Consider the following 570,131-nt stretch of genomic DNA (forward strand, 5'->3'; position numbering starts at 1 on the left):
CTTCACTCCACTATGCTCCAGCATGGGACAACGAAACATGAAGCATCTTGTCAATAAGTATCGTTGACACAGAACTCCTTGAATTTACAAGAAACTTGTGCCTAAATGGTTTTTTTTGGGTTGTGTATATTCAAATATTATCCACTCTCCAGAAAGTTTTACTTATTCCACCTTATGAGCAGATGAACAACCAAAAACTTCCTAAGATGAAATGAAAGGCAGTTTCTGACCTCATAAAAAAAGGTTCAGACAGCTATCTCATGGAGGAGAGATAATGGAATACAGTGCCACTCAGCTACAACACAACCAAACCAATTTCAAGCTCAACCTTCCTCTTGAAATTCTGGAACCAAGAATCCAAAGACAACCTAGGACTTAGGGCTTCCAAGGTAGAGCACTAGAGCTCTACAACAGAGGGAGTCAGTACAGCAGATAACCCATTAAATGTATTTGTCTGTAAACTATGGGGGGAAAAGAAAAAAAAATGCCATTTCATAAAAGTGAAAAGAAATAAACTCCTCTGCCCCACAGATCTTCCAACATATCCTCAATTCTGCTCTTCAAAACCTCCTGCCCCAGTGCTACTTAGCTCAATGTCTCTGTTAATACACATCAATCCCAACATAATCCAGGGCCTCTGAACAAAAGACTAATCAGTTGTACCATGCTCTGAGATAAATATTTACTGAGGAGCAGAAGAGGAAAAAATAAATTTCACACATAATTTAAACTAGGTTTCAACCTCTGAAAAAATACAGTGGCAGCATGACACTCTCAAATTATAGCTTACAAAGGGGTTCCAGCTTGTGCTGGATGATCATTTACAGTGTCTCCTAGATGCCACGGGATCACCACTACAGAACACTGATGCTTGTAAAAGCAATTGGTGAAAGAAGAAATGAAAACAGACAGGATTCAAATTATTTCATCAAAAAATGTCGTTTGACATTTCATCAGTTCACCAAGTATACCACTTGCCACATGGATATTGTTGTGCAGAATGGAGATGCCTGGAGAGAGAAACCGTTAATTAAATTCTCTTACTTTAGTGATTCATATGACAGACCTTGAAAACCTGTGGACTGCACATAAACCAAGACATGCCACTGAATGCCAATGGTCAATGTTTTAACCCAGAAGGGTGAAGACTAAGCACCCAGAAAACTGGAGGGTAAACTTCACCCCATTGCGTTCAAAGTCACCATTATATTTTGAAGCTAAACCTCCGACACCAGACACAAACTCTGAACTCCATACAAAGCTGCCAAGAAAATTAGTTTGTCTTTCCCACTGGAGATTTCATAAAGATACCAGGAAGCAGGATACTTCTCTGAAGAAAGCCATACAAAGAAAGGAGGGGAAAACGTAACACTGCCCGACATCTACAAATCAGTTAAATTCAGGGGATGCATTATTGGAGGAACAGAATCTAACACAGAATAGAGACTGAATCCCAAGACAATGGCATGGAAGTCAAACAAGACCCAAATAATTCTGAAAGGGTACCTCTTTGATATATAAAGACAGACAATATGAAGAGTCTCTCTTCCCTCTGTCCCAACTTGTGTTTTAATAATAGCAAGGATGTATAATATTGTCATCTCTGGTTTTGTGGTGGGAGCCATTTTGGAAAGTGGAAGATAAGCAATTATAGTACAACAGATATAACATTTGAATTGAAGAGAGGATGACTGTAATGAAGGCTTCCTGTATTCAAAATGATAAATGCTTACATGCCAATAAAAACAAACACTAGACAGTCTGACAAAAAAGGTTTTCCTCTAGCAATGTAATTTCACTCTCTCACTGCTTCTTGTGATGTCACCATTTACACTGGCTTCTGTTTTTTTAGACTAGATGGGACCAAAATATCCCACATAAAAATACAGCAAAAACTTCTAAAAATTCATTGACTTCTTTAAAAAGGAAGAAGGAAACCAGTCCATTCTTCCCCTTGTAGGTCCACCTTTAAGAATCAAGAATTACAGGTTGATGTACACTAAAACAAGAAGTGGTAAGTAGTAAGTCTCTGCTCCTTTCTGCAAACTTTGCATAATTCAGACCTTGATCAATTTCCCATTGAAGTCAGTTGTTGTCTTTCTGCTGACTTCAATGGGAATTAGATCAGTCCTTACTAGTCAGGCTAAACGGAGGAATCTAACTTCTCAACTGCTGTCATCTCAAGTCATTCATCACCTATGTAGAATTGGGAAGCTGGTTAAAATGAAATATTTTTGAAAAAAAAAACAACGGAATTTAGAAAAATATTTTTGATCACTATGAGTTTATTTTAAATGATTTAACAAAAAGTGTTAGATTTATGCAAGCAAACATTTTAACGCTTTAATGACAAATTGTACAAATGAAAACCATCCCACTACAGGGCTCAGGGACCATTCAGGGTGGGCGTGTATACGTCTGTGGCACACCGAGCGAGTCCAATTCCTGAGACCAGGGTTCAGATCTTCTGATTCTTCAGAGCAGGACAGCTGCTAAATGATTTAACACAAACAGTTACTGGATCACAATATAATGAAAGAAAGGCCATTTCAAATCATTTTAGTGACTTCAAAATGTCTGGTCCAGGTGTCAGGCCACAGAGCCTTACCGATTAGTCTTCTTCAAAAGTGAGTTGACACTTTCTCCCTTGCTTAGTGAGGTGGTATCCACATGTGTTTACACAATACAGTATGAAACCATTGAAGTACAGGTGTAATACAATAATAATTACAAACCACAGGACATAAAACAAAGTCAATGCTATTCACACTTTCTGCATTTCAAACAATGGAAGCAATCAAAATCATGCATTACATCTGAAATAAACTGTTGGTTTTAAATCTTCTGCAAGAGTCTCCGCTTCCTTAAGTTCTAAATCAGTTTTCTTGAGCTTGTCATGGAATGTTATTGATGGAAACTTGTGAACTGGAAAACCATCCAAAAATGGTAAAGAATAAAAAGACAAAAAATAAACACCAAATCACACATTATGAGATTCCATTTTAATATCAAGCAAAGTACAGAAAAAAAATTGTTGAAATTTCACAAGAAAAAACATTTTACACAATCCAATATGTACAGAAGAAGCGTGTGTCTGTTTTTTGGTAAAACAAATGTAGCATTAGTCAATATCTACTGCAAGATGCAAAATACTCCAATATTAAACTGAAACAAACAAAGACTCTATATAACAAAATCCCAGCACTGGTGCCTCAAATATTGAAACTGGCTGGATCCATTTCAACCCACTGGGCTCTCTGCTGGGCTTTCAGCTGTTACTGAAGCCAACTTACTAGTTTCCAAACTATTGTCAGTTTTTGTCTTGCTAAGGACAATGCACAATTCGCTGTCCACTGAGCCACCCTCCTTTGCAGGTGTTTCCTTGAGCTCTGGGTGGATAGTTTCAGCAGCCTGTTTTTCCATATTATCTCCATCACAGCTCAATGATGGCATTTCAGTAATGTCTGTTGTGTTCTCTTTGCTCTCCTCCACTTGCAGAATCTCAGAGATTGGAGGAACGCCCTGTATTTCTAGAATTGGCATGCCCACTTCTGTAGTGTCACTATTTGATGAGTGTGACTCAAGGTGTGGGGCCGATGTTTCAGAGATCAGGGTGCAAAATTTATCTTCTTGGTCACCGGAAGTTAATGCAACAAAATCAATTATTTCTGATTCATCCACTGGAGGCTCAACACCGGTTTTGCTGGGCTCCAGCCCAATAGACACAATGGTTTCTAATTTTGGGAGGTCTTCAGTATCCTCATTTAGCATTCCTTCTGTTAGGATACCAAGGTGTTCACGCTCCACTTCAATGTCACCCAAACTAAAATCAATGCTTTCTAACTCCAACTCTGCTTTCAGGCTGGGAGTGTCACTAGGCTTCTCATCTTCTGGCTTTAAGGAATCCTTCTCATTTTCCATAGTAAAATTTAGTGTGAGAGTTTCTGATTGTTCAAATCTAAATTCTGAGTAAGTGGTGTTAAGGTCAAAATCACTAGTTGCTGAGGTACTTAAGACCGCTTGGTTTATTTCTGGGGAGGTAAGGGTCTCTCCTCCAAGACGATCCACACTGAAGTCTGCTGGTAGAGCATCTAGTGGCTCTTGAACCCCATCAGACTGAGCCCTAGAAATATCTACGTCTATTTCTAATGAATCTTTTTCTGCAGTAAAATTCCCCAACTTTATATCTGATTCGGGACCTCTTAATATATTTTTTTCCACGTTATACATTAATTCTAGGCTGGAATTGGGTTCAGTGTTTGCAGAGCAGGTGCTGACTAGCTCTGTGACTCCCTGCTCTTGGTGGTGGCTGTCTAACATTGCACAGCTAGAATGTTCATGCCCACTCTCTTGTTGTACCACTAATATGCTATTTTTCATTTCTACATTGGTGAGACTTGTGACATGGCTGATGACTTCATTAGAACCACTCTTTACTTCTGGATTATCTATTGTTTGAGAATATGACAGTTCCTGACTACTTTCTGACTGAGAACTGACCAAGGTGACCTGCTCTTTTTTATTACTAGTTTGGGAAGAGTCCAATTCAACAGGACATTGTGCTGTCGATTCTGAAACCCTATTTTGGGCCTCTAAAGTCTGTGGGGCTTCATCAATGACTGCTGCCGGAGACCTTTCCAAGTCTATATTTCCCAGTTTTGCATCTCTTAGGGATGCATCATGTTCTACCATTATTGCTACTGAAGCTCCTTCTTCACTGACTTTACCAGGTGAACCTACTGGTTCAGAAACCAGTTCACTCTGAACATATGCCAACTCTGGGTCAATTTTTTTATTAGTTTTACAACCATCATCACTTATTTTTCCCTCTGTTGAACTGGAATCTCCCAACCTGGGGATTTCATTGTGTAACTGATTTCCTGGGAGTCCGAAATGAAGTTCAAATTGAGTTCCTATTGATTCTGAGTCTTCCATCTCTGTATCTTTTTCAGAAGGATTAGATGAATCTGCTTTGGCATCCACTGCACTGCATCTCTGTTCTGTGGTTTTCTCTTGGATCTCTACTATTTGTGGATCTTGGAATTCCTGGCTGACCTCCTCTTCTCCAATTGTTCCACCCACATCTCTCATTTCTATAGCTTTCTGGATATGGGTGACAGTGCTAGTTTCTGGCAATTGCGTGATTGATACTGGTGGTTTCTCGCTAACTTCTCCCTGATCAATAGTTTCCATTTCTACCTCATTCTCCGAGAGAGCTGGCAATTGTGTGACTGATACTGGTGGTTTCTTGTTAACTTCTCCCTGATCAATAGTTTCCATTTCTACCTCATTCTCTGAGAGCGCTAGCAATTGTGTGACTGATACTGGTGGTTTCTTGCTAACTTGTCCCTGATCAATAGTTTCCATTTCTACCTCATTCTCTGAGAGTGCTGGCAATTGTGTGACTGATACTGGTGGTTTCTTGCTAACTTGTCCCTGATCAATAGTTTCCATTTCTACCTCATTCTCCGAGAGAACTGAAGTACCTGCTGCTTGATCTTCAGACTGTGTGTTTTCCTCCTCCTCGCTGGGTTTAGAATGAAAGTTTGATGCAAGAACATTTTGGGATTCACAGATCTCCTCCTGAGTGCTGTTTAGGATCTCAGTGCTCTTTTCTGCAGAGGGAGTGGAAGTCTCCTCCTTGATTTCTACTTTCTCAGGTTCTGAGGTGCCCTCATCTGAGTGGACCTCTGTGCAAGCAGCTGTATTTTGGAAAGTTTCTTTCATGGAGGGTGGACTGCCACTTGGGTTAGAATTTTCTGGCATATCTGTGCTTGTCTCTGGTTTTGCTATATTAAAGTTTTCTCCATTTGGAACTGGTTTACTATCAGATGAATTCTTTCCACTGCCACTATAGAAAATATCATAGAGGTCTTTAGCATTTGCTGTGGCCAGACAATTCCGTTTCTCAATTTTTTTAGCCTGGTCACTAAAAGCAGTAGAAGGTGGTGGTGGAGGGGGGCACATTGCCATTGCCAGGATGGCCTGGTCACACTCAGACACCCCTGGAGCCACTTCTTCTGCTGGGGTCACGGCTGTCTGTTTAGAGGGGGACGGAAGTGAAGGTGGAGTGGGAGGTGGTTTCTCAGATGATTCACTCTTCTCTGGCATTTTCATATCCTCCTGTGTCCCTTTCAAAATTACCTCCTCTCCCCCAAATGCTTTCGAGATTATATCTGGAGGAAGGAGAACATCTGCACTAGATTCTTTAACCACAGGTAGTGGTTTGGTGGTGGCGCCAGAGGATTTTATAGACAAAAAAGTGTTCAAAGGTGCTGGCTTGCTTACTGTTGCAGTTGCAGACTTCCTGAAAATCATGGTAGAAACTGGCAGATTGGGTCGAATTTTTGCTTGTGTTGAAGTGGAAGCTACTGGCGTCCACGGGCTAGTGTGTGGTATAACAGTTTTCCCAGACAGCTTAATTTCAATGGGCTTAGCATGGGGTTTCCCAGGTTGAGACTTGCCCTCCTCTTTATCTTTGCTTCCTTCAATACTCTCCTCCTTTGGGGGAGCTGCGGCTGTTCCTGTATTTTTATCCTCTTTCTCATTCTTTTTCCAGCTGAACTTCCCAAAGGAAGACTGAGTTGGCGATTCCTTTTTAGAGTCCTCTTCCTTCTCTTCCTTCTCTTCCTTTTCTTCCTTCTTCTCTTCCTTTTTCAGTTTAAGCTTAATACCAAGTTTCCGCCCCGCAATATCTGTTTTGCCTTGAGTACTATTGTTTTCATTAACCCCTTCTCCCAGCTCTGGAGTGCTCTGTGTTTCCTCCTTTTTTGACACTTTTGCCTTCGTCTCATCTGTCTCTTCTTTTTGTTTTTCTCCCAGTTTCCGTTTCATCTCATTCTGCCGCCTGCGTTCTGTTTCCAGGACCACAGCCAGCCCAGCCTGGCGGTCCAGGTTTCTCCTTTCTTCATAGAGTGGATTCTCATCCACGTATTTCTGTGAAAAGAAATGGTACAGTTTCAGCAGCTATTACTAAAGCAATAAAACTTTGAACTGGAACAGTTCTGACTTATTAGATTTGCTACCACTACACTATTAGGAGAATAGAGGTCTTCTTCCTACCACAAAATAGGAGCTTCACACACAGAATTGTGCAACTCAGCACTAGGAAAACATGAACATTAAATCTTATATTCTACTGAAATGTTAAATTCAGCACTAGGACTGAAGCCTGACTTCAATATCACACAGACGACATGAGCTTCTATATAAACAGATAAATTCTATTTCTTGCTCTTAGTGTGTTTACTTCGTTCAGTAGTAAATGGTGCCACTACATGAGACAAATGTTTCAAAAGGAAGGAAAAAAGAATGGTTCACTGCTGGTACACCAGAACCAACCTTATATTTCTCATTGTGGGGATGACTTTTCACATGTTGCTCTCCTGAGATTTGATCTCCAAAAAATTCTTCACAGAGCTGACAATAATATCCAGTGATGGGAATCAGAAACTCAGAACCTGAAAACACAAAAGAAAATAAAGGAATAACAGAAGAAAATGCTTAATCTGTTACGAAAGTCCAAAAAAAAAAAAATCCATGATGGGTACCAATGATGCAGACCTCCAGCAATGTTCTTATTCATGCTCTTGAAATTGGACAAACTATTGTTTACACTTCCAAAATGGGAACTTACACTACCAGGAATACTTCTGAGATTTAACATCCTTATCTTTAGCATCCTGGCTGAATTACTTTCAATTATTTCACTTATCCACTACTGTTTCTTAAAATATTGAAGGGCTAGTGCTTTTTATCTCTCTCATTTCCAACAAAAAGTCAATTCAAATACTAATTACCACCTAAAATTGCAAAGCCTTCTAAAGAAAAACACTCAATCCACAACACACAACTTTCTCTATAAGCTTAATTTATTGTGTCTTTATGGCCACAGGAAACAACCTACTGTAATATAACATATCCTTCCTCCAGTGCTATTACACAGAATATCAAGATGAGAAAATTATATGCAAGACAGTAAAACAGTTCTTAACAGGACTGTGTCATGGGGCAGCTGCCCGAGTCCAGAAGGGGAGCGGTTAAGAACGTGCCAGAGGGAACCTATGCAAACCCCTCCAATAAGGTAGAGGCTTATGGGAGCCAGTCAAAGGCTAGCTTGCTGGGGCAGCCCTGATTATAAGCTGCTGCTCAGCAGAGCAGAGAACAGCTGGATCCTCAACACTGAAGGGGAAGAACTGGTACTCAGGCAGAAGAAGCACCATGGATACAGCAGTGATGGGCAGGCTCATGAGAGCTGGAGAGGAGCCGCTGCATGATACCTGCTAGGTTGCAGACCTTGATATAAAAGCTAATAAAGGTGAAAGTGTCATGGGGAAGTGACCCAGGGAATACTAAGGGCAGTTAAGGGAGTGAAATAGGGAAGGACAATGCTGCTGCCAGAGGATCCCTGGGCCAGAACCCAGAGATGTGGGCAGGCCCCTTGCACCACAGCTAGCCACACTGAAGCCTGGCCTTTACAGACTGCAACTTGCCCTTAATGAAAGGAGCTAAACTTTGGGGCTGCAGATGGCTATGGTGGCTGGTGTATGAACTGATTGCTAATATCCCATGAAAGGGGTGAGAACAGAGTGGTTGGCGCTGCTGGAGGGCAATGTCCTGAAGAGGACCCCACAGTCCAAGGAGTGACATGGGTCTTCAGAGAGATGGTTGAAACAGTGGTGCACAGTGACAATAGGTAAAAGACCTACCAGATAGCAATGCCCTCCCTAAACTGAGCTCATTACCAGGCTAACAAACAGAAGGCAGCAACTTGAAACAGTTACAGACTGCTAAATTCATCACATGTGCGGAAGGATTTTCTGATCCCAACATTACACATTCTCAGTTCACCATAAACCTTTCTTCTGTACTCTATGAAATCCTCTCTAGTCACTCAAACCCAACAAGTTTATATCAATGGTCTCACAGAGAACTTCCCAGGATCAAAGCAAATATGTAAAAGGAAATCCGCACACTTCAGAGCATCTTAAATTCCCCCCCCAAGTGCTAAATTATGCAACCTCTTCCTTACTCCCAGTACTTCAGCAACATATTTCACAACATCAAGGGACAAAGAAACAAACTACCTAACATTTAGAAGAAGCAGCCACCACAAAAGCCAAATGCTAAAAACAGCTTATGTTTCCCTACAATCTCACACCATGCTCTTGCTCTTCTAAACTTCAATAATCATGGAATTAAACTTTCCCACCTCACTTGAAATGGTTACCATACTCCTCCCATATATGGCAAGGTTTTACATATTACCTAGAACCACAATCAAATCCTATGGGACTTCCTCTCCCAGAGCAACTGGAACCCACTGGAGGTCAAATCAACATTATATGTGAGAGAAAAAGAAAGTGACATACCTTTGGCAGGGACTGTTATCTTATCAATGCGTTTTATCAAGTCTTGTTTCGTCTCACTCTGGGTCTTCGAAGCCCAAGGTCTGTTGTAAGGATCCAGGGTCTATTTGCACAGTGACAGAGGCACACAGGCTCATTCATTACACTAACAAGTCAACTACACCTTTCCTGTTTTTCTTTTAAAATCACTTTCGTACAGTGAGAGTCAAAATCCGAATACCATTATGTACAAGTATCATTTTCTCATTCCCTTCCCTCTTTGTGATGTGTCAAAAAGAAAATTACCCATGAAAAGGTACCATAAAAATCAGATCAACAAATAGGTGGTGTTTGAAATGCAAATTTTAAAAATTGGTGCCCTAATGAACTGGATAAGAAAGTCCCAATTACCACTTTAAAAAAAAAAAAAGCCACACAAACTGCTGACACTTTACATTAAGCAAATTACATTAGTCTATTGTTTGAGTTCAGTATCACTTCAGGCTCTCGTGCAAAAGGGTAATTTTATGACTGATGATTCAGCTTGTAATTCTTTATAACAGGAAATCTATTTAATGAAGGAGGCTTGACACATACCTGTCTGTGTTTCTTATTATGCATGTGCGTAAAAAAGTCAAACATTGTCCCACAGATGGTATTGCAGTCTTTGCACCAGTGGTTCCCTGCGTCGTAATATTCATAAATATTGGCCAACTGAAAAGGCTGCTTGGATGACTGAGAAGAGGATTCTGCAGGCTTTGGACTTTTACCTATGGACTTTTCATTTGTTGTTTTTGACTCCTAAATGGAACACAAGGAAACATTTCGTTAAGACAGAGAAGGACAGAGCGTGTTGGAACTCAAAACCTGCCTCCATCAGAGACCATACACACAAAAACAAATATTATCACCTGCTAGTCAACGCTCAGGCTAAGTCCACCGTTTCAGTGAGCTGGCACTGCAGACTCAGATGCTGTGTAGCCAATGAAGAGCTTCCAATAAGATTCCCAGATGTAATGGCTGGATTGTCGGTATGTAATCAAGGAACCAAATGAGCATGTAACCAATAAAGTGATGAGGGGCTTGCCTGGGGTAAGTGTATGTTCCCGATCGGTGCCAGCTATGCATAGCCAGGAATGTTTAAAAAGCTCCCCACTACCATACAGTGGTTATTGTAAATATAACTTTCATTAGAACAGAGTAAAAAGTAATTGAATCCATTAACTTAAAACTATTTAACTGACAAAGAACAGCATCCCCAAAAGCTAAACAAATGCCTGGTACTTCCCAAGAGGCTCATGGCTTCTAAGGAGCCAGAAAGAAGCCTTTTTCATCTGAGTTTATGAACGTGTCTCTTATGCTTAAATACATCCTGGAATAAAAGCTAGTGCTTCATGCACTTGAAATCTACAATGATGGATACTGACCTGTAAAGGGCTAAAATCATACAGCAGAAGACCCCCACCATTTTTAAAAGCAGTCAATATAATTATCTTAACTCAGAAATCTGAGGTACAGATGAAATCAGAGTGAAACCCATCAAACAATATTCAAGAGGAACATAACACTGAGTCAGCCCTGTTTGCTTAAACCCCTAGATACTGTCATTTGGTAAATACAGAGTTTGTGCTTTACATCGTGACTGGATGAATAGCATCATATGACCATTTCTAACCTGTGCGACTGCCTCAAAAAATTACATTTTAAGGTTTAGCTGGCACAAAGCACAGATCTGTTTCACCACCTTCAAGTGTTAAACAAAACTAACTATATGACCTCTCCATATCTTCTCATCAGTAATCCCTACTTTGAAAGCTCTCTGATAGAGAAGTCAGAAGAAATCTACACATCTATAGTAGCTACTTCCATAACCTACTCAGGAACAGAAAGGACATAGCATTCTCTCATCCAGAGGATGTAGAGGGCATCACGTGATCTGTCAAAAGTGTACCCATGATATTTGAGTGGTGTGATTGTTTAGGCTCTTCATTTTACATACGCTTGTATTTGTGGTCCTATAAGGCATTGTGTATAAAGCAGAGACAGGCCTCAGTAAGTCATATCCCTCCAGAAGGGTCATATTGACCCAATGACAGATTCTGTGATTCTGTCAGCCACTTCTCACCACCTTTTATGCTTCTTCACTTTAGCAGAAAAAGTGAGCAGTATGCAGATCACAAGATCTCTCCTCAATGCCAATATAAACTGTAAAGGAAAAAACCTCAAAGGAGAACGGCCTTCTTGGGTTCTCTCATTTAACAGGCAATACTGCACAACCTGTGTTTCACTTTTTTTAATCACTAACTTCTATGTTTTCACTTTTTATATTCACAAAGGGTTTGCACCATCACAATGTTGACTATCCAGTCTCAGCAGAGAGAGAGATTATAAAGTATTGCTACAATGATAGGTACACTCATACCATGGAAAGTTTGTTGCAGCCCTGCCCAGGCCAAGAAAAACATGTTCAGAATCTTCACATCAGATCTGAAAAGGCCACAGCCAATTTTTCTCTGTTTATTAAAAAAAATACTAAATCGGAACTCCAGGGTGAATCTAAAGAGATGAACACCAGTATCTCAAGTGTCTGTAAGAATATACCAGCTGTTCCTGGTGAGAGTAGAATATCCCAAGTTAAAGTGAGCCACCATTAAAATGAAGTCAGTTTGACCATGTGTATAGAGTACAAACATCATAAGACAAAATACTAAGAGTGGAATGCTCCATAGTCTGAACTGCCAAACCACCACCAACTCCTTTGCAAAATACAGGATATGGTCTTTTTTTTTTTTTTAAAAAGGCGGGGGGGAGGTGAAATACTGTCTCCCCTCCAAATGCATAAGCTACCAATTCCAAAAGTATGTTCATACGTTTTTCAAACATATACACCATCCTTCAGAGACTATTGTACATGTGACCTCTATTCTGGGGTTACTGACACACTTTTCAATGTAGAGTGCCCATATGAAGGGTGGCTGTCTTCCCTGAAAGTGAATAGTGTATTTGAGCGTGTACCAAGAACGCAATATTGAAATGTTATCTTAATAAGCCTTGCACTGATCTCCTGGGAATAGGAACTTCCCCAGTGCCCTCTTCTCAAGGCAAGGAAATCACTTATCACCAAATTCTAAGATTTTACCTTATTGGAGAAGGGTGCTTTCTCCAGACCTTTTGCATTCTCTGACTTGTTGGTTTTTTCGGTAAATTCTTTAGTTTCCATGAGTGGTTTCCGGGGTTTTTCAAAAATGTTTATCCCTAGGATCTGGGCTACCTTGTCGAGTTCGGATTGCTTCTTCTCTGCTGCTTCAGACTCCTTGTGCAGCTCAGAAATCTCCTTCATAATATTTTCTTGCAGCCGGTTCACCTCTGCTAGTAAAGGGTCTTTGTGCCCATCTTTCTCCCGCCTTTTCTTCCGCAGCATCTCCCCTGAGCCAAATGAGGGGTAGAGGAGTAGGAAGCGCAAGAGGAAAATCATGTTAAAACATGTACAATTATTCCCATCTGATAACTGTTATATTTATAAAATATTTAGGCTAGGAGTTTTTGAGTAGAGAGGAAACAAGCATGAAACTATGATATCAGGAAAGAGGCAAAATGGAGAAATCTTGCACTCCAAGAGAGAAATTTAAATTTCTCTCTTGCTGTGTGACCAAACAAACAGCCCTTAGCTTTCCCTGCACTGCTCCACAAATGGATCTCCAACTCTAATCTAAAGGACTCTTTTTCCCAGGATAAAGGAAGAATTCAATCTTTTGTTGGCTAAACAAAAACTTGAAGCTACCCAAAAATATGTTTATCTTTTAAACTCCTAGCACTGTTGCTGTATCCATGTTGGTTCCAGGATATGAAAAAGATAAGGTTGTGAAGTAATATCTTTTACTGGACCAACTTCTGTTGGTGCAAAGTATGAGCTTTCAAGCTACAAAGAGCTCTTCTTCAGGTCTGGGGAAGGAAATCAGAGTATCTGCTCTAAAAGATTAGGACAGATTTTAATTGTATTTAGCTGAGACTAGGGATGTGGAATGGTTTGCCTTGATTTGGCCAGCAAAGCTTGGGACTTCCTATCTTGTCCCACAGTTGAGCGAACAGGCACAGGCCTTCCATCCACGTGCAGTGTACCCAGCCTCAGTGCGCTCCATGTGGGTGAAGCAATAATGCCAGCCCCTGCCGCAAAGGGGAGAGAAGGGGCCAGGGGTAGCCCCAAGCCTCACGAGCCAGATCAAGACAAGCCATGGGCTCCATTGAGCCTGAAGGCTCTGCCTGGCAGGAGAGAAGTGGCCTTACACCAGTGTTCGCTGTAAGCTGTGATCTTGTGTGGCAACTCAGAAGCATTCAAATGCTGTGTAGTTGATTAACGGAGCGCCCATAGCTAGATTATTTTGTCTGTACTGGTGATGCACATTTGCACATGTCTTCATGCACATACAAAAAATTAAAAAGTTATTCTGAATACCAATGGAAAAGAGTAGAAGGAATGTTGCCTGGCACCCCAAGTTGCATGAGTGAGGCAAATCTCTTTTTTTTCTGCTGATCAGTTGGAGGCCATGTCAGTGGCCCCACCCAAAAAAAGGTTCCCCACCTCTGGCTTAGACCCTCAGACTTTCTTTCACAGTCATGAAAAAAAGCTCTGTGGTGGTTGGAAACCTGTACCTTCCATCAGCAGAAATCTGATCCAATACAAGATATTACCTCAATTATCTTGCCTCCCAAAAGAGGAATTTGTCCTCATTTTTCATATTAGATTTGCTAAAGACAAGAAGCGAAGGGCAAACTGACAGGCCCTCTTTCTGCTACCTGAACACACTACAACAACAAGTAAACAAACTTCATTTATCATCAAGTTGCACGCAAGTCCTCACCTACACACACACTGACACTGTCAGTCAGGACAAAGATTCCAATTCCAAAGGCAGGGTAAGCAACCGCTAGTTAGCGAATGGATGCTACATCTGCATTCAAGTATTATGATAATACACTCACTAAGTCACTATTTTCTAAAAAAAAGTTCTGGGGTACCCAGAGTAAGAAAACATTAAATCTCATTCTTGAATATTGTTCTGATCTGTACTGATATTTTAGACTAGTATTTCTCATCTGTACTTATTCTACCCTTTACAGCAACATAGGATCTTGGGGGCACATCCTGCAGGAAAATGGAAGGAAGAAAAGAAACAGTAAATACCTTGCTGTTTACGCAGCCTATCCAATTCAGTCTTGAGATAATAGAGCTTCTTCTGCCTTGCTTCTTTATCATTCTTCAGTTTCTCTCTCTCTTCTATGACCTAAAAAGATTGGGAAGAAAAGGGCATGAAACTTCCATTTGCTTTCAGTGCAGACAAAGTAATGCTGCGAAAGTGATGCTAGGACTCTTTGCAGCTCATTGGATGTCATTTATTCTAATCACTGCTCTCGAAACAATCGTCTATCATTAGCCTTGACTATAATAAACAAATCCAATACTTTTTTAACATCTTTAGGTTACTTTTGTATACTACATATCTGTGTTAATTTTTCAATCCAACAAAAACCCAAGGGAAAAAAAATCACCACTGGATCTAGTCTTGCAGTTCCTTAACTCTTGTTGCTGTTGCTGCTACTGCACTGGTAAATGCAGTTACTCTCAGAAAATCTAGTTGAACTTTTTAAATAATTCAATTACCAGTAAGTTATGGGAGAGAGATTACAAGGCTCATGCTGATCTATTGTAAGCCTATGATATCTATGAGTAGAATATGGCCTTTACACAGAGAATAAAGCAAATCTGTTGGATATAAACTTTTAACGTTATGATTAGGATTTACAAAAGCATTCAGGTATTGAACTACTGATTTCACTGAGTACAATGTTAGTTCAGTGCAGGGCCCTTCTGAAACTCCCATGCTGTATCTTCACATCATTCACACCTCAGTGAAAACAACTGAAAAATGTGCTTTCTAGTGGTTCATTTAGCTTTCACCTCTTTCAATCTCCTTAGCTTTAACAATTTAGTTTTTAAATCCTACCAGTTTGAAAGGCTGTGTGTTTTGAAGTACAATGCACACCTGTTGACTCCCTGGATGCAGTCAGTTTCTTGTATAACACAGATAACGATGGGAAATTCAAAGTGCCTATTTTCAATGTAAATGTGCTTCCATTGAGAAAACACTGTTTCTGTCCTAAAGAAAACATTTACAATGAAATTTGAAGATATGTTTCAGGTTCTCATCTCTTTCAGTTTTGTTTTTGAGCAGGTCCACCAAGTTTTTTTTACCTAGGAGAAACTGGCAACATCCAAGACTCTCCAAGAATTTCACTGATTACTCCCATATAAAACCAAAATGGGATACAAGCGAACATCAAGAAGTCTTAAATGTTGCTGTAACCACAAAGAGCTAAAAGGGCCATCATCAGTTTGAGAACCAGTCAAATTTTAAGAGTGAAGTATTTTCAGATCCCTCACCAAATTTTTATGCTACGTTTATTCTAGAAATGCTTTATTGGTATAGGAATATTAGTAATTCATGAGAGCAGAGATCCTAATCAGAATTCAGCTGTACCAGCAAAACTATGCTTTATTCCAGTGCAACGAGACCACCGCCTCAACAAGCTTATACTGGTAAAAAACAGTTTTGCCACTCTAACTACCATCAATAATAGGGGCTTCTGACAGCGCAGCTATGTGACAGAGATTACACAGTTCTTCACAACGTAGAGCTATTCTGGCAAAAGTTTATAGATTATATAAAAATATTATTCTAAGGTTATTTTAAAAATATTTTTCAATCCCTGATCCTCTGTGAAAGGCAATCTGACTACAAAAGATATAATGAAACTTAATTATACAAAAAGTGCTGTCAAATACATTAAGTAAATTTAAAAAGTAAAGAACAATAGTTCTTCCTATAACGTCTTCCACTTCTTAGAACCTCTCATGTTACTGGAAACAAATGTAACTTTTTTAAATGTGATGTTTATTCTGGTCTTTTAGTACCTATTTAAGAATATTTTAAAGCACTACATAGTGGTACTTATGTATTCCTGAGTCATTTTTAGCTGGTTGCAGATGATCAGCTTTGCACTTCTCTCCTTCCAAAGCTATTCAGCCATAGGAGCATACGACTTTTGCAGCTTAAGTCAATTCAGTGTTAATATTGTTAAACTGTAATCATACAGAAAAATGTGCCTCTGAAGATGAACAGCCAATTATTTCACCAGAGCATGAGCAGCAACTAGCAATCTAACCAAGAAATCTTGCTGTAACAAGAGTTTGAAAAACAAAACACAGATACAAGTAATGATACCAAAGCTAAGTGGTTTAGCCAAAGATTTATAATTTCAAATAATACACTCACCTTCTGCTTTTGAGCAGCCCTGTTTTTTTCATCAGACATCTTTTCCGTAGCAATTTTGAGTGGGCGTGTAGCAAGCCGAAGAGGCATTTTGGAGTAAGTGGTAGTGGTCATTGGCATTTGCATGAGCAGAGGTTCAGGTCTCTTGATACTAGGGGGACCTTTGCCCATGGAAAGTGGCTCAATCACACGGAGATTTGGACGTGTGGGGCTTGGTTGCACTGTCATTGTGAGAAGCCCTGGCAGTGTAGGGTTACGCTGCTGGGGTGGTGCGTACAGGGGCCAGCCAGAGGCTGCATAAGCCATATAGTGCCTATATGCATCATAACCGTGATGGGACATTGTGGGAGTTCGATAGTTTTGTGGCATCTGAGCTGCTGTGAACTGTGGATAGTTTGGGATTTGATACTGAGAAACAGTGGTTGGGGAAGGGGGCAAGCTGGCAGGAGCAGGCGGCGCTGAAGGAATAAGAGACACAGACTGTTTTGGTGAGCAAACAGGTATCTCCTGACCCACAGCTTTACTTTGAGAGTACTCTGATTTCTGGAGAGACGACATCTCTGTGGATGGCTGGAAAGAGCAAGGAGGTGATGCAGAACGGTGGCGGCTTAACTCTGGAGAGCGAGTGTCACTCCTGCTGCGGCGCATCTCCCAGGATTCCAGTCTGCGGGAATCTGAAGAGCGACGGTCAGGAGAACGAGATGCCAGCTTTTTGCCATGGAGGCGTTCCTGTGTGCGGACAGCTAGTTTGCCGATTTCAGCCACCCCAATGTCAAGCCCAATGGTTTTGAGCAGGTCATGAATCTTTGCATATTCTGTGTTGGACTCTTCCACAGAATCTAGCTTCACAGCTGGAGAAGGAGGGGGACTCACTTTCTGGCTTATAACTTCATTCCCACAACTCACTGGGGGCTTTTGAACAGAGGAAGATTCCATTTTGGAGTCTTCATCCTCATCACCATAAAGAAATTTTTCTTCATCCTCAATGTCAGGAAAGCTTCTCCTTCTCTTTTCTTGAGCACTGGCAGAATCAGCCATCATACCCAGAATGCGAGAGAAGCCACTACCATCCTGACTGGCCCTCTCATGAGGGAGCAGGAAGTCAGTATCATGTAACTCCTTGTTTACTGACTCCACAGAATCTCTGTTAAACCGTTTGAGAAAGTTTTCCACTTCAGAGGCAAAAGGAGCAATGCGACTGCTCTGAGACAAAGATGACTGACTTGAAAGAAGTGGAAGATCTTTACTAGATGGAGACGTGCTTTGAAAGCCCTCAGGCTGAAAAAGAAAAGAATATTTATTACAGCATCCCAAAATGGGGATCAGAATCTCACAGTACCAAAATAATACTTGATCACTTCATCTGAAGAGTTTACAATCAAAAGTTTAAAAAGAACACCACACAAGACCAGCAAACCATGTAAAAGGAACATAAAAAGACAAGCATTATAAAAAAGGTCATGTTGGATGCATCATAAGATGTTTCATGGTTGCTTCAGAGAATATACATGCCCATCCACTTAGCATTTTATTATAAGTTCTCAGCTGCCTCACAAATAGAAGCTTTCTGCTGTGAGCAACTATGAGAGCGAGCTATGTCACTGGTTTTAATCACATATCTAGATAAATCAATCTCAAATGCAGGCAAGAATGTGTGGTTTTGGGCTATTTTCAATCACTTAGGCTACATTTACACTGCACCCTTAACTCAAAACAAGATACACAATTTGCGCTATGAAATTTGCGCATCCTATTTTGACAATTTCAAAACAGACTATTTCTGCATTGGCATAGTCCACACAGCACCAAATGTCAAAATACTGAGCTATTCTGAGACATTCCTTACACTTCCTATAACAAGATGTAGAGGGATGCTGAAACAGCACACAGTATTTTGAAAAACATTTTGAAATATTTGAAATACATAGATACAGAGTAGCTACTTCAGGATACCTTGCTATCCGGAAATAGCTCTGCAGTGTAAATGTAGCCTTATATGTAGGGTATGCCTGCAACTTGGGTTTCTTCTAACATCAGATACCCTTCACTTTGAGTATCCTTGACTACCAATACCACTAATAGTAAACCAAAAACTATCAATGAGATTTTGGTTGAAGAGATGTATTGAACAGGCAATCCCAGAAGTCTTATTTATCAAAATAATGCTAAATGCATATCAATGAGCTTTAACTGCGAGCTTCAATTGGTGAGTGAACTATGTGATCATATATCTCATAAAAAACATGGTTTACCCTGATCCGTACTTGACTGCGAGACAGACAAAAAATGCAAGATGTTGTACAAAGTGGTACTGATGCTCAGGTGATTCTCTTCACTTAGCCATTTCTAATCTAACACTCCATGTCAAAGTGTTCAATCTAACTGACAGTGAAGAATTCTAGAGCAGTGGTTCCTAACCTTTTTTTTCCTAGTGTGGACCCTCAATTAACCCCCAAACCATTCATGGACCCCAATCACTTCCCCAAACCGTTTGTAGACTCCCTTCAAAGTTAATTTTAGCTGCTACGTATACTTCCTTAAATGAAAAGAAAAACCACAACATAGATTTCTGGACAGCAATTAACAACATTATTGGCAGAGATTTAATTTAACAATCACAGATTGTAACTTTGCAATTTATTTAAAAATTATTTTCTATGATCATTTTTATCTATCTTTTTTTTCATGGACCTCCCTGCAATACCCTTGCAGACGGTCTGCAGACCCCAGATTGGGAACCACTGTTCCAGAGCACACTGTAGCTGGAGGTGCCAACTCAGTGAATACACTGACAACCCGTGTTATTAAAAATACTATAGCATTTCCTGTAAAAGTTGGTGTGGAGCCCAGTGCCATGTCTAAATTGCAGCTGGGGCATTTTATTCTACACCCATACTACTTGCTTGTGAATCTTCATTAACTGCCCTAGAGCTATCATGTAGAGCAAGTGGGGGGAACCCTCAAGTCCATGGTACAAATCTGGACCCTAGCTTGTCTAGATCTAGGCCCCAAGGCTCTCCTCTATAGCATCCAACCTGCATCAGGGTGGAGAGTGCGGGTCCCCAAGCCTCATGGGCTGGATCTGGCAAGCCACGGGCTGGATCCAAACTGCAAGCTGTGCTTTGGGGCCCAGAGAATGACTCTGGGCTCCACTGCCAGTTGCTGCTGTTCTCACAGGCAGGGAAAAAGGAGGGAGAGCAGCAGGCCCCGTGCAACCTCCTGGAGGCTTTCTACCACTGCTCTGACAGGCCAGAATTCCAACCAATCACAATAGTGGAGGGCAATGCCTGAGAGCAGTAGGGAGAAGAGGCACAGAGCCTTGGGCTTCCAGGGGTGCTGTACAGGAAAGCTGTACCCCACCCTGACTCTCCCTCCCAGACCCCGCAATCCAAACCCTCCACCCCTCTCCCACCCAGATTCCTCACCTGTATCCTGCTTCTGCTGCCTCCCAGATTCCTCACCATACACAGAACCGTCCTTTCCAAACGCCCCACCCTGAATCCTCCTGCACCCTCTCACCTATACCCACACCACCAACCTGCTCCTGCATTCCCTCCTGCCCAGACCACCCACTCACAGCCCACTCCTGCACCCCTTTCCAGCCCAGCTTACCCACCCCCAGACCATTCCTGCCCCCAACCTCCTGCCTAGACCCACCCCCCAATTCCCATCCTGCTCCTGTACCCTCCCTCCCATCCACACAGATCCCAGGGCCCTCGCCTCCTTATAGTCAGGGACCACATCACTTCTGTGGCCCCCAAATGACCTGTCTACAGATCAGTTCCCCCCAGCCAAAAAAGGTTCCCCACCCCTGGTGTAGAGCAACCATGAGCTGCTGAATAGCTGTAAAGTTCCACTACTGAACCCAGATGCCGCTGCAACATTTATTCCTGAGTGTATACCTGTTGGTTCAAACCCAGTTATCATAGCTTTAACATAACACAAAATTCAAACACACACACAAAAACAGGCAATGCAAAATTCAGTTTCTGAAATAAACCTGATCATAATAAACTCATGTAGCCTCTTATTTCTCCCTTTCCTTTCTAAATCTACAGCTTTAGTATATTTGTTCTAAGTTATTACATGCATACTGTACTATAAAATTTATAATATATAAATCTTGGCTGTGCTAACGTTGCTGGTACTTGACCTTTTGTATCTAATGATTTAACACTCATGTAACTGTGGGGACCTACTTTTGAAGTTCAGCTCAAGTATGGGTGTTAAGGAGTGGGGAGGGAGTACAGTAAACCCTTGAGTTACACGGGGGTTGCATTCTTACAACCCCAGTGTAACCTGAAATTTTGCACAAGCCGAGGGGGAAAGGGCTTGACCCACCCCCAATTCCCATCCTGCTCCTGCACCCTCCCCTGGGCTTGCAGGAGCTGGGAAACAAACCAGCCTACCAAGGCTGGTCAGCTTCCTGGCTGCTTCTTCCTGCCTACCTCCAGTGGAGCAGATCTCATCCTGACAGCTGCACCACTGGGGGAAGGCAGGGAGAAGGCTTTTAGCTTGCCTAGCTGCCCACAGCTGTGAGCAGCTGGACACGCTAAAAGCCCCTTTCCCCCCGCATCTTTCCCCAGATGTGTGGCTGTCAACCTAACAGGCGCACAGCTGGAGGAAAGCAGGGGGAAGGCTTTTAGCGTGCCTCGCTGTGTGCAGCTGCAGACAGCTAGACAAGTTAAAAGCCCCTTCCCCCCTGCCTTCTCCCAGATGCACGCAGCAGCTAGGCATGCTAAAAGCCTTCCCCCTGCTTTCCTTCAGCCGCACAGCTGGGAAAAGACAAGGGTAAGGGGACACAGAGCAGCTTCAAGATGCAGCATGGAAGCGAGTTACACACAACTTGAAGCCGTGTATTTTGAGGCTTTACTGTAGATCTTATTTCTGGACCTATGCAGGCAATGCCTGGCTTGACTCTTGTTATAATTGTGTCCCACCAGATTGCACTAATCCCCTCCATAGCTATCACTTCTCTGGAAAATCCATAGCAGAGTTACACCCTGCACGTAACATTTAAAAGGAGGACAGAGAGCTCTGATGCCCAGAGTGGTAAGAAACTAGACCAAGCATCCACAAGTGTCCTAAGATACAGAGACTAAGGATCAGATTAGATCAGTGGAACACAAAGTGTCTGTTCTGAGAAGAAGAGTAATAGTTTAGGGGGTGGGAGGTCAAACCTGCATTGGAGACTCCAATTCCACCTCCACTCGTTTCTTTAGGATAGATTTTTTGGGCATGGATGGCACTTCATCAGGTCTGTGTAAGTGCCGAGTCTCAGAAGACTTTAGTGTACTAGTCAAGCCAGGGATTGTTAATCCACTGCTAGACAGATCATGGTTCAAGTTTCTGCTCCGTTCTTCCTCTTCTCTTTTCCTCCTGGCACGGTCAAGCTCCCGGAATTCTTCACTTGGATAGGATGGACTTTGGCTTCGGCTTCGGCTTCTGCTTCGGCTCCGTCTGCGATAATTTCGTGTTCCCACCGTAAAACCATGATGCTCCCCACTTGTGCCGTGAATCTTCTCATCCTTATCATACCGAGAACGCTTTGCTTCTCGCCCTCTCTCCTCTGGCCTTGGTGGGTAGGAGGATTTCCTCAGTTTATCACTATCCCTATCAGGTCCCGTTGGCAGTTCTTCACGATGACCATAGTGTGGACTGTACTCTGGCCGGTGGAGGAATACATCCCTGTTGCGGTAGTCCTCATCATGCCTCATTATGTAAGGACTGGAAGACAGATCTTCATGAGAAGGATATCGTTCAAGGCCTCGAGGGCAAGAAAGGCCTCTGGTAAATATTGGACCGTCTGCCATGTCATCCCTGGTAATAGAAGCACATGGAGTTAAACCTAGGTCAGTGAGTCAGTTTTTCAGTATCTTATTGTACAGCAGCTTTCAGATGACACAACTGAATTCATGGCATATGTCAAAAGCAGCACCTCAGAAACCCAGAGGAGGGCCATCAATATATTATCATGATTAAGACCCTTTTTCAGTGTGACCTGTAGGTTACCTAGTGCCTGCTGGGGCAAACTGAGGTGTCCTAACAAGGCTGTTCATTGCCAGTCTAGATAGAGCCCCCCATTACAACTCCAGTCTGCCTTCTTTTCCATGGGGCAGCTAGAGTTTGGGTTGGACCCATTTCTATTATACATATCTATACTACTACACCTTCCTCCAATGGGTTCATTCTCAAATACAGGTTGAAGCTCTCTCATCCCTGGTGCCGAACAAGAGAATTTGCCAGACCACAGGAGGTGAATATTGTCTAGCACATTACCAACATTTCTATTGGGCTCTTAGAAGACGGGGTAAATTAAAGATAAACAAACAGTACAGAACTCAGAGCCAGGATTGGTGGTTGTAAACGAACTTTAAGGGACCACAGGAATCTTGGCTATACCCATGAGATGTAGTCGTCCGGCTAACAAAAATTATGCCAGATTATGGATGCTGCCACACAAGTGTCCCAGATTAGAGCGGTTCAATCTGTACAGAAGTCCAAATACATACCTGAACTGAAAAAGGACAGCCAAGACTTAATACAGGGAACTGATCAATAGCATAGCTTTAGTTTTGTAAAGAAAAAGACCACGTACTTGGTCTCTAAATTACATTAATACGAAGTTTCAGACTACAAAAGACTCCTCCTCTCTACAACGCACTCTGGTTGTGTTACATAGGAATTACTCAGGATAACATAGCTTTGCACTGAACAAGTAGCCAGATCTTCAATTAGTGTAAAATCTGCAATGCAGATTTACACTAGCTAAGAATGTGGGCCATGAGTTCTAGGAAATTTGTGCACATAGGTTATCAGTGAACACATTTCTAATGTTCCTGAAAAGATGCTTTGGAACCTCTTCAAACTTCAAAAGAACACCGAAGCAGTGCTCTGTAGTTTTAAGAATACCACTCCTTTGTGCTAGTCTCAATTTAAGTTTAGATGGAATAGGCAAACATGTTGTAGGATATGTTGCTGGTTGGTACAACACCAAATCAGCACCTTCTTTGGTGACTGTTCCCTATAAACACTCCCTAATAACCCAGTGCTGGATTCCCTTCTTTGAAAACGTTTTTCAACATGCATGCCTTTCTAGGGCTGGCCTTTAACAGAGCTAAGCAGCTGCAGCCCTGAAGTGGCCATTTTGTAAACGGAAGCTGTTGGCTATATCACTAGCTCTTCCATCTAGTAAATTGTTAAGTCTCTAAGATGCTACTGAATTGCTTGCTTTGTTTTATAAAGCTACAGACTAACATGGCTATCTCTGAGATTATCCTCCATCTAGTAAAGTACCTTTTAAACTTTCCCGATTATCCCATTTTCTTCTTACTGGGAAGAAATACCTACAGTACATAAAACTAATCCTTGTACTGGACTTCTTGTAAAAACACTGCTCACTACAACTTACAGACCAATGGGACACAGTGAAATGACGATGTTTCATCAAGAACACTGGAAGCAAAATGAAAATGGACCAAGGGCATGAGCAACCCAGAACTTCCTCCCAAGAGCTGCATGTGAGAGTAATCTTCCATAATATGGAGATGTCAGTAGCAACCACTCCTTCAGTAGAATTAAGGGTGTTGTTTGGGTTTTGATTAAGTGCGATTTAAATCCCTTTTGAGCATGAAAACAAATACTGAGTTCTTGGATACTTTTTTATGCAAGTCTGACAGGTGATCCCTTCCAAATATTTAGAGCTGGTTTCTACGGTTTTTGATACCTCTATTATAAATGAGTTAACTGTTCAAATTTAAAGGAAAAGTAACTCGAAAAGCCTCAGGTCTTTGGGTAGTTTTTATATGAAATTCAAAAGTAACTAACTTTTTTGGGAATTTACTTGACCGCTAATTTTTTTTTCCTCCAAAGAATTCATCTTTCAGGATTCTCGTACATTACATGTACTGGCATCATAGGAAACTCCCCTATGTCCTAATATTTTTGACCAATACATGTAGGGTAGCTTGAGATGTCTGCCATACATTCAGCCTCAGGTGCCAAAACATCTAGCTAGTTCCTTTCAATATCATGAAAGGCAAGTGCCCCTTTAAGCTTCTATTGAAACAAAAGGAAGGAGGGAAGTTCCCTCAAGTTATCAACACGCCAAATAAGGGATGGACAATGGATATGTTTGTCTGGAGAATGAAACCCCAAGCGTATCACCTCCTATTCAAAAAATTCCAGAAATCTGAGAAGAAACGGGTAAACACGTGATTCTTGTGAAATGACTTTCAAATAGTCAGAATTACAGTAAATATATTCCCTTCTCTGCAGATGCCAAACAAATCACTATCAATAAAAATCCTAAGCATTATAATAGACAGAAATGATGAGGAAGTAATCTGAGTAAGCATTCTATTCCTCTTTCAATTTATATATTAAATTAATGACTATATTAACATGGTAAAATTCACCTCCCTCATGATAATAAATTCAACTCTGAGCCACAAGATGAGTCTCAGCACATTTACTTCGTCACAGATTGGATGCTTTTCGTAGCCAGAGACATCAAATATTAGCCGCCGCCCCCCCCCACACACACAAAAAGGTCATTAGCAATATCTTTGGATCAGAGTTAAGATGGAAGTAGGAATTAACAAGGTTCTGCTGCATCCCAAGTAAAATGCAACCAAGTGAATTACGTCAACAGATGTTTCTAGTTTATCTTTTGGCCACACACACAAAGTAAGTCCCAAAATATTTTTACCACAATAACTCAAAATAACTTGCACACACATAAAAGCTGGTACTTTCAACATTACAGGACACAGCTGACTAACTTATTTTTCACTTTCAGGAAACACCTTTTCTGAATACCTCCTATTTCTCAGATGTCACAATCTCAGCAAAAATGCATGAAAATATCATGAGGGGTAACTGATGCACTCTACCAAATACCGTCAGTTGATTTTTTTTTGCTATTAATCGTCAGACTCACTTGGTATGTGGCAATCAACAATCCTTATCAACTCTGATAATAGCACCCAACTTAAGAAGAGCATTTAATGAGATCTCCGAGAGGAGACAATTCCAATTGTGTCATGGGTATAGTCAGAAAAAGCTCCAAAAATACACTCTGCACCGCAAATAAACATGGATTCAGAAGACAGTCACATTGCAGACCAAAAGATAAACTCACCTATGTATAGGAGAAGGGGATATATGAAACAATGGCTTATCCTAACAATTAACTGTGGTTCTTCAAAATATGCTATCCATATATATTCTACTGGTGACTTGTTTCTACATTCCACACACTTGGCCAGCAATTTCCACTGGGATTGCACCTGTGCCTTGACGATCCATAAGCCTCCCACTTGGAGTGCATAAAAAGATAAGGTAACCCCATCTTTCACCAACAGAACATGTGGGGTTCACAAGATTCTGCAGTAACAAGAGAATACTTGTGGACAATGCATCTCAAATAGCCCCAGCTACTGTAAATTAACAGTTCTTTGCCTCTGACACAGTCTCTCAACAAAGATTCTAAAGCAAAGCAAGCACTGCTAGGATAAATAGGGAAAGACTTTTTGTGGACTGGTAACTAGTTAAAAGATGGTAAACAAAGGGCAGAATAAATGGCCTCCAGAGCATCTACACACACTTCAGAGTGGAGACAGGTAAATAACAATGCTCTCTTGGAAAAAAAGGTGCACAATTAAATGGCAAAGTTTGCCAATAATTAAAATTACTCAGGATAATTACATTTAAAGCCAAATGTGAAGACTTACCAAGGGATCTCAAAAAATTGGGTGATTCAGCAACCAAAATTGAAATTAAAGGAAATTCAATGTTAATAAATGTTAAGTAATTCACACTGGAAAACAATTTCAAACTACATGTACAAAGTAATGGAGTCTAAATCAGATGACACCATTCCTGAAAGAGATCTTGGCATCATCATGGGCAGTTCTCCAAGCTCAGTGTGCAACAGTAATCAAAAAAGCTAACAATGTCAGGAAACATTAAGAAAGAGATAGACAAGTCCAAAAACCTAATAATGCTGCAATAAAAATCTATGGTACACCCCACTATGGCTGTGTCTACACTAAAGTGATCTTTCGAAAGATGATCTTCTGGAAGATCTCCTTTCGAAAGAGCATGCCCACACACAAAAAAAGCATATGAAAAGAGCAATCTGCTCTTTGGAAAGAGTGTCCACACAGCCCCCACTCTTTCGAAAGAATGGGCCAAGGATCAAAGTCTGGCATGAGGAGGACCACTCATTCGAATAAAGGGCCTCCAGAGCACCTACACACACTTTTTTCCAAAAGAATCTTTTGGAAAAAGATGTTCTTCCTCATTTTGGGAAAGGAATAAGGCCTCTGGAAGAAGCACCACATCCTTTTGGAAGGAATTTGAAGAGTGCATTTTGTTTTTTGGAAGAAGGCCTGCTTTTCTGAAAGGACTTGCGAGGGTGCATCTACACTTGCATTCCTCTTTTGAAAGAGGCATGCAAATGAGGGATTTGAAAATGCAAATTAGGTGCATATTTGCATACTTGGCACCTCATTTGCCTATTCTTATTATGAAAGAGCTTCTTTCGAAAGAAGAACACAAGCGTAGACACTGCTCTTTCGAAAGTAAACCCCATCTTCAAAAGAATCCTCCTTCCCTATATTTAATGGGAAGAAGGATTCTTTAAATTGCATTTAATTTGAAGAAGGAAGTGTTATTTACCCCTTTACATACCACAAAAAAGGTCACCAATGAAATTAAACAGCAACAGCTTAAAAAAAATATATATATATTTCTTTATAGTATACAAAACACTGTCAACCTGCGGAACTCATTAGGGCTGTGTCTACACTAGCCCAAAACTTTGAAATGGCCATTTCGAAGTTTACTAATGAAGCACTGAAATACATATTCAGAGCCTCATTAGAATGCTGGCAGCCGCGGCACTTTGAAATTGATCAGATGGGGCTCCTTTTCGAAACGATCATGGCAACTTCGAAATCCCCTTATTCCTATCTGTTGTTTGGAACAAGGGGATTTTGAAGTTGCCAGGATCCTTTCGAAAAGGAGCCCCATCTGGACAAGCCACGTCAATTTCGAAGTGCCGCAGCTGCCAGCATTCTAATGAGGCGCCGAATATGTATTTCAGTGCTTCATTAGTAAACTTTGAAATGGCCATTTGCATGGCCATTTTGAAGTTTTGGGCTAGTGTAGACACAGCCTACAAGGGGATATTGTGAAGACTGAAAATATAAACAAGAAAGAATTAAGTAAATTACTTCAGAGCATGAAAATACAAATCCTGCTAGATGATATTTGTATTTATATGATCTGACCTTTCACTCTATTACCTTAAACTACAAATACTTTGGGGTATAAGATTCCCTAAACCAGCATTTCCCATACTGTGTGCTGTGGAACACTGGTGTTTCGTGTGATGCGAACAGGTGTTCTGTGAAAAAGTTCCAATGCTAGTGATATTTTTCCTTTCAAAATATTAAATATGAAGTTAATGTATCAAACATTCTAAGGTATTTCAATATTATTTAGGCTGCAGGTATATTAATATTTATTCATTCATAATTGTATAGTAGTTATGCAACTCATGCCGAAACAGTCAGAGACAATTCAGATTGTTTTGGCATGAGTCGTGTTGAGAGAATTTTCATAATACTGCACTTGAAATGAAGATCCAACTCTCCAGCATTGCTCTTTATATAAAGCAGATCTGTGATCAAAAGATGCAAGAACACTCTTCTTGTTTAAAAAAAACCCGGCAAATGTTATTTTTATTTTCCAGTAGTTTTCTGTAAAAGTAACAAATTTATAAAAACAAAATTTAAAAAATATTTTTCCATACCTAATTTGTTTTGTGTTTTTCATAAAAATGATTTTTAAGCTTTAAGGAAGGATAATCATTTCTTGAACAAAATTGTTCTTTTGTATGAAAACGGAAAGGACAGCACTAGCCCTCCTTCTTTTGGCTGTTATATTGATGTTTTGTTTTGGGTTTGTACTGAATTTTTATACTTAATTATAGGATTACTGACCATCCTCCTACCGAAAGCATATTAGCTGTTCATTCAGATGATTTCCTCGTTATATTTTATTCTTTGTGAGATAAAAGACATCTAAAAACCTATTTTAAATCAACTTTTGAGCACTACATATGGCAATTTTTCAGTATGAATCCCTCCATATTCCCCCTTCCCCACCCCGACCACACAGGAGCTACACCATGTGGGTGGCCCAATCCTGTGCCCCTTCCTACCAGCCCCCTCAACTTGCTCCTGCATCCTGTTTCCCACCTACAGCCCACACTGTCCCTCCCAATCCACTCCCTAGCAACACCTCCTGAACACTGAACCCCTCTTTTTGCCCTCCCCCACCAAGCTTAAGGCAGCCCCACAAAAATCTATTAGCCTTGTGCCCCCCCACCCCTCCCAATTAATCTGGCCCTGGAGGGAAGCCCTGACCTTTGGCACTCGCCTCCATCCCTAGTGGGCTATAGTATGAGGGGTGTGTCTTTTTGTTTTTTTAAATTATTCTCAGTTGGGGGCATGTCTGAGAGTCTTCCCCCTTCTTAATGGGGGCCAGATCCATGGCAATTTATTTTGCTTCTTGCTTGTGTGTGGCCCCCAAGTGATTTTTCTGCAGGTCAGTGGCCCCTCACCAAAAAAGCTTCCCCCACCCTAATTTAGGGTATTGTCCACTGTAGACATTTAAACTGACCTATATTAGCTCATCTTTGGGATATCACAAATAGCTAGCTGGACTAGAGAAGCCAGCAGGGGTAATTCTTGAGGATGAATACTTAGAAATTTCAGCTACAGCCACCCTAGGATCTAAAGAGGGATAAAATGACTTATACAGAGAGAACATCTTCAGATGAGACTTCACAGTTCGTTGGGTTCTCTTTCAGGAGTAACAAATAGCACAAATTGTTATGTTCTCCTCTCCCAGAATCTAAAAGCATCTGGCATGCCAAAGCATTCAGAAGCACGGCTGCCTCACATGAATGGCAACTTTTACAGCCTAGACTAGAGACTTAACAATCAGTCATAATAAGTCATGCCAGCACCAAACAGTCCCATTGGCAAAAAAGAAAACAGGTTTCCTTTCTTCTTTTGGAGGTTTTCAAAAAAAAAGCTCTAAAGCTAACCCAAGTAACTAACTGCTAAGCATCTACTTACAATACAATGCATAAACCACACAATAACCAGGACATTTGAACACTGCGAGTTCAGACTCTGATTCATAGCTGAGCAGATGACAGATCATCATACCCCTTATGCCCTTCGGTAGGGAGACACGGACATTCGATGCGGATGCAGCCCAGGAACTGCTGACCAAAGATTTTGAACTGGAGTATGTGAGATGCATATACATGAACAGAAGATAGATAAGGTCAAGCATTCAAGAAAGAATGTATGTTTTATCTCCCTTTCACACCTACTCTTTTCAATCTGGTTTTCATACATTTTAGTGCCACGTTCCTGGCTGTTTGTGTCACTGTTTCAAAGGAATACACTCATCCCCCGCTCTATGAGCACAACTAGTTTCCAACTTCATGCTTGTAGGTGAAAACTTGTAAGGTGGACACTAAATTCTCATTAGAATACACGTAAAAGTCAGACTGGTTCGCAGAGCTTGCGAAGGAGTGGCAGCATGTGGCGCTGCTTTTGGAAGGTAAGTGAACCTTGGGTTTGGGGGTGGGGGGAGGGAGTTTAAAAGGCTGGGAGCAGTTTAGGGCCCTGAGAGGAAGGGTTAAAACCTGGTGGCTGGTTGGGTCTGTCGGGGGGTGGGGGGGTGGGGGGGGTGTGGCTCAGGCTGCTGAAGGTTGGGTGTGTGGTGTGACAGGTGGTGGGGTCAGGCTGTGGTGGGTTAGGTCTACTGGGCTGGTGGGGAAGGGAGGCGGGGGGGTCACGCTGTTGTCGGGCCAGTCTGTGGGACTGGCGGGGGGGAAGGGGGCGGTCTGCAGGGCCAGCAGAAAGCAGATGGGGGTCAGGCTGCTACAGGGGCAGCAGCGGACAAGGGTCAGGCTGTCATGGGGTGGGGTGGGGTGGGGGTTGGAGTCAGGCTGCCAAGGGTAGGGAGGAAAACAGACTAGGGCAGAACAAAAAGCAGTCAGGTAGTGTATAGACTAGCAAGACTAGGGCAGGTTGGAGCCACAGGGAGGGCATTAGCCTCATATTAGCGGGGGAGTTCACTCGCAGAGTGAACCAAGGTAAGTAAATGTGTCCCTCGTTTAAGCGAGTACTCATAAGTGAAGTACTCGTTTAATGAGGGATGAGTGTAACTATGTTTTATTAGGGAGTCAAAAGGAAAGCTGTTAATTTCTCTGAGGAAGGTTAATGTCCTTCAGGGCATTTTCACTTTTACATTAAACACCACTTCTAACCCTAAAGCATGACCACAAAACATGATGTATATACAAACCTACTGGAGAAAAGGAAGCAGTGGGGAATCCCCAATAGGCAAATAAAGACAAGTCTTGAAGTTGTAGCGAGGCTCAATTCTCTTTCGTACCATTTCCCCCTGCCTCCAGTACATGCTGCTATCCCATGTGCATGTGCATCAGTTCTGGCCAGAAGACCAGTACTTAAAATGGGGATTTATAAATGAAACACTGATTACAGGAGAACTGAGGCAGAAGGCTTAAACGTGACAGTAACACTAACAAAACCCTCATATGATTTTACTGTACCCGCTGGAACTTAACCTTAAAAAGCCAATAAGCTTGTAGAGATAGGAAACAATGGAAGAATTCTGCACAGTTCCCCTTCTTTGTGCTACTACTGTAGGAGTACTTGCATAAAAACAGGATGTTTCAGTGCTTCCTCTGCATTTGCTGCTTAACCCCTCACCTGAATTTTCAACTGGGTGCAGCAATGACGACTATGAAGGACACAGACTCTATATCAGGATGGTCAACCCATGGCTCTTGAGCCACACACAGCTCTTTGCTCAATGAAATGTGGCTCCTGCTTGGAACTGTGCAGCCAGACTGCTCACCACCGCTCTTTGCGCACACCCCAGTGCCTGAAGGGAGAAGCGTGTAGCTGCGGTGGCTCTGGTGAAACTGAAGCAGTGGGTTAGAGTGTAGGGAGGGTGCAGGGGCTGGAGGTGCCTGGATCCGGGGGAGGGGACAGGGAACTGCATTAGAGCAGGTGTTGGAGATGGCTGGAGGGCATTAGGTTAGATATATTAAAAAAATTATATATATATAAAAAATATGGAACTCTATCCACAGCTTTTTTTACTCTAACTGGTTGGACACCCCTGTTCTAGATAGTCTTTGCCAACTGACTATTGTGTTCCTATGTCAACTAGGATAACAATTTCAGTAAGGAAAAGAGGATTTGAGCTTTGAGTATTAGCTCTTTGTATCTGCCGTCCTGTTTCATCTGCTCTTCTGTAATAAACACTTTAAAAATACAAGTATCCATCTATATTTATACCATGCGCCCCACAGCAGTATCTGTCTCACTAAGGAAATCTCTTAAAACTGGTCTCTAAGTCCCATCAGAGCAGCTTTTGGGATCCTAGCTCTTCACTGAATTTTTGTCCTGTGTGAAACACTCTCGTTCTCATCATAGCAACAAAGCACGGACTCTTGTCCAGGAGAGCGGACACAGTTGCCAGACCCCTAGGCAAGGGAAAGAGGAGGGCAGCTCCATGCTCCCAGAAGGGGTGGGGCCTTGGACAAAGGGAGTGGAGTGGGGACAGCCAGCCCTCAGCACCACGGCTCCCCTTCCATCCCATAAGAGCTGTCTTGAGAGCACTGTGTGCAGCTCTCATGGCAACTTAAAAGAGCCCAGGACTCGAGCTGCTCCTGCAGTAGCAGCAGTAAGGAGCCCTCTGGCCTTCTGAATTGCCGGGCCCTGTGGCAGTTGCCACCTTCCCCTCTGCTCACTGCTGTCGGCAGGCCAGCTCTTGTCCAATTCCTAAAGGCTACTTTTAATCTTGATGCCCATTGCCACTCCCACCTTTTCCCCACCCAGAACACACACTTTAATCTGGCGCTGTTATCTGCGCCTTTCTGTGGCTCAAGCAAACAAGGCATTCCACAACAATTGCTTAAAGAACCTGGACAGCTATGTCTTAAAAATCTTGTTTTAAATTACTGTCTGACTCTATGGGATCCCAATCTACAGAGAATCATACCTGTCCATGTCACTCAGGTTATCAATTGGTGAGTCCAGTCGATCAGGCAGCCTCCTTCGCTCCGGTGTATCAATGCCATACCTGTCATTACCAACAGTGATCCGCAAACTCTGCTCCAGTGAAGACTCAGAACGAAGGCTCGGAGAACGTCTCTGCAATTGAAGAGAAAATGAAAGCCCAGCATAGGACTGTCCCATCAATCACAAGACAGGCATGTGAGTCTGTCCACCTCATCAGATTAGATTTAAGGGCACAAACTATAAGAAATGAATTAATTGCACATATGTTCCATTTATATAAATTGCTATGCAGTTGTGGGGGGCGGGGGAGCAAGGAACAGACTGGAGTTACTTCTCATCCTACCTGCAGCTAAGTGATTCTGTATTTACACTAGCTCCAAATGAACTTAGCAACTTGAAAATACCTTTGAGTAACTGTCCTTCTGGAGGTAAAACCAACACAGAGGAAGAAGAGAAAAAAAGACGCTGCTCAGGAAATCCCAAAGTTGCTGTTGTACTTGCTTTTTCATTGGGGACCATCAACTGCATGCACTGCGCACCCTGCAGTGTCAAGGAATTTTTGCATACATATAGAAGGCCCTTGTAGCATAATGAGAGCCTGGGTCAATTACAATGCCTATTACCAAAACTGAATAGTGTTACAAAAGGGTCTCTGATAATTGACTCAGGAGTAAATCAATGTTCTACGTCACTAGTTCACAAGTAGGGGCATGCACTCCCCTGGGGGATCTGCAAAGGTCTTCTGGGGTGTGTCAAGTCATCTAGATATCTGCCTAGTTTTGCAACTGGCTACATTAAAAGTACTACAAGTTGATCCTCTTTAGTCTGGCACCCTCAGGAACCTGACCGGTACCAAACAAGAGAATTTGCTGAACCATGGAAGGTCAATATTGTCTAGCACCATTACCAACACTTCCACTGCTTACTAGGCTCTTAGAAGACATTTGGGGTGAATTAGAGCTAAATAACACAAAGCCAGGACTGATGGCTATAAACAAACTTTGTGGGACCACAGGAAACTTGACCACACCCATAAGTGGATATCCACCAAACTAAAGAGGTTTAACCTGTAGTGAATCGTACAAATCAAAATTTCATATGCTCTATACAGTATATTAGTGTTACTCAATGTGGGGATGGCAACCCCCAAGAGAATCATAAGATAGTGCTCGCCTTTCAAGGAGGGGAAAGACTGTATTTGGACACAGACTGGCTAACCTAGTGAGGAGGGCTTTAAACTAGGTTCGATGGTGACAGGGGAGCAAAGCCCACAGGTAAGTAGAAAACACGGAGACCCGGGAGATGGCTCGGAAATGGGAGGGAGCATGGGCTACAATGTCAGAGTAAAAAGAGGGTCAGGGCAAAACAGGGAGGCAAAAATCAAATCAATCTTAGATGCCTATATACAAATGCAAGAAGTATGGGTAATAAGCAGGAAGAGCTGGAAGTGCTAATAAATAAATAGAACTATGACATCATTGGCATCACAGAAACTTGGTGGGATAATACACTATTGGTATGTTGGTATTGAAGGGTACAGCCTGCTTAGGAAGGATAGACAGGGAGGCGGTGTTGCCTTATATATTAAAAAGGTACACACGTGGACTGAGGTGGAGATGGACATAGGAGATGGACGTGTTGAGAGTCTCTTGCTTAGACCAAGAGGGGTAAAAAACAAGGGCGATGTCCTGCAAGGGGTCTCCTACAGGCTGCCTACCCAGTGGAGGAGGTAGATGAGGCTTTTTTTAAACAACTAACCAAGTCATGCAGGGCCCAGGATTTGGTGGTGATGGGGGACTTCAACTATCCAGATATATGTTGGGAAACTAATACAGCAGGGGACAGACTATCCAATAAGTTCTTGGACTGCATTGGACACAATTTTTTATTCCAAAAGGTTGAAAAAGCTACCGGGGTGGGGCGGGGGGAAGCTGTTCGAGATTTGATTTTAACAAATCGGGAGGAATTGGTTGAGAATTTGAAAGTGGAAGGCAGCTTGGGTGAAAGTGATCAGGAAATCATAGAGTTCACAATTCTAAGGAAGGGTAGAAAGGAAAACAGCAAAACAGAGATAATGGATTTCAGGAGGGCCAATTTTGGTAAACTCCAAGAGCTGGTGGGTAAGGTCCCCTGGAGGGCAAAGCTGAGGACAAAAACAGCTGACAAGAGTTGGCCGTTTTTTAAAGGGCCCAAAAGCAAGCTATCCCGCTGCATGGGAAAGCTAGAAAATATGGCAAAAGTCCACCTTGGCTTAAGCAGGAGATCTTACATGATCTCAAAATAAAAAAGAAATCATATAAAAAAAATGGAAACAAGGACAAATTACCAAGGATGAAGACAGGAAAACACCACAAACACCACAAGAATGCAGGAGCAAGATTAGAAAGACTAAGGCACAAAATGAGCTCAAACTAGCTACAGGCATAAAGGGAAACAAGAAGGCTTTTTATAAATATATTAGAAACAAGAGGAAGACTAGGGATATGATAGGGCCATTGCTCAGTGAGGAGGGAGAAACAGTAACGGAAACTTGGAAATGGCAGAGATGCTTAATGACTTCTTTGTTTCGGTCTTTACTGGGAAGTCTAATGAACAAATGCCTACCATAGTGAATGCTAGTGGGAAAGGGGGAGGGTTAGAAGTTGAAATAAAAGAAGAGCAACTTAAAAATCACTTAGAAAAATCAGATGTCTGCAAGTCACCAGGGCCTGATGAAATGCATCCTAGAATACTCAAGGAGCTGATAGAGGAGGTATCTGAGCCTTTAGCTATCATTTTTGGAAAATCATGGGAGACAGGAGAGATTCCAGAAGACTGGAAAGGGACGAATATAGTGCCCATCTACAAAAAGGGGAATAAGAATAACCCAGGAAACTACAGGCCAGTCAGCGTAACTTCTGTGCCAGGAAAGATAATGGAGAAGGTAATTAAAGCGATCATTTGCAAGTACTTGGAAGGTGGTAAGGGACAGCCAGCATGGATTTGTAAAGAACAAATCATGTCAAACCAATCTGATAGCTTTCTTTGATAGGATAACAAGCCTTGTGGATGGGGGAGAAGCGATGGATGTGGTATACCTAGACTTTAGTAAAGCATTTGACATGGTCTCACATGATATTCTTATCAATAAACTAGGCAAATGCAACGCAGATGAGGCTGCTATACGGTGGGTGCACAACTGGCTGGATAACCATACTCAGAGAGTAGTTGTTAATGGTTCTCAATCCTGCTGGAAAAGTATAACAAGTGGGGTCTCGCAGTGGGCTGTTTTAGGACAAGTTCTGTTCAATATCTTCACCAACGATTTAGATATTGGCATAGAAAGCATGTTTATTAAGTTTGCAGATGATACAAAGCTGGGAGGGGTTGCAACTACTTTGGAAGACAGGGTCATAATTCAAAAGGATCTGGATAAACTGGAGAAATGGACTGAGGTAAACAGGATGAAGTTTAATAAGGACAAATGCAAAGTGCTCCACTTGGGAAGGAACAATCAGTGTCACACATACAGAACGGGGAGAGACTGTCTACGAATGACTACAGCAGAAAGGGATCTAGGAGTTATAGTGGACCACAAGCTAAATATGAATCAACAGTGTGATGCTGTTCCAAAAGAAAAAAAAAAAAGCAAACATGATTCTGAGATGCATTAACAGGTGTGTTGTGAACAAGACATGAGAAGTCATTCTTCCACTCTACTCTGCACTGGTTAGGCCTCAGCTGGAGTACTGTGTCTAGTTCTGGGCACCGCAGTTGAAGAAAGATGTGGAGAAATTACAGAGGGTCCAGAAAAGAGCAACAAGAATAATTAAAGATCTAGAGAACATGACTTATGAAGAAAGACTGAAAAAACTGGGCTTGTTTAGTTTGGAAAAGAGAAGATTGTGGGGGTACATTATAGCAGTTTTCAAGTACCTAAAAGGGAGTCATAAGGAGGAGGGAGAAAACTTGTCCTTCTTGGCCTCTAAGGATAGAGCAATAGGCAATGGACTTAAACTGCAGAAGGAAGGTTTAGGTTGGACATTGGGAAAAAGTTTCTAACTGTCAGGGTGGTCAAACACTGGAATAAATTGTCAAGGGAGGTTATGGAATCTCCATCGCTGGAGATATTTAAGAACAGGTTGGATAGATGTCTATCAGGAATGATTTAGACAGTACTTGGTCCTGCCATGAGGGCAGAGGGCTGGAGTCGGCCTCTTGAGGTCCCTTCCAGTCTTATGATAGGTTTAGTGGAGTCACAAGAGCTGCACCTGAATTAGGGGGTGCAAACAGCAGCCCTGCAAAGCTAAGATACATTCTGGAAGAGCATGAGGCATCATCGGACAATCTTACTCCTGTTTAAGTTTCTGGACATGTAATTGCCTTTTTTCTTTTAAAAAAAAATGTAGTTTATTAGTACCCTATATATCACTGCCCATCGCTCCCTCTTCATAGCCCCTGGCACCTAGGCAACGATGCTTCTGGCCACAGAATGCACCCGCTTGCAAGTTATTCCCTTTACTGACACTGCATCTTGTCTTTGTCTCCCCTCTCTGCCTGTCCACAATAGTTTGGTCATCCCTCCATAGCATTCCTCCACAGAGAAAGAAAAAGGTCAGGATAAGACCTGCAGTTTGAGGAGCTATAAGGAGGATGCAGGAAGACTGCACGTGCAAGTATGGAGACAGCTAGAATAGACACTGGGGCAAAGATATGGTGAAGTCTGGGGAGACAGAAATCTCCTAACATTCCCCATTGCACAACTCTGAACTCCTGCTTTTCATCCCATTTTTCACCAGGGTCTAATAGGCCCCATCCCTTCATTGTTGGAATTGTGATGGCACAAGCTGTGGGGGTCTCTTAAGCAGCGGACTGGAATATATGCAATACCAACTCTTTCAACAGTCTCTCCATTATGACCTCTGCTCTGATTACCCACATATCCCCCACTACATCTAAACTCATCCCCTCCAACTTACATCATGTAAAGACTTCTCACTCCATCTCATCCTTTTCACTGCATGCGCCTGGTAAACTTAGAGAGCTTAGGTATACAGGAAGCTGTCAGAAGTCCTTCACATAGAAAGTGTCAAAAAACTGGAGATGCAGAGTCCCTAACCCAAATCTGGACTTAATGTTTGAGAAAGGAGCTCTACCAAACCTATACCTGACCTAAACCTGAGTTTTCCCTTAAGAAAGGGGTACTGGACAATGTCCTACATGGTTCATAAGCTGATTTCCAGAGGTTTAAGTTTGCATTATCTTTACTCTTCATTTTCTGGTTTTGAGTTTTAAGTTTAACCACTCTCTACACTCTGGAAGGGCATGAGGCATCATTGAGCAACCTTAACCCTGTTTAAGAGAATCTTAAGTTATGTCTATACTGCAGACCTTACAGTGGGGCACAGCTGTCCCGTTGCAGCTGCACAGCTATAAGGTTTCCTGTATAGATGCTCTATGCTTATGGAAGAGAGGTCTCCCACCTACACAATTAAACAACTTGTAAACAAACAGCAGTCACTATATCTGCAGAACATTTCCTGCCAACATGGTACCATCATCCCCAGTGCTTTTGTCAATAACTTACGTGGGTATTTTTTTTTTACACCTCTATCCAAGAAAAATGTTTACCAAAAAGGTGCTACTATAGACATAGCCTTAGAGAAGTGTAAAGCAGCATGCTCTCAGCTGATTACGTACAACCAATGGAGATGAATACAGCCTGAAAAAATAACTTTGTGAACTAATTTATTCTCATCACCTCTCTATCCACAGCGGGCAGAGGGGTTCAGATTCCCCGCTCCTGAGGGGAAAGCCTACAGCTCACAGCTCACTTGAAGGCAGGAAGAAGGGTTTACTCCACAAAGGGGAAAGGCATCCTGATCTTGGCTTACAGATGAGGGTGGGGTGCAGGAAGAACATCTCAAACTGCTGCATCATCCTAATCCCTCAGTTCCATTAGCCACTCATCCCAAGGTTCCCTCTCAGCCTTCCACCTGATCCAGTCCCTTTCCCTTCACCATTTTTCCCCTCCCACAACTCACCCTCTCCCCACTGCTCTCCTCCATTCCCTTATCTCCCTCCTAACATCCTCTCTGTCTACCCATTCTCACACTGCTCCAACAGCCCCTTCACGTTCCCCCTCAACACTATAACCCTCCTTACTGCCTTGGTCTGCATCAACAAGATAAAAGGACTTGAAAATTTTATGAACCATTTACATGGAGGGAGGCAGCAGAAGGCCTCTGTATTAGGAAAAGTCTTGAACAAATGACCAAGTGACGTGCTTTCCTTTGATCAGACTCAAAGTTATACCGATCAGTAAGCATGATCACATCATCCATTCATCTTTCCTCTATTTGATTGATGCTTATTTAATTGACAACTCTCCTAAAGTTAAATGAGCACCTGCATATGAATTTTAAAAACAGTATTTTTAAATCACAAGTTTTGATTTAAGGGCAAAGCAGAATTCCACCAGCGTACCTGTGCAAATGGAAATTGTCAAGTATAGGGATCAAACTCAATGCACAGGTGCAGCTCTGCACCTGTGACCACAGCATATCATCTTGAGCTACTCAGTTACTAAGGAAATAGCTTACCTAGAAACCCTCCTTCTTCAGTGTCTGTGTCTTAGTCTAGCTACAAACACACATTTCAATTTCTTTAGTTCTGCAATCTGCCAACACCCAGATCCAAAAATCTAAGGTCAATACTTTTTACAGTGTTTCTTCTCCAAAGGCACAGTGAATATTAGGTACAACTTGAAAAATGCTGCACAATGGAGATCAGCTGAGTGGGAGTCTGTATCTCATGAACACCTTGTTTAATGACCCCAAAACGGTAGCATTAATACCACCCAGTGCCATGACAAAAAAGCAAGTTTAAAGACAAAAGTTGACATTAGAGCACTCGGTATGGGGGTGGGGGGAGCCGGTGGAAAACAACGATTAACTTTACTTGCAGAGCTGATGCTAGGCTACAATAGTTTGGGTTCTCTTCTGAGAGCATATTAACTATTGGGTGGTCTATACACGAAAATTTGGAATAAGGTAGGGTTTGAATTTAAAGTGGATTAAGTATTCCTGATTAACTGCACATGTGGACACCTTCATTCCAAAATAAGAGTGCCTTTTTCCAAATTATTTTAATCTGTTGGAGTGGCGTCAAACCCAGTGAACAAAGAAAATCTAAAAACAGGTATTCTTTTTCCTGAATAAGAGCATCCCCACATGGAGTTAATCGGGAGTAGTTATTCCAGGGTAATTCTCTATGTGGAAAAGCTTTTTGACAGCTCAAGAGAAAGCCTCTGTCTTACAGCGGAACATATTCACAGATAAATCTAGTATTTACTACATATCATATGGACTTGTGACAGTCATAGTAAAGATATTCACAGCTGAAACAGAATTTATAAACAATATTTTACATGCACAAATCTGAATATTTTGCTTTAGGCTAAGATGAGAGTGCTAGCAACGTATGAAATAACTGTTGGAGGATGACTCTGATGAACCTACAACTCAAGATCAATCCAAAAAATTTAGATTTAATGTTAATTAGACACTTGATTCAGAAAGTTCTCTGAATCCTGCACATAAATTAGATGTAAGTCCAAGAGCCTGTTATAATGATACAAAGTAACCCCAATAACTAAATGTTCTATTTCATGCTCATGAGCCTTTCTTTCGCTAAAGAATAGTTTGAGCTGTGACTTTTAGCTGAAATGGCAAGTTTGGAATTCTCAGCTGAGAAGAAATAAGCGCCTGAAGGGAGAAAATGAAAAGGATTACTTAGAATGGGAATAAATGATGAAACAAGAAATCTGACATTAGAAATGAAAATCCCCTGGTTAATAACAGCAGGTGTTTTTCATGTGGTCTCAAAAGTAGACAAGCATCATTATCCTGGTAGGCTACATACATATGGAAAACATGAGGCTAAACAAAAGTATGTGATTGATCAGTGATATTATCAAAAAGAGCCACTTTTCCACAGACTTTCCAGTGCCCCCCTCTCTGACCAGACCCTCCTGCCTACTTTTCTAAAAACACAGGATTGAGCCGAATGGATAATTAAATGAAAGAATCTATTTCCCTGCAGCAGGACAATGAAGATCACTAAGAGAAAATCGGGAGTGCTTAGTTACTGCTGAGACATCAGGGGAGGACAACGGGGCACTCCGGGATAGTTTCCTGCCTGCGGCTGCCCCTGCCTGGTGGGATAAGCGAGAAACATACAGGATGGGGTGTCCTTAACCCCAGTAAGAGGGACGGGTGTCGGGGCGTGACGGGGCCAGGGAGCGGGGACAACTACGCAGCTGTAGGACAGCAGAGACTGTCCGATCCGCGAGGCGATCGCCCAGCCTGGGGAGGGGGCGGGGCGAGGCGAGGCCCGGCCGAGCGCGTCCTGAGGCGTAATTACCCGACTACTGTTGCTGTCTCCATGCTCGCCCCCGCGGCGGCCCCGGCTCCTCCCGGCCCCGGCTCCCCCCGGCGGGGAAGGCAGCCTCTTGCTGCGGCGCGGGGACGGCGAGCGGCGGGAAGCCCCGCGATGGCCGGACGGGGAGCGGTGGCGGCGGGCAGGCGGTGAAGCCGAGGAGCGGAGCCGACCGCGGCCTGGGCCCGGCCCGGCCCCAGAGCGGGAGCTGCGGGACCCCGATGAACCACTGTCCTTGGAGCGGTGGGAGGACGACGGGCCGGAGCGGGAGCTGCCGGAGCGGTACATGGCAGCGGCGCCCGGGCCGGCAAGAGGCCTCGCAGCTCAGTTTCCAGGCGCCGTCCTTCTCGGCCCGCTTGGGCCCCCTGCGTGCGCGTTCGCGACACCACTACCGTCACGCGAGGGGCGGGCTTACACAGCCGAACAAAATGGCGCCGGCAGAACCCCGGTCACATGATCTAAGGCCGGCGGGAGGCGTCGGTGCGTCTCTGTCCTCTCCGTAATCCAGACGCTCTGCATCTCCCTGCTGGCCTCCTGCTCTGCAGGGCCCCCTGCCGGCCGGCTCGCCGGAACTGCAGACCCTACCGCGTGCGGCAGCGGAAGGCGACCCACCAGGCCAGGGGGTTCTGAGGCTGGCGGGCAGGAAGCACTTGTCAAGCCGCAGCGCGGTGAGGCCTACAGCTGCTCCGAGGCAGAGCTGCCCCTCCTCGACCAACGCCGGCTGTCCCCCTGCCCTGCGGGGAGAGGGGAAGGAGACCGCTGGCTTCCCAGCAACCACGAGCGGAGAGGCGGTGGTTTCGTGTTCCCCTCTACTGCTGCAGGAGCAGCAGCACGTGCAGCTAAACCGGTTGACAGGCAGTAAACGTACCCATGCATGGCAGCAAATATATTGCCGCACATGTAATTAACGCTTGGAAGCCCGAGCCCAAAGATAACAGTTGAGGGGAGACTAAAGGGGTTCAAACAAAGCAGTCTGGGGACTGTGAATGCTCCCAGCTACTTGAGGTGGGGTTTTGTAAAAGTCTGGCAAGCATATCTGCTGCCTCAAAGTGTAAGCCAATCACTATCCGACTGGGTCAGGAAGAAACTACCCCTGCTTGTTCAAACTTTTTTTGCAGCTTCTTTGGTACTTCTTATTATCAAGACAGTGTACTGAGAGAGATTGTCCTGATCAGGTATAAAAAGTCACATTTTCCTTATGACAAAGCAGACAAATTAATATTGCAGTGTAAATCACTTTCTAAATCCCTGCCCTTTGTTAGGCGTTGAGATAGGTTATTAGTCTTTTGTTATTCACAGGTTGGGATCTGAAGGATGGTATTTGTAAAGCCCTGCAGCCATACAAAATTTGTACTAGCAGCCAATCCACAAACATGTTCTGCAGATATCAGATATCTCCACATTTGCAGGGCTCCAGGTACTTTATTTGGAAGCCCAGCTCAATTTTTGTCCTTTTCTGGGCTTGTGTTCCCCAGAGCATACTTTAATCAAGCAACTAGGGGTAGCTGTAGAAAGATTTTCAGGCTTATTGTCTTCCTGACATCTTTACAAGACACATGCAGAGGAGACATTTTTACAAGACACTTGCATCTTAATGGCACACTACACCCAACTGCCTCACCTTTAAATTGTTTCTGAATGAGTGCACTGCTATACTAATGCAGGAAACACACTTAAATGTGTAAACCAGTGTTTCCTTTAAGCTCAGTGCTTGGGTGGCCATCCAGAAGAGATTAAAATGCCTGGTTATCTGAACACCCACAGCTGCCAGCGTGTGTTTCTATTGGTAATGTACTTCTTCACATGCCTGAGTGCACATAACAAAATTTATTCTGCATATGGATGGAAAAAATTAGAGGAAACACTGGTGTAAACCATCACAGAATGCATAAAACACATCAGCCTGCATAATCATATGAATTTATTTCTGTTCCTTTTCTCCATTCTATTACATTCTCCAAGTTTGTTACAAATCACTTTTGACTTGTTTTGACTAAATTGCATAGACAATGATCAACATAATGGGCCTCTGAGCTTAACTGAGATGCAGTGTGCAACTACAATGAAACTAATTAAGAATAATAACCTGGTAAATAATTTCCAACTAATTTCCGTAAAGCTCAGAATCTTTCAAATTCAGCAGTGCACTGAGTACTGCTCTGTGACAATGCTATGAAACCACAACAGCAGTTAACATTTATTCGGTGATGAGCTTTCGTGGGACAGACCCACTTCATCATATCAATAGCTTTTCCAGTACAGACTGGCATCTAAAAGTATAGAGGTCCAAAAAATTGCAGTAAAACTGACAAATTAAGTACATAGGACTGAAGGAGTGGGGTGAGGGGTGGGGGATGTTAAGTGTCTTGCCTGAGATAATGACCGGCATCAAAGGAAGGGAAGCAGTCCTTGTAATGCATGAGATAATTGTTGTCTTTGTTCATACTGAGTGTTAATGTGTCAAATTTGAATATGACCGCCAATTCAGAAATTTATCTATGTAATCTTTTTTTAAAGTCTCTTTGTTCTAAGACACACATTCTCAGGTCTTTACCAGAATGGCCCACTCCATTGAAATGCTCACTGACAGGCTTATGTGTATTGAGATTCCTAACGTCTGCTCTGTGTCTATTCATTCTTTGGTGAAGCATTTTCCCAGTTTGTCCAATGCACATTGTAGAGAGGCATTGCTGGCACTGATGGCATATATAATATTGGTCAAAGTACACAAAAATGAGCCTTTGATCTTGCAGCTAACATGGTTAGGTCCAGTGATGGTATCCCCAGAATAAATATGTGGGCAAAGTTGGCAGCGGGGTTTGATGCAAGGAAAAGGTCCAGAATTAGTATTACTGTGGTGTAGTCCGTGATTGCTAAAGAGAATCTTGCTTTGGTAGGAGGTTGTCTATAGGAGAGGACAGGCCTATCACGTAGGGCCTCCCAGAATGTAGCATCATGATCCAGAATAGGTTGTAGGTTTTTAATGATGCATTGCAGGGGTCTGAGCTGCGGACTTCAGGTAATGACAAGTGGTGTTCTGTTATTGATCTTATTGGGCTTATCTTGAAGTAGCTGGTTTCTGGGTATTCATCTGGCCCTGTCAATCTGTTTTTTCACTTCTCAGTGGGTAATTACGTTTTATGAATGCTTGGTGATGGTCTTGAAGTTTTCAGTGTCTGTCAGTAGGATCAGAGCAGATGCAATTGTATTTAAGGGCTTGACTGTAAACGATGGTTTGTGTGGTGTGTGCTGGATGGATGCTGGAGGCATGCAGGTATGTGTAGCAGTTCCTGGGTTTCTGGTAGAGAGTGGTGTCAGTGTGACCATCAGTGATTTGTACTGTGGTGTCCAGGAAATGTATCTCTTGTGTGGAATAGTCAAGGCTGAGACTGATGGTAGGGTGCAGGTTGTTGACATCTCTGTGGAATTCTTCCAGAGTCTCTTTACCATGGGTCTAAATGATAACGATGTTACTGATGCAGCGCAACTAAAGGAAAGGTAACGGAACGAGAGCTTAGGAATCATTGTTCTAAGTTGGCCATAAAAATGTTAGCATACTGTGGGGCCATGCGAGTGCCCATAGCAGTGCCGCTAATCTGGGAGGTATAAGTTGTCTCCAAATTGGAAATAATTGTGGGTGAGAACAAAGTTACGTAGGTCAGCCACCAGATTTGCTGTGGTAACACCAGGGATGGTATTCCTGATTGCTTGTAGTCCATCTTCATGTGGAATATTGGTGTAGAGAGCCTCTATATCCAAGGTGGCAAGGATGGAATTGCCAGGAAGGTTTCCAATGTTTTGTAATTTCCTCAGGAAGTCAGTGGTATCTCAGAGATAGCTACACGTGCTGGTGGTATAGGGTTTGAGGAGGGAGTCTACATAGCTGGATAGTCCAGTAGTAAGGGTGCCAGTACCTGAAATGATAGGGTGTCTGGAGTTTCCAGGTTTGTGGATTTTAGGCAGTAAATAGAATAATTCAGGTCAGGGCTTAGATGGTGTGTCTGAGTGAATTTGGTCTTGAGTAGAGGCAGGGAGTTCCTTAAGTAGATGGTGTAGTTTCTTTTGGAATTCTCAAGTGGGATCTGAGGAAAGAGGTCTGTAAAATGTGGGTTAGAGAGCTGTCTGTCTGCCTCCTGTTCATAGTCTGACCTATTCATGATGACAGCATCCTCTTTGTCAGCCGGCTTGATTATAATGTCCGAGTTATTTCTGAGACTCTGGACAGCATAGTGTTCAGCACAGCTGAGAACATGTTTCATTTGGTGTTGTTTGCATATAATTTCAGTCTGTGCATAGTTGTGGAAGCTTTGTATATAGAATTCTAGACTGTCATTACGACTGTCGGGGAAGTCCACGTAGAATTCTTCTTCTTTTGGTGTTGGTAGGGGGAATCGGGTGAGTCAGACCGCTGTTTATTGGTGTGTTGGAAGTATTCCCTTATACAGAGATGACAAAAGAAAGCCTTGAGGTCACCACAAAATTATATTAGGTTCGTGGAAGCGGTGGGGCAGAAGGACACTGGGATAAGAGAGGCCATTCACCTGGGTTGAGTTTGTAGCTTGAAAGGTTAACAGTATATTATCTGGTGCATTGTATTTGTTGTAATGGTAGTATCCTGAGGCATGAAGTAATTTAGGTAGTTTATTATCCTTTCCTTTCTGTAGGGAGTGGAAGTGTGTATTATAGATTTCTTGTCTAGTGTAGGTAAAGCCCCGCAAGCAGGTCTTGTGTGGATGCTTGATTACTGATGAGAGTTTTAAGTTCAAAGACATCTTTTTTGATCCTCTGCTATACAGGATACTGATCAACTGGTTCCTCAGTTTCTTAGAGTGTGTGTGGCATAGTTTCTCACTATAATCAGTGTAGTACGTTGACTGTAATGGGTTTTTCACTGTCAGTCCCTTGGGTGTGATGTCCATCTTTTTGCATTTGGAAAGAAAGATGATGTCTGTCTGGATCTGAGCTAGTTTTTTTCATATAATTGATGGATCTCCATTTCAAATGGCTAAATGTAGTGCTTTGCATGCTGAATAGTAACGGAGAGATAGCCATGTTAGTCTGTATTCTAACAAAGCAAAACAGCAGAAATGTAGTACTTTAAAGACTAACAAAATGACTATTTGGTGAGGAGCTTTCATGGGACAGACCCACTTCATCAGATCAATAGCATTTCTAGTACAGACTGCCATCTCTAAGTACAAAGGTCCAAAAAAATTGCAATAAAAACTGACAAATCGAGTACATAGTGCTGAAGGAGTGGGGCGAGGGTTGGGGAATGTTAAGTATCTTGCCTGATAATGTAACAGTTACAAATATACTTTATTAAATTTAAAGAAAAACATTTTCTTACCTGAAAGTCAAGAAGAGAGGAGAGCCACAAACTTCAAAAAAGTAAGAACAGACTACAGTGATGGAGAAAAATGCCTTTTTTTAGGTTTCCAGCTACCTGAATATTTGATCTATCCCTTTGCTTTCCTCACACCATCCCTGAATCTTTGTTTTAAAGAAGACAACTTTGTCTCCTTTTTCCTGTAGTCATTTTACTCTCAAGACAATCACCTTACAAAAATTAATGTTAAAAAAACCTAGGAAAGCTTTTTCTTTCAGTTTTTCAGATAATACTCATTACTGTGACATTTAAATGCTGCACAGGAGCCCAAAACACCAATACAGAAGAGCAGTCCTTGTGGTGAAGTCCTCCTAATGATTTCCTATATTGCAGTACATGGCACATGGAAGCTATCCAGGTGCTATTGCTATTATATGTTTGTTCTGAGTACATACAATCATCATCATCATCATCATCAACAACCATGGGCTCAGCACCCACTGGTGTCTGATGCCTCCCTCACTATTTCCTTCCATCTTTCCCTGTCCACTGCAGAGCAGCTTAGTTTCTGTAGATTAGGTCTACACCAATCTACTATATAATCTACCCATCCTCTGTGGGTCTGCCTCTCCTATTTGAATTGTTCATTATGCCGAATACCAGGGTCTTGACTTTTCGTTCATCATTCATTCTGCAGATATGCCTAAATAGCTGTAATTTCTGCAGTAGGTTCTCTTTTGGCTGTATGTTCCTATATAGTTCCTCACTGGTGACCTTCTGCATCCATCCTATTCTCAGGATCTTTCTATGACAACTCCTCGAATACCAATACCTTTCCCTCTGAATCTGTTATCACCCATCTGTCGCACCATACATCATGCTGCTAAATACACACATTTTCAAAATGCTCAGCTTTGTCCCTAAGCTACTTGCTTTCCTTTTCCAGATCTTATCCATCACCTTCAAACTCGCTCTTGCTTTCACTATTCTAGTTGCTAGTTCCTTCTTACAGTCTAGATCATACGTCATGTTGCTCCCCAGATACTACGTTCTCTACATTCTCTAGTTGAATCCTGTCTCCATTGATCTTCTGTTCTGTTTTCTTATTTCCAAATACCATTGTTTTCATTTTATCAGTGTTCATAATCACTCTACACTGCTTTTCTTCCTCATTTAGCACTTGAACCATTCTCGCTAGCTTCTCTTCGTCTTCCCCGATGCTAACTATACCGTCCGCGAATCTCAAGTTGTTACTTCTCATCCTGTGCACTGATAGCCCTTCTACCTCTTCCATGATCTCGTCCATTGTTCTCTCTAGTTGTGTGGTGAAGATGCAATGCCTTGCATAGTGGTATGCTGATCCATTGGCTCCCTAACATAATGATAACACAAATAACAAAAAGTTACAGAAATGCAACTACAAAACAATAAGAATAAAGATTAAAAACCTCTTTCTCCATACAGATGACAGAACTGCTCAATGGCAAATAAAAGGTTGCAGACATTTGAGATTACGTGGGTCTCAAACAGTCCAGAGTAGAAAATTCTCATCTTGAATAAGCATTACAATCCAATATTATGTTGCCCTGTAATCCTCTTGTGCAGCTCTTTACATTTTCAGTTAAGAAACATGTTCTGTTCTGCACTATATTTCCAGCTCTAGAACACACACTTTAACTTCAGTGGGATTTGTGAGTGCTCAGCAGTTCTGAAAATAAGGACATAAGCATCCAGTTCTTCCAGGAGTAGAGCAAAATGTGGGTGCTGAACACGTTACTGGATCAGGCCCTAAGATTTGTCATTTGATTGAAAAAGTTGAGTGGGGTCCTTACCTGCTATGCAGAGGTTTTTGAAAAAGTCCCACCATTTCTGTGCCAGCTTTCACAGGGCAAAGGGACCTCCATTCAGTCTTCTGTGCTAATAATTGGAACCTGGAATTGTCCTTTGGAATGCGGAGGCTCATCTTGTGCAGCGGAACTTTCAACTACCTAACGCTTGAAGAAAGAGGTTTTAGCCAATCAGATGTAGATGGCAGAATTTGTGGAAATAAGGGGTCTTTCTGCTTTTATTTCTCCCACACAGCTAGGCAGAGCTGTATATAAGAAGCCTTGAATTAAGAAACAGAAGGAATAAAGTGGCAGAGGAAAGCACTTTTAGGAAAGAGAAGAGGAGAGAGTAACATGATAGGGAATTAGCCAACAGAATTCGGAGAGAATTTAAAAAGTAGTTAAGAACAGGTTATCAAGAATAGGGCTTGGCTGAGAAGCTGTTAAGTAACAAACCGAAGTTCAAGGAAATGTATACAATCATTGTAAAATTTGTTTTACTTTCATAAGTGTATGAAGAGACCAGCACACAACAAGCCACAGTGTCTCTAATCCCTGGAATATTAATAAAGCACATTTTATTTCTTTCTTCCTAGGTTGAGTTGTGTGTTTGCACCTACATGTACATTCACCCATATAAAGTGCGTTGAAGGTTATCCCATCTCCAGAATTTAACACTGATTTTCCACACAGAGAGCGGAGAGAAATGTGTGTGCTGTGTTTTCAGATCCAGAAGTAAACAGGTCAAGAAAATGTTTACTCGAGTAAAGGGACTTCAAAATACCCTGGGCACTTTGAAGTACCAGTGGGTGAGCCGTAGGTAGATGCAAGCCGTCACTTTGAAGTTTAACACTTCGAAGTTGCTGCGGGGGGGTGTGTGTGTGGAATTTGTGGAATAAAGTGCTGCATATGCACCTCAGCACTTCATTAATAAACACCCAACACCCTACTTACCATGCTCCTTTTGAAGTAGGGAGTGACTGTAGACAAGCCCAGACTGAGCCAGCAAGGGAATGTTCAAACCTCCCCCTCTTGTGACATCACCAAGTTCTAGACAGTTCAACTGATAGTAGAGCCCTGGGTGGGAGAACAAAACTGCAGCCTCAGACTTGTTTTAAGAGCATTTGTGGATGATGGTGGAAATGCTGATATTTCTGGGTTTAAACCTTGTCTGGGCCTGACTCTTCCTGTTCAAATTCAGTATCTACTGTGTTGGGGCAGTCAGAATAAATTTCTAGCCCTACTTTTTTCTCCATCTTTAATGTTAGGATTCTGTGAAAAATATGGGGTTTGTCATTATTTATAAATGGTGTTCCTGCTATTTTATAGATGAATATGGCACAGATTTGTTCTTCTAGTTGTTCAAAGCCTAAATCAGGCTACATGTTGCAAGATGAAAAACAAAGGGAAATAAGTATTTACTAAGGTTCCAACACTGCTCCCACTTAAGTCAATGTGAGTTTTGCAGTTGACTTCAATCAGAGGGTACGGACTTAGGACCAATAACTTCAAATCAATTATGATGCACTCGGAGTGAGGTTTTTTGGCGCTTTTCCTGATTTGCTTTGTTAGTCTTACTTTTGTATATAATTGTGTGAGGGTGTAGACAACACTGACTAGACTAAAGAAGGATCATTGGTCCCTGAAAACTGCTTATTTTTCACTTCAGGGTAAGCTGGTCCAAAAAGAGAGGTCAGGAGAGATGAGTAGGCAGAATTCAGGGCACAACATGGGAAATAGGAATAGACAAGAAGTGCCATAAGGTCTGGATGAAAGAAATCTGGAGAGAGTAGTTCAAGGAACATAATGGAATGCTTTTTTTATGGATATTTAAGAACTTCTCTTGGTGCATTGTAAAGCTCTGAGAAGCTTCCTCATTTGAACTTAAGTAAGGCTTCATAACAGTGAAGAGCTGTAATGTTTTATTCATGGACAGATCGAAGCTTGGACTATCATACTGCTTGAGATTTGTTTTGTATCACATTTCCTCCATTGTACTTCCCTTGATAAGACAGCAGTAAATCCACAGCAGAAGTCCATTTTGCCTTCTACATGGAAGCTTGCTTACTAATTAAAGTCAACATATTTTTTCTTCATACCACAATACAGGCAAGAAAGTACCCACCATACAATGTACCATGGTGTGTATAGTATCAATGGCTGGTGATACATGCATGATAAAGGTACCTTCTGACTTCAAAATGCAGATAAGTGTTACATTTAGGACTGAAACCAGGATACATGTGCAGAAGTATTGGACAAACATATAGATATATCAATAATTGCTCTGTGCAGCCAGGTGGACCAGAATAGAATAGCAAATAAATCTTTCTCTTGCCCTTTAGGGATAATACATTGATATAGGGCTAAGGAGGGCACTAGAGACTCGCTGTCATGGCCTGCCCAGAGCTAGTTCTTTCCTTTTGTCCCTATCTACAGTACAATACTCATGTTCTTTGGGTCCCTCTGAGAGGTAGGACAGGACTTTGGTTTATTCAGTCTATCACTAACTTGAGCTGAAAGCCAATGCTCTGATATTAAAAAGAATAGCACAAGGGAAGAGGGACTGTCTCTTGTGGAGAAAAGGAGAGCAGGTGAAAGTATCTAATGGGAACTTCCTAGAGAAAGCTTGATCCTCTATACAATTTCTTCTCATCTTGCACAGCAATGCAAAAACAATATAAGAGGAGAACAAAGTGCAAAGAGAAAGAAGTCCAGTTACCAAATGGACTCAAGCAGTAGTCTTGGCAGTGAGCAGACCGTCTGAGGCAATCAGTAGTGACCCTGGGGCTTCTATTCTTCGACATCCCCCTAGAGGCTGCAAAATACCTTTGGTGAGTGACAGCTGCTTGCAACTCTCCTTTATCTCCTCCTCTCCCTTTCAAGGACACTAAGATAAGGCACTTTGGCCTCATGGCTTTTATTAATTTCTCTTCTCTTTCGCAGTCCCTCAGCTTGTTTGTTTTGTTTTTCCAGATGGGAATGCTGCTGGCATTTTGTTTCCCCAGCCTCCAAATGATAATGTTGAGATTTACTCTCCCAAGAGTGTGTGTATGTACTGGCAGGGAGTTGGGAAGACACTTGCCATCTGTAGGGCATTGCTTGCTTCTAATTATAGAAATATTACTTTGTACAGACTTGGAAGGGGTAGCACGGCTGGCATTGAATCTAACTCTGGCAAAGCCAGGCGTTAGAGAGGCCTTGGCAAGGATGTATTTTTATAGTTCGGTACTGCAAACAAGTTGCCTTTTTTTCCACCAGCCAGAGCTCTCGTACTACGTGGGTGATGTTAACCCCACCTATCATTCTGTAATAGATGGGTTGTACGTACATGCAACTTCCCCATCCTGCATGGGATATGTTTGACCTGTTTGTGTATGTCAGTTCCATTCCTTGTATGACCTGAGAAAGCTGAGCCTTCAGCTCATCTGCTGAGGGCCTATGCTTTTGTACTTAAAAGTTGAATGGCAGAGGAGTACATGGGAGGTTCCAGAAAATAATCTCTGGAAATGTAAGCCCTAGTCTCATTACGTTAGTAATTAGGATAAATTCCCTGGCTGAGATTATCTTTATGGTTTCTTCTGGCCTTAAAAATCTATGAGTCTGACAACAGGTGACTACATCAACATGACCCTGTAAAGACAGATATTGAGAACCAATTAACATGAGGGAAGCAGGAGCAATGTCAGGGAAAGCTGTTAGGGAACTAATTGGGTTTGGGAAAATTGTCTGACTTCTAGGTGTTTTTTTGGAGGGGAAAGAAATCTGTAGGGTATTATATTTCTGTGTGCACCCAGTGTACTAATTAGGCACATATTTAAAGAACTCAGATTAATTAAACTGCACACATTTTACTTCATAACTCAACCCCCAACTGTGTTTAGTTGCACTTATCTGAATTCCCTCCAATTTGTTATCTTTCTGTGAGGTGTCTAAAGTGGCACATAATATTCCAGAAGCTGTTGCAGTGGAGCTGTTTGGAGTGAGACTGTCAGTTCTCTACCCCAAGATATGACTTTTTTATGTGAATCCCAAAATTGCATTGACCTGTCATTTTGCCAGGCTGTGTCGAATTTTATTTTTCAGCTGGCCATACATTTCTTTAAACCATTCCTACTTTCCAGTATCCATTACCCTTCCTTAGATGTATTAGTTGCATAATTTAAAACTATTTTCTGCCTCTTTTTATCTGTTCCCCCTTTGTACTGTATTTCTCTAGATGAGGAGTATTTGCAACTCCTTCAATATAGCATCATCTGAAAATTGTATATTCCTTGGGTTGTTGCTTTGTGCGCTGAGTCTCAAATTCTATTGCTCTCTGATTTTTATTATTTTCCTTGTCGATTTGACATTCTCCGTTCTTCTGTATCTAATTTATGGTAGCAAGCATAGATTTACTGAACTGCGTAATAACATGCAATTCTATGGATGTTTATCTGGATGTTCATCTTCTGAATGGCCCCCCATTCGGAGATCCCTGCGGACGGATCCTCTACCTGCACAAAGAACAGTTAGACTCAAGAGGTCTACACCAAAACAGATTTGTTTGCACCTAACTCGCTGCAAGCCGGAGGTCTGTAGTGGTCTCCAGGAGGAAAAACGACCACTCTCCCTTTCTTTTCCTACTGCCCATAACATCGTAGCCCCTTTCTCCTCTCAGCATTCTCTAAATCGGAGCTAACAACAACACGCTGTTTTAAAGGTCACCCACAGGCTCCCAGCAGCAACAAGCCCCGCGGTACGAGCAGGGATCTAACCCCGCCCGGCCTCGGGAACGGGGAAGGACCACGGCGCGGGGCTGCACAGAGCGCATGGACAAGCGCTTTCCCCTTCCCGCCCGCTCCCTCCCGGAGCCCCTCCCCACTGGCCAGCCCTGCCACAGCATCTCTAGGGTCTCTTCAGGCTCCATGCCAGCTCCAAGGCTGGCACCGGGGCTGGGCGGCATTGCGGGCGCGCGAACCCAGCAGCCTCAAGGGCTAGGGTTTGTCCTTCTTGGCTTGCCGTCGCCAGTCGGGCCTCAGAGCCGCAACACTTCCCAACCGCAGGAGGCGCGGCCGGACGCCGCTGGTTGCGAGTTCAGGTCCTCGCGAGACCGGGAGAAAGGGGGAAGCGCTCAGGGAGTGGGGGAGAGCCAATGACATCACCCGAGCCCCTGGCACGTGGATTGGGCGTCCGCAGCTGTGTCCTCACTGCCTTTCTCCCCCGCTGATCGGAGCCTCCGTGCTGCGGAGGGCGCATGTCCACGCATCCCAGCAAGAAGCGCTCCCAGAGCCCAGCTGGGCACATCCCTCTGTGGGTCGGGTCCGTGGCGCCCGGCCGACCCCCGCGGGACCGGGAAGAGAAGGAAGAAGGTGCGAGGCAGGGAGCGGGCCGGGGTCTGGTTCGAAGGGCCTTTTAGCTGCAGAGTAACCCGCGTGGCATCCAGCCAGCAGGGGATGCGCTGAAGGGACCCCTCCCCCGCGCCCATTTAAGCGTGAGACGCTGTGTCCCTGCTAGTGTTGAGCTTTCCTCTACACCCCTCCCCAGGGATGCCAACTTTCTGGTGCCAGAGCCCAACAGCCTTGCCCCACCTCCTCCTCGGAGACCCCGCCCTTGCCTCGCCCCTTCCGTATTAGGTCCCACCCTGCTCATTCCCTCCACCGTCTCTCTCTGGCTTGATCTCCTCCATCCTTGTTTACCTCATTTTCCTTGGAAGGCCCAAACAGATATATTTATTGTCTGGGCAGAGGCATTCTGCTAAGTTCAGGTTTTGTTACAGGATGCTGGAGCTGGCAGCAAGATAGTCAAAACGGGTAATTTAAAAACATGACGTTTCACAAAGGTTTTCGTGATTCTTTCCCCACATCCCACTTTTTTACAACTAGCTCCATGGTTTTTGTTCACTGAAGTTATTGTACTTTCATTTGTGGAATTAGGATCACACATTCTCATAGCTGCAATGGGCTCATTAAAGGACTGCTTCTGAAGCCCAAATGAAAATCCACAGGAAAGAGCCATAAAAATGCACTTGTCCAGATACCAATGTCATTAAATTTGTAGAAACAGATGCCCATGCCTGCTTGTAGATACACGTGATGTACTAACTCAGATATTTCTACATTTTTGTTACAATGGTTGCTTAGTGCCTAGACACCCCAACAGAGATAATTAAATCATAGACGATTAGGGTTGGAAGGAACTGCAGGAGATCATCTAGTCCAACTCCCTGCTCAAATTGAATCCATTTTCCATTTGGATGTTGTTCTACAGGCAAATAAAAATTCGAAAAGAATTCTAGTTCTAAATTATGGGTGTTTGTGTCTCAGCAGCGAGGGATAGCTCAGTGTTTTGAGCATTGGCCTCCTAAACCCAGGGTTCTGAGTTCGATTGTCCAGGGGGCCATTTGCGGTAATAGATTTAAAAAAAGGGATGGAGCTTTGCCCTGCCCACAGGGCAGGGAACTGGACTCAATGACCTCCCCAGGTCACTTTCAGCTCTATGAGATCAGTGCCTGACTTATAGCAGTGATCAGTTCATTATTAGCACCAATGTGTATTTGTAGGTTCCATAGTGGAAGGTATCATGGTGCCCTCCTCCAAAGAGAAGCTCATCCCTAGACCTTTCTTGTTAAAGGTGGTGAATTACAGGGCATTTTTTAGGAGTTGGATCCAGCTTCCAACTAAGCTGTCTATCAGACATTTACTGTTGAGATAGGTACTTCGCTTAAACCAGAGCTCCAGGGGAATAGAAAAAGGAAAAAAAACAGTTTGTCTGCACCAAAAAAATTATATCTGATCTATAGCTAGACAAGAGCGGTGAGAAATGTGATAGATTGGCTATTCTGCAATTACTAGTCAACAACATTCACTTTTTAAGAAATATATATCTTTTAGAGTTTCCTTCTCTTTTAAAAACTTTTGAAATATATAGGCACATTTTGTGTCATACTTTTGTGCACGTGCCAGCAGATGGAATAAAAGTCAAAGAGGCTGCAAGTGTTATTCACCCAAACACACGTGACAATACATGCACCTTCCTACACAAAGACACAGTTAGGAATTTTCACACTACTCTAGAAAGAGAGGCTTCTGAACTCTCTTTTATATTCAAATTTGACACATTAACACGTGGTTTGAACCAGGATGGGAATTTTTTAAGTCATTATAGTGACTTTTCTGCATACTTGGCTTAATCTAATTCTTGACTCTCCCCCCTCCCCCCCGCCCCTCTACTCTCTGATTTGCTCACCTTGATAATATTTTTCTGATTTGTCAACCTTGATTACTATTTTTGGTTCTCTGTGCCTTAAATATTGAGTCTGTTCTGGTATGGCTGTGGTCTGAAGAAGTGGGTCTGTCCCACGAAAGCTCATCACCTAATAAATTATTCTGCTCATCTTTAAAGTGCTACTGGACTGCTTTCTTGTTTTACTTACATATATGCAAGCATGCACACACTTGCTTACATGGTGATGCTTTTCATACACTTTTCAAGGGCTGCTGAAATCACATAGGTAAGAGGAAGTGGGTTGGAAGGGAAAATATTGTGGGAGGAGGGAAAGGACGGAGAGTGAAAGGGACCAGAGATGCAAGCAACTGCATCACTGCCGCACATGTGAAGATGCTCTATGCCATATGGAGAGAGTTTACCCATTGGCATAAAAAAGCACATCCACAAGTGGCACAAGCTATGTTAGTGTGATAGTGTCCTTATGACATAACACTGTGCATAGTACTACATCCTATGTTGCTAAACTTTATGTCACTCAGAAGTGGAATATTCACATAAGTTTTTCCAGCGTATCCTGTCTTGTATACATAGCTTTAGTCTAGTTTTCCCTGGTTTGCTTGGGAGGACTTGAAGTCTGAAAGAGGAGGAATGTTGAGTCTGTAATAAAGACATATTTTCTATGTTTGATTTAGTCATGATGTTAAACAGTCGCAGTTCAAAACCCAGTGTTTAAAACAGTCTCTAAGATGTTTTTCCCTCTCAATTACTTCAGTTTTCCTTCCCCTAACTCTAGGGAACTTTGTTCCCATGTCATTCCCTTTCATTCCTAGTAATGTTATGCTGTCATGTTGCACTTGTTCTGCAGTTGTCAACTGTTTGACAAAGGACAGGACCTGACTTGCTAATGTAAAAGAATCTTTTTCATAACAAAACATTTCCAGACCTTTGTACATATCATTAAGAAGAAAAAAATAAGCATAAGTTCAATCTTTTTTTCCATTGTAGGTAATCTTTAAATTCCCTTGTCAGTTTCAATTAAAATGGGATTTGCTTGTGCTTCCTGTTCTAAAGTCTCATAATATTGGTGTGTTGTTAAAGAACTGCTGTTGTCCACTCCAGAGATAGTAACTTAGTGGTCATTGGTAGAGTTGTACAACTAATTAACAATTTGGTTCATTGACGATTAAAAAAAAATCACTGAGAGAGAGAGTTATTGTGAATTGACCCAAAACAACAACTAATTTTTTTTTGTGAATCAAAAAGTTGGAGAAAAATGTTGTTTCAGTCGAACAAAATGTTTAACTTTCAGTTTTTTAAATGTTTTTGTTTTTATGAAATTGAAGTGAATTTAGAAATAGAAAGTAGTTTTTTAAAAATGTTTAATTTCAAAAATGTCAAAATAGAATGTTTTGATCTTTGTTGGATTTCCAGGCGGGAGGATGGAGAATTTCAACCAAAACAGTTTGGCTTGACATAAATTCATTAGCTGTTTTCATCAACCTGAATTTACAATTTTCAGGAAAAAACTTTCACATCAAAGATTTTATGTGGTTATAGTCATAGCTGAAGTGTTTGGCTCATGTACTTCACAGGAATGAGAGGAAGTCAATAAAATGTAAAAATTTATAAAATTCTTTGAGATCCTTATAGAAGGGGACCTGCAGTGTGGCATGGAGCTTATTATTAATAAAGGAGGAATTTTCCTTTCCTGTGTGTGTTTGATTTAGTTATATGCTTAACTTATTTCTTCTCTAGGAGCTCATTGCTCTAGCACTGGCTGCTAAAAAAGATGGAAGTGATTCTGGCTGATCTGTGTGGTACCAGTCCAGAAGACCCACTTCCTGTGTGGATCCATGGTAATGTTGGTCACTGCTTTAACCAGCTGATATTGAACATTATCCCTCATGTGATCCTTGCATTAATAAGCGCCTGTTACCTCGGCACTCCAAGGTACAGTAGCCACCTGTGTCTCTACTTCATTGTAATGCAGAAATGTGAGAAAAGGTTCCTGAATGATGGAAATGATTTTTTGTTCTGTGCCATATAGCAGCTGCCTGCAGGAAACATTCATAGTCTTGAGTTTACTTCCTTTTGGAAGGCATGCTGGAACATATGCAAAGTGAAAAGCACCATTTGGTTCTGCTTAATCCATCCCTATCCCTCCCTCGGGGCCTGTGTAGAATCTGGCTTTACAATTTATTCCCCAGGGTTTTGTCCAGCTCAGTTTCAGATATTGTAGCCAGTGAAGACTACTGTTTTCCTTGGGGAAATTATTCCTAAGCCTAATTGTCTCTAATATTTTCCAATATTCAGCTGACACATTATCTTTTGGAAAAAAAAGTTATATTTATAACGAGTTTGTGTTTTGTTACATCATACACCGTAGCTAAGCCAGTTGTACTATTTTCTCCTTCCTCCTACGTATACTTCAGGAGCAGTGCTAAACAGTTTCTTATCCACCTTTCATAACTGTAGGCAATTATCATGTCCCTCCTGAGTAATTTCTTAGCCAAGCACATATATTTTTGGTACTACTTTCCTTCTTGCCCCTTAAGCTGTATGATTTTCTTGTTCTAAATTAACTGTAACCTCTCAAGAGAAAGACTTTTTCATGGTCATGGACAGCTCAGCAAAAACGTCTGCTCAATTGCAGTGACAGGGAGTTAAATGCATTTTTAGTTCCGTATAAGGGGTAGGGTAGAAAAAAACTCTATAATGCCGTTAAGCATTAACGGTTTGGAAAGGGTCCCATATGAGGAGAGGCTAGAGAGACTGGGACTTTTCAGTCTAGAAAAGAGGAGATTGAGGGGCGATATGATAGAGGTATATAAAATCATGAATGGTGTGGAGAAAGTGAATATTGAAAAGTTATTTACTTGTTCCCATAATGTAAGAACTAGAGGACACCAAATGAAATTAATGGGTAGTAGGTTCAAAACTAATAAAAGAAAATTTTTCTTCACACAGCGCACGGTCAACCTGTGGAACTCCTTGCCGGAGGAGGCTGTGAAGGCCAGCACTCTAACAAAGTTTAAAATAGAGCTTGATAAATTTTTGGAGGTTAGGTCCATAAATGGCTATTAGCCAAGAGTAAAGTATGGTGCCCCTAGCCATTAGTCAAAGGCTGGAGACAGATGGCAGGAGACAAATCACTTGATCATTGTCTTTGGTTCACCTCCTCTGGGGCACCTGGCACTGGCCACTGTTGGCAGACAGGATGCGGTGGTGGGTTGACTTTTGGTCTGACCCAGTATGGCTGTTCTTATGTAAGCAATTTCTTCACCTGAAAATAGTGTATATAGCTGGGTGTCTATATCTCAAAAAAGGTTTAGTAGAAGTAGAGAGACTTCAGAGACAAGTGATAAGAACTATTAGAGGCTGAAAAAACTTCTGTATTAAGAGAGATTTAAAAGATTGAAATTATATAGATTAGGGAGGATATAAATATAAGATGGCATTGAGAGAATAAACAAAGTAATAAATGCTGTAGAGATATTGGGTCAGGTTATCCTGTTTACTCTCTCATGATTTACAAACAAGAGAATGTTCAGTGAAATTGAAAGGCCACAGATGTATTACTGATAAGTAAATTGTTCTCAGGTGGATAATTAGGCAGTTGAACTCTTTGCCACAAGACGTCACTGAGGTAAAGAAATTTTGAAGAATAAAAAAATTAAACATTTGTATTAAGAATGTGAACATCCAAAGTTATATTAGAGGATAAAAATATATTTTTATCAGGGATTAAAACTGTCATGGTTCAGCCACCAAGAACCACAGATTAGGGAAAAGTTTCTTTGTGGGAATGTTCTCTCATAGTTGTAGCTGTGGGGTTTCTTGCATCTTTCTGTGAGATATATGGTGCTGGCCACTGTCAGAGATGAAATACCAGAGTATATTAACATGAGATGATCAGCAGTGACAATTTTTGTCATCTTAAAAAGCTCTGAATGGGACAAAAGCTGGTGTCGCCTGTGTAGATGTGAGTGAAGGTTGACTAGGTAATGGTTGGAAGAGAAGGACAAGGAAGAGAAGTGAATCACAGGTGATAGAATGGTAGCTGGCTCCACTGTGAAGCTTTCACCACCTTTGTCTCCACTAGATCTCCTGTCCCATGGGCTTCCCACAGACCTGGCTGGAAATGCAGAATTACTGCCTCCTTCATACTCACCGGCCTCCCCTTCCTTGATATAATCTCAGCAGCCATCTCTCAGCAGGAGTTGAGTACGTTGTATCTAGCAGTGCTGACAAGTGGCATTGCCATGCTGACTTGGCTCACTCATAGCCTGGCACTCCTCATGCTCTACAGGTCCACATATGGCTCTTCCCGTGGCCCTGCAGCCATGATGCTGCTAGCCCTCTTCCCTGTCCCTACCCTTATCATCACTCTGGTATGGTACTGTCAGAATGGGTTGGCCTGGCCCCACCTTCATGCTGTTCACATCTTCAGACTCTGCACCCTCTGCCTGCAACTGGCTACTGTACTTATGTATGTGATTGGGTATATTCTTCCTGTTGCCAGTAGGCAAGATTTTCTCTCCATCAATGACTCCTGGCAGCGTGAACCTCTCATCACAGAGTCTGACTGGCAGGGAGTGGCAGAAGATGGTGAAAGCTGGCTCTCACGCTTCTCATACACTTGGATGAACCCTCTTATGAAGCGTGGGTACCAGTGGATGCTGAATCGGCCACAGGATGTCTATCTGCTACCTCAACGTCTCCAGGCTGCCAGGGTCCATGAGCATTTCTACTCCTGCTGGCAGGAAAAGGCAGCTCTCAGACAAGAAGCAGAAAAGACAGTTTCTTCCACTAGCTCAATTATCACCAAAAGCGATGGGACTGGAGCTGCCTCCCCATCTTTGAGGAACCCCTCTGACACCCAGCAGACTGTGCAACTCCTCTCAGTACTGCATGCAGCCTTTGGGCTCCGCTACTACTCCCTAGGGCTACTTAAACTGGCTGGCAGCCTGTTAAGCTTCACAGGTCCCCTGCTCCTGAACCTGCTTGTTGGCTTCATGGAGTCACACCAGGAGCCTCTGAGCCATGGGGTGCTGTACGCTCTTGGCCTCTTTGCTGGATCGTTCCTAGGTGCTCTCTTGCGGAACCAGTTCAGCTATGAGGTGAACAAAGTGATGCTGATGGTGCGTGCGGCAGTCATCTCTGCCATCTATCGCAAGTCCCTGCGGGCTAACAGCAGCAGTCTGTCCATCTTCACAATGGGCGAGATTGTCAACTTCATGAGCACAGACACCGATCGGCTTGTCAACTTCTGCAATAGTTTCCATGAAGTGTGGAGTCTTCCTGTCCAGTTTGCCATCACCCTCTACCTCCTCTACCAACAGGTGGGAGTGGCCTTCCTAGGAGGCCTGGCCCTGGCCCTGCTGCTTGTGCCTGTCAACAAGGTCATAGCAAACCGTATCATGGAGAATAACAAGGAGATGCTGAAGCACAAAGACACACGAGTTAAGGTGAGGCAGCTTTTGGGTTCATTGGTGCATTTTCTTAGTGATCATTCTTGGAACTTTGACTACATACTTTGGAGCCCAGTCAATGAGCAGAAACCAGGAAAACCCTGATGGGAATGCAAAAAGGTGAGATACCAGGGAGGCACAGTACAAAGCAATGTCATTGTGATTGCAGCAACAGGGAAGTTGTTGTGTAATGTTATTCTGAGGTGTTCCATTGCCTCCTAGGCATGTCCGGTCTGTTCCATAGATCCCTATTTTGTGTGTTACTGTGAAACCCATGGTCCATTCCCTTGATACACTCTCATCACATCTCCTCACTGATGCCTGTTAATCTTGGGACCCCTACCCGCTGCTGATTCAAAATGCCTGTGTCTTCCTTTGTATGGTGGTTTTGTGCCTCTCTGATTTGTCACCCTCAGAATGAATATCATCCTCTTTCTTGCTTCTGCCAGCACAGTGTGCCTCTCCAGCACTGACTCTTCCCTCTTAGAATCACTATCCAAGTGTCCTGGACTCCAGTATGATAGGATTTTATGGTAATGTTTTAACCTAGCATCTGTAGAGTTGACAGAGCTCTCTCCAGCCCCTCCAATCCTTTGGCAATTCTCCACCCATGTTTTGGAAACGTAGAAACATAAGTCTCACTCCAGTATTCCTTGCACACCTGTAAGGTAAGAGCATTTGCAATATGTCCCTGGAAGAAGTTATATCTGGTTTTATAATGCCCCCTCTCTGCATGGTGGTCTTCTCTAGATAAGTCAGAACTGCTGTGCAGAATGAATATTGTGTGAGGAGTCAGTTGTTTTGCTCAGATTTGAAATACTGAATGTGTTGGTGTTTACTGAACATCACAGAGCTTATCAGAGACGGGTCAGAGCTGCTGGTTGTTGCTGTTGCCACATTGAGACATATTTTAGTCTTTGCCCCCTGTTTATCCATCATTTGTTCTCTCTCTCTCAGGCTCTGTAGGACAAAGGAGACTAATCTGGAACTGTTCTGCTTGCCTCTCTGCCCCCAGCTAATGACAGAGTTCCTATGTGGCATAAGGGTGATCAAGTTTTACACCTGGGAGCGGCACTTTGGTGCCCGGATAAATGCCTGCCGAGCCAAGGAGTTGCAGAAGCTGCGAGCCATTAAGTACCTGGATGCCATATGCGTGTACCTGTGGGCAGCCCTGCCTGTAATCATCTCCATTGTCATCTTCATCACCTATGTACTGCTGGGGCACCAGCTCACTGCAACTAAGGTGAATGCCAGGGAAGACCTGTGCAACCCCATCACTCTGTTCAGACTGATGTGTGAGATGGGAGTAGAGTTTTCAGAACCTTTCTAAGCAGAGTGGCAGTGGGCTTCTTTCCTGCTTTGCTCTGAGACCTCCCCTGGGGACAAAGCTCAGGACATCATGCTGAATGCACCTGTAACTACCCTGAGAATACTGCTCAGTAACCATCTGTGAGTTGTGACCCTCCAACAGATGTAAGGACATCTGCCCATGATGTCTTTCGCTTCCCCATCGTGGTCTCTAATACGGAAAACTCATGTGTGGGTAGAAAGGTGCCAAAGAATCACTATTTCCCAGTTCTTTCTTGTCTCCCTCTTTGGAACAGGTATTCACAGCCTTAGCACTTGTTGGAATGCTGATTCTTCCCCTCAATGTCTTCCCTTGGGTGTTGAATGGAATCTTGGATGCCAAAGTGTCCCTGGATCGCATCCAGCGTTTCCTTGAGCTCTCTGACCAGGACCTCGATGCTTATTACACCATTGGTATGGAGACAGGAGATGAGACACAAGCAGGAATGGGTGCTGTTGCCTTTTGGGTGGAATTTACGTGTGGGGTGGGAAGACAACAGAGAAGTCTGAACACAGAAAAGCTGCTTGTAGTGCATAGGTCTAAAGGAAGCAGATTCACTGGCCCTAGTGCAGTTAGGTAACTGCTCTGCATCTGAACTCCCTCAGGTGCTGAGCAGTGAGCCATTCTCCTTTCAGTCAGTCTGTGGGGAGGACACAGTGTGGACCTGTGGAAATGTCCTTCCTTGCCTACTCTGTTTGGGAGTGGAGCTGATGGTTCCGCCAACGTCTACAATTATCTGAGTTGCCTTCTCTTGGAAACACGCTGCAGGAGTGGCTGAGCCCAGCCTAGTGTCTCTGCTGCACTCTTTGCCCCTTCTGGGTTAATGCAGTGGCTGTGCTGCTTTTCTTTTGCAAGGTGGCCCCACAGTCCCATCCTCTGCTCTGGAAATGCATCAAGCCACCTTTTCCTGGTTACCAGCCAAGGAGGAGAGCAGCAGGCAGCACCTGTCCAGCGGGACTCTGCAGATCTTCATTCAGGACCTGGCATTAACAAAAGTGAGAGGGAATGCAGGGAATATGGGAGAGGGAACCAACGCCGAAAGGGCCAAACGTTAACTGAATAAATCTGGCTACTGCTTGTTTTCCTCTGCAGGGGACGCTGGTGGGAGTTGTTGGGAAGGTTGGATGCGGGAAGAGCTCTCTGCTTGCCGCAATCACTGGAGAGCTCAACAAGTAAGTAGCCAGAAGGCATCTCAGACTTTTCCCTTGTCCCATTTCTCAGCGCCTTTGCTACAGGGGATTTTTCGATGGCTAGACCAGCGGTTCCCAATCTTTTTGAGACAAGGACCCATTTTGACAATTCAGTAAGGCTTTGTGACCCAAGGCAATTCAAAATGTGGGGAGGGGTTCTCCCCTCAGAAAAATGCACACTGTCCCCCCAGAATAAAACCCCTCTCAGCCCCAAACCATTCCCCCCAATCTGCCTCACACAAGCACCACACACTGCAGATGCTGCTCCTTCGCTGGGCCACTGCCGTCTCCTCTGCACAGCTCCCCCCCACCTGCAGCACGGGCAGTTCCCTGCCCTGCTGCACTGAAATCAGACTCAATTTAATTGGTTTAACAGCTGGATCCCTCCTGTTGGCCATTAAAACAAGTAACTTGAGTTCCAGTTCAGCACAGCAGGGCAGGGACTGGGAGCCAGAGGAGTAAGTGGTGGCAGCAGTGGGAGTGTCAAATGACTTCTTAAAGAGCCACATGTGGCTTGCAGCCACTCAGACGATGAGCCTTAGAAAATCTAATAGTGACCCATGTTTGGGTCCCGACACATAGGTTGGGAATCCTGGGCTAGACCTATTTGCCTGGCACACTTTTCCCATGTTGTTTCTTCTCTTTTTCTTTGCTTCTTCTCTACTCTGCCTGGCTCTGGGTTCACAGACTTGGTGGGCAAGTGTATGTCTGGGATCTGCAGCGAGGATTCGGTCTGGCCACCCAGGAGCCCTGGATCCAGTTTACCACTGTCCGTGAGAACATCCTCTTTGGGAGGGACTATGATGCCAGGTTCTACCACGAGGTGCTTGAGGCCTGTGCGCTTTCCGATGATCTGAACGTGAGTGCTCTGTGATGAGAACATCCCACCAGCTTCAGGCCACTTGTATCTTGTTGGAAGTCTCACAGTGAGCTAAAGTTGGAGCCAGGAATAGAACTCAGCAACTGTAGCTCCACATCCCCTATGTCATGCTGCCTCTGTGAAACAGTGTTTCAAATGGATTATCTTGTGTGTTTCACTTCTAGATCTTACCAGCAGGTGACCAGACAGAGGTGGGTGAGAATGGAGTGACCCTCAGTGGGGGACAGAAAGCTCGAATTGCCCTTGCTAGAGCCGTTTATCAGGTAAAGAGAAGAGTGACCCAACAGAGGGTCAGTTGCACCAGGTGCATTATCCAAGAACCAAGGCTGGGCTAGAGAAGCAGGAAGAACCCAACAGCTGGAGCTCCTACTGCACAGCATGCAGCCTCTCCTGTTCGTGCAGGCTGAGATTAAATGAGTTGGGAGCTACCCCAAGCCAATGCTCTTGCATCATTCTCTACAGATGCTGTAGAGGAAGCTGGCATAGAAGGAATTTGGGAGATGTATCGCTGTCTCTTCTTCCTCAGGAGAAGGAGATTTATCTTCTTGATGATCCCCTGGCAGCTGTTGATGCTGATGTAGCCTGTCACCTTATGCAGAAATGCATTCTGGGAGTTCTCAAACACAAGACCAGGATCCTTTGCACACATAGGACAGAGTTTTTAGAGAAGGCTGACACCTTGCTGCTCATGGACAATGGCAGAATTGTCAAGACAGGTAAAGTGGCACACCTGCTTTGTTTCAGTCTGTGTGCCAGAGGGCTAAGAACTCTGTCCCAGCCTTTACAGTAGATCGCTGCACAGATCACAGTCTGCAGATGTGAATACAAACAGGCTGTATCCATATCTGCATCTGCCAAAATTAGCCATGGTTATCTGCATCCATATCCCATGGCTGTGGATATCTGCAGATTTGCAGGGCTCTACTTATCAGACAGACTGATGGGCTGTGAGTTCAGATGGAAAATGACCATAGAGAATCAAAGCAGACAGCTGCAAAGACGCTGGGGTGAATTAGTGGGAACCCAGGAAAAGAACAACTCTGGGTAAGCAGGGAGAACTGGGACATGTTGAATGACAGGTGTAAGAATAAAGCTGATGTATTCTGAAGAGATGGGCCTTGGAGCAAGACAGAATGCTGGAACAGGAAGCTGTGAAGCAATGATTATTGGGTTGAGTGTGCTGAACGGAGGAATAGGAAGGCAGAGATAGAAGAAAATTGAGCTGTTTTGTACCAAATAGCTAGCTGAACTTCTGCAGCAGATATCTGCTCCATAGTATCTCTGCAGTGTATAAAGTACTCTCTCTCTCTCTTTCTAGGGACCCCCTCTGAAATCCTGCCACTAGTGGAAGCCATCCCAAAGATCGACAAGGAGAATAAGAAGAGGCAGAATAAAGGTCAATATATGGCAGTTTGTGGGACATTGGTAAAGGTGGGTGGAGTCACCGTGTTTCAGGATAAACATCTGTGTGTAGCACACTGCCATGATCTGATCTCCATGAAGGAGTTCAGGATAACTGTACTAATGTGACAGGGTGGAGCAGGAAAGCAGTCAAGATTGAGGGAGACAGATGAAGGGATTTGCCCAACGTGGCAGGGTAAGTTGGGATTATTATTAAGACTCCTGATTCCCAGCCCTGTGTTTGATCTGCTAACTAGAATTTGCCTGCTTTTCATAGCAGAAATAGGTCTTATAATATACATGGAAAAGGTCTGAATACACAGACTTCTGTGTCCTCCTGGGTCCTTAGCAGTAATAACGTCCATAGTTATGAGCTGAAATGAGGGTAATTAAATGCATAACTGTAGGGCTTAGAAAAGAACTCCCATTCTCACACCTTGCACAGTGGGCCTGTGGTATTTTCTGTGCTTAGGATAGAGGGGCCATTGGATTCTGACCAGGCAGTAGTGTGCTGATCTGCACTCCCAGCTGCTGCCGAACTTCCTGATAGATGCTGATGGTACAGTGTGCAGCTGGCATGAGCTCTGCTGCCAAGGAAAGGACAAGAATACACTCTTTAGAAAGCCTCATAGGAACATGGCAAAGCCTTCCCTTCAACATAGACCTGCCCTGTCTATAATGAGAATCTGCTCCTATTAATGCTAGGCTGTCTTGTGTCTTTCCCCCCAGTTTCTGCTGAGCAAGGCCAGGAAGAAGACATGGAGATAGAGACAGAGGAACTGGGCCGAGACAACTTCCTCCTCCAGCAGGAGGAAGAAAAGAAAGAGGGGGCAGTGGCCTTCCAGGTGTATAGGGCATATTGGCTGGCAGTGGGCAGCTGCCTATCTCTATCTATCCTCTTGTCCCTGTTCCTGATGCAAGGTAAGGCAGCAGCTCACTCCACTCTCTTGCTCTCTGAGCCTTTCTCAATTTTTGCTGCCTGGCTATGCTCCGTGGATATGTGAGGGATCCCTGCGGGTGGCAGACTGGGTTTACTCTGTCCCCTCTGCAGGAGAAAGACCCAATCCTCCCAGTCTTCCAGCTGGGGCCCCTTCACCTTTCCTGCCCATGAAATTGAAGGATTGTTCAGAGTCTTTAGCTAGTGTGAGGGCACGACACAGTGTACTAATTTGTGCCCCTGCTACCATGGGTGACACTGAATTGTGGAGTAGTGTCTCCACAGAGGACTGTTTTTCCCAAGGGACCTGCTGTATCTGTCCTCCTACCCCTCTTCCCCGCCCCCCAGCTCCTGGCTGTCCTCTCTACTGCTCAAGTAACCACAGTGGTGAATGTATGGATGGCAGGGCATAGAAGTGTGCGTTAAAGGCTGTTCCTCAGTGTAGCCCCAGCTTAACTCCACTTCCTTCTCCTCTCCCCCATATTGGCTGAAGCAGAGTCTGTGCTGCAGCCTGCATTGACTCTTTTGTATCTCTGCAGCATCCGGGAACGTCTCAGTTTGGTGGCTATCACACTGGATCTCCAACCTGCCCCAGACAGCAAACATCTCCATGAGGCCCCTGTCCGCTTCTCTCCTTTCCCCACAGCTGCTGCTCTTCTCCCTTACAGAGCTTCCGTAAGTGGGCATAGGTTGGCTCAGCAACTGGTGTGGTCTGGCTATAGGAGGAGCAGTGGTCTCCAGCATTGCTCCTTGGTGCTCCTTTTGCAAAGGCCTCTTCTTATGACTAGAAGCTGGCTAAATACCCACTAGTGCACAGAGCCAGTATGGCACTGAGAGCAAAATAGGGATGTAAAGGTCAGCTCAGCACAAAGGGATAATGAAGAAGCACTGTTGGATTTGCTTTCTATGCCTGATGGAAGAGCCCTGTCTGCACAAGGTTCTTGGGGGTGGAGAGAGCCTGCCATTGGAATTGTAAGGGTCAGTCTGCAGCAGCTTGTCAAAGCTGGTGAACAGCAGGAGAAAGCCAGTAGCTCAGTTTGGGAATAAGACTCCTGGCTTCTCCCTGCAACCTGGCCTTTATGTTTGCTGTCTCAGGGGCTCTAGATGTCAGCCCTTGGCATAGGGCACACTGTGGTTGAAGCATGTTATATCTTGCTCTCTCTCTTAGCTCCAGCATCCAGGTGTTGGGCGCAGCTCCAGTCCCTCCCAGTAGCACGGTGGATGTTAACTTCTACCTGATGGTGTATGGCAGCATAGCTGGGGCCAACTCCATTTTCACCATCCTGCGGGCCTTCCTCTTTGCCTGTGGCACCATCCGCGCTGCCACGGTCATTCACAGCCGGCTGCTCCAGAGAGTCATGAAGGTCATAAGCGTGGGGCAGGGTGATGTCCCAGGGGCTCAGCTCAGGGAGGGAAATGGAAGCAGAAGGGGAAACAGAAAGAGTCACAAATGCACTCACTGGAGTGCTAACCTGCTCAGCCAGGGAGCACAGATCAATCACCCACCCCTTGGCTGCAGTCATTATGCCTGCCTCTCAACTCTCTGCAGAGAGTTACTTTGAAGCCACCCCATTATGAAGGTGGCTGGCTGTGTTCTATGGGTTGTGTGCTGCTGCTGGGGATTGGGAATGCCCATTCCAGCAGGGCACCTCCAGACTGGGGAGGAGAGAGGTCTGGGTCTCCTGGGCCAGTGGAGGCTGGGAGTCCCTTCCCTGTCCATATTCAGTTCTGCCTCCCTCTGGAACACCATTCCAAATTGTGGCTGTTTGCTGTGCCACCTGCTAGCCAAGCTACAACTCCAGGGCACTGCTCCCCCTCCAAGCTAGTCCCTGTCTCAGCCATGTGTTGCTTACCAGTCTGGTTCCCATGTTGCCAGGCCACAGTGACCTTTTTTGACATTACGCCGATGGGCCGGATCCTGAACCGCTTCTCTTCAGACCTGTACTGCGTGGATGACAGCTTGCCCTTCATCCTCAACATCTTCCTGGCCAATGTCTTTGGGCTACTAGGCATGCTGGTGATGATAACCTATGGGCTGCCCTGGATTGGCCTGATATTGCTGCCACTGGCTGCCCTGTACTTCTCCATCCAACGCTACTACCGGCGCACCTCCCGGGAGCTCAAACGCCTCTACAGCCTCACCCTGTCCCCCATCTACACCCACTTCTCAGAGACTCTGACAGGGCTCAGCACCATCCGAGCCACCCGGGCTACAAGCAGGTGAGAGCTGCTCCTTGCATGAGGAGGGTGCCATCACTTGGAGAATTTGGGGCTTTCACTCTCGTAAGGGACAAGGGAGTTACCTAGAGGTTCTGCCCTTGGGTCAGATTGTTGAGGGGCAGTGGGCCTTGGGGCTGATGATGATATTAACCTCTGTGTTATGTCTGGCCCAGATTTGAAGCAGAGAATCAGCTGCGATTGGAGCAGAACCAGCGCTGCCTCTTTGCCAGTAACACCGCCCTGCAGTGGCTGGACATCCGCCTGCAGATGATTGGAGTTGCTGTGGTTACAGCTATAGCAGGAATCGCCATCATCCAGCACCAGAGGCAACTGGGAAATCCAGGTGTGCTGTGAAACTTTGGAGATTCACCCATACTAGTAGAGGGTTGTGTACCAGGGCGTGTCTGTGCTGTGCAGCTTTGGCTCAGAATACCAGCAGTCTGCTCACAGTACGGTGATCTCACCCAGGCTTCCATCACCCTGGTTACTCCTTCCAGGAGGGCACCTTCCAGTCCAGAGTCTCCTCAAAGCCATCTCTGCAGTGCTCAGACCCACTCAGAATAGCACTCACAAAACCTGACTTGCTCCTTTAAAGAGCCAGAACCAGCCCATTAGGTTGACTGAAGATTTTACTCCTCAGTTAGGAATGCTGCACTGAAGTGGTTGTGTAATAAAACCGGTTTAGATCTGTAAATGGAGAGCAGGTATTGGTCGTCTTAGTGTATGTGCAGTGTGCGTCTGGTGGCACATGACATGAATTTATCACCATATTTGGCTTATGGGGTTGGATCTTTAGCTTGTCTGGGTCAGGTACTGATAGGGAGTGCGACGTGAACACTGGTTGATGACCCGTGGTATTGAAATGGTATGAAGTAGAAGGAATTGGGCTCGAAATGGCTACAAATAAACCAAAGTCAAACTACACTTCTAAGACTAAAACGTAACTTAGCAAGGTTGGGTCTCTTGTTCAAGGTAGTTTTATCACTGCAATAATGCTTCCAGCATGGCTGGCAGTACTTAATGAGGATCCAACAAGGAGCCCAAAGCACTTGGTTTCAGGCCACCTTGTTCGCTGTCCCAGAGCTGCAGCTCTATCTATCTGTCCAGGAGATAGATTCTCAGCCTCATCTCCGCCTGGGTACCGTCTCGTTCCTCCTCTGTCTTGTCATCCCAGAACTAGGTTGGCAGCTTACATCTCTCCAGTGGTGCTTTGGCTCCTTCCTTGTTCCCCCTCAACCCACCCTGACTGACGATGTGCCCCCAGCTTTCTCCATTCTTTCACATGCCTGCTATGTTCTCTTATCATCTCAGGTCTTGTTGGCCTGGCCCTCTCATATGCTTTGTCTGTCACAAACCTGCTGTCAGGCCTCATCTCCAGCTTCACGCAGACTGAAACCATGATGGTAAGTGTTGAGCGAACAGAGGAGTACTCCACAGACATCCCCATAGAGCCCCAGGAGCACCTGGTCCAGGTAAGATCTGGTCTGCATCTCATCTTATGTATCTGTGCATTGCACTGTGTCTCCTATCTGCATTCTTCCCACCTACTCAGGTGTCCCACAGGGCCCTGATGTGCCAGTGGCTGGAGATGATTACAGCAATCTAATAAGGGGGCATTGAATGCTGCTGAGCTAATCTATGGGAACTGCCCAGTTCATTTGCACTTTACTAAAATCAACCCCCCATTTTTTCCATCCTCAAAGTCTTTTCATAAAATGGGAGGATGAGTTGCGAGGGTGGGACAGGGCTGGTGTGCAAATGGGAGTTGCAGAGGAGACTTCGAATCAGATGTGGTCAGGACCTGAGAAGCCAGGTAACAAGACAGGTGGTAAATGGGGCAGGGCTGGTAGTTGGTCCTGGTCACACTTCTGTCTTATCCTCTTCTTCTTTTGAGGTTATCCCCGATTGGCCGAGCCAGGGCCATGTGGAGTTCCAGCAGGTGGTTCTGGCATATCGACCAGGACTGCCCAATGCTCTGGATGGGGTGACCTTCAGCATATATCCTGGAGAGAAAGTGGGGATTGTGGGACGCACTGGGTCTGGCAAATCCACCATCTTCTTGGCACTTTTCCGCATGGTGGAGCTGATGGAAGGACAGATCCTCCTGGATAATGTCGACAGCCGATTGGTGGGCCTGGAGAATCTGAGGTAGGGTGGGCAGGGCAAAGGGACAAACAAATGGCATTTGGGATCAAGCGAGGAGCCCTTCTGACAGAGATCGGACTCTGGTTCTAATGGCTGCCAGCAAAGTGATACTGAGTTGGTTAGTTAGTGGAGGTCCTTTGGGCACTTTGGGAGATTTCTTGTCTGTTACTCAAATATGTCTGTTCCCCTCCTGTCCTGGTTGCGTGTGCTGATGCTTCCAGACTGAGAAGAGCCCTGCCTGGTCATGTGTGCATCTTTAATACACTATTTATGGTATCCATGGCTAAGACTGGCCCAGGAGAATCAGGGTCAGCCTTGTTACCAATAGCTCTCAGGAAAGTCTTTTGCTTCCATGCTGTTCCAACCTGCCAAACCTTCATCCCTCTTATCCCTGCAGATCCAAACTGGCCATAATCCCCCAGGATCCCTTTCTGTTCAGTGGGACAGTTCGGGAGAACTTGGACCCCCTGGGGCAACATACAGACTCTGATCTGTCTCAGGTGCTGGAGCAGTGCCATCTACAGGAAGTGATTACTCAGATGGGTGAGTCCAGTGCCTCTAGGTTATGAGGAAGCTCTGGCAGCGGGTAGAGTCAATGAGTCGGCTATGGTAGTCAATGGCCCAGACACAGAAAGGTCTGGTATGGGAGGGTGAGACCCCAGTGGGAGCCAATGGGATTGGCATGTGAGGCTCAAGCAGAATCCCATGAAGTGTAGTGGAAGCACATTATCAAGTGAGGATCTGGTGGGAGTTGTAGGCAAGGCTCTGGTAGAATCTGACTATCAGGGTCCAGGCCCCAGTGGGATCCAGTGTGGGGGAAGAATAGGGGGTGAGTGTCACACACCAGTCTCCCTGATCCTAGCAGGGGATACAGCTACAGTGTTACTGATAAATTTTGCTTCTGTTTGAGTCTAAAATCTCAAGGCTTTGGGCTGGGGCTGAGAAGAGATGAAGGCTTGAGTGCCAGCTGGGATCTCCTGGTCTAGCCATGCTGTATAGGGGCTCTAACCAAACCCTTGCTGGATGAGTGCTGTTCTTGCCTCCCTGCAGGTGGACTGGACTGTGAGCTGGGGGAGAGAGGGAAGAGTCTGTCGGTGGGGCAGAGGCAGCTCATGTGTCTGGCAAGAGCCCTCCTGACCCAGGCTAAGGTGAGTGCTTCTGACTCCAGCAGGGAAGTTAGTCTTTCAGAGAAGGGGTGCCTGTTCCTGACTGTGGGAGTAGTAGGGCAGGACAGGGAGTCTATGCCAGGAGGATCTAATGAGTTAATGGAATGTCTGCAGTGTTTGGGAGTCAGGGCTGTGAGCTGAATTATGCTCCTCTTAGGAGTACCTCTCAGCTGAGAACCAAGAGATCTCCCAAGGTGTTGGGATACCCTTCACTCTGTCATTGTGTCGCTGGCAGGTGCTGTGTATTGATGAGGCCACAGCCAGTGTGGATCAGAAGACTGATCAGCTGCTGCAGCAGACCATACGCCAGCGCTTTGCTGATAAGACTGTGCTCACGATAGCTCACAGGTACGGCTGACTTCCTTTTACATCAGTGGCATGTCTCTCTGCATTGGGAAGCAGCCTCTCAGCTAGGGTTGCAATGTGCGGAACAATCCTGAATTTTCTTGACAGGTCCTATGTCCTGCATTTATGCAAAAATATCCCGCTGGACATTTATGTGTAAATGGGGGATGCGGGACTCATCAGGAAAATTCCATCCTGCAGCTGGGGCTGCTGGCAGGGGCTCGGGTCCCAGCCGGCTCCCAGCTGCAGGGCTGTGGGGTCCCTTGCTCCCGGCGGGGGATCCCATAGGGCTGCAGGGCCCTCTGCCCCACCCCAGCTAGGGACCCCACAACTGGGGCTCCGAGCTGGAGCTCCATGCCACAGTCGGTTTCCAGCTGCGGGACTGCAGGGTCCCTCCACCCCACCCAGGGATCACGTGACTGGGGCTCCTGGCAGGGGCTCCCTGCCCCACTTGGCTCCAAGCTGCAGGGACCCCTGGTTGGCTGGGGATCCCCTGGGGCTGCAGGGTCCCTGTACAGCCCCAGCCAGGGATCCCAGTTACCAGCTGCAGGGCTACGGGGCCCAGGCATGGGGTCCCCATTCCTCACAGTTTTTGGAAAACTTATGCAGGACAGGCAGCCAGGCTGAGGATACCGCGGCAGGGGCTGACTGTCCCGCATAAGTTTTCCAAAAATGTGGCAACCCTACTCTCAGCCCCACCCACAGATCCCTGTTAGAGGAGCTCATGCTAGTTGTGTGGATGTTGCAGCTTGGTGTATAGAGCTCAAGGTCTTAAGCCAGCCTGTGAGGACTTGAGACCTTGAGCTCCAGCCCAAACAGTAATACTGAAGCACCATCTGCACAGCTATTGTTACAGTACTAGCGTGAGCACTGCTAAAACGAGTCTCTAACTTCTACGGGGAGGCTGGCTGTCAGCCCCCGGAATGCCTTCTGGAGAAAGGAGGCGGCAGCACTCTGCTCTTAAACGCACCTCGCCACAGCGCCACATTCCCCCACGCTGGCCACAATCGCAGTCCCAGTATTAACCACTCACCATGCCTACAGTGCCCCATTTCCTCCATTGGCCACACCCACAGTCCCTCTATTAACCAATCACTACACCTATGGCACCACACTTCCTCTACTGACCACACCTCCAGACCTAGCGCTACCCACTGACTATGCCCTCAGTGCTAGCTTTACTCACTCAGCAGGCCACATGCTGGCCATGCCCAACGTCTTGGTATTGTGACTAGCCCCCACCTTGACATTCAGCTCCATATGAGTCAGCCACAAAATCAGTAGACATAATTTCTCAAGTACAGCCTTGTCTGTTTCCTTTTGCTGCTTTGGAGGGAGCAGGCATTTACCTTCCCCCGTCAGCTCCTGGGTCCCACTCCACCTGATTGCTGGTCTCCAAAAGTATCCAGATACTGTCCAAAAGCAAACTATTCCCTTTTGTAGGTGCCCAGTATGTTCTGTACGCTGCTGGAAGCTGTTCGCTAGGGACTGGGGGAGCTTCTGAATTTCGTGTCCAATGGGACAGGAGTAATGCAGTCTCCGAGTCTGAAAAGGGATTGAGAACACAGAGAGCAGAGTGCCTGACAATTGTACCCGGAGCTCCCTGCCATCACAGAGCTTGGAGAGGGTGGAGAACGTGAACAGAGCTGGTCTTGCCCAGTAGAGGGTGCTGCAGGACAACCAGAGGATGAGAGGCTGCGCTGCCATCTCTGGGCCAGAAAACAAGCAAGCAGTCCTGTAGTAATTCAAAGACTAACAAAATAATTTATTAGGTCAGTGTTTCCCAATTCAAAAGAATTTTGCTGAACCCCATTCCCAGGCTCTACCCCCATCCATCCCCAAACCTGACCCCCATTTCCAGACCTTTACCTGCCTCAGTCCCTAAATCCACGCCCTATCCCCAAGCTGTACCCCCATCCCACAAACCTGCCCTCCATCCCCAGGTTTAACCCCTCTCAGCCCCACATCTGCCGCCCCAACCCCAGGACTACCCTGTCTCAGCCCCAAACCGGCCCCCAGGACTAACCCATCCATGGCTCTGACTGGGGAGCCTACGCCAGGCAGCCATGTGCGCCCAGTGGAAGGAAGGCTGGAATGGAGGTTTTCCACTGGCAGGGGTGAGCTGAGCCATGCCCACCAGAGGGGTGTGGCAGCTTGGGTAGCAAGGCTTCCCTCCTCTGGGTCATGGGTCCACGAAGGGGGAGGGAATGGCAGCATGCACAGCTGCCTCTCCCCACCCACAGAAGGGCTGGCCCAGAATACAGAGGCTGTACCAGCTACAACATGGAGCCACCACAGCCCCAAAGTCCCTCTGTGAATCTGGCCCTGTGCTGGAGCCGAGAAGAGGTGGAACCAGCCCAGCATGGAGCTACCGTGGCCAAGGAGTGGAAGCTGTGGAAGCTCTGTGAGCGGCAGCTAGGCAGCTTAGAGGGACGAATAGCAGGGCAAGTGAGGGGCTCTCTGTGGCTCCCTGCCATGCCACCACTGAAACTGTGGAATTAGATGTAATTGGTTTAATGGCTGGACCCCTCTGCCAGCCATTAAACCAATTAAATTTAGTTGTACTGTTTCAGCGGTGGCAGGGCAGGGCAGGGAGCTGCAAAGAAGTCCACTGCGCCAGCGTCCAGAGCTACAAATGACTCCTTAAAGAGCTGCATGTGGCTCTGGCGCTGCAGTGGAATTTTCTTGCAGAATCCTTATTTTCACTTCATGGAAAACCATTTGGGAAACACTCTCTTAGGTGTATTACAATTTTCCAGATCTGAAGAAGTGGGTCTGTCGCATCAAAGCTCATCCATCACCTAATAAATCATTTTATTAGTCTTTAAAGTGCTCCAGGACTGCTTGCTTGTTTTGTGAAGATACAAACTAACATGGCTACTTCTCTGTGACTATTCATCTCTGAGTCAGGAATGTCCTAGCTCCCCTGATGGGTGCCATTAGCACTAGGTTAAAAGGATCCAAGGAAAGAAAGGACTGATGATTTGGAAGAGCACCTTGCAGCCAGGCCATCTCTGCCTGTAGACTAATCTGATCCTGAATACTGCGTGCAGGTCTGGTCACCATATCTCAAAAATGGTATGAGAATTTGAACAAGTACTGAGAAGAGCAACAAGTAATCAAGATTCTCAAGCACCTTCCAGCTGAGGAGAGATTAAAAAGACTGGGACTGTTCAGCTTGGAAAAGACATAGCTAAGGAGGGTATGACAGAGATCCATAAAATTAGGAATGGTGTGGAGAAAGCAACTAAGGAAGTGTTATTTACACCTTCATATAACACAAGAACCAGGCATCACGCAATTAAATTAATAGGCAGCAGATTTAAAACAACCCAGTGGAAGTGCTACTTTCCCCAATGCACAACCAACCTATGGCACTCCTTGCCAGGGGATGTTGTGAAGGCCAAAATTATAAATGGGATCAAAAAGAATTAGATAAATTCACAGACGATAAGTCCAACAACGGCTATTAGTCAAGATGGTCATAGATGCATCCCTGTGCTTTGGCTGTCCTTAGCCTCTGACTGCCAAAAGCTGGGAGTGGATGACCGGATGGATCACTTGACAGTTGCCCTGTTCTGGTCATTCCTTCTGAAGTTCCTGACATTGGTTAGTTTTGGAGGACACGATTTTTGGCTAGATGGACCATTGGTTTGATCCAAGATGGCTGTTCTCATGTATGTAGTGAAGTCATTACTTGGATTGGAGACCTTCAGGGATATCCAGGTGCTGCTGCAAGAGACTATGTGGTTGGTACTTTTCACTCCCAGTCAGAACTGACTCTTATTCCCCAGCCTGGCACTGTGGACTGCAAGGGGTGCAGTCTTTTGGGGGAGATGTAAAACTGTGATCGTGACCACCTGGGGCCCATGTAATGATCACTAGTACTTTCTGTAACAGTTGGGGGATTAATGTCTGTTCTGATCCAGTTGTTTTGCTGTGACTTATAATACTACATCCTCCCACTGTTATCTCTCAGCATGCTTGAGACAGAGATGAATGTAGGCTCCTTGCACTCTGAGAGGCAGTGAATATCCTTATTCCCATTTTACAGATAGGTAAACTGAGGCTCAGACTGGAGAAGTGACTCCCCCAGTTTCACAAAGCCAGCAGGTGCCCCAGGTGTTCTGATTCCCAGCCTCCCTACTCTGACCTAGTAGAAGTGCTGTCTTTGTGGGTTCTCACTCTGTCTTGAACACTGTTGTGTAGTATTCCTGTTAAACAGCTCCCATATTCCTCCTGAGAGCTGGCTGCATTTCAGCACTGAAGGAGTGATCCCTGTATATAGGTGCTCTCCCAGCCACTGTGACAAAGGGCTCTGTAGAAACTGGTGTCAGTGGGCAGAGATGTCTGACTTCTGCGCTAATGAATGACTTTGGTGTGTCTTGTCCTGCACAGACTGAGGCACTTCTGCCCCTGATGTGTCTTGCTATGTTCGCTCTCACCAGGCTGAACACCATCCTGGATTCAGACCGTGTGCTAGTGATGCATGCAGGGAAGATGGCAGAGCTGGATTCACCTGCTGTCCTCAGCAAGAGGGAAGATTCCTTGTTTCAGCGATTCTTGACAAATGGACAGCAATTACTTCCCTGCTAAGAGAATGAGACCGGTGACAAGCACTTTCTGGCTGCACACCTGCAAACTTCATTTGTGCTGGACCCCTATAGGCTGGTGGGTGCAGGCACCCACTTCCCTCTGGGCTGGAACCTTCTGTAGGGGATGCACAGAGAGCAGCAGAGGTTAACACCGGCTCTTGGCTCAAATTCTGCTCCGAGTGGACCTGCATTCACTGGGCAGTTGTGTAGGATGAGGAGCTGTCTCCTCAGCCAGGATGGAGTGGCACCAAGACTTACTGGTCTGCGTCAAGAGTCCAAGGCTGGGCTAACATGTTCCTGGTGTGGGGCAGCACCTCCTTTGGTGTAATGAGCATTTATTCTCTACTGTCAGGTGAATCGGTGACTCCAGGTCAAGGACAAGTGATTTTAGAATAAAAGGCAAATGTCCTTGTTAAGCTCTTTGTTTCTCCTGTGTTCCTAGCCCTAATCACTGCTCTCCTTTTTGCCAAACGAGGCCTCTTCACAGCCCCTTCCCAGACAGAAGAGTCATAACACACACACGCTGTTTTCAGTGCAGTCTCCTCAACGGCTTCCAAAAAAGCAGCCCAGTGACTCTCCACGTTGACACCAGTAACAGGCAGTGCCTAGGAGCCATGGTTCTTCTGTCCCAACATTCCTGCTGGAGTAAGCCCTTCGGCATGCTGGAAGGCCAGCACAGGTTACAGCTACCTCCTCCCCGGTGCTGTGGTTTCCTTACAGCACAGACTCGCTGGATTGGCTTGTGGGTATTGGCATCACTGCTATGTACAAATATGCTAGTTCCCAGAGATGGTGTCAGTGTTGCATGTTGTACTTGTTGCAGCAGCAGGGGGACACCACACTCTTCAGGTGTTTAAAAGCCTCCAAAGTTGATCAAGAGAGCACTATTCCAGAGGAAATTGCCTGCCTGGGGATGTGGGCAGGGAATGAGGGAGCACCAGGGCTGGGCTTTGAATCCATGTCTACCACACAGTCAGGCTGGCCTGTGCAAGTTAAATTTCCAAGCAAATGTTGCCCAAATGATTTTCAGCTTCCCTCTGCCTCCACCATTCAGCCTGTGATCTTGCCCCACTTCCCCTCCTGCTGCTCATAGACAGACTAGATTGGCTCATGATAACCCATCTCACTCCTTCCTACTGTGTGGTTTGGGGACTCAGCCCTCACCGCACAGCCCAGCCCCGTTCTCCAGCACTCTGAGGATACCCATAACATGGTTCTGTTATTTTATTTGATAAAGTTACATCATCCATTGGTGTATTAAAAAAATAATTTGCTGGTGAAGCCCTACTCTCCTCTTCCTCCAGCCTTTTTGCCTGCTCTGCCTCATTCCCTTGCTGGAGCCTTCCTTTAGCCTGGGTGGGGCATGGCATCCATGGACCTACCTGAATATGACATAGCAAGGCTGAGGAGCAGTGGTGAGAAACAGGAAAACTCTTGCCACCTTATTTGAGGCATGGTGCCCAGCTCTTTGTTGTCCCTGGCAGGGAAGGGGTGAATGCACTATCAGTGGTGATTGGACTGGACCAGCCAGGAGATGACCTAGATTCATGGCTAAATGTCCCATTCCCTCTGATGTGTCTTAGGGAACAGGTGGGCTGCCTATTAAAAAATGCACCAGTGGCTACTAGGCAGGTAAAACCACTTTTCTGTTTCTTAGAGATAGCCAAAAGTTTAATCTGCCCCTTGCTCTGACTTTGTATTGAAAAGTGCTACAACAGCTGGTTATCAGTTACTCCCTGATTACTGGGGGAAGCAGTCATGCTGGGATGTGGCCTACACTGAAACAATCAGAACTTCCTTTCAGCCTTCTCTATATTCACTGTCACCTGTAGGAGTACGTGATATTGACCAGCCCATCCTCCCCAGCACTTTAGGGGAGCTGGTTCTGGCTCACACCCTTAGTGGTGAAGTGGAAGCATATGCTGGGGTGAGGAAGGAGCTTTGTGAATTACTATTGGAACACTCAGACCAGTTCAAACTGTTTGGTAAAGGGGGAAAAGACACGGATCAGCAGCAACAACGTATAGAACATTCTCACAACCCCCAATCCAAGAAGAAGGGACATGATATCAGACTGAAAAGGGCAAGATGGGCTCTTGTGCACCACCTCTGGTGTCTCTTCTAACCAGCTCACATCACCACTAGGCTATGGTGAGAACCTGTCCTTTGGAGCTGTACAGTTTGAAACAGACAAACTATGGCCACCAGAAAGAGCAGGGAACTCCACAGTGTTACAGAAGGGTAGTCGTTGAGCATAACAGCTCTAGAAGCTCTAACCCCAGTAAGACTGGGAGGCCAAAGATGGCACCAGTGGCCAGTACTAGGAATCATCTAGTACCCAGGGGCCTGGGAGAGTTTGATTTTCTCAGGGGGTTGTGACCTCCCCTGTTCTGGCACAATCAGTCTCATTTCTAGCTTGGTTTAGTGTAAGATGGTACCGATGTCTTCTGGTGCTAGCTGACAAAATCAGGGTGCTGTCACTTCCAGGAGTGGGCTGTTCTGACTCAGCCCTTACTTTGCACTCAGGTGCACCGGGTGGATGAAGATGGACTAGATCCAGAACAGGCTGGTCACACCCTGTTCAAGAGCTGTGTTTTCAAATACAGATTTGCTGCTCTGTGGAAACCCCATCCCCACTGCATCACAGGCCAGTTGCACCAAAGACCTTTAGTACTTTGGAGATACTCAACCAGAATGACTCCCAGGGCACAGTTTGAAGGGTTCATTGGCATGTCTGCCTGCCAGGGCTACACTCTGACTGCCAGAGTCTTCACAGCTCTGTTGTCTTCCTGGGCTCTACCATGACTGTATTTAACATGCCCACTTGACATTCTTGTTCCTGGAGCTTCCTTACAGCCTGCGAGGGGCTTTGGCACCAGTTTGACCTCCGCCGCCCTCTCTGCCAGTTCCGTAGCATTAACAGTATGGTCACTAGGACCAGCGCAGCTGTGAGTATCCCAAACACCAACACGGTTACCAGCTGGGACTCACTCAGCCCTGCCTCCTGCTGAGTCACCACCTCTTTCACAGAAATTTTCAATAGCCCTCCCCCACTTGCTTTCTCGCTCTGGTTGGCAACCCGCCTCCCAGTAACCACAGTCCTGATGGGCTGAGGCTGCGTAACCCAGAGATGCTCGCTCGTTGTGCGTTGCACAGCACCATTCTCCCTGTTCGCAGAAAGGTAGAAGGTGACCCAGGTTGGTTCCGGAGTGGAGAACTCACATGTTTTTCCAGTAAAACCGTCAGGACACAAGCAGTCAAAGTCATTGATGCGATCATAACACTTTGCCCCATTTTTGCAGGGGCGGCTGGCACAGTCGTCAATGTTGATGGTACAGAAACGCCCCTCGAAGCCCACCTGGCACTGGCAGGAAAAGCGGTTGATACCGTCACGGCAGGTGGCACCATTGGCACAGGGACGCATCAGGCAATCATCTACATCATTCTCACAGAGGGCACCAACAAAGCCAGCCAGGCACCTGCAGGTGAAGTTCCTAGCAAAGCCATTCTCATCCTGGCACTGCCCACCATTCTTGCATGGAAACCTGCAGGCAGAAAGCATGGACAGATCACAGGTCTGGACAGAACATAGCTCTGGCCCCAGGTAAGCGCCTGTTCTCAGGTGAAATATACTCAGGGTGCATAGGCCTTGTGCTTGCTTCTCTGCACAAGGGGGAATTCCACCCTCAAGCAAGGGAGAGAAAAGGGCAGGTGTTTGGGTCCCTCCCGCACAAAGGAGAGACAGGCTCCCCAGCATGTCAGATGGACATACGCAGACATAGCTGGAGCACAGGTTAACTCCCACCCTTCTACGCAGAGCATGGCCAAGGCACTGGCCAATACCACACCAGGAAAAGCCTAAAGCCAAACCTTACACTGGGGAAGGTAGACTCCCAGTAAGTTTCCCTGGCTGCAAAGCTGAGGCAGGGTCACTGCATTGGCTGTGAGTCACTGGAATCCATTCTGATCACAGCACAAACTCCATCCATGGCAGGAGCTTCCAATACAGTCAGCTAAACAAAGCCTGTCTAAAGACTAGGAAGGTTTTGATTTAATGCCATGGACATATGGAAATCCAGAGCTAATGATCCAGGCTGGGCCACTGAATGGTAGAGTAGGAACTGGAGCTAATGCCTTACATAATGTCTGCCTGCCCTGCTGCTCTCTCACCCTGCCTTCTCACATGGCCCTGTCTTCCGCTCACAGTCCTTTCCATGAAAGCCCTCAGGACACAGGCAGGAATACTCCCCATCTCCCTCGTAGACACATTCAGCCCCATTCTGGCAGGGGGGCTTGTGTTCACAGATGTGTATATCTGAGGAGAGAGAAAGGGGAGGCATTTGCTGAGCTGAGCTGGTGCCAACAAGAACTGTCCCTCTCCCTCCCCACCCCTGTGGAAGAAAAGAGATGGAGCCTGAACAGCAGCTTCCCTCAGGCTTTGCAGCACAGCTTGTACACAGAACTCGGGCTACAATGCAGTCAAGTCCCTGCCATTGCAGGGGCCTCAAGCACTGGAGTGGCTCGGGCCCTCCTGTTCTCTGCCTGTGATGCACACTAGTTCAGCCTTCTCAGGGCTGCAAAACTTGGGTCTAATTCTGGCAGTTAGGCTTGGAGTAGAGGTGGTTGAGTAGCATTGATTGGCTTGTGGCATAAAGAGGTCAGACGGTCTAGATGAGCTGGTGGTCACATCAGCCCTTAAACTCTAGGACTCTTCAGCTGCAGCCCTCAAAGCTCCTTTGCACTCTTCCACAGGATAGGGAAAATGAGGAGCAGGGAAGGAAAGGGCCTTTGTTGCCTCCTGCCAGGGAGTGCTGTACAATAACTGCACACTCCCTCCAGCCTGAAGAACAGAACCACAAGACCCCCGGCTGCAGGGCAGCTTAGCTACACCATGAAGCTGCTTCCTCACTCACTTCCATTTGAAGCTGACTGAGTGGATCCCACCCAGCTGGCTCCCAAATGCAGGAAGTGTGATGGAAATAGGAAGCCCTCTCAGCAGTCCCAACAGTGAGGGAAAGCCTGTGATTACCACTAATGTCACAGCATCAAACAGGGATCAGAGACCAGCAGCCTGACCACCTCTGATGTAAAGGAAAAGACATGGGCCAAATTTCTAATGGAAAGTTAAGACCCCAGCACAAGCATCACAATGAGAAACAACTGGTCACCAAAACAACTGCTTCATCCTCCCGTTTAGGGGATGTGTGCTGGGCTCCTGCCCTAATCATGAAAGAGTGAAAAATTCAATCTCATGGGTATATAGCCAGGCAGCTGGATTGACCCCTGGTGCCTCTAATCCCGGCGCCCTCCACATTCCACAGTTCAACCCTCCTTCCACCACATTTTCTCCACCTGGAGTTCTTTATTGTAAACAAATTGCCTATTGCTGAAGCCAACTGATTCCTGTGCAGCTGGTGGACCTACCTTTGTCGCAGAACTTGCCAGCCCAGCCATTGTGACAGATGCATTGCCAAGGCTGATGGCATGTACCATGGAGACAGCCTGGCATCCGCACACACTGCTCACAATACTCTCCTTCCCAGCCTGGGTCACACCTGCAAGAGGATACAGGCAGGTCACTCTGAGCACAGCAGTCTCCCCAACAGCAGCACAATATAGACAAGAACAGGGTTATGCTGTAATGGTGTACAGAATGCTGTCCTCATACAACGTCCTGCGCTTGCTATAAGTGAGCATGGCGCTTGGAAAGTCGTCTCTCACACCACCCCCAGGAGGCAGAAAACTGCTTCTTCTTGGAGCCCATTAAAGCCAATGAAAGAGGCAGAAATAACAAACCCTGGGCATGCTCACCCTGTTGTCGTGAGACGTAATGGCAGCTGGTAGATGTACCTGAGAAAGTTTTGTTTGGTACCAGCAGCAGTGAAGCTGGGCAGTACAGGTCGCAGGAGTATTCCTGGACCTGTGGAAACTCCTCTGCAGTTAGCGTGTGGTGTGGCAGCACGGCTGCTCCAGGATTCAAGCTAGCTAGATTGAGGCTAGCTCTGGTGTGTCTACTGAACTGCAAACACACCAGCAACTGTTGTGGAAATGTAAAGCTAGTCTGGTAACATGGCTGCAGTCAGCAGGGCTGACAGCGACCTCTGGGGCTAGGTGGGTCGGGGGCCTGGCTCCACGCCCCTGGAATGGGTGGAGCCAAAAACAGGCAGCACTAGGCCCCTCCGGCCCCCCCAGAGCTGCAAGGAGCAGTGCTGCCATGGCTCTTCAAAGGGGTCTGCAGCTCCAGACACCACTGCTGCCAAAGTAGCAGTGGCGTCGGCTGGAGCTCCAAGCCCCTTTGAAACCTCGGGCCCCGGTGCAACTGCCCCCTTTGCCTGTCCCCTGTTGGCAGGTCTGGCTGCAGTAGCGTTTTGTGCTTACATGTCAAATACTGCTACTGCATTTCTTTTCTCTCATAACAGCTGGGATAGCAGCACTCAGCACTTGCTTTAGCATTCTTCATCGTCAAAGCTCTTTCCCAACATTTAATGCCTTAGTCCTCCCAAGGAGTGGAGGTAAATATTATCTGAACTTTACTGATGTGGGAATTGAGGCAAAAGAGAAAAGGGATTTACTCTACAAGCCTACATAGGGTGGCAGAGGCAGAACCAGTAACAGAACCCCAGACATATGGCAAACAGCCCCGATTTTAATTGCTAGTCCACATCATCCTCCTCCCCAGGATCAAGTTAGACGGAAAGAGAATGCTCGCACCCTTCCAGCCAAGGTAAAGGGCAGGTGGCAGGCACCATCAGGAAAGCAGAATCCCCTCAGGGCCTTGTAGCTTTGTCCATTTGATTGCCTTCTGCATTAATGTAATTAATCCATTTCCTTCCTGTAACAAGGCACCAGCTCAACATGTCCCCTCTTGGCTGGCTCTTTTGCTGAACAACTTCTGCTTCAGTTTCCCCCTACTATCCTTTGGCTACTCCAGCCATGAGATTGTCCTCACCCTCTGGCCAGACCAGTTTGCAAACTCCTGCATCTCCCATCACCACAGAGACCTTTACTAAAGGACCAAAGAAATATCAGTAAAACCAAACCTTCAGCTCTCAGCTGGCCTCCTTTTCCTCACAAGTGTGCCTCATCTCCTACCGATTGTCCCCATACCTTGACTTAGACTCCCATGCCTCAGAGGACCCACCGTCCAGGGGGCAGCACATTCCTGCCCTCTGTCAGGAATTCATGCAGTCTGTAACTCCTCAGTGTCCATGTCTCCCATCAGGCTTCCAGCTCACTCCTGCAGTAGCTAGCCAGCTGGCCCGCCCCACTTGTCAGCCTCCTAGCAGGCTGCTCCCTAGAGAGGAAACTTTCTACCCCCTGTCCTCTGGGTCCCTCCTCCCCAACTGGGCTCAACCAACTGGATATAGAAACAAGCCCTGTTCCTCCGCACAGTTGGGCTTCATCTCTAATTAGGCCTGGCTGACTCTCTGGGTATGAGCAGGCAGGTTAATTGGTCTCTCAGTCCCATATGAGCCCTTGCCAAGCACATGTGGGATGTACACTGCCTGAACTGAGGGACTCAGGATAATGTGCAATTACCCAGATGTGAAGCAATGCACAGTGCTCCAGATGGAGGTCCTGTGTAGTATCACCTTTTTCTACAAGCTCCGCATAAGAGTGGGACGGAGAAACCAGTCACAGCTCTACGCAGCAGCATTCTGGATCTAAGATGATACTGGGCATCAACCTGTGTTCCGTGATTGGACAGTGACCAGCTCCCCAATGGGAAAAAGATGATTACGTGCCCAAGAAAGAGCACATGGATTAAACAGAACTAAGCTGAGACCACTGAGCAAGGAAGATATAAGAATCGGATGCAAAACATACCACAGTATTAACCCTCACAAGCTCCATACAGGGCCTACAATCCCAACAGACTCCAACAGAAGCTGCTTCTCTGCATATGTAGGAGGGGCAGCTGGGCAATGAAAGCTGACAGAGCAGTACAGGTTAGCCAGAGACTCTATCTGAGAATCCGATGACGGCAAGAAGGGGTCGCCAAGCTGCAGGAAGGTTCAGAGAACAAGTGGAGACCTGGCAATGGAAAGAGTAGCAGCCACCTCTGTATCCACCACAATAAGGCGATGGCTACACAGTGTGCACTATCTCAGGATACAGCAGTATCCGAAAATAGCTGCCCACGTCTAAGGAGCATACCCGTTGTCTCAAAACAGTTTTCGAGATAACAGGCGTGTTCTGGCATTCTTGTACACCTCATCACAGGAGTAGAGGGATGCCTCGAAATTGTGCTTTATTTCAGCATGTGGCACCATTTAGACAGCACCACATGCCAAAATACCTATTTCAAAATCGCCTTGAAATAAGCTATGCAATTTGTGTAGTGCAAATTGTGTAGTTTATTTCGAGGTTAGGCTGTCGTGTAGATGTAGCCTAATTGGCAGCCAGGCCAACATCCCGACGTACCCTTCTCTTGACCTTGCCTCGTGTCCCAAATCAGCCACATCACTGTTTTAGAAGTCACCATTGCAGAAATGAGCCACAATGGGTTATCCCATTCCCAGCTGCCACAAATAGCACAATGTACAGGGACACTGTTATAACTAAACCCTTTGCCAGGATTCAAGCCATTGCTAGTTTTCCTGTTGTGGGAATCGAAACTACCACAGCCCTCTCTCATCATGTGCGGTGTGTTCCACAAATATCCGCATTGCATGGGCACAAGAAGAGAGTCCCTGCCCCAAAGAGCTCCCAGTCTAAAGCAGCTTACAGTTAACTTTTTGCTATCATTCTGTCTAGGATACCCACTACCATAATAGCTAAGCCCTGAGGATCCCTAATGTCTCTTGACTGTTGTTGCAATTATAGGGCCATTTTGACTCTGCAGAACTGTGCAAGTTAGTTAGCTTGAGGAGGGCTCCAATGGCACTGAAGCAAAGCCCACAACAAAGGACAGAGGAAACCCACTTTCCCATCAGCAGCGTGGTCTGCCCAATCAGCTGGACAGAATATGTGACTCTTGCAGGCTGGGGCAGAGATTTGGGTGAAATGAGTAGGACAAGTCCCTTTGCATTCCTTGGCTAGGAAAGAGTTTACATACCCCAGGGAAATAACTCTGCAAAGCAAGAGATCAGCTGTCCCGAGAATCAGAGGGTAGCCCTGTTAGTCTGTATTAGCAAAAAAGAGAAGTTCTGTGGCACCTTATAGACCTTACAGACAGGTGTTTTTGAGCATAAGCTTTTGTGGGCAAAGACCCACTTTGTCAGATGCATACAAGGATGGTTACTGTTCAAATGCACCCACACCACACACTGTACCTGCACTTGCCGTCCTGGTCACAGGAGCCATGGGATAGGTTACAGTGCTCACTGCACTCATCGCCTGCAGAACAAGGCAGAGTTGGGGAGTTAGTGCACTAGGAGGTCAAAAAGGAAGAACCTACTAATATAAACCAGTGTGTGGAAGCCCCAGGGTTCCAAATCTGCTCATGGCAAGGACCTCTAATAAGTCAGATCTATCCATATTGAGGGTCTTGTGGCCATAGATCCCCCTTACCCTGCAAGTGCTCACTTCCCCCTCCTCCGTTTATCTCTGACTGCTCCTCATTATGTTACAGCTACCTCACTGGGTACGAGTGCTTTGAAAGAGACCATCTGCACAGAGGAGGATCAGACAGTACGGAGCAGGTGCATAGAAATAGTACTTATATGACAACAGCATTTAAGGATCTCAATCAAGAACTAGGGGCGCTGGTGTGCTAGGCCTGCCCTAGACAGCTTACAACGTAGGGGTGTGACAAGAGCACACGTAGGTGGCTGAAATATGGCATCTTTGAACAATGCACTTCAACATTACTTATTGGGATCGTGTCCTTCACCCTGTCTGTGGCTCTTCTGCGAGGGAATGCGAATTACTTGTAGGGCTAAAGCACCCAGCCCAATAGGGCCCAACCCTGATTGGGGCCTCTGCGTGCTTCCATAATATAATTAAGTATAATAATAGTAAAGTCTAGGACTCGCTTCTGAGCAGGAAGCTGAGGTGCTTAAGGGCCAGTGGAAGAATTCCTTCTATTCTGAAGATTCTAAATATTTGTGTCCTTTGGGAAAAGCCATATTTCCCTGGGATGTGAGGTGAGCAATGCTCTGAGAGTGCTACTCAGCCAGACTGCGAGGCTCTGCCACGGCCAGCCCAGAAGTGACAATATCACTCTCTGTTCCAGAGGGGAAGGCAAGAGTGGCACATTATAACCTGACAGGTGTCGAGTTCTGATTATTTATTTAAAAGCCCCAATGGCTGTAACTGAGCCATGGCCTGGCCCTGATTCTCCTCATATTCACCATTGGCCTCTTTTCTTCAGCGGGGTGTCTCCTTTCATCTCCAGCCCTATCCCTCCCCCTCACCCCATTTGTTGCTCTTTGCCTCCCTCTCCCTCTCAGTTCACCTGCTCTATTCTTCCTGTTCACTGATTATCAATGAGATGAGCTGACTACTAGACCAAGTTCAGAGCTCTGTCCCACATGTCTTCAAGATGGGACAAGTTGGGGGAGCCCTACTTCCTATCATGTTTACTCTTAGGCTTTATCATGGGTACTTCAGGTTTGAGACCCATAGGCACAAAGAAAGCAGCTTCTCAACCTGCCCCTCATCCAGCAGGTGTCACTAGACACCTGAAACATGGGATGGACACAGGCAACCACAGAAAGAAAGACCTGCATGTGGTAAGAATGCCAGAGCAGAAGCTAATGTTAGGAAACAGGCTTCTTATCAGGGGGTTGAGCCTCCTTTATCCCCCATCTTGGAGATGGAGACTGCTAGGTGACTGAGTCCACCTCCCTTGGCCTATACAGGGTTTAGAGTCCCAGCAGCAGAGCTTATATCAGGCTGATAGCAAAACAGACTTTGCTACCCCATCTGGAACATGGGAAATCAGAGGGGATAGTGTGTTCTCCTCACTGCACCCTGCTGGCTTTACTACAAGCAGGAGGCAGAGTCCCTACTGTCCATGTCAGGACTAGAAACTCTTATAACATGCTCTGGCTAATCTGGAGCAGCATGCAAGGCCAGTTCAGCCTGTGGCTGAGTACTGTCTTCTTTCATATCTGTAAGTACTTAGCCACGGTGGGTGCTTTGTGGTTTCATCACTTAACTGGGGCAAATTCAGGATCCACATGGTCCTCTTGCATTCTTTCTGCCTTTCCCTGATTTCTGGAAACTGTCATGTCCCCTATCATTATCCCTCTTTGCTTACAAAAAGTAAGTGAGCTCTCTATGCAGTCCAAGGGAGTCCTATACTCTATCTCCTTTAGCATTGCCTAGTGCTGTACTGATATGAAACTCCTGGAAAGCAGCACAGGGAACCTTTCTGGTAGCAGCCAGTCATGCACAATATGCCTATTGGCTAATGGACCCTCTGCTCTTATCCTTCAGATCATCTTCCTTTTGCTGGACAGCAGTGATGTGAGGAGACCAAGGTGGAAAAATTGACACAGGAGAAAAAACACATTTCTATTGAACCTCACCTTGGGCAAAATGGTGATGGGCCAAAAGGATCCAAACCAAGGACATGAGCTGAAGACAGAAACTTCTAAGCATGGTCAATGTGGCCCCACCGAGATGAACACCTACAGAGACAAAAGAACATGGACAGAAAAACACACCCCTCTGCAGCATTGTTGGGTTTGGTTCACACTCCCTCTCTCCCCATCATCCTAGTTCTGTGAGTTCTGAATTTGCATGCATTGTCCACTTGTCACATTCACACTACATCTCTCCACCAGGTCCTTCTCGGCTCCCTTCTTTCCTCTGGACAAACAGCAGAATTATAAATCTGAGTACTGTATATAATTACTAGGGATATTAAACTGGAGCCCATCCAAATATATCAGCCTTCCCCTTAAGCAACTGCACTTCCTCAGTGTATGGAAACCATCCCATTTTTTTGATATCCTGACATCACCCACATGACTCTACACATGCATCTTCACTGCCGTCTGAACGGATGCATCACATTCTCTGAGGTGCTCAGACTGTGCTGAGGAGGTTGCTTCCAGTTTCACTCAGATTTAGAGCTGGTAATGTTGTGCCCTCTCGCTCAGCTCAACTGCAGTGAGCAAACCTAATAAAGCTGAGGTTAAAGCAGGGAAACTGCTTCTATCTTTGCCAGATTCAAGGAAGAAGGAAGGAAAACAACTCCCTCCCACTCGGGCAGGGGATCAGTATGGCCAGGAGCAACATTTCCAGGAGGTGGGAGCTGGGTAATTCCTAATTTACTCTAGTTCATTTTTTCTGTTTCTCCTGTCTTCTGACACAGCCACTGGTGGCTGCAATGTTTCTGAGTCCATTCATTTCTCATCCATTCCTTGCCCTCCTGGAACAGAACCACTACTTTCCCAAAAGGCCTTGTTCCTTCACAGCCTTCTGGGGCACATTGGGACTGTTACGGGCAGGCAATTGTAGGGTGACACAACAGGGACAGAAATATATTAAGATCAGTCAATTTTCCAAGTAGAATGATGAGCATACGGAGAGATTCTGCCCAAACATATGGATGAGGACAAGGGTTGCTCCACCTTAAGGATGGCTTGCAAGCTATGCAGTGAATAGGCTGAGTTAATATGGATGGGAGACTTTATAGGAAATGGGCACCAGACTCTCTTCAGGAAGTAGCACGGATATCTCAGAAGAGCTGGACTGTCTAAGGGGTGTGATGCTGCTAGAAGTATTTTTCACATGAGTTGCAAAACCAAGATTCTAACCATATGTGGTGATTACAGGCCCCATGGCACATCTAATTAGCCTGACCAAATTCTACTGCAGATAATTACATTCTAACTTCCCCGAATTCCTCCTGCAGTTACATTTGGGTACAGGATTCCCCTTCGCTTCCTGTCCCAAAATGCTGTGTAGCGTTTGTGTGTGCTATCTAACAGCTGCTGCATTTCAGGGGAGGGTGAAGTGATTCGTGTGAATTTTATAAAATAATTTAGGGATTATGGCTGAACAGTTGGCAGCCTGCTCCTCTGGGGCCTTTAGGAGCTGAGCCTCATACTGCATGTCATTGAAAAAGGTCATCTTCCCTTAGATTTCTCATGAAGTCTCTCAGTTTGACGCATGAGCTCTCAGGCTTAATATCATAACGTGGACATTATTCTGAACACTGTACCTGCCGCTGTGGCAGCACCACCGAGCACTAGCAGGGAGGCAGTTTGCAGACTGAGGGATCCTCTGAGGTGAAAGGCTCTGACTAAACACAAGGTATTCTGACAATGCTGATGATGATATGAGCAATGTTTGGATTGGAGCTAGGCTTTATTCCGAGCTCTAGGTCACCCTCATGGACTGAGGGAACTTCCTCATTTTAATACTAAGGCTTCCTAAGAGGAAATCTGGGGGCTACTAGATCAGAGGATTCCATGTCAGATGTGGGTGGTTGGTAGCGCCAGGTTACTGGATCGCAGTTCAATGGCTGGGATTTCCAGGTGCTATGGCACAAACCTCTAAGCTCTGCTCTTCACCTAGAGCTGCCCTCCTGACCTATCTGCCCCCTTCTCATTGACTTCACAAACACAGCAGTTTGCTCTTGGGGTGTCAGGCTCTCAGGCAGATGGGCCACGGGCTCCCCACACAGCTGTTTTAGGAGAGGGAGCGAGATGAAACTAGCTGTAAATGAAGATAGAGCACAAAATGGAACAGCTGAGAAAAGCAACCACCTCCTCCCCAGGGGCTGTCGGAGGGATGCCCCTGAACCTCTCTGTGGCACACCCTGATATTGCTCTAGCTCCACATACTGCTACTTGAGGCCAGGGCCCAGCCTCCCCCTAGCAGGATGGAGTATGCAGGAGGTGCTGTCTTTGGGGGCGCCTGTATGGGGGCACTGCCAACCCCGGAGACCCCATGACCAGCCTGGCTCCCTCAAGGAGCACTCAGCTAGGGTCTCTGCGTCCAGCCTGACCCCTGCCCTGCCCTGCCCTGCCCTGCCCTGGGGGGAATGGGGCTGGGAGAGAGGGCCCTGGAGGTCAGGTCTCCAGCACCGCTGCGGTTGCCCACACTCCAGCCCCCGGCCAGCCGCAGGGTACTCGCTTCACACAGACACGTGCTACCCCCGCCCCCCCTCAGCCACATCCCCCACCCCGAGCGCCCGCCCGGCCCCGCAGGGGGCGCCCCCCAGCACAGGCCGCCGGCCCCCAGAGCCCGACGCCTGGACTGGCGCTGTGCGGCGGGGCAGCAGCACCTCTGGCGGCGCAAGCTCCTGCCCTCCCCGCAGCTCCCCCGCAGACAGCCGGATCCTCCCTCCCCTCGCGGTCCCCCGCCCAGCCCAGAGCCCCGACTCCTTCCCCCGCCCGCAGGCCGCCCCAGCCCCTGCCCCCCGCCTCCTCACCTCGGCGATCGCAGCGGCTCCTGGGGTCTAGCGCGGGGAGCGGCGGAGGGCGGCTGCCATACCCGGCCCGGCCCGGCCCGGCTGCGGGGGGTTCGGGAGGCGCAGGGCTGCGGAGCTGCTGTGAGGCTCCCCGCTCCGGCTGCTCCTCCCGCCGCTGCCGTGCGCCCAGGCCGGCTGCCAGGGGCTGCGTGTGGCTGCACATCCCCGCGCCCTCCCCGGGACATGCCGCCTCGCGCAGCTCGACGGCGAGCGGGAGCCAGGAAACCCAGAGCCCCCAGCCGCAGCCGCCCCTGCCCTGCCCCACTCACCTCTCACCTGATCCAGCCCGGATGGCAGCGGGGAGGCCGCCTCTGCCTGAGCCTAGAGCTGGGCTGACACCTCCTTGCCCCCTCCCAGGTGCTCTTCCCCCTCCGGCCTCCCCCGCAGAACCTGCCCCCAAGGTTTGTCCCGGTGCCTGCTCACCTACCGGGATGGCTCACGGGGGAGGGGGCAGCTGCCCTCCACTGCAGAGGAGGAGGAAGGAGAAAGCCTCATCACAGAGCCAGTTTGCCCTGGCTCTGTCCCAGTCCTGTAGGGAGCATCCCCCTGGATGCAATGGTACTGCAGCCCCCTATGGTCTGCCCAGGAAACACTGTGTGTGTGGGGAGCTGAATAGCCAACCCCTTCCCACTGGTAGGGCGCTACAGTACCCTAATGAGTGAAGAGAGCAAGGGGCCAGGGGAGAAGGATACACAAAGAATGAAAAGCCAAAGAGAAACCACTGTGGGTGCCAGGAACTGGGCCCAACGGCTGGAGAAACAAGTGAAACAAGAAGAAATGCCCAGGCCAACTCTTGGGTTCCCCCATGTCACAGGATGCTGGTTGTGGAGATTTTAACTACCAATGTATTGCTTTGCAGTCAGCCTAAATCTGCCTCCCGGTGACTCTGAGCAACAGACTCACAGAGATCTCAATATGAGGTTCCTGCTGAGAACAGGGGTTGAGAATCAGGGACTGCAAGCTCCTTCAGGTCAACATGGTGACTGAGGTGAGGGACTTTATAATACAGCATAGTCTTCCTGCTTTGGCGTTTGTCTCAAACTTCCTCCAGTGGTGCTAGCTGGTTTGTTGAGAGGCCCTACATGAACCACAAAGATACCACATTTTAATCACTGCATTATCTAGGTCTGCCTTGATCAAATTTTTCTGTTTTTTTCTACATGCTCTGTCATTCATCAGTGCTCATTATCACATTGTTAATCATCTATTGAAAAGCATCTCCATCTTCTATTGTTATTGTTTATATTGGAAGTCTATGCTGGATTGTCTGAGTTAAGCAAAAACTCATTCAGCCCTTCCTTTCTAGTTTAAAGGCTGTCCTACAAGCTCTGCCAGTGTTCAGCCCAAGAGATTCCTTATTGATTAAATTAGAGAAGAAGTGATTTTGAGTCACTTCCCATCAGAAAAGAAATTTGAATGCTCTGTTGATCCCCACCCTCTTCTTCATACCATCTACAGTTGTGCTTCAGTAACTAACTTCATCCCTACCCACGCAAGAGTGCAGAGATCTCCAGGAAGGTTACTTGTGCCACAACCCATCTTCAGCCAGCTAACTGCTTGTGTGCCTATAGCAGAGCACTTACTGTTTGGTGACAGGTGCCCCAGGGGAGCATCTGGTTGTTCTATCTCCATCTCCAGACCAAGGTGCTCCTCTAAAAAGTCTTTATTTGCTTGATCCTCCAGAACTTTCCATTACATCAATAAACTCTGCGTCCTTAAGACATTACTTGGAGAGGTGCTGGTGCTCCAAATCTTTCTTCACCAGAGCTAGACAGAACAGCTAGTCATCTGCAAGGCCTCTCTCACACATGTGAATTTGCCTTCCTGAGTAATGCTGTGTAACCTCTGAAGGCCCTTTCAAGTTTCCCTCTTCAGCATTACCAGTCTGCTCCACCCACCGCCCACTTTCTCCTCTTTCCCTCACCTGTTGCCCAGAGATTGTCACATCTTACGACTGCATCAGTTAGCAATAGCATCACAGCCACTAATGCTGCACTCCCTGTCTTCTCCTCTCACCTCCCCCAATCCTCCCAAATCACCATCTCCATAGTGGTTCTCTCTGCCAGCACCCTGATCATCCATTCATTTGTTGGCAGCATGCCTACCACATTTTTACCTGTGGCACTCCTTGAGAAATTCGCTTTTGACGCCAGTGCTGTCAAGCATGACCCTAGATCAAATGTCCTCTTCAAACAAAGTGCTGTCAAAAATCATCATCTTTGCTACCCTCTCACTGCTCTCATGGCATCTTTGGTCCATTTCAATTGGAACTCCAGAGTACTGAAAGCACACTCCTTAGTGCACGAGATCCTCTCTTCTGCCATCTAAGGCTCCCACACACGTGGCATTAGCACAGCATTTGACATAGGCTGCACCTCCCCCTTGGGCTTCAGGCTGGGGTTTCTGCTCCCTCCCCACCTGATATCTTTACCAGACTCTATAACTGTGGCTCACTTGCCTGTCACACAAGACTTCATTGTTGTCTTTGTCCACTTCTTCCCACTTGGTGAATCATTTCACTTACCTCAACTACTGTCTTTATCCTAATCACCCTGAACTCCCTCCCCTTTTGCCATACACAGTGACAGTTGGATCTTAATTTTTCCCTCTTAAACCTTAGTAAGATAGACACCCTCGCACTTGGGTGGAGAAGGACTCTCAGCTGCAGCTGCAATTCAGTGACCTCTCTTACTAGTCTATTTACTCAGATCTGAGCTCCCTTAGACTCTGAGCAAACCTTTGCACCTCAATCTATCCTCTAGATCTTCTCTGCTCAATCACCTCCTTCACAAATCACGTGTATAAGTACCCATTTCCATGGGCATCCGAGGCCCATCAGATCCAAACCTTAGTCTCTTCAGGATGCTTCAGCCATCTCAGATGTGCATGGGGCAGAACTGCTCCAGCTCTGTCCTGGGAGTCCATCATTGGTTCTCTATCATCTACAGAGTGTGTGGGTATGTGTGTACCCATACAATGGGAAGCACCAAGCAACTAAGGAGGGGTAGCTCCAGGGTTTGAGCATTGGCCTGCAAAGCCCAGGGTTGTGAATTCAGCCCCTGAGGGGGGCCCTTTGGGGATCAGGATAAATAGATTCTAAAAATAAATGAAAGATGGTGCTTGGCCCTACCAAGAAGGTAGGGGACTAGACTTGATGACCTCCCAAGGTCCCTTCCAGCTCTATGAGATGTGTAGCTCTATATATATAAAAACAGTGCCATCTGAGTATAGGAGTTGACACTTGGTCACTAGAGCAGTGGTTCCCAACTTTTTCAGGAGCATGGCACATTTCAATGAGACAGGCAGTTGCACAGCATGCCCACATTTTTCAGCTGAATCAATTGCTCATAAATGTCACATTTACTTACACTTACTATGGTTCCAGTCTTACTAGAGAGGTTTGCAACACAATAGTGCAAACAACAAGCTAAACAAGGATCAAATGCATTCGTGTTTCACATCCATCACAGAATACACAGTTTTAGACAACAAGCGCAGATGCATTCTCAAAATCTGTCAACACCATGCTAGGGATGTTGAGAAAACAAGTAACCACTGAAATGAGGCTCCCCTCCCCACCAGCCCATTGGAGCCAAGACATGGCATTTAAACTGTGTCCCGGCTCCAACAGGCTCTCTCCCACTCTCTTGCCATAGCAGGGAGGAGGGGGATGGACTCCCTGACAGCTCCTTCAGGCTGGGAATCAGCATTTCAGCTGCCTTCTGGTGTGAATGGGGTTCTGTGGGGTTGGCATTTCCCCTCTCAGTGCTTCTGCAAAGAGACACCATGGGGCCGGGGGGAGGAGGAATTGATAAACCCTGTGCCAGGTAGGACTCAGGCAGCCTTGGTGCTTCAGCCTCAGGTGGCACATGGTCTTCAGTTCCACCACATACACAGTGGCTCAGCCAAGAGGCACAGCGAGTGAAAACTTACAAAATTTCATGGCACACTTGAGCAGTTCTCATGGAACACCAGTGTGCCACAGCACACTGGTTGAAAACTACTGCACTGGAGACAGTAAATTGCAGACAGTAGGGTAGGGAACAGAAATAATTTTAATATCTAAGAGCAGACAAAATGACTGAATTTAAACGTGACTTTTCCTTTCTCTTTTAACCATGTGTGACTGTGATATTTACAGAGAACTGGAGATAGGGGAAAGGGGACACAAAGAAAAAGAAGTAGGAAAAATACCTGATACTTCCTCTCTAGCACTAGGAACTTACATTAAACTTATCCAGGAGTGATGGGCTCTCAGCTGGCCACTGCAGAATCCTAGCTCTAGGACTTGCTATAATGAATTCCAGGCTCTGAGATCTAGTTAGGAAAGGCAGCTCTTTCTGCAGCCCCTGAGATTCACAATTGGGATTCCTTCTTCTGGCTGCAGACTTAGACCCTGCTCCACTCTCTTCTGATCACTGCTACTTGCATCGAACAACTGCTGGGTCAGAATTAGGAAGGATTTTTTCTAGCTAGTAGAAGCTGTTCAGAGATTTTCCATGTTCAAGAAAACCCCACAAAGTGGGGATCTGGGGTTGAAATAAGGTGACCTGTCACCTGCTTGCTGCATTTGTGTTCCCCTCCGTTAGCACATGCCAACCACAAAGCCCCTCCTTGGCCACTCTTCCAAAATGCTGTCACCACTCGAATGCAGCCAGAAAAATTACCTGTCAAAACCAGCTGGATCTGCTTTCCTTTCTTTCGCTGTCTGGAGCCTGCACCTTGGAAGCAGCTGGACATCAGTGGCATGAGGCAGATGCTGGGCTCAGGGAACAGGTGATACTGCCGTTTCCCCTCCACTGGGCGAACTTCCCCAAAGCAAAGACCAAATGAAACGCTTTTCTGTGCAGAAGCCCAGTTAGACTCTCCCCTTCCTCCTACCCGCTTTAATCCCTCCAGGGAGAGAGGGAGCAGAGGAAAGCAGCTGGAGAGAGACCGCAAAAGCCACTGAGCTGCCAAGTCAATTTAACATCCCATTGCTTGGCTCTCACTCTGGGTCACTCACACAAAAACGCTGCACAGCACAGCGCAGCACCAGGCAGGGGTTTATGTATTAAAACAAATGTTCTCTCCCTCCCCCTCACTTTTCCCATTCCATCCTGACCCACAACAAACACCCACAGCCCACTGGCCCTGCGGCAATGTAATCCAACCCCTTGCCATTGTTCCCCCTTCCTCAAGGTCTATATTTGACTCTGCAGCAGCAGCAGCAGCACGTGTCCGTGTCTGTGTGTGTGCGTGCACGTGCACGCGCCAATATTTATTCAGAGCCTCATTCCCCAGATGCCCAGGATTGCTTAGAAATAGCTTCCATGGGCAGCAGGGATATGTGTGTGTACTGGGGAGAGGGGGTGGCAGAGAGAGGGTTAAGGGCAAAGGTGAAAGCACTTCTGGCTCTTCCTGTGTAATTTTCACCATTTCAATGATCTGTCACCCTGTAGAGAGTGGCTGTGTTGAAATACAACTATGCACACACCCGGCAAGTGTGGTTGGAACCTAGAGTGGATCCCAGGAAGAGGAAGACTGGAAAAGGCTTAGGCGGTAGTGCAAACTCCCTCATGCTGCCCACACGTCTTCAGCCTGCTCTGGAGGTTCCTCTAATACAACAAATTCAGCCTCTAAGACACTTTCAGTTCTTCCTCTATCTCTCTGCTGAGGCTGCCACAGAGACACTGGCCTAAGAGGAAGTGGGCTGGGATACCTCCTTAGTCAGTGCTCCATAATTTATTACCCTAACGCCCCCAGAGCACCTAATGATATTATGATACATGCTTCTGGAATATAGGATGAAATTCAATAAGGACAAATGCAAAGTATTCCATTTAGGAAGGAACAGACAGTTTCACACACACAAAATGGGAAATGGCTGTCTAAGAAGGAGTACAGGTTGAACATCTCTAGTCCAGCACCCTTGGGATGTGACTGGTGCTGAGTGAGAGAATTTGCAGGATCACAGGTGGTCAGTATTATCTAGCAGCATTACCAATACTTCCACTACTTACTGGGCTCTAAGAAGACATGTAGGGCTAAATTACAGCTAAATAGTAGCACAGAACACTGAAAACCAGAACTGGTGGCTGTAAACAAACTTTATGGGTACACAGGAACCTTTACCACAACCTTGATAAGTGGACATCTGACTAACTAAAATCATGACGGATTATGGATGTTGCCGGATGAGACAGTTCCAGACTAGGGAGGTTTAGCTTGTACTGCAGAAAGGGATCTAGAGACCATAGTGGCCCACAAGCAAGTATGAGTCAACAGCATGACACTGTTGCAAAAAAGCAAACATTCTGGGATGTATTAGCAGGAATGTTGTAAGCAAGACGTGAAAAGTCATTCTCCTGCTCTACACTGCACTGATTAGGCCTCACTTGGAGTATTGTGTCCAGTTCTGGGAGCCACATTTCAGAAAAGATGTGGACAAATTGGAGCAATTCCAGAGAAGAGCCACAAACATGATTAAATATCTAGAAAACATGATCTATGAGGAAAGATTGAAAAAATGGGGTTTTGTTTAGTTTGGAAAAGAGAGGAATGAGAGGGAACATGATAACTTTCAAGTACCTGAAAGGTTGTTACAAGGGGGTTGGGGGGAGAAAGTTACTCTCCTTAACCTCTGAGGATAGGACAAGAAGCAAGGGGCTTGAATTTCAGAGAAGGAGGTTTAGGTTGGGTGTAAGGAAAATCCTTCTGTCAGGTGGTTATCCACTGGAATAAATTGCCTAGGAAGGTTGCAGATGAGGATGTAAAATCCTGTTTAGTTGGCTAAGTGGTTAAATGGTAGGTTTAATCAGTTAACCCATTAAAGGAGAGGTGTCCCCCCACCCCCACAGTGTGCCAGTGACCCGGGCTTCTCTGGTGAGGCTGGAGTACCCTGTCCATGGCATGTCAGGGATGGGGTTGGAGTGTCCCTGCCCATGGCATGCTGGTGATCAGGGCTGGAGTGCCCCTGGGGAGCAGGGCTGCTCAGGCCAGTCTGGAACGCCCCTAACCATGGTGCTGCCTTGGGTGGGAGGCACTCCAGTTTGGCAGAGCGGCCCCAGTCCCCCACACACTGCAGGCTGGGGTGCTCCAAGCCATCTGGAGCAACCCCTGGTCTGCAGCAAGGGGGCCACTCCAGCACAGATGGGCTGGAGCAGACTTTCCAGCTGTACCCTCCCCACCCTCTCATCCCAGCAGCTGCAGACAGGGACTGCTCTTTCCAAGCTGGAGTGACCCCACCTGCAGTGGCCCTGCATGGCTGTAGCAACCCCCTGCTTGTGCTCCATCCCCTACCAGTTAACCATTAACATCACTAGTTGTGGAATCATCCCTGGAGACGTTTAAGAGTAGGTGAGACAAAAAACTTTGTCAAGGATGGTCTAGATGGTGCTTGGTCCTGCCATGAATGTAGAGGACTGGACTTGATGATTTCTTGAGGTTCCTTTCAGTCCTCTGCATATATAGTTGTCCATACCCCAAAACCTTTGTGGCTGATGTTCAAAACCAGCGCCAGATTCCTTCTGACCTAGCAATCCATGGAGACACTGCCTAGACTCAGTACCACAATCATTAGTTCATGGCTTTTCACACCACTTTTAGCCCTGCCAGGTGGGCCTTATATTTACCCCGAGTCAATATAAGCAGATTATTCAGAATTGATCATTAGGCGAGTCTTGCATGAGGTATTGGCCACTGTCAGAGACAGGATTCTGGACTTGGGGCAAACCCATCCATGCACTTGCATAGGTGGCAGCATCTGAATGGAGGTGAGGCAACATGCTATTCCCGTATTCAAAGGCTGGTCTGACCAATTGTGATTACATTGCACCCCTAGCTGAGTGGCCCCATAGAGCTTTGCAGGAGTATAAAATAACCAAAGTTCAGATCTGTTCAAGTTGTATCCAATCCTTCTTCCTTTGGTCTGCCCAGGCCCCAGCTCTTGTCTGCCCCTTACCAGGTATAGGAATCTCCTGTGCCAGGAGGATTCCTTCTGCGATTTTATGTCTGCTCTCTGGATGCCATGCTATGACTTAGCTGTCAAAAGGGGCTGCCAGGTGACAATTAACTGTGCCCTAGATGGACCTCTGGGTAGATCCATTATAGTTGTTCCTATGTGCTGAGGGGAAGGTACCCATTAATATTGTAATGAACCTGGTTGCTGAATACTGGATAGCACCACCCCCTGCTAAAATGAGCTGGTGTGAGAGGTTTGAGTCATAGGTTATATTGGGAGGGCCAGAGCCCCAGATTCACTCAAACAAGGAGGGGGCAGAGTGACCAAACCAGAAAAGGGACACACAGTGCATAGTGGCGCAGAGCCTCTGGCTCCAGGTCTGAGGCAGAGATTTATAGGAAGCCTGGGAGCTGACTGGGAAGGGAAACAATATTTCTCAGCTCAAATGTTCACAAATCCAACTGCAAAAAATCGTGAGCTTTTCCTGAAATGAATGAGATTTTTTAAAAGCTCATCCTGCTTTGTCGTTCAATGTTTGAGCCCCCCTGCCCCCACCAACCCCTGTGTGTGCGGGAGACACAGCTCCTCTTGCCACTCTCACAAAGGTACAGACTCTGACCGTTTGTGCCCCCACACAGGCCGCCTCACGGTGTGGGGCGTTCAGCTTCTCCCCAGACCTTAACATTCCTCTTACCCCATTTCTGGACATTCCCCAGACCTTGGCCCCACCTCTGCTCCTCCTGAAGCTCCAGAGCTCTTATCTTTACCCCCCTCTCCCACGCTTCAGGGGGCAGCTGCCACAGGTCCCCTCTCCCTGTTCTCAGAGGCAGACGACAGCTTCCTGGGCTCTTCACTTCCCTGTTCCGTGGCACAGGTGTGGGAAGTATGGGCGAGGAGAATGCTGCAGCACCTTCAGGCTTCCTGCTCAACAGGGCCCATGCCAGGACCCTGGCCGCCACTCCACACCCATCCCTAGTTGTGGAATCATCCCTGGAGACCACTCAGATCAGTGGCACCCTGATGACTAGCCACTGATCTGAGGGGCTCCACAAATGCCCAGAGTCCTGGCCGCTGTCCACCTGGCTCTGCTTCTGGCCCCAGGACAGGGCTCCACAGCTATCCCCAGCTGTGGCCTTGTCTCCCGCTTGGCGTGATGAGGGGTACAGAAGGGAGTAAGGGAAACAAAGCTCAGCACCCTCACCCTAAAAATTGTTCCAGAGCCACTGCATTGCTGAGCTGCAGAGGGGAGGATCAGACTGACACCTTGTTCAGGGGAGAGGAGGAAGGAATGCAGACATCATGAATTGCTGGGTTATTTCTGCACTTGGTTACAGCTCTGCTTGCTTCCTGCAGCAGCCCTGGCTGGGTACTCTTGCCCAAGAGAAGGGCAAGGGGGAAGCCAGCCAACTGGAAGGGGCTTTCGCCTAGTGAGACTGGCTCTGAAAAAGGCCCTTCATTGCATTGCTCTGGTTGAACTCTGGAGAGTTGACAGCACTGAGAGCAGCCCACGCTAGGGTTGCCGTTATAGAGTCACCAGCTTGGTAATATTTAAAAAACAGATATTTCTAAGGAGTGCTGGAACCTCCCCCCACCTGCCTCCTTCCCCTAAGGCCCCGCCCCTTCCTCCAAGACACCAGCTCCCATTTGCTCTTCTTCTCCTCTTCCCCAATTGCTTGAGGCTCTTCCTCACTCCCCTACCCCAGGCTCAGGGAGGACTCACCTGTGGTGGCAGGGTGGCAGCTGACACAAGTGGGAGGCAACCCTGGCTAAGTAGCGGCTCGTATGAGTATCGACCAGGTGTCTTGTCCTGCCACCCCTGGGCTTTTTCTACTGATAGGACACTGTCAGGTCCCCTTGTCAACTGGACTTTACTTTCCAGTTGACAATCCAGCACCCTAAGTGTACCCCACCCCCACAGAGAGCGCTGGCGGTAGCTGCCAAGGTCTCCCTCCAGTCGCAGCCTCTGCTTGGAAGGGCTCAGAACACACACTGTGAGCAATAAGGAGGAGCCCATCCTTTCTAGTCACAGCTCTAGGGGTGCACAGGCCTCGATGGTGGGGGGGGTTTGGCAGGAAGTGATTCCAGACTGACTGGCTCCTTGGCCTCAAGAGTTGTTGCGAAGCAGGGAAGCAGCACGCTCAGCCACGCGCCAAGTGTGTCCTTGGGAAAGGTGATTCCTTCTTGGCCTGCCTGGGCCTGTCCCTATAAACAAGCAGGGCTCCACAGGGAAAGCAGGGTTACAGATTTCACAAGAAACAGCTTTTCCAAGCTGGAGGAGTGAGCTAGGGATAGAGAAAAATGAACACAGGTTCTGGTTCCTCAGGGTCCTTGGTAGCCAGGTAGCCTCGTCTGACAGATGCTCAGGACCAGGGCAACCTCTGGGTTTGTGTAAGACTGAGTGTATGGATGGCTCACTTTACAGAATACAATCATCAGACACATCTGTCTTCCTGCACACACAGATGAGGCTGCCACTGCTCTCCCTTCAAACTGCTAGGTGGGACGTTCCCCTTCTATACATACACAAGATGCAGTTCCTCCTACCTTTGCACACCCACAGGGAATGCTCTGCTCCACCATTAGGTGCAGCACTCTTGGTGCGTCCCTCCATCATACCTACATCAGAACCCTCGTGCACTATGAACCCAGTTCATTTCAAACACTTTATGAGTAGGATGAGCTAAACAAGGTTTCACAAAAAGTAACAGATTCAGGACCTCTCAAGGCTCAGTCTGAGGCAAATACAAACACAGAATCACAGGGCTGGAAGAGACCTCAAGAGGTCTTTGAATCCAATTCCCTGCTTTTCAGGGACCCAGGACCCATTCCAACTAAATCATCCCAGCATGGGCCTTGTCAAGCCAGGACCTAAAAACCTCCAGGAAAGGAGGTTCTACCACCTCCCCTAGGTAACCCTTTCCAGAGCTTCACCACTCTCCTAGTGAAATAGTTTTTTCTAATATCCCAGTCCCTCCTGCCTCTGCCCAAGACAGGTCTTTATATTGTAGTCGATGCTTAATAACCTGGAGACGTAGTCCCTCTATTTTTTTCCATCCATGTGGGGAATAACTATTGTTATGTGTACCAAGGCATGTGCGTATGTGTACCACCAGTAAAAAAAACATGCTGCCAGCAGGGAGCACTGTGGCTGCTCTGCTAATTAAGTGGGCTGCATTTTAATTTCTCCTGGGTGGCCACCTAAGTGCTCAGTTTACAGGGAACACTGCCGTCTTGTGTTCTTTAATCAGTGGCAGGTTACTAAATATTACTTTAGTGTTTGCTAGTGCCTTTTGTGTAAAAAAAAAAAAAAGAGAAACCAGTACTCATCTGGCTCCCACCCCCCAGCCATCCTCATGGCTGGGGATGCCTAAGTGCTGGTACTCAGTACCGGCAAATACCATCACAAAAAAAGCAGTGGTGTTTACACTATGCATTGTAATAGCACCCAGAACCCCATCTGAAATCAGAGCCCCACTGTGCAGGAGTTTTACAGATATACAGTAAGACACAGTCCCTTCGCGGAAGAACTAACAAGTACGGCAGCTGAAGTTGTGTGGGTAGTCCGCTCAGTCCTATTGACTCCAGCAAGGCTCTGTGTAGGTGGAGAAGTCCAACTATGCAGAGCTGACTGCAAGATTGCAGCCTCATTAAAGGCAAGACAGAACAAGTGAGTCTAACCAACTAGCAGAGAGGTGGGGAGGCAGGATGAGGGGGGGATGGTAACAAGATCAGATGGTTATGGAAGGCCTTGTTTTCTGTAGCCCCACGCCTTGTGGAATAATGCATGCCAGTGTAAAGTAGGTGTAAAAGGTAACCCTTTGGATCAGATAAGGTTTTGCGCTCACTCTGTTTCGCAGTTATTATTTATGCAGGCTATCACCACCACCCTCAGTTATCCACAAGTTCTTTTGTTAAATCCAGAGGCCAAATGCCATCTGTTGAAGTGTTCCAAACACACCCAACAACCCTAAACAAGTATTACATCCAAACGGTAACACAATATTTATAACCATTTGACTAATACACTTAATGAACGGGCTAAAGCCAAAGGTGTTCAGACTAGGGATGTAAAAGTTTATTGGTTAACCTGTAGGGCCTGGAGGAGCCCCCACCCTCACCCACTGCAAGCAGGGGGTTGTTCCAGCCTGGTCAGAATAGCTCCTGTCTGCAGTAGCCCCAGAGGGGGATGGCTGCATAGGCTAGGGACCAGGACTGTTCTGGCACAGCTGGAGCTCTGCCACCCCACAGTGTACCTTGGAGCCCCTGTGGACAGGGGTTCTCTACCTGGCTGGAGTGGCCTCCCTGGCTGCACCCACAACTCTTTAATTATCGGAGGGGTAGCCGTGTTAGTCTGGATCTGTAACAGCCATGAAGGGTCCTGTGGCACCTTATAGACTAACAGAAAAGCTTTGAGCATGAGCTTTCGTGAGCACAGACTCACTTCATCAGATGCAGCATCTGTTGAAGTGAGTCTGTGCTCATGAAAGCTCATGCTCAAAACTTTTCTGTTAGTCTATAAGGTGCCACAGGACCCTTCGTTGCTGTTACAACTCTTTAATTAGTTAACTAATTAAATGGGATTCTACATCCCTAGTTCAGATTCATATTGGTCAGCTCTAGCTTTGTAGGAAGGTATTTGCAATGCATGCTTTAAGAGCTTACTTTTGTATATCCTTTAATAAACAAGTGATGTAATTACCAAATAGTGGACCTTAGCTAAGGCCAGATGAAGTAATTTCTTTTATAGCCATTTATTTACTGCATTTTATACCCAAATAACTGTGATTTATTTCTATTATTTTAAGCCTAAACCTTAAATAAGATAAGACTGGTGTACTGAAGGATCACTAAAAGTTCCGTAAAAGAACTCTTCTTTCTCACTGATTTAAATCTTTCTGGATCTATGATTTGGGCTTATTTTTCAAGCTAATATCCCACTCAAAATAAAATCATAGTTCATCCAAATCTAATGGGGATCTATATTCTTACATTCTCCACCTTACAAGCCTATACATTAGTGTGGCTTTTACTATATTAAGCATTTCAAACAGACTTTTGCAGTTTTGCAAAATTTTAGTACAACTGCTAAATCTGGCATATAGCATCAACACAGTAATTACCATAATAATATTGCTTATTACCAAACCTTCTAATAATAACCTTCACCATGGATATAATCCCACAGTATAAGATTGCTCTGTGTTTAAAGCACCCTTCTGCAATTTTAACTTTGCCTATATTTCATTTACTTTATGAAAAACTAGTACAAAATATTTTTCCATTTATAGTATTGCCATGGGAGGTTCAGGCGTGAAAACAGAACTCAGCGAATTAAAATAACGTTTACTAATTCCGTACAGGAAGTCGTCCATTTCAGTCAACTTACATTTGCCATTCCCAGCATATTTCCAAATATTACCTCATCCACCTTGTCTCTTTAATTCCCAACATAGACAATTCTTACTTTACCAGCTTCCCAGCATTTCAACAGCACTGTGCAGTTTAGCGACTGTTCCCCACAGAGAACCTAAGTCTGGCAACTCTATAAGACTTTACACCTGCAAGTGTCTATATATACTATATATACACGATGGATTGATTCTGCAGCGATCAATTGCCCAGCTGTTGATTTATCTCATCCGCTGTAGATGAGATAACTTGATCTCTGAGCTCACTCCTGTGGACGCCAGTATTCCACCAAGACAAAAGGAGTAGCTGGCATCAATGGGAGAGCAGCACCTATGTCGACTTCAGCTACGCTATTGTGTAACTGAAGTAGATCAACAGCGCCAATAAGTGTAGACCAGGCCTACATGTCCACCAGATGCAAACAGCAATACAAGTCACAGTCTGTCCAGACATTGTCATTGTCTGCGACAGTACATGAGAAGGGAAAATAAACTCCTTCCAGACCATATGGGTCGCAGTGCTTGCAGGTATTTCACTGGTAATACTCTGATCAAGGTTTATTTTATAAACTGCATGGTATTGGACCCTTGTTAATTTTGTATGCTGTACCAATTAATATTACCTTCCTTGTACCGAATTTGTAACTTTTCTCTGTCATTTAAGAGCAATTTCACAGCATATAGGTTGTATGTAGCACGTTATACATTGTCACTGCTTTTGCTTTTTACTTTTCACGATAGTAACTTAATATCTTACACATTTTAAAATGTTTACATCATGGATATAAAATACTTAAAAGTACTTTCTCAATCAGTGATTTACTTCATTGATTTTCAGAAATACATTGCAATTCTCTAGAGGCTAATTCTTAGTAAAATACTTGGCCATTTAATAAATCCAGTACTTCCACTGTTATCATCTTTTAAAATGCTCGGTCATGTTCCCACAGCGTCTCTACGTCAGGTTGGGTTCAGAGCAACATACCAGTCCCAATCAGTTCATCTTCCTTGCCATTTCTAGTCAGTCCTCTCTTATTTCATTGCTGCCCTAACTTGACACATTTATGTATTTTAAAAGTCCTTTTAATAGTTTTTAAATAATTTTGGCCAAACTCTAGTGAAGGCCAAATAGTGAAATTCCATATAGCATGACATGAATAAACAGAACATTGTTATACAATATTTCTTTAGTAGGTTTAACCATAAGCTATTATTTGGACCTGTTTCCAATCTAGGACATTTCAGGTTTTCTCTCTTTACATTTTCTTACATAATTAACCAACATATTTGTTTTGGCTACAGCTACATTAGAGAGTTTTTGTCAACAAAACTGGGGTTTTGTCAACAAAATTCATGGAGCATCTACACACAAAATGCATTTTGTCAACTGAACCTGGACACAAATGCTGTGTAGACGCTCTGGAGGAACAGAGTGGATCAAAACATTGACCTGCTTTTATGTGTAGACGCGATCCGTCAACAGAAGGTTTCTTGGAACATTTCTTCCAACAGCAACAAAGGGTCCTGTGGCACCTTATAGACTAACAGAAAAGTTTTGAGCATGAGCTTTCGTGAGCACAGACTCACTTCATCAGATGCTGGTCATCTGATGGACCAGCATCTGATGAAGTGAGTCTGTGGTCACAAAAGCTCATGCTCAAAACTTTTCTGTTAGTCTATAAGGTGCCACAGGACCCTTCGTTGCTGTTACAGATCCAGACTAACACGGCTACCCCTCCGATGCTCTTCTTCCAACAGTAACATCTGAAGACAGATGCTTCTAGTGTACACGTAGCCTTTTTTTAAAATGCAATTACTCTTTTTTCCACTTATGAAACACAATCACATCTGTTTTTTGCTTCCTTCATCATATTTACTTTACAACACAGTTTAACAAAACTTCTGAATGGGATTTCTAATGGTTAAGCTCCATTTTTTATATTCACTGATGTTCCTTGGTGGTGGGTTGATTTCTGCAGCCAAAGTACCCAACTCTTTGAAAAAGAAAACACAACCTACTCTGGCTCTTCTTTGGAGCTTTTGTAGGATTTTAGTTAAATAAAATGTCGGGTTTACAATTCTTTTTCACCTTTTCCAGAATACATTGCATATTCTGTTGGGAACATACATTCCTTCCATAGTTTAACCTCCAGCCTCTATTTGCCATAAAGTCATATTAACCATATAATTTTTCATATGAAGTGAAACTGTTTGTTTTTTGTTCACTGAGTTACTCCTGTCAAAGTAACTGTCTGATTACTCAGAGTCTTCTTAAAACTCATTGTTCCTAATCTTGCTCCTCTTGGGCGAGGAACCTCTCACTGCTGCCCCAAAGTGTACTGTGTCTTACGGTTTTTCATTCTTCTCTTGCTGCTATTTTAGCTGAAGTTTTATTATTGAAAAGGGATCAGTGCCTCAGTCCCCACTATTCTGGTTCTAGCTACCTGTGCCACAGTCAAGACAGATTATGTCTTCTAATCCTTATTTAGGAAGAGCTTGAACTGTATAAAAGCACCGTGGTAAGCAAAGGGTTAAATGCTAAATAACAAAGCCAAATAAAACTAGCCACCTTTGTTTGGCAAAAGGTAACAGTTTTGCAAATTTGAATGAAAGATTCAAATGGACATGTCTTGAAGTCTTTTAAAAGCCCATTCATTTCACACAAAATAGGTTTTGACAAGCAAGGAGTGTTTAGGTTTTATACATTTTTACAACTGTGCATAATTACACAAGTATATCTGTATTTCGTTCCACCATTTTTGCTCAGTACCCCTTACAATGCTCTAATTTTTACTTTTTTATACGGCTGTCCACAGATATCATGCCATACTTGTACCCTGGGAAGCAGTTGTGCTCAAATGAAAACTCTTGTTTTTATTTAGTGATTTTGAGTAAATCATCCATAGTAAAATGATTCCAATCAGATTGTCTCTCTGCCTATAGCAGTCTTTTACAATCAGTTATTAACAGAAGTGGTCATTGGGAAGGGCTTATTTCCTCCAGAAGGGCTAGAAAGTTTTCTAGGGGAGAAGCATAGGGAGGCTTGTGGTCACCACCTAACTCCTCTATGCAGAATGTGCTTGATTTTATTACGCATTTCACCAGGCATGACTGCAGGAAGTTATACCGCCATAAAATAAAGGGCGCATTATCAAACCAAGCATTTTCTTTTCCCATTTTACTCATGTTCCTTACAGTAATTTTGCTACCAACTGGCTTAATCCCTCCAGCATACTGCAAAGTTTTTGATGTTTGGATAACTGCTCCCTTTGACTCCTCACTCCTTCCTTAAATCATGTACTTGTCTTCCAAAGTGACACATTTATTAGCAATTTGTTCTTGGCTGTAAGCTTATCTTTGAGGTTTTTTTCCACTTACTCCTTAGCTAAAATGACTGTTCTCTTCATGGGCATCTTTGAATCTTATTGTTTCAAATGTTAGTGGCGCTCAAGGGACATCAACTGTGATCTGCCAGCAGTTTATCAATGGCATTCAATGGATCACAGTGGCATTCAACAGATGGCTGCTCTGGTCTGCCAAGTTATCCTTTACATGGGTGTCCAGAGCACCTCCCTCTAGTCTCCTTATGTTACTGAATTTCTCTGTAGGAGAGAAGTCTATACCGGCTCCAGAAGATAGGTAACCACCCCTTCACTTTAAGGGCTTAGAACAATTGAAAATCATGTTGTTTGTCCCTCCTGGGCCACCCCAATGTTGAAATCATTATTATTTATAGCGAGTATCAGAACCACACTAACTAAGCCATAAATTGCATTATTATTTCCAAAGGCCAAATGGTACAAGTGCTCTAAACGTGTAAAAAGATAACTGATAATTTATATATTAAACCCAGATTGTAACAAAACCACTTATAAGTATTTGATCAAGATACTAACAATTGTGCTAATACCAGGGAAGCTTAGACCTATATTGGTCAGCCCCACCTAGTCAGGTAGGTATTAGCTATGAATGCTTTAAGGCTACATCTGCACTACAGAGCGATTTCGAAAGATGAGCTTTAGAAAGTAGCCTTTCGAAAGCATGTCTACACACAAAAAGTGGATCGAGGTCACGAACCGCTCTTTCGAAATACCTCTCCGCTCTTTCGAAAGGGAGGGTCCATGCCACCCAGGGCACTCGTTTGAAAGAAAAGGCCAAGAAACAACGCGGATGGGGTCACGGGGTGGACAAGCCCTTCCAGGGGCTGCAGCCAGCTGCTCTCTTAAAGGGCCCTTTCCAAGCAGCCTCATCCTGCACGTGCTGGGGGCTGCTTTGCCACCCAGAGCTACACAGATGCTGACCATGGAGAAGATCCACCTGGGGGAACAGGATGGACCCCAAGCAGCTCCCCCATGTTCTATGTGGCGAAGCCATGGTCAGCTTGCTGGCCATGTTGCTAGTGGCCACACTCCAGTGGCTCCAGGGACCACCCATATAGGTGCCCTTCTATAGGCCACCCTTGCGGGGCAAAGCCCATGCCCCCTCCCCCAGGAGATCCAATGCTTGTGGGGCTATCCCACCAGCAGTGAGTGGTGGGACCAGCTTGTGCTGGGGGACTGGGATGACGACCACTGGCTCCAGAACTTCCGCATGAACAAGCAGATGTTTCTGGAGCGAGGTCAGTGGCTTTCTCCAGCCCTCCAGCACCAGGACACCCAGATGCAGCCCATGCTCCCCCTGCAGAAGAAGATAGCCATTGCCATCTGGAAGCTGGCCATCCCGGACAGCCACCAGTTGGTAGTTTGGGGTGTGCAAGACCACCATTGTGGCCATCCTTAAGGAGGTAATCCAGGCTCAGGTCACACACCCACGACAGGGAGAAAGGAGGGGGCTCCTGAGCAAGGGGGACCTTCAGGGACTGGGGACATGGGGACTCCAGAGGAGGGGGGACTGGGAAGCAGGGGCATTGAGCATCTGGCCACACACTCACAGGCATGTTCGCCCCCCACCCCATGAAGGTCATCTGAGCAATCAATGATGTCCTTCTTCACCGGGTCATCTGTGGGAGGGATCTCAATGTTGCCCTTGCAGGGTTCACAGAGCTGGGCTTCCTCAACTGCTTCAGGGCTCTAAATGGGACCCACATTGCCATCCAGACCCAGGACCACAGGTCTGGTGCTTACATCAGCTGGAAGGGATAGCATTATGTGGTGCTCCAGGCCCTTGTGGACGCCAAAGGGCCAACGTGTCTGATTCACCAGTTACCTATCTGAGGGTTCCTCAATGAATTTGGAGGAGGAGGCCTGGGTGCAGGGTCTTGGCTCAAGGAGCCAAATGGGATCATGATAACCAAGGACCCCTCCTCCTCTGATGACAGCTCTGGCTCTCGTTCCCAGGTTGTGGCTGAGGGCCCTGGCTGGTCCTGGGGTTCAGGCTGGGGCTGTGCCTGAGGTGTTGCAGTATTGCAGAATCAGGACAGCCTCTGGCTCGGCGGTGTCCTTAGGCCCAAGGAGCTGATCGAGGTCCTTGTAGTGGGGGGTGCAGTGGGCACTGCTTCTGAGGGGCTGGCCGTGTCTCTGGCCCAGCAGCAGGCCTGCCTAAGCTCCTTCAGCTTCGATCCAAACTGGTCAGCTGTGCGGGTGAGGTCTCCCCAGGCGGTCAGTCCTGTCAACAAATATGCAAATGCCTCCTTGTTCCACCACAGTCTCACCAGGTCCTTTAGCTCTGCCTCGCTCCAGGAGGGGGTCCTCTTCCTCTACCCTGGCTGGCATCCTGGGATCCCTTAGAAGGGTCAGAGAGGGGTGTCTGGTGAGCGTGGGGGTCCTGTGCACTGGCCATGAGGCTGGTGGGATGCCTCAGGGAGCTGGAGTGTTGGCTGGAGGGCATGCTGGAGTGGGGTTGTGCTCTCTGTGCTGTTAACGTGCTCTCCGCTTCCTGCCAAGGGGTTTCTGGGTCCCTGCATCTTTAAACGCAGACGGATGCAAAGACCATAGAGTCCTGCTTGGGCTGGCAGGGGTGTCTCCGTGCTCCAGATGGTCAGCACCATGGAGGACCCCCTCCTTTGAAAGAGCAGCCCACAGAGTGTCTACACACATTTTCTTTAGAAAGAGTCTTTCAGAAGGGAGCACTCTTCCTGATACGGGAATGGAAGAGTGAATTTGAAAGGCGAGCTGCGTTTTTTCAAAAATACTTTTGAAAGAAGGCATTTCGTATGTAGATGCACTGAGGGATAGTTCGAAAAAGACCGTCCTTTCAAAAATGATTTTGAAAGGACTTGCTAATGTAGATGCAGCCTAAGAGTTTACTTTTTTATATCCTTTAACTAATAAGTGATGCCATTCGCAATTATCAGACTTAGCTAAGGCCAGCTTGAAAGAGTTTCTTACCTAGCTAATTGTTTACTGCATCTAGTACCCAATGGACTGTTTTATTTCTATTACTTTAGCTCAAACCTTAAATAAGAGAGCTGTAGGGCTACATCTGCACAACAACTCTTACAGCTATACTGATGCAGCTGTGCCACTGTTGTGCTTGTTGTGGAGATGCTCTAAGCCTATGGGAGAGAGCTCCCCTGTCTGACTTAATAACTCCTGAGTCTGTGAGAGGCAATAGTTATTTCAATATGAGAAGCTCTTCTGTCAACATAGTGCTGTCTGCAGTGGCACTTAGGTCTATGTAATTTACATTGCTCAAGGGCATGGATTATTCACTCCCCTGAGCAATGTCAATTGTACCAAAATAACGTGTGATGTGGATAAGGTCTGGGATTTTGAAGGGTCACTATAAATTTAACACAACTCTTCTCATAATCTCATTCTCATTTGGTTCAACAATTTGTGCCTGTTGCTCATTCTATTATCTCAATTCAAGTTAAAACTATGGTTCTCCCAAATCTAACACGGGCCAATATTCTCACAGTCTGCACCAGGGTAAATAACTGCCTAAGCTATAGGGCAAGAGACAATCAAGTTGGCTATGTTGTTTTTCTTTCTGGCTATTTAGATGGTTGGTGAGGATCATTGAGAATTGGAATATTGTATGGAATTGAAATGCAATGATAAAAAGGCTGCAGAACTCCAGCGGCTGACATTTCCCGTTCTTGTCATCTTCATCAGCTGTTCCATATCATGGGGCAGGGAAATATCAGATGTAAAGATACTCAGAGACGAATCCAGCAACCAACTTCATTGGTACTAGTATGGTTTCTAGGTATAGGCGTACTGTTAGAATGAAAGAGTGATGAATTCCAAAGCACGTGTAGCAAGGAATGCTGCTGCATGGTTTGTAATCATGTAGGCACCAAAAACATAAGTGTGTGATAAGACTGCCAGTGATGGACATAAGCTAAATACACAGTGAGACCATGGGAAGTATTTTGTCAATGTGATGGAGTGGCAAACCGTCATTGGCACATACAGCATCAAAGCAACGCTGGGGAGACAGCATGGGAGGCAACTTGTAAGGAAAAGGCTTGTACAGCCAGCCAGTTAGGGAAAGGCTTACAGGAGGCAGCCATTCAGGGCTAGGTTGTGCCATATAAGAAGGGGCTGCTGAGAAGAGCAGAGTCAGTCACTTGCTAGAGTTCAAGGGAGGAGAACTGGCTGCCTAAAGGGCAGAAGTATGGGCACAGCAGTGCTGGACAGGATCAGCAGAATGTAAGGGAACTCTAGGCTACTGGCTGCCAGACTGAGCCCATGCTATCAGGGCCAGAGAAGATTCTGGCATTGCAGGGAGCTGCCTCAGGCAAGGAGATGGTGGAATTGTATGAGGGGCAGTATGTGGCTCCCTGATACAGTGTTCCTGGGCTGGGACCTGGAGTACCGGGCACATCTGGGTTCCCTCATCCCTTTGCCCCCACTTGCCACTGAGTGGAGTGGCCAGGGTATGGACAGCAATTTGCCACTGAAACAAGTGTTTGGACTGAGGACTGTAGGTCCCCTGGAATGGGAGAGATTGGAGAGGAGCACAGCCAGAGGGCTGTGTCCAGAAGAGTATGTCACCGTCTGGAGAGCGACATGGATCCAAGAGGTGGAGATGGAAGTGATGGTTGTTGAGACTCCATTAGATGAAGCCACACTGGTATACCAGAATTGCTTCCCAGGATGGCCAGCGGGAGATGCCATGGTGATGAGTCACATCTCCACTACAGTCAGTGACTGACCCAAGTGGTACTCATTTTGCAAGGAGGCCATATTATTTTGGGATTTGCTGTGTTAATGATGAAGAGGGATCACTTGAGATCTATTTGAGTTCTGTGTTTACAATGTATATACCTATATAAGTATGTTTAAGTGACTTGAATCTCTTTAGCTGTTCTAATGCAATCTTTTGTAACCATATGTTTTTATCCTCATACTTCCTTCCCCATTTCGACTAATAATATATTACACCCACTTGTTGAGCCTTGTCATGAATTGAACTGTACGCTCTTCGAGATAGGAGTTGGACCTATTTTATATTTGTATTGTGCCCAACACAATTAGGATCCAATCGTGACTAGTGTCACTAGAGCCCACCAGTATACTAATACTAATTAGGAAGAGGAATCAATTCATTTTTGCTGGAGTCATTACTGTTGCACTTAGCAAAGAGTATTTGCAACACTTAACATGTAAGGGGTTCTTTGAGAGTTGAATGTGATTGGCTCTTAGATCTGGATAGCAGACTTTTCTCCCATATAGGAAAATGAGTTGAATTATACAGGTCAGTGTTGATTGCAACAATTTTGTTGGTGGGTTGATTTGCTCCATAGGTGCATACCCTAACTGTACAGGTGGAGTGACCTTGGTTGTCCCTTTGCACCTCGGCAGTATGTAATTGGTTGTTCCACAGTGGAAATGCTTAGCTGTTCTTGTTGTTGCTGGGACTCCATTATGTTTGGATGTTCCACTTTAAGGAACGAGCAAGTCCTATGTTGATAAGGTTTTGTTCATATGCTTCCTGTTTTGGACCCGTCCCATCCTTGAGAAATTTCCCACTAAGGCCACAACCTGTCAGCTGAGGACTAACTAGGAATCCTCTCCAAAACTTGCCAAGACAGTATGAGAATGACCAGGAGTGGGGACAGGGCTTTGTTGACCTGTGGTGCCCCAGAGAAGAAAAAGGGAAAACCTCTTTATAGAGAGGCTCCTTTACTTGCTTCATACAGGAGAAAGCTAGAAGCCAGTGATTCAGTCTGTCATTTCAGATTTCCCTGGTGGGGCACAGCCAGTCAGATACTAGTCTGTCTCACCAGCTTGACATGGGGTGACTGTGAGCCTGAACAGACTAAGCCTGCACTACTTTCTGGTGGGGAGACAGTACTTCTCAGCCTCCTGATGTCCACACCATCAGCAGTCAAGGTTGTAAATGCTTTACTAAATCGGAGGATTCATCTCTCCACGGAGTGGCACCTGCCTCACTAGGGCTCTCCTTCATATTGTTACAATGGTCTATATAAAGTGCTGCCACTTGGAAAGTATTTTGAGGAGATTCTTTCCTGCTCTTCGCTGAGGGTCATAAATTCAGCTGGTATTTAAGAGAATCTCAAATGTAGTTCCAGGGTCATTTGCTGGGGACTTTTTCATCAGCTAGAGAACCCTTAAAATAAAGGGATTATTGGGAGTCCAGTGTTAGATTACCTGGTGCTTGCATCAATTGAACTTCAGAAGCTTTAGTGAGCAACTGGCTCCAGCAGGGAACAGTGCTTTGGAATTAAGTATTATATAAATGAATATCAGTTAACATAACATAATGCTCCCACAGCATCTTGCACCTGATCTCCCAAGGCAGGGATGAACCTGCTGCCTACCTTGCAGAAACACAGAGACAGGAGACACAAGAGGGAGTAAATAACAGATAAAGTAATAGGAGCCAGGACTGCTGTGCTCTTCTTGTCTAGGTACAGGAGGGGAATGTTTCATAGTGGTTATAGCATGGGATTCAGGACTCCTGAGTTATATTGCAGACTCTGCCTCTAACACATTGTTTGATGTAGTAGAAGTCACTTAGGTTCTAATTTTGAGAAATACTGAGCTCCATTAATTCTAACAGGAGTCAGTAGGAGCAGTGAGTGCTCAGAATATCTGAAAATCAAGGGGCTGTTTAATTGTCACCTACAGCATACACCCACACAAACTTGGGCATAGCTCAACTGTGAAGGCTCCAAGGCAGTAAGGCCCAGTGGAAACGAGAAACCTCATCAGCTATGAAAATTTCATCAGCTGGCGCTGTGGAGGCAAGAATCTGGAAACACAGAGCAGATGGGCAGCCTGGATTCTTGGAGTCATTGTTCTTCTGCCTGTTATCTGACTCCGGTGCAGAGAGAGGATTTGGAGAATTTATGGAGGGACAAGCATCGAAGTCTTTCTTGAAATATCCCTGGGTGACACATGGCCTGGGGCAGCAGGCACTCACTGGGCGTGGTTCATACATTCTAGCTTCTTCCCAAGCACAAAATTCCCAATGTCATGGAAGCAGAACTCCACTGACTCCCTGTCTTCAGTTGCGAGAGAAAGGATCTATCTGTCTGAGGGGTTCTGCAGCACTGTTAGCCAATATACCAGCCTTTCACTACTTGGGTGTGGGCCTGACAGGGTCACAGAGGAAGTAAATGTAAGGTCTAATCCAACTACCTGGAGGGCTTCTTCCATTTTATCTCAATTTGGCTCAGTTCATTTGCTATGTCAATGTCTACTCAGGAGATGCTTATGGCTGAAAAAATAACGGGTGGGAAGGGCTGCAGTATAGGAGAGAGAGACAATGGGTAGAATTGTCTAGCCTAAAACTGGACCAGCTTCAGGTCAGGTTCAGAGAGTTTGGGGTACAGCAGGACTGGACTAGTAGGGGGCTGCAGGTCAGGAGTGAGGGTCACAGGCCACAGAAACAGAATTATGTGGTAGTAGCATAGTTTGAACAGTCTTTGCCCACATTCTGCTTTCCTCTATCCATTCTCCTCAGTTCCTACGTACTTAGAAGCACACACAGTTCTCTTAGATATCTTGTTAGTGAATTTTTCCACTCTCTGCCCATCTCTTTCCCTCCCTGTTGGCCCCACATGTGTTAGGATCCTTTGTTTATAGTGTCATAATTATTCCCATAGCAACAGACTGATGTGTCCCAGGACTGAGTCTGCAGCCTTCCGGGGAAGGGAGACAGGGTTTTTGTTAGGAATTAGTTACATAACAGGAAGGAAGCTGTGGATCTAGGCCCAGGCATCTGCTAAAGTGACACAGCTGGAAATTCCCAACTTGTTAGTCTCTACAGTGCTACATGACTGCTTTTTTGTTTTAATAGAATACAGACTAACACGGCTATCTCTCTGTTACAGTTGGGAAATACTTGAAGTAGGAGAATTGCCTCTGGTTTGTTTGATGTAGGCCAGAGTGTCCTGCATTCAGCAAGGAAGACTCCTGCATGTACATCTTCAGTGCCTTAGCTTCTGCTTGTGGTATCATACCAGAGTACAGCCTTACTGCTGCAAAATCATATCTGTGTTGTGGCTTCCCATTATTGACCCTGAGCATCCACAATGTGAGCCCCCTCTTTGATCTGGGAGAAGGCCATGGAGGGAAAGTAGAAAGCCTTCTTCAGTTTGTTTTAGTGACACTAGGACCAGGTCTAGACTAGGGGAGAAAGCTGACCTAAGAATATGCAACTCCAGCTACAAGAACAGCATAACTGCAGTCAACACACCTTAGACTGAATTTCTTCACCATCCCCACAGTGAGAGCTTGATTGGAAAAATTCTCCCATTGACTTTCCTTGTGGTCAACAGCAGTGTTCCTTCTATTTTTTTCCATCAATGGACAGAATAAATTTTATTATGTGCACCAAAGCATGTGTGGATGTGCAGCACCAATAGAGACACTCTGTCAGCTTTGGGGGCTCTTCTAATCAACTGGGTGGCACCTACTCTCCTGGGAGTCAGGCCACGTACTCACCTTACAAGGAACACTGGTCAACGTGGGTGCTAGGCCTACTAAATAAATCCTGGAAGATTGACGTCTGGTGTGTTGACCCCACAGTAAGTGTAGACAAGCCCTGAATTCCCCTTTCTCCATTAGGGAGCAATGCTTCCAGGGCAGCGGGGGCAGAAGCCTGAAGGGTGCAGAGGAAACACATGCGCTAAATTTCCCCTCATCCAGGCTGGGCATGGGGAGGCGGAGTCAGCAGGTGAGGTGTATTGGTGAAGCCAGGTTGGAAGAGTCCTGGAGCAGCCTGTCCCATTCCAGTGTCCTGTATGCAGTATGGTTGCAGCTGTGTTAGGTCCCAGAATATTAGAGAGACAAAGGTGGTAAGAGCTGGGGAGTGCCAGCAGCTTCAGTGTCCCAGCTAAATGCAGGGCAGAAGAGATCACACATGTGGAGATACACATCTCATAGAGCTAGAAGGGACTCAGGAGAGCATCAAATCCAGTCGCCTGCCAGACCAAGCACCATCCCAGACAGTATTTTTTTTTAATCTGTTTGCCCCCGACCCCTAAATGGTTCCCTTAAGGATTGAGGTCACAACCCTCAGTTTAGGAGGGCCAATGCTCAAACCACTGAGCTATCCCTCTCCTGCATTGTTTAGCTTAAGCATGCAGCACAAATTGTAAGGAACCATTGACGGCAGAGCAGTCGTTACCACCTCCTGCAGTCAAAGGACAAAAAGAGGAGGGGGCAATCAGTAGCTACAGAGGTTGTGGTGGGGGAGGGATAGCTTAGCGACTTGAGCATTGTCCCGCTGAAGCCAGCACTGGTGAGTGCACTCCTTCGGGCTAGCCATTTTGGGATCTGGGGCAAATAGGTTAACTTAAAAAAAAGAAAAGGAGGGTGATTGTCCCTGCCCAGAGGGCAGGGGACTGGACTCAATGACCTCCCAAGGTCCCTTCCAGCTCTATGAGACGTGTGTTCAGCAGCAGTCTCTGCTGCACGGAAGGCGGCCCCAGACAAGCTGTCCCCCCCCCTCAACCCCGCCCCCCCCCGGGGCGGGTCCCTGAAGTATGCGCGACCACGAGGAGCACCTCAGCCCTGGCACGTGGGACAGCCCAGCTCTGCAGGGAGCTGCCTCCTGCGTGCAGGCGGCGGATACGGCAGCTCTGCGCTCCCTCCCGGGCGCAGACTTGTGTTCCTGCGCAGAGCGGCGCTCCCAGAGGCACCTACCCAGCGCGCGCTCCGGAGCTCCTAGGAACCGCGCCGCCTCCTCCGCTCGGCCCCCTCCCGCAGACACTCTGCCTCCCCTCGTTGCCATGGCGATCTACCAGGCGCTTCTCCAACGCCGTGCGTGGCCCTTCTCCCCTCCCTTCCATGACGCACCTACGCTGCTGCGTGGGGATTCCGCCGGATTACCCAGCGTGCCCCGCGGCAAAATGGTGGCTTGAGGCGAGCGCACGGGGCCGGGCCGAGAGGGGGCAAAGTTTGGGGCGGGCCCGACACAGAAGCGAACCGGGTTGGAACCGGCTGCAAAGTCCCCGGGAGTGCGGGGGCAGCGGAGCCCGACTGGTTCCGAACCGGACCGGGACCCCGGGGGGTGAGGGAGCCTAGCCAGGTCAGAACCGAGCACGGGGCCGAAAGAGGGCCCGAGTGCTCAGGTCCCGGCTGTATCAGCGCTGTGGGGAGAGGGCCCAGCCTGGCCAGGTCCGAGTTCCGCCCGCGCGCAGAGTGAGTGCCCCGTCCGGGTCAGAACGGCACCGGTACCCATGAGAAAGGCAGGGAGTTCGGCTGTGCCCCAGCTTGTCGCCCTGGTGTTAAAGGGAGGGAAACGGGCAGAACGAGCTGTAAAGGCACGTTGGTGTTGGGTGGAGCTGGGCTGGACAGAACTGGGAAACTCAAAACCAGTCACCCCTGAGCTTCGGGGTTGGGGACAGGCCAGAACTGATTTGGGAGCAGAACAGGTGCATGATTGTATGGGTTTGGAACTGAACCAATTTAAACCCACTTGCGTTCATAAGAACTGATCCCACAACTGACCTGGGTTTGTTCTTGGGTCAAAGAGATCTAAACTAAATTTGAACGGAGCCAAATTCTTACTGAGCGAAAGATAAACTACATGTATTTAGAGGTGAGGCAGTAATATCAATAATTTTTGATTTGGAAATGAAGTGAAGCAAATCTGAGACAATTTGTGTGATCAAGATCCAAACTGCACTGAAGTCAGAGTAAGGGAAGGGGAACAAACACCTTCTCTGCTGCAGAGCAGAGAGGATCCTTTACCAAACTAGAAACCCTCGCTGGTATCTGGCAGCATCCCAGAGACCTTCTGCAACGGAGTTGGTGAATCTGAATATATCCCAAGAACAAGGAAGGTTTAGAGAACGGCAGAGCTGAACAAATTTTGCAGAGCCACATCTGGATCTGGGCTAGAGTTTAACCAGGTGAAGATGAGTAGTAGACAGTTGAGCGTGAAAAGAATGAAGTTTGAGTTCTGGCACTTGGATTTGTAAACACAGTTTTCTTCCCCACTGAAGGTGTATTTACAGGCAAAAGGGTGAATGAGTCAAATGTGAATTTCTCTGAGCTTGGAATGGATCAGGTCTGAGAGAGGCCAGCTGGAGTGAATATACTGAAAACACTCTCCAGCAGAATGAGTCTTCTACTTGCCTCATAGGGCTTCTCAATGAAAGCTGCAGATGTGTATTTTGCAGAATCAGAATCACTCCAAAGACAGCTGATGTAAAGGGATCACACAGGAGAAGAAAGTCAATCCATTGGATACCAACACCAGAGAGCAGGTAAGGAAGCCAGCAATGAGATGATGCTGCATCGGACCACACTCTGTGTTTCAGTATTTGAATTCCTAACATCCCATAGTGCAAATGTGTGAGGCACATACATAGGAAATGGACCATCTGTAGGTCCTGCATTTTGGGGTATCCTCCTTGTTATGTTAGATCATTGTTATATACATGAGGCCTAATGTGGGAAAGCAGACCTGAGGGATGGTAAATGCAGAGTGCCAGTGTGAGAAAGGGAGCTTTTCTAGGTAGAATTCAAGTTTAATACTAGATAGACGACCTTATCTTGAGCCAGGACAGTGCCAGTACTCTTTGTGCCTCATGAAAGAAGAACTTTAAAGCCCCCTTTCAGTGCTGAAGTAGCTGTGATTATAGGTCCTGAAATGAGTTGGTATGGACTGTATACAGACATATCCAGGGTGTGCTGGAGCTACCCTGCCAAATTAAAAAAAATTCTGCACAACTGAGGATGCATAGCACCATTCCTTAGGACCATTCTGATGTTGGGTGTGTGCTTAAATATCAAGCAACCTAGCAGTGTCACTAAGGAGTCTGAAAAATTCACACCCATGAGTGTCATAGTTGAGCTACCTCTTGTAGATGCAGCTGTGTCAATGGAAGAATGCCTTCCGTCAGTGCAGGAAATGTCTATGCTAACATGCTGCAATGGCTTTGTTACAGCTATGCTATTGTAGCACCCATAGTGCAGATGTGGCTTCTTCTGAGAACTGTCATGTTTCAAATTAGGTAGTTTTATTAAATCCCTAATCCATTATGTAATTCCTTCTAGTAAATCATTTGTTTAATCTGTGCTTTAGGTGATGCTCTGATGCCAAGGCAAATGCACTTCTGGGCCTGCCTGCAGCAGGGCAAGGAATTTGTGGAGACCAAGTTGAAAGGACAGGCCATTCAGTACTTATTTAGTTTTTGACTTGTGCTGTCCTTCCTTACTCCTGTTCCCTTTGAGTCACTGTCAGTATAACACTTAGACCAGGTCTGCATTAGGGGAATAAGTCGATTTTAGATATGAATTTCTAGCTACGGCAGTGGCATAGCTCGAACCGATATGTCTGAAATCAGTTTACCTGACTGCCTTCATTAAAGGAAAGTCGATGGCAGCGTTTCTCCTTTCAACCTCCCTCATTCCTCACAATAGCGAGGCCTAGAGCGGTTGACTGCCGACCCCAGACAGATTGACTTCACGCAACTCTATCAGACACAAGAAGTCAAACTCTGGAAGATGGACTCTGAGTGGGTCGATCTTCTGCATAGTATAGACAAGCCCATAATTTCTACTTCTTCCAGTCACTGAATCTGTGCAGAAAGTATTTGGTATGTGCACTTAAACTGTGTTCTGTAAGGCCAGCATTTAACATCACAAGTGTAACTTGGGGCAGCAGGAGTCCCTTATCTGCTTTTAGTGCTCTTTGCAAGCATCCATGTAGGTCATGTAATATACTGAGAATGCACATCAGGGTTGCCAAATTTGTCCTGTATAAGTCCACAGTGTGGCCTGAGGCTATCTTTAATATCAGGAGGCCACTTGGCAATCAAGAGTGGATGTTGTGACTGGAATCGGTTGCCTTAAAGATGGCTTTACAGTTTTCTACTGACTTTGCTGAGTAGTTGTGGTGCTCTGTGAGTTTCTTGTTTTTTAGATTTCATACCCTGAATTCTTACCTTTTCCCTCTCTCACTAAATAGCACCTCGGTAGCTCAGAGTGTAAAAGGGTCAAAGAATTTGGGAAGGATGTGCTCCCTATTGGGGATCTGCCCCTTGTGTTCAGGGTGGGTAACTGGTATGCCACACTCTGGCATGGTGGTGGGTATCCTCTGGAGAGTGCCTGGTATCAGGGATTGCACATAATATAGGATTGTGGTAGTTGGCTGTACCTTATGAGGTTTTTAAGGGCAAAGTGAAGACACTCCATTCGATAATGGCTGAATAGATGGGCTAAACTAAAATCATGATTGTGCTTTACTCAGTAACTAACGGGTTACAGGCTTCATAATTTGTGCGGGTTGAACTTATTACACAGTATGGGGCTATTTGCATCATTCCTTTCAACCCACAAGCTCCATGTATGCCAAGTTCTTGTCCCTCTATTTTGGGGACTCCCTGCAACACTCTCAGCCATTTCTTTATTTTTAGGGCTGTTAGAGACTCACATCTTCCCCTTACCCCTACAGAAGGGGTTTTGTGACCTGTGTGCTCCACTCCTCTCTCCATCTTATCAGGGAATCGAGTTTTCTCCCAAAACCAGGGGCTCTGTGGACATTTCTCACTTCCCCTATCCTGTTCTGCTTTCTGTCTATGAGATGTCATTGATAGTGTTAACAAGTTAAACTCTATTTGAGGATAAACAGGCATAAAATAGGGTATTGTTAGTATGTAACAGTGCATGCCATCAACCACTAGTTTGATTTGTAGACAGTTGCAGAGGTGGTTGAAGGTGTGGCTGTGCTAGTCAGATGCCTGTGGCTTCATGTGTCTCCCCTTGTCCCCCCTTTGGTTTTCTGATGCAACATTCAAACATTATTACATTACAAATTGACAGAAATGTTATTAAATTTAGGGCCTTCACAAGCTAGGGCAAATATGCCTCCATTCAAAATAAGTTTGGTGCTTGAGAGCCTTGGAGACTGATTATCATGCATCAGGAAGGTATAGCCTGGGTAACAGCAGATGGGCTCCCCATCTTGCTAATATACCTTACTCATTTTTAGGGAGAGGATTTTTTAAATTGTTGTGGGGGGCTCCATTTGTTGCCACACTTCAGACATTGCTGCAAGGGACAATTCTGTAGTGCAGGGTCACAGCCAGTCCACACATTGCTTCCACAGCAGCACAGGTCTGGTGCTCTGAGTGCATGACAGGAATTGTCTAGTACTGCTCCAGTCCCATCTGCCATTGTTGCTTCTGATATGCTGTGTTCAGGAGATCCACAGGCACAATCCATTCTTAGGTGAGGTTGGGAGGTGAAGGAAAGGGAATATGCCCACCACAACGAGCAGGAATTAATCTGAGGTCTTCTTGGCCAGACTGAGGCTGGCAGGGGCTGGAATTGCCATGAGGGGACAGGTAAGGTTTCTTTTTTCTACTAATTAGTAATCAAAGAAAAAATGACTTCCTTAATGCTTATAACTTCTAGCCCCCATCTCTACACTACAAAGTGTTTTGTGAATTCTCCCCTACAGATAAAATTCCTGAACAGTCTGTCACTCTTATGGTTCTTGGCCTCTAGTCATTCCATTAGCCAGGGTGCAGTTAGTACCAAATATAGTGTGGATACCTGTTCATTAAGAATGAGTGTAAACTGAACTGATATTGTTCAGGGACCAACAAAGAGTTGTGAAAGTAGATTTCTGCCAACTTGGCCAATGCCCTGGAGGTGAAATCACCTGTTCTCTTTCCCCAAGCCAGTCCCCCAGCATGAAGTCTGCTGTTTTAACCAATATAGATATCTAACTGAATAGAACAATTGTTACTTTTCTTAGGTGAAGTGTCTTTACAGCTTAATTTGAGAGGAAGGTTGGTCTTGTCCGGACACTGGCCCAGGACACAGGGAAATTGCACTGTTTTTGGCTCTGCATAGATCTAGTGTCAACTTGTGTGAATCACTGTCCCCATTTGCTTCCCTTCCTTGCTTACATAGCTGGCTAATGATAACTCACCGGGGAGTTGAGAAGATCATCTTTAGTGCCTCTGAGGTGCTCAGGTACTTTGGAGATGAATGACATAAATACACCAAAGTGTGACTTGCTTGATGCTCGGAATGAAGGAGGAACTCTGTGGAGTGATGCAAATTCTGTAGAACAGGACAAAGTTACGTCGGTCTGTTTAAAGGAGGATGGCATTCTAAGAAGGCCCCCAGCCTCTCTGGATATCCTTTTGTTTCCACTATTTACATGCTCTCTTTTATGGCTGTAGCTTTACACATGACTCAGATTTCCCTCTTTTCCTTTCTATCTCCTCCCTTTCAGACCTGGAAGCTATTCTCTTGTTTGCCAGCATGTCAATGTACCATCTTAATTGCTAATGTGCTCAGACAGGGATGCCCCAGAAGCAGCAGCCCTCAGTTGGTCTGGTGTCTGGAATGACATGATACATTCTGGAATGTCCTGCTGGAAGTTGTGCTTACTGGATCACTCAGAATTACCAAAAGGCTGTGAAGACATAACTTCAGAGGGGTCTGAGTCTCCTAATTCCAGAATCGGAATGAAGACTTCCTTGGAATACTTTATTGACATGGCTTGCATCAGCTCTCTGTTCGTGGCCTGGCACACTGCAAGGTGTTGACTCCTAGAAGGACTTTGTATGAGAAGTTAGTGTCTGACCGTATTTGTTAGTTAAATGAAATTCAGTGATGCTGACAGGCAACAAATTTAATACTGGTTTAAAAATACTTCACATGATGCATAATTAATTTGTGGAATTCGCTACTGAATAATTGCATTGAGGCAAAGAGTTAACTGGGATTCAGAATGAGTCTGACATTTAAATGAATGAGAGGATACAGAGATTTACTTTTGTTATAATAAAATAACCAGATGGATTTTATTATTCTTGTGCTTCAGCCAACTCTTGACTGCTGAGAATTAGGAAGAAAAAGGTTATTCCCTAACTGTCCATTAGGATTTTCTTGCACCTTCTGAAGCATCTGGTACCGGGCAATGTCAGAGGCAGTGTCCTGAACCAAATAGACTCTGTGTTTGATCCTATGTTTTCATATTGCCTGTTAAGTGTTCCTCTTTATGCTCATCACTCTTAAAGTTCGCTCCTAGTGGTCCTAACATTTGAGGGTTTTAGAAGGTCGTGGGGGGGAAACCTTGGAGATTAGTGCAGTGTGTAGCTGCTAATTTTCTCTTATCTGTGAATGGGCCCTCGCTCGCACTGTGGAGATGGCCTCCTTACTCCTGGTGGTTAGGGGAAGCCATCACTCTGTTTCTTCCAGCTGCTGCTAGAAAGAAAAGGAATGTGTGGAGTTTGGCCTCTCCACGTTGCTAGCTTACAGTGGACTTTAGCCTGAGAGGTGCTGGAAGCCTTGGTGGCTGGGGGATGGAATTCTTCTAAAGGACATTCTAGTAAAATCTGATATGCTTTTGTAGTGACAAAATCCTTGCTCTGCAAGGCTCTTCCACTCTCATTATCCACTTCCATCTTTGCTGAGGAGTAGTGGGTGCTGCTTGCTGTTGTGGTCAGGCAGAATGAATTGAGCAGGAGGGATGTACTGATAAGGTGAGATGTCCTGGTAAATGGCTGAGGTGGGAAAGTGTGTGTAAGGGAGCATTTGGTAGCAGTGCTTATCTGAGTGTGACAGGAACAATTATAAATGTCCTGGCAAAATTGGGGGGGGGGCGGTTCAGAGCTGGAGATAGATTCTAGACCTGAGATCTGTGCACACAACCACTGTGAATTTCACTGTATTATGTGTGTATACTAGGGCAGAATTTAGCCATTTGTGTGTAACCATGTTAGTGAGCAAGCAACGATTCCACAGTTAGTTCTGAGCAATTGTCTGTGTGATAAGGGAATAATGTTGAGAAATTAAATGATGCAGTCAGGTGACAGGACTTCATGCAGGGCTCAGACAGGCTGCCATGGACTGCTGCACTGGGATCTGATGGGTAGCCACTTCACTTCACTGACAGTGTGGAACTTTGCGCTGCTGGAGGAGGCAGCTCTCTGCTATGCCTTGGCAAAACAATTTCAAATGCCCAAAGGTCAGCATTCTAGCGTTTAACTATGCTTATAGTTAGAGCTGTGGTTCTCTCAGTAGCAGTGTTTTGGGCAAGGTTCTATTTTGTTATAACTTATCTGTGAAGTTAAAAGAAAGTGCTGCAGAAACCATAATTTAGACATTTCCAACTTGACCTTCCCCGCCACCCCTCCACTCTCTGATTTGCTCATCTTGATTATCTTTTTCTGATTTGTCCTCCTTGCTTACGGTTTTTGGTTCTCTGTGCCTTAAATATTGAGTCTGTTCTGGTATGGCTATGGTCTGAAGAAGTGGGTCTGTCCCATGAAAGCTCACCTAATAAACCATTTTGCTAGTCTTTCAAGTGCTACTTGACTGCTTTTTGTTTTGACATTTCCAACTGTTTGTTTTACATGTAAAATCTCAACCCTAATGTGGCATTAGTGTAATTTATTGGATTTTCTTTAAAGGCAGAAGGGGAAGTGCTTATCTGTTGGGGCATTGTACCTGGACTTGTACAAAACCTTAGGCAATCTTGATTGTTTCTAGTGAAGATCAAATGTTTTCCCAGGTTAATTAGACTAGAATCATAGAAATGTAGGGCTCAAAAGGACCTTGAGAGGTCATCAGCTCCAGTCCCCTGTGCAACAGCAGGACAAAGTATACTTACACCATTCCTGAGAGGTGTACAGAAGATTTTTAGGGCAAGTTAGACTATGATGGAGATTGTACAACTTCACTTGGAAGCCTAATTCCTGTACTTTTGTAGTCAGAAAGTATTTCCTAGTATCTATCCCAAATCTCCCTTGCTTCAGAGTAAGCTCGCTACCTTTTGTCCCCTCTTCAGTGGACATGAAGAACAGTTGATTGCTGTCCTCTTTATAAGACCTCCTTAACCAACGTGAAGACTGTTTTCAAGTTCCCCTGCCTTTCCCATCCCACCAGTCTTTCCTGAGAACTAAATATGCCTGGTTTTGTTAATCTTTCCTTATACGTCAGGTTTTCTAAACCTTTTACTGTTTCTGTAGCCCTCCTCTGGTGGACTTCTTCCATTTTGTCCACATCTGAAAGTGACATACCTGGAACAGGGCCGTATTCAGGCTGGGTCTTTACTACTGCCAAGCAGAGTAGGACAGTTACCTCCCGTGTCTTATGTACAACACTCCTATTAACTAAGCCCAGAATATTAGCCTTTTTTGCAGTTGCACCAAATTGTTGGCTCTTATGTAAGTTGTGATTCACTATAATTCAGCACTCCTACTGCCTAGCCAGTTATTCTCAATTTTATATTTGGGCATTACAGTTTTTTTCTTTTTTGTGTGGTTCTTTTTACTTACCTTTATTGAATTTAATCTTGTTGATTTCATAGTAATTCTCCAATTTGTCAATATCACATGAATTCTAATCTTGTCTTTCCAAGAATTCACTGCCCTGTTGGCTTGGTGTCATTTACATATTTTTAAAAGCACATTCTATATTGCAATATCCAGGTTATTAATGAAAATATTAAATTCTACCAGATCCAGGACAAACCTTGTAGGACCTCATTTGATATATTTCCCCGCTGTTTGCCAATGAACCTTTGAAAATTACTGTGTGTATGATCTTTCAGTTATGTACCACCTTATAATAATTTCATTTGGACCACATTTTCCTTGTTTGCTTGTGAGAATGTCATGTTGGGACTGTGTCAAAAACCTTACTAAAAGCAAGATATATCATGTCTGTTGCTTCACCCCTCACCCCATCCATGAGGCCAATAATCAAGAGAACAAAATATTTACTGTTGTTTTTAGTGTTGCATCTCTTTGTATGTGCCCCCTGGTTCCTGGTCATACTGCAGCTTTGGCATATGATGCTGAACATGCTCAGTAAAGTTTAAAATACTCCTAAAACAGGAGTATTAGAAGCACCCTTGCTGAACTTTACCAAGGACCGTGTCCCTGCAAAGAGGGAAACTTAAAAAATAAAAGGGAAGCTGTCAGCTTGAAATCAGTTCATATGAAACGGGCTAAAAGTAGTTGCAGTTGCTTCAGCTGCCCCAGATTCTGCTTTCTGGTTTGTGGTTTTAAATCTCATTGTCCTATTTTTTAAAAATATTTTTAATCTGAGCTGTTTTGAGCAACAATATTAGATAAGTGTGATTTTTTCAAACTAGCAGTGTCCCTTTAAGATGTTTGTGCTTTCTGGGGAGATACCATCTGTTAAGGTAAGAAAAATACATTTTGTTCCCCCATACTCATAACTCAACTTTCCATGGGTCCTCTTATTAGCTGTGTAAGTTCTGGAAAACTAGCTTTGATCAGAAGAGTTTGCTTGACTTCATTACTACTAAAGCACTGTACTAGCAGATGCTTGTATATGTGCAAGATCTGATCACTTGGAGCAGGTTGGAAATGTAATTTGAGGAAGCCTTTTGCACCAGGCAGGGCTGATTTCTGAAAATAAACCCAGCCTGCAGGACTATAGGATGCTTATAGATTGTTTGTAAATGTATCAGTTTTTCCCTGACTTGTTGATGCTTTTGTTTTTATATATTAAAAAAAAAGGGCAGGCCTCCCAGGTGTGTCTGAAATGGATCTAATTGGATTCACTAGTCAGGGTGCCAGCTGGGCGGGGGAAGATCTATTGCCATGTAGTACAGAAGATGATTTATTGCTAGACTGACAACTTGCAATATAAACATTAGCCCAAGCATGATCTTGTACTCAAATCCCGCCCACGCAGGAGCTAGAAATCTTCCTGCCACGTGCCATAAATCATTTATGGTTTGCTCGTGCCTGTGCATTTGCGAAACAGCTGTGCACTGGGATTAGCAGTTTGCAGAAGGCCCATGCTGGGCTAAATTAGGGTCTGATGCCCTAGTCCTGAATGCTGGTAGTGGAGAGAATGGAGTGCAGGGGTGCTTCTCTTCAGCTGGAAGCCACGATGGATAACAATCTAATTTAAATAAAACATCTGATTTAATGTTTTTAATTTTATTACATTGTTTTCTTTTTAAAAATAAATGAGTTTAAAATGAAATTTGAATTTAATACAAAATATGTTAAGGCCTAAACTACTTATAATCTCTAAAAACATTTAAATAAAAAAGCTGAATCTGTGATTCTCTATCAAAAACTTTGTGATAAAAGCTTTTGTTTATATAAAGACAATGGGGGGGTGCGTGTAACTTTTGAGGTAGAATTTTATAAATGTAGTACAATAGGTCACTTATTGTATGCAGAACTTGATTCTGTGTGTCCAGAAGTTGTGCTGCTGGGTTCAAGAGACTAGCATTGGAGTCTCACCTCTGACTTCTGGAGATGCCATCGTATATTTCATCAGGATCATCCACGGAGCCCAGCTGAGTGGTCTTCTGATCCTGCTTTACAGCTGTTCCCTACCTGAGCTCTGACTGGCTCAATTTCCTATTTAAAAAAGTTAAAAGAACTGGTGGAAGTCACGAACTAAGCACCTGAAACCAACCAATCAGAGTTTGTTGTTGTGCTAAACCAGCAGGCCTAGAAAGAGTGTGTATATATTTTTTTCACTTACACTAGGTCATTCAGAGTTGAGAAATCAACTGTGAGTAGTAAAAGCAATAAAATTTGTCTCTCGTCCAATCTATGAATAGAAAGGAGGAGGGAGGAGAGGAGACATGCAAGTTTTAAAAGATTAAGGACAATCTAAATAATTTTGAAGCCTTTGATTTTTAAGAGACTTAGAAAAGTAAGGACCAGTCATGTTCACTTGGGCATCTTGGAAAATTTTCCTAAAATGAACTGAAATAAGTAATTTAATTCAGTAACTACAGTTAATCTCTCTTTAATAAATCATTAGTTATAAATGTGAAATATGTTTTAATCTGACGTTTATGTATCCAAAATTTTAAGGTCGTTTTGCTTAATAAAAATAATTTTATATGCTGTTTTTGTGTGATTAATTAAATTTCAGTTACCATCCTAATGCAGCTTGATACTCATCATAAGCAAAAAGTTAATTATTTGGTAAATAAACATATTCAACATTTTCTACTGTACTAAAAATAAGTAAGAATCTGAAAACGTGAAGCTATATAACTTTTTAGATATATGTATATAGTTAGTGTATCCTCCAAGATAGCAAAAAATGCTATCAAATCTTGTGTGAAGGCTCTATTTACATGTAAATCAGTGTGTTTTAAGTTATGTCAGTCAACAGAATGCACTTTTCTTTGGAAAGTAATGGAAGTACAAGTGGAAAAGTTGGTTAAAATAGATTTTAATAAATCCACCAAGCTATTGGCTCAGGCCAGGTAGGCAGAGTGGCAGGGAAAGAGAAGAGGTGGTGTTTCAGATGGCATGGTAGTTACTTACCAGCTAAGGTAGAATACCTGATCTATGGTGCCTGCTTAGTGGGGAGATTAGCTGAATTTAGCAACTAATCAGTAGTGTTATGAACAGAGTGCAGATCTGTCACAGCAAAGCTGAGGGAATATAAAGGCCACTCTCAGGAGCGTTGTTGTGCAGTCTCTGGCTGCAGTACAATTCCTCTGGGATTCCTGAGTGTCTGCAGAATTGGATGATGTGTGATGCCCCCTGGGGCTTGACAACTGTCTTGCAGCTTTCCGAAATAGTTATATTGTAGTGCTAACAATACCCCAGTGATTGATAAATAGAATTGGGGTCTATTCATGCTGTCTTGTATATTAAAAGAGTTGTACTGAATCACCTCAGTATGTCTCTAGTGACTAACACGTGGGAAAGGAGACTAGTTAACATGAATACCCCCTTCAGACTCTGAGTGAGAGGTTTCATAACTGTGACTATATTTGCATGTTCTTTGTACAGCGTGTAGCACAGCAAAGCACTGGTGTTAGTGCTTCTGTGTTATAAGTCATAATACATAGAATAGTCAGACCTTATGGTATAAATGAAACCATGTTCAGACATACTTTGCATATGTGGGACAGCTATTACTATGCTAGTTATAGCTGCGTTAGTATCTCCTTCAGCAAATCCTTCCAGAGCTTGAGAATCTATGTGGAATGTTTTTCAGCAGAGGTCTTGCATCCTTCAAACATAACGACCATGTGTTGTTAGTACCTCCAGACTACACCACCCTTTGTCATTGCACATGTCAAATAAAGCAGGGGTCATGGACAAGGGCAAGACAGATGGGTTCTGGAAGCTGCTAAGCGAATAGTTTTTCTAATTCCATTGCTTTGCAGACAGCCTCTGTCTGTCCATCGAGCCACTTTACAGATACCACACTTTTGGGTAGGTATGTTTTCCTCTTCAATTAGTTGCTGTGGTGGTTGTTTTTAAATTCAGCTGTCATTCATTGACATTATCTCATTGGCCTGGCCATGCTGTGTGCCTGCAGATGAGCAGCGTGAGGTACTGCAACACCTGTACACTTGGCCCGCAGTGTGCAATACGGACCCCGTTTGCCACATGTGGCGAATGGTGCACTGGGGTGGGGCAAAATGCAGCTCAGCAGAGCCACACACATGGAGCGCCTCTCTGCCTGCTCCATGCACACGCATCACCACTTGGTGGGATGTGTGCACGGTGGCAGCAGTGGAGGCGGCCCCTGGAGCAGTTTCCCTGGCACAGCTCCTGCGGCTCCGCGCAGAAACCGCATGGCTCCTTCAACCCCGGCACAGCAGCTCCACTCCTGGGGCTCCTGCCCAGAGCCATGTGACTCCTTCAGCCCTGGCTCCAGTGTGTCGCTGGACTATACAGTTAGAGCAGGGGGTGCTGGGGTTGCCTGTCTCTGTGGGATGGCATCCATTTGGGGGGAGGGGCTGTGGTGAATATGCAAGGAGCATAACCACAAGTGTGGCGATCCGTGAATTATTATTGGACTCCACTGCTTTAGGGAGGGTCTAGTAAAAGGGCGGAACGTGTCTCATTACCTTTGCTTCCTTAGGTTTGCCCTGATACATCCAGGGGTGGTGGGCAGAGGGGAGGTTCTTCATGTCCTTGTGAGAGTACTGAGAGTTCCCCTCCAATTCCTAGGCTTCTTTGGGTGAAGGTGTTGCTTGGTCTCCAGCATTGACTTGACCCTTAGCATACCTGCTGAGAGTGAGGTCAACTAATGCCAAACATATTTGGGTCACTTATGTTGTGGCCACCTAAGAGCCAGGGGAGCAGTGTTATCTAGTGGGTAGGGCACTGAACTGGGGCCCGGGTTCTATTCCTGGCCCTACTGCTGACTATGGAAAAGTCATTTTACCTTCTTGCAGCGTGGTTTCTCCAACTGTGAAATTAAGGGTATTGATACTGATCTTCTGTGTAAAGCACGTGGAGCTCTATAGATGAAAAGTGCTATCTAAGAGATAGGTAGGTGTTACTAGCTTTCAGGATCCCTAAAATCCATCTCTAGGGGAGAGTGGTCTTAAACCACAGAATCTTAAAGTGTAGGTATGGACAGCTGTTAACACAAATGATGAAGTCATAGTCTTTACTCTTCTTAATACAGAACCCTGCAGGTACATAGCATGACTAGAGAGGGGCGTAGGAGTATGATCATATTTCTAGCTCTCTTGGTATGCCTGTGGAATCAACTCCCCCCTCACCCTGGAAATCGGTGCCAAGGATTTACCTTCTCTCTCACCCAGCGTAGAGCTACAACTTTAACCTTAGCATACCCAAAAAATCTTGCCTGGAGGGTATTTGTCTCTAGGGATAGGAATCTGTTCCACCGTCAGCAGTTTGCTCTTGTGGGGCTGTATCTCCCGAATCTTCCAGTTTAACTCTGAAGAGAAAAACCCAGTGTGGCAAAAACCCCCACGGGGTTAGTGTTTGTAGCTTTGTGTGTGGAGAGTGGAGGGAGGTAGAGGAGTAATAGGGGAATGAGTGGAGTTAAGCTCCCACTGTTTGCTCCCCTGCCCAGCTGTGTAGTAAGTTAACAGTACGTGTCTGTTCTTATTCTCCTGAAAGTAGACTTTGTTCTCTGGAGACTGCTAATCATGCCCCATGGGAGTGTAATCAGTTATAAGGTATTTAATACGGTGCAGGCGGGAACAGGCTGCCTGGCCAAGCTGGCAGATTGCAACACTACAATTATAAAGGGCCCCTTTCCCCCACTCTCCCCCTACCAGTGACAGGATGAGGGCTGTTGCAGCAGACAGCCTTAAACATGCAAAGTGTATGTATGGGCTGGGAGAGGAAGAGGGGAAGTTGCAGAAACACCACCTATTCCTGGAAGCAGGAAGATCTGAATTCTGGGAGAGCTGCAGTCATTGCAGACTGTGCTGCTTAGATTTGGAGGCATATGGGGGTGGGTTGTGTAGAGATGGTCCTTGGCAAATTGTCTGGGTAGAAAGGGGCTTCCTTCCTCTCTGTTGAGCCTGAGCTAAGTGTGTGTGGCACAGGTGATTGGAATCGGGGAAACACTTTCTTCTGTTCCCTGTGCCTTCTCCGGGCCAGATTTACAAAAGTGCCTACCCTGGCAAACTGCCTGGGAGTTAAGTGTCTGACCTAGTTAGGTACTTCTGTAAATTCCATGAGTTGCCTATCTGCACATCGGTGCCTAAATACCTTTTGAAAATCCAGTCCTTTGTGCCCCTGTGGTGGTGGTGGTGGTGGGAGGTGGGGAGGGGTGTTAAGTTTAGGGAATACTTACCCCAGGGCCTTGAAATCTTAGTTTCACAGACGGATGGACATTCTCAGTTCCCTAGAATTTGTTTCTCCTGGCTAAACCCTGGTGGCACACTAAACTTTTTTCTACCCTTCCACTGCTTGTAGGTAGCAATCCTAAGCTCTCTCTCCCCTTCTTTAACTCTACAGCTATGTCCCCTTGTGAGCACAGCTCTTCAGCCACATAGTCATCCCTATTGGTCTTCTGTGAAGTCTCTGGACCCAGGGAGGAACACTGCTCTACCCAATGCCAGGCTACAGTATTCTTGCTGCAAAGTTGTCCCCTCTCAGTTTCATCTGGGAAGTGGTGCTGCTTGTCTCAGCTCCCCTTCATCAGGCTCTTTGAGAGCAGAAGAGAACATCTCTTCTGCAATGTCCCTGTGTGGTCTAATTTTTATGGTTTTGCCCTATGAATGTTTTCAAATCCCAGCCGTTCCTAAAATCCCTTTGCATTGCTGCTGCCGCTAGTCTACAAGCTAATGACCATTGGCTAAGTTCCATTTGGAGTCCATGGTTGCGTGTTGCTGATGAGTGTCAAAGTATACAGTCACCAGAACACTGGCACTGAAGGGTCTGTTTCCTGTCTCTGTTAAATGCTAAGTCCTGTCCTGGCCAGCCCTTGGTGTGAGATGCCAACTCGGATCATCAGTCTGGCAGTGAGAGCACTGACCACTAAACTCCGTAGCTGCCCACAGTGCTGGACTTTAATAGAAAAAATGAGCTTGTGGTTCTTCTTTTTAAGTTTAGAGAAAAGAAGCAAAGGCAGAATATGTGAGATGCAGTAGGTCAGTGTTTCTCAATCTGTTTTAAAAATGTACCCCTTAAAAAATATACCCCCAGACTTCTCTCATGTACTGCTAAGGGCACGCGGACCACTGGTTGGGAAACTTGGTCCTAAAATAACCTGAGGTCTTGAAGCAAGTGCCATTCAACCTTTGCAGATTATTGTACCCTTTTCAGGAGTCAGATTTGTTTTGTATACCACCAAGTTACAAGCTACTTGCAAAAATATCACAGAAGACTACTACTGAAAACTTGCTGACTTCCTGTGATCTCACTGTCAAATAAATGAATAGAAATATTGCACTTACATTTCAGTGTAATGCACGTGAAGGAGTAGAAACAAGTCATTGTCTGAACGAACTTTTAGATTGTACTGACTTTACTAGTGTTTTTATGTAATCTTTTTTAAAACTGGGCAAGTCTCTAGATGAGTTGATGTACCCCCTGGAAAACCTCGGTGTACCCCCAAGGGCACTTGTACCCCTGGTTGAGAAACACTGCAGTAGGTGACCCATACATAGTCTGAGCTGCTTGGGGATGCTGGCCACTTGGGTCCTTGTGGTGATCATTTTCATCACTTTCCCTTTTCGAATGGCTGCCAAACATGTGAGCAGTGGCTTCAGTTGAGGGGCAAGATCAGCAGCTCACTGACTAGAGAGCCAGGGCTTTGTTTGTAGCTCTGTCCTGGAGTTCTTTGAGATCACCTTAAGGAATTACCTTAGGCAGAGGTTACTGCTCCAGGAATCTGAGATCTTTGTGTGTATGGACTGAGTTCTCCTCCTCACTAAAGTGCAAGTGCACGTACCTAGAAATGGAGGAGTTGCATAGAACTGAGATCAAATCAGTTTCTGCCAGCAGCATGTATGAAAGGATGTGTGTATGTAAGAGTGAGTGAGAGTTGTTTTGTGTCTCCAGGGAAGGATGTGTATCTGATGGTGTATCTGAGAATGGACCCTAGAAAAAGGAAATTGGTCTCTCTTGTGGGAGGCCAAAAGCCCAGCCCTTTTGACTGGTTTCATACCTGAATTCAGCTTCAGGCTTTGCACCGCTTGAGTTCTGCTCTGTCTGCTCCTTTTAATAATACTTGCTTACAGTTTGTGCATTGATTTATTAAAAGGAAAAACAGGGAAATGCCTTTCCCTGCTACTCTGCAAACTCTGATATTCACTTGCCAGCCCAGACAGATTCTCTCCCCGTTTCTCTGTGGGTTGCTCTATTAGCTCTTTTGTCTTGTGCTATTTCTCTTGCTTTGCAGCTGCACAGGACTACTACTCCCTTCATAGTTGATTGGGTTTGGGATGGGGCCACAGTGTTGGTTCTGGAGGTGGCTTGGCCTGCGTGTGGAGGGCATGTGGGCATGCAGAGGGCATGTGGGCTCAGCTGCTTGTTTTCCTTTCCCCTTTGGTGTGGTGTGGAATTCACCGTGTTTGTCTGTCGTGGCCTGTGGTTGCAGCCTGCATTCCTGCACTGTGAATCAGCATGGCAGCAGGCGGCGTGCTGTTTGTGCCCTGTGGCTACATGCTTTCAGCCCCACATCAAAGGTGTGTTTAGTGTATAGCTTGTGCCATTTCTGGCCACACCTGGTGGCCTGCGGGCACCTGGGGGTGGAGCCTGGGCTGTGTTTGCAGATGGCATTCAGGGTTCAGGCTTCTCCTTACTTGTGGAAACCAAGGAGCCAAATCCATGTTAAATAACCTGAGGAATGCAGGGGGAGAGCAGAGCAGAACGGAGTCACTCCAGGGGCATGTCCTAGCAGCAGCAGCGCCTAAATAGCTGCCGCAAAATAACTCATGCCTTATCCTTCCAAAGGATTGTCTGTGGGGTGGGGTTTAACTTATACCCATAAGACAGTTAAGGTTGGCTCATTCCCCTGTGGCCAGCACGCTGCTTCCCTAATGGCTTGGGTGGCTGGTGCCATTAGGCTGTAGTCTGTACAGTCGGTGTGTAAGGGACATACATGGCGATACAGAGGCTCTGGTGTCTGTGCTCGGTGGAATCATGTTAGCATTTTTCTTCCGCTCCTGTGAGTGTCCCATTAAAGGCACATCCAGTCTTCACACGGTGTAATATTTAAAATGAACATTGGGTTGAACTGCTTCTGCTATACAGTCAGGTCCCAGAGCACGCGACCCCCAGAGTACGTGACCCCACTCTTACATGGCTGACCCCGATTCCTCCCGTAAACCCTGGAAATGTGCAATTTCCAGTTGTGCTTAACTCGGTTTCTCTTCCTCCCCCAGCCCTGGCTCAACCCCCTCCAGCTCCGCATGGCCCCGGCTCAGTGCCCTCCACCTCAGCTCCGCTCACCACCCATGCGTAGCTCCTGCTCACCTCCCACCCCTGCCTCCTGGCTCTAGCTCACCCCACCCTCAGGCGCGACTCCCACTCAACCTGCCCAGCCCTGGTTCACCCCCTCTGCCAGTTCACCACCTGCACATGGCTCCGGCTCACCACCCCTCACGTGCGGCTCTGGCTCAACACTCCCTCCCCCACCCCTCTGCATGTGGCTTCAGTTCAACGCCCCTCTCCACCCTGGTTCAAACCCTCACGCACAGCCCTGGTTCCATCCTCCCACCCGAGTTTAAACCCCCCACGTGCAGCCCCAGTTCAAACCATCTCCCACACATGGCCCTGCTTCAAGTCTCCCCCCCCAGCTCTGGTTCAACACCCCCTGTGGCCTGCCTCACCCCCCCGCCCACAGCTCTGGCTCAACTCCACTCCTGCCCTCCCCGCCTGCCTCCCACGGCCCCAACCCACTGCCAGGCTTAACCCTCCCCTCCTGCCCCCGCATCCCACCCCAGCTCTTACCTTTCTGCTGCTTCCCTGGCTTCAGAACATGTGTTCTAACGGGGGAAAAAGCTGGATCCCCGCTTATGCGAAATTCGGGTTATGCGAGGGCACATGGAATGGAATGCTTGCGTAACTCGAGGGTCTACTATCTTCCATGCACATCTGGAGAGACCAGCCCCTCTAACTGACAGTAACTCCAGTGTTGGAATTAGAGTGATGCCTGTGAACGCAAGGCACAGATATATAATAATTTGCCCCACTGCTCAATATTGTGTGAGGAGAAGGTGCTTGTTTTCTGTAGATTTGTCATGTACAATCCTCCCCTGCCCAGACATTGGCATAATAGGTCTTAACATACAGTAAGCTCTCGAGTTATGTGGGGGTTGTGTTTCTGCAAAACCCCCATCCCCTGCCATAACTTGAATTTTTGTGCAAGTTGAGGGGAGACAGGAACCCAGCTACCGCCTGGTTCCTGGCTCCCTTGGGCTTGCAGGGGCAGAGGAACTGTCCAGACCACTAGGGCTGGTCAGTTTCCTAGCTCCCAGAGTGTTGGAGAGCCAGGAACAAAGGGGAAGCCCAGCTCCCCTCAGCTTTCAGAGAGGGGAAACTGACCAGGGCAGCAGCCTTGGTTGGTTGCCTGGCTCCAGCCCCTGGAAGGGAGCTGGAACCGGGAGCAGTCTGGCTTCCCACTCCCCTCCACTCCTTGGGACCAGGAAACTAACCAGGGCTGCTGCCCTGCTCAGTTTCCCAGCTCTGCAAGTGGAAGGGAGCAGGGAGCCTGGCTGCTGCCTGGTTCCCAGCTCCCCACCACTCTGGGGACCCGGAAGCTGCTCCTGCCAGAGGCCGCAGCCTGACTGTCGATTGCGCCCCTGATCAGAGTGGTTTCCCATCACGGGCAGCGGCTGTGTTAAACCCAGACACACACAACTTGGTTGCGCATATCTTGAGGGTTTACAGCAATGAAGGGTCCTGTGGTACCTTATAGACTAACATAAGGTGCCACAGGACACTTCGTTGCTGTTACAGATCCAGACTAACACGGCTACCCCTCCGATACTTGAGGGTTTACAGTATTTGAAGACTTTTCTCTGGGGTGCCCCAGTCATCTTTTCCTATGATTAAACATGCATGTTTTGTTAACCTTTTTCTAAGTCAGGTTTTCTGAACATTCTATCATTTCTGTAGCTCTACTCTGGGTTAGCTCCAATTTAGCCACACCTTTGTTAAAGTGGATACATTATTGCAACTGAGGCCTCTCCAGTGGTGAGTGGAACAGGATAATTACTGCCTGGGTTTTATGTATTACATTGCCAGTAATACATCCCAGAATATTTGCCTTTTTTGAAGTTATGTCACATTGTTTCATATACAAGTTGTGATTCATTATAATCTCCACATCCTTTTCAGCCCTGCTGCTGCATAGCCAGTTATTTCCCTTTTTGTAGTTGTGCACTTGATTTTTCTTCTTCCTAGGTGTTCTACTTTGTTTGTCTTGGTTGAATTTCAACTTGTTGATTTTCAACCAATTTCTAGTCAATTTGTCAATGTAATTTTGAATTCTAATTTTCTTCCAAAGTGCTTTCAGACACCTCTCATCTTGGTGTCTTCCCCATCTTTTATAAGCATGTTTTTCCCTCCCATTATCCAAGTCATTAATATAGATATAAAATAGTACCAGACCAAGGACAGGTCCCTGGTGGACCCCGTTAGATGGATCCTTCGGGCATGACAGTGACATATCCCTAGTTTGCATATAAGAAAATTATGTGGGACTGCGTCAAAAGCCTTACTAAAGTGAAGATATAGCTAAAGCTTCCCCACCTGCACCATGTCAGTTAGAGAAGGAAATTAGGTTGGTATGGTATAATTTGTTCTTGAGAAATCTGTGATGGCTATTACTTATTATCCTGTTATCCTCTAGATGATTATAAATTGATTGTTTAAAAATGTATCCCAGTATCTTTTCAACCATGGAAGTTAAGCTGATTGGTCTATAATTCCCCAGCTACTCTTTAGTCTCCGTTTTAATTATGTATACTGTTTGCAGCGTACTACAGTGCTCCAGAATTTCACCCATGCTCCATTAGTTTTGAAAAAATATTTGCTCACAGTTTCTCCTTGTTATAAGTATTGTTTTAGGTGTATGGTTACAGTTCACCATTTTGGTGAAGACTGAAAGGTAACTGATGTTGATAACATCAAAAAATCTGATGTGTTTAATTATCTCTCTTGCCCTGCCCAGTAGTCTATTTACATTTTCCTTCATCTTTCTCTCTCTCCTTCAGTATTTAAAGAACCTCTTTTTGCTGACTTTTTTATGTCCCTTGTTAGGTTTAACTCATTTTCTGCCATAACCTTTCTGATTTTTTCCCTGTGTACTTGTGCTCATGCTTAGCAATTCATCCGTGCTTCCACTTTTTGAAGAACTCTTTGTTGATTTTCAGACCATTAAAGAGCTTCTGATGTAACCATTTTGGCTTCTGACTATTCTTTTTATCGCTCCTTCATATCATTACAGTTTGCTGTTATACCTTTAATATTATCTCTTTGAGAAACTGCCAGCTTTCCTGACCTCCTTTTTGCCTTAGGTTTTCTTCCCATGGGAGTTTACCTACGAGTTCTTAGAGTTTGTTAACATCTACTTTTTTGAAGTCCATTGTCCTTATTCTGTTTCTCTCACTCTTCCTTAGAATCTTGAAATCCATCATTGTAATCACTTTCACACAAATTGTCTTCAGCCTTCAGATGGACAACTAGTGATCTGAATCTAGTCTAAAATGATTTGCCACTCTTTATTTCCTCCACTCAAGTTGTCCCCAACTTTTTCATCAGATGTCTGGGTAGTTAGTTTTCCGTTCATCATCCTTTAACAGGGAATAATCATTGTGCATTTGTTGTCCAGGCTTTTCAGCTTACTGATGGTTTGCTTTGGGATACAGAGGATCAGGGGATCTTGTAGGATTTAGGGTTACTAAGTTCCCACCTCCATTTCTTCTTGATTGCTAGGTGGTGTTTGGAGGGGGTTGAAGTGAAAAGGACATGACATGAGTAAGAGGGCTGTGTCCTGCCCGTTCCTTCCCCATCAGCCATAGTTGAGACAGGTTGTAGGGAGCACAAAGCCAGTTCTTAAATTCAGTTTCCAGGCTAACTTTCATCTTAAGTTGCGGATGCTGATCTGCAAAGTTTGGGGTTCAGCATTCTGATCCAAAGCCTGCCACCTGCCTGGGAAAGCTCCTTGTGACTCCGGAGGCAAACTGTTCTCATAAATGGATAGAACTCCCCCTTGTGGGGGAGCGAGAGGAGAGCTGGGAGCCCAATGTGGCTATAGACTGCAATAAAATATGCTAATTGCCTTGTGTTCATATAGCCAGTGTTGTTGCTGGGGTGGTTTGCCCAAACGACTAATTCTGCAGCCCGGAACAGGGGGATCCCTGGAGCCCTGGCCATAGTGCCTTACTAAGCAGAGGGAATGAAAGCAAACAGTCTGCTTTGCAAGTTTGGCCAACACACCACTCTGCAACATCTCAGCGAGACATCAGCATCCACCTGTCCTCAGCCCTCATGTGACTCGTGGAGGGTTAGTTTCTGTGAATGCATTGCACTATGGGTCTTAACAGAAAATGTAACTGTAACAGAATGGCCTGTCTCCTTTGGGGCATGGGGCCCGTCAGTCCCTGTTCTAAGGCATAGCCATAGTAAAAATAGGTGCTCTGAGGGAGAACCAGCAGACAAATTGGGAATGGAAGCCAAGTGCTTGCCCAAGTGATGGTAACACTCTGCAGGTGGACAACAGCACTGAGCTCACTTGAGGGCACCTAGAGTCTGGAGAGAATTGGCTGGAGACTCCCTGGAGCAGAACCTGATTCCTGATGAGGATCCGTGATAACTACAGCACAGGCTTAGGAAGGAGGACTGTGGAGCCTCATCCCAAGGAGAAACTGAAAGGCTCGGGGAAGATGGCCAGAAGTGGAGTACAGTGCCGGGAAGGAATGCTGTGGTCACCCTATCCCAAGGGAGATGTTTGAGACTAGGAAGGAGGGACAGCAAGTATAGGAAGCTCGTGGCTACAGGGAACAGACAGCCCTCTTATTTTGGTTTTCCAGAGCCCAGGAGTCCATGGTAAAGGATGGCTGTAGGTTCCTCTTGTGCTGTGAGCCTGGGTGGGGTGCAGCAATGCCTGTTGTGAAAGGGAGGAAGAAGGAATGAACCAGAGCTAGGAGGGCCAGAAATTGATTCTAGGATGAGATGGGTTGAAGACAGTTGTGTGCTTGACTCGGGTCTGGAACAGAAAATTCGTGTGTTCTTTTTGGACTTTGTTGTCCCAGAAGGGGTGAACTTCTGTGACTTTGCCCTCTCGCTAAGTCACTTCAGCAACTGAACTTGCCTGAAAGCAAAGTTGTTGGAAAAACCCGAGAGGGAAACTGAGGAGCTGTGCCCTGCCATAGTATCACTTACAAGGGAGGGGGAAATTCTGTGCTTGCACCAGTCCTTGTCCTGTGTTCTAAATTTGCTATGCTTAGAGTATATCTTCGAAAGCAGTCTCTTTTCTCCTAGTTCTCGATGTATAGCATGTAGAAACTGCTGCTTCCAGCAAGCGGGTCAGACCTCTGATCTAGGTGGAGCACTGAGGTTTCAGGACGCAGCATTCAATGAACTTCCCTAGCAGCATGGAAAGGAGAGGCCATGGATTGCATTGTACAAGTCTGTGGTGAACATGTGGCCACCCACTACTGTGGAGACCCCACAGAGACTTCACTGATGTTAAGTGGGACACATTCCTGATCAAGGAGCAGTGTAGGTACAAATGATGTGATGGTGGCCCGTTGGAAGATTGGGCAGCATCTCCATTCAGAATATCAACCCATCAAGAGCTGTTACCGGCTGTACATGAATGGACCTTTCATAAGAGACGTCCAGGCTGGTTGGGAGGGGAACAGGCCCATCACTGTCCTTACACAGCCCAGATACCTGTAGATTTTAGCTACAATATGTCGTATGCCATCTGTTTGCTCAGTGCTATGCGCAGATCATGGAATTACCTTGTCCTAAAAAGTCTGCGATGGCCAGCCAAGAGGATGGCTAAAGTGTCCATAGAAATGTTTCGATATGATTGAATGTCATCCAGACTTTCAGCTGACTGGTCTTTGAAATTTTTCTTTCAACTGGGTTAAGGCTGTGTTTTAGTTGTTCCCACTTTCTAGGTGGTGCTTTTTTCCTCTAGCATGGAATCTGGAGAAAAGGTAAGACATTCCCATCATGCCAGAAATGGAACTTGCTGTTAAGCTTTTCAGCTGCAATCATGGACATGCATCTAATTGTTCAGATATAAATATAGCTGTAACTCTATACAAAACATAAGCATGAAGAAAACTGTTGTATTCACTCAGGGTATATACCTCAGTGACCCAATTTTATTCTGGATAACAGCCCATTAGATGTGGTTCAACAATTCTGTTACCTTGCGTCTACTGTCACCACAAACCTATCCATGGACGAAGAACTGAATATCAGAATTGGGAAGGCAGCTACTATTTTTGGCAGATTTACAAAACGAGCATGAAAAATCCTAAGATGACAGTGGAAACAAAAATACTAATCTGCCAGATGGGTGTGTTGAGTATCCTGCTGTATGGTTCTAAGGCATGGACCACCTACTTGAAACAGGAGAAAAAATTGAACAGCTTCCATCTTTGCTGCTTCCGCAGGATTACGAATATCAACTGGCAAGATAAAGTTCCAAATGCAGATGTCCTGTCAAGATCTGGCATACCTAGCCTCATAGCGATCCTCAACAGCAAAAGACTACGATGGCTTGGCCATGTGAGAAGAATGAGTGACCAATGTCTTCCCAAAGAAATTGTCTTTGGTGAACTGGCATGTGGGTTAAGAACAAGAGGAAGACCAAGGCTAAGATTCAAGGATATATGCAAAAATGCCATGAAAAAGTTCAACATCAATCCAAAATCCTGGGAATCTGCATCATCAGATCGAAATACCTGGCCACGATTGCTCCAACAGGGCACATCATCCTTTGATAGTGTATGTGCAAGCCACGCAAAAGAATTTCGTCTTAGAAGGAAAAATTCTTAAACTCAAGAATTTGGAAATAGACTGACATTGTTATTGCGGTTGACTGTGCAAATCCAATATCAGACAGATAAGCCATGAGAGAAGCTGCAGACTCAAACACTGCCCATAGATCCACTCCACCACTGCTAACCACTGTCTCTCAAGATGAAAAGGGGCCATAGTACACAAAACACCTAGGTCTGTATCATCCTCTGCTTCTCATGTCTCTGACCAGCTTTTGGTGAAAGGATAATTAAAACAAAATGATCTTTCTGGGATTAAAGCCTAGAAACAGAGAGAATGAAATCTGATATGAGTATCTCTCTCCTGTTAAGAAGTAAGAACTGATGCTTCATTTTTGCTTGTTTGGGAACTCAGGACATTTCTAATTCATTGCTCTGCAGCTCAGTTATGTGCCTAATTCCAGCTTTGCTGCTCACTCATCTTGGCTATGTGTACACTAGCACACTACGTCGAAGTAGCCTATTTCTAAGTAAGAACATCGAAATAGGCTACTTTGACACGTATTGTCTACACGTCCTCCAGGGCTGGTGCCGTCGACATTCAACGTCGAAAGGAGCTGCCCCAGAAGAAAATGTGGAGCGTCCACACGCACACACGCTCTCCATTGAAATAGGGGACCAGCAAAGCCTGCGGACGGGATCACAGGCTGGACTAGCCCTTCTGGGGCAACAGCAAGCCGCTCCCTTAAAGGGCCCCTCCCAGACACACTTACCCTGCACAGCATGAGCTCCGCAGAGCCAACAACCAGTTGCAGACCCCGTGCACACAGCATGGACCCCCAGCTGCAGCTAAGGGCTAAGGGCTGCTGCACACAGAAACCACAGAGCCCCGCAGGGGCTGGGCAGAGCATCTCTCAACCCCTCAGCTGATGGCCGCCGTGGAGGACCCCGCTATTTCGATGTAGCAGGACGCGATCGTCTACACATGCCCTACTTTGACGTTGAATGTCAAAGTAGGGCACTATTCCCATCTTCGGATAGGAATAGCGATTTCGACGTCCTGCCGCCTAACATCGATTTCAACGTCAAAATAGCGCACGGCGTGTGTAGATGCGACGTGTGCTATTTCGACATTGTGCCAGCTACTTCAAAGTAGCCGGCTAGTGTAGACGCACCCCTTGTGACTTTGTGAAAGCCACTTCCATGCTTGGTGCCTCAGTTTATCCACCTGTGAAATGGGCATAGTTCCTGGTAGGTGGAAATGGTGACAATGAATCTCTCTGTTCAAGTGCTCAGGTAGGAGATGTTTTTGAAGTGTGGAACACTTACCAATTGGTGGTTACCGACAAAACACTTAAAACATCAATCATCAAATGTGAGCGTGGCATTATTAGGGTTGAGATTTTAAACACTCAAGTCAGGAACTAGGCAAATATGTGTCCCCCTAGCAACTATAGCTCTTTCCCTTATGTACCTAGGTTGTGTTACACTGTGTGATCAAGGCTTCAAAATTCTCTTCATAGCTAACAGCAATAGTATGGGTTAAGACCAAGTAGAGTGACCTTTCCAGGTTTTTATATGCAGGTGAGAAATGTATGGGGTTGTATCTAGCCAGTGAATGAGGCTCATTGGAGTGCTACAACGCTGAATTGAAGCTGGCTGCCATTAAGAGCAGTTCTGTTTCCTGACATTTGCTTTTGCCGTGGCCATGCAGTGCCTAGTACCTGGCAGCATCAGCATTGGACTTAAGGCTTCCACAGTATGGATAATGTTCACTTTGGGCTGCTTATTGCTATAACATGAGGTTTTTTATGTTTTGTGCTGGTTACGGGGGAAGAGGCTGCTTTAGCATTCCCAGGTGATACTGCACAGAATGCTAGTTCTGTGGTGCCTTCTGTGTAGGTGCCAAGTATTCATGGGGCTGCAGATGTTTGAAGTGGTTTATTCCAGTGAATATGAAAAGGCCTGGACTACGGAGCATCCTCTAGAGTTGTGATGGCTTGTGTGCAAGGAGGCTTTCGTCATAGTCCTGTTGGTCTTCTGTATTGTTATGGGGTGAGTGGCTATTACTCTTACAGCGATCTCAGGACTGAGAGACTAGGCTAATATAGATAGCGGTGGATTATGCAAGAATTCAGGAATATTAATGCTGCCTGAGGACAGACAAGGCAAAGCTTAACCTGTTCCTGGTTGGTCTGATTTAGGGGCTTATTTTAGATTCCATACCTCAGGAAGGCAGTTGGCTGATTTTCTTCTTTCTCCTTTTCCCCTCCCATGCCCACCCACACAGCACAAGAGCTGCCAGAGCCCTGAGAAAGGGGATTCCTGCTTGTTGAGGTTTTTTTTTCCCCCAGAAATGCTCACCCACACTCCCTCACCATTCTCCAAACAGTTTGATTGCTGCAGCTGTTCCCTCACCACTCATTGAAGGAGAATTTAGAACAATGGCTTCTTAACTTCCCTGCTTTGTTTTGCTGGCATTTGCCCAGAGTACTAGGCCTCAGATCATCCCACACTTTATGCTGTCAGGGCCATCACTGTTATCCTCTGGAACCTCTGACAGCTCATCTGTTCCCTGTGAACTATTCACCAAAGGACTGGAATGCTCTGAAGTGTCTCCTTCAAGAGGTTTATGGCAGAACAGCTAGGTGTCCCTGCCTTCTGCTGTTGCTGCCTCCTCATGAGGCCTAGAATAATTCTTTAGCTCTGCCTGCTGAGGAGACATTTTAAAGATAGCACAGGTAAGAGGAGTTGTTTGTTTTTTTTTGGGGGGGGTGGTGAAAAACAGGGGCATATGTGTGAAGGGAGGGAAAGCAAGTGTAAATTGGGAACTCAGAGTAGAGAACTACTGGGCCAGCAACCAGACCATCTTAGTAGAATTGTGCTGGTTCAAGTAAATGGGTGGGCCCTCTTCAGTGAAAAGCTTATACAGCAGGGAGTGGTGCACGTAATTCAAAAGATGGCACTCTTCTCTGAGCTAATGCTGAGACTTCAGTATTTTTAATATTAAAAAAGCACAAGTTGGAATGCTTGTTCTGGTATCCTGGCCCAATTCTAACGTGTCCCACTGACATTCTCTCTACAGTTTGGCTGGTTATCAGGTTCTTTGCTTGTCATCTTAACCTTTTGTATACTGTTGCTGTTCAGCTGTTAAACAGCTGTTGCATGTCTTTCCACAGGTAGTTGCCTGCGGATGATGGCTGATTATAGGGAGCATGCCCTGTTAATCAGTTAAGGTTTATGAGAGAGTTTGGGCTATGAGGTGCTGTAGAAATTGATGATGATTATGATGTTCAATCAGTGCAGTAAGTTATAACATATGTACCTGGTGAATGGAGAAGAGTTGGGTCAGGAAACCTGTGATCTAGAAATTCCTGTTGTAGGCAGGAACTACTAATGAAGGTCACTCTGTAGTACGTTCATGCCCTGGTAAATAGAAAGGAATATAATCATCAGATCTGTGTGTTTCTTTAAATAAAGCAACTGTTGTAAGGAGTCTTTTATTTGTGATGTTTACGTGGCATGGATTTGTAAACATGTTAAACTGTAATTAATAAACAAACAGAAAACTTGTGATTGGGTGGAGTAGGATGAGGGGAATTGTGAATGAGGTGCTCTTTTAGGACTTGTTAGCTGGGGACCCTAATCATGTTCCTGAGCCGCCTTATACTAAGCAACAACCAGAACTTTCAAGCTGGGGGACTCGGTTGAGCCCATGAACTTTGAAAAATGTTAACTATTAAGTAGGGCTCATTGCTTAATGGCCAGTCTGATCCCTTTGTCTTAATCCATCTTGTGATGTGTCACATGCTTGGAGCAATGTTGTCCACCTAGTTACCAAGATGTACTGACACAAAAGAGACAGGTTTGAGCAAAAATCCCTGGAATTCCGTACACATTCTGGGGAGACAGTGTAATATTGTTAGTCCAGACTGTGGTGTGAGCATTAGGATGTGCAAAGCCAGAACAGTAGGGATGAGTGTTTGTGCTGAGAACAGCTATCCTTTACTACAGAGCAAAACTAGAAGCTGTTTAGCAGCAGAATGAATCTTCAGCGTTATTCTACCTCTGATTCTCTGGTTAATTGAAGAGATTAGCCGGCTTCCAGAGAGCTTTCCTCTTTGCTAAAACTTCCTGTTGTTAATATCCTGCAGCCCTCTCCTGCTTTGGCTGGGCTGTTAGAGACCAATCTGAGGTGATTGTTTAGTCTGTCAGGTTAACATAATCACCTGGTGAGGATCTCTTGATGAAACTATAGCAGCTTTTATCTGGCCTGTGTGGGTGCACTGTTGTCTTGAGCTTTAGTGTCTCCACAGACTCGGTCCCACTCCTGTATTGAGGCAACTAGAAGCTAGAACTGATGACGAGACTATATCCATGAGGTGGGGATGGGGGGCATGTACTGGCTCTCTTGGGGGAGGGAAAGAGTTTACTTTCCGTGATTTTAGTAGAATGAAGCTGTTCTACTCCAGACTGGAGTGTGATCAGTCAGTCACGTCTCCTTGGCCTTGGAATCAAAGATTCAGTCAAGAACAGAGTGAAACTATTGGCTTACCAGCAGTAACTCAGTGCCTGGGACAGAGCAGCAGTGGTAGTTCTCATTGGTGCATCTTGGGTTCTGGGCTTTGCAGGTACCCTAGTCCTTTGCTGTCCTGCTCTCCCAGGAACGCTGCTCTGCTGAAGTGTTGCCTCAAGAGAAAACTGGAATTGGATCCGCATAGATGCTTGCGTTGGAGCCCGTCTTGCTGTGAAAGACGGGGGACTGCTGCAGGGGATTCCCTGGGAGTGCTTCTCAGCTCTAGAACTCTCTCTGCATCCTCCCTCTTAGGTGCCCCTCCTGCATTTGCTGGGCTGGAAATATACTGCAAAGAGCGTTTGTTCTCTCATTAGTGGAGCTGGTAACTGCATTGCCAGGAGCAATGCTGATAAACCTTCTCATGGCTCACATGGGCTGTAAACACTCCATTTGTACAGTTCTGTGCAGCCTGCACAGTAAATGCAGCAGTCGGTTCCTCTATCAGTTCTCTGTCCGTACCTGCTGAGGGCCAGGATCTTCCGTCTCTCCCTTCCCACTCCCCAGTGGTGCTAGTTGGTGCTTCTCTATGCCCAGGGCAAGCATTAGCTGTGGGATGATGCATAGCATCATCATGGGCTGTCACTGGGGGAGATGGGAATGGCTTTGGTAGGAGGAAGGGAATATCTGGTGAGGAGGTGCTGGAAGCCAGGCATTGGGACCTCATCACTTGTAGATTAGAGCGTGGAGTAAAGGAGCAGTTAAGATGATAGGGGTAGGAAAAAAGCGTGTTCCTTTCAGAGCCCTGGGCTACCTGAAGGGGAAGAGGTGCATCCTTCTCTCTCCTCCCCCTGTGTGTGGAGAAAAGAGAATTGTTCCCCAGCTGTCTGTGTACATGGAATGAATTCTCTGTTATCCTCTGCATGCCTCTGTCAGGTCACCACGCCCACTGCTGAATCTGATCATGGGGAGAGTCTACTGGAAAAGTGGCAGCCCCTTATGACCATTCCCAGTATGTTTTCATTTATCGGTGGACTCTAAAATGGGATCAGCATCATGACAGACAACAGCCTGAAAGAGGGGAGGGATTTAGATCTTGAGGACTGTAGCTTGCTGATGAGAGATAGTGAGGACATATAAAAGGGACTGAGAGGTTAAGTTTCGTATTGCAATAGAGAGCTAGTTAGCGTGGCCAGAGACCAGGCTTGTAGCTACCTCCTGCTGTGGCTTCATGCCAAAGCTGTGATGCTCCCAGCCTGACACACTTGGCTGCAGTGTCAGGGGTGTGCCTGAGATAGGGGTGCTGACAGCTTGGTGAGTATGGGGCAGAGCCAGTGCATGGTGCATGCCCAATTCTGACTGTTATCTGCATGGCTTTCAGCTCCCCATCCTCCCCTCATGTGTGTTTCCATTCCAGTCTGAACTGAGGCCTGTTTCGGAGGTGGTCTTCTGAATCCTCCTATCCGACTCTGGAGAGCAAAGGGATAACCTAGATCTTGAGTCTGCAACCTGTGACTCCAGAACTGTATGCAGCTCTTTAAGGACTTCTTTGTGGCTCATGACGTTATAATTGCAAAGTAAAACTAACCCCTCCAGATTATTTTCAGTAAACCGTGAACATCCTGCAGTAAACGTATTGCCTTACAGATCATTGTGTGTGCGCTATTCTTAAAACAGGGGTTGCCAAAAGTATGGTTTGACATTATTTATTGAGGGCCATTATTTATTAAGGACGTTTATTGCAGCTCTTGAATTACTGAGTTTTTAACTGAATTTAAAAAATGGCTCTTCTTGATATTTTGGTTGCTGCCATGACCTAGATATTAGGCCTCCGGCACCCCAGCTGTATTGGTGGTGAAAGCTTAGGAGAGTCCTCTGAGTGATCTGAGCTCACTCCCCCTGAGCAGCTGTGGCAATTACTACCTTCCTAGAGTGAGCGAGGTCACACACGCCACACTGTACGGGAATAAAATCAAGGAGGAAGGTACAACTCTGCAGTCATTCCTGGAATGATCCTTCCATAAGCGGCTGCTGTAATGAGGATGCCTCAGACCAGTTAGCAATCCTGTTTCTGGCCTGGGGACAATGAAGTTCATGGTCTGCATGGAATTCCCTTCTCCATTGAGGGGATAGTTTGCAAGCCCTTCCCTTTTGAGGATGTAATGGAGGCAATGAGCCTGTTGCACTGTGAAATCCTGCCATGGGGAGGCTGCCTGATGCTGTGACTCCAGCCAGCCCTGATGCATGGCTGCGGGTTGGGCTGTGTGCACCTGTGTTTCCATGTGTGATGCTGATCGGTGGCTGACGCAAGTTTCCTTTCTCATGTTTCAGGGGCTGTTCAGATGCCGCCAATGGAGAGCTGACTTGGAGGCAGGCAGACAGGGAGATGTTTGGATGGGACATTGCTTTGGATCTGTGAGTACTTCTTTGGGCTGGTTGATGTGAGTTTGGGATGACTCTGGAAGTTGTTGCAGACTGTGGAGTAGGTTATGAATTTGGGGTCCTTCTCCCTCTCCGTAGGAGTGAGGAATGACAAAGGTGCTAGGTAGAATGGAAGGGAGGAATTTAGTCATAGACTGTGAAGGCTTGCCAGCTAAGAGATGGCCCGATGTTTAGCTTGTGCCTTCTGAACGTCCCTGCGGGGGAGACTTCCACCAGGACTCCTGTGGGGCATTCAAACCAGCTGTACCAGGTGAGATGGGAGGGAGCCTTTCTAAGCCAAACTGGTGATGGCCATTGGGAGCTGGTGTCTGCCAATGGTCATTGCCACAGCCAATCCTACAAAAGCTGTGCTGAGCTAAGTTCCCCCTAAACTGTGTGGCCATGCTGTTTCCCATTAACCCCATGCAGGGAATAGGGCTGCAGCAGGAAGAGAGATCTCTCCCTAATCTCTGAGAAGCCAGGGATCCCACTGGCCCAAGCGCTGAGCTACTGCAGCTGGGGAAAGGGGTCCTTCCTTGAGATCCCCAACAGGGAGCTGCCCAGGTAAGCCTGAGCCCCAGCTTCCTACCCTACCTTGCGGCTCCTCCTCTTTCTTCCCCCGGCAATATTCCATCTATTTTTTTCCATCCATGGATGTTATGTGCACCAAGGCATGTGTAGATGTACACAGCCAATAGAAAAAGGTGCTGCCCAAGCGTTCAGCTTACAGGGAACACTACCCCGCAGCACTGTACCCCTTCTGCACCCCGAAGTCCACATCCCTAGCTCAGAGCCTATATCCCCTCCTTCATCCCAGCCCTGAGCCCTTCCCCAAACTTGAAGCCCCACCTCCGGCACCTAAAGCCACTCATCCCTGGCCTCATCCCAGTGCCTGAATCCCTAACCAGAGCCACTGGATCCAAGCTCTGTCCCAGTCCCAAGCCCCCTCCAACACAGAATCCCTGGGCCCCATTTCCCCCATGTGAATTTTGTTATGTGCACCACCATGAAAGGTGCTGTGTTGCACATCACCTCCACGCTGGTGCACATAAGAAAATTCATTCCGCTCAAGGGTGGGAAAAATTGGAGGGAACACTGGTGCTGAGCCCATCCCTGCTTGGAGCCCCCTCTCTGTGTCTGAGTTAGTAGAAACTGTGCTAAGTTGATTTCTCTATATCTTATACCTCTGCTGAAGTCCTGGGATGGGGTACCTATGTTACTGTGAGTCTGTTGTGTACTAGTTGAGGCCTAAAGATAGCATTGTGGTAGTGAATGAGGCCAGCTAGTTCACTGGGGCAGGGTGAGTGCCCGGGAATATCTTAAACTTGTTTTAGCAGAGCTCTGCATAGAAGCTGCTGCCTGTCTGTTCACTCGCCTTTTGCATGTGTACAAAAGCTCAAGACCCCACCTCCTTGGGCTGGGTGCCATGGAGAGAGAGAGGTCTACAGCAGAGGTGTACAGGGAAGAGAGGGCCCCGTGGAATTTCTGTAGTGCCTCAGGCAGCAAGGAAATAGCTGTGTAAGGAATCATCTGGCTTCCATCACCGGAATAGCTCAATGTGTTTTGTTGCGATGGTTGCATACCTTGGGCTCTGGCCATCAGAACGGGTGGGTGTCAGTCTCCTTACATTTGTGTGCTGTTCATTTGTCTGGGGACACCTCACCTCAGGAGACCCTTGGAGAGCGAGGCAGGCTTCAGATCTGGGGTGACTTGCCAGAAGCTAGAGAGCAGCATCTCATGTCTAAACTTCTTTATAGCTTACCAGTTCCACAGACTCTGCATGAGAAGGAAGTTCAGGTTCCACTCTGCAGTACCCCTTCTTGATCTGAATGAGAATCTATGAGGTACAGGTTGAACCTCTCTAATCCAGCACTCTCTCATCTGGCAGCATCCATATGATTTCAGTTAGCCCGGGGACCACATATGGACGTGGCCAAGTTTCCCATGGTTCAATAAAGTTTGTTCACAGTCACCGGGCCTGGCTGTCTGCGTTCTGTGTTGTTTAGCTGTTATTTACCCCAAATGTCTTCTAAGAGCCCAGTAAGCAATGGATGTGTTGGTAAAGCTGCTAAATGATATTGACCTTTTGTGGTCTAGCAAATTCTCTTGTTCAGCACTGGTCAGGTCCTGAGGGTACAGGGTTAGAGAATCAGCTCTTATTATCACTGAAACTACCGGCACTGGATACATGTATTAGCCAAATGTTCTTTCCTAAAATGCTCAGCAGGGAAATAACTAACATTGCCAAATCTGTGGTTCTGAGGGGTCTGTGCTAACATTTTACTAAGGTGAATGGAAAAATGTAGCACTTTCTAAAGCCCTGTTCTTGCTAGCAACTTGCTTTTGTCATGAATGGAATCAGGAGTGGGCCCTTAGAACTATTCTTTTGGTGCTGGGAAGGGCAGTGCTGCATCAGGAAGTTTTCTCCCCACTCCAAAGGACTAGAAATGCACCCAGTGTCAAAGCATAGATTCTGCGTTCGCAGCATCCCAGGGAACATGGAGTCTCCAGCTGGTGAGGAGATTCTGGGCTGCAGGGTGCCACTTCAGAAATTTGTGTTTGCTTTATTGTGAAACAGGGCTGTGACTGGGCAGTAACAAGGGCTGTCAAAGGGTAGAGAATGAGGAGCAAGGAGTGTCCAGCTTCCTCTGGCTGTCCCTGCTCTGTCTGCTGAAAAGAGCCTTGAAGCTCACAGGCCCAGTTTTCTCTCCCCCACCCCCAACACATGAAAAGAAAGCATTAGGAGCATTAGGCACCTGTATCTGGATGGGTTGGGGCACCCAAGTGGTCTCCAAGGGTGTTAAATTCTTTGTGTTCTCAGTTGCAGGGTATCTGAGTGAGTGTCCGCCTACATGAGACTTCAGCTCTGAATGCTGGCTGGTAAGTGCTCCAGGGGATACGTGAATTGCTGTGGGGTTAATACCTGCAATAGCATACCCTGTCCATGCTTCCTAGCTGTGGGAGGAGGTAACAAGAAGACCCCTCTTGGTCACCTAACTGCTGCCTGGTTAGGAATGCCCTTCCAGCAAGGCAGGTCTGTCATCTCCCTGGTGTTCCTCAGTTAATTCAATGAGCTTCAGAAGGAGCGGGCGCCGGTGGTTACCTCCCAGCAGTGTTGGCCTTTGTCCTGCAGCGTAACACTCTGGTCAGGACTGGGGTCCGATTGTGCTGGGTGCTGTGCATGTTCAAACATGCACCTGCTCCCTGCTCCAAAGAGCTTACACTCTGGCTACGTCTACACTTACAGAAAACTTCGAAATAGCCATGCTAATGGCCATTTCGAAGAATACTAATGAGGCGCTGAAATACCTATTCAGTGCCTCATTAGCATGCTGCCGGCTGCGGCACTTCAAAATTGCTGCTTTTTGCTCCTGCACAGTTTGTCCAGATGGGTGCTTTTTGAAAGGACCCCGCCAACTTCGAAATCCACTTATTCATTATTTGGCATGCTAATGAGGCACTGAATAGGTATTTCAGCACCTCATTAGTATTCTTTGAAATGGCCATTAACATGGCTATTTAGAAGTTTTCTCTAAGTGTAGACGTGCCCAGAGGTGAAGCTCCGAAGATTTGATCGGTGGCTTCCTAGATCAGTTCAAGGAAGGCATTCTATGCATATAGAAGGCTTGTGGGCACTTCTGCATCTGGGGAAGCAGAGAGTGACACAATAGGGGGTGGTGGTGGTTTGTATAATGGCTTGAGAGTTCAAGGAGGATCAGAGCTCCATTGTGCGAGGACAGGGGTTGGCAACCAAAATAGCAAGAAGAGCCATATTTTTTAATTCAGTAAAAAACTCAGTGATTCAAGAGCCACAATGCATGTGAATATGAGATGGTCCTTAATAAATAAGTCAAACCTTGCTTTTTGTCACCCCTATTTTAAGAACAGCACGCACACAGTGATTTGTAATGTGATATGTTTACTGCGGGACGTTCACAAATGTTTTACATATTCTCTAAAGGTTACATTTCTTATTATGGGCGAATTTCTTACTGTGAATGAGACATAAAGGGAGTCCAGCTGAACTCGCTATAAATGCAGAGGTTTCAGTCCATTCAGTTTGAAATTTCTGTTTTCATCTCTGATTTTCCTCTTTATTGAAGCCATCCCAGCCCCACTTTAATTATGTTGATGATATTTCATGTTTAATTTGTTTTCTTCCTTAAAATGCATGTTGCCCTTCACGGCAGGAATGCCACAAGCTTCCTTTTCCTTTTCAAAATCAAGACTTTATTAGCAACACGATCAAAACACGGATACACTGTCATATCCCACAATGCACTGCACATATTAAAGGGGGATTTAGCCAACATTTTGAGATCCCATCATGTGCTATCTAGAATTTTTCATTTTAGGGCTCTTAGACATTCAGCATTTATTGAAAATAATCAGAAGAGGTTTTGTTTGTTTGTTTGTTTGTTTGTTTTTGTTGTTTTTAACTTTACAGTTATAGTATTGGGAGCCACAAAGAAGTCCTTAAAGAGCCACATATGGCTCCAGAGCCGCAGGTTGCAGGCCCCTGTCCTGGGATCATGCCACAGTCTTTACCCCAGAGAGCTGGCAGTCTAGGTGTCAGGCAGGACACAGCAGAGCGCCAGTGGGGATGTACAAATGAGGAGAACAGTTGGGCAGTGTGGGTTCTGGGGTCCTCAGGCTAGGAACTGAGTTTTTTAGGTGGGAGGGGGTAGAAACCATTGTGAGCAATGAAGAGATGATTAGGAGCAAGACATCTTCAAACCATTGAATAATGGTCCCTCCTTTCCCTATGGAAGGGGCAGTGATGTTGTGGCCACAGAAAGGGAGTTGAGTGGCTAAGAGCTCCTCTCCAGGTAGAGCAGCTCCTGTGCGTGAGGGTGAGGATTTAGTCTGACTTGAAGGGAGCTTTCAGTTTACGCAGTTGTTGAGGGAAGCAGAGGTGGCAGGGCACAGACAGGTGTTAGATTATTAGCTCTGTGATGCTAAGGCCAGGAGAAGGACAGCCAGTGAGGATGGGAAGAAGGAAGCTGTTCTGAGTGTAGGGGCAGTTATGTGCACCCCTGTGCACTCAGGAAGGACTGACGTGCTCTTGGCATTGGAAACATCTGGCTGGGTGGCCTTTAGCACACCTCACTTTGTGACTTGTGCTTTCTGAAATGCCTCAAACCCTGGTTGGCAGTGAGAGCTTTTCTGAGTGCTGCCCTCTCCTGCAATTGCCTCCAATTGCAGAAACCCCCTCAGCATCCACAGAGCTGTTTTAGTTCTTCCCTGTTTCAGATTCTGCACCTATTACCCTTATGCATGGCACTCTCAACCTGCCACAGGTAGGAAGGATAGGGATAGAGGTGACTGATCTAGGTTTCCTCATAGTACTGTTGCTGGGTATGGCATAATCCAACCTCTTGCCTGATGGCTGCATGGGGTCACGCACCCCAGCAGCCATCCTGTGCCTTGATGGTGCCTGGTGTTTGTTTTCTGTCTCCAGAGAGTTACAGCTCCCCCGCTGCCCAGCATCTCACTTTTAAGAAACTCCTGAGCAATCTGGCTTTAGCTAGTACAAGCCAAGGACTCCCTGGCTCCAGCTGCACGTTTAGTGACTGCAGCCCCTTTCCATGTGGTCCCTGCTGGCAGTGACAGTGCGAGATCAATAGCTCCTATCCTGACTGTCACTGCTGCCTATGAGGCTTGCAGTTTCCATATTGGAAAAGGCCTTTCCTAAAGAGCCTAATCAATATGCTGCTCTGAGGCGTGTTCTCGTTTACTATATATAATCCGGACACGCGCTGTATGTGTGTGTGTGCATGTGGGGGGAGAGGATGGGGGAGGATGTGCCAACTCTGTTCGTGCTGCCTGGGAGAAGGACACAGCTAAATTCTTCTCTGTCCCCCTTTTCTGCCACGGCGGCTGCTCCACGATCCGGGGCTGCCAGCTCCTCTTACTCTCTCAGCATTTTGGATGGGGAGCTGCTGGGAGGCACAGGGTATTTGATCTCCTCTTGCTGGGACATCCTCTGGGCTGGCTGGATCAGCGGTGACCCTCTGCTCTCTGCCTTTCTGCTTTTGGCAGGTGACCACTGCTTGTTGCACCCCGGAAGGAGGGAGGATGACGAGCACAGCTCCATCCAAGAAGCCTTATCGCAAGGCACCGCCACAGCACCGTGAGATCCGCCATGACCTGCCCACCCTTCGAGATGACCAAGATGGTGTGCTTTTGGCTGAACACAGTCAGGTAACGGATAACCGGGCAGCTAAGGTCCTAGCACCGTTACGCCAGCAGGCGGGGTTTAGTTACGCCGAGGCAGGCCAGCTCAAACAGGTGGATGGGTTTGAGGTGTGCAACCTTAACTTTTCCTCCTCCTGGTCCCTGGAGTCAAGCAGTGACAAGGAGGTAGGAGGGTGCCAGGTGGAGCTGAACCTCAGAAGTCGGACTCTCTCACCAGTGCTGCTGCACAGTGGGAAGGCGGGGAGGCGGAGCGGGAAGCACTGCCGGCACTCCAGCCGTGGGTGTCTCAGCAAGTTTATGAGCCGCAGCATGGAGACGGTTGTGGTGTCTGGAGATGAAAGTCAGAGGCCCACCTGCTCCTTCAAGAGCAGGAGCCTGGAGCGCTCCCTCATGTTCAAAGAACCCGCTGAGGTCCTGGCTCCCAGGAAATTCCGGGTCTCTGCTGCTCAGCTGCCTCTCAAAGGGATCCTGAAGCAGACCGGCCTGCTGGAAGCGTGCCCCGAGAGCCTGCGTAAGTCCCGCTCGGTGGAGACACTGGCCCATGGCCGCAGCTCACGCAAACACAGTGACCCGCAGCTGTGCCTCAGCCGGAGGGAGCGGCGCTCGCTGGAGCGCAGCAACAGCAGCACTGCTGAGGCCATCAAACACCAGGAGAAGGTCACTGAGGAAAAACTGCAGTTCTCCAAGTTCCTAGATGAGATCACGCACCGTGTGCTGAGCCCAGTCCACCTGCAATCCCTGGGAGAGGGCAGGTCAGGAGGGGGAGGCCAGGACTCTTCTTCCTCACCAAGAGGATCCACTCCAGAAGGCCAGAAAGAAATCCAGCCTGAAGGGGCCAAGCGAGCAGCAGAGAAGATCCCCCGCTTGAGCAGGAGAAGAGCAGATAAGAAGCGTGAGTGTCTGGAAGTGGCTTTCTGCCGGAGGAAGCCCTCTGAGGAGGCTGAGAGAACGTCCAGGCTGAGGAGAAAGCCAGCCCTGGTGCGGAAGGACAGCAAGGAGAAGTTCCTCTCCATGGAGAGGCAGGTGGTGGATCTGTGCCAGCATGAGTTGCAGCAGCTGGCAGAGCTTGGTTTGGCAGCGGTATCTTCCGAGCAGCAGCAGCTGCTGCCTTCATGGAAAACCAGTCAGGAGGGAGGAAAGGACAGAGAGAGGGACAGAAGCAAGCGCCAGTTGCGGCAAGCGCGGCCACAACATCATGGCAACAAACCTGGCCAGAAGCCCAAGAAAGAGCCAGGCTACCTGGAGAGAGCCGCCTCCTCCCCTCCTACACACTGGAGCCAGGAGGAGAGCACTGGCTCACCTAGAACCTCCCATTCTTTCAGCCTAGCTCTAAGCAAGGTAGGTACCAGAATCCTGGAGCCCAGGCCCCTCACCCAGGATGGGGATAGAGGTCCTTGAAAGGCTACACTCATCCCCCCTTGGCTCCCCCGAGTGCCCACATGGGGGTGAGGGGCAGGGTGTTTGTGTCTGAACTCTCACCTCTTTCTGTTTGCATGTTGGCCTGTGGAATGTGGAGTCTCCACTGCCCCAGGGAGGCCTGGCCAAGCAACTTGGACCTTCCTGCTCCAAGTGGTGTGATGGGCTCTCTGGGGCTCACTTAAGCTTACTGTCCTCATCCAAGCCCCCATCACAATGCCCCCACTGCGAGGCTCCTCCTGAACTCGCTGAGACCTCAGTGGGGATGGAGCATTGCCCTTGTGACTCCCTAGACTTAGCTTATCTGGGCTGCACCTGCACATGGCACTAATGCCTCTTGGGCCTGCAGCCTCCCTGCTCGCCTGCTTGGCTGCAGATCCTGCTCCTTTGTTGCCTTGTTCCTACGCGGAGTTCCTCTGTCCACAGGTTAGAAGGGAGCAGCTCCCCCTTGGAGTTGTTAACTGTATTCTCTCTAATGTATTCCATCCATGGGCGGAACAAATTTTGCGATGTCCACCAGGACATGTGTGGGTGTGCATCACCAATAGGAACAAATGCGGGGAGCTGTGGGCCATCATGGGCACTCTGCTAATTGGCTGGGTGGTACCTGAATCTCTCCTGGGCAGCCACCCAAGCGTTCAGCTTCAAGGGAGCACTGTTTGTTAGCTATGAAAGCAGCCACTGGTGCCTCTTTCCCCGTTGCTGGCTTCTCTGCCTTCTAGAGTTTAGAATCTGCCTAGCAAACTGCAGGGTACCAGTGTGGGGATCTGGGTGCAGCAGGATGGTCTAGTGCCCTAAGGGGGCCTTTGAATCCCCCTAGAGCTTTAAGACGTGTGTCCCACATGACTGCATATGCTGGTAAATCAGACCCGTATTTATGTCAGAAGTCCCATGTCTATCTAAGGGAGATTCCTTGTCTGGTAGAGCTGCCCAAACCCTCCACTTCCATCACCAAGCCGGATCCTAGAACATCAGCTTATTTAAACAGGGATTTCCCATCTCTTGGCCTGATTTGTGTGCTCCTGGCTGCCTGCTACAGCTCAGGTCCTCAGAGGTGAAGCAGTTGCAGGGTGGCGATGCTGCTTATGGTATGAGGTACTATAGTGCACCTGGGAGTGGCACAGTGTCATGCTGTAGGCACTGCAGGGTGATGGTGTATTATTTTCAGGGACGTAGGCTGTGTAGTGCAGCTAGAGCTATGGGACCACACTTTACAGCTTGGGCCATGGCAGCGCACTCTAGGCTGTTGGGAGCAGGGAATGGCCTCACTGTGCATTGGGACCATGATTGGGTCAGCTTCTATAGTGTGTTATTGCTAGCCCTGAATTTCTTCCAAGGAAATCTCTGTAGCAGGTCCCCTGCTCAGACCTTGTACTTCTCTTACTGTGCCCCATTGGAAGCAGGAGCCTGCTGGAGAGATGCAGGTGATTTGCTCCCAGCATGGAAGGCCCTTCTGGTGGGGTATTGGGCCTTCACCACGTTGCCTGTGTGAAGCCAGTGGAAAACATGCTTCCCAGCTCCTTAGACACTTGGAGCAGTTCTGTCCTTATCTCGGGGGGTTGCTGCTGCTACTCTGACAGTGAAAGGCTCATGGGTTTGTGTCTGCAGGTCCATGAGACTCCTGCCCTCACCATCCAGACATTGTGGGGCTGCTGAAGGTTGAGGAAGCAGATCTGGGGTACTCTTCAGATTACACGTCCATGAACTTGTAGCACTTGTGGGAGGGACGTTGCAGGACTTTGTGAGGATCTGTGATTTAACCCAGACTACTACTGACCTTGAAATGAACCATGTGTCTGTCTTGCTGCTAAAACCAGTCAATATCAATGTCTAAGCAGTGCAGGTAGAGTCCAGCTTTCCTAGCTAGGCATGACATGGCCTGCCCAGACCTGCCGCAATGAGGAGAGGAGGAATTGCTCACTTCTCAAGATCTTGCCCTCTAGTACTTGCTTGAGTGTGACACCCACTTACAGCTGTTTTCTTCTCACCACAGGAACCCTTGACAGATGCAGAGAGGATGAAGTAAGTTTCTTGTTCTCTACTCATTCTCTGGTCCCACTGAAGCTGTGTGCATGCTGATTTACACTTCCCAATATGGAGTTTCCACCACCATGCTTAATTCTTTGAATCTGAATAGTGAGTGTCCTGTCTGGTGGGACACTAGGCCAGTTTGGAGAGACTGGGGCAGGTTTCTCTCTGTTTTGCTCCCACTTGTCAAATTTTGCCAGGCTCCCCTGAATGGACAGTTGCAGAGCTGGTATCCCAGTGCAGCTTGCTGGGGAAATAACTCCCCTTGCTGGTGTGGATGGGATTTCTTTAGGAAACCCAGCTTAGGGTGTCTTGAATGCAAATTGAGGTGTGGGAGGGCAAACACACCCTGACTGTAGGTTTCTCCTCTTCACCGTCAAAGGGAGAAAAACTCAAAGCGCTACCATTTTGTTATGGCCTGTTATAACTAGTAACAGAGAGGAAGCCGTGCTAGTCTACACACTATCAAAACAAAAAGCAGTCAAGTAGCACTTTAAAGACTAGCAAAAAGTTTATTAGGTGAGCTTTTGTGGGACAGACCCACTTCTTCAGACCATAGCCAGACCAGATCAGACCAGACCAGACTCAATATTTAAGGCACAGAGAACCAAAAACAGTAAGCAAGGAGGACAAATCAGAAAAAGATAATCAAGGTGAGCAAATCAGAGAGTGGAGGGATGGAGGGGGAACGTCAAGAATTAGATTGAGCCAAGTATGCAGACGAGCCCCTATAGTAACTCAGAAAGTTCCTGTCCTGGTTTAAACCATGTGTTAATGTGCCGAATTTGAATATATTTTATATAATTATAAATTATAAATATATAATAAATATAATCAATATAATTATATTGAATATATTTTATATAATTATAAATATATAATCAATATAATTATATTGAATATATTTTATATAATTATAAATTATAAATATATAATCAATATAATCAATATAATTATATTGAATATATTTTATATTCAAATTCGGCACGTTAACACATGGTTTAAACCGGGACAGGAACTTTCTGAGTCACTATAGGGGCTCGTCTGCATACTTGGCTCAATCTAATTCTTGACGTTCCCCCTCCACCCCTCCACTCTCTGATTTGCTCACCTTGATTATCTTTTTCTGATTTGTCCTCCTTGCTTACTGTTTTTGGTTCTCTGTGCCTTAAATATTGAGTCTGGTCTGGTCTGATCTGGTCTGGCTATGGTCTGAAGAAGTGGGTCTGTCCCACGAGAGCTCACCTAATAAACTTTTCGCTAGTCTTTAAAGTGCTACTTGACTGCTTTTTGTTATAACTAGTGTGTGAGCTCCCCCTGTTGGCTGTATATGAAAATTTGATGGACAGAAACTATCAGGATGCAGCTCTGTGGATCTGTCTCATTCCCCTTAAAATCCTAGTGAAGAGCAGACTGAGGCAGTTAGAGAGAGGCTGTATTTTCTGGATTTCTCTGAACAGTTGAGTGCAGTGAAACTAGACAGGTGCCAAGCGTCCCTTGGAGTGAGTGCCCCTTTTGTTTGAGGGGAACACAGCCCTTAGTGTTATAAGGGACCTGGCTGGAAGCTGCCACGGCATCTTCCCAGAACACACGTGCTGCCCATGCATCCCTGCACAGCTTGAATCCCCACCAAGCCCATGGCACTTGCTGGCCCAGGAATTACAAGGACTCCTGCTCCTCTGCTTGTTTAGGGTTAGAGGACTATGATTGGCGCTGGGGATTTGCCAGGCCTCCTGTACCTCCAACTCCTGCCACATGGGCTGGGATAAATTATTGAGTGGGTTTCATTTTCCAGGGAGGGACTCTTGAGCTATATAGCCCATTTAGCTGGTGGGCTGTATCCAAACACCGTAACCTGAGAGGGAGCAGGTGAAATGGATAGTAGGACTGCTGCATGCTTCTTTACCTCTGTTTCAAGAGTGGAGAGCGCTCTGTGCTGCCAGAGACCAAGGGCTTGAGTGTCTCATCTCCTGAGCTGAGCAGAGATGGCTTTCACTGGATTTGGTGCTACTGCCAGTGTAGTTAATTGCTATAGGCAATGACTGCTTCTAAAAACAAAACTCATGGCATGACCAGCAGCCGCCTTGGGTAGGAGGGGCTGTGCTACTGCTTCCACACTCTGTCCCTCCATCTCACTCCTGTCCTCTTCAGCATCCCTTGCTAATCCACTTCAGCTCCCCCCATCTCTGCCAGTGTCCCATATCCTTGACTTGCAGAGCCCCCTCCCAAAGTCTCTGTTCTGGGCTTGGAGCAATAGGTGGGAGTCCAGAGGAGCAGTGAGTCCTGCAGGGGCAGCATGTGCACAGAGCCGCCTTTCAGACACCATCAGACTTGCCACGACATCCCACTGTGGGTGTACAGGGGGATTAGATCTAACCCTAAAGATCCCTTCCATTCACAGGGGAGGTCTGTGTGTGAGGTGCTCGCATGTTCCCCAACAGGTGAGCTGGAAAGGGAATGGGAGCTTTTAGCAGCTGTTTGGATGGTGCCATCAGAGCCACCTGGGAGCATCTTCACTGCCTGTGGCGGGACCCCTGCTTCTCAGGACCCTGAAGTGGGCTGACGTGCAGGGTGTCTGTACTGAGTCCTGCAGCCCCCATCACTTACTGAGTGGCATGCGGTTGGTCTGTGTGCCTCAGGCTGCTGCAGCATGAGAATGAAGAGTTGCGCCGGCGGTTGGCGTATGTCACTACCAAGATGGAGGCGATGGAGAGGGAGCTGGAGTCTGGCCAAGATTACCTGGAGTTGGAGCTGGGCCAGAACCGCGAAGAGCTGGAAAAATTCAAGGACAAATTCCGCAGGTATGGCAAACACCAGAGGAGAGGATGTGGCTGCAGGGGGAGGGAGCTCCTCTGCCTCGCCATCACTTGGCTGGCTGGAGAAGGCTGAGCCTGGACTGTGTTAACCTGGGGAGTGTGGTAAGAGGAGATCAAGCTCAGCACACTTTGTAATAATGCAGCCAGCTCTGGGGGGAAGCACAGCAATGCAGGACATCATAGAATCCCTGGGCTGGAAGGGACCTCAGGAGGTCATCAATCCAGCCCCCTGCTTCAAGCAGGATCAATCCCCACTAAATCATCCCAGCCAGGCTTCGTTATCAGTTTGACTAGCTGGAATTTCGTCAGGATTTGGGAGTTAATACCCTGACACGTGCAAATGGAAATCCATGGCTACGGGCGTCTGGGGTCTGTTCAGTGTCTCACCCGAAAGGCAGCCCCTTGGTTAGAACAGTGCTCCCTACTCCCTCATGTGAGCCCAGTACTTTAGAGCACTCACACAGCTCCCTGCAGCAGCCTATTTTCTCCTTGGTCATATCTCTGCCAAATACTGACCCAGTCCAGCCTGAGAGCTGAAAGGATCACAGCCACTGAGTGAGAGAATCAGGGCAAGGAGTTAACATGTCCCTGTCTGTGAAATATGTCTGTAGCCAGCAGTCTTTCCTGGGGCACGGGGGTGGCTCTCACTTTCCAGGCTATCGAGAGCACTTGAGCTGATGGCCTGGATTTCTTTTTCACCTGGACATTCATGCCTTTGTTTAGGTTACAGAACAGTTACACTGCTTCACAGAGAACCAACCAGGACCTGGAGGAGAAGCTGCATGCCCTGGTAACCGGTGTACTGAGCATCAGGGGAGAGGAAGTGGGGGAATATAGTGTGTTGGGGTGCAGGGGTGAGGATGCTGTCTTACAGGGCAAGCACTGGAGCAGATTGTGAGGGACGTTCTGGCCATGACCCTCCCCAGGCCCAGCATGGTGTCCTAAACCAGGTACCTTGCTGAGCTCCCATTTTATCATGCACCAGAGCTTGGTTTGCCCACAGTACATTTCCATGCAATTGTCATGTTGCATCAGCCTGTTTGAAAGGTGCCAGGGACTCCAGGGGGTCACTCCCAGGGGGCTCAGGCTGTTGGAGCAGAGCCTGTGTGTATGTCTGTGTTGTGTGTATTCATAACACTCATGGCTGTTTCTTTTCTCTCTCTCCCTCCCTCTCTCTTTTCCCCATGCTGCTGCTGGCACTTGCTGGGTGCACTCACTTCTCAGGCCTCTATCAGCCAAAGCTGGATTTTTGCAGTTGCGTCTTTTTCATTTATGTAGTTTTTTTTTCTTTCTCCTCTTCCCATGTCTCAGCCCGTCATTGTCATTGTCAGTCACAAGTTACTTGGCTCACTTGCACCGTCCTAGACCAGGGTGCCCCAACCCTTATCCCACCAACGGCTCCATCTGTGCTGAGCAAAACAGCTGCCTGTGGAGATAAGCCCCAGCTTGCAGTGCTCCAGCAGAAAGTGAGCGTTTGTTTCTGATCCAAATGGAGCATTGCCTGCTGGGAAGCATAGTACCCACAGGCTGCAACACTGTGGTACGGTTGTGGACAGCTGAGAGCCCATTCAATCACGCATCTGTTTAACTTACACTATGGTACTTCTAGTTGTCATCAGGCACCTTCCCATAAAAGAAACTACAGGGTTAATTCTTGCCCTGGGTGCTGAATGTTTTCAGTGTTTGTATTATTTATACAGCTGCCAAAAAGTCAGTCCCTCTTTTGGGAGTGCCCTGAGCCTGCATAGATCACTGCCTGCCTGGGCCCTGCTACCGCCATTGCTCCAATAGTGGGCCCTGTTAGTCACACACTTGGCTCAGATTCCAGGGCTTCTGTGGCTCTGAGGACTTGGGACAGGCAGAGGAGCTGAACTGGGAGCTCTGAGCTGTTGCCCCATCACTGCTGTCAGCCACCACGTCTATCTGCCCCAAGCAGGAGCCTTGGGGAGTCTAGTGAGGAAATATCCCCCCCACGTCCCCGTGAGGAAATATCCTGCCCCCAACTCCCCTTTGGGAACAGAATTAACCAAGATGAAACTTCACAGACAGGTCCTTTCACACCAGAGCAAGCCCTGGAGTCTTCCCTGAGCTCTTATTTAAAAGCAGTCTCTTCTCAACGCTGAGTCAGCTCCTGCTGCATCCATCCTTGTCCCCCATGCCTCTCTGAACAACATCTTTCTGTTGCCACGGCAGAGAGGTTTGGATGTCACAAACACAGTGATCTTTGCAACCGACAAAAGGTGCTGGATTAGCAGAGACTGAGTCCTTTGCGTATTTTCAGGAAAGCCACAGTGCGGGCTTCTTCCTTGTTGCCCATGTGATTCACTTGTGACTCTAAAGCTGAGTCTCTTCATGCTCCCATAGCAGGAAGGGTCAGAAGAGCAGCTGTGCTACGAAGAACCCATTTGCGTCACTTCAATAACTAATAAAGGTGGCAAGAATTCTGAAAAGCCAGCATGGGGTGGCTGGCTGCATGTGTTGTCAGACACCCTCCCTCTATGAAGGCTGCTTGTCACCTGTCTGTCTGCGAGGCTTTGTTGCCAAGCTGATTGTGTTTTGTTGATACGTAAGGGGCTAGGTGGGAGAGAGGCCAGGCCAGCCTGTGCTGGGGGGACTTACACCTTCTGTTCCTGTGCCCCAGATAAAAAAGGCAGAGGTGGACCGGAAGACCCTCGACTGGGAGATCGTGGAGCTCACTAACAAGCTGCTAGATGCCAAAACCACCATCAATAAACTTGAGGAGCTCAATGTGAGTGTCCATTCCCCAGCCTGTATGTGCACAGCCTGGGGAAATGGGGTGATAGAAATTGCTTGCCTGGGCCATATAAGGTCTGGCCTATAACTTCCTTCCTAAGGGCTGCGGAGGGTAAACAGCACATGGCTGACATTTACCTGTGCTACACTGTGGGGAGCTGAGGATGCCAGTGAGGAGAGACAAATACTAGAGAGGGGAAGCAGGACATTTGACCTGAGTCCCAGGCATTGAGTGGAGAACAAATGAGACCTGACCTTCCATGTGAAATGGCTGTAAATAAGGCCCACCTGAGTTTGGGCTGCAAAACTTAAAGGCTGAGCGGCTCAGAGCTGGGAGAGGATGTTCCCTCCAGGAATCTTTGCTGCGGCAGCACCTGGGGCATTGCGGTTGATTCTGGGCATCCCATTGGCTGGAGTTCAGAGAAGAGCAGTGAGGCCCTGTTTGGCAGTGAGCTCTCCAGTTTGGGTGATGGCGCGAGGGGGAGAGGTACAGGCCCTTGCAGAGACTGGGTGGAGGAGGAGCTATCTGGGCGTAAAGTGAGAGCGAGGGGCTTGTCAGCTGTGTGGTCGAGAACTGTACGGGCTCACGAAGGAGTGGGGATGGGAGCCCCCAGGGTGTGGGATGACTGACCTCCCCTCACCTGTGTGAGTGAGGTGTGTGCTCCAGCTGGAGCTGGGCCTGCGTGCATTACTAGCAGTGTTTGGGAGGTGGGGAATGAGGGGAGGCCAGGGTGACCCCCTCCCCCAGCGTTACCGTGTGGTTTCTCTGCAGGAGCGCTATCGGCAGGATTGTAACCTCGCAGTGCAGCTGCTCAAGTGCAACAAGTCCCACTTCAGGAACCACAAGTTTGCTGACGTGAGTGGAAGCTCTGCTGCAAGGCAGGAGGGCGTTCACAGCTGCTCTGTTCTGGGCCCTGTCTCCACACTTTGCCACTCTCTCCTCTGCAAGTGGGATGGGGGAGCTGCCTTGCGTCCCAGTGACTCCCATCCCCTGAGCATCAGGCAGAGGTGTAAGGAGTTCCCAGCCATCTGTGCAAGGCCTCAGCTGGCTCCATTTCACATCTCAGTCAGGGACTATTATTAAAAGAACCTTGAGTTGCCTTTCTGAGGGAGGGAGGGAGGAGTGTAGTCTCAGGCACAATAGCCTTGAATCTGATAGATTGTTAGGTACCTGAAGGCAGCTGGCAGAGGAACAGGCCTCTCTCTGACCCCTTTGGCTTCTCCCCCTTTGAACCTGGCTGCATGCAAGGCCCATCCTGTCTGCTGAGGGGCCAGGTGAAACAGGATGCAGCTGGTCTGGCTCATCTGCCACTGACAGAGCTGCCTGTGCCAGGTTTGGATAGGCTCACCAAGCTTGGGGCTCACAGATCTGTCCTGCCCCTGCGGGGGAGGGAGTAACCCCTATTTGTATTGGCATTTCCCATCCCCCTCATCTCCTGGGACAGGGTCTGGCTCCATCCCCAGGATTCTCAGCCTGGTTCCGTGCAGCCTTGTTATGTGGGCTCCCCAGCCTCTACAGGGACCTCCCAGTACCTTGAATGTGCAACCCTGGTGCTTGTCTTTTGTGAGCAAGCAACTGGTATGTTTTCCCCCAGGCATGTCTCAGATCAGTGCTCCTGAGGGCACCCTCTCAGTCACTGCAGGAGTAACCTGGACCTCTCCCAGCTATCTGCCTCAGAGAGCTTGGCACTTGGGTGCCGCTGGAGGCAAAATGAAGCTGAGCACCTGTGCCAGTACCTTCTGCCTTGCACTCACTGTTCCCCCTCGGTGTGCCCTGGGCCACCCTTTCTGACTTCAGGATCCTGCTTGCAGCAGCTTGTGTCATGGGTCTGGGCTTTCAAGTGGGAATCCATAAAACCCAACCCAAATCTTCTGCTCTGATGGTTGTGTGGCCAGAGGGGCAGCAAGATATTCATAGACCACGTGGAGTAGACCTGCTTGCCTGGCTGGCAGGGTCACTGCTCACCTGGGACTGCAGCCAGTTTCCCCTGGGCTCCGCTGGCCCCTGGCCTGCAGAGAAATGCTTGGTACAGTTATAATGTTACTGTCTGGGGGGGGGCTGAGGGCTTTGGACCTGGCTGCTAACCCTCGGTGAAGCCAGGGCAGAGGGCCATCAGGGCTCTGTCACAGCTGCTCATTCCCACGCAAGCAGCTGGCTCAGGCAGAGAATTGGCAGGTGAGAGGCCAGCCAGCAGTACAGATCCCAGGGCAGGCTGCCATGGCCGTGGGACTGTAATTGCTGTGCGCTCCCTAGGAGCAGCAGGTCCTGCCAGTGGAGACTGTTCAGTCACTTCTGTGCAATTACCAGCTGATTTTTCCACAGATCAGTAGCCTCTTAGCCTAGCACACACCAGCCAGGCCTCCATCTTGACTCTCGTGAGCCATGGGCCTAAGGCCTCTGGGCAGCCTTCCCTCACTTCCCTCCAGAATGGAGCCCCTTGGTCAGGATTGGGGCAGGCCCCATGTGCTCTGAGAGCAGCAGCCTCCTGCAGCCGGACATACGAGCTGGGAAAGCTCTGCTAGCTCCTCCTGTGGGGCAGGCCTGTTCTGAGGGTGGGGAGGGTATTGTGCGGGGTAGCGGCTGACCTATGCCCAAGTGATGGGCAGCAGCTGAGCAGGTTACGTTGAGGCAAGTGCAGGGTATTTGCTAGGCCTGTGTGGAGCAGGCAGAGCATTGCAGTGTTGCTTGTGGCTCTACCCCAGCCAGTCCTGGCTCTGCTTAATTCCCTCTCACTTTCTCCCTAGCTTCCCTATGAGCTGCAGGACATGGTCAATAAGCATCTGCACAGCACCCAGGGGTCCCCAGGTCCTGGGCAGGAGGCTGCACATACCCTGGCCCCATCGGATGTCGTGCCCACCTCAGTTATTGCCAGAGTCCTGGAGAAGCCAGAGTCACTGGTCCTGAACTCAGCCACGTCCAGCAGCGGTAGCTGCCCCATGGCTGAGGATGTTTTTGTGCACGTGGACATGAGTGGAGCCATGCCAGATGCCTGCCCCAGCCTGGGGCTGCCTGGGAAGGAGAGAGGGGAGGTGGGAAAGCAGCAGAATGGGGGCTGCAAGCCACAGAGCAGTGTGGAGAGCCTGCCGGAGGAGGTGCCAGCCTTCGAGAAGCTGAGTCCTTACCCCACACCCTCCCCTCCCCACCCCATGTACCCAGGACGCAAGGTGATCGAGTTCTCCGAGGACAAGGTGAGGATCCCGAAGAACAGCCCCCTGCCAAACTGCACCTATGCCACGCGACAGGCCATCTCCCTGAGCCTGGTGCAGGGTGAGGACGAGAGCAGTGACCGGCACCGGACGCACCCCAACAGCCCTGGCTCAGAGGGCCGCCACTCTGCCTCCAGCTGCTCCTACCAGCCATCTCCCAAGGCAGCGCGGGCCCATGGCTCCTCGCAGAGCAGCCCTTTCAGCAGCCCACCCCAGATCCCCAGCGCCTTTGCTAGCTCAGCCAGCTCTGAGGAGGACCTCCTGGCCAACTGGCAGCGGATGTTTGTGGACAAGGCGCCCCCCACTTCGGAGCACATCCTGGTGAGCCGCACTTCCTTCAGCCGTGACATGGCACCGGAGCTCCAGAAGCGATTCAGTCGCTCCATGCAGGAGCTGGGCAGGGTGGCCTCAGCCTACTCGGACGGTGAGGAGTCTGCGCAGAGCTGCAGCTGGACCGTGAGTCGGGACTCAAGCGTGGACACAGATAGCACAGAGTCCCGAGCCCGCAGGAGCCATTTGTCCTCCGACTATGGCACAGACTTCTCCCAGGATGAGGCCCGGAAACTGCTCCAGGGTGGCGGTGAAGGTACTGCTGAGCCCAGCAGCCCCCCGCCAGAGAAGCACAAGGACTATGTGGACCTAGTCTCACCTGGAAGCCCAGCTGAGGAAAGAGAAATGCTGCTGCAAGCGAGCAAGGAGAGCAGAGTGGGGGGAGCTGTGGAGGAGAGTGGAGAATGCAGGAGCAAGCCTCCTTCAGGGCGGCCACACCGCAGCCCCAAGAGGATGGGAGTCCACCATCTCCATCGCAAGGACAGCCTGACGCAGGCGCAGGAGCAGGGCAACCTGCTTAACTGAGGCGGGGCAGGGAGCAGTGCCCCAGGGCCGTGCTGCAACCACCTCCCCACCAGGGCTGCCTCACCATTCATGGGGTTGGTGTCCAAGGGGCTCTATGCCCACCTTATATTTATTCTGGTTTTGATACCAGGAGGAGCCGGGATCTTGTCAGCGTTCATCCCACCAGAACACACACTTGGGGCCTCGCTCACCCTGCTGTGTGTCCCCGTGCCCATGCTTATGCCTAGGCCAGCCACTCCTTTGGTGCCTGCTCTCACACTCAGTCTTTCACTCCAGCACCTGTGCCCTTACCTCGGTGACATGCCTGCCCTCTCGCACACGCTCATAGCCGCGCTCTGGCACCCACACCCCTGCTCTCATTTTCAGGCTGATGCTGATGCTTATGTTGGTACCCAGGGCTGTTGAGCTCCCACTTTTCAGCTTGTTCCAACAAGTAGAAACTCTTTGTCCTGTACTTGTCTGATCCCCGTGATCCCCTGCAGGCTCTGAGTGGGGCATGAGGACCGCCCTGGGTGCTGGCTGCTCCTTGCCGCCTGCCCCACTGGTGCAGTCAGGAGTATTGAACTGGGGACTTTTTGTTTTGCTATTTTTTGTCCGTGTTGTCCCTGCCCCCCATCCTCTGTTGCCATATGGACCTCTGGAAACCAGATGGCAGCGGTGGCTGGCTCTCCTTCCCAGCTGCCTGTGTAGATCACTGCTGCTAAGCTGGGGAGCCTGGCCCAGCACGTGACTCATGCAGAGGCAACGCACTAGGAGAGTCCCAGTTCCCTGTGCTGTGGGACTGGGCCATAGCTGCCCCCTGCAGTCGCTCAGCCAGGCTGGCTTGCAGAGTTCCCATGGCAGTGGCTGCCATGCTGTGGGTTGAATGGGACGTGTTTTGTCTCTCCATCGCTTGGTGCTGTTGCGCTGGCCTGGCTCTTGATTGAATGATGCTGATTCTCTGCTCCTGGGTCTTCCCCTCATTTTTCTTCTTTCCGGGCCTTTGCCTTTAAAAGGTTTTGCTTTTCTCTTCCTGCATAAATGAACATTGTAGCTGACAGCCAATCCATTGTCTGCCCGGGATGAGGTCCTGCTCTAGAAGCCACCCACATCCTTCCCATCCTTGCCTTCTCCAGTGGAGCCATATGAGCTGCAGGGCAGGCTCTTATGCCCAGAGAGCAATACCTGAAGGATAGTCGCAAGCCATCTCTGGGCAGTGTCTCAGCCAGGCCCCGTGGAGAGGGGGAGGAACGGGGCTTATTGCTGCTGTGTGCAGATGCAGTACCTCACGGCTCAGCAGTGGTCCTTCGGGAAGGCCCCTGTGCACAAACACCCCTTCCTCCAGCTGGGTCCTGGCTTGGCTCCAGTACCCTTCCAAGGCCTTCCACATAGGGCTGGAATTCTGTTGGATTCTCCTTGTGTTGAGTGTTCGGTGTTTGTGTGTTCAGTGTCTCTGGGGTGGGAGGGGAGAGGTCCCTAGTGTGTGTGTGTATATATATATTGTTTGGTGATAGAGCCCCAACATCTCGTTACACTTTTCTAACCTGCCCTGGCCTATGTGGATTTTTACCTCTGCAGTCAAAGTTGTGACCCTGCTGCTCCTTTGGGCTGGGGAACACCCTTTCTTTGGCTGTGGGCAGTTTGAAGCTGGAGATGTTTTGTCCTCCTTCAGTTAGTGAGCTGCTGCTCTGCCTGTTGGCTGTGTATGGGGGGTTCAGCCTCTCCCTGCTGGAAGGAAGCTCCTATTCAAACACCCTGCAAGTGATACTGCCCTGGGGCGATGTCCCTTCCTAAGACCTTCTGTTTGTAGCTGGTGGCACTGAGGGCCAATGCTTTGTGCTCAGCTCCGGCCCGGAGGCTGCAGGGCCTGGGAAAGGGAACACTTTGCTCTCCCGTGTACCTTGGCCCAGACTGGCTGCTTCCTGTGTGGGTAGGTTTGGGCATTCTGGCCATGAGCAGTGGCCTGTGCACTTGCCTGGTTCCTGGCCACTCAGCTCAGCGTGGAGCTGGGGCAGGACTCAGTATTTCAGTGCAGCTGCTCTAACAAATTGGTGCTAATGTTGGGAGCCTCTCCTCAACCTGCAAGGTACTAATCCTCAGTCTCCGGGAGGGGAGGAGGTCTTTGCTCTGCCCAGCTCAGCTCAGCTCAGCTCAGCTCAGCTCAGCTCAGCTCAGCTCCTCTCTCGTAGCCTCCTTGGAGCGTGAATCCTGAGCTCCCAGCTGCTGCCCCCTCTCACCCCCTCTGCATTTCCTAGCCACAGGCCTCTCCTGTTCACTGGGTTCATAGGCCCAGAGTGGCCCTTGTCAGCACAGCTTGACTCCAGGCCTAACTTTGAGCTTCAGGTGCATGGTGGGTGCGTGGCACTGCTGGCTGAGGCTGGCCGGTGCTGTGTCTGCTTGTGGAGCTGGTTAGGGCAGGTAGGCCCAATCACTCCCCTCTCCCTGTGAGAGGTGTTTCCCCTCAAGGCTTAACCCCAAGGTCCCCAGGGGTTGCCCTAAGCAGTTCAGACCCACATGAGAACCACCTGAAGCAGTGGGTGTGCTGGTCCCTGTAAGGTGAAGCTAATCTCCCTTTTGCCTGGATCACACCAGGCTAGAAGTGAGGGCGAGGGGAAGGGAATGCCCACAGGCCCAGGCCAGGCCTTAGTTCTGTAGTGCCATCTCCTTTGGAGGGTGACCAGGCAGGAATGGAGCCTGTGAGAGGACTGCTGAGGAGAGTGTTGTGAGGCCAGGAGAGAAGGAACAAACGGCTTCTGGGCTGCATCCAGGGGGCATCAGGTTCCTGCCCGTTGCACTAATACTAGTGTCTGGCAGTACAGAAGGCCTCTACTTTTCAGTGTTCCACTCCAGCCTGTCAGTCTGCAACTACTGGGTATTTTTTGGAGATTTTCAAACTGATGTATATTTTAAAACCAGAAATAAACTATTTTAAAAGTACACTGTGGTGTGGGCGCCAGAGGCAGGTCAGTCTCTGTGGCTGGGGCCCTCCTATGGCAAGCTGCTGTCCCAGGGGTGTGCAGGTCCTGCCTGCCACCTGTTAGCTCATCAGGGATAAAGCCAGCATATAGCTTGTCTTTTCAGATGATGTCATGTTTCTTCCTTTCACCATTTGGTGTTGTCTGCACTTTAATTACACAGTGTCTGTTCAAGATGTCTCTTTGCACAGAGAATCTACTTGGAGCTCCCCAGGAACAGAACAACAGGGCCAGGGGAGGTGAGTCTGTACTGGTGATTGACAGAGAAGTCAGACCAGCGTAGATGCTATGGGAGCTGCTTCATTAGCCATGGTGAATATTGTCAGGTGCTCAGTCTCATGCAGCCCAGCAAGTTTCCAGAAGGACTCTTGCTTCCAGCAGTAATTGCATGTCATTGACTTAGAAGCTGCCCCTACCAACAGGTGCTCACTTCTTTGAAGGGTGCCTTTTGCATGATTATTTTGTGATCCAAAACTAGCTGGTGTAAAGTTTCCTGGTTTCAGATTTTGGAAGTGTAGACACCCTGCAGAGCTCACCATCATTTAACCAAAACCACCCTTGCAGCAGACCCCCAAGAGTAAGGGTTGATGGGAGAAATGGGCACTGTAAAGCTCTGGACCGTGTTGAATCTGGCTGTGTCCCTGTGCTGTAGTTCCAGGGCTCAGTCTAACACCTCTTGTAACTTGCCTACAGGCACCAAACTCTGGTGCCAACCCTGTCACGCTGGGTGATTTTTTTTTTTTTAAAGCCCCAATCCCTGAACCCATGTGATTTAGATGAGACTGGCAGCTTTCATTTAAAGAAGTGTCTTTCTGACCCTTGTGGGTTTGGAGAAAAGCTGGTCAATATGAGCCAAGAACGCCTAAAGGCTCAGAAAGCAAAAGGCAAAGGAAAAGAACCACTGTGTAAATGTTACTAGTTTTGATTCTATGCCAGTCCCATAACTCTGGGGGGCCTGACTTGTGATTTTTGAATATTTGATGCTGTGAACCGGCCTGGAAGAGGCTGTTGAAGTGTGAGGGATAAAGGGGCTGCTGAGCTCATACAGTGACGTTCACTTTAGAACACCTTAGGAAGTCCCTGGCCAAGACCTGACAGCTAAGCAGAGGTAGTCGTGTGCTTGCCTGCCTCTCCCTTTCGTAGGTGGGACTGATCCAGTGCTGCCCCCCTGCTATGCTCTCCTCCTTTTCTCCCTTTTTAATTATGGCTCCTGCTCCCTTTGTGTTCCTATAATTAATGATTTTGTTCCGTGCTCCTGGGAGCAGCTGCTCCTGCTGCCCTTTAATCCTACACCCTAATTCCAGCTCTGAAACACAGCCCCCCCACCATGTGGCTCCAACAAGGTGCAGGGGGCACTTGGCCCAGTGTGTACCTGGCTGCGTAGGCACTGGCTGGCTCCTTCCCCACAGGGGGTGTGCTCTGTGCCAAGTTCCCTCTAGCCCTGCCTCTCCAGCACGGTTCCACCAAGGGACCCAGCCCCCTCCCTCACTGCATAGGCAGTGTGTGACAGAGAGCTGGATTTTAGTCTTTGAGGGACAGGAGCTGGACTTGGTTGGAGTGGGTGGGCTACCACTGCTAGTCCTGCTTTTGTGGAGGGGGAGGATTGGGGGAGACTTACTCTGTGTTTAGTACGAAGATGGGAAAGAGGAACAGGCGTGTCGGTCCCCTTGGCTAATGTGAGAGGGCATGAAGCTTGTCTTCTGCCCCTTTCACAGGAAGAGCATGGAGGTTTGTGGATATTATGGAATTTAGGTACGTGGTCATCCAAGGGACCCCACTCTAGGCTCCTGGCTTCTCAGCCATCACCTCTTTTAGGAGATCTGTGTGTCTTGCCCTCCTGACAGGTTTGTTTCAGGCTCTGCGGTTCCCTGCCTGCACTGTGAACTCTGCAGCCAGCCAGGTTGCCTAGAGTGGCTTTCTGTTCACAGGCTCTGGACAGTGTTACAGCCAGCAATTATTTCTGTTTTACCACACAGCTCTTGGGAAACAGGCACATTCTTAACCTGAAAACATTACAGAGAAAACATTAAAAGAACTACGCCCCTGTCTCTGGTAGGACAGAGGATTGGGGTCCACTCTTGGACAGAAAGGCCAGTCCTTTTGTTGGATTGGGAAGAAGATCCTGAGTCAGTGTAAATTCAGGCAATCTCTAAAAATCCTTTGTTGGTCTGTGGAGGATGCAGTTTGAAGTATTTGTGAGCTCCTGTGGGAAGTGATACTTCTGTGGGGGGTGACAATGTACCTGATTTGCCTTAATTCCCATCCACTGTTACTAGTTTCTGGAGGAGCTATAGCTGCTGTTCCTCATAGAGAACACATATCCTACGCGGTCATTTAAAACAAAAGATCCTTGAGGATGCTGCATGGGGATGCAATGTCTATCACATCTTCTCCATAGGTTACACAAAGTCCTGGCTTACTATAATATACGAACTTTAAACAATGAGGACTTTCAAGGGCAGTGCAAGAAATTGCCCTAAGGCCCACAACCTTCTATACAGATGGGAGGATGAGGAAGGTGCAGGGAAGGAGCAGATCCTTTGTTTTTAGGCTCACCTGAGGTAGTGCAGCTTCAACAGCACATTGCCCATTGGCACAGCTCGAGCACTGGGGTGGAGGTAGCCCAAGGAACACCCCTGACTGAAGCCCATTGTAATGCCTTGTAACAGCATCTCTTTACACTTGCATGACGGCATTGAGTGAAGGCTAGCACACCCCAGTTCCTAAGTCTCCCACACCTCTGCCTGCAGCACCTAGATTTTCACTGATCATCTCCAGCAAATTCTGCTCTGCTCTGAAGCTGTTGACAGGAGAGCTAGAGTTACCAGAGCTCCAGGATTAGAGGGGCAGGGCCCTCTTCATGCAAGGTCTTTTCTCACTGTAATTCCCTTCTGGAAGAAGGGGCTTTGAAGACCTGGCTCAGCTTTGATTCCCTTTGGGAACATATGCTTTGAAAGTACCAGCAGTGAGCAAGATTTCAGTATGTTGCTGTAAACAGCAGTGAGCACTATGGGACAGAGAGGCCTCCTACATACAGGTACTAAATCTGCTGTCTCCCACAAGGCAGAACCAAGAACTACAGTACACAGTTCATCCAGCCTCATAGCCAGCTCTGGGTCATGGGGACAGAACAGTAGAGTCTGCCTATGTGGTGTCCGTTCACACACCCGGCCCAGACCCAGCACCAGCAAACATGCAGGGACTATGAGCTGCGCAGGCTAGGTATTGTGTCTTGGCCCAGCTCTCTGTGCATTATGTTTCTGGACATATGCATATATATGATACACCTAAATTCTGGGGACAACTTTGTGTTCTTTTCCAGATGCATCCTGGAGTTTCTGTTGGGGGCTGTCTGGCTTCCTCTGCTACCATGTTCGCCTGGCTTCCATTTGCAGCTCGGCTGGCACTGGCACCTCAGTGGAGGGCAGCTGCTGCAAGCTCAACAATCCCTTGCTATTGTTCTGCTGAGGGAAATCCCTGCTGCATTCCAGGGACCCTTTGCAATAAGCTTCTCTTCACTCCTTCAAGCAGTCTCTCCCAGCCCATTCAACACCCTTCCCTGTCCATGGGCGCAGGAACAACAGAGCCTCCTGCAGCATGAGCTGTGCTATGTCTGTGAACTTTATAAAACTCTCCTCAAGACACTGGTACAAGCAATAGAAAGAACATCTGTTATACACAAATATACACCTCTGAATAAATACAACCTCCAGCATGTGGGTCAGGAATGTACAGCGGGGGGGGAGGCGGGGAGGGCATGTGATCGAAATATGCAGTAAGTGGACAAGCACAAGCAGCTGACAGAGCATGTGACAGGGACTCGTAGATTCACTCAGGCCGGGATCCAAAACTCGGAGCCGAAAGGTGGCCTCAATGGGACTTGAGGGGTGTGAATATGCAATCGGGACAGGCCTACAGGAGGCATGTGGGCACAGCAAGGTATGCACGCAGCACAACGTTCACCTAGCATGTGTGGTGTGAACATAGACACAAACACGCTCCAGGCACGCATTGCACAGGGCCCACCCATATAGGCAAACAATGCTTTTCTGAGCAGGTGCCTCCAGAGTAGCCCAGTCACATCTCGGTTTCCGCTAATAGGCTCTCGCCCAGACCTGATGTCACCAAGACCATCTGGGAGCTGGGAGCTGTGGAGAAGGTGGGAGACAGAATGTTAGACATTTGAGATTTGCAAAGTTTCACCAATCCACAAGTCCAGCTCATTCCCCTTTAGCTGTGTTGGTGATTCACAGTTCACAGAAGCAAGCCACAGATCTGCCCCGGAAGCACATGGGAAGCAGCGTGGCGCAAAAATAAGGTGCCACGGGAGCACCAGCATCTGCACTTTGTTTCCCGGTTGACACCTGGAAATTTGCTCGCTTCATATTGTCTGAATAGAGGGTTGCCATGCAAATTTCTTGTTCATTTTTAGAGGAAGGTGAAGCTGGGAAAAGGACGAGACATGGCATTTCCTCATCCCATTGCTCCTGACGGCTCCAGCCAGCATTTGACTGCACAAAGAACTAGTCTGCCACTGTTGCCAAAGAAATTTTCCCCCAGACTCTGCCGAGCACCTTGAGGATGGCAGGTTTGGAGCTCAACATGCCAGATTTGCATCCCTGTTGAGAAAGCAATTTAAAAGGAGACCTTCTACCCATGTGCTCCAGGGATTCAAGTTCTTGCACCAGGAAGCGTTTGGGCCCAAATATTTTTGGACTGAAAGCCACTGTGTTGGTCTCTACATGGGCAATGAAATTTGAGAGACTAGGGCCAAGTACTGGTTGGATTTAATAGAATCTGGGTGTTGGAGCCAGGCTTCTGGGCATTGCTACACTGAGATGTCGGGGTACAGATAATTTTGATACATTATGAGCAGTTGTACGGGGTGTCTCTTTAGACACTGAAGTTAGGAATAAGGAGGGACAGGCATTGGCCAAAAATTGGCTGTATCTAGGTACTAGTTCTGAGTCGTTTTTGTGGTGCTATGGCATTGGGGTCTGGATTTGTTCTGTGCTGTAGGAGCAGCAGTATTAGTTCCTACTTTGATGGGAAAACTTGAGATTTTTGGTTAAAAAATGAATAGGATCTGGCTAGATTTTCTTTTTGCCTTTGCCTGTGATAACCCTGGTGGATTCTTATGAAACACTGGTACACAGTAGCTCATTGGAATCTCTATCTATCCCTTTTCATCAAATACAGCCACTGCACAGCATATACTGCCTGGTAACCCCATAAGTTTTACCCTCATTCAGACTGAAGGGGAATTTAAGGGAGCAGCCTGCAATGACACAATCTGGAATTTAGCTGAGACACCAGGGCCAACTCCCGGAGTCTCATGAAAAGACCCCTGGGAACTTTAATACCCATGTTCAGTTTTATGTCTCTGCTGAAAGAAGTTAATTCCTGGAGCATCATGCTGGGATGCTGGCATTGGAAGGAGCCCACTAAGACCCATCTCCACTTGTTGAAGAAGTCAGGTTAACCTGGGAGGCTTCTCCAAGTACTGACCCAGCCCATCTCTACTTAACTGGCTGATGAGAACTGAAGGCGGTTTGCATTCCATCCCATAATGAGATGGGACCTTCTTCACTTTCCAACCCCAGAGTGGTATACGCATCCTAGCAGAAAACACCCCAGAACCCTCATTCTTGCTAGCCTATCCAGGCCAGCCTTCTCTCCATCTCTCTGGAGCCCCAGAGGTCTTACTGCTCTGGCTGATCCAGGGGTTCTTCTCCCTGGCTGTGACTTCTTGAGCTTCATTCTCCTCCTCCTCTTCACCCTCAGAGAGCAGGTCTGAGATCTGCTGCTGCAGCTCAGGACTGATGCTGTTCTCTGCTAGAATCAGCGTCCGCAGGGCTGTTGGGTAATTCTGCACCATGTCCAGCAAGGTCTGAGCAGAACAAGAAGCAGAAGTAGGTGGATAGGTAGCAGAGATAGAGGTCAGATGGGGTTTAGAGCTGCTTTATACTCTCTTCATCCCCCCACACCCTGTCCTAGTTTCTTTTCTCTGCCCTCCGCTGGGTCTGAGTCAGTTTTTAGGGAAACTAAGAACTCTCTACCTTTTCCTGGGGAGAAGTTCAGGAGTTCCTGGCTATACCCAAGAGGAGATTACTCCTGCACAGCCTGCTCTCTGGTACCTGCAAAACTTCCCCTGGCATCTCCAGCTGTGTTCCCTGTAAGTCTGAGTCAGTGGGAATGGGCAATATCAATACCATGAGCTGAGCTTCTGTCAGAAGAGACTGCAAGAACTGGCTGGCAGATAATTATCAATAATCCACTCAGCTCAAGCTCTGCCCGCCCTAAACTCCAATACGTATTTACAAACCTAGTTCCAGAAACCAAACCTTCTCCCTCACTCACATTTCCAGAGAACCAAAGATGCAAAAACATCTGCTCTCTCACCAGCTCCACCACCTTACTTATTGGAGCTGAGGCAGAGGCCAGGTGCTTTGGGCTAGGGTTGAGCAGCACCTCCAAGGGCTGAGTGTCACAGGCTAGGGAACGAAACACAGTAGCAGAACTTTTAGGTGCAGAGGTTGCTCTGAGAAGAACATCCCATGATGTGGGACAAAGACCCAGAAGAAGGTATAGCTGAGATTTGGGACTGTTGGGCATAGGTGTCTTGGAGGTGCAGGTGATGGTATATCAGCATTAGGTACTCCTTACCTGGGCTGACTGGTCAGTAAGTCCTGTTCCTTCCAGGTCCAGAACTTCCAGGGTCCGACTGGAGGCCACGGCAACAGCCAGCATCCCTGCTACCTGGTCACCTGGAGGAGAAGAAAGCCAGGACCTGTCAGCAGTCTGGCTTCACACATCCAATGCGCTCACTGGGCCAGACAGATCCTGGGATAACCCAGCCGGGAGCCTACCCTGTCCCAGTGCTACTGCCTATGTGGCAAGAGCAGCTTGGAGGAGAAAGTGAAGTGCAGTTGGGTGTGAAAAGAGACGAGTCGGGGGTGGGATGGACTGTTGGTTGTGACTGGCTGATCTGGGGGTGAACAAAGAGAACTTGAAGGAAGATAGCAAGATTGTTTCTCTTCCAAGAAGTCTTTGTACCTCCATAGTGCCGTCCATCCTCCCATCCAAGAATCTCAGAGCTTCCTGTCATTACCGGGGGGAAGCTAAGGTGCAGAGTGGAAGTTACTGGCTCCAGGGTCAGAAAAGAAGTCAGTAGCAGAACCAAAAATATACCCCTTCAGCATCCTGGGTCCCCTGCCTTCTGCACTGACCACTAGCTCCCATTCCCTTTCAGAGGCAAAAATAAACACCAGGAGCCGTGACACCCTGTCTTTTGCTCTAACCGCTAGCCTATACTTCCTTTCAGAGCCAGAAATAGATCCTGGGAGTGCTCACTCCCAGACTTCTGCTCTGACTGCTAGCCACCACTGCCTCAGAGCCAGGAACAGATCCTAGGAGTCTACTGTCCTAGCTAGTGGGGATGGCTCCTATGGGGTGGGGCCCCCCCTGGCAGCCAGTCCCTTCGAAGTACTCCCCAGGAGTAGGCAGCATCACAGTAGAACGGGCTCCATCAGCAACCATGTTAGGGACTCAACACAGAGTAGAGAGCAGCCAGTCAGCAAGGGTCTCTGCCAGAGCAGGGTGCACATGGGGGGATGCAGCAGAGAGGGGAGGGAGACATTCCTGGCCTAATTTCCTAGGGCAAGGTGAGGTGGCCTGGTCCCTGCCTCACCAGCTGCCAATCCTGCTCCAGCAGCACAAACAGGAGACGGAGACTTGGTTTCCATGGCAACCATTGGCAGGCTCTTCTCCCCGTTTTAGCTGCAGAGAAAGAGCTGGAGGAAGGGGAGGGGCCCAGTCCAGCTAACAGCCTGTGGCTGAGAGGTAAGAGGGTGGGGATGGAAGGAAGCAGAGAAAGGCCTGAGTTGAGGGCTGACCCCGACTGACACCACACAGCCAATGGGCCAGAGTCTCAAGGGAGGGGACACAGTCTTTCCCCCCGAGGTTGCCTCCAGCTGCTAAATGTGTCTGATGCGTTTCCTGGAAGGAAATGCGTCCTTTTCACACGAACTATCAACACAAGTGGAATTATCTGACCCCCCCAGTCGCAGCACAAAGGACTAAATGGGCTATGAAGAATGAACTCCCACCTCACTAGGGTGACCAGATAGCATGTGAAGATTTGGGCCACTTGTTTTTTTAGGGGTATAGTAACCTATATAAGACAAAGCCTCTAATATCAGGACATCTTGTCACCCAACCCTTCACCTCCAGACCAGGGCAGGAAAGAGGCCCAGCAGAAGTGTCCATGTGGAGCAAGCTGCCATGCCAGTGCTCCCAGTGTGCCTGGCCTAGATTCAGTCACCAGGGCTATGAGACCAGCACTTTCATCGGCTGCAGACTCACACAAGGCCTGTCAAGCTAGTAGTTCAGAATCTCTCACGCCTGTGCTGCTCACCAAGGGGATTGTAGTCCAAGTTCAATACTCGCACCTGGGAGCTGTGAGCCACTGCAATGGCCAGGCGCCCCCAACCTTTGGCCGTGACACCTGGGTTTGCGCTCAGTGTTAACTCTTTAAGGCCTGGAGAAGAAAGAGAAGCCAAAGAACTCCCTAAGGACACAGACAAGGCACCAAACCTTCCAGAGAAGAACGGGCTTGGCCAAGTGTACAGCAAGGAAGTGGTATGGACTGGAGTTTCACAATTCCCTGGACCCTGATTGGTAGACAGGGTATGATTTACAAAATGATTATGTCTCAGAGGGGTAACTGTGTTAGTCTGTAGCTTCCCAGATAACAAGCAGTCCTGTAGCACCTTAAAGACTAACAAATTTATTAGGTAATGAGCTTTCATGGTAAGACCTCCTCTGGGAATGAAGACCCACAAAAGCTCATTATCTAATAAATTTGTCAGTCTTTAGGTCCTACAGGACTGCTTTTTATTTAGAATGATTATGGTCAATTGTCTGATTAGCACTACTTTTTGCAGTGCTGCCCCTTTGTTTGCTAGGAAGAAGCATGCTTGACCTTTGGCCCCCTTCCAACCCAATGCCTGCCTACCACAGACAACAAATACACTGGGAGGGGGCAATGGACAAGGGAGGGCAGGACAGGCAGGTACTGCAGCTTGAGTTTCAGGAGGGGTGACTGCTGTCTGTATGGTGAGCACATACATGGGGAGGACTGAGATCAGCAGCTGGTTAGAGTGCTGGAGTGAGAGGGCAGAGACAGAGCCCAGGCCTCAAACTTTGTCTCCTTTCAAGAGGAACTTATTCAGTCGGTGGACAGTTACTCCCTTCCCCATAAAGCAGCCACAAGGGATCATTCAGTGTTAATTCCCAGAGAAGCCAATAGGGTGCATGTACTGTAAATCCCAGGGCTGGGGCAGGGAGAGGGGAGATCGTAATCTGTAATCATTTTCAGTGCACCAGTCACTGCTTAGGCTTCAAGAGTGCAAAATATTCACACCAAATCAGAATCCAAGCCCTGCGCCTCCTTCTGTACAGGTTCGAACTCTCCTGTCATACAGCAGCAAACTGGCCGTCAGTCCCCACTAGCATCCTGCCAGTGGAACAGTCCACTGTACCAGGAGCCATGCTCCATTGGACACAGCTCCTCCCCTTACAAGTACACAAGGAGGAAGCCAAGTCTTTGCCCTGTGCAATTGCTTCTATACTAAGGGACTGTTTAACTGCAGTTATGCTGGGAGGAGAAGCCTCCTGCCATGTCTCAGCAAAGGAAGCAACTCTATGTCCTGCTCCCCCAAGGATACAGAGGTAGAGGAAGTTTAGCTCTGAGCAGAGGGGCCTGAGCCATATATGAATTCCACTGGCCACTGCATACCCCACTGACACTTTTGCTTACCTGACTTGGCTCCATCAGGAGGCAGAAGCCCACAGATCAAATTGATGCCCTCATCACCCAGCATGCAGTCTCCCAAGTCCAAAGCCACCAGTGAGGGATGGATGGAGATTGCTGGATTGAGGAGAGCTAGGCCAGCATCTGTCAGGGGACTCCCATGGAGGCTGCGTAAGCAAAGGCTAGGTATTATTAACATGCCTTCCTTGGGGCACTGGCTCAGCAGATGGGAACCAAGAAACAGGAAGAAGAACGTGAATGCCACTTCCTGGTAGGGGCAAAACTCCAAAATGCTTAATGTATGTCCCTGTATGAGGGAATTTAGTACAGATGGGGCAAAGGGGGCTTTGGTGACAGATGGCAGAGGGACAGAGACAGTCCTCTTGCTCAGCATGGGATGGGAAGCAGGGCTGGGGATTATAGGGGTACAGATTACTCCCTCCCATGTCAGACAGATGGGGGTCAAAGGAATTAGGCATGCAGATACCACCCCCCTTCCAATACAGGAAAGAGATGTCCTGATGGGATATGCCAGGAGAATCCAAATGGGAGGGGTGCATGGGTGGCCTCCTCCCAGCATGGAGCAGGGGCACTTGATACTCAAAATCAAGGATTTGGGGGTTTTCCCTGGGAGGAATTAATTTACAGAACTGAAAATCAACACAGAGCCACAGATGATAGGGTGAGGCAACCCTGTCAGGCTAGGCAGTGGGGGCACTGCCATGTGCCTACAAAAGTGCTCACTGGGGGGACAGGGATACTTCCCTTCTGGATGGTCACTCTTGCAGGTGGCACCTCTCCATGGCATCAGCAAGGTCTCCCCTACTTACAACAGAGACTGGATGGAGCGGTTTGTCTTCAGGGCTTCGGCCAGTTGCTTGACCCGGTTGATGTTGGACACAATTCCCAGGTTGAGGTTGAGCTGAGCCAAGGAGTGAGATTCTGCTACCCCCCGACAAATGCGCCCGAAATCCCGGTCAGAAATCTGGCAGCCCCGGAGTGACAGCAGTCGCACTGAGTTCTCCCGCAGACTCTCACAAATATCCCGGATCTCAGCACTGGATAAAGTCTCCCCAGAGATCTGGATAGACCCTGGCAACATCTTTCACCAGTTTTGGTAGTGAGGAAACAGACACCTCCAGAAGCTCCTGTGCAAGCTGAATCTGTGCAGGTAAATAACGTGCAAACTGAATCCTTGCAGGTGTGTGCAACCCAGGTCAGTGTAAGTAATTAGTGTGCAATGTGCATTGGTGCAATCAGTGCTAGGATATACTGTGCAAATCTAATTAGCTGTAAAGGATTTTGTGCAGTCCAGATTAGCCCAAGGCTATTGAACAATCTGGAGTGACGCAGGTAAGTAATGTGCCATATGGACCTGTGCAGGGGCAGCTGTGCAGTTCTAATCCCTGCAAGTAACCACGGTACAGTCTGGTGCCGTGCAGGTGCAATCGGGTCAGTGCAGCGCTGCTGTGCAAGGAAAGGACGTGCAGTCCCGAGAGGCAGGAAGAATCTCCACTGCTTGTAGCGGCTGCAAAATTCGATGCAATTACGGAGAGAGACCAGCGTGCAGTCCGGATGGAGCCCGATTCCGAGGATGCAGGAGAGGCGTGCAATCCGCAGCGGAGCAGGGGACTGCAGTGGGGATGCCCCGAAAGGAGAGTCTACGTCCAGATCGGATCCGGATCACCGCACAGATCTCACTGGATTCGGAGGGATCTGAGCCCGGCCGCCGATGACACGGGGAGACGGAGCCGAAGCAGCCGCGGCGCCCATGAGACCGGGGAAGGGGAGGGAACGGGGCTGCGCTGTCATCCGGCTTCAGAGCCGCATCAGGGGGCCGGGACCTCCTCGAGCGTGGATGATCCCTACCCCGGTGCCCAGCCCCCTTCCCCCGGTAGCCAGCCCGGGATCTCTGCTCTGCGGCTCCCTGCGCCCGTTGCACCTGCTCTGCTGGAGGCGGGACTCCGCTCCCGTGGCACCGGGATTCCCGGGGCGGAGCTGGCCGGGCCCCCGCCCGGGCCCGGCTCCCTCTGTACCTTGCTCCGGATCACCGCGCTGCCCAGCTGGAGCGGCTCCTCCCCCGCAGCCCCGACTCCTCCTCCTGGTACATGGCGCCGGCTGAGTCCCTCTGTGCCAGCGCCGCAGCAGGGCTCGGGCTGCTGCCTGCCCCGGGATCCGGCTTTGTTGGGGGCCGGCTCGGTGGGTTCCTATGGCCACGCACTGTCACTGCAGCCTCCGCCTCCTGCTGTGCCTGGCCCCGCGGGGGCCGCCGTCCGTCGCCGCTTCCGCCAGCGCGGGCGCTGCGGGGCCTGCTGGGCGCGGGCAGCAGGTACTCGGGGCCCATGCAAAGGCCTGGCTGACATGCGCTGGTCTGGGGCCGCCCGTCCCCCGCGCTTCGTTAGGTGCGCCTCGCTGCGCCTGTTCCCCCCCACACGTAAGTAGGGCAGGAGGAGGCCTGGCGCCTCACACACCGCCGTGCAGTCGCGGGCCCCCGTAGGGCGCGAGGGGGAGGCAGAGCCAGGCCTCCAGTGGCATTAGCGCTGAGCTTGGGAAGGAAAAGAGCAGGGGCAGTGGCCCAGGTGGCAGAGGCCCAAGAGTGGGAACGAGTCAGTGACACAGTATCAGAGGCTGAGGAGATATTTTAGGGGCTCCTGAGACTAACAGGGGCTTGGCTGAAGTACCCCAGAGAATGGGCCAGGAAGCCAAGAAGTTCCGTGGACACCTGGGAGGGTCCACTGTGTCTAAATAGGACCAGCCTCCGAGCCAGAGGATCTGTGGTGGATGTTGTGGCCTGTGGCCAAAGAGCTGCCCATCAAGTGAGAGGAACCCAGGCAGTGACCCCCCAAGTTGCTGGGCTTGAAATAGGGGGAGAAAGGGTATAGAGAGTGCTTTCAGGGTGGCTGCTGTCAGAGACATCTGGAGTCTGGACAGCTGAGTGGAGCTGATAGTGGGCTGGGGACGAGCAAGGTGGTGTGGGGAAAAAAGATTAAGTATTAGTCACTGTTAGTAATATTGCTGTGGCAGGAATAGAAGTAAAATGCCTGGTATGACATCACTGAGAATGTTTGATGTAAATATCTCCACAGGAAGGATTAAATTGGGGGGGGGGCCTGCCCCATGGGACTCCATCAGGGCTGGCTGCAGGAACAGCTTGCAAGCAGTGGTTTGCGGTCCAGCTGATTAGGCACTTTGCCTTTGGTTGGGGAGTTGAAAAGGAGCTGGCTGCAGAGAAGCCATTGGCTTTAGTCAAAGCTGTCAGAGGTTCTTTTGTGTTGTAGGGCAGCTAGTCCGAAAGGAGAGTTGACATCCTGACCTGCCAGAACTAGCTCTTGTGATCTGGGGCTAGTGACCTGGGGCTAAAAAGTTTTGCAAAGGGAAGACTGGGGCCGGGATGCAGGAAGAGATGGTACATGTTGGGCACAGGTCACAGACAGCTAGCTGCTTCTCGGGTAAAGCCTGTGAGGAGTGTCACAGCTGGAGTGTTTGCAAGTGCAGTTGTCCCTGTGAAGGTTTTGGACATTTGTGTTTATGGTGATCTGGTTCTATGCACATGGCCTACTGTTTAAACTAGAAATGGAGGAAACCCCCACAGGGGCAGAGGTGTCATTGTGCTCTAATGAAACTAAAGCAAGGTTTGAGAGGGAAGAGGGGCACATTCTTTTCTGCACAGCAACACATGTAACAGTCACAACAAGGAAGTCACATGGATTTCAAAGACAAAGGAGAGATTCTAGGGCAGGGGTGGCCAACCTTTTTCATTGGGGGCCACATGGCAATATTTTACATGTTCTGGGGGTCAAACACAAAACAGCCTCAAACTTGCCCCGTCTCAGTCCTCTTTAACCCCTCTCAGTCCTAAATCCACCTCCCCATCTCCAGACTTAACTCCTCTTAGCATGAAACCATCCCCCATCCCCAGCTTTAACCCATCTCAGCCCCAAACTGCCCTCCCACCCCAAGGCTTAACCCCTCTCAGCCTTAAACCCAGGATTAACCTACCTGAGACAGGAGCTCTGCATGCTTTTGCTGCTGTTCCTGCTCCCCTGCTGCTCTACCACCACTGCCGTCTCCTCCTCTTTAGCATGGCTGTGTGGCTCCCCCCGGCTCTCCTATTTGCTTCACCCTGCCATGCTGAAATAATGGAACTCAATTTAATTGGTTTAACGGCCGAAATTCCATTGTTTCAGCGCAGCAGGGCAGGGAAGCAGAGGAGTCAGCGATGGCAGATTCCAGAGCCACAAATGGCTCCTTAAAGAGCTGCATGTGGCTCAGGAGCTGCAGGTTGTTGACCCCACAGCCAGATAGCAAAAGGGCACTGCTGCCGACTTTGCTGTCTAGATGAAAAGGCTTCATGGTCTGGCTTCTGGCCCATGGGCCATGTGTTGGTCACTCCTGCTCTTGGGTATCCTGGTACTAACAGAGCCTGGGCTGAGGCAGGGAAATGACAGGATTGTAGATCCCAGGAGAGTTTCTCCGGAAGAGGAGAAGAAGTGTGGGAGTGGGGAAGATTCTTGGTAGCAGCTGAAACATTGCATCAGTGAAGGGACTCAGGCACCCTCCAACCCTGTACTTTTCTTCAGCAGAAGGAATGAATGACAGCTGATTAGGCAATGATCTGACAGAGCAGAGAGCTTTGTGACCCGGGGGTTTCTTTGGTGACTACTGGTCATGGTCCCTGCCCTCAGGGCTCATGGGCTGAGGCCAAGTCTACACTGTCACTTTATAGCTTTGTCACTCTGATTTGAGGTGTGAACCCCGCCCCCCCCCTGCGCAGCAAGTTACAGTTCTATAAAGCACCGATGTGAACCAGGCTAGTGTTCCCAGCGCACTACTCCCCTCCTGGAGATGGTTTACATGGAGGCTGGGAGACTGCTCTTCCAGCCCTTGTGCTGTGGCCACATTTTCACTTTAAAGTGCTGCCGTGGCTGTGCTTTAAATTGTTAGGTGGAGACAAAGCCTGAGTTAGTCCAGGCTTGCTTATGTCCTTTGCTTGGTGCAGGGAGGCAGCTAACATGAAAGAGAGCAGGGAGTTGGGAGGCATCCCAGTTTTGCTTATCTCAGGAGCAATCACTGTGCAGGACTTTTCCGGCCCACTTGCATAAAATGAATAAAGAGTGAGAAATGCAGGTGAAAGGGCCTGACTCCCTTCTGTTCACAGTGCTCTTTGGGGTGCCGAGGAGAGATAGGTGGGGAAACATCATGCTGAGGTCCTTAAAAGAATTCTGTAGGTGGTGTAAAGTAAGAAGCATAGAGATTATGGCTAGATTTCTGCTCTGTACAAATTGCAAAGCAGCTAGTGGGGTGACGTGAAAATGAGAGGAAACTGCATACATAGGCAGCTTTCTGCAAAGAGCTAATCCACTAAGGAAAAGGATTGGATGCTGTACATAGAAAGCCCCAAGCAAAATCCCCTCTAGTAATGGACAGACTTCAAACTCTCTTAGACAAAGAGTTAATGGGCACAAAACAGACATAAAAGCACTCTTGATCCACAAGCCAGTCAGCTAACATTTTAACGGAGTGGGCTATTCTATTAATGACTTAAGAATTTGCATCTTACTGAGGAGGAGTTTTCACACTACTTCAGAAAGAGAGGCTGCTGAACTTTTTTTTATATTTAAATTCGACACATTAACATGTGGTTTGAACTGGGATGCAAATTTTCTGGGTCATTATTATAGGGGCTCTTTTGCATACTTGGCTTAATCTAATTATTGACTCCCTCTCCCCCCGCCCCTCTACTCTCTGATTTGCTCACCTTGATAATTTTTTTTTCTGATTTGTCAACCTTGATTACTATTTTTGGTTCTCTATGCCATAATATTGAGTCTGGTCTGTTCTGGTATGGCTATGGTCAGAAGAAGTGGGTCTGTCCCACAAAAGCTCACCTAATAGATTATTTTGTTAGTCTTTAAAGTGCTACTTTACTGCTTTTTTGTTTTGATAGTATATAGACTAGCACGGCTTTCTCTCTGTTACCCCTCTATTAAGTAATTAAGGAAGCAGGACCAAGGCATCAGGCACTGGGGGGAAGGAGAGAGATGGAAAGTGAAGGAGAAATAGGATGCTGGGTAGTATGTTAAGTGTCCATTCATCTTTTGTCTTTGGAACGGAGAAGAGGTCATTTGAGCCAGGGTTTGCATTTCATGTGGTGTTAGGAGGGAGCACAAAGAAACAAAAGGGGAGCATCAGAGCAAGGCAGATAAGAATCTGGGCTCAGGTGACAAACCCAAAGCTTTAGTTTCAGCACCTATTTTTTTTTCTGAAAGTGTCAACATCCTGCCTGAATAATCCTTAGCTGATTTGTAGCACTTTCCAGCCACCACTTTGTGGAGGTGGGACCCCATTTCACAGCAGAGGGAATGGAGATGGAAGCTGTTGATGGTGTGTGGGGGTGTAATTTTTCAAAAGGCTCAAAAGCCCAAATGAGAAGGATCACTGAAGCAAAGTGGATGTATGGAGAAGTACTGCATGGACCTTGGAGGAGGAGAGGGGCCATTATGATGCCAGCACTGTCTCCCTCCCTGCATCCAGGTGTCCAGTGCTGGTATAGGTGATGTTTTGTGAAAAGAGAGGTGCAGAATCTCTTATGTGCTGAGATTAGGTATCTGAGTGAGAGTAAGGCTCATGGCTATGGGGTTTGTGTGTAGAATGACTGTGTGTCAGAGCAGCCCAGACAGATACACAACAGCTCAGGCAGGAAGGATGGTCAGATCACCACCCAGGTCGTCTTTCAGTGCATCTGGCCAATGCAGGTTGAAAGGGAGAAGGTGTTGCATTCACCCCCATGATTACTTCCAGGCACTAATTATCCATGTTCCACTAAAAGACCTATTATTAGACAGTGGCTCTGGGAAGAGAACAACTGGGACATTTCCAACTTTTATTAACTGTAACAACTCTGTAACATCATTTGGAGTGAGTGCGAAGCCACCTCCAAGGTCCTTGTGCTAGGGATCTGCTGTTCCATATGGTGAGGAATATGTTGAGAGAATAGAGGCTGTTAGTTGAATCATGTTTCCTCTGTCACCGCTCGGTGTTTTTGGGGCTTGGGTTTGGGCTGATCCTGGCCCCAGACTAGATTTAAGGAGCCATAGGGAAGAGGCTTATGCAGAAAAACTTATGCTGAAGCATAGAGATGTTCTTTCTTATGCAAAAGGATTGGCTGACCTCTTCGTGGTTCAGCAGCCTATAAAACCCTACTGGGCAGAAAATACCACCCTACACTCACTGTAGGGCTTGTAAAATACAACCTGGGACTGGGAAAAGGAGTGAAACAAGCCGTACTGCAGCTCTTAGTTGCATGGACAGCAGGATGAATGGGGGTCAGACCTTATGCCAGGCTCTAATCCCACACTCAGGTGTGGCACTCCTCAGAGTCCTGCACACTGAAATACACTATTTCCAAGATGGAGTGCTGAAATTTGACCTTTTGAACTCCATGTACAGTCCAAGTGCCAGTGATAATTTTTAAAGTCACTAATAGTCCTACTTACAACAGCCTCATTAATAAATAAATGAAGATGCAGAGCTTTACTGTTTAGATAGTGGTTGGTAGCATTAGCTGGTCTTTTGCTAATCCACAGGTGCAATGGCTTTGAGCAAGCTCCACGCTGCATGGAGGAGGAAGGGCAGGGCTGAGCTCCCGCCTTGCATGTGGATGAAAATCTGCTTGAGTGCTGATCTTAGCACCCATGCTGGGTGTTGCTGACCCCTGGTCTAGACTATGAGAGCAGAAGGGATGAGTTGGAAACTAGGCTTTAGCACCTGAGCCATTAGAAAAGAGAACAGTAGAGCAAACTAAGCCACTCAGAGTACCCAACTCTGGACAGCATCTGTAGAGTGAGCATGATTGGATCATTCTGGATGACCATAAGCCCAAATAAACTGCCCTAACAGAGGGAAGCCAGACAAGCAATTCTGGGGAGGAATTTACATTGCATGATGTATGCATTGTGGGCATGTGCCTGTTTCCCTGGGTTAGAGCCTGTGATGAACTGGGGAACCTATGTACAATTTAGGAATTCTGGTTGATATTATGAAAAGTTCTGGATTATGAAATGCTCCTGTGTTCATGTGTGAATTTCCTCTTTGCTGGTAATGGCTGTCTCACATCCTCCCAAAACTAGGCACAAAATTAACCTTCATAACTATACATTAATCACACAATAGTTTTGTTAAAGAGGGTGTCTGAGGGTTGGGAAACTGGTTTGAGCACATTGGCCTGAAGGGAGAGGATTTAGGGAGTGGAAAGTTACCAAGCAGTACTTAGGGACAGGTGACTAAGCAGCAGAGCGGAGCAAAAAACGTTTGTCAAATAATTTATTTGCTAAAAATCGTGTTTGGCCATCATGAAATGTGAGTTCAGAAAAAAGAGTCAACCAAAACCAAAACAAAAAAACCCAAATGTTTTGTAAACAACAAAACTTTAAATTTTTTACCCAGTTCTGCATTTTAACAAAAGCAAACAGGAGGTTAAAGTCTTAAAGATGAGGAGGAAAAATAACTCTCTCTTATACCCTTGTTATTAGGACCCTCAGTTAGATTGGGGGAAATCCTGGTTAAGTTTTTCTTTCTGACTGAGAAAAGGTTTGTACTGAGTTCTTCTACACGGGAGAAGCAGTTCTTGGCCATCAGGCTACAGGATAACCTCACATGATGCTTCGTCTTTTAGCTGGAATTTCTGCTATGCAAATTGCATAAATTATTTCAAAATCCGTTATTCTGAACTTGGTGCCATCCAGATGACACTGAAGTTCAGGCTAAGTGCCTGTTCCAAAAGTTCTGTTACCCCTCGTACGATGAGGAGTACTGGAGCCGGAATACCAGGGCTGTAGGTGAGGAGCTGCTCTGGCTCAGTGATCCGGAGCAAGGTGCAGAGGGAGCCAGGCCTGGGTTAAAAAAACACAGCTTTGCTATTTCAGAATACAAACGTATCCTGAAAAAGCAATTGCCATGTAGACATAGCCTAAGAGGGAGTGGATTCCGTCCACCTGTGGCTAGTGAAGTACCTCCTAGTAACTTTAATACTGGGCACCTGTACCCTATGTAAAATTCGGTGGTTGTTAGAAGGGAAGGAAACAGGAAGTACCAGCAAGGTGGGCCTTGAGGAAGATGGCAGTCTGAGTGAGGGAAGACAGCTAATCCTAAATCCAGGGAGAGCCTAGGGACATATTGCTTGATAAAAGGAGACTGGATCTGTGGTTTATTAATTTTTCTGAAAATAGTGCGTAAGGCTTTTTCAGGGAGAGGGGTTTGAAGAAGGGCATTTGGAAAGAGAATCTGTGACTTACTGATTTGGCTTGGGTGAGTACTTTATATTCTAGCTGGGTGTTAGAACAGTTAAGAGACGCGTGCAGTTCCTGCTCAAGGACATCACAAAGCAGCGGTGGAAATCAGGCAGATCTGGGACCCAAGTGCACCCAGCTACAAGATGACTGCCTGACTTTCCTGCTGAAGCTCTTCTGGTTTTTCACAAATGCTGGGACACTGTCTCCTCAGCTCTAGGTGAGTACTGTAACCATCAGACAGGAGAGTAACTCCTAAGCTCTCCCTGGCCTATTGTCTAATTGTCATCATTCAGGGTGGCAATGCATAGTTAGGGCTATTCAAGCACCTACCTGATTTTATTGAGAATCCTATGAAATATGACCCCTCTTACAGAAAGCAATTTAGCACAGCCTTTGACAAGGCAGGTGGGGAAGCTGAGAGTCAAGAACCAGCTACACCTATCTACTCTTTGCCTTGCTACAGATTAGAATTTCTTAGAGGGGGTTCTCATTTACACTAGCTGGCTATGGCTGCCAAAAGACTAGCCAGTAGCTAGGACTAGTTTGAGCCGTTTCTCTGCACCCTGCCTCCCCACTGTAGCAGGTGGCTTGTGAACTGAATTCATCTGTTATATGCCCTGTGGAGATTTTCCCAACATGGGAAATTCCCTGAAGGGATCATAGATGGTGTTGTTTTGTCAAAGCAGTCCTTAAAAATCTCCAGTGATAGTGATTCCACAACCTTCTTTGGTAACTTGTTCCACTGCTTAACTATGCTTACAGTAATAAGTTTTTTCATAAAGTCTGATGTAAATCTCACTTGCTGTAGTTTAAGCCTATTGCTTTTAATCCTGTCCTCAGTGGTTAAGGAAACCTCACTTTCCTCTGTAACAACTTTTCTATACTTGAAGATTTATGCCCACCTTCACTCTAGTACAAACTAAACACCCCCTCCACCACCACTTTTTTTTCCTCCTCCAGTCTTTCCTCGTATGTCAGTATCTAGACCTTCAATCACTTTTGTTGCTCTCCTCAAGACTTTTCTCCAAGTTTTCCGTATCTTTCCTGCAGTATAAAGGCCAGAATGGGGGACACAGCCTCAACTGGAATACAATCAGCAATGAGGGAAGGATTACTTTTCATTGCTTGCTTACTTTTTGCAGGAGTATTACACTAATTTGTTGATTCGCTATAGTACTACTTCATAGTAGTAGTTGTCCCATTTGTGTTTTGCTTGGTACTTCCTAGCTGTAGTACTCCCCATTTGTCACCACTTTACGCTTTCATTTGTCAACATCATTTTGAATCTGATCCTGTCCTCCAAACTGCTTGCAACCTCTGCCATTATTCAAATCTTTTTACAAAGTTATTGATTAGACCCATGTGCAAGTGATCCATGCATGGCCCCGCTTGAGAGACCCTCCCAGCTTGATGGTTAGCCATTGACAAATACAGAGTATAGTTTTCCCATCAGTTGCACACCATCCTATGGTAGGTTAATCTAGAAAGTAAATAGCCATTTTTATCAAGAGATATGAACAGGCTCAAGTAGTGCAGTCATTTGTTAAGAGCAATGGGGTGTGGGGAGACCCCTTTTCCATGGCACAATGCAGCAGAGCAACAGAACCCTCATGGAAGGACTGAGTTCCTGGGCCAAGACTGGACAGCTTGGTTAGTCTGGCTCTGACAAATAGCAACAAGAGTGGAAGCAGAGTGCGATCAGCCTGGACCTATTGGAAATGGGGAGGAGCTGTTTGTGGGGCATGCTAAGGAGGAAGGCAGTTCAGTTAGCAATGCAATGTTCCAGCTGATTCACATGGCACCTCTACTAGTGCTGAAGGGCCTTCTGAGTTGTTGAATAGTGGCTCAAGGGAAGCCCTCCTCATGTAGGACATTTAAAAATGGACTGGACAAAGGCCCAAGGAATGGACTGCAGAGTATAATCTCATTTGGCTCTGGGAGGGGAGAAGCAATAACTAGATGGTACCCAATAAAAACTCTCTTCCTTTCTCTCTGGTATAAGCAGGTACTAGCATCAGACATCACTCAGCACCAACATCCATTTAATTTCTCCCTCTTCAGGAGGGGAGCTACAAAAGCAAGCAAATGGGTTGGAGAGAACAATAGATCTGTGGAATCCCAGCTAAGTGTGCACAAGGCTGTGAGGACAGCTCTGACCAGCCCAGATGCAAGCTGGGAAGAGCTAATTTCCTTTGACGCACTGGGGAGCCCTACACTCCTCTCCCCAAAAGAGGTGCAGAAAACTCAAGTCCTGTTCTTTTGTCCATTCCCCAGGTAGCAGCAGATGGTTATGACCCAGGGCAATGAGTCAGAGTCCACGAGGCTACATGTTTAGCGTGATGGCTTTGGCTGTTGTGTTTAGTACAATAGAGGAAACAACAGGGATGTCTCTGGCGACTCTCTGAAAGGGAGGAACGTTGGGTCCTTCCAATGTGTCCAGGATACCTGTGGGGGAGAAGTAAGATGTGAGAGTTAACCACTAAGGGAGAGTGTTTAGTTCATTCTGGCCAGGCAGATGAGGCATGTGTGCACAGGATTTGCACATGTATGCTGGAGCCAGGGGTTCCAGCACAGGCAGCCTTTAGGCCCAATTAAATGGGAACACCTCCAGAATGAGTCCTGAGTGCACATAGCTAAACAGCTGCATAGCTCACAGTCTGTCACATATGCAATTGACGAGGGTGGTGGTGGTATTTGAGTAGAATACAAATTCCCTGACCCAGAGGCTGCCAACCCTAATCCTCCCTGGCAGACCACAGCAGTATCACTAGTAAATGCTGTGCCTCAGATTCCAAGGCAACCTCATCCTGAGAGCCCTCCCTCCATTTGACTTGAGTTGTCCACTAGGGCAGAGCCAGAAATCTCATGTTGCTTTTTATCCTTTGCTATATATACAGAATTTACAGCACGGTATCATTCTGCACTATGGATATGGTCCTGGTATGGCAGGGAACACGTGCAGACTGAAGCCTGCCTGGAATCGCTGAAAAGTGATAACACTGGAAAGACAGTGGAATCCTTTGAAACATGTTCTTTGCAGCAGGTGAGTCACACACTGGAAGCTTTCAGCCCTCCCTCCAGGAGAGTGAACAGATCCTTAACAGGACAGTCCTAACTTCCAAAAAACATTGTTAGATCATTCAGTAAATGTCAGTGGTGGAGCCACATCTAAAATATTATATGCAGGTCTGGTCACCCCTTCTCCAACAGGATATTAAAGGGAGTTTACAGAAGGGTGCACTGGCAAGAACAAAGTAGAGTCTCAACATTTGTGAATTCAGTTATTTGTGAGTAGCCTTGCTTCCCTGGGGCGCCGAGCCCCGGCCCCATTCGCAAAAAATCAACATTCGTCAGGGTTCTGAACACAGAACCCTTGCGAATGTTGAGACCCTACTGTAATTAGGAGCTGGAACTCTACTAAAGACAATAGAATTTGTTTACAGTGGGTGAAGAATTTATAAAATAAATTTAGAGGTTGAACCAAGGAAAATCACAAGTGTCGTGTTATGAAATACAGAGAACAAACACAAGAAGAGATGTTAATTTAGTTTCAAAGTGGATAAAAATATTTTTCATACATGTATAATTAGACTGCAACAAGCAGTAAAGGGGACTAAGAATTTAGCGAAGTTCAGAAAGGGATTGGATATGGAGAACAAGAAAAATCTTCTGTTATTTTGGAAGCAATATTAATCCTTTTGTTTCAAGGCTTTTGCTAGGTTCTCTGTTAGAATAAGACCTAAATGTAGAAAACAGATCATCCCACATCTGCCTGCTGCTAGTGTTAGACTCACATTTGAATCATCTGGTATCGGCCATTCGTACACAGGACATTAGAACGGATGGATCTCAGGTCTGACTCCATCTAGCAATCCTTATGTTACCTGATCTATAAGAAGAGAAAACAGGGCCCCAGGATGCCCAGTCAATAGCCCCAAGCCTAAACAGGTGTTGCCTCCCTGCCCCTTTCTCTTACCTTCCACCACTTTGTGGTAGGCAAAGTGCAGATAGAGGAGGAAAAGCATGTGCAGAGCAGCCAGGGTTCCACACAGGATGAGCCGCTGGGTGTGCCCTACTGTGCGGGACACCAGCACAGCAACCTAGGAAAGAGAGATGGGTTTAGGAGAAAAGATCCCTGAATGGGGTCCCCCCTCTGATTTCTGAATATGGAACAGGAAATGGGCCAAGTTGTAAGCTTGCTGAGTTCTCATCCCCTCTTCACGCAGAGCAGCAGGATCCTTGCTACAATCAGGCCTTCATATTCTTAGACCTACCCAATAGCTCAAAGCCCGAGGAAGTTGGTAAGGGTTGGAAGGCACTGTTCTAAGCCTTCAGAGCAGTCCCATCCTGCCAGCGCTAATGGATCCTGGGAACTCTTTGTGGGAATGAGCATGGACTTCCAGGACGCCCTATCATGCTGCCCACAAGGGAGAGTCTGGCTGCTTCCCAGGACATCCCACTCAACTGTGATGGGAATTACTGCCAGACTTGCAGAGTAGAAAGCATGTCCCATTATTGTCTTCCCCACCAGTAGGGCTCCAGGCAGCCTTCCAAGGCCCACACTTTAGCCCCTAACTTCAGGGAGGTGCGACATCAAGTGTGTTTCTCTGCGATATTACATATCTCAAACCTGCTTAGTAAAGAGCCTCTGCTGGGCTGCCCATTCCTTACCATCCGTAGTGTGGAGAGGCCACCAATTCCCAGCCAGAAGATATAGAATAGGGAGTGGAAGTGGATGTTATAGGTAACAAAGAGGGTGATGCAGTGTCCAAATAGACCATAACCCTGAAAGGAACAGAAAATGTTTTGAGTGGTAGCTCTGCATCGAGATATCTGAGTCCAGTGGACAAGATCAGCAGCACCTCACTCTGAGCATAACAAAGCTACAGTAAATGAACATACCCTAAAGAGGTGCAGCAGCCAACTACCCACCAGCTATGGCTTCCTGTCCCAGAATGCCAGGTCCTAGTGTAGGAGCTACTAGGGATGTAGATAACAAAAGGACCTGGCTGTGGCAGATGAAGATACCCATTTGCCTCTAAACATAAGTTATCTCCTAGTTTCACAGTTGGGCACTGAAGCCAGGGAAAGAAACAAACTGCAGGGAGAGCAGTGTGGGATTAAGCAAATTCCTGAATTGCCCCCAAAGCAGGTGAAGGGCTTGTTCATGCATACGCAGTTCAGCCACAAATAAAAACCACAGTGCAAAGGCTACATTCCCATCCTCCATCCCCAGCTGAAGCTCTAATCAGCTGCCCTGCACTCTGGTAACTTTGCACTGTACATACCAGCAGTGACAGCATCTGCACCATTGTGATCTGGGCATTGCACAGGTATGCCAGGAAATAGATGAAGGAGGAGACGCCCAGCCAATAACCGAAGCAAGTGCCAATGGCTGTGCCCATCAACGTGCCTTCCCTCTGCAGAGAGAGCAAGATGGTGAAGAGGGGGGCAGAGAAGACACCTCAGACAGAACAGTTACCAACTAAACACTACCCACTCTCAGCAGACAGAATACTGGGCCAGCAGCATCCCCCTTGCCTTTGGTGGATGTTTACTTAATGCCTGGCTAGCAGCATCTGGAGAGGTTAACCAGTAATACAATGCTAAATTGTACAGTGCAGAAGTGATCGCAAGTTGGCAATTCTGTCACATCCAATGTTGATTTTGGAGGCTCGTGTTTGACATCACCGTAAGAAAGCCCCTTCACCCACCTAACGTTTTCTTTAACATCTCATCTGCTGTTACGCAAATTTATATTCCGATGTTAGTAATAAATAAGGTATTGCATCAACACAAAACATACATAACTCAGTTTGGTTTGTAAAAGCTAAGTAACAGGGCACATCTGAAGCACACAGCCAAAAAGCTCAAGCAAGATACTGTTTTTACATTAATAGTCTCTACAAATTCCAAGTGAGGGTAGTGCTCAAAGGTATGCTCCAGCTAGGTTTGCTGGGTTGCTCCATAAACCCAATTTTTAACTGGCTGATCACTCCAACTTGGAAGTCGTTTTCCCTCCAGCCCCAACTTATCCTGACAGCCCTTACATCCATCCCACCCTCAGCAATGCCCAACTGGCCCCAGGACCCACTTCCCCCACTATCCTGGGCCCCCCAGCTCCACCACTCCCAATCCTATAACATTTGCACTCACAACTTACCTTGGGATCTTTTTGGCTGCTCACTGTCAACCCCCCAGCACAGCATTCTGTCCCAGGCTGGGGTGGCTCCTCTCAACCCTCACCATCCCGTCCTGGATTTTTGGTGCTGCAACACCCCTCTGGACTGCTCCAGCAGCACTACACCCTGTACCGGTCCATTCACTGCAACAAGCTCTTTTCCACTGTCTAGCTTCCCAGCCAGCAGAGCAGTGGCTTCCTCTGACTTTGTCAGCCCCAGAACAATAGTCCCTAATGCACATCCAGGTACCTTTAATCAACAGATTTCTAGGTTACTCTCAAAACAGAAGCAGCCTGTGTAACCAACAGCAGTTCAAAGCCTGGGGCAAAACCTGGCTTGAAAGTAAAATGTTCCCTTACAATTATGGTGTCTGAGGTCTTCATCCCATGCAACAGGATAGCCACCAATGTGAAGACCAGCATGAGGGGGCCGTAGAGCTCACCTGCAATCTTCTACAAGGGGAAACAGAGAAGGAAGGGGTTGGTTAGGGCTGCAGGAAGCCAGACACTTCCAGGCTACACTGAAAGTGCCCCAGACCTAGCTCATACTCTGGTCTCTTACTGATCTAAGCAATTATAGAAAGGCTGGTGACAGCAACCAAAGCGAACAAATCACACGAGTAATGCTTGAAGCAGCAGCTTAGCAGAGTTACTGAGTCATATCAGGAGCTGGGGGCATGCTTGTTCTATTGCATGGGTGTGGTATAATGGGAATTAACCAGGTAATTTGGTTGAGACACCATGAAAGAACTTGGATCCTACATATCTCATACACAATCACTCTTGCACAGGCATGGCAAAGTACTTCGACTAATTCACCCACATAGCCTTACTTTGTATGGGGTGGAGGAATGGAGGCTAAACATGAGGCCACAAAAGGAATCTAAGTCAGAGCCCAGAGCTCACTGCTCTGAGGCTCTAGTCAGCTCTAATACAATAAATGACACAGTGAGCAGCAACTTTGCTGATAAACTTACTCCTTTAGCAAACTGACAGCCTGAGAGAGCATGATGCTTGGAGATGGACGTGAGTAGGTGTTGTGTGACTGTGCCAGCTCAAAGAGACAAAAAGGGCAGTGCTGCCTTCAGAGGACCAGCTTTATGGTCCCCTTGCTGCTGGAAAGAACTGCTGAACACCGCCCCCCCACAGGGAAAGGCATGCAATCTTCCTGTAGGCATTGCTAACACATGCATCTCCTTAACAACAGACTAAGCACTCCCATGCCTCAGAAGCCCATTTACTTAGGATACAGAGCCCAGCTCACCACAGGAGAACTCACCTGGGGAAAATTTATCATCTTCATGGGGATCATGGATTCCAGCAACCTGCACCCACATAAAAACACAAGAATATGTCAAGAGTGGGGAAGGAAATGAAAACATTAACAAGAAACCTGAGAAGCAAAAGATGCTTTACTCGATTCCTTGGTCTCCTGAGCCCCCTAACCCCTTGACCTAGGGCAAGTGGTTGAAGACTATTTTAACTGTTTCCCTCTGACCCTTAACAGAGCCAGCCAATCCCACTATCACCAAAGTTATGAAACTGGAAACAGTGCCCTAGATAGGAGAGCATCTGTACAACAATCCTACTCCCTTGTACACAAACCGATTTCTAAAAGAACTCCTGAGGACAGGGTGGAACAATGGGAAAATGGAGACCAGAGAGCAGCTATTATGGAGGAGAAGAAAGCCAAAGTTTGGCACTTGTGGGACAGATGAAGGTTTTGTACGACTCTGTGCTAAAGGAGCTTCTGGGTTCAGCACCACAATCCATCTATCTTACAATCAGAACAGCACCAACAGGCTACAAATAAAACAACATACAACCATTAAAGGGATGAAATGAGGATAATGGGGATAATGAAGGGTAAATAATAAGAGTTTCCCCCAAAAGCTCTCCACAGACAGCCCAGAAGCAGAAGTGGATTAGTTAGGGCCTTTCAATATACAAGAAAGGGATAAAAGATGCTCCTCACTTTTATGGTGTGGCCCTTCTGTCCTGTTCAGGCCACATCTGTACAATGGACCATGGACACTTTGTAACAGGGCAGCCCTTCCAAAGCACCCATACGTATGGGGCACAGCAGAGGATGGGGCTGCCCTTGGAGGATGGGAGTGTGACATACGCACATAACCTGAGTCATATGCTCTTTTGGTCGGTTTGCTCACCTGTTGCGAACCTGGATGGGTTCCACATCAAAGTAGGGTCTGAGAATATCAATGTTGGCATAGAGACTGAAGGCTTTCGAGGCTTGTCTCTTACCCGCCTGCCACATCTGGGGAGAAAAATCAGTAACTGTAGCAGACTAAACACTACCTTTGCAGTGCTGCTCTGAGGAAATTGTCAAAGCACCACATGGCTGAATAAGCAGAAGGAAAAATAAACATCTTCAGAACAATCAGCATCCCATCAGAAGCCTGGGAGGAAACAGGGCAAAAGACATCAAGGCCAGAATAGGACGTAGGGTCAAGCACTGGGAAACCAAAGTCAGGATAAAACAAAGTCATCTGGGAAACAGACGGGACCTAGATCCCACCACAATCAGAGCCAGACGAGAGATGTTAGCAACCAGTGCACCAGCCCTTGCAGCACTCTGCTCACCTGGTCCGCTACTTGACGGCCCAGCTGTCCCTTAAAGCCCTTCATGCCCAGAAACTCTCCATCCTCCTCGTCTGCCGCAGCTGCTTCTGCGTCCACCTCCTCCTCCTCTTTCATGCGCTGGTGCATCTCGCCCATGTCCTCGAAGCTGGAGCCAGACGTGTCGTCCATGTTCTCCATGTCGATCACGGCGGAGCCTCCTCCCTGCGCCCAGGGCAGAGGAACAGTGACTCTAGCTCAGACCCAAGGGTCGGGGGTGTGGGTGGGGGGGGGGGGAGGTGGGCCGGGGACATCCAGTCCAAGCGCTACAGTCCCGCAGTAGCTCCCGGGCTGGTGCCTCCGCCCGGGAGGCCAGAGGCGCGCAAGAGCTGGGTTGGCGGACACAGCAGCGGGCCCGGCCCGGAGCGGGTGACAACTGCAGGGCTGAACAGTCTGGCCGGTCCCCCACGGCCCGCCTAGCCTGGCCTCCCCCACCGCCCGAGCTCGCCCAGCCTACCCCGGCCCCGGCCCCGGCCCCGGCCCCGGGCCCGCACCTGCATGTTGTCCTCGAAGGCGCCCCACTCCGCCGCGGTCCCTGTCCTGGCGCCGCCAGCCCCTGGCGCCGCCCCCCCGGGCCCGGACATCATCCCCCTGCGCTGGGGGACACAGCCCCCGGCCCGCTCTACTTCTCACTGCGGGGGCTCCGCGGAGCCTGGCCTGGAGCCGGACGTGACGGACGTCAGACGCCCCTGCGCTTCCAGCTGAGGACGTGGAAACTCCTTTGCTCTCGCGACATCTCGTACTAGCGGCCTGAGTCTGACGCCATCTTGGTAGTGGCACAAAAAAAAATTATCAAGTATGGAGAAGCTCCTGGGCCGACCGTCTGAGCTGCGCCCTGACATCCAGACAGCGTCAGCCCAGCCAATAACACCTACAAGGGCGCGGTAACGGCTGTGACTTGCCTATAACAGCGCCTCACCCAATATGGTGAAGACCAAGTTGGGCTAATACGCCAGCTCCATCACGGGGGAAAGAAAGGGCCCTTATCATGTGAGAGAAAGTGAGGGAGGTGCTGACGCGCCTGCGCAGGGAGGAGGAGGCGGCGGCGGCGGCCGCCTGTCTCTGTGTCACGTGCTAGGGGAGCGGCGGGAAGATGGCGGCGCTCGGCGGCGTGGAGGAGATGCGGAGCCGGGTGGTACTGGGCGAGTTCGGGGTCCGCAACGTGAGTGAGTTCGGCGCGGCGCGCGGGGCCAGTGAGTGGCACGAGAGGTTGTGGGGCGCTAGCGGCCCCTGGGTCCCGCTCACACCCATCTCTGTGCTTCGCTCCAGGTGCACACCACGGACTTTCCCGGCAACTACCCCGGCTACGACGACACCTGGGACCAGGCCAAGTTCGAGAAGGTGAGAAGCCGTTGGGGGCTTAGCGCGAGGGGGAGGGGGAAATTGGCGTCTCCCGGGGCCAGTCTCTGCAGCCTCGTGGCAGGTGGCCCCGGCCTGGCTTAAAGGGCAGGACTACCAGCTGATGCCCATTTGTGGAGCCGGCATAGATACCCGTTTGCAGGGTTCTAGATACGAAATGTGTTTCTGTAAAAATGAGCCCATGGTAACTGGATTGATACCTGTAGTTGTGGACAGCTGCATATCTAAAGTGGGTATGCCCGACTTTGCAGGGCTCTGTGTATGTGGCATCAACCAGCGAGGCTGAATCCTTCCTCAGGAGCTGGTGCCCGTCAGTGACTATTCCCTTGTGTCTGCTTTGCAGAATTTCCGAGTGGATGTGATCCACATGGACGAGACCACACTGGAGTTTGACATGGTGGGGATTGATGCAGCTATTGCCAATGCCTTCCGGCGTATCCTGCTTGCTGAGGTACGCTGAGGGGCTTCCACACTTTCCTGTCAGGGTTTCCTGACCCAGTTGCTGGCCTCATCAGGTCCTGTTTGTTACTACTAGTTGTGGCTAATGTTGAACTGCTTTGGGATGCACAAAACTACATTCCAACCTTCTCTTTCTTTGTCCCAGAGTTACAATTGTGCTAGTGGGTAAAGAAGTTTCAAGGGAGGCTGGCCAGCAGCTCCTGGGAGTCTTGGGAGAAGTGAGACCCAGCTCTAAGGAAAGGGGAGATTGTGACTTAGGGGTATACAGAAGGCAGAAACTCCAACTCAGTGAGGTGGAGGGTAGGCTCGAACTGCACAGAGGATATTCCATGGACTTAAGAGATCACAGCGCACCCTGGATAGCACAGTTTCTGCCCCTATAAACCAAGCAAATTTAAGGGTCATGTAAGAGACCACCGGCAGTAAGTAGAATCTGTTGCATTTCTGGGATGGGAAGGATAGTCTAACGCTAGAAGCTTTTAACTCTTCCCCCCCACTCCCCCTGAACCTGTTGCACAGATTTGTATCCAGTATGGGGTAGTGTAAATCCTATCAAAATCCATGGTAACATTCAAGTGAGTAGCAGCTAGGGTTGTAAAAATCTATCTGAGAACAGTAACTGTATAACTGAGCAACATTTTATTGATTACACAATTAAATGTTTACCTAGGAGACTTGGGATAGAAAGGGAACGGTGGTGGAGCACGTCTTGTGCTTCTCAGCACACATAGGGTCCGGCTGCTGGCTCTGTGCTCTCCTGCCTGCAGGCTTCTTGGCATGCCCCAGGTCTCAGCTGCCAGCCCCTCGTTCTGCCACTGGTAGGTACCTTGGTGCATGCCAGCTGCTGGCACCATGACATGTCTGCCACCCACAGGCATCTTGGCAGGTCCCTGAGATTTTTGGCTGCCAGCCCTGGGGGTTCTGGCTCTTTGCTCTTAGCCTGCAGGGATTCCAGCCACAGGGCTGGCAACTGCAGGGAACAGCTGCTGGCAGCCTGGAGAGAGTCGGGCCACAGGGCAGCTAGGTGGGACCCTAGGCAGAGTTTAACCATTAATAGAAACAGATAAGCATCAGCTTATCAGTTAACTACTTAAACTCTTAGATCCCTAGTAGCAACTATAGAATCCAGCTCTTGAGGGGAAAAAAGAGCAAAGGGGAAGTGGGGGGAAGAGTAGTAAAGGCAGGCAAGGAGAGAGATCCAGGATCCAGGTGTAGACCCGTCCTTTGATATTGGTGTCTAAGACAGGCAAGAATTAGTCATACTCCAAAAGGCTTGGGGTTGGAGCAAAAAAAACTTCTGTATGGCTATTAGGAAATGGTGCTTAGCAAAGAATGCATGGCTGGGGTACTACTTGCCTGACTTGCTCTTTTTCTCTTTCAGGTGCCGACAATGGCTGTAGAGAAGGTCTTTGTGTACAACAACACGTCCATCGTGCAGGATGAGATCCTGGCCCATCGCTTGGGCCTCATCCCTATCCGAGCTGACCCACGCCTCTTTGAATATAAGAACCAAGGTGAGAGTCTGTGCAGGGGATCTTATGGTTAGTTCTTGACCAATTTCAGGGTCATGAAAAAATGCATCACAGACTGTGAAATAAACTTTTCCACATGAAAGCTAATGTGTCCTTGTTCTTAGGAATGCTCAGTCAAAGGGGGTTTCCGAGCTCTGGCTAGGCAGAGGAAGGATAGGACTTGTCCCTCTGCTGCAAACTGCCTTGATGGTGGGAGGGAAGGGCCAGACCGAACCCATCTCCAGGTGCCTCCCTTAGCTGCAGGATGATTTCTGGGACTAGCAGAGGAAGTAGCCTGAGGTTCCTGCAGCTGGAGGAGACTTGCAGCATTGAATTATCTCTTCTCTGTGCTGCTGGGAGTGCCTCATCCAAAGAAAGGGGCTCTCTAGCTCTGACTGGGCCATGGAGAACCAGGACTTGTCCATCTTCTGCATAGCTGCTGGGGGTGAGGAGAAAGCAGACAGATCCACCTCCAGGTGTCTTCCCCTGCTGCAGAATGCTGTCTGGGACTGGGCAGCAGCCTGAGGTTCCTGCAGCTAATTTTGGGGCAAGGGATTCTGCACCTTTTGTAGCTGTATAGAGAGAGCAAGTATAGTCCCTCCCAACCTGGCTGGGACTAGCAGTGAGGAGCCCTTAGCTGTGTGACTCCCAGGAGCACAGGAGAGATCAAACTCACTTTGGACTCCAGCTCTGAAGGCAGCAGAGAAGTGAGGATGGCAATCCCATGACCGCTCCACAACAGGTTTGCAAACTCCCTCTTCTACCAACCCCCAAATCTCCTTTTGGCTTGGGACCCCACAGTTACAATACTGTGAAATTTAAGAGTTAAACAGCTGCAAACATGAACTTGATCAGTTTTTGAAATAATGTGCTGTGAAATTGGCCATAGTGGACCATGAATTTGGTAGGGTCTTACTTAAGGTAAATGAAAATACTGGGTGCTGTTCTGATGGTGCCAGATGGATTGAGTATATTTGCCATTCCAGGACAGAGTGGTAAACTCATCCATAAGATGACCCAGGCAGCGACTCATTCTGTTTTCCCCATCCCTTTGCAGATGATGAAGAAGGCACTGAAATTGACACACTGCAGTTCCAGCTGAAAATCAAGTGTAGCCGGAACCCTCGTGCTGCCAAGGAGTCATCTGACCCCAATGAGCTCTACATCAATCACAAAGGTAAAACCATCCTGGTCTGCAAGTAACATTTTTTCTTTACCCCAGTAGATAAGGACTTTATTGCACCCAGTGAGTTCTACCTCAACCATAAAGAGAACTCTTTCCCTTGTTTTTCCTACCCTGGATGCGAAGAAAGCTTAATCCCTTCCATCTATGAAACTTGCTTTGTGTAAGGTCTAATCTTCAGTTGCATTTTCCCTGCTCTTCTGGGATCAGCAGCCTCTTGCTTAAGTGTTGCCTCATTTCCCTGCGTGCTAAGGCAGCTTGGCCTGATGCCTGTGATACATCTTTCCACAGTGTATAGCGCAAACATGACATGGGTACCCCTCGGAAATCAAGCAGATCTGTTCGCAGATGCAGATTTGCGTCCTGTTCATGATGACATCCTTATTGCCCAGTTGCGGCCTGGCCAGGAAATTGATGTGCTCATGCACTGTGTCAAAGGCATAGGTGAGTCAAGAGTGCTCAGAGGAGCAGTGAGGTAGAAAGCATGGGTCCCTCAGGTGGGGTATGGTGTTTATAGGGGACACAGGGTCACACGGCGTTTCCCCTGAGCTGTGGAGCCTTGAATGTGGCTTGGCGCTCAGCTTTTTCTGTCTCAAATTGCAGGCATTAAGGAGAACGTCAGAACTTAGCCATGTCTAATGGGGATTAGTGGGCACTGAGTGGAAGTGGGTGCTGCTCATCCTTACTGAAGCCCTAGGCAGTGCTAGGAAAAGCCCCACGTCATTCAGCAACTAAATTGGGCTTCCACGAAGGAGCATTGCAGCACTGGACTGGGTTGTGATTCCTTGTTCCCTCTGACTGTACCATTATGAAGAGCCTGCCTGGGATATATTGGACTGGGAAGAGGCATGGTAATGAAAGATCCCCCAAGAGGCTTACAGAATCTGCCAGTGTTACATGTGCCCCTACCTCCTTCTCTCTCCCGCTTCAGGTAAAGACCATGCCAAGTTTTCTCCAGTGGCCACAGCTAGCTATCGGCTGCTGCCTGACATCACTCTGCTGCAGCCCATTGAGGGCGACGCAGCTGAGACACTGAAGAAGTGCTTCTCCCCGGGTGTTATTGAGATTCAGAATATCAAAGGTACCTTTCAGCATTCCCTTAACATACCCAACTGAGTACAGGCTACAGCCAAGCATACAAAAAAACAAGCCTACTCCCCCAATGGCCCTCAGTCCTGAATCTCTATCACGGGTTTGGGTTGTACAAATGAATGAGTTTGTCATGTGTAAAAATTAGATGAGTTTGAAGCCTTTCTGTTCTCTCCCTGAGATACTAGGGCAGGAAATTCTTGTCCACGTTGCTCTTTATGAGTCCCAAGTGCTGCTCTGTTGTTTACGGGGCTTTCCTGTAACTGCAGTCTGGGAGTTTGCCATTCCCAGCAGTCTTGAGGCCTCAGTTGGATTTGTGCCTAATGTTGAACAGGTTACATGGTATCATTTTGAGCTGACACTACTTATTCAGGCTTATGCCTTGCTGAAGTTTGTGTTGGGAGTGAGGCAGTTTTTGCGTGTAGGACTTTGGTTCCTTTTGCTGGTGAGGAGAACTGCACATCTTCGGTACAGTGCTAGCAGGAAGGAGATTGCTGGTCCACTAGTACAGAGAGGATGTATGTATTTTTCCCTGTTTCCTGCAGGGAAGAAGGTGGCAAAAGTGGCCAATGCTCGGATGGACACGTTTAGCCGTGAGATCTTTCGTCATGATGATCTGAAAAACCTTGTGCGCCTGGCACGAGTACGAGATCATTACATCTGTAAGTAATCCTGTGCTGCTGGACACTTCAGCCAGTTTCTGGGCTTCTTGCCCTGCCAAAACTTGTCATCATGCTATTCTATGCCTCTTTATCAACTGCAGAAGATCAGTCCTTTCATACATTCATGTAACAGCACTTGGCTTGCTGTGGTTTTGGAACAGTGAGCATCCACATTTCCTTCTATCTGTAATAAACAGACCCTGCAGTGTCTGTTCTCCTGCCCATAATGGATTAAATTGTTGCAGTGTACAGGTCACTTTCTGCTTGTAGACATGGGTAGGTAGAGTGGCAGGGGAGGATAGATGTGGAATGTATCTTGAGAAGTAATCAAATCCAGCCCCTTGCAGTGAAGCTGGGGTAAGGAAAGCTATATCATCCCTTATAGTGTTTGTTCATCCTCTTGTGTTTAAAAAAATAATAATTCCAATGAGGAGGTTTCCACAGTCTTCCCTGGAAGCTTATTCCAGTGATAACTATTTTTACAGTTCTGCTAGATAATAGAAAGTTTTTCTTACATTTCTTGCTGCAAATTAAGCCCATGATTTCTTGTCCGGTGGTCAGTCAATGTTGAGTACAGCTGATCCCTGGCTGTATAACAGCATTTAACAACATATCTGAGGTCAGTCCCCCACGCTCCAGTCTTTTCTCAAGACTAAACAAGGCCAAGTTGTTAAAACTTTTCTTCATAGGGCAGTGTTTTTTGAACCTCTTATCTTTTGTTGCTCTCCTCTGGGCTCTTCCATTTTTGTCCACATCTTTCCTGAAGTGTGATGCCCAAAATCAGACTCAGTAGTCCCGTACTAAAACTGAGTAGAGCAGGATTTATCTTTTGATACACCTCAGAAGATTAGCCCTTTTCACAAGTCATGAATTTGTGATGTACTTTGATCCCTTACCCTTTTCAGTAGTATGACCTTCTACCAATTATTCTCCATTTTGTAGTTGTGAATTTAATTTTTTTTCGTTCCTGAGTGTAGTACTTTACACTTACCCTTGAATGAATTTCGGCCATGTTCTCCAAAGCGCTTAAAGGCCTGCCCCGGTGTCCCCTGCACATTTTATAACCATACTCCCCACTGCATTATCTAAGTAGTTAATTGCATGTAAAGGATTTGATATTGGGCAATAGCTAACTTGCCCCTTATCTCTATTTTCACAGTCTCAGTGGAGTCGACAGGTGTCCTACCTCCAGATGTGCTGGTGAGTGAAGCCATCAAAGTGCTAATAGGGAAATGTCGACGGTTCCTGGATGAACTGGACTCCAACCACATGGACTGAGCGGGGCATGCCTGAGAACCACAGACTGATTCTGTTGGCCTGGGTTCTTTATCTGAAGGAACCACTTCTAACCCACAAGCCTGTGTAAAGAGGAGGGGTAGTTTGTGTTGCTAGGTACTGGGACCATCCATCCTATAGTCCTAATACTATAAATAAGCAAACAGGCAGACATGCTAGAACTGAAGGTGTTAAGCTTCATGACTGATATACACAGCTAGAAGCAGTGGTGCTATGCACTAACAGGAGCCTACAAAAGTGTTACAGCTTTCTTTTTTTAAGGGATGTGCAGAACCAGCAGAGGGCTACCCGTAAAGCACAGCAGGGGCTTGTCCTAGCCACTGGGCCTTATTAAAGGCCCTAGATGTAACTGAACCATTAGCAAGGAGAAGAGCCCAAGACAGATTACGTGGAATTGTTAGTAAAAGAAGCTGTTCTGTCAGACTTCAAAAAGTAAATTTAACCTTGGGATGTTTTGATTTTCTAGGTGTGCAAATGGAGAAAGGCACCACTTATTGCTCCTAATGCATTATCAAAAATGTTAGTGTTTCAAAAGCTGGGCTATAGTATTGAGAAGACAAAACAGCCTTTTGTCTTTTTTCCTCCAGCATGAACAACTGTTGTAGTTGCTACAGTCTTTGTTTGGTACCAAGGGGAACAGTGATGCTAAGACCACCTGTATTAAGATGGGTCTACTCTGTGGCAGTTAAAGCAGTACTAGAGCGTGTATTCTAGGTCAAGATGCCCAAATAAAAACTAAATGGGGTTTTTAATATTCTTTAAAACTTCTCATCCTAACACAACATAGTGGCAGGAAGTTGAGAAGAGGAATACTGCTTGTTCTTATGGAGTCTCATCTTGCTAAGTTTAGGCATGTGCTATTTAACTGCAGATTTCATCACCCCTACTGAAACCAGTAAGAGGGAAGGGATAATAGGCAAGTAATGATCTCAATGGAGAAGGAAACCCTGTGCTGGCTCGGAGCCTGTTCAGCTTGCTTGTTATGTTGCAGATAAGCATCAATCTTAGGGCTGTTGGTTAATGACTGCAATTTATGCAGGAAAGATGCAACATGATTAAAAAAATGCACCTGGTAATTGCAAGTGTTAACCATTAATTGACAGCCCCAGAAAAAAGCAGTTACTGGCCCCAGGGTTTCAGGGTGGACTGGGGCTGTCAGATGAAAGGAGGTAAGATGGGAGCTGTTTCCAGGTGGCCCCTGGGCAGACCCTGAAGAGGGATAGGATCAGAGGGACAGAAGGGGCAATGGACTGAGCCACTCTTAGGGATCCTCAAAACCAGGGAGGTTTGGAGCCCTGAGTGTGGGGACCTCCCTCGCCTTGCTTGCAGGAGGCTGCAGATCACCTGGTGCATCTGGCAAAGCGTGCAGGGTTTAGCTGCGTAAGGGGAGTGGCCACCACCCTGGGGCATTCCATCATGCAAATAGGTAAAGGGAGTCAGGGTCGCAGTGGACAGGCCCTGTCCTTGTGGGGCTGAGGCAGGTGGGGACGCGTGGAAGGTTGGAATCCAGGAACACCTGCTGGAGCACACAGGCTGCCCTGCGGGTTGTAAGCCAGTGCTGCAGGAGCCTGGGGACCTGCCTGGCAGGCAGAGTGTTCCAGTGCTGGTGGGCTGCTCAGTGTGGGGACTTCCATGTCCAATGCAGGCTCCCCTACGTTCCTGCACACTTCAGCCCTGTGATCTGGGGCAGAGGCTGATGAGATCAAGTGCAGCAGCTTTTCCCTGTCCCAGCATGGGGCTGGGATTCTCCATGCTGCAGCATCCAGAGAGTACGGGTACCAGGGTGAACTGGGCAGGCTTCACCAGTGCCAGTCTAGGGGGCAGGAATGGCCACAGCAATTCCTCATATGGGCAATTAAAATTATTCTGTGAAAACCTCACCAGGCTGTAGTTGACTGAAAAAGTGGAATAAATCCAAGTTACTTGGATGAGAGATTCAATTACTAGCAGTTATTCATTAAGCAGAGGAGCAAATTGAATTAGGTGCAAGTGGGAGTGCGCAGCCTGGCCAGGCTAGAAATCTGGTAGTTCAAGGCTGTGGTAAGAAAGTGTGAAGGAAGGAGAAGACCCAAGTCAGAGCCAGCACATGGGGCTGGCTCAAGGGAGAAGCAGTGGCTGCTGCAGAGGCAAATGCCCTACTCCATGCCCTCAGGGTCCCCAGCAGCATCTCTGTTGCACACAGTATTCCAGGAATCTTTCTTCCAGCCCCCATGGAATAACAGGCTAGGAATTAGGATGCCCAATGTGCCAGTGTTCTCTGGGTGGCCCTCCTGCAACCCACTCTCCAGCTGCAGAATTTGTGCTCACTGCAGCTGGTTTCTTCCCTGTGAGGCAGGGCACTTCCCACTGGAGTTCAGGGGTAGATAGTATTCTTATTTAAGTGTGATAAATCATGATTGATTTTTTTTTAAAATCACTTGACAGCCCTCAACAATATTTCTTTATTGACTCCACTAGTTGACTAGCAGTATCCTACTACCCTAAAAAATAAGGCTGCCCAATTTTTTCCTGTTTAGGTGATTAAAATGTAAAAGTTTGTAGGTTACTATTTCTAAAGTTATAGAGGGCATGATGACTGCTAGTCTGTACTCCCATTTTTATGAAAAGACCCTCCCTTGCTAAGCCAGACTCTACAATGTAAACCAAAATAATTCTCTAAGAGAAAGTTTTCTACCACTATTGAAGAGGCCAGCAGTTTGAATACCAGAGAGCGCCCCCTTTTGCTCTTAGAGGAGTGGTGGGCAGGTGGGCATAGACAGCTGCAGCCCAGACTCCTGGGCTGCCTCCCTCCCTCCCCCCATGTGCCTCTTCCACAATGAGGTACCAGAGCTCCACACTTCCTCTACCACCTCCTCCTTCACAGGACCTGCAGATCACCTGATGTGCATTCCATTTCCCCTCCCTCCCAGATCTGGAATGCTGTGAATCAGCTGTTTGCAGCATTTCAGTTCCTAGAGGAATGGGGATGGAGCATTAATCAGGCAAGTTAAGTGCTCCAAAAATGCTGAGATGTCAGTGTAAGCTGTGGTACCTGGGGGAAAGGGAGAAATGAGGCAAACAGTGAGTGGGCTGCAGAAGCTCACAGCACTTCTTAGTTGCTTATCCTTGTTTTAGAGGGTAGTAAATGCACCTTCCATCCTAACATCAGGAAGGGACTGACTGCTGTTCTTTCCCATAAGCCTCTATTCTCCAATCCAGATCAAGAGTATTTAAACTGAGGAAAACCTTGGCAGAGTATAAAAGCTGAAAGAAAGCTTGGTTCATGTATATGACCTAACCACTCAAGGGCTGCGTCTACACGTGCACGCTACTTCGAAGTAGCGGCAGTAACTTCGAAATAGCGCCCGTCACGTCTACACGTGTTGGGCGCTATTTCGAAGTTGAAATCGACGTTAGGCGGCGAGACGTCGAAGTCGCTAACCCCATGAGCGGATGGGAATAGCGCCCTACTTCGACGTTCAACATCGAAGTAGGGACGTGTAGACGATCCGCGTCCTGCAACATCGAAATAGCGGGGTCCTCCATGGCGGCCATCAGCTGGGGGGTTGAGAGATACTCTCTCTCCAGCCCTTGCGGGGCTCTGTGGTCACCGTGGGCAGCAGCCCTTAGCCCAGGGCTTCTGGCTGCTGCTGCTGCAGCTGGGGGTCCGTGCTGCATATACAGGGTCTGCAACTAGTTGTTGGCTCTGTGTATCTTTCACTGTTTAATGAAAGTGTGTCTGGGAGGGGCCCTTTAAGGGAGCGACTTGCTGTTGAGTCCGCCCCGTGACCCTGTCTGCAGCTGTGCCTGGCTCCCTTATTTCGATGTGTGCTACTTTGGCGTGTAGACGTTCCCTCGCTGTGCCTATTTCGATGTTGGGCTGAGCAACGTCGAAGTTGAACATCGACGTTGCCAGCCCTGGAGGACGTGTAGACGTTATTCATCGAAATAGCCTATTTCGATATCGCAACATCGAAATAAGCTATTTCGAAGTTGGGTGCACGTGTAGACGTAGCCAAGGTTTGGGAAAACGTGTAAGTTAGGGAGCATCTGTCTGACAAGCACTCACTCAGATAACCCATAAGACCTTTCATCCTGCCCCTTGCAATAAATGGACAGCTAAATCATAGGTGTACTTTTGTTAATAAAACTAGTACAAAAGCCAAACATTTGCCAGATTAATTCATTCCTGCATCTCTTTTCATATTGGTAAGGTTGAGCATAACTAAGCAGGCATGAGCTATGCAGATCCTATTATGGGAATAGCCACTTTGTATTTGCTAATTTAATGAACATTCACAGATACTACTGTAGTCCTCATTGCAAATTTTTTCTTAAAAAAAATGTTTAGCTAAGGCCAGGTCTACAGTAGGGGAGAAGGTCAACCTAAACTGCACAACCCCAGCTGAGAATAGCATAAATGAATCTGACATACCTTAGGCTGAATTTCTCTGCCTCCACACAGTGGGAGGTTGATGGGAGAAACTCTCCCACTGACTTCCTTTACTCCTCATGACTGGAGTCCTAGGGTCAATGGAGGTGCTCTCAACATTCAATTTAACAGGTCCCTACTAGAACTGATAAATTGGAGCCCAGATCAACCTGCAGCATGTGGACTTGGAGATAAGTATAGATAAGGCCTCAGTAACAGAGGGAATAGGAAAGGGACACAATACTATTTGCACTTGAACTTTAATAGATTTAAAGGAACAAGGAACTGCTGTGATTGTATAATCTGACCTCAGGCAATTCACAGGCTAGACAACCTCACCCAATGGAAATCAGCTTCCATAGCTCAAAATCAGGAGGCATTTCAAAAGATAAGTCATTCTTTGTTCTGTGATAGCCTTGTATGTCCATGGAGGCAGAGTGAAGATTGAAGTGGTTATGTGAGTGAGATGCAGTTTATTTTTAAGTGCAACTCTAGTTTTTTTTTTGTTTTTTTTTAAAAGGTCAGCAGTTGGTCTCAAAAGGTCTTGAACTCCTCTGGTCCAGGATTTTCTGGTCTGGCAACCAGAGCTACTGCTGAACCAGAGGCCCTGAACCAGAAAACCCTGAGATGTGAGGTTGGAAGCAGATACTGGAGCCAGGCAGCCAGGGCCTAGCTGCAGAGCCCACTGGCCAGGAGGGGAACCTAGCATCATCTGCTTACAGACCCCAGTAGAGCCTGGAGTCCAGCTGCAGAGATGCAAGAGCTGACCTCCTCTGGTCCAGCAATTCCCTCTGGGACCAATGAGGCCCCTAGGGTGCCTGCTCCTTAACTAGGCACTCTGAATGTAGGCTAGAATTTTCATCTTCTGAGTCGACTTTCACACATGTATCACTTGACATAGATTAACCTAAGTCAGACCAGAGAGTACATTAACCTCAATGCTGAGAGTTTGACACTTTGTCGTTGGAGTAAAAATGGGTATTACAAGGTGAAATACATAGTATGGAACCCTCAGCATCAACTGGACAAGAGAACAGCACAGAATGAAGGCAGATAATACTTTGTGTATGAAACCGAAATACCTTTACTGACATTCAGAAGTTAAACCACCAATCCAGAGACAGCTTTGCTTTTAATATTCCTACAAAAGAAGGCTCTAAAAACCATTAAAAAAAATCTTTGTTTCTAGCATGAAGTCACAATGTTAAAAATACCACAAACACAATAAATACACCCAGCCTCTGCCAAGGCCAGGAGCCACTTCAGCTCAGGAGTAAGTAAAAATATGAGGCAAAAAGTGGAAGGGCCTGAAACAAGGGCAGCAGGATGACTGGGCTCAGGCCAAAATGTTGGTCATGCTGCGTTCCCACAGCCTGCTGTTCTCTCCAGCCCCATTTTCTTAAGATTTCTCTTCTGCCCCTTGTCCAGGCTCCAGCCTAGTCAATATACTTCTCATTGGTTTTAGTTACCTGTTCTTTTGCAGTGGTGTGGACAGCAAACCATAAAAACTCATTTTGGATAAACACCTTCTCCCATCATGGAGGTTTTCATTAGAGACCAACTCCTGCCACGTCTGTTGATCTTCAAAAGTAACAGACTCTATGCCACCACTGTTACTGCCAGAATAGGGCCAAGTAGGGTCCAAATCTCAGTCCCTACTTCCTTACTTTGCTAAAAGATCAGAAATTTAACCCCTATCTTTCTCAACCTTGGCAACAGGAAATAAAGGGTTCATGGAAAATGGTGATGCTGGCCACTGCATATCCTGAATGCAGGTTCACTGTCATCCCCACACAACATTGAGGGCCAGTCCCCTTTAGGCTAAGCCATTTCCACGTGGTTCCTTGTGAAGATCTACTGAACACATGACAATGTCTCCTGGAGAAAAGTGTTCCCAAAACCAGACTGAGAACACAGATTCCAAGCAGATTCTAGGGCCCTGTAATACTTGCAGGAATTCAGTCCCCAGCCAGGAGAGCAATCACAGCTGGGAAAACAAGGGCTGCTTTCAAGTAGTCAGAGAAACAGAGATTCACCAGAAAACAAGCCCTCTGCTGATGTCACACTAGAGATGCCAGATGGGAACAGCCAGTGGTGGGCATGAGAGGAGCGCGATGTATCCCAGGTGAAGCCTGGTTCTCTCCATTCAGAACAAGGCTGGGACTGCAATCTTCAGCTGGGATACCATTCTGCCTCTCAAGTTTAACGTACCTCTTCAGGGATTAGCCCAGAAGCAGGTGGGGTTCAAGTGATGCATGGCTGCAAAATGACTGTTGAAGTCTGTGTGCTCAGCTCTCATCTTGCACACAAGCTGAGGCGTAAAGCAGCAAATCTGACAGAGGGAGAAGCTTGACAGGCTAGATCAAGTCCAAACTCTGGTCATATTCCACACCAGAAAGGCATGGAGACGAGACCTGTGGGGGGTCTGTTTGGGCAAATGCTCATGGAGGAGTGAGAAGTGGAATCTAATGTGGTTACTACAAGAGGAGACAGAAAATATGAAGTGCGGGTAGGGATGGCTTAGATGCCCCAGGCTCAGGGCTCAAAGAGTGCAGTGAGGCCTTCTCCATCCTCATTGTGCTCTAGTACATCTGTCTCCAGTGACGGCTTCACCTTTTTGAAGAGAGATGGGAGGTTCCGGATGTGAACCTCTTTGCGGAATTGCTCCCCCAGAGGCTTCTGCAGGAGACAGAGAACAGGCCTAGGGTTAGTCAAACCCACTCAGCCAAAGGATCCCAGAGTCACCTAAGTGTCTCACAGGCATTCTCCAGTCTTACGGCAGTCACCCCCCAGCTCAGGTGGCTTGTTCTGCCCCAGCCTCTTGATTCATATCCCCCATTTTTTCCTGTGTCTAGGACATGACAGCAGATGCAGGCCAGATGCCAGTGCAGGTGACATTGCCACAATGGGGTCCAGATTGTGACTATGTACTCAATAAGAGCCCAGTGCTTCTCAGCTCACTGGCAGTGTCCTAGCTAAAGATTCGTACCCACTTGTGGGCTGTGCCCAGTGGTGCTTACATTTTTCTTTACATGAACCCTTTGAACAGACTAGCAGCAGTCCCTCAGCTAGTAGAGCTCCCACAGGTAACATTTCACCCAGGCCCAGGCTGAAGAGAGCCAGAGCAGCACAAATACAAAGTAGGATGTACTGCAGCCACCTTTCAGCAGGACCAGCAAGCTAAACAAGGGCCAGGGGCTCAGGGGAGAAACAGGCTGGCTATGGCCATTTCTGCAGGACTCAGAAGCCCAGGACATAAGGAGCCAACAGGTTTCCTCAGAGCTCTGCCATCACCTACCCCGATGCAGCCTGCAATGAGCCGTTTGAAACTGTCCTTCCGGCGCTTGTCTGCTGCTTTCAGCAGAGTTGGGTTGAGGAGCTTGCAATCAAACTGCTCCAACAATTCCTTCGGGATTTCTGGGACCTGTTCCATCACTGTCTTCAACTCAGCATAGCGGGGCCGCTACCAGGAGAAGAGAAGAGGTCAGTCAATAGAGGTTCTGCCACTGAAGCCTCCACCTTCTCCAGATGATCCAGAGGAAAGGGGCTGCTACCTACTCCACCCCTTCTCTACTTAGCCTTGGGACTAGTTCACTCATTACAACTTACTAAACCTGACACCATACATATTTCTACCCTTTTCCCCGACAGCCTCTTACCAAAGCCTCGTAGATCTGGAAGGCCAGGTGGACAAGAGCTGCCATGCAGCCATCATGCTGTCCATGTGTCTGTAACCCTTTCAGCACACTGGTGAAGAACCAAGTCACTGCATCAGGGAGCAGGTTCCCTGTGAGCACCTGTGGGAGAGACAGTATGTCAGTTGCATGCTGCTGCTAATATGAGCTAGGCCTGCTTCAGATGGAGGAAGCATCTAGCTCCCATCTAGGCCAAAGCTGGAATCTGTCCATGGAGGTTAGGGATGCAGAAAGGAAGGAATCAACAGTTCTACCCCCTACTAGGTCCCTTCTGGGGAAAGTACCTGTTTGAGCAGCGGCCAGCAAAGCTGCGTGGTGGTTCTTTGGCAGGACAGGGTGTCCTTCCAGGAGAGGGATCTGTAGGCCGTGATTAACAGAGCAGTGCAGACATCCTGGAAAGAAAAAGGTTGGGGAAAGAGCAAATCAGTGAAAGCACTTCCCAGCTTGTCTAAAAGAGCTGTTCCTGATGGACGTGAGTTCTTAGCAACCCATTTGGACCATCTGTCCAACAGAGGTGCCCTACTTAGAGATCCAACAAAAGGCAAGAAGCATGCTGAGATCCCAGACCACCTGCAAATGCCATGCTGCATTCCACTCTGTGTATGAACGAGGGTCAGTATGTACCTAGTCAGCCTGGGGAGCCACAGAGCCTGCGTCTGCTCCTATTTGCCAGTTTTTGCTGAAGCACAGTGTCAGGAACAAACACTAAAACTGGCACCAGCTGCTGCTTTCGAGTCAATGCAAAGCACCCTGGGGCATATCTCAGCAGGAGGAGTTTTAGAGTGAGGATGAGAGCAAAGCGAATTGTGCCTGTGCTTCAGTGCAGACAATACTCAACATCCCCATCCTGTGCTCTCACCTGAGCCAAAGCTGCTAATCTGGGCAGCTGTTACAGAAAAATCAGCTGTTACAAGTTCTTCCTGAAAGGGGGCCAAGCCAGGCAGGCAGTGCTACAGGCAAGGACTTACCCTCGTATGTGTAGGATTGAAATTTCTGAGGCAGATTAGGTATTCTGTTAAAGACCCCCTATTCGAATCCTAAGGTCTGGAATAGGCCTATAATTCTATAGTTCAGAAACCCCGTTAGCGTGAGTGGAAGGTTATCCCCACTTGGTCCCCTCATCTCACTCACAAGACCCAGGGAAAGTTGTCCCAACTCAGACAGGGCCTTGGAGTTTGGAGGGAGGGACAGTTGGCCCAGCAACCACATTCCAAGAAGAGGCCATGCATGTGTGAGCCAAGATATAGCAGCATCCCATTTGCTATCCCAGGCTGGTACTCAAAACAAATGTGTTATTGCTCTGTGCTGCTACTGTCTCTTTTGTTTTAATCTTCCAGATAATGCACCCCTAGATATGCCCATGTGAAGGCATCATCATTACCCCTGTGGATGCATCATTAATCCAGTTAGACACAGATATCATTAAATGTCTGTTTTGTTTAAGTAACTTGTTAAGGCAAACCACTTGTACTAGAGAGAAGGTGTTCTGTAAACTATGGGCAGGGACACTATGTGACATTTTTAGATTATTGGCTTATTGTGCTCATTTCATAGAACCTATCCAGGCTTGGATAACACCCATACCGTAGTCTCCCCCCGCCCGCCCACACGCATCCCATGTAATCAATTGTAACCTATTGTGTGGCAGTGCTCCACTGAGTCCTGATGAGTGAAGTGACACTCCACCAGCGCTGCGTGTAATAAACCCTCCTGCTTGCTTCATACATGGTGTCCAGACTTTGTTCCAACAGTATGGACCATTCATCTATTCAGATTTAAATGCCCTGGAAGCCTGTTATGCTGAATCCTTGTTCCCTCCTCCCCTCCGTTAGCACTTTCCAGGATGACTGGTGGGGTCCTCAGAACAGACTTTCCCTCTGCTAAAGGGGACTCCTGCTTCAGGGGATACACACAGATGAAACAGTTGCATCGGGCACACGGACACCTAGGCCTAAGGGGTACAGAAAGCAGGAGAGGCTGCCAGTATCTCTACTCCCTTACCTCCTGCTTCATCAAACACTTGCCCAGCTCAGTCAGTTCTGCGCTGGAAGGCGGCGTCACATCCGTGGACATCATCTCCTCATCTACAAACAGGGAAAAAGCACCTGTGTGAACACCACCTTCCCTTGGTATGGGCTACACCAGAAAACCTAATAGTTCTAGAGTCAGTTGACACCTCAGCCCACTGGAGAGAAACCTCCAAGCTGGGCTGTGTGGCTGAGAGCATGTAGCTCACCCGGCTAGGATGGAGGTCACACAGACTTCCCTCACCCGACACCACACCTCAAGTCATAGGGTCAACTTCCCCTCTCCCATTCGTGCCAACCAGGCCTGGAGAACAACGGTTGGAGGAGGTGGTTTGCTTCACATACTAGAGTGGAAAGGCATGTTATATCCTAGAGGGACTATCAGCTGAGAGGGGACTGGGAGGAGGAAGATCACATCACAGATCAGAGACCTACAGTCAGTTCTCCAGCACTTGGGTTTCTGCAGAGCCACCTGCAAAGTCAGCATAGAACACTCTCACTCCCTGGGCTAGGACTGGCCTCCTAAGGCTTGGAGAGAGAGACTTCCTCAAGGATGGAACTGGAGACTTTGATCAGACTCTGCATAGAGCCTCAAATGGGAGCCAGTCTCTCAGAAAGGCCAGGCTGAAGATGGAAAGGGCCTGTCCACAGGCACAGTGATGGGCAGCAGATACAGCAAGGTAACTCACTCACCATCTCCATCTGCAGCAGCAGAGCTGTTATGCTCAGTGGCGCCTTTCTTCGAAACACAGCAAACAGCTGCAAAGACATATACAAGTCAGAAGGGCAGGGGCAACATGAGCATGCAGCCTACATGGATTGTCTTGCTCTGTCTCCTGGGCCCTACTGCCTTGTTCTCCCCCAATGCTTCCCAAATTTTGTTCCCTGCACAGCTGCTGAGGAACATCACATGCAACACCGAAAGCCAGGAAGTGAGGCCAAAAACTGGACTAAGGGGCAGGAAGTTCAAATGTCTTTGTCACAGCAGCTGTTTTCTCAAACCTGCTGCAGTACCAGCCTAGATGCCTCTGAAATCTTGAGCAGCAAAGAGGCACGAGAGCAAGGTATTAGCTGGGCTGCAGCAACCTAAGGGTGTGAGGCTAATTAGGAAATGAGTCACAAGGTCAGGCTCTTACACACCTTGTAATTCTTCTGTGAAAACACATTGCCCCAAACTCTGAGCTGGAAGCTACACTGGGGTGTGTGAAAGCCTGGGAACTAACTGAAAGGGAGTGCCAAGCAAAGCAAGAGATGTTCTCCTCACAGAGAGGGAGAAGTGAGATGATTACCAGCAGCAAGACGACAATCTGCCCAAGCCCCTGTCTTGACACACTGCTCCTGGAGAGGCCAGTGTGTTCAGGCTAATGCCCCCAGTCCCATATATAAGGAAACACGTCACATGTAACACAATGGATAGTACAGCAAAAGTCAAAGAGGATCCCGACTTCTACAAGGACACAAAGAATATTCAGAATTTTAAGGGTTAATGCTAACAAAAAATGTAGTGAAAGAAAGATAAGCCTCCAGGTTCAGGGGTAAACTGATCTCTACTAGGGATTAGTGGAGACCAGCCTGGGGACAGTTTCTCTCTCATCTGCCTTCTCTTGCTGGCCACTACACTATAGGTATGATTCAGTCTGGTAACCCCTGTGTTCCTGCCTGGGGCATGACTACCCCGCGACATCCTGCAACCAGCTTGTTTCACTTACTGATAAGATCCATAACTTCCCGGGTCAGCAACCTGACTAGTTGCTCCTCAAGCATCTCCTGGGACTCTGGGTTGTCATCTACTGTGTCGTCCTCACTGATTTAAAAAAAAAAAAAAAATTTGGGGGGAAGGGAGTTTATGGGAGCACTGTGAGAACAGGGAGGTGGCATCTTAGTGTGCTAGTTTTACCTACATACATGGAGTGACTGGCCATGCTGTTGGGTTGGATCACAGCCATGATTAACAGAAGGGGCAAGGCAGACACTCCTCCCACAACCAAAGAGTAACCAAGACCTTTACTCCCCTAGCAAGGACGGGAGAGAGACTGAGGAAGCAAACAAGTCTCCCTGCTCAACTCCACTGGAGACTCAGCATCACGGAGAAGCAGCCAAGTGGGTGGTGTGTCTCATTTCAGGGTGTCTTCCCTCAAAGCTCATAGGGAACAGTCACTCCTCAGGCAGCTGCTCAGCAGCCCACCAGCCCACAGACCACAAGTCAAAAGAGCTGCAAACTCCAGCCCCAGGTCCAACAGTAATACCATTTTGATTCCCACTTTTCTGGGCTGCAGCTGGTCTCATGTGCCCCCATGCCAATAAGGAGGGTTAGACACAACTCTGCAGAGCCCAGGGGCATTGCTAATGAAGGGTTACTCCCTTCCCCAGTGCTGCCACCTGGGGAGAAAAGACCAGATGAGAGTCCCCAGCTGTGGTTCCCACCTTTTGCCTTCCCTTTAGGCCACGGCCCTTACCAAAGTATGCTCCGCTGGCTGATGACCTGCCATTTCTGGGACAGCCTCTGCCAAAACACAGAATTTAATAACCTCAAGGAGTGACCCAGAAATGCCGTTGTGAATCCTCAACACCATTAACCAGAACACAGAGCCAAGAGGGCAGGACCCTTGCCAATAGACATACCTGTGTGAGGAAACTGGTCTGACTCAAAGGAGCTTTAAATGTACCTGTCTCCAAGCCCACAGTGGTTAGGAGCCCAGCAAAAACTCCTCCTCCAGCCGCGTTTACCCGTTTTCCCTGCATGAACCCATCTGCAGATGTATTGTCTCATGCAGAGGCAGCAAGGAGGCAGTCATTTTAAATGGCACAATCTGCATGGTGAGATCTTGCGTGCAGTGTACACGTGACGGTTCGCTGTGTGGATGATGCCATTTGGAGACTCAGGATTACTGCAATGCCGTCGGTTGATGGAGCAACCCTGCCTGGGGCACGACCCATTGTTTGGGGACCACTGGCCTAGTGATAGCTGGAAAGTTGGTAAAGCTGTGCTGGCTCTGGGCATTATAGAGCTATTCCCCAGAAAGTGGGCAGGAGGGAGTGCAGACACAACCTTGCCCAGGGCCTACGGCTACAGAGATTTCAATCACTGGAAACCACAAGGGGGGTACAGCCCCAAGTCTGGAAATCACAGCCAGGAGCCCTAACACACCAGTACAGGAGGTGCAACTGGGCAGGGCAATGCCTGGAATCCACACTCCACACACGGAAGTGGCCAAAGTCAAATTTCTAGGCTCTGCTCATTGTGTAATCAGGCTTTGGAGCCCTGCTAAGATTGAAGCTGGAGGAAATTTTCTCCTGACACAGGAGTCCTGAACCTTCACAGCAGGCGACAGCACCAAGAAACTGGAACAGCTGTTTCTTACCACATGTAGATAGGTGAAGAGTGGGCCGAGCATAGGACAGAGAAGGGTTTCGTAGTGCTCCGAGGGGCAGGAGAGAACCAAGGGCTTCACAAAGACACCTGCATGGGCTGGTTAAGGAAGTTATGCAGCATGTACAACACAGGGCAGGGAGGCCTGCAGTGCACCAATGCAGCTGACATCCACAGTGCATGGAAAAGAGAAGTTACTCACCGTAGTAACGGTGGTTCTTCGAGATGTGTCCCCGTGGGTGCTCCACGATAGGTGACAGGCTTGCCCGGCGCCGCAGATCGGATCTTCCAAGCAGTTTCTGCCGGACCGCACATGCGCCGGCGCGCGCCGCTCCCTTGCGCGCTCCTGGCCATGTGCGCGATCCGGTCCCCGCCAGTTCCTCGACCAACCGCCTCGGGTGCCCCTGCAAAACACTAACAGAGATCCGAAGCGGGGAGGATGGGCGGGAAGTGGAGCACCCACGGGGACACATCTCGAAGAACCACCGTTACTACGGTGAGTAACTTCTCTTTCTTCTTCGAGTGTCCCCGTGGGTGCTCCACGATAGGTGACTACCCAGCAGTAACCCAAGATAGGAGGTGGGTAATCGGATTATGTGCAGATTGTCCCCGAGAGGACCGCTGCGGAGAGACGGGTATCCTCTTGGAATACCCTGTAAAGGGCGTAATGTTTGGCGAAGGTGTCGTAGGATGACCAGGTCGCCGCTCTGCAAATGTCTTTTAACGCAACGCCCTTGAAAAAGGCTGTTGATGCCGCCACCGCCCTGGTGGAATGAGCCCTGGGAGTGGCCGATAAAGGAGTCTTTTTGAGCTCGTAGCACATTTTTATGCAGGATACAATGTGCTTTGAGATTCTCTGCGAGGAGAGACCCTCTCCTTTCGATTTGGGAGTGAGGGAGACTAGGAGTCTATCCGTTTTCCGGAAGGACTTGGTCCTGTCTACGTAGAAGGCTAGCGCCCTCCTCACGTCCAGGAGGTGTAGGCGCGCCTCTTCGTTGGAGTCATGAGGCTTTGGATAAAACGAGGGTAGAACAATAGGTTCGTTGATGTGAAACTCGGAGGAAACTTTGGGAACAAAGGCTGGATGTAGCCGTATGGTTACCACCTCCTTGGAAAAAACAGTGCAGGGTGGCGTTGCCATGACTGCCGCGAGCTCGCTCACCCTACGAGCTGACGTAATTGCAAGAAGAAAGGTCGTCTTTATTGTAACGAGGCGGAGGGGAACCGTGGCCAAGGGCTCGAACGGTGGTCCCATGAGTGTGGTAAGCACCAGGTCCAAGTTCCACGAAGGTGGAATCGGTTTCCAAGGGGGGTAGAGGTTTACCAACCCTTTGAGGAACCTGGTAACCACAGGGTGGGCGAACACCGTGTGCCCTTCCTCTTCATGTCTGAACGCCGAGATGGCGGCGAGGTGGACCTTTAACGAGGATAGCGAGAGTCCTCCTCTCTTGAGGTCCAGTAAATACTGTAGAATTGTAGGTATAGGCACCGAAAGGGGGGCCAGTTGTTTGGTAGAACACCAAGCCGTAAAGCGAGTCCATTTTTGTTTGTAGGCCTTCCTAGTGGAAGTCCTCCTGCTACTTTCTAGGACTTGCTGTACTTCCACTGTGCATGTGCGCTCTAGGGAGCTGAGCCATGGATTAGCCACACTTGCAGTTGCAGGCTTTGGGGGTGCGGATGCACTATGGACCCCTGGGCTTGCGTGAGCAGATCCGGTGCCACCGGAAGAGGCATCGGTGGACGGTCCGACATGCGCAGCAGTAGGGGGAACCATTGTTGGCGATCCCACGTTGGGACTATCAGGATCATCCGGGCCCTTTCCCTCCTGGCTTTTTGCAACACTTTGTGGATCAGCACTGTGGGAGGAAACGCGTAAAGCAGGGGGCCCCCCCACTGGATCGCGAACGCGTCCCCCAGGGACCCCCAGCCCAGTCCTGCTCTGGAGCAGAACCGTGGGCACTGCTTGTTGTGCTGAGTGGCAAACAGATCTATTTGGGGAAACCCCCATGCGTGGAAAATCGGCCGTAGCAGATCGGGACGGATCTGCCACTCGTGTGTGAGCGCAAAACGCCTGCTCAGCTGGTCTGCCTTCACGTTGTGCGCACCCGGCAAGTATGAGGCTTTCAAGATTATATCGTGGGCGATGCACCAGTTCCATAAGCGGATTGCTTCCGCGCATAAGGCACGGGATCGAGCTCCTCCTTGCCTGTTTATATAAAACATGGTGGAGGTATTGTCTGTACTGATCCCGACGACTTTGCCTTGTATGTGGTCTCGAAAGTGTTTGCAGGCGTTCAACACTGCTCTGAGCTCCAGTACATTGATGTGTAGTGACTGTTCCGTGGGTGACCACAGTCCTTGAGTCACCTCTTCGCCCATGTGCGCTCCCCACCCTATGAGGGAGGCATCTGTGGTGAGGAAAACCGAGATTTGCGGCTGATGGAAGGGTACCCCTGTTAGCAGGTTCCTGGGGTTTACCCACCATTGCAGGGATTTGCGCACCCCGGGTGTGGGCGACACCGCCCTGTGAACGGTGTGTACTGCCGGTTTGTATACACTGGCCAGCCAGTGCTGCATGCTGCGCATGTGCAACCTGGCGTTTTGTACCACAAACGTCGCCGCTGCCATGTGGCCCAGCAGCTGCAAGCACGTCAAGACCGGCACCGTAGGGCTGAAGGTGATGACTTGCACGAGGGAACCGATGGCTCGAAAGCGAGCCTCTGGTAGGTATACTCTGGCCGTGATCGAGTTTATGCGAGCCCCTATGAACTCTATGTCCTGTGTGGGGTGTATTTTTGATTTTGCCAGATTGATAACCAGGCCAAGTGAGGAGAACGTGTTTGCTGTGACGCGTATCATGCGGAGAACCTCCCCCTTCGAGGCCCCTTTGAGCAGGCAGTCGTCCAGATACGGGAAAATGAATACCCCCTGTCTGTGCAGGTAGGCTGACACCACTGCCAAGGTCTTGGTGAAGACTCTGGGGGCCGAGGAGAGGCCAAACGGTAGGACTTTGTATTGGAAGTGTTCGTTGCCTACCATGAACCGGAGGAATCGCCGGTGAGCCGGATGGATGGTTATGTGGAAGTACGCGTCTTGCAAATCGAGGGCTGCGAACCAATCTCCATCGTCCAGTGCTGTAAGGATGGAGGCAATCGTGATCATCTGAAAACGCTGTTTGCGCAGATACCTGTTGAGGCCGCGAAGGTCTAAGATGGGCCTCCAGCCTCCTGTCTTTTTCTCCGTTAGGAAATACCGGGAGTAAAACCCTTTTCCTTGCAGTTGCTCCGGCACCCTTTCCACCGCCCCTATGAGCACGAGATGGGCCACCTCCTGCCTGAGCCTGGCTACATGGGAGGCCTCCTGGAGGTGGGGCTTGGGTGGAGGTCGTGGCGGTGGGAGCGACTGGAAGGGGATGGCATACCCCGTGGCTATGATCTCCAGCACCCATTTGTCTGTGGTGATCCTTTGCCACTGGTCGTAGAATGGTCGGAGGCGATGGTGAAATAGCCGCTTCGGATGACCTTGTGCGATGGTAGTGATGGCGCAGCCCTGGATCTGTATGTCAAACTTGTGGCCTGTGGCCCCGCCCCGAGGATGCACGGCCCTGTTGTGAGCGTCGCCTGGGAGTTCTGTACTGCTGGTGCTGCTGATGCCGCCCTTGCTCGTAACCCCTGTGATACTGGGGGCGCTGTTGCTGGTACTGGTACCGCCTTTGCTGAGGGTAGTACCTTTTCTTTGTGTATGGAGGGGTGTAAATCCCCAGGGTCCTGAGTGTGGCTCTTGAATCTTTACTGGAATGAAGGACCGAGTCAGTTGATTCAGCAAACAGCTTCTGCGAGTCGAAGGGAAGGTCAACTATCTTTGCCTGCAGATCTCTCGGTATACCCGAGGTCTGGAGCCAGGACTCCCGTCGCATCACCACTGCAGTTGCTGTGGAACGTGCTGCTGTGTCCGCAACGTCCAAAGCAATCTGAACTCCCATCCTCACAGCCGCGTAGCCTTCTTGCACTATGGCCTTGAGGACCGGCTTTTTGTCCTCTGGAAGCGAGTCCATGAGGGAGGTTAACCTAGAATAGTTGTCAAAACTATGGTTTGCCAAGTGCGCTGCGTAATTTGCCATTCGCAACGTTAAAGTAGAGGAGGAGTAGACCTTTCTGCCGAACAGCTCTAGCTTCTTGGCATCTTTGTCCGTTCCCCCTGTTTTAAATTGAGATGTTTTTGATCTTTGTTGCGAGGACTCCACCACCAAGGAGTTTGGCTGTGGGTGGCTAAACAGGAACTCCATGCCTTTCGCCGGCACGAAGTATTTCTTATCCGCTCTCTTTTGGACCGGCGGAATAGTTGCAGGGGTCTGCCATATGGTAGTGGCGGACTCTAAGATCGCTTCATCAAGCGGTATTGCTACTCTGGAGGAGGCCGGAGGTCTCAAATTTTTGAGGAGCTTATGGTGTTTCTCTTGCACCTCTGCTGTCTGGATGCCTTGTGTGAAGGCCACCCTCTTAAACAGCTCCTGAAACTGTTTGAGATCGTCCGTAGGATGGACGTCCCCCAGGGCCGTGGCCTCGTCCGGGGAGGAGAGTGAGGAACCGCTGGGGTACGTCTCTCTGGACCCTTCCGGTTCCTGCTGGTGCTGGTACACCCTCTCGCTGGAGGTTTGCGAGGGAAAATCTCAGGGTTCCATGACCAGTCCCCCCTGAGATGCTTGAGTCTCTGTCCCCGGTCGCGATTGCCCTCGGGGGTACGAGGTAGTGTGTGGGGATCTTTCCCTAGTAGATTGCCGATGGTGTCTGTGCCCCGCGTGGTAGGGACGACCATGGCAGTATAGGCACTGTTCCTGGGAAGGTGACCTCGACCATTCCCTTGGTGCATACCCTCTGCGTCTGGGGGAGGGAGATCGTCGAGACACTGGAGAGAGCGATTTAGCATAATAGTCCAGCGGTTCAAATCCCAGGAAGGGTGAAGGTGGTGCCAGCCATGGTGAGGCTGGCTGTAAAAATGGAGAAGGCGGCTCCGGGTAGGCTAGGGGGCACCCCTGCCTTCTGGTTGGAGTCTGCAACATGAGCGGAGGGCTGTGAGAAAGCAGCTCCACAGCCCTGTCCAGAGAGGGGCTGCAATGCCTCCTCTTGTGAGCAGCCTTCCCCCTCCCTGGAGGAGGTAACTCCGCCCCCTGATGGGCGGGGGATCCCGGCCCCGTCGGCACCGTGCTAGGCACGCTCGAAGGCGGTGCCGCACGTGCGGTGTCCTTCTGCGCCTGCAGGCTACGTGCCTGCGCGCCCTGCACCGCCGGTTCCCTGGGGGTCGGTGCCGCTGTCTGCGGTGCCGCCGGTACCAGCGTTTGCTTAGCCGCTGCCCTGCCTGCGGTGCGGGGCGGCTGGCTGATTATCGGAGGCTGAGCCGTTTCCACGTGGCTCTCCGTGCCGCCGCCGATCAGCTGTTGCTGCGGCTGGGGGCTGCTTGCTCCTCCCGTCCCGCTCACTGTTGCTGCCAGCAGGGATCGGGCTGGGGAGACTTTCCTCCGTTTTTGCGCTGATGGAGTGAGGGAGGCAGCTTTCCTTTTATGGGCCCCGGAGGGTCCCTCCTGCTGCAGCCGCTCCGGCACGTCTGGCTGGAGGGCCTTGTCAAGAAGCAGCATTTTGATCCGCATCTCCCTGTCCCTCCGTGCTCTGGTTGTTAATTTAGCGCAGAAGGCGCATTTCTGTGCCACATGGGACTCCCCCAGGCACCTTATGCATAGACTGTGCCCATCGGACACTGGCATCGCCTCTCGGCAGGACTCACATTTTTTAAAGCCTGAAGAGGACATTGTTGGTGAGTCTGAGTTTTTAAGTGGGTACTTAGCACCTTCTTTGTGCTGTTTTCCCCGTCCGATGGCCTGCCTCAGCAGGAGGGCCATAGCTCCTGGCCTCCGGCGCTTGTTACTGGGACTGGGCTGAGCTGTCCCTCTCGTAGCTTGTTTGTTGTTGTTGTTGTTTTTTTTTTTTTTACAAAATAACAACTGGCTAACTTATAGTAGCCTAAGTAACTGAAAAACTTCAAAGAAAAAACAGATAAAGTCGTTGAATACGCTATTTGGCCTTAGCCTAGTCGGATTCTGTCTGCAGCCGACGGCGGTTAAGAGGAACTGGCGGGGACCAGATCGCGCACATGGCCAGGAGCGCGCAAGGGAGTGGCGCGCGCCGGCGCATGCGCGGTCCGGCAGAAACTGCTTGGAAGATCCGATCTGCGGCGCCGGGCAAGCCCGTCACCTATCGTGGAGCACCCATGGGGACACTCGAAGAAGAACTGCAGGTCCTAGCATGCAGTGCTCCACCACCTGCATGAAAGAGCCCCGTGCATTCAGCTTCTTCACTGAAACAGACTGACCACAGCAAGTGAACTGGCTCACACCAGACATGTTATCAGCCTTTGAAGTCAGGGCAGGACCTGCACAGAGAATGGTGCAGCAGGTGTGTCTAACTCACCTTCCCTGTGTGTGTGAAGGCCACTCTACTGAGACTGCCCAGAAGGACCTGTGCCTGGGAATTGAACTGGGTGCCCCAGCTAATTTCACACAGCGCATTAGAACCAGTTAGCAGCTTACGCTGCTTCCAACCTGCTGAGAAATCTAGCTCCCCAAAGGTCACTGTAGGGGGACGCTGTCAGAGATGCCCTCCTTCCTGCAGCTGCCCAGTGCCAAGTAACTTCTTTGCATGCACCATCTGTGCAGTGCCTTTCTGTGTGCAGTGGGACAGTCTTTGCTGCCACGTAAGAGAGGCAGAAGCAAGCATTTAGCTTGATCTACCTTCTCTGCCCCCTTCCCTGGCTCACCCTAGGAGAAGAAGAGGGAGAGTGAAGCCAGATCAGGCTTGGAAAGGGAGCCCTGTGCCACACTCTATAGCGGTTGTTAGGCTGGCTTCAGCCACAGCCAAAGGATACGAAGCATGGGGCGCAGCCTGTAGTCGGGAATGTTATTGAGGTTAACGAAGGCGGAGTTGAGGAATTGGCTGGCAAGGCCTTCAACAGTGTAGAAATCTTGCTGCATTGATGGACCAGCATTTCCCAAGATGTGGAAACTACAACGAAAAGCCAGGTAATAAGTGCACAATCAACATGATGCTGCCCATGGTAGCAAAGACTGGAAGGGCTCCACTCTGGAGAAGCATTCACTCTGTGGCTATGTAAAGCCCACAGGAAGTTTCACTGTGGGATACCTCTCAAGCACATGCATTGGGCCCACCCCTGACGTACCTAAGCACCAAGCATTTCAAAGTGCTGATGTTACTAACCCTGAAATGGGGCAAAAGCAGCAAACTAGGTCAGAGCTGGCAGTGGAAGGGTCATCAGGAGACCCACCAGCCTGTGTTGCTAACGTGGCAGCTGCACTCTGGGTACGTTTGGTCGGTTACAGAAGCTCTAGGCAATACTTCACTGCTCACAGTCACTCAGGTCTTTGGAAAACCATAGTGTTGGCAAATGGAAAGCCATGGCTGCTAGCTGAAGTCAGAGTGCCAGTCCCTTCCCAGGATGGTGCACTCCAGATTACAGCCACTCAGTGACTGCATGTGGGAGAGCTTACCAATTGTCATAGAGGGTGCAGAAGAAGCCCTGCATCCTTTCTAAGATGGTTTTGTAAACAGGACAGTCATACAGCTCCAGCAGAGGCTGAGGGAGACCTGCAGGGAGAGAAAAAGCAAATGTATCAGCCCCAATTCAGCCAGGCCTGGCTGCTGGGAGGGTGCAGAGTGAGGTGCTCAGTGAGATTATATGGAAGCAAGCTGCAAGGCGAGGAGCCGGCCAGACCACTTATGGGATGAATACCACAACCGACAGAACCCTTTATCTGGGCAATGGCTAAACTCACACTGGATGTACCCATGATATGGATGTACTAGCTCTCTATGCTTAGAGAAATAACACAAAAGCATATGCAACTTCCAACAGCAACACCTCCCCTTTTATAGCTCTGTACAGGCTAACAGAGCCAGCCTTTCAGTGTAGGCCAGAAAACTGCCAAGTTCTGCAAACCCTCTGACAACATCCCTTGTGGGCTCTTTAATTGTCACCTGCTGTCCCAGGGGCTGGCCAGACTCACTGGCTGTACGTTGCTAGTACCATGGTAGCTTCTAGAGTCCCAGCAGGGCCCCAGTATCTTAAGTGCTGTAACACGTAGGAAGAGACAGGCCCTGCCAGAAGAGCTTTCAGCCTGAAGAAAGCCTTACCCCGTTACCTATGAGGACCAGCAGCACAAGATAAAGTGACTTGATGGAGGCCACAGATCATCTGTAGGAGAGTTAGAAACTGAATCCTGATCTCCCTGAGTTCCAGGCCAGTGCCTTAGCGATAGGACCATCCTTGCCTGGTTACTCAGAACACTTCGTTTATTCCCATGTCTGATACATTCACATCCATCGGATGAGGTTCTGAAAACCTACTTATAATGACTGAAAGCAAATGAACCTGCTCAGCTTCAACTGCTAATATTAAATGCTAAGTGCCCCACCCAGGTAAGGCTGCCTACACGTCTTGCTCTGAAGAGGAGCTGGCTGTCTTTACCTAGGATGGCATTCTTCTCCACTTCCAGCATGTCTAAAGCCTTGGCAAATGTCTCTCCCAGCTTAGTCACCATCTCTGGCATATAGAGATTGTTGTGGGTCCTGAAAGAGAAGTGTGAGTGGTTTATGCTCATGCAAATCAGGCTCCTTTGCTGCTTTGCAGTGGGATCCTCCACCTTCAGCCTGTCAACAGCTCCTCTGCAGCTGAGGAAGGTGAGACCAAGCACTTGTGCATGGGATCCCCCTTCTCCACCTGAGAAAACATCAGGGAAGCTCATCCTTCAGAGACATGGAGAGACTCCACCTCCTGCCCTGGAGTTCCCAGCTGTGGTCCCTGGACATTTCCACCCTTTGCGAACGCTGGCAGCAAAGATTCCCAACAATTCTCCAGTGGACACTGGCAACAGCTCGTTAGCTTGGCCAGCACAGCCAGAGAATACCTTTAAAACCCCCCCAGACATGAATTCTGTTTTCAGTAGGATCTTCTGCACCCGATGGCCTGGTAGAGGCTGTCCCGGCTCCAAAATACACACGCTGCACCTTGGGGATGGGTCACAGTCCCCAGAGTGGCAGGCGGCACTGGAGGAACTCTAGGGAGCACAACTGCCTAGTGTACATGTTACAAGTGGCAGTGTGGCAGAGACACATGCCCCCTGGACCATGCATCCAGCAGGAGAGAGTTGTGCATACCCAGGAAATAGCGACTCACTCTCAGCTCTCTGTGATGGCCCCACTTCAGCCAAGGGTGGGTGGTTCTTTGCCATCCAGGGCCTAAAAGGGCCCCTCACTAGCCATAGTGACTCTCAGAGCTTGTCTCAGCAGTGGGTGTCTCTCTCACCTACCTCACTCCTTTGAGACCTCAGACCGCCACTCTGGGTGTCGACAGCTGCACACAGCATAAATCCTGCTGCCCAACGGCCCAACAGCCTCCTCCAAAACTGCAATGCCATTGTACCTGCTGCTAGAGGTGATCAAGGGCAACTCAGTATCTCCCTCTAGAGCAGCGTTGCCCAAAGTTGGGGGCGCGCTCCTCTTGGGGGCATGAAGGACTAGCTGGGGGCAGGGGGCACAGACAAAGCTCAATTGTTCTCCAGAGTCTCAGCTTTCATTATTTTCTAAAAAAAAAACACGGCTGGGGTCATGAAGAAACCCTCCCAAAAGGGGTGATCCAAGTACAAAAGATGCAGCAATCTCTCTCGGAGTTTGCAGAGAGCCTGAAACAATAACAGCTCTAAGGTGTGAACCATCCCACTCCATTCAGTGAGCGCTAAGACAGATACTGGTGAAAATATTTTAAGCGTAAGCATTACTGACTACTACACTGCTCCAGGGAGCAAAGGAAGTCAATGAAAGTCTACACAATCTACTCTGACTAACCACTCGCCTGGGGTAGGCTTCTAACACCATGCAGTGGGGCGGAAAGGGGGCCAAGACTGCTTTTACTTCTTTGAAAGGGGAATCCAGGCCTGTCTACATGGAAGTCAGTCCACGGAAGCTGGCATGTAAATCTATGCTTCAGTAGCCCACTGTGCACTACTTACCCAGTTGTTTTGCGCAAAAAGTTCCCTGGTGTGTTTTTATCTCACTCAATTTGAAAAAGATCAAAAGGCACCCTGGAACTTTTACTGCCAGGCAGAAGTCATTTGGCGTGTGGCAGGCTATTAGGCGGGTAGGGAGATTTATACCAGAGCTTGATGCAAAGTTAAGTGTTTGTACAGACAAAGTCTCAGCTCCTACCACCAAAAGAAGGAAACGCCGCCCTATAGGCTCAGACAGTGTTATGTACCCTATTCAAAGGCTCACATAGAACCACTTATGAAATGCCATGCAGCACATCAGCCAGAAGAGCTTCACCATCTTTAAGCTGTCACTCTGCATGTATCTCCAGCCCGTTTTGTATTAACAACAGCTGGAGCAAAGGGAGATGGGTGGGCTCTGACTGAGCCTGAGCACAGCATTCCAAACTCATGATTATGGAGCTAGGGGAGGCTCTGGAACATTTCATGCTGTGACCACAGCTGTTGTCCAGCCAGTCCTGTGAGGATCACAGCTCGTGGGTCTCTGTCTTGGGTCCTATCTTAGGACATTTTCTTAAATTGATAGTAAAGTTGCATAAGCCAGAATTCAACCCCAGAAGGGACCATGAAAGCATCTAGTCTGACCTCTGGTAGATCACAGGCAGAGGCATGAGCAGATGCTCAGTCAGATAAAGACGACTGTCCCCTGGCTAATTGCTCAGGACAGCTACAACAGTAACTGAGGTTACATAAGGAGCTGATCTGCTGCTCCCCTTGAGAGCACATCCACCATCTGCCTCTGGCAAGACCAATATTCTCAGCCGTACCTGTGAGCACTGAGCACAGTGGAGAGGGCAGAGAGACTTTAGAGGAATTCAGCACTGAACATAGAAAACTGACATTCCCAATTGATAGGCTGATAATACAGAAAGGAAGGACCCAGGGAAAGGATACAGCAGTGTATGGGGTTGTATTTTCAGAGAAACAGACACAGCTCTGTCTGACAGGCAGGCAGCCAGTCTTTCCAGGCCTGAGTGATTGAGTCTTCTAGGCTAGACGGTGTGCCTTGCAAAGCCCCCCAGAAATCCATGCTGTAAAAAAGTGAGTTCCCCAGAGCGCGCGCGCGCGCGTGTAAAAACAGCATCTTGTCAAGATGGATTCAGAAGGAACCCTGAGGCAGTGCAGGGCACAGGAGAAGCCTGTCTGGTCTACTTCTAATGCAACATACATAGAGCCCAGTCCTAGATGATGCTAGGTCAGTTTGTGCATCTGCTGACACCAGCAAACTCCCCTTTCTCCAAAAGCAGAGATCATGTCCAAGGCCAAGAGGCACCATTATTCAGGGTCAAAGGCAGGCTGGAAACAAAGATAACCAAAAGCAGCTGGATAAACTGAAATATCACACAGGACAATGGAAACTATTGGCCAACAAGCTGCAAGTGACAAGTAGTTAATGGAGCAATTTCAAGCCCATTCAACAAATACTCACACAATCACCAAGACAAGGCAAGTTAGGTCAGACACAAAAGAAGTGGCCAGCTGAGGTCACATTACACTATCTAGGCCCCTCAACATGCACATGGACTGCCTCAGAGGTGTCACCTACTATTTCTCCTATCAGGTCACTGGCCATCTCCCTGAGGTCATGGCCAAGACTGAGAAGCTATTCCATGCACTACTTACCTTAGCACAGACCTTAAGATTACTATGTTTTCACAGCTTCTATTCCCATATACGGCACAAAGGACCAGACAAGAACACCAGTGAGATGTAAATACAATGTTTTACGCTGGAGAGTACTCCCACTTCACTGGGGCTTCTTTACTTACAGTTCAACCCAGCTGCTCAGGAAAATTTGTGTAGCTGCCTCCTGCTAATCCAGTCACTCTCAAGTGAGCCAGCACATCCTGCAAGAGCTCCCAGCCCCGAGCATAATTCCCTGCTCCTTGGGGGCATATTAACCATACAGGAGCTGGCTGATTCTCCCAGATGGTTGGCCTGTTAGCACAGTGCTATGACTAATGATCAGTCCCAACAAAAAGCAGCTATTGTCCAGATCATGAATCATCACTCCAGGCAGCCACATTCTGCCCTTGCACTGTACCGCCTCACACCCACACAATCCTCTCCTGAGCTCACAGCCCTTCACGCTGTCCACATTAATGGGATCCTTGGGACAGGGGTTCTCCAACTTCACTGCACTATGACCACCCTTCTGACAATACTTAAATTACCATGTGACACCGTTGGAGGGGATGTCGGAGCCCAAGCCCTGCAGCCCTGGATGGAGGGAAAGGGGACTGCAGCCTGACCCCAATGCCCCCGATGGGGGGTGAGGAGGCTGTAGCCCGAGCCCCGCTGTCCCTGATGGAGGTGGAGCTCAGGCTGCAACTTCAGCCCTGGATCTCAGCAAGTCTAATGGCCACCCCACTAAAATGGGGTCATGACCCAGTTTGCGAACCACAGGCCTAGGAAATGAGTGCAGGAGAAACACATTCTGAGACAGAAGAAACAACTCCAGAGAGAAGCACAACACAAGCATTATTATTTTCTGGCAAAGCCAATGCCACGTATGTACACCAATTTTGCAAATCTAGAGCAACCACAGAGAAATCCCTGAATCCTGCAGCTGGGGCACCTATACAGAGGTGGATCTCACCTCCCACACCCAGCCAGGGGCAAGACAAGGGGCTGGTCACTTTCAATACCTTAACCATTTAGTTCTTCCAAGTGGCTCACCAGCCTGGGGAACTCCATTGGGAAAGGAAGAGTATTTTTGGGGCTCAAGTGCAGGCCACTCCAATGTTATGATTTAGTTCTCAGACATGCCTGAAACCAGCAATCCCATCAGTGTTCCACAGAAAAGTCTTAATGGTAACACTGGTGCAGCAGTACCCCCGACAACAGCAGAAGAGGCATTTCCACAGTGTTGGAGAAGGAGCCTAGCAACAGAGCACGGTCTAGGCCCATTTCTGTTAAGCAGTAGTCCTGGAGCTCCTGCTTCTTTATTAAAAACAGTACAGTGGGAGCTAGCTGACATACAAGGGGGGAATTCAGTCACCTTGGCTTGTCATACAGGCATCCTAAAGCCTTTCCGTAGGATTAGCTAGGTATTGGCAGTGCAATGACTGTGGAGGCACAGATCACTCAGCCTCCACCATCACCCTACTACATGGAGTGGGAATGCTCACTTGGCCACTGGTTTGGGGGCTTTCGCAAGTACAATGCCACATAAACATGCTGATGAAATGCTCAGCACCCAGGAGATTCAGCATGAGACCGTCCCTGCCCAGAGAGCCCGTAATTTGCATACAAGAACTGACCTCCCCCACAAGGGATCTCCAACTTCACAAGGACAAATCTCATCTCCTGCGACAGGTCCTGTTGCATCAATAGCAACTGAATAGCTCAACACTGACAACAGGCTAGTGCCCACCCTACACCTTGGAAAGGGGAATTTGCTTGAGGGGCCAAAACCATATGCACCAACCCCACCCCAGTCTTCACAATGGCAGCAGCATTGTCCTGCATCAGTCACGGATACATTTTGTAAACACCTTGCTAGGCAGTGGCTTAACATGGTCCTCACCCTCACAGAGCTGATGCAGAAAAGCTGTGTGGTGATTAAACACGGTTCTTACCAGCCACTCACCACCCAGCCCCAGCAGGAGAACACGAAGGAGAAACTGTCTCATGCTACACGCATCACTGGCCAGCACAAGGCTGAGAGCACAGTGATGCCTCCAGTCACTGAGACTCCACCCAGGGTAGGTCAGAGAGCTGTCACTCTCCTAACACTGCACTGCAGGGGGAGGGAACTGCACGATTCAGAATGACTCGTCCCACCCCAACCTGAACAAGCTTCATCTCACCTCTAGCCTGGCCAATCTGCAGACATGCCATGCAGGCTCTCAGAGTAGAGACTGAAAGGCAGCACTGCTGGGCACAGAAAGAGCTTTAGCCTGAGCTCCCATTCATTTCAATGGCAGGTCATGCTTCCGGCAGCCAGAATTCACACTCAGCAAATCAAAGCTCAACTTAGTACTGGAGAGAGAACAGAGCAAACTCCCACTGGATGCCATGAGAGCAGGCCCTGCTCTGGTGGTGACTGGAGAGGTGGCCTGGTGGGGGCTGCAGGCAGAGCAGAGAGGTTAGTTGAAAAAAGCTTGGTTAGGCGCGGAGGTAGCTCTAGGTTGGACATATTTCCAGGTCAAAGTTGAGGTGCGGGAGGCAACCCCAGCTTGACTCCCTCTGGCTTTCATGCAATCTCCTGGCCAGGGCTGTGAGCGTAGAGAAGGCTCGGTATCCTCTGTCCCATTCCCCACTGAGAACAGCTGGGAACAGCACTGCTGCAAGTGCCCAAGCCTGTGCTCCCGTTGGCTTCAATGGGAGAACACACTCAGAGCACACAACATACACTGCAGGTTCACCTTGGGAGTCTGTTTAGTCAGCACAACTGGTATCACGTCAACTCGACCCACCTTATGAGAGCGATCAAGTTGTCGAGAAGTTTCAGGACCTGCTCAGTGCAGGGGTTACGGTAGATCGGATTGCCGCTGGGCATGAACCCGATCACAAATCCTCCGGCCTTAGCCTCTTCCAGGGCAGCGGGCCAACGAGCCCGTTTCACAACTCCCAGAATGGTGTACACGCAAAAGCTTATCTACAGCAAAACAAAAGACATGGAGAGAACTCCTCTTAGCAAGGACGCAAGGAAAAGTAACAGAAGACCAGAGGGGACTCTCTCCCCCAGCCTGTCTCCTGGGATGGCACTCCACTTGCCCAACCCTGAGGTTGGGGCGGTCTCAGGGGAATGTGCTCATTCTGATCCTGTCCAGGTTTTGCAATAACCCCTCGACATGCATGAACAGCACAGGAGGTTATTACTGGACAGTCTCTATACAGAAGGTCTTGCTGAGTCCCAGTCATCACGCAGGGCGCCCTCTAAAACAAAATGTTTCCAAGTCATCGTCTCCTCTTCTGCACACATCGTAGACTGACTAAAAACTCCCCGTTCCTGCCTAAAACTGCACTAGCATCTGTCCACCACCAGCAAAGCCCTACCGTCGGCATTTCCACCTCTGCCATAACCCTATATGCAGCAGCTACCAGTCTGTAGTGAGGACATCCTGCAGATAGCAGCTCATACCACACCAGTTCCTGGCACGTATCTGAGTTACGCTCCATGCCACGCAGGCTCACGCTTTCCAGAGTGCTTCACCTGGGAACTGCAATTCACTGCACCACATTACCCAAACCATCCAACCTTAACCCAAACGCATCCACCAAACAGACTGCTTCAAAAAGAGCCTGAGGTGTACCAGACATAAACGCTTATGAAATACCATGTGAGGAATAGGAAGTCCTCTGCCCTGCAGGGTATAAGATTCTATATGCCACACAGGGATAGGGGAACAGGAGACATGACCCTGCTTCTCTTACGTGACCCATGTCCACTGAGCTAGCGCCAGAAGCCATCCGCCATTCTGCAGCATGAGCGATGCAGTGATCTGGGTCCAACAAAAGGCACATGTTTAAGACGGGTCTTGCAAAAGGCCCTATCCAAGAGGCAGAACAGATGAGTGCACGAAGGATGTGGATGAATTACTTGCCACTCTCCAAAGACCGTGTCTCCCCAGTAATTGACACTCACTCTCGAGCGGTTCAGGCCACTGGGATCTTCCAAGATGGGATCAGTGATTTTGTTGTCAGCCCCCACGTACGAGATGAAAGCGTCAGGATCCGACAGGACTCTGAGGGGCAGAAAAAGCCAAACCTGAGATAATCAGAGCACTGCAGAACTTCACCTGTAATAAATGCTGTCCCAGCACAGACAGGCAAAATTTCATTCACTACAATCCGTCAAATTATCTTAAAGATGAATTCAAGGTGACACTTGGAGGCAGCTGCCCTGAACTTCAAGTTTAATAAAACTGACCCCCTTCCTGTTCCCAAGGCCTCATCAATGCCAAGTGACCAGAGATCTCAACAGGGTGACTCCTTGAGCTGTATTCTTTGCATTGAGCTCTGCTAACTTGGCCCAGAACTAAAGAAGCCAACAATCCCCTCCAAATATCCCCATGCAAAATGCACCCCCCCCCACCCATCACCTTAGCCTGGCACCTCTTTCCATTCAGCTAAGGAATTTTCCAGAGAAACTCTTTAGCATCTTCCACAGCTTAACAATTCTGCTGCTGAACTGCTGGATAGCAGCTTTGCCAGGGGCTGGCAGAGGATAGCAGCTTTACTGACAGGGCTTCTCCCAGAGGTCAGCAAATGGTATTTTAACTCCCTTTTTGCCAGGTGTTTGAAGAGGGCTGTAGCCTCACACCCCTTCTCAGCTCTCAGCACATGCTGTTCAGATATATACCTCACCGAGCAGCCTTTCCACCTCCTGGCTAATCAGCTGGGAATCAGACAAGGGCCAAAAAACACAGGAGGCCACAAGGCACAAAGCCATGCACCTCCGGTGCACACATTCTCTAGGGAGCCATGTGCCAACCTGAGAATCTCTGCATTCTCTTTTGCTCTAGCACAGGAATGGTTAATGTGGAGTCTGTACCTCTGCATCTCTTCAGAGAGCCACAGGTTGGCAACGGGAGCCAGGAGCTCCTCCAGGAAAACCTTCTGCCGCTGGTAGTCCTTGAACTGGTTGCTGATGAGGACGAGGGCTTCCATGAGGGCACACTTCTCCATCTGTGTCAGGAGCAGCTCGTTGGACAGCAGCTGCTTCACATGGTTGTACAACATCTCGAAGTTAGGCTGGAACAAAGCCCCAAGCAGAATGTCACTCACCCACTTGGCCTGACTTGGGCTGTTGCACTCACTTTTGGGAGAAAGAAACTATGGGTGTGCACTGTATTCCCACACGTAAGATGCAGGAAATAGCTGGGTGGGGCTGGTTCTAATCTTCCCTGTCCCTCTTGAGTGTTAACCTCCACGGCCTCATCTTCCAAACTTCTTTCTTAAGCATGAGTCTCATTTCTGTCCTGCCCATCTATCTCCCTTTCTCCCTGGGTACTCCAATGACCTCCACACTGTCCATGACAAATAATGTTTGAGAGCTGCGTAGACACTGCGGCTTCAGCAGGCTGCCTCATTTCTTCATGGCTTAAATGCCAAATGCTCTAGTCCTTCATGCATGGCAGAAACAACAAGGACTCCAGTGGCACCTTATAAATGAAAAGATTTATAGGAGCATAAGCTTTTGTGGGCAAAGACCCCCTTCATCAGATGCATGGATGGCAAGTGGCTGGTCTCTGGGCATTCAAATGTCAGAGTTCAGGACTTTCCATCTCTCCGCTCCCATCATTCAGTCTAATCAGATAAACCTGACTGTACAAGCAAGTGGTCTGTCCTCACTGCAGTGGCTCTGTTTTCACTTGTCCACTCTATTCATAAGTCAAGCATCAAGGAACAAGCACAGAGGCTTGTAGAAGCCTCAAGGAACGTTCGCTACCTTTGGGATGGATGATGACAAACCCACTCTTTCTTGGCAGTTGTACTGAAATACAAGCTGGAATCCTAAACAACCCCGATTAGCACCTTCAAAGCAGCAGCTTGTGTTTTGGCACAACACGGAGACTAATCTGTAACCACAAAGTGAGTGACAGCTGCTACGCCTCCAGCAACTGAAGGGATCCTCAAGAGGGGCACAATACCATCCACTATCCTTCAGGCCTTAACAGCTCCCTCCCTTACACAGGCCAACACCACAATGCCCCTCAAACTACAGCTCCCCAGTTCTCTTAGTAATCACATGCCAGTGCTGCTGGAGCCAAGAGCCCAAAACTGCAACAGAGTTTGTTGCAGCAATCTCTGATTCAGCAAAGCTAGTAGAAGAGATTGGCCTGGTGGATCACACAGAAAGAGTGACCAGTGTTTAGATTCCCTTCTACTTCCCCTGGCCTGAAACACACACCCCTCCTCCTGGCTCACTTCTGAAGCAACATCTCAGAGCTCAAGAGTGAATGGTTTCAACCAAGGGGATAACTGATATTACAATAAATACAATAGAGCAAATATGCCTATAAAATGTTATAGGCTTAAATAGTCTCTTCCCCCATTTTAGACAGTAACAGAGAGGTGGCCATGTTAGTCTGTATCCTAACAAAACAAAAACCAAAACAGCAGTCATGTAGCACTTTAAAGACTATCAAAACAATTTATTAGGTGATGAGCTTTCATGGGGCAGACCCACTTCTTCAGAGCTGGAGATAGTGCTACATTGGAAATGTTGCTGGAAGTGAATTTGCATTTTAGATGTTGATCAGCATCTTGGATTGTAAATTATTGGGCAGGGAATATGCCTTCCTGTAGATCTATACTGGGCCCACTACAATAGGGTCCAGGTCCCAATCAGAGCCTCTGGCTGCTATTGCAATATAGTTTAAAAAAAAAAAAAAAAAAGAACTATTACTCCAGAACTGAGGAAGCAAAGCAATTTAGTCTTGATCTGTGCATCAGAAATCTCTCTGCTCTACAGTCACATTAGAACGAAAAATAGGGAGAGTCGTCTTTGAGTAAAAACAGGATTGATGCACAAAAACTGAAACCCTCAATTCCAAGGAATACAGCTGAAGATGCAGGGGGCTGGGAAGGTATGGGCACCTTGGACCAGAGTTGCACATACATACCAGGACAAGCTGGGGGTAGTCCCGACACATCTTTATGATTGAGGAGCATGCATGTCTTCTCACATTCTTCACTGCCCGAGTTCTGGGGGCCTGTACCAACAAAATTCAGGATCAAGTTACAAAACCCACACGGACCCATGGTCTCCCCAAGAGCCAACTCCAATGTAGTTTTCTGAGCTGTGAAAACTAGGGGAAATGGACACTTCAATTCGTGCAGTCCACAAGTTCAGTTCATGGCCACCTCCCAGAGAAGTCACTGCAAGGCTAAGCCTCTGGGCTCCAGTTCAGTTCTTGGGACGAGAATGCAACTGGTTTTCATCTACCATTTTGGCTCCCATATGTACCCAGGAGTAGGAGCCATATCAACACCAACCACAGCCACATACATGCCAATCACTGAAGGATATGCGTAGCATCTAATCAAATTCCCTGTCAAGTAGAGGTCTGCTGCACAAATACTCTATATGCTGGACTGTTTCAGGGGAGAAAGTGTGTATGTGTGAATTTCACCCTAAAAGTCTCCTAAACTTCCATCAGCCAAGGCTTATTGGCTAAGTCAGTGAAAAGAAGATTTAAGGACAGTCCCAATTTAGAAGTTAACTGCAGCCCAATTTTAGACCTTATTTCAGGTATCAATGTACTCCTCAGGTAAGACACACCTGATCCAAGTACTACAGCACACTGTGGACAAGGAGGATGGACTTACCTTACTCTCTTCTATAACTTCGAAAGTGACGGAGCTGAATAGCTGTGGGACAAGGGAAGAGTCGGTCACTTGACAACACTCGACACAGGATATTGGTGTGACTTCACCAAGCCAGCTGAAAGACCTTTATTCAGGAAGGGAATGAAGTCCCAGTGCACTGAGGCCTTCACGTAAGATAAAGCTTTTACTGAAACAGAGCATGTCATTTAATGGCTCCAGCATTGGGAATCAAGAAATCCAGGTTATCTGACTTCTCCACTGATTCATGTTGTCTTTAGGCAAGTTATTTCACTTCAGTATCTCAGTTTTAATCCCATTGCTAATAGGAGGGATAATTCTTCTGGGAAGGGGTCTCATGAGGATTAGATAGAATGTGTAAAGGCAACGTGGTACTAATACTTCACTCAAGAGGTGAATGGTAGTTTTCAAATTTTCCAGACTACCATACCCCCTTCAGGAGCCTGATCTGTCTTGCATACTCCAAGTTTCACCTTATTTAAAAACTACTTGCTTACAAAACAAAAATACCAAAGTGTAACAGCACATTAGTACTGAAAGACTGTTTATTTTCTCACTCTGTCAGCATGACATTTTAGTTTACACTACATTTGCTGGTGTTTTTATGTAGCCTGTTGTAAAACAGCAAATATCTAGATGAGTTGATGTACCCCCTGGAAGACCTCTCTGTGCCCCCCGGGTAGGTATACCTTTGGTTGAGAGCTACTATTTGAACAGGACACCTACCCTGGAGAGGACTTGGGGTAGATACTCTGGCCTGAAGGTGACAAACGGGAAGAGGGCAGAGACATTGGTGAGCACACAGGATAAGATGAGAGGATCCTTTGTTTCAAAGTTCAGGACAAGCTGCAGCAGCTCTATGCCTTCATTCACTGGGATCTCCTGCAAGGAGGAAAGGGAAAGGGGAAGAGGAACGAAAGCAACAGTCAGAGATGTAACACGTAACCAGCACTTTAATGTCTCCTCCCAAGGCCTGGCCAGTGAGCCACTGTACTGAGCAGCTACCTATCCCCAAAGTGGGTTAAAAATGGCAAAACTCATTTGAACCTATGCACATTTTGTGTGCAGTTGCTGTTGGAAGAAAGAAGGAATAGCCAGCATCACCATCTCTCTGGATGTCTGGAAACAATCGGAGGTTCCCACTTCTCTAAGGTGTTCACTTCCTCCCATCTCTTTTCTAGCTCTCCTTTTGCCTCCGAGCTGACAAGTTTCAGGCTTAACTACCCTTGCAATTCTTTGCTATGACCAGAATGACACATCCAAGCCTGATGAAAAACTGCCCAGGCCCTAAACAGCAAATAAATATAAGGCAATGGGCTTGTGATTTTCTAGCTAATGCACTCCAAATGGCAGAGAAAAGATGCATTTTTTTCATCTTTTGCTATTTGATTTGAACAACAAAACCTGAGAGCTACCCCTTAAAACAGGCTCTTTCGCCCTACGGTACAGGCTGGTGTGAATAGATCAGCTGGGATGCAAGTCTCTGCACTGCCTCTTCATAGAATAGCTTCCAGAACCAAAGCACTTCTCTGATGTCCAAAGCCAACAGTGGACCTGACTTTACCTACCTAAACCTCAGTGCTGCTATCACCTCTCCTGACAGCTGGAGTTTCAGCACTATTGTGTTTTGTTGCTACAAGCTAGTGTTTTTGTGACTTATCTAAGCCACAGCCAGAAAACTCCTATATCAACCCAAGACAGAGAAACCAGGAACACAGCAGTTAGAGGCTATGTACCTCCTTATCCAGGGTCCGGAACATCTGGCTGATGACACTTTCTGAGAAGAAGGTCATAGCATCCCACTGTACGAAGGAAGGAGAGAAGATGGAGCAGAGACCTTCCCCAGTCTTAGCTGTGAGTGGAAAGAGAAGAGAAGACTGGAGTTCCTGTGACACTTGAGAGGTCTAGCTTCCTTTTTCTTCTCAAGCACAATACCAACCTGAATAGTCCTCTATTAAGTTCCCTGCTCAAAGAAGTCTTGCTGAACATTTGAATCACCCACGCATAAGTGCTCCCATCCTTTCCCTCTATTCCCTGTGTTAGTAAGGAGAAGGTTTCCAGCAGGGAAGCATGGGCAGCAGTAGGTACTAGGGTGCCCAAAAGCTGATTGCTTCAACATTGAGGTGGAAGCGCCTGAATCACAAACATCCCTCAGATGTAAGAGGAAATGAGTCCAAACAACCAGGGCTAAAGGGAAGACAAAGGAAAGGGCTCAATCCTGAGGCTAAGCGCCAATGGCACCTGAAAGAGTCTCACCTAAATGGCATTTTGAAGGCAGCAAGTGGCCTGTGTGGAAGTGGAGAGATGTAAGTGGCAAAGGCCTTTGCGAGGCAGAGATGGTTGGATTTCTCAGGTCCAAGATTGGCTGCATTCTACAGGGAGGATAAATCTAGACACATTTGGCTTTTCAGTTGAAATGGTGTTTATGGCAAAGGTACAAGTGAGAAGAACTGGGGAAGGGAAGGACCCTTCCTGTCAGTCAAAGGCTCTGGACCAGTGGCTGTTTAAATAAGCCATGAAAGATTTCTTTTGCAGAGACCTTGGAAAGCCTGACTTGGAACCTGGTTGATTTTAAGAGATGTGGGCTTCAAAAGATACACGCAAAAGACTGCTTTGGGCTACAGGAAGAGTTTGAGCTGCTGGTCTCTTCTTCTCTTCAAGCGACTTACAGTTCATGGGCCCAATATCAACAGGAGTTGCCAGCTGGTACTTCAGCCATTCACCAGCCATCTGGAAGCCAGTCCTTGGGTCCAGGCGACATGCCATCCTCATCACTTCTCCCTGCTGGGCACGGAAAGCTGCCAAGGGAATTGGACACAAGGAATCATGTTCACGTATTGGAAATGACTCCCCTCAGATTTGTTCTTAACTTTTCCACAGCTGGGAATGTCTGTGGTGGCTGCTGTGGCAGTGGAGTTCTGCAGAGTGAGCTTCAAATACCCAGGAAGTAGACTAACTTGTAGGACAGTGCAGGAGCCTTCCACCTTGTCATGATCATGAGGGTTAGCCAGCAGCCTGGGAGTAAAAGGGTTAACGTCCTTAGCCAGGTGGGCTCCTTCCCCACTCTAGCAAGATACATGCAGAAGTGGGGGCCAGCAAAAGTACCTCCAAAACCTTATCTACCAGGTTTTGGAGTAAACTTCTCCCCAAAAATCCTAAAAGCCTTAGATTTTGGGGCTGAGATTTCCCAAGTGGTCTCTCCCTGGTTTCCTTATTATTGCTTGGGTGGTGGCAGTGAATTTGATCCCCAAAATCTAAGGTTTTTAGGATTTTTGGGGGAAAGTTTATACCAAAACCTGGTAGATAAGGTTTTGGAGGTACTTTTGCTGGCCCCCACTTCTGAATGTATCTTGCTAGGGTGGGGAAGGAGCCATGACACACCTTTGCACTAATAAAATAAAATTTCTTATCTAAGCCATCTCTTTCCTGAACCCTTGCCTCCAGGTCTAGCTCCTGTCCATGTCATGGGTTACGGTCAGTTTCGTTCCCCTCACCACCACGGATGACTGACTGAGGAAGCATTTACCTCAGCAACTGAGTAATGAAAGCTCAACAAAGCCTTAGCTGTCATCTGTTGGTCAAGAGGAAGCAGAACTGAATGCCCTAAGCTGCCACAGGACAATGCCAAGAAATTTATCAGGCACACTACAATCAGGAAGATGCAGAATAGCAACATGAGCAACTGAAGCCCATTGCTGAGCTGAGAATGTGGGCACTACAGTAAGTCAGAACCCCTAGCCCTGTCAGAGTGGTGCGTGGAGACTGCAAACCTCAGACAGAGGCAGCAGGCCTTGCCGGGAGGCCCCTGAGTGACTTACAGTTGAAGAAGGCATTGAAGTCCTCATCACTGTCGAAGTCAAAGCGAGAGTATTCACAACTGGGGCTGTCTGTTTTAGAGGGGAAGCCCACCTGGAAACAGAAGGGAAGTGGTGAGGGAGCAAGTGGAAGAGTCACCCACCTCTCTGCCTGAGCACCAGCTCCAAGGGGACTCACACTAGGGAGAAAGCTGAAGAACTGTAATCTTCAGCTCAGGACTGCTACCTGTAAAGAATGCTCTACACTGCTCTGTCAAACACCCTGCACCATTACCACTACTAAACATTCACCAAAGCATCACTAGGCTCATAGCCTGCACAGCAGTGCTCCTCCATACCTTTACTAGGTTAGTCATAGATGCACGAAGGTACTTGGGAATCATCGCCAATAGCAGAGGGTCACGAGACAGGATTTCATGTCGAAAGAGAGCCCCCCAGGTGATCTGAGTGGAAGAACGCAGGAACTAGAGGGAAAAGAACAAACATTTCAGTAAGGTTGTGCTCTCTGGCACAGAAGCTTGAACCGTTTTGGCAAAATGGGAATGGCAAGCTACAATGAGGCCCCAGTCCAGGCCACATACCTTCAAGACCCAGCCAAAACTGCTAAGCTACACTAGCAAATGGGGTTATCCCATCAAGCAATACCACGGTTTGCTCCAGCCTCTGAAACTTGTGCTTTTCATATTGTTTGAATTTTATGGGACACTGACAGGCTGTGCCCAGATCACATCACCTTCCACATTTTCAGAGAAGAAAATGGTTGACAAATGGCAGATGGTGCTCAAAACCATAACAGAAATAAGCAGCTCCCCTCTGCAGCAAGAGTGACTGAGCCCTCCTATGCTGTGGTTTCACCAGGTATGCTACATTCAGACTCTGCTCTCCCTTTCACTCACCTGGCTGGGATGCGTTGTGAAAGCTAGAAACGAGTCCAAGTATTTCCCAAGGTTGGCTGGTGTGTCTACATCAGAATCTGAGCCCTGTTAAACAGAAGGATGAGTCATTTCAGGTAAAATGATGAATGATTTGAAACAGAGTGGGAGGAGATAGGCGGCAGTGTCACTAGAAAACCAGGAGCAGCATACTAGTGACAAAAGCCAAAACGTAATGACTTAAAACAGCGGTGCTCTGAAACCAAGTTTCCCCTTACTTGTTCTGGTGGTGCCAAAAGAGAAAACAGCCACATTCAAGAGAAAAAGATGGACTATGAGGTGATGTCTACGCAGCCACAATGCCGGCAGAGCTATGCAAACTTAGCTGCTCGGGATTACAAATGGCATGCCTCAAACAAGGCATAAAGAGACTGGTGACAGAGGGTGGGGGGTTTAGCCAGCAGGGGCACATCCACACAGCCTCTGCAGTGCTGGCACCTCCTTCTGCCAATGCCGAACTCTCACGGGGCTATGGTAATGAGCTTCGGGAGTATGCAAATGCCACACCATTTACAATCCCGAGCTCATTTTGCATAGCTCTGCCGGCAGTGGCACTGGGTACAGTGCTGCGTACACCTAGCCAGAGTAACTTGAAGATGGTTTTAACCACTCCACAACATCTAATCTCTCATGAGGTATGCACTGTGGGGGGCCAAGATTAACTCACCCACCCCAGAAATGGAGGGAGAAAGGAAACCAGGGATGTAAGAGTCCTTTTAAAAAAAAAAAAAAGCATCAATATTTAGTTCACCTGCATGTATATTCAACAGCTTTCAGGTTTCAGTTTTGCCCTGCAAGTATCTCATGTTCAGTGGGCCTCCCTCTCCTCTTTCTGGGAAGTCTGAGTTTTCCAGGGGTGGACAAACCCTATGATTTGTGCCCCAAATTCAGAAGCTTCTTTTTAATATGCTGCTTCTCCTCGCTCTTGACCTAGAGCTGTCTTGAGAGCTCCCTTCTCTGGGGTCACTCTCAGGGTTTCTTTAGCAGTTCACCTTTCTCTGGTGACAGCTGTCACCCTGCTAACCCTAGAATGAACTGAGCCTGTATCATAAAGGGCCACAGGTCCTTGCCACTGACAACAGGTTTTGCTAAGGATTAATAGCCAAAGCTCCCCTCCCAAATAATGAGTGATGTCAGCCTATACCACACCTTCGCTTAAGGTAGTCAAACTTCCTAGAACTGCTTCTTGTTAAGTCTAGCTTCTCGACTGGTTTAGGATTTTCCTTCCTCTCCCAACATACCAAGAGTTTATTCTGCCACACCCATTGTCTGCAGCCAATTGACCTGGTCTTTCCACAAACAACCGTTCAGCAAGCCAGCCCCTCTTTAGGGCAGTCGGTGGAAGATCCAAACTTCCCACAACATCCCTAGAAGTTTGCTGCCAACTCATTTGCCAGATTTCACTGGACACAAGGACCTCTCTGTTCCCTCCACTATTAAAAGGAAAGAACTGGAGCTGTCCACATCAACAGTACAAACGAGAACCATGGTTTCCCTATCCCCAGTCATCCCCCTGAAAGACAGTCTTGTCAGGACTGCTTCCAGTGTTTGTTGAGGACTCACCACTAACGCACACAGCTGACTGCCCAAGGCACACAAGACCTGGCAAAGTCTCTTCAAGAAAACATAATGCTTCTCTACCAAGCCTTCTCCATCTGCTGTCCTGGAAAGGAGAAAAGAAAGGGCAATCCAATGAAAAGTAGAAGTATTTCTAAGGCTTCTAAACCCTTTGGACTTTCTCTGAATATCTCCTGATCTAGTCCAAACCAAAAGAGAAAGGTTCGGAAAATTCAAATAACTCCTGAGCAGCTTCTTTTTAAGTTATGGAACTTAGGAAAACCGTTGGCTTTTCGAGTTTTGGAAAGGTTAAACTTTCTATTCTCTCCTAATCCAATGCCTGCTTGCTGCAGGCAGGCCAGACTTGGTCTGAATGCTGTGCACGGTAGTGGTTTGATATGCAGAACTCAATAGTATGAAGCAGAGAACTCTATCCATATCTGAGCCAAGGCCCTCATGGGAACAGTTCTGAGGTAATTTCCAACACCACAGTTTTAGTTTTAGACCTTGAGGCAGGGAGTTACTTATTAATACAGAACATCAGCAGACTATTTCCACTTAAGGCCATGATGTACTCGCATAGCAGCTGGACAGTACTCACTGGGCAGCAGAGAGTATGTAGTGCATGGCAACATCTCCAAACAAGACCATCAGGGGTTTCCGATCCTCCAGCTTCCCCTAAACATAAAGCAAACACTGGTCAAAACACATGGTTGCACCATATCCCATCAGCAACGTGGAGCTAGTAGATAACTACTCACGCTACCATTTGGGGACATGCATTCCACCACCAAGCTGCACGAAAAGCAACAACTCTTGGGGATTAAAACACAGTAAAAACCCCATTATCTGACATCGGGTTAGTCAACACTCTTATGTGACACCGCCTGGGGTGGTGTGGGTTAAAATGGAACGTCGGATCTCTCTCCCCCAGCCTCACGCAGCTGGACAGCCTGCCCTGAGCCGTCGGCTCTGAGGCAGCTGGCAGTCTGCCCACAGCAGCCTGGGCACCAGCAACAGTTGCTGCCCGGGGGAGCTGACGTTTCCCACCCGGGCTGGCAAGAGCTCCATGCCCTGGGCCGGAAGCAGCTACCTGCCCTGGACCTGCAGCCAGCTGGGGAGCCAGCCCCAGGGCAATCAGCAAACCTCCCTGCCAGCCAGCCACCCATCCTGCAGAAAGGGCCTGGCAGCCAGCAGCCCCTGCTTCCGCCCCATGTCCCCTCCCCTTCCTAGCTTATCCAACATATTCAGTTATCTGACCATGGGTCAATCTCAATTATGTTGGATAACTGGCATTTACCTGTAATTTTCTCCAGTAAATCCCTTGGGAATCTTAACCACAAAAAACTGGTCCTTATAGATCTAATCCTGCTTCCACTGTGTATTCATTTGTTGCTGCAGGGCAGCTAAACTGGTTTGTTATTGTAGGGTTGCTTGTGAGCAATGTGCCTATGCCACTGAGCTGGGATAAATACACCCTGCATGGACATGGCAGTAGAATATACAGGGCACATCTCTATGGTCCTGTTTCAGAGAAAACCTATTGTGCATGAGAAATCTTACTAGGGTAGCCCAACACTCCTCCACAACAGAGAACACCTGGGACAGCAAGGATCAGGAATGAGTTAAGGTTTTTTATTCAAGGAAGGATATTAAACTCCAGGGCTGTCTGGAGGAGCATGCAGAGAAAATGGGGCCGGAGCTGGTTCCAGAAACTGCTCTGCCCATTGCCCTGGGGAAGCATTTGCCCTTGAGTCACTCAGGCACCTAGGAAGCCAAAGAGGCAGGTGACTTTTAATTTCACAGATAAAAGAGTGACGTTACCATTGCTCAACAAGCTAACAATAAACCTGCAGAGAGTAGGGGATGTCAGGGAGGCTCATGGGGAAGGACTCACTTTCCTGCTGACAGCGATCAGAAGACACTCTGCTGCTCCCACTTGGAGTTCGGGTTCATTCAGGAGCAAGCACAACATCTCCAGGAGCTTGCAGTTATCTGCTGTGATGTGGCTCATGGCCACCCAGTCAATGTAGCCTGCCAGGGTGTTCAGTGCTGCTATTCCAACGCGGCAGTTTGCCTGTGCCTGTTTTCAGATCATAACCAACAGGTCAGAGCGAGAATGGATTGATATGGAAAACAAATCTCAGGACAGAACTTTGCCAAATGCAGGGCAACCCAGACCTCCGCCATAGCTACTCCTTCATGTTAGAGTTGCATGTGCATTCCACGACAGCAATTACTTTCTGAAGTGTCTTTCTCTGGGAAAGTAATTGGGGTGGCCATGGGTAGGGAAGGTGAGGCAAAGTCCTCAGGCTAAATCTATCAGTTTGTTCTGAATGGGTAACGCTCTATCTGCACCCTTACCGTTTTGGTCTCTCTTCCTGAAAAGAGAACTGCTTCAAATCAGCAGTTTTCTCCTTTCCAGGCAGTAAGTATTTACCGACATTGTAAACAGCAACTTGGTGGCTGGTGATTGGCTGTGGCACGGAAACCCAAGTATGGTTCTGAACAGTTTTGTGTACCCGGCCTCCCTTGCTGTACTCACCTTTGGTTCCTGAGCCAGGTCAGTCTTCTAGAAAAGAGAAAATGAGACAGTAAGTGAGATGCTGTAGTGCGCCTCTCCTCCCTGCCACTGCTGGGCAGTCTCTGGCGCATTCAAGAGGATGCAGCCAGTAGGTACCTCCATGAACAGCCATCCAGTGAAAGAGGCATACAGAGAAAATGGGGCCTATGTTCGTTGCAGGGCCTATTCCCAGGAGAACCATCCATCCTAAAGTCACTCAGGTGCCTGGACAGCCAAAAAAGCAGGTGACGTATAATTGAATAGATAAAAGAGTGACCTTTCCACTGTTCAATCAGATAAACTAAGAATAAACCCAGGGAGAGAGTTTTCAGCTCAGGACATTGTCCCAGCCATCTCTACCACTTCCTTAAGGATAGGGTGACTACACTGCCCTATGGCAAGTATGGGACACTGGCCTCTGGGGATGGGGGGCTGCTGTCCCATGTCATGGCTCCTTGGTGATGGGGGCTGCTGTCCCATGGTGAGGGAAAGGGGCTCTGCAGCCTCCTGATGACAGGGGAGCAGAGGATGGTGGCTCTGAAACCTTCTGGTGGGTGTCGGTGTGTGCTGACAATAGGGGCTCTGCAGCCTCCAGGCAGGGAGGATGGGGGCTGGGGAACAGGGCAGCCACCCTACAGAGGAGCTTCCCTGCAGCAGGAGCTGCCTTCCTGGCATCCCATGCCTTGGGGAATGAGGCAGCTGCCCTGGGGAGCGACTTCCTGGCAGTGGGCGCTGCATCCCCTAGGAGTGGCTGCCAGGGAACAAGGCAATCATCCTATGGTGGAACTCACTGGCAGCAGGGGCTGCTGCTGTGGGGTGCTGGGGAATGAGGAGCTCCCTTGCAGCAGGAGGTCCTGCCCCACACAAGGTGCCCAGGAACTTGACAGCTGCCCAGCAAAGGCTGCCACCCTGAGACACTGTGTGCCAGGGAACAGGAACCATGCAAAATATGTGACAATTTGACAATTTTCTTAAAGAAGTCAGGACGCCTGTGAGACAGCTTAAATAATTGACTCTCCTGGTAAAAACAGGATGGCTGGTCACCCTAGTGATGAATTTCTACTGAAAGTTAAGCCACCAAAAGAAGAGATGTTCCAGGCAGTAGGTTCCTCCACCTGTGTGTTGATGGGTTTCAATATTTACTGGAAACTTCCAGTGAAGAAGATGAGTTTGCCCTTTTTAAAGCATCTCATATTCAAGGACCACAACATCTGGGAAGTGTCAGTGGCCTCATTGTAATGAAACTAAGACTTAGAAAGGAGAAGTGACTTGACCAAGATCACAAAGCAAGCCAGTGGCAGAGTTAGGAAAGGCACTAAAGAGTCCTGATTTCCAGGCCCCAGGTCTAACTGCTTAACAGCAACAATGCACTGTGTGGGTCATCTTATTGCCTACGTTACGCAACAGCAGCATTTGAGCTGAGCAGATGAACTGTTCTTCTGCATGCAAGGAAGTTGCAATTATCCCTTTTTGCTACAAGGCTTTGCTTTAGAAACTCCATTCTGTCATCATTTACATGGCAATGGCTCAAGTCATCCCAGTCGTACCTCAAAGGCCTTAGTACAAACCCACCACATCACAGCTGAATATCTAACAGTTCTGCAGAGTACAGCACCCAGCCCTGGAAATTCCCTTCCCCTCAATACACAGTGTACAGACTGGTAGCTGGACAACCCTCAGAATTCAACCAGGGCATAAACAGCTCAAAGATCTGCTAACCTGTAAGGTGGCAAGGGCATCTCGCTCCTGAGGTGCTCCAACCTAGCCAAGCAGAAGAAACCCCGTGTCAGGATCTCAGCACTGTAATTAAAACCTCCCCTGGAAACATACCAACTGAACGACAAAACACAACCAGGTTTCCAGCTCACCACAGCTGAGCCATTAATGGTACAAATAACAGAATGGTCTATGTGCCAAGGAAACTGGCTGAAATGGTGAATAGGATTCAACCTGTCACTGCTTCACCTCCACCATGCAGTTGTCATGCTAAGCATGGCTCTAGAGGTGTTAGTACATTACAAAAGGGAACAAGACATGCAGATAAGAAGCTTGTCTCCAGATTGGTCACTGATGTGTCCCTCACTTTAGCAACCCCACCTCACATTCACTGGATCAGAACACAAGCTTCATAGGGCAAAGATCTGCCATTATAAAGTGTCTTGAGCAACCTGGACATCTCCGATACCACATTATAATAATGTTAATAAAATAGAGCCTGTGCTGCCCCATTTATGGGAAGAGACAGGGCATCAATAAGTGGAAAGCAGCAGTACCCAATGCCATCTCTTGGCTGGTAGGAGTTTCTGAAGTGAGACAGACAGACTCTGGTATAGCTCACAGTGCCTCATGCAAACTGATGCCTTATTTCCAACCAGCTGAACCTGCCAGCACTAAGTGCCGGGTTTTCATCCATCTCAGGTGATCAACACCAGCAAATTCAGACTGCTGGTACCAATGCTATCTTCTGAACTCCAGGACAGTCTCATCAGACATCAAGGGTTCCCATGCTCACAGCAGAGCTATGGTGTAACCACAGCAATTTATGTCAGGCTGATTCTCCTCTGACTTGCCCTAAAAGCGTGACTCTCATCCAAAATCCCAGTGCTGACCGAGCTCCCAGGGAAGAGCTTCTTACCACACGCCTGTACTTGTTGACGTTCTGCTGCAGGGTAGTGAGCAGAAAGCTGAAGATCTTCTCCATATTCTGGGTGAGGGTTTGTTGGATGTCCCGTCGCCGCTGGGTGGGCAGCGTCTGGAAGGTCACCACGTCCTCTGCCAGACGCAGGAGGATGAACATCACGAGTTCTGTCTGTGTCTCCTAACATCCCAAACAAACCCATGAGTCTTGCAATAAGATTGAACTACTCTCTAAAGGACTAACATGGCTACTTCTCTGTTACTGCTCTCTAAAGGGTTTAGACACATGCACTGTGGTCTGGGGAACAGCCCAGGAAGAGTATCTAGGATAGTTTAAGCTCCGATGTCATTATTCTAGGACACCACATTAATAGTTTGTGCATGGATTGCAATGCCAGCTAGTTTGATCATGAAATAAAGAAAGGAGACCTAGATGCATGAGCCACTGGAAAAGCACAGACAAGTGTGATAGGCAAGTGTGTTTCATACCCCTTGTTTGGAGAGTGTGTCCAGCTCCTTCAGCATATCAGGCCAGTGCTGCGGCCATTCACGCTTAATCATCTCCACCACAATGCGAGACAGAACATCCTTAATATGACTTTCCTCCTCTAAAATATTCTGTGTTCCCTATGACAGAAAGAAGATGAGTCATATAAAATAGAACCAGCTACCCGCATAAAACAATCATTAACACCATGGACAAGTCTGGCGGCAGACCCACTGGACAATAAAAACAAAACACAAATACACCTTCATCCCAGATGTCCCTGTCCTGATTGGAATTCTCAACTTCCCAGGCATTCACAGCTGGCAGACTCTGTGCACCAGATGGCTGTCATCTGAAGAGAAGCGGGTCTTTGAAGACCATCACTTCCATGGGATGGATTGACAGTTGTGGGTGGGAAGCTCCAGAAAATCCCCTGTGGTGGCCAAAGAGGAGGAGGTCTAGTACTCTAAAGCACTTTGGGGTTCAAGCCACAATTCTGTTTCCTTTCTCCAATCCTCCTTGACTTACATAATCAGACCAAACTGCATCCTGTACAGGATTCAAGGATATGGCTTTGGTGTGTCATCTAGCCTTCATGCAAAAGGGAGAAGAAATCCTCTCACCTCAGAGATGCATTCTGGAGCAGTGAGCATTATACTTCATCTGAATGAGTGACAATCTCTAGATCTACCAAACCTTCCATCCATGGACTGCAAAAACACTTTGTAGCTATGAAGCAAGCCTCACAATCCCCAATACTTGTGAGGTGGTTAAGTTATCCACATTTTACAGAGAAGCATGCTGAGGCAGAGAGGGAAATGGTGTCTCCTCCATAATCGTACAGGAAGTACCTGGCAAAACCTACAATTCAACTTGGGAATTCTGTACTTTAACCGTAAGGTCATCCTTTTTCCTCATCTCCACTTGCCAACTCAACAAAGTGAAAAATCTCTGCCATAGGTTATGGGTGTATCACAAGAGCAGGTGGTGAATGAGCATCGGTGGCATGCAGGATGCAAGAGCTCATACAAGATGATCATGCTGGCCTTAAAAGTGTATTAACCATGCTCCATATGGTGGTTCAGCCCTGGATGCAGCCAGCACTTACACTGGATATGAGCCCCATGACATTGTTCTTCAGATAGACCTTCTCGAGACGAGGCATGCTGTTCCAGCGAAATCTGCCCAATGATACACAGAGAAGGCACCGAGTCAACATGTTGGTATAGCTCACTGACTTGCTTTAGTAATCCATCTGCCCTTTGCCCAAGCTATGGAGGCTGGGGCTGGATTGCTCACTTGCTCTGCCAGTACCCAATCCTTTAGCGAAAAGGCTGAGCAACGTCATGGGCTGAAGGTACAGTTACTGCTCAGTTAGAGCATCTGTGCCATTGAGAACAGCAAAGTTCAGAAACGTGCAGAATTCCTTAACATCTACAGGAAAAGAAACAAGAACACAGAATATTGGATTTATGGTGCCAACAGAGAAGGATCTTCTAGCTGTATAGTGGAGAGGCACTTTCATTAATTTGACACTAGTGGCACAAAACTTTAGGAGGTCAGGTAATTCTTTCCCTGCCCATCTCCAATGTCTTTTGTCTAAGATCTGCACAATGAATTAACATGCCTGCCTCTCTTGCAGTGTTTGCTATTTGCCCCATTGTAAATACAAGGAGAAAGAACAGATATGGGACTCATTAGGTCCCCCCATGAGTTAATGACAGAACTCATTACAAAACCCAAATCTCCTGACATCTAGTCCATTGCTGCAACCAACAAACATCGTGGAACAATAGCTAAAATTAATAATGGTGACAGAGACAAGCCTATTCTCCGTAAAAGTTCTCCAGACTTTGGTGTAGAACCACATCCATGCACTTCAAGAAACTGCCCCCCCTTACTTGACCACGTGCTCCAATATCTGAAGACCAAAGTGCCTGACAATGGCTGTCTGGGTTTTCTCTGCCAGTTTCAGACCACAGGGAACACAGATGGGACACTTCTCCTTAAACTCCTCGCAGAACTGAAAAGGAGCAAAGGGAACAATCAGCCAAAAACGAACAAGGAGCAACATGGAAGTGAGCATGGGAAAAGTAAAACATACAGGCAATGCAGAGATAAGAATTAAAACAGAGTTCCAGAACTGCCCACTCCAAGTAGCAGAGGTGGATAAAGTTTTGAGGGGTTGTAGGTTAGAGCCAGTGGGAACCCCTCCCCACCCTTTCTGACTGCAGTCCCTCTAACCCATGCTCCTATGAGGAAAGCTGGTGCATGCCCTACTCTGCTCACTCACTGCTTCTGCTGGGGAATGAGAAGCCCTCATGTCCCAGCAAGAGTGCTGCATGGGAAGGCAGCTTGAGTTGGCAACCCAGCTTTCTGCAGCTCCGCCCCAAACTGGTCAAGACACCTGGGCAGTGTTCCCTGTAAGCTGAGAGCATGGGCAGCCACACAGCTGATTAGCAGAGCATCCACAGCAGGCAGCCTGTGTTTCTACTGATGATCACAGAATCATAGAATGCTAGGACTGGAAGGGACCTTGAGAGGTCATCGAGTCCAGCCCCCTAACCTCATGGCAGGACCAAGTACTGTCTAGACCATCCCTGACAGACACTTATCTAACCTGTTCTTAAATATCTCCAGAGATGAAGATTCCACAAACTCCCTAGGCAACTTATTCCACTGTTTGACCACCCTGACAGTTAGGAACTTTTTCCTAATGTCCAACCTAAACCTCCCTTGATGCACATCTGCACATCCCTTGGGCACATAACAAAATTTATTCTGCCCACAGATGGAAAAAAAATAAAGGGAGCACTGCCCTGGGCATGGACCCCGTTGTCTCCTGTGAATAATCAGCCACAGTCAGCAGGGCACTTTCTCTGGAAAGCACAGGAGGCTATGCAGCAAGTTCTGTACAACTTAAGCTCCACTTAATGGATTAGATCCTCGCCACCATGCTGCCAATGTGGCCCAATACCTCCAGCTGCCTTCCTGAGGTTGCAGACTACTGCAGAGACTTCAGAGCAGCACACTCAGCCCCGGATGCTCCGCAGGCCAACTCTCCCCCCGAGCCAGACTGGGCGAGCCAGATCTCAGTCAGAGCCACTCCGGAAAAGGTGCTGCAGCAAAGCCCGGCCCGGGGAACTGCGTCTCTTAGATCTTTGCCAGCGCGGGTCCCTGGGGCGCCTTAACACCGGGTCGGGGATGAAGGGCAATGCAGGCTGCCAGTTCTCCATCCCGCGGGAGAACCCAGCCCGGGGCGCACGCGCTGTCCCGGAGCAGACCCGTGGGCTGGACTTGCACAGAGGAGCGTGGGGGAAGGGGGGTCGCGTGTGAGCCCGGTGTGGCGCGGCCGGCGCTGAGCCCACTGCCCGGTACCTTGAGCGCCTCCAGGCGGTAGCGCTGGGTAGAGGCCGGGTCCATGATCACCGTCACCGCCTTCACCAGCTGCTCGCACAGGCTGCTCACCTGCTCCGTGGACATGGCGGCACCGGGGGGAGAGGGGTCCGCACAGGGCCTCCGGAGTAGGCGAGGGCCGGAGGCTACCACACCGGGGAGGGGGGAGAAGGGAGCAGCGCGCAGGCGCACCCGGGACCAAAATGGCTCTATGTTGTACGCATGTGCCACGAGGACCGGGAAACTTCTGCGCATGCTTCAACTGAACGGCGGGGCACTTGAAGCAGGAAAGCCGCATGCGCGAAGGTAAGAGCCCGGTGCCAGCGACAATCGGTGACAATGCGATGCGCATGCGCCAGCCCTCGTCTCTCTCTTCCCCCCCTCCCCCCCCCCGATCCAATGACAAGCAGCCGCATACATCGCGTCATTTCTCCGACTCGGAGAAGGGGGCTTGCATGTTCTGCTGCGGGTACTACACCTCCCAGGGTGCACCGCGGGCCGCCTGTTCACGTCCTGCGGAGGTTTTCCTAGGGTCGACTACAGTTCCCAGACAGACGCGCGCGGCGTCTCAGGGGTGGGAGGTGGAGCGAAGCGACTGAGGGGCGCGCGCGCTGCCCGTTGGGACTGGGAGCCGTTAACCGTTGGCTGTGGCCGCGGTGTGGCTACGCTGGGCGGTATGTCTCGCGGGCGGGAGCGCGTGGTGGCACTGGCGGACATGGATTGCTTCTTCGCGCAGGTCGAACAGCGTCGGGAGCCGCGTCTGCGGGGCCGGCCCTGCGCCGTGGTGCAGTACGACGCGTGGAAGGGTGGCGGGTACGTGCTGCCCCTTCCCCCGTCGCGGGAGCCCTGCCTCGGCCTGGCCCGGCCCGGCCCGGCCCGGCCCACCCCACTCCCTGTGCTCTGTCCCCGCAGGGTCATCGCCGTCAGCTACGAGGCGCGCGCCTTCGGGATCTGCCGGGGCATGCGGGCGGACGAGGCCCAGAAACGGTGCCCGCAGCTGGTGCTGGCGCGGGTCCCCGAGGCGCACGGGAAGGCGGATCTCAGCAGGTGAGGCGAGTCCGGGGCCCGCTGGGTGGCTGCCAAAGCAACATCTGAGAAATTGAGCTGTGGTAGTGTAGTTTCCCATTTGTAGTTTAGCCTTCAGCATCTCGCTCTGTCGGGCCACACCCTTCCGTAGCACTATACACTCTGATTCAGAAAACCTGACTGTAATGTGGCTTGCTTTGCCTTTCAGCCTCTGAGCTCATCCAAACTAGTAGTGTTAAACAGTGGGGCAAAATATTAATACAAAACAGTTAAACCAGCACCTCTATAGCCCATGTGGCTGGCTAGATCTCTCTGTAAGTAGAGGAGTTGGATGGAGAGACAAAAGCAAAGAGACTATAGGCTGAGGGGCCCCTGATTTCTCATGTGCGGGACAAAGACTGATCTGCTTGTTTTTCTACTACAGATACAGAGAGGCTAGTGTAGAGGTGATGAAAGTGATGGCACGCTTTGCTGTGATTGAGCGTGCCAGCATTGATGAAGCCTACATGGACCTAACTAGTGCTGTGCAAAAAAGGCTCAAGATGATGCAAGGGCAGCCTATCCCAGCAGAGCTGCTGCCAACTACTTACATCCAGGGACTGCCAAATGTTTCTACAACAGCAGCAGAGAAAGAGAATGTGGATCGCAAAGGTAATGCCGAGCCACCAAGCAGATGCTACTTCCTATTCCTAAAGTTTTAAGCAGTTTCTTTTTGCTTTTCATCTTAATTTATTTTCCTTTAGCTCTAAATAGAGTGAGAGTAAAATGAAATTGCCGTATGCTGTAGTGTATGTCAAAGTAAAATGGAGGCCTCACAATGTGAGAGAGCCCTAATGTTAAGGAAACAAGATTGACCTAAGTAACAGGTGATAGGCAGCTTCTGTGAAAGACCAGCACTACAAACAGAGCCTGGGAAAGAATTTCTAGTATCTACTTTCTCTGCTTGGCCCTTCCCAATTTCTTTCATCCCTCTTTGCCATGGCGAATGGTTTCTGCCAGGCCTGTTTTCCAGGGTCTAGTGTGGAAACTCAGATTCAGACTAAAAGTTTCATTTTCAAAAGAAAACATTATCTGGCATTATTTTTAAAGAGCACTAGAATCTAGTCTGAAATGTGCAGAAACAACCACTAGAGAGCACTGTTGCTCACATAAATACTTGATCATTTTGTACATTGGGAAAAAAGTACCAACCAACTGGGGTCTGTCTGGGCAAAAACTGTGTTTCAAGATGTTCCATAGCACAGATCTGCATGTGGACTTCTTGCCTCATCTTACTCCTTTTCTTAAATGCCTAGGGTGCATTTGCGGAGTAGTTGTCTCTGTTTTAGTTGTTTGGCAGGAAAGTGACTTGCTTTCCTTTTTCCAAAGGACATGTCAAATAAATAGAATTTCTTCTTTTCTAAATGCACTGATGCCAGGATCTTATCTTCATACTGTGGGCAAGAGGCCCAATGACAAGCATGTAAATTGTTGGAATCGCCATGCTGCACGCTGCATTGAGCTTTAATCCCCTTTGCACATCCCTTCTCTTAAAAATAAAACAAAACAAAGTGTGTGTGTGGGGGGGGTGTCCCTAAGGGGATGAAATTTCATAAGGGGGGGTGCAGTTGGTTCTCAGGCTCATCCATCTCATAAAAAAATTGAAATATGTTACTGTTTTTATGTATGTTCATTGACATTTATATACTGAAAGTTTTTACATTCCAAATACTTATTTTCTTACAGGTGCTGAAAGGATTTTTTTTTTCTTTAATATGAAAATAACCAAAATCTGTCTGTTTTGAATTACATTAGATTGGGCAGGGGGAGTGGGGTGGGGGGATCTAATTGCAGGGACTAAATGTGGGGCCTGACTAAAAAGTTTGCTCACTTCTGTTTTTAGAAGAGTTGCGGCAACGTGGCTTGTGCCAGTGGCTTGAGTCGCTGCCTTTTGGTGACAGGAGCTGTCCAGACCTCCAGCTGACAGTAGGAGCGGTAATTGTAGAGGAAATGAGAGCAGCTGTAGAAGAAGTTACTGGACTGAGGTGTTCAGCTGGGATTTCACACAACAAGGTGCGTGTAACATGCTGGGGTGATTTTGTTTCAAGTCGTGAACTCTGATTATGCAGAAAAATAAAGGAAACTATCAGTCACCATCTGATGGAATCTCATGGCCACATTTAAACGTGTAGTTGAAAATAACATTAATTATGGTAATCGGCTATCATATTTGCCGAGTACTGTGGAGATATGAACTATTAGAACTGGATTACTTATTGGCCAGAGCTTTGTTTTTCCTGGCCTACCTCAAGCTGTCAACTTGCTGTGGAAAAGCACTTTAAAGTGCTCGAGAGAGTCTTCTCTAGAAATGATTGTAAACTGAGTGTTTTCTTCATAGAATGAGAAAACATGTTATGTGCCCATTGGAGGGCTTTGATTCCCTTTTAGTGGGACAGAAAGAGCCCTAGTTCAGTGTGACCCTTCACCTCATGCATGCTGATGTGAGGTGGGTCAGATTGGCTTTATCAGTCTCATTACTATACAGTCTGGTGGATGTTCTCCGAGTAATGTAAAACCAGCCACTAGTAGCAACCACAACCCTCCCACCCCTCACAGCCAGCTGCAAAGGGGAACTGACTCATTCTGACACTGTGGCTCTGGTGGGTTTCCTGCTGCATCAGTTATATGGTCTTTTACTAACTAGCTTCTTGTAGGTTTCCTTCTGTAGCAGTCTGTTGCTGCTGATCTTGCAGAGAGAAGACTAAAACACAACAAGAAAAAGCAAGACAGGAGCAGAGAGGATGGAAGAGGACAGGCTCAGACAGACAAAGGAAGCATGGTGTGGGTAATAGGGTAGAAATATGATAGCTGCTTTTGGGGTTTTAGCACAGTTTTTGACCAAAAGTGAGCTAGAACAACCACACTAAACAACCTGAGTCTTCTAGACTGTTTAAAGCAGGGTTCTGACTCCCTCCTCAGAGCTAAACTCTTGCACATAACACTGTGTTAAAGACAGTTTAGCCAGTGCAGTTCAGATCCTGAGGTGGTTGTTAACTGAGAGTGAAGAGTTGTGGAACCTGAATCTTGTTCTTGACAATGCTGTGCCCATGGAAAATGCTGTGGAATCCCAAAGCCTAGAGTCCTGCAGCCTTTAGCTGGGGGCTTTACTGCAGAACCTAGCAGACAGAGTCGTTTAGAAGCCTTTGGTCCTCTGAGCATGAGGGGTTTGCAGTAATGGGATTTCCACACTCTTCCATATTCCAGGTACTGGCAAAACTGGCTTGTGGGCTGAACAAGCCCAACCGCCAGACATTGGTATCTCAGGGAGCTATCCCACAGCTCTTCAGCCACCTGCCCATCAGCAGCATGTAAGTATTGGGGAGTCATGTGCTTTTGTTGAACCTGGGAGTTGGACTGAGCTGAGACCTGGCAATGCAATGTATCAGCCCCTCTTTCATGCTGCTGCTTTGTTCACCAGAGTCTAAGCTTTCATTTAAAAAAACCTTTAGCTTGTTGGGTTGCCAAGTTACCTGTTTTAGTTCAAGTTCACTGTGCGGGCAGAACCTGAATAAGTTGGAGGAGTGTGAGCTGCCCCATTATCTCAGTTGGGGTCAATTCAGTTACCCTGTGATGATGTAGAATTTCTGGTCTGTCTACATGAATATTAGTTTGCAGCAGGCTGGGATATGAATCTACCCGACTGCACACTGTTTGAATCCTGTTTACACTCACTACTGTTCCTTAGAGGGGAAGCCTGTAGCTTCACAAATAACAAGCAGTCACATAGCAGCTTAAAGACTAACAAATTTATTAGGTCAGATAATTTTGCCAAATTTATCAAAAGTAATGTGAAGACGTGGGTCTTACCCACAAAAGCTCATGACCTAACACATTTTAGTCTCCTAAGGTGCTATTGATTGCTTGGTCCCATTTCAAAGTTCACTAGATGAGAGCGTATTAATGGACAGTTGGTGCATGGCAAACTAATTGTGGGTGGACTCACACCCTCATATGCTGAGAAGTAATTGATAGTAGGCAAGTCCTAAAATTGCAGTAGCACAAGCCATTAAAGCATTCAGAAAAGTTGGGGGATTCTATCTGGAAAAGCTGTAAAGTTTACTGAAAATTAATCTTGGCATCAGAATGAGCCCAATGAAGGAGACAAGCCCAAAGGCCCATAGGTGTCATGTGAACCTCTCCCCTCAGGTGTTAAGCTCAAGAACCACAGTAGGACAACATGCAAGGCTCACGAATTAGAAACATGCAGACTCCCTCTGCTTGGTTTATTCAGACCTCAGTGCTAGGGAGCTGAGGACCTGGAGCCCAGAGAACATGCATGGTCATATAAACATCTGCTATGGACAGTGTCTCACGGACAAAGCTTATTTTGTGTGTGGAGCTTGGAAGATGTATCACCACTTCCCCTTTTTCCAGACTGAACCTGTGATCAGGAGCTGCAAAGTTAATATCTGCTTTCAGACAACTACTTCTGGATGGGTTTCTGCCTATGTAGGAATAGGTAGACCCAGTGGGGCTGCACAAAGCAGTCCTCAAGGTTGGTCTGGTGAGACTGAGTGAGCAAATAGATATTAAGCAAGGGTGAGTGCCATCTTTGTGCATTTCTGGCTTGTCTCCTGTTCTTATGCAACCATGTCTCTGGCTAGGAATTGATGAGCCATACCATCCTCTTTGGAATCATCTTGCTTTGTTCCTCTGTCTTGGATTCTGGCCAGCCAGCACTGCTTCCTCACCTATCCTGCTTCCTGCTAACCTAGTCAGTGAATAAGAGCTGAGGTGTGTTGAAGTTGCTACAGTCTCCATATGATGGCTCTCTTGTCTGTTTCCTCATCCTGCAGCCGGCACTTGGGAGGGAAGCTGGGTGCTTCTATCACGGAGGTACTGGGAGTGGAGTACATGGGGCAGCTGACCCCATTCAGTGAGTCACAGCTCCAGACTCACTTTGGAGACAAGACTGGGTAAGTGATAGACTGGCTTCCTATGCAGGTGTCCATAGGAAGTTAGGCTTGTGTTCTCCCTTTCAGCAGCAGATCTCTAGGCCATTTTGCTGAGATTGCTGCTATTAAGAGTTTCTGGGCTTTTTGAGGGTTGCATTGACACAGGTCTCTGCTCATGTTCCCTCTAATGATCTGCCAGGCACATGCTCTGGCATCTGATCTTTTCAGGTGCCTCTTTGTTCAATGTACAGAGCAATGGCTGGCAACCTCTACTGTAAAGAATGTTGCTGTTGCAGGGCAGGAGATGGGAGGGAGTCAGATGTGGGACTTGAGCAGTAACTGGTATTTCCCCATTAGTAGCTGCATGCAATCTGCTGCTTACTGTGATCACAGCTGCCTGAGGAGTTGGAACAGTCACCTGAGTATGATTAACTTTGTCAAGCAGAGAAGCAGCCCATTGTTTCATCTGGCTGACATCACCTAGTTCTGTAGCCTCAGACATGGCCATTGTGAAATGCAGCTGGAGGTAACATCTGTGCAGTACTGTGCTTCTCGCATGGCCCATCACGTGGTTTATACGCCTGCCTATGCCAGGAGAATTCCAGTGACCGGCTGGGTTTAGGTCAGGTTCAGGGGCAACTTCCTGTTCTGTATGCATTGCTCTAGGAGTCCCTGAGAACTAGCTGCCAGGTGCAGGAGCATGAGGCATACCTGACCTGAATACTCAGTGACCCTGAGTGAAGTAGAGAGGAGAGATGGACAGTTATCAGCCTTAATGTCAGATCTCTTGTGGGACTTTCAGGACATGGCTCTATGATATGTGCAGAGGAATTGAACAGGAACCTGTGAAACCTCGGCAGTTGCCTAAGTCCCTTGGCTGCAGCAAGAACTTCCCTGGGAAAGCAGCTTTGGCCACTCAGATGCAGGTAAGAGAATTGGTTTGGACCTGGGATATGAGAGATGGAAGTGGCTCGCCGTGCTGAGTGCCATGCTCTGCAATCAGGCTCTCAGTCTTTCTAGACTCTGCAACAGCAGCTGTGTAACTCTGGGAAATGTCACTGTCAGCAGGCAAGATGAGCCTCTCAGCCCTTTATACGTTGGTCAGCGAAGAGAGAGATGGCAAGGGGTGTTCCTTTGTGTTGTCCTGCCTAGTCCACAGGTGCGTCTCTGGTCCCGTTTTAGCGCTGATGGATTTCTATCTCCTATTCCTCCTGTGCCTGTGGGAGCACCAGGCTGCTGGGTGTTTCAGGATGAACATGCCCTGTGCACTATATTTTGCCTTTGCTACCAGATATATTGGAGCATCTCCATCATCAGATGGCTTCCATTACCTTTAGCTGCTGTTAACCAAGACAGACTGACAGGGAGCTTTGAGGAAGATGCATACCTGACTCTGCTGCTGAAATTCTCTCTTTCATCTAGCTGCTTGTCAGGGTTGCTGACCTTTATTTCTGTTACTGCAAAGTCTTTTCAAGAGGAATCTGGATTCTTGCTGGAAAAGAGCCTAAATACCAGCAAGTGATAGTAAACCTACTGCTAGCACAAGTGCCACACAAGTCAGCTGGACTCCTACTGGGGAGCACCTTGTTCTCAAAGCATCCATATGATAGAGCAGTACAAAGCTGTGCTCTTAATCTCCCAGCCTGGGTTCAGATGCAGGTTCATATGGACATTGTCATGTTAGAGCTCTGTCCTTCCTTGTTTCACTAACAACTGAGAGGGTGGGAGTGATGAGGGCTATAAAAATCTGCAGGAGTTTTGCACTTACTGCATTTCCCTTGGCCTGGGACATTGTCACTACAAGGTCCTCTCTCCCTTTCGAATTCCCCACACTGGCTGCATGTGCTGCAATGTCTGGAATGCTTTAGCTTTTGAGGCATGGATGCATCCCAGATTAAATCCAAACCCTGTCTCCCCAGGTTTTAGTGATTCCCTGGAAACATTTGTGGTGATCTTGGCATTTGTAAGAAACTGGCTCTCAGCAGCTCGCTGAATATGGTCGTATTGATGATGCCTGCCACACTTCTGTAATGGCAGCTTTCTGTACATGTGCATGGGTGTCCTGGGATTGTATCAAATGTTGTGTGCTGCTTGCAGGTGCAGCACTGGCTCCTGCAGATGGCCTTGGAGCTGGAGGACCGACTTAACAAGGACAGAGTCCAAGTAAGGAGGAACTTGAAGAGGGTATTCTTTCTGCCCTTGCTGTGGTGCTGGGACATAGTCAGCAGGGTCTTGACTCCCTCAGCTGTCTGATAACAGCCGCCTCTGGGATGTGGTGACTGGGGCAAAGGGCAGAGGAAGTTGCCCTGCAATCAAACACACAGCTGTTTGTGAGTTAAGAGGTGCAGAAGCACACAGAGAAAGAGGCCCCAGGCTAACCACTGCCCTTTTCTTCCCTCCCATGGACTCTGAGCATCAGGTGGGGATGGGTGTGCTTGGAGCAAGCAGCTTCCTTTTGTACCCCTCAATTCTAGCATTTGCTTCCTGATGGCTCGTTCCTGGGAGCTCGGCTGGCCACTCAGTCCTGCCTTAAGCGTCTAAAAGTGAGTGAGTTGGTTTGTAGCCCATAGAGACTACATTGCAGACCAAGATTGAGACTAACCTGGCAGTTACGCTGTACTGTGATGTGTATAAAGGAGAATATATCTGTGTAGGATTGGAAGCAGGGATTATAGCTCTCCACCCTGCCCATACATGCACTAGGTGTGTGAGCCCTCACACCCTCTGTGTCCAGCTGACTGATGGTGATAGCCAGCAGTTTGTGCTGCCAGGACGGATTTTGGCACTGGATTGCAAAGTAACTGGCTGGCAGTGCAATGCTCAGACTGAGCCTCTCTCTGAGCATGTTCCTGGCATCTGTTGCTTTGCCCTGTATTGCAGCTATCTCCTCTCTGTGCAGAACTGCCGTGTGGCCAGACAGCTGACTGTGAGCATCCGCCAGCAGGGTGATCAGCGAGCCAGTGCCCTGTCACGCTGCTGTTCCCTGTCCCGCTATGATGCCCAGAAGATCAGCAGTGATGCCTTCATGATTATCCGAAACTGTAATGTGGCTGGAGCCCAGCAGGCTGCATGGTGAGCAGGTCCTCTTCCTGGCATCAGGGTTGGTGTGGTGGAGAAAGGGGGATGGGCTGTGCCCTGGGAGGTGACTAATGGAGAACAAAGGGGCTGTGCTGAACAGAGACAGGAGCAGGGATTGAATTCTTGGGCAGGCTCTCTGGCAGAGGGAGTTAGAGCCCTCAGAGATGGAAGGGACAAGATGCATGTTATCCTGAGCTCAGCTGCCATCCAGAAGGAGCATTATCCTCCCTGAAACCCTTGTCATGCAGTACTAGCATCCACATTCAGCTTGTGAGTGATGCCGATAGAAAAGGGGACAAGGCTGCATGCAGGGCTGTGCTCCTGTCAAGTTGGAATGAACTGAGCAGTAGTTGCTGCAACATGAGTACCTGACTGGCTTGTATTTTCAGGGTGCCATCCCTGGGCTAGCCAGAAGAGAATGGCTATGCTCTGTTGGTATGGGGGACAAGACACTTACTGGATGAGGCCGTGAGGGGAAATTACAACACAAACTGTTTCTCTTCCACCCTCACATACTAGCTCAGTCAGGAGCATGCAGTGCGCTGGGATCACAATAGTGACTTCCTCAGGACAGCTCGTCTCAGAGCTGCAGGAGGTCCTGTCCCTGACAGATGGGACTGAGGATTCGGGCTCCCTGCCAGAATCCAAGGGGCCTGGCCCAGCTCTCTGTTTGTCACATCCTTGAAGGAAATGCTGCTTTGTTCCTGTCAAGAACATAGGCCATCAGCAAAGTCCAGGCTTTTTACAGCAACCGTGTGAGGAGGAGGATGGGTACTAGTGCTTTGACCAAGAGGCTTAATTAAAACACACTTTTCTGCCTGCCTCAGTGTCCTATCCCAGCTGTCAGCTGCACTGTCCCCATGTCCAGTGAAACTGGACATGCTTAAACTCTGACTTGAAGGGCTTCTCTCTTCATGGACTGAGTTTGAGTTACTGCTTATCTGCTTTTCTCCACAGGTCTCCTCCACTCACATTTCTGCATCTCTCTGTGAGCAAGTTTTCCGAGGCTCCCACTGTCTCTCCAGCAGGTATTGCTGTCTTCCTGACCAGTGATGCCCAGTGTACACTGCCGACTGCCAACAGTCCATCCAGTCCAAACGCCAAGGGCACTGGGAGCCCAAGAAAAGAGCCTATCAAGAAGCCCACAAATGCTATTGAGTCCTTCTTCCGGAAGGCAGCAGAAAGACAGAGAGAACGCATGGCAGTAAGCCCCTGCCTGCCCGGTGTCCGCAGTACTGAGGCAAAGTTGTCAATGCCTGATCCCTGTAAGCACAGTGAGATAGAAGGTCTCATCCTTGGCAAGAGTCAGACTTCAGAAACCCTTGTGAGGCACAGTCCTGAGGCTAGTGGATCTCCCTCCCCATACAGATGGCTTCCCCCCAAGGAGATGCTCCCTGATGCTGTAGAAAACCCTTCTGGTGGCCCAGCTTCTAGAAGCACACCACAAACAGAATTGGCTGCAGCAGCTGCTTCAAAGCTACCTGAGTGCAAGCAGCAGAGTTTGTCTGCTGGGTTTACAGAGGACCCTACCTGCTCACCAGTGGACAAGCTGCATTGTGAGAAGTGTGGCCAGCAGGTGCTAGCATGGGAATTCTTAGAGCACATGGACTATCACTTTGCTGTGGAGCTGCAGAGCTCCTTTTCAGAACCCAGCCCCCTCAGGCCCCCTGCTGCTGTTTCAGCTTCTCCTGCCAAGGCCAAAAGCAAAGCCAAGACCCCTGGAGGCTCCAGTGCTAAGCGCCCCAGGCAAGGAGTGACCAGGACTCTGGAATTCTTTTTTAAACGGCTGCCTCCCTAGGTCTATTTTAGTGTGAAGATTTTATCCTTCCTGTAAATAACTTTTTTTTATTAAAAGATTGCATAATAAATGTCTTGAGTGAGTGACACCTTTTGGGCAAACATGGCAGGAACACGTATCCAGCTTTACACTTTGTAGATTTTAGTTAATGTTCACCCAGAAACATCCTGGGTAGTGATCAGCAAGTTGCATGGTCCTACTTCTGGGCTTTTGTGCTCTGAAGACTAATGGATGTTACTCCTGCCGTAGTGCTGAGAGGTAGCAAATGTTATCCCCATTCTATAGCTATAGCACAGAGGGACAGTATCTCCTTGAAGTGATGTGAGCAGTGCCTTAGCAGACAGGAAAGATCCTCTGCTCAATCTTATTTGATCTAGTATAGAACTGCTTGGATGGTAGCTTAGTCAGAGGAGGGGGAGAATTCCTCTTAGCAGCCTGTCTCTGATAAGGGAGAGAACTAGCATAGCTAAGGAATTTCTAGAGGCACAATGCTGCTCTGCAGCTTTGTTTTGCTGGCCTGATTTCATGCGTACAAAGTCAACCATAGGCTGGAAGGGGCCTCCAGTGATCATGGAGTCCAGACCCCTGCACTTGTAGCAGGACCAGACCCCATCTAGATCATCTAACCTGCTCTTAAATATTTCCATTGAGGGAGATTCCACAAATCCCCCTATGCAACTCATGTCAGTGCTTAGCTACCCCTCCTTACAGGAAGCTTTTATTAATATCCAGTCTGAACTTCCCTTGCTGCAAGATAAGCCCATTGTTTCTTGTCCTATCATATTGGTTAAAGAAATATTTTCTCTAACAACCTTTTAGTACTTGAAAGTTACATCTGAGTGTTTTTTTCCCCTAAATGCAATTTTCAGTTGTCCCTCATAGATCATGTTTTCTGGATCTTTAATCATTTTTGTTGCTCTTCTCTGGACTTTCTCCAATTTTGCCACATCTTTTTTGAAATGTAGAGCCCAGAACTTGACCCAATATTCCAACTGAAGCCTAACCAGTGCCACAGAGTGGAAGATGTTTGTTTAGTGCCCATTTTGGAAGTGTCTCTGAAGCCATAGCTATCACTGTACAAAGCAGGCCTTTCTACTTCACGAGGCAGGGAGATCACAGCATGGTAGAGTGCAGGTCTGGAACAGATTTATAGCTGAGCACTATGGGTGAGGAAGACCAAATTGTACCTTCTACTGCAGTGACTTGCAGGCAGCATGTGTTGTACTGGCTCAAAACTGGGCTCTAGTATACACACAGAAGACTGCTGTAACCCTCATGTTTCCTCCAAGGTGGCCTAAGTGGCAAAGCCACACAGCTCAATGGGCCTCTGAGCCCCTCTGCCAGTGTCCTGTTGCCTCCAAGACAAAAGGTGTAGTTAAAATCTAGCAGCAGAGCCCTTGAGAACAGACTTGGAAATTCCATTCTTCCACAATCAATCCCATGGTTTGCAAGAAAAGAGTGCACTAATGCAGTCCCACAAAGTAGCCACATTATCCAGTTCACTGTGCTTCTAAAGGCATATCCACCACAACAAGCATGAAAGCACTGTGATCTAGAGCTCTTTGCCACAGGCCCAGTTTGCTCTTGCTGCCCAGCTGGGGCATGACAGCTCACCCTTGGGATGAAATGGCTAGCTTGGCATTTACTACCCCTGCAGCAGAGCACAGAGCATTGGCATGCCTGGGGCACAAGTGGGAACTGAGCTGGACTGCATTCAGTGACTGAGGAGCCACCAGCTGGCATGGCTAGCAGAGAGCTCACTTCATAGAGAACCAACCCTCCACAGGATGACTTCTTGAGGCTTGGGTTCTGTTCAGAGCACTAGTCACTGCCACGCAGTTGAGCTAAGTACAGTGTAGGGAAAAAGCAGCTGTGGGTGTGGTTTGGAAACTCAAGCCTTGCAGGCAATTTCATCAGCTAGGAGATTTCCCCATCCTTAAGTGAGTAGCAGAAAGACTGCCTCAGGATCCTGCAGTTGACTATAGCTAGCAGGGAGCACCATGGTTTTATTTGATTATTTCCCTTCCCCCACCAGCACAACTGCAGGAGCAAGTTCTTGCATCAGTTGCTAGCTCTGCCTCAGCCACAACCTGCTGCTATAACCTTATTGGTTTAGTGCAGTTCTCATACATTCCAGCGTGTTTTACACCTATCGCTTTACTGAGGGTGGTAGAAGAGATTCTTCCGCCGCCTCATGCTGCCCTTAGTCACTTGGGAGGGACAATTTAAAATGACCATCTCAAAGTTAGGCTTCCCCTTTAGAAAGAAATAATTGGTCCCCCTCCCTTGTCATTGCAACCTGTTTGGTAGGATTGCATCAGTTTGTTGTCACAAGAGCCAACTCCTGCAGGACAGTCAGGAAATGAAACTGACTCAGGTAGTGGCCAAGTCTATAAAATGAAAAACAGGCTTAGTGAGAAGGTGGCATTCAGGTGACATCAGGATAATGAAGGGAGGAAACAAGTTCACTGGGCCACCCTAAGTGATGCACACTGCAGGAATTTGTTTAGTCCCTTCAAGGAGGAACATGAGCAGTTCGTTTTGTTTAGTTTCCTTTGTATAGATTTGGAAGGATTAGATTGTATAAGCAGTAAATGTCAAATGTCCATTCACCGTAAAATAAGAACATAGTTCCACTGTTAAAGGTTACAGACATGCAAAAAGGAAGTAGAATGCTGTTTTACGAATCCCAACACCTAGGCTGTGGCCACATTTGGCCAAAACTTTGAAATGGCCATGCTAATGGCCCCATTGAAGAATACTAATGAGGCACTGAATAGAATATTTGGCACCTCATTAGCATACTGCCAGCCACAGGGCTTCCAAAGCACCACTTTCAAACATGCACAGCTTGGGATGGCTACACGGGTCCTTTTTGAAAGGACCCCGCCCATTACAAAATCTCTATTCCTTTTCGAACAGGACACCCATGTAGCCGCACCGAGCCACCTCGGTTCGAAAGCGAAGCTTTAGGAGCACCACAGCCGGCAGCATAAGATGCTGAGTATTCAATTCAGTGCCTCATTAGTATTATTTGTTTTGGCCATTAGCATGGCCTTTCGAAGTTTTGGCCAAGTGTAGCCACAGCCCTATTGTGATGAAATTAATAGAGCCCCCATTGTTTATAAAAATTTAGATCAATAAAAATGCTTGACATTGGTAATGTCCATCTAAATAAAATAATCACGTTCTGCCAAGTCTACTGCTGCAACCAACCCTGTTTACAATCAGATCCTCCACCCCTCAACTTTAACATACTGCTTTTAAATTAACTTGGTCTGTGTCAGGTCACATGGTATCTCCCTTTAATCAGACTCCAGGGTAGCAGGAATGTATGGCTTCTGAGACACTTAGGACACAGCTAGCCCCACCCCCTGTAATAAGAACTGTGCTCAGGGTGAGGTGGCTGTGAGCCACCTTTGCTGCACATTTAATCAGGATCCACTGGCAATATGTGCTTGTAAACAGTGATACACACAGTCCTTTCTCAGCAGTATTTCTATGCCCAGCCCAGATTGTTTACCAGGGAACAGAGAGCAGCTTTCTAAAAGTAACAACTGCAAGGCAGTAGCTGGAGAGGGTTTGCAGGGGAGAGGCAACTCAGCCAAGGCTGTCAATAAACCATCTTTATTCTGTACATTATATATAGATGCCAAGAAAATGGAAACCATCCCTCTGCATTAGCAAATCCAAGACAAGAGAACAATGAGCATGGCACTGAGAACCAGTCTCTCCACAAAAGGCAGGGGAAGAAGTGCTCAGCCCAACAGCTCTGCCAGAGAAGGGAACAGCACCTTCAGAGTGTCAGTGCTGAAGGTTACCCCAAGGTCACTGCAAAGAGCAGAAGCGCACAACCACCTCTCCCCTCAAATCATCTATACTGCTACAGTAACAGAAGAGATGAGTGCTTGTCAGGACTCTGCCTCCTGGCAGAGCATACGAGGGGCACATTGGGTACTGGAACCCAGTGCCAGGGCTGAAAGGGGAAAGGTCTCCTTTTCTGAGATGGTATGTGCAAAGTGACTGAAAGGGAGAAAAGGCAGATCAAGTCTCCCCCAGGACGAAGTGGACAGGATACTGTCAGCACAGTGAATGCCTTTCTCCTCCCAGGCAAGAGGCAAAGCCTGGCTCACAGCTGCTGGTAGCAGCAACAGCAGAACAAGCTTAACCTACAGGCCTGGCCCCAGTCTAAGCCAGAAGGATCCAGCACAGAACAGTGGGAGAAAGCAAAGAAGCCTTCTCCTAACTGGTCACAGGGGAGGAACAATTCTCCTCCTTCTACAGATCATCTTGGTGCACTTTAACAGCTTGCAGGAAGGATCCCTACCTCCCCCCTCACCGGTTCCCTACTGCAGCAAGGGCATGGCTTCAGGCAGAGAAAGCTGCTGGGGTGGTGTCACCAAACTGATGTGGGAAGTTCAATCTTGCATACATTACCAATGCCACTAGCCCCAGCAGAAGACAGCATAGCCTGAGCATTATTGGCACCACAATACCTGGAGCAGAGAGTAGAGCCCCTTCCCTGTCCAGGTGGCAGTGCGTGACCAGCTCTGTTCAATACTCACCAGTGAAATCTAAAGTCTTGTGTGCAGCTGCGCAGCCTTGACTTAACAATCCTGTCCCTTGTCAGCTGTACAGGTCAGTGCTCAGCACTGGGTACCTGAAGGCGACAGCTGAGGAAACAGGGCAGTGAGTGTTTTATGTCCTCATGCACCTACAGAGCCTCTGGCTGTGCTGGCTCCCACCAGCCTCCCTGGGACACTGAAACCTCAGTGGCAGAGACAAGATAGGAAGTTTGCCAAAAGGAGAAAGACAAAAAAAGTCATTGCAATATAGCTTTGTCAGATTGCATCCAACAGTCTATCTTCCTCCCTGGCCAGCACACCAGGCCGCTCTGCCTCTCCTCAGGAATTAAGACAGGCCCCCAAGGAGCAAGCTGAGCTGCAGCACAGACTGACTGCAACAGGGACATCACCACAAAGCACTGCTGCAAACTCGATGAAGGAGACTTCCCCCTCAGTTGAAGCAGTCAACAAATACAAGCCCAGGTGCGAGGCCAAGTCTCCTCCCCAAAACGGCCTCCTGCTTGGGGCAGCAGGACACTCAGCTGCTGCAGTGAGGCACAAACCCTGGCTTCAGTAGGTTCTTGAGGATGCTGACTGCACTGGGATGTATGGGGGCAGCCCCAGCCACCCACAAGATGTAAGCACTAGGATGGTGATTGTGGCTCAAGTCATCATATGGCAAGGCCTAGTCCAAGAAAGAGATCCCTGTTTGTGCTGGTTTGGGGAAGAGCTGAGACAGGTGAGCAGGAGCCACTGAAAATGCAGAGGGGCACACATGGATTAAGATCAAACAAGATTAAAAGGGCTAAAATTGTCCTGAACTTCTCTAGGGTTCCTTTGGTCTGCGAACCCAAGTTTGACCAACCCCCTTTGCTCTGGATGGCTGGGCCTCCTATGCCAGTCCAAAGGTCTCTGCCCTGTAGGGATAGCCTGAGGCTGGGAAATGGGTGCACAGTATGGGTTGGGCCCAATGCTCACAGAGCTGCAATGAGGTTGATCTTGTATCAGAGGTGTCAGAATCCATTCACTGCTGCTCAGCACCGGTTTTATACCAGGCAACAAACTTCCCACCAAAGTACAATAAAGAAAGCCAGGACTTGCCTGCCCGGACTGAGGCTGCCTCTAGTCTATTGTGGTAGTTGGCAGGATAATGAAAGCAGCAGATAATGCAGTGACATGCTTAACATGCCCGTGAGGGATCCTGAACACAGGGAGCTCTCCTGGGCTCCATCACACAGTGTGCTAGAATCCATGCTAGAAACAGGCAGCAGCAGTTCTAGTCACGTGAAGGCAGAGCTCCCCTCATCTGTCTCCTCCATTGCTGATGTATGGGGATTCCCACAGACCAAGTGGGAATCAGAATGTCAAACGCCCAGGCCCCAGTGTCTCCTCCAGGCCATTCTCTTCAGTGGTGATAGCTTGGAGGTCGGTGACATGCCCAATACCTTTGGTGACTCCTTCACGGAACAGCAGTTTAGCGCCAATCTTTAAGTATTCTGGATGTTTGATGAACCGGAAACGAACAACAGCCTTCTCCCCTGTCCGCAGCTTGTCCTGAGGGAGGGGAATAGGGAGTCCGTCACCAAAAAGAAGCATGCCCACCCAGTCCGCGACCTTCCCATTCAGGGTGCTGGAAAGTACAAGGCAGAGAAGCCACTGTGACAAAAAATATGACTTCCAGCAAAAAGAACTGGAGAGCAGGTGGTTACTCTTCTCCCCTGCCTTGCTGACACCTGCAACCTGGGGGACAAAAGTGACTTCCTGGGAAGAGATGAAAGGCAAAGGACCCAATACAAGTCCAACAGCATTAGCAGGAAGAAGCCAAGTGAAACTTCCTACCAGAGGGAAGGGGAAGAGTCCTCATGAAGCTAAGGAAAGCTACTGAGCCAGAGGAGGCTGGGGTTTGAGAGGCTGCTAGAACACCCCTCTGGTAAGAATCTCACCTTTCCATGGATCTTCTCCACGATGGCTGTCTGCCGCACATTCCCCACGTGCACTGTCACCTGGAATCCCTTTCGGAACGTTGTGGCATGAAAGAGCAGCACAATCTCGGCTTCAAACACTGAGCAGATAGTGGGGTTCATCTCCGGGCTCACCATCACCATGCCCTGCACAACAGCTTCATGCTCAAATCCCAGAACAACAAAGCAGCCCCGTCCTGCCTGTGAACCCCAAGGCCTTTCCCCCCTGTCTCCTCCATTCCATGCTCTGAAACCCACATAAAGCTTCCTTCATTTGTTCATCTCAAGCCTTGAGGCCAACCACCCCACCACTGGCAGTAACACAGGAGCAGGGCTTCTATTAGGGTTGTGCTGTGTCCAGTGTTTTTCAACTCCTACCCCTTGAGTAGGGAGCTCAGAGGAAGCACAATTACTTGCTCCTTGCCTGCTCAGGATCTCAGTGGCAATGCAGGGGAGGTGAGCAGCCCAGGTGCAGCTCCCTGGAGGTAGGAGTAAGACTCACCTTCCGCAGCAGGGAGCGGTCAAAAGGTCCAAGAGCCAGTGTGGCAGCCTGTCCTGCTCGGAGCACACGACATGCGGAGCGGTTCCGCTGGATGCTGCACACCTTCAGCCGGAGGAACTTGCCATCATCTGTGGGGCCAACCACAAGGCTCTCCCCCTCCCTGCAGATCCCGCTGTCAGGGCACAAGAGCAGGACAGAGTTTAACCAGAGATACAGCGAAAGGCACTTAATTAGATTAACCTGCATAACCTGAATCTCACTGCAAATGAGTCTGCTGGGACTCTCCCTCCCCAGTGTCTAGCCATCTAACTCAGAGGCCCAGTAGATGGGTGCCACGATTCCAAGGACTAGCAGTTAATGCAGCCCTCTGAGATCCCAAAGGGTCTGACTTCTCAGACAAAGGCAACCCAGCCAGTCTGGGTGCACTAGACTAGCCCCGGATTGCTGAGCAATTGCTAGAACTGTCCCACACTCCTACTAGGGCCAAGGGAGCATGCAGTGCCCTGAACGGACCTAGGAGTGCTGACCTGCTGTCCCTCCTCCCAAAATACCCGTCTGCTGCTTAATGAAGGACTTCTGAAAGTCTAGTGAAAGGCACATTGCTCAGGAGGCCAGCCAAGCGTCAACCATGGCTCTGTCAGAGGGCAAAGCAGCTGCCTTGGGTTCCCACTCACACATTAGAGCCCCACTCTGGAGAGAGCCTGTCCTCTGGGCCACAGTTCCCCTGCCCTGCTTGCCACCCTATCCAGGGGAAGGGTATATTCAGTCTCCAGTTCCCAGGCAGCTTCCTCTACAGTCACTGCACTGCTTGTACAGGATGAATTCAGTCCTATAGGAGATGTCATTACTCAGCCCTTGTTCTTCTGAGCCCATCTAAGTCACAGCATAGGTAGCAGCACTCACCTGGACAGTGTTCCTCCCACAACAGTCCCCACTTCAGGCACGGTATAGATTTCATCCACCTGCAGCAGGGCAACAGGAGCAAGCTCTTTAGACTTCCCATACAACTGGGACACTAGCTCCCTCAGACCTGGAATGAGCCAACATCCACCCACCAGTCTGCAGGCGAGCCTTCTCTGCGCAGGGCCCATAGCAGACCTGCTACAAGTGTTTCCAAGTCTGAAGCCTCCCAGAGCAAAACAGATACCAGAGAGGTCATTATTCAGAGATGTGCCCAGCATGTCTCTTGTATGCACTGAACTGGGCACTCAGCTACCTGGCAGGCCCTTTCCAGAAGCAGTATATAGAAATCTATGTTCCAACTCCCCAACCTTCTCATTACTCCAGTGGCTCAGCACATTACCAACCCCCATCCCAGACCCAGGGTACCCAATGCAGCTTGTCCTTTGGTAGGTGTTCAGACAACTTGGTAATGGGTAAAGTATAAGAACCTAAGTCCAATGCCTGTACGTACCTGGAACTCTGTAAGCTGCTGCATCAGCTCCTCCTGCTCTTTGCTGTTGGTCAGAGGAGGAAGGATATTGAGGAAAACTTTTAGGAGATCCAGGTTCTCCCCAGAAACACTGGATAGAGTGAAGATCGGGGTGATGCTGCCAAACACACAGAGAAAGGAATGAGATGAGGGCCACAATACAGCCGCAGAGCCCATTTCCCGGAAAGTTGCCCTCCCAAAGGGGAGCATGAGAACCAGATAGGACTAGCAGAGACAGCACTATGAGCACCTTCCAGAGCTCAACCCAGGCTACCTGCAACCAGCCAATCCAGGCCATCTCCTGGAGCTCAGTTTTCAAGGTGAGCAAGGAGCATGTTCACCTGCTTCAGTCACTGGCATTTGTTCCTGGTGCCCAGAAGCAGCTTGGGAGCAAGGGCCATGTGTGAGAGGAGAAGAGACAGCTGATGCCTCCTAAAGATGTGCTCATCTCCCCTGTGGCAGTGACGCTGGTAAAACACCAGCGGACCACGCTCAGTCAACAAGGGATGAAAGCTCCTTACTTGGGAGACTGTGCAAACTGCTGTGCTGCTGTGACAGCATCATCATCTGAGTTCACTAGCAGGGGCAGCTTGTTGCAGCCTGGCTGCTTCAGGATCCGCTCCAGCTGCTTCACTGTCCGTTCTACAGTGGCTTTGGAGCACAAGTCCACTTTGCTGATGACAATGAAGAATGGAACCTTGAGGGCCATGGCCAGACCCAGGTGCTCCCGTGTGGTACCCGCTACAAGAGATAAGGAAGAACTCAGCTAAAAAGAGCATGGACACAAAAATCACCTGCTTCTAGGATGCCAGCATCTCCCAGCCCAAGAAGTGCTCCATGGGCCCACAATACAGGTGATGATGGAACTACTGTATCACCTCATCCGCTCAGCATCTCAGGCAATGGCAAGGGGGCACAACTTTTTACATATCATTCCAGCAAGGCAGGTCAGGGCGCATTCTGGGCCAAGACACATGCTTCAGCTCATCAGGACCCACAAATTTCTCTCAAGAAGCTCAGGGATTTGTCAGAAAAGTAGCTGTCCAAATGGCACTGGGGAAGGTTCTAGTTTACTTCCTTTAAGAGGCCCTGGGATCCAATATACCCTACTAATACAGTGAGGGGAGTTCTCTCTGACATGTTCAAAATTTCCTCAAATGTTACTCTAAAAACTTCCCCACCCTCAGCAATAAAGTCAGAGTTCAGGTAGTAAAGATATATAAGACAAATTTCCAGCTCATGCACAGCACCCACAGCCGCACTGGATTCCCTAGGTTACAAGCAGTCAGGGGGGACTTGAACACAGTATTTTGTTTTTTTTTTAAAAATACAATCACCCTTTAGCCAGTATCTATTATTCCTCATCCTGCCAGACTCTCCATGCATTCCCCAGGCTGGTTCACGGCACACTTACCGATGCCAGTATTGGCGCTCACCACGAGCATGGCAAAGTCTGGGCAGTAGCTTGTGAGGCCAAAGATGGTGGTTTTCAGGTACTTGTGGTGGCCAGCCAGATCAATGAAGGTAATCATTTTAGAGGAGCTCTCACAGATCTCCTCTGCCGTCCGGGAGTCACTGTAGTTTACCACCTAGGAAGTAGGGAAGTATGGTGCTTGGAAAAGAGGATGCAGAGGGGAGAAGAGACAACCCCAACCAGACCAGCTCCATCTAAACAGAAACAAGTGCCAAAGAGCGTGTGACTGTGCCTGGAAAGGCACTAGGTCTGATGAATTTGCAGACTGATCTCACTTTACCGTAATGCCACCTTTGTACACCACTAATCTAGAGGCTAGAATCGGAACACCACAGCAGACAGCTGCCTGTTCCAACCGGACAAGCAGCACCTTCTCCTACCACCTCCATATACAACTTGATCACTCGAGGTCTCTGCTGCAGCAGTAGGGGGCCCAGATCTCCTATGCTGCCACTTAGTCAGTCCTGCTCTGCTCACTGCTGCAACTGGTAGCACAGAGCCAGGAGGGCAGTCATGTTCCTCCCATGGCTGACAGGGAGTTGGGCCTGTCACTTTCTCTGCACTGCCACAATAGCACTCTCACAACATACCTCTCCTTTGCTATTGAAGCCAAGGATCTCAAAGCTGATGCTAGATGTTCTTCCTGACTGGATCTCATGGAGATGTCGGAAGAGATTGAGACGGGCTCTGCCCCGCCCATTATCCAGCTCACCCTGGGTCAGGACACCCAGCAGTGTCGACTTCCCTGAATCCACATTCCCCAGCACAGCCACTCGCAGGTCTAGGAACTGAGGAAAAGAGTTGAATCAGAAAAAAACATGGGGCAACCTGCTCCTGGTGCAGGACAACCTCCCCACAGGCCTGTGACTCCATGTCAGCAGACACACCCCATGTTCCCCCCAGAATGCGCTGGGAAAGGCAGGGATCACTATGCAGCACAGCTTCTTTTTAGATTCCGCCCCTCCCAGGATGCCTCAGACCTGTGTTTGTGCTCCCATCATGGCCAGTGTGATGTCCTATGCCAGGTCTACGACACCACACACCTACACACACAGTGCAATACAAATGCCATATCAGCCCTCAGTCTCCATAAGTGGCTGCACAAGAATTGGTGCTATGGAGATGAAAGGCTTCATACCCCATTCCCTCACCCCTGAGTTAGCCATTCTCCCTTTTCAGGTGGAGGGCTGTAGCTGGTACCCAAAGATGAAAGGCTTTTCCTTCAACCCACTTTAAAGCGTGCCCTGTGAGCCATTCTAACAGAAAGTGACTCCAGGGTCGTGGCTCCCATCTCATACAAAAGGGAAACTGCTTAATCAGAGTCTACAAGTCTCCACTGCCACAAGGCTCCCAGGTCAAGGAGAAGAACACAGCCAAGGGCTTCCTACTTGCTGGTTATCTGGGACCTTCCGGACAAGAACCTCCGTTATCTTTCTGGGAACATCGCTGTCATAATCCACTTCGCGCTCCCGCAGGATGGTGATGTCAGCTCCGACCCTGTAAGCATGGCAAGAGGGAGCACGCTGGGTCAGTGAATACCTTACTGGTCCCTTATCTAGGGTATCACCTGGCCAGAGCACCACGGGGGATGTAGGAACAGGACTCAAACTGTAGGGCATGCTGAAGGCTCTGCCACCAGCTGGGCAGAAGGCTCACATTCAGACAGGGGAATCTCTGGCAGCAAAACCCCCAAAACCTCAGAATGGCTGGTTTCCATGGCCTGTGGCCTCTCTGAGTGTTAAGTGGAAGAGGTCTGAGGCTTCTGGCTAGGAGATGACGCCCTTTGATCTACAGGCCCTTCAGGGGAAAGGAGAAAGAACAAAGAGCCACCAGGACCCTTGGGGGAGTTGCAGGGAGAGTGGGGCAGAGGTGTGTTTCTCTGGTCCCACAGGGGTTAGAGATCCAGAAAATCATACTTTTCAGCCATCCGACGCAACGTCTTGAGGGAGGCACGCATCTCCTCCTCTGAGAGGCCCACCAGCAGCCCATTGTCTTCCACGCCAATTTGGTACACAGCCTCACCCCGACCTTCCTGCAGCCGCCACTTCATCTGTGTCACCAGGTGCTCAAAGCGATACTGCGAGGGGTTCACCAGCTTCAGCTGCTCGAGGGAGGGAGCAGTTACAATTGCTGCCTGGGGGCAGAGAGAATCCCATCTCCCTGGGACAGTGACTCCCTAACACTCTGCCATGGAGCAATGGCTCCCCCAGCAGACCCACCTCTGGGAAACACGCTCCAAGTTAGCACCTGCGGAGGAGCCAGTGGGATAGGAGAAAGAGAGTTACATGGAGACAAGAACTTCTGTAGCAGAACATTCCTGTATCATGCAGATGGTGCCTGAGAACTCACTGGTATGAGGGAAACACTAGATAAGGAAATAGTGCCATGGGATCACTGGGGCCCAAGTCATTTATGCTCTGGCTTGAACAGCTGAAAATGGCAGGACTGCCTGAAAATGTAACTGCAAAGGACATAAGTGGCACCCTTAGCTCTGGGTCTTAAGGAGAGAGTCCCCAGGTCCATGGGGATTCTGCACTTCATGTTCTCTGGGATTCAGTTTCTCCCACTGGGCTCAGAGAACCCAAAGTGAGATGGCTAGTGCACTACTCAGTCCCCCTGTCCCAGAAGGAGACTGGGCTGTTTCCTAGTAACAGATGTTTGGGATGTTTCCTCTTAGGGTATATCCCCCGCAGGGCATGTCCCCACAAGTCCCCTTCACTCAGTTCTTCCCCTTGTGCCCAAAGTTAAAGAGTAACTCTCCAGGAAGAAGAGCCCCTTCTGCAATCCACTAAGGACTCACCTTGTACTCTATGTTCCCATCTTCTGCCTAGTCAAGAAACCAAGAGACATGGGTTAGTGACCATCAGACAATACCAGCCACTTTTCCCAGATGCCTTTGCTCATCCCACATGGTTTACCTAACACCACAGAGCCTACACCCCATTCTGGGTGGGCTGGAATAACAGTAGGCATGTTAATTGGTTAACCAGTAAACATGAGGCTTACTGGTTAACCGGCCTGTGCCAGTGAACTCTGCCAGTGACCAGCCACACTAGGGGACAGGACCTAGGTTAAAACAGTTAACTGGTTACATCCTATTGGACACCAGTTAGCAGTTTTAACATCCCTAAATAATAATCAGGGATAAGGATAATCAGTGGCTGCTGCCAGCTTCCCAGGAAAGAAATTCCAGGGAATTCAACATATATATGTTAAGTCAGACTCCCCAGCTAGAGCTACAGGTCCCATATCATACTGTAACCTGTCATGTATATGTCACTGCTGTTTGCTCAACAAGCAGCTGGGAAACTCTAGCTTGAACACTAGGAAGCAAAAACACTTGTCCACAATAGGGACAGCCCAGATACAGGAACACACAAGTCTTCTTTCGCCTCCCAACCCTGGTCTGGAATCAGTCCACGTAGAGGTGAGCGGAGAGCTCATTCTTAGGGCACAGTCGAATGCTCATGCCTTTGCTGAGTTCAGCAGTGGTGTATCCTAGCAAGTGGTCTGGACAGCCCACCTCTATGTATGCTGCACACAAATCACTAAAAGTTTGATGGGAACAGTATTATTATTTGCTAGCCATCCAGGCATGTCCAGGGTATGGTTACCAGGGGCAAAAGCTCTTTACGCCATTAAGCAGAAGCCATCTAGGGCCCTCCAGCCCTGCTTACATTATGTTGCTCTAAAGCCATCATTCAAAACAAGTGAACCTGAGAAACGCTCCAGCTCTGAGCTGGCGTGTCAGAGACTGTCCAGCCTTTCTTGACAGTGACTGGACCCTCTGCTAAGTGTTCTTCTCCCTGACTTCTCCCCACAAGCACGCACGGCCTGCTTCTCCACCCCCACCCAAGAGATGGTCCTCACATCCATGAGGAAGCAAGTGTTATTCACCAACTTATGGTAAAAGTAACCACTCACTGGTCTGACAGCTCCAGAGGAATAACACCAGGTGCTTCCCCGGGCACAAAAAGCCAGATCATTGTATGTAGACATGAAAAGACCAAACAGATCATTAATTCCATTCCAGCCAAGGCAGGATCCTGCCCCCAGAGGGAAGACATGTCCAGTACTACACTGGATCACCCACTGATCTTTGTCCAATAGTTACAGAGCCAGGGCTGGGCCCTGCAGGGAGCCAAGAATTCCAATGGAAAAAGCAATAAACCAGACTGGCAGCAGTGTGAAAACCTTCCTGCTTCGATTTCACATCTTCCTACCAGGTGGCTTCTCTAGAAATATACAGCTCCCTCTGCCAGCACCTGGAACTGCCCGACAAGGGCAATTAAAGCCCCTTCCCTGTATCCTAACTCAGCCCCTAACCACAACAAACAGCTCCTGGTGGCAAAGGGTCAGTGAAGCAAGGTTGTGGAATTAGCAGCTCTACTCTTGAAGCTGAAGCCGCTTATTAAGGGTAATGGGTTCCCTTCTGATGACACCTCCCACAACCCTTTTCAGCTCAGGACACTGCATCAGCATTCATGCTGTCCTCTGAACAAGAGCTTTATGCCTGTCTCATGGCAGTTGGGGCTTTTGTGCAAGCAGCACAAGGACAGTGACAAGTCTAGACTTAGAGGACAATGGTACAGGCAGGGTGTCCGACAACAGGAAGGAAGTGCTACAGAAGCCTTAGAGCAACAGTTCTCAAACTGTGGGTTGCAACCTCCTTTGGGGGGGTGTCACTAGGGCTGGCTTAAGTTTGCTGGTGCCCAGGTTATGGGAACCCTGAAACAGGGCTAGACCATCAGTGGCTCACAGCAAGCCTCATGCTCCTCAAGCAGTGGTGTCCGTCATTCCCATGCCAGTGGGACTTTTCTGAGCTCCGGCAATGAAGGTAGCCTCTTAGCAGGCTCACTTTCCAAACACAGCAAGCAAAGCCCTCAGACATGCACAGGAATCACCTGTCACTTTAACCAGGATTTGGTCTGGGCCTCTACAGAGTGGAATCCCAAACTCAGCAAATATTTGCTAACTCAAATTAGCAGCTCATGAGGGCTTGAGGTCTCCACGGGTTTGCTGAGAATGTTTCCATAGAACATGGAAGATCAGACCTCAACAATGGAACGGAACTGAGCACCTTGGGCTGTGTGCTGAGCTGTACCGTAGAACTTATTCCCAAGGCTGTGGCTATTGAACTGTAAAGTGCACCCAAATGGCATACCAGGCAGCTTGACTGCTGGCTCACTAAACACCAATGGAGTTTAAGGACCTCCACGGGGACTGGCAGCACAAAAGAAAAGCACTGTCGCATAAAAGCTCTAAGGAGGGGTTGTCCAGGTGTCTCCCTCCAGAAGAGGCCAAGCTGCTAGTATTTATTAATCAAAGTGAAAGGCAGAGAAGGCAAAATGTGCTAACAATATGCCCAGCATCTGCTCTGTGGTGAGGAAAAGGATCTAAAGTGACCTCATTAACCAATCAGGCTACACTAATATCCTACCACGTTAACAGCAGGTACACACTAAACACAATTGCCTCACTCGATGCAAACACAAGATCCACCCTCCAGAACTGCTTCCACCTAGGTTAACCTATTATGTTTTTCCACACCTGCAAAGGTGGTCGCTAGTGAAAAGACAGCAAGAGACTAGGGTCACACACAGAGAGGCAGGAATGCCTCTACTAACATCCCCACCTGGACCATCATCTTCTCTGACCTGGTGAAAAGCCTTCCCCCCCAAACCTTCCCAAGACTCAGCTCTCCCTACATCTAACACTGTATTATCTTGTTGTCACCACTTTACATGACTAATACCTGAAAATTCCATTTGCCTGTGGCTGTTGGAAGCTTTCCAGAGCAGAAAGTGAAACCATCAACTTTACAGTTGAAAAAAGTCCCTTCCAAATGCAAACTGGGCATAACAGTGTCAGGCAGCCAGCTTGAGTGACTCTGTCCCAGCTCAGAGTTCCAAAAGAGTGAGAAACTACTAGAGCCCTGCTCAGCTCTTCCTGCTTCTACAGGAAACAAAGTGACCAAGGACCATATCACTCTCTTGTTGCTTAGCAGGAGCAGAAGCAGGAACTAGAATTCTATGCCAAAGGGAGCTGGAGAAGGTTGAGGGGGCTCCAGCATTTCAGACACACCTACTAGCCAAAGGCTGATATGATGGTAGGCCCCACCTCCAACACGCTATCATCAATCCAGTGCCACTGTAATTGAGATAAGTCTTTCTGTGACTTCAAGTTACAGCAGACAAGACAGTTGCCTACTGAAATCAAGAACCCACAACTACATATTCAGAGATGGTGACAGTCCGGCTCTGAGGCCACTTACTGGCCCTGTTAACACATCCCATGGCAATTCTCAGCTGCTAGGACCCTCTATCCCCCTCCCCCCCGGAATCCCTTTTAGTAACGAAAGGGCTTACGGCTGCCCCCTGCCAGAAAGCAAATGCTAAGCAAAGAGACTAAACTTACCCGATACCCTCCGCACAGCCGTGCCACCTCACCGGCCTCCCCTCCCCACACCGTGCCCGCCCAGGCGCTGGCGCGCTCACCTCCGGCGGCAGGTAGGGCGGGTTGTTGGCCTTGCCGCCCCGGTTCCTGCCGTTCTTCTTCTTCCCCTTGGAGCCCCCGCCGGCCCCAGCCCCTCCGCGGCCGCGCAGCGCCCCCCCACCTCCCACGGGCCGGCAGCAACCCCCGAACAGCTCCGACACCCGCGAGTCCATCCCGGCCCCGCGCGTCCCAGCCTCCCACCCCGGCTGCCCGCGGACCCGCTCCCGGCTCCAGCCCGTCCAGCCTCTGGCGTCAGAAACAGGCGCGAGGCCCCACGGGAATCCGAGGCCGGGCAGTTGCGCATGACTACAACCCCCAGCACGCACCGCGCCCTACAGCCCTCTCGCCCCGGATAACTGCACTTCCCGGCATGCACCGCGCCAGCCCGCCTCCCCCAGTGGCACTGCCTCGCAAAGGCTCACGCACAGACGTTCCCATCAAGAACTACAGCTCCCAGCACCCACCGCGCTAAAGAGCACGGCCGGGGTTTCGGGAATCCACTTAGAAAGGACTACAGCTCCCCGTATGCACTAAGACCAAACATCCTTTCTGCACGGAGCTGTTGAGCAGAGGGTCCTGGGAGTTGTGGTTTGCGGAGTTGCGTACAGAGTGGCTGCTTGCTCCCGCAGCTATCTGTGATGCTTGCAGGACAGGTCCATTGCTTGTGCTTGCTTTCTCCCTAACGTGCCTCTTTGTCTTCACGAGAGGAATTGGAGAACCAGTAGAGAGGCAAAATGGCATTACCTGTGCCCTGCGCCCTTCCTGGATTACTCAACACACTTCGATAGGCAGGAGATGGGACACTTGATACTGAGTCCTATTGCCTCTGTGGGGGGCTCATCGGTACTACGGCTGTAAGTGACATTATTCTATGTCAACTACGACTCAGCAAGCTGCTGATGCAGCTTCAAGGCTGAGAAGTTTAATCACCAACACAATTTCTGAAATCTATAGGTTTACATTTTGTGTACAGTACTGGTGTGTATGTGCATAAAACCCTTCGGATACTGTGGTTCTAGACAGCACAGGACAGAACTCTGGGTGCTACAAACATTCAAACCAATACATTATATATAAAGAGGATTTTTTTTCCAAATATACATTATAGAGCTTTAATGATATATAATAAAGAACAATGTTATTTGATAAGGCATTTCACATCATTATATCATATAGTTTATAAACATTTAATGCATTTCTATAAGGACAAAATGATACTGTGACACTTGTTAACAGCGTAGTTTAGTGATTAAAGGAAGAATTTTGGAATGAAAAAAATCTTGGGTCCTGTTCCTAGTTCTCCCATTGATTGCATAGTTTTGGTGAAATCATACTGACTCTATTGGGATTTGGTTAATATTTGTAAAGCATTTTGAAATTCTTTGATGAAAGGCACTGTAGAAGATTTGGTGTAATCTAAATACATTACATTGCCACGCTAAGCATTTTCTTACACACAAGAATGTGAAAAATATATGGAACTACAGTTCCCATAATGCATTTAAAATACACGTTTGGGACTCCGCCCCCCCATGTTGATTTTTAAAATTGCAGCCAATGAGAAATCAGGGATGCCTTGTTTTCAAAAACAACTACGCTGTAACCACACCCCCTTAGTGCTTGCTGGTTCTGCCTCCCTTTGCTGACCTCCTATTGGAAACTAATTGCATCATGTGCCACAGATAGCTAACAAAAGATAACAATGTCCCAGTGGAGATGTTGCAATTGAACTACAGGACAGTAGTCAGCAGAGTGCACCATTGCCTCTGCACACCTCTGATGTGTTAGTTATTGTGGATGATAGTGACACAAAAATGTGGTATTTAATAACTGTGATGATAACATATTACCAGTACCATCATTATAGTAGCTAATTATAACAATGGAATTTATACATTAGGTAAGGAAAGAAAGATCAAAAGGCTCTCAGCACAGTGAGGAGAAATGGCATTGCCACAGGCTGGAACTAGAACCCAGTAATCCCAGTTACTTAGTATCTTAACCACATGCCCATCCCCTTGGTGTGTCTAGTCTCACTTATTTTTATAGGAGTCTAAAGATGACCCTGAAACACCCTGGGGAAAAGCAAGGGAGGGAATTAAATGGGTTCCATAAAAACTGGCTCTCCCTTTGCATTTCAGTACACCACAGCATCTATGCAGACAGATTTATTCTGACACCTTTTCAGAGAAAAAATAATTGGAGATACACATCTTCTAGAACTGGGAAGGACCTGGGGAGATCATCTAGTCCAGTCCCTTGCCCTCTTAGCAGGGCCAAGCGCCATCCCATGCTGCCCCATCCCTAAATGGCCTCCTCAAGGATTGAACTTAAAACCCTAGGTTTAGCAGGATAATAGCCCAAGCAACTGAGCTACCCCTCCTCCCATTCCCTTAGCAATGAGAACAAACTGGCCTTAGCCAACACCATGACACAAGTTAAAGGCCAGGAGGTTGTAAGGGTCTTTGTAATGACCTCTCTCTGAGAACAGGAAGGAACATTAGCTGCACCATCTGTTTGTTTTTGGTTTCTGTTTTTGAGATCTATATCAGTGAAACAGAGTCTGCCAATGGCCCTTGGGTGTAAGCCAAAGACAATGACTCATTTTTCTCAGACTACTGATGAAACAAGTTGCAAGAAGAGGGGAATCAAACTGTCTTCCAAACTATTTCCCCTCCCTCCATTTCTACATCCAGCTGGTTTGCTATAGGCCGCATTGTCTAGCGATTAGCACAGATGAGAGACTGAAATTTTACTCCTGGATTTTACTCCCCATTCTACTACAAATCAACTGCATGACTATAGCCAACACTTACTATTTTTATTGTATTACAGTAGACCTCAAAGAACTTAATTAGGCTCCATTATTTTAAGCAACATATAAACACAGACCTGGTTTATACTAGGAAAATCAGGCTCCATAATTAACTACAAGATGAGAAAACTGGACTAGACTAGCTATTGTAGTTTTTACTACAGTGTCGATTAGCCCTCCTCTGCGGGGCACTGGATAAGCCAGTGGTTAAAATATTGGTGTCCTATCTACACTAAGGGCTCCACAAGACCTACACCAGAGGTGTCCAACCTTTTTTCATCCGGGACTACATGGCAATTTCTTACATGTTGCAGGGGGCCGAACACAAAATAGTCCCAAACCACCACCCTTGGCTTAAACCCCTCACAGCTGCAAACTACCCCCCTGCCCCCAGACTTAGACCCCCCCCAGAACCCCAAACTTCCCCCCAGCCCCCAGGCTTAACCCCCCCACAGTTCCAAACTGCTCCCTGCCCACCGCCAGGCTTACCCCCTGCCTTGCAGCCCCAAACTGCTCTGCTGCTGGCCCTGCACCACAACTGGGGCTCTGACCCCAGGGCCGGTGGCAGCTTGGCACTCTGACCGCCAGGGCTCTGCTGCTGGCCTGTAGCTCCAGCCAGAGCTCTGCCCCCAGGGCTGGTGGTGGCTCTGCAACCCACCCACTGGGGGTCTGCAGAAGCCAGCTCTGCTGCATCTGGTTCTGCTGCAGCAGCCAGCCCCTTGGGCCAGATAAAAAGGCTCCATGGACCAGAATCTGACCCGCAGGCCTCCTGTTGGACATCCCTCACCTACAGCAACAGCAGGAGGCTTGAGAAACCTCTCAGTCTAGGTGCAGCCCCACAGTGAAAGTCCCTCCTCTCCTGGATTTACAATATAATGCAGAATGAACAGGTGAGAGACACAGACTTGTGGCTATACCAACAAACTGGGGCATGGCTGGATGGCTTTGAATTCATTGCATTTTATTAAAATTATAAATCAAAATAGGAGTCAAACAGATCTGCGCAATGACCCCTAATGCTCACCCAACTATTTAGCTCTTAATTTCCCTTAAGCCTATGGCAGAAGTGGCTCTCAGTGTTGCCAACATCAAGATTAGAGTTTTCACTGATCACACGCATCTGACAAAGTGGGTCTTTACCCATGAAAGCTTATACTCCAAAATATCTGTTAGTCAATAAGGTGTCACAGGACTTCTTGTTGTTCACATGCAAAAAAAGTAGCCTAACAAGGGTTTGCTTCAACAAGCCCCATATTTTCCCTATTTCAAAAGAGTTTGACACTGTTAACCTTATGCAAAGGCCACCTCCCACTCACGTGAGTTACTTCCAAGACCGTATGCCACCCATTTCCCCATTGGCTGCCTTCTTACTCACTTGGATGTACCTCAATATCTTCAGGAAGCCCTGCTTAGGCGCAGCAGTTCAGTCATCCAGCAGAGTTCTGTTCCCAATGGCACAAGTGTCACGTAACTTCTGCTAACCAGAGAGGTCAGTTTGGTCCAGCTGCCTTTGTGCATCAGTGGCTGCTCATTTAAAGGCCACCAAGTAGCAACAAAAAGCTGGGGAGCTGCATGATTGTATTAGATTGCCTCACTTCACTCCAAGACCACGGAGTATTACTGCTCTGCATTGGTGGACGACAGGGTGCAAGGTCTTTAGGGAGAGGAGCAGGAGCCTGTTCGTGCACTGGGCAGGGAGACTTTGGAAGGACCTGGCAGAGGGACAATAGCAGCTGAGCGTGGCCGAGTAAGACAGAAGAAATAGGACTAGGGTGACCACGTGTGTTTTTCAACAGGAACATGAGGTTGAAAAGAGTCCTTGGTGGCTCTGGTCAGCATCACTGACTGAGCCATTTAAAGTCTGGTCTTTGATGCTGCAGAGCCAAGGTAAGCTATTCCACACCTGTCCTGGTGGACTGTACTATGCCCCAGAAATAGGCAGCAGGTCCAGCTTCTAGGCAGAGGGAAGGCATGGGGCTTTGTGTGCTAATCCTACCACCCTGAACACTGACTTGGCACTGTGTGTTTGTGGGGTGGAGGTCATGGTGGTGCTTGCAGGCAAGAGCAAAGCACATGGCATGCTGTAGCATAGAGCCTCCTGCTCAGGAGCTGGATCTGCTGGTGGTTTTGGGGTGCAGCCAGTGCCTCGGGACAGGCAGACAGCTTTCTGCTGACCTGAGAGCAACTCCAAATAAGCTTGAGCCCCAACCCCAACACTGAAGCCCCCCACCACAGAGCCCCCCTTGGCCCCCAAAACTCATCACTGGCCCCACCCAAAAGCCTACCCCTCCAGGCCAGAGCCTGTACCGCTCCTGCACCCTAAGCCTTTTCCCAAACCCCTCATCCCTGGGCCCACCCCGAGCCTTCATCCCCTCCTGCACCAACTCGCAGCCCGCTGCTGTATTCTGAATCCCCCAACCCGACTCTCCAGCCTGTAGGCCCCTCCTGCACCCTAATCTCTTCACCCCCAGCCCTCACTGTCTCCCGCACCCCAAGCACCTGTCCTCGCCGGAGACCCGCCTGCCTGAGGAGTCGGACCCCTGTAGAGCCCTGGCCTCTCCCAATCTCCTGCCCCAGCCCAGTTAAGATGAGGCTGGGGGCGGAGCCACTGAGGGAGCGGAACGAAGTGAGAGGGGGCGGGGCCGTTGAGGTCGGTGCCGGTACGACGTTGGCCACCTGAAGGCGTGCGCCGATGGGACGGGCCGAGGCCACAGGCCAGGAGCCTCCGGGGCTGGGCAGCCGTGAGAGGAAGTTCTGCCTTTGGGGTGCTGTGCCCAGTGCACCGTCCGCAGACCCCACCCCGGCACTGTCCCCAGCACTGCCTGAGGCCCAGCAGCTCCGCTGTGCCTGGGCGCGGCAGGGGAGGAGCACAGCGCACATCAGGGCTTATTGCTGGGGAGGGGGCGTTTGAACAGTTCTGTGCCCTAATCAAAGATGGCTCCGGCGGGGTCAGGTCTGTCGAACCGGAAACAGAATGGAGCTAAATGTCCCATGATGCCCCACGGCGGCCTTTCAAATCGGGGCCGGGAGTAGGCGGCCGAGTCGACGGCCGACGATGGCAGGTCTGGGCAGGCAGGAGCGGGCAGGTGAGGTGGGGGAGGTTCTGGGCTCACCTCCTCAGGCTGTGTGTGGTGTAGCCGGTGCTGACTGATCTTCTCCTCTCTCCCTGCAGCTGACCTGCTCCACGCAGGGCCCCTGGAGGCCCCCGTGGTGAGCCCGGACCCCGCCCCGGGACTGGGCGGCGGCGCGGCGGCGGCGGCGCTTCTCTCCCAGCAGGTCCCGGCCGTCAGCGCCCCGGGCTGTCGTTCGGTGTCGGTGGTGTTCCCCGGCCCCGTGACGCGGCAGGGCTGCTGCCACTTCGCCTGCGAGCTCCTCAAGCACGTGCTGCACCAGCGGCACCAGCTGCCCCTGCCCTATGAGCAGCTCGCCTACTTCTACAGGCGGGCGCTACCTCGCCAGCCGCAGGTAAGTCTGGCTCAGCTCCCATCGCCCGCCTCACGCTTGGCCTTGGATCCGTGTCGCTGCCTGCCGTGCTGTGTGGTGTCAGAGGTTGTTATCCTGAGCTGCTGCTGGCTGTCCCCTCCCCATCCAAGGAAATCTGCTTAATTCCTCTTCCTGCCTAGCAGCTCATTGGGCTTCTTTGCCTTCTGATATCTCTGCTGCTATTCCCTGCCCTGGAGTGACTTTGTCCCCTGCTGGAGAGAGCTGAAGTAGTTCTTTGCATGTTCTGTAAAGAATAGCCTCTGCACTGCCAGGAGGGAAATCCTCCTGCTCCCACCAGAGGTAGGATGCTCTCATGCCCTGGCTCAGGAGAGAGCAGCTACAGGTCAAAATAGTCAGCTGTCTGATTGATTGAAGAACAGGAGTGACTGGCTGCAGAATCTTGGCTGGACTGGTCTTTAGAAACCAGTGAGAGTTGGGATATGAAATAACTAACCCTCCCCACTCCCCTGCCCCACAACTTTGCACAACTAGGATAGACCTAGAGGTTTGCTAGGGTGTCCATGTAACTGAAATAGGTTCTTGGCAATAGAAAACTACATGTAGTAAGGAGATTGATTGAGTTGTCTCAAAAGACATAGGTTAGCAGCACAGGACATAGATAACTTTTCTCTCAGACCTGTATGGAGTGTTTGACATGCAAGAAAATTTTGAATAAAGACCAGCAGACTCATCATCTTTCTCACTGAATGAGGTGGCACAGTCTCCCAAGGCTAATCAGCCTTCCCCAAGAATTGGGTGTCATCTACTAGCTGTTTTGATTTGCTGCTTCTGTCAAAACATTCTTCTGTATTTCAGGTTACATGCACATAGGTTGTCTTAAGCATTGACTGCATTATATTTAATGTGGTTCAAGGGGATGCAATAGCCTAAAGAGAAGGCATTTGGTAAGGAAAAAACAACTTTGCTTCTGCTGTCCTCCAAGCTCTGTATTAAAAGTACTTGAGGTGGCAGAGACCATCAGCCTCCTAAGAAAATCCACAGAGCCCCGTTCCCCTGCCCTGCCCCAAAAGTGGGGCTGAATGTTGACTGAACTGTGACATCAAGCTATTACAATTTCTGAAAGGTCTCAAGTCTCCAGCTGCATTCTATCCATCGTATTACATATTATTTCTACTGCTTGTAAATCCAGGAAACAGGATTCCTTATTTCTTTCTTAATTTTATTTAGGCTTTTTTCCCCCTCCTCTCTGTTCTCTCCTTGTTAGGTCTGCTTGTTCAAGGGGTTAAATGCACCACCACTAGCCTAATATTTTAGAATCTACTAATTTTTTCTTTGCAGGATGGAGATGCAATTAAGAAGCCACGTTCTACAGACCTAAGGAGCAGCAGGAAGTGTCAGCAAGTGCTAATGGAGTTGGAGGGAGTGTTCCGGCACTTAGAGACCATGTTCAATCTGACGCTGGTTCCCCGGGTCCTTATTCTGCTCGGAGGAAATGCCATGAGCCCTAAGGAGCTCTATGAGATCAACTTGGAGGGCATCTCTGTGGGCAATGCTGAGGAGAGCCTGCAAACACCATCCTGTGTTCGTAAACTTTTCCATTCGCTCTTCCTTGCAGATGTCTTCAGTGAGCTGCAGGCTGTTCCTCTCATGGGCACCACTGTCATGATCCAGGGGCACCGTGACTGTGGAACTGACTGGTTCCGACCCAAGCTCAACTATAAAGTGCCCATCCGAGGGAGGAAGCTGACTGTCAACTTGTCCTGTGGTGGAAACAGCCATACAAATCCATCTACTCAGCAGGGAGTGACCTCTGCTTGGGACAACTACATATGGTTCCAAGCACCAGTGACAGTTAAGGGCTTCCATGAATGACTCTTGCTTTTCAGCATTTTAATGGGACATTTTTAATCATCTGGTGCTACTTTAGTTGATACAAAATGGCTTTTATCAGCTGTGTGCAATGTTCATGGATGAATTGAGACCTGCATAATAGGTGCTTAATATGGGAATGGCAAAACCTGTATAGCAGATTTTACTGAGTCCCTTAGGCTCTCCTCTCCTTTACAATCTGATAATACCATGAAAACTGGTGGGAGGGCTTGGGAGTTAGCTTAAAAAAGTTTACTTACATCACATCACTTACAGAGGGAGAGTGCTCAGGAAGGGAGACCTCTAAATTAGGGAGAGGTCTTTTTCCCAGGCTTATTTCCTATGCTGGGGGGGAGAAACGATGTCTGAGCAGTGCCTCTTGCACAGAGGGGGAAGAGGACTCTTGTGTGTCTTGATGTTTCCAACTATCAGTGAAACAATATAAAGATTTGTTTCATTTCTACAAGTGGCTGAGGCTGTTTACATAATCTCAAACTGCACAGATCTGAGACCCTATTTAAGACTGTTTATAGCTCTAGTTTACACACACAGGGGTTTCACTTTCAACAAGGGCCTTTTCCTCTCTTCCTTCTCTCCAAAAATCTTGGTCCTGAGAAACAGGAAGTAGGAGCACTGAAGTGCCCTAAAGTTGGTAATGTGACCTTGCAGCAAGGAGCATTAACTAGAGTCAGTGAAGAGTGGTGAAATTCCAGAGGACTGGAAAAGGGCAAATTATAATGCTCATCTATAAAAAATGGAAAAAGGATACCCCATGCCACTACAGGCTATCAAGCTTAACTTTAGTCCCAGAAAAATAATGGAACAAATAATTCAGCAATTTGGTATGCAGATATCTGCAAGATAAATTGATAAGCAATAGCATGGCTTTGTCAAGAATAAAGTGTCAAACCAACTTAATATCTGTCTTTGACAGGGCATCAAGCCTTCTTGATGAGGGAGAAGTGGTAAATGTCTTGTCTTGATGTTGTTAAGGCTTTTGATATGGTCTTTTATGATATTAAACAAAGGAAATTAAATCCCAGAGGGATCAACTATCATGGGTGCAAAACTAGGAGGGAAAATTGTTCCCAAAGAATAGTTATTAGTGGTTCATTGTCATCGTGGCAGGGAATATCAGTGAGGGTCCTATACTGATCACTTCTGAGTCTAGTTCTATTTGTGGTCCTCATCAGTAATTTAGATAATGATGGGAAGCACATTTAAGTTTGTAGATGATACCAAACTGGGCTGTCTTGCAAGTGCTGTGAAGGATCTGGAGAAATGGTCTGCAGTAAAGAGGATGAAATTAAAGACTGAATTTTTTTTTTCCTTTGGAGTACTTTACATAAGTTTCACACGCACAGAAAGGTAAAATGACACCCTATGAAGCAATACTGTGGAAAGGGATGTGGGGCTCATAATGGATCACAAACTGAGTAATAGCATAAAACTTGCCAAAAAAGCAAACATTCTCTTATGTATTAGTGAGAGCATTGTAAGCAAAACACAAGGACCATTTCTACATGTCACTTTTTTCAAAAGTGGCGTGCTAATAAATGGCCCAAAATGCTAATGAGGCATGGATGTAAATTTCTAGCATCTTATTAGCATACAGTCACGTGATTTGGAGTCTGGAAGAAGCTCCTCCATACCTCAAAACAGCATGTAGAGGCATGGCCTCTGGTTGATCTCCTGGAAGGAAATCCTTCTGGAAGCCCCTTCTTTCCAAAAAGTTTCAGGAAGCTTCTTCTGGACTTCAAATCATGTGACTATGCTAATAATGTGCCAGAAATTTACATCCGTGGCCCATTAGCATTTTTGGGCCATTTATTAGCATGCCACTTTTGGAAAAAGTGGCATGTGTAGAAACGGCCAAGAAGTAATTCTTCTGCTCTACTGGGTGCTGATCAGGCTTCTACAGGAATAGTGTGTTCAGTTCTGTTTGCCACCCTTCAGGAAAGATGTGGACAAATTGGAGGGAGGCCAGAGAAGACCAACCAAAATTAAAGCTCTAGAAAAGGGAGGGAATTTGTTAAGTTTGTAGAAGAGTAAGAGGGGACTTGGTAAGTTTTCAAGTGCATAAAAGGTTGTTACAAGGAGTAGAGAGAAGAATTGTTTTCCTTAACCTCTGAAGATAGGACAAGGTGCACTGGGCATAAATTGCAGCAAAGGCAACTTCCATTAAACACTAGGAAAAACTTCCTGTCACAATAATTAAGCACTGTAATAAATTGTCTATGGAAACTGTGGCATCACCATCTTTGGAGATTTAAGGGCAGCTTGGACAAACAGCAGTCAAGGTTAGTCAAGATCAGGGGTCAACAACCTTTCTGAGGCCAAGTGCTGAAATTTGACCTATGTACATCCAAGTGCCAGTGATACTTTTTGAAGTCACCCTTTTAATAAACCAAGATGTGGAGCTTTACTACGTAGGTGGTGGGTGGTAGCATGAGCTAGTCTTTTGTTAATCCACAGGCATCATGCCTTTGAGCAAGCTCCTGGCTGCATGGGAGAGGAGGGATGGGGCTGATTAAAATTAGCTCACGTGCCACTCTTGGCACATGTGCTGGGGGTTGCTGCCCCCTGGTCTAGATTGTACTTAGGCCTGCTTTGAGTACAAGGACCTGGACTTGAAGACCTCTGAAATGTCCTTCCCATGTCCGTGATCTTGTTCAGCAGCAAAACTCTCCTGTTTCTTGATGACTTATGCTGAGACTTGAAAGGATCACACCTACCCTGCAGTAACAGAGGGGTAAGAAATGGAAACCCAAATTTCTAGTACAGCATGAAAGTGAACCATATCAAATCCAAAGCACTTTGGAGCTAGTTCTAAAGCCAGTAGCAGGCTATTTAGTAGACATCTTGACCGTGTCTACACTAGTACCTCCCTTTCGAAAGGGGGATGCTAATGAGGCTGTGCAATGAATATGCAGTGCCTCATTAGCATAATGTCAGCTGCAGCGCTTTGAAAGTGCCATATTCAATCATGCGTGGCTTGTCTACACGGGGTCCTTTTTGAAAGGACCCCGCAGATGTCAAAATCCCCTTATTCCTAGGATTAGTAGGGGATTTCAATGTCTGCAGGGTGCTTTCAAAAAGGACCCCTTGTAGACAACATGTGCGTGATCAAAAGCAGCACTTTTGAAGTGCTGTGGCTGCCGTTAAGCTAATGAGATGCTGCATATTCATTGCAGCACCTCATTAGCATAGCCGGATGTCTCATTAGCATCCCCCTTTTGAAAGGGTGGTGCTAGTGTCGACGAAGCCCCTATTTAGGGATGTTAACCAGTAAGCAGTGAGGCTTACCCATTATTGTCCCTTGCTAGTGCACTGCAGCAGCAATCAGCTGAGCCAGAGTAGCCTAGATCCAGAGGGGCCAAAGGGCCAGGTGCTGGGACCTCACAGGCAGGGCAGCAGGACCTACAGCTCTGGCAGTCCAGGCAGCAGGCCCTGATTTAAAATGATTTAACTGTTTTAACAGCTCTGATACTACTGCAGTGCAACCAAATAAGTTCTTGTTACCATTTTTTGGGTATTTCCTGAAGCTGTACAAATGTCTCAGTCTCTGAACTCTCAGTGGCAAGGTCATTTAGGCCCAAATCTACTCAAAGGCTACGTCTACACGTGTACGCTACATCGAAATAAGCTATTTCGATGAATAACGTCTACACGTCCTCTAGGGCTGGCAACGTCGACGTTCAACTTCGACGTTGGGCAGCACCACATCGAAACAAACGCTGCGAGGGAACGTCTACACGCCAAAGTAGCACACATCGAAATAAGGGTGCCAGGCACAGCTGCAGACAGGGTCACAGGGCGGACTCAACAGCAAGCCGCTCCCTTAAAGGGCCCCTCCCAGACACAGTTGCACTAAACAACACAAGATCCACAGAGCCGACAACTGGTTGCAGACCCTGTGCATGCAGCATGGATCCCCAGCTGCCGCAGCAGCAGCCAGAAGCCCTGGGCTAAGGGCTGCTGCACATGGTGACCATAGAGCCCCGCAGGGGCTGGAGAGAGAGCGTCTCTCAACCCCTCAGCTGATGGCCGCCATGGCGGACCCCGCTATTTCGATGTTGCGGGACGCGGATCGGCTACACGTGCCCTACTTCGACATTCAACTTCGAAGTAGGGCGCTATTCCCATCTCCTCATGGGGTTAGCGACTTCGAAATCTCGCCGCCTTGCATCGATTTCAACTTTGAAATAGCGCCCAACACGTGTAGCCGTGACGGGCGCTATTTCGAAGTTGGCTCCGCTACTTCGAAGTAGCGTGCACGTGTAGATGCGACCAAAGAGTTAGGTGCCTAAATCCAACATTTTAGGCACTTCTGAGATCATCAGTCTCTGCTCAGCATCTATTTACCTGAAGACATCTAAATGTCTGCTGTTAAAGGTCTCTGAGGCAGCTAAGTTTCTGCTGCTGGGTATGTGTTCTGGTGACTGGTGCCTCTCTCAGCTGTGGACCCTGACTCAGTAGGTGTTCTGGAAACATCCCTGACTCCACAAAAATGTCAGAGCTAGGGAGGTGGCTTTCCTCATACCCTTCAGCTTAAGGGATAGACCTGCCCCATCCTGTTTGACTGGGGTGCCCCTCCCTAGTGGGGCATGCCTGGGCCTGGGTCAGTCCCCACCAGAAGTGAGTAGGAAGTGCTCCAAACCCAGTTCCTTTCCTAGCTATGCTCTGGCCCTACCTCCAGACCAAGACCTAGCTCTGGCTCAGTATTCTACCCCTGGCTGCAGCTCCACTCCCAACTGTGGTCTCAAACTTCCCCTGCCCTTTGGCCTCCTTCACCTGCTTCCCCAACAGCCATGACCCTGACACGGGGGAGCGAATGTATGACCCTGAAAAGTTTGCAGACCACTACCATGTAAGAACTCTGCCTTCAGTACCTCCTCTGCCTGTTCTTCATAGCAGTCAGAAGAAGCAATTGAAACTGTCTTCCATATGCTGAATGAGTGTCCTAGCTGACATAGAAAGACAGAGATGAGTGCTGAGATATATAACAAATGCATTGACCTTTAGTGAGGCACAATTACTGTAAGCCACGTTGGAAAGCTGTTTTCTTGTGCAGGGCTACACAGATCTTGCCGTTGAATGGTGTATTCTAACATACTGTGCTTGCAGACCTTTGTGGAACTGTTTGCCATATGATCATGTGTGTCTAAGACCCTCCTTCTGGAACATTAGCCTACAGAGGAAGAGTGAAACTGTCACTTCTACTTAAGCCACTGAACCCAGATCAAGTCATCCTAGAGATGAAGACAACTTGAGTGGGCTTTTCTGTGAAACCGGCTGCCTTTTCTCAAATAGATGGCTGCTTTTCCTTAAAAATCTAAAGTGCAGTGCAATGTTATCCCATATTAAACAGCAACTGTCTGTTCTGTAACGTCCAAAGTTCACATACAGCAGGAGTTTGCCATCTAAAATGCTTGTAGAATGAAACAGGACAAATATTCCTACCTTTCAGTGCGAATTTAATTTGTTTTTAATTAAAAGCTCTAATAATTGATTTAACCTTCATCTGTGGGTTTTATTTTTCTTTAAGAGGATGGCTGTAGCTTCAAAGCAAATGGATATTTGATTTTATAAAGTGTTAGCACAAAGGCAGTTATTACCTCAGGCTGGTGGTGTAGCAATGTGCTTTCATTTATCTGTGCGTGGTTCCCTCTTGTAATGATTCACAGATGTTCCACCTTTCTGACAAGCTTCCTAATATCCTGTGCCAGGAGCTCTGGTTCCTCAAAGGCAGCAAAATGCCCTCCTCGTGGCATGTAGGAGTAGATGACTATGTTCTTGAATAACTTCTTTGCCCAGGAGCGTGGGGTATGTGCAAGCTCCTGGGGGAAAGCAGCAAGGCCAGTGGGGACATATACTCCAACCCTTAAAAAATAAAAATCTGTTAGCAGCTTTTTCAATCAGTGCATGTTCTTTGTGGAGGAAGGGGTTATTTAAAGCATTTGTTTCTATTATCAGTAAAATGTCAGATAATCAATGCAATCTGTCCTGGAAATATACTCACTCCCGAGTAGCATGTATACCTTAGTGTGTTACAAGCAAATTTGGAGTTTTCTGTCATGGTCTCTGGAGCACCCTTATTTCCTTTTCAATGCAGACTGCATTGGTTGTTCAAGGTTACTGAAAATCTGTACACAGTCTGTTGCAACAGTTCAGCCAATTTGCATACTACCTAGTGTCAGCAGAATAGTTATCTGGTTCTTGGCAATATCTCTGTGCCAGGAACAATAGTTTAACATTGCAGTTTAACATATTTCAATATAGATCACTTTGGGAAAATGGCTGACTTAACACTACTTTGTATGGCTGCTGTAGAGCAACAACTCTAAATCTACATTCAGATAAAAAGTAGCAGAGTGTGTTATTGTGATGCGTCCTTCACATCTGTGAATTGGACACTAAGTTGTATGTTCCATAGGCTGTTTGGGATGATCACAGTTGCACACTGGAGAGTCTTTAATTTTCCTTTTGTGCAGCAAGTATCCTCATTTGCTGTGGATTGTGTGGATGGGGTTTAGGGTTGCCCAGGAGCTTCACAAGAGATCAAAAGCCAGGGATCTGCAACGAGTATTTCATGAGGTGTGTGTCTGTGACTTTTTATGAACTCTACTTGGCCTTCCAAGATTCAGAGTTGAAGGTGCATTGGCAAAGGTTAAACATGTGGGTCAAAAAAAGGCTAACGACTGTGAGAACAAAAAAGCAATCCAGTAGCACTTTAAAGACTAACAAAATAATTTATGAGGGGATGAGCTTTCATGGGACACACCCACCTCTTCAGATCATAGCCACACCAGAACAGACTCAATGGCTATGTCTACTCTAGCCAAAAACTTCAAAATGGCCATGCAAATGGCCATTTCGAAGTTTACTAATGAAGCGCTGAAATACATATTCAGCGCTTCATTAGCATGCGGGCAGCCGCGGCACTTCGAAATTGACGCGGCTCGCTGCCATGCGGCTCGTCCAGACGGGGCTCCTTTTCGAAAGGACCCCGCCTACTTCGAAGCCCCCTTATTCCTATGAGCAGATGGGAATAAGGGGACTTCGAAGTAGGTGGGGTCCTTTCGAAAAAGAGCCCTGTCTGGACGAGCCACGCGGCAGCGAGCTGCGTCAATTTCGAAGTGCCGCGGCCTCCCGCATGCTAATGAAGCGCTGAATATGTATTTCAGCGCTTCATTAGTAAACTTTGAAATGGCCATTTGCATGGCCATTTCGAAGTTTTTGGCTAGTGTAGACATAGCCAATATATAAAGCACAGAGGCCCCAAAATTGTTATCAAGGTTGACAAATAAAAAAAATTGTTATCAAGATTGGCAAATCAGAAGAGCAGAGAGGTGGCAGGAGTTGGGGGTGCCTGCCTCTGGGGGATGGGCATGGAAGAGGCGGAGGTTAGAGCAGAGGGCTGGGGGTGCCTGGCGCTGAGGGAGGAAAGGGAGAGAGGGTCAAATCAGAGGGCTGGGGGTGCCTGGCTCTGTGGGGTGGAGGGGTCTGGAGGGAAGGGGGCTGGGGTTAGAGCATGGGGCTTTGGGTGCCTGGTTGTTGGGGAGAGAAGGGGGTGTTAGGATTAGAGCTGGGGGCTGTGGGTGCCTGGCTCTGGGGAAGGGGAGAGGGATTGGGGTTAGAGCGTGGAACTGGGGGTGCCTGATTCTAGTGGAGGGGAAGAGGTTAGAGTTGGAGGTCTGTGGGAGCACGGCTCTGAGGGAGAGCACTGTCCCACACAAGCCTTCCGACAATCTGGAAACCCTAGAGTGGCCTGGCCTCCCACATGGCTGCTGGGGATCCCTAGGGTGGCGAAACACTGCCCAGAGCTGCCCAGCACAGCCAAAGGGCACCCGCAGCTGGGAGCCTCTATGTGCCTCGTGGGTAGGCTCATTAAAGTGGCTGCTCCTTGCCTGTTGTGCTAGGGGCACAGGCCCCACTGAGCTGGGAGAGACAGGCATGGCAGGTCCACCACACAGCCCTCCCCACCAGCAAGCCTGGAGGAATCAAACACAACTCCCTCGCCCTGGATTCTGCCTGGGCTACCCCTGCCCTCCCATGTCCAGTGTGGGTGTAAGAGAGCAGACCTGGAGGGCTCCTGGCCCACTAGCAGCCAGGCTGGATGCATTTACTGCCTTTCCCGTACCCCCTGGGGAGGAACAGGCCAGTAGCCACTTAAACGAGGCTACCCACAAGATGCACGGACGCTCCCAGCTGTGGCTGCACCAGGCAGCTTTGGGCAGTGTTTTGCCTCCCTGGGGATCCCCGGCAGCTGTGTGGAAGGCCAGGCCACGTGAGGTTGCCAGATTTTCAGAATGCTTATCAAGGACAATGACCTCCTCCTCCCTCAGAGTCAGGCACCCCTAGGCTCCTGCTCTAACTCCAGCCAGTATAAGCAGTGTGTTGTTGCTATTATTATCATCATCATCATCTGATGAAGCGGGTCTTTGCCCACAAAAGCTTATGCTCCAAAATATCTGTTAGTCTATAAGGTGCCACAGGACTACTTCTTCTTATTAATGTATTTTCCCTTTTTCGATGAAATAATTACTCTGAAAACATGAGGGGCCCAATTTAATATTCTTGCCTCACGCGCAAAATTAGCTAGCTATGGCACTGGTCAAAATTGATCTCCGGTTCCTGTAATTTCCTGGATTTGTAGGCTGCCAGCACCACCCTGCTTTCCTCATTCTTTTGTAGTAGAGTAGCAGCTAACACCTGGCTATTACCTGCTAGTCTGATCACAAAAGGGCTGGGAGTCATCTGGGGATCGCAGAGCCAGAGCTATTAAGGTTTTTGGTTTAAACACTCTCAAAGCTTCATCCTGCTCCAAGCCCCACTCCCACTGTACCTTTTTCTGTATCAGTTCCCACATGGGCGATGTAATTTCAGTAGATTTGCAAATGTGAGGTTTGAGAAAGTTAAACCCTCCCAGCAGGGAATGTTGACTGGTAAGAGCTGGCATTTCTAGCAGAGCTCTGACTTCCCCTTGGTCTACCTGCCTCCCTTCCTTTCCTATAACAATGCCAAGATAAGTCACTTGAGCTGGGCTTTTTCTAGGCTAACCTTAAAACCAATCACTTGAATCAGGGCCAAAACAGTCTCAGTTAACTCTTACACCCATGTCTCAGGTTCCCCAAAATTAAGATGTCATGTACATACGAAAGAACAAAGGGCCAATCTTGAGGTCTGAGACAGTCTAGCATATCCATAACATGTTTACAAGCTTGTGGCTGGACTATTATGGAAGCCTTGAGGCAAATGTTGGAATGTTCATTGTTGCCTATTTATAGTAAATGCAAATCTGTCCTGTGAATCTGGGTGCAACAGAATGGCAAAAAAGCAATTAGCCAAATCAATGACTGACAAGTATTCTGGAGCAGCCTGTACCCTTTGAATTACTTGTGTCATATCAGCTACTATAGGGTGCCCTCCAGGATCCCCCCACCCTTCCCCTGGAAAGTTGTCCTACTAGAAGGACAACAGTAACCCACAGACCTGCTGAAGGGTTTTTTTTTTTCCCCGCACTTGGGACTTGCCCATGATGAGACGGGCTTGGTAAATGGAGGCCCTTGCCTTTGGGAAGCCCCAAGGCAGTAAAAGGTCCACCGTGAGTCCTTGAGGCACACAAAAAACCGCCAGAAAGCGCAGAAACCCTAAGGGGACCAACAAGGGACTTGTCACAGTTGGGGAAGTGGTATGTGCTATTCAGACTCTGAAATGCTTCCACTGAAGAGGTATATAGCAGGGTTGGACTAGAAACAACTAGAGACAGCTTCTAAAACAGTTCTGGGTGCTCCTACCTAGACCAGTTTAACACCTTAACCTTTCTACAAAAACTGTGTGTACAAGAGTCCTAACCCTCCCATGCAGTTGATCCATATCTTCTCAATAAGTGACTAGATTTTAAAGTCCCTCATGCTGTTGTACATATGCCCCCTGTACAAATCCAAAACAACCAATTCTATCCCAAAGGACAATGTTCTCAGTTTCCTTATAATGCTTGAAATGAATGATAGCCAGTCTGAACTGGGGGAGGGGGAAAGAAGGCTCAAAGTGTGTCTTGCTTAGGCTTGTCTGTGGCAATCAGCTTTTTACTAACAGAAGCTAATCCCTGTTCAGTGAACCAAGTTCCAGATAGTCATCCACGTTTTACTTAAACACATTAACACTATTACCTATCCTACAGGCTCCCACTCTCTTTGCAGTATCTTCTCTAAATTCTTCTATGTTGTCTCTCTTATATCCACAGCTCCTAGCTGTATTCTGACTAAAAGTGATTCCTTCCTTACTCATGTAGTGAAACTATTGACCAAAAGTGGGGGAGAAACTTATGAGCATAGCAGACAGAACTCTTGTAGGAGCTAGCCTCAGACTAAACTTACACTAAACCGGAAAGTTAAGTGACCAGGGCTTCTGTTCTGAAAATATCATGCACAAAATTTATTGCTGTGACCTCAAATTCCTTCAGGAAACAGTGTGGCATCACTCACCTCTACACCCCAAAAATAATCAAGCTATTTCTCCTATAGATTTGGGGGTGCAGGGTGGAGAAAGAAGGCACCCATTGTGCTAGCAATAGTACCAAAACAAGAATTTACATTGATTTGTATTTGAAATGTGTGGGAAGAACTCAGCTACTACCATGATGGAACCATACAAGCACCTAGATGTTTGCAATGGTGCTTAGGCTGCATCTCACCCCATCCCTCCTTTACCTGGCATCAGGAGCAGTATTGAGGTTCTTGGAAATATTCTCCTTGTAGAAACGCATTGAGGGCACAATGGATGAAGTCACCCAGTAAATCATCACATTGGTCAAAAGGTCATCCAGAGAGAATTTCCTGTTGAGGAATAGGCCAGAGAAGCATCACTGTCCCATTGTCATGTACGAGCCCAGAAAAGTACACAACTAAGCTGTAAAGCACTCAATATTGGTGCAGTGGTGCTGCAGCCAATCCATTACAATTCTAAAATGAGCAAATTGCCTTGTGTATGTATGTTCCCTTCCCTCCTACTTACATTAGTGGTGGATTGTCTCACCTCCTTACCACTGTTAGCAGGCTCTCTTTAGCTGCATTTCTCCCTCTCACCCATTCATTGGCATGTTACTATTTCATACCTCTCCAGACCTCCATCTTCCATGTCCCGGAATGATCTATCAGTCCAGGTAGAGAACTTTTCCAGAATGTATGCAGCAAGTCCCACTGGGGAGTCATTCAATCCACAGCCTAATTCAGGAAAGGAACCAAACAGTTCTCAGGTTCACAAGGGATTGGGTTTCTGCCACTCAAAGTCTCACATAGGGCTCAAGTAGAGACTTTGTGCTGTTCTAATTGGGACAGTTTAGTCCTAGCAGAGCCCAGTTAACAGAAGACCCTGTCCTCTACTTTTTTAATGTAGACAGAAACTAAGAACTAGGACAGTCATCATGGTGGCAGTAATGGAATGATGAGAAAGTGTCCAAAGGAACTTTACTTTAGAGGAGGCAGGAAGTGGGAATAGGATTCTCAATTGGTGTGGATGAAACAAGTAAACAGGTCCTGGGTGTGTTTCTGAAGGTGGAAGGGTGAGAATGTTGTGCACCCACTATTTTGTGCTTACCCATGCTTTGTGAACCAAAACATAATAAATGTAACATTTACAAAGCATATTATCTGTTTGCCTCATGAGATAGGTAAATGTTTTACAGTTGATGAAACAGTGAGAGGGAGATAAAGTTACTTGTGGAAAGCTATTTGTAATAAATCATTGTTAGAACCTGACTAGAATTCTGGTTATTGTTTCCCAGCCCTTTACTCAGTCCCCATTGTGCCTCAAACTTTTTAGGCCTTTGTTCAGATGGGATAGATATCTTATGGACCCCAGGTATCTATAATATGAACTCCACGGCCATGTGGAGACTGTGTTCTACCTGCTGTATCTGGCTTGGTGGCCTGGATGTGCAAATACCCCGTCTCTCGCAAAAGCTCATACACATTCTTCTCAAAGTATGGGAATAAGCGGCGGGAGTCTTCCCTGGTGAGACCTACTAGCCATGGCACATAAGCTCCCAGCAGTAAAGACATCAGCCTCCCCAAACCTCCTGATGAGATGAAGACGAAATTCAGATGAAGCCCTTTCACAGACCTGCAATCAATGGTATTGAAGAACAGAATAAGGAGCAGAATTAATAGATTAATAACAAAACAAAAGGGATGCTGTCTGTGGGCTCCTCTGAGATACAGAGCTGTGTGAGGACAGCAACACTTACTTAAATTAAATACATTAAAAATTAATTAAGCAACACTGCACTAGGCCTGTTGGTATGTCTGGAAAAAAATGTCTCTTTCAACTATTTTTTAACCAGGTAGCCAGAGGGTCTTTCTATTTTTTCCCATCCATGGGCAGAATACATTTTGTTATGTGCACCAAGGCATGTGGGTATGTACACCACCAATAGAAAAAACATGCTGCTGACTGTGGGCACTCTGCTGATCAGCTCGACGGCTGCCCAAGCACTCAGATGACAAGGAACACTGCTCCTGATCAGTGTTGCCTGTAATCTGTATGCTTGTGTAGCTGCTCAGGAGAGATTCAAATGCTACCCTGCTGCTTATTAGAGTGCCCACAGCTAGGTTTTGCACTTCTGTTGGTGGGACACACTTGCTTATCCATCAGTGCACATAAAATTATTCTGCACCTGGATGGGAATGATCAGAGGCAGTGCTTTTTATTTATTTATTTTTTTTGTGCTGGTACTTGCCAGTACTGAGTAGTGGCAGCTTGGTAGCCCTTGCCATGGGATTGGCTGAGTGGTTAGGGTGGGGACTGATTAGAGGGAAAAAGGCCCCTAACCATACTTAGCTCTTTAGGCACATGTATTCACTATTTCCTTATGTGAAGACATGTAGCCAGTAGACTAGAGATAGCTGTGCTAGGGTGTGTATCAGCTACACTATGTCGGGAGTAGACAAAAGAACTACAGCAGTCATAGACTTCTATGGCTACATCTGCATTAGAAGCATCTGTCTACAGAAGTTACTGTCAGAAGACATGTTTAGACAAAACTTCTGCTGACGGATCATAGAATCATAGAACACTAGTACTGGAAGGGACCTCGAGAGGCCATCGAGTCCAGCCCCCTACCCCAATGGCAGGACCAAGTACTGTCTAAATCATCCCTGATAGACATTTATCTACCCTGTTCTTAAATATCTTCAGTGATGCAGATTCCACAACCTCCTTTGGCAATTTATTCCACCGTTTGATCATCCTGACAGTTAGGAACTTTTCCCTCATGTCCAACCTAAACCTCCCTTGCTGCAGTTTATGTCCATTGCCTCTTGTTCTATCCTCAAAGGCCAAGAAGAACAAGTTTTCTCCCTCCTCCTTATGATGCCCTTTTAGATACCTGAAAACTGCTATCATGTCCCCACTCAATCTTCTCTTTTCCAAACTAAACAAGCCCAATTCTTTCAGCCTTTCTTCATAGGTCACATTCTCTAGACCTTTAATCATTTTTGTTGCTCTTTTCTGGACTCTCTCTAATTTCTCCACGTCTTTCTTGAACTGCAGTGCCCAGAACTGGACACAATACTCCAGCGGAGGCCTAACCATTGCAGAGTAGAGCGGAAGAATGACTTCTCATGTCTTGTTCACTACACACCTGTTAATGCATCCCAGAATCATGTTTGCTTTTTTTACAACAGCATCACACTGTTGACTCATATTTAACTTGTGGTCCACTATAACCCCTAGATCCCTTTCTGCTGTAGTCATTCCTAGACAGTCTCTCCCCATTCTGTACATGTGAAACTGATTGTTCCTTCCCAAGTGGAGCACTTTGCATTTGTCCTTATTAAGCTTTATCCTGTTTACCTCAGACAATTTCTCCAATTTATCCAGATCATTTTGAATTATGATCTCTTAATCCTCTCTCTCTACAAAATGGCCCTCCAGAGCACCTACACGCCTTTTTTGTTGACTGTTTCTGTTGTCTACAAAACTCTCTAGTGTAGATGTAGCCTATTTGACCTGGCATGAGAGAGTCATCCCTGTGATTTGGGGTTTTCCCCTCAGAGCTTCATTTTTGAACCTTATGGCATGAGGGCTTTATTGTGAGCATGCTGAGAAGCCTGTGGTTTACTTCATAAGGCTCTCAGACTGCCTGCCCTGGATGCTTGCTCACAGCTCTCATTCTATATGGACCCAGATCCTCAAAGATGTTTAGGTTCCTGACTCCCACTGGAAACAATGAGAGTTAGAAGCCTCAATATTTTTGAACATCTGGGCTATCATGATCACCTTTAGAGTCTTCCCCATCTTGACTTACGTTCTTTTCAACTAGGAGGCTTACACAGAGTACATGCTTTACAATAACTCAAACATTTAATTCCATCTTCTAAGAGCAGGTGCATGTTTCTCCTCCATCCAAATGTTCTAAATCTACAGGGAAGGAATTTATATCTCATGATACCATTCAGCCTTTCAAAGGTTCCCCAAAACAAATGTTAATCTCACCATTATCTCCCCTTTTTTGGATTGGGAAGAGTGCTCACCAGGTGAGACTTAGAGATCCCTGGGAAGGTGGAATGGAGAGGTACAGTTCACGTTCAGCTTATTCAAAGCTGGGAGTGATCACAGATACTTTAGAGAACATTGAAATATGAATGAAATAGAACAAGCTTGAGAAATGGGCTGAGATTTAAGAAATAGGAATGAATAAAGACGAATGCAAAGAAGTTGGGGATATGCTAAAAGGGAATAATCCAATGCACAAATCCAGAATGGAAAAGAGGGGATAGACAGGGCCAGGACACCCACAAAAATAATTTGTACTCTACTCTCAGATCCAGAATAAACACAATGGGAGTTAGCAATGCATTGATGCCCGTACTGCTTTGCATCATCATGGTTGCCATATTGATCAGTGGTGAAGCCAGAGCGGGAGTCTTATATTCAGCTTGGACACTCACTGTGTCAAATGTTTTTATTTTTAAATGGCCACTAATTTTGGGTGCTGAATTTGAGGTATACAAAACTGAGATACCCAACATTAATGGATATTTTAAAAACACAGCTCTATGCCTTTTTTTTTTTTTTTTTTTTTTTAAAAAAAGATACATTAACTTTATGGAGAGAGTCCAAGTGACATACATAGGAGAAAGTATGGACAAATCCGAGGAAAGACCACTGACTCCAAATGACTGGGAGGAGCTACAATTCTACAAATGCAAAGGGGACAGGGACCAATTCTCATTCAGCTTCACAGGCTCCAATTATGGTGCTTGTTCTTGGGTCAGTTTACATTCTAGGATCTCTCTACTAATTGGATCTTTGTGTTAGATCAAGAAACATGTTTCATCCCTATCTAAGGAAAGTTTAGAATGCCTTAAGGGACTGTACCTTTGCCACTTGCTCTAGAATCCAAACCACTGCCTAACAACATTACAAGAAACTCAAGATAAATAGTTTCAGAATCCTCTGGAGACAGCTCATTAGCTATATTTTGATAACATTTCCCTGGGACAGGGCTGATTAAACAACGGTTGTACAGATAACTTGTCAGGAGTCCAAGGGCTGAAGTTTTTCTCTGTATACTAGAGACAATGGCAAGCATCCGAATCTTTAGTCCGAGCGTGCAGTTTGCAAAGGTGACAACTCCTGGAATCTAAATGTTCCAGCCCACTTTGAGTAGCCCAGCTGTTTCCTGGGGACGTGCAGCCTGCACGCACTGCACCTTTGTGTTACAGAGGAGTCTGGTCAGCAGTCACACGCTGGTCATCACTGTTCTGTATAGTGCCAGCCCTAAATGTCCCACAATCAGGCCCTACAAATGATTTTTTTTAAATGCAATGCAGTATGGGTTTTTTTTCCATTTGCTTTTGATTTTGGGGCCCTTAGGAACAATGTTTTTCAGCTTCTCTCTCCAACAACAAGAACTAGACATGTTCTTTTATTATTTCAAATGAATGATGAGATTCACATATAGTCACATGACTCTAGGAGCTGTGGAGCAAGATTCTGAGTAGCACAAGACTTGTGATAAAACTACAAAAGTTGGTAACAATGCAGGGTGTCAGGCTGGGAGCGTCATGGGAACCAGACCAGACAACTATCCCCCTCCAGACCCCCTTTGCCACTCACTTTGGCAGCATCTGGGCCATGTTTGTGGTGATCTGAGAGCCCCAATCTCCCCCCTGTACGTAGAACTCCTGGAAACCCAGTCTCTGCATCAGCTTGTGAAAAATCCGAGCAGCAGCCAGCGCGTTAAAACCTGTGCATAAGGAGAAGCCTGTCAAACACTTCTTTGTTCCTAGCCGGGAATCACTGATACCAAAAGGGGATGCATGTCAGTATTTTGCTGGTTGTTTCCAGACACTATCCTTTGGGTCACGCTGAAGGAAGACCTGGGGATCAGGAGGCTTCTAATTACCTCCATATCTAGGCCTAGAGCTTTGTGACCTCACCCCCTAGGTATTTCCCAACTATCAAGACTGACTTCTATCCGGCAGGTAGAGCTGACACGTTATCCCACAGCAGCAAGCTCACTCTGGGGTTCAAAGGCCAGCAAACCAGTGCTCTGTAATCATTTCAGTGTCCCATGGAAGATAAGCACTGAAGGTACCAGGAGCCTACAAAGAAGCAGATACCAGTTGCCTTTGCCCTTATTAGGCTAGGTCTCTTGCGTTGTTAAGAAGCACTGTGAGGCTCTGTCTAGATTCAAGGAGCATCCAGATTACCAAGCGTGTTCTGTCAATAGTAAGTCAACAGAATGCAGGACGTTAGCTGACAGCCATACCCCGCTCACCACGAGCAAGAATGCCACTGTTGACAGAGATCTGTTGACAAAATGCAGGTCTGGGCGTTTCAGGGTCCTTCTGTTGACAGAAAAAGGCCTCTGGGATGCTGCGCAACCCTGCCTGCTGTGGTTCTCGGCAGCCATTTTGCCAATCAGGCAGACCAGCAGTCTGGCTGCTCTCTGTTGCCATAGCAGATCACTCTTTCAATCTGCCCTGTGGTCTGGACGCAATCTGTTGACAGAAGTTTTGTTGCAAGATCTTCTAACATAAACTTCTGCTGACAAATCTCTGTAGTCTAGACATAGCCTAAGGGTTGCAGGGTGCTTTCCCAGTTACAACACAACACAGACTCTCCTCCCCTTTTCACTTCTGCCTTAGTTCATCCAGACTAACCTTTACCTCATATAGGCACCTTCCACCTCAAATCTCTCCACTGGCTCCCACTCTCCAGTGTCAAGTTCACATCCCTGCTCCTCCCATTAAAGCTCTGCAGTTTCCTGCTCCACCCTTCTTATTTCCCTTTCTTCCACTTTCTATTCTCTGCTCCTGTTACCTCCTTTGTTTACCAGCAGCTTCTCCCAGGACAAGCCATGGGCCTCTAACAGATTTCTAGAGAAGGTTCCTAGAACTCTCCCTTGTCTCCAATAACCACTGGAACCTCCCCCACCCCATCCATGAAGTGTCCTGGCTCTAATGACCTCCCATCTCATGCTGCTCCATGTTCTCTTGCATCCCTATTCCTTTGGGGGAAGAGATTGGTTAGGTCTATGTCACCTCCATCTACAGGATTTTAGCCTATTGTGCCAAATACATCAGAAAGAGCTGGCACAGAAGATAGTTTGCTGATTCGTGTAGGGGTCAGGGGAGGTCACAAAATAGTATACAGAGTCTTTCACCTCTAGGATCCTGGTTCCTATTTTGTTCCAGACTTTGTGACTGGTGGGGGTCTCAGGTAAATGGACTATGGAGCTTATTGTCTATGGGATATCAACTCCCCTTCAGCCCAAGACTGGTGTAAATGGTTGTCTTGGGGAGGGAATGTGAGGGGGGAAAGAGATGTCTATAGAAAATGAGATAAGGAGCCTTTTACCAGGGTAATAGTTACTTGGCTCCCAAGATTGTGGCACAAAGCTGTTTACTTTCAGGAAATTTAGTGGCCTGTGTAACCTTAGCTGTAAGTCCTGAGTCTAGCTTCTACTGAACACATTTGAACAACACAGGCACCATCATAAATGGCCTCTCCAGCACAGCAGAGATGCCAATGAATGACCAGTTTCTGAGCATGAATTTCCCTCTCATACTAAAGTGTGTTACCTGGAGATCAGTGGATGCCCGCTGGAGAAAAGTCTGCCATTGTCTTGCCTCTGCTACACTTATTCTGTAGTTATCAGTCTCCAAGACCATCAATCCACTACGAAATTTGTTTTATTAGAAGAACAGGCAGAGAATCCAGCTACTAGTGCTCGAAAATCAAACCATAGTTCCAAGAATGCCTTCCAGATGCTATCCCAGAAAGCCCTTGGATTCTAATTAACTCTCTCCTGCCCATTACTCACCTTGTTGGTGAGGTGCCTCGGAGAAGCCATAGCCTGGGATGGATGGGCAGATGACCTCAAACACTATATCCTCATTCAGGCCATGCCCAGCTGGGTCAGTGAGCAGTGGGATGATCTTATAGAACTCATAGAAGGAGCCAGGCCAGCCATGCACCATCAACAAAGGCCTGGCTGCCTGGTTGCCGGGGATTCGAGAAGGCTTCACATGGACAAAATGGACTTCAATCCCTGCCATAAACCCAACAGAAACAAGTTAATGCTTCAGTTACTTCTCCAGTCCTGGTCTGGACCCTAAAGGAGAAAGGCAAAGTCCCAGCCAGTGTTCACAGTAGAACCAGAGGGACCCACAGCAGAAAGAGGAAGCTGTCTAGCTAGAGCTGCGAGGGGGATACCCTGCACTTTTTGGGGTTTTGTTTGCTCCTTGTGGATGAGGGATAATGCCAGTGTGAGAGAGGCCCAGACCCCAGCACTACATGTGTTGGGCAAGGTGTCCTAAATTTGTCCTCTTGAATCTGATGTCCATGAGGTGGTGATCCTAGCAGATCATGGATGCCTTGGATACCTCCTTGGATGCCTGCTTTACTATATCTCAGTGCAATGCTGAGCTCTCATGGAACAAGTTGTATAGAGTTGGGTTCCACAGAAACCTTGTCTGAATCATACTCCCCCCAAAGGAGAGCAGATGAGAAGCAGCAAAGTGAGAGATTGCAGAAAAATGTGAGGTCTCCATGGCAGGAGTGCTAGGGACAGTAAAGAAGAGTGTTTCATGAGTGAGGGGACAGGACCATGGGGCAGCTAGACCAAGGAAATAGTGGGAACTTGTTAGAAGCACCAGAGCTGCTAGGGGAGCAGTATGTGGGTGCTCTATGTTGGAAACACAAGGAGCATTCAAGGGCAGCTGAGACGCACCTTCTATGGTCGTTTTGTAATGTGGATATTGGTTTACGATTTCCAGCTGCTTCCGCCAGTCAAACTTGTTCCTCCAATAGGCAACAACTCTCTGCAAGTAGGTGGAATTGAAACCATACTGGAATGCAGCTCCTTCCAGTGGTGGTGTGTAGCGGGCCTGGTCCAGGCGCTGATGCAGGTCCTGCAAAGGGAAAGTTCCCACACTGCTTCATCACAGGCCTGGTTCACAGAGGGTGTGCTCACTGACCATCACCCGCTGGAGGACACATTTTAACAGGGAATTCGAGGATAAAGTCTCCTGCCTGTTCATGGCCTTAGAGAGGCAGCCCTACTTTCTTTAACATTACCTGGGGTCCAAAGGGCAATGTCCAGGCAGCCACATGCCACACAGGATTTCTGGATAAGGTACATGGTGAAAATAGGTGTTGTTTGTGGTTGGTTAGAACCAGGAACTAGGGACAGAAATCCTAGGTTCTATTCCTGGTTCTGCCTCTCCCTTGTTGTGCGGCCTTGGTCAAATCACTTCCCTTCTCTGTGTCTCAATCTCCCTGTCTACCCAGTGGGGTAATCCTATTGACCTAATGCAGATTGGGTTTGAGAGTTTGGTAGTGACAGTAAAGGGCTTTGAACTCCTTGGAGGAAAGGGGATGGGAGGGGCTTCTGTATGGAAAGGCCCAGGATTGGAGTGGAACTGGTGGGAAAGTTTCCATTGCTCAATCCCTAGTTGCCTGATCTACCTACTGCTAGTAAATTAAAGGCTTAGTGGTAGGCATAGTCTGCACTTTCCCATAATAGCTCTGCTAGTGATCCTCATTGTGACCTGCTATCTCAACTGTGAGCTCCCCACACACAGCTCTGCCAGTGTTCCTTACCCCTGCCCTGCAGTCCCTGCTATCCTAGCTCTAGGCTCCCCTCGCCCCACCACACTCAATCATGACCTGCAACCCTTGCTACACTTAAACCCATACAGACAGCTCTACCATTCCGTGCATCTCAGTCTCCACTAACAGCCCCTGCTGTTCTAGACATAGGACGTTCAGCAGTAACTGTCTGGGACCCTGTGGAGATTTTGATAAACTTCCCTTAGACTCAGACCCAGAAAAAATTCAGTTATTTTGTGACCTATTTGACTAGAACTCAAGTCTATAGGGATGGGTAGCCAGTACATTGTCTCACTGTGTCAAACAGCTGTGCTAGAATATTTGAATTCAAAGCTAAGGTCACTAGGACGTCACCTTGAAGCAGATGGATCTGACTGCTAGTTATATCTCTCTGCCTTCCACTTCCTACCAGCTGTCCCTCCCTGGATACCTCACCCAGCTCCCTATTTCTCAGCCCATGATACCTGGATTTCCCAGTCTGAGGTTTCAATTTGGAAGGATCGGATTCTCTCATCTTCTTTCTCTCGTGGGGGCCTCTCGCCTGAGCCCCACCATCCATTTCCCATGTCTAGAGTCTGGATCTTCCGTCTAGACAGGAGCCAACAAACCAGGAGTCCCCCAGCTCCCAGAGCAGCAGGAGCCAGAATTGCACTCCTCCGGGGATATTCAAGGGATCTAGAAAGGCACAAGATACCCAGATTCAGGAACAAAAGCTTCAAGACCTGTATACATACATGGTGAGTTTGAGCAGGGATGGATGATCACCCATAGCTCCCATGATTCACTAAACTGGAGTCATGAGTTCCCATCATCTCAGGAGAGCAGGCCCTAGGTATCCCTCCCAAGGGTAGGGATACCATGAATGAGCCGTTACAATGCCAACTTAAGAGCCTGGAAGCAGGTTAGAAAACAGAACAGTTTCAATAAGAGCTGAACTGAACTGCATCAGCTGGAGACAAGCTTCTATGCTTTCACTGATGCCCCTCGTAGACCACAACTGCAGCTAATGAAACATGGGTTGAGGAGCCTGAATCAACACCTGTCCTGTCACTGGTCACAAGGCTACTCAGGTCCTCTCCTTGTGGTGACCAGCAATCCTATACTTTCAACAGCAAAAAAATATCAGCACAGACTGGGGAACAGGCCACAGTGGATACTGGGAGGCCTAATATTCAGAAATACATTAGCACTCCAGTGGGAGAGGGAAGTATATGTGTATATCTCTTGGCAGCTGTGTCAGCTTGTTCAGTAATGAGCTGGATTTGTGTCACTGCCGCACATGGGTGTGTGATGGTTAAGTGGACTGGGTGGAGCTTTCCCAGTGCACAGGAGGAGTGGGCTCTGAGACAAGGGCAGACAACTGCTGTCAACCTCTGGAAGGAGCCATCAGCACAGGAGCGCTGAGACAGTCTCCCTGACTCCTCTCTGCAGGGCCTCCAATATGGTTTCATAATAGGGTTAAGCATCTCCTAGGTCACCTGGGGCATGGATTTCCCCAAAGATGTAAAGATCTACAGGGCTGTGATGCTGGTAAACCAAGTGCCAGTGGGTGTTGAGCTGGAGCTGGAGCTGGGGGAGTGGGATTTTGAGCTGCACTTAACTCACATTAATGCAGGTTAATCACATCTCCAAAATGCCCTTTTTGAGGATTTATTGTAATTTAAAGCCTTTCAGCCACCCCTCAGCTATATGGTCTCTCTCTCCAGACCTTGGTCCTGCTTTTCTGACAGCTGTTGGAACAGTGGCTATGTCTAGACCAGGTGTGGGGGACTGGGGAGGAAGTTAGGAGAGTCAGAAAAGGAAATTTTTGGGGACACAGAGAGAGTGAGAGGCTGCTGTATGGTCAGCCAGAGCAGTGACAAAGGAGGAAATCGCAGCCTCAGGTTACTCACACTCCACCCACACAATGCGGAACAAAAGCAGCTCCTGCTAGGATAGGGTTGCCTCCTCTGAGGCATCAAAAACCAGGAGATCTGGTGGGTGGTCCTGAGTCAATAAAACTGGCCAGCGGCAGTGTGCCCTGAGCACCCTGACAGATTGCTCAGGACAGCTACCTCAAAAAAGGAATGATCCAGGGAAAACTTCGATAGTGGCAACCTTAATTACTGGAGACCCTTGTAACTGAAGTGGGGCAGCAGTTGCTAAAGAGTCCCAGCCAAGTTGTTCAGCAGACAGCACCTGCCAGCTCTGACTGCCAAGGTGGGGCAGGGCTCCTGAGAACAAAAACACCCAAGCTAACTCTTTCATGGTGCTTTCTGGGTGCTAAGCAGTTTATGCAACAGGTAATTGAATCCCTTTGTGCCTAAATCTCAAACGGTTTAGCTGCCTGGAGGCCTGAAACACAGAGTATCATGGCAGGTTATGGCACCAATTCAGCACTGAGCAGCTTTAACATCACTAATACACATCAGGTGGCTTAGGTCAGCAGCCCCTTGGCTGCCCCAAAGCAGAGCTCACCAGCAGCATTCTCTGTGACCACAGTCAGGAGATGCATAGTCAACCACCCCCCCACCAGGTGACCCTTCCAAATGGAATAGAATGGCTACACCAGGTAGTTCTCTTTCCCCAACATTAGATTAGTGCCAGAGCTTGGACTTTACCCCCTGTCATGACTCTGCATGACTAACAGCACAACCCCTTAGCACACTCCCCCAGAGGGGTCTCCTGCACCTGCTGCACTCACCGGACACTCTGAAGGATTTGCTGCCACATGTCTGTACAGGTGCCTGTGACTTGCAGTCCTCAGCCCAACTGCAGTGCTGGACTAAGAAACACAGAGGTCCCAACAGCTACAGCTTTCTTTGCTTTCTGAGTGACACTGCAAATTACCTATATATACCCTGCTAATGCCACCTGCTGCCTTAATGTGGAATTGCAGATGGCCCAGCCACCTGAAGACCTCTCCAATCCACCTGTGCTTTGGAGTTGACAAAAAAAGCGAAGCTCTGTCCTAAGCATCAGGGTGTTTTACCTGCATTTGAGCCTAGAGCATCCTATTTTGTCTCCCTAACATGTCATTGAGATCTCATGTGGGTAAAGGGTTCTCCTTCACTTCTTGTCCTAAAGTGCTCTGCAGTATCACTGGTGCCAAATGGCTGCTGTATTTCACGTCCCCGACTTGCTGGTACTTCATTCATGGGAGAAGAAAATTCCTGTGTCTATGCAGTGATCAATGTGAAATTGAGCAATTCATATATTTCATGATTAGATGGGACCCTATGATCAGCTAGTCTGACATCCTTTATAACGCAGGAGTTATAATGGAGTATCCAGGAGACATCTTACACAAGGAAATCTTTATTATTTCTTATTTAGCAGTAAATACAAGTGAAGTGGCCCGTGCAGTTAGATGAGGAAAAGTACCAGCTGGGTAGCCATGTTAGTCTGTATCTGCAAAAATGACAAGAAATCCTGTGGTACTTTATAGACTAACAGATTTATTGGAACATAAGCTTTTGTGGGCAAAGACCCACTTTGTGAAATTCATACTTTTAGATGCGGAAGTGGGTCAAAGGTGTAAAGGTTAAATCCCTGTGCAAGGAAAGCTGGAAGAGAATCAACACAGATCATTTAGGCTGCAAAGAGAAAGATAAGACATGAATGAGTTACTGCTGCCAAAGGGCTAAGGGGAATCCAATGGGCTTCAGTTAAGATGTAAAGGGAGACAGTTGAGCCATTCATAAAATGGAGGCTAGGGGCAGTGCCTTTTTCGTATAAAAAAAAAAGAGGAGCTGGTACTCAGCCAGCTTCCCATCCTTCTTCCCTAGTCAATGCCATGGCTGGGACTGCTGAGGTGCTGGTACTCAGTACCAGTGAGTACTGGCACAAAAAAAACACTGGCAAGGGGAGATAAGTAAGTGATGATTCTGGTATGGCTGACATACAAAAATCATATTTTAAATAGGGCTCTAACAAGTATTGAAATTTTGTCTGTAAGGAATTGAGGAAACCCTGAAATGAAAGCGTGCAGGGGAATCTTGGGAAATCATCTGCTCTTGGACAGCAGCAATATCTGCCCAGCAAGCAGGAATAATTTTCTGTTATACTTCTACCTCTAGTAGCCAAAATGTAGAACACCTGGCAGAAGTTGCTATAGACTCAGAGGGGTAGCCCTGTAAGTCTGTAGCTTCACAAACAAGCAGTTCTGTAGCACCTTAAAAACTAACAAATATGTTTATTAGATAATGAGTTTTTATGGATAAAAACCACTTCCTCAGATTTTGGAGGCGGGGAGAGGGGAAGAAGGGGTTACCTGTCACTAACAGAACCAGTAGAAGAAGCAAATTAAATTAAGTGGGATGTGTGCCATTCCTAGAGATATCACAGGTGGGGAAATTGCCCTTGTAATGCATAAGATAAGGCCTAATTTAAAAGTGTCAAATTTGCAAAATGAATTCAAATTCAGATGTCTCCCTACGTAATATTGTGGTAAAATCCTTTTTGAGAAGAATGGCTACTATTAACTTTTTATTGAATATCCAGGAAGGTCAAAGCGTGCCCTTATTGAGACACCCTGAGGGTTCAAGCTCTTTAACCTTCATCTGACAAAGTTGGTATAACCTTATGAAATCTCTTTATCGAATAAATAAATTTGCTATAGGACAGCTTGTTATTTGTGGTCCTATTACTGACATGTAACCCACTTTTTCCTTCCTTCTTCCCCGCTATATAAAATCTTTAAGGAGCTGCAGGACTGCTTGTTATTTGAGTTGCTATAGCTGAATTCAACAAGACTTTCCCAGGATTTTAATGTGTGTCTGAAGTCCAGGCATTTTCTCAGGAAGTTGTCTGGCCTTAATTACAGAAGTCTTTACTATGTACTTCATTCCCCTTTTTCCTGGATGCATCTGAAACGAACAGAGGTTGAGCACATACAATATGCTGACTTTCTTCAGAAAAGCTGCAAATTAATTCAGCAACTGGCAGCCCTCTCTGCATTTTCACCCTAGAGCTTTACTGCAGATCTGTCCTACTAACAACGACAATGCTACTGTTCTGTACAGCTGTGGGTTCAAATGTTGTCAGTGGTTGCGCCTGCTTAGATTACTGCAGAATACCCCCACTGTAAGAGGGAAAGCCCCCTTGAGTCTGAATGATGAACATTAGGAAGACAACCTTAATTCAGAATAGCATTAAATTAAGTAGTATCACATTTCCCACCTTAAATAAACTTTGCAAACATTAACTCATTCATCTGAAGGGAGTGTCAAGGAAAGAGATAAAGGATTATCATCCTCCACTGTTTACAAATGGGAAACCTTCCGTGACCATGGCTGCAGCAGGAACCAGGAACAAACACGAAATTGACAAGACTCTAAAGCAGAGCTGATGCTTCTCCAGTTTCATTGTTCACAGTAAGTGAAAGACTGAATGCAAACAAGCTGTATCAATACAGAAGAATAATTTCTATCTTTGCATTTATTTCAGTCTTCCTAGGAGTCATTAGTGATACAAGGAAGGACAGGGTGGGTGACTATTAACAGCAGGGCTTCACAGTTCCATTTTAACATCACTGCTTTTCACTAATTAAAGATACAGAATTTGTCCCATTGAATCCCAGGCACATTACTGGTCCTGGAATAGAGAGAAGGGAATTGTCTCCATTATACCTAGGGCACACACACAGGTACATACACTCTCAGGATAATATTCCACCCAGGAGCTGCAAGAGGAAATCAAGAGATGCCCTGGAGCTCATACTCCCCAGTTTGGTCCTTAAGGAGATCAAAAACACAAGTGTTATTAAAACCATATCTGATTGGATGAAATATGCAGGATTGTGGACAGGGAATTAATGCACCCATCACCCATTAAGGAGAAAATTAAATCCCCACTCACCCTGCTGACATTCCCCAAGTGGCTCTGACTACCTGAGCTGTGGAATTCATGATCTTCATAGCAGATAGGCTTCAAATAACAATCTTCTCTTTTTTAAGCTGTCTGTTAATTGTGCCTGTCTGCATTCAAAACAGTAAGGAGCAGGACCTGCTGTTCCGTGACTTTGTTGAGCTTCCCCTGGACTACCTGCTTTTATATCATTCAGAAAAAAAGCGGGGAGGAGGCAAAGAAATTTGCCTTACTACACTTCAGTCTAGCAGATATAACTCCAAGGTTTGAGAGATGTTTGCAGCCCACAGCCGTTGCACAAACAGCATCAATTATGGGATATCACAAACCTTTTAAGAGCAAGAATTGCATTTTAATAGAGAGTTTTTGGACATTTTTCCTCCCCTTTGTTATTGCACTTGTTCTCACTAATTATTGCATATCACCCCTATAATGACTATAGCAAACACTCTCATGGCAAAGTAATAGTGAGTATTTCAATTATTATTTCAATTATTTTAACTTTAGTGCAGCAGCTGGAAACAAGCAAAAGTCACTATTGCAGCCTAACCTGCAAGCTCTCCACACACTATTAGCAGTGGCTTCACAGACAAGAGCCTGAGTCCTGCTGATTGAAAAGCCATCTGGTCATACCTTGGGTTTGAAAGTGTCTCTCCAGTGCTCAATTTGCAATGAAAGGCATTCTGTGGCTTCAGCATTTTTACATTCAAAACTGTTGCAGCAAACCCAGAGGTATGGGAGCTCAGCCACAAGTTAAGCACCGACTCTCTCTATATATCTAACTCCTATGCTATAGGCCAAAAGGCAGCTGGAGAAACTGAAGTACTGTAATTTTGTGTAGTAACAGAGTTAGCCTGTATCCTAACAAAACAAAAGAGCAGTCATATAGCACTTTAAAGACTAACAAAACAATATATTAGGGATGAGCTTTTGTGGGGCAGACCCACTTCTTCAGATCTGGAGATAGTGCTGTACTGTACTATACTTTTGTGTGTATTGGGCTCCCTCTGGTGGGCATAAGGAGTTCATGGCATCAGTGGTAGATGTGATTTCCCCACCTTTCTCCTGTTCTAGTGGCTTCATCAAAGGATGACAAAGGCCTTTAAACATCAGTGACTTATGCCCCACAAGTTAATATCTTATGCCTTACCCCTGTTTTACAGAGAAAAGAAAACAGACACCAAGAGGGAAACTTATTTATGGTTACCCAGTGAGTCAGTGACCAGATCCCAAGAGTCCTGACTCTCAGTCCTGTGGTTTTATATCTTGTGGTAAGACAGTAACTTGTAAAACCTAAAACAAGCCCTATGATCTTCAGAGTCACTCGGAGTCTCTTGACTGAGTTTATTGCTTGGTCCTTCTTCTTAGGACAAGGGTTCAAAAAATAACTAAGTTAGTTTATGGAAGATAAGGTCTATCAGTGGCTGTTAGCCAGGGTAGGCAGGGATGGTGTCCCTAGCTTCTGTTTCCCAGAAGCTGGGAATGGACAACAGGAGATGGATCACTTGGTAATTACCTGTTCTGTCCATTTCTTCTTGGCTATTGTCAGAAAACAGGATACTGAGCTAGAAGAACATTTGGTCTAACCCAGTCTGGCCATTCTTATGTTCTTAGAGGAAGTGCATCTCTGGTCACACTGGCCTTGGTTAATAGTCCGTCTTTCTGAGGAACTAAGTCAGCTTCAGTGTCTCTGAGAATCTCACTGAGGGAACAAATACCTCAGTGTGTAACAATTTTGTAAGGAGCCCGTACTCACTGACATGCTGGGGAGACAAACTGTCACCTCTTCATCTTGGCACCTTACAGTTTGCTGGTTAGAGTATACTCGTGCAGCATGGAGTACTGTCCTGCACATTCTGGGACCTTCCTTGTGTGTTCCTTTTTGTCTTGGCTTCTGTATGCACTTTCATTAGAACTGTAACACCTCCTGCCATCTCCACTAGGTTCCAAAGCTCTGTGGGCTATCCACAGCTGGTCACTAACAGCGCTCCCTGTAAGCTGTGTGCTCGTGCAGCTGCTCAGGAGCAATTCAAATACTGTTCAGCTGATTATCAGAGTGTCTTCAACTAAGTTTTGGGTTCCTACAGGGAGTGCACATTCACACATGCCTGGGTACACATAAAATTTATCCTGAACATGTATGGAAAAGGTTAGAGGGAACAATGGTCACTAGAGAGGTCTGGGAAGATTTCCTCTCCCTCTAGGGCTGAACCTCCTACACATCTCCCAGTTGTTTTCAAGGACCAAATCCGTCCAATGCTAGCGATAATTAGAAGAGGAAAGGAGGAAGATCTGGCATGTAGTTCATCTTTGAGCTATGCCTGTATATGTCATTGCCCAGAAATGGCCTCATAAGGAAAAATCCACATATTCAGCTTTTAATAACACAAAGATCTTCTGTACAGTGTATTTCCCAAGGATCTGTTGGCTCTGGTTTGGGCCATAGTTTCTTCCCAGGCACATACAAATCCCGCCAAACTGTCCCACAACCCTTTTGTTATGGTTTACATCAGACCAAGAACTCATCTCTCTTGCACTGAACATGTGGCTGAGCAGTGAGTCTGTGGCCTCTGGCTGGGTTCTGGGGCCCAAGGAAGAAGTCCATCTGCTCCTCAGTACCCACAATGGGCAGGAAAAGATGTCCCCTTCCCAAAGGAAACAGTGGGCTCAAGGGATTCAGCTGGCCTGGTATAGAGATTTGTTTTGCCCCAAGCATGAATGGCAGCCTCTGTATTCAGCTTTGATTATTATATTGTCGTAAGAAATGTTGAACTCCTAAGCACTTCTGAGCCATTAATTCCTAAATCTTATTAACGGCAAATAAATCATTACAGCTGAGTGGCTAGAGGCATCACCTCCCTCCTCCCATGGGAAGTGTGTCCACGAGGCCTCCACAATGGCTGGTGCATCAAAACATCTTACATAAAACTTAGGTTCAAGTAGTTGCTAGTGGCCTGGATGAATCATAGAGGATCTCCTTCCTATGTCCACACCTACTGTCCCAACACCTTGTCATCAGATCTCCACACCCCTTCTATACAGCACCCTGCTTCTTCTCTGTCCACACACACTTCCTTCCCACTGTCTACTGTTGTACGTATGGGAATAAAAGTTTGTGTTTTCCTAGCTGGAGTGGCTTGTAGTATTTAAGCCCCATATCTACCTATTTCATTCTCAGGAAAGCTCTCAAATGTTCATTGCTATCTCCATCAATGATTACCCTCTTCTGTTGCTAGTTAGGAAGCTAAGAGAGTCCTCAAGGCACTTCCCAATGAAAATGAGTCCATTACATGAACAGTAGGAAGTGGGATTGTGGTTGCGGGGAGGCAGGGGAGAAGTTACACAACAGCCAGGTGGAACCAGATGATTAGTTGCTACATGTGCTGGTTTCAGAGACTCAGCAACATTGGGAAAAAAAAGCCAACCAACAACCAAAGGCAATGTTCAGATCCAAGACTGTTTATTTGGATCACTGCTACCCAGAGGTGGTAAGGTTTGGGATATCTTACTCAGAGTCTGAGTGAGGGAGTTCTGGATCTATTACTCTTGGGGCGTGGGTCCTGTTGAACTCAAGAGATTGTGTTAGTGCCTTCGGATATGGATCCTCGAGTGCGTGGGGTAGCCTGGCAATGAAAATTCTGGGCCAGTATTCTAGAGTGCTTCTGTGCTGGAGCATGAGTCCTGATGCTACTGTGCTATAAAACACTGAACCTGAGTCAGAGAGTGAGAGTGGCTGAGGTAGGCAGGATTGGCTAATACAGGTAACTATACCCCACTGCAGACATAAGTAAACTGCAGTGAAGGATGCACACTCAGTGAGAGAGAACATCAAAATTGGAGATTCTGTCTGGGTGGTTTAATCCCAAGCAGCCACGCTGTTGGGACTCTAAACTGGAAGTGTTTTTTAAAAGAATGGCTTTAGACTATCCTGTGGGGAATTAAACTCAAAACAAGAGGCTGCTGCAGAAACCTTCTCACTTACTGTGTTTATTGCTTTGCAGTCCCCAGAGTGTACCATGCACCTTACTTAGCCCCAAGCTCTGCCAATATCAAATTGCTGACACACAACAAGCAAAACAGTGGGGTAGAGATGGAAAGAGATCCCAAAACTAAGATGACAGTTGGCCAAAGGCTGGGGGCACAGCATGGAAGAAGGTGATTTTTATTTTTTTTTACTTGCAAGACTACGTAGGTATAAATAAGTGTTTCCTGGAAGAGAATGCCTCAGATGATTCACTTCTTGAGGGTGTTGTGGTAGAAAAGTCAGAGGGAAGAACAAAGACCAGAATAAATTAATATGGCTAAGGGTCAGGCCAAGAGTGCATTCAGGTCATATTATAAACAATAAAAAAAACAAACAAAAACCCCAGCAATCAAGTGTGAGAGGGGCCAGCAGAGACAAAGAAGTGGCAGGCAGTTTCCCCCATCATGCTAACTAGCAATGATTCAGAACAAAGTAACACTTCCTGCACAGCACCCTGTATCTCTGGGTCTAAACTGATGATAAAATAAAATAAAGCAAACAACAACAACAACAACAGTTATCACTGATCACATTCTAAGCTCCTTCCACTTAGTCCTCATTCCTGGTCTTGCCTTCTAATACTCAGTGATGGGCCTGACAGAAGAACATTGTACATTTCATTTGTGCAACTGCCATCTTGCCTGGAGAAGGGAGAGATGGAAAGAGTAGGAATAAATGGTCAGTTCTCAACAATAGGAAGAGGTTAATTGTGTGGTACCTCTAGGAATCACCACTAAGATAGGTGATGGCCATGATCAGTCAAATACACTCCCTGTGAATTCAATGCCATAGTTCTCCAGGACTTCAGTGGGACCAAAATTTGTCATTCTATGAATGAGGAAGTGAGGAAGCTTGATTTGTTTATGACTGAACATTATTAAATTACTCAAGAGGGAGGGCCATGAAGAATTTCCAAAGGCCCTAAGAAAGACTTTTGCTCCTCTCCTACTGAAGTCAATGGGTATTTTGGCATTGCCTTCACCAATAGCAGTACAGAGCACAGAGCTAGGCGGCTGGAAAACATGATAGCAGGTGAAATTTACATGGGCCAATTCAAGTTAAAGCATGTTGAAAGCAGTTATATGCACCACTGTGTGCCCAGGCTGGGAGGAATTTTGTCAGTGACACTGGACCCTCCCAATAACAGATTCCCCGCAGCAGAAAGGAGCAGTAGTGCTGACTACACCACTGCCCATTTGGGTTTGGCCTGATGGCCCTTATATCATGACCAGAGAAGTACAGAGCCACAACTGAGTGAATTTCCCATGGTGGGGTATCACAGCCCCACTTGTACTTAGACCCACATCCCTTGTTGTGACTGGGGCACTAAAAGGCCAACATTCAGCTACTCTGAATCCCCAGGCTCCAGGTTTTGGTCTCATTATGACAGAGGAGACATGAGGAAAACCTGAGCATTCAGTGGGGCAGCCAGCACTATTACTAATCACCACAGCTAGTGGGTCAGGTCCTGCACCATTGTTTGTAATTATAATGGAGGAACTAGAGGGCACTTGATGAATAACAGAAACATTTAAGATTGCATGCAAAGGTTGACTCATTGCAGGTGGCTGGGTGTGCTGTAGCAGTTCCTTCCTGTCTAGTGCTCCCTGTCAATGGTTGTTCTGGTGGTCTGCCTTTTCTCATAACGCAGTCCTTCACCTTTTCAGCCCCACCCTTTCCAGGGTGCCAGAAAGTCCAACAAATCCTTCCAAGGCTTTGTTTCAGATTTCCAGCTTCTGAGTCTGGGCCCATTGATCCAGTCATCCTTTTCTCATTCTTTTAAAATCATCCTTATTTCACCAGATCGGGGGGCTTCAACCCCCTTTCCTCACTGATTGGCAGAGAAACTCAAGCCAACCCCTACACCAGGTTCCTATCCAGGGACTGTAGGGTGAGAAGATAGGCAGAGGTCAGCAACCCCCAGCAGGGGTGCTACAAATGGCATGCATACCAATTTTCATCAGCACAAGAGGTGGGAGCTCAGCTCCATCCCTCTTCACCCATGCAGCCTGGAGCTTGCTCAAAGCGTTGCCACCTGTGGATTAACAAAGACCAGCTAATGCTACCAACCACCACATAAACAGTACAGTACAGCTCTGCATCTTCATTTATTTATTTATTAATGAAGCCATTTTAAGTAGGACTATTAGTGATTTTAAAGAGTATTACTGGCACTCAGACCATACATAGTAGTCAAAAGGTCAAATTTCATCACTCCACCTCAGAAAGTTGCTGAACCCTGAGCTAAGGTCTGCTTGGTCAGACATACAGCCCCTGCTTTCTGGACTCCTTCATAACAGCCTTTCCTCAAGCCTTTCCTGCTTTGTAATGAGTCTCACCTGCCAAGATCTGCCCAGAGGTCTAGTTTCCATGTTTGTATCAGAATCAGCCACAGAACCATGCTTCAGTCCTGTGTCTTTGAAATATTTTGTCTCTCATGGGCTCCATCCTAGCCTGCAAGAGCCTTCCTGTTTCCCCACATACCTCACCATGCTTTACAGCTAAACTGCACAGTTCCTATCTCAACCCCATCTGCTCTTGATTTCCTGCCTTTATAGCTCCACCCTGTGCCTCCCCAGCTGGCCTTCATTTTTCATTGTGCCTGGTTCAACCGCTGTGTGTAACCAATATTATTCAGAAGCAGCATGGGGGTATGTACCTGATCAAAAAGGGATTAAAGGAAATACATTTTATATGGCATATGCTTAACCCATGGAACTCACTGCAGCAAAAGTGATCAAGGATAAACAGTTCAGCAAGAATCGAAAAAGAGTATTTAGAGAGGTATATGAAAATACAAACAAAAAGCCCTCCAAAATCAAACCCCTCTCTCAGCATTTGAAGTGACACTGGCTAGGGTGAAATTATGGGGGCTAGTCTCATGGCTCAAAGCATGCAAGAATCGCTGGCCTTGGTAAGGAAGAAATGTCCTACCATTGCACAATACCACACAATCACCTATATTTTGGCAGTTTTATGACACCATTGAAGACAATCTCCCAGAATAGATGGGTCATTATTCGTCTGTTTCAGTTTGATAATTCCTATGTTTCTAGTCCAGGGTTCACAAGCTCAGTCTCTGATGACAACATGATATCACATTCCAGGGCACTAGAAACAAGATTCCCCCTCCTACCCTCTAAGTACAGCAGGATTCACAAACAGAAGAAGAAACACAGAAAGCTGCAATGCATAGATTTGGGGGGTCAGACTAGACAGCAAGAACTGGCCAATATGGCCATGAGTTCTACACACAGAGGCAGGAGTTGCCTTTTTTTGGTGTTCATACAGCTCACACCACGGTGGAGTCCTGGTCCATGATTGGGATGCATAGACACTATGGTACAAATAATAAATAATAATAGTCATCCTCTCCACAGCTCTGGCACACTAATAAATCTATATGCTGCAGATGTATTATAATTTTTACCTAAATCACACCCATCTTGTGCTAGCCACTTGATGGCAATTTCTCATACCTGGAGTCATATACACAAAGACCACACACTTGGAATTGTATTCAGTTCCAGGCACTGTGCCACCAGAAAAGTATTGACAAATAGGAAAGAGTTTAAGAACAGCAATGAAAATGAATCTTAGAGCTAGTGGGACTGATGGGGAAAACATTAATGTAACAATGGCTACGTCTACACATGCACGCTACATCGAAATAGCTTATTTCGATGTAGCAACATCGAAATAGTCTATTTCGATGAATAATGTCTACATGTCCTCCAGGGCTGGCAACGTCGACGTTCAACTTCGACGTTGGGCAGCACCACATCGAAATAGGCGCTGCGAGGGAACGTCTACACGCCAAAGTAGCACACATCGAAATAAGGGTGCCAGGAACAGCTGCAGACAGGGTCACAGGGCGGACTCAACAGCAAGCCGCTCCCTTAAAGGGCCCTTCCCAGACACAGTTGCACTAAACAACACAAGATCCACAGAGCCGACAACTGGTTGCAGACCCTGTGCATGCAGCATGGATGCCCAGCTGCTGCAGCAGCAGCCAGAAGCCCTGGGCTAAGGGCTGCTGCACACGGTGACCATAGAGCCCCGCAGGGGCTGGAGAGAGACCGTCTCTCAACCCCTCAGCTGATGGCCGCCATGGTGTACCCTGCTATTTCGATGTTGCGGGACACGGATCGTCTACACGTGCCCTACTTCGACGTTCAACTTCGAAGTAGGGCGCTATTCCCATCCCCTCATGGGGTTAGCGACTTTGACGTCTCGCCGCCTAACGTCGATTTCAACTTCAAAGTAGCGCCCAACACGTGTAGCCGTGACGGGCGCTATTTCGAAGTTGGCGCCGCTACTTCGAAGTAGCGTGCACGTGTAGACGCGGCCAATATGTGTCTAGTTTCCTTGGAATGACACAATAAATCTCCAGATAGCTGTAATGTGTAAATAGCCCTGATGGAGGGATTATTCAGTCTTATCAAAGGAGGTACAGTTATGAGTAATTAGAGGAAATAGGACAAGAAAATGTTCCTCTCTTCATGTTGAGTTTTATTACTATTTATGTAGGAATCTCAGTCAAAGAACAAGAATCCAGTGTGGGAAGCATGGTGCAGACCAGTGACCAACAGTGTGCAGATAACTCATCATCTGCATGACAGCCGGGATGCAAGATGTGAATGAAAAAAACAAACGTGGTGGGAGTGGGTGTGGAGGAGGGAACGACTGAAGTAGAAGTCAGTTATCCTCCCAAGGAATGTGATGCGAGCTCTGTCACCTGGAACCTTTCAAACTAGATTGGACAAAACAACAGAAAATTTCTTTCAACATTGGTCCGCAAGACATAATAAGATTTTTTCACCCTAATTTGTGTGATGTAAATGCTAGTTCCTCCAGCTTCTGAGCACACAGGCAACAGCCCCAATATAGCATGGTCCACTCCTCTTGAGGGTGGGGTGAGCAGGGGTGATAGGACAGTATAGCTGTGTCTACACGTGCACGCTACTTCGAAGTAGCGGCACCAACTTCGAAATAGCGCCCGTCGCGTCTACACGCGTCGGGCGCTATTTCGAAGTTAACTTTGACGTTAGGCGGCGAGACGTCGAAGTCGCTAACCTCATGAGGAGATAGGAATAGCGCCCTACTTCGACGTTCAACGTCGAAGTAGGGACCGTGTAGACGATCCGCGTCCCGCAACGTCGAAATTGCTGGGTCCTCCATGGCGGCCATCAGCTGGGGGGTTGAGAGATGCTCTCTCTCCAGCCCCTGCGGGGCTCTATGGTCACCGTGGGCAGCAGCCCTTAGCCCAGGGCTTCTGGCTGCTTCTGCGGCAGCTGGGGATCTATGCTGCAGGCGCAGGGTCTGCAACCAGTTGTCAGCTCTGTGTATCTTGTGTTGTTTAGTGCAACTGAGTCTGGGAGGGGCCCTTTAAGGGAGCGGCTGGCTGTTGAGTCCACCCTGTGACCCTGTCTGCAGCTGTGCCTGGCATCCCTATTTCGATGTGTGCTACTTTGACGTGTAGACGTTCCCTCGCTGCGCCTATTTCGATGTTGGGCTGAGCAACGTCGAAGTTGAACATCGACGTTGCCGGCCCTGGAGGACGTGTAGACGTTATTCATCGAAATAGACTATTTCGATGTCGCAACATCGAAATAAGCTATTTCGATGTTGGCTGCACGTGTAGACGTACTGTATGTGTGAGAAATGTAAGTTACTTTCACTCCTATGATCACAGGCCAGGGCAGGAAGGATTTTAGGATTAATCATTCCACCATTTAAATGTGGTAGGATTCCTAGTGCAGGAGACAAGCACCAGAATTCACACTCCAGCCTCTGAATGCACCAGGATCTATACACCCTCTTGATTGTCAAATGCTTTTGTGTTGTCTTCTCATTCTTCCCTTAAGCTTGGTGTGTAGCATCCTGTTAAAACTCCATTCTTATGCCTAGAGGCTCCACCTCTTGCTGTGTTTTGCTGAAGTTTTGCTGCTCTGTTTAACTCTTAAAATTCTAGGCTAATTCTGAATATCACCTGTCCTCATGACCTTTCTTTCTGTTGGCATTTCCCTTGAGCCCCAGAGCCTATGAAGATGTACAGCTTTTATCTATGGGAGAGAAGTAAAATACCTGAATGATGGGAGCTGCAGGGATGAAATAGGATGGGGAGGCTCAGAGGCTGGTGTCCTGTGTGGGGGCAGGCTAGCATTGCAGTGTCTCAGAAGCCTTGAGTATTAGCCCTGGCTGAGTGTTAGCCCTGGCTAAGCCTTAGCCTCACAGTACATTGCTCAAAACAAAGAGTAGATTCAATAGCCTAGGAACTCACATAGTTTGCAGGATCATACCTGATCAGCACTGAAGGCTGACCAAAAAAGTGGGGCTAAAGCTGTGACACTTTCACCCAGTTAGCATCTTTCCTCCCCCAGAGTGGTAATACCACCCCCCACAATACTGTGAAGGTGATTTGCCTCCTAACTGAGAGCACATAGGAGAGTGTGGTTCAACTCAGGCTTGTGCAACTTTATAGGCAGTGGCCATGGGTGGGGGCAGGGTGAGCATCTGGATTCAGCATGGCATTTTTCCAGAGTGTTTTGGAGCAAAGTGAGGAACACACAGTGTTCTTCCATGGACACTCAGCCTTGGAAATACCTGGTATGTTCCCATGGGACAGTGGAAGCAGGGCAGGAAAGAAAGGAAAGGGAAATATCTTCAACTTATCTCCATGAGAGGTAAGACAAAGCCTGCACCATCTCTAAGTACCTGTCTGGATGATTGGTGCTTGATGGAGTAGCTGCCCCAGGCCATGGCCGTGTTAAACGTGATGCTGTAAAGGGAATTCAACTCCTTTCTCTTTGCATAAGTACAGTCTACATTTCTAGAGTACTTAATTCCTTTTGTCTGATAAGAGCAGAACAAGCACTCGATTGATTCATGTCATCATCCAGAGGAAGTCAGAAGCTAGGGGCTCCTGGAACAGGTGGTTGCATCCCTAACCATCTTGGCTAATAGCCATAAGGGGACTATCCTCCATGAACTTATCTAATTCTTTTTGAACCCCCATATAGTATTTGGTTTCACCACCTCCACAGCAATGAGCCCCACAGAAAGCCTGCATGTTGTGGGAAGAAGTACTTCCTTTAGTTTATTTTAAACCTGCTGCATGTTAATTTCTTAGTGTAACCCCTGGTTCTTGTGTTAGGTGAAGGAGTAAATAACATTTCCTTATTCACTATCTCCATACCAGTCATGATTTTATAGACCTCTGTCAGGTTCCCCCTTTTCCAAGTCTGTTACTTGTGTGATGCCTGCAGAGACTGAAGTAGCTGGCATCCCACCCCACAGCTAGTGCTCCAGCCCTATGCCCTGCAGTACCTCCTTCTGTGTAAAGCATGGGGTGGAGTAACTGAGCACGATCCCCACAGCCAACAGTTCTTCTTCATTCTTGAATGGCCATTTCCCGTGGTCTCTTGGCGTGTGCGTCTGCCCATTGCTTCCACTTTCCTTGTATCCTTACTTCTCTTCAGTGACGTGTAATTTACTGGACATGAGCCACAGTGGCTCTTGGAAGGTGTCAATGCTAGGATCCTCCTTTTGGTTCAGAGTTCTCAGAGCCCCTTGCACATGTGAAAGGGTAGCCTGACCCTTAAAAATGCTTGGCAGGAAGCAAAACAGGCTCACTTAATCTATAAGGAAAATGATTATAGTCAAAGAGCTGCCTCCCAGTGGCACAGGATTTGGGATTCATTTTATTAAAATATTAAACACTCAAACACAAAGGGTGTTCTGGGGCCACTGCAGAGCCCTGGGAAAAGAGGGAGGATGGCCCCTCCCATTTCTAAAGTGTGCCCTCAGAGCACGGGCTGTATATTTCACATTCTCACAGACAGGGGCAGGGTGGGTGGAGGGGGAAGGAAGCAGCTCACAGACAGCTGCTGTGATGTACAATCCTCCAAAGAGAAATGGAGAGGATTATTTGAAAAATCAGAAACTGTTTTTTTCCAAAGAAAACATTAAAAAATCCACAGTTTTTTTGTTTTATTTATTTTGAGCAAAAATTAAATTTGGTCATCTTTAAAATTTTTTCACAGGAGAGAGAGAGAGAGAAAGAACTGCTTGTTAGTGTGCCTCGCAGAGTATAAACTAATTTAGGTAGCTGTTTGAGAGTGACTATCCTGGGCAAAAGGATACAACTGCTATGTGTCTAATGAGATGACAGTGAAAAGCAGGAAAGCCTGGGGCAGGGGCTGGGCATTTGCAATGCAAGTTATCCTGACTGATTCAGTTACATTGACTTCAAAGGTGCAGCAGCAGTGCAGCAAAGCAGGATAAGAATAATTTTTTCTCTGCTTTATTCTCCACTTAAGGGAAAAGACAGTTACCTGTTCTGTAACTTGTGTACTTTGAGACTTGTTGCTCATTCCAAGTTGAGTGTGCACAGGCGCATGCCTAGCTGCTGGAAGCTTTTTGCCCTAGCGAGTAGCCATAGGGTTGGTGCTGCACCTCCTGGAATGGAACCAATATGGCAACCAACATACGCATCGCCGGACCCCTCACCCGCTAAGTTCCTTCTTGCCAGCTGCTCCGACTGTGGGGAAGGCGGGAGGGTTAGGGAATGGACATGAGCAACAGACCCCAAAGAACACCAGTTACGGAAGAGGTAACTGTCTTCTCTTCTTCAAGTGATTACTCATGTGCATTTTAAATTGGGTGAATACAAGCCAATGCCTAGGAGGTGGGGTCGGAGCCCCAAACAGACTGCAGGACAGCCCTGCCCACCACAGTGTCTTCCCGTGCATGCTGTGTCAAAGTGTAATGTGCTGTAAACGTATGAATTGAGGACCAAGTGGCTGCCCGACAGATGTCCTGGACAGGTACTTGTGCCAAATATGCCACAGACAAAGCCTGGGCTCTCAAGGAGTGTGCCCTAACTGGAGGGGGAGGAACCCCCACAAGCTTGTAACACTCCTTGATACACGTCACTATCCAGGAGGAAATCTGCTGGGAGAATACCAGAAGGCCCTTCATCCTACCAGCAACTGCCACAAAGAGTTGCTGCATTCTTCTAAAAGGTCTAGTCCTATCCATATAGAAGGCCAGAGCCCTTCTAACATTCAAGGTATGCAAACATTTCTCCCCCCAGGGAAGCATGGGGCTTTGGGTGAAATACCGGTAGAGAAATGTCTTGGTTAACATGAAACGCAGAGACCACCTTAGGTAAAAATGTGGGGTGTGGTCTCAGCCTAACCTTATCCTTGTGAAACGTTGTGCACAAGGGGTGCACTGAAAATGCCATCAACTCAGATATCCTCCTGGCTGAGGTGATTGCTGCCAAAAACACTGTTTTGTAACTCAGAAACAGCAGGGAGCAGGTAGCCAGGGGCTCAAAAGGCCCCCCCCCCATAAGCTTGGCTAACACCAACTTGAGATCCCATGTCGGCAGTGGTCCCTGAGCCTGGGGCTTGATTCTTTCTAAAGCTTTCCGCAACCTTTTGACTACAGGGTCTGAGAACCCAGGAGACATTTCATGACCCGGGTGAAAGGCTGAGAGAGCAGCTAAGTGTACCCTAACTGAGGAGAGGGACAAGACCTCCTGTACCAGACCCCATAGGTAATCTAGAATCAATGGAATAGGAGATAGCCATCTGTGAGACACCCACACTGAAAACGTTTTCCATTTAGCCAAATAAGTCACCCTTGTGTAGGGTTTTCTACTATTTAACACTACTTCCTTTACGGGAGCCAAACAGGCAAGCTCAGCCAATGGAGCATCCATGCTGTGGGGAGCAGCAACTGGAGACCGGGATGTTGCAGTCTCCCCTCTTTTTGTGTCAGCAGGTCCGGCCAGATCAGCGATGTTATCGGCTTGCGGATCGACAGGTGCAGGAGGGTTGAGTACCAGTGCTGATGGACTGTGCCAGTGCCACCAAGATGATCAATGCCCCTTCTGAATGAATCTTTAGGAGGACCTTGTGAACTAGCAGAATCGGAGGGAAGGCATACATCATCCTGCTCGACCAGGGGACACTGAAGGCATTTGCCCAGGACCCTGGGCTCTGATTGCGGTAGAAGCAAAACATCCCACATTTCGCATTGAGGTGGGAGGCGAACAGGTCCATCGGGGGATACCCCCACTTCCGGACAATAGAATGAACTACCTCCAGGTACAGCGACCACTCGTGCTCCATAAAGGACCTGCTGAGTCGGTCTGCCAGTGAATTGTGCACACCTGGCAGGCAAAGGGCCTGCAGTACGACATTGTGCTGTATGCAGAAGTCCCAGAGCATCATGGCCTCTTGCTACAGGGGAGAGGAGTGTGCTCCCCCCGCATTTGTTGGTACAGTATATTGCTGTCATGTTGTCTGCACTGACTGACACACGATGTTCCATCAGATTGGCCTTGAAACTCATACATGCTAGTCTGATGGTCATGAGCTCCCTCACATTTACGTGGAGCCGAAGGTTTGACACACTCCAAAGAGCCTGGGTTTGTAGCTGACCCAGGTGCACTCCCCACCCCCGGTCTGAAGCTTCCATTACAAGGGAAAGTGAGGGCTGCTGAGGTGCAAAGGGAACTCCTGTGAGGACGATCCCCTTGTCCAACTACCAGTGCAGGGTCGACAAAGGCTGTGTGGGCACCATAACCACCAAATCTAAACTGTCTCTTACAGAGCAATACACTGATGATAGCCATAGCTGTAGAGGGCGCATCCTTAAACTGGTGTGCCGTACCATGAAGGTGCATGCTGCCATGTGGCTCAGCAAATGCAGGCAGCACCTGGCCATCGTGGTGGAAACTGCAAGGATGTCTCGGATGATGGCCCCCATGGACCTGAACCTGTCGTCCAGCAGGAATGCCCTGGCACACCTGGCATCCAGTCATGCCCCCACAAACTCTAATGACTGAGATGGGACCAACACTGACTTTGCCTCGTTGATCAACAGACAGAGGCTTACAAAGGTTTGACAGATCAACTATACATGCTAAATCACCGTCTCCCTGGAATGACTCTCTTGACTAGCCAGTTATCCAGGTACGGGAACAGCTGCATCCCTTGCCTGCGTAGGTGCGCTGCTACTACCACCATGCATTTGGTGAAGACCCTTGGGGCTGCAGACAGACTGACAGGCAGGACTGTGAACTGATAATGGTTCCCATCTGCCATGAACCTGAGAAACCTCCTGTGAGGAGGGTAGACTGAAATATGTGTCCTGTCAGTCAAGAGCCGTGAACTAATCCCTCTGCTCCAGCATTGGGAGTAGGAGACCCAGAGATATCATATAAAATTTTATCTTTTTCATGAACTTATTGAGACCTCTTAGGTCGAGGAGGGGTCTCAAGCCCTCCTTTGGTTTTGGAATTAGGAAATACTGGGAATAAAACTCCTGTCCCCTGAACCTGGGAGGAACTTCTTCTTTGGCCCCAGAACCCAGGAGGGATTGCAATTCCTGCCATAACAGGATCTTGTGAGAGGAGTCCCTGAAGAAGGACAGGGAAGTGGCTTGGGAACGGGGGTATGAAGAGAACTGAATAGTATATCCCCTCTCTACCATATGTCGGACCCACCAGTCTGTGGTGATGCTGCACTATGTATGGTAAAAGGGGGATAGGCGAAAAAAAAAAAAGTGGGGATGCTGGTGTGGGTGAGATCAGGTTGGTGCTCCCGACCGTGCCACCAAAACTGAGGCTTGGGTCCCTGTGGGCCATTTTGGTGGCCTTGAGGTTGTTGGCTTGAACAGTGCCTGCCCATCCTGTTCTGCCTTCTACTGCTGTCTCTTCGTGGCTGTGGAAATGGTCTTTGCTGAGGACGGAGGTTAAAAAGCCTGCATTGGTTGGCAGGTGTATGCAGACCCAAGGAGCAGAGAGTGGCCCTCAAGTCTTTCAGAGTATGCAGTCTTTTATCTGTCTTATCTGAAAATAGGGTAGGGCCATCCAAGGGGAGGTCCTGGATTGTCTGCTGGACCTCATGAGGCAGGCCGGAAACCTGCAACCAAGACCCTCTGTGCATGGCCACTCTGGAGGCCATAACCCTTGTGGAAGTGTCCACAGCATCCAATGCTGCCTGCAGGGCCTCCCTTGAAATCAGTTTGCTCTCCTCCACCATGGCTGTGAAGTCCTGATTGGCTTTGGGTGGTACCATCCCAGAAAACACAGACAGGGCACTGACTGTATTATAAGCATACCTGCTAACCAGAGCCTGCTGGTTAGCAGTTCTTTACTGCAACCCTCCCATTGCATAGACCTTCGTCCCATAGAGGTCCAAGCATTTAGCTTCTCTATTTTTTGAGGAAGGACACTGGAACCCGTGGCGCTCTCTATGGTTAGCAGTGTCCACTACCAGGGAGTCAGGTGCGGGGGGTGAATGAACAAATGTTCATTGCCCTGGGATGGGACAAAGTACCGTCTCTCATTCCTAGTCTGTAGGAAGGGAGGAAGCAGGGGTCTGCCAAACTATTTTAGCCTTGGTGGCAAATGTTTTGATGATGGGGAGAGCCACCATGCTGGGGCCTGCAGAAGACAAAATGTTCATGACGCCATCCATTTCATCCTGGACCTCCTCTGTTTGTACCCCCAAGTTTTGGGCCACTTTCTTAAGAGGCTACTGAAAAGTCCTGCCATCCTCCAACACAGGTGAGGCCAAAGAGCCTCTCACCACCTCATCCAGGGAGAAAGTAGTGACCTGTTCAGGCACTTGGCCCCCCATGGAAATATGAGCAAACCGAGGGGGCACCATAGGCGGAGCTGGCATAGGCACAGGCTGGCCAGAAAACCCCGCCACAGGTGGCACAAATGGCACTGTTACTGCTCCCTGCACTTGTGTCAGTGCTGGTGCCTGGGCTGGCGCCTGCCCCATCAGCACCATACATACAGTTATGGATGGCACCAGCACCAAAGGGGTCCAGTCCCACTGCAACAGCACCAAAGATGGTGCGGAGGTTGGCGCTGACAAGGTATATACAGGTGGCTCCACAATGACCGCCGCTTCCTGTCTTTGTTCCGGTGGTGGGGTGCCCACTGATGTCGACAGTGCCGAGAGCAGGATCGGCAGGGCCCCCGGCACCATTAAATGCACCCCAATGGCCTGGCCCTGCATCTCATGAAATGCCCAAGGGGTCCAGAAGGGCCACTGCTGAGCCACCTGTGAAGCCAGCGGCCTACCCGTGTTGTCTGAGCGGTGACTACAGTGCCTATGACGGCTATGGTGCGACCTTCTCGAGCTCCCGCTCCATCTGGAGCTCGAGTACAAGGAGTCTGACTTTAATGCTGACTCAGAAGCAGATGACCACGGTGCGGCAATTGGAGTTGGTGCCAATGTCAAGCATGCTGAAGATGATGCCAGTGCTGGAGTAAAAGGCACCTGAAACTGGCCCACAGTCTGCTGGGTCAGCACCAGAGTGCTTGGCACTGAAGACAATGTCAGTGCCAGTGTCAATGTGAGCACAGGGGTTGGCGCCGGTGTCATGTCTATGAGCCCCGATCGCTCCGTTTCAGAGCTATGGCACCTGTCCTCCATAGATGGAGGAGGACCCGGCACCATCATTTGCAGAAGTCCTTGTGCCACTCAAAATGCCTCCAGCATTGAGGGCAAGTCCAGCACCTGTGGGCTCCTGCTCCACACCAGCTTCAATGGATGCACCTCCTGCCCTTCGGCAATGCACGCTGGAGCCTTGGACTTGAAGCTGCCCCGCTTCAACTTTGGTGAGCGATGCCTCTCATGCCTTCTCCTCTTCACCGGCACCAGAGATTGACCCCTATGGTGCCAAGAAGGTGACAGTGCCTGCACCTGCCCTCCGTGCTGGGAGTCCTTAGGCAGCACCAGGGTTGATGGTGCCGATGCACTTTGCACTGAGGAGATTCCACTCTCCGTTTCTGCTGGAGACTCTTGAGGTTTAAGACCCGCCTCCACTAAGAGGACTTTAAGGCTTTAGGCTCTACCTTTCAAAGTTCTGGGTTTAAAGGTGACAAACTGGACAGCAATCACACAAGGGTCCTTCCCCCAAGCAAATCAAACACGCTGAAGGAGCGGGGTCACTTTTGGGCATACGTTTGCCACATTTTGAACAAGTCTTAAAGCCTGGGGAGCCAGGTATTCTCCAGTGCTGAGGCACCGAGGGGGACGGAAGGCCCCTCCTCAGTTATTAGTTAAAACACTAACTAAGAATTACTGAAACTATTTACACTTCTTCAAGAACTATTTACACTACAATAGGCTACAAGCTAAAGAACTGAGCAGAGAAAGCAAGAGCTCCAATGACTGGCAGCATGGCGAGAAGGAACTGAGTGGGTGGGGGGCCGGGCGATGCATATATTGGTTGCCATATTGGCGCCACTCCAGGGGGTGCTGCACTGGCCCTATGGCTACTGGCTAAGGTGAAAAGCTTCCGGCAATTGGGTGTGCATCCGTGCACACCCAACTTGATATGGACATGAGCAATCACTTGAAGAAGAATGAGATGCTGCTTCTTTTAATGGTTCAGTTAAATTACTGTCCTATACCAGTGATAGCATGATAGGGAAGCAACATTGATCTTCAAATGGGTTTAGCTCCATCCCCTTACTCAGTTTGCTGCCATATTTCTTCATATTGAGGTCAGAGAGATTCAGCCCCAGAGTGCTAACCCATTGCAGTCACTGCATGCAGAAGGATCCATGCCATTAGAGCATTAACACCAAGTTCCGCAGCCCAGCATGATTAAGGTCTTAGTAGTTAATTAACATTCAGATGGCTTTGTTCTAGACTCTGTCACTGATTCTAACCTGGATATATGTCTGGGCAAGAACAAAACAAGAAGGGGCACTTTTTTGTGGGAACTGCTGGCTGTGATCTAAGGGAACAAACCCCTCTCTCCTTCAGCTTCTGGATAGTTTGTCTGGCGGGTCTGAGCTTCAAGCCCTCCTATCCTTTACAGCACCATAGATGGAACCCAACTTGGGCCTTTACCATCCATGCTAAAGAGCAGCTCCACCAGCCCAGAAGGAGGGAAGTGTTACACACCAGCCGACGTGACATAATCCCTCTCACAAGCCACTGCCTTTCTAATGTGATTCTGGCTGTTTTTTTCTAGCACGTCTATTTCCATTGGTTCCATGCTCTCAGGAAGTAGGCAGTACACAGACAAGCAAGGGGAGGGAAGGACTGAAGGGAACCAGGCTGAGGAAGAGGTTCTCCACAGCTTTGTGTAGGGTTCCAGCACCTCCCTCCCCACTATTCCAGGGCTACAGAGCTATGGCCTGTGGGTGTCCAAAAATGCACTCATCTGTCCAACCTGTGTGGAGATCACAGGAGCACAAAGAGGGATGCACTACAGATTATTGTGAAAGTGGAAGGTGACAGACGCAAAAGGGGCAGCCACTGCTGGATGCCTGTTTATTTTTCCTGGCAGTTCCTCCCTGGCTGTGCAGCTCCCTTGTCCACAGGCTATTTTCCTAGGGGAAGCAGTTAAAGATTTTCACTTGAACTCATCACATCCCGTTTTTATCAGCCTCTTAAAAATGAAGCTATTGAGAGTGTGAGAGAAAAAGGGAAAGTTTCTCACTTATTCACTCAACAGCAGCACCAATCTTCTGCGGGTTTCGAATGTTCTGAGGGAGCAGCTTCTCCTGAATAACAAAGAGCCCTGATGAAGCACTTTCCTCTGGCTAGTTCAGAAGCCATGATATAGAAGTTGTCAAAGTATCTGCTAGTTCTTAACTGAAGATCCCTATGTAGCCTGGATTGAGGAAATGCTGCCACCTCACCAGAAGGAAATCTCTGCCTCTCAGGACAGCAGCCAAGTTTTCCCTGAGTTCTCTCCCCAGCTCTGTCATGCTGTAAGCTGCTGTTGTTCCTTCCCTTGTCTTCTTGATTTAGGGAGGAGGGGAATACTGTCACCAAAGCAGCCAGCCAGGTCTTCAAGGGATGGTGTAGTTCATTTAGAGATTTGCACCCCTGCTCTGCCTGGGGCCCCATGTTTTGTTCTTCCTCCCCTGCCATGGGACTTTGTTGTACAGCTGGATGTGAAGAGGTAATTTCACAATTCTTTGGAGCTGTTCTGGGTTCACTGGCCTCTGAAATCCATCCCACTGTATACTGCTCACATTCCCCTTCCATCTGAAATGTTTTCCCCACTCAGGGTATTGCCAGGTGTTTGTGCTTCTGATTGCAGCACAACTCTGTGCATGAGGAAGGCACGTCTCTACATCAACTCAGAATTTAGTGTCCCTGCATATTTCCGCTTCTGGGGGAATGCTGAGTGTTAGCAACGATACTGGAACATCACACTGGGAAGGATTGGAGGTAGAGAGAGGGCTCTTTTATCCTTCTGTGCTTCCTGATCCCAGAGGATCAGAAGGGACAGCATGAAGCACCAAACAGGAAATGATAGCATTAGCTGAGGTTTCTCACATTGTCTGGAGAAAAGACCACTTTCCTCTCCCAGGCCCCCTGTAGATTCTATAGAAACTCTCAACATCACTGGGAGACCTTCATTGTTCAAACCCTAACTCTGTATGCTCCTTTGGGTCCCTCCTTGGTGAGGGGTTGAATGGGGAAGGACTATGTGTGACAAATTAACTGTCCTCTCAGTGGGACATCATCCTTGGCTACCATCCCCATGCTTCACTGAGCACCCATAGCAGGGAGCAGAAGTTGACCCAGCACATGGCATTTGTTGAAGATCTCTAGGATTCAGTATACTGTTGTTCCCTGTCTGATATTGTCAAGGAGTATGCTAATCAGCATACAGAAGAAGTTAAAAGCTCCCCTGTCCTGCAGGCAAAGGCCTTGCAGATGTGGGAGTAGCAGACAGAGACTGTATAACTGGGTGTGATTAAAAGGAAGCCCTGGAGGTTATCCTAGCATGAGTATCTTGTAACTAGAACAACTGGAAAGGGTGAGCTCAGAGAAGTGAAACAGAAACAACTCTCCAGCCTCTTGCACCTGAGCTCCTTTGATGTGGCCTGCGGACACGAGTGGATTCTGGTGGGATATGAAGAGATACAACCAGCAGAAGTACACCTGCAGCGGGGTACCCCGGGGAGCACCGGAAAGCATTCCAGGTATGGCTGTGAGTGCCGTAAGAGCTCCTCTCTCCCAGCACAGCCCCAGAGAGCTGTAGTTCAGTGTGGTGGCTGTGGATGAGCCAGGGAGTGTAACTCATTACATAGAAAAGCTCCAAATCAAAACACAGAGGAACAAGAGATTAAAGCGGAACAGATGTTGGCTGAGCCTTCCCACCCTGCTCCTGGGAGCCAGCCCTTTGCAGCTGTTGTCCGCCTGGGGCTCTGTCAGCTCAGGCCAGCCAGGGTGGGATACTCTCAGACAGTCTGTTCTTCCAGAGAGCGTTGCTAATTGGGGCCCTTGGTTAAGTACTTTCCTGCCTTGGTAAATTGTTTTTGGGGAGTTGTTTATCAACATTCAATTTAAATAATCCCCAACCATAAGATATTTACTGTAGAATCCTGGTCTCCTGCTGACAACACAGTGAACCAGAACATAGACCCCCATTACTGATGAGAAACCTTTTGATCTGTACCAGGAAAGGAGCCTTGCACCAGCCTGCCACTGGCTCCAATGCAAACTAAGCCAGTCGTGGCTGAAAACTGTTGCTGTCAGGAAGCCCTCTGGTGGCCTGTGTAGGCATCTGCCCCAAGACTGGCAATCAGCAGATTTAGCTCCTGCTGATGACCAGCACTGATCTTCCTACAGATAGCTTAGATATTTGGGTTGGCTGGTAACTGGCGGCAGTTTATTAGCTGGCAGGTATCTGTGGTCTATAATAATCTGACGATTACTGTGAATTTGTGTCAGCCTCTTGCTCCACATAAGAAACCTTTCGAACCAGGAGAGGGAACATTTCCATGTTGCAGAGAAGTGGCAAGAGAAGAGAGGAATCCTGGCACCATGACTGACAGGTGAGAGCAGAGGTCGGCAAACAAATAGCAAGAAGAGCCAGTTTTTCCAATTCGTTAAAACTACACTGAACAAGACAAGCTCACCTGCCCATTCTGCCACTAGAGTCTGTGAACATAAATGGGTTCTCATTGGGAAGAGCACCTGGGCCAAATTCTGATTCAGCTCATCTAGCTTTACTGTAGTATCACTGTAGAATCCAGGTAGTAGTGAAATCCCTGGGAGTCATGCCAAAGTACCTTCCATGTCAGCCCACACATAGGATTATACTGCAACCTCCCTGTTAGCTCAGCCTCAAGGACAAACCTTCCCCCTCAGTGTCACCTTACCGTTTACTGTCTGCCCCCACCTGGGTTGTACCTTCCCCATCAGGGAGTCCCAGGGCTGCTGGTTCTTGGAGTTTTAATACTGCCTAGTATGTCACCTGACTCCTGCAAAAGGAACATCTTTCCCAGCAGGTGTCCTGAGCCCTCCCATGAAGTGTTTGCTGTTCTCTGCAGAACTATTCTCATTTGTCATGCCAGTCCAGTCACTCGTCACCTCCTAATGTTAATGCTGCAATCTCCAGGCACTGAGTGCAAAAGTGGCAAAGCCGTCATGCTCCAAGTGGGAAAAGGTAAATATTGACAAGCCTGAAAGCAAAGAGAAGGCAGCTTTCAGCAAGCAGCTCTCTGCTCCCTGTGCTGACAGGGGACAAGGGAAGCGTCTTGCTTCATGGTGATGAGCCTCTGTTTACTGAGTAGATGGAGGAATGGGTTTCCAGAGGTTGTGATGACAACAGCAAATTGATGAGTTCATGAGTCACCAGTTGGGTGCCCACTGCCCACCTGCAGCACAAAAAGTGGCTGCAACCACTTCACCCTCTGGAAAAACAAGCTGTGTTTCTGTCTTTCCCAGCCAAATTCCGCACACAGCTATTTACAACCACTGACAGGGCTAAGGGCAGGCCTTGTTTAAAGAGCATGTGCAATGTACAATCACCCGATTAAATGCCCTGCCCAACTTTGAGTCTCATCCTCAGTCCCCAGCAATCCTGTCTTCCAGGTTCCCTGTCCCAGTCACAAACAAGAAGTTTACTGATGGAAAAGTGCAGGAAGAGTCAGCCTGCATCAATTTCATGGTCCATCTTGTTGGGTATCCTATCTCTGTCAGTGGCCAACATCAATTACTTCAGAAATTCTAAAGTGAACAATTATGGAACAATGTACTTGTAGGGGAAGTATCTTCCTAATCTTTTGCAAATAGAGGTTGTTTTATGACTTAGAGTAGGAGCATTTTACAGGCTGTTTCCTACTAGGTAAGAAATTCCACTCCTCTGCAAAGACTACACAGACTCCCCCACTGAGGACCAGCTGGAATTATGGCTTAGTCACTGGATCAGGACTAATGAGATGTATGTATGTTACTGGATCTCTTGGTGTTCCAGTTTTCTGTTTAAAAACAGGGCAATTATAATTACTTTCTCCGGCAGTTAGTCTGTCTTGCCTGCTTAGATTATCAGCTCCTTGGGGCAGGGACTGTCTTTTTGTTTTGCATCTGTTTAGCAACCAACAATTCCTCGGCACTGTGGACACATGAATAACAAATAATAAACTGATCTTGGTAGGGCTCCCAAGCATTACCACAAAACAATAAGGAATGGTAAAAGCCTGGATCAGATACTAAAGTGATCTCAGATGAAAGGGCAAGAAGCAGAGCTACCAGCTCAGAGCTACCAGCTTTGGGCGGGTTAGAGACCCCCATGTGACAAGGCAGCCTCCCTTTCCTTCTTTAATGTCCTCTGAAAACTCCTTCTTCTAAACTGCTTTCCTAGTGCCCTGTTCCATTGGCTCCCTGAAGATAAAGACACAGTTACCTGTCCCCCACCCCATGTGTGAAAGAAAAACACATTGACTGTTGTGAACAATTTGCAGAGACAGCTCTTCTGAGAACAGCTCTGTACCCTTGGACTATGTGGTTCCCTTTCCTCGCTGTGTTCTGTTGTCCTTTTTTCAGAGTTAGCACTCTAATATTATCAATTCCCAAGGGCAGTAATGACCTTCTCCATACTACCATGCACGCTTATGGCACTATAATAGCAAATATAGTGGTGTGGCCCCTTTCCAATGCCGTACCCTCAATCAGAGGAAACACATCACCAAAGGTGGCAGAAACTAACTTGAAATAGGGCTGGGTGGAATGCGGAGCCTCTCAGCAGGGGTAGCTACTTCTGTCCTGATCACCTCCTGTTCTGGGTACTCTGGTGGCTGCTCCAGCCCCTTTGGGTCCCACTCTTACCTAGCCACAGGGCCACAGCCAACCTGAGCGACCTGTGATACACCGAGACAGAAACATACATCAGTTCCCATGATGCTTTCATTGCCAGGATACTAGCTCTCCCGGCCCCCCACCTATGCTACCCTTGTGCACTGCAGTGACCTATTCTTAATTTTTAAACCAATGATTGAAAGTCCCACACCCGTCTGCCCCATGGCCCATACTTTGCAAACTGTGGATGATGGCAGATCTGTAGCGTGGAGACAAGAAGGCATAAGCATGACGGGGCACAATGGTTCAGCCAGTGTTTGTTCACATGTCACAGTGCTACTGCAGCTACAACACACAGGGAGCAGAACTGGAAGCCACCAGAGTACCAGTTGTTAAAATACCATTTTTCTGACCTAAACCTCAGGTTCTACAAGGAAACCTGATTAACATTAAAAAGTCTCAATTATTACTCTCTCTCTCTCTTTGTGCACTGTGGCAACTCTCCAGGAGCCAGTGTTTTCCAGTGCTTCCAGGCTGAAACCAAATCTCCTGCTATGGTTATTGGTACTAGCATAGGAGTTAATGTCAAAGTGGCTGTGGGCCTGCTGCTATGGTAAATTTGCCATTCAAACAGGGTTACAGGGGAAAAGAATAATAAGGCACATTGCCACGGAACTGAAAGGTGGGAGAGGTTAGAGAGAGACAAGGGAAGAAGAAAAAGAGGAAGACAAAGGGTCTACATAGAAGGCAGAAGAGATCAAAAGGAAGAGCATTAATGAGAGGGACTGACTGATGATGCATTTGGTCGATTACTTAAGTGACTTGTTCACACATAACCACTCCAGAGCAGTAATATCACTAGGAATTGAGACCTCATGGGGCTGCCAAGCTCCCTGCCTCTTCTGGAGGTCACCCAGACTAGCAGGTCTTTATGTCTTGCTTCCTCAAGAATTCTGGGGTATGATAGTATTTGTATAGCATTTTCAGTATACTTGGTGTTGCACCATGGGAGGAGTGTACCAAACAAACAGCTGTCTTTTCTCCTCAAAGAACTGCCAGTGTAGCAGCATTTGGGTACAAAGGCAGCATAATATAAGTACCAAGCACATTACATATGACAAAATAGAGAATTCCATTACAGTGTATTTTGTTGTCTTTCCATGACAAGAGTGTGGCTAGAGTGTGTCCCTGTCTGGGGTCTGAGCAGCATATTTCCAATGCAGCATCCATTTGGAACACTTTAATAGAATCAAAGAGCTGGAAGGAACCTCAAGAGGTCATCGAGTCCACTTCCCTGCCCCAAGCAGGATCAACCCCAACTAAGTCATGCCAGCCATGACTATGTCAAGCCAGGACTTAAAAACCACTAGGGATGGAGATTCCACTACCTCTCTAGGCAACACATTCCAGTGCTTCATCACTCTCCTGGTGAAGTAGTTTTTCCTAATATCCAACCTCCTCCTCCTCTTCTGTAACTTCAGACCACTACCCCTTGTTCTGCTGTCCGTCACCACTGAAAACAGTTTCTCTCCATGCCTTTTAGAGCACCCCTTCAGGAAGTCAAAGGCTGCTATTAAATCACCCCTCAGTCTTCTCCTCTGCAAACTAAACAAGCCCAAATCCCGCAGCGTCTCCTCACAGGTCACATGCTCCAGACCCTTACATCATTTTCATTGCCCTCTGCTGACCCTGCTCCAGAACATCCACATCCTTTCTATACTGGGGGGGGGGGGCCCAAAACTGGACACAATACTCCAGATGTGGCCTCACCAGTGCAGAATAGAAGGGAAAAACAACCTCTCTATATCTGCTCAAAATGCTCCTCCTAATACACCCCAATATGCCATTGGCCTTCTTGGCTACAAGGGCACACTGTTTGCTCATATCCAGCCTTTTATCCACTATAATCCCTAGGTCCCTTTCTGCTGTACTGCTGCTTAGCCAGTTGGTCCCCAGCCTATAAAAATGCTTGGGATTTTTCCATCCCAGGTGCAGGACTCCACCCTTCTCCTTGAACCACATTAGATTTCTTTTGGCCCAATCCTCCAATTTATCCAGGTGACTCTGGATCCTATCTCTACCTTCCAACGTATCTACCTCTCCCCCTAGCTTGGTGTCATCTTTAAACTTGCTGAGGGCACAATCCAGTCCCTCATCCAGGTCCTTACTTTTTTTTTTATAGCTCAGAGGGACATGCACAGACAGACAGCTGTGTACAGACACATGGAGGAAACATCTCTTGGCCGAGAGGTCAGAGTATATTGGAGATCAGCAATGGAATGTTTTTACAGCAGACACCCGGTGCTATGCAGCAGTAAACATACCTCCTGTGGGGAACAATGTTCTGACCCAACTGAGTCCCTCTCTGGGGACTGGATTCCCAGAGCCTATTCACAAGACCCCTGTGATATTTACACAGCTCACCCGTTGAAGACCAGCTGCCACTCAGCACAGTTTGTTTCTTTACTGATTTAATTTGTATTTTCTTTGCTCCTCCTGGCTGCCTCTTTGACTTGTTCCTGGAACTGTGAGGGTCTCTGGACCTTTGAGGCACCTATGTGCATAAGCCAGGCAGAGCAGCTGCATGATTCCTTAATGCTGAATGTGCTCAGTCAGACAAACTTGTCTCCAGACTCCTCCACGCAAACAGGTGTTTCATCAAGTTCTGCTTCACCATGTTCACTTCCAAGCACAGAACTCATCTCAGCTTCTTCTGCTGCGCCTGAAAACTCTCCCATCAGCACCTGACACATTTGTTCTCTGTATTCCATTGGTGAGTCCAGTTACTAAGGTGACTCTGCTAGAAATGTGCTGAAAGGCAACTGTGCCCTTTTTGTCCCCCTGTTTGGGAGTCAGAGGGGGCTACACAGCAGCTACCAGACTGGCTCTTTGTAGAGGAGGAGGAATACGAAGTCTTGTGATGGTGATTCCAGTGACGAAGTTCATGGGTGCACTAAAATGTCTCTGAAGAGAAAGCATGACTGAATGAGGGTCTGTCTACATCTACATGCTTAGTGCCTTCCATAGGCTTCTGTAGCCACAGGGGCTCCCAGTTCCGTAGGCTACCTATCTCAAAGGAAGTGGAACTTAAAGTGGGTGTAATTCTAATGAACTTGTGGAAGGTGAAAGCAGTGATCACCCGCAGTGATGTTTCCAGAGGCACAAGGGCTCCGCCTATGCTCATGTTTGCTGGAGTTCTGAGTATGAGCACAAAAACCTCCAAATAAATGTTTGTTGTGCATTACCTTGTGGCTGCTCGGATCCCTGCCTTGTACATGATTTCCAGCTACACATAGATTAGCTAGAAGAGGCACTGCTGAAATTCTGACATCTCCTCGGCATCTCTTATCAGGCAAGGTTAGGAGCTGGGAAGGTACAGAAGCTGCAGTCTCTTTTGTTACTCTCTGTTACTATGCAGTCTCTTTTGTGGTACAAAGAGGGCAGTGTCCACCAAGCTTTCTTGAACTGAGATAGCTCAGAAATCTTTATCCTCACAAATTCCCTCCTCTCTTGATTCACAGAACTTCTGCTTCCACCATCTCTGCTAGTCCCTTTAATTATGATCCAACCTCCATAACAATGAAACATTCAGTCCCCATAAATTGTCCCTCATACACAGTACACAGCTGTTCACCATCCCCAGTGACTGAGAGAGAGAGAGAGAGAGAGAGAGAGTGCACTCCCTCTGTCCAACCCAGATGTATTCTAGAGGGTCAAAACCCTGCAGCAATATAATGAACTGTCAAGAGAAGACAGATTTTTTTTAAAAAGCAAACTTTTTCTTCAAATGTAAATTAGTAAGTGCCCCTCCTTCCTGTAGGGTTGTATTAGATTGAATCACTCAGTCTAAAAGCAATGTGGTGGGGTGGAACAAAGAGGAGAAATGACAACATTATGTTTTGGTTTATAGCACTTAAGAGATGCTTTTTAATACTTCACTATACTAAAGCTAAGATCTTTTGCCAACCATCCCTTCCAAAACCAGATTTCTAATCACTGGTAGGAATTAACTGCTTGACATTTTTACATACATGAGGCAGCTGCTCAGTGGGGTAGGAAATCTAGGAATATTTACAAAGCAGGAATTATAGGGTACATAGAGGTTTCTAGTCATTAGCCAAGGTTATCACAGACTTGAGCAATCAGCTCAGTTAATTATAGCATTGTTATACAACTGTAGCCACAAGCACCCTGCACCATTCTGTGTTCGGAACTAATCTAGCAGACATCTCCCCTTTTAGTCTGTGTGGATCAGTAATGACAAAGTCATCAAGATCTCTGTGCAAGAATGGTACTTACAGTTACCACAGCCTTATTCTGTGCCCTAGCCATGCTGATGTAAATCCACCTTCCAGCAATTATTTATATCACATGGCCATTGTAACTTTCTCACACTACCATGGTGTCCTCCACCTATCCATAGGCTTCTTCACCTGTCTCTCCAGGAGACACAAGGCACCTTATCATAACTGCATCATAACCTATTTTGCTGCTTTTGTTCCGTCACCCTGAGGACCCATGTTCTCACTCCATGGGTAAAATTCTGTCTCTACAGAAGTCAATGGGGAGGGAGGTATTGCCATGGATGTCAGAAAGACCAGGATTTCACGTGGACAGGCTCCTGAGCACCTGTTTCTGGTAAGAGGACCACACCAAATGGATAATGTTTTGAGATATGCTACAGCTTCAGCCTATCTCCAGTGACGTTAATAAGGCTGTGACCAGCATCCTATTACTCCAAAGGTACATGGTCTCATGCTGCAAGATCTGATACTAGGTTAACTAGGGAGAAAGTGACACCAGGTCATATGGAAAGGAAACACAAAATGGTTCCATATTTTTAAATTAGATTGGCTGGTTTTTGCAAACACGGAGTCATGGAAGCTCCAGATTAATCATTGCAGCAACTTCAGAGATCTTACTGGAGTTCTGTGCTGACACGGGCTGCTGTGCAACCAGAAGTAAAGCTCATGCTAAAAGAAATGTCAGACCCATGACTGTGAGACTGATACAGGAGCACTGTATCAGATTTATCCCTCATGCATCAGATTTTCATATGTAGACAACATGAGTTACTTGTCATAGATGCCACAGCTGATCAGAAGGTAAGTCTATTACACTATTTGCTCACTGTCTATCATGAGGAGTACATGTCCCAAAAATGTATGACAAATTTAACAACCTTGGAGTTGCTGTGCAAAGCCATAAGAGTGCAGCATGTTGTGCTGCTGCGGGGACAACCTGAATTTGGGGGTGTGGGGAGAGGAGTCTATTACTGTCACCAGAAAACTTTCACAGCTAAAATCTGGAGTGACTTCCAACGCTTCCTGGATAATAGCAGAGTCATTGTAATGCAAAGTTTCAGAGTGGTAGCTGTGTTAATCAGTTTGAGGAAAAACAACAAGGAGAGCTGTTGGCACCGGGAAGACCAACAAATTTATTAGGACATAAGCTTATTTGTTAGGGCACAAAATTCCTTGTTGTTACTGGAATGAGAGTTTAAGAGCAGAGAAGGTAGAGGGGAAGAAGTGAGGTGCACCACAGAGGAGTCTCCAAGCAAATCAGTATTCATTCATTAATTATTATACATCACTTGTTATTTGTATCACTTGTATTCCAGCAGTACCCAGAGGTTCCTGCTGAGAATGGGCCCCATTGTGCAAGATCTGTGTAAACTCACAGTGACAGACTTCTCATGCAATGATACAGATGTAAGCCAGGTTACCCATTGCTGAGGAGATCCCTGAAAGGGCAGCATTTGTTTACCTATTTTTTTTTGCTATAACTTTTAAAAATCTTTTAGAAAGTGTGGAATAAGGAAACATATCAAACCACGTGGCTTAGAGAGTTTGTACAGATCAGTGCTTTATAGGGTTAACATGAACTTGGGAGGGATTCAGACAGGGACAGACAAGTTGAGGAGGGAAGGAGAGAGACAGAAAATAATTTTCAGAGGATTATAAGTCTAGATCTGGGTATTAAAAAGATGGTGTGGGGCTTTGCTCACATTCATGAAACCTCAGCCTATTCCCCTCTCTGATACCGGTGGGAGTCTATATTGAGAGGAAACAAAAATGCAACCTAACAGAGCCCTGTTAATAAAAGCTTGTTTGATTAACACAATTTCCCAACACCTGATGTAAAACACAGCAGGGTGGTCCATCACTCCTCTGTGTGACACATCCCTCCCAGCTACAAGCATCTACTTATATTTTCAATAGCTATGCTGGGGGTATAAATCCATTAAATGTTTTAAATATTTCATATAGAATATTTTTCTCCTCAGCAGGAAGCATGACTATTTAGGTTTTCATTACATAGTATATATCTTGGGATAAATTCTGCTCTCAGAAAAGCAGATGTAAATCTATCTCTATTAAAGTCAGCAGGTATATATTACTCAGGTATAAAACCAGTGTCACTGAGAGCAGAATTTGGTTTCATGATATCCAGCAGAAAGGCAGGAGGTGGGACACGGCAATGGAATACTTCTGAGTATTTAAGTCAGATAAATAAATAATATTTTGAGGGCCTTTGTTGCTGAAAGGATTCCCAGGTGCCAGCATTTGGAAAGAGTATTAACTCTTCAAACAGATTAGGCAGACTGCTGTTCTCTCTCCTGGGCCATCTCAGGTTTCCTCAGACACAACCCAGCTCTGAACAGAGGTAGAGAGTGGGGATTTCAACTGGGCAAAACTTTCTCTAGAAGCAGAGGAAGCACTTGCCCCCTTCCACATCAACAAGGATCTCTCTTTTGTTAATGGACACGTCAGGCTACATGGAGCAAGGTCTGTGCAGTGTGTGCATGTATATGAGAGAAATGAGGGGGAACGGACTCATCATCAGATGTGCAGAGAGCAATGAATATCTATCCTTTTCTTGCTGTAATGTACCTGAATTGACTGAACCACTGGAAGAGGGACAGAAGAAGCAACCACACAGCATGAGGTATCTGTGTTGGTTGAACACGTTATGAGGCATCTAACAACAAGGATGGAGCCACACAAACCCAAAGTGATTACTAAGGGGGGAGTGACTACAGCTGAAGGTGAGACAGATTGCCAGGGTGTCAATGCTCCCACGGCGGATAAGTCTACACTACAGCCATCTTTCCAAAGAAGATTTTCTGGAAGATCTCTTCTGAAAAAACTTCTTTCGAAAGAGCACGTCCACACACAAAAAAGTGTTCGAAAAAGCAATCCAGTCTTTCAAGAGCATCCACACAGCCCCCATCTTTCGAAAGAATGGGCCAGAGATCGAAAAACCTGGCGCCATGAAAACCGCTCTTCCAAAAAATGGGCCTGCTGAGCTTCTACATGTGCTTTCTTTCAAAAGAAGCTCTCAAAAGAAGGCGGTCTTCCTGATCTGGGAGCAGAAGAGGGCTTCCAGAAGAAGATGAAGGAAGATTTCGGATCAAAAGAGCACATTTTGTGTGTAGATGATCCATGTGTTCTTTCAAAAAAGAGCTGGATTTTCTGAAAGAACTTGCTATTGTAAACACAGCCAGTGAGAGAAATAAAACAACATGCTACCACTAGACAACTGTCTGAGGAAATTGTAGATTGGTGTAGCAGAGCCCCCTTCTTAGTTCCAGTGTTGCCTAAAGTTTTATAATCAGGTACCTGAGACTGAAAAGTTTCAGGTTAGTGTTTTTCTGAGAAAGATGAAGGGTGTCAAAACAAGGTTGAAAATGGAAAAGGAATGCAGACAATGTCATTTTTCTACTCTTTTTGTATCTGGCTGGGATAATAATGTTGCTATAACTGGATGGATAAGGCTCATTGTAGGTAAGAAGCAAAGTTAGATGGTTAGAAGAAGCATTCTGAGGAAGTGCCACTTCACTTTGAGTCAATGGAATTAGCCTTGTGATTCCAACCTCTTTGTGGACTCATTTCACCTTGGATTCTCCAATAACAGGTCAAAAATGTAGTTACTATCTTCAGCTAGCCAAATGATTGTGTGCTTTCCTTTTAGCTATGGGCTCTCAATGGTTATGCAGACTTTTGTCACTTCCATGCAGAATTATTACAAGATATTCTACCTGGAACGAACTGGAATGTACAGAATGTGTTGGCCTGCATCCTCTAGGACAGGCTGATAAGACCACGTCAGATGAGTCCTGTGCTTCATGATCTTTAAATCTTTAATTTGTACAGGACTTTGACAATCTTAAGAAACCTCTTCTCCTCCTGCATACCTTTGCATCAATTGCAGCCCACAGAGATGATCTGGCTGTTGTTCAGTGCCAGGGGTTGACTTTGTGGTGGTGGGGGTTGGCGGGGGGCGCGTCAGGCATTACTGGCAGCAGACTCTTCAATCAGAAATTTGTTTCACATAGAAATCAATCAAAATGCATCTTGACACTTTTACGGCATGGTAGAAGCTGCATCACCTTGTTTGAGCTATCTCTTAATAATGGATTCCATCTGGGTGCTTCTCTTTTGATTCTAGTATCCTTTAAGAAAGTAGCATTGGATGACATGAGGGAAAAGCAGAGTATTATTACTTAATTTAAGAAAAACTGTAATTTTTCAAATTATGTGTGTTCAAAGTGCCAAGATAGAAGGACAATGGGCTCATTAGAAATGTGTTAGATAAATATATATATTGAACCCTCCCACAACCTTAATTAGGGAGTCCTGACTGTGATTCCATAAAGGAGTTTCTTTGTGATATTCACCCACCCTGAAGCACTTTAACACACTCTCCATCATACTGTGGGCAGCTTGATTGGCAGTGTGATGGGCCTGCAGAAGCCTATGTCTCATTGATCTTGGTGCACACAGAGCACATAGAAAGGGGTCTGCACCAATGGTCCTGCTAATCTTTACCATCTGTTTCCAGATTTTTTCCATCGATGTGCGAAATAATTTTCTTGTGCATCTAGTTATGCGCAAATGTGCATCAGCAGTAGAAACAAAAAAACCTAGTTGTGGGAGCTCTGCTAATCATCTGGGTGGCCTTTGAATCTCTCCTTACTGGCTACATGAGTGTACAGTATATAGGGAACACTGGTCTGCGCTGGGTCTGTTGTCAGGAGAATGCAGGCTGTCCTGTTCATGTGATGTCCTCTACAGGACAATACAAACAATACACTGGCACTTCTTTCACAAATACCTTTCCTCTGCTCTGACAGGAGGCATGAAGAAGGACACAACAGCAGAAGTGCTGCAAAATGTGTAATGAAGCCAAAAGACAGAAAACGGTAAGTGACTCACTGATATACTGAAACCAGTTCTTTGGTCCTGGTGCCTGTCTTCTCCCTCAGTAAGTCTGGGCATTTTTGTGACTCAAGATCATGCCAAAGAGAGATTCCAGGGAAAGCTAGCAACAGTCATCCTACAGATTTGCTCTATCCCAGCACAGCTGTTCCCATCAAGACCTACTGGATTGGTTTCTTCCTATCTGATTACAGAAATTGCTACTACAGGGATTCCACATACGAAACCTGCAGAATGAATCCCAGCCTCTGGAGCACTTGAATTTCTCACCCCTTCCTTTCCAGATCTAGAACTCTAGAAACAGATTACTGAACAGCCTTGGGTTTCATGTATGAGGAAATGTAAATAGATGGAATATGCCTGAATTTTTCACAGCAATAGTGAAAGAGGCAACAGTCACAGAAAGAGTTAAAAGAAACTGCCAATCTGTAACAAAACTCTATTCTCAGAGTAACTTGTGTTTTCCCATATTTAATGCAAACTCCAGGCCAGAAAAGAGCATCTGTGTTGTGAAAAAAAGGGACATCTCTGGTCATTGCTGTCACTACAGTGCTGTCCATTCCCTGTTCACCTTCAGTGTAGTTCAGGATTTTGCTTTGAAGCTCTTGATGATGTGCAATTATTCATCATTCACAAACTTCTCCCACAAACTCCACCCTTCTTTCCTGCTTCCTAACATTCACAGTCCCATCCATCCTCCAATGCTCGCTTTTGTACAAACATCCCTCAAAGTCATGGATGTTCCTTAAACCCTTGACAGTCCTAGATTCCTGAGACAGCCAAGAGGAAGGTGTGGCATTTTACTCAGGTGATGAGTAAATTCAGTCTGCATCTTACCCCGCCAAGCCCAACTTCCGTTTTATCTCACAGTATCAGGAAATAACCCATGGCATGTCAATGGTATGTTAATTGTATAATCTGAGAGTAGTGATGAACTACTGGACACGTTGGACTGGGCTGAATTTGTCCCTAGAGTCCATTTCAGAGCAGGTCTTCATAGGCGTCTGTTGTAGCCCTGCCTGCTCTGCAGTGCTCCCTCCCAGACCATGCATGATACTGCAACCACTTCCTGCCTTAGTCTGTGAAGTTTGGCCATCAGCATCAGGTAGGGAAGCCTGTGCCATAAGCTTGGCAATGATCTTTTATCAGTCATGTGGTAAAATAGCAGCTCAGGATTTATCTGTCTGTACCTATAAACAAAGAGAAAATAACCTCTTCAACATATAAGCACTTAGGTGCAGCATTTAGGACCAGGATCAGGGCCTGGACTCTGGGTTCTCCCTGGGGAACCTATAGTCTGTTCCAGTCTCACCCAGCTCTGCCTTTATTAACTGGCCAGCTGATTCCTGATTTACCAACGTTACCTCCTGGGCTTCCTAGAGCTCTGGAGAACTGTTTTCTTGGCCAAGCAATCTGAGGGGATTTACCTTGACCAGGGACAGAGCAGAGAAGGCCTGAGATGCTACCACAGCTATTCTAGGAGGTGAGGATACATTGACCAGGTATCTCCAGATGGTTCCCCTGAGGCAGTTAATGGATCAACATCTATTCTTCTTCAGTTGTGATGCTGTGAAGTAAACACCATGGAAGAGAAGCCATTTTTCTACAGCACCTTTAATATTCAAAGTATTTTAAAGCACTTTACAAAGTCAAGTGGTACTGGTGACGTAAAGCTTGCAGTGGCGATTCTGCATCTAGCAATGGCCCATGCAGTACCCAGCATTAGAACTGGACTACTCCAAGAAGAAAATTTGACCCTGACACTGACATTTTCCTTGCACTCTTTATTGAAAACTGCCATAGGATATTTAATATCCCACCAGAGATGGGTAGAAGCAGGCGAGCTTACAGACATGCTGGGCCCCTGGGTAAGGTGGACAGGGGAGGCTCCACACTCTCAAAGGGAGCAGGGCCTTGGGTGCAAGAGGCAGGACTGCGGGTGCAGCCAGACCTAAGTGCCACCTGGACCATGCTGCCTCATCCCTCAGTACTGTCCACAGCGTGCTGCCTGGGGCTCTGAAGCAAGGCTCAGTGTTCCAGCAACAATTTAAAGGGCCTGGTGCTCAGGTTGCTGCCACAGGCATAGTAGCAGTAGCAGGTGGTAGCCCTGGGCCCTTTTGAATCATCAGGCCCTGGGGCAGTTGCCCTCATCGACTCCTTTGACAGTGGTCCTGAGTAGAAGGGACCTCAGTTTAATACCTCACCACATTGTGAATGGTAACTCTAAGAGGATAGCCATCCTGTTAACCTGTGGTGGGATCTGAAATCTCATTGGGGTAAGAGCAAGACAGCTAACTGCACTGACAACAGGCCCATGTATGTTCCTGGAACATTTAACACCCCCTCTTTGAAGAAGGTATTAGACATGAAGCCCACAACCAAGTGTTGGACTGAACTATGTCTGATGTCCACGCTTTGTGTCCCATGGCCTGCCTGGCTCCTCAGCTGCTTGCTGCTTTATACTGGAACAGCCACTGATGGGAGAGGTTGCTTTCAGATTGTTTAATAATAGTGATGGTAACCTTTGGCCTGGCTGAATGGCAGTGCTTTTGACCTTTCATTTGTTAAATAATACAGCCACTTACTTCCTCATCCTTATCACTGTTTAGTAATTGGGGTCAGGACAAAGCAAGGCAGAGTACAGTTACCCATCAGGCTTTGTTGAATGTGGAAGAATTTCCTTAAGCTATAGATTTCCCTTTCGATAATCTTCAGTCAAGACAGGCAGAGACGGGAGACTGGGTAGCTTAGAGGATCAGTAATGGGCTAAAGAGCCTTTCAGCTCTTGGCATCTGGTTTGAATTCAGCTGTAGATGATAATGACAGAATGTCATTACTATGTAAGGGTGGCTGACTTACTCATGAGAATTGAGTTGAAGGTCTCAGCCTAGTTCCCACTGGACAAGTGTCCATACAATAAATATCAGTATAACAGGTGGTATAGCTGGCAGTCTCAGAAGAGAAACCAAAGAATAAATATACTGCAGAGACTGAAACCCTCTCTTACTCCTACAGGTAATCTCCAAATGAGATGACAATGCATATGAAAAATGTGAATTGCTAGTGCATGTGATGATCTGACGTTAAGTAAAAGTTGTTAGTCTTCAGTGTTATCAATCTGATACCTTTCACCAGAATTAACTAATATACCAGATTTTGTGCTCTGCCTCTCAAAAAGTGCATCCCAGAGCTAAGGTTAAATTTAATAATGCTTGCTGGGGGGGCAACTGAGAATAGTTTATTTTATAGGAGGAGGAGATCAACTAAACATAACAGTGATCCCAGGCTCACTTTTTCCCAGGTGTGAGAGGAAGAGGAAATGTGCAGGGAATCCAGGAACTTATATTTGATAAGGATTTTTTTATGTACTATTATGTAACCGTTCTGTTAATGCCAGATGCCTGCCAGAAGGGCCGGGTTCAACTCTTGTGGGGTTTTCCTATTAAGGATACAATCAACCGGCTCGAGCCCCCACCCAGTGGCCTGGGACAATTTCACCCCCGTGCTAGGTGCCTGTGAGGCGCTTCTCCCCCCCCCTCGCAAGCACAGAGTCTGAGATAGAAATGGCTTGTTTAATGACCGTAACCTACCCCAAGGTTACAGCGACAGATGCAGTATATCTCAGCACAGAAGAGACAAAACCCCTTTTACCCAGATACCATCCCCATATGCAGTAGAACCCAGTCTCTTGCTGGGGCTCTTGGCCCTTTCCCACACACACACAGTTACAGGGTGTACCCTCTGCGGTGCAGTCCCAAACTCAAAGCCCACAGATACATCACCAGGGCAATACTAGCTGTCCACTTGTCTGTAGCCTCCCCTTGCTGTCACCAGCCGTCTGCCAGTCGCCGTCGTCCGCCGCCGCTCCTAGCGGCCGCCCGCCGGTCGCCGTTGTCTACCGCCGCCGCTCCTACCAGCTGCCCGCCGGTGTCTACCGCCGCCGCCGCTCCTACCGGCCGCCCACCGGTCGCCGTCGTCTACCTCCGCCACCGCTCCTACCGGCCGCCCGCTGGTCCTGCTGTTGTCCATCGGTCCTAACCCCACTGCTTGGGACTGCCCTAAGGCAGAACCCAGTGATTTCAGCTCTGTGTGGCCTCAGCTGCCACTCTGTAATTTCAGCTCTTGGTATCTCTAGTGTGGGGTTTCACAAACACCCTAGTATCCAGCTCTATCTTTTAACAGGTGGGGAGGGTTAGTCAAGCCAGGCTTATAGCTATATGGCCAAGGCATAGGCAGGGCCAAGGCACTCAGCAAGCTGGTTCAACCAGTACCCCTCCCCTTGCTCTCTCACAATGCTTTAAACCAGGGAGCCCTGTGTAATCAATGTCTTACACAGCTAAGGCGACTGCCCTGTCCCCCACAACAACCCAGAGCATTGGTGAGATCTCACAACTCCCACCTTAAGTGTCAGCTTAAATTGTGATTTTACAACTACATGTTTACAATAGACCAAATCTCATGGCTTACTTGCTACCCATTAGGCTTTGCCTGAAAAGGTATCACACATGCACACCTTTTGCATTCTTATGCAGATGACCTCTGGGAGACTCATTCCTCCCAGCCTTCAGCAGCACTGCATTCCTTCTGCCACCTTCCCTACAATTAATAATCTTTAAGTAATTTGGAGCTTTCTCGCTGTGGACATTATCAATCTATATACAGCCACAGGGTCTGATTACCTTTACTTTCACCTTTCACTCACTTCTTACATCTTATCTTAAAATTACTATATAAATTCAATGGGCATTCTCTGTCTGTAGAGTGCCCCAGCACAGTGGGTACCCAACTCTGACTGCTTTTCTCAAATGTTGCCATACCATACAAGATAGATAACAATACAGTCAGTAAAAATGACACCAGAATGGGTGGAATTCATGGGGTTTTATTGTTTTATGTAGGGAATGATTAGCTGTATGGAATGGCTTCCATATGAAGACAGACTGGGATGTTTCAGTTTGGAAAAGAAATGACTAAGGAGGAATATGATTGAGATCTCTAAAATAATGACTGGTGTGGAGAAAGTGCTATTTACTCCTTCTCATAACACAAAAATTAGAGGTCATGAAATGAAATAGGCAGCATGTTTAAAACAAACAAAAGGAAGTACTCGTTCAGACTGCACACAGTCAGTCTATGGAAATGGTGGTGATAGGGGACTTCAACTATCCTATGCTGGGAAACTAACACAGGGGGGCAGAAACTATTCAGTAAGTTCTTGGACTGCATCGGAGACAACTTTTTATTTCAGAAGGTTGAAAAAGCTACTGGGAGGAAGCTGTCCTGGATTTGATTTTAACAAATAGGGAGGACCTGATGGAGAATTTGAAAGTGGAAGGCAGCTTGGGTGAAAGTGATCATGAAATCATAGTTCACAATTCTAAGGAAGGGTAGAAGAGAAAACAGCAAAATAGAGATAATGGATTTCAGGAGGACAGATTTTGGTAAACTCAGGCTACGTCTACACGTGCACCCAACTTCGAAATAGCTTATTTCGATGTTGCGACATCGAAATAGTCTATTTCGATGAATAACGTCTACACGTCCTCCAGGGCTGGCAACGTCGATGTTCAACTTCGACGTTGCTCAGCCCAACATCGAAATAGGCACAGCGAGGGAACGTCTACACGGCAAAGTAGCACACATCGAAATAAGGGAGCCAGGCACAGCTGCAGACAGGGTCATGGGGCGGACGCAACAGCAAGTCGCTCCCTTAAAGGGCCCCTCCCAGACACACTTTCATTAAACAGTGCAAGATACACAGAGCCAACAACTAGTTGCAGACCCTGTATATGCAGCACGGACCCCCAGCTGCAGCAGCAGCAGCCAGAAGCCCTGGGCTAAGGGCTGCTGCCCACGGTGACCACAGAGCCCCGCAAGGGCTGGAGAGAGAGTATCTCTCAACCCCCCAGCTGACGGCCGCCATGGAGGACCCCGCTATTTCGATGTTGCGGGACGCGGATCGTCTACACGTCCCTACTTCGATGTTGAACGTCGAAGTAGGGCGCTATTCCCATCCCCTCATGGGGTTAGCGACTTCGACGTCTCGCCGCCTAACGTCGATTTCAACTTCGAAATAGCGCCCAACACGTGTAGACGTGACGGGCGCTATTTCGAAGTTACTGCCGCTACTTCGAAGTAGCGTGCACGTGTAGACGCAGCCTCAGAGAGCTGGAAGGTAAGGTCCCATGGGAAGCAAAACTGAGGGGAAGAACACCTGAGGAGAGTTGGCAGTTTTCCAAAGGGACATTATTAAGGGCCCAAAAATAAGCTATCCTGCTGCATAGGAAAGATAGAAAATATGGCAAAAGTCCACCTTGGCTTAACCAGGAGATCTTGTATGGTCTCAAAATAAAAAGGAATCATATAAAAAATGGAAACAAAGACAAATTACAAAGGGTGAATATAAGCAAACAACACTAGAATGCAGGAGCAACATAAGAAAGGCTAAGGCACAAAATGAGTTCAAACCAGCTACAGGCATAAAGGGAAACAAGAAGACTTTTTATAAATACATTAGAAACAAGAGGAAGACTAGGGATAGGGTAGGACCATTGCTCAGTGAGGAGGGAGGGAGAGTAACGGGAAACTAGGAAATGGCAGAGATGCTTAATGACTTCTTTGTTTCGGTCTTCACCGAGAAGTCTGAAGAAGGAATGTCTAACATAGTGAATGCTAGTAGGAAAGGGGTAGGTTTAGGAGATGAAATAAAAGAACAACTTAAAAATCACTTAGAAAAGTTAGATGTCTGCAAGTCAGCAGGGCCTGATGAAATGCATTCTAGAATACTGAAAGAGCTGATACAGGAGGTATCTGAGCCTTTAGCTATCATTTTTCGAAAATCATGGGAGACAGGAGACTGGAAAAGGGCAAATATAGTGCCCTTCTATAAAAAGGGAAATAAGAACAATGCAGGAAACTACAGACCAGTCAGTTTAACTTCTGTGCCAGGAAAGATAATGGAGCAAGTAATTAAGGAAATCATCTGCAAACACTTGGAAGGTGGCAAGATCATAGGGAATAGCCAGCATGGGTATGCAAAGAACAAATCACGTCAAACCAATCTGATAGCTTTCATTGACAGGATAATGAGCTTTGTGGATAAGGGAGAAGCGGTGGCTGTGGTATACTTCGACTTTAGTAAGGCATTTGATACTGTCTTGCATGACATTCTTATAAATAAATTAGGCAAATACAACTTAGATGGGGCTGATATAAAGCGGGTGCAAAACTGGCTGCATAACCATACTCAGAGAGTATTTATCAATGGTTCTCAATCCTGATGGAAAGGTATAACAAGTGGGGTTCCACAGAGGTCTGTTTTGGGACTGTTTCTGTCCAATATCTTCATCAGCGATTTAGATATTGGCATAGAAAGTATGCTTATTACACTTGCAGGTGATACCAAGCTAGGAGGGGTTGCAACTGCTTTGGAGGATAGGGTCAAAATTCAGAATGATCTGGATAAATTGGAGAAATGGTCTGAGGTAAACAGGATGAAGTTTAATAAAGACAAATGCAAAGTGCTCCACTTAGGAAGGAACAATCAGTTTTACACATACAGAATGGGAAGCAACTGTCTAGGAAGGAGTATGGCAGAAAGGGATCTAGGGGTTATAGTGGACCACAAGTTAAATATGAGTCAACAGTGTGATGCTGTTGCAAAAAAAGCAAATATGATTCTGGGATGCATTAATAGGTGTGTTGTGAGCAAGACACGAGAAGTCATTCTTCCGCTCTACTCTGCAATGGTTAGGCCTCAGCTGGAGTACTGTGTCCAGTTCTGCGTACCGCATTGCAAGAAAGATGTGAAGAAATTGGAGAGGGTCCAGAAAAGAGCAACAAAAATGATCAAAGGTTTAGAGAATTTGACCTATGAAGAAAGGCTGAAAGAACTGGGCTTGTTTACTTTGGAAAGAAAGAAGATTGAGTGGAGGAAATGATAGCAGTTTTCAGGTATCTAAAAGGTTGTCACAAGGAGGAGGGAGAAAACTTGCTCTTCTTGGCCTCTGAGTATAGAACAAGAAGCAATGGGCTTAAACTGCAGCAAGGGAGGTTTTGGTTGGACATTAGGAAAAGGTTCCTAATTGTCAGGGTGGTCAAACACTGGAATAAATTGCCTAGGGAGGTTGTGGAATCTCCATCTCTGGAGATATTTAAGAACAGCTTAGATAAATGTCTATCAGGGATGGTTTAGACAGTACTTGGTCCTTCCCTGAGGGCAGGGGGCTGGACACAATGACCTCTCAAGGTCCCTCACAGTCTTAGTATTCTATGATTCTATTAAATCTTTGCCGGAGGATGTCCTGAAGGACAAGAGACTATAAAATGGTTTAAAAAAGAATTAAGCAAATTCATGAAGGATAACATCCATCAATGGTTATTAGCCAGGAGGGTAGAGATGGTGTCTCTAACCTCTATTTGCTACAAGCTGGGAATAAGTGGCACGGAATGGATCACTTGATGATAACCTGTTCCTTTCATTCCCTCTGGGTCACCTGGCACTGGCCACTGTTGGAAGACAGGATACCGGGCTAGGTGAATTTTTGGTCTGACCCAGGATGGCTGTTTTCCTGTTCTTATGAAATGGGGCGGTGAGAATGCTTTGTGGTATGCCAAACAAGACACACAATGCATATAAAAATCTTGAGTTGCTATTGCCTGTGATGATCTGAGGTTAAAACAATGGATGCTAGCCTCCAGAGTTATCAATCTGACTGTCGAGTTAGCTGTCTTGCAGGTTCATAGACTTACCTTGTGTGTGTACAACTTCCTGAGATCTTGGGTATTCATGCAAGGCAGTCTGTTCCAACCACATTTTTAAGAAGCTGCTTCTCCCTAGTGACTCAGAGTGCTCCACTTTACACAGGAACAGCATACAGAGGTCTGTTTAGACAGGCTACCATCTGCAAACGTTTTCACAATCTTTGCTGTCTCCTTCATCACAAGGTGAACCTATCACAGGGCTGCCTCTTAAGAGATGACTTTGGAACTCCATGCCATGATTACAGGTGATTAGGTGCTGTCTGGATTTCTCTCATTGACTCTCTTGATGGCATTCACTCCATGCTAATGGGAATTCCAGTCCTTCCAGTGGAACCAAGGATTCACCCACACAAGACAGGAGTGTGCTAGGAAAACCTTAAGATAACTACCCAATTACACACTGAGTCACTCTGGCTCTCTGAGTGCTGCCAAGCCTCCTGGCACCTTTGTATCTTTGACTCCAGCCCTTGCCTCGGGACCTGTGAATCTCCAGGCCAGACATACATTTGAGTGCTATTAAGTAGATTGGGCATTTTGTACCTTGCTGCAGGATGATGACAGAGGCTGTCTCCAGAACAATTTACTATGTGGCAATGCCTGTTTCCACCACCATGCATGCTCCAAGTGGGAAAGCTGGGACGGAGGGATGTCGGGTTTGGGTGGGACAGGCTTGGAGATGGGGAGGCACGAGGGAGAGGCTACATCTGGCTGAGATGAAGGAGGGAAGCCATTATGCTCTTTTTCTTTAGGTCAGCAGTTCTGAGGAGAAACTGGGGCTGCAATAGGGTGTTGCCGTTGCCCAGGTGTACTTTACTCCCATGGGTGTTGTGGTTGCCGTGGTGTCACCATCTGCCTCTACATTGTGTCCATGAGACTGAATTCGATTAATTTTCAGTTTTGATGAAAAAATGAGACCCCTCTGCCCCGGCAACTGAAGTAAAGAGTTAATGGGGGAGTTAAAGTCTGCCCCCATGACCTCTGACCCCAGCACCTTGTGACCTCTGTCCTCCAATCGCAACGGCGCGACACCCCCTCCCGGCTCCGATGACGTATCTCCGTGGACGCGGTTGCTAGGTAACTGGACGCGGCTTCCTGCGCGACTGCAGCCCCGCCATGGACGCTGAGTCTCTGCCCTACGCGCTGGACCTGGTGGCCGGGGTCGGCGGGGGGCTGAGCGCGGAGAAGCGGGCGGCACTGCGGACATCGCTGCTGCTGCTGCGCCGGGACTATCGCTTCGAGCAGGTCCGGTTCTGGGGCCGCATCCAGGGCATCCGCGGGCCCTATTACATCGCCGAGGGGCTGGGGGAAGACCGCGCTGGGCCCAGGAGCCGCCTCTACAGGTGTGCGTGTGGGCGGAGCAGAGCCGCCTTTGCAGGTGTATATGTGGGGCGGCGCGGGGGAAGCGGACGCGGACGTGGGCAGGTTCAACCTAGGAGCTGTCCCTACGGGGTGGGGGTGGAGGAGGGGGTGGTAGTACCTGCCCATATAGATGGGGGGTGTGAGCGAAGCTGTCCCTACAGAAGTGTGTGAAAGGAACTGTCCCTATTGGTGGGTGTGGGGGAATAGAGCTCTGTGTACAGGTGTGCGTGGGCAGGGACAGGAGCTATTCCACAAGTGAGTGTGGGAGGAGCTGTCCCTACAGGTTTGTGTGTGTGTCCGTGTAAAGAGATGTGCACACAGGGGTGTGTGTGAGAGCAGAAGATGTTTGAACAGGTGTGTGTGGTGGAGGGGAGGAGCCACCTCTACAGGGTGTGTGTGTGTAAAGGCTCAATCTAGATTTCCATACAGATGCACGTGTGTTTGTGGTGAGGGGCAGGAGCTGTCCCTACATGTGTCTGTCTGTGGATGGGGTGGGCAGGAGCTGTCCCTATAGATGTGTGCATGTTGGAGGAAGCAGTATCTGTATGTACATATATGTATATCTGGGGGCAGGAGCTGTCCATAAAGGTGTAGGTGGGTGGGGGCAGGCTGGATCCAGGAGCTGTCCATAGAGTCCCTGGAAGGGCAGCTTCATTCCATTTGTCCACAAGAGACTAGGTGGTGGGGAAGACTGGGCCTGACCATGGATGCCTCTACCGAGATCCTGGTGTGGCTTTGCAGGGACTGTGGCTTGCAATTCCCACTTACTGATATCCAGGCTGGGGGGACCATCCAGTGTGAAAGGTGTCTGCTGGTGGAATCTCTCAGGTGGCAGGTGGGAGAGCTACAGGAGGAGGTAGCTAGTTTGAGGAGTATCCGACTCCACGAGTAGTTCCTGGATACTATTCATGTAGAGACAGCTGAGGTAACTGTCCCAGTACACGGGACGGCTGGTAAACCACTGGTGGAGGAGGAGGTAGATCGTGGTGGACACTGGCAGCTTGTTACTTCTGGCAGTAGGCAGTGTTCCGCCCCTGCTCAGAACCCTCCCACCGTGGTACTAGGAAACAGTTACGCTGTACTTGATACAGGAGACAAAGAATCACCCTGTACAGCACAGGAGAAGCCTCATACCCCCAAGGCTGGGAAGTCTGCTGCCACCACTGCGAGGAGGAAATGTAGAGTAGTGGTGGTTGGGGACTCTCTTCTGAGGGGGATGGAGGCGCCCATCTGTCGCCCTGACATTGCATCTTGGGAGGTGTGCTGCTTGCCGGGGGCCCATATCCGAGACATTACGGAGGTGTTGTCGAGGATTATCTGGCCCTCTGACTACTATCCCATGAGTCTCATCCATGTGGGCATTAATGATACTCTAAGGTGTGACACTGAGCAGGTCAAGAGTGACTTCAGGACTCTGGAGGCATGGGTGAGGGAGTTTGGGGCACAGGTGGTATTCTCCTCAATCCTGCCTGTCAGTGGTAGGGGCCCAGGCAGAGACAGGTGCATCCTAGAGGTGAATGCCTAGCTTCGAAGATGGTGTCGCCAGGAAGGCTTTGGCTTCCTTTACCACGGGATGCTATTCCAGGAAGGAATGCTAGGCAGAGATGACGTTCACTTTTCAAGGAAGGGAAGGACTGTATTTGGACACAGATTGGCTAACCTAGTGAGGAGGGCTTTAAACTAGGTTCGACAGGGACAGGGGAGCAAAGTCCACAGGTAAGTGGAGACCATGGAAACCTGGGAGATGAGTCAGAAATAGGAGGGAGTATGGGCTACAATGTTAGAGTAAGAAGAAGGTCAGGGCAAAACAGGGAGGCAAGATCAAATCAATATCTTAGATCCCTATATACAAGTGCAAGACATATGGGTAGTAAGCAGGAAGAACTGGAAGTGCTAATAAATAAATAGAACTATGACATCGTTGGCATCACAGAAACTTGGTGGGATAATACACATCATTGGTATGTTGGTATTGAAGGGTACAGCCTGCTTAGGAAGGATAGACAGGGAAGAAAGGGAGGTGGTATTGCATTATCTATTAAAAATGTATACACGGACTGAGGTGGAGATGAACATAGGAGATGGACGTGTTGAGAGTCTCTGGGTTAGACTAAGAGGGGTGAAAAACAAGGGTGATGTCCTGCTAGGGGTCTATTACAGGCCACCTACCCAGATGGAAGAGGTGAGTGAGGCTTTTTTTAAACAACTAACCAAGTCATGCAGGGCCCAGGATTTGGTGGTGATGGGGGACTTCAACTATCCAGATACATGTTGGCTACGTCTACATGTGAAGCCAACATCGAAATAGCTTATTTCGATGTAGCAACATCGAAATAGGCTATTTCGATGAATAACGTCTACACGTCCTCCAGGGCTGGCAATGTCGATGTTCAACTTCGACGTTGCGCAGCACCACATCGAAACAGGCGCTGCGAGGGAACGTCTACACGCCAAAGTAGCACACATCGAAATAAGGGTGCCAGGCACAGCTGCAGACAGGGTCACAGGGCGGACTCAACAGCAAGCCACTCCCTTAAAGGGCCCCTCCCAGACACAGTTGCACTAAACAACACAAGATACACAGAGCCGACAACTGGTTGCAGACCCTGTGCCTGCAGCATGGATCCCCAGCTGCCGCAGCAGCACCCAGAAGCCCTGGGCTAAGGGCTGCTGCCCACGGTGACCATAGAGCCCCACAGGGGCTGGAGAGAGAGCGTCTCTCAACCCCTCAGCTGATGGCCGCCATGGAGGACCCGGCAATTTCGACGTTGCGGGATGCGGATCGTCTACACGGTCCCTACTTCGACGTTGAACGTCGAAGTAGGGCGCTATTCCGATCCCCTCATGAGGTTAGCGACTTCGACGTCTCGCCGCCTAACATCGAAGTTAACTTCGAAATAGCACCCGATGCGTGTAGCCGCGACGGGCGCTATTTCGAAGTTAGTGCCGCTACTTCGAAGTAGCGTGCACGTGTAGACACAGCTGTTGGGACACTAATACAGCAGGGCACAGACTATCCAATACGTTCTTGGACTGCATTGGACATAATTTTTTATTCCAAAAGGTTGAAAAAGCTACTGGGGGGAAGCTGTTCTAGATTTCATTTTAACAAATTTAGGGAGGAATTGCTTGAGAATTTGAAAGTGGAAGGCAGCTTGGGTGAAAGTGATCATGAAACCATAGAGTTCACAATTCTAAGGAATGGTAGAAGGGAAAACAGCAAAACAGAGATAATGGATTTCAGGAGGGCAGATTTTGGTTAACTCAGAGAGCTGGTAGGTAAGGTCCCATGGGAAACAAAGCTGTGGGGAAAAACAGCTGAGGAGTGTTGGCAGTTTTCCAAAGGGACATTATTAAGGGCCCAAAAGCTAGCTATCCCGCTTCATTGGAAAGATAGAAAATATGGCAAAAGTCCACCTTGGCTTAACCAGGAGATCTTGCATGATCTCAAAATAAAAAAGGAATCGTATAAAAAATGGAAACAAGGACAAATTACAAAGGATGAATATAAGCAAACAACACTAGAATGCAGGAGCAACATTAGAAAGGCTAAGGCACAAAATGAGTGCAAACTAGCTACAGGCATAAAGGGAAACAAGAAGACTTGTTTATAAACACATTAGAAACAAGAGGAAGGCTAGGGTAGGGCCATTGCTCAGTGAGGAGGGAGAAACAGTAACAGGGAACTTGTAAATGGCAGAGATGCTTAATGATGTCTTCGTTTCAGTCTTCACTGGGAAGTCTGAAGAAGGAATGCCTAACATAGTGAATGCAAGTTGTAGGGTTAGAAGTTGAAATAAAAAAAGAATAAGTTAAAAATCACTTAGAAAAATTAGATATCTGCAAGTCACCAGGGCCTGCTGAAATGCATCCTAGAATACTCAAGGAGCTGATAGAGGAGGTATCTGAGCCTTTAGCTATCATTTTTCAAAAATCATGGGAGACAGGAGACTGGAAAAGGGCAAATATAGTCCCCATCTATAAAAAGGGGAATAAGAATAACCCAGGAAACTACAGGCCAGTCAGCTTAACTTCTGTGCCAGGAAAGATAATGGAGCAGGTAATTAAAGAAATCATCTGCAAGCACTTGGAAGGTGGTAAGGTGATAGGGAACAGCCAGCATGGATTTGTAAAGAACAAATCATGTCAAACCAATCTGATAGCTTTGTTTGATAGGATAACAAGCTTTGTAGATAGGGGAGAAGCAGTGGATGTGGTATACTTAGACTTTGGTAAAGCATTTGATACAGTATCGCATGATAGTCTTATCAATAAACTAGGCAAATACAACTTAGATGAGTCTAGTATAAGGTGGGTGCATAACTGGCTGGATGACTGTACTCAGAGAGTAGTTAATGGTTCTCAATCCTGCTGGAAAGCTATAACAAGTAGGGTTCTGCAGGGGTCTGTTTTAGGACCGGTTCTGTTCAATATCTTCATCAATGATTTAGATATTGGTATAGAAAGTACGCTTATTAAGTTTGGATATGATACCAAGCTGGGAGGGGTTGCAACTGCTTTGGAAGATAGGGTCATAATTCAAAATGATCTGGATAAATTGGAGAAATGGACTGAGGTAAACAGTATGAAGTTTAATAAGGACAAATGCAAAGTGCTCCACTTGGGAAGGAACAATCAGTGTCACACATACAGAATGGGAAGAGACTATCTAGGAATGACTACAGCAGAAAGGGATCTAGGAGTTATAGTGGACCACAAGCTAAATATGAGTCAACAGTGTGATGCTGTTGCAAAAAAATCAAACATGATTCTGGGATGCATTAACAGGTGTGTTGTGAACAAGACACGAGAAGTCATTCTTCCGCTGTACTCTGCAATGGTTAGGCCTCAGCTGGAGTATTGTGTCCAGTTCTGTGCGCTGCAGTTCAAGAAATATGTGGAGAAATTAGAGGGGGTCCAGAAAAGAGCAACAAGAATAAAGGTCTAGAAAACGTGACCCGTGAAGAAAGGCTGTAAGAATTGGGCTTGTTTAGTTTGGAAAAAAGAAGATTAAGGGGGGACATGATAGTGGTTTTCAGGTGTCTAAAAGGGTGTCATAAGGAGGAGGGAGAAAACTTGCTCTTTTTGGCCTCTGAGAATAGAACAAGAGGCAATGGACGTAAACTGCAGCAAGGGAATTTTAGATTGGACATTAAGAAAATGTTCCTAACTGTCAGGTTGGTCAAACAGTGGAATAAATTGCCAAGAAAGGTTGTGGAATCTCCATCGTTGCAGATATTTACGAACAGGTTAGACAGATGTCTATCAGGGATGGTTTAGACAGTACTTGGTCCTGCCATGAGGGCAGGGGGCTGGACTCGATGGCCTCTTGAGGTCCCTTTCAGTTCTAGTATTCTATGATTCTATTTCTGCAGCTGAGAGGGATGGCAGGCAGGAAAGAGCTGGTTTCTGTCTTTGCCTCTGACTTGACAAAACTTCATTACGGTGGTTTATGGTGCTAATCTCCTTATCATCTGAGTCCCCATGGACCTTCATGAATTTCTCTGCACAGTTTCCCTCAGAGAAGTGGGTTTTACAGAGTGGTAATAACTGAGGCACAGAAAAGTATGGAAACTTACCTAATAGAATGTCTGTGCTGTGATGAAAGACTTATGGCACTGCTGTATCTCATCTGGGTCAGCTGACTCAGACTCATAGGACTCAGGCTGTGGGTCTGTAAAACTGCAGTGTAGCTGAACATGCTCATGCTGGAGCTTGGCTCTGGGACCTTCCCTTGTCATGGAGTCTCAGACCCTAGGCTCCAGCCTGAGCCAGAATGTCTACAGTACCATTCTGTAGGCCTACCGCCTGGGGGCCTGAGTCAGCTATCCCAGGCTAGCCTTGGGTCTCTTATTGCAATATAGACATGCCCTAAGTTCACACAGGACAGTCTGTGGCAGAGCTTGTGGTAAAACCCAAACCTCCACACAACCAGTTCTTTAACCACACAACCACCCTTTCTTTAAAAAGTCAGTGTGATGCTGGCTGTACAGAGTAGTATTACACCTGAAAGGGAGGGTCCCTGTGTTTCACTAATCTTTGCTCTTTGTTGTGTTCATGTGATTGACAGCCTGAACTGCGTGGAGTGGAGCCTTCTGCCACCAGCTACTGCGGAAATGATTACACAGACTGCTGGAATAAAGGGTCGTTTCCAAGGGGATCCATCTTATGAGTATGAGTCCACTGAGAGGAAGGGTGAAGAGAATGAAAGACTATACGAAGAGGAGAGTGGAGTAAGTACATCAGGCCATTTTCTAGACCTCTCTTCTAACTGTCTTCTAACATGGTTGTTCCCAGCCTGAACCGAACAAACTAGATTTGATGCTTTTTCCTGGTAATAAACCTATACTGCTTCACAGTTCGCTGCCCATCCCAACCAGCTGTGAATGCTTTAACCATCAATTGAGTTCAGGCTGCACCAGTACAAAAACACTTGTGAGGATCCCATCATTGATTACCAAAGTGTGTTTGAGTGAATGCCATTGAATGGGAGGAGTTGTAGAGAAGCAAATGGCATTGACTGGTATCCAAAAACATTGGGAACTGTTGCCTTAGAAAAAGAGGGATAGTAGTATTTCAGTCTTAGTAGTATTTCTGTCTTAATAGGAGTTCAACATAGCTCACGTTTCCTTTAAGGAATCCACAACTCACATTGGGATGAATATGCATATTCCTGATTTCTTTCTCTATGGAATAGCAGTAACTTTCATTGACCACTTCTGCTAACCTTGGAATTATAAATATCTCAGAAACATCTTAATTTCTTCTCCCTGTTTATATGAATGATGTGAATTCATTTCAGATATTTTTATATAATAGTATTTAATATTTGCATATTGCCTCCTAACTATTCCTGACACTTTATATAGGAACTGAACACACAATTGTTTATACAGTACTCAAATGAATAAATTCTGATCTCACTTATGCCTGGGTTAATCCAGAGGAAGGAAATAATAGCTATTGTCCCAGTTGGTTTGACTTGTATACTCTTAACAATCTTGTTTGTTTATATTCTTTCATGAGGAATATGTGATTTTTGATCATTCTCATAATCTGATCAAACTCAGGATGATGACTGTACTGTGGTTCCTCCAGGCACCCTGAATTTAATTCCAGTAAAAGAAACAATGACAGCTGTGATTTAATATTTGCTTATTTTTCTTTAAAGCCTATGATCAAGGAGGAAATACGTCTTGTAGCTACCATAGATCAGATAGATAAGGCAGTGGGAATCGTCCCACGGGGTGCATTTGTGAAGACTCCCCTTGGACCCGTTCATGAAAACAGGAACTTTGAAGGTAAATCTACATAATCTAAATCAAGATTCAGGTGCATGTCTGTATTTTGAATATAAAAGCAGTAAGAGAAGATTATTTTCTTCTTCTAGCTGGTATTCTGATTCTTGGTTTGTTCCTCTTCCTTAGCTTGGTGAACAGAATACAGGAAATCTACTGCTGTTGCTTAAATTTTGGTTCAGTTTATGGAACTGCTAACAGAATCATTAATACAGAGTGCATAAATCTGAAAGATGGGAGAACTCCAAATTACCAGTGGATTTGATTTGATTCCGAGTCCCTAAAGTTACTGAGCACAGAGTTTCCTTTATGCTAATGATCTGTGAAGTTTCTAGCAGCATTTGGCAGTTGCAGAACTAGAGGCATTCTCCCTCTGATTGTAGGGCTCACAGAGAAATTTGTTCAGCACCCATTGCTGATCTGGGACTGCAATCTGCACTGCCTGCAAAATCTCGCACAACACTGTGAGACCGTCCATTTCCAGTAGGTGTCTGATTTTGATGAGGAACCTATGGGACAAAAATGGTGGGGGGCTGTGGTTCTGCCTTGCTCTCTGGACTACGGTTGAATGGAGAGATCTTGCTATAATGAGCATTTGATTAGATATGGTGCTGACAGTCTCCAATGGTTTGTGTTACAGGTCTGTCTCTGACTGAGGCAAAAAAGTTAAACTCATATTTCCACTTTACTGAGCCTGTTAATCTGAAGAACAGAACACTCCTACAAAAGGCTGACCTGGACCCATCCATTGACTTTCTGGACTCTCTGGAGCATGACATCCCAAAAGGTAAACAGTTTGTCTTAACAAAAAGCAGTCAAGTAGCACTTTAAAGACTAGCAAAATAGTTTATTAGGTTGACTGCTTTTTGTTTTGATAGTGTATAGACTAGCACGGCTTCCTCTCTGTTACAGTTTGTCTTAAGAGATCAGAGTCAAAGGATGGAAGGAAAGAGATAGCCAGATCCAAAGTGGAGTAGGCCCAAGAATTCTGTACAGCTGGCATACTCAGAAAGAGCCCTTCGTCTTTGTTGGGCCACACTGAGCTTCAAAGTAGCTCCATCGAGCACACAGGAATATGGTGTTTGGACCATCGCTTAAGAAATCTTAAACACTCACATTTGCCAAGATTCTCCTGATAAATACAAACTGCAGTAGGACTGTCACATCCTTATGATGAGTAACTTCTCCTGACCCCTGTGCCAGCACTCTCATCTGCTGGAGCTCTGCATTCTGTCCTGATTAGGAAGGGGTCTGTAGCAGATGGTGCCCCACTAGGGCAGATAACACTGCTAGTGATAGAGGGCAGTTTATGGGGTTTGAAGTATTTCACACCTCCCATCCCATCCTATATTGCTCTCCTTATCTAAATGGCTCTCATTAACTCTAAACTTATATCTTTGGGAGGCTGAGTTCAAACTTTCCTTTGATAAACTGCAGTAGAAATGCTGCAGTGTGTAATCATCTGTTACATTGGCAGGATAAAACAAACTGAAAGGAGAAAGAGGGAGTATACAGATGTGCATGTTACAGTATAGGTGTAGCTCAGATCCTATCAGTCTGGTCAATAGCCTTTATAGTTTTTCTTTAATAACCCCCAGAAGACTCCTTTGGCAGAATCTTCCTCTAAAGATATGCCAGCAGGTTGGATTTATGAAACTCATCTGTCTCTGAAACTCTGGCCAGGATCTAGTTCATAGCTTAGAGAGGCAGAGTGTTGTTTTTATAAGTCCCACATGCTCTCCAGATACATTCTTTATTGCAGTATAAGGATTGGAAGTGCACCTAACTCTACAGACATATACGGTAATCCTTATAAAACATGAACTTCTTTCAGTTTCTTGCTCTGTATTTCTGTCTGTATTTTGATGGCTTGCTAAATGCTTGTGGGTTGGGCCAAGGCTTCCAGTGTGAGATAGTCCTTTGTCCAGATGTAAAAAAGTTCTAATTGCCTCAAAAGCCTGGATTTTGGCTTGCCATTTTATCTTCCTTCTAGGCTATGTCTCCACTTAGTAAAAACTTCGAAATGGCCATGCTAATCAGTGTATCACACCTTTCTTGCACTACTATTGCTCACCTTGTTCAGTGAACACAAGCCTTCAAGCTCAATACTGTCACTAAAGCTGGTACTTTTCACCAGCACTCCTGGTTGTGAGAAGCCAATCTTCATGATTTGCCTGTTGCTTCACTGATATGTTTTTGCCACCAGTCCAGGCAAGCAAACACTTTGCAGAAATAAGAAGGAGGCACACATGTAATTCAGCTCCTCATCGCTATCAATAGTAGAATTTGTGTGGATAGAGATCAAGCCAGGCACTGACTGAAGGCAAGAAAACTCCAGGGGTCAGGCCTACAGTTGTTCTGTGAAGATCAAGAAATCTCATATAAAAGCGGAACAGAATGCTTTACTCATGCTATAGCTGAACAAATAGAGCCAGTGCAGGAGGCCGTGTCCTTAGAGCCTTCCGTGCTTCCCCTAGAACAGAGGCAGCAAAGGCATTGGTAGTTGTGAGTCTGACTGCAGCTGCAGAGGGCTGACTGCAGCTGTCTTCATCTGTAATATGCAAGTGCAGCCTGAAGAGACTACAGGTACCACCATTAAACACTCTCTTTCTGGTCCTAAATGACTAGGCCATTTGTTGATCACATTTCTGTGTTACACATGAAGGTGGTTGATTTGTAGAGCTCTGGTAGCTACATTTGACCACAGGGTGCATTTTAGCCAGCCCTGGGTTAGGATGTGGGGGTCAATGAGAGGAGAGGAAAATAGCAAAGTTCATTCATTATAGCTACCCGAGGTTATTGTAAACGTGAGTTATTGCTGTCTTATATTTCCTTAGTGGAGGTGATTCTCAAAGGCAATTCCAGCCCAGGTGCAGCTGTGCGCTTTGTAACAGAAGACTTGGCCATTGCAGGATTTTGCATAGTTTCTGTAGAATTTCATCTTATGTTCCTTTTATAAATCCTGCCACATTCCCTTGACACTGCATGGACTGTAGAGACAATTCCTATATAATGAGCCCATCATGATATGGGAATCAGGCAAATGTTGCACAAAGGGTCAGCAAAACATGCAGCCTCTCTAAGCGATTCCCACAGGATGTAGATCAATCCTAAATTGGAGCTTTGAAAGACAAAAGAGACCAGCACAGCCAGTGGATGATCATAGAGTTTGCATTTTTTTCCCTCTATCCAAAACTTGGAATGGATGCTTATGAAAATGAGGGGATAGCACAGGGCAGAGCCAGGCATAGTGCAAGGAGGTGTTGTGCAAATGTCCTTTGCACACAGTCCAAAGTCCTTCAGTCCTGGTTGCAGCCCCTTTCCTGTTCAAATCTTGGGTTCTCCTTCCCCACTCACCCCTGCCAGTGCACCTCAGTCCTGACCCACATCTACCATGGATATTCCTGCGCTGGATCCCTTCCACGCTTCTCAAGCAACCCTTTTAGTCCTGACCTGAAGCATCCCTGTCTTTCCACAGTGAGGCCTCTCTTGATCAGAAGTTGTCAAAGCTCATAGGTGCGTAACCCCACAATATATTTTTGTTGCTATAAAAATTGTGATTGAGGTTAAGGTTACCCTCTTTTCATTGTTTTGAAATTAAATAAAACTCCATCCTTGCTTTGTCTACCCTCTACCTTATTGCAAACCATAACTTTTCCCTCTCACAGTGGAACAAAACTTGTGTTAGCTAGTTAGTCAGGTTTCAATGTTTGGTTCCTCTTTGTTTCTCAGGCAGATCCTTATGCAGCTCTCATACCACTAGTCTATTTTCTAGTGCTTCAGATGGGAGGAGTGTGAGGAAAAAAGCAGTGATATTTAACTAGTTTTTTGGTGAGAGTAAAAGAAGATCCCATCTGAGATGCAGGTCCTTGCAACCTAACCTGAACACAACAAAATCCAACTACAAGTATGAGGTTTGGGTCAGATCACATCTGAAAACTACTCAAATATCTTGGGCCCAAATTGTCTCTGATCACCTCTTTCGAATAGTGATCAGTGAGATGGGTCTACAAGCCCTGTTCTGCCCCGCTGCTGGCTCTTTGCTGTGCCTTGTGTGTGCCGTGGAGTGAGCTCTCCATGTGATGCTGTGGAAAAAAGGGCTGTTTTAATCCTTGGCTGTATAAACAGGTTGTAAGCAGATGTAGCAAAGTGATTTTACTGCTGTATAACATATTGGGGAGACTAATACAAGAATAGAGTATACAGTTCTGGTGTCCACATTTTCAAAGTGGTGGGGAAGAACTGGAACGGGAGCAGAAAAAAGCCAGGTACATTATTCACTAACGGGAGAAAATGCCTTTATAGTAAGTTCAGTTTATCAGAAAGAAGATTGAAAGGTGACTGGATTACAGTGTACAAGAACATTTGTGAAGAGAAAATATTGGGTACTAAATGGCTCTTTCATCTAAAAAAGAAAGCCACAGCAAGAATCACTTTCTGGAAGCTGAAGGCCAGATAAGTCATATTAGACAATTTTAACACCAAGGATCATTAAAAACCGCTGTAACAAACTACTAAGGGAAGTGATGGATTCTTTCCATTTCTTGATGTCCTCACACCAAGACTGAATGTCTTTCTGTAAAACATGCTTGAACCAAACATAAGTTATTGGGCTCAATACAGAGGTAATTGAGTGACATTTAATGACCTGGAGCTTACAGAAGATCAGAATAGTGATTTCATGATCTTGTCTGATCTAAACTACGGTAAGCCCCTCGATTTACTTGGGGGTTGTGTACTTTTGCAACCCTGTGTAAGTCAAAATTCATGCAACTCAGGGGAGCCATAGGCCGGTCAATTTCCTTTTTCCTCTGAATGGCACGCAGTCAAGAGATGAGGGTGGAGGAACCTCTCCTATCAGTGGCAGCACCCGAGTCAGCCATTACTCCTGACAAGAGCCGGGGAACTGACCAACGTTTCCCCACTCAGAGTTGTGTAAACCCAAGATACGTGCACTCAAATTGCACGTATCTTGAGGGGCCTACTGTCTGTGGATATATTTCTGTCCACAGTACTGGTGGGGTGAGATTGAACTGGAACTTCCTCACTGCTACTGGGGATGATTTAGGGGCTGCGCTCCCTGGTCTGTGACTCTTGCCTCAGTATTTACTACAACCAACTCTACTTAAGGGCTGCTTGAACTACAATATCCAACTCTGCACACATGGAGAACCTGTGGAGATGAGGCTTTCTGGGGTGTGACTGCTATCTCAGCATGTGGGGAGCTGAGGTGAGCTGACTCCTTGTGGTTTACCTGCAGTCTATATATTAGAGAGAGGTTTTTGGGAAGGCTCCCTGCAGGCTCTATATATGCAGGGTGGACCAAGATGGGGCTCCCTGGCCTCTTTCTATTTCAAGATTCTCGAGGGGGAATGGGAGAAGTAGATTACTCAGTGGAATCCACAGAAACAGAAAGTGTTCCAGCTCCTTTCCAGAGTAAGTGTGTGTGGGGGGGGGAGCTAGCAACTCCCCATCTTCAGTCGCCACCTCTTCTCAAGGAAGTGTGGCTGCTCCCACTGTATTCCCCATGCAGCACTGCGTATGAAGAGGTGTATAACCACTTCATGACCCCAAACTTGTGTATTAGCCTATCTGTAACCTCTGCTGCTGACAATAGCCTGGTAAAAAAGAGTGATGTACTTTGAACTTGGCTTACATGCACTTCATCTGCACACCGAAAGCCAGTGCTTAACGGGTCTTTGCACACAGAGAGACTTCTTTCCTGAGTGGGAGATAGAGCCCGGGAGTGTGTTTGTTTGGGCCATGCTCACAATACTATTTTGGTAATGCTTTCAGGGAGGTCTGAAAAAGCCTCAGATGTCCAGAGGGACAGAGCCAAGGCCCTCTCTTCACTAGGGAACAAAGTCGATCCCAGATATGCAGTTCTAGCTAGGCCATTAGTGTAGCTGGAATTGACGTATCAGGATGGACTTTGTTCCCTAGTGAAGATCAAGGCTCTTTGGGCTTGTGCTGACATCCCTCACTCCACGTGATAGTGTGGAGTACCAGGGTCGATGGCTGAGCCCAGACAGATCGATATTGCCATGTCTTCACAGATGTGGCAAAATCAATCTCCAGCAGATTGATCACGGTGCGTCTTATCCACAGTAAGTATAGACATACCCCAAGAGACACGAACCTGCTTTATCTCCAGGCATTAACATAGCTAATTAACTCCCTTTCAAAGGCCCCCTGGGGTGATTAACCCCATATCAGCCTTGTCTCCAACTATCCAAAGAGTCTGTGTCTGCTAAGGCATTTACTGCCCCCAGCTAGCCAGCAGTGTGCAAGACAGCCTGTTATCGGGGCTCTAAGACAAATGGCTGCCTATCTCCCCTGTGGCCTTGCAAAATCCAGCAAAGTGCTATGCTGTGCTGGCCACCTACTTTCACCCAGCCTCCCTTCTGTGCTAACGTTTCACAGATGTGATCTGAACCCTCCCCTTTCATTGCTTAACAATAAGCAGCACCACCCTAGCCCTGTGAAAGCTGAGAGCCAGAGCACTTTACTTCTTAGCCTGCCGAGAGCCACACAGGGACAAGATTTTTCAAGCTGTTTTACTGAAATCCAAACTAAAAGGTTCTTAATGAATGAAAGGGGCAATGCAGTGCTAGAAAGAAAAGGATGCCTTAAAACTGGCGTGGCCAAAATATGACCTAAGTTCTCCAATGTGGCCCACAGCCAATCCTCATCCCAAGAATGCAAGGGCAATCCTTGGTGACTGTGTGTCTGACAGCCTGAGATACTGCATTTCCTCGGTTAATTGCCAGGGAGAAGGCTACTTTGGTAAACCAGCAATAACACAGCAGTACTGAGACAGCACAGCTGATGAGCGTGTCCGGAACTTTTGGGAGCCTCTCATGCTGGGAATCAGCTCCAAATAGCCAGCGCGGTGGGTTACAGACAGGTTGGGTACTACCTTTGTCTGTACCTGGTTTCTTTTTTTTAATATAACTCAACCCCTCAGGGGGTAAATTTAGGACTGCTATACACAGCATTTTCCAGCAGGGGACAGTATGGCTTCAGTATTATCAATGCTAGGCATAGACAAGGAAATCCCTGAAAAGTAAAATGAGCAAGCCTAGTATCAGAAGGTGGAGACAGATCAGACTGTGTGTGATATGGTGACCTGTTAGAGAAGAGATTTACTATTTCCCCTACAATTGAGACAACTTCCAAGACAGACTGTTGGGCTTTTCAAAAGAGTTGTGCACTAGTGTGCAAATGTGCACACGTGAGTGAGAACATGCACACACTTGCTCAGTTCTTCCATAATTTCCCCCTTCAAAGAGTCTGTATCAGACCTTTCCATACTTCTCACCAAGTGGAGAGGAGTTTGAAGTCACTTCAGAGCTTGTCAGTGTCACTCCTGCAGCAACCCAAAGGAGCTGCTCAAGAATGACACAAGATATTCCCTCCTTCTGGAGCTGGGCACTGTCAGCTCAGGAGTTCTGGACTGAACTGGAGTCCCTCATGTGGCAGCGCAGTCAGAGAACTCCAGAGCCAGCTAGTATTACAGTTTTAGACTTGCTGTCCATAGTCCACTCTGATTTCTGGAATGATGTCTGTTTTCTTTGGGCTTGGTTTCTATGCATAATAAAGCACAGTATTTACTATCTTTGGGTCCCAATTCTACATCTCTTCAGGGGGCTTGTTTAGCCAAAGGCCTTGGCTGAGTTTATACTGGAGCTGAGTGGCCCATCAACCTCAGGGCTGTGGCGAAGGCTCTCACACTCCTGACTGCTACAAGGAGATGATGAAGCCACAGACCAAGAGTCTTTGCAGCAGCTTTTCGGGATTTAAAGTTCTTTCTTCCTCAAAAAAAATAAGTCTCCATTTTAGTTCTGATCTCTTGTTCATTCCACTTTTGTTAATGCCTTTTTTCTTGATCTGACAGGAAATGCAGGGATAGCCTCTTAGATCCATGTGTTCTGGCTTAGTGCCATATAGATCAGTATCAGAATAAATCTTATTCTGTGGAATGATGAGCCATTACATGAGCGTGAAGCCCTAAGGTAAGAACTGTTACTGAAAGTCAGAGAAAGCTTAACTAGCTCAGCTTTTGCAGCTGCTTTATGTGACATACTGCCTGCTCACAGGTTTGCATTGACGTCAACTGCATTTATATTGTCTCCTAGCTATTATTTGAATGGCTGCTCAGATTAGCAGAATTGTGCTGTATGCATTTCAGCCTTCTCAGCCAGTTAAATTCTCACTTCCCATCCCTGATTTATGGAATAATCTATCATTCATTAGTTTGATACCCCCTGTTGTCTCTTACACCTTCCCTGCAGTTCCCATCATGGGTGACCCACTAATGACTGTGGAAGAATAGCTGAAGACTTAGGCTACGTCTACACGTGCCCCAAACTTCGAAATGGCCATGCAAATGGCCATTTCGAAGTTTACTAATGAAGCGCTGAAATGCATATTCAGCGCTTCATTAGCATGCGGGCGGCAGCGGCGATTCGAAATTGACGCGCCTTGCCGCCGCACGGCGCGTCCAGATGGGGCTCCTTTTCGAAAGGACGCCACCTACTTCGAAGTCCCCTTATTCCTGTGAGCTCATGGGAATAAGGGGACTTCGAAGTAGGCGGGGCCCTTTCGAAAAGGAGCCCCGTCTGGACGTGCCGCGCGGCGGCAAGGCGCATCAATTTCGAAGCGCCACTGCCGCCCGCATGCTAATGAAGCGCTGAATATGCATTTCAGCGCTTCATTAGTAAACTTCGAAATGGCCATTTGCATGGCCATTTCGAAGTTTGGGGCACGTGTAGACACGGCCTTAGTGTGCAAACAATCTGGAAGCGGTAGGTCATATCTCCCTCCTCTGTGGCATGGTGCAGAGGGAATGGAAGTAACAGAAATCCTGCTCTTTTGGCTGTAGAGCTTTTGGAAGAAGAAGAGTCAACATGACACTGATCTTCCCCTTCATATCCTGGGAACACTTCTGCACAAACAGTATATGGGCACTGAGGCCTTACGAGATATATGGCTGTATGAAGAATGGAGAAGCCTAGGGACAGTCACTTTTTGATACAGTCCTTGAGAAACTGGCAATCTATGGGGAAATTCCTGCCAAGTTAGGAAAGCTAGTGCCGACTTTGTTAGCACAAAATCTCCCACAAATTCTGACCCCTGACCTCTATTCCTACTAGGGAGGGAATAGTCTGGATGTGTGTCAGGGTAACTCCAGAGCTCCTCTCCTTGTCCTGTTAACCGGATGAACTGGGACCTATGTAACTCAGAGGGGTGACTGCTTCTGTGCAAATCTGCCTATCCTACAAGTTTTTTTCACAGAACTGTGAATGGGCTATACAGTGAGAGCACCGAGTTTACAGTTTGTGTGGGTGTGTGCTAGCACAGAATCGGATGCACAGTCCTTTAGTGTTTGGATCATTTCCAACTCATTTACTCCTGCCCCATCCCCCACTTGTCATCACTCCATCCTAAAAGTGGCCAACACTTTTTTATTGAGGGAGGTAGAGACTTACAAGCAGCCACAATTGGACAGTCAGACAAATATTCTCTACAGGTTAAAAAAGAGATGGTGACCAAAAACTCTGAGGGAAAAGGCTCCTAACGCTAGAACAAAGCTGCCCATTGCACCCTTTCATCGACCTGTTAATCTTTCCTTCAAAATCATCACATTGTTCAGTGACAAAAGCATAAAAGAAGCTGAATTGAGCCTGAAATCCAGCAGCAAGGAGGAAATGGCTTTCATTCAGAGCAAGGAGGGGCGTGAGACTCCTTTTTCTTTCCTGTAACCAATGGGATCAGAGGAATCTGCGAAGGTGACGGATTAATGCAGGGGCTCCCCAGGTACATGCTACGTGACTTCTGGCACGCTCCAAAAACGTTTCCACAGCGACCAGCTGAGCAAGAAATATGGAGTGTGATGGAATCCAACCGAAAGCTGCACTTGAGGAGGAGGGTGTTTTGCAACTCTAAAAGATTTCTGAGCCCACCATATGGGGCCCACGAAGAAGTGACTGGGGGTGTAGTCATCAGAATCACAGCAGCTAGGAAGAGATTGTCATTGTAACTGCCCCCTGGTCTTTAATTCAGTATTTTACTGCTGTTTCCCAGTGCAAGGCTCCATTCCACATCCATGTTCCTTTTTGTGCGAAGTCTGCGTCCTTCTGTTTGGTGGAAATGCTGCTAGTGGGCAAATTTAAGCCCCATCCTAAAGATCAGGTTGTTTTAGATCAGTAGGCCTAGCTGGGCTGGGTGTGAATTTCATGCTGTGTCCTCATGCACCTGAGTAGAGTGAATCTAGGATAGCAACGGCTCTCTTCTTGCCATAAGAAAGCAGATGCCTTGTTTTTAACTGAAAAACTTTATCTTCTGTATTGAAAAATAGTTCACAGTAGGAGAGAAAAATGTAGAGAAAAGGCTGTGAAGTGAAAACTTTTCTCCTAGGACTTTTTGTTGTAATTGCATTTAGGTAACAGGGATGTTGCAGGCATTAGCAACATGCAAGAATCTATTTTTGGCCACATTCTACTCTTTGTAGGCTCCACTTTTCTGGCTGGGGTGGGTCTTTTAATAGCATTGAAACTATGGTCAGGCTGTGTTTTTGTTTAGTTTTTATTTAAAAAAATGTAAATGTTTAACTGCAGCTGAACATGTGTGTTGCAGGTGGCATGTTGGGCAGAGGTGGAAAAAATACTCAGTTACTTGAGTAGAAGTACAGCTGCTTTCACTTCTGGCTACTTGAGTACAATAAAGATGTGATGTTTGTACCTTTACTCAAGTAGTTTTCCAGAGGGACATGAGTGACCTGTACTTAAGTATATTCCCCAAAGCAGCTGTACTTTTACTCAAGTAACCTTTTGGGTTCTTTTCTCACCTCTAATGTTTGGCAAATTGGAGAGATTTAGCTTTTTGCCAGTGACTGGCATGATGGGCTGAGCCCACTAGGAGTCAGAAGGATTTACTCTACAGCTAGTATGTAGTCAGAGAATGAAGGATTTGGGGCACAGAATTCCATCAAGAGCTGGAGCAGGGAGTCCTTTACTGATGGCCCCCTCCTTTGCAGCACTCTTTGTTTATTGGTGACAGTGAAGGATGTAAAACTCTCCCCGGCATAGGTTTTTTGGCACTGGGAAAAGTGGACACTAAGGGTGATGTAGGTGTGGGTGAAGCAGTATCAGAGCTAAGCACTTATGGTCATGAAGGATGTGTTGTTGCTATAGAAAGGGAACCTGGCCTGCTGGCATGTATATTGATATTAATATTCAGGCTGTTGTCTGGGTGATCAGTTTTTCCTTCAGCAGTGGCAAAATTGTAGTAATAGAAGGTCTTATGGGTGCTGTTAGTGGTGAATGCAGCCTTTCTCTTCCTGCTCTAGCCAGTGGACCTTTTGCCTGTTGAGGAGTAGATGCTGTCACTTTTATTACCCTTTTAGGACAGGAAGCCTCTCTATCAGGGCAGCGTTACTTACAAAGCTGCCTTCTCTCACCCTCACCTCTAAATGAGGAGCACTGAATCACTTCCACAGCAACAGTACTATTGGAGGTTAGCTTTACAACGGCCCATACACCAGGGGAAGCTCTTCTGCAAACAGCATTGCTTAAAAGCCTTTGCAGTTCAGCCTGGCACATTCCCCATTGCTGTGTGAACACAGTTCAGCCTGGAGCTGAAACAGACATGGAGGATGAGACAAGGATTTCTATCTATGATTAGAAAGGAAGAAACTGAGAGGCAGCTTGACTTTTGAAATGTAGCCCAGGTATCCTGGCAGCTGTTAAAGGACTATAAAAGAGGCAGTGGTTTAACACTGGTTGGCTGAGCTTCAAAACATTTTATTGTTTGGAAAGATGTAAGGAACTCTTTAGAATTCCTGCCTGTGTTTGGAGGGGTGGAGGCTGCAGCCGGCTCCGAAGAGGGAATAGGAAGCTCCAGATCTTCATCCAGAGGATATTTTTCCCATGCTCTTTCCTCCCACACAGCAGCTCCCTCCCTCTCCTCTGGAGCTGGGACAAGCAAGAGTTGCAGCACAGACAGCGCTTGGCTTATTTACCTTTGGCGGGTGCAACTTAAAAGTAAATAGTTTTTTTTTTTCATGAACAGAAACTTAAACAGAGATGCATTATTGTGGGAATCTTCTGTCACAAGCTCAGCTTCTTCAGGAACCACTGCTCAGTTACTGTCAAACAGAAGGGTCAGCCCTAGGTGTGCTTGTGATTTAGTTAGAGCACAGGCTACATCTGACAAAGAACTGTGCCTTCCAAGTGGAAGTACTTAATGCTAGCAAAATCTACTTTCTATCTGCCAGCTATAAATTCTATTTACATTGGCCCTGCAGTGTAAATGATTGTGTCTTTCCCTAGTACGGTCCATCTGAGAATCTCAAAACACTTAAAGAATAATCAGTTAAATCTCACAGTCTTTCCAGGAAGTAGGCATTAGGTCTGTTTTACAGAGAAGGAAACTGAAGTACTGAATTGAATAACTCATACAAGCTTCACAAATAACAAGCAGTGCTGTAGCACCTTAAACACTAACACATTTATTACATCTTTAGCTTTTGTGGCTAAGATCCACTTCTTGTGCTGAGTTAGTGGCAGAGGCAGGAACAGAACCAAAGAGTTAGACCTCTTTCTTAATCTTATTCTTTAACATAAGACCATCCTTCCTCCCAGATGTGACCATAGTGGAAGGTGAGCTTTAGAGCACCAGGAAAGACCACAGCAGGGTGTGAATGAAGCGTTGAATTTTCTGAATTCACGGGAGCTGTTGTAATGTGTTCTCTCAAAGGGGAAGGAAGGGGACATTCTTTCTGTTTGGCTGCTTTCTTATCAGTGTCAGATGCTGGTGACTGACTTCCAAAAGAGCAGGGTTAGGGTAATTTCTTATATGCCTATTTGGAAAACTGCTGCATGAAAAGGTGGGGTTTTGTACTGTTGTATCAAGATAGTGAGATCTGAGCTTATCTTGCACTCTGGTGAATGAGAGCTCCATAGTTACAAATTCTACAAGAGGATTCTAACCCTGTGCTTTATGAATACAAACCTGGTTTCTCTCACTGGGAGCATCCTTTTTGAGTTACCTAACACAGTCATCTATGGAAAGACTCAGGCTCTAAGATAGCTGAGTCCCAAATCCACTTAAAGCTAGGGACCAAAACATGAGTATGATGGGAAGTTTGATTAGCTGGTAGTGTAAAGTGCAAAGCTCTATTTTGATATGCTCCCCTTAAAAGCTACAAAGTGCACCTGCTTCAGTTTCTGAATGGCTTTTACATCAGCCCCAAGTACAGTGCCTTGCAGCAACTCAATCAGAAGAAGATAGGCGCTGGCTTGGATTGTATAAAGAGGAATGGCAATGCCTACCAGAAGATGAAAAAATATTTCTGGCCACTTTGCTGCATGTAGCATACAAAAAACTAAGTCTGCTCACCACTTTGACCATGGGTGAAGAGAAAAATCTTAGTAGACAGTGAGGCCATAACTCCAGCAAATGCATCCTCCTACCAACCAATATCTCTTTTATCTCATAAAGCTTGACCTCAAGTCAACTTTTTCTCCGGAGCCTCATTTCACAGAGACTGAATCATTAGGGGCACTGATTTGTCTGGGTTTGTCAAGAAGTAGGAAAAGTTGGGGATCAGCTGCATGGTGGTAAGATGGAAGAACACAGCATCTTAATTCCTCCCCAGGCCACACCTACATGAAGTGACAAAACTGAGCCCTGTAAGACCTAACAAATGTGAGTTCCTCAGGAAGGAGGAGCAGAAAGATCCCTCAGAAAGAAGTGAATCAAGTTACTGATTCTACACAATCTGGAGATTTTTGCTTGTTCTGGAAAGCAGCAGTTGCCGACAGGCTCTCAGTCTAGCAGATAGCTTAATTTTGGGCCAGTAAGAGACAAAATTTCCAGCTGCTGACATTCTGATTTGGGCCTGATACCTTATAGATGTTTCTTGTTTTGATTGGAGAGATTTACCTGTGGTCCCTTCTCCCCACCCATTTTACTTTACCTCTCTCCAGCCACTGCATATTTGGTGTTGTGGTCCATATTTTCTTCTTCAGGCAGTTCCTGGCCCCTAGGACTGAACCCTAGTTAACACTCCTGCCACCTTCTCTGTGGTGGGTTGTTCCCAGACTGTCCCGTCAAATATAAAACAAATAGTGGCTTGGAGCTTTTCACTTCTGGAGAAACCGCATTTTCGCCCTGGCTCCTAACCTTCTCAGCAGAGCCAACATACAATTAACACTGAAACTAATCCCCTTCCCACCCCCACTCTAAAAGTAGAGCCAAGAAGGGCGCAGGGAACAGTAACCTTTTCCATAAATCACTCAGAGCTTGGAGGCAGCTCTGAAGTGTCCCAGCCTTTCAGTTTTCTCTTCTTTCTTCTCCCCCAAGACCTACAATAGGGCAAGCCTTCCGTCTTGGAATTGCAGAGCTTTTGTCTGTCTTCCTGCTGTTAATGCCATGGAGTATTCTGGGAAGAGACTCCAGCTCTTGACCAGTTGTAGATTCCTGTTCCCGAGGTTGCTGGAGGCTTGGACGGAAGGGTTTAATATCCCATTCCATGTTAGCCTCCTTATATCAGCTATATAGCTAGCTCAGGTACCATAAAAATAATAGCAACACGCCAGTGCTGCTTTAGTTTAAAATTTTGAGGACTACTTTCTGTTTAGACTGACAACTGGATTACCTTGAAATATGATGTGCTTCATGGAGGCATGGCCCTGAATCAGTATTCCAAATTTGGTTATTCACATAACAAGTTCTCAAGAAATAGCCCACTGCAGGGAAAAAGTTATTTTTAAAGGTGTCAGATTCTACCAACCTTTTTTTTTTGTGCACATCTAGGTGTAAACCTTGTCTCTGCTCATGGTCAAAATGGCGTCAGTCACTTATTGTATACCTCACCTGCTGCAAGGCAATCCTAAACCCTTTGTGAGAATGCTACTGAAACCAGTATTTGAAAGAGTTTGGCCTCTATATAAGCACGTAACTGACACCAGTGAGCCAAGCCAAACAGATTACCCTTTGAAGACAGCCTGACCAAGACAGTTGCTAGCCTGCCATAGGCCATAAGACTTTTGTGACTCAGGGGGATGTCAAACTTGAGCAACACTGAGACATTGTAAATTCAAATCTGATACATGCAAGAAACCTGCAAAAATCTGTCTCTGTCAAAGGATTATTTCAGTTTGGGAAAATGAAACCTGTATGCAGCAGAAAACTCAGATCTTCATATGCTTGCGTGAGGTTGGCAGAGGGATATTGGGAATAGGTGATGGGGAGCAGAGAGGGTTTGAGGTGTTCAGGTCAGGGAGAAGAGGTAGGGATTAGGAGGGCTGAAATGGAGGTGTATGGTATGGATTTAGCTGTGTTCCTTGCCTGTTCCTGGTTGTTCAGACTGTAAGGTCTCGGAACACTAGCATGCAATCTTAACTGTGCATTAATAGGTTTTTACTTTATTTATTTTTTTTTGGCTCAGTGGGTACACAGACCAAGCAGGCTACAGAGCCCTCCATTAGAATATCTGCTGCCTCTTAGCAGGTATAGCCAATAGTAGAATCTGACTCCTAAACTCAGATCACACATAGGTACACCTGTAAGGTAGCAGAGTCCCCAGTGAGCTAACCCTGTGTATGATTTAATTCACCTCCCTGTTCTAAGCCAGGAAGCAACCCATTGGAACTCTCCTTGATCTTAGCACATCTCCCTGCAGGCAGGGTGTTTCATTAATGGTGTTTTTTGTTATGTAGGATCCTGGAGCATCCAGCTGGAGAGGGGAGGCAGCTTGGTGGTTCTGAGGAGCTTGCTGTGGCCAGGACTGACATTCTACCATGTCCCCAGGACTAAACAGCATGGCTATATCTACCTTGGCACAGGTGAGAAGAACATAGACCTGCCCTTCATGCTGTGAATTGCCCACCCAAACTGAAGATTCAAGGAAAAGAGTGTTTCCACTTAGATTTTAGACTTGATTTGCAGTTATTTGCTCTAATAAACCCGTGTGAAACTTCTGCACCTGCCTGCAGTTTTCTGTGCTCTAGAAAGAGCCCCAAGGCATTACCTCATACCTCATTGTGTATATTCTTCCCCCAACTTCTGGGGCGAGTGCCCTCCCGAGCCTGGCACTAGAAATCTTAGACTAGCCAATAGTGCACGCCCATCATCTTCCAGCAAGAGCAAGATTCCTCTCCAGGAGTCAAACATAAGCCCCCTGTCTGACCACTCAGGCATTGTGTTCAGATTTGATTCTTAGGCAGCTTGAATGAAGGTTGATTGCAGCAGAATATGAATAGAAAATCAGGCATACCTTGTGCTCGATGTGAGTGTTGGAAGAGCCTGGGGGTCTGTTTTGCCAAAAGTAAAGGTCCCACTTGCCTACTGCTTGCAGAAGTGAAAGACTCAACTGTACAAGAGTCAGTCTGCTGTGCTGGTAAATGCTGTGCTCTCAGGTTCTAACATTTAGGGTGACACACTGTACATACCACTGTGCTTGTCTCATTCAGTCACTGTTTTCCCCCTATTAAATTGATAGCTGATTTCTACTGCAGGTAACCCATAAGTGCTACAGAAGTTTGTGTTCTAAATGCATTATGTGTAGTGATCATTCAAAGAGTGTGGAAGGGGGCAGAATAGGGCCATAGAGTTCCTGGCCTCCATTTTCTGAGTGGCTAGCCCAGAGATTTTATCTGAAGTATTCAGCACTTTAAATTTCCCTAAAGCCAAGTATCCAGGCATCTTGCACTCCACCTGACTTGAATCTAGAGCTTTTTCCCCCCACAGAATAAAGCCACAAAGGATCATTAGGGTTATCAAGGTTGTTCCTCACTCTAGCACTTTCTGCACTCGAAGTGAGAACCCACAAGAACTTTTAAGTACCCTGCCACTAAAGGCTTCTGCTTAAAAAAACAAACCACCACACACCTCCCCAAAGTCAGATTTCCTGACCTGGGAGATACACTGCCACCACCCAAGTGCAAAAGCCCCTTTGGAGAAGCCAAGACAACACACTTGGGATGTCTCCCTGTGGGGTAAACCCAAGTTCTTAATCCTCCCTCAGGAGAGAACTTAAAAACAAACTGCAATTTCCCAATAGCTGACCTTTCGGTCACAGGCATATGCACACCAAGTCATCTTCTAGGACACAGGATTCAGATCATAGTCTTAAAAAGTCTTGTTTATTAATCAAACAAAGACATACTTGGTAATTACACCTAATTGCTAGGTGTTACACGGCAACTGAAAAAGGCAGATTAAAACACAGAGATTTGCTTCCCAGGGACTCAGTTTAAAAATTAGTGTATATGGGGTGGGGGCAGATTTGGTGGAGTAGATAAATCAGCCTGAGAAGTCTCAAACCAAACCAAAATTGAAAAACAAAAGGAAAACCAAAACAATGATTGTGTGTGACTAAATAGCCCCTTTCTCCTCACATATCTATTATTTCAAACATTCCTCTCTAGATATGGATGTTGCTGAACAATTCAATACCTGGTTCATGGCTTAATCCACCTCTCCCAGCTCACCTTTCCTTACACAAGAACTGCAGCAGGAAAAATCAGTCAATTTTAAAAAGAAATCCCACTCTCTCTTCCCATTGGCTCACCCAGCTGCCTGCCAACACTTCCTGGAGATTTTCAGGGAGCTATTGCCTCTGGGTTCAATCCATTTCCACAGGAGTGGGGAACCTTTTCTGGGTCAGGGGCCACTGCCCCTAGACAAATCAGCTGGAGGCCACATGAGTGAGGTGGTCTGCTTGGTGTGTGGGTTCTAGGTAGGGGCAAGCTGGGCACTGGGAAAGTACAGGAGTAGGCTGGGGGTGGGTGACCTGGGCAGGAGTGGCGTGCATAAGCAGGCTGGGAGTGTGGGGTCTGAGTGAAAGAAAGGATGCAAGAGGGTTTGGTGTCCGGAAGGGAGGGAAGAGGCAGGAGTATGGTGGCGTGAGAAGCTGGGATTGGAAGGTGGGTGCAGAAGCTGTCTGGAGGAATGAGGTCTGGGTGACTAGGGTGCAGCTTATCTGTGCAGCATCCCCAGATGCACATGGCTCTGTGCCCTCCCCACACTGCCTCCAAGGATTGCCTTGATTGGCCAGAATTCCAGCCAATAAAGTGGTGGGATAAAACCTCCAGGCACTGCTAGTGCTGCTGCTCCCCTTTCCTCAGCTGGGGAAATGACAGTGGAACTTTTCCCTTGCCCCCCAGCAGCGACCATGGGCTGGATCCAGCCTTGACTTGCCTTGCTCCAGCCTGTGAGGCTAAGGGTTTCCTACCCCACTGGATGCTGGAGATGGGAGCCCCAAGCAGTGGGGTTCAGATCCAGGTAAGCTGCGACTTGGACTGAGACTGCGGTCTGAAGGTTCTCCACTCCAGCTTTATAGTAATGTAGTTAATTGAATGGCTGGAATGTGTAGAAAACGGTAGTAGCGCTCCCATCCATCAGCGTGGTCATCTAGTTTGACTTGCCTCACAACACAGGCCATCAAACCTATCCCACTTTTCTTGACCGGCTGGTAGATAGCAATAGATAGCCCTGTCTACACTAACACAAGACTCACAAGCACAACAAGGAATAAAGAGCTACAGAGCCTGTAGTAGCCTCACAGGTATATTGGACAGAGGGAGACACAGCAGCAACGTACCCTAATACATTTAATCTCTCTTGCGCATCAGGCTCTCACCCAGCATTCTGGAAGCAAAAGTGCTCACTAAGGTGAAAGTCTGCTATGTTGTATGAACTGTATATGAACATCGCTATGGAACAGACAATGATGTACAAGTCCTAACCACACACTGTTCCATGCAGCAACTGCACCCTTGATAAGAGTGGCTCTCAGCAAGTTTGCATGGAAGGAGAAGAAAACAGAGCAAGTCATCAAGAATGTCAATGTGTTTTCTATTTGTCAGACACAGGAGTTAGTGAGCCAGTAAGTAATCTTAACAGAAGCATAGTGACACAAATCATACCAAACATCTGCTGGCCACTGCCATGTGTTTCCCGCCTCAACCTGAGGTCATTAGTGAGACAAAAATTTTCCACATCAGCACTGATTAACACCATATTCCCACTTCTGATGAGTTCAGAGGGAGCAGAGGACTTTTCTTCACAGTTAAAAGTGCTAGGGCATGGACCACTGACAGCTCAGATCTGAGAGATATTCTCCCTTTTAAGCTTTCTGCTGCAAAACCCCCTCTTTGGCCAGCAAAGATTCAATCTTTTGGATGATAGCCAAACACTGGTCCTCATTCTACTTGAGAAGAAAGGCAATGCTGACAAATCCTGCATACACCTAGAGGAGCAGATGGTTGCTTGCTCAGAGGCCGTGAAGAATGCTAAAAGGAGATATGCTTGGAATCAGGTTGTTGCTGGGGCTGATAAACTTAGAACAAGGGCAGAGTGGCTTGACGTGATTCATTGGCTAAGCAAATTCCATTGTATCTCAATGATTTAAATAAACAGGCTTCTGCCCATAATTGATGTTATCCTTCAGCAAGGGGTGTCCAACACGGAAGGGGATTCTGCACCACTTAGGGCCTCTCTTCCAGAGAGGCTTAACAGATCCAACTGACCAGCGGGTAAGATATCTGTAAAACAGAAGCAGAAAAGCACCTCAGATTTGACTGAGAACCGAGAAAAGGCTTTGGCTAATGCAGGGGTGGTCACTGCCACCTTTGTAATACAGAGGCAAAGACCATGAACACCAGCATGCAAAGGCCCCCCTAGAATCAAGAAGGAGCTCTGAAAGGCACCCCTCGGACTTGTAGGCTGTACCTCTGTATGGAAGACAATGGCAACTGCCACAAGCTCCTGTGTAAAATAGGTGCAGGATCCTGGCAAGATGTAAATCTGATCCTGTTGCTACATTTGAGCATCCAGTTCCTTTACTTTATCAAAAGCCAACTCTAAATCCACGCCCCCAATTTCATCTGGTTGGGAAGACACCAACTCCTAGCCAGCCTAAATCAGGCAGGCTCAACGCAAGCTGAAAGGCTCCAAAGGTGTCAGTCTATTTTCATTAGGTAGGCAGTTATTTCTCCTGGGATTCTGGCCAATTAATTTATTTTCACACATACTAAGATGCACACCCGTTTATTATGATGCTCTGGAATAACACCGCATTCTAACTGGCTGGTGCAGGAAAGTAAAACTTGCAATGTGAAAAGCTCTGGAAGTGGAATTACTACAACTGCAAATATATCAAGAACAAACTCCAAGTGACTCAAAAGACTAAACTGGATTTTTATAATTTGAACTTTGTATTTGGCTTTGTGGGCAAGATGGAATTTTATGCCTAGTGTCAGCTAGCAGGGATCTAATTCAATGCCTGGGAGGTGTTTTGTTACCCTTCAAATCTTTTGTTGCTGGTAGGGAGGGAATGGAAGTCCTTGAAAAAATAATTTTTTTTCAGGCAAGAGCTGAAGCAAAATTCCAATGTAAACCATACTTGGACAATTTAAAATGTGGAACAGACTGGTAAGCTTTTTGTCTAACAATAATGTCTGCTGAGTAATCATGGGACCCCAATCTATTACCTCCTACCTCAAGGTTTTGTTACCTCTTTTTAGCACCATGTGTGAATTTAAATGTAAAGTACTTTGGGCAGAGGACATATGCAATTTATATGTATAGTGAGGCATTTACTGCATGCTTGGGAACTGTAAAATAAACTTCACAGTGCTGGGTGATTATGGATGATATGAAAACAGCACACATTTTGCCAACACTTTACTTCCTCAAGGATCCCAAAGAACTTTACAAACTGTCTTCAAAGATTTCTGCTACCGCAACGAAGTTTCTTCTTGGCTCTCCCGCAGGGGAATAAAGAGACTTAGAGCTTTCTGTCAAGGAGCTTACAAACACATACAGAGGTGACAACAGGAAAGGGAGTGAGAATGGAGGGAGCGTTGCATCTCAGAGAATCAATTCACCTGTTCTCATTTGCATATATTGAGTTAGTCCCTTTCTATGATTAATCTTATACTGATGCATTTATGGAACCTTTTGGACAGAAACTGAAGGAGACTCTGACAGTCAACTGAAAATGCAGGCAAGACGAAAAACAATTACCAACCTGGAATTTGTCCAGAAACTGAGGTTCATACTATTGCTTTTGGGAGAAGTACTACAGGCTCTTTAATGAGCACAAAGGGATGGGCCCTTATTTTTACATGTCATCTGAACTGCAGCCATCCACCTACAGTGAGTGCTGACTGAGTGGAACTTTAGTTGCAGGAAAAGAGAATGAAAATCCAAAATTGTTTCAATACACCACAACGTGCCAAGTGCAGTTTTGGTCACATGACCATCCACTTACGGGAAAGAACTGCCATGATAACAAATGGTTTCACTGGAAGAGGGAAGCACGGTGAATGTCAGAGATATACATCAATACTGTGCGCACATTTAGACAGCCAGTGGCTTTAAGAAATCCCTCTGTCTGTTTTCATGTGGGCACTGGAAGCACACACCCCAAATCTGCATAGGAAAAATGATTTAATAATAGCCTGATTTTAAAGCTTTTGTTGTTTCTCCTTTGAGCAGGTCTAATCCAGCCCTCTGCTCCAGCTCTTTGGCTTCCTTTGGGGACTGCAGGCTGAGACTTTTCATTGTTAGTTGAAACAGACATTTGGACACTCTCCCTTCCTGGAGCACAGTTTGCTTTTACTGTTTTTAATGCTTGCTTTGTCCAAAACTCAATTTTGTCCTAGTTTGCTTGCTGCCCTATTACTTTCATGATCCCACCATGGCAAAAAGCAAGCATTGCCCTGAGGCTTGCGAGCAGCCACTTTTGCTGCAAAGTGCCTTTCCTTGCTTGTGCCTAACCTCTTGTTTCCACTGTTTGATGCTATAGTGCACTCATTTTCTATCAGAAAGAAACACAGATGGGAGGGCCACAGAACCTGTTCAGTACCTGGAGTTTTCAGGCTCATTTTGGTTTCCGAGCACAGTGCTTGGTTTGATAATTTGTGCCTTTCATTTCACTCAAGTTTCCATATTTCTCATTAACACTGTATCTAGGCACTAGGATCCACTGTAGGGAGGTCTTTGCTTCCCCTACACTACACATGGTCACATCTTCTTAACCACATAAATGCTGCCAGGGCAAAGTTTAGCTCTTGATGTGCCTTGTAGTGCAGGTGGACACAGCATTTTGCTAACGAGCTATGCTCAGAGTATGCTCAATCTTTTAGCCACATCGGTGCGAAAGGGGGACATGGTTACCAGGCCTGGAGAAAGAGGAGCTAGCCCCACATCACAGATCACCACTATGTAACAATGTGGGGAAAGTGAGCAGATGAAGAGCTATTTTCAACCTTGCTGGATACTGGCAAGAACGAGAAGTATGAAAACAGCTGCAGTTGGTCACTGTGGTCCTTGGCACATCCTGGGCTATCCCAGTTGCTATGGGACATAGAAGTTGGGTTCTGAGGTTCACTCTGGGAGCAGAAAGAGCCTACAGTCCCATTAACTAGACACCGCTGCTTAGCAGCCAGGGTTTTCATGCACTATGGTGAAGGAAATGACTTGCACATGGGGCAGCTGTGGCCCTGAATGCTGCTCAAGCAGAAGCCATCCCTGTACAACTTCAGGCTGAACTTCTGAACCCTAACTGAACTTTTTCAATCTGGCTCTTGTTTGGATTAAGAGCAGAAGGCAAATGGCTTGAGCCTGCGCAGGAAGCACTCTATCAAAGAGCTGGCAGGGCTGCCTCTTCCTTGGCACATCCCCTTTCCAGGACGCCTCTTGGCTTCCTCTCACCTGAGACTGACCTGGGTCTTCGCTTTTCAATTCCTAGTACCTAGGAAACAAGGCTACCAGATTTCAATGCACGGGAGAAGTCACATGCTGCCTAAATTAACTGCTGATAACAATAGGAAATTGGAGTCAGCCCCCAACAATTGGAAAAGGATACCTGCACAAGCACACTAACCCCAGGGAACGCCTCCTTCTGTAAGTCTGTCAGCCAGGTGCTCCTAAGTAGTCTCCTTACTCAACACACACAGCTTCTTTCTCCAACAGACAAAGAAGGAATAAAAGTAAAGAAGAATAAGCAGAGCTATCAGCATTCAATACTTTGACTCCAGGCCTTATAATGCCTACTTACGGCAGGAATATAGAAATAGAGCTCTCCAGCACTTCCACCCCATAATTACAGCATCTCCCCTGGCAGAGAGCAGGCCCTGAGAAGCTATGACCTACACATACAACTAATCCTTCTAAGAGTTTATGGAAGGGATGATTTAATGGAGTTTTGCATTAGCCAATATTTTGGTCCCAACCAAATGAGCAGCCAATGCAGCATCCACATAAAAATAACTCGAGACTCTGTCTCGAGGACAGCCACTGAGCTCGGAAGAGCAACCACCCACACTTGGCCTCTAACAACCTCTACAGTGGTAAGGGAGCTGCCAAATTAGTGAACTTTCTAATCTTGAAAGCAAGAAGGGAGGTTTGATCTGCAGTTGCTCATAACAGCTTCCCAGGCTGTTCTGGTGTACGTGGCCTGCATACATATGGCTCTGAAATTTCTGAAGGCAGACTGCAGTTGCACATGGTGCTGGAAAAGCCTTACAAAGTATCCCGCGCTCCAAGTGGGCCACTGAAAAATTCTGTTGCTGCAGCACTGAACTGAACTGGATGTACCAGGTGGAAGCGTAACAGAGGGTATAGGCATAACTAGGAATAATGTGATGAAGTTAAGAAACATGCAGGCTGAAGATCAGGGAATAACCCCTGACAGTTAGACATTTTAGCTTAGTCTCAAGCAATTCTGCATTGACAGGAGATGGAGTCAGAGACTTTTCTACCTCCAGTTTCCACAAACATGATACCATGGCATCACTCAATGTGCAATGAGGAGGGGCAAAGAGCACAACAGCTAACACACCCTATTACAAACTGGCCAGCAAAATTGATACCCAACAACAGTATTTCTACAATGAGCCATCAGTGGGCAGAACAGCTAACAGATGACATTAACAAGCTAGTACTATTGAGAAGCTACTAGGTCACTTTGGCTACCAGAGACACACAATTTAGACGCAGCATGTTGTAAGACACATCCTTTGAGAGATGACCTGAAGTGTTGCCAAAAAAAATTCAGGAGCTGCTGCTGTGCAGTCCCCAAAGTCAGGGTATGAGAAGACAGAGCCTGACAACTCAGTACTGCCCAATGTGCTGTCCCTTGTTCCTTGCCCCAGGGAACCTGCCACTCTACCTTCCAATATGTTGCTAGACCAACTGGCAGGAACAGTGTTGGGCATCTTGCATTTAACACCACTAACACAGTAACCTCAGCAGATAAGGGAGGAAGTAGCTGCAGACTCCTCAAGAACAAAGACTATCAGTTGGGATGGTTTGTACAGCTGGCTTCTTGCGGGAATGTCCTTTGAGAGTCTCTATGGAGCCATTTGGACAGGGCCTCAGTCCAGTAGCCCACTTCAGGGGAGGGTGAGAGAAACAAGAGTCTTGCATTTGTTTGATCTGCAAAGACACCCTCCAGCTGATGCTGCTCTGATGGGATTCTGGAAAGAGCCATGGTTAAACCTCCTCTGTTCCCCTCAAATGAAGCCATTTGCCTAATTCCTGTAAGTGACACACAAGCTCAAGTTCAACTCCTGGAAACAGGATTCAGACTTTCTAGAACCTCAGGCTACCTCTTCAGCAGAGATGTTGGGTTGTGACTCCTCTTTGGGGAACAGAAAGGTCCCTGGGGATGAAATGAAACCATTGTTACACTGATCAATGAGGTTGCCCGCTTTTGACTTAATGATCTGCTGTATAGGCCCATCATCAATAGAAACTCTCTTCTGACCCAAGAGGGTGTGGACAGGACTCTAACACCTTGCTAAACTTCTCATCTCAGGCAGCAGTCCTGAGTCTGCCATTCCAGCAACCAGTGAGAGCACTCATGCGGCCAAAGCTTCCAGATGACCCACACTGTCTGTTTGAGAAGCAGTTCAAAGGAGAAAGAACCATCACATCCAGCTCAAGATAATACTTCCCCTCCTCATACGCAAGTCCATGTCATCCTGCTTGATGCCATCTTACAGAGCTCCCTGCTGGTGATGCCCCGCACTACACAATCTCTTCACAGCTCTCTCCACACTTCAAAGAGAGATCTGGGACCTTCCTATATAAGGGCAAACAGCTAGACAGGACAAAGGGGGAGGGGGCACTGAATGGGCTGCTTATCTGGCAGCACAGGGAAGTGAAGGATGGAATTTCAGGAGCAGGAAGTAATAATGATATATGAAGATAACATTTCATACAACTGGAAGGGACCTCAGGAAGTTATGGAGTCCAGTCCCCTGCCCTCTTGGCAGGACCAACCACCACCCCTGCTTTTTAATCTATTTGCCCCAGAGTCTTAAATGGCCTCCTCAAGGATTGAACTCACAACCCTGGGTTTAGCAGGCCAATGCTCAAACCACTGAGCTATCCCTCCCTCCTGACAGGTGGGGTGGGGGGAGGGACAGATGAAGATGCAGAACTGCAGATAAGATGCTCTCTCCCTCTCCCCCACCTTCAGCTTAGGGCAAACCTATAACCACCACATGGAGAGGTGGTTCACTCCCCACAGAAACAAAATGCTCTGCATCCCTATCGCCCTGCCTCCTGTTCAAGAGCTCCACAGCAGGAACGGCTCCCATACCACAGGAGAAGCTGAAGCCAATGCAAGTTCCTGAGACAGATGTGTGGTTCAGTGGCAGGGGGATGAAGGGAAATGACCTACAAATGAGCAACCTTGTGGTGGATAGAGGATGAGATTCAGGGAAGGTTGGACATTGCTAGAGCTCCTTCTCCAGGAATCTGCAGCTCTGGTGCCCTCAAAAAGTTAGGCTCACTTCTCACCTCCCTTCCTCTTGGGTTTACTGGCTCATGTCTTCCAGGATGCCCCAGGGCGCGCCCCCCCGCCCCCAGCTGCCATCTTCCTTCAACTAAAACTTTTCTAGAGGGCCCAGCAGACCAGAATCCGGCCCGGGGAGCCTTTTCATCTGACCTGCAGAGCCAGCAGCAGTGCCATTTTAAAAGATGGCTTGGTGGCTCCAAGCTGCATGTGGCTCTTTAAGGAGCCATTTGCAGCTCTGGACACTGCTGCCACTCACTCAGGCTCCCTGCCCTGCCGCATTGCAAGAGTAGAATTCAATTTAATTGGTTTAACAGCTGGCAGGAGGGATCCGGCCACTAACCCAATTAAACTGAGTCCCATTACTTCAACGCAGAAGGACAGAGCCACATGCATTGTATGTGGGGGAGGGAGCAGGAGGGTTGCAGGGAGGCACACAGTCATGGTGATGAGATGGCAGCCCAGCGAAGGTGCAGTGGGCGGGAGCATGCAGAGCTCCTGTGTGAAATAACAATCCTGGGTTTCAAGTATCGGAGGGGTAGCCGTGTTAGTCTGGATCTGTAACAGCAACGAAGGGTCCTGTGGCACCTTATAGACTAACAGAAAAGTTTTGAGCATGAGCTTTTGTGAGCACAGACTCACTTCATCTATGAGTCACTTCATAGATGAAGTGAGTCTGTGCTCACGAAAGCTCATGCTCAAAACTTTTCTGTTAGTCTATAAGGTGCCACAGGACCCTTTGTTGCTGTTACAAATCCTGGGTTTGGGGCTTCGAGGGGCTAAGCCTGAGGTTGAGGTGGGGGCAGTTTGGGGCTGTGAGGGGTACGCATGGGAATGGGGGTGGGTTTGGAGCTATTTTGTGTTCGGCCCAATGCTTGGTCGGGGGCAGGGGGCTGGACTAGATGACCTCCTGAGGTCTCTTCCAGCTCTATGAGAGATGCAAATCACGTAAAAAATTGCAATGCGGCCCCCGATGGAAAATGGTTGGCCAACCTGGCCCAGCATGGGATGCCCCTTGAGCCAGAGAGAGGTGTTTCTGCAGAGTAACGCACAGTGCTCTGCAATGCTCACCCATGTGGTGATACTACATGGCCCAACATGCTGCTGCAGCAACAGCCAGAATAGTGTTGGGCATCTTGCTTTTAACATCACTCATGCAGTACTCTGTGGGGAAGCAGAAGGGGAGGAGATACAGCCAGCTACAGGAAGAGCTAGAAAGTTCAGGGGTTACACAGGCTGCTTTTAAGATCCCTGCAACTCATTAACTTGTTCCCCTGCTTCAGAAGAGGAACTGCAGGGGTTTTAATAAGGGAACAGAAAAGTTATTTGGTGTCACTGCAGCTCCTGTCAGGATCTCTGTAGAAAGTTTTCACCCCTCAGCAAATCCCCACGCACATCTCCAGGGCTACAGCAGAAATGCCAAAGGGAACTACAGCATCTTATTCAAGGGGGGAGGCATATGGGAGAGGACAGGACACTGTGCTAGCAAGGGCCAGAGCATTCAACACAGCAGCCCGCACAAAGGCGGATGGAACTGGGCGCTGCTTCTCTTGGGGAACTGGTAAACACACCACTGAGTTGTGCGGGACAGTGTCTGCTAGAAGAAGCTAGAGCCTTCTGCTGTGCCTCTCACTGTGGAGGCCCCACTCCAAGCATATTTGACCCCTCCCCAAGCTGGCACTGTGAAATCCAAAAGGCTCACAGGCAACAAAGTGACAAAGTCTGATGCCCTGAGGGGTTCTACTGTTATACCTCAAAGGCTTTCTGAGGAAACCGAAACAGGGCCCTCAACTTTCACTGCTCTGAATGGAGGTAGCTGAGTGCATTCAAATGTCTCAGACACCTATCACACTATGGACAGGCTCTTAGGGTTTCCCATCACCACAGGACCAAAGCACCATCCCCCTGGGACTTTGCAGATGGAGGAAATCAAAGCAGAGAGATAACACGACTTGTCTAAGATCATGCATGCAATCTATGGTCAAGCCTGGAACTGAACCCAGGCCTTTATGTCCCAGTCTAGTATCTTAACTAGAAGCTCATTTTTGACATGGCTGAGTACCATGAAGGGAAAGAGAAGTGGTAGTTTGAACAATATGAAATGCCCTCAGTCCCTAGGCTGCAGAAAGGAAGCAGTTAAGTCTTCCTGCCCTGTGCAGTGCTGGCTGCTGTTCCAGAGAGCGATGTGGGAGGCACAGGAGGGGGTAGGCAAGTGGCCAAGGCTCTCTCAGTGCTACAGCAGCCCAGACCTGGCAAGGCTCCAAAAATGCAGAGCTCTCTACCTCCAGCAGTTAGAGGAGACAATATCTCAGCAGCATTCCTGAAATGCCCTCATTGCAGTGCCCAAATCACTTCCCTCAGTTTCATCCCCAGCTTGCCCAATCCCCAATCCCCAGCCTGATTGCTCGCTCCATCTGTCCAGCCTCCTTCACAAACTGCCAAGCTCCTGCTCGACTCTCAGCCGGCTGCACCCCAGCTCCATTCCTTGCCTCCCCTTCCCTACCTCAGTCCCAACCCTGCTACCTTTCTCCTCCCACTGAGAGGAAATACGGGTACTGCAAAGAGAGTAGGGAGCACTCACATACCAATTCCCAAGCTTGGCTCTAAGGGCTGCAATGCTGCCACATGCACATGGAGGTTCCCATCTTAAGTGCTCACTGAAGCATAGTTAGGAGAAGTCAGGGGTCTAGCCAGGGAGCTTTGGTTCATGCAGTGGGGTCCGGGTTTCCTGTCCTGACCAGTTGTGCAGAGTTGCTACGTGTGATAAACAATCGCTGCCCTCTAGGCCAGATATGCTGCATATACACAATACATGCATAATCCCAAAGGGTTTTAAGATATGGAAATGTGAGGTATTTCAGAGTCCAATATGCGAGGAGCCTGGAGCCGTATCTGATGCAGTCTCCTGCTGCGGACACCGACTGACTGTTCATAATCTGATCTCTACTGACAGCACAGTGTGGGTATGTCTACACTGCAATCAGATACCCACAGCTGGCCCATACCAGCTGACTCGGGCTTGTGGGATTCAGTCTGCAGGACTGTTAAACTGCAGTGCAGACATATGGGGTTGGGCTACAGCCTAGGCTGAGAGCCTCCCACCTGCAGGGTCCTAATGCCTGAATATATACACCACAGTGAAGGTACTCATAGCCCAAGCCAGCTGTCAAGCACTGGCTGGGAGGTTCTAACTGCAGTTTAGGCACTCCCTGGTGGCCTGGCAAATCCTGAAGAGCTGCCCATCAAGTCTGAGCTAGAGGGCTAGACCCAAACCCCAGGAGTCTCAAGCCATCCTGAGCTTTGGAGCCTAAGCTCTCCAAGCAACAGACCACTGGCCTCTGGTAACCCCACAACTCTAATGAAGGTTCATAAACCTCTCTGACATTCCCATGGAAACAGAGTGTGAGGTCATAAACAGGGGATTAGCACCTTCCAACAGTGAGCCAAGTACAGGAGGTTACAGGGGGGTTTCAGTCCACCCATCAAAGGCCAGGGGGCCAGGCAGCACTGGGTGATGGTAAGAGCTTGTTATACAGGAAGGGCAAGCTGAGGGCAAATGACAAACTACAGTCAAAAGGGGAAAACAGGGAAAAGAAAGTGTGGCATGCCTGTAATGAGCCCCTTCTGCCTGTTCCCGCCACCCTGTTCTATTACCCACCCTGGGGTTCTCTGCATCCCATATCGCTCAGAGATGTACACCAGCAGTCCTCTTGGCAACATCCTCGCTAGACTATTGCTATGTCTGGGGACGCTGGGGGGTTCAAGGGAAGGGGAACATATCAGGTGTGCACAGCAGATTCTTAACTGCGTGTGGCTGGTTTGCATCAAGTATGGTTAATTTTAGAGTGCCTGGAAGTACTGGCAGGCTGGAGCACAGTGACAGAAACGCACTCTCATGAGCACTCCCAACACTTGGTATAGGCCCTCAATTCAGGCTGACTTCACTGTCATGGGTCCGTTCTGAGGCTAAAATGCTCCCCCACCTCCAATTCCCTTAAAAAAACCACAAGACTATTCACCTGTTGAACTTGGGTTTCTTGGAAACATGCCCTGCAGAATGCCAAGGCCTGTGGTCTGGCAGCAAACCTATAATGAGAAAGGAAAGATATGAGATTTGAATGGGAGATTTGGAGAGAGCCAAGAGGCTCTAATGGAAGGGGCATTTTTCCTGCTGAGTCTGTACTGAACCAAAGCCTGAACAAAGGCAGGGCACAGTGCTGCTAGAGGTGCTGTACTTGAAAAGAAACATATAACTGAAGAACTGACCACTTGTGGCCACTAAAGAGCCCCTGGTGCTATTTACCAAAGTAAGGCCAGTGACACAGCCGAATTCCAGTTCAAGGATTACAATCCGCCTCTGAATTCTCTCTGCATTTTAATTTGGAAATAATGTGGAAGAACAAGCACAGAGGCTGGAGCAAGGGAGCACACAGTGGACTTGGGATCCATTCCTGACTGACGCCATGCTGCATCACCTTGGGCAATTCACTTCCCCTTTCCTGTAAAGGGGTCTGAAACCCTTGGATGAGTGGGGCTGCTCTCTACAAATTGGTGGTTAGCCTCATTGTCACAAGCATGGTCCTCAGACCTGTAGCTATGTCCCAGGCTTGTTTGTCCACCTGCAGAGCTCTCCTGGCAACCATCTGGCCTTCTTCTATAATTTCCTTCAGTTTCTTCTGAGGGTCTTGAAGCAATTTAGGCAAAAATGGAGTCACCCTCTTCCAAGTCAGGAAATTGTATTTGGCAAATTCTGCCTGGTAATCTGCCACGTCATTGCAGTGAAGCCAACAGCAGGCTTTTTGCCAGAACAGAATTCAATGTTTTGGGCTCTTTGTCACTGGGAGTTCCTTTCACTGACTTGTTGTTTCCTTACACAGCTGTGACTGCTAACGACTTACAGTTTAGGTGGAAGGAAGAGGGTTCAAAATTCTCTGGGGCCACCGGGTAACATTCCATCATCCTTCTGGAGAGTGGCTGAATGATGGCCAGGTATTACCAAAGGATTTTGGGCATTTGTTAGTAAGGGCTTTCAAAACAGTAAGAGCTCAATGGAAACTCAGATGCTATGGTGGCTGCGGTAATGGGGAGGGAAAAAAAAAAAAGTATGTCCCCAGCCTGAAGTGGTTATACTACTAAATAAAAGAGTGTGGGTTTGTTCACATTACCTGCTCGGTGAGCCATTTGTACGCACACTGCAACCTTCCTATGCTCCTCCAGACAAAGGCCTGTGACTCTACGGGGCAACATTCCTCCATCAGAACGGATGAACTGACTCAGCAATAAAACATCCTGAAGAAGCAAGGAGAGAAGGGTACAATGATGAGTGCCAGAGCTGCACTAATGGCTACGATTCTTAGGTGCTGACAGCGCTCCAGCGTGAGGTTCAAAATGATTCCTTCCAGTGCATATTATCTTGCATTTTGTAACAGTGGATTCCACCTGCCACTGTGTTGCCTATTGGCTTAGCTTTGTTAGGACCTGTGAAGTTCAGAACTTTTTATAGGTTAATTAATACTATTTTTGCCATCTGACTATTTGTTGCCATTCTCAGATTAGGTACCTAATCTAATCTGAACATCACCTATACATAGAAGGATGCACCATTTGACAAAACATGCAGGATGATGGTATTTTACACAATGTTTTTGACTGAGTGGAGAGCTGATTTTTAGTTCATCGGGAGCTGAGTTGTTATAGGTCAGAGATGTCAGCATTCACTTATTAGGCCATATTTGGGTCTTCCCCTGTAAACTGTGTGCAGGATTGTCCTCTACTATCTATTCCTCAGTTCTTTATCCATTTCCAAAGGTGGAAGTTTTTGTCATGTCCCTGTGTGGGGAGCAAAGGTGGATTAGTCCAAAATCTGTTAGGTCTTGCCTGGAGTAAACTCTTCATAACAAAACCGTATTGTTACTGGGAAAGATCCACCAGAACAAACTTTCCGCCCTCCGGCTGCATACACGTTAGGAGGGTCTGTTAGAGCAGTGACAAGGAAGGGAATCTTGTTATCGAAGAGCACTAAGAGCAGATTGTGGGTTCAGAAATCTTTGTAGATTTCCTTCTTGCTGACCTTTCAGATTAAAAGCTACAGACGGACACAGCATTATTCCTAAAACACAGTTTAAGTGGAGTATCACCATGACCAGATAACATCACATAACAGGGATGACAGAGCTTTACACAGCAGCAGCAGCAGCAGCAGCTGCTGCACTGGGGTCCATTAGCTGTGCAAAGGGCACAGCCCAGCATTCAGCTATATACTTTCCATTTCGACATGCAGCACAACAAATGCCAGCACGCCTCTTAGACCAACACACCCCCTTGACATGCTGGTATCATGTTATCCCTGGGGCCCACTGGGGGCTGCTGGGCTTGTTTTATCCCAATCCGCTGAAAGTTTCCCACTGCCAGACTCACCACACTAGCAGGGCATTTAGTTCGTTTTTGCTGCTGTAAACATTTCCATATTTTGGGTGGAAGGAGCACGTGCATGTGGCTTGCAGCCTGGAAGAGACCTGTCAGCAGCCATTCTCCATGCCCAGGATGAGAAAAATCAGGGCCAGGTGGAAGCAAAAAGAACATGCGAACAAAGCAGACTTCTATAGGCTGAGCCAATGCAAAAGCCAGGATATCCAGCTCGCAATGTTTATATTCCACACTCATCTGATACCAAATAGACTTAATTCTGAAATAAACTGCCCTGCAGCGCTGCATTCTGGGAGCTCTGGCTCCAGCTAGACCCTCTCACAAGCCATGCTGACATCAACAGAAATAGCATCTAGAGCTTTTTTCAGCCACACGTCCTACTACACAAGGATACTTGTGTCACAAGTATCCCTGGTGCCTGCCACTGACTTCTCTTCATCAACAGGTCCTGTTCACTGGCTCTGATCTAACTCTCGTCTTTAAATCCAGCCCCATTCAAGATTAATCATTTAGGCAACTTCATGCTGATACAAGGGACCTGAGTTTGTGGAGCAATGACATATCCATACAACAGGGACAACACCCTAACAGTGACCTTGGGTCTCACCAGGAGAAACCATCTAAGGACAAAAGGAATGCTCAGTATCCATGTCCCAGCCAATCTCTGGCCTTGGCACTGAGGCCACCACAGAGGGCTAATTACTGCCAGCAGTACAGCTGGAAGCTAGACTGAGACCTGCCTATCATTCAAAGGATATGGACTTTTGGCCACTGCAGATGGGGGTGGGAGATGTGATCAGCTGAGCCAGGGTGAGACTCCATATCACTTCCCCCATCTCCTTCAGCCACCCTGTTTCTCCATATTGCCAACCACTCAATTCCTCCCCCACACTGGCAGCGCTCACTTCCCTAAGGCAGAAAAGAAGTTCAAATGCCCGGAGTATGAAACCTTTCCTAACTGCTTTAAGCAGCCTGTTTTATTGGTCCTGTGTGTGGGGGTGGGAGCAGGGTCCAGGAGGGACTTAATTTGTATATTGTTCCAGTATTTGCAGCAGTGAATACCCAAAGTAGGGCACAGCACTTTACATGGCACGATATAAGTGTGGGACACCTCTGCGGCAAGGGTGCATTTGGTCCCAGGATTTTCCCTCACATAACCACCATGCCCTGTGGTTTCACAGGGTTGATAATTATTTCCAAATAAAGAATGAAAAAAGGGGAGGGGGGAGATGGATTCTCTGTATCTATTGTGCTAGCAATCAGTAGAGCTCATGCCCCAGTGTTAACCCTGCCCAGCGCTGTCAGTAACAATCAGCTTCTCTCTTGTGATAGTTATTTCTTCACTGAAATCATCTACATCCCACCCATTCTGCTTTACAAATTACGCTCAAAGTCATCTGGCTTGAAGAGCTGCACACTGGTGAGAATCTTACAATGATTCCTGCAGGGTCCTAAGTGTAACATGCTAGGTGCTTCTCCCAGATTCCTCACCCAGATGCAGCTCACTCCGAGGGGGAGAGCAGACAGCCAGTCAACTTTGTGAGGATGGGGGGGTAAACCAAACAAAAATGTAAAGGGGTTAAAGAAGAAAAGAAGTCTGGCAACATACACGTTGCCGTCATGTTCCATGAAATTAACAGTCTTGGGCAGCCAAGACTGTAACTACAGATTTGCTTTAATCACTGGACAGCTCCCGGGAGAGATGGATCCAGATTCCCACCCCCGTAATCTGTAGCATCTGATGAAAACAATTTGAACTGAATTAATCTGGGACTAATAGGAAAGGCTGCAAGCTTGGTCTCTCCAGTGTGCTGCCAAAGCACAATGACATATTTACTGCCTGCTCAGACTAATGATGTTCAAAGTGGAGAAGGGGAAAAACGAAAAACAAGTTTATCCTTCTCTACAAGGAGTGGATACAAAATATAAAAACAAGTTTGAGCCATGTGTTGCCTTGCATGTGCAGCCTGCTGACATGCAGCAAAACCAATACTTGCAAGCCCTTGAGAACTAAGGCTGATTGCTAGTTTTGCACAGTTCATCAAAATTTCATTCACTCTGATAACAGTTCTGTTTTAATTTTCTTTCCTTTCATTACTCCTGGGAGTTTTACACCATTCTCCAGGCATTGCATATCAGAGGAGTGAGATTCCAAGTTACAGGTTCTAATCTAGGCTCAGACTGATATCAACAAGTTAGTTTTAATCTCTAGTGGCTGTTCAGTATTCTAGGTGAAATGAATTAGGGTCTCAGTTTCTTTCCTAGAGAACAAGCACCCCTATCAATAAAGCCCTGCATGGGCACAAAAACTGAATATATACAAGAGCCACAAAAATGGTTCACGGCTATAAAGTGGATATCCAAAAATCTGCAGGGCTATAGATATACAACCTGTATCTGCACCAAATCTGTATAAATGGCCTGCAGATATCTGTGGATTTGCAGGGCTCTACCCATCATATAAGCCACTATCAGAATTGACACTAACTGGTCCATTCACTAGGAACCGCTGTAGAATCCAAGGAATGAGTGACCAATGCGTGGTTGTCCCCCTCCAGGGAAGGGTTGAGAAACACTGGTAAGGAGACCTGATGGAACTTGATGCTTGTTTTATAGATTAAGAATGGGGGAGACATCAGTCATCCGTTTATTTAACACCAGAACTAAAATCACGTATTGTAGTACTGTTGTAGGCACTACTATCAGATGTGTTGAAGTACAGGTTGAATCTCTCTAATCTGGCACTCTCAAGCAGCAACCTCTATAATCTGGCATAATTTTAGTTAGCTGGATGGCTACTTATCATGGATGTGGCCAAGTTTCCCATGGTCCCATAAAATTTGTTTACAGCCACCAGTCCTGGCTCAGTGTTGTGTGTTGTAATTTATCTGTAATTTACCCCCCAATGTCTTCTTAAGTGCCCAGTAAACAGTGGAAGTGCTGGTAAGGCTGCTAGACCATATGGAACTCCCATGGTCCAGCAAATTCTCTTTGGTACAACTAAGGTCTTGAGGGTGCTGGATTAGAGAGGTTCAACTTGTATTAGTCCTGAGGTCATTTCATCCATCCCTGCCAGGGCTAAGTCAAGACTTCCTATATTATACTGCTTTAGCCGGTCCACGTGTGTGCATTCCCAGCAATAGGGCTCACACACTTTGCTTTACATCTGACTGCTCTCTCACAGTTCCTAAACTGTAAGGCCAGAATGGACCATCATGATTTTCTAGTCTGACCTCTTGCATACTGCAGACCACATTAACAGACCCCTAACCTCTGGACAGGTCACTGACGTCCTCAAATCATGGCTTAAAGACTTCAAGTAACAGAGGCCACAGGACTTCCTGAAACAATTATTTTTTGTACTAGAATATCACTGTTAGAAAAAACTTCCAGTATTGATTTTGAAATTCTCAATGACGGAAAATCCATCAGAACCCAAACCAGAGCCATTCCTTTCAGGTGACACATCTGAGGAATTGTCCAAGATTGAGATGTCATTAGAGGGGTTTTGGAACAAACTGACAAACTAAATAGTGACAAGTCACTGGGACCACATGGCATTCACCCAAGAGTTCTGAAAGAACTAAAGTGTGAAATTGTGGAACTGTTAATTGTGGTTTGTAATTTATCCTTTATATCATCTTCTGTATGCAAGGACCAGAAGCTAGCTAATGTGACTCCAATATTTAAAAAAGGCTCAAGAGTTGATCCTGACAATTACGGACCAGTAAGTCTAAAATCAATACCAGGCAAATTAGTTGAAACTGAAGTAAAGTATAAAATTGGTCAGACATATAGATGAACATAACTTGTTGAGGAAAGTCAGCATGGTTTCTGTGAAGGGGAATCATGCCTTACTCATCTATTAGCGTTCTTTGAGTTGGTCAATAAGCATGTGGACAAGGGGGAGCCAGTGGATATAGCGTAGTTAGATTTTGAAAGAGCTTTTGATAAGGTCCCTCGCCAAAGGTTCTTATGTAAAATATTTACGTTATCATCGGATGAGAGGGAAGGTCCTCTCATGGACTGAAAACTGGTTAACAGAGAGGAAACAAAATGTAGGAGTAAATGGTAAATTTTCAGAATGAAGAGAGGTAACTACTGGTGTCCCCCAAGAGTCTGTACTGGGACCAATCCTATTCAACCTATTCATAAATGATCTGGAAAGAAGGGTAAACAGTGAGGTGGCAAAATTTGCTGATCATACTAAACTGTTCAGAATAGTTAAAAACAAAGTAGACTGTGGGGAGCTTCATAAAGATCTCACAAAAATAAGTTATTGGGCAACAAAATGGCAAATGAATTTTCATGTAGATAAATGTAAAGTTATGCACATTGGAAAAAAAATTGGAAACAATCCAGACTATACATACAAAACGATGGGGACTAATTTAGTTATAACCACTCAAGAGATCTTGGAGTTATTGTGGACAGTTCTCCGAAAACATCCACTCAATGTGCTGCAACAGTCAAAAAGGCAAACAGAATGCTGGGAATCTTTAAAAAAGGGACAGAGAGTATCTTATTGCCTCTGTATAAATCCATGGAATGCCCACATCTTGAATACTGCACACAGATGTGGTCGCCTCATCATATTGGCATTGGAAAAGGTTCAGAAAAAGGGCAACAAAAATTATTAGGGGATTGAACTGCTACCATATGCAGAGAGATTAAAGAGACTGGGACTTTTCAGCTTAGAAAAGAGAAAGAAAAAAAGGAGACTGAGGGTGGACATGACAGAGGTATATAAAATCATGACTGGTGTGGAAAAACTGACTAAGGAAAGTTATGTACTTGCTCCCATAACTAAAGAACTAGGGGTTGCCAAATGAAATTAATGGGTAGCAAGTTTAAAACTAACGAAAGGAAGCTTTTTCTTCACACAGTGCAACTGAGGAACTCCTTGCCAGTGGCAGTTGTAAAGACCAAGACTTTAACAGGGTTCAAAAAAAGACCTAGATACATTCATGGAAGTTAAGTCCACCAATGGATGTTAGCCAGGATGGGTAGGAATGGTGTCCCTAGCCTCTTTTTGTCAGAGGTTGGAAATGGACACCAAGAGAGGGATCACTCAATGATTACTTGTTCTGTTCACTCCCTCTGGGGCATCAGGCATTGACCTCTGTCGGAAGCCTGGATTCTAAGCTAAATGAACCTTTGGTCTGACCCAGTATGGCTGTTCTTAACCAATAGTTAATTATGGGCACAGTTAATTTTTTTTCTATTTCTAAAGCATGCACTACTGCTGTGGCAAGGGCGTGTAACAGATTTTCAGGGTGGGGGCAGAGAACAAAAGAAACATTTATTTATACAAATACTTCAAAATTTGAAAAAGCACGACTGATACTAAGTCTAGACACATTGGCTACGTCTACACGTGAAGCCTACATCGAAGTAGCCTATTTCGATGTGGCGACATCGAAATAGGCTATTTCGATGAATAACGTCTACACGTCCTCCAGGGCTGGCAACGTCGATGTTCAACATCGACGTTGTGCAGCACCACATCGAAACAAACGCTGCGAGGGAACGTCTACACGCCAAAGTAGCACACATCGAAATAAGGGTGCCAGGCACAGCTGCAGACAGGGTCACAGGGCGGACTCAACAGCCAGCCGCTCCCTTAAAGGGCCCCTCCCAGACACAGTTGCACTAAACAACACAAGATCCACAGAGCCGACAACTGGTTGCAGACCCTGTGCATGCAGCATGGATCCCCAGCTGCCGCAGCAGCAGCCAGAAGCCCTGGGCTAAGGGCTGCTGCACACGGTGACCATAGAGCCCCGCAGGGGCTGGAGAGAGACCGTCTCTCAACCCCTCAGCTGATGGCCGCCATGGCGGACCCCGCTATTTCGATGTTGCGGGATGTGCAACGACTACACGGTCCCTACTTCGACGTTCAACTTCGAAGTAGGGCGCTATTCCCATCCCCTCATGGGGTTAGCGGCTTCGACGTCTCGCCGCCTAACATCAATGTTAACATCGAAATAGCGCCCAACACGTGTAGCCATGATGGGCGCTATTTCGAAGTCAGTGCCACTACTTCGAAGTAGCGTGCACGTGTAGACACGGCTATTAAGAGACATACTGAAACAGAGACTACTTACAACAGAACTCAAGTTACTCTTCACAACTCCAATCAGTCCCACTGGAGTAAGGCAGGTCTCCAGCTGCAAGGTTGTCATGATCTGCTCTGATTTACCAATCCACACCACCCCCTTCATCTTTGTCCAGCTTCTCCCTTGTTTTGCAGCAAGAAAACTGGTTATATAGGCCAAGACTCATACTCACTCAAATCCAAAACAACTGCTGACAATACCTCACCTGCCTTCTCAGAACAAGAATGCAAACTTTCAGACTCTTCCAAATCTGAGGATATAGGTATTTGCATCTGTGGATTCAGATAGCCAAGACTCATTTTTGTGGCTACAGATGCGGATGCAAATTTTGTATCCACACATGGCTCTGCCAACTCTCATACCTCTTAAAACAAGGTGAGCTCCCCTAGCATTTAGTTTCCACCCTTCTCCATTATCAGGATCTAAGGACCAAACTGAATGCGAGTATGGGGCAAACTGAGTAGCCCAACTACAAACATGCTAACCAACCTAGCTGAATTATAGCCCTAATCTTAAAAGAGGATCATACCTTTCATCCAGCGATGGGACTGACGGTCAACTCTGATACCAGAACTCTACAGCCACAAATACCACAAGGGACTGACTTGCAACTACCTCTGTGCTTTCAAGCAGCACTTTTATCCCTGAGTGGTACAACTTCCTACCACAGAGAGCACTAGAAAGCAATTCCTAATAATCCCTTAAAATTTCTCTCTGCTAAATGAGGTCTCTCTGCTCCTTGTTCTACCCATTCCTGACAATACAAAAAAGTCTGTCCACCTGCCTTGGTGATTGGAGTATTTTGGATTACTACCTACCCCGACTTAGGTTGGCGTGCAGGTCCTGGGGGTATGGGCAGCCTTAACTGCTTAACAGGTAGGACTAACAAATATGGTGGCCCTTCTGGACTTAAATGCTAAATCCCCATTGTATTTCTACATTTGATAGGCTGAATCCATGTTATCTTGTCTCTCTTTCCAACACCTACAGACTACACTGCTGTTCACACGAGAAGTCTCCTGATGTTTCATTTTTTTTTTTTTGAGACTCTCAAACTTTGGTCCACGAACCCTTTTTGATGATCTGATGAGTTTGTTGCTGCTGGATCCCTTCTTTCCATTTGCTCAGCATCACATTTAAATATTACAAACACATTTCTTGACATTACTTTTCTGTGTAAGCAACTGCTGCCCTTACCACAAACATACTCTGCAGTAAAGAACTGGAGAAAAGATTCTGGCAAGACTGTCTTTGCATTAAAGTATGGGCAGCACTATGAAAAAAACGTGATCCCCTAGTTTGACTGTATTTGCCTATCCTCAGTGTTTGCAACTCCTCCTGAATAAATATCTGCGAATTGATCATTCTATTTCCTGACTCTTCTAGATAATTATGAAAACCAAACCAGTCATTGGACACTTCCTCCAATCATTTATTATTGCACTCTGCTTTAGGTAACACCTGTGTTCAATTCACGGATGACACTCATATCCTAGGCAATTTAATTTCTACAGTATTTCTCTATAGGTTGAATCTCTCTAGTCCGACACTCTTGGGAACTGACCAGTGCCAAATGAGAGAATTTGCCAGAAAAATGGGAGGTCAATATTGTCTAACAGCATTACCAACACTTCCACTGCTTACTGGGCTCTTAGAAGACAGTTGGGGTAATGTAGAGCTAAATAACAGCACAGAACACTGACAGCCAGGTCTGGTGGCTGAAAACAAATTTTACTGGTAGGGTGACCACCTGTCCTATATTAGGCAGGACAGACGTACATTTAGGGAGCTAAAAAGGTGTCCTGACTTATTTTTTAAATGGGACTAATTGTCCCATATTTGGGCCTTCTCGCTGACCTTTTCCTGTACTGGCCGAAGACTCGCAGGGCTTTTTTTCTGGCCACCACCATTTTTAAAATGTAGCTTCCCACCTGCTGCAGCACTGGGATTCCACTGCCAGCCCCCACCTTGCTCAGGTGTGTGGTTGGACTGGGGATGGAGTTGGGGGGGCAGAAAAATGGAGTCTGGAGCTGGGGCCATCGCTGGAGCCCCCTTCACCCACAGTCCCCACCATTGGGCTGGGATGGAGCCAGAGCCCTACTGTGGCCAGAGCCATACACAGGGCGAGGGCAAAGGCCGCTCCCCCGCAACCTCTGTCATAGAATCATAGAACAATAGAGCTGGAAGAAACCTAAAAAAGCCATCGAGTCCTGCCCCCTGCTCTATGCAGGACCAAACCCACCAGATCAGCCCAGCCAGGGCTTCATCGAGGTGAGCCTTAAACACGTCCAGGGATGGAGATTTCACTACTTCCCTGGGTAGACCATTTCAATGCTTCACCACCCTCCTAGTGAAAAAGGTTTTCCTAATGTTCAACCTGGACCTTCCCAACCGCAACTTGAGACCATTGTTCCGTGTTCTGCCATCCGTAACCACTGTGAACAGCCTCTCTGCAGCCTCTTTGCAACCTCCCTTCAGTAAGTTGAAGGCTGTTATCAAGTGCCCCCTCAGTCTTCTCTTCTGCAGACTAAACAGTCCCAATTCCCTCAACCTTTCTGCACAGGTCATATGCTCCAGCCCCCTAATTATTTTGGTCACCCTGCGCTGGTCCCTCTCCAGTGCATCATGTCCTTCCTATAATTGGGGGCCCAGAACTGGACACAGTACTCCAGATGTGGCCTCACCAAAGCTGAATAAAGAGGAACAATCACTTATTTGGATCTACTGGCAACGCTCCTCTTGATGCAACCTAATATGCCATTAGCCTTCTTGGCTACAACGGCACACTGTTGACTCATGTCCAGCTTCTCGTCCACTACGACTCCCAGGTCCTTTTCTGGGGAACTAGTACCAAGCCAGTCGGACCCCAGCCTGTAACAATGCTTGGGATTCTTCCGGCCCAAATGCAGGACTCTACACTTGTCCTTATTGAAGCTCATCAGATTGCTTGCAGCCCAGTTTTTCAATTTGTTTAAGTCACTCTGGACCCTGTCCCTACCCTCCAGCATATCTACCTCTCCCCCTAGCTTAGTGTCATCCGCAAACTTGCTGAGGGTGCAATCCAACCCCTCATCCAGGTCATTGATAAATATGTTGAACAGAACAGGACCCAGAACCGAACCTTGGGGCCCACTCCACTAGAAACCGACCGCCATCCCAACATCGAGCCGTTGATCACTACTCGCTGGGCTCAACCTTCTAGCCAGCTTTCTATCCATCTTACCATCCATTTATCCTATCCACATTCCTTTAACTTGCTGACAAGAATACTGTGGGAGACCATATCAAAAGCTTTGCTAAAGTCCAGATAAATCGCATCCACTGATTTTCCCCTATCCACAGAGCCAGTTATCTCATCATAGAAACTAATCAGATTGGTCAGGCATGATTTGCCCTTCATGAATCCATGCTGACTATTCCTGATTATTTTCCCCTCCTTCAAGTGTCTCAAAATGACTTCCTTGAGGAGCCCCTCCATGATTTTTTCCAGGGACTGATGTAAGACTGACTGGCCTATAGTTCCCTGGATCATCCTTCTTCCCTTTTTTAAAGATGGGCACTACGTTTGCCTTTTTCCAATCATCTGGGATCTCTCCCGATCTCCACGACTTTTCAAAGATCACGGCCAAGGACTTGTCAACGACATATGCCAACTCCCTCAGAACCCTTGGATGAACTAGGTCCAGGCCCATGGATTTATGTATGTTTAGCTTTTTTAGATAGCTCCTAACCTGTTCTTTCCCCACCAAAGGCTGTCCACCTTCATCCCACAATGCATCGCTTATTGCATTAGTCCGGGAGCTGTCCTTGTCCGTGAAGAAAGAGGCAAAGAAAGCATTAAGTACTTCAGCTTCCCCTACATCATGTCACTGGGTTACCTCCCTCATCCAGTAGGGGCCCCACGCCCCCTCTGATCACCTTCTTGCTAACATGCCTGTAGAAACTTTTCTTGTCATCCTTCACATTCCTTGCGAGTCGCAATTCCAGTTATGCTTTTGCCTACCTGATAAATGCCCTACATTCTCGAGCTATACCTTTATATCCCTCCCTAGACATCTGTCCAAGTTTCCACTTTTTGTAAGCTCCCTTTTTGTGCCTAAGTTTTCCAAGGATTTCCCCAATAAGCCAGTCTGGTCTCCTACCATATTTACTTCTCTTGCTGTGCATTGGGACGATTTCCTTCTGCTCCTACAATAGGGATTCCTTAAAATACTGCCAGTTTTTCTGGACTCCTTTTCCCTTCATGATAGCATCCCAGGGGATTCTACCCATCAGGTTCCTGAAGGAGTCAAAGTCTGCTTTTCTGAAGTCCAAGGTGTGTAATTTGCTGCTCTTTTTCCTTCCTTTGGTCAGGAACCTGAAGTCTACCATCTCATGATCACTGCTTCCCAGGCTGTCACCCACCTCTACCTTCCCTATTAGTTCCTCCCTGTTTGTAAGCAGCAGGTTAAGGCACGCACGACTTCTGGTCAGGTCCTTCAGCACTTGTACCAAGAAGCAATTCCCAACATTCTCCAGAAATTTCCTGGACTGCTTGTGTACTGCTGTATTGGTCTCCTAACAGATGTCAGGGTAATTGAAGTCTCCCACAATAACGAGAGCCCGTGATCCAGAAACCTCTCTCAGTCATCCAAAAAAATCCTCAGCTATCTCATCATCCTGATTTGGCGGCCTGTAGCAGACACCAACCACCACATCTCCAGTGCTGCCTACACCATTAAGTTTGACCCCATAGATTCTCAGCAGGCTTTTCTCCCTCTATGTACTGGAGTTCCAAGCAATCATAGTGCTCTCTTACATACAGTGCAACTCCTTCTCCTCTTCTCCCTTGCCTGTTCCTCCTGAACAGTTTATACCCTTTCATGACAACGCTCCAGTCATGTGAGTCATCCCACCAAGTCTCTGTTATCCCAATCAAGTCATAGTTCTTGGACTGGGCCAGGGCTTCTAATTCCGCCTGCTTGTTACCCAGGCTTCTGGCATTGGTGTACAAACACCTTAGATAACCAGTTGATGTCCCTACCCTCACTACTCGAACCAGGGGTCCACTTTTGTTGTACATTCCTCTTTGCATTTCTTCCCGGCCTCCAAATTCCTTTCTACCCACTGGGTTTCAGTCACCTTCCCCCAGCAAACCTAGTTTTAAGCTCTCCTCACTAAGTTTGCAAGCCTACTTGCGAAAATGCTCCTTCACCTCTTGGTGGACCCCATCTCTTCCCAATAATCCTTGTGCCCAGAACAGTGTCCCATGACAGAAGAATCCAAAGCCCTCCCTCTGACACCACCTGCGTAACCATGCATTTACTTCCTCAATTCGACAGTCCCTACCTATCCTTCTCCCTTCGACAGGAAGGATGAATGAGAACACCACTTGCGCTCCAAATTCTTTGACCCTTCTTCCCAGCGCCACATAATCAGCAGTAACCCGCTGAATGTCATTCTTGGTCATATTGTTAGTTCCCACATGCAGAAGTAGGAAGGGGTAGTATTCCGAAGGCTTGAGCAGTTTTGTAAGGCTCTCAGTCACATCCTGAATTCGAGCTCCCAGTAAACAGCACGCCTCACAGGACCGCAGTCTGGTCGGCAGATGGATGGTTCAGTCCCTCTTAGGAGAGAGTCCCCTACCACCATCACCCGTCTTTTTCTTATCGGGGTAGTGGTCATTGAACCCCCACCCCTAGGACTACACGTCCCATGTCCTAGAGTAGAAGCAGTTCCCTTGTGATTTCTTCCCCGTGAGGCTCCTTCCAAAGCATTCATCACCGCAGAACCAGTGGAGAGAGCCTGAAAGCGATTACTTATCTCTATATCAATGGGGGACTCATGTACCAGCCTTCTTTTTCTTCTAGAAGTTACATGCTGCCAGGTCTCCGCTTCATCCCTTAACGCCCTCCCTGGTTCTTCTGCCTGCCGTGCTTGTAAGATTACTTGCCCCCTTCTGTCAGGGAAATCTTCATCCTGCCTGACTGTCACATCACAGGGCCAGGGCTGAAGCCCTGTATGGTGCGGGGACCTCCCTGGACCTACCGCAGTGCTGGGGCCCCCCCTCCCAGAGTCCTGCCACTGGGCTGGGGTGGAGCTGGGGGTGAAGCCCTACTGGGGAGGCCCCTGCTGTGGACCTGGGGCCAGAGTTCTGCATGGTGCAAGGACAGAACCACTCTCCCCAGCCCTTGCCATGTCACAGGGCCAGGGCAGAAGCCTTGTGCTGTGTAGGACCGAGGCCCTCCCAGAAGTCCCACAGGGCTGGAGTCCCACAACCCTGGATCCCTGTGTGGCATGGGGCTTGGGCCAGAGCCCCTCTGGAGTCCACAGCACCGAGCCCTGAAGAACCTACTGCAGGCTTGTTTCTCTCCCCAGCCCCAGTGGGCCAGGGGTGGTGTGTGGGTTCAGATAGTTCTCTGAAGACATCCACGCAGTGTGCAGCAGCAGTTAATAAAGCAAATAGGATGTTAGGCATTATTAAAAAAGGGATAGATAAGACAAAAGATATCATACTTCCCCTATATAAAACTATGGTACGCCCACATCTTGCGTACTGTGTGCAGATGTGGTCTCCTCACCTCAAAAAAGATATATTGGCATTAGAAAAGGTTCAGAAAAGGGCGACTAAGATGATTTGGGGCTTGGAACGGGTCCCATATGGGGAGAGGCTAGAGAGACTGGGACTTTTCAGTCTGGAAAAGAGGCGATTGAGGGGCGATATGATAGAGGTATATAAAATCATGAATGGCGTGGAGAAAGTGAATATAGAAAAATTATTTACCTTTTCCCATAATACAAGAACTAGGGGACACCAAATGAAATTGATGGGTAGTAGGTTCAAAACTAATAAAAGGAAATTTTTCTTCACACAGCGCACAGTCAACCTGTGGAACTCCTTGCCGGAGGAGGCTGTGAAGGCCAGGACTCTATTAGGGTTTAAAAAAGAGCTTGATAAATTTTTGCAGGTTAGGTCCATAAATGGCTATTAGCCAGGGGTAAAGTATGGTGCCCTAGCCTTCAGTACAAGGGCAGGAGATGGATGGCAGGAGATAAATCACTTGATCATTGTCTTCTGTTCTCCTTCTCTGGGGCACCTGGCATTGGCCACTGTCGGCAGATGGGATACTGGGCTGGATGGACCTTTGGTCTGACCCAGTATGGCCATTCTTATGTTCTTATGTGGGTTCTGGCTGGGAGGGAGGGTGCAGGAATAGGCTGGGGTTTAGGCAGGAAGTAAAGTGCAGCAGTGGATGGGGGGTTCAGGAGCAGGCAGGAGGTGAGAAGTCTGGGTTGGAAGAAGGGTGCAGCCATTGCCTGATATAAGGTGACCATCTGTCCCATTTTAGCCAGGACAGTCCCTGCACCCAGGGTGTCCCATATTTAGCCTAAGGGAATACAGTCACCCTATTTATTGGACCAAAGGATACTTGGCCACACCCATGGTCTGTGGTCATCCTGCTAATTAAAATCCTACCCTATTACGGTGTTGCCAGATGAGAGACTGCTGGATTAGAGAAGTTCAACCTGTACACACTAGCAAATATTTGACTGAAGGTTAAATTTCACATGTTTCTCTATCATCTGCATGGAAAAAGTATTTGTTTGACATGATTCCTCCTAACCACTCAACACAACTTGTTGCTCCTAGTTCCACTACCTTGTGAACTCTTAATGTAGTTCTTCCCTTTTGACTGTTATATAATTAGGAGGAGAAGTTAGATTTCTCAAAAGGCAATTGCTGGGACCCTACTTCCTTTAGTATCTCATTCATTATTTTCAAATCCTTTGGTTACTCCCCAGTTTTCTATGCTTTCTAAAAAATAACTGCTCATGGAGCAGTTGGTTTGTTAGCTAATTTCCTCAAGACCCTGGAGGATTGCAACTGATCCTAACCTGCTAATATGTATATAAGTCAATGTCTCAAAGAATTGCTTTACCTGCTTTTTTTTATAAAAATTTATTCCCAGGACTGTCATTACTACCCAATTATTCAAACTTCTTTTCCTTATGTTTCTTGTTATGGATACATGCGAGTAGCTCAGCCATTTTAGAATCATCCTGGTTTTCAACTCCCTCTTCATTAGAGGGCTTACTTTCTTACAAATATTTATTTTCCTCCAGATGTAGTTATATCTATATCCCCCTAATCCCACTGGTATTAACTTATTCTGCATTTTTGGTTGCCTTATCTTTTAACTGTGCATTCTTGTCTGGTTCCTTTCCTTTCTGTTCCTAGTACAGATTTTTTTTTGTTTGGTTGCGTGGGGGTTTTTTAATGCAGTTTTTTGAACAGTTCCTTGTAATACTACGTTCTTCCAGACTTGTTTCCCATACTCTAATCTGCCTTTTAAAAAGTGTTTTAGGCCTTTATTATAGTATATTACAGGCATCTCTGCCACCTTCTTTCAGTGTATTTTAGAAATTTCGAATTCTCACGATAGAATTCCCACTTAAAATACTTGCTGAAAATCCATTTCCTATTACTGACAATAAATGGGTTTCAAACACAGAAAGCCTCTTTCTGTGGACACTTGCATATCAAGGCACATCTTTGTGTAAAACAGTTATTGGCCATTTTGTCGTGTTTCTAAATGTCTTCCCTGTCCCCTTCTCATTCTCTACCATCTAGTTATAAAGATAACTGATGGCAATGACAAGCTTGCAGTGTTTGGAGACATCACATCTAATTCCTCTTTGGCAATTAGGACTCAGACTTTCTGAGCTACATGGAGACAGGAATAGGCTTGAATAAGCCAACTAAGTAGCAGGTTTACTAGGAGGACTGATTCAATGTCAGAAATTCTGGCTCATTAGAAAGATAAATCTCTTTCAGCTCATGCCGCACGGCAAGGGAAATACATATTGCCAAAGTTCTAGCATGTCCTATTCCTCTCTTCCCACTACATACAAACTATTCCACAACAGATATGAACAAGCCAACGGAGGGCTGTGCAGGAGGCAATCTTGCAGATACCACAAATCACAAACCATGCTCCTCACAACTTCAACTCTGCACTTCTGCCCTCCAGTGCCAGTTAATGCCTCTCATTAGCTGAATGTTTGGGAATTAAGAGCCAACCAGATTCTGGCTAAGGCTTCCCAGTAGTTGGAAAGGCACCCCCTGCCACCAATAGGAAGGAACACAGCCTGGGATTGGGATCTGGAGTTCATACCACACGTACAAAGCCACTAATTGGCACAACGTTGCTCTGTCACTCATGCAGGGCAGGAGCTACGCCGCACAACACCTGGTGCTGGTTACTGCCTTCCCATTGGCTGTGGAAGCTTGGCTCTTATGTGACTGCAGCCAGCCCTCTGGCCCACAGATAAAGTAAGGGTTGAAGCCCTCCACTGCTGGCATGATGGAGAAGCAGCCTGCCAAATCTGAATGGTGTTGCAACTTTAGGCACTGGATCCAACTGTTCCTGGTCTCTGCCTCCAAGTCCCTTCATGGATGCAGGCCTCACAGGTGGGGCTCTGTGGAATTCATAAGCTACTCAGTACAATGAAAATTTAGAGGGCACATTGGCAATAGACACTAGTTAGCCAGGACTAGCTGGCCATGCTTAGATGCTGTTCATCAAGGTCAACTGTGGCTTTGTAGGAACTGCTCTCCCACAGGTTCTCACTAAATCTAAAGGAGCAGGGAGATGGAGCTGTGAACCTTAATTGTACTGAAGAAGCTAAAATAATGGCAGGTTGTGCAGTTTAGTAGCGGAATAATGTGTACAGCTTTGAGAATAACACTTGACTAGCTAAATGTCACGACACTTACCTCATAGTTGTATTTGTGTTTCAGGTTCCAGCGACAAATGGGACACTGACCAGCAGGGTTAGGAGGAGTTAGGGTTTTGGCATCTTCTATAATTTTGCCCTCAATCTGGGAAACAAGTAAGAGGACACACGTATCAGATGAAGACACCACTGTTCAGGCCTAGGTATACAGTCAGGACTCTGAAGGCTTACCACTCAAGTTCCAACACCTTACTCTGCATTGTATAAACAAAAGAGAGTCCCTGCACTACGTTGTGTATAATCAGGTACACAGAACGAGTAGTGCAGATGTACATAGGAGATGGGAAAATAACATAAGTCCAAAGAGTCATCAGGGCCTTGATAAGTGGTGAATAATGGAGAGCCCTATTAATTCATATCCCATCTGTTTCAAATATGTTCTAAATAACTTTGTAATACAAAGGATTCAGACTGAGCTGTCTGCTTTTGTGAATGCAGTACAGTATGTGATGGGGACAAAAACATGGTCTTCATTGAATTTGGGCCAGCGTCAGTCACTGAGGTACTAGCTGTTGGGAATAGCTCATACTATGGTTTATGTTCTTTCCCACTGAACTACTACTAAACTATTATGGGCAGAGGTGCTCAGTACCCTCCATTTTAATTAAGGAAACTGTTGTACTCAAAAAAATCATCATTTGATGTTAACAAGCCAGCCAAATACAGGTCACCATCTAGTACTCCATTCTTTGGAAGTCTGGGTACAGACATGGTGACATTAGAAACTGCACTGGCTGCTCTAACAAATGATTCCGCTCTGGTAATAGATAAAGATCCAGCATCCAGATTGACATTATGTCTATCTGCTGCTTTTGATATCACTGACAAGATAGAGTTTGGTTGTTTGCGAAGTCTAGAAAAAGAGCTGCATGCCTGGCCCTTCAATAGCTTCAGTCTTATCTCTTGGAGAAATTTCAGAATGTATTTTGACAGTTGCTCCTGTACATCATATTACTCCCATGAGGGTCTCTGTATTATCATCCCACTTGTTCACTGTGCATACTGGTCCTGCAGAAGGCTTAATGAGGCATAAGTTTGTGTTTTCATGGGCTGATGAGACCCAGCTCTCATCCAATATATGGTAAATACCTTCCTTAATGTTTGATAAAAACTGCAATACAGATGAGGGCTGGCTGTCTGAGGAAGAATCCAGAAATTACTGAAGTGATGTTGGCAGGATGTGTGGAGCAACATGATCAGGACTATGTCTGACCCCTTAATTGATGATCTGTCCACCATTTGGTGAATTTCCTCTCTGTGGATACTGATGGATGTCCAGTTGCTGTTCAGAGACTATGTAGCACATTATTAATATCTCTTCTCCCCTCCCCGCTGCCAAACAGCTACATCTGACCAGGAGTTTGAGACTATTTCTTTCCAATAATGACCTTGCTACTGAGAGCTATACTTCTGTTACCTCAAGCCTAAGTTACTGAGAAGCATTCTGGGAGTAGCTTGGAATCGGAAGATTCTGACTTACATGAAAGTCTCTTACTTTTATAAGAGATCCTTTTAGTAGGGTGTTCTCCTTGAGGGGTCTCCAACATTAGAATTCATTTCTCCTTTTGGACTGAAAGATATATAATCTTTAAGACCTTTTGGGTATTGGGCTATTTCTGTCTTTTTCTCTACATTTTTGCAAAAAGCATGCTGAGCACTGGTGCATATGGACTTGAGGATAGGAAAGAGTCTGTTATCCCTTCCCCAATTTTCCTGGTTGCTGGCTGGTTAGAAACTTCTTGGAAAAAAGTACGTTAACAATCAGTCATATCAAGGACACAGACCTGGAGAAATCTTTTAGGTTATATAATTAAATAAATTCTGCTCCATTAAGATGCTCAGATTTCAGTCAAAACATGATATATAATGTAAAAATCATCAGAAAAAAATCTTTAGGGAACATACTAGGGCTCAGGGGAGTAAGCTGGGGATAAGTTGCTCCATTTACTGTTGTCATGGTGAAACAGACTAACCCAGCTGGGAGATGGCAGCGGAGCAGACTGCTGGGATGCTCTGCTTCCCATGGCTCCTGTTGCTGCGTGGAAGGCCAACCTTTGCTGCTGCTCCTTTCCAAGGGAAGACATGCAAAAGGAATGGGAGACAGGGCAGAGTAGGGTTGGAAAGAGGCAGGATGGGGACAAAGCAGAGTGGGTCTTGGACAACGAGTGGAGTGGCGGTGGGGTGGGAACAGAACAGAGGACGGGTGGGGGGCAGGACCTGCAGCCAAGTGAGTGTGTTTCATCTCCCACGGGACGGCCTGGGGACCTGCAGGCTACCTTTGATTTTATTCAGTCACACCTAGTTATGCGTTCATCTACAAAACAGAGGGGATCTCTGGTCCCCCTGAGGGAAGAGATCCTTAGGAAAGGGCTAGAAGGACTACAGTCTGCTAAACCCCATAAGCCTGTGCTCTGATTCTGAGAAAATAAAGTTATTGGTTAGAAAGTAAAAGAAAACCACTGAGTGGAACTGCTCACCTGCCAAAGTCTACTGTGGAATAAGGATGATTTCTGGTAAGCTTAATAGCATGCTCATAGCTTCTTCTATTGTTTTTAATATGTTTTCACAGCATTGGTTTCATCTTAAGAATAAAGTGTTCTTGCTTAGAAAGAGTTGTATGGTATATTAACTGTGGAAATTATACTCAATGATCTCTGAACAGAATACAACAGAAGCTTGTTTTCTGTTAGGGATCTCAGGGCTAAACTGAAATGCCTGAGTCAGAAGGGGGAGAGATGCATATCTCCAAACAAGACAGTAGGGGCCAGGGAACCAAAAGCCCAGAGAGGTACCCTTTCTGAAGGGACTACAGGTACAGGGGTAGCTACCCTGAATTCTGATATTAAGCTTTAGTACATACCATTTATTATTCATTTTCAAAAGCACTGACTATGAAGGATTACAAACCCCTTCCAGCTAAGAAGCTTTCCCTTACCCTTCTCCCTCTTGCACCAGGATTTCCAAGTGGTTACACTGATGGATCATAACATGAGAGCTTTTCCAGCTACATGTAATTTTGACCATCAGAGCTTAGGATTTTGTGCTGCTTTCATCCATGCAAGAAAGGAAGACCCAGAAATTTAACAATCCCCAACTATCCGCTTGGGTTGCCTGAATTCATAATGCATGGTTACATTTGCTTTATATTAAGCCATAGAACATTAACTAAGAGAATGACCTGCACTAAGTGGAATGGAAATAAATACTATATATATGTCCTACCTTCAAACACAATAACTCAGTGGGATCAAAAACCAAACAAATCCATCCCTGAAATTTCCAAGGAAAATATATTTCTCTCCATACAAGAAAAGCCATATGCAGTTTCAGAAGTATTATATATCGTGACTTAGGAAAAAAGTAGTAACTTACAATAGTTGTACTTCCCTCAGTAACTTCCACAACTGCAAAAATAAAAGATGGGAAACAATGTCAGACCTATTCAACCTGGAACAACTGATTTTCTTTTAATCAATAAACTGAAATTATGTACAAATTAAACGTGGTGCATAGGGGATGCAAAAGAAACATGACTCCCACAAAAGCAAACATGAGGCAAGAAGACTGTCAAAAGTAATGCTTTACTGGTAGTAAATTGCAGGCAGAGTAACCACAGGAGATCAACAGGCAGAGCAGAAGGCAGGCCTTTCAAACTGGGAATATCTCAGCATTTAATTATTTGAATATATATACAGTGTGTTCAAAAGTTTTATGATTTCCCTATAATTTCTGGCTAATTCTAGTCACAGAAGTTAGGATACTTCCACAGTTTCTAACTAAATCCTGGTTAAATCCTTCATAGGGAGGAAAGAAAATTCCTTGCCTTTGTGGTTGAGACAATCAGAAAACAAATATCTTGCTTTGAATCTGTGAAACTAAAAGACCAAAACTGAGATTTGGGAAGTTCTCCTGTTCATACCCATGTGAAATTAAACCTGAATCCTAACTATCAACAAACCAATTATTTCTATCTATTTAATAACACTCATGTCCCTTATTACTACAGTAACTCAGCGGGGGACGATCATCAACGGGAGCCCCTGCACGTAGCCTTTTGAGGGAGAGGAAACATAATCCCCATTTTGCACCCAAGGCAGCTAACGTGACTTGCCCAAGGCCAAACAGGAAGCTGTTTCTAAGCAAGGGACAAAGTCCCCTGAATGGCAATCGTCAGCACCCTCCAGCCCACCTTAGCCACGCAGCTGGGCACAAGGGAACAGCCGCCTACAAGCGCGAAGGCTCACAGACCGGGATGGCCCGCGGGGGCGATGGTCGTCGCGGCTGGCTAAGCGCGGTGCCAGCAGCTGGGACAGATTTTTACCCCGCTGACAGCCAGATGCCGGCGGCCCCTCCCCGCCCGGGTCCTCACCAGCGAGGCCTGCAGCACTCACCCTGCCTGAGCGCGCGGGCCGGGGGCCGGGCCCAGCCACCCCCCAAACCCAGAAAGCCAGAGACCAATCGGCTCCAACCGCAGCGCAGCAGGCCGGGGGCCGCCATCTTGGGAGTGAGGTCGGACCCGCTAGCCCCTTCCGCTTCCGGGGCGCTCAGCCGCAAGGGCGGGAAGAGCCTCGAGAAGTTTGCGGCGCCGCCATCTTGGAGCGAGGTCCCGGCGCTCCAGCCCGGGTGTGGCACGTGCCCCGCGCTCTGAGGAGAGAAGCTTGCAGCCGGGGCGCGCCTTAGTTGCGCAGGCCTCGTGCCCTCTCCCGTGGTGCCCCGTCAGAGGGCAGTTGCGTCTCCAGCTCCTTGCTTCGCTCCACCCCACGTCCTTGTGCCCAGCGCCCGTCCTCCCTGGGAGCAGCTAGTGCGTTGCCAGCTGGCCCCTGGGTGGGGCTTAGCACCAGCCCCGCTGGGCTGGTTTTTGTACCTCGGAAGTGGAGCCCTCCTCTGCCAGAGGAAGGCCTGGAGTTCGGCCCTCCTCTCTTCCCTGCCAGGCAGCGCTGAGCCCTGGTGCTTGACTGGGGCCCTTCGGGGCCTGTGATGCTATTAATAATAGAGTTTATTTTTTGCAGCTATCAGCGCAATTCAGCCCCTGCCATTAAGTCATAGACACGTGAGACTGGCAGAGGCCCGGGAAGGTCATCTATTCAGTACTCTGGGCAGACTGAGTAAACCGAGACAATCCGAGACAGGTGTTTGTCTAACCTGATCTTTTAAAACCTACAATGATTTAAATGCCACTGTCTCCCTCAGCAACTTGTGCCAATGCTTCCCTACTCTGACAGTTAAAAAGTTCTCCCTAATGCTCTCCCTAAATCTTCCTTGCTGCAGTTTATGCCCATTGCTTCATGTCGGATCCTCTGAGGGTAAAGAGCATAATTTTTCACCTTTCTTCTTGAAATGACTTTTATGTATTTGAAAACTGTTAGGACTCCTAGTCTTCTTTTCTCATGACTAAATAAACCCATTTTTTCTGCCTTCCCTCAGACATCATGTTTTCTTTTGTTATTTTTGTTGTGCTTTTCTGAACTCTCCAATTTATCCACATCTTTTCTGATAAATGGCCAACAGAACTGGACACACAAGACTACAGTTGAGGCCTTATCAGCACATAGTAGAGTGGAAGAATTACATCTCATGTTTTGCTTATGATACTAGTACAGGAGTTCAGTGCAGAATGAGGTTTGGTGCTATTTTTTTTTCTTTTATAGAACGGTGTTACACTGTTGATTCACAGTAAACTTGTGATTCATTATAACCCCAATCCCTACTTGTAGTACTTCTTAGACAGTTGTTTCCTATTTTGTATGAAATCTTTCTGATCCTTCTCCCACTGCCTTGAGGAGGCAGGAGGAGATTAGCAAGGTCTGACTGATGTTTATGGATATGATTGTTATGTTTTGTTTGGAAAAATTCACAGCAAAGTCATGGTAAAAATGTGCAAAATCAGGATATGGTTATAATGTGGCCAAAGTCCAAGCCCCTCTGCAGGGGCAGGTGGTGGTGTCTGAAGCTTTTGACAAAAAAATCATGGCCATCTGTTAAAGTCACAGAATCTATGATCTCCATGATGAAATCATATCTTTACTGATGATACAGGAGATATTACATATGTCATAGGGACTTTATGATAAACATTTCTGAGGCCCTTACTACCTTAGAGATACTAGGCTGATCAACATCTTTAAGTTTTAGAATTTATTATACCTCTTATGGAGTAGATTCAGAGGGGTAGCCATGTTAGATAGTACCTTAGTTAAGGATTGATGGCTTCAAGGGTACCACATCTCTTGGGGAGAAATAAGTTCACTTACAGGTTTTTTTAAAAAAATAACTGGCTCTCATAGCTGTTTCAACAGCAGAAAAATTCATTGGGAGCAATGTTCACTTACAAACTTAAAAATCCAGCTGCTCAATTGAATTGAGGGTCAGGAGTCCATAAGCACCTGCAAGACACTTGCTGATGTTTCTAGCTAACCCGCGTCTCTTCAAATTACTGCCTCTCCACCCTTATTATTTGTTCAATTGTTGTACCTTATGTTAAATCGGATTATACATTTTTTTGGATTGGTGAGTGATACAACAGGGCACTGTTCTTGATTAGGGTGTTTAGATGGTACCAGAACACTAATAATCATCCTGGTGGCTTGTGGAACAGGAGAACAGACTAGGAACTGAATGTAAAGCTCTCCCATGGTGATGCAGAGAACTAAAAATGCTCTGTTCCAACAGGAGGGATGTCTCTCCTTGACATAGTAACACTGTTCACACTGGTGCTGGGAGCATAACTTAGGTCATTCAGGGACATGGCTTGTTCATAACTCTGAGTAGCAAGTTATACTGACATAGGTGGTATTGTCTGAAGGGTTTTTCCACAGAACAATAAGGCAGTGATAGCGTCCAGGTCCTTTATGTACAAAGTGGGCCAGAGAGAATACAAGCCACAGGAGACTCCCTGTACGCTACTTCTCTTTCCTCTGATAAATTTTCTCCAGTATACCTCAGGATACCAGACACACTCCATGGCAACACTGCAGCAATTAACCATATGAAAATGTGGAAAAGCTTCTGAGGCATAGCTTGTACTTAAATAAATCAGTGATGGCTGCACAACTGGAAATGTGGCTAAGGTAGCTTGAAATACTTTAGAGGCACATCAAAATGCACCTTGACATTGCTGAGTGCCTTCCCATGGGTGCAGAGAAGGGTTATTCAATCTGGAGATGTTTAAATTCTGAACAAAAGTAAGTCAAAAGTCAATATGCAGAAGTGGGGCTATTCCAAGAACCCAGATGCATTTGGCTGGAGTGAAACAAACCCTGGAACAACTGTTGGTGTACTAGCTCCTGGAGGAACCATGCACCATGGAAGATCTTGCAAGTGATACAGCTTGGTCATTTGTGCCCAACAGTGGGGAAAATAAAACTCCGTAATTGTGGAAAGACAAGAGAAGAACAACAATCTACCCGTCCCCTGGGGAGGCATGTTCCAAATATATCTCTTCCATCCCCAAATTTAAATGATTCTTAGAGCCCTTGTTAATGAGTATAAGGCCTTACATTGTTGTGTCTTGCTTTGCTGTGCAGTATGACCACCTCTAAAAGCAGGATGATCTTTAACTGCCCAAAGTATATAATTAAGAGCTATAACAGACACTTACCGATTTCCAGTCCAGGGATATTTTCATCAGTATTGGACATTGGCAAGTCACATTTTTGTGGGGTTTTTTAATTTACTTTTTCTTTGTAAAGTGAGCTTTATGCTGGTGAAAGGAGCTTAGCTGCAGGAATCTGATAAGTTATTGAATAAACTCTCCTCAGTTAAATCCAATATTTTCAACTTTCCTTCTGTCTTCTATGTTGCCAGTAGGGCAGAGACCAGCAGTTCAATGCACAACGCTGATTGATGATAGTAAAGACAAGGCAAATGATGTTTTTCAGGAGATTTCTCAGTATCTTTTGACCTGGGACAGGGATGCTAATACAGCACTAAGTAGAAACATTTGTTCCTACAGAATGTGGCTAACGGTGATACAGACACAATACTTCATCCAACTCCATCTTTCCAGAGAAATTTACACATAATCTAATTCAGAAGATTATCTGTCTTCATAAGAAAGAGAAAATTTTGGGCAGTCTGTTTTCTTAAGTTTACTTTATTTGATCAGAGAGCATTTTGACAATCACTGTTAAGAGTGTGGATCATGCAGTCCCCTGGGTACAAAGTGCCTGCCAATTTGGGTAGAAGCCTTTTTTATCTCTGTGAGTTTGGAAATTTGTCATATTTCTGATTTCTCACAGTTAATTTTGAATTTGGAGCAATTATCAAAATTGTTTCACCAAGACCTGGTACTCCGGGGAGAAAGAGAAATAGTGTTGGATATTGTCTGTGTGTCACAAAAAGAGAATAAAAGAGGTTTTCCCAACAGACTTCTCTTAAAGCCAACAGCTATATAGTCTCGGGTTGTGATCTTATCAGCATTAAGTGGAGTCGGGTCTGATCGGTACTTGGCTGAGAGGCCTCTAAGGAAAATTTAGCATGTTGAAATTGATGTGGCTTATTCAGTGTTGGATGCCCCTCTTTCTTACTTAAAACTGAACCAATTCACTATTGTGTTTTTGGTGGACTGTCAGGGCAGAGGCAGAGAGCTGGCATTTTTTGTACGAAACACAAAACCAAGTTTCTGTCTGTAATTATTAAAGCTTTCACCACACTTTCTCAAAGACAGGGTGTTCCTCTTTGTATTGTACTTTGTGATGAAAAATATATTTTGCAGAAGTAAAATATTATGTGAGGTTTTGTGTTCCTATTTTTAATTGGCTTCTATTCCATTCTTTGTCTTCATCTGAGGTATTTAATCTATTTCATTTTTCTGTGTTGAAGGTACTATATTACGGTTTTCTGCTTCCAGTAGTAGAGAAGCTATTTGGGATCCCTGGACTTCCAGTGCTAATGGATGGCATGTGTCTACCCTGCAGCAGTACCTCCATGAAAATGGCAGAACCTATTCCTAGGAAGGTTGAGGCACTTCCAACAAATCCCAATCTAAGAATCACAGAAGTTACAACGGAAAAACTTACAAGGCCATGTAGTTCCCCCGCACAACCCTGGCCAGTGCAGGTTTGTTCCCTATGGGACATTTTCTGTTGCTTTCCATAAGAGGTCACTGCAGCTTAGTATTCATAGTTTGTATCCAGAAAACTGCAAAAGTCAGGAAAACATTTGAACTCAGTAATAAGTTAGCTGCAAAATTCTGTCAATTAAAACTGCTATGGAAGCTGTTTCAGGCCTATGCTATTAGAGAGGCCAGGACCTGTATATGAGCTTGCTTGTCTCTTGGAAAAATAATGAAATGAAATCTAATGAAAATATTAACTCACCCAACTTTTGTTTCCACTGTCAAGCGTGTGTATCATGACTAATAATTAGATGTTGCTGTGTAGGCTGCTTAGGGGCAGAAGAAATGTAATTAAGTTTCACAGCTGATTTTCTGGATTTTAAAACTAAGAAACCAAGTTCCTGTTGAAGTGGTATGTGAACACAATACAAGGTTCTTATGACTACTAATGCCACAATTCCTAAAGAGCACCCCTGATAGGATTGCTTCTGAGCTCACAAACTACTGCTGGTCCATAGTTAGGTATATAAGACAATAAGTTTTTGTTTGCTTGTCACACCCTTCAGGCAGAACATTACATGAAACAATTTCACTGAGCAACAACAAGCAAGTCACTGTAGCAAATCAAAATACTAGTCCGGTGTCAGGCATTCCTTTTTTCAGGGAGGCTGTGGCAGACAGCAATCTGTAGTTATTTGCTGGCCTCAGCTAGACTTCTTTCAGAGTGAATTCTGCTCTCCCTTCTCAGCCCGCTCCCAGCTGAGCTGTGCTCTTGCCTTTGAACCTCTCCTTCCAGGCTTGACACTGTTGCAAATGTAGCAGTGTGGGACTGATTGATAGCAGCTTGTTAACCCTTTCTTGGCCAGTGTGGGGTTAGAAAACCTTATATTTTCCACCTCAAGACGATGTTAGCAGATGCCAGCTCCCCACCTTTCTAGGGATAAAAACTATTCTTTCTGGCATATTTTCTCTGTCTTGTGTTATACTCTGAATGAGTATGGCTGGATAGGTACCACTACATTATTTGGAGGCTTGTATCTCATGACATTAAACTGTCGCAGAGTGTGTGTTCGGGGTGAGTAGGTTTCCAAAGACATAATAGCAATTACAGGCAATACCAAAGCAGCTAACAGCATTATTAAAATTTAAAAATCAGTATCTACATTTAGAGAAAGTGCATTGTGATGATCTTTTAAAGCTATTTTAAGGCACTTATATGCTTCAAATCAGTGTAAAGCCACACCACTGCAAGGAATCCTAGCAAAGAGAAATAAACTAGCAATGGACATTATGCAATGTTTTATTTTGTCTCTAAAGCATCCGTAGAAAAGGACCAGTGAACGTCACTCAGGCCCAGATCTACAAAATCGAGCTCCTACATTTCACTGAAATCATTACAGGTCAAAATCCACATACTTTTGTGGGTCTGGCTCTTTGTAACTATCGAGTAGTTGCTATTCCTCAGAAGTGCAGCTCACCACACAGCCCAACTAGCCAGAGCCACTAGAGTTCAGAAGCCCTTCTGAGCATTGTACAGTAACTCTGATTCTTAGGGCCTAGGGGTATGAGAAACTCATCTTGCATATACCTCATCACTCACACCTCATTTCACCTCAGGTACAGTTAGAAGGCTGCATCTTGGTAGATGACTCTGATCTATTCCATATGCTGACACCCTCCATAAATGTTCACATTTGTGCACAATTGGTAACTAATTTGCCTTTTATGAAGTGGAGTAGAAGAGCTGCAGGAGAAGACTTCTGAAACAGAAATAAGGGCATTGTGGGGGAAATAAAAGGTGAAAGAAGGGAGGGAGTAGGAGAAAGGGAGAAAAAGGCGGTACTGTGATTCAAAACTGAACAATTTACTTGAAAACAACTTGTTTATATGTCCAAAGTTTTCTGCTTTTCCCAGTGGATATGGTTATTTTTCAATCTAAACCAACAAAGTAATAATTTAGTTACATTTCTTTCCAAGATTTCAGGCTAAGTTTAAACAAGTAAAATCCAGAGTGGAAAGCAGTCCAACTCCTTTTTGCAATAGAACTTTAGCCTCATAGTTTTTTTTTTTTTTTTTACTTCCTATGTAGTCCAGCTGCTACTTACTGTCCATAACTTTGCAATCTGTGGCACTGCTGTCACCAACTGAAATGCCTAAGAGAAATATTTCTCAGGTGGATTTTTTAAATTATTATTGGAATAATAACCTGAGGAAGTGAGTTGTACCTACAAGAGCTCATTACTTAAAAATGTGTTAGTCTTTAAGGTGCTACATGACTGCTTGTCATTCTATGTGAAGAAGGAATTTTAACAGACAATGACAAAAGTTGTTAAAGAGTCTGTAAGGCCCACTTTACAACAGCAACTACTGTACTATAGTCTGTTAAGCTTTGTTTACTGTTACCAAAGCACAAGCATCTTTCATTTGCAATGAAATTCAAACATAAAGATTACTTGGGATATAAAACGATGCTGTAGTATGTGATCTTCTGATGTAAGACATTTCTGAGTCCCTTGCCCTTTTCACCATGTCTGTGACTTTCTAAAAATCCCATGATAAAGCAGCTTTGCTGATGACTATTTCAGGGAAGTTCTCAACCAAAGAGGTTGGGTTGTGATGAACGTCCAGCAATGGGTGGGCTTGTGAACTGTAGGGATGAGCTCAGGAAATAAGCAGGAGTCTCTCAGCCCTCTACCTGTCCTCAAACATCAATGAATTTCTGTTTCTGGGTGGACAGAATCAAATGAGTGTCTTATTGCAGCAAGCCTTGGAGGTCCAGCACCAGCAGTCTCTCTTAATGCTCTTGTGTTATTGGCTGGAATGGATAGACTGTATATTCTTCTCTCCTGTTACGACTAAAATATAAAATATTCCAGGGTAATGTCAGCAAAGACAATCATCCCCTAACCTTCCTTTTGATGGGCTGCTTTACCATTGCAGAAACTTCTTCATTGAGTATTTAATTTGGACATCTCTAGGGCTTCATATTCCCATCCTCAGGTTCTTAGTGCAAAAAGTTCCATCTCCTTCTGTTCTGACCACATCAGGACACCACACATTTTCGGGTGCAGCACAGGGTTGGTAGCCCAGTGCTAAGACGCAGACTCCCAGCCCCTCAGTGCAGCTGGCTCTGCATAACTAAGCACAGAGTCAGGACTGAAATCCTTTGCAAGCGTGCATGTCCCTGGATTCGCACATTATAAGGACATTAGAAAGAAAAATTGCAGAGAGTCGTACTCTGTATCCTCCCTCCATTTAGTCACACTTTTTAGGAACAGAGGACACCCATATCATGATCTGATATACTGGAGCATCATGGGTTATGATGGAGAGACCTCCTGCAAGGCTTTCCTCTTGCAGCTGCTTCAGCCAGATGGCTTCAATCTACTGACCAATTTTTTGTGCTTTGTGTGAGGTCTGTGTGCAACTTAAATGGAGTTTTTTCTCAGCTACACTTTTCTTTTCCCTAAGTCTTGCCCCAGTAGCAGAGGGGTTGTAACTAAGGGGAACCAGGAGAAGCAGTTGATCACTGGCCATTTTCAACTGAAAAAATATGCTTGAAAAGACACCATAGGTATATGTGAAGGGTGCTGTTTTTTGGGGGGGAGGCAGGGAGCTGCTCTCGCACTCCCCAGATTGGCTTCAAAATTGCTTCCTTGCCCCCTGCCCCCGAAAATACGTGATGACCCAAAATGACGCTTTGCATGCTCCTCCCTCGTTTTTAGCACCTTGAAATACGCTGATATTGTATAACAAATGTGCCAACTGTATCTGTCCCATAACTCTTCAGTTCTGGAGAGCTTGGCTATCAAAGCCCTGAATGGTTCTTAGAACAGTGCACACTTAGGCTCCATGGAAGTAGTAGCTACCTGGAGGAAGTTTCTTTTTGTTACTGTATTTTCTTGATGGTTAGTCGTCTAGGACCAAGGCATTGTCAGTGCCACATGGGCTGGATGTCACCAACCTGAGTCCTGAGATATGTCAGATTGGACAAAGTATGTGTACCTGAACCTAGAAATCAAGTTGCAGCTCCTGAGAGAACAGGTGTGTATCCCAGGCACATGGATTCATTCTGTGCTGGGGAGTCACAAGAAAAGGGTTGAAATACACGTGGCACACCTGGAGAGGAAGGACAATGGGTGGCTTTATAACTTTTCTCTGTTGATAATGGGGACTACACTGGCCTCTGACATAATTTGGAGCAGCCATGTGGTGTTTGAGGAGCGAGTCCACTGGCCAGGCTCATCTTGCACTGCATTTTAGCCTGGTCCTCTCTCCCATTGGTTATTCTCTCACCTTTCTGGGAGTAGCAGTGAGAATTTATGGGTCTCAAACCCACATTGCTGGTCAGTACCTCTATGCCACTATCCAGCAGCTGCAGTAGGGCCGTATCATTGTCACATTTACCCTGTGGAAATAGAAGAACCATTTTGGAAGGCTGGACTGACAGTTTCCCTTGTGGCCCCTGATTGGTCCAGATGTCCTGTACAAGCTCACAAGCAGTTCCAAGAAGGGTCAGTGCAATATAGTGGATTTTGCTGCCAGTCATGGTGGTAGATCTTCCTCTTGGCTTGCTCGGGGACTCCTGAGCCCAGCTCTGACCCTGACACATGGTTCCGATTCTTGATTCCAGCTCTGATCTTTGCTACTGTTCCTGGCCTCTGACTGCCCCTGTTATGACCACCATGCATGACTGTGTAAGCTGCAATAGTGACAGTAGAATATGTGTGCCTGTATATGGATGTTGGCAGTCTTCAAGAGTTTGAGGAGACAGTCTTGTGCACGAGACATCAAGATAGGAATGCGCTGTCATTATTATTTATATAGAGATACCGTTGTGCATAGTGCTCTGCATGTATCCATGGCAAGTCAGGCATTCTGCCCCAGTGAGCTGTGGGTTATAACCTCACTGAGTGAATGAGAGAAAATGATGAGTCTGTAGGAGAGAAGAAAGCTGATACTCAGTGGAGATGAAAGCAAGATACTAAGGACCAGATCATTTAATTAGCTTTTCCAAAAACACACAGTTCTTTACATTTTGGCCAGATTGTAATGGTCTCTTTTTATGAGTCTGGCAAGACAACAAAACTTTAAATCTTCATGATGAGAAGAGGAGTCAGAATGAGATTCTGAGCATTATTAAACTCCATGCCTCTGGGACAGAGCAGAGGAGTTGCAGTGGAAAGGGAATAAAACGCTCTTGAAGAATCACAAGCACAAGTCAGCACTAAATCAGCTGAGCTGCACCCTCCACCCCCTCCCAGTCATATTCTCTGGTTGCCTTTGGGGAGAACTCAGCTCACCTCCATACAACATTTTGGCTTGAGTTCATATTTATTTCCTTCTTGTACAGACGTGCTGTCCAGTGATGGATGGGGCATGTTAACCTCCTGCTTGTCACACCTGGTCCACACCTGGCTGGGACCTCATCTTCTGCACCATTGGGCAGTAGCTCCTGAGCGCTGAGGACCCACAGCCCTGTTCTGGAATTGCAAACCACGCTGTGGGGAATGAATGGTGTGGAAAGCTCAGCTGGAAGGTATTTTACTGAGGAGAGGAGATTAATGGTTGTGGATTATTCTTAAATGGCTATTCAGCCTCCAGACAAACTCATTGCCCAATAAGCAATTGCCCCTCTGATGATTGTTTGCAAGCTCATGTGTGAAATGATTGGGAGGGGAGTTGAATTCCGAGCAGGCACACCTTTGCATCACCCATGCAATCAGCTGCCATCATTCTCCTTGATAGTGTCATCCAAGAAGCCATGGATTGAACTCACCTTGAAGCTTGAACTCCCAGGGTACCTAGAGGTAGGGTCTCCGATATGCTCTGAGAAAGCTGGTGCTGTTTCTTTTGTGTACAGAGAAGCCTTCCTTTTTTTGAGCTATGTGTTTAACAGCATGCAGTTCAATAACAACGATTTTCAAACACAAAACCAATGGTTACGTTTGGCCTTATGTAATGGCTCAGTTTTTAACTTGCAGCTTTTGACACCTGCATGTTGAAACTAGCCAAATTTAGGTTAGTTGGGGCAGGGAAAGTCTTTTGGGGAAACTCATAGGGATTTAACCACGCTAGGTGAATAGGCAATCCAATGGCAAACAGTGTTCAATGTTGGTGAATGTAAAGTGGTGCACACTGGAGGGAAAAACTTAAACAACTTATCCATCTTACAGAGTCTTAAATTAACTGTGTAAATGCATGAAAGGGAGCAGAGCATCATTACAGGCACCTCCAGGAAAAGTTTTTGTCAATGTAATGTGACTGTGGTCAAAGATGCTAACAAGGTGTTTGGAGACACAAGGAATGAGATGGTAAGTAAAATAGAAAATGATATAATGCCAACATATAAATCAAGGGTGCAGTCTGTCCTGGAATACTGGGTGTAGTATTGGTCAAGTCTCTCAAAGAGATACAGTAAAATTAAAGAAGAGCCACAGAAATGGTAGTGGAAAGCTCTTGCTGGAAATTGAAAAGACTGGGGTTGTTTGTTTTCAAAAACTGGTGAGGAAACGATAACTGGTATAGAGAAGGGTAATTGGAGGCTTCTGTTCTCCTTGCTTCATAACACAGGACCAAGGGGACATTCAGTGATATTCAGAAGTGTCAAATTCAAAGCTGATTAAAGGAACTCCATTTTCACACAATGTGTGATTCCAGAGGCAGAGGAATTTATTGAGATTGAGAATTCAGCAAGATTCAGAAAGGGCTTGGACATTTATATAGATGACCAATATTTAGAGTTATAATAGTTACTCCTAATAAAAATGTTGGAAGGGATGTTAAACTTCATGCAATAGGGTTCAACCCATGTCTCTATTAGATATTAGGCTGTGATGTATTGTGTTGGATATATTCTCCTATATCTGCCTAATTACAGGGTTCTCACATCTTTCTCTGAAGTGCCTGGTGTTAGCTAGTGTCACAGATAGGACACTGAGCTAGGAGACCTCAGGTTTTAACCAGCGCAGCAAATCCTATGTTCCACCACTGACTGTCTAGGGAAGACCTAGTGTGGAGTAGGAGGTGATGCAAATCAGTACTGAGGTGCATTGGAAGGCTTGTGATGTGGGATCCAGGACTGCAGTCGCAGAGCACGCAGACCTACTTGTTATCGAGTGACCGTCAAGAGAGAAATCAGGACTAAGATGTAAGGGGGCTCATAAGTAGAACAGCATGTAGGAGCTGCAAGTCAGGACTGAGAGGCATTGGCAGACCTAAGGAGGGGGGTATCCCAGGAATGGAACTGCACAGGGGTGGTGGTGGGAAGGGCTGTAGGCCAAGGTGATGTGTATCAGTAGAGTTGTGTATGGTGAGTGGAGCCTTGGACATGAAGTAGCTGGAGGTGCTGTGGGTTAGTGTTAGTTGATTTCCCTCTTTCTATTTTATATGCAGGGATTTGAAAATCCTTTTTGTATTCTGAAGCTTTCCTGTTGGGATCTGAAATCCTGACGATAAGGGAGAGGAACAAGCTTGGGAAAGTTTTCTTAAAGGAAGACAGGTTAGAAAAACAACCCTCTCTTCACTGCTTGAATCTGTCAGCATGGTGATGACAATGGATGACGCAGCTGGAGGGGAAGGGAGCAGGCTTCTTGGTCCAGAGGCAAAGCAGCCCACACAGTTAGTTAGCGATAGGAAGCAGTATGGCAGGGTTTGTGAGGTGTGGGCCAAGGACGCAAGTCAGACAATTGAGTCCATACATATCTAATCAAAGCAATCCTTTTGTTTCCCAGTTCTGTCCAGGGAATAAAGGTGGAAGGGAAAGTGCCTGCTGAGTCTGAAAGAAGTGCTGAAGGACTGGGCTCATCTCCAAGATACAAGGGGACTCTGGAGAGTCCCTCTCTGGGAGCGTGTTATTGAGAGGTTAAGTGATGAAAAGCTCTTGATGAGGAAGGTGCTCTCTCTCTCTGCCGCATCCCCAGCACCATGGCATGCTAATAGCTGGGCTCAGTGCAGTCAAGGGGCAGTGGATATTCTGTGGAGGGTAAGTGGCTGTGAAGATGTGTAAGAATGTTTCTGTGAGGCCTGGGAGGTCAGTCAATTTGCTCTTGGCTGGTAGCCCAAGCCAGCTAGCTGATGGCTGTGCTGGAGCAGGAGGGGGTTATTGCAAATATTTTTCAGTGCATAGTTTATTCAGTTTTTTTGCACATTTATGTTGGTTTTGTTGATGCTCATTTTGTGTTCTCTTTGCAGGAAAATCCAGTCCTGACAAGTTTGATACATTGTGTCTGGACTACTTAAGTCCCAGTATGTGTGTGGATGCCATGATGTTCTTGTACAAGCTAACAGTTGTGGGTGTCAAAGCTCCATTCCTGGTCAGGTCAGGAGGTCCTGGTTTCCAGATATGCTCAGTCCATATTGCAGTGGGGCTGCTGTTGGATCATGCTGTGCGCTTTCATCCACTCTCACCTTCTTTACTTAGCAGGATTCAGTTTGAGGGTTGCAACAGAGAAATGGCTTGTGCACTAAATGCCACCTTTGTTTGCCATCCAGGCCATTTCTTCTCTAATGACTTTGTTTGCAACCAGAGCTCAGGGGGCAGCAGGACCCTGACCCTGTCAGCAATAAAGCTATCAGCATTGCGCTGCCCTGGAACCTCCAAGGAGCTGTGCACCACTTTGTCTTGAATTGCTGGAAAGAATAAAGGACTGCACTGAAAGCCCAAGCTCAAGTGTCCATGAAATCTGGGGACAGAGCACATGCTACCGGGGTACCCTGATTACAGTGGAAGGACATTATGGCCCATTCCTTGAAAGGTGGACTATGGCGGTATGTGCTGTTGAGTGGCTTGAATAGGCTTGCAGGCCTCCAACCAGCAGCACAGCTTCTTCTAGAAAGACTTGGGATACATCTCCACAGCAAGGGGTAGGTCATGTCAGCAAGTGTCTGAGCCTGTGTCTACAGACTCGAACTCATGGGGCTTGCTGTAAAGCAGCGGTTCCCAACCTTTTCGGTAACACGGCGCACTTCAATGGCACAAACAATTGCCCAGCATGCCCACTTTTTTCAGCTGAATCGATTGCTCATAAATGTCATATTTACTTGCATTTACTATGGTTCCGGTCTTACTGGAGGGGATTGCAGCACAGTAGTGCACACAACGAGCTAAACAAATATCAAATACATTAATGTTTGAAGTCCACCACAGAATAGACAGCAAGCACAGACGCATTTTCAAAATCTGGTCTACGCTATGCTAGGGATGTTGAGTAAACAAGTAACCACTGAAAACAGGTTCCACCTTCCACCGGCCCATTGGAGCCAGGATGCATCCTCTAAACTGTGTCTCAGCTCCACCAGCAACCTCCCTCTCTCTTGCCACAGCAGAGAGTGGGGATGGGACCCCCACCAGTATGTTCAGACAGGGACGCAGCATTTCATCTACCTCGCGGTGCAAATGGGGTCCTGTGTGGTTGTCATTTGTCTTCATGGTGGCTCTGCAAAGAAATTGGAAATTGACAAAATTTCATGGCACGCTTGGACAGTTCTGATGCACACCTGTGTGCCACATTATGAGCTGTATGAACCTGAGTCTGTGGCTCTGGGACTCACTGTTGCAGGCAGTGGAGATGTACCCTTAGTAAGAGCTTCCCACCCCAAAGGCTGAAACGTAGAGGTTGGGCTGGGCCAGGCTATGAGGTCTCACAAATGAGGCTTTAAAGGAAAATATTCAGCTGGCTCCATGTGGTAACTGTGGTTTGGAACTGGGCTCATTGGATGCTGGGCCCCAGGGCTACTTGCCCTGCAGCAGGATCCATTAGACTTAAATATAATTAAAATCCATGTACAAAATGCTTGGAAAAAGAGTTCACTGCTTCAGCATACAAAGGCTCTGTAACTAGTGGTCATATTTGCTGTTCAACAGCTCTTGTGTGTTTCACCCACACTTTTGTGGCCCAGATGAAGGCAGATATGTGCACAAAGCAAAACCACAGTCCCACCATTCACTGTGCACCACCCATGCTCCTTAGAAAGCACAAGGCTCCTCAGTTACAGGGCTATAGTCCCTCACCTGCTGCAGCTCAGTCTCCGTTTCCTAGCGGGGGGGCTCTATTTGCTTTTCTCTTCTCCCTTCCCCCATCACATTAAAGCTTCTTGGAGCTGTTGAGAGGCAAGGCCCTTTGAATAGCTGGTCCTGGGGGATACACACCTGGAAGCCTGTACAGTCGTGTTGGACTTAGAGGAGTGGGGCTGCTCAGTGCTAATGGCCAGGAGAGAGCCTGACAGCCCCACACCAATTGGCCACTTTCCTCAGTGGGACATTTATGAGGCCTTGGCTTGTGTGTCTGCCTCCACTTATGAGTGAAAATTAAAACCACATTGGTGTCCCCCTCCTAGCAGCAGCAGCCGCCTGGTGCTTTCCATAAATCCAGCTCTCCTGCCCCTCTCCTGGGAACTCCAACCCATAAACAGATTCATTACATGTGGATGAGTTCCTCTTCCTTCTCTGCTGGTTAAACAAAGAGCCTATTAGACGCAATGTGGCAATTCACACGTGCTCTCTTTTGCACACTCGCACACACAGGGAGCACATGAAAACACACCTAGACTGTGAAAGCTCTTCCACATGCTTCCCTGTTCACTCCTGCCCACCATCATAAAACACACCCATGTCCCTCTTGTCTGCTGGCCTGATGGACATGGAGACCCCCTACCTCTCACTCACAAACACATCACTGTCTAAAGTCACTCTACCAAGCAGTGGTGGGGCCCCCAAACCTGCTAGCGTGCAGCAACATCCAGAAAGCAGAGCAGCTGAGAGCTCCTATCCCTGTGTGTGTGCTGAGTAGGTCAGTCTCCTTTTGCCCATATGCCTGCAGAGTCCCAGAACATCATTTAGTGCCAACAGGTTGTATCTCTGGTATTGGTATAAGGTTCATGCCTCCAAGGAGCCATGGCTGTAACTGTCCATGTGTGTGATGGTGTAACCACAGGAGCCTGGCCGGCAGCCAAAGGACTGGAGTTCTGCCATCAGGGTTCTTGCCATGGCTTTTCCTCCAGATCCAGTTGAATAAGGGGAGAGAGCTCCTAGGCAGAGAAGAGGCAGGTTGTGTGCATCCACTCCCTGGAGGTGTTATTACAGGTTTTCCCTGGGACCATGTGGAGCTGCAGCACATTGAGGGGAAACCTCTGCTATGGAGAGCTTTGCCTGATCTCTGGGCTCCAGGGGAAAAGAGACGTTCGTTAAATTAGCTGCACTGGTTCAGCTGGAATCCTGGTCAGTGAAAGACCCATACTTCCCAAGCAGTCAGGAGCCCTGTGGAGTGGCAGCCTCAGCCCGAAGTGTACTCTGAACCTGCCAGTCGAGCTGAAGCAGGAGCCATGTTAGTGGGGACTGGAGTGCAGCCTTCCTCAGAAAGCTAAAACAGCACCATGAAGCAGGGCATTGAGAGTGGGAGTAATGATGGGTTGGAGGAAGTGTGGAATTCAAAGCTGTGAGACCACAGAGAGGCTTGTCACCTCCAGCAAATTCCTCTAGGAATTCAAAAATTGTGAGTCAAGTCTCAAGTAAATTGCAAGATTGGTTTAAAAACCATGAGGTATTACACAATAATACACGCTAAGTGCTTTTTCTTTGCTGTTTTGTCTTTCTTGTGAGTCTTTAGGTTATTATTTGGATCACATTTTCAAGTTGTTCTCCACAACCTGCAGGACTAGACACTTACATGTTTTAAAAATGAAGAATGAAATTCTCACCTTGAACAGATGGGGCTTTAAGGGGAACACCACCTATCAGGAGATCCCGCCCACCAGGGCTTCACTTCATTGGAGCTGGCAGATATTGTACAAATGGATAAACAAAAGCTCTCCCAGCTCCTGGAAACTTTGGAGCATAGGAACAGTGGCCAGCACCAGATGCCTCAAAAGAAGGTGGAAGACTCTGACAGCAGGTAGATGTGGGATCATCTTCCCCACATGCTAGGTCTCATCCTGCTCTCCTGTTAATACCCATTGGCATAAGCCCTAAAGCACCAGGTTTAATATCTCTTCCCAAATGTTTGTTAACATTGGTGATTACAAGACTGACTTTACTTTTCATCCATATAAATGCCCACTTCCTTTTTGAATCTTGCCAAGTTATTGGTCTGAATTGATACCCTGCAGCAGAGAGTTCTGCAGCATACATTGTGTGACAAGGCATTTACTTTTCTCAGTTTTGAATGGGTCATCTTTTAACTTTCCTCTTGTTCTTCTGAGACAAGGAGAACAGAAGCCTTCAATTTCCCTTCTCTAGTCCATTCATTTGATTATTTCCTTTCTTATACCCCCTCTTATCTGTAGCCTTTTTAAGGCCAGGGGCTTCACTAACAATTTACATGGGGCATAACTATGTTGCTCAGCAGTGTGAAAGACCTATGCCCCTGAACAATACAGTTGAACCAACCTAACCCCAAAAAAGCAGTAAAGTAGCACTTTAAAGACTAACAAAATAATTTATTAGGTGATGAGCTTTCGTGGGACAGACCCACTTCTTCAGATCACAGCCATACCACAACAGACTCAATATTTAAGGCATAGAGAACCAAAAATAGTAATCAAGGTTCTGTCTCACAAAAGGAGGTGGGAGAAGGAGGTGGAGTACCTATGCTGATGGGAGAAGTCCGCCTGTTGGTGTAGGTGGCATCTTCACTTAGTTGCTACAGCAGCATTTAAGTGTCGACCTGCCCTAAATGTTGCTAGATTTATTGAGTTTTAATGAGATTCCCACCTAAACAGTCCATTGCCTGAATCAGCTTGTTTCTTTCCCAACTCCTTTCTTTTCCTCTCTGGGGAACACCTATTCAAGTGGCCATGGGGTGTAGAGGCTGGGGCCCTAGAGAGGGACTTGGGAGACGTGGGCTCTACTTTGAACTCTGCCTTTATCCCTTCTGTCTGCAATGCAGGGGCTAGCCTCTCGGTATGTGTTTGTACAGCACCTACCACAGCGGAGCTTTGACCTTAGTTGGAACCTAAACACTACTGTTCTACACATAGTGAAACAACATAATGATTCACACATAACCTGTCCCCCATAAGTAGCTAACAGAGTCACTCACATAGGGTGACACATACTTTGAGATAATAACCCTTTCCTGGCAGCTTGGCCCCAGAGCCCAATGGGGCCAGCGGCTCAGAAGGGACCTAAGACTCCTGGTTTCATCCCAGGGTGATGCAGAGCAAATTGCTCTGTCCAGAAACAATTCTGCCTCTGCTTTTCTCAGTTGTTCCTAATCTCTATGGGCATCTTCATCCTAACAGGGTCAAAGGATCTAAAATAAAAACTAGGAAGCTGGAGTACTTCTGATAGCCTGCGCACTTGAGAGCAACCTGCCACCAGCTCAGGAGCGGACCATGAACTCAGAGGATCCAACCACAGCAATGGCCTGCCTGGGTGGGACACCGCCTTTGACAGACGCCCTGGAGACTTCCTCTTTTTATGCTTTGCAAGCACTTGCTGTAGTTTGCCCTGCCTGTAAAATCCCACAGAATTGAGTTTCATGAGGGGGTGTTCGCCTGTGATGCCTGATGCTCACAATTCACTGTGCGTGAAATAGTTCTGCTAATCCCCCAATAGGGTGCAGGAACAACACCTGGGACAATAGTCAAACTACAGGGAGGCTCCTCGAAGAGGACAGTCAGCCATGAAGCTTTGCAATCAGGGCATAAACTAGGCTGGGGGGGGCTCCAGGATCTGTTTATGGGTGTGCTCCTGAAACAGAAAGAAGGGTGGCTTTCAGTGTTCCCTGTAAACTGAGCACTTGGGCAGCCACCCAGGACAGATTCAAATGCTGCCCAGCTTATTAGCAGAGCACCAACAGCCAGCAGCATGTGTTCCTATAGATGGTGAACGTCTGCCCATGCCTTGGAGCATGTAACAAAAATTGTTGCATCCATGGATGGAAAAAGTCAGAGGGACCATTGGTGGCTTTGCTGATTTGCTCTGCTGTAGCTGATGATGGGGACTTAGCAGTGACGCTGTGAGCACTGTGAGCAGCCAGTAATGGACCAGGACTGTTGGGACAGTGGAGGCACTGGAGAAGCCTTACACGTCAGCTGCCAGGGACTGGTGTTTCTGACTCACATCTTGCTAAGGAGGGAGAGGGCAGCCTACTCCACAGAGTTAATTCAGTGCTTCCTCTAACAGAAGAGCTCTGTGGCTTTGGTTAACCAGGAATCCAGATAGTCTCCCACAGCCACGGGCCTGGATCCCTGCCTTACAGGTGTGGGATTTGGCCATGTTAGAGCCACTGAAGCTCACCTGGAAGGAGCATGAGTCCTGAAGCACTCACAGCAGCGACTGTCCTGTGAAAGCCCGAAGGAGCCTCAGAGGGAAGGCAAACGCGTCACATTGGGGGTCAGATTCATGCCGTTGCCATATGGGAATTCATCTGGATCTGTCAGCTCTGCTATTCAAAGGCTCCCCCGAAGCCCCTGTGACAGTGAGAAGGATGCAAGGGAGTCTTAGCGAGAACATCATCAGGGCTTTCCCAGGAAGGACAGACAGATTCCTACGGGATAGATAGGACAGACAAATATCCAAGGAAGTAAAACTGGAGCTCACTCTGCCCACAATCCGCCTAGGTTCCAATGTCAGATACTGCTGCTCAAGTGCTTTAAGCAACATTATTTCCAGGTTCTTCTGTCATCCCACTTCTGGTCACTACTCCACCCATGCCCTGCACATTTGGCATTCTCAGCTGAAAGACAGGGAAACGGGTCACAAAGAGGCTGGGAAGGGCAGTGGGGTTTATGCTGTTGACGTTCACAGATGATCGCATACTCATCCTCACATCCCATCCAGTGCATGACGGCTCTTTTGGCAGGGTAGCTGGAAATGATCCCCTAAGCCACCTTCCATGGGTTAAAATCCTACTGGTGGTGGACGGGGAGGAGAAAGAGTGAGTCAAAACATCCATCCATCCATCCATCCTTCTACCCTCTTTGCTTACATGCTGTGCTGGCAATAGGGTTGCCAACATAATATTTCAAAAATAAAGGCCTGTTTTATTAAAATCCTCACCCCAGCCCATTTCCCATTATTATCATTGTCATCATGAATAAGCAGTACTCACCTATATTTGCTGTGGGTATTTCTGGCTGCTATTTGCAGCACTTAGCAGTTCCCAATCTTGCTGTACCAAGATGAAAAAATAATGGCCATCCCTGTTCATGAAGGACTGCTGGCAACCTGGCTCACCACTGCGGTAGCTGAACACCTCCATGGTATTTGAATGACTGGGATCTGTACGCTGCTTCCTGCCTAGAGGGTTGGATTCCAGCCACTGAGCTCATGGCAGGGGTAAACATGCCTTTCCACACTGTGGGCTCTGGGAAGAGATGGGCAGGGCTGTCACTCTCAGGGGGTCAGTAAAACTAGGCTAATAAACCAGGAGCCAGGGAGCAAGACATGTAATGAAGAGGGCAGGAAAGCACTTGAGAGGAACAGCCTCCAAGGGGAGTTTCTCAAGAGCCAGGAAGCACTTTGCCAGAGGAGTGGTTAGAATTGGATCTGAGTTGGCTGAGAAGGGCAGACTGGGGAGAACTTGCTCTACTGTCTTCTGTTTGCCGTCTGTCTCTGTAAGTCAGATGGCCCTGGAGCAGAATAGCAATCAGCTTAGGGCACAGTGATACAGTCAGCCCTGAAGCTCAGAGCCAAGCGCACAGGTTAGGATGCCAGAGGGTGTCATTGCACTCTGTGCGTGAGCATCGCCATGTGTATACTAGCACTTAAACTCCCTTTAGCATAGATCCTAGACCAGCAGCAGGATGTGCCAGAAATTCCCATTGCATATGCACCCTCTGAGAGCTGAGCTGGGAATGGGGCATGTCCTCCTGCCTTTGAATGCTGCTTTGCCAAGTGCCAGCTGGGAACTTCTGGGTAGCTGTAAAAAGCTCTCAGGACAGCTGAGTGTCTCACTGAGTGGCAAATACAACACTACACTAAGGCCTTGATTCTCATCAGTGTGAAGTGGATGTAAAATTCTCCCTGATCAGAGTTTTAGCCTCTTCCACAGCCTGGGGCATACTACCCAGGCAACAGAAAAATCAGCAGTTCTAGTTTTATCTCACCGCTGGCGTATCCATCCACCTGCTCCAATAGTCCCAGGGGATTATTCCATTTGTGATGGGTTGCGCACCCGTTGCCGGCTGAGAGTCAGGGCTGTGCTCACGGTATTATAACAGAGTGCTGTTTGGAAAGCAAGAAGCTCTGCAACCAGCCTCCTGATGCGGAGTGTTTAGACAGTAAGGGATGAAACACCACGCTGTTGCTTGTGGACCAGCTCCATACGCTTCTTTCCAACCAAAGCCCCTCGCGCCAGTGTTCCGTGTTAGCTGAGCCCTCGGGCAGCCACCCAGGAGACAGTCAGGTGCTGGCCAGCTGATTAGCAGAACACTCACAGCTTCCTACAGCCAGCAGCATGTGCACCTGTTGGAGCTGCCAGCTGCACATGCCTTGGTGCACAATAACATTTGTCTTGGAAAAACTGAGGGGGAACACTGCCTGGCGTGTGGGGCTTCTTCGATTCAGTGTCGCTACTCTGAGCTTTAAACCTCATCTGTATTGTGCTCAATATGAACTCCCCAGATGCAACGTTCTCTGGCCTTGCCCAGCAGGTGCAGAGGAGAGGGATTTGTGTGTGAGCTCGCTGACAGAGACTGCCCCGGCATCACTAATGTGGGCCATCGAGGGGCGGGAAAGCGATGTGTCATGGAGGAGAGGGACGTGGTGTCATGAGATCCAGGCATTGTTCTGTGTGCAGAGGCGACAGAAGGGACAGGTCCAGCGGAATTGTGCCAAGGATGTAGAACTGCCCGGCATTTCATGTGCTTGGCTGGCAGTGAGTGAGGAAGTGGCCTGAGGGAGAAGCTGTTCTGAGTGCTGTGCAAGGATGGCTTGGCTCAGATGTGTTCCTTCTGCGGCTTGGCTCTCTCCCATCCTGTGAGAGTGCCCAGCTCTCCTCAATCCTTTTCATGTAGGCTCCATGGCCTCCTCTTCTTTCTCAGCAGCCAGGCTTATAGAGAGAGCCAAACAGCCTGTCTGTTGCCCTTCCCTCTGGCCTGGTACATTGGGAACCACAATGCTGCACTGGAAACCTGGCAGCTCTTTGCAGAGGCCTGTAAAACCTTGTTTCAAACCTTCAGTCCTTGGGTTTTCACCTTGGGGCACTCACGTCATCCAGAACCAGTTACTTGTACCTTTGCATTCTGGGAATTTAGCAACAAGGTCTGTCAGTTCAGCACGGTAATGTTAGTTCTGGGCAGAGTGGCAAGGCCAAAGCACTGTAGGGAATGCAGCACAGAGCACCTGGAAGATGCCAGAGGCATGTCTAAACATTGCCCAAGGACTGGGTGTGTGTGTAGGGAGGATGCATCTCTGTACTGGCTCACAGCCAGAACAAATAGGGGAGGATACCACCAAAGTGCTGGGGCTGGTGGGCACCACAGAGGCTAATGGAGCCAGGGTGGGATGCCTAAGGGCTGCCTTAACTTGTGTTCTCTAAACCTGTAATCCCTAAGAGTGTTGTGACAGCAGGGAATCATTGGGACATTAAAAAAAACCCCAATCTGGCCTCCTCCTGCCCAGCCTCTGCAAGTCCGGACAGAGCTAGGATAGTTGTCTCTGCTCCTGATCTATCCCAGAGTAATTCACCAAGGGGCTGACAGCTAGCTTTGCTGGTGGAAAGTCTCACAGGGGTAGCTGTGTTAGTCTGTATCTGTAAAAACGGGAAGTCCTGCAGTGCCTTAGAGACTAACAGATTTATTAGGCCGTAAGCTTCCGTGGGTCAAACCCACTTCATCAGACGAACTGGAGTGGAAATACAAAGGCGGGTATCTATGTAAGAGAATTACTGCAGAAGAAAGAGATTCCTGTCCATTGTAAATTAGGGTGATTGGGCAGGGTGATTGTGGCCATTCGGCATAGCTGATGGAGAGATGTGAATATTCATCGAGGGGAAGTTGCCTGTGTAGAGTGTTAACCAATTTAGCGCATTATTGAGGCCTAATTATATAGTTGTGAATGTGCAACAAAGGGAAACAGCTGTATTAGCTCCCATCTGCAAATTTCACACTATACAGTTAGGGCTCTATAAGGATCTGAATTTCTTATGCATATATGTGCCTTTGTATTTCCATTCCAGTTCATCGGATGAAGTGGGTTTTACCCACAGATGCTTATGGCCTAATAAATCCTGTAGTCTCTAAGGTGCTTCAGGATGCCTCATTGTTTTTGCTGGTGGAGCTGACGTAAGGTGACCACAAAGCAGGGAGGAGTTATCCCCTCCCCCAGGAGTTCTGTCATGAGGCCTGGGGCAGTTTATCTGCTCAGCGTAGGCTGAGGAAGCTGCTCAGTTGTACGGAGCAGAACGCGGCCAGATGCAGTCTACTCCATGCCATGCACACTAGGCGTAGCCCATGGGCTCTCAGTGAGCTTTCACAGCAGCCCTCTGTTGGCAGCCAGGCCTCAAGTGAGCAAGGTTTGGCCACTACTGGGGTAGCTGGTGGTGTGCAGATCTGTCAAGTTTCTGCTTTCCGGCAAGAAATGTCCTAGCAGTGGCTGAGTTTCTTGGGGGTAAATCATTTACTCAGGATTGGCCGTTAAGTATTTCCCCGGCTGGGTAAGTGCACGTGAATAAGCAGTACATAAACATACAGATAATTTGGAGCATAAGCTTTCGTGGGCAAAGATGAAGCGGGTCATTGCCCACGAAAGCTTATGCTCCAAAATATCTGTTAGTCTATAAGGTGCCACAAGACTTCTTGTTGTTCTTGAATCTACAGACTAACATGTCTACCTCTCTGATAAATAAACATCGGGAGTGCAGCTGATCCCATCAAAGCCTATAAAAAAGCATGGCTAGGTTTGGTCAGTACATGGCTGGAAGACGTCCAGGGGAAAAGCCCAATGATGCAAGAAGTGGTGAAAGTGTTTACAGAGGAAGTTAAGTTTTCCTTCTGAGTCACTATTGAGCTAAGGGGTGTTTTACAGGATGTGATATTGATCAGCAGTTTGGGTAAATTCAGAGACCTAGTAGGTACGGTCCCATGGAAGCAAGATGAAGACAAAAAACAACTGAGGAGAGTTGGCAGTTTTTCAAAGGGACGTTATTAAGGGCCCACAAGCAAACTATATGGCTGCATAGCAAAGCTAAAAAGTATGGTAAAAGACCTCCTTGGCTTAGCCAGGAGATCTTGAATGATCTCAAAATCAAAAAGGAGTCATATAAAAAGTGGAAAGTAGGAGAAATTACAAAAGACATGTATAAGCAAACAATGCGTGAAGACGGGCAAGATTAGAAAGGTCAAGGCACAGAACGAGCTCAAATTATCTAGATACATGAAGGGTAAGAAGTCATTCTATAAATATATTAGAAGCAAGAGGAAGACCAAGGACAGGGTAGCCTCACTACTCAGTGAGGAGAGAGAAACAATATCAGGAAACTTGGAAATGGCAGAGGTGCTTAATGACTTCTTTGTTTCAGTATTCACCAAGAAGGCCAATGCAGAAATGCCTAACATAATGCATGCTAGTGGGAAGGGGATAGGTTTAGAGGATAAAATACATTAAGAACAACTTCAAAATTACTTAGAAAAATTAGGTGTCCTCAAGTCGCCAGGGTCTGATGAAATGCATCCTAGAATACTTAAGGAGCCAATAGAGGAGGTTTCTGAGCCTTTTTCATCTTTGAAAAAATCCTGGAAGTTGGGAGAGACTCCAGAAGATTGGAAAAGGGCAAACATAGTGCCCATCTATAAAAGGGGAAAAAAGAACAACTCAGGAAACTACAGACCCCTCAGTTTAACTTCTGTTTCGGGAAAGATAATGGAGCAAATAATTGAGGAACTCATCTGCAAATGTCTGGATGAAAATAAGGTGATAGGTAACAGCCAGCATGTATTTGTAAAGAACAAATCATGCCAGACCAATCTGCTATCTTTTTTTCACAGGGTAACAAGTCTTGTGGATGTGGGGGGTTGGTGGATGTGGACTTTAGTGAGGCATTTGACTTGGTCTCGCATGATCTTCTTATCAGTAAAGTAAGCAAATGCAACTTAAATGGATCCACTGTAAGGTGGGTACATAACTGGCTGGATAACTGTTCTCTGAGAGTAGTTATTAATGGTTTGCAGTCACGCTGGAAGGGCATAACAAGTGGGGTTCCGCATGGGTCTGTTTTGGGAGAAATTCTATTCAATATCTTTATCAATGATTTAGATATTGGCATAGAAAGTACGTTTATTAAGTTTGCAGATGATACGAAGCTGGGAGGGGTTGCAACTGCTTTGAAGCATAGGCTCATAATTCAAATGATCTGGAGACACTGGAGAAATGGTCTGAGGAAAACAGGATGAAGTTTAATAAGGACAAATGCAAAGTTCTCCACTTAGGAAGAAACAGTCAGCTTCACACATTTAAGCTGCGTCTACACGTGCACGCTACTTCGAAGTAGCGGCACCAACTTCGACGTTAGGCGGCGAGACGTCGAAGTCACTAACCTCATGAGGAGATAGGAATAGCGCCCTACTTCGACGTTGAACGTCGAAGTAGGGACCGTGTAGACGATCTGCGTCCCGCAACGTCGAAATTGCCGGGTCCTCCATGGCGGCCATCAGCTGGGGGGTTGAGAGATGCTCTCTCTCCAGCCCCTGCGGGGCTCTATGGTCACCGTGGGCAGCAGCCCTTAGCCCAGGGCTTCTGGCTGCTTCTGCGGCAGCTGGGGATCTATGCTGCAGGCACAGGGTCTGCAACCAGTTGTCAGCTCTGTGTATCTTGTGTTGTTTAGTGCAACTGTGTCTGGGAGGGGCCCTTTAAGGGAGCGGCTTGCTGTTGAGTCCGCCCTGTGACCCTGTCTGCAGCTGTGCCTGGCATCCCTATTTCGATGTGTGCTACTTTGACGTGTAGACGTTCCCTCGCTGCGCCTATTTCGATGTTGGGCTGAGCAACGTCGAAGTTGAACATCGACGTTGCCGGCCCTGGAGGACGTGTAGACGTTATTCATCGAAATAGACTATTTCGATGTTGGCTGCACGTGTAGACATAGCCATAGACTGGGAAGCGACTGTCTAGGAAGGAGTACTGCGGAAAGGGACTTAGGGATCATAGTGGACAACAAGCTCAATAGCCGTGTCTACACATGCATGCTACTTCGAAGTAGCGGCACTAACTTCGAAATAGCGCCCGTCACGGCTACACGTGTTGGGCGCTATTTCGAAGTTGAAATCGACGTTAGGCGGCGAGACGTCGAAGCCGCTAACCCCATGAGGGGATGGGAATAGCGCCCTACTTCGAAGTTGAACATCGAAGTAGGGACCGTGTAGCCGATCCGCGTCCCGCCACATCGAAATAGCGGGGTCCGCCATGGTGGCCATCAGCTGAGGGGTTGAGAGACGCTCTCTCCAGCCCCTGCGGGGCTCTATGGTCACCGTGTGCAGCAGCCCTTAGCCCAGGGCTTCTGGCTGCTGCTGCGGCAGCTGGGGATCCATGCTGCATGCACAGGGTCTGCAACCAGTTGTCGGCTCTGTGGATCTTGTGTTGTTTAGTGCAACTGTGTCTGGGAGGGGCCCTTTAAGGGAGCGGCTTGCTGTTGAGTCCGCCCTGTGACCCTGTCTGCAGCTGTTTCTGGCACCCTTATTTCGATGTGTGCTACTTTGGCGTGTAGACGTTCCCTCGCAGCGCCTATTTCGATGTGGTGCTGTGCAACGTCGATGTTGAACATCGACGTTGCCAGCCCTGGAGGACGTGTAGACGTTACTCATCGAAATAGCCTATTTCGATGTCACTACATCGAAATAAGCTACTTCAATTTAGGCTTCACGTGTAGACGTAGCTAATATGAGTCAACAGCTTGATGCTGTTGCCAAAAAAGCAAACATGATTCTGGGATGCATTAATAGGTGTGTTGTAAGCAAGACACGAGAAGTCATTCTTCCGCTCTACTCAGTACTCATTAGGCCTCAACTGGAGCATTGTGTCCAGTTCTGGGCACCACATTTCAGGAAAGATGTGGAGAAATTGGAAAAGGTCCAAAGAAGAGCAACAAGAATGGTTAAAGGTCTAGCAAACATGAGCTGTGAGGGAAGACTGAAAGAACTGGGCTTGTTTAGTTTAGAAAAGAGAAGATTTAGAGGGGACATGATAGCGGTTTTCAAGCACCTCAAAGAGAGTTCCAAGGAGAAGGGAGAAAAATTGTTCTGCTTAGCCTCTGAGGCTAGGACAAGAAGGAATGGGCTTAACCTGCCACAAGGGAGGTTTAGATTAGACATTAGGAAAAACTTCCTTACTGTCAGGGTGGTTAAGCACTGGAATAAATTACCTAGGGAGGTTGTAGAATCTCCATCACTGGAGATATTTAAGAGCAGGTTAGATAGACACCTACTGGGGATAGTCTAGATGGTGTTTGGTCCTGCCAAGAGGGTAGGTAACTGGACTCGACGACCTCTTGAGGTTCCTTCCATTTCTAGTGTTCTTTGATTCTATGACACTTTCTGGCATTGAACCCGGTGCCTCATTGTAGTGGGGGAAAGAGGCACCATCTTTTGCATGGGCTAGAAATCCGCAGGCCTGCTCGCTTATTATTAAAGATCTTGGGGAAATTTTCATGGGAGTTGAAGTATTATCTGCAGTGTTCTGATCAAGTGCATCATCTTTCCAGGCTGCTGTTCTCTGAAGTGTCAATTGAACAATGGGATTCTTCTTTATTTCTTTTCTATCCTGTGATCTCTACCTGACTAACCAATCCATCACTTCAAACACATCCCTCTCTGTGGTACCTAGGCACTTACAGAACGTCCATGTTTTTCTCAAGGATGGCATTTTCTCCCTGCCATTAGAGTGAGTGAGGTTTAGGTGTGTTTCAGGCTAGTTACACAATTGGTCTGTTCTTGACTCTGCAGGGCTGAGATGCTGATCCATTCTTTTGAGCTGTTTCGATGGAAGGCTTTTGCACAGAGGCGGGTTTGTTTTTCATGGCAGAGACAGTAAGATCTGGGCTCGTATGACTTATTGTTGGGAGAAATGGAGGTTTTGCTGCTGAAAACTCTTGCTCTGAGCCCCACTGGCTCCACATCGGTCAGCTCAGCTTTATGGGGCCTGTATCTCAGAGCACCTGTTCTGTGTTCCTGCCACAATCTAAATCTGCCTCCCTAGGTGCCAGCCTTCCTCTCAGCCCATGCTCCCCATCTGCTGCTCAAACTTCAACTTCCTCACCTGCCTGCTCCCTTTGGTGAAGCATTGTTGTATTTTGAAACCAGCCTCCTGTAGCATATTGAAAGCTTTATGGCAGCAAAACCACATGGAATCTAATATCCCATTGAAGAACAGCACAGCACATGGGACTGAGGGTATTGTTCATTTTCATGTTTCATTCAGTACAAATCACCATCTTTCCACAGAGCTGAAGCTGCCAACGAATTTCCAGGTGGTCATCCCAGAGCACTGCAATAACCAGGTACCCTGCTGCAGAACTTGTTACACTTCATGGAGCACGTGGGACGGCTAAAACTGCTATTACTCTGGTGAGCAAATTGGTGCAGTTGAGGCTTGTGCACAGTGGTGATGGAGTCCAGTAAACAAACAACATATGGAAACCCTGGAGTTTTCAAAACTCAGCATCCCCAGCTTCCCAGCTGTTCCAGGCCTCTGCCAAGTCCCTGCCAAGAAGGGATAATATCAGGGATAATATCTGCGTTATTCTGGAGAGCAGTGACACACATACACACAGAGATAAAATCAGTGATGACATTTCCGGACCTGTCTGGAGCTAACAGCCCCATGACCTATGATCATAACCTACGCAGACATGGCAACAGTGATCCGCATGTAACGATGAGCTCCAGGCTGGATTATTACAACTCATTATAACTGGGAAAGATGCCAAAGAATTGGGAAATCATCTAGTGATCGCACTGGTCTGTTTGCTTGGCAATGCAGGTGGCTGAGAATACACCGACCTCATGCTCCACTCTGATGGCTCCTTTACTGACTACAGTGGTCCATGTGGGGGTCTCTGTCCTGATGTTCCAGTCCTTCCTTCAGGTGGGCCCTAGATACCTGTGGAGCATCTCTCCCTCTGTGACCATTACTGCTACATCTCAGTGGAACAATGAAGCTGCCACTCACCAGTCTCTTGAGTGCAAGAGGCAGCCCAGTACATCAGGTGGAGTCTGGCTGGGTCCGTGCAGGGCAGTTGAGAACAGGCTGTGATAGGACAGAAGAAGCAGACTTCGACGTAATCCACGTTGTACAAGGGCATGCTGAGAACAGGGCACTGGAGCGCACTAATGACAGAGGGACACTGGTGAATACCAATAATAGGGGGCAAAGCAGTGGAGGGCAAAAGTATAGGAGCAGACCTCACTTAGATCGAGTTAACCTGAAAGCCCATTTTCAGCACTGCTCCGCCATATATCCCACAGGCAGGTACCATTAGCGTGGCCAACAGCCCTTGCAGGCCTTGGGGAAAGGTGGGAGGGGGCCCGGCTCCACCCCAGAAGGGGCAGGGCCAATGGCAGATGGGACCAAACTTAGGACAGTCAGCCCAGAGTTCTGCTCAGACCACGGCATTGGCCCCTTCCACTCCGTCACAGGTGCCTGGAGTAGCAGAGCAGCGCTGCTGTGACTCGTCAAAGGGATCCAGAGCAACTTCGCCTTTTGTCCCCAGACCCCCATCACCAGGCCTGGGTACCATGTACAGAGCCAGCCCTGTGCTAAACTAGACATGGCTTGGGAAGTCCTTGTGTCCTGTTCAGTATAGGTCAATGTGTATGTACGAGACTAGCTCTGTACTGCATTCAACAAACTGCACAGCTCCCTTTTGTTTTAATAGGTGGAACAAGAGCCCTTACGTTTCAAAGAACAGGCTGAACCTCTCTAGTTCGGCACCCTTGGGACCTGAATGGTGCCGAATGAGAGAATTCCAAACCATAAGAGGTCCAGATTGTCTAGCACAGGAGTCGGCAACCAAAATAGCAAGAAGAGCCACTTTTTCCGAATTCGGTAAAAAGCTCAATAATTCAAGAGCTGCAATGCGTGTGAATGTGAGACGGTCCTTAATAAATAATGTCAAACCGTACATTTGTCACCCTTATTTTAAGAACAGCTCACACATAATGATTTGTAACGTGATCCGTGTTTACTGCAGGACGTTCACTAACTTTTTACACATTGCTTCCTCACACTTCACACGTGTGTGTGTGTGTACCACTGTCTTCCTGACTTTCACTTCCAAATCTATTTTAATTATGCCAATTTTACTTCATATTTAATTTCAGTTTCTTCCTTAAAATGCGTGTTGCCCTTCACAGCAGGAATGCCGCAGGCTTCCTTTTCCTTTTCAAAATCAAGACTTCATTAGCAACACAATCAAAACACAGCTATACTACCATGTCCCACAATGCACTGCACATATTAAAGTGGGACAAATATCAGGGGGTTAGCTGTGTTAGTCTGCATCCGCAAAAACAATGAGAAGTCCTGTGGCATCTTACAGACTAGTAGATGTATTGAAGCATAAGCTTTCGTGGGCAAAGATCCACTTTGTCACATGCATCTGATGAAGTGGGTCTTTGGTCATGAAAGTTTATGGTCCAATAAATCTGTTAGCTTATAAGGTGCACAGGACTTCTCATTATTATTGAAGGAGGAGTTATCCACAGTTTTGAAATCACAATATCATTTGATATTTACACGAGTTGTTCATTGTTGGGCTTTTAGACATTCACTGTTTATCAACAATAATCAGGAGGTTTTTTGTTTTTTTTTTTTTTAAACTTTGCAATGATAGTGTTGGGAGCCACCAAGAAGTCCTTAAAGTGCCGCATGCAGCTCCAAAGCTGCAGATTGCAGACCCGTGGTGTGGCACATTACCAACACTTCCACTGCTTACTGGGCTCTTAGAAGACATTTGGGGTAAATTAGAGCTAACACTGAGAACCAGGTCTGGTGTCTGTAAACAAACCTTATGGGACCATGAGTAACTTGCTGGATTCTCAATTTTGCCAGATGAAAGAGTGCCAGATTAGAGAGGTTCAACCCGTACTGTTACTTAATGGCTAGACAAGACTCTTGTGTTGTTATCAGCTCTGGGAGGGCAATGTGGTCTGACAGTTAAAGCAGGAGACTGAGCATCTGCACTCCTAGCTTCCATTCCGTGCTCTGAGGCAGGGTTTAGTGGCTAGGACAGAGGTATGAAAGTCAAGATTCTCAAAAAGAGGGCTGCTGTGCTGTGAAGACGCGGGCTACGTCTACACGTGCCCCAAACTTCGAAATGGCCACGCAAATGGCCATTTCGAAGTTTACTAATGAAGCGCTGAAATGCATATTCAGCGCTTCATTAGCATGTGAGCGGCCGCGGCACTTCGAAATTGACGCGCCTTGCCACTGCGCGTCTCGTCCAGACGGGGCTTCTTTTCGAAAGGACGCTGCCTACTTTGAAGTCCCCTTATTCCCATGAGCTTATGGGAATAAGAGGACTTTAAAGTAGGAGGGATCCTTTTGAAAAGGAGCCCCGTCTGGACAAGACGCATGGTGGCGAGGCGCATCAATTTCGAAGTACCGCGGCTGCCTGCATGCTAATGAAGCGCTGAATATGCATTTCAACGCTTCATTCGTAAATGTCGAAATGGCCATTTGCGTGGCCATTTCGAAGTTTGGGGCACGTGTAGACATGGCCGCGGTGACCAAGGAGAAGCCTAGACTTTACCTGACTGAACTCAGTCTGCTCTTAGCCTGAGACATTTTGCGCTCATTCTTTCCCTTCTTAGAAATCATTTCCCATTGCTGATATTGGCAGAAGAAACGACCTCATTGCCCGCCTGAGTAAATGGATCTCACTTTGTTCCCTGTACTGGTGAGGGCTTGTGGTAGCTGAATCAGAAAGTGGATATTTCAGAGGCTCAGCACCAAGCTAAATAAGGAAAGAGTGGAAAAATGAAAAGAGAAAACGAGGAGAAAAAAACAGATGATGGAGCAAAGAAAATCGAGTCAGTGCTGGATTTCCATCAGTGTCTCTGATTTCCCAGGACCCAGAGGCCTCAGGGAATCTACAGATGAACTGAAGGGAAAAGTCCAGTTTACTCTGTCCACAGAAGTCAGGCTGTTTCCTGAGCAAAGCACAGCGGGCACGAAGGCCCAAGTGTGTGCGTGTGTGAAGGGGAAGAGGCCCTGCTTCTGGCACTGGGACAAAGGAGCAGATGTGTTACTACAGCTGTAGATACAAGCATGACTAAGGCCTGGTCTATATGCCATATTTGTACTGATTGCATTATCAAATTGTGCGTGTAAAGGAACATCTGTACCAATACCAGTACCTGTAACTCTGTCTGGGGGAGTGGGGATGACGACACTGATTTAGCTGTAGGGGCTTCCAAACCTCTGTGTAGACCAACCCTAATCTGTGCCTGCCCTCGCTCAAGTTCTGCATCTAGCCAGGTGGCTGATGCAGGGAGGCAGCTGGCTCTGAGGACTCTCCTTGGCTATGACCGTGGAGGAAGGACAAGGCTAGGATGGTGAAGAGCCGTCTGACTGAAAGCAGCCTGTGAAAACTTGTCCCCCTTTACTAGGAATAAGGGACGGGATTTGGTTTTGCTCTCCGTTTCCTCAGGTGTGTTAGTTAAAGGTGCTGGTGTGAGACTGTAGCACTCTAGTTCTTCCCAGAATAGGGTCAGTCTGGGCAGTGACAGCCCCTGCCAAAGGCTCTCAGCCTGACTAGAAGCAGGCAGCATATCTTTACTCCTAGCATTGACCAGGGTGTGGGGGGAGAGGACAAAGAGGGCAGTTGCCCTGGGGCCTGGCATTTCAAAGCAGCCTGGAGCTCTGGCTGCCACCGCTGCTTAAGTAACAGTGATGGCAGCCGGAGCTGCAGGCCCCTTTCAAACACTGCAGAAGGGTTGTGCCACTGCTCCATGTGCAGCTCTGAGGGACCATGGTGGTGGTGGTGGCGGAGCCTGGACTGACTGCCCAAAGCCCCACCCCTTCCACCCTTGAGGGGGCAGGGAGCCAGACGCCCTCCCACCTTGCCCCGGCCCACAGTGGCTGTTGGCCCCACTGCCTATGACACATGAGAAAAGAGTGTAGGTGGGAAGGATCTTTTTGTGGATCTGACTTTGTCTGAGCTGCCTGGCAGGAGGACAGAGGAGCAGACAGAGCCCTTCTTGCCTTCCTCTGAGGAGAAGGCAGCACTCATGGGGTTTGCTGCCTGCCATTCTGTGGCCCCACACAACAGCTTCCCCTGGACTGGAATGGAACCCATTAGGAAGCGCCCAGCTGGAAGTTGCTAGCCATGTTACCAGGCCAGCCACGTCAGTGTCTTCTACAGTTCTGCTCACTGGGCGTCCAAAAGACCCGAAAGAGCATCCCCATGGAGGCAAGGTGGAATGTGCATGTCCAGTTAAAGCTGGAGAGGCCCATTTCCAGCCATTCATCTGCAAGCCGGACAAATTTCTTCTTTTGGGAAGAGTCCCCTTCCAGCCCACTCCCCAGCACCCTGCACTCCAGCTCGTAGCAGAGCAATGCCCAGTCTCATCAAGAGAACTTACCTGTGGGGGGCCAGATGCTGCAATGCTGAGACCTTGCAGATCTGCCTCTCTGTATCCAAGCTCCATTGTGTGCAAAGTGATGCCGGACTGCAGCTTATCCCAGAGACAGCACTTAGGAAATATATGCAAGATCTCCTGGGAATCGGAGAAGCGATCTCAGCCAGGTCTTTGGTTATCAGCTTTGTCTGTATCCTTCTTCCAAACAGCATGGAACAAGGGTGTCAGGCAGGAGAGGTTCTGGAGGGAGGGGAGATGGAGGAGGAGAATGGCATGGAAGGGTAAAAGGAAGACAGAATGACAACCAATAGCTCTTTGTGGCTGTTGTCATGTCATTCCTACACTGTTGTGCTGACACTATTTTCCTAGAGATCTAGCACAAGACTCCCCGGGATCAGACTTGGTTTCCAGTAGCTGAGGATGTCCATAGCTCATGTTGGCTGCTTTGGGTTTCCAGAAACACTGGATACCCAAGTCTCTGAAAGACTGGCTTGGGTTTACAGACGGGCAGGTTGGAATGACTTGGGGTTCAGGTAGCTGGGATGGCCATGGCTCCTGCGTTTGTTGCTGGGTGTTTGTGCTCTGAAGTTCTGAACAGCATAGTGTGGGTGTGGAGCTTCAACACTGCCACCCCAAAGTCTTTGCCTCCATCTAATCATCCTTCCATTATCAGTTCCATCTATAGGACACCACCTAGTTAGTGTGGTAGGTGACATCAGAGTTTCTCTGTGCAGTCAGGTCCCCAGTCCAGAGCCTATCCTGTATATGAGTCCAGTGAGCCCAGACTCGGCCATGTGGGTGCTGAGTTCCTGGTTACAGTGAGGATAAACTGGTGAACCAGGGAAGACTAAGAGAGCTGACGTTACAGCCTGACCCTCTGTCTAATCATTCCACGGACATGCATATGCCCAGACATGCAGTCACCAAAGGCAGGCCACATGCCTTACTCACCACTGACTCACAGGATAGAGGAAAATACAAATCCCCTTCTAGAAGTGTGAAGGACGTGGGGCTGCTCTGAAGTGATTTATGAATACTGTAAGTGACTCTGCTCTGGGAATGTTCGTTGCATGACTGGTGGGATAAATCAACGGAGATGTTGTGAAACAAGCAGGAAGGTGAAACAACCACCCGAGATCACATGTCCTTCAGAAGACAACTGGGAGTTATCACAGTACAATGACAGAGTCTCTGACTTCAAGGAGACCTGCATGACCTCCTCAGCTATGTCTACATGTGAACGCTACATCGAAATAGCTTAATAGCGACATCGAAATAGGCTATTTCGATGAATAACATCTACATGTCCTCCAGGGCTGGTGCCATCGACGTTCAGCATTGACGTTGGGCAGCACCACATCGAAGTAGGCGCTGCGGGGGAACGTCTACACGCCAAAATAGCACACATCGAAATAAGGGTGCCAGGAACAGCTGCAGACAGGGTCACAGGGTGGACTAGCACTTATGGGGGAACAGCTAGCCGTTCCGTTAAAGGGCCCCTCCCAGACACACTCAACCTGCACAGCACGCGGTTTGCAGAGCCATAGTCATGCACACCTCAGGCGATGCAGCCATGGACCCTCAGCAGCAGCAGCAGCAGCAGCAGCAGCAGCAGCCCGAGGTCCACCCAGCCGCCCCTGTAGGAGCAGTGCTCGCCCTGCTCAATGCCATGCAGGAGGCAGCTGATCACATCCTAGCCACAGAGGAGGAGGAAGCAACCCCAAACCCTGCAGCACCCCGCCACCCCCCCCCCCGCCTCATACGCTGCTGGCTGTGGAGCTACCCCACGAGCACTGACTGGTGGGAGCGGCTGGTGCTCGGAGAATGGGACGATGACCGCTGGCTCCAGAACTTTTGGATGAGCCGGCAGACATTTCTGGAGCTATCCCAGTGGCTCACCCCCACACTGAGGCACCAGGACACTGCCATGCGGCGTGCCCTCAGTGTGGAGAAAAGGGTTGGCATTGCTGTCTGGAAGCTGGCCACCCCAGACAGCTACCGATCCGTGGGCCAGCAGTTTGGCGTCGGCAAGGCCACCGTCGGGTCTGTCCTCTTGGAGGTAAGAGGACCCACGGGGGGAGGGGGAGGCAGCCCTGGCAGGGGCGGGCCATACACACCCTGCACACCCCTCATTGGTGCTCTCCCATGTCCTTCTCCTGCAGGTCGTCTGCACCATCAACTCCCTGCTCCTCCACAGGCTTGTGCGGCTTGGGGACCCGGATGCTGCCATCGCGGGGTTTGCCACCCTGGGCTTCCCCAATTTCTTCAGGGCTCTGGATGGGACCCATATCCCCATCCGTCCCCCGGAGCACAGTGGAGGACGCTACTTAAACAGGAAGGGCTACCACTCAGTGGTCCTCCAGGCCTTGGTGGACAGCCGGGGCTGCTTCCTGGACATATATGTGGGCTGGCCTGGCAGCACCCACGACGCCCAGGTATTCCGGAATTTGGGCCTGTGCTGCCGGCTGGAGGTGGGGACCTAAATCCTCCAGTGGGAGATCCCTGTGGGGGACACCACGATGCCCCTCTGCATCATCGCAGATGTGGCATACCCCCTCCGGCCCTGGCTCATGCACCCTTACACGGGCCACCTGTCAGCCAGCCAGGAGTGCTTCAACATGCGCCTGAACCACGCACACCAGGTGGTGGAGCGCACATTTGGCCGCCTCAAAGGGCGCTGGAGGTGTCTCCTCACCTGCCTTGATGCGGGCCCCACCAACATCCCCCAGATTGTGGGCGTGTGCAGCGCCCTCCATAACCTCGTCGAGAGCAAGGGGGAGGCATTCTTCCAGGGCTGGGCTGTGGAGGCTGGCAGGGCCGATGTGCAGCCACCGGCTGCCCCCAGTCGCCAGGTGGACCCCGAAGGGACCTGGGCCCGGGAGGCCCTGCGGGCCCATTTCGACGAGGCCACGGGGTGAATGCTGGCAGGCCCCCCACTGCACCCCCCCATCCTCCACAACACTCCCTGCCCCTATGCCCACACCACAGAGCACCCAAGAGCATACCCCCCACCACTTTTCTTGCAAATAAAAAAGAGACATGTTGTTCGTGAAAACAGAAAACTTTGAACTCTTATTATTATTATAGTATTTGCAACCAAAATAAATATTATATATATGTATTATATGATAAAAGGAAAAAAAAGGGAAGACAAGGAAGGGGACAACTATTTACATGGGGGGGCAGGTATAATCATACAATAACAGGGGTCTAATACAAACTATTTACAGAATAGAAGTAAAGGGGATATGTACAAAGGGGGGGGCACGTCCTGGGCCCCACACCCCCTAATGTCCAGCGCTGGGGGTGGGTGGCCGCGACCCGTGCCTCGGCCTCAGCCCTGGCCGGGGTTGGCTGGGGGCCGGGCGGACCCGGAGATATGGCCGGCGGGTGTCAGCAGGCCCCAGGTCCCCCTCGGTGGAAGGGCCCTCAGCGGCGGATGGCGGTGAGACGGCGGGTGGAGCATGCAGGGCGGGCAGAGCGGCGGCCGGCGTGGCATGGGGGGCCAGGTAGTCCGCGATGCGCTTGAAAGTGCGCATAAAGGCCCCCCATGCCTCTTGGCGCCAGGCCAGCACCCGCTCCTGCAGCTGGAGGCGCCGCTCCTCCACCCGAAGGCGCTGCTCCGAGACCTCCAGCTGCCGATGGAGGATGACCAGCAGCTGGGGGTCTGTCGCCATCTGGGACTGGTGCTGGGTCTGCCATCGTCCCCGCCCTGGGGCTGGTCGGTGCTCCGCCGAGGGGCTAGCCTGGAGTGATGGCCCTGGTGGGCTCTCCGGGACCACTGACACCTCGCCGGCGCTCTCCAGTCCTTCCGATGGTGCAGCTGCAGAACACGGGGGAGAAGAAGAGTGGAGACAGCCGTTAGTGTGGCCCCCGAGCTGTGGCCCTTGTCCCCCCACCCCTCTGCTGCTGGTTGCCCATCCCCGGGAGATGCTGCTGCTGCTGATGGATGTCCCGCCCCCTCCCCCCAGGGGACTCTAGGTTCCGCTCCCCCCATCCCCAGGGATGGGGCATGGCACTGTTGTGCTGGGGGGCAGGGGCTGATGCACTCTTCTGAGGGACATGCCACTGCTGTCCTTGGAGCCATGGTCATCTGGGCATGTGGAGGGCCCTGGTTATGTCTGTTGCCCCCGCCCCTCAACCCTGGGGGTGTGCACCGGAGGGGTACATACCTGATGGTCTGCTCCCACGGTCGGGGGACACCCAGTGGGCGGACGCCCGGCTGGAGCTCCGGGACGGGATGTCGATGTGGAGCCCCCCATCACTGGAGGAGGATCCCCCCCCTCCGGTGGGCTCCTGGGGGGGCCCCTGGGGTGCGGGGCTTACCTCCGGGGCGGACTCCGCCTCCGGGGCCCACTGGGGCTCGTCGGCCGAGGTATCAAGAGTGGCTGGAGGGGAGGAGGTGTGCCGGGGGCCCAGGATGTCCCTGAGCTCCCTGTAAAAGGTGCAAGTGACGGGGGCGGCCCCAGATCGGCCGGCCGCATCCCGGGCCCGGGTGTAACCCTGCCGCAGCTCCTTCACCTTACTCCTGACATGGTCAGGAGTGCGGGCAGGGTGACCCCGGGCGGCCAGGCCCTCGGCCAGCTGAGCGAACGCATCCGCGTTCTGCCTCTTGCTCCTCATTACCTGGAGCACCTCCTCCTCGCTCCAGAGCCCCAGCAGGTCCCGAAGCTCGGCCTCCGTCCAGGAGGGGCCCCGCTGCCTCTTCCCCAGCTGGCTGCCAGCCTGGGAGCCCTGGCTCCCCTTGCGGGGGGTGCCCTGGAGTCTCTTGGGGGGCTGGCGGGCAGCCATTGCAGCGGGGGGGGCGGTGTCTGTGGCTGCAGAGAGGCGTGCAGGCTGGCCGCATGGCTGTGCTGCCGCCTGCACGCTCTCTCAGCTTCCTGCACAGGAAGGCAGGGGGCGGGGATCTTTAAGGGGCCGCTGCATGAGGCGACCATTGAGCTCAGGGGCTGGAGAGAGCGTCTCTCAACCCCCCAGCTGATGGCCGCCATGGCGGACCCCGCTCTTTCGATGTTGCAGGACGCGCAACGGCTACACGTGCCCTACTTCAACGTTCAATGTCGAAGTAGGGCGCTATTCCCATCTCCTCATGAGGTTAGCGACTTCAACGTCTCGCCGCCTTACGTCAATGTCAACTTCGAAGTAGCCGGCACATGTAGACGCGGCTCTCCTGACCCCACCAAACAGGTCTTGGATGTCAAGGCCAAAAACCAGGGAAGTGAGGAACAGTGAACTCTGTCTGGGTCAAAAGTGACTCTCCATCTAAGAGGCAGTTACTGTGGGGAGTTGTTGACGCTGGCAGCTGGAACACATTGGGTTGCTATCACAGGATGGTAGGGCTATAGGTGAGCAACATGCACACAGGCACGCTGCTGTTTTAAAGTCCCTTTCTCTTACATTGTGTTCCTACTGTAAAGATTAAACAATACTTTGCTTTTAAGAAAGCTGCCTGGTCTCTATATCCATCATGGACCACATGCTCCTACAGGAAGGATCCCAATTGGACCTCCTGGCCAAGCACAGCTGAGGCACAGGGTATCGTCTTCCCAGGGCCAGTTGCAGAGTGGGAGAATCACATGACTCTACTTTAGAAGAGGTAAAGGCAGAAGGCTGACATCTGAGGGGTGCACTGGAAGGGGCCTGTGCAGGAGCTAGCCCTGAAAGGGTGACAAACAGAATCTGCATTTTGTTTTAATTCTGCGGTGAGCGGGCCTTTATTTGTTTTAGTCAGGCCGCACTTTGACCTGCAAGCAAGGCTGCTGGGGTCCCCACGAGCCCCATATTGTCCCTAGAGGAAGCTTCCTGTGAGTGGAGAATCATGACAGAAGTGACACTTGCAAGAATGATGTCATTACAGTAGCCAGTCAGTTCTCGACACAGCGATCAACCTTGCATTTCACTTTGCCCTGTTCAGGGCCCATTCCTCGTGTGCCCTGCCATCACTAATAATCTTGATCAGCGTTTGTATTTTGGCTGTGCCTAGGAGCCCAGTCCATGGACCAGGACCCTACCGTGTTAGGTGCTGACAGACACTCAGTCGGGACAGCCCCAAAGAGCTGATGCTCTAAGTCATGATGCTGCTCTCTTAGGCTTCACGCTGTATCTATGGGGCCTGCTGTCATGAGTTTCACATCTCGGTTCCATTTCTGTCGGACCTTAAATGAGGCTCGGACCCACAAATTCTGCACCTGGTGTTTGCTCCAAGGGCTTCACATATGCAATACAGTTGCATGGGCTTTGCATGTGAGATGCATCACTGCAGGCTCCTGAGTCAGGAGCAGTCCCATAGACTCTGTGAATGAAGCTCAGAGCCATCATGGATAGCTGTGGGGAAACTGACTGGCTACTGCCCTCCACCTATGGGCTGCTTCCACTTGCTTCATTGACAGTCCTATGACCAAGAATTCTTCCCTGAGCCTCACTGCCTACAGTCCCCAGGCATTCCAGAATCTTGTCAGTGAAGCATCATTAGAGGGACGTATAATTGTGCCACTTCCTACCACTGTCTCTGCTTTGACCAGTGCCACTTTGGTCTCATGCCAGACAGCCATGTTGCAGTGGGATTGGGCTGCCAACCAGAGGCAAACGGCAATACCCTGCCTCTGTCTTCTTCTCTGTGCTACACTAAGCAAATTAGAGAAGCGATGGGCGACCAGGAATGGTGGGTGGGATGCATGGGTAGCCCTCCTTCACCTCAGTAGGCTACAGCAGCTGATTCATGGCATTTCAGCTCTGGGAGGGAAGGGGGACAAAGTGTGAATCCAGTGATTTGGGTCACCCTGAAAGTGCTGGGGGTGAGCAGGCATAGGAAGTGCAGGGGTCTGGTGTGCGAGGCGTGCGTGGGGTAGGGCACATGGGGGTCTGTGGCTGTTGGTGGACACAGGCTGCCTGTTGCTGAACTAGAGGAATTCTGAGCCAGGGGTGGACCCAAACATAATGTGTCTAAAGGCACTGGGCTTCCAGCATAGGAGACCACCCAGCTCCTGCCCCCGGGGTGCAGATGGGTGAATCAGATACTAATGCAGAGCTGGGTTCTATATGGTGTGTTTAGAAAGCCTGCATCCCAAGACCTGGATGCTGCCTGTGCTGGCATACGTGCCTGGAGGTGTCCATGTGCTGCATTCCCCTTCCTTTTCTGGTGGGATTGAGGGTCTGGAGAGAGTCCACAGCACAGCTGAGAAATCGGCTGTTCCTATGGTATTTGAGTTGCATTGTGCAGTTCGCTGACAAGTGAAGCTCTGACTCAGCTACCACGTCAGAGTTGGAGTGTTTGACATTTCCTTCCTTCAAGGCCTCTTGTCTGGTACCACAAGGTGAAGGAGCCCTGCAGGGGCAAACCTGCGTACCTAGTGAACAAGCGTCAGTGGCGTGTCTGAGGGTGATCCCCTCCACAACCCTTCCAAGGAGAAGCCGTGGTGCAGAAATAGGAAGGAGCAGTGTTTAAAGGTGGGGATTGCTGGCCTTCTGGAGAGCTTTTGGGTGGTCATGAGCATATATTTGACACGGTGCCATTACTCTACTGCCTTCTCCTTGACCAATTCCATTTGTCTTTAGCCAGGGCTGTGTGGTTAGCCCATGATGTCAGGGGCTGAGCTTCTTGATGCAAGGATGAGTCCTACACTGAATCCTCAACCCTAGGGGAAATGAAGCGTGTCTCACTACTTACTGGCTGGAGACCCTGCTGCCTATGACTGAGCCCAGCTCACACCTACATTCTTCCATCTCTTCTTCGCCCCCATCCTGGACAGTCAGACAGCTGCAGCTTGAGCTGGGATTTATGCAGTGTTCCCAGCCGGTCTCATGAAAGGATGGAGCTGCACCAGCATTCCAGATGCCAGGCCACCAGCCAAGGTGGCAGCCATTCAAATCCTCACTTGAAAGGGGGCCGCTTGCTGTATCCTGGGCAGGTTGGTGTGATGCAGTGCTCTTCTGAGACGTACCACGTTAAGCCTGCTGCTGGCTCTGTGTGCTCAGGGTCAGCCCCAGCCCTCAGTTTTCAGCCAGTCCCAACCGTCTTCACTCACTCCTTGCCTGTGACCTCTCTCCTCTCTCCCCTGCCCTCCTCTGACCTACACTGTGACTTACACCCTGGTCCCAGCCCCACCGCCTCTCATCCTTGGAGCTGTTGGAAGCTGTGTGCAGCAGTTGGTAGATGAAGAGGAGTGCCTAGGAAAGAGGCTTTCAGGTGAGGGTGGGTGACTTTGCAATATGGACTGAGCATGCCTGGAAGCCAGGATCTCCTGGGTGGTGGACTCAGGAGTAGAAATGAATAGACCCCTCAGTCTAACTCTGTGGCCTTGGATGACTCAGTGCCCATGCCTGCAATGGGTTAATGGCCCTGACTCCCCTTTTGGGGGGTGCTGGCTGTTGAAAGCGTTGGACATCTGTGAGGTGAGAGATGGGTGCAGCTCTGTGAGGGGATAGCTCAGAGCAGAGTCCTGCCTCACTTAGAATAGCCTGCACCTGCTACAGATCTCCCCATCTCTACATCTCCCCATCTCCTCCTGCTTAGCATGCAACGTAAACCTGCCTCCCCGCCTGTCCCTGAACATCTTCCTCAAGCTCTGGACACCACAGCACAGAGGAGGAAGGAGTAACATATGGAGGGGGGGAGGTTTACCATACACTTTTGCACATATGTGACTTCACAGTGGGCAGGGGAGACTCAGGCCCCTTGTGCTGGCTGGTGCTGTAGCTTCAGGTCTCACCAGTGCCTTCAGGCCCAGCCTGCCTTTGTGGCAGAAGGCTGGGAGAAGGGAGGGGGCACTGGCTATTGGGAAGGGGAAAGAAGGTGAGGAGAAGGGAAGAACAGGCTACGTTTGGGGCAGGCGGTGCACTTACACCACTACTGGTCTCAGCTCTGGGATGACTAAGCAAAGGTGGGTCAGGAGCCTGCTGGGTAGACATTTTGATCTTCTGGCATGGAACCTCCGGCTAAGAGTTTGGAAGTCAAGGAGGAGCAATTACCCCTGACTGGCGGGGTGTGAAGGGGGCATTCAGAGCCCCAAGGCCTCACTCTGAGACTGGATGGTTTGTGAAACTGAGGGTGGGGGCTGGGCTGTGACTAAGTCTGGCTAATTTAGCCGTCATTAGCCTGTTTCAGGGCTGAGTGGCTGTGCCATTCCTGGGGAAGTTTGTCTGGGTGAGTTTTGCACAGGAATGAAGGATTTCATGCAGCAGGGGGGGAAGAGCTGTGCTCCTCTGGATTTTGGCAGGAAGGAAGCTCTGCTGTTGAGGGTCCACACTACTGAAGAAGCTGTACCCGTAGTCCCACCAGCATCACTCTCAGTCCCTGTGCAGGTGACAGCTGCCATCCTAGGTTGAAGTGAAAGCCCTTGTGTTAAAGAGCTGCCAGTGCTCCACCCCAGAGCTGGTTGCAATTTACTGCCTGAACGTGTGTACATAGTACTTCCTTGCTCCTCCACAGAAATGAGCTGTTCCAGTTTGTCAACATTTTTCATGATTTCTCTTAGCAGCAACCAGGGGAGGGTGAAGAACCACCTCTCGCCCCAGGGTCCATCTCGATCCACAAAATATGCTACAGATACTGTATGCAAGTTCTTATCTGCCCCATCAAATAGAGAGAGAGAGTTGAGGGGGAAAAACATGTCAAAGCCCTTGGATTTTCCAAAACTCAGTTTGCCTCAGACTGACACCCACCCTGGTCACACAGAGCACAGGGAGTGATGGCAGGGATTTAGGCCATTCTGGAGACCGGTGACTATATGGCTGGAATGAGTAATGAGGATTATACCCCCACTCTCATGCGAGTTAGCCAAGCTCCGGAAGCGCAGAGCTAGAAATAGAATCTCTCACCCCTAGACCAGACTGCGGGCTGACATGAATGTGTTGCTGATGCTGCCTTTTCAGTGGGAGGGGGTTTGAAACATTCACTCTTTGAATTCTACAGCGCAGGGCTGCAGTGAACTAAGGAACGTTTTCCAGTGGGTTGTCACGGAGCTGCAGGTTCTTTGTGGTCCCCCGGGCAGACATGGCCAAATGTCCTGAGCTTTTCTCCAGCTGTGGTGACGTAGGCTCACTCTTTCACCAGCGGCTGCAGCAGCCCCTGACATTACATTCACTGGTGAGGCTGAGCTGAGTCAGGGCAAGGAATGTCCAGAAACGTAGAGCCCAGTGATTTCTAATGGTATGTGAATAGCTTTCCTCTGCAGAGTGCCTGGCGGGTCTGGGAAACCTCCGTCCAATTCCACACATAGAGCGGCCACCCAGCTACTGTCTTCTGTGTCTGCATCACAGTGGTTGTACCCTAGGGGAGAGCACAGGCTGTGACGTTATGTTCAGCAGTTGGGCATGATTCCATGGGGTACATCTCCTGATAAGTGGGGCCCTGAGAGCCCCTGGGATGGGAGGTGGGGACAGGGCAGCATCCTGGGGAATTGTAGCCTATTTAAAATAATAACTTTTAATGATCAGGGCTTTGAGGCTGATTCCCCACCACTGCTCAATAGCTCAGCCTCTTTGCAATACTGGAAAAATTCTAAAAAGCTAATTGGTGGGGACAGGGGAACCTCACAGTATCTGGGCTTTGGAAAGCATCTGAGTGCTGTTGTGAGCCAACCGAGGTCCCTGTGCACCTTTGCCTTTCCCCAGCAGGGCTCTACCCTGATATTTTTCTGCCTGGAGGGGAGGAGGCCCAGTGATCTACTCATTCTTTCTGGTGCTCTCAAGGAACAGATGGCAGGACTGTACCTCAGCCTCTCTCTAGCACCGTTAGAAAACAGCAGGTTTCCTTGCATCTCTCATGGTAATTTCAGGGGCATTTCTCCTAGTTTCTCTCTACCCTTGGCTGCATCCCTATTATGACAGTCTGGCTTTGTCCCTGCTTCTTTCCCCCCAGGAGATTCAGTCTGCACCACACTGGTTCAGGAGGGCTCAAGTGATGGAAATAACACCCCCCCACCCGTCTTCATTCCACGTACTGCAGCTGCAAGAGGTGGAGGCCGATACTGCCTACTGTGCAGAGACCAGCCACTGAGGCACAGGAAGGAGGCAGCAACCTTCCCACCCCTGTCTCTCAGTACAACAGCCTTAATAGAGGGAGGCCTGTTTTGTAGGAATCTCCCTCTCCTGCAAATTGATAACCCCCATTACTGCTGCTACAGTCCCAGAGACTGTGGGTCTCTGATATGGGGGGCAAAATCTGCAGACCTCCTACACCATATGGGGTTTGCTGCAGTGACAGTAAAAGCACGATCGGGGACTATGGCAAGGAAGCCCCCAGGAGGGAAGGGTTCAGGTGTAGGCGCAAAGATGTATGGCTCCAGCTCCTGGAGTCACAGGACTGTATCAGAATTCAGCTTGCAGCAGGGGAGCCCTTAGCCCTGCATTAGGAAGAAAAGCGTCCCCCACCCCCCAAAGACCTGAGTGCAACTGATGCGTTTATCGCCCAGACTCACTGCTGCGGGGGGCGGGGAAGGAGGCTTCCAGCATCACTCCAGCAGAGTGCTCTGTGTGGGACAGAAAGAGAAGAGTTCATTCCCCATGCTCCTGGGGTGCGGACCGAGGACCCCTCTGCTGGCACCCCTGGAGTGGAGGAAATGAGCTGTGGTGCTGCTCCCAGGGAGAGATGGGTGACTCTTGCGGATGTCCTGTCTCTCTGGGCCTGTGGCACCTGTACTCCTGATGGGGAGGAGAATGAGATGAGAGGGGCCCTGCAACACTGGGAGCCTTGGGCCCCAGGTGGCCTAAATCCAGCCTTGAGAGGATGGCAGGGGGGAGGAGAGGAGGTGCAGGGATCCCCCTCACTTAATTCACCCCTCCTTACTGCCTGTCCCCAGGACTGTTAACTCACAGCCCAACCTGCCAGCCTATCAGCCAAGGGATCCCCCCCATCTAAGCATCTCAGTAGATCTGCTCCAACGCCCCGATCGCCCATGGGAAATCTGAGTCCTCCTCCACCGCGTCTCCCTGCAGGTGCCCCCATTGCCTTCCTCCCCCTCTCCTGGCTGCCTACACTTGAGGGGAGTTTGTTTCCTGCCAGCAGCGCTCTTTGTCTCCCTAATGCTGTGCGGCGGCAGCAGGCAGCAATGAGCAACCCCAGCTGCCACCGTGGCTACGCTCCTCTGGGAGCTGCTCCAAACCACTTCATCTGATTTCCACTCCTCTGCTGGCTCAGCTCAGGTGGGGCCTCTGTGGGTATGCGAGGGGAAGGTGCTGGGGCTTGTCTGGGCTGGGTCTGTTGGAACTGGAGGGGATTTCAGTTCAGAGCTGCTTGTCCCACATTATTCTGCTGGAGTTCAGTTACTCGGCACGTCCCTGGGCCTTACAAATAATGGGCACCAGGAATCTGGCATGCACCAGGTCCTGTTAGCACACGTCAGCTCCAAGCACCGTGGGTCGTCATCTGTCCTGAATGTCAGCCTGGGACACTGCAGCAGCCATTTGTCCCCTGGGGGAAGAGCTGGATGTTCCGTGAGCACTCGGTGTAATCATAAGGCTGGATGGGTGCCAGCCCAGGGAGAGAGATGGACATAGTGCAACACATGGAGAGTGATAGACCAGACAGACTCTGGAGCTCTGGCTCCTCCTAAAGACCTTTTCCTCTCCTGCTCTGTCAGCTGGGGTGAGGCACTGACCTGAACCACATCCCTTGAGCAATGACCGCCCTATGTTGGTTGATCAGGAATAGTCTAGAACAGCATTTCTCGAACTAATTTGGCCACAGATCACTTTTGGGTTGGAATATATTGATGGAACACATACATGCTAGTGGTAGCTGGGAAGGGCGGAGAGCTTCATACTGAAAAATTGAGTGGATAAGGCTCAAAAGTCAATTTAAAGGAGTTCGGGTTTTTTTAGATGTCTTATTTTACAGAGAACAAAAAACAACAAGCGAAAATCATCTGAATGAACAACTTATGTCCTTCTGATCGGAAGACAATCAGCAACTCTTAAATTAAATATAAAAATTAAAAAATGAAGTACAAGCCCAAAACAAAACATCAATATAACAGCTGGCAGAAGGATGATTAGTATAGCTCTTTTGTACAAGAATAGAACGGAAAATATTGTTAAAAAATGGACTGTCCTTCCGTAAAGCTTAAAAAAAACATTTTTTATGAAAAAGAAACACAAAACAAATAAGGTGTGAAAAATATTTTTAAATGTTGTGTTTTTATACATTTGTTATTTTTACAGAAAACTACTGGGTAATAAAAATAAGTAACATTCGACAGCCTTTTTAATAGGCAGCATGTTTTTGCATCTTTTGATCACAAATCTACTTAACATCAGGAATGATGCTGGAGAGTTGGATCCTCATATCACGTGCATTATCATGTGATTTCTCTGAACACGACTCAGGCTGAAACAATCCAAACCAACTCTGATTGTTTCGAGAGAAGTCGCATAATAACAACTATATTATGACTGCGTTATAAATATTAATATACCCACAATCTAAAGGCTATTCAAATACCTTAGTATTTTTGATATGCACATAATTTCATTAATATTTTAGAAGGAAAAATATCCCGAGCACTAAAATTTTCTCACAGAACACTCGGTCACATTGTAGAGAACGCCAGTGTTCCACGGAACACAGTTTGGGAAATGCTGGTCTAGAAGTAGGGGCCTATGAGGCTGGGAAAAAGCCCCCCCCGCCCCCCCCCCCAAAAAAAAAGGAAATGGTGGAAGTTCCAGCACGTGTGTCATTTCAAACTGGGCTGGGCTCAATACTAGAGAGTGAATTGCAAGCAACAGTCATCCTCTGGGCAGTGGGGACAGAACAGCTGAGACCTACACGCTCTCAATTTTCTCCGCCTTTCCAGTCCTCTATGCTGCTAAGCTTACTAAGCACAGCAGGCAGCAACCTTGGGTTTGTCTGCATGTCTGCCAATCACACCATGGCCCAGCTGCTGGCTCGCCCCTCTCTGGGAAGGTACAGGAGATGTGATTTCAATAGTAAAGCTTAATCAAAGTGCAGAAAGAAGCCATTTCAGTGTTGCGTGACTTTTGGGGGTTGTGCAGCTTAGTCAGCCTGGAGGTAGCATCTCTGTGGCCTGAATCACTGAGGAATGGCATGGAGTCCCCAGGAATGAACTAAAATTCTTTAATTAAAGATTATGGCATGTGGTGGAGCCTCCAAGAATATGTCCCACTCAAATTAGCAAGCCCAGCTCAGCTTCTCAGCTGGTCTCTGATTTCATAGGTGTTTGCTTAAGCGTCTTCCTTAGGTGTTTGCTGGCTTCAGCTGGGACCCGGCCAGCTGCTTGAGGGAGTGCTGACATCCCAAGGATCTCATGGAGCATGGCTTCTTGTTGTCACGATAGTAGCAGGGATACTGGGAATGACAGACAAGAGGTTATTCTCCAGCAGGGTTTGCCACAGTCTGACAGGCCCAGAAAATCTCTGAATTCCAGCATCCCAGTCACAGCCTAGATTAGATGGGAAGGGAGAGGAGTGATCTTCACTTCTCCTTCACAACACTTCACCATGCTAGGAGGATGCTTCTTGGGATCAGCCCAGGCTGGGGACAGAGGAGGGACATAAATGATGGAGCAGGGTGGGTAGGAGAAGCTTGCCCAGCACATAGACACTCTGTGTTTGGCTCCAGCTGGTATCAGTCACCCAACACCTTCCAGAACGCTGCAGATGACTGAAAAGGAAGGAGGGAATGGAAGCAGCTGGTTTTAATGGTAGATGCGGATGTTGGTCCCCTGTGTGTGCTACAGGGTAATGGGTCTGTTCCTAGTCCCCCCGTTTCCTGACAGTCTCTGCTCCCTCACCCACAGAGGACGAAGGCTGACCTCACCACACATGGATTCTGGAACTACCTCCAGGAACTTCATTGGACACAGAAGGAACTCATCTCATTCACAGCATGCCCTGCCTCCCGGAGCCCCAGCATATGGGTAGCATGACTTTTGCAGACCTGGCAACTGTAGACACGTGGCTGAACTCAGTTCCCAGCTACACAAGGATGTAATGGCCTATCTAAGCTAGTGACTTCTGAGAGTCTCACATGCATTCCCCTACCTCTTCAGCGCAGGGACCAAACCACATGGAAGCAAGGTAGAGGCAGGCCTGCTGATTGGGAGGTGGTGGAAGCAGGGAAAGGAGACAATTGCCCCCTAGGCCTGGCATTTTACAGGGCGCCAGAGCTCTAGCCATGACCCCTTTGAAATCCTGCTGCCCTGTGTGGTGAGGGGGGTCAGGATTGCTGGTACTAAGCCTTGCCCCTTCTGCCCTGGGCCTGCCTGGCCCTCAGGCCCACGGTGGCTGTCGGCACTTCTGGGTAGAGGAAGAGGGACCTTTGCACACAGAAGGCCAAAGTTTCTTGTGCCTGTGGCATGTTGGTTTACAAACGGCTCACCCCTATTTAAACAAAATAGAAAAGTGATAGTAATAAAATAAGCTTGGCAGAGGGCTTTAGCAGCACACATGTCAGTGTGAACATGAGCCCCACTCCCAGGCCTTGCTGGGGGATCATTTGTCACACAGATCATGTCATAGTGCTGGCAAGGCTGGAGTGCCAGAATCCCTGGGTGGGGTGGTCACATACACAGCAGGTAAGCTGAGTGCTATGACAAGCTCTGGCATACAGGAAAGGTCACTCCCAGTTTGTGTGAGATCTCAGGTGAGCAGCATAATCTGGTCTGCTGGTCATGCTGGCTGACCTGTGGTAGTGGCTGTCAGTGCGTCTCTCTCCATTGCCATATATTGCTGGCGAGGGTGTGAACTTGGAAGCTCCCCCACCCCCAGTGCCAACTGGGGATATTACTGCCATGAGGCCTGGCCCACTCATTGCTGTCAGAATCAGTATCTAAAAGGTGTTGTGTAAACTATCTTGTGCAGACTGCTGACAGGCAGGTCCTGATAATCATTGCTTGCTGTACCTATGGGGTGTGAACAAACAGTTATAAATGTGGGCGGGAAATACATTCTGAAAATGCATTGGGCAGGCCGTGCGCAAAGCCCAGCCTGCTTAGACAAAGGAAAGGTTATTTACTTGTCCGACCAACTTGATGGCAGAGGGCAGTGACAAGTACCCTATTGTATAAGGGAAACCAAAGGCAACAAGCAAGGGGAGATGCCGGTTTAGTGGCACATTAAGGGAGGGAATCTGTACCCCAGGATGCCTTCCTGGCTCTTGGAAGAGAGACGATGAACTCTGGAGTAATACGTGGGGGGTGTGGGGGGAGGGACGTTTGAGACATCCAACAGCGAGGCGATAAAGGACAGCAGCACCCTTCAATCCCATGAAAGATGTGTCCTCTTTACTGGCACACTGTGGCTGGGCACTGGACTAGCGGTGAGGAAACTGCTTAGAGGAAGATTGTGATTTGCTAAAATTAAGTTTTAATCATTAGAAAACATGGTTTTGTCTGAGTGTGTGTGTGGAGGGCGGGGGTGTCTTGTTACTATCTCTGTCACTTTCGTCCTGACCTATTATCACTTACATCTCTGTTCTTTGTTGCTAAACCTGTGCTTGTTTTATTACAGAATCTTCCCGTGCTGTGCACGGACCTGGAGAGTGAGTTCTCAGCTATCTGAACAAGCAAATGCACATAGTGTCTCTTTGGAGGCAGCAAACTTAGTAACTGCTGTGTGTATCCAGCAAGAGGGACTAGATTCAGCAGAGTGATGACTCTAGGGAACATGGGGGACGGGGTTCAAGGCAAGGTTTGGCCTGGCAGGGACCTGTAGATTTTGCTGGCCAGGCAGGCAGATGGGTATGTAAGGGGGCTGATGCATAAATCAGCATCAGTGCAGCTCTTACTTGCTGAGGCTGGGAGGGGTAACAGTGGCTTTACAGCTCTCGGCATCACCAAGAGAAGCCTCACAGACGGTCTTTCTCCCCAGTGGGCATCAATCAGTCTGTGCCCTGCCTAAATCTGCTGTCAGGGACCTAGCCTGTCAATCCAAAAAAGCTCTGGGTTACAGTTCTTGATGGCAGCAGACTCAATGTGTGGGACTGAGATTACTCAAGGGGTCCCAGGATCTGTGGCCACACGCAGTGAGGTTCAATGAGGCAGGAAAGTAACTCTCCTGGTGCATTCTCCCATCCTCTGGCTGATCATGGGCCTTCTTAATTCCTTCTAGAGCTGGGTGCAAAAACCACAGAAACAACTGAAGATAGGTTCAGATGGGAAGTCAAAGTGCCCAGTGGAAACTAGAAGGGCCTTGTATGCAAAGCAGGAGCCTTCTGAATTGCGTGTGTCTGTCTAGGGCAATAGTGCTCAATAAGGGGCTCTGGGCGAATAGTGTGTGTAAGTGTGAAAAGGTTCACACCTTCCTCTGAAGTGCCAGGAAGTGGGTGCCAGATTAAAAGGGTCAATGTGGTAGCAGAGGGGATCCCTGGGATTAGGGTCTGCACTTTCCCCTCACTCTCTAATCACAGCACACAGGAAGCAACACACAGGGACTGGTATGTGTGGCTACAGCACCCACCCCTAAAATGGTGCCCTTGACCTCCCCAGACTCACCTAACCCCCTGCCTTGAGACGTCTTCATATCCCCACTGCCTTATGACTCCTGCATCCCTGTCTCTAGCCTCCTGCCCTAGCTCTGCACCCCCACCAACCCTCTGCCCTGAGGCTCCTGCACTCCACCCTGCACTTAAATCTCTTACAAGTCCTGTTGTATCACCAACGGCTTCTCTTTGGTTGTGATACGGCAGCACCCATAAAAAATTAAGTTACTTTCACCCCTGCCCTGAGGCCTCTCATCTGCTCTTATCATTTAGCTGTGTGTGATGGAAGGTTGTTCCCATATGTCTCTCTTGGCCCCGGGGTTGTCAAAATAAGCACAGACTGAGGACAGAATGAGCCATGGAGATTGAATACCCCTCAGCCCCGGTGGGGGTGGAGGTTGGTCTCTCCAGCTCAACACCGAGGCACACCACTGGTCTTGTGTAGAAAGCCTTTGCTAAACTTCCTTTGAGGATAAATAATGGAGCCCAGTCTCCAGGGTTGCTGTTCTCACTCCTTAAATACGCTGATTAATTCACTTCCCTCACACGGTTCCCATTGCAGTTTTCTGTGTGCTGGCAGGAAGAAAGCTGATCATTGGCTACGTCTACACGTGAAGCCTACATCGAAGTAGCCTATTTCGATGTGGCGACATCGAAATAGGCTATTTCGATGAATAACGTCTACACGTCCTCCAGGGCTGGCAACGTCGATGTTCAACATTGACGTTGCGCAGCACCACATCGAAATAGGCGCAGCGAGGGAACGTCTACACGCCACAGTAGCACACATCGAAATAAGGGTGTCAGGCACAGCTGCAGACAGGGTCACACGGCGGACTCAACAGCCAGCTACTCCCTTAAAGGGCCCCTCCCAGACACACTTGCACTAAACACCACAAGATCCACAGAGCCGACAACGAGTTGCAGACCCTGTGCATGCAGCATGAATCCCCTGCTGCAGCAGCAGCAGCCAGAAGCCCTGGGCTAAGGGCTGCTGCACACGGTGACCATAGAGCCCCGCACAGGCTGGAGAGACAGCGTCTCTCAACCCCCCAGCTGATGGCTGCCATGGCGGACCCCACAATTTCGACGTTGCAGGAGGCGGATCGTCTACATGGTCCCTACTTCGACGTTAAACGTCGAAGTAGGGCGCTATTCCGATCCCCTCATGAGGTTAGCGACTTCGACGTCTCGCCGCCTAACGTCGAAGTTAACTTCGAAATAGCGCCCGACGCGTGTAGCCACGACGGGCGCTATTTCGAAGTTAGTGCCGCTACTTCGAAGTAGCGTGCACGTGTAGACACAGCTATTAACTCCTGGCCGGTAGTTTGCTACACAGCATCTTCAGCCATACATAGTCATTGCCTGGTATTATCAGACTGTAGTGGGTACTAGTGTTGACTGCCTACTTGTAGACGGTGAGGGCAGGGAAAGTCCCAGAGGGATATGTCAATCAATGGAACTTTTTATTTTACAGCTTATTCTAAACGGCCCTTTCAAGAATGAATAAACTTAACAGCGCACAGCTGGCAAGGCTCTGCCATTAACTCACTCCAGATGTGGAGTCACATGTTACAGATTCTAGTTGGTGACATCTCTGGGGAAGTCCCTCAGGATTCTCTAGTGACAGGGAATGGGGAGGGGGATCTGTAAAGAGCCACTGACACCCACTTCTCTGAGGCTCTTTCCACCCCAGCCGGTGCCCAGATAGTGGCAGGAGCTCCACTTGCCCCCTGTACATCCTTTGAGGCCAACAGAATGCGGCTGGTCAAGCCTGACCCTTGAGCAGAGCGAGTGAACAAGCAGGAGCGAGTGTGCATAAACATCACAAATAAAAGTCCTGAGCCTCCCCTCGGACTCACTGGTCTGAATCTGACAGAAACCCCGGGAAGGTCTGAACTAGTTCAGGTAAAACTTGTGTGTACTGCAGCAGAGGTGGAATCCCAGCCCTGGGATTTCTCAACAGAGCTGCATACAGCAGGCTGAAGAGGTTCAGATACAGTCCAGCACTTGTTTGCTTATGACCATAATGGAATTGTTGGAGGATTTTCCAATAAACTCACAACTCCCAGACTAGCTGTATCTACCCAGTGCATCCCACCCTACCTATCCTAGGCACTTATCTAGCTTCTCTGTTGCTGTTATTGCTATCATATTGGAGCACCTTGGACTCATCAAAGTCTCTATGGTCACAGCTTCCCTGCAAAGAAGGCACTACTACTACTCCATTTTACAGATAGGGAATTGAAGCACAAACAAAACAAAACAAACCTTCACCCAAAACCAAAAAAATAATGATTTTCCCAAGGTCACACAGGAAGTCTATGGTGGGGCAAGGAATTGAAATTTGGTAGTGGTGGGGGAGGGTCTCATACCCCAGACTAGTGCCCTAGTCGTTGGACAATTCCTGCTTTAAAATACACAGCCAAACTGGAGATCTGCTTGCCTGGTAGCTGAGTGAGTAATTTGGAGTCCTCCTGCAGTTCTCATCCTATCCGCTTCTCCACACTCACCTTTTGTATGTGTCTCCTGGAGCTGTTAACGCTGAGCTCTTATCTTAGGATTAGCCAGATCACAGGCTATCTGATAAAGTTCTCACCACCCCCTGTTCTAGCCCAGAATCCCTGACAAACTTGCTGGAGGGTCTGGAAAACCATGTCCCACCAGATGAGGCAGGAGATTTGTAGTGGATGGGGGTTGGCACGGCAGGAATCTGGGAGAGCCCCTTCTGGGCAGCAGTAACCAGAGAGCTAATCCTTGAGTCATATGCCCCGATAATCATCTCCCTGAGCACAGACAGCACAGCAGGAGCTCAGCAGACCACCACATTGCTTGACAGAGGCAGCCCTCATGGCCTTTTGTACCCAAAGATACTCCAGTAGCCTCTGCCAGGTTACCTACTGCACAAGCAAAATGAAAGTATAACATGTCCCTTTACAGAGCAGGGTGGTGGGAAGGGCAAGCCAGGCAGCTCTGCTCACACTCCTGCTGGCAACTGCAAATCTCTGCTTAGCCTTCAGGGTAAGGCTGATGCTTAGAGTCCTGCGTGGATACAAACTTTGTAACCGCATGTGCATCTGTAACTGCAAAAATGAGCTGCAGATGCCTGCGCTCACAGTGGCAGAGGCAGGTACCTCTGGATCTAAAGTGGATATCTGCAAATTTGCTGGGTTACAGATACAAATTTTGTTCCTGCATCCATATCTCTATCTGCAAAAATAAGACACAGGTGTAAGCAGCCCCATCTGCAGATATACCTACCTCATAGAACTGACAGGGTCCTTGAGGGGTCAGCATGTTCAGTCCCCTGCACTCACAGCTGTACCTATCACCAGCCCTGAGAGTTATGAATTTTTTTTTTTTAAAAAAGTTGATCTTACTTCAGAACCTTGAAACGCCCCCTCAAGGGCTGAGCTCACAACCTTGAGTTTGCAATGACACCTACCACTCCAAAGCAGATATTGGCTGACTGGCAGGCTCCACTGATGCCAATGCCTATGTGAGTAACCTCTCCTTTGTAACTCAACCATCGTGGCAGTTGAGGAAAGCAGATATAATCTCCATGTTTGCTCAGTTCTGAGCACCCGCCACCTGCCCCAGTGGGAGCCAGTCTGGAGGAGAGAGGGCATCAGTCTCTCTGTTCACCACATACATCTTTTTTTGGTCTTTGCTAGAGTAGCTGGAGCAACTCATACTGGCCCCTGTGATGGCAAGAAGGTCACCCTGTCAGTTAGTCCTGGTGCTCCAGGAGAGCCTCGCCTCACTGCCATTCTACTTAGGTTACAGACAAGTCGAGACAGACTTTTATTTATTTATTTATTAAACCAAGAAGCACACCTCCCCTCCCCCTCTTTGGGGCCTCCTTTATCAGTGAGAGCCACAGGCACAGGCAGAAGCTCCCTTAGATACACCCAGGGATAATTGTCAGGACTATTTCTCCTAGCAGGCGCTGGTTCCTTCCTTCAGGAGAATTTTCTCTCCTGCCCCTGCAAACAGATTCTGGTGTAGGAACCCTTCTTAGCACTGTCTCAGGGTTACCACCTGTTTTAGAACTTCCTAAGCAGGATGGCCCCCACTCTCCTTGTTGGAAATGGGCTGCAGGAGTCAGCGCCCCAGCGACAGTGTCCTCCCTGGTTCCATCAGACAGAGTGGCTAGTTCTTGCAAAGCAAGAGCTCTCCTTTCTAGAGCAGAGCTGTGGATTACCCAGCTATAGGGCCCTTTCCAGCTTCTGCCTCAGCTGGCCCCTTTCCCTTACTGACACTTCTCAGCAGGCCAACCTCTTCTTGCTGCTGGTGTCTTTGCTATGAAAGGAGTCAGCCCTTAAGCGGCTTCCCTTCACCCGGCTTATTCCCAGCTGGTTGGGTGAGATGGGGGGACCTTGCCCCATGCTCTCTACACAACCTTGGTGGGAGATCCGTAAAGAAACAGTAATGTGATTTTTCTCCCAAACACTTCTGAGTGTGGGGAACACTTCCCCTCCCCCATGTCTTTAAGCTTTAAATGGGCCATGCCATGTGAAGGGACAGCCTGACTCTTAGGCACCATTTCCCTTAAGGGACAGAGTACCCGGTCACATCCCCAAAGACCCAGGTTAGGATTTTCCAGAAAAGCCCCAAACAACCAAAACCAATTCACATTCAACATAATGGAAGGAGGAATTTGTCATTTCTTTATTCCCTTAATATGCAAATTCGAGGCCCAATGACAAGTGTGACAATAGGGTCAATTTATCCACAGGAGCAGCATTTCGCTGCCCCATGTCAAGCTGGGCAATAGCGGATGTGAGAATGACAGAAATCACGACAAATTCAAACCATGTGTGTGGAGTCAAAGGTGTGGGGATGGGTACAGATAGAACAGACTCCTGCTGATGAACGAGGCATCCGGGCACCATGTAATCCAGGCAGAGACGGATGAGATGCAGAACAGCCTTACAAAGAAAGACCACTGCGGGGGGCGGGGGGGGAGGGTGTTTGAAGTAGATGGCCGACACTAATACCAAGGGAGCTGTTCTGATTTACATGGGCTAAGAATCTGTCCCATTGACTTTAGTGGAACAGCACTGAGTGGCTGCAGCTGGGGATCTGCCCCACACAGTATAAAACTCCCATGCCCATTAAATTCCTCGGCCTGCTACGGAGCACCTGATTCGCTGCTCTCTCCAGGCTTCCATGGAATTGCTCCTGATTTTCACCAATGGGTCTAAGGCGCTGTCCGCGTGGTGCTGACAGAGCATGTCAGAGGGTCACTCGCAGGCTGGCGGGACTATTGAGTCTCTCCTCCCTTGATGCCCCGCCCCGCCCAAGGCTGCTAGTGCAGTGAGAAGGGAATAGCATGGCGGGGGTGCAGTTGGTAAAGCGCTCTAATGTGCTGCACTCTGTTAACATCTGAACTCGGCCGCTGGTGTGAATGAGGCACCTTTTAGTGTGCTAGCAGCAGAGCCTACCTGAGACGGTTAGAGAGCAACATGTGTGTGATTTCTGTGCTCCTCTGGCATCCTTTTGCACACTGTGTAGACGAGGCCTAAGGTGAGAAGCAGGCCCAAAGCCTGGACGGAGTCACCAGGGCAACACGTAATATCCTGTCATGCTGGCTGGAACTGAGGGCCTGTGGCCGCTGTGTGCTCTCCTGACATGCCAAACCCCTTGCAGGGGCATGGCAGGGGGAAGGGGAGTCAAAATTGTGCTGGGTCTGTTCACAGTGAGCACTACTTGACCCAAATGTATTTGAGCCCAGCCTGAGGGAACAGCCCTTTTCCCTGCCTTACCACGTCCCATGCGGAAGAGGGAGCCCCTCCTGCGTGGCTGCAGGAGATGCCTAGGTCAGTCCAGAATGACCGGCGCAGCCTGAGCTGGCAGTTTGTTTACACATCTGGCTGTCACATCTGAGCTGGGGAAGGGCTGAGCCACGTGATGTCAGTAAAGGGTGGTGCCTGGACAGGGAAGAACAAACAGGCACGTTAGAAAACCCAGGGCTGACACAGCCACAGCCAGGCCACGTGACGCGCTAGGCGTATGCCAAATGTTTTGATTAGGGTGTGTCAGTTACGAGCACTCTGAGAGCGGGACAGTGAAAGGAGGGAGCAGAAGAGGTGGGCTGATGTGGTCCTTTCCCTGATAATCGCCCTTTCTTTCGCTATCACATGCATACGGGCGACGCCGTGTACACTTTACACGCTGCTTTGACTCAGCCGCCCTTGTGGCTGCTCTATGGACCGAGGATGTGACTCAGGCTGACGCATCCCATCTCAGGGTCCTGAGCAGGAGCCTCCAGCCAGCCTTTTGGTCCCTAGTTCCAGGTGGCCACTAGCCTGCCTATGTTGACTAACACAAAGGCATCATCATCACCTGTGTCTGCCAGCCAACCAGAGCCCTCATGCTGGGATCACCAGTCAGTGAGGCAGGCGTGGGGTGCTGGGTTTCCCTTCTCCAGTTTGTTTCCTCTCTAGGGAGGAGCCACATGATGCTCTCATGTGACATGAGGAAACAGGCTGCAGCAGGAATGGGACTGGTTTGAAAGTGCCAAAACTTCCCAGTGATGGGTGTAGTGTGAAAACCCAGGCAGGAGAGACAGACAGACAGAAGGCTAGATGGAGAAAGAGACAAATAGAAACAATTGGAGATTGCAGCCATCTGGGAGAAAAATGCATGCAAGGCCGAGAGCATTTGGGTGGCTTGGAGCAGCCAGTGGCAATGGAAGCAGATATAGCTGGCCAAGCACTAGCAGGAGACTGACACAGACAGCTCTGCAGCATGCGTACTGACTGGAGGTCTCACAAGCAGCGTGAGTCGTTCTGGACCAGGGGTCAGCAACCTTTAAGGATCCACTTGCAGCTCCGAGCGCTGCCGCTGCTCACTTTTCTTGCACCTCTGGAGGCTGCTGCCATTTAAACATTGCCCGCAGTTAAAACAGCATCTAGGATTTTTGTTTAAGCAGTGGCAGCCTCCAGAGCTGCTGAGCAATCTGATGTGGCAGATGGGTGTGTGTGGGGCCGGGGGGGGTGGGGATGGAAACGCTGGCAGGGCAGAGAGACTCAGAAGAAGAGACCACAGCAGGCTCCACATGTGGGGAGTCAGCCTGCAGGATAGCTGGGGGCAGGAGCAGCCGAGTGGAGAAGGAGGCGGCCGGGGCAAGGTGAGGCTGTGGAGGAGGAGTGGCAATGTGTGGAGCTTGTTAGCTAAGGCAAGTAAATCCTGGGGCTGGGAAGGTGGTTTGGGGCCGAGAGGGGTTAAACATGGGGGGGCAGGTTTGTGGGATGGGGATAAAGCTTGGGCATGAGGAGCGGATTTGGGGGCTGAGGCAGGTAAAGCTTGGAGTGGGAGCTAACTTTCTAACTGGTACAAATCATTGCGTGTGCGCTGTTCTTAAAACAGGGGTGACAAAAGTATGGTCTGAAGTTATTTATTAAGGACTGTCTCCTATTCACATGCGCTGAGGCTCTCGAAGTACTGATTTTGTAACTGAATTTGAAAAAATGGCTCTTCTCGCTGTTTCGGTTGCAGACCCTGTTCCGGACTCTGCCTGTGGTGTCAGCAACAGGCCAGGAATTCTGTGAGGTCTAAGCTTCCTCCCTCCCTGGGGCAGTTCATGCCAAGCAGGTAGTGGGGGGAGGGTAAAGGAGAGAGAGGGAGAAACATGGCAGACAAAGTAGCCTCATGGGGGCCAGCATGGTATCTATGAGCTCAGACCTCTTCAGCTGAGTGGTAAGGAAGAGGCAGCCCAAAAATGAGCTCCCAGCATGCCCTGGGGCAGGGAACCAACCAGTAGAACCAAAAGACAAAAGGAAAAGATTCCATTACGAGCAGCACCAATGGGCATATTCATGAAGACCTTCATCAGCAGTAAGCATTGAATGGACGGTGAAGAACAAACCCTCCTCTTACTTCCTAGGGAGCGGAATAAGCTGTAGAAGCAGCCTGGCACTGGGCCTGGCTAGGCTCTAATCCCTATGGAGGTCTCTACAGAAAGGATTCTTTCCCCACTTACCTCTTACAACTAACGTACCCACCTTTGCTACCTGTGAGAACGGGCAGGGTTCCTGCCTTTAACATCTCAGAGCCGGTTTACAAAACATGGTGCCTAAAGTCTTGCTGGTCTACTTATGCTAGAGCTCCCACCCATGTTAACAGCCCTGGGAAATCTGGCACAAGCAAACCTGGGGTAGATAAGGCCAAGTAAGGTACAGCATGCACCCACTCCAGCAAGGGAGAAGACACACTAATGGGGTGGGACTCGAGCCCCATTCACAGCACTGGGACACCAGAGGTTGTGGGAAATGGAACAGGCCCTGGAAATTCCAGTCGTCAGTTTGGGGCTGTCTGGACTTCTCTTTTGCATGGTGTTTAGATCAGTTTCCCAGGGTTACGGATACTACAGTAACTCCGCTCCCTGCAGCTGCATTCCCGCTCCTGCCCCACACCCTGCACACCTCAATTCATGTCACTGTTGTGATACTTCTCAGCTGTGCAGCAAAATCCTGACCCAGCAGGGATGGGGAACTCCGCTGGCGAAGAGCAAGCCAGGCTAACTCAGCTCCTGAGGGGGAATCTTCCAGGCACTTGGTGTGGGCGGGACTTGGCACCTCTCCCTTGGAATGCCTGAGGCAGAGGATGGGTAAGTTGCATCTGGACTGAGGATGACAGATCTAGTTTGCAGACTGGAAACTCAAAGCACTGACAGTACAAACACCAGAGTATGTTGAATCACCTGTTCCCTCTGGGTTACTTACTGCCCTGTGGGGGTCTATAGTCCATGTACCTAGTAGGAAAGAGGCAGCCTGCTGAGCTGAGACAATGGGGCTCCTTAGTGAGAAGCAACAATGGGCCCCAGAAGGGTGAAGCACGAAACATCTGATGGAAAGAGAGGACTGGATTTCACCAGAGAGCTCCATCTAATGTGACCTGGGGCCATTCTAACTGGGGCTTCCTCTCAGAGCTGGGAAGGATAGCTCTAGGGTAGCCTCACTTACAACACAGCACTCCCATGTGGCCCCCTCTTCACCAGAAGGAGGGCAAGAAATGGCAGGGAGTTGAGAAAAGGGCAACCAAAGCAGCTAGCGAGTCGGGTGGGTCAAAATAAAATTTGGACGAACCTGATTTAATCATGACTAAGGGCTGAGATGTGACTACTAGTATGCCCAGGGTGTGAACCCCAGAAGGACAGAGGTGGCATATGAATGAATTAAAAGGGTGGAGCTAGGAGGGAAGGGTGACATTATACATACACAGTCTGGCCATCAGGAAATGTCTCCTAACATGTGACTAAGGGACTATCACCCAAGCAAGGGGTGGGACCCACATCACCTGAGGTGTTGAAAATTAGACTGTATAAAGCCTGGGAGAATAAACTGTGTTGGGAACAATCCTGCCCTGACTCTCAGAAGGGGGAATGGAATACAGGGGATGTTGTGGGGCTTCTCCATCTCTGATACTATCCTGGTGATGGTGTAATAGTAACAGAGAGGGAGCCGTGCTAGTCTATACACTATCAAAACAAAAAGCTGTCAAGCAGCACCTTAAAGACTAGCAAAATGGTTTATTAGGTGAGCTTTCGTGGTCTGAAGAAGTGGGTCTGTCCCACGAAAGCTCACCTAATAAACCATTTTGCTAGTCTTTAAGGTGCTGCTTGACAGCTTTTTGTTTTGATGGTGATGGTGTGTGTGGGAAAGGGAATTTTATTTCATGAGCCTTTCTTTTATTGCACCCGGATGGTCAAAGAGCAGGGCCCCTGGGATAAGGAGAAAGCCCCAGATCCAGAGCAGGGGAATTCCTGAGCTGATGAGAAGAAAACTATTGGGAAAAGGCACAGCCAGCTTCCGTGAAATGCTTCACTTTTGTGAGCCAGTGAGGCACTGACCCTGGGAAGGAGAAAGGGGAAGAGCTTATCATTGCCAGCAGGGTAGTGGGGGCAGGAGTGCTGGGGCCTGGCTTTGTTGAGAAGTGACCTGGCCCTGGATGTCGGTGCTAACAGTAACTGGAATCTGCTGCCTGCCTGAAGCATCTCTGGGCTTGGAGGAGACTTGGTCTTATTTGCCTTGGAAAGGGCCTCCTGTGACCACTGCACTCACAGTCTGAATAGCTTCCAAGTCTCCTTTTTTATCATCCTCATCATCATTTTTTTAACAGTTTCCCAATTAGCTCCAAGGCTTGTGGCTGAGGGGCCTGGAAATTCACTTCCTGTCCTCGGTCACTCAGTGAACTCCACACCAGCTGAGAGCTGCAGCAAGAGAGGGGAACCGAGAGCTACATCTCTGAAGAGGGGATTAAGCCATCGGCATTTCTCATCCAGAGATGTTGGCTCCCATCACGAAATCACTATGGTTTCTAGGACAGTTCAGGGAGGGGTCGGATTGGACTGGCAAACCTATGCTGGAAAGGAATAAGGGAAATGTGCAGAACTGTTGGTGGTCTAGGGGAGCCCAGGCTGGGATAGCAAGTGGGGAGGGCTGCAGGGCAGGGGTGAGGGGCACTGGCAGAGCTGTGTGGGGAGCCCAGGGCTGGGCTAGCAGAGGGGCTGCAGGGCAGGAGTGGGAGGCACTGGCAGAGCTGTGTGGGGAACCCAGGGCTGGGCTAGCAGAGGGGCTGCAGGGCAGGAGTGGGAGGCACTGGCAGAGCTGTGTGGGGAGCCCAGGGCTGGGATAGCAGGGGAGCTGCAGGGCAGGGGTGGGAGGCACTGGCAGAGCTGTGTGGGGAGCCCAGGGCTGGGATAGCAGGGGAGCTGCAGGGCAGGGGTGAGAGGGATTGGCAGATTTCTGCAATGTATTTAGACCCAGCAAGCAGGGGCAGAGCACGGGTCTATAAAAAGCAGAGGGAGAGTTCATGGTGTGGAATAGCAGGCTAGCACCTTTGCAGAGCTCAGGGTGTGGGGAAGTCCAAGCCTGCAGTAGCAGGGGATGTGGCTAGCTGGGACTGAGATGCCTGATGCGGTGTCAGCCTTTCACTTTTGCATGCATTACAGATGTCTCAAGTTCACCCCACAAGGGTGAAAAGCAGCATTGATTGTCTCCTCCGCACACTGCAGTCATTGGACTCCAGGGAGAGGTCTGTGCTGTGAAAGGCTGGGCTGAGATGAAAAAGGGGCAGGAGGCAGGACACTAGGGCTCGGAAACTAAGTAGCCCAGAGTGTCCACAACGTGCTTGGCTAATGCCTGGTTTGTACAACTGGGGAGCAGAGAGCTTAGTGCTCCAGAGCCTCCTCTCCAGCAAGGGGAGAACAGAGGAGCAATTAACAAGAGTAGTGGGGCAGATGGAAGTGCCGGGGAGGCTGAGACTGCCAGGCTGCTGCAGGACTCCAGCAGAGCCTGAGTAAAGGGATCCGAGTGAGGGGTTCAGTGACCGAAGAGCATTTAGCCAGCCCCCTTGTTCCTGTGGGACGCGCGGCGTATGGGAGCTGGGATGCAGCCATGTTTCACACCATCCAGAGGCCATGCAGAGGCAGAGAGGCGATGAGCTATCACCAGTTAGAGCTATCCACAGGGGCCTGCAAGGCCCCCTGTGTGTGAAAGCAACAGGGCCTCCAGAGAGGGGGCCAGGGGTTTGCTTGGAAATTGCCCATGAATCCTGTGTGAGATTATGAGCCCCTGGGAAGATGTGTGGATAGCAAATCTTTGTTCACACATGCAAGGCTGGAAAAACACTTCAGTGTTGTCCTTGGGCCACTGGCTCATCTAAACCTCCCCAGTGCCCTTGCTCTGGAATCAGAGATGTGTTAGAGGTTCTGGTTGCTGGGGCTGAGAAGGGGCTCAGAACATCCCTCCAGCAGCCTTTCTTCTTCCTCCCTGCTCTTTCCATTGGGAGTCTTTGGCTGTGTCACTCATTTCCCTGCTCCCACCTCTTGCTCTCCATGTGTGCCCTTGCTGTGTGCCAGCAGGCAGCATCTGACGGCGAGAGGAGCCTCTGTGACGCCCACGCCTGGGAGGATGTGTGGAGACCATCAGATAGCACTACGATGTGAAGGGAGGAGCCAATCCACACAAAGATATCAGGATCACCTGTGTGTCCCTGTCAGGGCCCGAGAGCCATCTTTCTCCTCCCCCAGCCTCACAGCCTCTTCTCCTGCAGTTCTGAGTTGCCTTCAGCATTCATTCTCCCTCACTCCTCCAACTGATGTGCTGAGGAGATGACCTTGTCCCTGCCTTCTCTGCCTCTCTCTTTTCCTTCTGCTCCGTACAGTTCTCTCTCCCCCTCTGACTCACTGAAACTTGGCAGGACTTTCACAGGCATGGTCAGTCATTACAATGGCCAATCCAAGGACAGGTTGAATGGAGGAAGGTGGGAAACCTACTATCAGCGAATCCCTGGGAGTTCTGAAGAGGCAGGGATTGAAATTCTCTCTCTCTTCATTTATATTTGGCCCCTTGCCAAGCCACACTAGCTAGCAAGGAAGGAAAAGGAAAAGGAAAAGGAAAAGGAAAAGGAAGCATATCCAAGTGAGAGGTGAGTCTTCCATTGAGGCTGCTGGATCAAGCCCTCTGCCATTGCCTCTGGGACTGGAAGACAGGCTGGAAATGGCAAGGATGGAAAAGAGGTATGGGCAACTGGTTTCACTGAGGTGCTGTTCAGATGCTTCACATTCTGATGCTGCCCAAGGGTGTAGTCTGCAAGGGGATAAATGGGAAGCAGCAGAGGGGACAATCTGCTTTGGGGAGACAATCTGCATTGCCCTCTGAAACTAGCATGTTGGCACCATGTGGTACATGCATATGTGTGTGTGGGCATGCATTCCTGTGCCAAATGGGCGTGTCTGAGTGTACATGATTGTTCACATGGGTGTCTGCTGCTTCTGGGTAGATGTTTGTGCGTGATTTTCATGTGTTTTCTGAAAGCAGAATTCCTTCTAGACTTCTGTGCGCAGTTTTGTTCATCTCAGCCCCACAAGGGAGAGAGCAGAAACAGAAAACATCCCCAGAAAGGAAATGGAAACTCTGAGAAAGGTGTAGGGCTTTAATCCAAGAGACATGGGGGAGATGGGAGCTGTGAAGTGTGGAGAGGAGGTAGGGGGAGACAGGATGGCTAACTGGCTAGCTATACAATAATTAATGAGCTAGAGAGGACCAGTCCGGCACAGATCACCGGGTCCCACAATACCCGGGGAATGGGGCATGGGTTGAAATAAAAAGCCAGCAAGCTGTAACCAGATAAAAGGAATTGTCATGCAACAGTGGAACTCTGCCAAACAATAAGGTTCAGCAAGGATTCCCTAGTTATATCTTAATAAAGTTGTTATATTTGCTGCTGTATCCAGCGGCTGCAGTGAGATTGGCCAGGATAAAATTCCCAGGGTTACCAAATGCATGTTTTGAGGTATGCACTGATGAATAGCTTGGGAGCTTGGGTGTGGAAGAACACATGGCCTACTGGTTCTGCACTGCACAGGTAAGTGTGTGACGGGTGTGGAGGAGGGTTTATAATTCCACTGACGCATGCAGCGACATAGATTGACAGCTCTTTGGGGCACGGACCATCCTTTCATTCTGTGTTTGTACAGTGCCTAGCACAATGGGATCCTGGTCCATGACCAACAGTACAGGCATGCAAACAACAAAAACTGGCTCCTGCCGGAGGATGTATGTTCAACTAGACCAGCTCATCATCTATTCCTGTCCACTGGGGGCAAGATGCCACAAAAGGGGAACCAATTGTTTGCTGTCTGTGAAGAGCCAGGCTTCCAAGATTTGATCTGGTTCTGCAGTGGAGGTTGTATGATGGCCAATGCCAGTGTTAGCTTTTCTCACTCACTCTCAGTGCAGATTTGGCTTCAGTTCTGACAGTGCTGAGCCAGTGGCTCTGGTTCCCCAACAATGGTGATGGCGGCTAAGCTTTGGGGTTTTGTTCATGCAGCTTCCAGGGGAAAGCTGTCTCTTGGCAGCCTTCCAACCTACCACAAGGCTTTACAGGCACCGGCCACCATTGGATCAGAAGCTTCTAACTGTGCTGTTTCCAGCCATGATTGCCTTGTTTCTGGCTCAAGAAGAGTGAGGCAAGGAGAGTGGCCTATTCTGAGCAGAGCTGTGGACATCATTATGGGATACCCGCCCCTCCACCTAAATAAGACACATCCAAGGGGCAGAGGAGAAGACATAAGAGTAGCTTCCCTGTCCTCATAACCCCTCTCATTCCCTCCACATGCCAGATGTTTGGCTGCTCTCCAGGGATGTGAGGTTGTCTCACCGCTAGTCATAGCATAATCTGGGGATCTAGGAAGAATTCAAGGGCATCCTCTCTGTGGGATCTTGGGTGGTTTTGGCCTCTCCCTTGAGTTCCCTCTGCGACTTCATTCCTTCACCAGTTAGCCATAAAAGAAACCAAATGGGAAAGAATAACCCTGCTGGACTTTGGAACCCATCGTCCCCTGAGGGGAAAGAAGTTTTGTGATTGTTACTGGAATCTGCTAGAGTGGTTAACAGAAAAAACCCACTTCTAGCTGGGGCCAACCACTCCCTCACCAACTGCTCTGACAGCTCAGATGGAGATTTAGCTAGCTGGGCCTGCCTCCTGGCAGAGAGGTGTTCTGAAAACAACCTGCTGGTGCCAATGTTGGAGCATGATAATGACCGAAGATAAGGTGGGAAGGACAGACTGTAGTAGGCAAGGGCAGATGGGCAGGGCTCCCTGCCGAGACAGCTCCCGCACAGGCCTTCTACTCTTTTGGAAGGGAAATGCCTTTTCTGTGAACTCTTGGGTATCAAGAGGCAGTGACAAATAGAAAGAGAAGATGCAGTTTATGTTTCATAGGTACTTACAAGCCCAGAGCCTGGATGTACTTGGAATGCCAGGGGATCTGCTGACAGCACATCATCCGGCCATGTCCCTCAGAAGAAGCTGCCCTAAGCTGCAGCTTGGCATGTGTGGCTGCAGGGGAAGTGGCACTTCACCCAGGTGCCTCTGTCAGTGTCCTGCTTGACATTCAATGTAAATTAAACCATATGTGCCTCTCTAGATATTTCTATGGGCCCCATTGCCATAGTATCATGCAGACTGTAGGAGACTTGTCCTCACAAAGACCCTGTGCACTGGGCTGCTATTCATCATCCCCGTTTCACCAATGAGGAACTGAGGTGCTTGCCCAAAGGCATACAGTGACTTTGAATCCAGCTTGCCTGAGTCCACAAAGCCATGCTTCCTCCCTGCAGCCTCTGAGAGACATCTGGTGCACAAGGAAGGGTCGAGGTGTTACATATGTCCAGCTTCTATTCTCCGAGGGGTACCAAAGGCTTACAGAATCCATGAGTGAGGGCTTGGAAGGCTCTTGGAGTAGGACTCTGGGGCTGGGAGCTGCTTGTTGGCCCAGGATAGAGTGTTCAGCAGGGTAGGTGGCACAGGTGAGGCCATCCAGGGCAGGCAGTGAAAGCACTATGCTCCTGCAATAACAGCATCATCCACATTAGAGGAATCCACACATCCATTCTACGGTGGGTAGGTCCTGCTTGTCACTCACCAAGGGAATGGCCATGGTGAGAGGTCTGTCTCTCTCTCAGCCTTCCCTGATGCTAGTGCAGACTGCATCGTCTCTCAGCTCTCCTGGGACAGGCCTTGGGCGCCTTCTCCTCACTTGACCAAAGCACAGGCCCCAGGAGCAAATGCTGTACCCTCTGGGCCTGACCTACAGTCATGCCTCCCTCACAGTGGTGCTGTGGCTGTCCCCACTGGCTCTGCCCCTCAGTCTCCTGGCCCCATGCATTCCACCTCCCAGCTTCTCTCTCTGGCTTCCTGCCAGGTAGTGTGCTGGGATGTACGTCAGTTAGCTGAGGAAGAGGAAAGGAGGAGGAGCTCCTTAGGCATGATGGGCAGCAGCAACGAGCTTAGGCTCTCTACTCTTGGTGGCTAGGATTGGGAGCTCCATTTGTTCACCCCCTTTGTCTTCTGAGGTGCTTTGTATGTCTCAGGTGTCTAGATCCTTGGTGAAAGCAGAGCAGAGAGAGGGGTCCAGGGCAGAGGCTGAGAACCTGCGGGCAGCAAGCTGTGTGCTAGGAACACAGCCCGCTCAGCCTGCAGTGGATAGGCGTGCCTAGTCAGCCATCTTGGCCAAGAGCCTAACCCCAAATAACAGAGCCAGTTGCCAGGCAGTGCCTGTTTTTTTAATCCCGGAGTCAGACAGAAGGAATGCAACTGGCTGTGTGCGGCAAGGCTACTGATCTGCTGAGGGTCTGCCTCCTCACCCCCAGTGGAACTCAGCCGGGTCCAGAGGCTGTGGGCAGCCAGGCAGTGTGGGGTCTTGCATTCCTCTTGTCTTTGTGCTGATGGCCTCTTCCCACAAGGGGCAGGAAGTCGCTGGATGGGCAGCACAGGGCAATAAATCTCAGACTCTTGAGAAAGTCTCCATCTGGGCTGGGCAGAGAGAGGCTTTCTGGATAACCTGGGGTGGGGCGGCGACACCCACAGATTTGTGAATTAGACAAGGGTCAGGACAATCTGCCTTTCTCCTCAATCCATTCTTCACACTGAGCTCATATCTGAAGGTTTCACTTGTGGGTGACATTTGGCACCTATCGGGGCAGGACACCAACACCTCCACCTCCTCCTGAGGGGTTAGGGCAGAACAGCAGTAACCTCACTTCCAGGTGAGAGAAAAGTTGGGAACTCTTTAAAGGGACACTGCCCATTAAACCTCATTCTTCTGTCTGACAGGTGGTCCCCTGACATTGATCTAAGAGGCTTCCAGGAATTCCAGAGATTAGAAAAAAACATTAACACTATTTCCTCAGTTTGTTTCCTCTGGATCTTTATCAGCACACTGTATATAGTTGACTTTCCTCTTGTTTAATAGTAACAGGGAGGTAGCCGTGTTAGTCTGCTTGGGAATGAAATTGATCTGAAGAAGTGGGTCTGTCCCACGAAAGTAGGCCCAGCGTGCATCTTTTCCCCATCATTTACCTGTTCTTTGTGTTTATAGGTTATAGAGTCTCTTGGGCAAAGACTGCCTGCTGTGTTTCTATACATGGCTTAGTGCACTATGATTGCTACTATAACACTGAATTAGACGTAAAATAATTATAATATACTCATTCTGGAAAATGACTCGAGTTCAAATTGATGGTTTCCTTTGACCTTTAGGAGAGAAGCCACAAACCCTGAAAAACTACAGCTAATAGGAAACTGTCTGCTTAGCAACACATGAGTCTTCACGACTACATGACCCCATGTGCCATTCTTTTAATTGGTTCCCAATTGAATATAGCATCTAGTTCTTGGTATACAAAGCCTTCTAGCTACCCCACAGGTTGTGTCTCAGTGCATGATCACAACCTTCTGTGGCAGCAGGGTCCCATCAGAACATTGAACAAGTGGGCTGATGAGTACAGGAGATGGAGATTCTGCAAGAGCAGGAAAAGTGCCATAGAAAAACACTCACAGAGAGGTAACTGTGTTTGTCTGTATCTTCACAAAACAAAAAAGCAGTCCTGTAGCACTTTAAAGACTAACAAAATGATTTATTGGGTGATGAGCCTTTGTGGGGCAGACCCACTTCTTCAGATCTGGAGATGGTGCTGTACTGGAAATAGTATCTCCGGATCTGAACAAGTGGGTCTGCCCCACGAAAGCTCATCACCTAATAAATCATTTTGTTAAAGTGCTACAGGACTGCTTGTTTGTTTTGTTAACTCTACAGAGGGGTGAACTATTCCGTGTGTCTTAATGGGGTGTTAACACTAAGATCCACTACTCTGGCGGGGCCTTGCCAAACCATCCCAGCAGTGAACTGTGTGTGTGGCAAGAAAGAACTGCAGTGGGCTCAGCCCACCAATCTATATGCTAAGTACTTAGGGCCAGAGGTGGAAGACGTACCCAAAAAATTACTTGAGTAAAAGTACATCAGGGTACTTGAGTGCAATAAAGATGTGTGCATGTGCATACTTTTTACTCAAGTAGTTTTCCAGAGGGACACGGTGACTTGTATTTAAATACACCCCTCAAAGCCGCTGCACTTTTACTCAAGTAACTTTTTGGGTACTTTTTGCACCTCCGCTTAGGGCCCCCTCAGCTTCTCTGCCTCTCTGTGGGTGGGGGAAAGAAGACCTCTGCTTGCTCCTGCTACTGCTCCTGAGGGGATGGAGGACTTCTATTCCCAGTCCTGGATGGAATAGGGGATCCCATGCTGCTGCTGCCCTTGCTTCCGTGGGAAGAGAAGGTGCCTCTGCCACTGCCATTCTAGGTGGGGGTTGAGGCTCCAGTACAAGGAGAGGGAGCATCGTTTGGTGTTGCCTTAATCCAGCTGTGCCTGGCCCTGTGACTTAATGTCATACCCCTCCGGCAAGTGAAAGATGCAGAGAGCCACATCTCAGCTCCAGTTACTCCTGTGACACTTTAATGCTATCAAAGTCCCTGCAGATGTGAGTAACTGATATTGCTCCGCGCGGTTCTGGTGCCAGCTCTTTCAGCTGCATCTCACACTGGTTAAAATCTGTGACAGACAATTGCATCTGCAGGGTTACCGTGGAAGCTGCCAATGCAGGGACAGAGCAGCTCTTGCAGGGAAAACCCAAACACCCTGTCCATCCAGCCATGCCCATTTGCCATGGAGACCCACCCTAGGAGAGAACCTCCACACAGGCAAGGAGGGAGGTGAACGTGCATAAGGCCAGAGATGGAAGTTCAAACTACCCACTTGCCATCTGGAGGGAGCTCAACACTGTATGATTTGTGCATCATAAAAAGTAACAAATCCCTAGGTGAAGCCTAGAAGAGAAGATGGTACAGAGCCCACGAGGAGGGGAAAATAGGTGCTCCCTTCCAAGTGCTGGTGACTGATCCAGTTATTCTAAGAGAGTTGCTTACACTCCTCCCTGGCTGGGGGCTGGAGGGGACACTTTCAGGATTAGTAAAGGCCTCCAAAAATGAATGGGACCATATTATGTTTTAAACCCTTCTGCAGAATCTATTTCCAATCCTGCTGCTGAGGGCTGGGTTACAGGAACAGCCAAGATCTACATCCAGAGAGGGTGTGGCAGCCTTGAGCTTCAGAGAGTCAGGGATGGAATTTCCTGTTGGCAGAAACACCACATGCACAGGATCTGGACCCCGAAGGGAGATTTCATGGCTGAGTTAATATTGGGAGCTGGCGTGCGTCACGAAAGTGCTGGTTGAACCCTCCCAGTGGCTGGAATGGCTCTGGCGCCCATTCTACAATATGTGCTGGAAAGACCAGGAGGGGCAGGGGACTCTCTCTGGATCTTGGGTTAAGGATCATGGAAAGAGTCACTTTGTTCTAAGACTTTCTGCAGACACTTCTGTAGTCTGGAAGTGCTGTCTGCCCTGTGTTCTCCTTCATCACATTTCTGCCCAAAGAACTCAGTGCTCGTAGGAGGATTTTTTGTGGTGTTTCCTTTCTCCTGCTGCAATGTTTGTCTTTGTTTCTCCGTGTACCCTGCTTGCATGCTATGTTCCAGCAGGCAACTTGCATTTTCATGTTACTTGCATCCTCTTCCCAAGTTAGCTCTCACACTAATTATAATCTTTCTGAAAGTGCCTTGTTTAAAATCTCAACTGCTAGATAATGGCAAGGTCCCCCTTGGATCCTTCAGGCTGGAATTCTGTGTGCATGTGCTGGGAGAGATCAAATAGCTAAGCAAGCAAGAGCAGGGAAAGCTTCCAATGGGTCTTCTTGGAAGGGGATTTCAACCTATACTGCCTCTGTTCCCATAGGTATCTGAGTACCTCCATCATGGCTTAAGTACATGGGCTGGAATGACCGTACCCCTCATTATAGTGGTGCCATGTCTCACAGTCCTGCCACAATCCTGTCTGGCTACTACTGCAGTCATTGTTTTCAGGGTCCTATGCAACCTTTCGTTAACAATCACATCCCCACCTCATGAGGGAGGTCCGTACCCACCCATTTTACTCTTGGGGAACTGAGGTAGAAAGCTGTAAGGGGTTTGCCCCAAAGCCACACAACCAGCCTGTGGCATAGTAGATGGGCGTTAGGCCTCAAGATTCCCTGTTGGTCAGCCCCATGCTCAGTCCACTGGCCCACACTTCCTGCTGGATTTTGCGCCCACCCCTTCTTCCTGCTCCAGTGGTAGCAGGGACAGGTGTGATGGAGGAATGCATTTATCCAAGTGGCGATCAGCGCTATGAGGGAATCTCTGCCCGCATAGAAAATTGCTACAAACCACTGGCTTTGAAGCAGTGGTTAGCAGCAGAGGACGGGACTGCAGCTGGCTGAGGTATGACCAGCACATTGCAGCTATGCCTCTAGGACTGCACAGCCTTGGGGACAGAGCTGACAGGGAGAACACCACTGAATCCCTGCTTCATCCCTTTCCTCATGGATGATGATCTCCCAAGGGAAACATGGTCTTGAGGATCACAGTCAGCCTATTACAGGGGGCAGGACACTGGCCTGCAGCCCTGGAGCCTGTACTTTCCACTCCAAGAGCACTGTGAGCAATGCTACTCTTATCTGCAGATAGAGTTGATCTGTGAGAACAGCACAGTGAAATTTGTCCAGAAAGATTACATTTGTGGGGCTGGTTCATGCTGCCCTGCACCCAAGGCAGCCATTTATACTAATGCAGCAAGAGTGTAACATTCTGTCATTCTCCTCTGGGAACACTTTTACCTCCACTTTGTACTCACTAGCCCAGATGTAAATGGATCCATGAACTCCAGGGCAATGGTGAACTGGGCCTTAGAATAATAATGGTGAATGCTGGGCATTAGAATAATAGAATCACAGGGTTAGAAGGGATTGCATGAGTCATCGAGTCTAAGACATAGGATTTGTTATAGCTAAATCACACAAGACAGATGGCTATCAAGGCTGTTCTTGAACACCTCCAGTGAGGGAGCTTCCACCATGTCCTGAGGCAGTCTGTTCCCTTCTCTTACTTTTCACACAGTTCATAAGTTTTTCTTGAGATTTAATAAACTTTATGGTGCTGTAGTTTGAACCCCATGCCTCTTGTCCTAACTTGGGTGGCAAAAGAACCATCATCTTTTTTATCAAAACCTTTCAAGTATTTGAAGTCTGCTTTCATATTTCCCTCCCTGCCAATCTCTTCTTCAAAGTAAATATACCCAGTTCCTCCAGCCTTTGCACATATGGCTTGCATTCAATCCTTTGATCATCTTTGTTGAGCACCTCTGGATCCTTTCCAGTTTCACCACATCCTTTTGTACACCGGTGACCAAACTTGGAGACAGTTCTTCAGCTGAGGCCTAACCAGTGCTAAACAGAATGGTACTGTCACCTCCAGGGGCCTGCACACTATGCCTCTGCTAATGTAATTTGAAATTGCATTTGCTTTTTTTACAACAGTATTGAATTGCTGACATGTTGAGGTTGTGATCCACCACAACTCCAAGATCCATCGTAGCAGTCTGCTGCTAAGCCAGTAAGCCCTCATTTTGTATTTGTGCATTTGATTGGCCTTCTCCAAGTGTAGGACTTTATATTTTTTATTTGTTGATTTTCACTTTGCTCTGTAGCCCAGTTTCCAATTTATCAAGAGTCCTCTAAATTTTAGCTCTTTCCTCCACAGTATTGGCATGTCTAGCTTTGAGTCATCTGCAAATTTGATCAGTATGCGCTCTATTCCTACATCCAGCTCATTAACAAAGATGTTACACAATACCAGACCCAGAACTCTGCTTGAGACCTCTCTCCAATCTCTCATCATCCTTTAATAGCTAATCTTTGTTTGCTGTTGTTCAATCAATTATGTTGCCACAGAGTGGTTGTTCCACCAAGCCTGCATTTCTCCAGCAAACTTATCAAAATATCATGTGGAACTATGTCAAATGTGTTGCTTTTATATTATGGTGTTATGGTACATTATGTATATTATTATCAGGTATATTATACCTCCTGCATTCTCTCTATCCACCAAGCCAGTTATGCCGTCAAAGAAGGAAATCAAGCAGGTTTGATATGATTTGTTCTTGGTGAATTCACACTGGTTGCTTGTGACTGCCCGTTCACCCTCCAGGTATTTGCAAATTGAATGTTTTTTACATTACTAGTAGCTTCCCTGGCATCAAAGTTAGGAGGACTGGGGTACAGCTCCACAGCTCTTCTTTTTGCCATCCTTTGAAAGATGGGCTTTATTTTAAGTCCTCTCTAGTCTTCTGGGACCTCTCCTTGCATACATGAGTTTCCCAATATTATTGCCAGTGGCTCTGAGATTTCTTCAGCTAATTCTTTTAATATCCGACATACATAGCATCCAGCCCTGCTGCTTTGAATTCATTCAAATTGGTCAGAAAACCTATGATATGTTCTTCACCTATTCTGACAAGCATCCTTCCTCCTTCATTATCCTCGATAACTTCACTAGCTGTCTGGTCACGTGTTATTCTTTGTGAGAAGAGTGAAGCAAAGTAGACTTTGAGCATCTCTATCTGAACATCACCTTTTGTTATCAGTTCAAATTCCCTATGGAGCTGTGGACCCACACCATCCTTGATCTTTTTTGTCTGACATGTTTGTAGCACCCCTTCTTGGAGTTTCTAACATTGCTTGCCAGACTTACCTCAGCCTTTGTATTGGCTTCCCTGATTTTGTCCCTATATGCTCACACTATTCCTATATATATTTCTTTTCCCAGAGTCTGGGGCCATGACTTTACTGGGATGTGCTCTCTCAACTTCTCACCTCTGTGAAGCACACAAACGCTCCCTTTCTCACCATATATGCAGACACATACAAAATGCTAATATGCTAGCTGCCCAGACTGTAGCGGAGAGCGACACTCCTTAGCGTCCAGAGCCCTCACTCTTCTATACCCTCCCTTCAGTCTCAGAGCCATCTGAACATTTTCTCTTCAATAATTATTAAAGACGAGGTTGATGACTGACAAGCGCCTGGAGACAAGAGATAGGGCAGAGAGCTAGTGTATTTGGCCTTGTGAAGTCTCATCATTCAAGGCTGCATTGTGCAGGACCCAAATCAGCAACAGTTCAGATCCTGGCCTCTTAAATCCTAATCTCCACCAGGCTGCCAGCGTGCTGTGACTGCTGCACATCACAGCGTTCATATTTGTCTCAGCATTTCCTCGGCCCCGCCTCTCCTATATATTGTATCCCCCAAACTGTCTTTCATCTAATACCAACATCGTGAGTCGTTCAGGGCAGGGACATTTTTAAAAAAAAATATTTTTACTGAGTCTGGATCCCAATAACAGCCCAGATAATGAATATTAATAACACTGGGGAGCAGGAAGAGAGACTTGGATAAATGGTTCCAATCCGGGCCCACTGTTAATGCAAACTGAATTCCTCTTACTCTAAGCATCAAGACAAGGGAATTTTGGTAGGGAGAGTGGTGCGTGGATAGAGGAAGCTTGTTCTCCTGCTGCCTCCTGCCCTGATGATACACAGGGCTCTGTCAGTCGCCAGAACTATCAATCCAGCACTAGAGTCACTTGATGAAAGCAGCAGCAGCAGCAGCAGATGGAGCTGTGGGCAGCATCCCCTCTTTATTCCATTCCAGGGGGCTCCGTCTAGCCAGCTCCATCCCTCAGGTTACTGTGTCCCTATTCCTCAGTGCTGTCAGCCCCCAGTCCTATGCAACCAACCCAGGCCTGGAGACACAGCAAAAGAATGACTACCCCCCTTGTACCCTGAACTGAGAGGGGTGACAGGGTTTGTCACACAACAGAGGGTCTGTGTGGCCCGCTCGCTCCCAACTGGGTTGCTATAGGAAAGAGTGGAGTCTGAGGAGAATGTATGGGACCTATTCACGCCCCTTGTCCTAATTCAAAGTGTCCCTGAGGTAATGTTTGCCTGCCTCGCCATTATTGCTGCCTGAGAAAGGGCCCCGAAGGGTGGCGGGGAGGGGAAAGCTCACAGAGGCTGGGGGAAATATTTGCCTTGAATGAAGTGACTTTTGGAGATGGAGAAGATAAGAAAGGGCCCTTTGAAAAAGAGGGAGACGGGGGAGGTGACTGGGCGAGATGGCACTGGGGGAGTGAGACCCCAAGTGCACCTCCTATGGGAGTTTGGCTGCAAGAGCAGCCTGCCTCCATGGAAGTCCAGCTGGGCTCACAGCTGAATTAGCTTCCAAACCCAGAGGGCCTGACCCAGGTGCTCCAATGGCCAAAGGATGCTGCACCCCTTTGCACCAAGATGGAATTTGGCCCATTACCTTCTTGGATGTGGCAGGTACCAGTCAGAGGAACAATCCTTATTGCCTCATGTACCTCCACCTCTGACCCCTGCACCAGAGGGGAGCCCCTTTCAATCCCTCTTGACCAAGCTAGATAGAGACTGGTGAACAGCTCCATTGGGCAGCCTTAACCCCAGTCTGCTCCTCAGTGACCATGACCAAACTGGCCCCAGTGACTGAGAGGTGAAAAGCTTTGTGTCCTGCCCCAGCCCCATGCCTTCTAGTGCTCTGTGCCCTTTTCCGGCTGGGTTTAAAAGAGTGCGTTGAAACAAGCAGTCCCCTCTTGGGCTGAGCTGTTCCCCTTCCCTCCCCCTGTGACTGTGAGTGACACTGACTGCGGCTGCTGCCGAACTCTCAAAGAGCCAGCAAAGAGGCCTGGCTGATGGAACAGCCCAATCTGTGCATGACATGCAGCCCCCTTCCCCTTTTTCACTTCTCCAGCCAAGTGCCCCTCTTGGAGGCATGTGATGTACAAAAGGTCATGGAAGACAAGGACCTGCAAAGGGTGGGGGGAAGGAGGGTGTCTCTAGGAGTGTGGCGGGTGTGGGATTTTGAGGCCCAGTGAGCGTCTGGCTGGCTGCTGCATTCTTCACACGCCAGTGGGAGCTGCTAAGCGCCTGGGTGTCTGTCAGTTAGTGAATGGGCTCAGGCCTTCAGGTGTCAAGGCAGGCTGAATAGGTCACCTGCCGAGAGCAGGGCTGCCTTGTTGAATGAACGCTGCCAGGATTCATTCTGGGGGCTATAAGGATAGCTCATTAGGGTCAAAAATGTCAAAAAGTGGCTGCCGACTTTATGGTTCTGCTGCTGGGCAGCCCAGATTTTGCCTGCCTCTGGTTTTGGGAGCCGAATTCTCCCAGACCGAGGCCACTAAAATCAGGGGCTACCTTTGACAACTTTGGCCCAAATATTTACTATTATTATTTGCAGCGAGCTAGGCCTCACGAGTCCTGGTCATTGGCTTAGTCGCCACTGTGCAACGTACAAGCAGAATAAAAAAGATGCTTCTGTGTTGCCATGGGAATGACCACTACAGCCCCCAGTTTTCATAAGAACACAGGGACTGCCAGAGTGGCTCAGCCCAGGGGCCATCTCGCTTGAAATCCTGCTTCTGACAGTGGCTAGAGTAGCAACAGCTGCTTCACAGGAAGGTGCAAGATGCCCTGCAGTAACCAGCAAAGAGAACTCAGAGCACCTGACCCTAGGGGAAATTCCCTCCTGACTCAGTATTTAGTGGCTGGCTTAAGCAAGACAATTTCTGTCCTACCCACCACACTCTTGTGCCTTTCTTACTGCTTAAACCCTGGAAGTGCCTGTTATCTCCACTGATTTTTCATTCTTCTCTCTTTCTCTAACGTGCTGGGAATTATAAGGACGCAGTGACTAGAGACAGGGTTTGTAGAACCCCAGGTGGGTGACAGTCCCTTATTACCACTAGAAGGTCCTGCAGAAGTACAGCTGGGGATCATTGGGGTGAATAAGTGCATTAGGAAATATCACTCACCAGACCCAGAGTGATAGTACCCTCTGACTGGCCAACTGCCCCAACCTAACCCCAAGGGTTGCCCCAAGGAATTGTCTGGGCAGCCACACAAACCTTGGCTTGTTACTATGCCAGACTTCACCTAATCTTCTGGTCCCTGACTCTGGCTAATGAGTCTAACCAGGTAATGTCTCTTATCTCAGTCTCTGACTCCAGCCTGACTTTGACCCTGATTACTGCCTTGCAGTTCTAACTGTTACTGCCTCTGCTTTCTGCTCTCTGACCCCAGCCTGGCCCTGACCCTTGTTTATGGAACTTGACCTAGTGATTCCTCTACCTTTGACCTGACAAATTCCATCCCTGCTGGGCAGTCCTCAGCACAGTTGCAACCTCAAGGCAAGACTGCCTACACCCCAGTCCGTTACAGGAAAGCTCTGTAACAGTCCCTGTTTGGGATTAAATCTTCCACCCTCTGAATTGGCATGAGGATGGATTTTGTTTTGGAAACTCCCTGTGCCTTTTGTGAGGTCTGGGAAAATGAAAAGAAATGTTCATTATATATATACAAAAAAGCCCAACAACCCAAACATGTTTTTCTGCAAGTGACAGCACTGGCTGGAGAAGAAGGTTGGCAAAGGAAAGGCATTGATGGAGGGATTAGAGAAAAACTCTGAGCATGCTCACAAGCCACCTACTTTTCTATTGCCTGCCTAAAGGAAGCCACAACCTCTTCATGTCCTCAACATTCTTCTTGCTGGAATTGATCAAGAGAGCTATGCAACGAGATGGGCTGTTGCAAGAATAATTTGCAAGAGGGAGAATGCCAACAAGCACAGGATTCAATGAGTAATTTTCAAATGTCCAGAGGTTCCATCTTACTATTGAAGCATAATATGGTTAAGGGCAAAGGAGGCATCAGAGAGGGGGGAACGTTTGCAGATGACCTCCCCAGGGTGCCATTTTGGGAGGCCAGTGGGGGCAGCAGCCATGCGCCAGGTTGCTGCTTGTTCTTCTTCCTATTCCCCTGACTGTCAGGGAGTGAGGGGAAGGTACAAAGCTTATGTGCGTGCCTCTCTGTCCTGGCTGGTGAGGGGATGGAGCAGAGGAGTGATTCACACAAGCTGTGTACTTTCCCCTCACTCCCTGACAGTCAGGGGAATAGGAAGTAGTCAGCACACATGGCTACTGCCGCATCCCGCACTCCCAGAAACAGCACCAAATTATTTAGGTTAGCCAAGCCCAGTAAAGACTGTGAAGAACTTCAGTGGGACCTAACCCAAGTTATGTGAATGGGCAGGTGAAACTGAATGTACGTTGGAAGGAATAATATGAACTATGCATACATAGAGCCCCATGTGGGTACAAAATTTGTATCTGCATCTGCAAAAATGAGCCATGGATCTATTATAAAACGGATATCCACAGATTTGCAGGCTCTATTCATACATATTACTAGGTTCTAAATTAATTGTGACTACTCAGGCAAAAGGCACAGGCATCACTGTGGACAGCTCAATAGAAACCCCTGTTCGATGTGCAGCTGCAGTCTAAATAGCAAAAAAAATTTTGCATGAGTAAGAAATGGGATGGAGACTAAAATGGAAAACGTCATAATGGCATTAAGTGAAGCAATGGTGGGGCTTCATCTGAAATTCAGTGTGCAGATCTGGTCTGACTCTCAAAGGATATTGCTGAGGGTTTTGTATGGGCAATGAGAATGTTTAGGAACTTGGAAAGAGCATTCATAGAAAGAGACATTAAAAAGACCTGGGTTATTTATGATCAAAAGTTTTGCCATTGACTTCATGTGGACCAGGAGGGAGTTCTGTACTCCTCTGTCCATTTAGGTTTTCATAGCATCTCTTTTCCTGAGAGCCCTATAAAGAGATCACCACTAACATAGGCTACAAATATAGTTCAAAACACTGCTTGTTCTGTGAAATGTATGTGCTAAAACAGTGTCTCACACTGTTTTCAGGCTGGCAATTCCTTTTCTGGAGTAAAAAAAAAATGTTCATGACTCCATCCCAATTATTGTAAAATAAAGTTTATATGTTAACAATCCTAAACCTGAATAATTTTTTGTGGATGTGCTTTGAGAGGTTGGCAGAGAATGCCAGACCTTGAAGGGTAAGGGACAATGAAGATTTTCTTTGCCTGAGAGTCTCATAAAATTTTCAATGCCCAACAACCATCTGGACTGTTTTTGGGAACCTCCCTGGCCTTCCCAAGGGTTCTGAGTCATGAGCTGAGAAACATCGCGCTAAATTATATCGTGTGCACAATGCAGTGGAGCTAACACTGCATTTAGTGCCTTCACCTTTGTATTTCATTATGGCAACCTGAATGTTGTGCAATAAGAAGGTTTATTGCACTTAATGCTGTATTAATGTTTACCCACTGCTTCTCTCAAGCTCTTTTTGGAATTGACTGGTAGGAGGCTTAGATGCATGATGCAGGCTGAGTCACAGGGGCTTTAGTTCTCATTTGTGGTCATGAGAAAATTGGGGCATTCAAAGTTTATTGTCATTTAAGCTCTATTGTTTTTTCACATTGATCAGTTATTTTAATAATGGCCAAAATATTTTCCCTAGTAGACAAGCACCTCTTTAAAGCTCAGTTTTAGGTGACCCAGAGAGGCTCTGCACTGAGTCCAAGTCCTTTGAGATCTTCAGTGTGGATAGTGTGGATTCAGGAACTAGGTTATACTTCTAAACTATAACACATACAGTTGTGCTGCTCCAGCTGGACTATCTGTAAAAAGCTGGAAAAGCAATTCAGTCCTGGAAAGGGATTCTGCTGGATGCACTCTTCCCAGAACTGCGCACACACACACACACAAAAGTCAATCCAGCTGTGCAGGCGGTAGTGGAAGGACTTCAAAAAGCCTTCCGTAAATCAACAGAGCAGGCTAAAATCCAGTGGGAAAGGGAGAGCTTTGCAACAGAAATCAATAAATAACACCAGTCGTTAGTCTGCGCAGCATCATTCCCAGCTTCATACATCATACACTAGAATGCAAATGATAACACACTGCAATTCTTCTTCATCTCTAAATTCTGCTAGGTGAACTTCACCCACCTTTGAAATGCAGCCACTTCTGGGTGGGACATGGCAGCTGGCCAGGGGTGCACAGCAACATTGAACAATTATTTAGGACAGGAAGTGAGAAAGAATCTTGCAACAATTTGAAACTGCCTTAGGAGCTCGGGGTGATGGAATGTGCTTGTATTACCATATTACATTTCACATATAGGGAGCAACCTGGAAGTGGGCAAGGAGATGGACTGGATTATTTGATGAGATTCACCCCATCCTTTATACTAGCTTCTCCAATCAAACTTGAACCTGGCCAGGACACCAGAAGAACAATCTGATACTTGTGAGAAGGGCAGTGAGATTGGATGACAAGTGACCAGACCCTCAGCTTTACACAACACCTTCATCACCATGGTGCCCCCTCCCCCCAGCACGCTCAGAGGAAAGAGGAAGAACATTTTCTGCACCACAGGGGATTTCCTTTGAATTCACTCATCCAAGTAATGAAGGGACCCCGGTCCATTGACGTATTGTGCTAACATCCTCTTTCGGTGTTCTAAAGACAGCAAAGAATGTATCGCACTTTCCCCTGTCAAATTTCAGGCCTGTACGCAGGAATTTCTGCAGGGAGAGTGTGCTTTTTTTGGTAAATTTGGACTGCAATTTTTTTAATATAGAGGAGTTCAAAATAGTTGTGCAATGAGTGTACATAAGAGAGTTAAATAAAAATTTGAGTGGAAACAGTGATTGGTAAAAAATTTTTTATAATGCTACAATTTTATACATTAATATAGATTTTATAGAAATTATCACATAGGATCTTGCTGTAATATCGTAAATGAAAAACAATATTCCCTCATCCTCTTCCCTTTCCTCTTGCTAGCAACCCAGGGCATGCTGGGAAATATAGTCCCTTCCCTGCTGCAGGGTCAGCTCTTAAGGCAGGGAGATGGCTAAGGAAATACAGCTTCCAGGGTGCCTTGGGTTCTCCTATCATGCCCTGAAGGCTCCCCCTGCACAGTGCAGCAGGGAGGAAGGGAGAGAAACCAGACGTGGAGGGGAGTGTGCATTTCCACCCTTTCATCCCGCTCTGTGGACAGGCCTGTGTATGGTCCAAGCTATACTGTGTTTGCATGTAGCAGACACAGCAGACTCCCCAGCATGGGAAATTCCAAAGAAACAGTTTACTGTAAACCACATTTCCATTTAACTAGTCTAAATATGTTCTAACTTGAAAACACATACCTAAAAATAGCTTACAGAAATACTTAGCTGTGCTCCAAAGGGAACTTGCCCACTCAGATCACTGGCAGATATTTTGGCCATCTAATACACAGTGTTCTGTAAAGGCCAACGCTGCTCGTCTGCTCTGTCACTGTTAAGCAAGTCATTGACTCTCCTGTTTCCAGGTGGCCATTGATTATCGCCTAAAGTCATCTCCTCCCCACTGACTCCCACCCCACTTTCAAGGTTTTCCACTGGTGATATCGAGACCTGCACTGGTTTGCTTTTTCAAGCCATAATCAGTTATCATCTCTCTCAAAATTTCAGGGTCTCTCTCTTTCTTTTCAATCTAGCTGCCTGGTATCTAAATCCTCTTTATTGGTTCGGGCTCTGCCTATGCGCCTGTTTGTCCTTGGGTAGTGAGCTCTTTGGGGCAGATCCATTTTTTCTTTATGTGTGTGAACCTGGCACAACAGGGACTAAGACAGGAGCCTCTAGATTCTGTTGAAACACAAATAATAAACAACGGTGTCCTGTCTTATGGCTTTCACTCCCTGCCTGTGGTATAAAGTAACCTGAGAGCTCAATGCAGATGTCCTCTTGATAAGCATGTGGGTAAAGTGATCTTTTGTCCCAGTTTTTCATATGATGTCCCAGTGTCCTAGGACCCTCTTCTAGTGTACTTGAAATGTCCTCGTTTTTCATTTCATTGGTCAAAAATATTTGTTTTTCTTTTTTTTTAAATAACTGATGTGTCTTTAATCAATATGTAATGCTGCACTGAGGAATTTTCACAGAATCTAGCCAATTGGCTCGTTTGTTCAGTGTGATGAACAGCATTTGGACTAAGAGAGAAGTCAGATGTGGGAGGATATCATCAAAGATGCATTAGCATTCAGTGTTGTTCACTCTTTCACGTTAAATCTGTTTAGAACACAGCATTACTGGAAAAGTCCTTTGCCCAAGAAACACTCCTGTCTTGCCGTGTGGAGTGGGAGGCTGGCAGGAGTGGTATTAACATCTACTAAAAATTGTCACTCGTCTTTGGTGGAGCACTAGGAAGTATCAGCACAAATGATTCTGGTTTTAATTTTGAAAATATGGTGAGTCACCTTGATGTTATGCCAATGAGTTTGGGCTGCCAACTTTCTAATGGCACAAAGCCGCACACCCTTGCCCTGCCTACTGACACATCTCTGCCCCATGGCTTTACCCCTATCCAGCCCCTTCTCCGAGGCCCTGCCCCCTACTCAGTCCACCCCCTCCCTTTGTTGCTCACTTTCTCCCACCCTCACTCATTTTCATCAGGTTGGGGCGGGCATGACAGCTCTAGCTGAGGGTGTAGGCACATGGGTTTATGGGATGGAGGCTAAAGCTTGGGGATAGGGGCAGATTTGGGGGTTGAGGTGGGTAAAGCCTAGAGATGGGGTTAAGAACGTTCTCACTGACACAAATCATCGTGGGTGCTCTGTAAAATAGGGGTGACAAAAAGCATGGGTTGACATCAAGGACTGTCTCGTATTCATGTGCATTGCGGCTCTTGAGGTATTGATTTCGTAAATGAATTTGAAAAAATGGCTCTTCTTGCTATTTCAATTGCAGGCCCCTGTTCTAACCCTTCTAGCTCTTCTGGTTGTGGAGAAAAACTTGGCAACCTGAACCAGTTGTATGATGTGGGCTACGTCTACACGTGAAGCCTACATCGAAGTAGCCTATTTCGATGTGGCGACATCGAAATAGGCTATTTCGATGAATAACGTCTACACGTCCTCCAGGGCTGGCAACGTCGATGTTGAACATCGACGTTGCGCAGCACTACATCGAAATAGGCTCTGCGAGGGAACGTCTACACGCCAAAGTAGCACACATCGAAATAAGGGTGCCAGGCACAGCTGCAGACAGGGTCACAGGGCGGACTCAACAGCCAGCCGCTCCCTTAAAGGGCCCCTCCCAGACACACTTGCACTAAACAACACAAGATCCACAGAGCCGACAACTGGTTGCAGACCCTGTGTATGCAGCATGGATCCCCAGCTGCAGCAGCAGCAGCCAGAAGCCCTGGGCTAAGGGCTGCTGCACACGGTGACCATAGAGCCCCACAGCGGCTGGAAAGAGCGCGTCTCTCAACCCCTCAGCTGATGGCCGCCATGGCGGACCCCACTATTTCGAAGTTGTGGGACGTGCATCGACTACACGGTCCCTACTTCGACGTTGAACGTCGAAGTAGGGCGCTATTGCCATCCCCTCATGGGGTTAGCGGCTTCGACGTCTCGCCGCCTAACGTCGATGTTAACATCGAAATAGCGCCCAACACATGTAGCCGTGATGGGTGCTATTTCGAAGTTAGTGCCGCTACTTCGAAGTAGCGTGCACGTGTAGACACGGCTGTGGTGTTATCTATCACTCATCTCAGCAGGGAGGGGTGTTAACTCCAACACCCAGTGATCCCAGAGAACACTGCCCTAGTAGAAGGCTCACTGTGAAGCAGTGGGAGAAGAGTGCAGTAGGCTGGGATCACCCACCGAAGCAGACGTGTACCCCCGCAACTAGGACAGCACACATCCTCCCAGTGATCTGTGTTTCCCTGGATGGAGAGGAGGGTCCCGGACCAACACCATTCCAAGTGGAGGATATGGCTTCAGGGGCAGAGTCACAGGGGCCTTGTTGTTGTGATGCATATAGGACCTTGGAGAGGTTGAATCGGGCCCCTGTACACAACAGTGTTACAAGGTATTTAGGATACTAAGGCTGAAAATGGGATTTAGCCTGGACACTGGTAGTGATAGCCCAGGTCTTTTGAAAAGTGCCTTGAGTGGTTTCTAACCATCACACATAGTCAGGATAGTTCATTGTTCATTGCAGTCAACAAGCAGTACCTCCCACAACAGAGGCTGCCTATAAACCATGACAGCAGTTGGGTCAGTATGGATTTAGGGGACAGGACTATTAATCTACAACAGCATTTCTCAACCTTTTGTATAAAGTACCCCTTTAAAACACTATAAGTACCCCCTGGTTTCTCTCCCATATCCCTAAAGGTACGTGTACCACCAGTTGAGGAACATGGTTCCAAGGTAATCTGAGGTCTTGAAACAAGTGCCACTCAACCTTGCCAGATTACTGTACCCTTTTCAGGAGTCAGATTTGTTTTGAATACCACCAAGGTACATCTCACTTAAAAACAACTTTCAACAACATGCAGAAGTATCACAGAAGACGACTACTTAAAACTTGCTGACTTTCTACCATCTTATTATCAGATAAGTATTGTACTTACATTTCAGTGTAAGGCATATGATGCAATAGAAACAAGTCATTCTCTCAATGAACTTGTAGTCTGTATTGACTTTACTGGTGTTTTTCATGTAGCCTGTTGTAAAAGTAGGCAAGTATTAAGATGAGTTGATGTCCCCCCAGAAGACCTTGGTGTACCCCCAGGGGCGCAGGTACCCCTGGTGGAGAAACACTGTGATACAGCACATCTTGCTGCGGAGCTTCAGTGGCCCAGGCAGGTCTCCCATCCAAGCACTGGCACTTCTTAACCCTTCTCAGCATTCTGTGGTTTGAGCTGAAACTCTGCATGACTGCTGAGCACACAAGTATGCGTTCTGGAGGAGTACAAGTCATTTTTTCTGCCCCACTGGGTAGCGGAGGGCTTGGAGACTTGCATTGCCATGGCATGTGTACTGACGAAGAAGCCTGCCTCAGGACAATAATCCCCATCCACCCCACCTTGCAAGTTCTCAGGGCTCATTTAGAAGCTTGATGTGCTTCCCCAACCTTCACTGCATGGTAGTGAGCAGTGGCTGAGAACCAGCACACTAATTTCAGACAGAACCAGCAGAGGTCACAGTCGGTCTAACAAATTCACACATCATCATTATCATCCTCCCTGTCCCCACATCCAAAGCAATTCGCCACCGAGCAACTGACAGCCCCAGCAAGTCAAACAAACCCAGCCCTCTGGGTGCTATTTGGTCTTGCACACTTTCCCGGGAGGAAAAATTATCTGGCTATGGCTATGTAATTTTCTCTCGTCCACGGGTGAAGTAAATTTGATGTGCACCAAGGCATGTGGAGAAGCACACCACCCACAGAAAAACATGCTGCCGGCTGTGGGAAGCTGTTGGCACCGGGCTAGTCAGCTGGGCAACACCTGAGTCTCTCCCGGGTAGCTGCCCGTCTGCTTACCTGACAGGAAACACTGGCGACTCTGCTGAGTGAGCCTTGTCTCGAGGTTCATGGAGTGGCTACCTCCACCTAACCCCGGGAGTGTTCACTCTGCGTCTAGATGGCACATAATATATTGATGTTACGGAGGGCACCCACTCTTCAGGATGGGGACATGTTTTCTTACTCTCATCCCAGAGGAATAGCGTATCCCAGAAGACTAGAGGGTTTTCCAGCATATATGGTTTTTCATTCATCCTTATCCTTCTCAGACCACTTTGTATTTCCACCCCCCTTACAGACTCTAGCCAAAGACAAAGAAGATTCCATTCGCCCTAAGATGACAGAGTTTTGAGGCAGCTGGACTCTGCCCCTGCTGCACATACATCTTGTCTGGAAGTATTCTCTCTCTGACCCACAGGGTGGGTGGACCTGCACGAGCCTAGGCTCTGATGGGTCTGCACACTGCACAGTACTGGGCTTTCCGTGGCTAAGGGAAAGGTGCTGTTGTACAGTGAAGTATCAGAACCAACCAGCCGATGGCTCTATTCAGCTGTAGCTCCACTGAGGAATTCCTAGTGGTCTTTATATGGCTTTTGGTAGAGGTACCTGGGAATCCCTTCGAGTTTAACAACCACCTGTGGAGTGCAAAGTAAAGAGGACCGGGGAGGCCTAGTTCCCCAAATTTGTAAATGTGTCAAACCAAACTTTTCAGTTATGCTGACACCCAGGTCTGCGTAGAATGGATATTTGCCTGAGGCCCGAGGTGCTCATTGAATGGTGATTGGAAGGTCGAACTTTGCAGACATATAATCTCTCTGTGGAAAAGTGCACTGTGACAACTGGTGACTGCCAATATCTTACTTGGGGCTTGTTTACACTGTGGGTTTAATTCATAACTCTTTGACATGCAACAGGTAACTCGCCATATGCAAGCTGAAGACCACAAGGGATGCCTGCACTATCTTTCCATACTAATGCAGTGGTTCCTCAGAGGGTAGCTCATGGACACAGACTTTTGCTACACTCAACAGCTCTATGCATCCTGAGATTTTTCTCAATAGTGTATTGCGGGGTGCAAAGTGGTTGGTTCAAAGTTTTAAAAAGTCCCATGTGTCCATTGTCTCCTTTCATGGGGTGGCATAGTGCCATTTTTGAATTGCTGCTGGTGAGCCTGGGTCCAGCAAAGCTCCACGCAGCTCTGTTGGCAGCCATGAACCCACACTAACTGCTTGGGCCATATCGCAACTCTCAAACCCAGGTGAATTTGTCTTTGGGCTATGTCAACAGCCACATGGGGCAGATGACGCAGCATAAGCAGCAGGAAGGAACAATTCAGTGGCAGAGCAGAGGAAGCGAGATGAGGACAAGGATGAAGAGGACACCTAGGACTAATGACAGAGGAGCTGTTCCTGGAGCAGCTTCACACGGTGCAGCACTGGTTCCGGGATTGGGGCACCCAAGTATCAATCAGTGGGAAACAGTTGTTCTGCAGACCTGGATGACCAGTAGTGGTGAGAGAATTTCAGGATGGGGGAGGCAAATTTTTTTTGGACATCTGTGCTGAAGTGGTCCCTGACCTGCAGCAGCACCATAAAATATCCATGTCCCACATCCATGGAGAACTGGGTTGCCATGGCCATCTGGAAGCTGGTCAAACCTGAATACAGACAATTTGATGTGGCCAGATCACCTGTTAGGGTCATTGTTATGCAGGTGTGTGATGCCATGGGATAGGTACTGTCCCATTAGGTTAGAACATTTGGTCATGCTGGAGAGATTAATGCTGGCTTTGCAAATGTGGCACTCCCAAATTTTCCTGGGGCAATTGACGTCTTACCCACCCACCACAGGGCACAGAAAGAGTTATTTCCCTCTCTTGTTGTACGAGTTGGTTCACCCTCACGGCAGGCTTACAGAATTGAGTGCTGGGTGGGCTGGAAGGGTCCCTGATGCTAGGATCTTTCAGAATTCAGTACTATTTAAATTAATGAAGAAAGGATTTTTGTCTCCTGCAGAACTCTGGAGATTACCATAGGAAACCTGGCTTACCTTCTAAACCCTGCTTAATAAAGCCCTTCACAGCCCTTGGACAGAAGGAACTTTTTAACTCCTGACTCAGTGACTGCAGGATGGTGGGGGAGGGTGTATTTGGCTGTTTGAACCAGCAGTGATGTTGTTTGTGGGGCAGATTGGAGACTGCAGAAAACAATGTTCCAACAATTATAGCCATATGCTGTATTTTGCACCGATTTGTGAGAGTAAGGGAGAAAGCCTTAAAGACGTGTGGGAGGCTGAGGTACTGAGACTTGCTCAGCGGTTTGAGCCGTCACCACGGCATCCCACAGCAAATGAAAACAGCTGGGGCAATATTGTCAGGGATGCTGATTGCTCTTATTTTGAGCCTCCGGCCTGAAAATGTGCAGCTGGGAGTCCAGCTGTTACACCATTGAGTGGGTGGAGGAGTGGGATGGATTATGAGCTGGGCAGTCTTGTTTATGGGCTGTAGAAGTGGGATGCTGCGGCAGTTCCTTGGGTTACCTCATGTCTTCACCTGGGTGCCTTTGTGAAACCCTGTGAATGATTTTGGTGTTTTTGTTAAATGTTTTGATGACTCATTTGGAATGAATTTGTAGTGATTGTTATTATGGAACAACATTAATTATGTAACAAACAACAATAAAGCTTGGTTTGAGCTACCAACTTGAAAAAAAAACTTTAGTTCAAACAATAGTGAAGTAAAAACTCAAAGAGCGACAGTACAATGTGGAGAAGGACAAAACAAATATATGTGTGGGACGGGTTCTCTAAGTCATAGGACAGCATACGGTAGGGTCCCCGCATTCATGAATTTAAGGTTTGCAAATTCAATTATTTGCACGTGTCCACTTCTCTGGGGCTATAGGGCAGGGAGCGCCACCAGCCGCCACATTCCCCAACACCTCATGGCAGGGAGCACCAGCAGCTGCCGCTTCCTGGCTCCCCGGGGTGGGGAGTGTCAGCAGCTGCTGCCTCGCTGGGGCTCCAGGCAGAGCCCCTGCAACTGGGCTCCTGGTGGGTAGCGGCTGCCATATTCACGCAATTCTTCATGCGCGAGGGCTCTCAACATGGAACCCTCGTGGAAGTCGAGACCCTACTGTATGTCTTGCTTCTGTCTCTTTTTTTCATGGGCCTTGGTGTTGAGTGGTGAGGCTCAAAGCTCTCTGAGACATTGCAGAACTCAAAAGAACTGGGCTCTGAAGCGTGATCATTCTCACTGCCCTGAATGTGGGTCTGGGAAGGAAAGGCCTGAGAGAGAACTGCTGTGGGGTGCAGTGGAGAAGAGCTGCTGTCGGTCCCCATATCCTGCATTGCCCAGGGCTGCAGAATATGGCTGGGGCTCAGGTTTCAACGCCACAGTGCCTGCTGTCCCAAGGAGCTTTTTCCTTCTGGGGTTGCCCCTGCCTTTCTGGCCATGGCTTTGTTGTCCTAGGGCACTCCCAGTCTCTCTGGGGGGTCTCCTTCTCCATCTCCAGATACTACCTCCACGTCTCTGCCATTTTGGGTCTTTCTGTGGCTCTTCCACAATTATGTCAGCAAATGTTTCATCCTGAATTTTCTGTTTTCTTCCCCTCAGGTTAGCCAGCAGCTCAGCCACAGATATAGGCCCTGTCCTGGCAGGTCTGGCTGCTGCAGACAAGTGGTTTTTATTTATATTCCAGCTCGTGCTTTTCGATAGGCCTTTCTGACTGTCTCAGCCTGAGATTCTTCCCAGTGTTGGAGGAGCTTCAGAGAGGGTTAATGTGTGTGCATAAGGGAGCCATACTGGAATTTTTGGCTACATCTACACTAGAAGCATCTGCCTACAGAAGTTACTGTCAGAAGAGATGTTCCCACAAAACGTCTGTTGACAGATTGCGTCTACACATAAAAGCACACGGATCTTTTGATTCCCTCTGTCAACAAAAGGGCCCCCCCGGAGTGTCTACATGGCTTTTTTGTTGAAAGTTTCTGTCAGCAAAATACATTTTGTGTGTAGGTTTCTGAGAGTTTAGTCGACAAAACTCTCTAGTGCAGACATAGCCTTTGTCTGTGCTGTGTACGCTGATTGGCTTCGCTGTTGTGTCTCTTGGAGGCAGTGGAAACTGTGAGGGAGGCAAAATAGGAATAATGATCTTGGTCTGGGATGGCAGTTTTGGGCTACGTCTACACTAGCCCCAAACTTCAAAATGGCCACGCAAATGGACATTTCGAAGTTTACCAATGAAGCGCTGAAATGCATATTCAGCGCTTCATTAGCATGTGGATGGCAGTGGCACTTCGAAATTGACGCGCCTCGCCGCCGCGCGGCTCGTCCAGACGGGGCTCCTTTTCGAAAGGACCCTGCCTACTTCGAAGTCCTCTTATTCCCATGAGCTCATGGTAAGTCAGTCACCACTATGGTCCTCTCAGAAGGAGCAAAAGGAACGCAGGAATATGACAGCGTAGCTGCCCTTGAAATGTCTGGACCAAAATCACACAATTTCTCAGTCTTAATTCGGGGTTCTGCTCTGACTATCTGATGCAGTCACTATTCTCAGAATTTGTCTGTATAAGCCCATGAAGAGCCAAAAAGAGTTTTCCTATCCCTAAGGTAAAGCCCCTTTCCTGCAACAATGAATATTATAGGGCATCCATATTTCAGTAGGAAGCTGTAGTCCTTCAGCCTTTACAGTCATACATCTACATCTGCTGCGCGCAAACCAAGAATATGAGCCGAACTATTTTTCCAGTAACCACTGTCTGAAAAAACGGTTGAACTTCACACAATTGCATGTTTTTATTATTTGAGTCTGCCAAGGGGCAGTGGGCAGAGCAGAGGCTCTTACATGCTGCCACTCCCCATTTTGACCTGGCGAACTGCTCGACAGGACATCAGTTTTCACTGAGCAGGACAGAGGAGGGGCGGGGAGGGGAAAATAGGTGGGTGGGCACATACCTTTGCTGTCATGGGCCTAAAAATGATCCACCGCTGGGGCTTTAGCATGGGACTGGGGCCAGTTGCCCAGCTGGAGCAGCCGCTGTTTTGTGAAGGTATATGGGAGTGCCCAAGGGGACCATGTGAGATGAGGGAGGTTGGGTCCTCTGACTCAGAAAAGACTCCTAGCTCACATCTGCCTAAAATAGCTGCAGCCACAGGGCCTCCAGAACAGGACTAGCACAGCTGTATAGCACAACATTAATAGTAATAAACTGTAGAGAGAGTTGCTTATATGCTGAGGTTCCCCCCGTAGAATCTGCCTCATACAGCCTGGCCTGGGTTATTGGCTGGGAACTGGGCTCAGCAGTTGTGTGGCAGGAATAAGTGTCGCTTTCTACATGGCTGATATCAGCCTCCCGCCTCCCAAAATGATTCTGATACTCAGGGATAGCTCTTCATTGGCCTCCTCATGCTCATCCTCCAGTGCAGTGGTTTTCAAGCAGTGTGCTGTGGCACACTGGTGTGCCATGAGAACTGTCACGAGCCCTCATGAGAGGAAATTCCGTGAGGGGAAATGCTGACCCTGTGGGAGCCTGTTAGCACTGGGAGACAGCTGAAATGCTGCTTCCCAGCCTGAACGAGTTGGCAGGGAGCCCCCTCCCACTCCCTGTAGTGAGTCTTGCTGGTCATCCTCACGGGTGTGTGTGTGTCGGCAGGGAGTGCAGAGAACATGTCCCACAACCTTCCTGGGTGGGGTGGGTATGGCATTGTGACAATTCTGGCCAGGTCTTCAAAAAATGAATGGGTTGCATGGCCCCCTGCCGGATTTTTTTCCTGTCATCCCAAATTTTAAAATACATTGTCCTGAGCTGTTTGCTCTTTGTGCGATGCTGGCCAGCATCCTGGTCGTGGCCTTTCATGGATGTCTGCTTAGCAGTGTCCACCAAAAGATCTTCATTCTAGTGGCTGATCCTAAGAGCTTCCTAATTATCATCTCTCTGGACAGTGCCAAGCAGTTGTGTGAGGCATGTTGGCGACCTCTGGTGTAGTATCACACTAGCACTGATATATTTGAATCCAGGAGGAAATGGGCAAAATCTGGCTCCCTGCCAATTTTAATATGGTGGAGGGAGCCTCCTGTCACACCAGAGCACCTGGCTACTCTATTGCTGACCTGCCTGTTTACCTGAGCACAGGAGGGCACACAGGCAAAAAGGTAAGTAACGAATGCCTGCAAAGCAGGGTGGGATAGCCATTGAAGGGTTGCCAAGGTAGTGCACAGCATTATTGTGTGAACACGAACAATAATCTGAAATAAATTGGCTTGCAGCAAACTTTGCCCACTTTGCAAGAGGACGCCAGAGGCTGTGATAAAAGCTGAGTTGCACTAACAGATTTATTTGGGCATCAGCTTTCACAGGCAAAACCGCGATGAAGAGGGCTTTTGTAAAAAAAGCGTATGCCCAAATTAATGTGCTTGTCTTTAAGGAGCCACAGGACTCCTCATTGTTCTTGCAGATACAGCCTTGCATGGCTACCCCTCTGATGCAATATAATGAGTTACATCATATGTAGGCAAGCATTTCCAAACCATACTGATTCAACTTACTTTGGTTTAAAACCCCTGTTGAGACACACCCTTTGTTGTATGTTTGAAGGTGCACAGGAGAATACTGCTTCCTTTCGTTAGCCATTCATTTCTCTACTCCCTCCTGACTTTAACGTCAGGGTTACCTTGCTCCTGGAAGCTAGTCAACTTAGTATTTTGGTGTAATCGTGTGTGCTAGGAGCATTGTGGGCTGTGAGGATTGAACTTGTGGTCTGTGAAAATAAATACAGGCATCTCTACACCTCACGCTGAGAGCCTTCTGCTAGCAAAGGTTGTAGCACGCTGCTCATTAGCCTCAAAATTTTGCTCTGACACCACTAGAGGGTGACAGACTGCCTTACTGTGTGGGTCACAGATTCCCTGGGGTTGAGAAACTTGTTAGAGATTCAACCAATTTACTACTACTACTACTACTACTACTAATGGTAGTGGTGGTGAAGAAGCAGGAAAGTCCATAAAAAGCCTGTTGGCCTGGACCAGGGTGAGGTCTGTAATCTAAAACCTATCATCTTATTAGGCTGTCTGAGATAACTTCTGTTTTCTGTGAATTGGGTGCAGCCCAGTGAAACCTGGGGGGTTATGAATGTGTCCGCCCCCTCATCTAGATGCCCTTCCAATGGCTTTTTCCAGAGGGGTTTGTAAGCAAAGTCTTCACCCAGAAATGTGCAGGAATCTCCAGAGGTTATCATAGAATCATAGAATGCTAGGTTTGAAAGAGACCTCAGGAGGTCATCTAATCCAAACCCTTGCTCACAGCAGGCACTGGCAACCCCAGCTAAATCATTCCAGCCAGGGCTTTTTTAAGCCTCACCTTTCCAGCCTCTAAGGGTAGACTTTCCACCGCCTCCCTAGGTAACCCTGTCCAGTGCTTCACAACCCCCCTAGTGCAATAATTTTTCCTAATATCCAACCTAGATCTCCCCCACTGCAATTTGAGACCATTGATCCTTGTTCTATCATCTGCCACCCTGGAGAATAGCCTTACGCCACACTCTCTGGAACCTTCCTTCAGTTAGTTGAACTCTGCTATCAACCCCTCCTTAACTCTTCTCTTCTGAAGATTAAATATGTCCACTTCCTTCAGCCTCTGCTTGTAAGTCATGTGTTCCAGCCCCTAATCCTTTTTATTGCCCTCCCTGGGACTCTGTCCAGTTTGTTCACATCCATTCTGTAGTGGGGGGCCCAAAACTGGACACAACAATCCAGATGTGGCCTCACCAGTACCGAACAGAGGGGAATAATCGCTTCCCTTGATCTGCTGACAATGCTCCTACAGATTCCCACAGATTAGGAGTCTATCCTGTGCAAGTTATGTTGTTGGATGAATTCCTCTTTCCTCAGGTGCAGACAGGAGGTGAGGTAACATAAGCAGCTCACGTCTCTCTCACTCAATCATGAAGCTCCCTGGCCACTAGTGTGCAGCTGCCAATGGCAATTAAGGTCCAGGAGTGGAACTGTTTTCTGCTGAATAGAAAGGGAGATCCTTGGAGGCCAGGGAAAGTGCTTCCCAAGTCAGGCTGAGCTTGATATGCCTTGATCATGCTGGCATGTCTCCTCCTAAGACCAGGTGGCAACTATAGAGTCCTGATTGGCAAACACAGCCTGGATTTGGCATTGCATCAACTTGCCCGTTGAGTTGTGTAACGCTTTGAGGCATGTGATGCGAGTGAACTGTCCACAACCTGATGCAACATGTATGGCAATAGTATAGGTAGGTTGCACATCCTGGGTCCGTAGTGTGCATATACTATCCGTGTGTACACATACAAAGGCAGGCAATGGGGTTTGACACTAACACTGCTCCAGGGAACGCTGGTATTCTTACCATGTTTCTTGAGTTTGAATGGCTGGACACATTTGTTGCTCATGAAGGCGAAAGGCAGAGAACACAGGCGAGACCCAGAGCAAATGGAGACTACAAACTTCTGCCACATGGCTCTTAATTGGAGCCCCCTCCCAGCTGTCTGACTCCTTGGTGTCCCACACACAGCTCTGCCAGTGCTCCTCAGTCCTGACGCCCAGCCGACTTCATGCTGTTCCAGGCCTGGGTCCCCGCCACAGAACTATGCTAAAATGTCTCAGTACTGCCATGCAGCCCACACAGCTATGCCTGGCCTGACTTGCCCCCAGCTCTGCAAGTGTCCTTCAGTCCTGAGCTGCTGCCCCCTGCCCCCTCAGCCCTGGGAATGAGCTAAAATCACTTCCTAAGTCAGGCTGTCATGGTTTTAAATTCAAATATTGGTCTGTTCAAGACTGTCTGGTGCACTATAAATACCACACATACAGAGAGAGGATATTGTGCGACTCAGCAGGGCTAGGAACAAGTGCTACGAAGCACTATCGCTTTGGGATGCCGGTAACCTCTGCTCTCCAGTGAGATGATGATGATGTCCCGGGTCATGGCAGGCTGCCCTGTATCAGACACCTGGCGCTGTTCTGGGCTCAGGCCAGGATAATTCTCCATCTCTGATTTTACCTTAATCATATTGGAATAAAAGGGGAAAAAACCCCTAGGTTTATGGTAAAGTCTTTTTCTTTTAATCAGAGGCTACTTATTTATTTAATTAATTATTTGTATCTCTGTAATGCTTAAGAGTCCCAGGGTGCATCTACACTAGGCACTAAATTCGACGTTAACGTCGAAGTTAGGCGCTACATCGAAGTAGCCAGCAAAGAGTCTACACACATTTTCCTTTACTTCAAAGTTAACTTCAAAGTAGGGAGCCCAACTTCGACGTCCTTAGTCCATTCCCAGGAATGGAGTGGTGCCCTACTTCAAAGTTTAACTTTGAAGTAGGGTGTGTGTAGACCTCATCTTCAAAGTTGCTTACTTTGAAGTTATTTTTGTAGTGTAGACACAGCGTCAGTCATGGGCCATGACCCCATTGTGCTAAGCACTGTACAAACACCGACCCAGAAGAGGGTTCTTGTGTCACCAAGGTGCGACATGCGATACGTAGTCTCTGTAGAGCGGAGTGATGGGCACCGTACAGGTGCACAGGGCCGAGCTGTGAAATAAATGCCAAGTTTTCCAGAACTTCAGCCAGAAAAGCACTTGAAGTTTTGTTATCTCCTCTTTGACTTTGTGCTGCCACCCATTGCTGCAATATCTGAGCACGTTAGCTAAGACTGGTGACAGCAGAGTGCCTGGTGGATTACAGTCTTCTGTCTTTTCTTCCTGCTTATGTGCCCTCCTGGGTGACAGTATCTCTCTATTTCAGAGAGAGAGACAGAGAGAGAGACAATAGACAGCTGCAGGTTTTCTCTCTGGTAAGTCTTCAACAGGAATCCTGGAAGTGTTACTTTAAGTACAACTCACCTTTCCCTTCCACCTCCAGGGGAAGGGATTTCTGGGAGTCTCCGGTCCTGTTGAGTTTGTACAGAGGATCCAATAGCAAGACCAAAGTAGCAGTTTCTTCTGAAGCTGAAGTGGGTGGGGAGGATGATGAAAGCTGGCATCCCCTTTCCTAAGTGCTTCTGCACCTGTGACTCACCTGACTGCAGCTTTCAAAGGAAAAAGTGACTGCAGTGGGTGGTTTGATGTTTGGTCTGACATGTGAAAGGATTTCCTTTCATGCTGCCTAATGCCAGACCTTACTGATGCAACGTTTCAGATGAATTTCCATACCTCTCAGACTGGTGTATGCCAGACACCTGTGCAGAGACACAGAAATTACACTCTCTGTATGGTAGGTGGGGTGTATCTTCTCCCTCTTCTTTAAGATGGAGAGTGCTGCCCGTGTTGAACAGGGGACGTTTTCCTCCCCAAGGATCATAGAGACCGCTTCTCTCCCATCTTTTTGTGGCATCCAGAGATGGTGCACCAAAGTCAGTCCCCAACCTATGTGCAATGTCTGGAGAGTACCCCTGTGCAGTGCAGTGCAGGGACAGGTCTTCCCTTCCGGTATCATGCCTAGATTGTCACCCCCATCCGCACTGAATGGAAGCCATGTTCCCAACCCCACTCTCCATTAACCTCTCTGTCCCTCCCACTTCCCATTCTGTGGTGTGAGGATAAAGCGATCCACCTTCGGACACACTGTGATTTCTGCCAAAGGTGCTCCTGAAGTGCAGGGTATTATGAATATTATACCTCCTGTAGAGTCAACAGAGCTACAAATATCCTACATACGGAGCACAGAGGGCATTGTCTACCATATGGGACTCCGGAGAAGACCTGCTGTTTCCTATATTTCACATAAAAAGCCTTCACCCTCTCTCCATATATAGGTAACACCAGCAGGCCTGGGTCATCAGAAGAAGGAAATGAACCTGTGACATTAGGGGCTAAAGCCACATGCTCTACCCCATGAGCTAAAGGCCAGCTGGTGCTCAACCAAGGCGGTGGAGCAGAGACTTCGCTCTCCCTAATACATGGTGTCAGTGCTTCTGGAGTGTTTATACATATATAGATAGATCTGGGGCAGATTTTCCAGGCAGGATTAAGTGTTCAATGAAAGGTCACAATATGTGAGACTAACATGCTGGCTAAGTGCATGAACTTGGCAGAGAAGAGAGCATAGAAATCCAAATCTGGGAAGCTGGTGGTGTGAAGTGAGGGTTGCTGTGTGGGGTGTGCAGGACGGTTCTGCCCAAGAGGCTGACAGAGTTGTATGAGGCTGTGGCACAGGGTGGAATAGGGAACATACAGTTGCCTGTTTAGGGTGTGACATAGGGAGAAACAAGGAGCACAGAAGAACCTGTGTGGTTGTAAAAGTCAGGAGTGTTTTATGTAGGGTAAGGAGGAAGTGACACAGGAGTGCCAGCACCCAGTTTATGAAACCTGCAGCATTAACTTTTAAGGTGGCTCCCAGCACAAATAAGAGCAGCCCTTACTGCACTGCTCCCTCCTGCAGTACCCTGGACTTGATGGGTTTGCAGGAGGTGCCAGACTAGGCACAAGGAAAAACTAGGCAGTTCTCAAAGTCACTACTCACCATATCGGAGGGAGTCTGCTTTGTGGGAGTGCTTACTGGAGATAGGACAAGAGGTGGAATGTTTTGGCCTGGGAGATAAACATCCAGTACACATGCCAGTTGCGCTGGATGTGCAGTAATTTGACCCAGAGCTGGAGTTCCAGAGTCCAAGAACAAGATAGTGACCCCAACCCGAGGTAAGTCAGTGTTGGTGCAGATGTCCCAAGACTTGGAAGCTGTATGCCAGGGCTGGGTAATTCAAGGACCTCGACCAAGAGAGAGAAGACCACTGCATGGGTTCCTGTGGTGCAAAAAGAAGGCAACAGGCTCACAGAAGCTGGCCAGCCCAGAGGGTGGAGTGAACATGAGTGCATCTGGGAAGGCATTGCCTCTCTTTTCTCCAGCAAGGACCTGACACCTCAAATAAGACACATAAAGCATTGTGCTGAAAGGGACTTTCACTCCAGAGACGACACATCCTGCCTGGAGGCTCTAGGCATAGCTGCCATTTAGATGTCAGGAAGTCTCTGAGATTAACTTAAGCAGGGGTGAGTAAACTTTTTACACTGGGCCCCTCTTTGAATTCTTGCAATTAGCAGCCGCCAACCTGCCTAATGGAATATGAACTGATGGAAATTTCGGTTAAGTTCAGCATGTGTAAAAAAATAAGTACATAGAATGTAAAAACTTGATTAATCAGTATATAAATGTGAATACACACACATAAAAACAGTAACATATTTCAACATTTTAATGAAACGGATGAGCCTGAGACCCAGCAGCCAATTGTGTTGTGCTCCCCTCTAGGAAATTTCACGCCCCACTTTTCTCACCCCAACCTTAAGGATATCCTGGGAGGATCAATAACAAATCTGTCTCTTTATGTCCTGCTGTTTGCCAACTTTCACGGAGTGAGTAAATGGTTAATGCGATGAGCTGAAGCACCGAGGCAGAACATATCGTTTCCCCCACCCTTCTGAATTAGCTGTTACCTGAGAAAATTTGTGAGCATCTGGCAGCTAGCCCAGCCCAGCCGCAGTTCTTAGCACATGTCAGTTCTGTCTTACAAACTCCAGTGGCACCCATCACTGGAGTGTCTCATGATGCTTAATCTCTGGTGCTCACAACATCCTTGCAAGGTAGGGAAGTGTTCTCATCCTATTACAGGTGTGTAGGGATGTGCAAGGGATGCACAGCAAGACATAGCCAAGTGCAGAGAGGAGGTCTGGGGCAGACTAAGGAACTGAACACAAGTTCCCTGACTGCCAGGTGTGTGCCCTAACCTCTAGGCCAGCTTTCCTCCGTGGTTACCTGACTCAGCCTTGTACAGAGAAAGCAAATGACAACTCACTGGGCGTATCTAGGACAGGTTACAGGTCATTTATGGGGAACACATATTGGATCAGGAGTACTGTGCCAACAGAAAGGTGTAAAAATACCCAGCCTGTATACCTGACATGACACAGGTGCTGCACCAAAGAGTCCAAAAAAAGAGAGCATGCAACACCTAAGAGCAGCAACCAATGGTGGCTGTGGGGTATGGTGGAAAGGAAGCCACTGTTAGGATAAAAGTTCAGGCGGCTAAGGTTGTGATGGGGATACTGTAATGGTTTCACTTTTAAATACATGCGCTGTACATATAGATGTGCATGTGTGTGCATCTATCTAGCTGCAGTTCATGGAAAAAGAGTAGCATCCTTTTCAATAGGCTGTGAGCCTTCTAATGGTACTCAAGTCAGTTCTATGATTTAGAACCCTCCCTCACACAAGCAGACAGCAATGTTTATATGTAACTAGGCCTGTCATGCTGTGTATATTCTACAAACCTATTTCCTCATATCCCTCCATGTCCGTGTAGTTCTTTCATATTATCTTTGCTGTATAAAGAGCAAACGCTATAACATATGTTGATGAGGATGTGAGTGTAACCCAGTGACACTGTGAAATAGAAAGTGACTTCAGAGGTCTAGTAAAAGCAAAACTAAAGAGGAAACTGCAGCCTAACAGTTCCTATTAAACCAGATGACAAAGCATTTGCTGAGATTGTAGAAACTTTACATAATTTCTTCTCCCCAACATCAATAGTGATTGCACAGCACTTAGGCTTTTCTAAATGGCATTAATGAGAAAATGAAATAAAATTTGACTATGTGGTTGGATTACAGAAATTATCAGAGCATTGCCAATTAGGGGAGAGTTAATATGATGTATTAAGAAACCTGCTAGTGTGAGGTATGCAAAATGTTTTGTGAATCCAAAAGTGACTATTGACTGAAGTTTATTTGACCTTAAGTTGTTCTCCAGAAAGTGCTGTGTCAACAGAGACAGCCACTAAAGATGCCAGGGAGTTGCAACTGCATCGAATGGATCAAACTAAAAATTAGCAGAACTTCTGGACAAGGTAGCTGATATTCTTCATGCTGGCACTGGAAACTTGAAACACTGGATTCAAATAAAAATTATGCTGAAAAGTGACCAATGCCTGAATTTTTCAAAGCTTGCCTAGCACCTTTTGTACTATTTCCAAAGGTAAAGACACAACTTTAGCACTTACAAGACTCTGGAATAATATCTAAGGTTACCTGGGACAAATAGAGCCCTTCAGTAGTCCCTGTAGTGAAAAACAGGTGGGCTGTCTGTATTTGTGGTAATTCAAACTTGCTTTTAATCAGCCAGGCAGATCAGTCTTCTTTTTCTAGATTAGAGGATGTATTTGCATCCTGAGCTGGAGATAAGGACTTCTACAAGATGGACTGATGCAAACCTAAAGTACAAATAGAGACTGAAGACAATGAGCAGGAGAACCTCACAACACACACAAGGAATTATTTCAGTTTGATAGGCTAGTGTTTGGAACAGCTTGTGCACCTGGCATGGACTTTCAGTTTCACAATTCCCAGATGGCTTTCTTGTAATTCTCGGAGTGCATGTGACTTGAGCTTCCCACCAATAACTGTTCTGATGCAAATAAAATCATTAGTCTTTAAGGTGCTACAGGACTGCTTGATTTGTTTTGTGAAGCTACAGACTAAACAGAACGCTCTGTTCTGACACGGTACAATCAGGTTCCTTCATACACCATTTCTTCTTTGCCTGAAAAAAGCAAAAGATGGAACTGGTTGTTTGCATATGTCCATCCATTCATCATAATGCTGTATGCTTTAGTCAGCTCTGGATCATTCTTCATTCCATGTTATACCCCAGCATTTATAACTGGCAAGAGATGAGCCTGAGACATAAATCTACTGTCTCTGGCTCCCCATTACCATCTCCAGTGGCAGGCCTGGCAAGAAAGCTGCATTCTCATGTTGGCTGGTGCATTTAAACTCATTAATGTGAGCACCCAAAAATATCTCCTGTCTTCCCAAATGTGCTTCAGACATGTCCAGAACTCTTGCCTGTGGGTAAAAATATGAAACCCCAGGTGGCTGATCAGTAACCGGATTAAATTATTTTCCATACAGATCTTGATGAAACTTTTTAACTCCTTAGACTGAACCCAGAACTTTATCCTGAAAGGGCCCTTTGCCTTTTGCTTCAGTAACTAGGTTTAAGTGATAATCTGTCATTGCACATGAAATTACTGCTTCAATTCCACATGGGGAAATCGGTGTGCCATGGTTTAGGACTAATATGCAAATATTGGGAATGGCAAACCAATGTCAGGGTCTTCAGTATTGCTGATTGTGAATTTTCTGTTGGAATGACTTTCTGACAGAAAATACCTGCACTGTAAAATCAAAATTTTCCATGGGAAAATTTCAATTTTCTGTTGAGGTAGTTGATGAAATGACAGCTCCCTAGCAGCCCATCTGAATGGGTCATAACACTTGACAAGAACCTTCTGGGCAGGTATCTGACATGGTGAAAAAAAATTGGTTATGACTGTAAATTTAGGACTTTTTTTGGGGGGAGGGGTTACATTTTTCCATTGTCTGTCCAGCTGTGGATATCATCAAACACATCACATGCCTAAAGATGTTCACTGGCACCCTTGGGAGAGACCAACTTCTCCATAGCAGCAAATCCACATAGACTGCACCGGACCATTAATGGGCCATATGTTTTTGATTGCAATAGGTGCCCATTCTAGATGGCCTTTAGTAGGCTGTATGAATTCAGCTAATTCAGTACAGATGATAGAAGCTCTAAGCTATTATATTAACGGATAGGAATCCCTGAAAAGATTGTAAGGAACTACGGAATTCAGTACATGTCTGAAGAGTTTCAATTCTTTGTCAAAAAAGGTTGTATCAAAGATACTGCATCAGCACCTTACCATCCAGTCACAAATTGATTAATGGAAGGGTTTATCCAGACATTAAAGCAAAAAGTTTATGCTGTAGCTCTGGCTGAAGATCATTTACAAGATCATAATGTGAATTTTTATTTGCCTGTTGGTATACTGAGTGTGCCGCTACACATGGGTCATCACTCACCAGCAATGCGGGGACCTTTTAGGACATTCTGCTTTGGGTTAGGGGAAAAGCCTGGGGTTAGCTGTTAACGAATCTGAATGGGTTTCTGTGTCCATGGCCTTCGGGAGCTCATGAACCAAGGTGATGTAGACTGTATTTGGACTCCTCCTGCTCCCTCTGGACTTGCTGTAAGAGGGATTTCCCATCGGAGAGACAGACTGGCACACTCCCATCACGCCTGGCAAACTCTTGTGTAGATCCTGACCATGGGAAGAATGCCTCCCGTCTCACTGGCAGCCCTTGGCCTGACTGGAACAGATAAGTCCCTCTAGGGTCAGAATTTTAATATTTAGGAGCTGTTCCCAGAACTACGCACAGCAGCTGCTCTCCCTTTCCCTCTCCCCAAAGCCTGGCCCCTCCTTGATGGATGCAGGATGTACTCCAGCCAGGCTGCATACAGCACAGTCCCTCCATAGATTACACTCTGGGGGTGGGTGATCAGTAGACTCCAGCTGCAAAGCACAAAGGGAAGGGGAAACCTTGTTCTTTGCCTCTCCCTGAAATCTCTCTCCCAGATCTGTCTCATTCTCTCTTCCTTCTTTTCATGTGCTCGCCGTCCTTCTTCTTCCCTTGCAAAGTTATTCCTCCCTCTCTGTTTCCACTGCTCCTCTCCCTCTGCCCTTCCTCTCTCCAGGCAGAGTGCTATGCTCTTCCCTTCCCTGCTGGCAGGGAGGTTAAAATACATGTGGGGAACTATTGAGGGAGGCAGGGCAAGCTAGCTGGTGACCTCCCAGCAGGGAGTGACACAGGAAACTCCTAATTACATGCCTGTGAAAGCACTGCTGCCTCATCTTAATCACGCGGCTGCCATGTCAGAGATGCTACTTGGTAGTGGTGGGGATTATGCAAAACAAACACACCCCGGGCAGCGCCACCAGGGAATTACCCCGAGGGGCTGCAGCTGCAACCCTGGGACATGAGCAGAGCGTGGTATGAGCCTGCAGAGCACCCACGTGGCCTGCGTTCTAGACAGATCACCTCCTCCCACTGTGACTTCTTTACTTGTCATAATCACACTTCTCCCTCCATTTTCATCAGAGGCTCTCACAGCTCCTCACTAATTATAACTACACTCCACAGCACCCAGAAAAGTGGGCCAGCTTCATTCTCTCTGTTTTATAGAAGGGTAAACTGAGGCATTGGGTGGCTAGGTGCCCCAGGCCACACAGTACTTCAGGAGTGAAAACTGGGATTAGAATTCAGAGGTTCTTCACCAGCTCCAGCACGGACTCCCTCCCAGAAGCAGGCACTGAACCCTGGAGCCCCGATTCAATCCCCTGCACTAATACCGTACAATACATGCTGACACATACACCACACTCCTGGTCTCTCTATTACATCAGAATGCTCAAACCACTGAGCTATCCCACCCCACATACTTTCTTAGGGTGGGGGATGTTAAACACATTTCCATTTCTGCAACCAGTGCTCTGCTGGGACTGCTTCCTCCCCTTGTCCCCCAATGAAGTGACCCGCCTGCTTTCTGACCATCCCCCGCTTACAAAAACCACACACTCTGCATGGCAAAAATCGAGAGGTATCTCTACAAGACAGATTTTACACCAATCTGACTCATCCTCCAGGCCAAATGAGAGCTGGCGGCTGCCCCATGTACAGCTACAATGCATTGCTATGCCAGCACTCATTAGCAGAAGAGCTCAGCCCTCGAAGGATAGGAGGTCGAGGGGGTTAGCACATTTGGCTAAAGGTTAAACCATTGCAATGATCTAGTTAAACATGACATTATTAGAGCTAATTTACCCACCCCGCTCCTTGGAGGGCTTACAGATCTGTCAAGGGAGTCCTAAAGTTTGGGGAGTAGGGGACACATCTGCCCACATTGTGAAAATTTGGCTGCATCCCTGAGAATGGGAGTTTTGGGCTGGAGTTGTGTCGGAGATGCTCCTCGGTGGCGATGAAGATGATGCAAAATGAACACACAGAGAGGTGAGTAATATGCTATTAGAGCATGGGTTCTCTGGGGGCATGAAGAAATTCGGGGGGGGGAGCTCAAGGTGACCTAGCCCCCCCCATCATTCCCTCCACCCAAAGAAAAAGCCGGCCTTTGCTTCCGTCTCTCAGCCCTGCCATTTTACGTGGGTGACCCAGTGCAGCTGCTATAAGAAGTAGGCAACAGGTGAAGACCCACATGGAACTAGCTGCCTCCTGCAAAGGTGAGTGAGTGTGGGTTGGCGAGGGGAGGGGAAGGAGGAGAATGGGGTTAGATGTAGGGCTGGGAGTGCCTGGCTTGAGGGAGAGGGATGGTGTGAGAGTGGGAGGCTGGTGGTGCCTGGATCACGGGGCTTGGGTGGCAGGCTTGTGGGGCTTATGAGGCTTGGGTGGCTGGCCCCAGCATCGCGGGGCCTGAGGGGCTCAGGTTGGCGGGCAGGTGGCTGTTCCTGGACACACGGGGCTTAGGGAGCTGGTAGGCAGGCAGCTGGCCCCAGCAGTGGGGCTCGGGTGGGCGGCTGGTGCTGGCTGCACAGGGCTCGGGCAGCTGGCCCATGGCTGGGGTGGGCACCGGGCAGGTGGGTGTCTGGCCCTGGCAGCACGGGCTCAGATGGGAAGTTCTGGCAGCACAGGGCTCAGGCAGGTGGGCAGCTGGCACTGGCAGCTCTAGTTGCTTGCATGGAGCTGAGGCAGCTGGCCGGCTGGGGCTGCCACAGGCACCCACCAGGGGTCAAGAAAAACTATTTGTACTTATTTTTAATTTTAAATAACACATATATCATTTTTGTGTTTATTTTAAGTTATAAATTATTTGTTAGAGGGAGGTTGAATGATGGGAAAGAAGAGGTGGCAGGGCGTGAGGGTTTCTCAAAAATCAAAAGGGGGGCATGATGCCAAAGAGTTTGGGAACCACTGTGCTAGAGACACGTACAAAGTGGAGACAGCCTGTGCATCTGAGGTTCAGTAATGCCTAAAAGAGTTCAGCATTAGAGCCTTCTAAGGCTGGGAGAGGTTCCCAGCCTTCTCCATCAGACCCTTCTATGATGCTGGCAGGCCCCCAAGTGAGATACTGGCCCAGACTGGGATCTTATGGCTCGTGCAATTAGTATTAAAGTGGAATGTGTGGCTCACTGTAATTTCAGCAGCTGTGATGCACTGATTGCAATTCTCACTGTGGTACAAGCTGGCCAGGCCAGCGTATAGCCTAGCAGTGAGTCGCCCATCCCGCAGTACAGAACACTGGATACGTTCAATAAAGATAAGTGCAGACTTTTTCACTTGGGAAGGACACTTCTTTGACCACGGGATCCTTTTCCGGGAAGGACTGCTAGGCAGAGATGGTGTTCACCTTTTGAGGAGGGGGAAGACCATATTCGGACACAGGCTGGCTAACCTAGTGAGGAGGGCTTTAAACTAGGTTCGACGGGGGCAGGGGAGCAAAGCCCGCAGGTAAGTGAACAGCATGAATACATGAGAGATGAATTTGAAATGGGAAGGAGTATGGGCTACACTGGGAGAGTAAAAAGAGGGCCAGGGCAAAACTGGGAGGCAAGACCAAATCAATGTCTGAGATGCCTATATACAAATGCAAGAAGTATGGGAAATAAACAAGAAGCATTGGAAGTACTAATAAATGAATACAACTATGATATCGTTGGCATCACAGAAATTTGGCGGGATAATACTCATGATTGGAATGTTGGTATTGAAGGGTACAGCCTGCTTAGGAAGGACAGACAGGGAAAGAAGGGAGGAGGTGTTGCCTTGTATATTAAAAATGTACACACTTGGACAGAGGTGAGATGGACATAGGAGATGGATGGGTTGAAAGTCTCTGGGTTAGACTCAGAGGAGTGAAAAACAAGGATGAGGTCCTACTAGGAGTCTACTACAGGCCCCCTAGCCAGCTGGAAGAGGTGGATGAGGCTTTCTTTAAACAGCTAACAAAATCATCCAGGGCCCAGAATTTGGTGGTGAGGGGGGACTTCAACTATCCAGGTATATGTTGGGAAACTAATACAGCAGGGGACAGACTGTCCAATAAATTCTTGGATTGCATTGCAGACAACTTTTTATTCCAAAAGGTTGAAAAAGCTACCAGAGGGGAAGCTGTTCTAGATTTAATTTTAACAAATAGGGAGGAAATTATTGAGAATTTGAAAGTGGAAGGATGCTTGGGTGAAAGTGATCATGAAATCATAGAGTTCACAATTCTAAGGAAGGGTAGAAGGGAAAACAGTACAATAGAGATAATGGATTTCAGGAAGGCAGATTTTGGTAAATTCAGACAGCTGGTAGGTAAGGTCCCATGGGAAGCTAAACTGAGGGGAAAAACGGCTGAGGAGAGTTGGCAGTTTTTCAAAGGGACATTATTAAGGGCCCAAAAGCAAGCTATCCCACTGTGTAGGAAAGACAGAAAACATGGCAAAAGACCGCCTTGGCTTAACCAGGAGATCTCGCATGATCTCAAAATAAAAAAGGAATCGTATAAGAAATGGAAACTAGGACAAATTACAAAGGATGAATATAGGCAAACAACACGGGCATGCAGGAGCAAGATTAGAAAGGCTAAGGCACAAAATGAGCTCAAACTAGCTACAAGCATAAAGGGAAACAAGAAGGCTTTTTACAAATACATTGGTAACAAGAGGAAGACTAAGGAGAGGGTAGGGCCATTGGTCAGTGAGGAGGGAGGAACAGTAACAGGGAATTTGGAAATGGCAGAGGTGTTTAATGATTTCTTTGTTTCAGTCTTCACTGAGAAATCTGAAGGAATGCCTGACATAGAGAATGCTAGTGAAAAAGGAGTAGGTTTAGAAGTTGAAATAAGAATAGAACAAATTAAAATTTACTTAGAGAAATTAGATGTCTGCAAATCACCAGGGCCTGATGAAATGCATCCTAGAATCCTCAAGGAGCTGATAGAAGAGGTATCTGAGCCTTTAGCAATCATTTTTGGTAAATCATGGGAGACGGGAGAGATTCCAGAAGCCTGGAAAAGGGCAAATATAGTACCCATTTATAAAAAGGGGAACAAGAATAACCCGGGAAACTACAGGCCAGTCAGCTTAACTTCTGTGCCAGGAAAGATAATGGAGCAGGTAATTAAAGAAATCATCTGCAAGCAATTGGAAGGTGGTAAGGTGATAGGGAACAGCCAGCATGGTTTTGTTAAAAACAGATCATGTCAAACCAATCTAATAGCTTTCTTTGATAGAATAACGAGTCTTGTGGATAAGGGAGAAGCGGTGGATGTGGTATACCTAGACTTCAGTAAAGCATTTGACACTGTCTCACATAATATACTTATCAATAAACTATGCAAATACAACTTAGATGGGGCTACTATAAGGTGGGTGAACAACTGGCTGGATAACCGTACGCAGAGAGTAGTTATTAATGGTTTTCAATCCTGCTGGAAAAGTATAACTAGTGGGGCTCCGCAGGGGTCTGTTTTAGGACCAGTTCTGTTCAATATCTTCATTAACGATTTAGATATTGACTTAGAAAGTACACTTATTGAGTTTGCAGATCATACCAAGCTGGGAGGGGTTGCAACTTCTTTGGAGGATAGGGTCATAATTCAAAAGGATCTGGATAAACTGGAGAAATGGGCTGAGGTAAACAGGATGAAGTTTAATAAGGACAAATGCAAAGTGCTCCACTTAGGAAGGAACAATCAGTGTAACACATACAGAATGGGAAAGGACTGCCTGGGAATGAGTACAGCAGAAAGGGATCTAGGGGTTATAGTGGACCACAAGCTAAATATGAATCAACAGTGTGATGCTGTTGCGAAAAAGGCAAACATGATTCTGGGATGCATTAACAGGTGTGTTGTGAACAAGACACAAGAAGTCATTCTCTCGCTCTACTCTGCGCTGGTTAGGCCTCAGCTGGAGTAATGTGTCCAGTTCTGGGCACCGCAGTTCAGGAAGGATGTGGAGAAATTGGAGAGGGTCCAGAGGAGAGCAACGAGAATGATCAAAGGTCTAGAAAACATGACCTATGAAGAAAGGCTGAAAGAATTGGGCTTGTTTGGTTTAGAAAAGAGAAGGTTGAGGGGGGACATGATAGCAGTTTTCAGGTATCTAAAAGGGTGTCATAAGGCAGAGGGAGGCAACTTGTTCTTCCTTGCCTCTGAGGATAGAACAAGAGGCAATGGACTGAAATTGCAGCAGGGGAGGTTCAGGTTGGACATCAGGAAAAAGTTCCTAACTGTCAGGGTGACCAAACACTGGAACGAATTGCCAAGGGAGGTGGTAGAATCTCCATCACTGGAGATATTTAAGAAGAGGTTAGATAGATGGCTTTCAGGGATGGTCTAGGAAGTGCTTGGTCCTGCCATGAGCTCAGGGGCTGGACTCGATGGCCTCTCGAGGTCCCTTCCAGTCCTACTCTTCTATGATTCTATGATTCTAAGTCCAGCACACAGCTAAAAAATGGGGACTAACTGGCTTGCTGCTTTTATTGCTAAAAAGAGCCCAGGGATTGCAATCGATCACAAATTGAAAATGAGCCAACAATCTGTTGCAGATGTAAAATAGGTTAGAGTCACTGTAGGGTGTGAGTGTTGTGCGTAAGACATAGAAGGTGGTTATCCTACTCTAATCAGCATTAGCGAGGCCTCAACTAGAGTACTGTGTCCAATTCTGGGTGAAGGACAGATGTGGACAAACTGGAGAGAGGCCAGGGGGCAGCAATAAAAATGATAAAGGTTTTAGAAAACCTGACCAGGAGGAAAGGTTTAAAAAACATCCTGGGAATCTTTAGTTTTGAAAGACGGGGACCTAATAGTCTTCAAATATGTTAAGGGCTGTTATAAAGACTGCTCAGTTCTCAGTTTCCACTGTAGGCAGGGCAGGAAGTTATGGGCTTAGTTTGCAGCCTTGAAGATTTAGGTTGGCTACTAGTAAAAAATGTTTTAACTCTAAGGGTAGATAAGTTCTGGAATAGGTTTCTAAGGGACACTGTGGAATCGTGGTCACTGGAGGTTTTAAAGAACAAGTTAGACGCACTGTTCTCAGGGACTGTCTAAGTTTCCTTGGCCCTGCCTCAGCACAGGAGACAGGAATTGATGACTTCTCACAGTCCCTTCCAGCCCCATGTTTCTATGATTCTATGTAGGCTAGATCAAGCAATTTGGCTATAGGAACAAAACGCAGCTTTAATGGGTAGTGTCTACATGTTTCAGCTCACCTGAAATCATGACTCCCTGGGTCCCAGGCAAGGGAATATGTGAAAGACCCAAAATGCCATGCAAAAAGCTTTGCTCTGGGACATCTTGCTCCCCTAGAAAGACTTAGGGGATTGACTGACCTCATTCCCAGCCTGGTTAGCTACTCCAAGAGGTAGGTTTGAGTAAGTGGGGCCTGGAGGGTGTTTGTCTGAACTCCCAGTATTCAAAGCTGGTTGCTCCATTGCTAATAATTCCATACAGTGAGTGTAAGGCACTTCAGGTTCAGGGTACTGAGTCTCCCCTCATGCTTAAATCCAGCGTACGACTAAGGGGATCAAAAGGTAGAAAGGTTGCCTGATGTTAGGTCTTCTGAAGAACGTTCTGGCTTTTGACTGCCAGAAGTTCAATAGCCCATGGGCTAAAGGGAGCACGAAGCCTTGTTTCCATGAGGAGAGGGGATACACTGTGCAGGAAGAGGGGATAAGATGATTCTAGAAAGGAAGAGCATTTGGCGTTGTGGTCTGCAAAGTCACATGTCTTGCACAGGGGCAGGTGCAACCTGATTGGCCCAGAGAAGGTACAACTGAGAATGCCATGGCACAAGAAAATAGCCTGAAAAAACTCCTTGGAGGATGGGAGCAAAATACGGAAGAAAAGAGACACCTCTTCAGAGGGAGGGAGGCTGGCAGAGTGGGAGACAGGTACAGCAGCCACAGGGCAGAGGGTACCTCAGATGATCTGCCGTTATGCAGATACCCAGGTCTTGCCTTGCCCATAAACTCCCTTCCTGGTTATTGTTTCTGGGTTGTGGCTGACTCTGCGCTTTTCCTTGCCAGTCTCATGACACAGACATTGCCTGAAATGGATTTTTTTCTGCCTCTTCCAAGTGACAGAAACCTGTAACACCCCCTTCCTCTTTGGGGTGGTTCAGATTTGCTGTTAGGAAGCAGATTCACAGACCAACCAGTCCACATGCCAGTTGTTATGTCCTCTTGTCACTGCCAGGGGAAAGAGAACAAGACCTCCTAGGCAAAGCTTATTTTTCTCTCAGGGCGCTGCTGCTCAGACAATACGTCGTTAATCCAGCAGTGCTTGCATTGCCCAAATTAAGATGACACCAGTTCAAAGCAGTGCTGTCCTTGAAAGGGCCACGCTGCCTAAAGGAAGAAAGACACCTCAGGAGCATCTGGAGTACCACCAGATTGTTGCTGGTGCTAGAGGTCTCCAAATTCACTGCTAGGTCAGACAAGACTTTGCTACAGGTTCCTATTTTGGTTGGACGTGCTCTTGGAGGTTTCATTGCACGGTTCAATCTTTAATTCCTAGAGACGCCAGACCAGTCCTGGAAGGTTAGCAACTGCAGCGAACATCATGAGCTGAAGGACTTCTCAACTTGGCGGCTCTTCTCCTCACAGCATGCTTAGTTTTGGAAGGATATGTATGGGCCAAAGGTCACCACTGCCCACCATGAAACGGTAAAACCAGGTTTGGTATACAGAGATGTCAGCCTGTTTAATATATTAGCAAACACACCATTAAATACCCTTTAGGGGAGTTTAAACACTAACCTATAATAAATAAAGATGAAGAAAAAACAGTGAAAGCATTTGCAATGCAGAGTATTAAGTAAGAATTTCATTTTAATAACATTCCTTATTCCTTCCCCCTTCAGCCCTGGGTTGAAAGTCCTAGAAGGTATCAGTAAGGGTAATAACTGCCCATTGTGACGAAAGAGAAGTGCTGGGCTGGAATAGTGGTTGTTGCTTGGGTCTAATCTTGTTTCACCCCAGCTGGTGTTTGGGATTCAGCGGTAGATGTAGGGGTGGAACTCTCAGCTGAGCCCTCATCTTTCACTCAAGCTGCTCAGGACATCCTCCAGCACTAGAATAAAATAGCTCTGGAGCCACAGGATATGGTGATGTTCATTCTGGTCACCATCATGTGTTTTTTTTCTTCCCCCCAAAAACCTCTCTCAGGGCCCAGAAAAGGGAGTCATGGATGGAATAGCCCATCCCCTCTTTATTTTGTCCTCCAATTAGGCCTCCTATCTGACACACCAATTTTGGTTGAACAACAAGAAGTCCCATAGCACTTTATAGACTAACAGATATTTTGGAGCATAGGCTTTCGTGGGCAAAGACCCACTTCATCACTTGCATGAAGCGGGTCTTTGCCCACGAAAGCTTATGCCCCAAAATATCTGTTAGTCTATAAGGTGCCACAGGACTTCTTGTTGTTCTCGAAGATACAGACTAACACGGCGACCTCTCTGATACAATTTTGGTTGATACAACTGGTGAATGTCCAGTTCTACTTTTTCTGTGTTTTACCAAGCCTGATTTTGACACAACCCTTTAGTTGTAGTAATGATGCTTGGCTGTTTAGAGTCAGTCATTCAGTCTTTGGTTCCCCTTCCTACTGTTTCCCCATCACCATTCGTTACTGCAGGTCATTTTAACAGCTGATGGATTACCATTGACTTTTTCCAATTGATCTTACAAGGGTACATTGGACCCATTCGCCACAGTGGAGATGATGTTATGCTTTGACATGCAGACAGGCCAAGATTGCCAAGCCTGCATTTGCAAGAGTCCTGAGCGTGGGTTAAAAACCAGGCTTTTTTAAGGGGTTATTTTCCTTTGCCTTTGGAAATATTACATTCAGACCACATTTTCAAACATTTCTCTGCACCCACAAGGCATAAACAATTCCTTTTTTGTTTAAAATAAAAGCTAAGCATTTCTTCTAATTGCATGAACCTAGGAGCTGTATCTTTACAATAAGCAACTGATACTCCAGGACTCTGGTAATAAAAATCACCAGGGCTGGTAAACACCTTGCCTTGTCAGCTGCTCCGTCATGCTAAACTAGACTACGAGGAAATGGCCCATCTACATGGCACCAAATTTCAGGAACCCCGCCCCGCTCCCAGCCATCCGTTCTTTCTCGCAGAGCAAGGTTTACAGGGATAGAGACAGCATGCTCCTGACATGGAAGACCTCTTCCAAGAGAACTCCGATCTCCCAGAGGAAGTCTGCAATCTAGACAAAGCCTCAGTGGAGAGGCAGTGGATGCCTCAGCCATCATTTGCACCTTATCTGCAGCACAAAATTGCTGCTGTGGAGACAACAGATGGCTGCTGCTGACAGCTGAAATAAAAGCAGCTTAGACCGTGAACAACTGTTTTGCCCTGAAAGAGAACACTGAAGCGGAGCTTGGTTTCCATCAGAAATTGGCTGAATTGCTGCAATGGGACTTTAACTATAGTCTAAGGATAGCTCCAGATTTCTGCTTTTTAAGGACTGGAAAGAGAAATGGGTGCATCTTAAGTGTCTCAGTAAAGCCAGGTGCCTTTGCAATACACATAATACATCAGTAATAAGTGGTCAGCTATCTAAAGGCCCGATTCAGCAACCATTAGAATCAATGGTAAAGCTTCTACTTAACTTGTGGTCCCAATGCATGTAGGCGCTCCCTTGAAATTTCCTGTATTCTCATTGAATTGTCATGTTTTTGTAAAAGCCCCAGGTAAGAGTGCAGGGAATTTGCTGTGAAGAACATACTCAAAGTCACCTCCACTTTTATGCCATATGTCAGGGCCCAGGTGGTTCCACTTTGTCATTCAACCCTCTTTGCCCATCATCTTGCCTTTTATTCCCACATCAGACATCTCAAACCCTCCTCTGTTGAGACCAAGTTTCCTTTTGCCATCTTCCTGCAAGACACTGCACATAAATTCCACTAAGGCTCCAGTATGTCCAGACTGCAGCAGCACAGCCTCCTCCATGCCCAACTAGGAAACAAAACCATAATGTGCTTCCAAAATGTGTCCTGGGCTTCCAGCTGATTTCAAAACCCAGGAAGAAAATCGCTCAGTTTCTAGTGATCCTCCTTGAGTAGCCCTCCCCTCATTTCTTCCTGTTCTCCAGTGCCCACACCTCTGTCTGTAAGTCTGCTCTTCCCCACCTCATATCTTCAGCCTCTTGACTCCAGGCCATGGCCTCAACTGCCCACCACTGATGCTATTTGGAGGGTAGAAAGAGAATCCTGGAGGGTAGAGAGAGAATCCAGAGGGACCTGGATAAATTGGAGAACTGGGCCAAAAGAAATCTGATGCGGTTCGATAAGGAGAAGTGTAGAGTCCTGCACCTGGGGTGGAAGAATCCCAAACATTGTTACAGGCTGGGGACTGACTGGCTCAGCAGCAGTATGATGGAAAGGGACCGAGGGGTTATGGTGGATGAAAGGCTGGATATGAGTAAACAGTGTGCCCTTGTAGCCAAGAAGGCTAACGGCATATTAGGGTGCATTAGGAGGAGCATTTCAAGAAGATCTAGAGAAGTAGTTATTCCTCTTCATTCGGCACTGGTGAGGCCACATCTGGAATATTGTGTCCAGTTTTGGGTCCCCCAGTATAAAAAGGATGTGGATTTGCTGGAGCAGGTTCAGTGAAGGGTAACAAAAATGATTAAGGGGCTGGAGCACAAGACTTATGAGGACAGGCTGAGGGATTTGGGCTTGTTTAGTTTACAGAAGAGAAGACTTAGAGGTGATTTAATAGCAGCCTTCAACTTCCTGAAGGGGAGCTCTAAAAAGGAGGGTGAGAAACTGTTCTCAGTGGTGTCAGATGGCAAAACAAGGAGTAATGGACAGAAGTTGAGGAGGGAAAGGTGTAGGTTAGATATTAGGAAAAACTACTTCACCAGGCGGGTGGTGAAGCATTGGAATGTGTTGCCTAGAGAGGTGGTGGATTCTCCATCCCTTGAGGTTTTTAAGTCCTGGCTGGACAAGGTCCTGGCGGGGATGACTTAGTGGGGGTTGATCCTGCTTGAAGCAGGGGGCTGGACTGGATGACCTCCTGAGGTCTTTTCCAGCCCTGTGATTCTGTGCTTCTGTGATCTCATGCTTGTAGGCTCCCTGGATTAATTTCTCTGGCTCTCTCAGCTCAAGTCCCTGGCTAAAAGCCCATTTTCTTTCCCTGGACCATGACTTTGAGCCCCCTTTCTGATGCCACCCTATTCCTTGGGCCTCCCAAGCGCTCATTGTCAGCCATTGCCCTTCTTTCCCTTCCCCACTGGGAACAGGAGCTACCCCAGCCCACATCACTGCAGCCTGAGACAGCCCTGCAGGCACTCTGCCCTTGGTCAGGTCTGGCCCTTGACCAAACAGCACCCCAAGTGAGGAGCCTCTTCAGCACCTCTCCTCCTTTCATTAGCTTCTGACTACAGCACCCCCAGCCTAGCATCTCAGATGGTCGCCTGGGTAACCTGCCCCGTAAGCCAGCCCTCTTGGATTCTTAGCAGTGCCTGACTTTAAGACGAGAGCCCTCACAGAGAGATCCCTTTTGGGGGATCTTGTTCATTCAGTGTTTAACAAACAACAGATTCTTCGGCCCCCACAGTCCCAGCTCTTTGTCTCACTAACCCAGACAGGAGTTACTCTCCTTTGCAGTGGCAGCCCACAGCCAGCCAGCTGTCCACCTTCCTTTGGCCTCGCAGCTTTCAGGCTCTTTTCAATCCCCTCTTCCACTTCTGAAGCCCTTTAGGCATGTTCCCTGCGCTCTAGCAAACTCACTCCCAGGGCTGTCTCTCTCTCACCTGCCCATCCCCTTCATTTACATCAATGGTTTAGTTAGGTCAGGTGACCCATTTCCGCACCTGAGGAGGTGAGTTACTTATGTCACAAGTAAGGTTGAGAGTCGTCGTCTCTTAAAGGACCAGCCACTGTGTGACAGCTGTTCCCTGCAGGGTACACAGGCAAAGCAACAAAGCCAAAGTCTATGGCTGACAAATGATTCTGATCTTCTGCATGAATGAGAAAAGCTAGTCCTAATTAAATTGCAGTGCATGAAATGGAGTGGCCTGGGTTGGGAGAGGAAAGGGGTAATTTGGCCCTGGGAGAGAGAAAGAGGAATTTTTCTCACCCCCGATTACACCAAACTCCTTATATAAACTGAGTGGAGAGCCTGAATCAGCCTATAAAGGCACAATAGGAACCAATGAGTAAAACTTTCCCCTCAGAGCACGCATTAGGCACAGACAATGGGGCCACACCTGTGGTTTCATTCAGAGGCTCACCTGATCTGATGCTGGTGGTTACAGTATGACATTTTCCCATACCAACCCCATAAATCCTATAAGGAATCACAGCCTGTGCACGACATAAATGCACTTTGAGCTGGCTAGGACTGGAGCAGCCGGGAGCACACAGCCAGTGTGCTTCTGTCCCATTCTGGGCTGCACCTCCTGCTGAGAGTTGTGACCTGCCCTAGAGTCGCTGCTTCTTCCCCAGGCCTCACAGTGCTTTCTGCTGGTATAGGCTGGGTTAGGATAGCCAGGAGCTCCTTCAGAGCCCTTTTCTTCAAAGCCTTCTGCTGTAATCTGACCTTGTCTCATTTATTTGAGCCGTACAACGTTTTTGCCTATTTGTCAGCAATGTGGCCCCTATCTAGGCCCACGTGTTTTGTGCTAAATGTGGTAATTGATTCAGGAAAAGGGAGTTGGGGTGTTAATGCTGTCTTGGGCTTGGCTGGGGATCAGAAGCAGCTGGAGGGCTCAAGGCAGGGTCATTCCTCATCTGACACAAATTTTCCTGTCTTGCTGGTAGTGGGAGATGTCCAGTTTTCAGCTGAGCTCAGCAGCCTGGGCTCAGGGCCTCTTTCTGCACAAGGCACATGAAGAACTGCAAGTGTCCTCACATTTAATGAATCAGTAGGTTTGCTTTCAGTCAGCATGCGCTGAGCAGTAGAGGAGGGGGCAAGTCAGAGATCTAATTCCTCTGCCTCTTCATTGGGGAATCAGGGGTCAGGCTGGGAAGTCCTACATGTGCCTTAGGAAACCTCATTTTCTTTGCAGGTAGCTTTAATTTGAATTTTTGTCCCTCCAGCTCATGGAGAAATCCACAGGAGTCAGAACTCGGACTTGTGACATCCCTGGAGGCCTGAATTTGGGAGAGGGCCAGGAACCTGAGCTCAAGGACCTGAATTTGGGGTGGAATTCACAGCCTAAATTGGAGACAGCGGACAGGGCCCACATGCACTGAATTTATAGCAGCACTCAGGATGGCCTTTTGAGTCTGTTGGTGGCTTGCCCACTCAGTGGCCCAGAGAAATGGTGTGATCTTTTTGGCTTCTGTTTGCTACTCTCCACTGATTGACACCTTTGCCCCCTGTCCGCGCACACAAAGCACAGAATGTTCTGTAACAAACGGAGGCTCCTTACCCAGCACATCCTGTTGGTATGGCAGTCATGCTTTGCCTATAATGTTCTGTGCCATGGGGGGGTGAACTCAACCAAGCGTCTCTGGAATATTCTACAATATGAGAAACACGTTCCACCCAGACTATTACATGCCAGAGTGCGTGCACTCTACCCAAAATGAAGAGCCACCTCTAAACCTTACCACTTTCCATTCCAACTGCAAGATATCCTGGCCCACACAAACTGCCTCCTAACAACAAAAACATGCATATATAATAATTCCCCCTGGGGAGAGGAGAGGAACAGAAGAGGCATCATGTGCAACAGGTGTCAGTCATGCTACTAGCTGCATTGTTGCAGTACTCAGATACCACATGATAGCTGCAATTAAACAAAAATAATGAACAAACAGTCACAGGACAGATTACTCAGCAAACTACTGGCAGAACCTGCAGTATGTGGTTGGGCTGCTCTGTCTGGAACATTCAGTGCTAGGGGTTTTGGGTCGCAGGAACAGGAATAATTTTCCTTGTAATGTGAATGGGACGATATTCTGGGACATGCTGTCATGACAAGGATGTGGGCAGTCTGGCCTAGTGGCTGAGGTCAGGAGTTCGGCCTAGCTCTCAGAATAAACTAGGGCTTGGTGTTTGGAACTGGGAGTCAGCCCAGAACCGGAGCAAAGAGTTAGGAGTCAAACCAGCGGTCAAAGTCAAGTCAGAAGTTGAGCCAGGAGTCAAAGCCAGAGAAAGGTGCCAGAGTTCAGAGCAGGGAGCTGGTGTAGCAGCAGGCCAGGTAATACTGGCTTGCACAGATAACTTCCTGAGGTGGAAAAAGTACCCAAAATGTTACTTCAGTAAAAGTGCAGCTGCTTTCACTTCTGGATACCTGAGCATAATAAAGATGTGATGTGTGTGTATGTCTGTGTGTGTACTTTTACACAAGTACTTTTCCAGAGGGACACTGGTAACTTGTACTTAAGTACATTCCCTACCCGCACTCCAAGCAGCTGTACTTTTACTCAAGTAACTTTTTTGGGTACTTTACCAACCTCTGTGTGTAATTCCCTCCCTGCTTAAATAATGCATCTGCACCAATCAGAAAATCTTGGGTGTGGGGGCAGGGGTGCTGCTGCTGTGGGTGACACGTTCTATGGTGATTCGTCTCTCAGGATCTATAATGTGTTGATGGAAGCATCATTCACCTAAGTCCTCCACGCCTAGATACCAAGCCACCAGATCCTCACAGGTGCACAAGAATATACAGTTTCCTGCTAGAAGACAATTCAGTCACATCTTCTATCATGTATTTTCCTGTGTAAATGTAAACAAGTCCTGTTTATCTTGAACAGAAGTGGTCAAAAAGTGCCCACCAGCAGAAACCACACCTGAAATGCTCCTGCTGGCTCAGCTAAGAGAGCAGCTCTCTTAGTCACTATCAAAACAAAAAAGCAGTCAAGTAGTACTTTAAAGACTAACAAAATAATTTATTAGGTGAGCTTTCGTGGGACAGACCCACTTCTTCAGACCATAGCCATTACCAGAACAGACTCAATATTTAAGGCTCAGAGGCCCAAAAACAGTAATCAAGGTTGACAAATCGGAAAAAAATTATCAAGGTGAGCAAATCAGAGAGCAGTGGGGCAGGGCTGGGGGAGGAAGTCAAGAATTAGATTAAGCCAAGTATGCAAAAGAGCATACTATAGTGTCCCAGAAAATTTGCATCTTGGTTCAAACCACGTGTTAATGTGTCGAATTTGAATCTGAAAGAGAGTTTAGCAGCCTCTCTTTCCAAAGCAGAGTGAAAATTCTTCTTCTATAAGATGCAAACTCTTAAATATTAACAGAATGGCCCACTCCATTAAAATGTAGACTAACTCTTAGTCACTGTTCACATTGATTTTCAGCTGTTTCAGAAGTCTGTGACCTTCTCCAGCCCCAGACCCTTAGCTTCCTTCGTGGGAGACAAGGACCCCCAGCTATCCAACTGACTCATCGAGAGAAGGCAAGGGCTGCACCTTATGATTCAGCAAGGTGTGTAGAGGTATGTCTATGGACAGAACCCTAGGTTTCCAGGCTATGTGCTGGGCAATCTGTGTTTGAAACAAAGGAAGCACAGGCCCCGTGACAAAAGAGTATAAAAGGCAGTTGCATTTTCTCCCTTTTGTCTTCATTCAGGCTTCTTACCTCTGGACTGTAATTTTTCCACAAACAAAGCTCTGAACAAAGGACTGAATGACCCACCCAAGCTCTGGGTGTGTTCCAGAGGGACTTTCAAGCCAATAATCTCACTGATACACTTAGGAACCTGATATGTGAACTCTGAAGTCTTTGTGTGCAGCTGCCTTGCCATTTAACTTCTCTCGTCTCATTCTTTCTCCTTACTTTGTCACAAACCTTTTGTTTTGGATACGAAAGGATTGGTTGGCACTGTGGTATTTTGGATGAGACCCAAACCAGTGCTGTCCCTGTTGTGTTGTGGGGTCTGGGACAACCACCCCTGTCTGCCCCAAACCCTGCCCAACCTCATCTTTACCCACCCACCCTCCCTCCACCCCTGCCCGTAGGTCCCTGCTCTTCCTCATCTCTTTCTGTCCCTTCCCTGCCCCCACTCCATGCCTTCCTTCAAGCCCCTACCCTGAGTGACACAGCTTGAGGGAGTAGCAGGGGTCCTGGTGCTGGCACTAGGGGGTCGTCTCCCCATCCACCCCCCCTCCCAACTCACCAGCAGTGGCAGGAAGCAGAGCAACTTGGCTGCAGCCCACTTCACTCCAGCAGATCCCAGCTGCATCATGCCACTTCCTGCTGCCACTTAGGAGTGCAGGGGCAGGCCTGACCCCTGCTGCAGGTGTCAAGTCCCCTGCTAGTTTCCTGGGCCACCCTGCACCCGGCAGGGTCCCTGAAAATGCAGGGCCCAGGGCAGCTGCCCCAGATCATCCTACGGAAGTAACAGCTCTGAGCCACACCTACGCTGACCTGGAAAAGTGGCTCACGCTTTGAGTTAGACAAACATTTTGTACATGTGAGCAGAGTTTTCAAACAGTGTCTCACTTTTCTGGTCCTAGGTGCTGACTGGGAGCCCGAGAACTGGAATGCAATAAAAGGGGGCGTGTGATTCCTGTTTTGCTTCTTGATAACCAGTGTGGGGGATCAGAAGGACAGCGTGTGACTGGCCAGGAAGATTAACTCACTAGTGTTACCCACCAGTCCTGGGAGTATCTCCTCTCCCTTTTGCAGCCTGCCCTGAACTTGGCATTTCCAGTGAGTGGTGCCCAGTGGTGGATTTTACTATACAGAGCTGAATGAAAAAAAAACCCAAAACTTCCTTCCATTGTTCAAACTCTTTTTCCTTTCCAGTAGTACCTTCGGGATCATCTTGGCATTTTTAATCCAAATGTCAGGGGCAGTGTTCCCTCTAATTTTTTTTCTATCGTAAGCAGAATAAATTTTGTTATGTGCACCATGGCATGTGTAGATGTGCACCACCTGTAGAAATACAGGCTGCCAGCTGTGGGTGGCTGTGGGCACTTTGCTGATCAGCTGGGCAGCACCTGAATCTCTCTTGGGCGGCCACCCAAGTGCTCAGCTTACAGGGAGCGTTGGTTTCTGTTAGCTGTTGTCCATTCTGGACTCATTGCTTTGGGGAGCTGGGAAAAGAGCAGTGTGAAAATGCCCTAGCTGGGGCAGGTTGGAAATTGCTTTATGTGTTTAGACAGGATTGCTTTTAGACACATGCAATCTGGGTTGCAGTTACATGTTTTAATGAGGTGATAATACTTCACCATATTAATTGTATGATTAGATGCGTTCATCAACTATGTAAATAAACTGTAACGAATACATAAAGTAATCGCTAATAAAGCTCTAAACCCAAAAGAAATGTACACATAGACTCAAACACAGATAACCAGTTTTGCAGACCACAAACTTCCCTAACGTTCTCAAGTGTTTCCTTATTTGTAACGTAACCCAGGACTGATTCAGCTCTTACACTAGCATCGTTTCACTGACTTCATTGGAATTACTCCTGATTTACCCTGTCATCAGTGAAGACACGTATTTTTCTGTTTTGTATAAAACAAAGCAGCAGAAATGTAGCTCTTTAAAGATGAATAAAATGATTTATTCAGTGATGAGCTTTCATGGGACAGACCCACTTCATCACACAAGCTCATCACCGAATAAATCCTTTTGTTAGTCTTTCAAGTGCAACATTTCTGCTGCTTTGGTTTGTTGGGAGTATAGAGTAACACCGCTACCTCTCTGTTACTGTTTTCTATAAGTCAGGGTCAGACTGCACCTTCCCATCAGGGAATGGAGAATTCATTGTATGTGTTCCAGATATTCCCCCATTTTGTTAGCTGAGATCTGCTTCTCTGGCGGGTAGCAGAGTGCCAGGGCAATATGTTCTGTTCAGCACCTGTTTGCTTTCCAGGCGCTTTGGTGGTACTGTTGCAAAGTGTGGCATACAAGTACAGGGTCAATGGGGAGAACTGCATTTTTGGATTCCTTTTCTTTGCCTTAGTTAGGAAATAGTTGGACAAAGGGTGTGCTCGGCTCTTTTGCCCAAGTGCTAGACCAGTGGGGCTGGAATTCCTTGTAGGGGGTGGGTGCTGAGCTGTTCCCATCTCTCACCTCTGTTCGCCTCACCTCAGGCTGGGTTTACGCATAGGACTTCCAACTCTCCCAGACCAGATGGACCAGATGCCACTGACACAAATCGTCCAGCTGGTCTGGGAGAGTTTGCAACCCTAGCCATAGCTGGAGGTGGCTGCAGAGCTCTGGGCTGGCAGTGGGTCCCTGAGTTACAGGAGAGCATCCAGGACCTGTGGCCTCGACCCCAGGGACAGCAGGCTGCACAGCCCAGAGATTACCCAAGGGGGTCTTTTGGGAGGGCACGGGGGGCTGCAGCCAGGCGTACCGGGATGCTGCTTTGCTCTTCTTCCCATTCCCTTCGCAATTAGGGAGTGATAGAAAAGCACACCTCTTGTGTGAATTACTCCTCTGCTCCCTCCCCTCAGCAGCTGGGAGTGACGGGAGTGCATGCTCCTCGCTCCCTGATAAGAGGATGGGAAGAACAACAAGCAGAGTCTGGGTACAAATGTCTGCAGCTTCGCTTGGCCTCCCAAAATGGCTCCTTTGCCAGAGACGGCAGGCGGCAAGATCTCAGAGGGTAGTGGGGCTGGCGGGACCAGGCTGGTGGAGCTGGTGGTGGGTTGGCAGTGGTGCTAGTTGCTGAGTATGAGGAAGCTGGGTTCAGAGTACCCCACCGCCTCCCTACTTCCCATGTCTATGCACTGGACAATGGACAAGGCTCTGCCTATGCTAGGGCAGTGCCTTCCTTGCTGTGACTGGAACATACACACATTGCATAAGGTCCACACTCTCTGCCTGTGCTGGAGCATGCATCGTTTGATAACACGCGTACCAGCTTAATTCTTCCAGGCTTGCCTCTTCCTGCCCCCAGCTGAGTTCAGCCATTGTGAGAGACTTCCTTGTAGGACTCTGTTCTAGATACTAAGTCCCCCTGCTATTGAAAGAAATTCTGAGGGCCTTTTTATTCTGAGTTTGTACAGCACCTAGTGTAGGGGTCTGGGGCAGTTCCATGACTGGGACTCCTAGTCACTATAGGCGTATAAACAATTAATAATAATTCTTGATGGTAATAATAATAATTAATAAAGCCACCTCATGCATCTTGGTTGGAGATATGTGAAATCTACCTATTGGCATGATTCAGCAGTAATTACGTGGTGCCTTTTGAGTCACAGATGTGAATTCAAATGGGGCAATTAAATTATCTGGTCTGACCTGCTGAACAACACAGGCCATAAAACATCATCTGGTTATCCTAGTGTGAAGACCAAAAACATAATTATGTTTAGCTAAAACATCTCTTCCAGAAGGGTACCCTGTCCTTCTCTGAAGACATCAAGAGATGGGTAATCCACCACTTGCCTTGGAAGTTTGTTCCAGAGGTTAATCACGTCCACTGTTGAAAACCGTGCCTTATTTTTCATTTAAATTTGTCTGGCTTTATCGTCCAGACAACAGTTCTTGTTGTGCCTTTCCCTGCTAGATTAATGGACCATTTGGCACCAAATATTTTCTTCCAGTGGAGAAGATATTTATACCATAATCATGTCACCACTTGATTTTCTTTCTGATGAATTTAATGGATTGTGTTTCTTAAGCCTCTCACTGTAACATATTTTCTCAGACCTTGAGTCATATTTGTGTCTCTTTTCTGCACCATCTCCAAGTTTTCAACATCCTTGAAACCATGCAGGGTTCAAGCACCTGACAATCAGCTGACTCAACACAGAAGCCTTTCATTCTGATGCACGGTCCTAGCAGTTTAAGTGCATGCCTTGTCCTTAATCCCAAACTGTTAACAATGCTTTGTTGTGTGTTCCTGCATGGACTGATTCAAACCTGTTGCTTGTCAGCCTGGCTGTGCAACAACCTCAGGCACAGTATCTCACCAGCCCACATGAATGAATTCTCACTGAGGCTTCTTCAGCCAGCAGGCAGGTTTGTTTTGTGTCCTGAGCCAATGTACACACACTTGCCTACCACTGCTGCCCTTCCTCAGACTCTTACATCAGCGAGCTATTCCTCAAGGCTTCTCTTAAGTCTTTCTTGTGCATTGGGGTGGGGGCTGTTGTGTGAAAATCTTGCAGCATAATAAAGCCTGTGGAGCTTCTCAGATGGGAGGGGGGTGGGAGGGAGATTTAAAATGCCCTGGGGCACCCCCAGCAGCTGCTGCTGTAGCGACAGCAGGGAACTCCACCGGACCCTTTTAAATTGTTGGGGCACAGTGCAGGCATGGGTATGTGGGTGGAGGATGGGGGAGGCTAGCCCTTAGTACCTCTTCTTTCCCCTGCACCCTTCCTCCATGGCCAGAGCCACATGACCCCTGCATCTCCCTCCCTCCCTCCACCATAGCCACGACCCCCTCTCCCCACTTCCACATGGCGACGTCCTGAGTGTGTCTTCTCCCCCAGCCAGAGAAGACTGCCAGGCTGGCTGCAGCTGTGCCTGCCTGCCCCTCCCTTGCCCAGACCCACTCTGCTCTGGGAAAAAGTGTTTCTCCAAAGACACTTTTGATCTGTTCTCTGTAGGTTCTGGGGGGCTGAATAGCAAATACTGGAGCCTGCATAAGGCATTTCAAAAGCATCTTTGGAGAGGTGCTTTTTCATAGAGCAGGGGGGGTCTGGGGAAGAAGGTGCAGATGCAACAGACCCAGAGCTCCTCCAGGCACAGAGGGACAGGACTGTGATCAGCCTGGGGACGGTGATCCTTGGGTGGGGGGGTATTTGGGGCTTCTCTGGCTAGCATAAAGGCTGATGGCTCTGGCAAAGGGTGGACACAAGGGACCCTTTGATTGTTCTGTCCTGGGGCCTGGAATTACTGTCTGCAGGCCTGGCTGTGACTGAACATGCCTAGAGGCCTCTGCTTCATTTACAGTAAATAACAAGGCCTCTTTCCTCACACAACTCATTGGCTCCATATCCACTTCCTGATCATATAAGGAAACATGTACCACAGCCAGCTCACATTAGACAACTCTACATTATCTCCAGACTCAAGCCCTGATTCAGGAAAGCCTTTCTATCGAGGACAGAGCTTAGCAAACATATGCTCATCTTTAAGCAGGTGCATAGGTCCCATCACAGGGACAGAAGCCTATGTTTAACGTTTTCTCCCAGCTGGGGCCAAATAGAGCACAGTTTTGCTCCACTCTTCCAAGTAGGCACCTCTATTAAAAGTGGCCCATTTTTGCCAATCTTTTTCAGACAGGGTTCAATGTACTGTAAATCCTGCTGCATACATCGCTTCCAGGATTCCTCCACATTGTCACCAGACCTAAATTCAGGAGCTGCTCTTCAGATGGTCTGCCTTATTAGCTGTGTTTTGTAGGCTGATGCTGGTGGCTTGTTTGAACTGCTCCTCAGCTAGATGGCTGCTTGGAGCATTCAGGCTTTCTTCAGTAACACCTCAGGTACTTGAGGTAGGTGTGTGAGGCATGCTGACTCCCTTGACTTCATATAAAGGGGATTTCTATCATACAAAGGGCTTATAATTTGGTTCAACTGCTTTCAAAACTCCCCACTAAACATAATTATGTTTTTGGTCTCCACGCAGGGATGACTGGATAATGTTTTATGGCCTATGTTGTCCAGCAGGTCAGACTATATAATTTAATTGTCCCACTGAACAAATTGCTCTTGGTAGCACTGTGTTCCATATTCTCCCTGGGGCACTCGCTTGTCCTGCCACTCTCTCTGCTACGTGTGACAGAGCAAAAGTGAGGCGTGAGGGTGGGCAGTGGAAGTCTTGGATGCACCTTCCTAGAACAAAGGAGGGTGATAAGAGACAGAAGCTCTGCTCCATCTAGACTGAGAGCACCAGGGCAACAGGGAACACGGGCAAATGGGGGGCAATAGCAAGAGAGGCTGCAGCTGGAGAGAGACAGAGTGAGTCGGGAAACCCAGATGCCTGCAGACCCAGAGCAGCAGTGTCTGTCATCCTGAAGAGAGAGAAGGAGAAACTGCACTGGCACCAGGAGAAAGAGCAGGACAAGCATTGCCCATAACAGCTAGATATGGAAAGACTGCACCGGCAAAACCTTACCCTGGTAGGTGGAGCTAGACCTCCATGGACATGTCCCAGGTATAGATTCCAAATTATGTCCTCACTTTAGGAAAGGGGAAAACAAGGATGTGTTTCTAATCCTTTTGAAATGGGGTTTGAATTGACCCAGGCGGGGCAGGTAGACATAATATCTGTGCCCACTACTGTTAGGGACAAAGGCCTTAGGCCTGTTCACCCCTATAGACAGGGAGGACTGCCAAGATAATGAGCTGCATAAATAAGTTTGCTGTGAAAATTTAAATGGACTCCTGAAATATAGAGGAAGATGTTTAGTGAAAAGGGGATGTGAGCCCTGATGCCAAGGCCAGAGAAAGAAGGTCTCTTCTCACTGATAGCTGGGAACCAGAGACAGTACACAGCCTGCTGATGTCAGTTGCCCCACCCAAAGGACCAAGTCTACGACACACGCATTGTGGTAAGAAACGTTGAAGTAAAATGAACATCAGCTGCCTGGGAGCTGACTGCAGTAGCTACTTTCATCCCCAGCCTGTGACTCCTGATGGCCTGTGAAAATGTGAAGGACCCGGAGTCTGATGTGGGAAGAACTGCTGTTCCCCTTCACTTAAAATTTCTTCAGGTACTGTCCTATTGCAACCCAGGGCCCTGCCAGCTCTTTAAATAGCTCCCTACTGGCTTTTGCAGCAGCTCAGCCAGCTCTTGTTGGAGCTGCACAGCAGGGCGCACCCATTTATTTTCACCTCTGACCTTGACTCAATGTGCAGGGACTGAAACACCAAGCCGGAGGGGTGGGGGCTCAATATTCCTTCCTCTTCGAAGCTGAGGTCAGGCCACAGGGGTCCTGGGCCTCCACTGTGCAGGAAGTGACGCTGAGAGAGGAATTTAGCTATGGGGAAAGTTTGAAGAGTCTTCCTGGCCCAATCCCTCTCCTGTTAAGCACAATGGACAGAGGTTCTCAACCTGAGACCCAGTCTGCACCCAGCTGCAGCTCCTGTGACACCCTCAGGGCCACAAGGTAGTGTATGTGTTGTGTGGATGCAACCCACATAACACACAGAGAGCTGCATATGTGGGTCACAGTAGTAAACAGTCTGAGAACCACTGTGCTAAGCACTGCATTGCAAGGACCCAGCCCTGCCTTATTTCAATCTTTTGCCCAAAGAGCTTCTTGCTGGAATACTCCAAAGCAGGGATGGAGAACCTCTACCCACTACCAGGTGAGCTGACCCCTTAAGGGACAGTAGGACAGCTCACACACTCCACCAGCTGGGAGGTAGGAGTGGCACAACTGGGTCTCAAGTTCACACCAAAAGGTTATGGGGTAACAGCAATAAAAGGGGGCCAGTACAGATCTGCCATGAGAGAAATTACATGCATGATGTATGCCAGCTTGTTCACAGAATGTTCATTATGCAAATAATAGAAACGTGAAATTATGTAAGACAATGGCGGAAACACCACCCAGGGAATAAACCATGAGTTTCCCTATGCTGCCACTTACACACCATAGTCACTCACTGCTCTATGGGGGAAATATGACAGATATAGCACCCACATGTGGTATCATGGAGCAGGTGGGAGAAACATATTGTTTGCCAATTCTGTATCACTACGGAGTGTATGTAGACTTGTGTTCCAGTCCATGGGGAAGGGTTACTACAGTTCCACCTAGCACCAAAAATGGGTAAGGGGCTGTTGAAGTGAATCAACGAGGTTGCAAAAACCTCCAGAGATATGCCACTCCCGTGGAGGCTCACTTACACTGGTTCAAAATGGATTTGCCAGAGACCAATAGACAAAGAAAGGTGTGTATGCACTAAAAAGGATGTGTTAAATTAATTCAGGCTGTTCTTTCTGAGCCAGCAAACAAAAAAGACCGCGGCTCCATCTACACTACCAAGTTCTTTTGAAAGATGTTTTGAAAGAAGGGGGCTCTTTTGAAAGATCCAGTGGAGCATCTATACACACAGCATGTTCTTTCGAAAGTAAATTGAAAGACTGAGGCACTCTTTTCAAAATCGCTCGTCCTTTCCCATTTCAGGGGGAGCACCCCCTTTTGAAAGCAAACATGTAGATGCTCCGCAGGCCTCTTTTCCCAAAAGAGCAGTTATCATGGCGCCTGATTTTTTGATCCCTGGTCTGTTCTTTTGAAAAAGCAGGGGCTGTGTGGGCGCTCTCTTTTGAAAGAGCAGATCACTCTTTTGATCCACTTCTTTGTGTGTGGACACACTCTTTAGAAAGAAGATCTTTTGGAAGAGATCTTCTGGAAGGCCTCCTTTTGAAAGGTATCTGTCGTGTAGACGTAGCCCCTCTGTCCCAGGTCGCAAATCCTTCAAGAAGGGTTAGCAAGCTTTGATTTATTAGGACCCCATAAAACAGGGGAGATCCAGCCTCTGGATTACTTTGACCTAGCCCAGAGTGAGGCAGTGCTGTAAGTCGGAGCACATGCTCCAGTCCTGTGGCAAGTCTCTGAGCATCAGCCCCCCAGCTGTGGGGCTGAAGTGTGAGTGCTAGCTTGTTCCGCTGCTGGGGGGGAGAAAGGAATCCCAAGCCTTGGTGCTTCCCAGTGAGGTGGGAGAGCAAGCACTGGCTTTCCCTGTTGCCTGGGAAAGCCCTGAACCTCAGTATCCCCACCAGAGCTGGAGAGAGCATTCCAGCTTGCCCCACTGTGTGGGGAAGCCCCAAACCTCAGTGTCCACCCACCCCCTGTGGGAACCTGGATGCCCTAAGTTTGAATGTTAGTGAGGGGAGTTTCTCTCTCTCTCTGTTATTGTTTCTCACTTGTGTGTAGCCCCTGACTGATTTTTCTGTGGGTCAGTGTGATTCCTCATTCCTGCCATAAAACACAGGGGTAATATTCTAATAATTGGGCCCTCAAATTTACCTTGACTGTAAGTTTAATTGTAAGCAGTGAGAAAAAGTTTGTAAAGTCTCAAAATAACCAATACCAGCAAACATTGATGGGAAAAAGTGCAAAAGTGTGAGAGAAAGACTGTGAATTAGTCCAAACAAAGAAGCTTCCTGATATAGCTCAAGGACTGTGTTGAGCTCATGCCTGGCAAACATGGACAGTGTGGGACTGAAAAAATCAATGATCCAGAAATGGGCATGTACACAAAATAACAAGGAGATGGGCTATTCTGCCACCACACCCTCTTTGACTCTTGAAAGAGAGTGTGGGGAGAAAACATGGCTACTTGAACAACCTTCTCCATCATGGTTCCCATTCACAGCATCTCCTGAGATTCCAAGCTCTCTTCATCCTAATCCTGAGAGATGACCAGCCCAAAGCAGGTCAGTGAGGGGGATCCCCTCAGACAATGTTGCAATGTTTACTGGGTGCAGCTGAATCCTGAACACCGCCTGGGAATTGGATGTGAGACTTGTCCCTTTTCTCCCCAACAAAAGTGTCCTTTTCCTTCCCCACTTTATTTATTCTCTTTCCCAACTCTCTTCTTTTCCCTGCTGTCTAATAGGACGTCTTAGCCACCTAAGACTCCATATATTGCAACATTGCTCTAGTAGAGTGACCAGAAAGAAGCAGCCAAAAATAATGTCCTCAAAAGCTTAATGCTGGTATGAGTTTGCCAGGTCTCTGAGTTGCTTATAAGATTGTGTGCTTTCCCAGCAGTGAGGTTGCAAATGAGAGTCAACACCAGAGACAGGCTGCATTTTGTCTTTGCTGTTCTTTTCTTTCCCCTCCTGTGTGTGTTTGTTTTGCTTTGCCCTTTAGAAAATGGGATCAGCCCATAACAACAGCAGGGATGGCAACTCCTGCCCATCTCAACTAACTGTCCATCTTTCAGATCATCTAAAAGACTGTTGAACAGACAAAGTGCTATTTTCCTTCAGCAAACTGTCTCCAGCTAATGGGAAAGGGAACAAAGGACGTTATTAAAATGAAAGTCTTATTTAATACTTTTGATTTCAAATGATTTAACTGGTTTTCTTTTTCTTTCTTTCTTTCTCTTTTTTTTTTGTACCATTTAAAAAAAGGTGAAAGGGCTTTTTAATGATGTATTTGCTGTGGTAATTAGCAGGCTGAGGTTTCTTTATACCAAACCCTGGATAGCGTTTAACACTGTTTAATGTTGGAGAATGACTGGGTTAACATCTTTGGCCCATATATTCCATCTAAATTAAGATAACTGTGCTGTCTAGTTAGCTGCTAGCATGTGAATAGGAACTTTCATGCTTTTTTAAATATTTTCTCTGGAAAGCATTTCCCTCAAAAATAAAAATGCTTGCTTAGAATGAACTGTGTGGTATGAACTTGTAACTGCTGGCAACAGATTGTTCCTAGCTTCTGGTGAGAATACAATGCTATGGCACTGGCCATTAAGCAGATTGGCTTGCTGAGGATATCATAGTGTTTGGCAGTGAACTGTGGAGCCTTAAAACACCCTGGAGAGAAGGGAGTGAGAAAAGGGTCTCTGCTAGAGAAAGAGAGAGCAGGTGACCTGAGACTTGACCAGGAACTCCTAGAGATGACCAGGAAGGGGAGGAATGCAAACACGGTTGCTCTGAAACTGTGCGATCGTGTACTGCTCTTTCTGTAAGCATAAGGAAACACTTTCCTGTTCTTAGCTCTGGCTAAAAGGCTGTTATCACAGCGTGATGCAGCCTGTTGTGTGTTTTGGCACCAGCAGTGGGACACTGATTACAGTGAGAAGTCCCGTGGCGCTTTATAGACTAACAGATATTTTGGAGCATAAGCATCAGTGGGTGAAGACCCGCTTCATCAGATGCAATGTAGAATGCCTGGAATCTCCACCACATTGCATCTGACAAAATGGGTCTTTGCCCATGATGGCTCATGCTCCAAAATATCTGTCAGTCTGTAAGGTGCCCCAGGACTTCTTGTTGTTTTTGCAGACACAGGTGAACGTGGCTACCCCTCTGATATTCATAACTGTGTAACGTATGCTTCATTTAATATTATTATACCTCAGGTGTAAAAATAGTGTTGTTGCCTAATATGCACCCTATTTTGTTATCACTCCTGGGCTGTGAATCTCTGAGTATTACATTTTAATTAATGCACACCCTGTTGTAGGCTATAGCACTCTAGGCATAAACCTTTTGTGGAATTATAACACTCACTGCAGCCTGTTCTGTGTTATCAGATCAGACACCAGCGGCTGCGATAAAGTTATGATATCATGCAAAGTGACCTGTGCATTGCTGTACCCGGGGTGTGTGGCTGCTATAAAGGCATAACACAATACCGGCTGTTCTGTGTTGTACCTGTGACTGACGCAGGGGTGCAATGCACGGTACTGCGTGTGTTATTGCACCTGGGGCAAAGAGCTATTGCAGTAGGACACACATGCTAGGATGCATCGCATGTTAGCTGAACTGGTCTGCTCTTTCTCTGCCAGTAACGTGTTTCTTGTAGGCGAGATTATTAATAACTTCAGTGCCTGTAGAAAGTTCCTTCCAGCTTAATTCCCGCTCAGAATTTTCCACCTGTTTTATAAGGAAGCTAAAGCAGAAATGGGGGCAGTGGAGAGTGTGATTCAGATCTGTGTGGGAGTGGAACTTGGATCCAAAGCCAGAAGCTATGGCACTGAATGCTGGACAGTGGAGAGACACGCCATGGGGTAAGAATCCAACCTGAAGAGGGGTTTCTCATTGCTCCTTAGTTTGGAGGTTTTTCATGTGCTGCATGGAGGGGAGCTACAGCTGAGAGGGACTCTGGCAAAGTCTGAGACAGAGCTTTCATCACAAGTAAGTCATCATGTATTGCATGAAGAATTAGACAAAGTGAAAGGGCTAGGGCGCTGGCACGCTAGGTTCCTCAACTGAAGGGGAGAGATCTTGGCTGAGCTCCCAGCTGCCACGTGAACTTCAAAAGCCATGGTTAGAGTGGAACAAAATGAATCACTTATAGCCACTAACGTGACCTGTAAAGTCAATTTAGCCTCTTTTAATGATTGAAAATTGTCCATATGTTTATGAATTCGTCAATGTATTGATTATTTTAAACAAAATGAAATATTTTAAACAAAATGTTATTACAAAATCAATGCGATTTTGTATTGATTTACCGTATAATTTCTGCTGACCCTTCTTGATCTTTAAGCTCATTTCGAAGAAATTTGTTGTGAGTGTCTGATGTTCAAAATTCAAGCTGTGATGGTTAATGCTAATTGGATGCCTAACTCACATGGTACAATTTCTGCTCCCTGACTGAATAGACATCTCTTGGAATGCTATTAGGATTTGTCTGCCTTGGATAGTCACCAATGTTCACATACAGTTTCCTCTTCTCACAAAGCCACAAACCTACCCACAAACACATTGGCTAGAATAGATTTAGGGATGGAAGATGCATGCGGTGGGGACTCAGCTGACATGAATTCAATTTTTTATTCAAGTTTAAAGTTTTCAAGGTACTCAGGCAGCTCTAACCAGGAGCATACTTTATCCCTCCCCCTGGAACTGGTGGCCCAAAAGAATGGCTTGTGCATTTCCTGTAAGAGGATTCAGCTTGTTTTGTTGCCCACCTATTGTTTGAGCCTGTATCAATGATTATTTAGCAAACAGTCAGAAATTCGGTCAGACAAAGTTAATAAGCATTGTGTTTGTACTTGACAGCTGTAAGATAAGAATGAGCATAGAATCATAGAATCATAAAACTGGAAGGAACCTTGAGAGGTCATCAAGCCCTGTCACATGCATTCATGGCAGGATGGAGCTTCATCTACACCATCCCTGACAGCAGTTTGTATAACCTGCTGTTAAAAGTCTCCAATGATAGAGATTCCACAATCTCCGTAGGCAATTTTTTCCAGTGCTTAATCACTCTGACAGGAAGTTTTTCCTAATATCCTCCTCAACCTCCCTTGCTGAAATTTAAGCCCATGGTTTCTTGTACTATCATCAGAGGTCAAGGAGAATAATTTTTCTCTCCCTTTCTTGTAACAATCCTTGAGGTACTTGAAAGCTGCTATTATGTCCTCTCTCAGTCTTCTCTTTTCCAAACTAGGCAAACTTAATTCTTTCAATCTTATCTCAGAGGTCATGTTTTCTAAATCTTTAATCATTTTTGTTGCTCTTCTCTGGATTTTTTTTCCAATTTGTCCACATCTTTCCTGAAATATGATGCCCTAAACTGGAGACAGTTCTCCAGCTGAGGCCTAATCAGCACAGAATAGAACAGAAAGATTACTTTTTGTGTCTTACAACATGCCTCTCTGAAAAACTGCCAACTATCTTCAGTTGTCTATCCTTTTAGACCTGTTTTGCATGGGATCTTACCTACCAGTTCCCTGAGTTTACTGATGTCTGCCTTCTTGAAATCCATTGACTTCATTTTGCTGTTCTCCCTCCCACCATTCCTTAGAATCTTGAATTCTATCATTTCATGTTCATTTTCATTCAGGCTGCCTTCCACTTTCAAGTTCTCAGCCAGTTCCTCCCTGTTCGTTAAAATCAAATCTGGACCAGCATATTCCATCATAGCTGTCTCTACTTCCTGAAATAAAAAATTGTCTCCAATACATTCCAAGAACTTGCTAGCACACTAGTATGTTGACGATATGAACTATGAGGGGTTGTCACACCGAGATAGTTTTAGTCAGCTTTGGTGGTATTCCTAAACCACAGTAAATGCCACAAAAGCCAGGTACGGTCAGACCCAATATCACAAACAGCAGACGTGTTTTGAGCTCTAGTACAGATATTCTACAAATCAGCGGTAGCTTCCCATACCCAACGTACATATCATACATGCCACTGCGATGGCTGAATTCTTCCAAAAGTTTCCCAAGATTTTTTCTCTCTAATTTTTAAACAAATTCACTCCCTCCTTGTTTATGTGGCTCCTGCATGTATTTTCTATAAATATTTATTAATTACGTATTTATTCAGATAAATATAAATTCTGTAGGTTCCCATCCTATGTCCAGAGTTTGAGTTCTGTACACTGAAACATACGGCATCAGATAAATGACAGCCCACAGTTCTCATTATATCTTTTATATTATGGGAGCCCCCGGGAGGCATGAATTGATATTGGGGGCCCCATTGTGCTGTCAAATATCTGCTGAGAGACAATCCCGGCCCAGAGAGCCTATAGTCTAACTCAACAGTTCTCAGACTGTTTGCAGCTCCAAAGTGGGTCATGAGTTCATTTTAATGGGGTTGCCAGGGCTGGCATTAGATTCGGTGGGGTCTAAAGCAGAACGCTGAAGCCTGAGCCTATCCACTCATGCAGGACTGCACTCAAAGCCAAAGTGCCTCACTTTCACAGGACCGCTGGCAATTGCCCTGTTTGGCACCGATACCACAACGCCAGTCTTGTGTGCCCTTTCCTCTCTCAGGCCTGCACTGGTCGGAACAGTCTCAAATAATTTCCTAGCAATGGACTGAGTTTGTGGTGACCGAAATCAGTTTGAAAATTTGCTGCAGAAATACTTGAGGCAACTAAAACAAAAACCAGCCCAGTAGCACTTTAAAGACAAACAAAATGATTTATTAGGTGATGAGCTTTCGTGGGACAGACCCACTTCTTCAGATCTTCAGGAAGGTATGTTGTAAGATATCTTCAGGGTCTGAAGAAGTGGGTGTGTCTCATGAAAGCTCATCACCTAATAAATCATTTGTTAGTCTTTTAAGTGCTACTGGGCTGCTTTTTTGTTTTGATAGAATACACACTAACACAGCTACCTCTCTGTCACCATTGTAGCAACTAACCAATTTCTGAAGCAAAGTGGAGGCAGGGAGGTGGAAATGAAGGGGAGTTAATTGCCACTCACTGCAAAAAAGGGACTGACAATGAGGATCTGGACAGCAGTTTAAGAAATCAAGGAACCGCAAATGTGATCCGCAATATTTGGATTATAGATTTCAATGGACTGGTTTGGACTCATGGCCACAGTGTGTGGTGAAGTTCTGGCAAAGAATTGCTTAAAACTGTCTAAAATCTCGTGGCACTTGCCGACAGGGCATCGTTCTTTTCAAACAAAACCACTTGGTGCTACAGGGCCAGACAATAGTACTGAGGACCACAGCTCCAGCAGGTGAGAGAGTCTCTCAGTCCCCTTGCATGTGTCATCTTAGGCAACTTAAACTGAAAAACCGCAAACTGCTGGAGAAACGTTTTTTCTCTAATGTGCCAAGAAAATGGTTCTGATTATGGAGGGGTAAGGTGGAGTGACTCCACTTGCTTCAGTTCTCCTGTCTAATGATCTTTTTGTCAGGTATATTCACAGTATGGCAAATGATGTAACTGAAGGAAAGATGGCCAGAATCAAGCGGAGTCCCTTTTTTCCTCCTCTTCTACTTGAGATGATAGATGCCCCAGCTGCTGTGCAGATGCTGACAGATGTACAGTGTGAGAATGACAACTCCAAGAATTTCTGTTTTGGTGGTCATTACTACAGTGTGCTACAGGGGAAAAGCTCTTTGCACTTTTGGATGCTTTTGTCTCTGATTCCAGCTTGGAACGGCAGCACGCTGAAAGGAATATTCAGGGACGGTGCTCATGCTATGACTGGAAAAAGCAGCAGGCTAGTTTCCCAGTTGCAGGCTGTTACACTGCAAGCCATTTGGACTCATTGTGATACAGGCAAGCCCTAAGCTGCACTAACTAACTGAAGATGGCACCCATTCTAAAGCAAGTTCTCAATGAAGCTGTTTGCATGGGCCACTTTGTCAAGAGTTGCTCAACAAACGTTATTCCCTGTCTGTGGGTTTTTGTGAGATGAGATGGCATCTGAGCACTGTCCGTTGCTTACCACACAGAAGAGAGGTGGTGGTCACTGGGAAAGGTTCTTGGTTACTTGTCTGATCTCAGAGAGGAAGTGAGTGATTTGCTTTCGGACAAAGATTCCCCTCTGGCCAAACAAGTTTGTGGATGCCACCTGGTGTGCTTTGCTGGCTTACCTGGCAGACATTTCTGACATTTCTATATATCTCACTTCAAGGGCATGGGCAGTGGGTGAATCTAGTGCTGGGAAAGGCAAGCCCCCACCCTCCCACTTCTGCCTGAGTCCCCAGTCCTGACCCCCAGCATCCCATGGAAGCCAAGTGCCCTCTCCATCGTAAGGGCAGGCCACCAATCTCCCCGTATGTGGTGTGCAGCCCCAGGCTTTCCCCTCCAGCCTGGGAGTACGGGGTAAGGAGGGAGGGTAATATGCTGCCCCAGCCTTCTCTGGCCCAGGCAGGATCACGGGTGTGGGAAGAGTGGACAGAGTGCAGCCTCAGCCTTCCTGGAGCATGGTGAGGGTGGGCCCACAGACATGGAGGTTATGCAACTCTCTTGGCCCTGGACGGTGCATGGCAAGCGGCGCTCCTGACCCCAGAATGCAGCTGGTGCCAGGCCCCAGCCTTCCCAGCCTTGAGAGGCTGGCAGTACAGCAGCCCAGACAGCCCTGGGAAACTGGGGAGACTCATGAAGGGGTGTGCGTGGGGTTTGGTCAGGGCCAGGCTGGCAGTTGAGAAGACATTGTCTTCCCCTGCCTCTCGTTCTGGCTGCACATGTTCAAGGGTTATAAGCTTCCATCGTTTTTCTCACTGACAAAATTGAAAGTTGGCTCAGTCAACTTTTCTTGGGGTATGTTCGTGCGGATGGTGGTGGTGATGTTTTTTTAACTGGATGACTGTTTGGATCAAAATTCTTTGCCAAAGCATGACTTTTAATCCATTATTGGCAGCCACTTGGAAAGCCTTAAACTATTTCCAGACGACTTCCCTGAAAGGGATCGGAAAATATAGGCGTGGATGAGAAATCCCATTAATGGAGAAGCAACTGTAAATGCTGTTATGTCTCCTACACTGAAAGGAACATGACTGGACCTTTTAGCTACGTCTACACGTGAAGCCTACTTCGAAGTAGCCTATTTCAATGAATAACGTCTACACGTCCTCCACGGCTGGCAACGTCGATGTTCAACATCGACGTTGCGCAGCACCACATCGAAATAGGCGCTGCGAGGGAACGTCTACGCGCCAAAGTAGCACACATCGAAATAGGGATGCCAGGCACAGCTGCAGACAGGGTCACAGGGCGGACTAGCGCTTCCGGGGCAACAGCTAGCCGCTCCCTTAAAGGGCCCTTCCCAGACACACTCAGCCTGCACAGCACGCGGTCTGAAGAGCCATAGGCACGCAGACCTCGGGTGACGCAGTCATGGACCCCCAGCAGCAGCAGCAGCAGCGGCAGCAGCCAGAGGTCCACCCAGCCCTCCCTGCAGGAGCAGGGCTTGCCCTGATCCATGCCATGCGGGAGGCAGCTGAGCACCTCCTTGCTACACCGGAGGAGGAGCAGCCTGCAGGGGAGCAGGACTCAACCCCCAACCGTGCAGCACCCCAACCGCCCCCGCCCCGCCTCACACGCCGCCGCCTGTGGAGCTACCCCACCAGCACCGACTGGTGGGAGCGGCTGGTGCTTGGGGAGTGGGACGACGACCGCTGGCTCAGGAACTTTAGGATGAGCCTTCAGACATTTATGGAGCTGTGCCAGTGGCTCACCCCCGCACTCAGGCACCAGGACACCGCCATGCGGCGTGCCCTCCCAGTGGAGAAATGGGTCGGCATCGCTGTCTGGAAGCTGGCCACTCCAGACAGCTACCGATCCGTGGGACAGCAGTTTGGCGTCGGCAAGGCCACCGTCGGGGTTCTCCTCATGGAGGTAAGAGGACCCAGGGGGGGAGGGGCGGGCAGGGGGGCCCTGGCAGGGCAGGGCAGGGCAGGGGAGGGGAGGGGGGCCCGGGCAGGGCAGGGCCACGCACACCCTGCTCACCCCTCATTGGTGCTCTCCCATCTGCTTCCCCTGCAGGTTGTGCGTGTCATCAACACCATGCTCCTGCACAGGCTCGTGAGGCTGGGGGACCCAGATGCCACCATCGCGGGCTTTGCCACGCTGGGCTTCCCCAATTGCTTCGGGGCTCTGGATGGGACTCACATCCCCATCCGCACCCCGCAACACAGTGGAGGACGCTACGTAAACCACAAGGGCTACCACTCAGTGGTCTTCCAGGCCTTGGTGGACAGCCGGGGCCGTTTCCAGGACGTTTATGTGGGCTGGCCTGGCAGCACCCATGACGCCCGGGTTTTCTGGAACTCGGGCCTGTGCTGGCTGGAGGTGGGAACCTACATCTCCCAGCGGGAGATCCCTGCGGGGGACACCACCATGCCCCTCTGCGTCATCGCAGATGCGGCATACCCCCTCCGGCCCTGGCTCATGCACCCGTACACGGGCCATCTCTCTGCCAGCCAGGAGCGCTTCAACCAGCGCCTGAACCACGTGTGCCAGGTGGTGGTGCGCTCATTTGGCCACCTCAAAGGGCGCTGGAGATGTTTCCTGACCTGCTTGGATGCGGGCCCCAACAACATCCCCCAGATTGTGGGTGCCTGTTGCACCCTACACAATTTGGTGGAGAGCAAGGGGCAGGCCTTTTTTCAGGGCTGGGCTGTGGAGGCCGGCAGGGCCGATGTCCAGCCACCCGCTGCCCCCAGTCGCCAGGTGGACCCCGAAGGGCCCCGGGTCCGGGAGGCCCTGCGGGCCCACTTTGATGAGGCCGCGGGGTGAACTCTGCCAGGCCCCCCACTGCCCGCCCTTTCCTCCACAACACTCCCTGCCCCTACGCCCACACCATGGAGCACCCAACAGCACCCCCCCCCCCGACTTTTCCTGGACAAATAAAAGCACGCACTTGTTGGTAAAATGAAACTGGTTTTCTTTGAACTGTTTTTTTAACTAATAACAACAAACTATATACAAGACCTTCTAACTAAACTATTATATAAGTGAATAATAAAAAAGTTTGCATATATTATATGTCCAAAAAACAGAAAACCAGGGATTACAAGGAAGGGGAGAACTATTTACATGGGGGGGGGACGGGGCAAACAGGGGGCACAAATAAATAAGTCCCAAAACTATATACCGGGGGGGCGCCCACATCCTGGGCCCCACGCCCCTATAGTCCGGCACTGGGGGTGGGCGGCCGGGAGCCCCTCCTCGGCCGCAGCCCTGTCCGGGGCTGGCTGGGGGCCGGGCGGACTGGAAGATACGTCTGGCGAGTCTCAGCTGGCCCCAGGTGTCCCTCGGCGGTCCAGCCCTCGGTGGCGGGTGATGGGGCGACAGCGGACGGCGCGGCGATGAGCAGAGCAGTGGGTGGCGCGGCGGGTGGAGCACTCAGGGTGGGCGCAGCGGCGGCCGGCGCAGCATGGGGGGCCAGGTAGTCCACGAGGCAGTTGAAGGTCTCCATGTAGGCCCCCCCATGCCTCTTGGCGCCAGGCCAGCGCCCACTCCTGGAGGTGGAGGCGGCGTTGCTCCACCCGCAGACGCTGCTCCGCGACCTCCAGCTGCTGACGATGGATGGCCAGCAGCTGGGGGTCTATCGCCGGCGTGTGGTGTTGCTGGGTCCGCCGTCTTGCCTGCCATGGAGCCGGTCAGTCCGCCGAGGGGCTGGCCTGGAGCGATGGCCCCGGAGGGGTTTCCAGGACCACTGATGCCTCGCCGGCGCTCTCCGGTCCTTCCAATGGTGCAGCTGTGGAACACAGGAGGCGGGGAGGAAGAGTGGATACAGACGTTAGTGTGGGCCCCGAGCGGTGGCCCTTGTTCCCCCACCCCTGTGCTGCAGGTTCCCCATCCCCGTCCCCGGGAGATGCTGCTGTGATGGGGTTCACGGGTCCCCCTGCACTGCACCCCGTCCCCCGGCGGGAGTGACTCTCACTTCACTCAGCAGGGTCTGACAGGAGAGGTTTCTTAGGCCACAGATGCCCAGTTTCTCCCAGGAGCAACAGTACAGCAGTCAGAGACGGTCCTTCCAACCCGTCCTGGGGAGAAGACCCCAAGGGGTGCCCCTCTGGGGGGTACCTTTCCCCCTCCTCAGGCTGGCTGCCTTCCAGCTCTCCCTTCCCCTAGCCTCTACCTGCGGCCCCCGCCCCGATTCAAAGCCAGCTCGGCTCCTCCCTCCTCTTTGTTCAGGGCAGAGATGTCACCTGCTTTTGTAGCCCCAGGATCATCCTTTGCCCCTGGGAGCTATTCAGCTTGTTGCTCATATATAGCCTGAGTCTCGCATTTGCACTCCCCCCACTCCATCACATGCTGCTGCTGCTGCTGCTGCAGGGTGTCCCACCCCCTCCTCCCGGGGGACCCTAGAGTTTCCGCTCCCACCTGCCCCGGGGATGGGGCATGGCACTGTCGTGCTGGGGGGCGGGGGGGGCAGGGGCTGATGCCCTCCTGTGAGGGACATGGCACTGATGTCCTTGGGGCCATGGCCATCTGGGCATGTGGAGGGCCCTGGCCACATATCTATTACCCCCACCCCTCAACCCCAGGGGTGTACACCAGGGGGGGTACATACCTGTAGGTCCACTCCCACTGTCCGGGGACACCCGGGGGGCGGACTCCCGGCTGCTGCTCCGGGATGGGAGGAGGATGTGCAGCCCCGTCTCAGCGGAGGAGGAGTCCCCTTCCTCCTCCTCCTCCTCCTCCTGCTGCGATGCCCCGGGGGTGGGCTTCGGGGGGGGGCCCCGGGGTGCGGGGCTTACCTCCAGGGCGGACTCCGGCTCCAGGGCCTGCTGGGGCTCCTCAGCCGAGGTGTCAAGAGTGGCCGGAGGGGAGGAGGTGTGCCGGGGGCCCAGGATGTCCCTTAGCTCTCTGTAAAAGGGGCAAGTGACGGGGGCGGCCCCAGATCGGCCGGCCGCATCCCGGGCCCGGGCGTAACCCTGCCACAGCTCTTTGACTTTACTCCGGACATGGTCCGGAGCGCGGGCGGGGTGACCCCGGGCGGCCAGGCCCTCGGCCAGCCGAACGAACGCATCCGCGTTCCACCTCTTGCTCCCCATTACCTGGAGCACCTCCTCCTCGCTCCAGAGCCCCAGCATGTCCCGAAGCTCGGCCTCCGTCCAGGAGGGGTCCCGCTGCCGCTTGCCGGCCTGGCTGCCAGCCTGGCTGCCCTGGCTCCCCTTGGGGGGGGGTCCCCTGGGGGTGCTGGGGGGGCTGCCGGGCGGCCATCGGTGCGCTGGGGGGTTCTTGGGGCTGCTGAAGAGCGTGCAGGCTGGCCGCGTGTTATTGCTGCTGCCTGCACGCTCTCTCAGCTTCCTCCACAGAAAGGGAGGGGGCGGGGACCTTTAAGGGGCCGCTCCACATGGCCACCATTAAGCTGACGGGCTGTAGAGAGCGTCTCTCAACCCCTCAGGTGATGGCCGCCATGGAGGACCCCGCAATTTCGATGTTGCGGGACGCGCAACGACTACACGGTCCCTACTTCGACGTTGAACGTCAAAGTAGGGCGCTATTCCTATCCCCTCATGGGGTTAGCGGCTTCGACATCTCGCTGCTTAACGTCGATGTTAACATTGAAATAGCACCCTACACGTGTAGCCGTGACGGGCGCTATTTCGAAGTTAGTGCCGTTACTTCAAAGTAGCGTGCACGTGTAGACACGGCTTTTCTGTGATGAGACACATGTGGAGATTTTCTGAACAACCTCCTCCTTAATTCTGGATTTCTGTGTGAGAATAATATCTAGGCCATCTGAAACATTGAAAGGGCTCATCCCTTTCCACCCACCTACCTGTGTGAAGATGGCTTTTCATCACTGGCCTGACTTAAAAGCAAACACCTCCGTTTCACTGTTGGAGCTGATCACCATCTACCCCAGCCACACGGAGTCCTGCTTCCAGGATGACCGTTCATCAATACAAGCTCATCCCTCCCATTAATAACACACTTTTTTTTATTGTTTCACTGTAGGATATAGAGCTTGTCTTGTGGTGGTATTCTAACAAAACAAACCAGCAGTCATGTAGCATTTTACAGACTAACAAAATGATTTATTAGGTGATGAGCATTCGTGGCACAGACCCACTTCTTCAGATCAATAGCATTTTCAGTACAGACTGACATCTATATAACACAGAGGTCCAAAAAATTGCAATAAAAACTGACATATGAAATACATGGGACTGAAGGCATAGGGAGATTTATGAATTGGGGTTCATAGTCAAATTTGACACATTAACACTTGGTATGAACATAGACAGCAATTATCTCACGCATTACAAGGACTGCTTCCCTTCCTTTGATGTCCGTAATTATCTCAGGCAAGACACTTAACATCATCCCCCATCCCTCAACCCCCTCCTTCAGTTCTATATGTTTGATTTGTCAGTTTTTATTGCAATTTTTTTGATCTCTCTGTTATATATTTGGGTCTGGACTGGAAATTACATCGATCTGATGAAGTGGGTCTGTCCCACAAAAGCTCATCACCTAATAAATCATTTTGTTAGTCTTTAAAGTGCTACATGATTGCTGTTTTGTTTTGTTAGAACACAGACTAACACGGCTACCTCTCTGTTGTGATGGCACTGTGAATTTAAATATTTAAGGGCTACTTTCTGTAGAGATGGCCTTATATTGATTTTTTAATTTGAAATATTAACTATTCTAGGGTGACACAAGGCACTGGGTTTGTGTAGTAATTCTTCTTGTCAGAACGGGGTCACAGTGCAATGATATTTAACAACCCCTGGCTTAACTAGAGAAGACAGACACAGAGGCCATGTCTACACTAGCACAAATCTTGGAAATGGCCATGCAAATGGCTGTTTTGAAGATTACTAATGAGGTGCTGAAATGCATATTCAGCGCCTCATTAGCACGTCGGCAGCTGCGGTTCTTCGCAATTGCCCCTTTTTGCTGCTGTGCAGCTTGTCCAGATGGGGGCCTTTTTCAAAAGGACCCCACCAACTTTGAAATCCCCTTATTCCTATCAGCAGATAGGAATGAGAGGATTTCGAAGTTCCCAGGGTCCTTTAGAAGAGGAGCCCTGTTTGGACAAGCCGCGCGGCAGCGAAAAGCAGCAATTTCAAAGAGCTGTGGCCGCTGGCATTCTAATGAGGTGCTGAATATGCATTTCAGCGCCTCATTAGTAATCTTCGAAATGGCTATTTGCATGGCCATTTCCAAGATTTGTGCTAGTGTAGATGTAGCCGGAGTGGGAGAGGAAAGAAAGAGATGAAGTGACTTCCTGAGGTCACATTACAGATCACTGACAGAGTTGGGGATCTAATCCAGGTCTCCCAAACCAGTGCACTAGCCATTAGTTTGCTCTGTCCCCCATATATAGCCCCCCACTCCCCAGCCAACCTTCATCCCTTATCCTGTCCTTGAAAGCCCACAAGAATCCCCTTTGCAAATGACTATCTGGCAAGTAATTCTGAGGAACTAATTTATTCAGGAACATCACAACCTTCTCACAGACAGTTTGTGAAGATGGAAAGAGATGACAATTTTCACCTGCCTTAGTTCTTGTGGAAGATTCGGCTTGCCTTAGTGACAAGTGTACAACTCTTCCTCATGCTGGGGCTACTGGCACAAGCATCTTGTTCATGGCTGGGCTGACTCCAAATCCATTCTTGGGCAGAGGGAAAAGTCTGTTTTTTTTGATAGGGGTGTTTTCTTTGTGTCTGAGTGTAAAATTTACTGAGCTAAAGTTAAGATAAAGTGAGTTTTGCATTTAGTTGTGATGACCATGAAGCCCATGGCTTCTGTTATCCCCTGGGAGTGAGTTCCACTGTCTAGAGCAGGAATGGGCAACCATGAATGGTGAGAGGGCCACATGAATGGCCTTCCTGCCCCTCAGTGGGGTTCCACCTGCAGCCCTGTGTCCCAGCTGTCTGCTCCCCTCCCCCACCCACCTCTCGAGTGCTGAGGCACTGGAGCTCTGCACTTACCTGCTCCTTCCTGTCCTTCCCAGAACTTGTGGAGCATACAAATGACCTGCTTGGCACTCTGTCCTGCTCCTTCCTCTCCCTCCCAGAGCTGGAACACTGAACAGCTGACTCGCGGTTTTACAGCTCTGGAATGGAGGAAGAGGAGCAGGGATGGATCAGGCAATTTGTGCCCCCCCCTCCCAAAGTGCTGGGAGGGAGAGGGAACAGTAGGAAGAGTGGGGTTCTGGTGTCTCAGTATGCAAGAGGCACATGGGGAAGGGTCCATCGGCCACAGATGGTGCCCCAGGGAGCTGCATGAGGCCCATGGGCTGCAGGTTGCCTACCACCACCACCATCCAGTGAAAGTTCTGTATCCTGCTCTCCATATCGATTGACAGAATCATTGCTCTGCCATATTATAGCTGTCGTGGGAGATCGTGATCACAGGGGGTGACCAGAAAGAGAGAGTTCTGGGAAGGCAGCAAAGTCTACCCAGACAATAATGAACAATTTCAACCACGCAAATATTAACAGGCTGAATGAAATACAGGAGTACCAACCAAATGAAAACATATTAAACAAAATTATAAAGCCTCCGACGCTCAGCCTTTGTTTTCTGATATATTTGTGCAGCATTGAGTGGATTTTCTGTGCTCAACAAATAATAGTGACATCAGCACATGATGTGGTGGAGCAAGTCTTCAGTGTCTCAAGAGATTGCTCATTCAGGAACTAACAGGAGGTATGGCTGTTGTTGACCTGAGCCTGAGTTACATGGACAAGTTGGTTCCAGAAGCAAGTGCAGTTGAGTTACTAAGTAACAAATACTTAAAGCCTTCCAAGTTCCGAGTGAGAGTTACTTGGCTGAATATCTGAGCTGATGGGATACGCCATAGTTGCAAGGTTACGAATACAGGCGAGGCAGGAAGAGGAGTAGCTATTAAAGTCAGTGGGAGTAGCGTCAGATCCCTGGGCTGGAAGCAAAAATTGTGTGTGCCTTCTCTTCTTCTTGGTGGTCACTTGATAACTAGTGGGATCTCTTCATGTCACCCTCCTATTTGTGAATCTGTTGATGGTTGATCAGCCCGATTCTGGAGCTGCAGATCTTATCACAGGAGGGGCAGGTGTTGGTAGCTGTTGGAGGGGCCGCTTTTGATGCTCCTTTCTTCTTCTCCGCCTCTCCTTGTCTGCACTGCGGCAGGACCTCTCAAATTGCGCCACCCCTTCCCAGATCGTCTTTCTCCACTGGGGATGGTCTTGGGCCAGGTTCTCCCAAGTGTCGACACCGATGCTACACTTTTTCATGTGTGCCTTCAGCATGTCCTTATATCACTTCCGCTGACCCCCAACACTCCTCTGTCCTTCCTCTGACTTGGAAAACAGAATCTGTTTTGGGAGGTGCTGATCAGACAGCTGAACCATGTGACCAGTCCAATGAAGTTGTTGATGAATGATAATGGCTTCAGTGCTGGTCATGTTTGACTCTTCCAGGACACTAGTGTTTGTGCACCTATCGTCCCAAGAGATATTTAGGATTCTCCTGCAGCTGCATTGATAACATTGTTCAAGTGCCTTCAAACAACGCTTTTATGTTGTCTGGGTTTCACATGTGTACAGTAGCATTGGAACAGCCACTGCATGGTATACAAAGAGCTTTGTCTTGAGACAGATGTCCTGGCTGTCAAACAACCTTTGTCTCAGGTGGGCAAAAGCAGAGCTTGCCTCAGACCATGCTGGATTTCTGCATCAATGTTGACTTTAGCGTGGAGCTGTCTCGTGCATGGTTTTTGTGTTTTTTCTGTGAGGTGATGGTTCAAATAAAAGCTCAATTCTCCTTTAAACTCATAAACCCTTTATAAATGATCAGAGAGCTTTAATCCTTTTTTTCATGAGATAAAGGGCAGCCTAACCCCCAAACTCTAATTGAGTGGATTTCGTTGTTTCATTTTAAGTGCGCCTTGGCAGCCCCATCACTTTGAGAAATGCTTTCCAACGTGATTCTCCTGGGCTACGTCTACACGTGCACCCAACTTTCGAAATAGTTTATTTCGATGTTGCGACATCGAAATAGGCTATTTCGATGAATAACGTCTACACGTCCTCCAGGGCTGGCAACGTCGATGTTCAACTTCGACGTTGCTCAGCCCAACATCGAAATAGGCACAGCGAGGGAACGTCTACACGCCAAAGTAGCACACATCGAAATAAGGGAGCCAGGCACAGCTGCAGACAGGGTCACGGGGCGGACTCAACAGCAAGCCGCTCCCTTAAAGGGCCCCTCCCAGACACACTTTCATTAAACAGTGCAAGATACACAGAGCCAACAACTAGTTGCAGACCCTGTATATGCAGCACGGACCCCCAGCTGCAGCAGCAGCAGCCAGAAGCCCTGGGCTAAGGGCTGCTGCCCACGGTGACCACAGAGCCCCGCAAGGGCTGGAGAGAGAGTATCTCTCAAGCCCCCAGCTGATGGCCGCCATGGAGGACCCCGCTATTTCGATGTTGCGGGACGCGGATCGTCTACACGTCCCTACTTCGATGTTGAACGTCGAAGTAGGGCGCTATTCCCATCCGCTCATGGGGTTAGCGACTTCGACGTCTCGCCGCCTAACGTCGATTTCAACTTCGAAATAGCGCCCAACACGTGTAGACGTGACGGGCGCTATTTCGAAGTTACTGCCGCTACTTCGAAGTAGCGTGCACGTGTAGACGCAGCCCTGGAGTTGAACACAGCTGGGGCATTGGGGATGGGGCTGAGAAACAGCTTTGGGTTGTTTGTTCACAACCCTAGGAAAGGCCAGGCCGGGGGGTAGTGTGTGCTGGAGCCTTCAGATCCTTACTGCTATTGTATATGTCCAGGGTGATATTTCCTGCAGGGCTGTGTGATCCTGAGCTGTTGCCAAAATTGACACCAGTTCTTGCATGTAGAGTAGCTGTAGGTGATCAGTACAGCTGAATGATTCTGCAGCTATTTGTTTAATGCCCTCTCCTTGACCTTGGTTGTGCCCTTTTGCACTTCCAAACTGTGGAAGGGATAATCATAGATATTAGAAAATACTCTCAGGAAGCAAATTCTGAATTTGCTATCTGGCATTGCACTATTGGGTGTGGAGTGGGGTGTTAACACTTATCCAGTCAGGGAAAGGAAAAGGATTCCACATGACCTACATGTCCAGTCAGAATCATTTGCATTTCAAGCACACGTGCAATGAGACATTCATGAATGAGGCACATACCAAGAGCTATTTTTGGAAATACTTTAGAGAAGAGTTTGTACAATGAGACAGAGATCTAGGGAGAGAGAGCTGAGAGAAGGACCACAGAGACGTGCCTGAAACAGGGACAGAGACCGAAAAGGGATAGAACCCCAGACAAGGTCACTCTGTACTGCTGTGGTCACTACTGCTGAGGTCATTACTGGGGCCTTTGTCAATGAGTGTTACTGTTATCCTTTGGTGGGAGTGCAAGCCCTGTGCTTGTCAGAGAAGGCCTACCTCATCCCCATTTTTGGAATTGAAAATGACTATACGTGAGCTCAGCCATATCGAGAATCCATGGCAACAAAGCATGGCTGGCCTCTAGTTATATGGTGACCAAAAGCACTTCCTGGCAATGGCTGCTGAACACAGCTAACCTGATCTACAATAAGGACAATCTTTTTTGTAACCCCCACTGAGGGAGGCTCAGGGAGCCACATCAAGTGCAAGACCTCTGCCCCCAGGCATCTACAATCTCCAGTCAGATCACGGACAAAACAAACTGATGAAAACCAGGCACAGATGGGTAGAAGAGCAGTAACACAAAAGAGGAGAGTGCTCTTGGCGTGGGAGGTGGAGTGCACCACCAAACATTAGCTGGGGTCAGGAAGAAACAGTCCAATCTGTGTATTTTACACCTTCCTTGGAAGCATCTGGTGTTTGCCACAGTCTGAAACAAGACAGTGAATTAGGTGGAACCCTGGTTTATCTGCTGTGGTAGTTATAGCCTGATATCAAATACAGCAAATTTTAAAGTGTAGACACAGCATGAGACACAAAAAAGAAAGGGAGAGAAAAGCTGATCTGTCCGTCTGTCACCAGACATGCCCAATCACCATAAAGGCCCTTCTAGCTGTCTGTCCAGATTTTTATGTCATGCTCATCTTCATGGTATCTGAGCACAAATGGAGGGTTAGGTGCAGCTGTGGATATTAGCAGAACAGGAAATGTCTGGGCCAGATAAAAATTTCTCTGTTAAAATTACCGGATGCAACACTTTGGAAAATATTAGTCTGGGTTTCTAAGCTGCATTATATCTCCTGCTCAGTGAAGTCATGTAACATTTGTAATGCAGCTAGTATGGTTGTAATTGTTAAAATAATGGAATGGGAATCGAGACTTGTGGATTCTATTCACAGCTCTGCCTATGACTCACTTGTTGACCATAGAAAATCTGCACAATTTCTCCGTGCCTTCTCACTCCACTTTAAAATGTGAGATAACTTTGGTCTGTTGTGACTTGTAACTGACACTTGTTGAGCACTTTGATATCCTGGTATGACAGGCCCTAGAGAAAGACAGTGGATTGTTCGTGTTATGTTTTTCCTGGTTAATGGTTTCTGTGCAAGAGAAAGCTGAAGCGAAGAAATTTGATTCCCAAGTAATTGAAAGATTTGGGCCACAGAGCTCTTGGCCATGTCACAGGCCTTTGCTAGGCTGTCTTTCTCCTCTAGGGAGTGAGGCTGTCCAGTGCTCTCTGCTGCCTGGGTTTGCTGTGTTAATATTCAGACCTAATTGGTCCAGAGAGCCTCAAGGCCATATTCTGTTTGTGCTTCACTTAGGGAAGGCCATGCAGCTGAATGAAGGGAGATCAGGCAAGCAGACGCCATTGGTCAGAATGATTGGCCAGCAGCATGATGCAAAAGGTTTGTAGCCTACCTGACGAACTGGCCTTTCCCTCCCCCGGCAGAGACAAGAGGAGAAGCTGCCTGCAGGATCTCCTCACAAATCCCACTTTGATGTGCCACTTTCCATCAGGATGCCTGAGCGCCCACAGCTTAAGCACAAGGTGCCGCTGCAGCTGCCCAGCTCTCAAAACTGATGCCACATGACTTAGTCGGAGAGCTGCTGCTAACACCCCTCACCCCAGGTGACAGCTGGTGGCGCATGAAGCAGGCTCAGCCACTGGCTCCGTGGCAGCCGTGGCTGAAGTGTCAACTTTTCCAGCATTTTTCCAAATCAGCAAAGCGAGTGAAACCCTCTCTGCCCCTCCCATTCTCAACCCCGCTTCTTGCAGTCACGGGAGAGGGAGAGGTAACAGCACAATTCCATCGGCTGGGGCTCTAAAGCCATGAGATGGTGGGTTCTTCCTGTTAAAACAAAAGGAAAAGGATGGAAAAAGCTGCTAGATCAGTGCAGGCAGCCCCCATTCCAGGACACTCGGGGCCTAGACCGGACGTTCATCTGTCAGGTCTTCAGGATGATGAGCTCCTTTTTTAAATACAGGGCAGGAGATTAAATAACCCGCTGCGGAGCTCTTCAGATCCAAAAGACTCAGTGGGCCAGGTTTGCAGTTAAACTAAGGGCCCTGCTTGGTGGGCGGGGGGAATGACCCCTGAGAGTACCCCGATATGCAGATGGCCTCTCTGGCAGGCAGAGAGCTGGTATAAAGCTGTGTGACAGCCTTGCCCAGACTCTGGTACAGGGGGTGGAGTGGAGCCAGAGAGCGTGGTCCTACTGCAGTCTCTGATTCCCAGAACCCACAGGAAGTGGAGTATAAATTACAGCAACCTGGACACTCCTCTGACTCACACGGGAAGCCAGACAGGCCCCTGTCTACACAGGAATAGAGAAAGCGCAAAGATAGGTTACAGACATCATTGTCATCCATTGTCCATTCCTGCCCGAAGTGCTGGACAACAATGAGATTCAAGACCTATGGCTGCATGAGGCAGAATAAGTACAAGCTGCATCTCTCTAGCCCAGCATTCTCTCATCTGGCAACACCTGTGGTCTGGCATGACTTTAGTTAGCTGGACAACCTCTTATCATGGGTGTGGCCAAATTTCCCATGATCCCATAAAGTTTATTCACAGTCACCAGGCCTGGCTGTCAGTGTCCTGTGCTGTTCTTTAGCTGTAATTTACCCCTAAATGTCTTCTAAGAAGTGTTGGGAATGGTACTAGACTATGTTGACCTCCCATGGTCTGGCAAATTCTCTCATTTGGCAATGGTCAGCTCCCAAGGGTGCTGGACTAGAGAGGTTCAACACGTATGAGCTCAGATACTATGGCGACAGGGGCCATATAAGAACCTACACAGAATCCTCATAAAAGGATTACATTAAAAGACCATTATGAAGTTTGCAAAGCTAAGCAATCAGAAGTCAGGAAGTGCCAGAGTTAAAGCTGCCTGTGCAACCTTGTCTTGGCCCCTTTCTACATGGCCATTCTGATACAGTCTTTAATTGTACAGTCACACACTGTTTCTTCAACAGGACCCTTGCTCCATTAAGGACCTAAGTATGGTCATAGGATAAGCTAGACCGATGGTGCTTCAGAGGGAAGGAACAGAACAGGCAATCATCGAATGGTCAATCCCCTGCCAGCCTCTCCCAGCTTCTGGCTGTCAGAGATTAGGGACACACAGAGCATAGAGCTGTGTCTCTGACCATCGTGGTTAATGGTCCTTGAGGGACCTCTCCTTCCACGAACTTACCTAATTTTATTTTTTGAGCTCGATTATAGTTTTGGCCTTCCTAGCATTCAGTGACCAGGATGCACCGTACTCTAGGGATGAGTAGTGAAGGAGTCTGCTCTCTGTACAACCCTGCCTCACTTGTTGCAGAAGTTGAAAGGTGAATAGGACTGGTTTGAAACGTTTTGGACAAAATTGTTTTTCAGTGTCATATGGGATTTTCTGCTGAGTGAAGCTATTCACAGAAAGTGCCCACATCCTTCCTAACAAACACCTGAACTCAGAATATTTTGATTTAGGTACCCTGCCATGCAGCTGTAGTGTGGCTTGGCAGGTAGGAGCTGCGAGGAGATACAGCACAGTCAGTGCGGATGGGCAGAGTTTTGCTGCCAAATGCTTAAAGGTCTCTACTAAGCCTGGGTGAACTAAGGTTTTAAAAAGTTTATAATTTGACCAACGCTGGGAAATTTTCACCAGAACAGCAAAAAGCATTTATCTGACACCAGACTGAGCTCTTGACAAATTTCCGACTCTTGCTCCAAAGCTGCAGCTTTTCAATGAAACTGTGCTCGGATTTTTTTTTAACCTGAGTAAAAAAATATCCTTTTCCCTAATTGCATTCTGAGAAATAAGTCAACCATTTTAGCTGAAATGTTAAAAAAAAAAAAAGACAGAAAAAGAGAGAAAAAAAAAAAAAGAACCAGATAAATTCACAGAGGATAGGTCCATCAATGGCTATTAGCCAGGATGGGCAGAGGTGATGTTCCTAGCCTCTGTTTATCAGGGGTGGGATTTGGTGATGGGGTGGATCACTTGATGATTACCTGTTCTGTTCAATCCTTCTGGGAAACCTGGAATTGGCCACTGTCTGAAGAGAGGATACTGGGCTACATGGACCTTTGGTCTGACCCTGTCTTGCTGGTCTTATGTTCTTACTAGGTACATTCCGCTTTTGTGGCTTGAGTTACTCACAACAGTTTTCACAGCAGGGGATTCACCTCCAGGAGTGGGAATGATGGTCCCATTACATCTCCCATATGTCCTGGCCTTGCCAAGTACTTGGCCAGTTCTGCTGCCTTTTTGAGCACCAGGCAACACAAAGCATTATGTACCACTGCAACTAATTTTTCTGCCACTAGGCAGCCACAACCTGGATCAAATTTGGCCCTTGATGCATGAAGAAGGAATGAGAAGACCTTACTACCATATTGCTGGATGAGCAGCTCCAGCTAGGTGAGCAATCTAGCAATAACAGTAGTTGGCAGAGCATAGAACCAGGCCAGCAATATTTCATTAGATATAAATGATGAAACAAGTAGGCTGTACTGTAAGAAACAGCATTTTTAACCCAAAGGGGGAGTTGCACCAGGAAGTCTTACTAAGGACATTGCCAGTGCCATTGGTTTTATTGGAAGGTGCTCAGATAGCGTGGTAATGGGGAGCGCTGTTAGACATGGTGAGTAACCAGCTGTAATGCTGAGGCTCTGCTGTTTGTCTCCCAGCAGCCACCCCAGTCCTGCATTCCTGAAGCTCTAGTCCCACATCACTTTAGGTTCCTCTTGGGCAGCGATGGTCTTTCTCCAGTTCCACTCTATAGCTGGGAGCGTTGGCCAGCAATGGGCCCAGCTCTTAGTTGCTGGAAGTGTTTTATGCCACAGCTCCTTCCAGACAATGCAGAGGGGATATTGGTGGGCTCCAGACAGTGGTCTCTCCATTGGCCATCCAGGTCTCAAGTCCAGGGCTCCCTTTTAGGCCATAGCAACAGCACTGACTCTTGGATAGGAAATAAATCTTCATTTGGGTAAGGAGCAATGGAAGTGATTTCCAGATTGCTTGTCTGGAAGTGTCAACATCCTTCTGCAACACTGCAGTCCTGCATGGAGACCTTACTCCACCATCTGCATCATAGAGCGAGTCCCCAGACCCCCAACCTCCACTTGCTTACCAAAGGCATGGTATGTCTACCCTCTGTAAGCAAAACACATTTTACCAAAAATCTGAGTGTTAACATTTTTGTGGCCACTTTCCTTTCCTTGCATATCTAGCCACTGGAAGTCCATAGTATTGCTGCTTCCTTGCCTCCAGACGGGAAAG

The 570,131-nt window shown here is 47.7% G+C and overlaps 13 protein-coding genes and 2 long non-coding RNA genes across 41 annotated transcripts; 8 read left to right on the forward strand and 7 right to left on the reverse strand.

Annotated features, from left to right (window-relative positions):
- Positions 1–2,351: 2,351 nt before the first annotated feature.
- ZNF318 (zinc finger protein 318) lies at positions 2,352–49,693 on the reverse strand. 2 transcript variants are annotated; one of them, XM_074989714.1, is made up of 11 exons: positions 48,403–49,693; positions 41,227–47,942; positions 32,804–32,955; positions 21,856–22,495; positions 16,679–17,953; positions 14,530–14,629; positions 12,487–12,773; positions 9,945–10,148; positions 9,372–9,471; positions 7,342–7,460; positions 2,352–6,936 (listed from the first exon to the last, which is right to left on the reverse strand). In XM_074989714.1, exons 2-11 carry the CDS (start codon positions 41,527–41,529, stop codon positions 3,241–3,243), a joined length of 6,876 nt encoding a protein of 2,291 aa, XP_074845815.1. In that variant the 5' UTR covers positions 41,530–47,942; positions 48,403–49,693; the 3' UTR covers positions 2,352–3,240. The 2 variants fall into 2 exon arrangements, with proteins under 2 accessions (XP_074845815.1, XP_074845814.1); XM_074989713.1 differs by having other exon boundaries at positions 41,227–46,267; positions 46,592–49,693.
- A 3,577-nt stretch (positions 49,694–53,270) lies between these two features.
- On the forward strand, positions 53,271–77,318 carry ABCC10 (ATP binding cassette subfamily C member 10). Of its 5 annotated transcripts, XM_074989716.1 has the most exons (22): positions 53,271–53,747; positions 57,361–57,555; positions 59,708–61,073; positions 62,092–62,319; positions 62,681–62,837; positions 63,280–63,419; positions 63,517–63,596; positions 64,302–64,473; positions 64,659–64,757; positions 65,021–65,210; positions 65,813–65,890; positions 66,625–66,816; positions 67,372–67,507; positions 68,001–68,196; positions 68,709–69,052; positions 69,226–69,395; positions 70,364–70,524; positions 70,947–71,200; positions 71,595–71,740; positions 72,248–72,345; positions 72,599–72,711; positions 77,157–77,318. In XM_074989716.1, exons 2-22 carry the CDS (start codon positions 57,395–57,397, stop codon positions 77,302–77,304), a joined length of 4,629 nt encoding a protein of 1,542 aa, XP_074845817.1. In that variant the 5' UTR covers positions 53,271–53,747; positions 57,361–57,394; the 3' UTR covers positions 77,305–77,318. The 5 variants fall into 5 exon arrangements, with proteins under 5 accessions (XP_074845817.1, XP_074845818.1, XP_074845820.1 ...); XM_074989717.1 differs by lacking the exon at positions 53,271–53,747 and having other exon boundaries at positions 57,367–57,461; XM_074989719.1 differs by lacking the exons at positions 53,271–53,747; positions 59,708–61,073 and having other exon boundaries at positions 57,428–57,461.
- Positions 77,319–80,049: 2,731 nt separating this feature from the next.
- DLK2 (delta like non-canonical Notch ligand 2) lies at positions 80,050–91,862 on the reverse strand. The gene is given in 7 exon segments (XM_074989721.1): positions 80,050–80,848; positions 81,474–81,618; positions 82,728–82,858; positions 86,579–86,642; positions 88,781–88,882; positions 91,639–91,708; positions 91,710–91,862. Coding segments are annotated over 7 exon segments (1,440 nt in total). The 3' UTR covers positions 80,050–80,073.
- A 26,269-nt stretch (positions 91,863–118,131) lies between these two features.
- On the forward strand, positions 118,132–171,861 carry TJAP1 (tight junction associated protein 1). 8 transcript variants are annotated; one of them, XM_074989736.1, is made up of 12 exons: positions 118,132–119,659; positions 149,417–149,500; positions 149,936–150,070; positions 152,328–152,386; positions 155,549–155,710; positions 159,114–159,142; positions 161,788–161,949; positions 162,688–162,754; positions 163,189–163,218; positions 164,606–164,713; positions 165,491–165,574; positions 167,464–171,861. In XM_074989736.1, exons 5-12 carry the CDS (start codon positions 155,585–155,587, stop codon positions 168,778–168,780), a joined length of 1,923 nt encoding a protein of 640 aa, XP_074845837.1. In that variant the 5' UTR covers positions 118,132–119,659; positions 149,417–149,500; positions 149,936–150,070; positions 152,328–152,386; positions 155,549–155,584; the 3' UTR covers positions 168,781–171,861. The 8 variants fall into 8 exon arrangements, with proteins under 8 accessions (XP_074845837.1, XP_074845836.1, XP_074845830.1 ...); XM_074989735.1 differs by lacking the exon at positions 149,936–150,070; XM_074989729.1 differs by lacking the exons at positions 149,936–150,070; positions 152,328–152,386 and having other exon boundaries at positions 118,132–119,302; positions 119,396–119,659.
- A 3,350-nt stretch (positions 171,862–175,211) lies between these two features.
- On the reverse strand, positions 175,212–183,523 carry LRRC73 (leucine rich repeat containing 73). 2 transcript variants are annotated; one of them, XM_074989740.1, is made up of 6 exons: positions 182,379–183,523; positions 181,555–181,715; positions 180,151–180,273; positions 178,401–178,501; positions 177,441–177,624; positions 175,213–175,882 (listed from the first exon to the last, which is right to left on the reverse strand). In XM_074989740.1, exons 1-6 carry the CDS (start codon positions 182,648–182,650, stop codon positions 175,812–175,814), a joined length of 912 nt encoding a protein of 303 aa, XP_074845841.1. In that variant the 5' UTR covers positions 182,651–183,523; the 3' UTR covers positions 175,213–175,811. The 2 variants fall into 2 exon arrangements, with proteins under 2 accessions (XP_074845842.1, XP_074845841.1); XM_074989741.1 differs by lacking the exon at positions 180,151–180,273 and having other exon boundaries at positions 175,212–175,882.
- Positions 183,524–183,601: 78 nt separating this feature from the next.
- Positions 183,602–196,722, forward strand: LOC142011000 (uncharacterized). Of its 2 annotated transcripts, none has more exons than XR_012644938.1 (3): positions 183,602–183,747; positions 193,736–193,881; positions 196,172–196,718. It is a non-coding gene; the product is annotated as an uncharacterized LOC142011000 (long non-coding RNA). The 2 variants fall into 2 exon arrangements; XR_012644939.1 differs by having other exon boundaries at positions 183,663–183,982; positions 196,172–196,722.
- Positions 192,864–200,382, reverse strand: YIPF3 (Yip1 domain family member 3). Its single transcript, XM_074989738.1, has 9 exons — positions 200,151–200,382; positions 199,621–199,821; positions 199,188–199,294; positions 198,299–198,344; positions 197,380–197,472; positions 196,127–196,258; positions 195,510–195,623; positions 194,815–194,938; positions 192,864–193,283 (listed from the first exon to the last, which is right to left on the reverse strand). The coding sequence occupies exons 1-9, from the start codon at positions 200,241–200,243 to the stop codon at positions 193,162–193,164; spliced, it is 1,032 nt and encodes a 343-aa protein (XP_074845839.1). The 5' UTR covers positions 200,244–200,382; the 3' UTR covers positions 192,864–193,161.
- A 179-nt stretch (positions 200,383–200,561) lies between these two features.
- On the forward strand, positions 200,562–210,523 carry POLR1C (RNA polymerase I and III subunit C). Its single transcript, XM_074989737.1, has 9 exons — positions 200,562–200,818; positions 200,926–200,997; positions 201,359–201,466; positions 202,856–202,988; positions 204,043–204,162; positions 204,460–204,612; positions 205,100–205,249; positions 205,803–205,919; positions 207,079–210,523. Exons 1-9 carry the CDS (start codon positions 200,750–200,752, stop codon positions 207,195–207,197), a joined length of 1,041 nt encoding a protein of 346 aa, XP_074845838.1. The 5' UTR covers positions 200,562–200,749; the 3' UTR covers positions 207,198–210,523.
- A 3,624-nt stretch (positions 210,524–214,147) lies between these two features.
- XPO5 (exportin 5) lies at positions 214,148–255,665 on the reverse strand. Of its 6 annotated transcripts, XM_074989727.1 has the most exons (34): positions 255,095–255,111; positions 254,019–254,140; positions 253,417–253,551; positions 253,226–253,298; positions 252,120–252,257; positions 251,629–251,811; positions 250,713–250,754; positions 248,976–249,002; positions 248,328–248,513; positions 247,032–247,108; positions 246,437–246,536; positions 244,838–244,921; positions 244,280–244,405; positions 243,945–244,035; positions 242,796–242,924; positions 241,863–241,978; positions 240,853–241,008; positions 240,109–240,150; positions 239,403–239,492; positions 237,329–237,528; positions 236,420–236,519; positions 235,248–235,429; positions 229,251–229,351; positions 228,274–228,370; positions 227,634–227,770; positions 220,711–220,808; positions 219,805–219,851; positions 219,058–219,152; positions 218,042–218,107; positions 217,323–217,405; positions 215,606–215,713; positions 215,286–215,423; positions 214,925–215,089; positions 214,148–214,305 (listed from the first exon to the last, which is right to left on the reverse strand). In XM_074989727.1, exons 4-34 carry the CDS (start codon positions 253,280–253,282, stop codon positions 214,162–214,164), a joined length of 3,405 nt encoding a protein of 1,134 aa, XP_074845828.1. In that variant the 5' UTR covers positions 253,283–253,298; positions 253,417–253,551; positions 254,019–254,140; positions 255,095–255,111; the 3' UTR covers positions 214,148–214,161. The 6 variants fall into 6 exon arrangements, with proteins under 6 accessions (XP_074845828.1, XP_074845827.1, XP_074845824.1 ...); XM_074989726.1 differs by lacking the exons at positions 253,417–253,551; positions 255,095–255,111 and adding an exon at positions 255,586–255,665; XM_074989723.1 differs by lacking the exons at positions 253,417–253,551; positions 255,095–255,111 and adding an exon at positions 255,496–255,664 and having other exon boundaries at positions 252,120–252,248.
- A 456-nt stretch (positions 255,666–256,121) lies between these two features.
- POLH (DNA polymerase eta) lies at positions 256,122–266,419 on the forward strand. Of its 2 annotated transcripts, XM_074989743.1 has the most exons (10): positions 256,122–256,326; positions 256,426–256,560; positions 256,964–257,190; positions 258,422–258,591; positions 259,783–259,886; positions 261,375–261,494; positions 262,276–262,399; positions 263,571–263,636; positions 264,373–264,545; positions 265,509–266,419. In XM_074989743.1, exons 1-10 carry the CDS (start codon positions 256,190–256,192, stop codon positions 266,347–266,349), a joined length of 2,097 nt encoding a protein of 698 aa, XP_074845844.1. In that variant the 5' UTR covers positions 256,122–256,189; the 3' UTR covers positions 266,350–266,419. The 2 variants fall into 2 exon arrangements, with proteins under 2 accessions (XP_074845844.1, XP_074845843.1); XM_074989742.1 differs by having other exon boundaries at positions 256,122–256,560.
- A 3,541-nt stretch (positions 266,420–269,960) lies between these two features.
- Positions 269,961–282,951, reverse strand: GTPBP2 (GTP binding protein 2). Of its 3 annotated transcripts, none has more exons than XM_074989744.1 (12): positions 282,781–282,951; positions 279,084–279,110; positions 278,200–278,384; positions 277,672–277,780; positions 276,874–277,071; positions 276,224–276,398; positions 275,331–275,550; positions 274,792–274,927; positions 274,281–274,339; positions 273,378–273,549; positions 272,858–273,022; positions 269,961–272,468 (listed from the first exon to the last, which is right to left on the reverse strand). In XM_074989744.1, the coding sequence occupies exons 1-12, from the start codon at positions 282,949–282,951 to the stop codon at positions 272,271–272,273; spliced, it is 1,815 nt and encodes a 604-aa protein (XP_074845845.1). In that variant the 3' UTR covers positions 269,961–272,270. The 3 variants fall into 3 exon arrangements, with proteins under 3 accessions (XP_074845845.1, XP_074845847.1, XP_074845846.1); XM_074989746.1 differs by lacking the exon at positions 282,781–282,951 and adding an exon at positions 280,208–280,274 and having other exon boundaries at positions 277,705–277,780; XM_074989745.1 differs by lacking the exon at positions 282,781–282,951 and adding an exon at positions 280,208–280,268.
- A 5,365-nt stretch (positions 282,952–288,316) lies between these two features.
- MAD2L1BP (MAD2L1 binding protein) lies at positions 288,317–292,630 on the forward strand. Of its 2 annotated transcripts, none has more exons than XM_074988553.1 (3): positions 288,317–288,655; positions 288,766–289,058; positions 290,376–292,630. In XM_074988553.1, the coding sequence occupies exons 1-3, from the start codon at positions 288,649–288,651 to the stop codon at positions 290,907–290,909; spliced, it is 834 nt and encodes a 277-aa protein (XP_074844654.1). In that variant the 5' UTR covers positions 288,317–288,648; the 3' UTR covers positions 290,910–292,630. The 2 variants fall into 2 exon arrangements, with proteins under 2 accessions (XP_074844654.1, XP_074844653.1); XM_074988552.1 differs by having other exon boundaries at positions 288,318–288,679.
- A 3,744-nt stretch (positions 292,631–296,374) lies between these two features.
- MRPS18A (mitochondrial ribosomal protein S18A) lies at positions 296,375–421,056 on the reverse strand. 2 transcript variants are annotated; one of them, XM_074989748.1, is made up of 13 exons: positions 420,171–421,056; positions 419,152–419,183; positions 415,760–415,864; positions 398,623–398,746; positions 397,477–397,543; positions 311,498–311,708; positions 310,153–310,333; positions 309,244–309,471; positions 307,032–307,161; positions 302,818–303,032; positions 302,026–302,134; positions 301,622–301,747; positions 296,375–296,789 (listed from the first exon to the last, which is right to left on the reverse strand). In XM_074989748.1, exons 1-13 carry the CDS (start codon positions 420,274–420,276, stop codon positions 296,588–296,590), a joined length of 1,836 nt encoding a protein of 611 aa, XP_074845849.1. In that variant the 5' UTR covers positions 420,277–421,056; the 3' UTR covers positions 296,375–296,587. The 2 variants fall into 2 exon arrangements, with proteins under 2 accessions (XP_074845849.1, XP_074845850.1); XM_074989749.1 differs by lacking the exons at positions 397,477–397,543; positions 398,623–398,746; positions 415,760–415,864; positions 419,152–419,183; positions 420,171–421,056 and adding an exon at positions 313,717–313,819.
- On the forward strand, positions 360,083–383,626 carry RSPH9 (radial spoke head component 9). Of its 2 annotated transcripts, XM_074988555.1 has the most exons (7): positions 360,083–360,321; positions 366,411–366,573; positions 367,512–367,641; positions 368,279–368,436; positions 370,481–370,508; positions 383,034–383,084; positions 383,363–383,626. In XM_074988555.1, the coding sequence occupies exons 1-7, from the start codon at positions 360,095–360,097 to the stop codon at positions 383,458–383,460; spliced, it is 855 nt and encodes a 284-aa protein (XP_074844656.1). In that variant the 5' UTR covers positions 360,083–360,094; the 3' UTR covers positions 383,461–383,626. The 2 variants fall into 2 exon arrangements, with proteins under 2 accessions (XP_074844656.1, XP_074844655.1); XM_074988554.1 differs by lacking the exons at positions 370,481–370,508; positions 383,034–383,084 and having other exon boundaries at positions 368,279–368,425; positions 383,364–383,626.
- Positions 421,057–424,670: 3,614 nt separating the features above from the next.
- On the forward strand, positions 424,671–433,556 carry LOC142010261 (uncharacterized). Of its 2 annotated transcripts, XR_012644745.1 has the most exons (5): positions 424,671–424,836; positions 430,188–430,373; positions 431,011–431,148; positions 432,568–432,818; positions 433,028–433,556. It is a non-coding gene; the product is annotated as an uncharacterized LOC142010261 (long non-coding RNA). The 2 variants fall into 2 exon arrangements; XR_012644744.1 differs by lacking the exon at positions 424,671–424,836 and having other exon boundaries at positions 429,761–430,373.
- The last annotated feature ends 136,575 nt before the right edge of the window (positions 433,557–570,131 follow it).

This window comes from Carettochelys insculpta, chromosome 3 (genome assembly GCF_033958435.1).
Source record: "Carettochelys insculpta isolate YL-2023 chromosome 3, ASM3395843v1, whole genome shotgun sequence".
In the NCBI taxonomy this organism is placed as follows: domain Eukaryota; kingdom Metazoa; phylum Chordata; order Testudines; family Carettochelyidae; genus Carettochelys; species Carettochelys insculpta.

Bases quoted from the DNA above. Each gene is read 5' to 3' on its own strand.
- ZNF318 (XM_074989714.1), bottom strand. From the start codon at position 41,529: ATGTACCGCTCCGGCAGCTCCCGCTCCGGCCCGTCGTCCTCCCACCGC. The intron at 7,461-9,371 runs GTATGTCACTTT...TTGTGTTTTCAG, and splicing joins GATAACAGTCCCTGCCAAAG to GTTCTGAGTTTCTGATTCCC. The intron at 6,937-7,341 runs GTTGGTTCTGGT...TTCTTTTCACAG, and splicing joins CCCACAATGAGAAATATAAG to AAATACGTGGATGAGAATCC.
- ABCC10 (XM_074989716.1), top strand. From the start codon at position 57,395: ATGGAAGTGATTCTGGCTGATCTGTGTGGTACCAGTCCAGAAGACCCA. The intron at 64,758-65,020 runs GTAAAGAGAAGA...CTTCTTCCTCAG, and splicing joins TTGCTAGAGCCGTTTATCAG to GAGAAGGAGATTTATCTTCT. The intron at 65,211-65,812 runs GTAAAGTGGCAC...CTCTCTTTCTAG, and splicing joins TGGCAGAATTGTCAAGACAG to GGACCCCCTCTGAAATCCTG.
- TJAP1 (XM_074989729.1), top strand. From the start codon at position 149,480: ATGGGACATTGCTTTGGATCT. The intron at 149,501-155,548 runs GTGAGTACTTCT...TGCTTTTGGCAG, and splicing joins TGGGACATTGCTTTGGATCT to GTGACCACTGCTTGTTGCAC. The intron at 159,143-161,787 runs GTAAGTTTCTTG...TGTGTGCCTCAG, and splicing joins ACAGATGCAGAGAGGATGAA to GCTGCTGCAGCATGAGAATG.
- LRRC73 (XM_074989740.1), bottom strand. From the start codon at position 182,650: ATGTTGCCAGGGTCTATCCAGATCTCTGGGGAGACTTTATCCAGTGCT. The intron at 180,274-181,554 runs GTAAGCAAAAGT...TTTCTTCTCCAG, and splicing joins TCCTGATGGAGCCAAGTCAG to GCCTTAAAGAGTTAACACTG. The intron at 175,883-177,440 runs GTAAGACCTCTG...CCTTCTCCACAG, and splicing joins CCCCTGGATCAGCCAGAGCA to CTCCCAGCTCCCAGATGGTC.
- YIPF3 (XM_074989738.1), bottom strand. From the start codon at position 200,243: ATGATGTCCGGGCCCGGGGGGGCGGCGCCAGGGGCTGGCGGCGCCAGG. The intron at 197,473-198,298 runs GTGAGTTCTCCT...TTCCCCTTGTAG, and splicing joins AGATGATAAATTTTCCCCAG to AAGATTGCAGGTGAGCTCTA. The intron at 194,939-195,509 runs GTAAGGAATGGG...TCTCTTTCCTAG, and splicing joins GCCTCTCCACACTACGGATG to GTTGCTGTGCTGGTGTCCCG.
- POLR1C (XM_074989737.1), top strand. From the start codon at position 200,750: ATGGCGGCGCTCGGCGGCGTGGAGGAGATGCGGAGCCGGGTGGTACTG. The intron at 200,819-200,925 runs GTGAGTGAGTTC...GCTTCGCTCCAG, and splicing joins GCGAGTTCGGGGTCCGCAAC to GTGCACACCACGGACTTTCC. The intron at 200,998-201,358 runs GTGAGAAGCCGT...TCTGCTTTGCAG, and splicing joins ACCAGGCCAAGTTCGAGAAG to AATTTCCGAGTGGATGTGAT.
- XPO5 (XM_074989722.1), bottom strand. From the start codon at position 255,600: ATGTCCACGGAGCAGGTGAGCAGCCTGTGCGAGCAGCTGGTGAAGGCG. The intron at 254,141-255,495 runs GTACCGGGCAGT...GCTCCTTTTCAG, and splicing joins ACCGCCTGGAGGCGCTCAAG to TTCTGCGAGGAGTTTAAGGA. The intron at 242,925-243,944 runs GTAAGTCACTCA...TTCCCTTGGCAG, and splicing joins CTTCAATGCCTTCTTCAACT to CTTTCCGTGCCCAGCAGGGA.
- POLH (XM_074989742.1), top strand. From the start codon at position 256,190: ATGTCTCGCGGGCGGGAGCGCGTGGTGGCACTGGCGGACATGGATTGC. The intron at 257,191-258,421 runs GTAATGCCGAGC...TTCTGTTTTTAG, and splicing joins AGAGAATGTGGATCGCAAAG to AAGAGTTGCGGCAACGTGGC. The intron at 259,887-261,374 runs GTAAGTATTGGG...CTCATCCTGCAG, and splicing joins CACCTGCCCATCAGCAGCAT to CCGGCACTTGGGAGGGAAGC.
- GTPBP2 (XM_074989744.1), bottom strand. From the start codon at position 282,951: ATGGACTCGCGGGTGTCGGAGCTGTTCGGGGGTTGCTGCCGGCCCGTG. The intron at 277,781-278,199 runs GTATGATTTTCT...CCATGCTTACAG, and splicing joins TTGCGTCGGATGGCTGAAAA to GGTCGGAGCTGACATCACCA. The intron at 273,023-273,377 runs GTGAGTCTTACT...GCTGTTGTGCAG, and splicing joins ACCGCTCCCTGCTGCGGAAG to GGCATGGTGATGGTGAGCCC.
- MAD2L1BP (XM_074988552.1), top strand. From the start codon at position 288,649: ATGGCAGGTCTGGGCAGGCAGGAGCGGGCAG. The intron at 288,680-288,765 runs GTGAGGTGGGGG...CTCTCCCTGCAG, and splicing joins GGGCAGGCAGGAGCGGGCAG to CTGACCTGCTCCACGCAGGG. The intron at 289,059-290,375 runs GTAAGTCTGGCT...TTTTCTTTGCAG, and splicing joins CGCTACCTCGCCAGCCGCAG to GATGGAGATGCAATTAAGAA.
- RSPH9 (XM_074988555.1), top strand. From the start codon at position 360,095: ATGGACGCTGAGTCTCTGCCCTACGCGCTGGACCTGGTGGCCGGGGTC. The intron at 370,509-383,033 runs GTGCAGCTGTGC...TCGGAACACTAG, and splicing joins CAAAGGCAATTCCAGCCCAG to CATGCAATCTTAACTGTGCA. The intron at 383,085-383,362 runs TGGCTCAGTGGG...TTTTGTTATGTA, and splicing joins TTACTTTATTTATTTTTTTT to GGATCCTGGAGCATCCAGCT.
- MRPS18A (XM_074989748.1), bottom strand. From the start codon at position 420,276: ATGGCGGCCCCCGGCCTGCTGCGCTGCGGTTGGAGCCGATTGGTCTCT. The intron at 419,184-420,170 runs GTGAGTGCTGCA...TTATTTTTGCAG, and splicing joins GGCCCGCGCGCTCAGGCAGG to TTGTGGAAGTTACTGAGGGA. The intron at 296,790-301,621 runs GTAAAGGAGGGA...TTATTTTTTAAG, and splicing joins AATACTGCTCCTGATGCCAG to GGTTGGAGTATATGTCCCCA.